This window comes from Taudactylus pleione, unplaced genomic scaffold (genome assembly GCF_031769625.1).
Source record: "Taudactylus pleione unplaced genomic scaffold, aTauple2 ptg000125l, whole genome shotgun sequence".
NCBI lineage: Eukaryota > Metazoa > Chordata > Amphibia > Anura > Myobatrachidae > Taudactylus > Taudactylus pleione.
The window spans coordinates 9,692,917-10,269,632 of record NW_028284527.1 but is presented as its reverse complement, the minus strand read 5'-3'; the positions used below and the strand labels follow the sequence as shown (position 1 = coordinate 10,269,632).

The window sequence follows — 576,716 nt, the reverse complement described above, 5'->3', positions numbered from 1 at the left end:
TGCAGTTTTTTTTGCCACCCATTCCTTGGTGATACTTTTTCGCAGGGTCGAATGCAATATACTTTTCACACCGGCGAAAAGTTTTCAAATTGAATACGGTGTAAAAGTAAAACCGGCGAAAATGACATCATACGAGCGAAAACCTCGCAGAAACTGCGTTTTCCCTCCATATTGAATACCCCTATTAGCCTTCATTGCTGCCTCTATGGTGTTGTTTGACTCTGCAGTGCACCTGACCATCTCCCATATACTGGCTGTCACGCTGAAGATTCTCTGACTGTGTCATAGAGGCTAACATGAGGGGGATTGAGATATTCACCTGTCCCTATTACTATTTATTCCTTGTATGTTCTTCTCCCCTGTATCCCCTGTTTACACCTTGTGTTTCCTCTGCTCCCCCACTCATAGTCCCACCCTACCTAATCTGTTTCCCCCTCCCCTCCTACCCCTTCATTCCCATTCACCAACTAACCCTTATATAATAGGGTTACACAAAGAGTAATTGGTTGTTTTATACTATAAAATAGACCACAAAACTATCTGGTTGCCGGCTATTATGGTAACAATCTATATAAAAGTCTACATTTTTGGATGCTTGTGATGCATCAGATTTCTGTGCTTTTTAAACCTTAAAGAGATTGTATCACTATACATTTAGTGTATTAAGGGTGCCACCTACTGGCCGTTTCCTATAATTGCTGTGCTCAAAACAATGAGAAGTAACACGGTTGCCATCTAGTGGCTGATTATTGGTAATGTTCGATTTGAGTGTATACTAAAAACACCAAGGTAAATTTACCTTTACTACTTCATATCAGATTATTTGAATATCTTTCATTGTTCAAATGTAGACTATTGTACTAATTGTGAGGTGCTGCCTCTGGGAGCTATTGAAATGTTAAATTAACCAATGGTGATGCAGACCCTACCCAAGTGATCAATAACACTATATATCGCTTAGGTGACCACTACTAGTTGTTGTTCCATTGCAGTTTGTGGGACAGATTTGTTGATAGAACCATACCTCCCAAACATTCTAACTCATCAAACAAGAATGGCACAACAAAATACTCTTCTCAGACAGATTTGTTGATAGAACCATACCTCCCAAACATTCTAACTCATCAAACAAGAATGGCAAGACAAAAAGCTCTTCTCAGATATCAGGGCCACCCTCACAATCTCTTTCTGAGTCGGGGTCCCCTGAAATTCCATCTTTACAAAACCACCCCTCTGATGGCAAGGGAAATATCAGATTTCATGATGCCTTTAATGGATAAGAGGTTTTAGGATCTCCAAATGTGATTAGAATCTGGCCTGGCCAGAATCGACTCCCATGCATCACGTATTGTTGCACTAGAAACGAGAGTGAGTGATGCAGAGGATCATATACAAGCTTGTCAATCTGAAGTAGATTCTCATGATAGATTAATCCAACAAATGCAAGATAAAATTGATGACCTTGAGAATCGATCCAGACGCAATAACTTGCGTTTCATAGGCATTCCAGTATCAGTATACGGAGGAGATTTAATGTATTTCCCAATAACTGTTCTCCCAAACGCTCTGGAACTGGATGTCAATATAGAAGTTCCATATATTGAAAGAGCCCATAGACTAGGAATTGAGCAGGAGGGAGCAAAGGAGGAGATCTTGACCAGTACTGGCTAGATATCTAGATTTTAGAACAAAAGAAAACATTCTAGCTGCCTATCGTAAAAAGAAGGAATTGTTAGTAAGCGGCAATAACATTTTAATATTTCAGGATTTCTCAACTACGGTCACCCAAAAGCGAAAGGAATTTTCAGAGATTTGCACTTTTCAATAAAAAAGTAAGATTTGCCTTGCTTTATACAGCTACATTTAGAGTAGTGGAGGTTGGCACCACACTCTTTACTGATCCAGAAAGGGCAAAGTCACACTTTATGAATCCACGGTCACCACCAAGATCACCACGCTGAAAATGTTATTGTTAATCAATATAAGTTATAATACTGGGTTCAATACATCTGGAGGGGGTGTGTTACTGCTTCTGCTCCTAGGGACCGACGGCCTTCTAAAATAACTTACATCTTGTTTTTATAAGGTTATATTTGTGTGTACACCTCTATTGATAGATGGTGTCCACCGTCAGTTTGAGTTTAGTGGAATAAGTTGAAAATGGTGAATTGAGATGTTGTGTATTAAACAAGTTTTGTCTTCAACACTGGGTACAAAGAATAAGAAAGAAATGTAATCATATCTTTCAATGTTTTTATTTTATTGATGTATATTGATTGTGATGACCTGGGGCCTGGGAAAAGAGAGACAGCCACTTTATGCGAGAGGGGAGTCATGCCACACTTCTGCCTGTTTCTGTTGGGTGAGTAGCCATGCCATCACTATCAAATGAGCCAGTAATCACATTTCTCCCAAAATCTCTGCAATTTGTTTCTTGGAATGTGGGTGGTTTGAATACCCCTATTAAGCAAAAAAGGGTCCTCACCCACCTTAAACGTTTTAACCCGGATATAATATTTTTACAAGAAACCCACTGGCCTGCATCAGAAGAACACACTTTGAGAGCTTACTGGCTGGGCTCCTGTTATTCAGCTTTTTATAGAAATAAGACAAGAGCAGTAGCCATACATTTTCGAAGGGACCTGCCAATATCTATACACTTTCAAACGGTTGACCCGGATGAAAAGTATATAATTCTAGACAACAAAATATATCAAGCCACATATACTCTGGTAAATGTATATGCCCCAAGGGGATGCAATCGGAAAGCCGGCTGACATTATACCGACAGCTGGCTTCCCGACTGTCATATCCCGGCGAGGGTGAAATGACCGGCATCTAGATGTAGACGCCGCTCATTTCACTGACATCGGGAAACCGGCGCCCAGCATCCCGATCGAAGGGATGCCGGGCACCGCGAGTGTACAGCCGCAGGGGGGAGAGGGTTAGGTTTAGGGCTCCCGGGAGGGACTTAGGGTTAGGCACCACCCCGGGAGGATAGGGTTAGGCTAGGGGGAGGGAGGGTTAGGGTTAGGTACCCCCCTGGGGGACTTAGGTTTAGGTAATGGGGAAGGGGGGGGCTAGGTTTAGGTACTTAGAGGGGGGACTAGGGTTAGGCACTTGGGGGGGAGGTTAGGGTTAGGCACCTCTAAGGGAGGATTAGGGTTAGGGGTGTAGGTTAGGTTAGTTTATATTTACCTGGGGACGATCAGGATTTCCAGCGCTTTCAGGTTGCCACTGCCGGGATCTGTTCCACTGTCGGCCTGACGCGGCCAGTGGTATTACATACTGATTCCGCCCCAAGTATTAACACACCTTTATATTCAGGATTTAGGTCATATTCTTCAAAGTAGACTTACACACCCACTTGACTTCAACATGGTAGAAGATCCCGTGCTTGACAAATTCCCGTTGACGCTGAAGCCTCAGATGTCAAATAATTCTATGCTTACTACATTTAGGCACAATTTAAACGTGTCAGACCCTTGGCGATTATTGAACCCCACTGATAGAACACACACCTATCTATCCATGGTACATGGATCTCTTTCCAGAATCAATAAAATATTGATCTCTGATGGTTTGATGTCTGGGGTTCAGGGGATGGATATCCATGACATAATTATTTCAGACCATGCTCCTGTCTCACTGGCTCTCACTCATCTGCACATGAAACAAATAGATTATGTTTGGCATTTTTCACATTACCTTGCTCAATCTGATGATTTCAAGTCATACCTTATTCACAACTGGACGAACTATGTAGACGACAATTTGTCATCTTGGGATGATCCTGTTCTTTTTTGGAGTGCCTCTTAGGCTGTAATGAGGGGCCACATTATTAGCTATGTGTCCCACAAACGTAGAATGTTGAGAGGCTAAGGCAGAATAGAAGGCCTTAAAAGATGTGATGCAGGATATCATTCACCAATACACTACTGATCCCTCACCAGAAAATATGAATATGTACAAACAAGCCAGGCAGTTATTAGAAACGTATCTGCTAACACAGGCAAAACATTCTATGGAATACACTAAAAACAAATATTATCGTTGGGGAAACAAGGCAGGAAAGCTTTTGGCTAACTTATCTAAACCGCATAGACAACACCGCACAATTACTACACTAAGAAACCCTATTACAGGAGAAATAATGGCTGACTCTAGAGAAATTGTTAATCAATTTCAAACTCACTTTGAGTTTGAAGAATTATTTTGTTCCTCGCCTATGGATAACACACTTCAAATGGCCCTGCTCACTGATAAAGTATTACCTAAGTTAACAGGGGATCAAAGGGAGGCATTTGCAGGCAGTATTACCATGGACAAAATCAATAGGGCCATAACATTGCTCCCAACAGGCAAATCCCCTGGGCCAGATGGATTTTCTGGTGAATAATATTGAATATTACAAACATACATGACCCCAACATTACTGGAATTATATAAGACAATACACGACAATAACACACCATGTGAGACCTTCAATGAGGCACATACAATTCTGCTGCCAAAACCTGACAAGGACCCAAATTTGATGTCCTCTTATAGACCTATTAGTCTCCTCAACGTTGACTTTAAGCTCCTGGCTAAGATTATGGCATTACAACTTCAAACAATTCTTCCACACATAGTGACAGAACATCAAACGGGGTTTATACAGGAGAGACATGCAGTAAAGGCCATAAGGATGGCAATAGCAGCAGTGGTAGCAATGGGGGTTCGTCGGGTGGTGAAAATATACTTTTGAGCTTGGATATTCAGAGAGCTTTTGATATGGTCCTCTGGCTATACTTGTTTAAAGTGCTGGAAGGAAGAGCCTTTGAGACCAATTTTGTAGAGCTAATACATTAATTTTATTTAAATCTTTCATCTTCATTACTGGTAAATGGAGTAGTAGGTCCCCGTTTTTATTTTGAAACGGGCACCCATCAGGGTTGTCCCCTTTCGCCACTGTGATTTAACCTGGCATTGGATCCCCTCCTTAGAACCCTTCAGACCTGGCAGGAATTTAAAGTCATCTCGGTAGCTAGACGGTAGCTAAAAATTTCCGCATTTGCGGACGATATTCTTATATATGTTGGTAATCCTGAACAATCTCTTCCCCTTCTGTTAGATAAATTGGAACAGTTTGGTGTAGTGTCTGGCCTACACATTAATATGAATAAATCCGTGGCGATGTCACTTAAAGGCTCTGCTAGACCTCCTGGATGGTGCTCTCAATACCCCTTACAATGGGCTAAACAATACATATTATATTTGGGAATTTTATTACCATGAAATATCTTTAATCTCTATAGATTGAATGTTAGAAAAGCGATTAATATATTAAGTGTGGATAGTAAGAGGGGGTAACGTCTTCCTTTGTCTTTTTAGGGAAGGGCTAATTTGTTAAAGATGGTGGCCATCCCCTGTTTAATGTATCCCTTGCAATCTCTCCCTGTTCTTTTAACAAAAGCTGATCAACTTAAAATGAATATGTTAATACGTAAATTTATTTGGAGGGGAGGCAGAGCTAGAATAGCCTTACGAAAACTTTGCCAACCTAGAAATAATGGAGGCATAAACATTCCAGATATAACTACATATAACCAGGCGGCACTCTTGCGACATTTGCCCGACTGGCTGCTTCAGTCCTCCATATATACTAATGTTCAAGTGGAACAAAGTTTTATAACAGAATGTGATTTAATTAGTTTTCTTCATCAACATGATCAAGAAATATCTCATATCTATAAATCAAATCCGCTACTGTGGACAACTCGAAAGACATGACTTATTTTACGACATAAGGCTGGATTAAATGCATATCACATTCTTCATCTCCCATTGAGCCATAACCCCAGTTTCCTTGATGGCATGGCTGCTCACCCTTTTACACTATAACCAATATTAAATGCTTGGTTTCAATGGAGGAAAAGCATGTTCTTACATATACGGAGGTCTCAAATAATTTCCCAATGATAAACCCTTGTCCCTTGGCATTTCTGCAAATGCGCTCTTATCTCACACTTGTTTTAAAGCATTTCTCTGATAAGGACTGAGATAACAGATTTGACACCTTTCTGTCATATCAGGCAGAGCCATCTCAATCCATTATACATTCTTAAGAGATATAGTGGACCATTCCACAATTTCTGGAGGTATGGCTAAATGGTTAGTTCATTTTCCAAATCTGCCGATTCCTAGGTTAGAGAAGGCCTTGGAGTTTTCTAAATAAACTTTGTCAGCCAGTATGTATACTGAACTCTTCATGAATATCTATCACAATGTTTATTTATCCCCAATTAGACATTTTAAAATGGGTTAATCTAATAATCATCTATGCCCACGATGTCAAAAGAGAGAAGTGGATAGCTTTCACTGTCTCTGGGCGTGCCCAATAGTTAAACATTTTTGGCATCAGATTCATAGATATGCAGAGACAAAATTTGTAAACTATGTCCCTTTTACTCCTCAGTGGGCAATACTAGGGGTTTTTGACCCAGAACAGCGTATGACCTCAGATAGTAATAAATTGATGTTGGTTATGAGTGTGCGGCAGGCAGGAAAACCATACTGCAGGGTTGGTTAGATCGCTCTCCTCCCAAATGGTCTCTGTTTATGACAAAATTGTATTTTATTTTCAAAATGGATTGGGTAGAGACCATGATACAAAAAGAAAAAAGGGTGGAACATTTCTTTTCATTATTGGAAACGTATATAGACACACTTCCACTTACCACAAGAAAACAAATACATCACAGTTTGAGGAATTCCACATGGTATCTCACAAGACTGGCGGTATGTGATCCTCCAATTAATATCAATTAGAAAGGTGGGTTAGGCTGTTTTTCTCTCCAGGTCCCAAGGAAAAATGAAAAAAATGTTGCTCAAACAATCACAAATCAAACAATAATTTTGTACTGATTTATTTTGATAAATAGATACACATAAAAGACAAGACAATAGATTTGTTCTCAAATTTGCAAGATATATTTCAAACTGTATAATTGAATTCTATATATGAATATAATTTGTTTCTGGATTATATTTTATTATGTATGATTATATATTGAATGATGTTTGAAGCGAAAAATATATTCCTTATTTTCTGCACACATTGTCTCAATAAATAAATTTAAAAACAAAATTAAAAAAATCCCAATAACTATCCATAATCCATCAGTATACATAAATTTAGCACATCATATTTAAAAAACCTTTAAAAAATACACTTTACGTATGTGCAGAAAAAGAAATTGACCCTCATACATTACTTAAATCATATTAAAGATTTCATAATCTAACCTTGAGAAGAAGCACATAATAAGAAAACTCCCTATGATAAATTAACATATCAAATCACCAATTGCATTGTTAACCCATAGGTGGTGAATCATTTTAAGCACGTAGAGAGCCGAGGCCAAATAGCCTAACAACAGCCCTCCACAAAGTGAGACACCGAACACATGGGAACTAATGCAAAAAGGGGGTGATATCATAATTCTCATTAAGTCCCTCAGGCGTTTAAGATTTAAGGGAATGTATCCAATACGTCTCTCGTTTACTAAGAAGTTTTAGCAAATCCCCACCTCTTTCATCTAATTGTACATGCTCTATCACTTTAAAGCTAAAATTATTCAGATTAGACCCGCAACATTACAAAAAATTTCTTGGATCGCTATGATTTTCTTGTTTTCTGGTAATACTTCTCATATGCTCGAGGATTCTGAATTTTAACTGGCATTTAGTTTTTCCTACATATTTAGCACCACATTTACACTCCAGTAAGTATATAACACATGTAGTAAGGCAATTTATCCTTCCCTTAATAGTCCAAGACTTCAAATTGTCTGATCTTTAAAAAGTTTTTATATCTTTTGATACATACTTGCATACTTTACAGTGGTTACAAGGAACAAAACCATTATATGAAAGAAAATTACTCTCTTTATCTTCTAATTTTAAAATACTAGGTGCCAATACATTTTTATGGGTTTTTGCTAAAACTGAGGATGATCAGGTATAATATTCTTCAAGATAGGATCTAATATCAAGACATTCCAGTCTCTACTCAGAATCTCACGTATCTCATTACTTCTCAAACTAAACCATGTAATAAAGAGTATGAAGGTTTCATCATTCGTTCATGTCTTATCTTTATATTGTAGTAATGCAGTTCTATTCAGATTATTCGCCATCATTTTACACTTATCGATGAGTTCAACTGGATACTTTTTTTCTAAAAATCTCTTACTGTAAGTCTCTGCTTGTTCATCATATTTAAGGTCATCCTTACAATTTTGTCTTATCCTGATAAACTGTGAATATGGAATATTCGTCAGCCATTTTTTATGGTGACAGCTATTAAAATGGATATAACTGTTGCTGTCAACCTTTTTTATATGGGTATATGTGTTTATTCTCCCATCCTTTTTCCATCCACTGGTGTCAAGTATCAGGTCTAAAAACTCTATTCTCTCCTCCTGCCAGTTCGATGTAAAATGCAAATTATATTTATTATGATTCAATTACACTAAAAATTTGTCAAACTCCTCTCTCGTACCACTCCAAACAATAAGAATATCGTCTCTATATATCGTTTAAGTAATAGAATATTCTAAAAAAAAGTATTATCATTAAGAATCACTTCATATTCCCATTTACCCAAGTAAAAATTAGTGAAACTTGGTGCATATGGGGTACCCATCGCAATACCCCACAGCTGTTTATAGAATTCACCCTGAAATTTTAAATAATTATTTTCAGAACAAATTCAATATATTGCATAATGAACAATCTCATGTATGGATTCAAAGAAGCATCTCTCTCCAAATAATATAGAACATATTTTAAACCTTCATCATGGGGTATGCTGGTGTACAATGATTCCACATCACTTGTACACCAGCAATACCCATCTTCCCACTGAAAATCCTCCAGAATCCTCAAAACATGAGTGGAATCTTTACTATATGAGTCCAACTCAAACACATATTTTTTTAATATAAATGTCAATAAATTCTGACAATCATATGTGGCGGAGTCAATCCCGGCTATAATTGTCCACCGCGGGGGTTTTTCCAGGTGCTTATGCACTTTAGGTAGGTAATAAATTATAGCAATTCTAGGGTAAGGATTATATATATAGTCAAACTCATTTTTATCAATACACTCTTTCTTAAACCATCCTCAAGGAGGGGACAGAATCCCCTAATAGCCTAAAGGCCTCTTCTAAATAATAATTTTAATTTAAAACAGCTAATTCTCCACCCTTATCTGCCATTTTAACTTTTATATTTGTATTTTTCTATATTTTTTTTAAAAGCCTCTCTCTCACCTCTACTTAGGTTGTCCCTCTTCTTTTTTTCATAAGTATTATTAGTGGACAATCCTTCTAAATCCTTTTTAATTAAATTTGAGCATGTCTCAATGTAAGTACCTCTGGATTCAGTTGGATAATACATAGAACTAGGTCTCAAGCCCGTTCTTTTTATCAAAACTTCCTTATCATCAGGCACATTAATTTTAGTATATTTCCAAAAATGTCTTTTCAAAGTTAGAGTACGAATGAACTTGTTAACATCAACAAATAATTCTAATTTATTAGGTTCAGTATCGGGAGCAAAAGATAAACCCCTCGCTAGCAAACAGACTTCTTCCTCAGTTAATTGGTAATCCGACAAGTTAAAAATACCTAGTTAATGTTTTATGATTATATAACCATCCATTTTTATCTTAAATTATATGTTTTTAGTGTTATTAATAAAATAGTATGTATATTGTTGATTATGTAATTATGTATGTTCATTTGTTGTCATGAAGTGTAATATGTGCAATTGATTGCCTTGGTCTCCAGCATTATCCATTTATGAATCTGATATATAAAGGAGGCTAGACTGGGTTAGATCACACCCCCTGACAAAGTCTTTGGCTGACGAAACTAGTTGGGCGTGGTTCGGTGTCTGACATTGGACGTGGTGTCGTCACGAGCTGAGTCCCAAGCTGTTTATTGCAAGGAGAGCCAGACGGGATTGCCACTTTGTATAACGTGGATATCCATCACCCTGGGTACTATCCAGAGGCCCTGGAGGGTTGAGTGTGTTAACTTTGATGTATGTGAGCTCATTACACTTAGTAAAAGTGATTGTTATTTTTTACTCACGTGGATGCGCCTTGTCTTCTTCTTTTCGTTTCATGATTGATACTATTTGGCCTGTGGCGAGGCTAATAAGAGGACGGCAGCACATACATCGCCATTATATGGGACTTTTTTGATACTGGACTTTATTTGTATTTATTGTATGCTCTTAAGAGGATATGTTGCACCCTTGTGCATTCTAAATATAAATAAATATATATATATATATATATATATAATTCCCAACAGAAGGAGGCACTCCAGGGATTTCAGCATGAAGTCACACTGCCAACTCCAACGTTTCGGTTTATTAACTAAACCGTCATCAGGTATGTGTCTTCATACCGAAAGGCCTGGGGTGCCTTCTTCTAATGGGAATCTTCTGTCTATTTGCTGTTTGTGCACCTACTGTAGGCCAGCTACCAAGGAAGGGTGAGTGTCGGTTCTGTATATATATATATATATATATATATATATATATATACTGTGCAAAAGTTTTAGGCAGGTGTGAAAAAATTGCTGCAAAGTAATGCTTTTAAAAAACAGAAGTGTTAATAATTTATTTTATCAATTAACAAAGTGCAAAGCGAATGAACAGAAGATAAATCTAAATAAAATCTATATCTGTGTGACCACCCTTTGCCTTCAAAACAGCATAAATTCTTCTAGGTACATTTGCACAAAGTCAGGGATTTTGTAGAATTATAGTCTGGTGTATGATTAACCAATCATACCAAACAGGTGATAGCGATCATCATTTTCATCTGTAGGTTGAAACACAGTCATTAACTGAAACAGAAACAGCTGTTAAGGAGGCTTAAAGCTGGTGTGGTTGTGGAAGAGTTTCATGCCACAGGTCATACACCATGGCAAGACTGAGCACAGCAACAAGACACAAGGTAGTTATACTGCATCAGCATGGTCTCTCCCAGGTTAATATTTCAAAGCAGAGGGGTTTCAAGATGTGCTGTTCAAGGCCTTTGAAAAAACACAAAGAAATGGGCAATGTTGAGGACCGTAGACGCAGTGGTCAGCCAAGAAAAATGAGTGCATCAGATGAAAGAAACATCATGCTTAATTCCCTTCAGAATCGGAATATGTCCAGCAGTGCCATCAGCTCAGTACTGGCAGAAACCAGTGGGACCCAGGTATACCCATCTACTGTTCAGAGAAGTCTGGTCGGAAGTGGTCGTCATGGAAGATTTGCTGCCAAAAAGCCATACCTTCAATGTGGAAACAAGACCAAGTGACTCAACTATGCACAAAAACATAGGAACTGGGGTGCAGAAAAAATTCAGTAGGTGCTCTGGACTGATAAGTCAAAATTTGAAATCTTTAGCTGTAACAGAAGGCAGTTTGTTCACCGAAGGGTAGGAGAGCGGTACAATAATGAGTGTCTGCAGGCAACAGTGAAGCATGGTGGAGGCTCCAAGCAAGTTCAGGGTTGCATTTCAACAAATGGAGTTGGGGATTTGGTCAGGATTAATGGTGTCCTCAATGCTGAGAAATATAGGCAGGTACTTATCCATCATTGAATACCATCAGGGAGGCATTGGATTGGCTCAAAATTTATTCTGCAGCAATAAAACGACCCCAAACTTACAGCCAATGTCATTAAGAACTATCTTCAGCTTAAAGAAGAACAAGAAATCCTGGAAGTGATGATATGGCCCCCATAGAGCCCTGATCTTAAAATCATCAAGTCTGTCTGGGATTACATGAAGAGACAGAAGGATTTGTTCAAGCCTACATCCACAGAAGTTCTGTGGTTAGTTCAACAAGATGTTTGGAACAACCTCCCTACCGAGTTCCTTCAAAAACTGTGTGCAAAGTGTACTGTATCTAGAAGAATTGATGCTGTTTTGAAGGCAAAGGTTGGTCAAACTGTCAAGAACCGTGCTAACCCTCACGGTCATGCTGCTGTGTCCTGGCGGGGGTCCCGGCCTGGGTTCTCTTGGAGGGTGCTGCCGGCGGGTCCTTGACATGATGGTGGTCTTGGGTCTAGAGCTCCAGCCATGACCCACCGGTTCCAGACATTGAGCGATGTCTTGGAGGTTCATGTCTGGTTAAGTTTGTCATTGGAGGGTCCTCAGTGTGCTGGTGGTCTAAGGGGGCTCAGGGTCTGGAGGTGGCATTCCTGCTGTCCCTGGACACTGCCATGTTGATTCTGGTCAGCTGATGACCATGGCTCCAATGCGCAACCAGGTCTGCAGCCACCTGATGGCATCAGCCAATGCTTGTGAGTCACAAAGTATAAAGCCTTGCTCCTGTCGGCATTCAGTGCCTGACCTTCTTCACTGATACATGTCCTAACTTTTGTGTCCTCATCTGAGCAATCCAGAGCCCCCAGTTCTGACACACACCAAAAATTTATTTGATTTACTTTTCTCTTCTGTTCATTCACTTTGCATTTTTTATGTGATAAAACAACTCAACACCTCTAGTTTTGAAAGCATTCTTACTTTACAGCATTTTTTCCACACCTGCCTAAAACTTTTGCACAGTACTGTATATACAGTATACATAAAACACTAGTAAAAGAACTCTGCATATTTTGAGTCATCTCAGTCAGCCCCACCCCCTCTTTCCGCTGCTCATCCATCCTGCTCCATCATGACCAACATTTCCCACCTCTCCATCTTGACCACTGCTTCCATACTTAATACTGGTGGCCTGCTGGATCTTGCAGCACTTGGTCTATCCCATCTCCCTTGCACTGTATACATTCAGGAAATAGGATAGATTTATGAATTATACTGTATGATATAGATGTATATATATATATATATATATTTATATATATATATATATATATATATATATAAGCAAACACATAGAAGGGGGTGCTCCATAGTGCATAAAAGATTTTTATTCAGCTGTAAACCACCAATATCCCACACTGAGAATGATGGACTTGTACCAATAAAAAGTGCACTGTGGGCTGATTACCACATGGCATGAAACATAAACACCCAGGCAATCACCAACCGTCCATCCAGTATCCACTGGAGCTCATTCCAACGCTGCTCAGAAGGAGATAGCATGCCCAAGACACCACGGGCCGGAGCAACAGGAGGGTCGCCGGGAGAGAATAGTTGCATCACATAGGCCATGCCCTAATGCCAATGTGATATGACTATTCTTTCCCAGCGACCATCCTGTAGCTCCGGCCCGCTGTGTCTTGGGCACGCCATCTCCTTCTTAGCAGCATTGGAATGATCTCCAGTGGACACCGGATGGATGGTTGGTGATTGCCTGGGTGTTTATGTTTCATGCCATGTGGTAATCAGCCCACAGTGCACTTTTTATTTGTACGAGTCCATCAGTCTAAGTGTGGGATATTGGTGCTTTACAGCTGAATAAAAATCTTTTATGCACTATGGAGCACCCCTCCTCTGTGTTTGCTTGTAGATTTGGACGGTCCATGGGGATTTGGATTAAGAAAGGGAGCTGTGGTCTTCATGTTTATAGGACCCAAGAGCGACACATGTATTACCATATGGGGTGGTGAGCTGCTGAACGCTCACATAAGGACAAACTCATTATTAAGCGCCTGTCATATCTGTATTATATATATATATTTATATAAAACAATACCTACAGCATATTGCGCTACATCAACCAATTTATCTTACAATGCAAATTTAAAAACATACAGTATGATTCATTAAAACATATTTGTAGTAGAGGCTGCTTCCCCAAGTGCAGTCTCTTGCCAGTATGGGCCTGAAGGGTTCTACGGAATTGTGATCTTGGGGAGCGCCAAACTCCAATTATGCAGGTTCGAATTTTCCCTGAATAATTTCTGTTTTAATGGATTTTTAAGGGGATGAAGATGAAGAAGTGATCCACTTTCTGTTTCTACAATGATTCCCTCAACCAGAGAACACCCAGTGACAATCAATCAGTTTCTGTCTGCTTTGTTAACATTTGGTCTTATTTAAAACAAACAAATGTAAAAATTAATAAAAACCTTACATCACACATATATCGTGGCCATTGTGAGTTAGATGTTGTTAATAACTCGCTGTCACCTCTTAATGAGGCAAGCTCATTGAGACCACTTTTTGGTCACAGAACCAAGTTACCCAACGCATTTAATCAACAATGAATTCTTTAGGGGTATTTAAATAAAAATTTATGAACTTCCAACCTAAACTTTAATCATCAATCAGTATAACAAATAGTACGTCCTTTAAACAGCACTTAGCCTAAGGTAACTGGCTGCTCCTATCACAATATATATTCAGAGTGCAGGTTATGCTCTAATGGTGAGCGTCACTTACTTTTCTCTTTTGCATGGGGCCATGGAATGCCAGAATGAAAATGTGGTATATTTAGTGGAAAACCACAGAGCAATGTTATCCCTGAGCACAGGTAATATCACTGCAAACAAATGGAAGACCTTCCATTGGCCCCAATGGAAGAGGACTGAGAGAAGAGACTATGACTGACTGCCTAGAGTATTATTTTAGGGGAAGTCTAACTTGAAAGACAACCAGATAAGAAAAGGCATATGGAGTAATCATTTTATCAACAGACAAGCAACCAAATATTGAGAAGGGCATGATTGCACTCCTTGATTCCATAACTCAAGCTACAGAGATCATGGACAATAATCCTGCTACCAATATACTATCAAAAGAGACTACAGAAGAGTTTATTTAAGACTTAACAGGAGATTATATTAAATAATGCAAGAGGAAAGGAGGAAAAGTAAATCAAGGGAGTAAATCAAGTATAAGTCTTAGTCACTGTGAGTTTGTTTCATTGTGAGTATACTGTATGCATGAGTGAGTGTTTCAATGCGTTACATACAGTGGTAATTACAACAGAGTATTTGTTACCAAACAACTATACAAAAGTACATATGGCAGCTGTAAGGCATTCTATAGGGTATATGTAATAGGGTGTGAGTTTGGTGAACTGGCCTGTTCTCAGTGATTGAGACTGTAGATTAAAAACAGCAATAATTTAAAAGGCAAGGAGATGCATTAAAAAGCTTTAATCACATCTAATATTCATGGTCCTAGACCAATTTTCCACTTGAACAATTCCAATATTTCAAATATTATCAAAGGTTTGTCATTGATGAATGAAGCCAATCTGGTCTCTGTAGTAATTTTTGTATTCTTTTTAATACAGATTATGCTATAAATATCTTACTAAACAGAGATACAAAGACTGAAGAGCTGATTTATAGCTGGAAGCAAAGCAATAAAAAGGAGCAAACTAAGGCTGGGTACCCACCTATGCAACTTGTCCACTGACCCAGGGATCCACAGACCAAGTGGTTGATTGGTAAGCCAATACCAACTTTCCAATCTGGCGCTCATTATGTCTGCACTGACATCACAACTGGGTGGGCATTTATATTTGCCAAGTGAGTTGAGATGTCAGTGTCAGCGGGTCCCTGCAGCAACTGTACGGGTGGCCGGTGGATCTCCCATACCCACAGCCAGACTTGCCAATTTATCTGCAAGACATATCCGCATCGGCTTGATGCAATATGTTTGACAATATCTTCTGTACACATGTACAGATGCACTATTCGATATGTTGTTCGTCGTCTGATTAAACAACATATCGCATAGTGTGTACCCAACACAAGCTGCAATCTAAGGCGTGCAAATACAATTCTTTCTTTTTTCTGCATGCAGGGTAAACACTGACTATTTTTGCTTGTAACCCACAAATACAGGGCAGGTTTATTTGTACACTACAATTTAGAGTTCAGCTATGGCACGTCCCTCCCATCTGTCAAACACTTTATATCAGCCGCACCGGCAGCGCAACATGGTTTTGCCAAGGTGCCAAATTTGCTCCATTTTTGTCCTTTGCTCCCAACTCTGAATTGGACCCAGGTAGCCTCAGGGACTTAGGGTCAAATGCAAGACTGTCCTTCAGAAAATTGAGGTTAAAGTACTTATACTTTTTATCATAGATACCTGCAATGACTTATGGCACATATTTATACTCTTTTTCAGTTTTCTGAAAACAGTTTCAAACAAATTTATGGAATTATTTTATTTTTAACAATATCACAAATCTTTTCCAATTTTCACTTCGTGTAGTTGAAATTTGCAACATTGTTTCCTATGTTTATATATGAGTATGTCTGCCAGGGAAACACGGTGCAGAATAGTTCTGGATTAATTTGTATTGTACTTGCTATAATTTTTAATAATACTGAAAAAATCATGGTATGACTTGATGGAGCTGCAGGCTGCCTCATAACTCTTCTGTTTGTAAGAAGGATTCCATCAGGTTTTTAATTTCCCTAGAAGAAAAAGAATCTCTATAATAAGCCATAAATCCATTCACTTTATCTATATACATACTTGTCAACTTTTTATCTGTCCCCTCCAGAAAAAGCCCGAAGGGGAGAATCAGATCATATTAGCCCCACGCACTCCACATGGACATGTGATTTGTGGCATTATGCTTCCCATCCCACCCATTTCACTGGGAGTCCGGGGGACCCCTCCGGAACTTCCTGGCAAAGTGGGTAAATAGGTGAAGTTAAGTAAAATGTCACTGTAAGACACAAAGCTGGTATTCTCTGATCACCACTGCATATTACACTCAGAGGCGTTGATTTACTGCAGGCCTAACTTTCTGCTGCTTCCTTGTTATCCCCCACCAAATACACGTGGGTATGAATTCCCAACCTTTTTCTCCCTGTTGCCATACTTTATATATCAATATCTACAAGTTACAGATGCACCTACTTTTTAATGTACACTACTCAAAAATGTAACTCCTTTTTTAAGCATTGTTCAACTATTGATATTTATTGGTAAATTAGATAAATTGCAAAACTGCTATGCTTTCACAAAAAATGTAAATTATTTTAAATACAGTAGCTGGAAAAAGTGTGTAATTGTAAATAGTTCATAAAAAAGAAATGTCATATAATAAAAACTATTTGCTCTTTTCCAGCTTAAAATCCAGGGGGGAGGGGGTCACTGTTACTCACTAATAGTATATAAACCAACATTATTGTATGTACAAAATAATTAAATCATTAATAGTAAACATAAATTACAAGTAATTATTTTTTTAACAACAATGGGCATTAATTTATTAATAACAGGCACAAAATAAAATATGGATTAAAAGTAGAGCTGTCACTATAATTCTGCAAATAATGTGGACATCCTATAAACAGGTAAAAAGGTGTTGTTATTATGAGATAACACATGGCTTTCAATGGTAATAAGTGCAGCATTTTCTTCTTTAGTGTAATGAGCTGGGTTAAGAACATTCTGAAATTTCTCAGTAAACGGTCATAAAGTCAAAGGCACAGTACATCCTGTTGCATGTACACGCTGTTAGGAAATTCAAGTTAAAGACACAGTGCTACCTGTTGTGTTGCATATGTTCACTTTTAAAAAATATTAATTATTTCTTAGTTGGAACAGTTTTGCAGTTCTTTCATAATAACAGCTCAACACATATTTCTTCACATGAATGTTATTGAGGTTTCCTCAGAAGGTATAAGTAGGAGTAATACTGAACTGAATTTAAAACCTTGATTCCCAATAAAAAAATTACATAATCAATGTTCAATACATGTTATCGTTGCTATGCATATCATTAAATTATAAGAATTATCCAAAAGTAAACATAATAATAAATAAAAAATAAAATTAAAAAATTTGCTAATCGGAAAAAGAAACAGTATATACTAATTCTAAATATAAGATCAGGCTGAGACAAAGATGGCTCTGTAACTTTCTTATATCAAATTCCACCACAAACAACACTGCAGGCCAAGCAGAAATGCCATTTGTTTTTCTCTCACCAGTATGTCATCTTCATAGGGGCACGAGGTTTATCGAGAAAAAAACTTGCACTCAAATTTGGATTTCCACGGGTATGCGTGCTCCCGATACCCGCAGTATCCAATATAAAAAAAGTGGTCACGGGGTATTCAGCTCTGCAAAAAATAAATAAATAAACAATTCTCCTTTTACCTGCCCGGGGGCTTCTGGTGGTCTCTGCGGCTCCCAGTGGCCTCCCCTCCATCTTTTCACTGGAGAGGCACTTGCTGGGAGGCACAAGGGCTGCTGGGAGATGTAGTTTTCCCAGCACTCATTAAATGGGGCACACTGACAATGGGGGGCACACACACCGGGGGTCACACACACAACACTCATACACACACACAGTCATAAACACTAACAAACACTCACACACACTATCATACTCAATGCTGCTGCAGGAGACCGGGTCCCGACACTGGATGCAGAAGACAGCACTTTGGAAGGTGAGTATTACAGACTAATTGAGCTAATTTAAAACTTTAAATTGCTTAATAAGTAATTAGGAGGGGTACTGCAGGGGTCCGAGAGCATTTCCAGACCTTTTTTCCTACAATTGTGGATTTTAGGAAAAATTGGTCATGCTCTGGAGGTGCACAAAAACTAACCTCTTGGCACTCAAAATAGAAAAAAATGCGCACCTAATTGAATAGCAAAAATCCCGCACCTGCAGGAAAAACCTCGCAGGTGTGGGATTTTTGCTTTTCTCGCCCCCAATTGAATATGCCCCATAGAATCCATGTTTTATTATATTGTAAGTAGTGAAATATACTAAGAATTAAGTAAAAAAAAATGCTAACCATAATTAATATAAATGTGACTATATAGTACTAAGGACCTTATCTGCACGTAACTAAGATTATACCACCTTTAAAAGAAATACGTATAAAAAATAGAAACTTCTTTTCTTATAGTATTGCAAAGTAATAAATAACCATAAGGGTTTCCTATACATTGTTCAATGTTATAGCATCCTTTAAACAATAGAGATATAACATTCTCATAGAAAAATCCAAAAGACCTAAAGTATCTTTTCTACAATACATTTTACCAATCCCTACCTCTAGATCAGGGGTGGGGAACCTTTTATCTGCTGAGGGCCATTTTGATATATAGAACATTATTTGCGGGTATGGTGCAGGCCACGCCCCTCTGTGTGATGTCACATTGGGCGGGGCCATAATCACTGGTGATCCTGAGGATGCTTCGGGGAGCTGTAAGGGCAGCAGTGTGACCATCTGAAGCATCCTAGGGACGCTCCAGGCGGCACTGCTGCATTAATTCTGGCTGCAGGGTGCCATTCTAGGCACACTGCTAGCCAGATAAGGCTAGCAGAAAAAAGCTCCGAGGGCCAGACCAAATGATTCCGTGGGCCTTTTACGGCCCCCAGGCCTGAGGTTCCCCATCCCTGCTCTAGATGTAGGGGAAATTTTTGCAATCCCTTGGACTAATAATATATTAATGTTACCAGTGTGGCTTCTTTTGTCCTTCCTGTTATCATTATTTTTGGTACTAATAGAGAATACATTACAAAGTGCTCCATGAAGCACATTGTAACCTCTAAATAACAATGATCTTTAATGGTTTCATCACCTGAGGTGTCATTATTGGAACAATTTCTATTTAACTTTTGGATTTGTCCTTTAGGAATGTTATTCTTCCACATTTTTTGATGACAACTATAATAGTTGAAACAGTATTTTAAAGCCATTTGTTTGGTATATGTCATAGTGGGAAATTCTCCACAGAAAAGGTGATGTCCAAGAAGGTAAATGTGGTGCTAAAAGTGTTTGTGAACATTAACCCATATGTTTTAGTGGTCAAAAGAAATTCTGAAAGCGAAGAGTCCCCACCCCGAATTAAAAATAAAGTTAATAAATTTATCAGACATAAAGCACCAAGCTCACTCCATATGGGCCATCCCAAACATATTAGTCCTCAAAGAAAAAATATATATATATATATATATACTGTGACACAGTTAGGTTAGGGGGTCCCTCTCCTGGGTAGAGGACTCCTTCCTTACACACACACACAGCAGCAGGGAAGCAGCACACCAGTCTGGATGCAAGTACAAGCTGGTCGGCGCCAGTCTTTATTGTACAATGACAGAAAATATAAAGAAAACATAAATATAAATCCTAGCCCTGTCGGGGCACTAACTTCACAGGTAGTTCCCTCACTACCAGAACCTGGCAGGGCCTAATGCCCTCGCCAGCAACAAAAGCACAGCACAACACTCACAGTTAGGTATCCAAGTGTCTCTGAGCAAACTCCCTGTCTGCTCTCCCAGGTGAGACAATCAGCCCTAAACACACTAGGCTTATATTGGCCACTCTCATGTGGAAAACTAACAATCCTGTTACCAGGTTGCGAGAACCAAAACCTGGAGTGGCCATGGGTGGAGCCCTCCCTCTCCTCTCACCCACAACCCCCAGGTCCCAAACTGGCTTTTCAAAAAGCCGAAACTCAAGCCTGCTGCACTGCAGACTTTCTCCTGGGGGTTTAAAACACAAAAGACAGGAATCTGGGACAAATGTACCTGCCACAGACCACTTTACCAGTGATCCTATCACAATATATATATATATATATATATATATATACACCAATCAGCCATAATATTAAAACCATCTGCCTAATATTGTGTAGGTTACCCTTGTGCCACCAAAACAGTTCTGATCCCCGTCAAGGCATGGACCTCTGCAGCTGTCCTGTGTTACCGGCAGACATTAGCAGTAGATCCTTTAAGTCCTGTAAGTTGCATATGGGACCACCATGTCTCTGACTTGTCTTTCCAGGATATGCCACATATGCTCGATTGGATTCAGATCTGGGGAATTTGGAGGCCAAATAAACCCCTCAAACTTTTTGTCATGTTCCTCACACCATTTGATTTGCAGTGTGGAAGGGTGCATTATCCTGCTGAAAAAGGCCACTGTCATCAGGGAATATCATTGCTATGAGGAGATGTACTTGATCTGCAACTATGTTAAGGTAGAAAGTAACATGCACATTAATGCAATTGTAGGGCCCAAAGTTTTTCAACAAAACTTTGCACAGAGCATCACACTGCCTCCGTCAGCTTGCCTTCTTCCCATAGTGCATCCTAGTGCCATCACTTCCTCAGGTAAATGACGCACATGCACCCGGTCGACACCACATGATGTAAACAAAAACATGATTCATCAGACCAGACTACCTTTTTCCATTGCTCCATGATCCAGTTTTAATGCTCACATGGCAATTGTAGATGTTTTCAGTGGTGGATAGTGGTCAGCATGAGCATTCTGACCTGTCTATGACTACGCATCCCCATACGCAGTACACTATGATGCACTGTGTGTTTTGATATCTTTCTATCATAACCAGTATTAACTCTTTAGCAATTTGTGCTACATTAACTCTTCTGTGGGATAGGAACAGATGGGATAGCCTTCGCTCCCTCTGCACGTCAATGAAACTTGGGTGTCCATGACCTTGCTGCCAGTTCACCAGCTGTTCTTCCTTGAGCCACTTTTGGTAGCTACTAACCACTGCATACCAGGAACATCCCACAAGACCTGCCATTTTGGAGATGCTCTGACCCAGTCATCTAGTCATCACAATTTGGCATTTGCCAAAGTTGCTCAGATCCTTGTGCTTGCCAATTGATCCTGCTTCCAACACATCAACTTCAAGAACTGAGTGTTCACTCATTGCCTAATGTATCCCACCATTTGACAGGTGCCATTGTAACAAGTTAATCCATGTTATTCTCTTCATCTGTCAGTGGTTCTAAATGTAATGTAGCTTGAATAGTACATTTACATTATATATTAGATTTTTTTTTAGGAACCCATCATTTGAACTTGCCATTTATGTATAGAACCTTCACTGTCTGGATGGATAAGGGTATTCATAGGGGCATATACAGTTGGGCGCAAGGTTTAGCAAGGTAAAAACCTCACGCCCTTCGCACCCAATTTAGAAATACTGCAGGTATGCATGCTCCCAATACCCGTGGAATTCAATTCCCAAAAAAACTGGTCATGGGGTTTTCAGTTCTGAAAACCCTGCGCCGCACAATTAAAAAAAAAAAAAAACTTCTCTTACCTGGCCGGGGGTCTCCAGTGGTCTCCGCAGCTCCAGGTGGCTTCCCCTCTCTCTTCTTACTTGAGAGGGGGCTGCTGGGATTCCCAGGGGCTCCTGGGAGGCTCCATGGGCTGGTGGGAGGGGCAAGGGCTGCTGGGAGATGTAGTTCTCCCAGCACCCATTCCAGGGGGGCCACACAAACACTGCAGGGGCACATTGGCAGTGGGACACACACACTCATACACACACACACTCATACATACTTACAAACACCACACACACTGACATACCGTTGCTGCAGAAGAGCTGGCTCCCGATGCAGGATGAAGAAGACAGTGCTGCAGGAGGTAAGCAATTAAGGACTGATTAAGCTAATGGGATACTTCCAGTTGCTTAATTAGTCCTCGGGGGAGGGGATGGGGGGTGCCACAGGGGTGTCAGAGAAAGTAAAAATAATGCTTGCTCAGGAGGTGCATGAAAAAAACCTCCCAGCGCGTGTTTACAAAAAAAACACATACCTAATAGAATAGCAGAAAACCCGCACCTGCAGGAAAAACCTTGCAGGTGCGAGTTTTTTTGCTATTCTCGCAGACTATTGAATATGCCCCATAGAATTGGAATATTAGCTTGATACTATTTCTATCAAAGTCCTAGCTTTCCAGCATGTATCCTAGCTGTATATCTATTTATCCCTCTATTTATTTTATTGTTTTCATTATATGCAGGCAAAATTATATTGATTTATATCTATCTATACATATATAGCTAATGCAATAGTGATACAGTAATTCACACTAATAGGTGTGTAAAAAGGTGCAATAGCTCAGTTGAAAAAGACAAAATTACTCTTGGTTGTTTTTACAAAAACATTTTGCTCAGGTAATATTATGCTATTTTGGGGAAAGTTGGATTGGCAGACATCTAAACAGTAGTTAATCATAATTTGAATATGTGTGGAACAGTTCAGGAGGTGATTTGCGCTTACCCTACCGTCCCAACCTTGTCCCTCCAATTAGTTGGTATCTGGATGGATGTTCAGCCTGTTAGTCTTCCCTGGAAGCTCTCTTAATGTGGCCAGTTGTAAAACCTAAAGTGGTTGGCAAAACCAGAAGTGCTGTCGGCAGGGTCCGGTGGCTCCTGTGGTGCAGCATCCAACGTGTTTCGCACCTGCCGGTACTATGTCAAGGATACTGGTTCAGGAGTGGAGTCACTCCTTTTATAGAAAAAAAAACAGTTATTGCTTCTCTGTTTAAAACTGGAAGTGACCTCCCAAAAGTAAAAAAAATGGTGGTAACCGTGCTGTTCATTGTACACTGCGAATTGCCTTGCTAATACGTGTGCCATCCGAATTATATTTTCTGTGATATCTTTCAAGGGCAATTGATAGCTACTGTCTTAATCCTTGATCCTTTCTTTACATAAAAAAACATTTCATTTAATATCTACAGCGTATTGAGGCCACATGGTTTCAAAGTCTTCAAATTCTATATCCATTTTTCATTAATTTATTTTTAAAGTTGTTGCAATTCCACCCCTCCCCCATCGCAAATAGGGGCTCATTTTCTTGATTCCCATGAATTTTAGGTTTCTTGGATTTTTGTTATGAGCTTCTAAGAAATGCTGTGAAACATTATGAGTGGTTTTAATATTGTACTGTGTATATATATATATATATATATATGTTCTGCATTCCTGGTTCTGATCTTTCTTTTTGTTTGTCCCACGTACTCATATTCGCATGGCACTCCAATAAACAGTTTTGTTCCTTCTGTTTAACATGAATTTGCTCCTTAATTTTATATTCTTTGTTGGTCTGGTTTGAAACAGATGTGCTGTTTTAGTTGTGTTTTCCATATTATTTTTGCATCCCTTGCAACTCAGGTAGCAATGATAGCCTTTTGGGTTTTTTTTCAATCTTTTGAATTTCTATCGGGATAAAGTTTTGGTTTTTTGCTTCTTGTTTCAGGTTAGTGACTTTTTCATATACAGTATATCATTTTTGGTCTCTTTGGTATAATTAATTGCAGAAATTCATTAAGTTGAAGTACAGTATATGCCAATGTTTGCAGATTATCTTTCTATTATTCCATGGTTACTGTTGTATTTTGTTATTAAGGCCGTTTTGAAGTCTTTCATTTCATTTTTTCTTGGTTTGTACTTTATTAATTCTATTCTGTTCCTTTCTGTAACTTTGTTGACTTCTTTCTGAAAAACATTTTCCTTATAACCCTTTACATAAATTTCTCTATCAGTTTCTGACTTTGATCTTGAAATGCCTCTAAATCTATGGTTTGTATAATTTGTAATATCTGCATTGTGGCTTTCAGATGACACAAAATATAGATAGGATAAATAATCTAGGTAGTATCAATTTTCAGGATAAATGCATTTCTGTAAACTATATTATCATCTCTGTATACATTACTAAGTGACTTTTCGTCTGAGTAGAGTAGAAATATGATTGCTCTAAAATTGAAGAAGTGCTTTCCTTTATTGATGTTTCAGATTTTATCAAAATATGCATAATTTCTAGTTCCATAGAAGGTGGAAAACATTTGTTAATGCAAATTAATATGTGTTTTCAGATTGTGGTGTCATATACTAGCCTATTTCAGCACTGACTTGCTTAAAGAGCAGATGGAAATAACTTATAAAGCATATCAGTTGACTGGATTTAGGCTTGGTATTTATATGTATGTGTACAAAATGGTAAATGTATTTTTCAGACTTTCAATGAGTGATATCAATGCGGAAAAATGTAGAAACTTTCGTGCAAAGGGTGGATTCATTATACTTTGAATTAATATTTGACATTGTCTTTTGAGTATATTGTATTCTCTTATTTACCTACAACAAATCAAGATAGTTAATTCACTTGATGGTGAATATATTATTACTTGCTAATTGATACTGTGTCTATAATATCTACCTTATGTCAATTATTGCTATTAACCATCACATGTTCTGCAAAAGATTTGACTCAACAGAATAAACTTCCTAAATGCTCTTTTAGGAAAAGGCTTACAAAGCATTTTCCCCCGCCCTTGTTCAGATCTCTCCGCAGGATGTTGGTATCTTTACACACATGTAATGCTACTAATTTGTGACTGTGACGTGACCTCTGACAATTCTAATCTCATATTTGTTTTGTAGACAGTTTAGTAGTAATATCCTCATTTACCTGTAATGCCCAGTTTTGTAGATATGAAAGAAAAAAATCATGAAATGTTGTACTGGCTAGCCCAATGTTGACAGTAAAGATAGTAATTCAGATGATTAAGTGTGTGATCTCTATTAAAAACATAACATATGTATTATGTATGAATACATAAGATATATATATATATATATATATATATATATATATATATACAAGTAGAGTTCCTGGAAGGAAGGATGCACTCTCCGTTTTGACAACGTATTAAGTTTTATTCATCTTGGGACATGAAAGGAATCATATTAATGGTCGACGTTTCGGTACACATCTGGACCTTTCTCAAGACCTCAGTTCAACATAATGACATATAGATTGTATTAAAACAACTGACATGTCACAATTCTGTGAAGAAAGAGAAACAAGAATAACCTGTCTATCCGGCTCCTGTATAACCAGACATGCTCCCAAGACATAGCAAACATGTATGGCTAATTCTAACACCACATAACAGTGTCAATACCACCGGTGCCAAAACCAATATAGGTGCTCACTTAATATGTAAATATGCATGATGTGTATATACAAACAGATAACCATATGTAATATTACCTCAATAGAATTTCAACAGGGACATAATAGAATTAGGTGCAAGTTCACCATAATGTAACCCGACTGGTTCACTCAAGGGAATATATACCTGTAAATGTGGTATGATAATAAACCAATGTAACGCTAAACAGTATATGCATGCAATCACAGCACCATAGGTATGAGCACTTACCCAAATATAGCAACAAAGATAAACCACCATCCGCTGTACCACGCTGTGGTTACACACGTGTCCCGCCGTGTATGTGTATATGTATTACCGCTCGCGCACGGCTAGAAAAAGCCGCCAGACAGTAAATTGTCATCGACTACATCACTTCCGCGTGTCAAGATGACACGCATGCTGTATCTTAGCAACGCGCGGAGACATCAGTGTAAACGGAATGGGCACATTAAACTAAATAGGGGTTATGGGTGTATAATTACAAGAGCCGAATAGACTGATGACATAATGATATAATTCATGTACATGGTATTAAATGTACTTAGCAATAATATATATCCATTCAAATATGTAAATTTACTCAAAATAAGACACATAAACAATAATATACAATAAATGCTACATATTACATAAATATATCAAAAGTCAATATAGGACTGTACAAACTTAAAAAACTCAAAACATAGCACATAAACTAATTAGTGATACCATATAGGAACTAGGAAATCATATATACAAAGAAAGAATAGCATATACATCTCATTATATATGTAGTTAACGAAAGCCAAAGCTTACTAATACTCATTTAATAGAAAACTGTCTGTATCCATAATCGTGTGGATGATATAAAGTGGATAAATATAATGCATTCTTTAGACAGACTTCTTTCAAGACAATCTTAAAGAATCTCTTTTTAAAAAATCACTTTTAGAGAGGAAGGGGAGAATTATTATAAAAAGACCCCAAGAGGATTATGTTCATTTAAACCTCTTGGTACAACCGTGTCCAGTTTGTGAATCCAAAAACTCTCTCTCCTTTTTAAACTTAATAATCTATAATTTCCACTGTCAGGGGGGATCCAATCTATCAGTTTGCATCGTAATGATGCAGCAGAATGTGCTTTTTCAACAAAATGCCTGGCCACAGGCTTATCGCTTTTGCCAGTCTGTAAAGCTGACCTGATAGAGGCACGATGGTTTGCCATTCTATCCCTAAATCTACGGGCTGTAAGGCCTACGTAATAGAGTCCACATGGGCATATAAGTATATAAATGAGGTGATCCAATGCACAGTGTAATCTGTATTTAATAGCTATTTTGGTGCCTAGATATGGGTGTGGGAAAGAAGGACCCACTAACATTGATGTACAAGAAATACAGCTGCCACAAGAGTGGCTTCCTGGAGTAACAGCAATTCAGATACTTCCTTCTTTTTACCCGGGTATAAAGTCGGTCTTAATAGCATCTGTTTTAGATTGGGACCTACTCTTAGGTATTGTGATACTGGAAGATTGTCCTTTAACGCTGGCGGATGGTGACTCGTAGGCAACAGTGCAAGGTTCCTGTCAGTTGGTTTCCTGAATAAAGAAGTAATCAATTTCCCATCAACCAAACTGATGGTGACATCCAAAAAATTAATGGATTCAACGTTAGCTTCAGATGTAAAACGTATAGGACTATGCAATGCATTTAAATCATGAACCATGAATGTGAGCGCTGTATTCAACCTCTCCAGTGTCAATCTCAATGAGACTGAATTAAATCTGTTGGCTAAAGGCCTTACATATGTTCCGACTTATAGACATAGTGACTTTAAGAGAACAGTTGATATGTATAAATTCGGACGTACTTTGAGATTGAAAGAATTTTTTTCTAATAAAGGCAATACCACCAGTATAATTAAAAAATGTAAAAAACCATCCACTTTTGATCCTCCAACCAACAATGCTAGCCTTAAGACGTTACCTACTGAGTTCTTGATTGAACTGGCTACGCTAGTACTATGCAAAAAATCATTTTCAATATAAAGATCAATTCTTTTTACAGATATCTGGTACAGTGATGGGCTCGAATTTGGCACCATCCTATGCCAACCTATATATGGCTCATTATGAGAGTGAACATATCCTCTCCAGATATGGAGTGGATATCCTTTTTTATCGTCGATTTATTGACGACATTTTTCTTATATGACGAGGAACACCTGCAAGCTTTAAAGAAATGGTTCATGATTTAAATGCATTGCATAGTCCTATACGTTTACATCTGAAGCTAACGTTGAATCCATTAATTTTTTGGATGTCACCATCAGTTTGGTTGATGGGAAATTGATTACTTCTTTATTCAGGAAACCAACTGACAGGAACCTTGCACTGTTGCCTACGAGTCACCATCCGCCAACGTTAAAGGACAATCTTCCAGTATCACAATACCTAAGAGTATTACGGATCAATACTTCAGTAGATATAAGAGAACATCAATTACAAGAAATGACCACTAGATTCCTTGATAGGGGATATCAAAGGTCAACATTGCGTAAATGCCTAGAGAAGGCTAAAAGCATAATTTTAAATCCCTCAGGGAAAGTGACCTCTAATATAACTAAGGAGTCACGGATGATTTTCACTACTACTTTTGATGGTAATGCTAAACAAACCCAAAAATCCATTAAAAAGTTCTGGCCGATACTACAGAGTGATAAAACACTCCCTTTTCAACATATGCCGCCACCAATGATGGCATATCGAAGAGGTCCCAATCTAAAACAGATGCTATTAAGACCGACTTTATACCCGGGTAAAAAGAAGGAAGTATCTGAATTGCTGTTACTCAGACCAGGAAGCTACTCTTGTGGCAGCTGTATTTCTTGTACGTCTATGTTAGTGGGTCCTACTTTTCCACACCCACATCTAGGCACCAAAATAGCTATTAAATACAGATTACACTGTGCATTGGATCACCTCATTTATATACTTATATGCCCATGTGGACTCTATTACATAGGCCTTACAGCCCGTAGATTTAGGGATAGAATGGCAAACCATCATGCCTCTATCAGGTCAGCTTTACAGACTGGCAAAAGCGATAAGCCTGTGGCCAGGCATTTTGTTGAAAAAGCACATTCTGCTGCATCATTACGATGCAAACTGATAGATTGGATCCCCCCTGACAGTGGAAATTATAGATTATTAAGTTTAAAAAGGAGATAGAGTTTTTGGATTCACAAACTGGACACGGTTGTACCAAGAGGTTTAAATGAACATAATCATCTTGGGGTCTTTTTATAATAATTCTCCCCTTCCTCTTTAAAAGTGATTTTTTAAAAAGAGATTCTTTAAGATTGTCTTGAAAGAAGTCTGTCTAAAGAATGCATTATATTTATCCACTTTATATCATCCACACGATTATGGATACAGACAGTTTTCTATTAAATGAGTATTAGTAAGCTTTGGCTTTCTTTAACTACATATATAATGAGATGTATATGCTATTCTTTCTTTGTATATATGATTTCCTAGTTCCTATATGGTATCACTAATTAGTTTATGTGCTATGTTTTGAGTTTTTTAAGTTTGTACAGTCCTATATTGACTTTTGATATATTTATGTAATATGTAGCATTTATTATATATTACTGTTTATGTGTCTTATTTTGAGTAAATTTACATATTTGAATGGATAGATATTATTGCTAAGTACATTTAATACCATGTACATGAATTATATCATTATGTCATCAGTCTATTCGGCTCTTGTAATTATACACCCATAACCCCTATTTAGTTTAATGTGCCCATTCCGTTTACACTGATGTCTCCGCGCATTGCTAAGATACAGCATGCGTGTCATCTTGACACGCGGAAGTGATGTAGTCGATGACAATTTACTGTCCGGCGGCTTTTTCTAGCCGTGCGCGAGCGGTAATACATATACACATACATGGTGGGACACGTGTGTAACCACAGCGTGGTACAGCGGATGGTGGTTTATCTTTGTTGCTATATTTGGGTAAGTGCTCATACCTATGGTGCTGTGATTGCATGCATATACTGTTTAGCGTTACATTGGTTTATTATCATACCACATTTACAGGTATATATTCCCTTGAGTGAACCAGTCGGGTTACATTATGGTGAAGTTGCACCTAATTCTATTATGTCCCTGTTGAAATTCTATTGAGGTAATATTACATATGGTTATCTGTTTGTATATACACATCATGCATATTTACATATTAAGTGAGCACCTATATTGGTTTTGGCACCGGTGGTATTGACACTGTTATGTGGTGTTAGAATTAGCCATACATGTTTGCTATGTCTTGGGAGCATGTCTGGTTATACAGGAGCCGGATAGACAGGTTATTCTTGTTTCTTTTTCTTCACAGAATTGTGACATGTCAGTTGTTTTAATACAATCTATATGTCATTATGTTGAACTGAGGTCTTGAGAAAGGTCCAGATGTGTACCGAAACGTCGACCATTAATATGATTCCTTTCAGGTCCCAAGATGAATAAAACTTAATACGTTGTCAAAACAGAGAGTGCATCCTTCCTCCCAGGAACTCTACATGTATCTTTTGGACTATTATGTCCATGGAAGCACCCCGATGATGTTGATATGAGATTGAGAGTACAGGACTATCTACAATATATATATATATATATATATATATATATATATATCTCAATCCAACAAATTCCCGGCACTCAATGAATCACAATCCTCATATCTGACTAAGTTGCCTTCCCCAAGTGAATCAACACTCCATATAGTTACCCCAAATGGGCAGCACTCAATAGACTTCCAAAGGTAAGTACAATGCTTTATTCCAGGTTCAACTTTTCGGGGTTGCCCCCTTTATCAAGAACAGCAGATATAAAATACACAACACACAAGACAAACATATATACACACATATGGGATTACCAGGGTCGCCGAGAGGGGGGGTGCGGGTACAGATTACCCGGGCCCGGGCTTTCTGAGGGGCCCAGCGAGGGCTCGGGTCCGGCGCCGCCCCCCCTCACAGCAGCCCAGCACACAGCGTGTGCTGAGCTGCAGTTGGAGACTGCTCGTGGCTGCTGAGGAGCAGCCACAGCAGTCTTCTATGCCTGTGCGGGGGAACGATCACACTGATCGCGCCCCACCTGGCTTTGCGCCGGGCTTCGCGGCTCTGCAAATCTTTTTTTTTTTCCTATCGGCAAGGGGGCGTGGCCACGCCTCCCGCTATTAGGCCACACCCCCTATTACCAGGGCCCGCCACGACTCTTGGCGGGTCTGGGGATTACAACCCCTCTCACCTGGAGGACAGCAGCCGACCCGTTCATGGAGACGCAAGCTCGTGCTCCACTTCGCACCACTCATGACGTCATCATGCCGCGCCCCCAAGTGAGAGTGTATACGTTGCTGGGCAACAAATCCAGCAACATATCACCGCATTATTAAAAACGATAACAAACGTGCACAATGGGTGCAGTGTGGGCTGTCTAGTCATCAGCATATACATCAATATAGTCAGATAATGCCCATAACAAAATAATTTCTTTACCATTATATCTAATAACATACAAATAGAGCTAGACCATAGTCCCACTATTCCCTTATTTAAAAATATCTGTCACCAAGTAGAAAAACAGCATTATAATGAAAAAAAACATATTTTATACCAAACCAACATGCATAATCAAATTCAATCAATGTAACCACCCGATTATTATCAGGTCCTGAATAACCTCAAAATTATACGGTATATCTTATAACCTACAAAGTGTGTTCAAAGGAAACATTGGAGCCCCAATGTTTCGTTTAATCCTCTCGGGGCAATAGTATTTAAATCATGAATCCATTTGCTCTCTTTTTGCAGCAAAATGTTATTCCTATTCCCACCCTTAGTGAGGGGGAGGAAGTGATCTATAAGGATCATTCTTAGCGCTGCTACCCCTTGTTGCATTTGAGCCCAATGTTGGGCAACCGGTTGCTCACTAGTGCCATTCACTATGGCCTGTCGTATGGCAGTACGATGTAACGCCAATGCGTTCTTTAAATTGGCATTGAGTTTTCCCCACATACGACAGGCCACAGGAACACGTAATCATGTAAACAACATATGTGGTAGAGCATGTCAATGCACATTTAATCACATACCGTCTGCCCATATGCGGATGGCAAAAAGTATTGCTGACTAAAAGAGATCTACATGTCACGCATCCTAAACAGCAGTGACATCCTGTCTTGATACTCAAAAAATTAGTGGGTTTAATTTGTTTACCAAATCCACTAATATCCAGTTTAACAACCATGTCCTTGATATTTTTATTCTTTGTAAAAATTGGCAAAAGTTTACTATCCAATAAACCTGGAAAGTCTCTATCTGTATTAATAATCGGCCACCACTGTTTTGCCTGTTTAACCACCTGCGTGCTATTGTTATTAAACCGATTGACCCATGGTATTTGTTTCTTTTTATATTGGGTACCCTGATTAATTGTAGGATTTAACAACTTAGCTCTTTGAATCGATAGAACCTTTTCTTTGATCTTAGTTAATTCTTGTAACTGGTACCCCCGATTTGCAAATTTCATTATCATGTCATCGAAAGCTTGGATGGTTTGAACCTCATCTGAGGTAATCCGTCTCACCCTCAAAAATTGGGAGTACGGCAACCCCTTTCTTAAGGGATGTGGGTGAAAACTGTGATCCCTTAAAATAGTGTTGCGATCCGTATCTTTAATAAATAAAGATGTATCAAAAGTGTGGCCATTATAGTTGATGGCCACATCCAAAAAGTGAATGGTGTCATGACTGAGCTGGTATGTGAGTTTATGGGCATTATCTGACTATATTGATGTATATGCTGATGGCTAGACAGCCCACACAGCACCCATTGTGCACGTTTGTTATTGTTTTTAATAATGCGGTGATATGTTGCTGGATTTGTTGCCCAGCAACGTATACACTCTCACTTGGGGATGCGGCATGATGACGTCATGAGAGCTGCGACGTGGAGCATGAGTGTGCGTCTCCATGAACGGGTCGGCTGGCGTCCTCCAGGTGAGAGGGGTTGTAATCCCATATGTGTGTATATATGTTTGTCTTGTGTGTTGTGTATTTTATATCTGCTGTTCTTGACAAAGGGGGCAACCCTGAAATGTTGAACCTGGAATAAACGTTGTACTTCCCTTTGGAAGTCTATTGAGTGCCGCCCGTTTGGGGTAACTATATATATATATATATATATATATATATATATTTATATAATATATATATACTGTATATATATTTTTTTACTTAGTCACATCTTTGCAGAGTTTTAGGAAAAAGCAGCAACTGTGAAAACATAGAGCATCTGAACTTATGTACAATTATCAGTGGAGCTACACACCCCTTGCCATTGGAAACAAGTTATGCAAGTGTGTAACCCCTCTAGGTAGATGCACAAGTACAGTTTCTATTTCTGCAGCTACTGCACAGAGATTTTATAGACCGAAATTACATAGTATGCTCAGAATGTAATGTGTTAGAGCAACAAACCTTATCATTCAAATCTGAGCAAACAACAGAATATTCATTATCGTCTATCAGCAGTTACATGGTTTATTGCACTTTCCTTTTTAACAATCAATAGATACCAGGCTAAATATGTGACGGAGGGTGGTCGGCGAAACGTAGGCATGCCAGTGCTTTTCAACGCCGTTGCAGGGACGTGCATAAATTAGCCACTGCGATGGCGTGCGCAGCCTGAGTTCTCATAGTATGTGTGAAAGTTATCAATTTCTGATTAAGGTCAGGGCTTGTGCAAGTGTGCATGAGGCTGCGATGGTACTCGATTGTACTGATGTTTCTCAGTCTTGCTAAACATTACGGATGTGTGTAAAGTGGGCGTCCTTATGTAGTGCAGCATTGGCATTGTGAGCGCAATGGATTAGCATACTATTGCAGTTGAACTGTGTGCATAATCGCTATTGCATTCACAGTTGCGTTCCGTAATGAATCAGGCCCACTGTCCTTTAATTCTGCTCTTGTCCTTTAATTCTTCTCTTGTCATAGCTTAGTTTCATTAATTCATGCTCTTTTCTGCTTATAAATAATAGTTTCTTATCATTTGGTATATGAACCCCATAGAGGGGAAGATTCATGAACTGTAAAAAGTACATCTACTATTTATATAAAAGCTATTGTTTGCTCTGATGTGCTTTGCATGTCTATAATAACATCACATAAAAAAATGATGATGAATCACAATGTGCAGTTTTAGGTAGGGCCATGAGAATGTGATTAGCGACGACTCGCTATCAGGACCGCTCTCACCTTACTGCAGAAATGAGTGGGATGTGGAAGGATTGTTTATTCTCTCTGGATTGTGGGAGAGATCTCTAAAATGTGCGACATTCTGGGAGAGTAGGCAGGTATACTCAGTGCTCTGTAATACAATGTATTGTGTACAAGAAATGGCAAGGGCTACAACTGGGCCAAAAATGTTTAGTTGTAGATTCCTAAACAACTCTATACAAAACCACCAACTAAAAGATAGTATTTATGGATTACTAAAATGAAGGATTCCCATTTATTAAGCCATAAATTCAGAGAAAACTGTGGTTTTAGTAGGATTATGACAAGATTATCACTCTAAATAAGAAGGCTGTAACTAGGTGTTGGCCAGGATGGCACTCGTCAGGGGTGGTGGTCGAGGGGGGCACCACCTGGCTCAGGCTGCCAACCTCTAGGGGGCCCATCTACTACCCATACGACCCATTTGAAACCTTTTATAATTATTCATTACATTGAGCTACATTTGCTCTGTTCAGCAGTGTCTGCATTCTTGAAAATCAGAGGGAGACTATAGACCATCCTATGTCCAGTGCTGGGCTGCAGCCTCTTTATCTTAGTGGGCAGGTGTGGTGGTTGTACTCAGAAAGCACATTGCATTGTGGTCGGGCTCTGTCAATGATGATGGAAGTGACATTGGCACTGAAGATTTAGAAGTGAGGAGGCCACAGCGTGCTATCTGGGACTTTGCCACCACTAGAAATGAATAGTGGATACCAGGAGCTGGGTGATGTTTCCAGCACCCACCTGCTAATGCTATAGACAGTGGGGTGGGGGGGATGTTTGTCTTATAAATCTGCCTCTGCCAGTACACAGCATCATGTGCTGTGCTGCGTAAGAAAGGCAGCTGTCATGGTGGTGACAGGTAAGGGGTCTGGGAGGCGGCAAACTCGGGCCCCTACCCGGCCCCTCCAACAATCAAAATGTAAAACCAGCCCTAAACTGGTCAGCCCAGCACTGAAAATCCTCGGACAGTCAGGAACCCAAAATTAAAATGGGGTCCCCTTCCCTCATCCCAGGGCTCTTCCCCGCATCCCTGGTTGTGTTGGATGTGCGGGTAATTGTATAAAATATAGAAAATAATATTGTTCTTTACAGTGGGACTACAAGTCCCAGCAAGTCTGCCCCAGCATGCCGGCACTTGTGTATGCTTGGACATTCAAGGCCCACTGGCACATGTAGTCCCACTGTAAAGTAAGTATTTTAGAAAATGACAGGAAGCATTCTTTATTAAAATGAAAAAAAAAGCCATGCTCACCAACCCATGGATCGGATGCTCTTTTAGGTTGTATTAGCAAGATGCCGCACTCTGCCCGATTTTTAAAATGGCAAAATGTACCCTATCCTTATGGCGGTGCCCTGCTGAAACAGCCTGCCAGGTGCCATTCCCACCCGCGGGCCGCAGTGTCCCACAAGGGGGAAAAGTTGTGGTGCAGCACTCACTGCCGGTGAATAGATTCCGTGAATCTACTCACAGTGTAGTGAGAGCTTGGGGAGGGATGTAGTCAGAATCAGGGTGTACGGGATTCCGACGGTCTAAAACCGGTGCCGAAATCCCAACAGGTTGGTATCCTGGCACCAGTATCCCGACCGTCGGCATCCCGAAGGTAGTATGGGGTGTTAGGGGGAGATTAGCATTAGCTAGTGGAGTTAGGGTTAGGCATTAGGGGGAGGGTTAGGCACTGAGGAGGGAGGGTTACAGTGTGGGGAGGGAGAGGTTAGGTTTGGGCACTAGGGGGAGGTAGGTTTAGGCACAAGGGAGGGGGTGTTAGGTTTAGGTACTAGAAAGGGGGGGTTAGGTTTAGGCACCAAGGAGGGAGGGTTAGGGTAGGGGGTAGGGAAAATACTTACCAGCCATTCCTATGGGTGTCGGGATTCTGGCGGTCGGAATGCCGCTGTTGGTATTCTGAACAACGGCATTCCGACAAATGGGATTTCATACCTAACCCCTAGGGGGCAGCCCAGCATGTCCGTAAGTGCAGTGCACTTCCCCAAGAGTGATGAAAAGGAGGAGAGTCTTAGGGATATGCTCCCTTTTCTTGTGACCGCGCCCCCTTTGGCGTGTGCGCACTAGAGCCCATTTTACGGTCTGGCGCCCTGCATCGGCCCTAGAATGAACACTATAATTTACAAAATTACAGCGCCAGTCTTACCAGGGATGCAGACAATTGCCAACTCCATTTTATTTTGGAGGTCCCAACTTTCCAAGGATTTCCAGCCCTGGGCTGACCAGTTTTGGACTGGTTTTACATTATGTAAGGGGGACCCCACATTGTGTGCCTCATTGTTGTTTCTGGTTCAGCCTGGTGCTCAGACATCTAGTTATGCTGTTTGGGGAAGGGAGGACAGGCACATTTTTTTTCTTCAATATTAATCCTTTCTTTGCACTGTGACACAACAACGCCTGCACATACTGATCTGTGCAGTGCTTCAGACAAACCCACCACTCACAGGCAGGTCTATTTTATTTCTTCTATTCAGATGCAATTTTAGTGTGATTTGGTTTGTGTTTGACAACACAATTGTTAGTAATTCTGTTTTTTCTCTTTTTATTAAATTATACGATGTTTGATCTGATGGTATATTGCCATATAAAGTCATGTTTGACATGGAGTTTGCCTTTAGTACATCTCCGATTTGTGAAATCGTGAGGATATCACAGAAAAACACCAATTTATTGCAGTGCAGATAACATCTATTTTTGGGGTGTCATGCTATCATTTCTAACAGTGAACTTTTAGATAGTCTTGGATGCAGCTCTAATTTGCTTGTGCGAAATCATATTTTACAGCTTGTTTATGTAACTCTTTAGGTGATAAATACCCTAATATTAATATCACACTGCTCATTTTATCTCAATGCTATGAGGAAAAGGGGTCATCAGAAGGGAGATGGGAATTGTGCCACAACAATTAGGCTGATATATGCTGCTGACCGCTCTCCCTCTATGATCCTCCCAATCATTGATTTTACAATATAGTACGTAAAATACTAAAACCCAGTAGGGATGTTGGCTGCACTGCTAATAACCTTCCACATCCTTTGCCCCTGGATATATATTCCCCCAAATTAGTTTTACAGGTTTGCAGACTGCCCCAAAATGGTTATAATGCATCCAGTTCAGTCCAAGTATGATTCTAAAAATAGTTCAATGATATCCAGTATAAAAATCATTGTATACTCACTCTTGTTTATCTAATGTAAGCTTCTGTTTTATCAGCAGCCTTTTGATTTCAGTATCAAGGTCCTGGGAAATGAAAAACAAAATATCACTATATGTATTTGCATTTTTGTGTATGTATTACTTCTGTAATATGCTTTCATTTTACTTAATCTTACCTGCCCGTAAATGTTATTTTATTTATTGAAAAGTTGATGGATTTTAATATGTTGTAAAATGTATTGCATGATTTTGTGCTATGTGGTGTTTAGTGCTGTTATTGGATGCATTTATGTAAAAGCTGATGTGAGTCGTATTTTATAGACCTCTTTTTTGTGAGGACACAGCTCCTCAAGACACGCGAAGATTCCAGATAAAGAAGTTTTGCTGATCCTCGCAATCCTTCAGTAGAACTCTGATTATTTCAGTCAGTCCAGTGGAAGTCGTAAGCCCTTACTAGTCATGACATTCAGCTTACAAACACCCAGAGATACAATAAGGAATCATGTACAGTATTCCTTATATAAAGCCTAAATCAGCCTCCTCCTGATAAATAAATAAAAAATCACTTGAAACACAGGAGCTCATTCAGACCCGCTCGCTAAGATGCCAACGCTCACTGCTGCCGATGGTATGCAATGTGTATGCATTGTGCGCATGCGTACGCATCGCATTGCGCAAGCGCATACCTTAGCGAAGGTTTTCAATGCGTTCGCTCGCTGCGCATAGACAGCCCAGCAGAGTGAGTGACAGGTAAAGCCGTTTGTAGGTGGTAACAGGGGCTGGCCATTAAAAATGGGGGAGTGGAGGTGCAAACGCAGGCATGCCTGAGCATCTCAATGGCGATTTAGAGGTGTGCATAATTATAAGACAGCATCATAGTACATATCACCTGGCTTGTTTTTACACTGAAGTGCTCGTGACATTCACAAGTGGGCGTCTTAAGACAGGCTGGTGGGTGTCTGCATACACTATGTGATCGCTCTCTAAATAATACTGGGCATACTAATGCATTGCGATTGCACTGCCTATGCAATTTGCATACACATCGTGTGAGCGATCGCATCTAGCGAGTGGCTCTGAATTAGCACCACTGAGCCAAACCTAGTGTATTTTACCCAGAACAACAAATTTCCCTGGTCAATACTCATGGTGTTTAATTGGCAACTACTGGTATGTATATTTTTGTCTAACAGAGATACAAAAGCTATTTGTTTAAAAGTTAACATATAACTTTAAAATTATTACCACACAAAAAAAAATTAAACAGAAACAATTATACTTTCCACGATATAAGCATGTCTAGAAAAAGAACTTCGCCTTATTAAATGCATTATTGCTATTACTCAGTCTTATTCTTGACAGATTTTTTTCTAATCTTACATTACCTTATTTGCACTTTGAAGAAAAGCATTTGATGATTCAAGTTTCACAGTCTCTGTCTGCAAAAAAAATGAAATTAATTGCAGATTCAGTATATGTTATATCTCTTATTATATAAAAACAAATGTCCTGATATTCGGGGAGTATATTCCTTCATTCATGTAAGCACCCACTAAGCAGGGATTTTTTTAAATTCAACTTCTAAGGGAGTAAAAAGGTTTAAAATGTTTCCTCCCCTATGCAATGTCCTGACTGACTGACTCATCAACGCCCAGCCCAAACCCCTGAACCTAGCAACATGACATTTGGGGAGTATATTCCTTCCATGACCTAAGAACAATCTAAGCAGTCGTTTAAAGGGCATAAATGGAGCAGGTCTGTGGACTCAGTAGTGCAACTGGGTGAAGCGGTCCACTACCCTGTGGAGTACTTCAACACCCTCCACCATCCTTGCCTTCCAGCCCACAAGCTTCTCTTCAGAGTGGGGTTTCCAGTGATGTTGCTGTTGAACCTTAAGCCACCCAAACTCTGCAGTGGCACCAGGCTCCAAGTAAAGGCCCTCCACAGGAACGTCATAGTGGGTGTTCATGCCACGTATACCATCACAGTACACCCTTAAGGTTCAAGAGGCTGCAGTTCCCCCTCAAGGTCTGTCTTACAATAATAATAAGCAAGTCCCAGGGGCAGTCACTGAAGGTGGCAGGGACAGACTTGAGTGAGGACTGCTTCTTACATGGGCAGTTCTATGTGGCCTGCTCCAGAGTGAGCTCACCCAGCAGCCTGGTGATCCTAGCACTTGAGTAGAGAACCACCAATGTGGTTTACAAAGAAATTCTAATGTACAGAAAAAAAAGGTTTACACAAGTCTTATAATACCCACCTTCAATTCATTCATATAAAAAAAAGTTTAAAAAAACTCAATTTATTTAAATGGATACTACCACGATCCTTTACCAGAGAGGCATAAAATGAACTCTGCATATAAATTAAGTTAAAATGGGATGAAGTAAATTTAAATAGTACTGTATATCTAAGGTCTACCTGGGTGAAACCGGGCACATCAGCTAGTATATATATAAAAGCATATTGGCTGTACTCCATAAAGAGTTGTGTGTCCATTGTTACCATACCGTTTGCTTAATTATGGATAACCCTGTTTGAATATCTGAACATCTCTTTTGATTTTTTAAGTGATTACAGGAAATTCCTTCTTGAAAACCATTATTTTGTATTGCTGTTCTGAGAGGCATGGATGGGACCAGCATTGGGAGGGTGTGCTGGTTCATGTAGTGCTATTTGGAGGTTTCTGGGGTACCGTACCTCCTAGGTGAGTAGGCTCTCAATATATTTATGTATGCGCTGTTATCATGTGGCACAACAGTATGCAAGTATTGCTATTATTATGTAGTGTTAGAGGAGCCTTGACCTGGCCCGATGCTTAGCCATGTATTTGCAAAAATAAATCAACAAAGATCTTTGGATTTCTATTATCATGTAGTATTCAAGACTTTTTGCTGGTTTTACTGTAGTGCAGAGTAAACCCCTCCCTTTACAAGCACCTCTGAAAAACCATTAGGTTCATATGAGCAACCACTCTTTTGTATTGCTGTTCTTGAAAACAGTAAAAAAAAATTTTGTTATTATGTATACTTTTGCTCACCCTGAGTTTTTTCTTTTTTCAGTTTTGAGCTGTTATGGAAGCCAAAGAGGTCAATTCAATTCAGGGCGATGTATGCGATATGCCATCAGAATGGTGTGGGAACGCTTGTAACAGCATCACCCATAGGGGTGCGCAGTTTAATGAGCCTTATTTCTCTATTGTCTCTATTGTAATTCTGAGTCATATGAGCAGACATACATTGCTCAGAAGTGAGTAGGCCAAAGAATGTGCATTAAAATTGTTAACATGAGACAGTTCTACCAATTTTGCTTTGTCATCATGCTCAATATTAAAATGCAATGTCTCTCCTGTACTGAAGAAGTTGGTTGGAGCAATGGCTATTAAAGTATCAAGTCACTACAATAAAAATCTACCTATGCCTTTGTATAATCTTATTTTTCCCTCATGAAGCTTTTGGTATTGTGATATTCTAAACAACCCCTTAGTCATTGGGCAAAACTATAAACACTCAATGCCACCTCTAGGGTTTTTATATCCTTTGAGCTTTTTTGTAAATGGAGTGAAATGCTAACATAACTTGGTACACTTAATATAAATAAAATAAAATCAATGATAATTAAAAAATACACCATAAAATAACATTATACTGTACATGTATTTATTAGAGATGAGTGGTTGGATTTGAGAAATTTGCAGAACCTAATTTGGGGTTTCTGAGTAAACTTGAGTCTAGTCTCGGGTCTTCCCACCAAATTTGGTTCTCAAAATGAGGCAGACATCATTTACCAGGAAATGTTGGATTTTGAGTGGCCCTCACTCATGGTTTCAGGCACCATTATACACAGGGGAGTGCATGGAAAGAGTTGTGGCCTGTAGTTTTGCTTTAGCTGTCAACATTAAACTATTACAGAGAGTTGTAGGAGGTTGAATTTGGTGGAAAAATTAGGGACTTTTACCTTTGCCATACATTTTTATTAAAAGACTTGAGCATTTTTTTTAAACCAAGAAAAAAATATATATATTTCCTTGTATAGCTGACAAAGACCACACCCAGTAAGTACAGTCATATAGGTTGTCTCTCAAAAGCGCACAATCTTATCTTTAAATATCCAAATTGACTTTTAAAAAACTTGACAATTTTTTAAACCACAAAAATATTTTTTTCCACATTTATTATTTTGGGGATCACAATACTCAGTAAGTACGGTAATATATGCTGCCTCCCAAAAACAAAGGGGTCGATTCAGACACACACACTAAGCTGTGCTCTCTTGCTGCCAAAAGGGTCCAGGTATGCAAATTCCATGATCACTCTATCTGGTGTAAGGATGCCCTCTATGTCTTAAAGAGCAACGGCAGAGTGAACGCACGCCGGTATAAAGACGCCCACTTGTCTTTCTTAGCACATGTCATCTCCAGGAAGTGTATGATTAATCAGAATCATCGAGAGCCATCGGAGCAGCACGCAGCACTTGATATAGACCCTACCCCACCGCAAGCACTGCAATCACTACAGGCTGAAATACAACCAAATGACATTTACAATGATGCTTCAATGCTAATTATGCACACTCATAAAACTCAGTTTTGACGCCTCCCCCATTCACAAGCACCTTTCCCTGTTACCACCCACAAACGGCACATTCTGTCACACAAAGTAGCGTCCAGTCTGTGTATTATGGGGGTCATTCAGACCCGCTCATGAGCAGCAGTACGCTCACAAGCGGGCCGATGTTCCCCACTGCGCATGCACACGATGGAGGGAGCTCCGTCGTGTGCATGCGCGAGACCCGGGGAGCGACGGGCTCTCCATTGCTCCGGGCCTCGCACCAAAGGGGGCGTGCTGTCAATGTTGATTGACAGCATGCCTCCTTTGGTGGGCGTGCCGGGGGCGTGCCTGCCAGACGGAGGCATTCCCATGGGAACGCCTACCGTCTGAAGCCGGCCCCACTGACATCACTAGTGATGTCAGTGGGAGTGATTTTGGCTCTGATAGAGCCAAAATCACTCCAGGGCTTGTGGCAGGGAGACCCTACCGCAGGGTCTCCATCGCAACCATCTTTTTGGCCGCTCGCATATGCTGTCGGTGGTCACCCACAGCTATACGAGCGGCCAGGAGGCCGCTCCATTTTTATGGAGGAGGGCCCTCATTCAGAGCGAGCGCTCTGGTCAGAGTGTTCAGCTCTGAATCAGGCCCTATGAGAGCACGATTCCTGTATGCACATGCGTATTTTGCCGCATACACATGCGCAGATGGGCGACAGTCATCCATAGCATGTGTCAGCGGCTTAGCGTCTGGGTCTGAATCAGGCCCACAGTCTTCCTTTGAAATATCTAAATTGAATTAAAAGACTTAATATTTTTCTTAAAACTACACAAAAAAATGTTTTTTCCATTTATTATTTTGGAGTGCAACTGATGGGGGGTTGCTGCATCCAGTAACTACAGTAATATACACTGCCTCTCTAAAACACACAATCTTCCCTCAAAATATCTAAATTTAATTATAAAAGACTTGAGATTTAGTTTTAAACCACAAAAAAAGTAAACTTGTATTATTTTGGTGTGCAGCTGACAGGGCTGCAAAACCTAGTAAGTACAGTAATATATGCTTCCTCCCAAAAACACACAGTCTTCCCTTTAAATATCTAAATTGAATTAAAAGTTTTTTCTTTACACTACTTGTTTGGGGTGCAGCTCCCTCACACACAGCAAACTATTTTTGGTCAGCTAAGCTTGCAATCAAAGTACAGTCTTTGCCCCTAATGCACAATTGATACTGTGTACAGTGTAGATGATAGAGATACTCTTGTGAAAAACATTTGTAAGTGCAGCTCACTTCAACAAACAGGAGCAGGCTTTCATATTTATTAAATTAATAACCCATAAAACATACACATATAGCTATACCTTAGTCAATACTATATACTAACTTCCTATGAGTTCAACCTTTGGAATTATATCTGTATTATAGTATCAATGCCAACTTTTAAAGAGATACAATGTGATATACTCATAATCTAACTCTGTTACTGTATTATTGTACTTCTAACTGTTCACAGTAAAAAACATAGCAATTCATATATAATAAAAAAGCATTAATTTATACTTCTGGCTGTACACAACAATCAACACATCAATTCACATATATCTGAATAGCATAAAAAATGTGTGGATGGATAAAGGTGCCTTTAGTTTCGATTGAACTTATCAAAAAGAGTACCTTAATCTGAGAACACTATTATGAAAGATCTTAAAATATCCTAAATATTGCTTATCCAGCCCTTCAAAGTATTTATTTGAGCTTTAGAAAATAGGTCTTTTTAGCAGATTGAAACAGGGTTTTGATACACTGAAAAAAGGATTACACTTGTATTCACCAGCAGTCCTGGACGCTCCTTTGCGTTTCCTTTTTTTAATATATATATATATATATATATATATATATATATATATATAAAATGCAAAAAAGAGGGTCCGCACACACTTAAAGTCACAACTGTAGGGTGCCAGGTTATAGTATAAATAGAAATAAATCCTCCAATGTCACCAAAAGAAGGATAGAACCAGCACTCCAATGTAAATGCGAAAAAAATCTAAATTTTAATATGCCATAAGAAGCCATAAAGCAGCCACAATGAGCCAGAGTCAGGACATATTGCATCTCATATCATCAGACATGTGATCATGTTCACCGAACCATGAGTCTGGACATCATAAGATCATGCCATTCCCCGACAGCTGTTTCGGTTAGCACCATTTTCAAGAGGCAGCCTACCTGTTTCTACCTTGTTAATGTGTGAGTCAGAGTATGCTGCCCTTTGTTATATTTCTTCTGGGTGGAGGCTGCATATGATGTAAAAACAAGAAACTTTAATGAGCTTCACATCAGGTGTCTTTGGGTATGCTATCCGCATCATCTATGTGATAACTCAAGGTCTACATTGAATTCCTATACCTATATTAATGGACATTTCAGAGACATTGTCTTTTTGTTCTTATTCCACATGTTATATGGACACAACAACTAAATGAAGTCAAGAAGCACAAGAATAAAACTACAAACATCTATTACCCATAACTTTATGAAAAGGAACGTATTGTCTACATTTTCCTTGTATTCCTATTATATTTATAGCACCAAGTTTTATGTTAATCAGTCTCATTTTTATTTAGTATTCAAATCCATGACAGCAGATGAAACAAAGCAATGAAAAACCATTGGGAATGATGCATTGGTTGTACACACTATGCAATGTGTACGATATATAATTGTGATCTGTGTCGGAATGATATATCATACAATACATCTTATAGTGTGTACCCAGCTTAAAACAAGGCACACAAAATCTAAATAATGCTTAACAATCTTTAATAGAAAAACTTACCTCTAACTATGAAGGGAAAAGCTACCCCCCAAAATATTAAATTGGCAACATGTCATACAGTACACGCTAAGGCAAGGAAAGGCTCAGACCATGGCCTTTATTTCATAATTGTGGGGCCAATATTACTCTTTCATGAATTAAGATGCCTAATGCGCATAACATTTTAGCTAGATGTGTCAGACAAATCAGCGCACAAAAAGAACATTTAAGGCTGAAACTTCACAAATTTCTGAGGAGAGTCTAAGAATACCCACGAGTGCTGTGTGAGAGTCTGACATTTATGACACTAAAATCTCAGAGAAGTCTCTTTCCACCATTTCGGAACTATCTTCAAATGTGAATAGTCATAAAAGTAATGACGATGATGGTTTAGACATAGAAATTGAGAATGCTACACTAGAAGTGCAACTGGATGAGGGGGATAATTGTATATATGACACTAGTTGAAAAAATTCAGGAGTATGATGTTGTTTTTGTCAAAGGAAGTCAGCCATCAGTGGTACTTCATGCTAGTTATAAGAAGAAGCGCATTGTCATGCCTAGGCAAAACATAAATAAAACAAACCTCTTCCATGTGGACATATTTTTACCCAACCCCTGACAACATTTGTCAAGGCATATGTACCATTTGTTGTACCAAAGTAATTCAAGGTAGGGCTGATAACCATATAGGCACCCCCTCCATGTTATGTCATTTGCAGCAAATTCATTCAAGTTCATCAAAATCTGGAAAATCATACATAATAACAAGCAGTCCAGCATCAGCTACCAGAAGCATGGTTCCATTGATCCCAGCACATGCAATCTCTGCTTTCAACACCTTCATCATCAACCTCCTCATTAGTGATTGGAGGTTGTCCTACATTCACTTTGCAAAGGCAAACTGAGTCCTCCCTTATCCAGGATTCCCCTAGAAGAATCCTTGCATGCTAGGGCAGCTGCTGCTGGTGATGAATCTTCAACATCCACTATCAAAGTTGAATTTTAAATACTGTTATTATATTTTTTCTATACCTTTCCTATACCTTTAATTTGAAGAATAAAATCAATTGAAAAAATGTTGCTTATTAAATTTAATAAGGGAGCATGACTAGTTATTTTGTTATACGGGAACACTGCTACTTATTTATTTCAGATGGAGGTACTTTTTATACTTTTACTAATAATGGGGACACTATGTTTTAAAATACTAAAGGGGTATGAGTACTTAATTAACCTGAAACTGGGATACCAGAAGGAGCCCAGTGCTTAACAGCATTGGGCAGGGCCTCTTTAGGGGCTCAATCATTTTTTACCTAACAGTTCTGCTCCTAGGGCCAAGGCTGTATGCTAGGTTGCACTCGGCTCTTATCAGTTTTGCTGGTGTGGGGTTTGCAAACCACATCAAACTGGAGAATAGCAAATTTTCCCTAACAGGTGAAGTATTTCTTAATTATTTTAGATTACTTATATATGTCTATTAAATAATATGTAAATGGTCCACAGAGGGTTCATGCATTTTTAGTAAATATATTTAATTATGAACCCTTTAGAATATTAAAAGTTATAGAGGATAAACAAGTTTTACATAGGCACAAAAACTTATACCAAACGCAGAATGCCAAAGTACCTTCTAATTTCCGTATCAACAATAGAGGGTAATTATTCCTTATTATGCTTATGTGCACTTACTGAATAATGAACTTCTGAATCAATATGCATCAATTGTAAATATATTAAGCAAAGGGACATACATGACCAATAATTATATTTGTACATTGTAAATAAAATTACCTTTACATCTTTCATACATTGTTCTGTTGCTTCAGCATTTAGTGCATGGGTCATGTTTTTCCTTATTTCTTGCTCTAGAGCATTCACTTCCAATGATGCTGCTAATACTTCTCTTCTCTTCAATACAAATAGCTCTTTCTCTTTTGGACAATAGGGATCCTTGGATGATTCTTCCTCAGGTGAATGTACTAGAAGCTCTGTCGACAACACATAAGCTAGTTAATTATTTATTCAGAAGAAAATATATTTCTAAAATCTCAAACATTATTTTTATTCTACTACAAATCTCATGATTTTTTTACTATAAGGGGGTATGTACAGTTAAGTTTCTTATTACAGAAACTTACATGTACTTACTCCTGGATGGGTGGTCCTAAGTAAGTAACTGATAAAGAATGCCGATAAATATTTTTTCAGTGGTACAGCGTACCAGTCATAACAACTTACTTGCACCACTGGTCCCCATATTACAAAGTCAACGGTTTTGTAATTATATGAATTGTGGCCAGGCTCTGTTATGTGGCAAGGCTATATAGACTTGAATCTAAGGAGACTGAATTGCCTGCGGCAGCAGGATCTTTCTTGTTTTGTAGCTTTACAACATGTTTCCGTTATAACCAGAATGACAGGATGGTAGGTTTACCACTCATCTGGAATTCTCCCGAACAGTCCGGAAATGGCAAGATCTTTCTGTCCAGAAGCTTGCTCATCCTGGAAAAGTAGTGTCTGGATTTTTTTAGCGCCTCCATGCAGCTCTCCTGTCAATCTCCATCTGCCCATGGCATGCCTCCTGTCCCTGCTCTGCCCACTTCCAGAGTCTGTGATGAGCCAGTGCCAGTTAGAGAGCAAAGCCTGTCTGAAGTGAAATCACTAGTGGGATCACAGGACTGGAGAGACACATCAGGACTCACTCACTGTTCAGATCCTCATCACAACAGAAGTACTGCAAGTGCGGTAGCCTGCAGAAGGAAGAATAACCAGGAGTGACACTAGCGGCAGTGCAGGTGCATTGCTCCAGGGCACGCCACAATCAAAGGGCCCACAGGTCAGCCAAGTACTAATGCGCCAGACTGACTCATTACAAATTTATCTTACATTTGAAAAGCCTAGCCAACGTGATCACAAAATTTGCAATATTTTGGAACTAACATTGCCTGTATTCAATGGAATTATAGTTTGAATAGTAAGTGAGTGCTGAGTTTGTGTGATATTTTTATGTAGATGGAGTGGTCACATACCAAGGGCACCCCAGATGGTTGAGTGCCGTGGATTAAGCCTATCATTTATTTAAATTTTGTGGTCACACTGGCTAGGGCACCCTGCTTTTCAAATGTAAGATAAACTTTTTCAGTTCATACCCAGGTGAATATTAACTGATATCCCTGGGTGTGATCCTCTCTCTTTAACCCAGGAGCCATACTCATTTTTAAAATTAGCATGCTGGCTTGAGCCAAATGTGGCAGAGCAAAAATCATATATCTGTGAGTCAGTGTAGGGACTGGTCAGATGGGAAGAGCGTAAAGTGGTTGGTCAGCTTGACAAATTATTACAATATTTTGGAACTAACATTCTCTGTATTCAAAGGAATTGCAGTCTGAAAAGTAAGTGAGTGCCGAGTTTGTATGATATTTTTATGTAGATGGAGTGGTCACATACCAAGGGCACCCCAGATGGTTGAGTGCCATGGATTTAGCCTGTCAATATATATATATATATATATATATATATAAGTCCCAATAGATCGGCACGTCTATACCTCCATTTAGATGTTCGCCTGGGTGCTCGATGAGAGATAATATAATATAAAGCACACAAATAAACGACACTCTGCTGGTCTGATACAAACTAGATACATTTTTGTATCTCCTTGAAAACTGGCAAATAAAGCCCGAAACGTTTGATAACCTTTTTGGCTGCTTGAGTGCAGTTATCTAGTTTGTATCAGACCAGCAGAGTGCCATTTATTTGCGTGCTATATATATATATATATATATATATATATATATATATATACATACATACAGTCAGGTCCATAAATATTTGGACATTTGCAGAATTTTCAGATTTTGGCCTTTATTCGCCACCACAATGAATTTTGACAAGAAACAAACAAGATGTGCTTTAACTGCAGACTTTCAGATTTAATTTGAGGGTAATTACATCCATATCAGGTGAACGGTGTAGGAATTACAACGGTTTCTATATGTGCCTCCCACTTTTTAAGGGGCCAAAAGTAATGGGACTATCAACTCAAAAGCCATTTCATGGACAGGTGTGGGCTATTCCCTCGTTATTTCATTATCAATTAAGCAGGTAAAAGGTTGGAGTTGATTCTAGGTGTGACATTTGCATTTGGAATCAGTTGCTGTCAACTCTCAATATGAGATCCAAAGAGCTGTCACTATCAGTGAAGCAAGCCATCATTAGGCTGAAAAATCAAAACAAACCCATCAGTGAGTTAGCAAAAACATTATGTGTGGCCAAATCAACTGTTTGGAACATTTTTAAAAAGAAAGAACGCACCAGAGAGCTCAGCAACACCTAAAGACCTGGAGGAATAGGGAAAACAACTGTGGTGGATGACAAAAGAATTAATTCCCTGGTGAAGAAAAATCCCTTCACAACAGTTGGCCAAATCAAGAACACTCTCCAAGAGGTAGATGTATATGTGTCAAAGTCAACAATCAAGAAACAACTTCACAATAGTGAATATAGAGGGTTTACCACAAGATGCAAACCATTGGTGAGCCACAAAAATAGGAAGACCAGATTAGAGTTTGCCAAACATCATCTAAAAAAGCCATTACAGTTCTGGAACAACATCCTATGGACAGATGAGACAAAGATCAACTTGTACCAGAGTGATGGGAAGAGAAGAGAAGGAAAGGAACTGCTCATGATCCAAAACATACCACCTCATCAGTGAAGCATGGTGGTGGTAGTGTCATGGCGTGGGCATGTATGGCTGCCAATGGAACTGGTTCCCTTGTATTTATTGATGATGTGACTGCTGACAAAAGCAGCAGAATGAATTCTGAAGTGTTTCGGGCAATATTATATGCTCATATTCAGTCAAATGCTTCAGAACTCATTGAACGGCGCTTCACAGTGCAGATGGACAATGACCCGAATCATACTGCAAAAGCAACCAAAGAGTTTTTTAAGGCTAAAAAGTGGAATGTTATGCAATGGCCAAGTCAGTCCCCTGACCTGAATCCGATTGAGCATGCATTTCACTTGATGAAGACAAAACTGAAGGGAAAATGCCCCAAGAACAAGCAGGAACTGAAGACATTTGCAGTAGAGGCCTGGCAGAGCATCACCAGTGATGAAACCCAGCATCTGGTGATGTCTATGCGTTCCAGACTTCAGGCTGTAATTGCCTGCAAAGGATTTGCAACAAAGTATTAAAAAGTGAAAGTTAGATTTAGGATTGTTTCGTTTGTCCCATTACTTTTGGCCCCTTAAAAAGTGTGAGACACATATAGAAACCGTTGTAATTCCTACACCGTTCACCTGATTTGGATGTAATTACCCTCAAATTAAATCTGAAAGTCTGCAGTTAAATCACATCTTGTTTGTTTCATTTCAAAGCCATTGTGGTGGTGAATAGTGGCCAAAATATGACAATTCTGTCAATGTCCCAATATTTATGGACCTGACTGTATATTATATTTATTTATACATTATTGTGAGTGTTTAAACACGGTGAGTGCTGAGTTTTCTGATTTTATTTATTTAAGCAATGTGGTCCCAAGCCACTTGCACCCCATTTCTGGGAATGGCGAGTGCAGGTCTCCACCCCAGATCTGGGGGTGGTGAGTGCAGTGGATGTCTGACTTTGTTTATGTGGTTAATTTTTTTAATTAACCTTTTGTGACCATAGCTTTTTCATGCACCCCATGTGCAAACTCGTTTATAATAACCTGTGTCAGCTGCCTTTTTGGTAGTATGATAGAAGCTATGTTTGGTGACTGCCTTGCCTTTTAAAATCCATTAGCTGGCAGGTGAGCTTTAAACCAGGTACATTTTTTCAGTTTAAACTATGTGATAGTAGCTACCAGGGTTCCATCAGTGTGATAGATAGTGTAGGACCTGCAGAGAAGTGGGGTCCAGTGATGTGGGCTGCAGGCTTAAATGCATTGATCAATCCATGAACCAAAAACCCCATTATTTATTTATACATTATTGTGAGTGTTTAAACACAGTGAGTGCTGAGTTTTCTGATTTTATATATATATATATATATATATATATATATATATATATATATATATATATTTTGAACAACTTCCAACTGTCCTGTTTGTCATGCACTTTACCACTGTCTCTTGTCGAAGTCAAAAATTTTATAATACACTTATATCTTATTTCCCAGACTTTAACATTAACTGGCATATTCTCATGGCATATTTCAAAGAGCCATAACCTGTGTGTATTTCTTTGATCTATACACATACAACTTTCTTCAAAGGAACCTTATTCCATTCTATTGACTCCATGTTGTTAAGTAACAAATTCCAAGGTTTCATAAACAATAAGGCTTGTTGATCCCCCCAGCAGACAGAGTGTCATAAAAGGTGGTATTTCTAATCATTAATAATCCTCCTTTGGTTGGTTGTGTTTGTATTGTAAATAAGCTTGTCATGCCTGGGGTCCACCAAAATATATGACCTCTTATCTGCTGATATCATGGCTCCTCTTTTGACCCATACTGGACAATAAACATGTCAGTTTATAATTACCAAAAGTACAATACTTTGATCCTGATTAGAACTGTATGCATACATCTATGCATACCAGTTTCTATTGGTCTAAGCAGTAAAAACCTGTTTCTTACACAATTACTAAACCTTACAATTAAAGCATATATCTAAACACCTGCTACTAAACATTTAACTTATACAGTATATTCAAACCTATTTAATCTATTTCTCACTTTAAAATATATATATATATATGTATATATATATATATATATATATATATATATATATATATATATATATATATACTCTCAGACACAGCCTGCTATTATACACACCCATAATTTAACTGTATAAATTAGGCTCCCCTGATCCAGAGAGTAGTAGCTGTATTCTACCAGTCATCTGGTGACGACTATACTCTGGATACAGGGAGCGCATGCCAACGTATGTATACTGGTTTGTAACTCTGACCTCTTTCTTGAACTATATTGCACCACTGTATAACTTGTGATAATAATGTTATATATACTTTTAATACAATATTTACTTTTGTGCGTTGGACCACAGAAACTGGTGTGTGTGTGTTCACTTGCTTTCACATGAGGTTATTATGCTGTGATATATATATATATTGCACTGTAATTCACATTGTATTTTGATATGAAGATAGCAACTATTATGCATACTGATGGTGTTACATTAAAGGAAGGTATTGCATATGCATCACACCTTGCATACACTGTGCATTCACATTATCGTATCGCCGTACGCAAGGTGCGTGCACATGGTGTCAACAGCCGTAGAGAGATTTAAATGGAATTTCACTCTCTCCATGGACTGAAATGCCCTGCATGTGAGGGAGAGGTTTGGGGGATAGAGCAAAGGTGAAAGGATGATGAGCACATGTGTGTGTCATCTGTAGTGTACCTAGGAAAGTCTGTGGGATAGCCAGCAGTTCCTGGAGCACTGGGCAAGCCCTTAGCATGGCATGGAGGTGGGTATGATGCAGAATTGTGCTCCCAAAATGTGTGCAACAGGGGACATGGCCTCATTAATCATAAAGCCACAGCCATTTTTCGGTTGTGCATCTTAGGCGAGCGAACAGTGTTGTGAGGTATGCTTATGTGCATGTGTTAGGGGCGGGGGTCACAGCATACTGTTGCACCGGAGCTCACAAATTGCTATGGTAAAACAATAATAGGAGGAGAGAAGAAGAACCTCTGTATGTATGGAGCCATTAGCCTGGGGAACCAGTGGGGGGAGGAATCAAATGGCTGGGAGCCCAGAAAGAAGTGGCTCCTAGTATTGGGGAAATTCACAGTGGAGGACATACAGCTTCCAACCCAGCCCATTGGAGGGAAAGCCTTCCCATAGAGGCAGAGTGCATGCTCCCCAGCCCGGCCCAGGGATACACACAGGCAGGCAGCCAGGCACTCCTCCTCTGCTGCCTGTAATAATATACAAGGCTGCCTGCAGATGAGATGAGACCTCGGTGTCCAAGTCCAGCCTGGCTCCCACTGCAAGCACTCACTAGGCAGGGGAATAATGACGGCCAACCCAGGAAAAAAAAGCCTAGCAGTGACCAGTGCTGTCCCTGTTATTTATCACAGCCATAGTCAGTATCTGGTCTGAGATTTTTATATTGCACATTCTTACGCATACATCAGGGAAGTGATGAAAAACAGGGAAGGGGTTTGTAAAAGTATTAGCTTAAAGGTTACAGATGCATTTGCAGCAAAAGACGCAAGGAATTTGGTGACTGTGTCCAACTCAGAATCAGGCTCTATAAGGAGGTATCCCAACCCTCTAGACAGACCCCACCCCCTCAAAAGACCCCACCCCCATTAGGGCTTCTTCCGTAAATATCCCGGGCTGATTTTCCATCCCAATCCAATCCCGGTGAGGTAATATATGGGATGTAAATGCAGTACTTGTCTTGTGTCAGTCACGAGGGGCGAATGCTGCATGTGGTGTATTGGGATTGTTAAAATACACAGGTATTGAGGGTGGGGGTCTGTGTCAGGTAGTATGGGGGATGTAAATGCACTACGTGTCTTGTGTCAGTCTGGGGGGGATGCTGCATGTGATACAAGTCTGTTGCCATAAATCCATTGTTATGTCTTTATTAGTGTTGTAAGAAAATGGCCTGAAATCTGTGAAATAAAATGATTGTAAATCCACCTCATTACCATATAAGCAGGGGCATATTTATAATGGGTGCAGGCTGTGTGGTCCAGGGGGGACCTGCACCGCACACCCTGCACCCATACTTTTTTTTTCATACTTACCTCTCCGATGTCCCATGGAGTAGAGCTGCTAAAAATGCCGGCAAAGTGCTCACTGCGGCCATTTGCCCGGCGTTTTGCACATGTGCAGTTAGAAATCACAGGGAAAACGGCAGGTGAGACATTTTTTCTCAGTGAATCGCACATGCGCAGTAGACTCTGGGCACATTCTAGTGCCCAGAGTCTACTGCTGATGTCAGTTTGCTGACAGCAGCCGGGAAGAGAGGAGGGGGACCCGGATGGTGAGTGAACACGGGCCCCCTCCTCTCTTAATTCGCCCCTGCATATAAGGGTGCTCCCTGAAGAACTACACCTGAAATCAGTGTACTTGATATTTAGTACTGTGAATATTGTTGTGCAAATTGATAATGAACATCTGTTTTTCCCATTATACAGTACATTAGTCTTAGTCATTATTTTATAGTTATCCCTCCCAATCACAACACATCTGTACACACAATAGTTGCAGAGCTGCCACCATTGATCTGTAGAGGCAGGATACCCTTGGCGGCAGCAACTCTGCTATCTAGAACAGAATGACATGTGTGCAGGTCCACTCCTTTTTTTTTTACCTACTGTGGTTTTGTCCATGTGTCCTGGTCATATCCCATCTGGGAATCTGAAAATAAAATGGTGGTAACCCTAGATGAGGGGCCAGTTTAATCACTGAAAGGATACATTAATTTATCTCCCATTTGCCTATCTTTCTCATGGCAGAAGTGGAAAAATAGGAAAATACTATCTGGTGGGTCTTGGTTACATAGTAGGTGGGACAATGACTTTATGCAGCCCAGCCCACCCCAGTGAACACCTCAGGCTAAATGTATGTGCATACAATTTTCAGCCGCTGCGGGGATCTCTGCGAATCTCCCTGTATTTTTATAGTGGGAATCATTTTAAAGGTTAAACCAGGTTAGTTTAGCCTTTAAAAGGATTGCCACTTTAAATATACTGGGAGACTGTCATAAATCACAACAGCGGCTGAAGATCTGAAGCTATTACTTTTAGCCCCTAGTAGCAGTGGCTTGATGTTGTAATTGCATCATCACACCCTGACCTTACACAAACATGTGGTCCATATATATAAACATCATTGAAACAAAGCATGTATATTTTGCAAATTGCATATAGGGCATACAGAACATCTGCTAATGACAGAGAACAATGATCCTTATGTAATACTTCACTAATAAAAAAAACTGTTTGTTCCAGTGAAGCTATCACTTTATATCAACATTTGCTTTCTTTTAAAAAAAAATACTTACCTTTCTTTGTACCTGTGTCATTGTTGGATGTGTTTGTCAATTCAGTCTTCAAACTATTTCTAAGTCTAAAAATATGGAGTAAAAATATAGTTACAGTTCTGACAAAACAATCATGGCTTCTTCAATCTATCAGTAATCATAGGAAAGTAAATCAGGATGTATGTATTACTGCTAATCAACATGGTCACAGGTTAGTGTATTAACTATTAACACAGGGCTTCAGCACTATTCTTGGGTACCTTCCATTCACTGTTTCATAAATCTGCAAAATTACTCGTCTTACTGATGATCTACAAATGTATTTCACTGTATTAAGAAAAAGTGATATATTCAAAGCAATGTTCTCCTCAATTCATATTACACTAGTGCAGTGGTGCTTCAGTTCAAATCTATTCCAAACTTACATAAAAATTTGAGATGAGCAGTTCGGTTTTGGCTCGAATCTTCCCGGCTATTTCTTATCTCAGTACGAGGAAAACCTCATCTTTCATGGATAAAAACCATTAACAATTAATTTAATGTTATTGAAATATCAATCTATCCCCCTAGACAACACACCCACTTTGGGAACCACTGGCTGGAGACATGAGGCTACTTCATGCATTTTTGTTAACAGAGAAATGAGAAATGATAATCAGCTCAGATAACACAACTAAACATGATGTTCTTTCAAATTTGGTAAATATGGCACAGCATTAAGCATTGCTGTTGGAGCCCGAGTAGGGTTCTATCTATATGGAGTTTGTCTGGTCTTTCTGAGGATGTCTGGGTATCCCTATGGTGCTGTAATTGCTCTCATGGTCCACAAACATATTGGTAAATTACTTGGCTTATTACTAAATTGAAATCCAGTGTGTTTGGGTCTGAGGTGGGAGTAAAGCAAAAAAGAGCAAGTAACTTTGCACTTTCGCAAACCCATGCTGCCCTGCATTTGGGGCAGATGTAAGCGGTACAGAGAGATGTAGATTTGGGAGGGGTGTGTCCAAACTGAAAGATAAATTGCAGTGGAAAAATAAATCTCTCCAGCATTTGAGGGCTACATGCAAAAGCAGCCAGTATTTACCCCACATGCAACACAAATATATAAATTTGCACCCTTGCATTTTAATTTTGTTCCAGATACAAAGTTGTTTGCTCCCTCCTCAGAATCAGCCCCATTTGTGTGCTGATGCTAGAATAATAATTGTTAACTCTACTAGGACTGTATGTGAATCAACATTCTCTAAATCTGGGTACACACTAAACGATGTGTGTACCCAGCGATATCACCGATGATTCTAGCACCGACGGGCTGACATATCGGGCGGTCAGTACACACTGGGCAATCTGGTGCCCGACCACCCCGCACAGCGCTGCATGGAATCGTCAGCTGCATCGCCTGATGTTACATGCAGTACATAAGACCAGGCAATGAGGTTGACGACCCCATGGAAGCGCGCACTACACAATATAGTGCATACACACTACACATTTTTAACGATGTGTCGAAATTGTCAAAATCATTAAAGATATTGTGTAGTGTGTAGGGGCCTTAACAGTGCAACATTGTGCAATTTGTTTGTGCTATATAAATTGAGGATAATAATAAAACAAGTAAGGTAAAGTATTCTCTAGATTTTCCTTTTCAGTAGTTACTGCTCTTAACAATAAGAACAATATAATTATTCCAATTATTTTCACTACTATAGTTTTTCATTATTTTAACTCCTGCTGCTTTTCTCTCAATTTATGAAACATCTTTCTCATTAAAGCACTTCCTTTCCTTTAATTTTACTTCTATGTGGACTACAAAGGACCAAGGTGAGAATAGTGAGATGCCTTCATCTCGGAGGTAAGGGGGAGGGGCTACAGCAGATCAGGAAAAGAAGAATTTTACTGACTCTTTTTGAAGTTATTTTTCATTAAATGTTTCCTTATACTTGTACAGAAATATGTAAATTTGGTAAATTTATAAAAGGTGTGCCAGATATTATTTTAATTATTTTATAATGGCAAGAATATTTCAATTAATATAAGTCCAGTGTGTTTGATTTCATTAAGAAATGCCAATACAAGGTGGATGAAGACTAATCGACTGTGTTAATATAGTCTTAAAGAAATGTTTCGGTTTGAAGCTATGTGTAAGCATCGGCACTGTTTGTTATGCTGCACATTGGTTTTATTTGTTTTTTATTTGTGCGTTTCCTCTTATGCAATTACACTCACCTTATCATTTAAAATAATGATTCTGATTCTGAATCTCCCGCAATTCACACCCGATGCCGATGTTCACGTTAGTTGCAACTGCGCATGCAAAAGACGTTCTAAGAAATTGTTATGGGAGTGTCGCGGGTGTGTGCAAAGGGCTGCATTCACAGACACACAGCCACAGGCATAAGTGGCTATTTTCAGATGGAGAAACGGTATCTGCCATAAGCCTGGTGCAATCTTTGATGTTACGACCGATTAGGGTATACAAGGATGCAACAATCGGTATTACAGCATGCATCTTAGTCCTTGCACATTCAGCCATGCACGGATTTACAAAAGGGAAGGAGTTTATAGTCCATATGCATGAATTCGCAGATGGGTGACCGGCAATACACGCTGCTGCCTTCCCTGTGCATGCAACTTAGAATCAGGCCCCAGATGTACTCACTGGTCATTATGCTCCAAGGCAATCAGAGCTTTCTGCTCAAACTTCCTCACAGTCTGCACCGCTTCATCTATATCTTTTGATCTCACAGGTCTTTTCTTCATGACGAATATTTCTGTCATTAAAACCTGTTGAAAATCGAAAAAATATTAACAAAAACACCTTAACCACCACTTCACAATATGTTCCTTGTTCCCTTCTCCCCCCATGATGACAGTCCTTTAACATTTACTCGTGGTATTTTTTGTTTAATTCACCAAAATATATTTCATATTGCTTTGGATGAATTTATTACTTATTTTGCTAGCATATTGGTAGAAATGTCTTATTTATTAAGTCTATAAGTAACAAAGAAGGACTACTGCACAGGTCTGTACCTACAACCACCGCTTCAATATATTTATGTACTTTAATATTTTACTGGGGGTGCGCTACCTACTTCCAATTTACATATTTAAAGAAAAAAGGGGAAAGGAGTAGTGTTATGGTGCACTAGCCGATAAATTATACAGTAAGAACATAAAAAATAGCCTTTATTAGATATTCATTATAATGCGGTTCCCCTAGGGAGTTGTTAAAATGGCAAAGTATTTAAAAAAATATATAATTAGAAAAAAGAAAAATAAAGTTTAAAAAGATGTGCCAGGGGTCTAATCGCACATTGGTTGATGTCACGTTGTTCAAGTCATTTTTTGAATATCCTAAATTAGTAATTGATATGGTGATTATGTAAGAGCGGGTGTAAAGCCCAAATCAATTGTCTCTTTGTTCTATAGAGTTCCTTATTATTAAACATTCAATTAAAATAACTGTTTATTGTCTGTTTTTATAATTTAGTTTAATCACTTAATTGAGCAGACTCATAGGCAAACGCAGGGGGGGGGTTCCGGTTGCCTCGAAACCCTTCTCCTCAGCCCATAATCACAATAGACATTGTAATAGAACTTTACTGCATGTTCTTCTCAGAATCACAAATTAAATAAATAGCACCCCCTGTTGATCTTTTAATATGTGTCAGCCAGTATTAAATACACCTGTGCACCAACTAGGAGATCTGGAAAACATCCACTGTTAGGGGTGCAATGCTGAAGACCATAAATAGAGTAAATGATTAATAAAGTATAATACACTGTTCAGTGTATAAGAAGACCAAAAAGTACATATATGCACAGGTTCTTCTGCTGCACCCCCAGACTCCCAGACTTGCTCCAATGCTCAGGAATGGAGCCCACATCTGAAATAAAAACATTTAGCTCAGACAGGATGGCCCTACTACCGCATCTAATGGCATACTGTGATCACTGGTCCTGTATATGCTGGAATTATGACACAATACACTTTGTATGACGTATATTAAAGCTGGATAAGTGCTAAGTATGTACTCTTCACGGACTGGCCACACTCACTCTAAAATCATGCATTCGGAAACCCCCCTCTAAAAATCCTGCATTTGCCACTGAGACTGTATTATCATGTGCACATATATCAAGTAGACATCTATAATGATATAGGGATTTTCACTCTATAGAGTGTTAAATGCTGAATTACAGAGGGCTAAATCCGTTGCAAAGTATTATGGATGTGTGTAAGGTAAGGTGGGCGTCCTTGTGTTGTGCTGTAATGGCATAGTGATCGCAGTGGATTAGCATATCTTCACAGTGAGACTGCATGCGTAATGGCAGTCGTGATCAAAGTTGCAATCTGTACAGAATCTGCACTATGGCCCTCATTCAGAGCCGTACGCTCTGAGCAGAGCGCACGCTCTGAATGAGGGCCGGGCTCCATTTTCATGGAGCGTCCTCCTGGACGCTCGTATAGCTGTGGGTCACCACCCACAGGCTATACGAGCGTGCTTTTTGATGGCCGCGATGGTCGAGACCATCGCGACCATCGAAATTGCGAGCCGGAGCCTGCGGTTGAGGTTTTCAACCGCAAGCTCCGGAGTGATTTTGGCTCTATCAGAGCCAAAATCACTCCCACTGACATCACTAGTGATGTCAGTGGGCCGGCTTCTGACGGGAGGCGTTCCCGTGGGAACGCCCCCGTCAGGGAGGCACGCCCCCGGCACGCCCACCAAAGGGGGCGTGCTGTCAATCAACATTGACAGCACGTCCCCTTTGATCGGACACAACGAGCGAAGGACTTTCCTTCGCTCGTTGCGTCTGGCGCATGCGCACGACGGAGCTCCCTCCGTCGTGCGCATGCTCAGTGCATAACATCGACCCACTTGCGAGCGGACAGCCGCTCGCGAGTGGGTCTGAATCAGGCCCTATATTCACTACAATAAGGCAGATTGTATTATCATATCTGTATGTGCATTTGAAATCACATCAGGATATTCACTGTATGAAGGGATAAGTCCTAAGTTGCTAAGGGAATCTCCCCTCTTTATTTTTCAGTTGAGTGATCTCACAGTAGTATAATAAATTAATGAAATCACTTTTAGTCTATTGCTACCTCCTGTATAATTGTAAAAGCTGTTCCGGCCATAAATTCCAACTCAATACGTTTTTTTGCACTATCTATTGTTATAGGTTCTGTTTTCCCAGTTATACAGTCCCAAAAAGAGTTACTGTGTATTACAAATGTTACAATATAATGTTGCACACTGTGATATTAGCTGTTATGTCTGTCAGTGAAAAGCTCACTGTGAATAAGGATATAGGGAAGTGACAGTGAATCCTTTAATAGGTTGTTACAGACTCAATTTTTTTCCCCATGTTTACAACTGCTAATTCGTCTTTCTATGTTGCTGATAATAAGGCTTATGTAGCCAATTGCAACTGCAATATGTTCTTTCATACATATTCTATTTCTAGAAAATTATCCTAGAATTCATTCATTGGCATAGTCTCTTACCATGGGATGCCGACCGTCAGCTTCCCGAATGTCAAATCCCGGCAGGATACTAATGACAGGCATCGAAAACCCGACACCTGTCATACCTACACTGGGAGCCCGATGCCGGCATACCAAATGAAGGTAAGCCGGGTGGCGGGCGCTGACAGCCGCGGGGGGGAGGGTTTGGTTAGGGGCTCCCGGGTGGGACTTAGGTTTAGGCACCCCCCTGTGAGGGATGGGGTTAGGCTAGGGGAAGGGGGTTTAGGTACCCCATAGGGAGGTTAGGGTTAGGTCCCCCGGGAGACTTAGGTTTAGGCTGCGGGGATGGGGGGGTTAGGTTTAGGCACTTAGGGGGAGGGTTAGGGTTAGGCACTAGGGGGGTTAGGGTTAGGCACCCCTAAGGGAGGGTTAGAGTTAGGGGGGATTAGGGTTAGTTATACTTACCTGAATCCCCTGTCTGGATTTTCACTCCTGTTGGTCTGCCGGCGTCAGGATTCGGTCATTCATATTGATTCCCTTATCACATATGGTATAATAGCAGTGGATTTTTAATCAATTATTACAGATTTCATTTAATCAGGTGTGTGTGTGCAGCTGGTATCTGACTTTGCATGCTGCTAATCAGGAAGCTTATAATGCTTCTGCAATATGTTGGTTCATAGATGTACAGTATAGAGCACATTCTCATACATTCATAGTACAGTCAGTGATATGACATTTATCTTGGTCTGTAAACTCAACTGAGTCATTATGCCAATTAGCTGCAGCCACAGTGAAGATTATCGTGGGTGCAGTTTGTGTTTGTTCTCTTGTGGTAAACCGCTATGTTAAATAATATTCTCTGTAATGTTAGCGGTCAACAAACATATATACAAGTGCCTCTAACTGCTTGTCTATTGTTGCCCGGCAATTAATAGCTGTGTATTAATCTCCAGAATTGTTTAGCAGTAAGAGGTATAGGAGAACCCCTGGCACATTATTGCGATGCTCATTTCACCTATAGCTTATTCATGGAATCGACCCAATGGGCGGGTTCATTGGGTTTAAATAGGCTCACCTTCTCTGTTAACTCGAATCCCAGTCAATCACAGCGCCATAGTGTCAAACGCTCACAGTGTGGGAGTACTATGTGCTTGCCGATTCATGCAACAAGTATGATCAGTAGATCTCTATTCATCCGATTCTATATACTATCATCTCCATAGGGATATCAATTATATAGCCATAATAGATTAATTTATTATAGTATAATATGCAGTCTACATTCTAGATGGTATCCAATACAACATATAGGACCTCATTCAGAGCCGCTCGCAAAAAGCGAGCGCTCTCTCTGAATGAGGGCAGCCGCTTTTTTTTTTAGCCGGCCTCCTGGCCGCTCGCTAAGTGAATTTCTCACTCGCTCCGGAGCTTGCACACGCGCACGGCGTGTGCGCAGTGCCCCACCATTGACCCGCTTGCGAGCGGGTTTGAATGAGGACCATAGTTCAATACACACTCTGAGGAGGATTATATATATAGAATATATACTCATCATTGAGGTCCGCTTTAATATATTTTTAATCCATTATTACAGTATAAAATTGGACTATGTAGTTGTTACCACACCATCATTCAGAGATAATTTTTGAAGAATACTGGAAGTTATCACACTGCTATGTGTAGTTTATAGGAACAAAAAATATTAATTATAACAGTTCATGATTTTGAACATATAACTTTTTAAATATTATTATGAAAGAAGTGTCCAACAAATACCTATATATAGTATCCATTTTTGTTAAATTATAAAATCATTTTGAGAATTATTGCCACCGAAGCCAAAGAATAAAGATATCTATTATAATATTATTTCTTTAAATTATTGTCCCTAGTGTCACAAACTCTCAGATGGATTGTGGATGTGACTCATATTCAGGGAATTGGCTTGACCTATACCTGAGGTGCAGAGTCTAATGTGCTGGCGGTACTCACCAGGGACCTTCACAAGAAGGTATGGACTTGGCTGAGCCCGACACACAGGTCGCGGCCCTCAGGTTAGGTTTCCCTATACAGGTGCTGGTGAACTTTGGTTGGAGTGCAGGAGACTAGCGTAGTCGATGAGCTGGGTCAAAACCAAACAGACGAGATGGTACCAGGTGCAAATGGGTCACCGGGAGTAAGCTGAGGTCAGAACCAGACATCAACACAGAGCCAGGGGTCAGACAGTATCGGAGTCACGAACAAAGCCAAGATCAGAACCAATAATCAGGATATGCATAGGAACGATAGAGTATGGTAATGGAGCCTATACTCTGGCACTGAAGTGCTCCTCGGAACTTCCTTATATAGGTCAGGGTTCAACCCAGCCCCAATCAGCAATTCTCTAATCCTGTACCTGTCTCTTTAAATGTTTAGCAGAGCGGTGCACACATCCCTTTGGAAGCCGCGGCTGCCTACACACAAACGCAGGAGGAGAGAACAGCTGACAGTGGGTGATAGGGATCTCCCGACTGCTGTCCCTCGCCAGCCTGGACCCCAGCATTGCCAGACCCGATAAGAGAACCCTGGGGTCAGCCACGCTGTGACATTACTCCCACTTCTGGGGTGGGCACCGAACACCCCACAAATGGCTTGCTAGGGGAACTTTCGATGAAACTTCTGAAGGCACTGAGGTGCATGAAGCTTTAACCCAACAATGTTCTTCCAGACTATATCCTTTTTAATCCACCAGAAATTGAACAGAACCCCAGGACATTCTGAAATCCAAAACCTGTTGAACCTCATACTCCTCTTGGTGATCAACTGGAATCACAGAAGGAGGATTGAAATTTCTCGAATATTGATTGAGCACCAGAGGTTTGAGAAGAGAGATATGAAATACGTTGGGAATTTTGAGAGTACCAGGAAGTTTTAAACGAACATCCACAGGATTGATTATCTGAAGAATCTGAAAAGGACCAATGAACCTGGGAGCAAATTTCATGGTGGGAACTTTCAAGCGCAAATGTCTAGTAGATAACCAAACTTTATCACCAGGGTACAATATAGGACCCTTCCTACTCTTCTTGTCCACCACCAGTTTATACCTGGCAGAGGTTTTACACAATTTATTCTTCACCTCTTTCCAAATCTTGAGGAACTGACTCACTGTGCCACCCACAGCTGGAAGGGATACTGACTGAAGAGCCGGCAATTCAGCAATCACAGGATATAACCCATATTGAATGAAAAATGGAGAGTACCCCGATGTCTCATGGTACAAATTATTGTGAGCAAATTCAGCCCATGGCAACAAAGAAACCCAATCATCTTGATTGGCTGAGATGTACATCCGAATGAAATTCTCTAGATCTTGGTTTACACGCTCCGTTTGACCATTACTCGGAGGATGGTATGCAGAGGAGAAACTCAGGTTGATATCATAACTCTTGCACAAGGATCTCCAGAACCTAGAAGTAAATTGTACTCCACGGTCTGAGACAATGTCCTTGGGAAATCCATGTAACTTGAAGATTTGTTTTATAAATATATCTGACAATTTTGGAGTCAACGGTAACCCTTTTAATGGAACAAAGTGAGCAATTTTGGAGAACCTGTCCACTACTACCCAGATTGTATTGAAATCCTGGCAGGAAGGTAGGTCCGTTATGAAGTCCATAGAAATATGAGACCAAGGATGTTTGGGTACCAAAAGTGGACATAAGGAACCCGAAGGAAGTTGAGGAAGCACCTTGTGTTGAGCACAGGTGAGACAGGCTGCCAAAAGTCTTTAACATTGCGACATACCGTTGGCCACCAGTACTTCCTGAGGATCAACTCCAATGTTTTTCCCACTCCTGCATGACCAGAGAAGCATGAAGAATGAGCCCATTGAAGTAATTTGGTTCGCAATTCAGGTGCTATAAACTTTTCCCCAGTGGAATCTTGACCTTAGAAACTGCAACAATACACACACGGTTCAGAATAGTCTTGTCTTCCTGTACTTCTCCTCGAACTAAATGCTTGACACAGAGTGTCAGCTTTCACATTTTTACAACTTAACAATAGGTTATAATCAGATTAAAATGATCAAAAAACAGCGACCATCTGGACTGGCGATAATTAAGACATCGAGCAGTTTTGAGATAGGTGTGATTCTTGTGATCAGTATAAACAGTGACCGGAAATGTTGCCCCTTCCAGCAGATATCCCCACTCTTGCAAAGCCAGTTTGATGGCTAACAATTCCTTATCCCCAACTACATAGTTCTTCTCCGGTGCTGAGAATTTACAGGAAAAGAAACCCAAGAGTACCATTTGCCCCCATCATCCTTTTGGGACAAAACCGCCCCAACACCAACTGTAGAAGCATCCACTTCTAGGAAGAATGGTTGATCACAATTGGGTTGTCTTAGAATTGGAGCCAAAGTGAAACATTTCTTTAATTTGACAAATGCTTCCTCAGCATCCTGTAGCCAACCCCTGGTATCCTGGCCTTTCTTGGTGAGAGCAGTGATAGGGGCTGCAATGGATGAAAAGTTCCTGATAAACTGATGGTAGAGATTGCAGACACCAAGGAAACATTGTATTGCCTTTAGTCCTGTCGGATCAGGCCAGCTAATGATGGTGGAAGTTTTCTCTGGGTCCATCTGGAGACTTGAACCTGATATTATATACCCCAAGAACTTTAACAATGTTTGGTCAAAGGAGCATTTTTCTAATTTGCAGTAAAGCCGATTAGTACAAAGTACGGATAAAACTTCACAGACATGCTTGTGATAACTTGCCAAATCTTTGGAAAATATGAAGATATCATCAAGATATACAACTGCATACTGGTACCATAGATCTCGAAAAATATGGTTCATGTATTTCTGAAAAACTGCAGGTGCATTACTTAAACCAAAAGGTATGACCAGGTACTCCATCTTTCTTCTTGACAAAGAAAAGATCGGCACCTGCAGGCGACTTGAATTCTTGGATAAACCCGCGTTCGAGATTCTCTTTGATGTAATCAGTTACTGCCTGGGTCTTCGGAAGCAACAGGGGAAACACTCTTCCTCAGGGAGGCATCTTCCCTGGCAATAACTCTATGACACAGTTCCACTCCCGATGGGAAGGAAGAGTCTCAGCAGCATTCTTACTGAAAACATCCCTGAAGGACTGATACGGAGCAGGTAGAGAATCATTTGATATGATGTTCGTATTCTGGATAACCGGATGTGGTGGTCGGATTAATGGCAAACAATTTTGAAAACACTGAGGTCCCCATGACAAAATTTGAGGTTCATTCCAGTCTAATGTAGGAGCATGCTTGCGCAACCATGGAAGACCCAGGATAATCGGACTGTCAGCTGATGAAATTATGTAAAAAGAAATTAACTCTCTGTGAAGAGCGCCTACTTGCATGGTAATTTCTGGAGTTCTGGAGATGATGGTAACCATAGGAAGTTTGTTCACGTCTACCCCAATGACACCGAGTGGACTTTGCAGAGGCAAACTATGGATCCCTAACTCCTGAACCTTTTTAGCAGTGATGAAATTACCATCGGCATCTGGATCCAGGAAAGCCTTAAGCGTCTTGGTGGGTTTCTCTAGTATTCCAGAAGAAAAGAAAGAAAAAAGTAGAGCTATTGTTGTAGTGCACTATATTGTCAGTTCATATTAGTCTACTCTTTATTAAAACATATTAATCTTTATTTCAATTCAATTAAAATGTTGACATATAAGGGTCATCACAACTGGCGAAATATTTTTAAAATGAATTAAGCATTCAATAGGATAGAAAGATGTGCATGAAAGTATGAAATAGAGAGTATTGTTTAAAAGAAAATCATATATGCCACTGGTCGCGTACAATTGTATTCTTATATAGTGGAATGGATGCTATCCTCCCAGTATCCTAGTTATAGTAATATATGGATATATATGGATTCAATTATCTATGTCCATATGTTCTTTGTCAGTGATATTGGGGAGAGAAATGTTTATCTGCTACAGCTAAAATGTAACAGTTGCTGTTATCATAAACTTGCAATGCAACTGTTCAAATGTAGCAATCTCCGTTTAGCTACTTTTGTAACACTTCACACAAATATTTGGCAATAGTCTATTCACATCACATTAATGCTGTTATTGCGCATGGGCTAGCTAGCTCCATATAATAGTATACAGCTAATCGGGTCTGTAAATGACATTTCCGTTTGTCTCATGAGGGAATATTGTGTGTATAATATTCCCTCAAACTCTTGCAGATATAAACATTTGTTATTGCATCATAACAAATTGGTATTTATAATAGAATGCGGCCAGTCGGCATGTGAATGGAAACGCCAACGCGCGTTTCGCCTGGCTGCTTTTTCAAGGCAGTGCACCTAACATGACCACCCCCTGATCAGTTAGGCCTTGTCATTTCCCGGACATTTAGGACACTGAAGGAGACAGTAATCTGGATCTCCGCAGTACAGGCACAGATTATTCTTGAATTTCCTTTCTCTTTCCACAACTGGCAAACATGATTTCCCGATCTGCATTGGTTCCTCAGGAGACTCTGTCGGGGCAGTGAAATGGGGTGCAAGCTTGAAGCTGAAGCACCGAGAGCTCTCTCTGTGGCGCCGGTCAATGTAGATGCATAAAGAGATTAAATCGTCCAAAGGAGTAGGCAACTCTCTGGATGCTAAGACGTCTTTAATTTGCTTGGAAAGTCCATGCTTAAAAGACACTACCAGAGCTTCATTGTTCCATCCTAATTCGGAAGCAAGGGTTTGGAATTGTACTGCATATTGTCCTGCAGTCTGGTTTCCTTGTTTTAGTTGCAGAATAGCTGATGAAGCAGACGATACCCTGCCTGGCTCATCGAATACTTTTCTGAAGGCTTCTAGAAATTTGGAACTGTTATTAAACACAGGATCATTCCTCTCCCACAGTGGAGAAGCCCAGCAAGGGCCTGTCCGGACAGCAAGGAAATAATGTAAGCCACCTTGGTTCTCTCTGAGAAAAAATTTGCTGCTTGAATTTCGAATTGGATCGAGCACTGATTTATGAAACCTAGACAAGTCTTGGCCTCACCATCATATTTGAAGGGATTTGGAATTCGCAATGGTGCGGATGCCCCAGCCGCAGGAAGGACACTGTAGACGGTGCTGCCAACTATACAGGAGGAGGATGCAAACTGCCCACTTGTTGCATTAACATTTGCAGGCACTGCATGATTTGGACCTAATCCTGTTCTTGCTTTTCCACTTGACCGAGCAAATTCTCCAGTAAGTCGCGTGGCGAGGGATAAGCAGCAGCATCCATATTTTGGGCCACAAACTCTTAGATGGATTGTGGATGCGACCTGACCCATATTCAGGGAATTGGCTTGACCTATACCTGAGACGCGGAGTCTAATGTGCCGGCAGTATTCACCAGGGACCCTCGCAAGAAGGTATGGACTTGGCTGCATCCAACACATAGGTCGCGGCCCTCAGGTTAGGTTTCCCTATACAGGTGCTGGTGAACTTTGGTTGGAGACCGGGCGACTAGCGTAGTCTACGAGCTGGGTCAAAACCAAACAGACGAGATGGTACCAGGGAGCTGGCATAAATGGGTCACAGGTAGTAGCCGAGGTCAGAACCAGACATCAACACAGAGCCAGGGGTCAGACAGAATCAGAGTCACGAACAAAGCCAAGGTCAGAACCAATAATCAGGATATGCACAGGAAAACTGGAGTATGGTAATGGAGTCTATACTCAGGCACTGAAGTGCTCCCAGGAACTTCCTTATATAGGTCAGAGCTCAATCCAGCCCCGATCAGCAATTCTCTAATCCTGTACCTGTCTCTTTAAATGTTCAGCAGAGCGGCGCACATCCCTATGAAAGCCGCGGCCACCTGCACACAGCCACTGGGGGAGAGAGCGAACAGCTGACAGTGGGCGCCAGGGATCTCCTGCCCACTGTCCCTTGCCAGCCTGGACCCCAGCATCGCTGGACCCGGTAAGAGAACCCCAGGTTCGGCAGCGCTGTGACACCTAGTTTCCATTACAGAGAATCATGATAGCCTTTATTTGATAATATATGATTTATTATAGTGAGTCCATTTGGTTTTCCTGACAGTATGTTCCAATAAACCTGATCGGTGGTTGTTCTTTGTTTCCTATATTTTTGAACTTGTTTGGAATGGATCAATGATTCCTTGGTTTCTGTTTTGGCAAGATGAAATGCTTTCCATGTAGATCTTCTACTATATCCTCTAGATGTTAATCTTTTGTCCAATTTCTTGGCTAGCTTCTCAAAAGCTCTTCCTCTGCACAATTTCTTCGAGTCCTCAAAAATTCACCCTTCGGTATTCCAGTAATAATAGATTTTAGGTGAGAACTTGTTGCATGTAAAATGCTGTTCATCATTATCTTTTTTCTGAACATATCAGAGGTAAGATGTCCATCCTCTTTGACTGAGATTGTTAAATCTAAGAAATGTACAACCTGTTGACTTATCTCCATGGTTGGTCTTACATTAAAGGGATTGGAGTTGAGGGTTGTTATAAATTCCTGAAAATCCTCTTTTCTTCCATCACATATTATGAGGAGGTTATCTGTATATCACAGCCAGAGGAGGACATGCTGGGTATGGTGTTCATTGGCTTTTGTGAAGATTTGCTCTTTTTTCTACCAATCCATGTACAAATTTGCATAGGTTTGTGCACACACTGTCCCCATTGCTGTCCCCCTCTGCTGTAGGAAGAAACTTCCATTAAAGGTATAATAATTTATTCTCAGGACAAACTCCTGGAGATGGAGCAGAAAGATATTGAGGTCACAATGGACATCCATATTGAGAAAGTATTCTGTTGCATGTTAGCTTCTGGTATGCGGAATACTTGTGTACAAAGATTCCATGTCACATGTGGCCAGCCAGGTAAGATCTGCTATTTTAGTCAAGATGTCCATGGTATCCATCACATATGACAGGAGGCTAACCACAAATTTTCCCAGATATTTATCTATGAAGCAGCTCACCTTTTCCGTTAAGTTGTTAATGCCAAAGATGACAGGCCTACCTGGCAAGGTGAGTTTATCCATTTTTTTTTCTGGACAATTGGTTAAATAAACTTATTTGTTTTGTATCCAGCTTACAGGGGTATTCATAATGGGAGCGATAAGTCCGTTTTTGCGTTAATATCGGAGCCATGATGTCATTATCGGAGGTTTTACTTTTACACGAAGATAAAAAACGGGGATAAGTTTTCACCATTGAATAGGTGTCGAAAAAAAGTGCAGAATTGGAGTTTAGGGGTGCAGGCTTAAAAAAAATAGCCTACACCCTTCAGAATTACCCCTTGAAACGAACTGTGTCAAAAAAAAAAAAAAAAAATCGGGACACCCCAAAAAAAGCACTTTGAATTTGGGGGCCAAAAAAAAAATGTTGGGGAACAAAGTTAAAAAATAGCAAACTTGTGTCTGGGGGTCCCCAAGTATGCCCCAGGTGTTTTTTTCATTGCAGCTCCTTGCGCAAGTGGGTTTTTCATGATTTTTTCAAGTCTGTTTAGCAACTTTAAAATATGCTGACCCCCATTTTCAAGTACCCCAAATTTGCTGGGCATAGTTATTTTTCCCCCAAAAAAATTCTAAATGCTCTTCTGCACCACTTTCTTCAAAGTCGCATTTATGCACTTGCCGCGGCTATTAGAAAGCCCGACTTCCTTCAGGAGTTAAAAATGGGGGTACCCATAGTGATCCCCCATGTCTAGACATCATTAGGGGGGTCCCTAAAATATTTCCCGAAAATTCCCGTTTTTGTTAACCTGTAAAAAAAATGTGTAAAAATTTTGAAAAAAAATGACATAAGGTCCCCCCCAAAAGCCAAACCAGCCCCACGCTTGCCAGCCAATGGTGGTTTCTAAAAATACGGGGAACAAAATGTGTAGGGTTCCACCGTATTTTAGAAACCAACACCAGGCTGCAGGGACTAGTGCTGGTTTTAAATATAGGGGGCAATAACGACGTGGGGTACCCCCTATATTTAAGACCAGCACCAGACCCAACCGACCGGGGTGTAATGCCACAACCCAGAGACCCAATCACCGGGGCTCCAGGTCCAAAGCATTACACCCAAAGTCGGTCAGCGCAAGCCGGTGATCTCGGGGGAGTCGGGGACCCCCCAAAAAAGGGTCCCCCCCTCTCCCGAGCACCACAGGCTTACGCTGAAGCCTGGGGCTCTTACCCATACCCCTTGTTTGGTGGGTATGGGGGTAATAGGTTGGCCAAATAATGTAACACTATTGTACTTTACAGTGGAACTACAAGTGCCAGCATGCCTGCCATTTTGCACTTGTGGAACTACAAGTGCCAGCAGACATGCGGCACCTGTAATTTCACTGAAAAATAAATAGTTAAAAAAAGACAAAACACACACACCGTGACTAGTATAAGTTTATTACATACACCTACCCATTCACACATACTTACCTATACCAGAAGTTTCTGTCCCCTTGTCCAGTAGAGATCCTTCAAATTTGGCCCTGTAAGGAAGATTTCATACTCACCTACATCCAGCACTGGTCTCCGCAGTAATCCATGGGATTAAAAAACAAAAAAAACAAGTTACCCGATCCACGCTACAAGCTATCTGTATGTGTGTTGTCACACATACAGATAGCTCCCGAATGGCCGCTGCCTGGACTTCACGGGGCATTGCAGTCCCATCAGCCAATCAACGGCATCGCTCACTGTAGAGCGCCCGCTGATTGGCTCCGGCAACTGACAGTTCCCACGTGGGCTGATTCACCCCTTTTTTGGGGGGTCCCCGACTCTCCCGAGATCACCAGCTTGCGCTGACCGACTTGGGGTGTAATGCTTTGGACCTGGAGCCCCGGTGATTGGGTCTCCGGGCTCTGGCATTAGACCCCGGTCGGTTGGGTCTGGTGCTGGTCTTAAATATAGGGTGTACCCCACGTCGTTTTTGCCCCCTATATTTAAAACCAGCACTAGTCCCTGCAGCCTGGTGTTGGTTTCTAAAATACGGTGGGACCCTACACATTTTGTTCCCCGTATTTTTAGAAACCAACACTGGCTGGCAAGCCTGGGGCTGGTTTGGCTTTTGGGGGGGGACCTTATGTCATTTTTTTTGTCATTTTTTACAAATTTTTTTACAGGTTAACTAAAACGGGAATTTTCGGGAAATATTCTAGGGACCCCCCTAAAAATGTCTAGACATGGGGGATCACTATGGGTACCCCCATTTTTAACTCCTGAAGGAAGTCAGGGTTTCTAATAGCAGCGGTAGGAAAAAACACCTTTCAAAGCTATTTAAAAACCCGACTTTCTTTTGCAGGCAAAAACGGGGTTACCCATAGTGATCCCCCATGTCTGGACATCTTTAGGGGGGTCCCTGGCATATTTCCCGAAAATTCCCGTTTTTTTCTTTAATTGGGGTCAAGGGTAATTTTTTTTAAAAACAGGGATAATTTTTCACCATTGAATAGCTGTCGAAAAAAAGTGCAGAATTGGGTTTTAGGGGTGCAGGCTTAAAAAAAATAGCCTGCACCCTTGGGAATGACATTTAAAAAAGAACTGTGTCAAAAAAAGTTTTTTAAAAAAAATAGGGACACCCCAAAAAATTATTTAAAAAATTGGGGTGAAAAAAAAAAGGGAATTTTTTTTTTAACAATAGGGAAATAGGTTCAGGGCTGTATGTATGCGGCAGGTGTTTTGAAGAATAGATTTATAGCGGCAGGTGCACAAATGCAGAATTTTTAAAAACTTACTTTAGGGACTTAAAAATATGCTAGTACCCATTTTCATGTACCCCAAATTTGATGGGACCACTTAAAAAATTAAAAAAATAACCTAAATGCTCTTCTGCATCACTTCTTCAATGTCGGGAAAAAAACACCTGCTACGGCTATTTAAATCCCCGACTTCCAATTAAAGGCTAAAACGGGGGTACCCATAGTGTTCCCCCATGTTTTTACAACTTTAGGGGGGTCATACAATTATTTTAAGGAAAAATTCATAACTTTACGCAAATCCAACTTCGGAGTTTCCCGTTTTCGTTAATTTTATTTTGAATATGGGGATAAGCGGGAGCGCACCCGATACTTTAACGTAGGTAAAAACTCCGATATGAAACGTTAACTTCGACAGTGAAGTTAACGTTTCATATTGAATACCCCTGTTAATCTCATCTAAATGAAGAGTTTCTATATACAATATTACTTTGGGTAGCATGTAGAAACTCATCACTCTAGGTTCTTTCGTCTCTAGATACTCAAATGGATTTTATCTATTTTTCCTTCATCCCTTGCTTGATTAATCAGGTTGTTATATTGTTTCAGGTATTCTTCTGTTGGATTTAATGGTAATTTTTTTTTTATAGCAATTGGAATCCAGGAGTTGTTTTGAGGCCTCTTTTAAATACATTTCTCTGGGCCATAATACTATGAAGGAACCTTTGTCAGATGGTTTGACCAAGACATCTGGCCATTTCTGTATTTTTGTGAGAGAATCTTGTTCTTCTCTGCTGATATTGCGCTTTCCAAAAAATGTATCCTCCTCTGATTGATTTAAATCACGAGAGACTACTTCTGTTGATAATTTGTAACTCCATCTTTTCTTTGGTTGGTATCTCCTCCTGTAGGTTTTGGGTTTTTCCTATCTCCCCCCCCCCCCCAAATTTTGACTTCTTACATTTCTAGTCCCCTCTCCTGTTTCTCTTAAGTGGGGATTTTGTTCTATTTGGCCTCTTCCTAAAAAATTCCCTCTGGCTAGGGGAGATTCCATTTCTGAGGTGGTGTAACTGTAAACATTTTTGTCCTCCTCATCCTTGGCTTCCTCCATTTATATACTTGATCTTCAGCATTATCATTCCTATCACCTTGGAATTTATGTTTTTTTCTTTTCTATAATAAAATTTTCCATGTCTTCCACTTCAGAGATATGTTTTTGATAGAGCTTCTGGAAATTCTCTAGATTTTCAAATGGTTTCAATTCATCTCTAATGCGGTTAATTTTTTTGGTACATTGTTCCAAAAATTATCTTTTTGTGTTTAACTAGAATTTTGATTAGTTCAAATGAACACTTGGTAAGGGTACTTTCCCATGGACTTCAATAGCAAGCAGTTAGAAGCACTTGTATATATGTTTGTTGACCACTAACGTTACAGAGAAAATTATTTAACATAGTGGACTACCACAAGAGAACAACTGCACCCACCGTTATCTTCACTGTGGCTGCAGCTAATTGACTTAATGACTCAGCTGAGTTTAAAAACAGAGCTAAATGTCATATCACTTACTGTACTATGATTGTATTAGTATGTGCACTATACATCTATGAACCAACATATTGCAGAAGCATTATAAGCTTCCTTATATGCAGCATGCAAATGTCGGATTATCAGCTGCACACACACACACCTGATTAAATGAAATATGTAATAATTGATTAAAAATCTACTGCTATTATAATACTATCATATATGGCAAGAGACTATGCCAATGAATGAATTCTAAGAAAATCTTCTGGAAATAGATATCACATGTACATATGAAAGAGCATATTGCAATTGGCAACATACTGTAAGCCTTATTATCAGCTACATAGAAAGGTCGATTACAAGCTGCAAACATGGGGGAAAAATGGAGTCTGTAACAACCTATTAAAAGATTCACTGTTACAAGTAACATTGTCACTCCCCTATATCCTTATTCAAAGTGAGCTTTTCACTAACAGGCATAACAGCTAATATCACAGTATGCAACATTATATTGTAACATTTGTAATACACAGTAACTCTTTTTGGGACTGTATAACTGGGAAAACAGAATCTGTAACACTAGATATTGCATAAAACCGACTTGAGACGGAATTTATGGCCAGAAAAGCTTTGACAATTATACAGGAGGTAGCTCTTGAAGCTTGCAAGGAAAAGTCCACCTAGGGGAAAATGACGCATGGGTTAAGACCCGCTGATTGAATTGCCAGCCAATTGGATTCCCCCCTATGTGTGGGTTTTGACAAAAAAATCTGCTCTTGAAATTAAACTGCATTTTTGTTTAAAAATTGTTGCTTTCTCCCTTCTAATGTGTAGGAAGAATATAGTAGCCCAAAAAAGCCTTACATTTTAAAAACTAGACAACCTACCAAATTATATGAAGGACCACTTTTTTTTCATTTGACACATGATGGGGGAGATAAGGACTTTAGATTCCTCCCTCCATCTGTGGAAAATTACATTTTGTGCACTGTTTCAGTTATTGTCTGGTGTCTTTTTTGGCATTTTGTTAATCACCATACATCACAAACGGTTTTCAAACTCAATATGCAAGATTTACTTTCCTGTGGATTGGAGTGTTTACAGTGTATACTTTTATCTGTAGTGCTAAAAGTTTGCACTACAAGTATTAAGTCACTATTACATTTACTTTAAAATAAATAAACTGTATTTTAATAAATACATCATGCCCCCTATATTAACACCTTTGCTGTGAAACTTAACCATGAACATGTCAACATTTTTTAGGGATGTCAACATGGTGCCTGTCAAAATGATGAACCATGTTAACATCTTAGTGTCGACATGGTAATTGTCGACAATGTGACTAGATCCCATCTACAACATATGTCTTCTGACCTGTGAATATAATTTGTATTATCATATTTTGACTAAATTCAAAACTGTTTCTGTTACATTTAAGATATGCATAATATGTACATGAGATTAGCTAATATTTTTATAAAGTTTTGATTTGTAAGAAAATCTTCAGAACAAATTATTCACAAGTCGTTGTGCATTATTTTTTCTGGACAATTGGTTAAATAAACTAATTTTTTTGTATCCAGCTTCATCTCATATAAATGAAGAGTTTCTATATACAATATTACTCAATGAAATTACACTTAATAAAATATTTGATTTCTTATACATTATTCAATTGTATTTCATATTCTGGGATCAACATTTTGTTGCTTTAAATGATCAATCTATGACGAAAGCATTTATAATGATTATTGGTGACAATTTATTGGCAATTAAGCACTAGTGGTTTTAAGGTATTTTTATGTGTGTGGGTTTAAGCTCACAATTTTAGATTTGGGCTCAGTGTTTCCACTAAGGTCTGTCCAAGGGTCATTTTTGGGAGATAAAACTAAAAGTCTTTTTTTTTTATTATTTTTTTTTTATATTTTGTATTGTTTCTAGATTATTAACTAAAGACATATTTTCAGATTTTTATAAATTATATTTTAACTTTTGAAACTGATGGTCTGTTTTATCCCTTCATTATCAAACTAAGCAGCATGAAAGTGTGTATATCAAATGCATCTTGTGTCTTTTAGCACTATGCACACTGCCTAGTCGAGCTCATGTATCTAAGGACAATTCAAAAACGTATGTAGCTCAGTTGCATATCCACTTGAAGCTGAATGATCATAACTGGGAGGCCCTTAGGCTAATTGCAGTAATGGTGTATTGAAGGAATGTCTACAGAATTGCGGACTATGCACTAAGCAGAGTTGTTTCCTGAGAGATCTCTTTAATGAAGGATAGGGATATTGCAATTTCCCACAGATACTGATGATGTAACCAAACAGATAGGGGCATATTCAATTGGGGGCGAGGTTTAGCAAGGTAAAAGAAAACCTTATGCCTATTGCATCCAATTTTGGAATAATTATACTCAAAAAGAAAAGTGTTTTGGTGCACTCTTCTAAAAATATTTTTAAAATATAACTTTTAATTATAATTTAATAAAATTATTTTCGACACACGGTGAAATATTAATATAAAGACAATTCTGTGTCCAGGAACTTTGTATTCACGTCAAAATTTATACTTTCTGGAAGGGATAACCTTTCGTGTTGTATCCTCTTCCTTTCTTTTTATTACCACTGCTTGAATATGATGCACTTTATTTCCTACACTGATAATCTATTATCTTAAATCATCCGTGTCTTGTCACATAAATAAACATATTAAATAATCCTATAAAGTTTTTTTGTGGTCTCAAATTTCTTTTGTGTGTATACAATATATGTCTTATCTGACAAATTAAAGTTAACACTTTACTGCATACATTAAATGTGAAGGCAATCAATCCGTTAAATTATTCACAATAAAAAATGAGGTTGCTGCAAACAATATTCTGCTGTATATATTTCTAGAATAACAGTCTGACTGCCTTTGAGCTTAAATTGCTACAAATAGTACTCAATTGCGTTCACCTATATGGAAAAGACAGTCAGTCTATCCTATTTATCATCTGCGTATGCATAGAACTTATTGCACTCTACTGCGTACAATCGATGCGTCTATTTTTATTGCAGCAATCCAACTATGCTTGAACCCACTTAAATAAGCAAGTGTGGAATTTATCCAGAAAAGTGATTAAAAGGGAGGCAGGGATAGGTTAAAGGAGAGAAGGTGATTGTCAGAGAGGGGGAATGGGGAATTGGAGTAATCAGAAATATCACAAGTAAAGACCAGGTCAAGTAAGTGCCCACTCACATGGGAGGGTGATGAGGTCCATTGGGCAAAACCAAATGAAGAGTTGAGGGTAAGGAGTTTAGCGGCAGAGGATTCTGTGGGAATGTCAATAGGAATATTAAAATCATCTAGGATAATTGAGGGAAGCTCTGAGGAGAGAAAGTGAGGGAGCCAGGAAGCAAAGTTGTCAAGGAATTTGGAGGGAGAGCCAGGGGGACGGTAATTGATAGCTACTCTGAGGTTTACTGGTTGGATGAGGTATATAGCATGAACCTCAAATGTGGGGAATGTAAGGGATGGTTCAGAGGGTATTAGCTGGTAGGAATAACCGGTGGATAGAAGGACCCCAACACTACCACCATGGCGACCCCCAGGCTGGTGGGTGGGGGTGAAGGTGAGGCCCCCAGAGAATAGAGCAGCAGGAGAAATGGTGTCAGAGGGTGAGATCCAGGTTTCAGTAATGGCCAGGAGATTCAGGGAGTTGGAGATGAAAAGGTCATGGGTGGGGACCAGCTTATTACAGACTGACCTGGCATTCCAGAGGGCACAGGATAGAGACATAGCGTTTGTCAGGGGAAATGTGAATAAGATTATCTGGGTTGCTGTAATGTGGAGGTAAGATTAATTTGGGGGATATGAATAGAGTTTTATGATGGTACAGGCACCTGTAGGAGGTGGGTAGGGAGGGAGATGTGGATGGCAGTGGGGTGAAGTGACTGGGAGACGAGTGTAGGAGGAGGGTTTAGTTGTGGGGTAGTAGGACAATGGGGGGGGTAGAAAAGGAAGAAAGTGGAGTAATGGGAGAGGAGGGAAGAGTAGGCAGACAGAGGAGGGAGGAGAAGGGGAGGATGAGGTGGAAGAGACAAGGGGGATAAAGGTGGAAGCAGAGGGCAGAACAGAGTATTAGGTAGAGGCTGACTGAAGGAGGCAGTTGACGAAAACCTTGTCATGGTGTTTATAAGTAAACAAGAGGAATGAAATTTAGAAATGTAAATGAAATATGAATGCAAAAGATTTATAGAAATGCAAGTGAAACAACAGTGTTGGTAAATATGTATGAAGATTATCAAGTTTGTTATTGAGAGGATTAAAAGTATTTAATATGTTTAATTACGTGACAAGACATGGATGACTTAAGATAATAGATTATCAGTATAGGAAATAAAGTGTATCATATTCAAGCAGTGGTAATAAAAAGAAAGGAAGAGGATACAACACGAAAGGTTATCCCTTCCAGAAAGCATAGATTTTGATGGGAATACAGAATTCCCGGACCACTGAATTGTCATTTTATATTAATATTTCACCGTGTGTTGATGTCATTTTAATAAATTATAATTAAAAGTTATATTTTAATAATATTTTTAGATGAGTGCATCAAAACACTATTCTTTTTGAGTATAATTGATCTATGTAATATACTAGTTAGCACCCCTCCAGAGGTATAATAATTATAATGAATGTAATAATACAATCAAATTAAGTGGTGGGCAAATACATTAACTAGTGCGGCTGTTGCCCTTTGTTTCTAAAATCTAATTTTGGATTACCACGGGTATGCGTGCTCCCGATACCTGCGGTATCCAATTTTTTAAAAAGTGGTTACGGGGTTTTCAGCTCTAAAAACCCAGAGGCATGTAAAAAAATATAATTAAAAAAATGATCCTTACCTGTCCGGGGGGCTCTGCAGCTCCCAGTGGTTTCCCCTCCATCTTGTCAATGGGAAGGGGGTTGCTGGGAGTCCCGGGGAGCTGCTAGAAGGCATATGGGCTGCTGGGAGATGTAGTTCTCCCAGTGCCGTCTACAGGGAGGGGGGGTCACATGCTCACTCATACACACTTACAAATACTCACACTCACTCACATACTCACCCTGCTGCAGAAGACTCGGCTTCTGATGCTGAAGGAGAAGCCACCTCTTTGGTAGGTGAGAAATTAAGGACTAATTAAGCTAATTGGAAACTTCCAATTGCTTAATTAGTCCTCAGGAGGGTGCCACCGGGGTTCCAGAGCAAGTCCCGCTGATTTTTTCCTAAAATTAACAATTGTAGGAGAAATCAGACTTGCTGTGGAGATGCGTAAAAAAAGACGCAGTGATTTCAATAGTAATCACCACATCCCATTTTCAGTCATGTAATTGAATAGCAAAACCCAGCAGCTGCTGGAAAAACCCAGCCCGCAATTGGATTCCCCCATGGAAAGGGGAGATTCTTTTGTATTGATGCATGTGAATGGGCCTAAGGATGAATATTCGCATTCAGCTCTGCACACAGAAAGAGGGTGTAATTACAACAGACATACCTGCAACTCTGAATTTGCCCCCTTACTCTTCAGCAAGTAGAATCCAATTGTTATTCTCTAACCAATTACCTCATGTTGTTTTGAAGATTGAGTATCCAAAAGGTGATCAATGTATGATTCATATGCACTCTAAAAATGAGGGTATATAAACATTCAATATTAATAATAGTTTTGCAAGAGTATTAATATCATTATTATTAATTAAAATATAGTAGCAAGTTTCTTGGAATAAACTTACAAAAAAGTTTAGCACAAACATTTTGCATAGGCAGAGCACAAGCAGTTATAGCTACGTTGCAAATTCTTCTGTATTATGATACTGCATGACAAAATCTATGCACAAAAAGTACTCTGAGGAAACTTGTGTGATTTCAAGATTTTACAAGATGCAAAATAAGTTGCTTAACGTATATGATTTGTTTATTGTAAGCTCTCAATGAAGAAGAAGAAGCACAATAGTTTCTCAAGTTTGCTGAAACATGAATGGGGGAGGCTGTTATTCGCCGCTGTATAATAGACGCAAAGATGGACTAGGCTACTTATCCGATATGCAAACAAAATCTTCTTGGGGAGAAATTAACATTTTGCTACAAGGTTGCATTGAAAAATGACTGTACCCAGCACTCCCCTAACAAGAGCATTGGGGGTTGATGAATGCAGTCATATTTCCTGGAACTCTGTACTGTATGTCATCTGTCAGCCCTGGGTCTTTTATGGACACTATGGGAGAAAATTACTAAAAAATGCTTTTGGATGGTTTCAATTGAACAGACGTCGCCAGTAGTTTACAACCACACACAGCACTATAGACTATCCTTCAGTTTGGTAGGTGAAAATCCAAATTGCTGGCAATGTGTGGTTATTTCAAAACTCAGAAATAAGATAGGGGTTGTTTAGGGCAAACTGATTGGTAAAACTGGATGTAAACTATCTGCTTGAGTTAGTAATTAGCATACTGTTTGTGCTATCTCGCCTCTCTCGACCACCATCTTTTTCCTGCGACTTCTTGGGCGGGTTTTCCAATAATTTGTGAAACCTCAATTTCATAAATCTCACTTTCTATTCTTATGTAATAAATTTGGAAATTTTAAACTGCACTGATGTTGGGGTTAAAAGAACAAATATGTATGTGCATATACAGTAATATCTGCATTTAACTAAAAATAAGCAGGGAGTACTTTTTTTTATTTTTGTAAAGACATATGGAACATTTGGGAGCCTATGTACTAATAATCGCGGAACTGCCGCAATTATTAAATATCCATATCGCGGATGATATTTTTATATTTAAAGGAAATATCCCTGCAATGTACAAAGGTAAACTCACAGGGACAGCGGTTTATGGTTACCGCTGTCCCTGCAAGTTATATTCGCAACATTACACATTTGTGAAAGACGTCTCCTGTGGAAGCTGACACTGCACATGCACAGAGAGACCGGAAGATCTTTCTTATGCTCCTGGAGCCTCCATAGGCTTAAAGCAGTTTACACCATCTGAAGATACTACCGGGCAAAATTCAGAAAAGCTTTGCTTTTCGGAGTTTGGTATATAGGGCTGAGATCACAATCCCCATTGAGATTAATGGGGACTGCGATCTGCAGTGCTAATTAGCACTCTGCTAGAAATTTCTGTGAAATCTCCTGCATTGTACCATTAGTACATAGCAACAGTTCATAAAATTATGCATAACCTTCAGTTTGTACATAATTTTATAGAAAAAAACCTTGAAACACAATGTAGAAAAAAAATCACATAAACACTTACATTTTATTAAAATATTAAGTAAAAACATGTTTGTAATATATATATATATATATATATATATATATAAATAATTTTGCTGCTCATCTAGCAAGACTGTCAGTATGGTAGTGAGGAGATTAGTTGTTAATTGTACTCTGATTTTTTAAATTGCCCCAAAGGAACTTCAGTAATCGACGATAGGGAAGGAGAAGGGGTGCCATGGTCAGTGAATTGGGAAATGTGTATTAGGGGGTTGAAAATACCTCCAGGCTAGCTGTGTGAATCCCATGCCATAGTGCAGCAGATGAGGGGTAATTTTAATCAATTTACTTACTAACGCTGGGAATTGTTTAGAGGCACATGGGAGAAAATAATCATATATCTATTTGAGTTTATAAACTGCCCAAAAAATTGCAGATAAAATGGCACTTTCATTAAATCTCTCTTTAGTAAATGTGCACCCATGTTTTTTACACAGTGATTATCATTCTGTACATAGCCAGTTAAAGGTCTCATCTTCAAGCTTCATCTCATGTAATCTATGCATCACGAAATCCAACATACTATAGCTCCAATCAGAAAATATCTTCTTTCTTGATATTGTGCTGTTCAAGGGTACATTGAAAAATAAATATTGCTATGGGCAACAACTCCACTTCTAAAAAAAAAGCCCACACTTTAGTAAATATACACCAAAATGTATCAAACTGCAACCTGGTCAAGTCTATGGTGTTCTGTGATTTTTATTTTACTGTATAAAGGGGCAAACTGAAATAAAATCACCAGAAAGTTCACCTTTGAGGAAAATGTCACTCTGCTAATGGAGGTGATGATGTAACACCATCTGCTTTTTGGCCAGAAGGCTGCAAGCACCTCTGCCAGGTGTCAAACCAGCATTTGGGAGGGTGTTGTCCGGGCCATCAATGCCCGGACAATACCGGGCATTGATTAGGAGGACTGAGGACAATTGCAAAAAGCGATTCTCAATCCTGAATCGCTATGTCAAGGACAAGATGGCAAAGGAGGCCAAGGCAGCACGGCACACTGGTGAAAGCTCCCCATTATCATGAGATTTACCTACTGTATATGAAAAGCCAATCAAGAGCCTTATTCCTCCTAAAGTAGTGAAGCGTCTGCACTTCCGTGAGATGGATGCACCCAGGCGACCTGGTAAGTAACCATGTTAACCTAAAGATTGTTAGTACTTTCATTTAGAATTGTCAGGTTGTTTTTGTCTTTTAATCTTATGCTGTACCTCCATTTTTTTACCATTTGTATTTTGCTTTGGTACCAAATGATTGTTTACATAAATTGTGAAAAGTCTTTGACATCCTCCAAAAAACACACCTAAAAATGGAGTAACTTTAGCCCACATGTGTAAGTAGCATGATTTTAGATTATATGAAAAGGACCTTAGTAAATATAAGGCATTTTTTACATTTGTCCTTTGAACACGTGCCACTGACAAGTGTGTGCAAATCCAACAAACATAAATGTTCTGTAATTATTACATAAACTTTTGAAAATTGTCTAAACGGGGGGCATGGCCTAGCCGACAGCAGGAGCAGATGTGTCCTTGCTGCCCTCCGTCAAAAGACCCCTTTTAGTGGCAGATTCAGGACCCCGCTACAGAACCACCTGACATCCCAGCTCTGGTTTAGTCCTCCAGTCCCTGTTGTGGCCTGATCAGTGGCATTGCAGTGTTCTCAGCAGATCCTGGAACTAGTGGCCTATTGCGCCACCTGATGCCGCGGGCTCTACTATGGGGAGGCCCTCCGGCTGTGCATCACTGAGCACCACAATTGCTATTCCCAGCCGTGCACTGACCTGTCCAGACTCCCCAGCCTGCCTCTCTTGTCTGCAGAGACCCAGGGACAAAGCTCACCTGCCCCTGGAGCTTTAACAATCAGCACAATAGCGCTGTGCCCATTGGAGGCATTAAAGCTAAGTAGGAGCCGGCGGCCATCTTTGCTCCACTCCCTCTGTACACTTGGATCCACTACACAGCCCCTGTGTTCTCTATAATCAGCTTCAAACACCTACAGTCAGGTCCATAAATATTGGGACATTGACAGAATTTTCAGATTTTGGCCTCTATTCACCACTACAATGGTTTTGAAATGAAACAAACAAGATGTGCTTTAACTGCAGACTTTCACATTTAATTTGAGGGTAATTACATCCAAATCGGGTGAACGGTGTAGGAATTACAACAGTTTCAATATGTGCCTCCCACTTTTTAAGGGGCCAAAAGTAATGGGACTATCAACTCAAAAGCTATTTCATGGACAGGTGTGGGCTATTCCCTCATTATTTCATTATCAATTAAGCAGGTAAAAGGTCTGGAGTTGATTCTAGGTGTGACATTTGCATTTGGAATCAGTTGCTGTTGACTCTCAATATGAGATCCAAAGAGCTGTCACTATCAGTGAAGCAAGCCATCATTAGGCTGAAAAATCAAAACAAACCCATCAGAGAGATAGCAAAAACATTAGGTGTGGCCAAATCAACTGTTTGGAACATTCTTAAAAAGAAAGAACGCACCGGAGAGCTCAGCAACACCAAAAGACCTGGAAGACCATGGAAAACAACTGTGGTGGATGACAAAAGAATTATTTCTCAGGTGAAGAGAAACCCCTTCACGATAGTTGGCCAAATCAAGAACACTCTCCAGGAGGTAGATGTATATGTGTCAAAGTCATCAATGAAGAGAAGAGTTCACAAGAGTGAATATAGAGGGTTCACCACAAGATGCAAACCATTGGTGAGCCACAAAAACAGGAAGACCAGATTAGAGTTTGCCAAACAACATCTAAAAAAGCCATTACAGTTCTGGAACAATATCCTATGGACAGATGAGACAAAGATCAACTTGTACCAGAGTGATGGGAAGAGAAGAGAAGGAAAGGAAAGGAACTGCTCATGATCCAAAACATACCACCTCATCAGTGAAGCATGGTGATGGTAGTGTCATGGCGTGGGCATGTATGGCTGTTTCTGGGTTGGAGCCCCATCTTGTGGCCACTCCATGAACTGTCACCCCTGAAAAATAATTTTACAGCTGATGGTGCTCTTGAGTCTTGAACACCCCACACACTTTTCGTCCCTACTGCAGTATCTGTCAGCGCTGCTCCGCCTGTTATAAGACCAAGACAAGCCGATCAGGATAAACTCCTGCGGCGACCACTAGCCTGGAGCCATGCCTCTTGTCCCCCATTGCCTCCTGTCAACTACCTAATTCTGACTGCTATGTTCTGATTACACTAAAGAGGGCAGCCTTGTGACTTTCCCTGTCCAAATGACCTTCAGCATCCTGCTGTTTCATTAATGTCTGGCCACCAGGAGTTGCCGTTTGATGGGCCCTAATGCTGCGTGACCTGATGATACCGTCCTTGAACCCTGCCATCCTCTGCTGATTTCTTCTTGTCTGCTACATTATGGTCAAGACTAAAAAATCTTCTCAAAAAGGAAACACACCCCTTCCAAAGGAGTCCCTAACCCAGACAGATTTGTGACCATTCCTGCACTATACCCCAGCCTAGCCTATTGAAGATCTCTCAGCTTCTAGTCCTTCCTCCTCTCCTCCAGTCTCCCTGATGTCTTCATCTGCTGATGACCCAGCTCGTTCCTCCTCTAAGAGAGATGGAGATCTTCAGGAAATTTTGTCCAATATGAAAGCTCTACCCACGAAACAGTACTTACAAGATGCTATCCACCAAGAACTGGCCACTGTCCGCCATGATATCTCACAAAGGTCTGACCATACGTCCTCCCTATAAGAGTGCCAGGACTTGACAGATATATTTATGGCCTCTTTAATGGATATTATTTCAGCCCAAACAAAAGTAATTTGCTCAATGCAACTGAGGGCTGATTTCAAATACAGGGGAAGGAGAAACAATATCCGGATCAGGGGTTTACCTGAAGACATTTTCCAAACAGGCCTGGTAGACACCCTCACCAAAATATTTAACATCTTGGGAAATGATCCTATCGACCTCATCACTTTTGACAGAGCTCATCGTGCTCTTAAACCGAGAGAGCTTCCTGTTGACCGCCGACGTGATGTAATTTGCCGCCTTCACTATATTTCGCAAAAAGAGAATATCATGTGGAATGTTCGACAGCTAGACGGGATTGACTTTGACAGGATGGAGATTCACATCTTTCAGGACTTATCCTGGCATACCCTCCAGCAACGGAAGTCCCTCAAACCTGTAACAGATGAACTCCTCAAACGACAACTGAAGTACAGGTGGGGCTTTTCCTTTAACCTGCAAGTCTCTTCAGCTGGGAAGTTACACATCTTGACATCACACTCTGAATTTCCTTTATTCTGCACTGGTTTTGGTCTCCCAAAGATTGAGATTCCTAATTGGGATTTTGTCCTATGTGAGCTTAACCTCCCCCAACTAGCTGAGTGCAACCCTCCCTGGCAGGAAGTCCGTAATGCTAAGAGGAGATCCCATATAGAGAAAAGAAAGAACGCACTGTCCGCATTTGGGGAGGCTTCTCCGACCTCCTCAAATGCAGACGTTACCTGATTAACTCTCTTCCTCTACAGGTTTGATTTATCCTATGTCATCTATTGGTGAGATCTTCCTATTTTCTCCCTTATTGCTCATATTTTGATCGGTGTTGTTTATAGTTTTGCCTTTTTTTATATAGTACTTTGACAGAAATGTTTACCATATATTTTGTTGCCTTTTACGAGATTGTAATCTTAGGTACGTCTAGGTCGCATTACATGTCACACATAATTTTCTCCTTAAATGTTACTTGTTTATTTTTTCAATATGTGCCCTTTCCATGGTGACTCCCTCACCCTACACCCACAATCGGCTATCATGCCTATTGGGTCTCTGGTTCCCCAGAATACCAATTTCCCCACAGCAGACTTTATACTATTGTTACAGTTTTCCCCCTCAATTGTCTGTTTTTATGTGATCCCCTTCTCATTTTTGTTTTCCTCCTCAATTTCTTCCTTTTTTTTTCATTTTCTTCCCACCAGGACCGTTATGGGAGTTGAAATGCACTCAACTTTTTTTTTGCCACTGTGACTCTCTCTGGCCAACTCAAAATCCACTCGATTAATGCAAGAGGACTTAACATCCCAGAAAAAAGGTCCACACTACTTAGATCCCTCTGGGCCGATAGGGTTGATGTAGCATTGGTTCAGGAAATGCACTTTAAAATATCTCCACATAGTCCGTTCCTAACTAATAGACGATATCCCCTAGCCTTCTACTGTAATACGCCAGAAAGTAAATCTAAAGGTGTAGCGATCTTGCTCTCTAAAAACGTTACAGATTATGGACCTTTTGGTACATAGAATTGTTCCAGGTAGGATACTTCTCCAAAACTGCAAACTCCATAACCAGAATTTCACCTTTGTAGTGATATACGTCCCCAACCAAGATCAGGCTTCATTTTTCCACTCCCATATTATACACTTTGAATCTCTCCTTACGGGAATGTTGTGTTGGGAGGAGACCTTAATTGGACTCTAAACCCTACTCTTGACACCTCCGCTTAAACACCCAGGTTCACTAAGGGTAAATATAGTAAGGTCTCAAAGCTTTTCCATGATCTCCAGCTGGCTGACTCCTGGAGGGTCCTTCACCCGACAGGATGTGACTACACTTTCTACTCCCACCCTCACCAAGTTAACACATGACTTGACTATTTGCTTATAATCCATACACACCTCACACTCCTCCTGGCAGCATCTATCAGATCAATCACTTGGTCGGACCATGCTCCGGTGTTGATGACTCTGTCGGTTCTGCCTCATTCCCCGGGCAGTGGATGTGGCGATTAAATGAGTCTTTATTGCAAGATACAGGTTGTAGGGAAGAGATCATTAAGACTCTTTCAGACTATTTTGCTATATATGACACAGATGACATTTCCAAGATAACCTTGTGGGGGGCTCATAAAAGCATCCTACTAGGAAAACTTATACAACTTGGCTCTCATATGAAATAAGAAAAGACGTTGTTTATAACTAATTTATTACTCAAAAATACAGGAAATAAGAATAAGCTGTCCCCTTGTTAGGAAAAAGAAAGTCACAATGGTATGTAGAATGTTTCTTCCACAATCCAAAACAATCCACGTCTGACCGGACTGCTGAATTTCAATAGTCAGTCTTGGAGAATGATTAACAATCCATATGTATAATGGCACATGCAGGCTTCTCCTTGGGTAGATGTGAGTACCTCAAAAAGAATAAAAGAGGCCTCTCATAGTGCAGAAACTTTAACAATTTTATTGTAAATGCAATCCATGAAAGAATATATAAAAAAGAAAGAGTGGGAAACCCTATGTGAAAGGGGTTCCTGGTCACTGTATTAGGCCTTTTTAGAAAGGCATACCGGTGGGTATGGGAAGGGTGGTTGGTAAGTCCGGGTAAAAACTCCTTCACTCCCTGTTCCTGTGTATTCCTCTGGGATCCAAACGATTATCCAGTGATCATCTCCACCTACACGTTTCGGCTTAATGAGCCTTTATCAAGGTGTAATCTGATGGTCACTGGGTGGGCTTTTTATACTAAAAATTGAAGCTCCACCTGCCATTTCATGGGCGGGACTCTATTGCGTTCCACTTCTGGAACACAATGCGCCGTCGCCCACAAAGATGTCATGCCAGAAATTATCTAACCATGACTTGGGGACATTTACAAGCCACCTGGGATGGTGATGACTGGCAGTATTGATGTAAGAGTTACTGTCAGTGGGTTTCTGGTAATTCTTGGTTTTTAGCGTACCCCCTTCTTTATAAATTACCATTATTCCATTATTAGCCATTTAAAAAGATGACTAGCAATGGTCCCTTATACATCGCGGTTAGATCATTTCAATGAGCACACAATTCTGTGAATTAGCAGCTCCACCATTTTGTGAGTGACAGCAATCTCGTTCTGTGAGAGTGCTGAATCTGCAGTTAACCACATGGTGTCATGGCATACCATATCTGTATTAAGCAAGGAACACGTCCATTAAGGCGCCAGCCTTAATGATCATAATTTCATTGCTTTTTGGAGTTTGAGTGGCAAAATTCAATAGGTTTTGTGAATTTTTCAGATCATGTCTAAGCAGCCTTAATGAGACATGTGAAACCATAAGGTTTTTTGTCTATGGGATAGATAGATAGATAGATAGATAGATAGATAGATAGATACTGTAGATAGATTGATTGATATATAGATAGTGACAGGCCTGACCTGGGCAGGGTACCGCTCTGGACAGACAAAAATATAAAGGGGTGCTTAGTAAATTTAGCTCTTTAACCTCTCGTCCCTTTGTTTTTTAAATTTTTGTGGGCTTATCAAATTTCCATGTGTATTTGATGGACACAGACATACACTGACACAGATACACACACTGATCATTACATACACACTGACATAGACACATATACACTGAAACAGATACACACACTGACAAAGCCTGCACAGACACACACACACCTCTTTCACACAAATGCAGCCAGCCAAATAAATAAAACACTGGCATCATTTGTTATTAAAAGTCATCCCCCCAGTCTCCCCCCCAGTCATGCTCTCTCTCCCAGCCACGCTCTCCTCACCTCGGGCTCCACCGCCTCACAGTAGACTGGTGATAGGTAGTAGCCAGTGGTTCTGCCGCCGCTGTCATTTTTGGCCATATGCAAAGCCTTGCAGATATTATTCAGCTCTGAGAAGCCCATGCAGAGCAGGCCGGTCATGTGACACACACACAGGACATCACAGATCAACCTCCGCACCTAACAAGAGGGTAGTGACATCCCCTTCCCCAGCGGCAGCTTCAACGTCAACCCAGGCAGCAGGAAATACTGCCTGGGAGCTGGGAGCAGCTGCACACTTCCACTGCAGCTCCCTCTACAATCAGCCCAGCCAGCAACAGCAGGCACACTTGCCTACTCATTACTGTCCATCAGGGCACAATGGTGATGGGGTGGTGCGGGTATAATGCCCTGGCTGGTGGTGCCCCCCTCTGCTGGGCCTGCCACTGCACCCAGGGCATGTGCCCAGCTCGACCCCCCCTAGTTACGCCACTGGGCACTACTACTGTGGGCATGGTGTGTAATGGACACTACTACTGTGGGCATTATGTGTAAGTGGCACTACTATTGTGGCCCATATTTGTATAAGTGGCACTACTACTGTGGGAATTTTGTGTAATGGGCACTACTAGTGTGGGCACATGTATAAGGGGCACTACTATGGGCATTATGTGTAATGGGTACTACTACTGTGGGCATTGCAAATAAGGGGCACTACACTCCTGTGTGGCATTATGTGTATAAGGGGCACTACTGTGGATGTTATGTGTATAAGGGGCACTACTACTGTGGAAATTATGTGTAAGTAGTGTTCATTCTAGCACCATACATCTGTTAAAACCTGTGCAGTTCCTCTTTCCTGCCTGGGATGTTGCTCTCTGCTCTGGTGCTTATAGCATACAAACTGCTTATTCTCTGCAATTTATTGCATCAGCTGAGTGTGCTAGAAGCACCAGAGCAGAGAGCAACACCCCTGGCAGGATAGATGAACTGCATGGGTTGTGATAGGTGCAGTGTGCTAGAATGAGGGGCACTACTGAGGGTAATATGTGTATAAGGGGCTCTACTACTGTGGTCATTATGTGTAAGGGGCACTACTGTAGACATTATCTATATAAGGGGCACTAATATGGGCATTGTGTATAAGGGGCACTACTACTGTGGCATTAGGTGAATAAAGGGCACTTCTACTGTGTGGCATTATGTGTATAAGGGGCACTACTGTGTGACATAACATGAATAAGGTGTACTTCTTTGCAGCATAATGTGAATAAGGGGCAATACTGTGTGAATAAGGTACACTACTATGTAGTGTAATGTGAATCAGGGGCACTATGTGCAGTGAAATGTGAATAAGATTGTGCTACTGTGTGACTTAATTTGAAGTGGGGCACTATTGTGTGGCCAAGGCCCTTCCTTGTGAGACCACACCCCTTTAGGATGCACTGTCCCTTTAAAAAGTATGGGAGAGTTGGTGAAAATGTATAGTTTTCAGGGGGTGTGGAGTACCCTAGCACCAGCCCTGCCTACAAAGTGGCAATGGCACAAAATTGCCTATAAAGAAGTTGAAGTGTTAGTGAAGATAGTGGCAGGGAGGCTGCATCACGATGGCTGTCAACAGGTAAGCATGGTGGAATGACCCGAGCTTGAGGGAGCAGAGGGCCTGGTTCACAATTGGATGCTACTGCATTCTCAACTGCGTTCGTGCTCGCAATGTATTTCTGAAAATCTGTTAATGTCTGCTAACAGACTCCCTGCCTGCAATACTGTGCAACGGACTGTGCAAATGTTGCTACACCCACATCCCCTATCTGCTTTGTGTGCAGACTCTCCAGAGGTTAAGAACACTCCATCAAAGCACCATCAGACGCACATCAACTCTTTAACTTCTGGGCTGCGCAGATTCTGAGTCAACTGTTTCTCTGAAACATGGCCTCTGAGACTGGTTCTGCAATTGGGAACACAGCTGCTAACCCAGACACACCTCTAGAACCACTAGAACTCCCATAACATGCCCAGGCATTGCAGTGGTCTGCTTAGGACCTTGCAATGACAGGAGATATTGTGAATGCCAACTCAAACTTTAGTTTATGTGTGTGTTGCAGTGGGACTTTCCTCATCGTTTTGAGCATGCAGCACAACTCTTAATCAGGCATAGAATCCTCACCACCTGCTTCTGCAGCTGCTGCCCGCCAGTGGGGCAAAATGACAAACATTGACAAAAAAAATCTAAAAATGTTTATTTATTTATTTTATTTTTTAAGTGAGAGGTTACTTTTGTCTTGATTTATTAAGAACATTATTTACTATACTACAGTATGCAAAAATCATATTCACATATGTACACAAATTAAAACAAAAGCATAAAAATTCAAATACCTGCTGAAGTGTGCTGGTCTTAAAAACTCCCACATACAGTACGTGTTCCCCCAACTATCTCATTTATATGTTCTTAATAAGAGCAGTGCTGTCACTTCCCTTTTTGCAGTAATCACCAGCTTTAGCTGGATTTGTTGCTATCCTGTGGCAGGTGGTGGGAATTGTACTCCTCCTTTCATTCATATGTCTGCTAATTCACAAGTCTGTATAGGATGCAGTTACATGAACATGCCCAAACTGTACTTAGACTAGGGGTAGTGCACAGGCCACTTTTTGTGTTTTGGTTTTGGATCTGGATCTTTCTTCGTGTTTTGGATCTGGATTGGTTCTGCCAAAACCACCCTTCCGTGTTTTGGGTTCTGGGTTTTGTGTTTTGGATCTGTATTTTTTTTTTTAAAAAGCATAAAAACAGCTAAAATCACAGAATTTGTGGGTTTTTCTGCTCCTATGCTATTATTATCCTCAATAACCTTAATTTCCACTCATTTCCAGTCTATTCTGAACACCTCACACCTCACAATAGTGTTTTTATGTCCAAAAGGTTGCACCAAGGTAGCTGGATGACTATGCTAAGCGATACAAGTGGGCGGCACAAACACGTGGCCCATCTAGGAGTGACACTGCAGTGGCAGACAGGATGGCAGTTTGAAAAACTAGGCCCCAAACAGTACATAATGCAAAGAAAAAAAGAGGTGCAAGATGGAATTATCCTTGGGCCCTCCCACGCACCCTTATGTTGTATAAACAGGACATGCACACTTTAACAAACCAATCATTTCAGCGTCAGGGTCTGCCACACGACTGTGGCTGAAATTATTGGTTCGTTTGGGCCCCCACAAAACAAGTTGGCAATTAATCTGTTCCTGCACAAACTGGCTCTACGGAGGCAAGATGTCATCCTCATCCTCCTAATCCACCGATTCCTCATCCTCTTCAGTGTTGTGTACATCCTCATCCTCACAGAGTATTAATTCATCCCCACTGGAATCCACCACAGGTCCCTCTGTACGTTCTGGAGGCTGGTCTCCCTGGAAGAGTTGTTAATTCATTTTTATGAACATCATCTTCTCCACATTTTGTGGAAGCAACCTCCTACGCCTTTCGCTGACAAGGTTCCCGGCTGCACTAAACACTCTTTCGGAGTATACACTGGAGGGGGGGCAACTCAGGTAAAATAGAGCCAGATTGTACAGGGGCCTCCAAATTGCCTCTTTTTCCTGCCAGTACAGGTACGGACTGTTTGACATGCCTTCTTGGATGCTGTCACCAATGTAATCCTCCACCATTCTGTCAATGGTGACAGAATCATATGCACTGACAGTAGACATGTCAGAAATTGTTGCCAGGTCCAAACTTGGTCCTGCCTGCCCTGCATCACTGCCAGCGGGTTGCTTAGGATACCAACGTTTTTTCCTGGCAGCACCAGTTGCGGGAGAAAATGAAGAAGGAGCTGTTGACGTGTCACGTTCCGCTTCAGCTGACAGTGTTTTCACCAGCAGGTCTTTGCACCTCTGCAGGCTTGTGTCGGACGGAAAGAGAGACACCACATAGGCTTTAAACCTAGGATCGAGCATGGTGGCCAAAATGTAGTGGTCTGATGTCAACAGATTGACCACCCTGGAATCCTGGCAAAGTGAATGAAGGGCTTCATCCAAAAGTCCCACATGCCGAGCGGAATCGCTCCATCTTAGCTCCTCCTTCACTTTCTCCAGCTGCTTCTGCAAAAGCCTGATGAGGGGAATGACCTGACTTAAGCTGGCAGTGTCTGAACTGACTTCACGTGTGGCAAGTTCGAAGGGCTGGAGAACCTTGCACAACACGGAAATCATTCTCCACTGCGCTTGAGTCAGGTGCATACCCCCTCCTTTGCCTATGTCATAGGTGGATGTATAGGCTTGAATGGCCTTTTGCTGCTCCTCCATCCTCTGAAGCATATAGAGGGTTGAGTTCCACCGCGTCACAACCTCTTGCTTAAGGTGCTGGCGGGGCAGGTTCAAGAGTGTTTGCTGGCGCTCCAGTCTTCGGCACGCAGTCACTGAATGGCGAAAGTGGCCCGAAATTTTTTGGGCCACCGAAACGTCTCCTGCACGCCCCTGTCGCTTTTCAGAAAATTCTGCACCACCAAATTTATTGTGTGAGCAAAACATGGGATGTGCTGGAATTTACCCAGATGTAATGCCCGCACAATATTGGTTGCATTGTCAGATATCACAAATCCCCAGGAGAGTCTAAGTGGGGTAAGCCACTGGGCGATGATTTCCCTCAGTTTCTCTAAGAGGTTGTGGGCGGTGTGCCTCTTACTGAAACCGGTGATACACAGCGTAGCCTGCCTTGGAACGAGCTGGCATTTCGGAGATGCTGCTACTGGTGACGCTGCTGCTGTTGCTGCGTAAGGTGATACATCTACCCAGTGGGCTGTCACAGTCATATAGTCCTTAGTCTGCCCTGTTCCACTTGTCCACATGTCCGTGGTTAAGTGGACATTGGGTACAAACGCATTTTTCAGGACACTGAGGACACTTTTTCTGACGTTTCAGTACAGTCTCGGTATCGCCTGCCTAGTGAAGTGGAATCTAGACGGGATTTGGAACCGGGGAAACACTACCTCCATCAATTGTCTAAATCCCACTGCACTAATGGCGGATACCGGATGCACGTCTAACACCAACATAGCAGTCAAGGCCTCAGTTATACGTTTTGCTTCAGGATGACTGCTGTCGTACTTCATCCTCCTCGCTAAGGACTGTTGGAGGGTCAATTGTTTAGAATCCCAGCAGCAACAGCAGTAGGCAGGGGCAGCAGTAGGCGTAGCAATGCAGGATCCTCCGGAGGAACCCCAGATAGGAGAGTCAGTCATGCCAGTGACATGGCCTGCAGGACTACTTCCGATCCTGACTAAGGAGGAAATTGACGAGGAGGGAGTTGATGGTGTGGTTTGCAGGTGCTTACAACAGGACGAAGGGATTTAGGTGTCCCTGGACTGCTTTCGGTCTAAGCCAAAGTTTCTGAACTTGACAGTAACTTTTTATGAATGCGCTACAGGTGACGTATAAGGGAGGATGTTCCTAGGTGGTTAACGTCCCTACCCCTACTTATTTCACCTTTACATATGGTACATATGGCAAGACAGTTGTTGTCCGGATTTGGATAGAAATATTGCCAGACCAAGGAGGTGGAATGTTTGGTCTTCTGCCCAGGCATGACCGTGATGGGCTTTTTCATCCCCCAGACAACAACTGTCTCCCCCGGAGCCTGATTTAAACAAACCACATCACCATCAGAATCCAACTCGCCAACTTCCTCCTCAGCGCCAGCTACATGAGTATCCTCATCCTGTTGTACTTCAACAGTGACATCTTCAATTTGCATATCAGCAAGTGGACTATGGGTGCTCCTTTCAGCACTTGCAGAGGGCGTGCAAATGGTGGAAAGAGCCACCTCTTCCCATCCAGTGCTGGGAAGGTCAGGCATCGCAACCGCCACCACACTTGGACTCTCCTTGGGGATTTGTGATATCTTCTTAGAACGCACTGTTCTTCGCTGTGCTTTTGCCAGCTTAACTCATTTGATTTTTTTAGTGGGAGGAGGGCTTCCATCGTCATGTGAAGCTGAACCACTAGTCATGAACATAGGGAAAGACCTTAGCCGTTCCTTGCCACTCCGTGTCGTAAATGGCATATTGGCAAGTTTACGTTTCTCTTCAGATGATTTAAATGTTTTTTTCAAGGTCATTTTCCTGAACTTTGTCATATGGGATTGTATGTGCCCTCTACTATGACATTGGGCATCGGCCTTGGCAGACGACGTTGATGGCATGTTATTGTCTATGTCATGACTAGTGGCAGCAGCTTCAGCACTAGGAGGAAGTGGTTCTTGATCTTTCCCTATTTTATTTTTATCGGAGAAAGTTTGGTCCTCCATTTATGTTATATTGATATATACGTGTGGCTAAGGCGCACACAAACACAAAAAATATTTTTTTATTTTTGTTGGAGACTAGTGCACTTTGTGGGTTACACAACCCTTTAAGAAATGAGCTAGCCGGCCCTTTACTTATGGGACACAGGTGCACGCTTGGTGCTGCTCCATTGTTGATGCACGTGCAGCTACAGCCCACACAATTCACAAACACAAAAAAATATATTTTCTTATTTTGTTTGGAGTGCCCTTTGGGGGTAACAGCACCCTTTAGCGGTCAATCCAGCCGGCCCTTTATTTATGGGACACAGGCGCATGCTTGGCACTACTTTGTTGAGGCAAGTGCGGCTACTGCGCACACAATTCACAAACACAAAAAAATTTATTTTTTTATTTTGTTTGGAGTGCCCTTTGGGGGTTAGAGCACCCTTTGACGGACAAGCCAGCCGGCCTTTTACTTATGGGACACAGGCGCACGCTTGGCGCTGCTCCTTTGTTGATGCACGTGCAGCCACAGTGCACACAATTCACAAACACAAAAAAATATATATTTTTATTTTGTTTGGAGTGCCCTTTGGGGGTTACAGCACCCTTTAGCGGTCAATCCAGCTGGCCCTTTATTTATGGGACACAGGCGCACGCTTGGCACTACTTTGTTGATGCACGTGCGGCTACTGCGCACACAATTCACAAACACAAAAAAATATTTTTTTTTATTTTGTTTGGAGTGCCCTTTGGGGGTTACAGCACCCTTTAGCGGTCAATCCAGCTGGCCCTTTATTTATGGGACACAGGCGCACGCTTGGCACTACTTTGTTGATGCATGTGCGGCTACTGCGCACACAATTCAAAAACACAAAAAAATATATTTCTTTATTTTGTTTGGAGTGCCCTTTGGGGGTTAAAGCACCCTTTAGCAGTCAATCCAGCCGACCCTTTATTTATGGGACACAGGCGCACGCTTGGCACTACTTTGTTGATGCACGTGCGGCTACTGCGCACACAATTCACAAACACAAAAATATATATTTTTATTTTGTTTGGAGTGCCCTTTGGGGTTACAGCACCCTTTAGTGGTCAATCCAGCTGTCCCTTTATTTATGGGACACAGGCGCACGCTTTGCACTGCTTTGTTGATGCACGTACGGCTACTGCGCACACAATTCACAAACACAAAAAAATATTTTTTTTTTAATTTTGTTTGGAGTGCCCTTTGGGGGTTACAGTACCCTTTAACGGACAAGCCAGCTGGCCTTTTACTTATGGGACACAGGCGCACGCTTGGCGCTGCTACTTCGTTGATGCACGTGCAGCCACAGTGCACACAATTCACAAACACAAAAAAATATATTTTCTTATTTTGTTTGGAGTGCCATTTGGGGGTAACAGCACCCTTTAGCGGTCAATCCAGCCGGCCCTTTATTTATGGGACACAGGCGCACGCTTGGCACTACTTTGTTGAGGCAAGTGCGGCTACTGCGCACGCAATTCACAAACACAAAAAAAAATATTTTTTTATTTTGTTTGGAGTGCCCTTTGGGGGTTACAGCACCCTTTGACGGACAAGCCAGCCGGCCTTTTACTTATGGGACACAGGCGCACGGTTGGCGCTGCTCCTTCGTTGATGCACGTGCAGCCACAGTGCACACAATTCACAAACACAGAAAAAATTATTTTTTTTTAGCACTTGGGGGGAGCACCCCTGACGGACAGAGCACCCCCTGGACAACACTACAGCACCCCTTTAGGACTGGGACACTGCACAGGACTTTGGAGTGGACACAGCCCCTATGGACAACTGACTGCACAACATAGTCCAGCCAGCCCCTATGGACTTTGAAATAGTGGACACAGCCCCTATGGACAACAGCACAGCACAACACTACACTGCACTACACAACAACACTACACTACACTACACTACACAGCCCAGCCAGCCCTAACTTCCACCCTCCCTCTTCACTGTCCACAGCCGAGTGAGAAATTGGCGCCGACGCGGGTACCTTATATAGGATCCAAAACCCGCGAGACCCGGAAGGTGGGATGATGAGGGTTTTGCCTCGATTTCAGATCCGAGTCAGGCGGGAAAAGTCGAGCCTGACTCGGATCGGCCACGGATCGGGGGGGCTCGGGGGGGTTCGGATTTCAGAAATCCGAACCCGCTCACCCCTAACTTAGACTAAAGCTGGGTACACACCTAAAGATTTTTTGTCCAACCATCCAACTAGTTGATTGGTTGGAATGAAAATCTGGTAACGTATGGTAGTAAATGATGATCAGCAATTTGCTCCTAAATGCCAGAAAACAGATGAAAATCGTTGTCAGACAAGTTTGTTAAATGTTTGATCTAAACAATTTGTTCAAACAACAGTTTTAGTCCATTTTCCGGTGTTTGGGAGCAAATTGCTGATTGTCATTTGCTTTCATACCTTACCAGATTTTCATTTCAACCAATCAACTAGTTGGATGGTTGGACAGAAAATCTTTAGGTGTGTACCCAGCCTAATGGTGGTATCCAATTAGCCCCAAACATTGTTCAGGTGATAATGGATCCCCCGGGGCTATCCAATTAGCTCGATACCAGCACTTATCGAGTTTTTTTTTCAGGACTTGACACACCGTAGAAAAGTATAGTTTTATTAAAACATACTATACATGCAAACACACATGTACTCACACATGTATACACTATCTCACATACTCACCTATCTATCCCTGAAGCTAATGTGTCCTCTTGTCCAGTAGGTAATCCAATGGTGTACCTGTAACAAAAATTTCATTGAGTTCAATGGTGAGAACCGAGAGGGCCCTTTTCCAAAATGGCACCTCAGCGCCATTTTGGAAATTCAAAGATGGCTGTCATCATCGCCCCACCACCTTGGCTGGCTTAAATACTGCCAGCGCGAGGTCCGTGCACTCAGTCGGCGGTGAGGAGGCAGCAGAGAAGAGCTGCCAAAGAAAGAAGATAGATGCACCGTGGAAGCCCTGGATGGGCGACGGCCTGGAAAAAGAGCTTAAAGGCCATCGCCCTCCAGGTGAAGATGCCGTAGAAGTCCTGGGGAAGCAGCAGCCATGCAATAGAGCTTAAGGCTGCCGCCCCCCAGGTGAAGGTCCCGCAAAGCCCTGGATGGGCGTTGGCCAGGAAAAAAGCTTAAAGGCCGTTGCCCTCCAGGTGAAGAAGCAGTAGAAGTCCTGGGGAAGTGGCAGCCATGCAAAAGAGCTTTAGGCTGCCGCCCCCCAGGTGAAGGTCCCGCAAAGCCCTGGATGGGCGATGGCCAGGAAAAAGAGTTTAAAGGCCGTCGCCCTCCAGGTGAAGACACCGTAGAAGTCCTGGGGGAGTGACAGCTAAATAAAATATTTTGAAAAACGGTGTCTGTCTGTTTTATTTTAATATTTAATTTGCAGGAGTACTATAGGTACCAGCAGGCCCTTAGTGCCCCGCCTGCTGGTACTTGTGGTTCTCCAAGTGCCAGTATGTGGGGGATGCCTGCTGGGACTTGTAGTACTACTGCAAAAGACAATATTTATATATTCATATACACCACACTACACATATCAACCCAGCACCCACCGACCAGGAGTGCTGAGGATAGACCCGTGCCATCAAGCTGGGCCTGGAGTGCCTTGAGGAGGGGGACCCCTTTATTGGGGGGGTCCCCAACTCCCCAGGGATTTCCAGCCTAGGCTTACTAGCGGTCAGGGGTGATGCTCCGGCTGGGGGGGCCCGGTGAAACGGCTCCCCTGGTTGTGGCATCACCACCCCACTAGAAGAGTCTAGTAATGGCTCTGACAAATACATGGGGGCCTTATGCATTTTTCCCCTTGTATTTCCAGAACCAGTACCGGCTCAGAGCCCTGTGCTGGTTGCGCTAAATACGGGGGACCCCTACATCATTTGTCCCCTGTATTTTGGCAACCAGGACAGGTTCTGAAATACCTGGTGCTGGTTGTGATTAAGGGGGGCCCTTATGTCGTTTGTCCCCTGTATTTAGCACAACCAGTACTGGGGCTCCAAAGCCCGGTGCTGGTTGTTTTCTGCCATTACCCCACATGCCTACAGCCGTCTCGCACCCTGCACCTCCCAAACCAACCTCCTGTGTGCTGTCCCCTATTCCACCTGCGTTAGTGAACCATTTTGTTGCCCTTCTCCCCTGCAGGTGACCCAGTTTGCTCATCCAAACCCTGATAGTTAATACATTTTAAAAAAGCTATGAAATTCCACAGACAAAAACCTTACGGTTTCACATGTCCCATTAAGGCTGCTTAGACATGATCTGAAAAATTCACAAAACCAATTGATTTTCTGCCACTAAAACTTCAAAAAGCAATGAACTTACGATCATTAAGGCTGACTCCTTAATGGACGTGTTCCTTGCGCAATACAGATATGATATGCCATCACACCCTGTGGTTAACGGCAGATTCAGCACTCTCACAGAAAGAGATTGCTGTCACTCACAAAATGGTGGAGCTGCTAATTAACAGAATTGTGTGCTCATTGGAATACACACATGCAGTCTATGCAACTGAGGTTTGAGCAGATATGTGGCTCCCACATCCCACTCAGTGCCCACAATCTTCCCATTTGATCACCAAAACAATCTCACTGGCTTCCAACATCCTTCTCACTGCATACATTTATCTCATTTAGAATATATATGTAACACCCCATATAACGGCGGCACTCAGGGACTTTGAAATGAACACAACACACAAGTAGCAGCAGTCTAAATTGACGTTTCAATGCAGACTGCTGCTACTTGTGTGTTGTGTTCATTTCAAAGTCCCTGAGTGCCGCCGTTATATGGGGTGTTGTTGTTTGGTGCAGTGACCTGCATTATCATCGGAGGGCAACAGGGTAAGCAACTTTCTACATTTGAGTGAGTGCCAGATTTTCTCTATTACATATATATATATATATATATATAATATATATATATATATATATATACATATACATTTCATCTCAACAAGACTTCATCAAGGGGATGATACATATACAAAGTCAGTATAGATTTTCATAACAGTCAGGAGATAGTGCTTCCGCTTCCTTTATTGGCAGATACCTAGAAGATGGTAGGTGCGTAGTGGATGTGAACAAGGGCGTTCGTTTACACATAGATTCCAAACCAGAGTACAGCACTATGAGGCTCCAATACACACAGTGACAAGCTTGGGCTCATAAATACCCTTTTACCAAGTAAACAAATGTTGCACCTGCAGCTTAATTGGGTTAAGTCTTGGTGACTCAGACATGTGACAAGCCATGCACAATAGACGTGATGTTATTGTGGCTGATCAGTCATGCACAGTCAATAACACATTCATGTGATTTTGTTAAGTCAGATGAGTCATATACAGTGAAGAGACAGCTTGTAGCGTCTCTTCACTGTATATGACTCATCTGACTTAACAAAATCACTACATGTCAACATCCTTCACTATGATTGTAATCAACCAATGACAAAGCAAAATAATTGTATACCCTGGGTACGGTATTGTCAGGTAAACATCTGTGCAGGGGTAGAAAGGGAACAGAAGCATTCTACAAGAGTGGAGGAAACCTTCTGGGATCAGGCTTAAACAGACAATTTATGTAAAGTATCAAAGTGATCATAAATTACGAGACAAATCTTCATATGCTCAATTTGGTCAGAACATCCTTAAAACAATGATTCAATAAAACATATTTTATTGCAATGATTTGTATTCATATATTATGTACCTTCCATTCTTTCATGGCCATCATGGAGTAAAGCAAATTACCTGATAAGTTCTGAATACTCATGTTATCCATACGATAATCTAAGGATTTCATCAGAATACTCCTCCTGAAGTCCTAACATTCTCATATGGATGAAATGTGTTGGAGATCTCTGCTGGACCCTCTTACTCTTTTATTTGAACTTCTAATGCTGTAGAATTAATTCAAGATTATTTCAGATAACCATGCTGTGTTTCTAATTTATATATGGCTAATTTGTATCACTCCGTTTGTTGTGTATGAATAAAGGTGAAAAAAGCTTATTACACTATATAGGGCCTGACTCAGAGATGTACGGAAATCTGATGGTTAACGTACATCTGACATTCTGTACTGCGCATGTGCAGATCTGACTACGACGGTGGTCACAGTACTCTGACCATTTGGGGGCAGGGAAGAGGCGGCAGCAACCAGTGGTTAGAAAATGGTGGCATGTCTGTCCCGTGTTCTGAGCATGCCAAGGCCAGTGGCTGCATTCTAGGATGTAGCGTCACTGGCCCAGGCAGCGTGCAAATACCGGCCTTCAGACACAGCAGCAGATCAAAAGAGCATGCGGTGGGTGTTATTCTAATACATACACCTCCTGTGGCTTTTAAATATTTTCACACAGCAGCTGCATCCAAAGACACAGCTGCTGTGTGAACTACGTTCCCCCTTGAATTTAGGCCTGTGGTCCCTTCTATTCTCTGGAGTTGAGAGAATCTATAAATTACTAAAATTGCTGTTTTACGTAATGTGGCAACAGATGAGCAAGGTATTCTCTCCTGTTTGCTACACAAACACATGATGGCTGTCTAACACAAATGGTGCTGTTTGGGGAGCTTGTTGCAGTGATATACGAGGTCTGTCTAAAAAAGTTTGGTGAATGGTCTGATATATCTATATGCAATGCTTGCAACAAGGTCGCACATACGCGCTGACATGCATGGATATGTCTGGACCATACATGCCGAAATTCAGCTCCCTCCTTCCGGAGGAGCTGAATGTCTGCATAAAGTAGGGGGCGTGGCCGGGCTATGATGCTGTTTTGTGGGTGGGGCCAATGATGAAAATAAAGGCATTGTGAAGCAGGGGGCGGAACCACAATGATGTGATTCAGGACAAATTGTCATCACACCCCCCCCCCCCGTTGCAGGGGTTTCTAGTATTAGTTCGGGGGGTAGGCGGCAGCCAGGAGGCTTTGCCTGCCTTTCCGGGGGGTCGGGAGTGGCACACGATATTCTGGAGGCTCCCGACCACATCGGGAGGGAAGGCAAGCCTGGTCTGGACCTGCCCTCAGTCGGGGTTTGCCCGAGGCCGCCACCACACTACCATTGCCCATTGCATTCATTTCAACAGAGTGTCCTGAGCAGTGTGCTCGGGACACATGTTGAAATTCTGCTGTTATAAGAGATATTTATAAACAGGCTTCTTTGTATATGCTAATTATTCCACTGTATGTTATGTTTTCCTTTTGTTTTTAGAGTTACACTATGTTGTTCTTTTATTCCAAATATTCCTGAGGTCTGAAGTGATGTCAAAAGGAATCTGGAGTTGAAAGAAACCCCCAGATTATCTTATATTTTTGATGCATTTGCACCTTATGAGAACATATTAGCACTGGTTTATATATAGACTAGGGGTGAGCGGGTTCGGATTTCTGAAATCCGAACCCCCCCGAGCCCCCCCGATCCGAGTCCGATCCGAGTCAGGCTCGACTTTTCCCGCCTGACTCGGATCTGAAATCGAGGCAAAACGTCATCATCCCGCATTCCGAGTCTTGCGGGTTTTGGATCCTATATAAGGTACCCGCGTCGGCGCCATTTTCTCACTCGGCTGTGGACAGTGAAGAGGGAGGGTGGGAGTTAGGGCTGTGTAGTGTAGTGTAGTGTAGTGCTGCTGTTGTCCACTACTTCAAAGTCCATAGGGGCTGGCTGTGTTGTGCTGTGCTGCTGTTATTAATAGGGGCTGTGTCCACTACTTCAAAGTCCATAGGGGCTGGCTGGACTGTGTTGTGCAGTCAGTTCTCCATAGGGGAGTGTCCACTCCAAAGTCCTGTGCAGTGTCCCAGTCCTAAAGGGGTGCTGTGGTGTTGTCCAGGGGGTGCTCTGTCCATCAGGGGTGCTCCCCCCAAGTGCTAAAAAAATAATATATTTTCTGTGTTTGTGAATTGTGTGCGCAGTAGCCGCACGTGCATCAACAAAGTAGTGCCAAGCGTGCGCCTGTGTCATAAGTAAAGGGCCGGCTGGCTTGACCGTTAAAGGGTGCTGTAACCCCCAAAGTACACTCCAAACCAAATAACAAAATATTTTTTCTGTGTTTGTGAATTGTGTGCACAGTAGCCGCACGTGCATCAACAAAGTAGTGCCAAGCGTGCGCCTGTGTCATAAGTAATGGGCCAGCTGGCTTGACCGTTAAAGGGTGCTGTAACCCCCAAAGTACACTCCAATCCAAACCAAAAAAAAAATATTTTCTGTGTTTGTGAATTGTGTGCGCAGTAGCCGCACGTACATCAACAAAGTAGTGCCAAGCGTGCGCCTGTGTCATAAGTAAAGGGCAGGCTGGCTTGACCGTTAAAGGGTGCTGTAACCCCCAAAGTACACTCCAAACCAAATAACAAAATATTTTTTCTGTGTTTGTGAATTGTGTGCGCAGTAGCCGCACGTGCATCAACAAAGTAGTGCCAAGCGTGCGCCTGTGTCATAAGTAAAGGGCCGGCTGGCTTGACCGTTAAAGGGTGCTGTAACCCCCAAAGTACACTCCAAACCAAATAACAAAATATTTTTTCTGTGTTTGTGAATTGTGTGCGCAGTAGCCGCACGTGCATCAACAAAGTAGTGCCAAGCGTGCGCCTGTGTCATAAGTAAAGGGCCGGCTGGCTTGACCGTTAAAGGGTGCTGTATACCCCAAAGTACACTCCAAACCAAATAACAAAATATTTTTTCTGTGTTTGTGAATTGTGTGCGCAGTAGCCGCACGTGCATCAACAAAGTAGTGCCAAGCGTGCGCCTGTGTCATAAGTAAAGGGCCAGCTGGCTAGACCGTTAAAGGGTGCTGTAACCCCCAAAGTACACTCCAAACCAAATAACAAAATATTTTTTCTGTGTTTGTGAATTGTGTGCGCAGTAGCCGCACGTGCATCAACAAAGGAGCAGCACCAAGCGTGCACCTGTGTCCCATAAGTAAAGAGCCGGCTGGCTCATTTCTTAAAGGGTGGTGTAACCCACAAAGTGCACTACTCTCCAGCAAAAATAAAAAAATATTTTCTGTGTTTAGCCGCACGTATATATCAAATCGATATAACATAAATGGAGGACCAAACTTTCTCCGATAAAAATAAAATAGAGAAAGAACAAGAACCACTTCCTCCTAGTGCTGAAGCTGCTGCCACTAGTCATGATAACATGGCAGGCGAGAACATGCCATCAACGTCGTCTGCCAAGGCCGATGCCCAATGTCATAGTAGAGGGCACATACAATCCCAAATGACAAAGTTCAGGAAAATGACCTTGAAAAAAACATTTAAATCATCTGAAGAGAAACGTAAACTTGCCAATATGCCATTTACGACACGGAGTGGCAAGGAACGACTAAGGTCGATCCCTAGTATGTTCATGACTAGTGGTTCAGCTTCACATGACGATGGAAGCCCTCCTCCCACTAAAATAATCAAAAGAGTTAAGCTGGGAAAAGCACAGCGAAGAACTGTGCTTTCTAAGAAGATATCACAAATCCCCAAGGAGAGTCCAAGTGTGGTGGTGGTTGCGATGCCTGACCTTCCCAGCACTGGACGGGAAGAGGTGGCTCTTTCCACCATTTGCACACCCCCTGCAAGTGCTGAAAGGAGCACCCACAGTCCACTTGCTGATATGCAAATTGATGTCACTGTTGAAGTACAACAGGATGAGGATACTGGTGTAGCTGGCGCTGAGGAGGAAGTTGGCGAGGAGGATTCTGATGGTGATGTGGTTTGTTTAAATCAGGCTCCGGGGGAGACAGTTGTTGTCCGTGGGATGAAAAAGCCCATCACGGTCATGCCTGGGCAGAAGACCAAACATTCCACCTCTTTGGTCTGGCAATATTTATATCCAAATCCAGACAACAACTGTCTTGCCATATGTACCATATGTAAAGGTGGAATAAGTAGGGGTAGAGACGTTAACCACCTAGGAACATCCTCCCTTATACGGCACCTGCAGCGTGTTCATAATAAGTTACTGTCAAGTTCAGAAACTTTGGCTAAGACCGTAAGCAGTCCAGGGACACCTAAATCCCGTTGTCCTGTTGTATCCAAGCGCCTGCAAACCACACCGTCAACTCCCTCCTCGTCAATTTCCTCCTTAGTCAGGATCGGAAGTAGTCCTGCAGGCCATGTCACTGGCATGACTGACTCTCCTATCCGGGATTCCTCCGGAGGATCCTGCATTGCTACGCCTCCTGCTGCCGCTGCTGCTGTTGCTGCTGCTGGGAGTCGTTCATCATCCCAGAGAGGAAGTAGGAACACCACTACTTTTACTAAACAATTGACCCTCCAACAGTCCTTAGCGAGGAGGATGAAGTACGACAGCAGTCATCCTGAAGCAAAACGTATAACTGAGGCCTTGACTGCTATGTTGGTGTTAGACGTGCGTCCGGTATCCGCCATTAGTGCAGTGGGATTTAGACAATTGATGGAGGTTATGTGTCCCCGGTTCCAAATCCCGTCTAGATTCCACTTCAGTAGGCAGGCGATACCGAGACTGTACAGAAACGTCAGAAAAAGTGTCCTCAGTGTCCTGAAAAATGCCGTTGTACCCAATGTCCACTTAACCACGGACATGTGGACAAGTGGAACAGGGCAGACTAAGGACTATATGACTGTGACAGCCCACTGGGTAGATGTATCACCTTACGCAGCAACAGCAGCAGCGTCACCAGTAGCAGCATCTCAGAAACGCCAGCTTGTTCCAAGGCAGGCTACACTGTGTATCACCGGTTTCAGTAAGAGGCACACCGCCGACAACCTCTTAGAGAAACTGAGGGAAATCATCGCCCAGTGGCTTACCCCACTTAGACTCTCCTGGGGATTTGTGATATCTGACAATGCCACCAATATTGTGCGGGCATTACATCTGGGCAAATTCCAGCATGTCCCATGTTTTGCTCACACAATAAATTTGGTGGTGCAGAATTTTCTGAAAAGCGACAGGGGCGTGCAGGAGACGCTTTGGGTGGCCCAAGAAATTTCTGGCCACTTTCACCATTCAGCGACTGCGTGCCGAAGACTGGAGCACCAGCAAACACTCTTGAACATGCCCCACCATCACCTGAAGCAAGAGGTTGTGACGCGGTGTAACTCAACCCTCTATATGCTTCAGAGGATGGAGGAGCAGCAAAAGGCCATACAAGCCTATACATCCACCTATGACATAGGCAAAGGAGGGGGTATGCACCTGACTCAAGTGCAGTGGAGAATGATTTCCGTGTTGTGCAAGGTTCTCCAGCCCTTCGAACTTGCCACACGTGAAGTCAGTTCAGACACTGCCAGCTTGAGTCAGGTCATTCCCCTCATCAGGCTTTTGCAGAAGCAGCTGGAGAAAGTGAAGGAGGAGCTAAGACCGAGCGATTCCGCTCGGCATGTGGGACTTGTGGATGAAGCCCTTCATTCGCTTTGCCAGGATTCCAGGGTGGTCAATCTGTTGAAATCAGACCACTACATTTTGGCCACCGTGCTCGATCCTAGGTTTAAAGCCTATGTGGTGTCTCTCTTTCCGGCCGACACAAGCCTGCAGAGGTGCAAAGACCTGCTGGTGAACACACTGTCAGCTGAAGCGGAACGTGACACGTCAACAGCTCCTTCTTCATTTTCTCCCGCAACTGGGGCTGCCAGGAAAAAACTTAGCTATCCTAAGCAACCCGCTGGCGGTGATGCAGGGCAGGCAGGACCAAGTTTGGACATCTGGTCCGGACTGAAGGACCTGGCAACAATTTCTGACATGTCTACTGTCACTGCATATGATACTGTCACCATTGACAGAATGGTGGAGGATTACATCGGTGACAGCATCCAAGTAGGCATGTCAGACAGTTCATACCTGTACTGGCAGGAAAAAGAGGCAATTTGGAGGCCCGTGTACAAACTGGCTCTATTTTACCTGAGTTGCCCCCCCTCCAGTGTGTACTCCGAAAGAGTGTTTAGTGCAGCCGGGAACCTTGTCAGTGAAAGGCGTAGGAGGTTGCTTCCACAGAATGTGGAGAAGATGATGTTCATCAAAATGAATTATCAGCTCTTCCAGGGAGACCAGCCTCCAGAACGTACAGAGGGACCTGTGGTGGTGGATTCCAGTGGGGACGAGTTAATACTCTGTGAGGATGAGGATGTACACACTGAATAGGGTGAGGAATCGGTGGATGAGGAGGATGAGGATGACATCTTGCCTCCGTAGAGCCAGTTTGTGCAGGGACAGATTAATTGCCAGCTTGTTTTGTGGGAGCCCAAACGAACCAATCATTTCAGCCACAGTCATGTGGCAGACCCTGGCGCTGAAATGATTGGTTTGTTAAAGTGTGCATGTCCTGTTTATACAACATAAGGGTGGGTGGGAGGGCCCAAGGACAACTCCATCTTGCACCTCTTTTTTTTGTTTGCATTATGTACAGTTTGGGGCCTAGTTTTTCAAACTGCCATCCTGTCTGCCACTGCAGTATCACGCCTAGATGGGTCACGTGTTTGTGCCGCCCACTCGTGTCGCTTAGCATAGTCATCCAGCTACCTCGGTGCAACCTTTTGGACATAAAAACACTATTGTGAGGTGTGAGGTGTTCAGAATTGACTGGAAATGAGTGGAAATTAAAGTTATTAAGGTTAATAATAGCATAGGAGCAGAAAAACCTACAAATTCTGTGATTTTAGCTGTTTTTATGCTTTTTTTCAAAAAAATACAGATCCAAAACACAAAACCCAGAACCCAAAACACGGAAGGGTGGTTTTGGCAAAACCAATCCAGATCCAAAACACGAAGAAAGATCCAGATCCAAAACCAAAACACAAAACACGAAAAGTGGCCGGTGCACACCCCTAATATAGACATTGAATAAGTACACAAGAGGGCGCCATTTCTCATTTTCTATTTTATAGATGTACTGTACAACTGCCTGACAGCATTTCTTTGGAGAATGGCAGCTACCTTAACTAATGTGAGTGAAATATATTTAGGACTGTTTTTTGTTTTATGAAAGCAGGACTAACAATTAAGATTATTAAAAGTGTAGTGCTAATCACTCTTATTTGTTGTGAAATATACATTTGTGTATATATACCTCTAAAAATATATGTGTTTTTTTATGTATATATATATATATATATATATATATATACATGTGTGTGTATGTATACAGTATTGAACTGAATAGTGTGCTAGGAACTTTTTTTGAAACTATGAACACTATATATGAAAATGATGCAAGGCTATGCACCCTGTGTAAATCTTATCTCCATCTTATCTTCCCCATAAAGTTAGCTAGACTGCTTACTATCCTAATATCATAGAAAAGTAATTTAAATATCATAAATATCTACCAAGGGAGCAGTGATACATTGCATACAATGCCATTTTGCAAGTATCTATTGCTAATAGCGCCTCTACTTTTTTATTATTATTTAGTTATCACCCAAATAAACATACTGTTTGAATTGTATCAAAAGCACTAGTTAAAGCACAGCCATTTGTATTCCTACGGTGATGTGATGTTAACAGAATACGGTATGTAGCAACCTGTCCCTATGTAATTATTAATCTAATGGCGGCCATACACGGTGTGAAGCGACAGGGGGTCATTCATATCGGGCAGTCCGCACACACGGTGCAATCGGCTGGCCAACCGCCCGATATGCCGGCCTCCCCCTCTCTCACCCGGCATGAGATCACACATCGCATCCCCTGATTGACTGATCTTGCAGTAAGATCAGGGAGTGTGATGTATGACCCCCACGGGAGCGCGCTTTGTCTGATATCATGGCCATACACGGTGCGATATAGCAGACGAATCGTACAAAACAGTCGGATTGGCTGCTTTATCGCACCATGTATGGGGCCTTAAGATAGAGAGTAAATCCACTTGTATTGTTAATTCTTGCTTTTAAATTATATTAAAATATTATTTGCTAGCAGTGCCTACCCATCGTTGCTGAGTGATTATTAATTTTATACAATGACAAGGAGACAGCACCACTAGAGCTCCCGATCATTCCCTGGGTGTCTGCTCCTCTGTGCACGGTCTGTGGGATCAATCGTAAGAGCCTTATATACCAGGGGATCTGCTAGATGGGAATAGACCTCATCTTTGTATGATGACAGGTCTTGGACCACAGTTCCCCCTACTTTGTCAGCCTGCCTAATTATGATGTCGCCGTAACTTTTTAAATTGTTTCTTCTTTGGACAAATTCGGATGTGTGTCTTTAAGTTTTTTATGACACACACCTACTGATTTATCGAGTAATCTTGCATTTAATGGATGCTGTCAGGTTCCGGCCTAGGATCGGCCGTTACTCACCTCAGCGCAGTCTTCCCCTGACTTCTCCCATGGTCAGACGTCGAGTGACGCGCTGAGGATTATGCCTTAGGTGCGCTTGTCTTCCAGTTGCTGTTCCGTGATTTTGTTACCGAAGTTGCCATCATGGGCGCACCCATGACCGCATTCATCAATTGAACAGCCCTCTGTCCAATGGTAGCATTATCTTTGTCAGCTGACGCTGCCTTCCAATGTACTGCTACCTTTGGGTATTTAACAGGCTCTGGACAACAGGAAGTTGCCTGTACAACATTGTTACTACTAGCGTTTGCTTGCCGTCAACACGTTCCAGGTTCCCTTGGTTGTTCTACTCTCAAGTCTATTCTAACTTCCTCCTGTGCCAGAGGTGCATCTGAAACACCTTGCCCGTGTACGCAGTACATCCTGCGAGTACCATCACAGTGACATCCTCCTGTGCCAGCGGTGCATCTGAAGCACCTTGCCCGAGTACTCAGTACATCCTGCAGCAACATCCTCCTGTGCCAGTGGTGCACCTGAACACCTAGCCCACATAATCAGTACATTCTTTGAGTGCAACTGCAGTGTATACCTCCTGTGCCAGCAGTCATCTGATACCTTGCCTATATACTTAGTTCTACATCCTCGTACAGTGACCTCGCTAGTGCTTTTTTCTGAAGTACAAACCTCCTGGGCCTCATCGGTGTTCTAATCTCCATTCACCACGTGCATCGGATACCTGATCAAAGGACCGCAACCTGCTTGCTGGATGCAGCTTAAACCCCCTTGGAGGGGGTCACTGGTGAACACCTCCCAGCAAGTTAGACTCCGCGCCTTTGATCAGGTCTCACCAACATCCAATACTTGTGGATGAGGAGGTCATGCATCCAGGCCCCTCGCCTCCAATTCCTTCCACAACACCGGGCCTCAGCTTTCAGCTCCTTAGTAAGAGATCCTCCTGAGTCATTCCTGACAGAGGCATTGCTAGAGGTTGGGTCAAACATGGAGGTGGGACGAATAGATGGAGGGCTAGCAAAATGGGGGGTGAACTGTGTGTCACCAAAGTGTTCCTTGAGGTGTAACTGTCGATTGAGACGTGTGCTGTCAACTTTACACTGGAATTCATCGAAATGAGAGGTGGGCACATAACTCAGCCCTTTATTGAGGACTCCTATTTCATGCTCCGATAACTGTCTAGAGGACAAGTTAAAAGCTATGTCCTTTTGCCCCTTCCTCCCCTCATGCCTCTTCCACTGGTGGCCCCTCCTTGTTCTTTTTCTATTAGGGTGCCCTACTGTGCGCCGGTAATGACCCCTAAAGGGGGTTTCCGTGATGTGCCTGTCACTCCCTTTACACATTCTGATTCACTAGCTGATGAGCAAGAGCCCGCTGAGGTATCAGTATCGAAGTGCTAAATTTGTCTCTCCTCCTACGTCTGGATTATGAATTATTAGAGGAGCTCGACGCCCAGCTATATACTCTATGTTCGCTGTAATCTTTGTTGACAATATCCAATTTATTGCATTTGAATTTAATAAGGTCTCTCTTATAGCTGTCAATTTGTGTCTCAGACACTCTAGCTAATTAGTGGACAGGTCACTAGATAAGTGCTTGAGGTGAGCACTTTCAAAAGAGGAAATACTTTCCTTTGTGGTTTTTAATTCTCTAGCCGCCTCCTCTATAACCATCAGGATTAAGTCAAAGCTTTTAATTTATTTAAAATGGCAACCCACATCCTGCATAACTCTTGGTTGTATTTCCCTGTCATAGTGGTGTTTTTAATCCTAAAGCCCATCGATCAGGGGCATCTTAAGAGAGGATGGGGCCCGTGTGCACTCCCCATGCAGGGACCTCTTCTCTCTCCCCGGTGGCTGGCAGCCGTCTGATGTGGCTGGCCAACCACTGGAGCATTAGTAGACTCTAGGCACTAGAGTGTGCCTGGAGTCTACTGCGCATTCCAAGAACACTGTAAAAATGGCAGCGGCGGCCATTTTCCGGTGTTCTGAGCAGCGCTGACACCCGACGTGGGACAACGGACAGGTGAGTTTAAAATAATATGGGTGCAGGGTGTGCGGTGCGGGGCTGCACCCATTAGAGATACGCCACTGCCATCAGTATTTTCGTCTCTCGAAAATAGTCCGATAGAGTGACACGATGCAGCAAGTAATCTACTTCTTTTTTCTTGAGTTTAAGAAGTTGAAAAAACAGTTGCTCATTGGAAGATTCCCCTTCAGTCCTTAAAAGATGTTCTTTAAATAGTACGTTATCTGCCTCAATCTCTGAAAAAGTCAGGGTTTCACCGATGGGTAAATCGATATGAAAGATCCTGGTTGTGTGAGGTGTTTGGGTTGTCATATCACCACGTAGTGCAACACACAGTGAAACAAGGACTGATGACAAAAATAGAAAAACAGGAGACGCCGGAGGTCTGCTTCGCTGACGTCAGAAACAGGCATCGTCCCACGGCTGACACCATTGGGAGTGGCCCCGGCAGCGTGCAACAGCTACGCTGGTCAGTCATGTTAGCTCTCAGAGGGGTATTTAAGGTACGCGTTTTGTACTTTTATTTATGCCTGATGACAGTTTTTGATAAAAACCAAAATGTTGCTATATCAGCCTGCTTGTATGAGTCTTCGTTTGTCCTACTACATACTCCTTTTTGGTTGTGCAGCTGGGCCCTTTAAGAATCAGTTGGGTGAGTGCCGGGTATGTGCTGGGAATATATCTAAAATATATATACATAAAATATCATACATCTCAGTACTCACTTTTCAAACTGTAATTCTTTTGAATACAGAGAATGTTAGTTCCAAAATAGTGCAATAATTTCTCAAGCTGACCAACCACCATGGTATTCCCATCTGGCCAGTCTCTACACTGACTCTCAGATATATGATCTTTGCTCTGCCACATTTGGCTCAAGTAGCCACACTGGCTAGGACACCCTGCTTTTCAAATGTAAGACAAACTTTGTCAGTTTATCCCCAGGTGCTTATCAACTGATATCCCTGGGTGTGGTTGTGTCTCTTTAAGCCAGGACCCATACTCATGTTTAAAATTTGTGTGCTAGCTTGAGCCAAATGTGACAGAGCATGTGCTTGACACCAGGGACCGTCTTATTGCAAAGGTGGCATCCTATCACAGTACCACGCTTGAAGTCACTGAGCTCTTCAGAACGACCCATTTTGTATCACAAATGCTTGCAAATGGAGACTGCATGGCTAGGTGTTTGATTTTATACACCTGTGGCAACAGGTCTGATAGAAACACCTTAACTCAATTAACAGGTGTGGCCAAATACTTTTGGCTATATAGTATATATATATATATATATATATATATATATATGTGTGTGTGTGTGTGATTTTGTTTGCATTTATTTTAGTTATTTCACTGCTGTACCAATGTGTTTTTTGATTATTATTTTTTTAGAATTGTACTTTAATTAACATTCCATGAAATGAAAGGTTGTTATTCTATTGCTTGTGGCAGTCGTTCAAGTATTTAAAGTTGTGGAATGCATACAACTTTCTGGTTATAGGAGACCTCAAGGTCCAAAAAGTAGTAAAACGTATAGTAGCCTGCTCTCTATCATTCAGGAGTAAGGAGAGTAAGTAGGAGGAGAGGTATAGAGAGAGCTGGACAAGGGAGGAGGAGGATGTTGGAAGCAGATTGGGAGATGCTGCCTGGAATGGAATGCTGCTCATGGGCTCATTGGAGGTTGGCCCTAAGAAAAGGCCATAGCAGGAGCGCACACACCAGAGCTATGGATGCACATTCCACTTCTAGAACTTCAAACCTGGGGATTATTCAGAATGAAACAGCGTTTCAGCAGAACATAACAACTGCACCATAAAACAAGTTGGCAGATCCTAGACAGTGACCTACATCTCCTAACTGGAGATCTGGTTCTGCTACAACCTTTTACACTCACATTCATATCATCCAGTGTGCATGCTAGGCTGAAGACCATGGAGAGAGAGATGATCAGGCCCATCTCCCCTCCCCCCCAATATATCAATACATTGAAGTAAATGTTCGAGGGTGAACTGAACTATAAAACAAATGTTGGGTTGTATGACAAACAGGGCTATCTCGGGAATGTGTGGCCAAACCCCTCCTTGCATTAAAAAAAAAATTTAATATGTTCACAGCCGTGAAGCACATCGTGCAGGGGCGTCGGTGCCCTGGGGTTGGGGTACTGGTTTCAGATAAAGCCAGTTGCTTGTGTAGCTATAAAATAAACAATACAAAAGGGAAGCTGACTGTGCTAATTTGGTGTTATAATAAATTCAAATAAATGGGTGAGCTCATATATGCTATAAGATTGATGCAATAATCCAGTGTTTATACATTCAACATATGTTCTCTATTAATGTTTTGAATTTATAGGTTTTAATGTGTCTAATTTTAATAAATATTATTCATTTGATTAATACTCTTTTAAAATACTACTTATGTATATTCAGGTTTATTCAACTGGTAAGTATTAGATATTAAATATTTACCTTTATTTGTCTCAGTATATTTCCAAAAAGAGAAGAATCATTACAAATATTTCTGAATATTTCACTGAAGATCTCAAGATGGGCAAAATGTGGAGCCCTGATATGAGCAATACTAAGAAGTCCCTAAATAAGAAATTGAAAAAAAAAAGAATTAGGTGGCAGACATGTTTAACTGCACAATGGTTACTGCCCCACACTGTGCTGCATTTATGTATCATTTGTCAGATTTAAGGTACCCCAAAATGCTGCCGACAGTGACATTGTCGAGAATGTCACTGTCGACATAATGACTGCATTCTAAAATGCCCACCTTTTGGCAAAACTCAGCCCCTTTCATGGTTTGTTTTAGCATGAAAGCATCATTCTGAGTGTTTATGGTGCAGTATATTCAGAGCTGCATCTTTAACTATAAGATTGTGTTAGAATGGGTTAGATTATTGTATTTCTCAAACAGAGGTTTGAACTGCAGATTGCACAATGGAGGACATTGGGCCTGATTCAGACCCACTCTGAGCTCCGTCATGCGCATGCGCGAGACGCGACGAGCGAAGGACTTTCCTTCGCTCGTTGTGTCTGATCAAAGGGGGCGTGCTGTCGATGTTGATTGACAGCACGTCCCCTTTGGTGGGCGTGCCGGGGGCGTGCCTCCCAGACGGGGGCGTTCCCAAGGGGACGCCTACCGTCAGAAGCCGGCCCCACTGACATCACTAGTGATGTCAGTGGGAGTGATTTTGGCTCTGATAGAGCCAAAATCACTCCGGGCCTTGCGGTTGAGAAACTCAACCGCAGGCTTCGGCTCGCAGTGGCGATGGTCAAGACCATCGCGACCATCATCCTGCACGCTCGTATATGCTGTGGGTGGTGACCCACAGCTATATGAGCGTCCAGGAGGACTCTCCATAATTAAGGAGGTGGGCCCTGATTCAGAGCGAGCGCTCTGGTCAGAGCGTCCGGCTCTGAATCAGGGCCATTGTTTGCAAGGAAAGGGACTGTCACTAGCTGTAAAGCACAAAAAAAGTGTGATTTGCCACTTATGCTGGGTACATACTTGTCGATATGTTGTTTGTTCGATCGACAAATGATATACCGCAAATGCATCGACATGTGAGCACACCCGATATGTCTGTGAAGGACGTCGTTCACAGACAAAATAGGAGACATATGTGATGATGTCATGCCGCACGCGCACCTCCGTTTTCTCTGTGTGTGGTGTGCTGTGCCTAAGAAGAGGAGCAATGGAGGAACTGCCTAAGCTGCACACCGCAACACCAGGAGGACCCGCCAAAGAATGAGTAAGAGACAGTTGGCAGTTGCCTGTCACTGAAGGAGATGAGGAGGGTGCAAATTTATAGTTTGCAAGGGGACGCTGAACGCCCTAGCATCGGCTCTATTTATAACCTACCTACTTGTAGGGGGCGTATTTATAATGGGTGCAGGGTGTGCAGTGCATGCGGGTACCTGGATCCAGTGGGGCGTACACCCTGCACTCATATTTTTTAATACTACCCTCCGAAGTCATGGTGTTGACAATAGCACAGCACAAAACACCTAGAAAATGGCCAACGCTGCCTATTTCCAGCCGTTTTGCCCATGCACAGTAGGGAAATTGATGGCAAAACGGCAGCCGCGCTATTTTACCCAGAGTTTACGGCTGCCAGGGAGAGAGGAAGGGGCCCCGGAAAGGGAATGCACACAGGCCCCTTCCTCTCTTAATGCGCCTCTGCTACTTGTGCACTGAATGTTCCGCTTAACATGTAACTAATGAGTTTAAAAAGATAGCTGTCCACACACCCAATGTCTATTCACACCAATGGAATTATTTTACTTTGCTAAAAGAATAGGTCAGCTTTCTTCAATATTTAAACCTTAATATGGGGTACACATCAGCCATCCGGCCAAGCATTCAATTTGGTAAGTATACACAGTTACTGTACCAATTGGCCGCTTGATATGACTGGCCAGATATCATTATTGGGTGCCCTGCCCTACTGTGATGTCATTGTTGGCAGTTCCTGTGGCCAGCATAACAGGTCGTTCGGTCACCATTATACACTAGCAGATGTGTACAATATATCTACAAGATATATTATAACTGCTGTAATGCACGGCCAACACAATATATCTGTGAACTATGTCATTCGCAGATATATCATATGTACACATGAACTGATGTACTGAACAATATATTGTTTGCCAGCTGTACAAACAATATATCATACAATTTGTACCCAGCATTAGGCTACATTCAGACTAATGTTCTCTTTGTTATTTTACAAACAAAAAAACTGAGCAACTTTGCTCCTAGACAAAGCATATTGCAATTCAAGGTGTACATTTTTCCCATGCAGGGTAAATACTGTATGTTTTTGCATGTAACCCACAATTACTGTCCGGCTTTATTTTTACACTGTAATCCAGTTTATCTAGGACATGCCATTCCCAAATGTTTACTCTCTCTGCACATTTTAATTCTGCCCCACTCACAGTGCAACATGGTTTTGCTAAGGGGCAAATGTTCTCCTTTTTTCCCACTTTGTTCCATAATGAGGACCTGATTCAGAGATGGACGCTAATACCACCGCAGCTGTGAATTTGTCCTCCGCGGTTGTGCAAAAATAAGATGCCAGAGCCATTTTTACTGCATACCGGATCACAGTCATAGACATGACCTGAAAATGGTCACAACATGTCTGCATTCCCCTCCCCCTTTTGCCACCCACAAACAGTCCCTGCCTGTTAATCACTTTGCAAATAAATCCTCACTGCGAGAGACAATGAAAATTAATCTTAACACATGCACAGTGTTACTCATATGCATGCGCAAATCACCAATAATCGCTCAACTGCATAAACCACAGCATTGTGTCCATCTTTGAATCAGGCCCTGAACCGCCCCAGTAGGTGTACTCTTGGGTATACAATTACACTGATTAAATTAAGGTAAGAATGTATTTTAAGACAAGTCTGGGGGTAACTGAAGATTTCCTCAATGATATCCTTGGAACACATCTTATTCTGGGCATACACGGCCAGATAAAATGTCTGTCAGACCGACAGACATTTTATCTGGCAGCCTGCCAGCCGCAGATGTCGCCGGCATACACTGTGAGATTTTTCTCACAGTGTATCAGTCCGACATCCGCGCTCTGCCCCCGGGGGAGGAGACATTTCCCTGTTCCTTCCGTAGGAAGGAACACAGGAAATGTCTGTCGGCAGCAGCTGGGCATACACTGCCCGATGTGGCCGACAGTTTATCGGTAAGTATCACATCGGACGGCATGTTGGACAATCCAGCATGCCCGACCGAGCAATATTTAACCCTTGGTTGCCCCCCCACATGCTACAATTATCGGGGCGATCCACCGATATCAGGCGGATCGCTCTGATAATTGTAGCGTGTATGGCCAGCTTTAGTGGTTGCACAAATAAGCAGTTAATAGTGAGAGTGAGATATCATTTTGGGGGTTTAATCATTAAAACACAGTCTTGTGGTTTTGTATTAATTAATCCTTACACACCATATGCAGGCTTGGACTGGCCCCACTGATTTGTAGCAACGCCCTCTATCGCAGGAGGGTGTGGTGTATGGCACCGTTTGTATAGCAGGCTGCAGTGCATCAAGGCTGTGACTGACCCATCCAGCAGCTAGCATGTGCTGAGCTCTAATTGGAGGAGCTTATCACATGCTCCTCTCACCCGGAGATCAGTAGCAGCGTAGCCTCATGGGTGTGACTCATTGTGAGGCTGTGCCTGCTGCTGTGATTGTTGGGTTGAATCTATTTCCACTTCATCCTAAGGACCCAGATGTGACATGGAGTGAGGGCAGAAGTGTGGGTCCATGTCCTTACAGAACTGTTATCTTGTCTTAGCTGGAGTATCTGGCCACTGATAGTAGCAATTCATCTCCTCATGGGCTTGATTCGCTCCCCATGCTTCGTGAATGGTGGTGAATGGTGGGGCACATAGCTCGCCACAGGTTACTATTCCCCCCTCTATGCCCACATGGATAGTAACTGATGTCAGGGTCTGTCTGGTGAAGGGCATTTTTTGTTGCTCTGCCTGCTTCCTGGGGATGCTTCTGGTGAGTATACTGTGTGGGCATTACAGTGTGGCATAATGTAGGAGCACTACAGGTGGCATAATGTGCAGGCACTACAGTGTAAAATAATGTGTGAGCATTCCAGGTGGAATAATGTGTGGCTACTAAAGGTGGGATAATGTGTTGGGGCTACAGTGTAGCATAATGTGTGGGCACTACAGGTGGCATAATGTGTGGGCATTACAGTGTGGCATAATGTGTGGGCACTACAGATAGCATAATGTGTGGGCACTACAGGTAGCATAATGTTTGGGCAATACAGGTGGCATAATGTGTGGGCACTACAGGTGGCATAATGTGTGAATACTACAATGTGGCATAATGTGTGGGAACTACAGGTGGCATAATGTGTGGGCACTATACTGCAGCATAATGTGTAGGCACTACAGTGTGGTATAATGTGTGGGCACTACAGTGTGGCATAATGTGTGGGCACTACAGTGTGGCACAGTGTGGAGAGCACTACAGTGTGGCATAGTGTGGAGGGCACTACAGTGTGGCATAATTTTGGGCACTACAGTGTGGTATAATGTGTGGGGAACTATAGTGTGGCATAATGTGTAAGGGTAATCGTTATAAATAACCAGTGGTAAGGATGCTAGCAGTCAGAAGACCAACATTAGCATCTCAATGTGCAAAATCCCGACAAGTGCCGGTAAGTAGTCTAACCCTCCCCCTGACTCGGTGGTAACCCTAACCTCCCCTGGGTGGTGCCTAACCCTAACCTTCCCTTCTCACACCCTAAACCTAATTCTCCCATGGTGGTGCCTAACCCTAACCTCCCACCGATGGTTCCTAACTCTAACCCCCATCCCAGTAGCCTAACCCTAACCCTTCCCGGTCAGTGCCTAATCCTAACCCACCCCCTGGGAGGTCTTTAAATGTAAACCCCCCAATCCTCAGGCTAACCCTAACACTAATCCACATACTTACCTTCGGGATGCCAACATCGGCATTTTGATCTCATGAAGATAGCAGCTTTGGCATTCTCTTGGGCATCAGGATTCAGGCATCGGTATCCTGACATTTGGCATCCCGACTGGATTCCATGTAGTGCACTACACTGTGGCATAATATGGGGGGCACTACAGTGTGGCATAATGTTAGTACATGTGTAGTGGTCTCATTTACCCACAACTGACCAGAATTACAAGGGTTACTGGGTGGCTCACCACTACCTATATGCACTACCCTCCTGACCCCTCATACTCACCACTTACTATCTACACTATTCCCTTGACCCTTCATACCAAACACTATCTCTCTGCTGTTTGTATTATGGCCCCTCCATACCAAGCACTGCACTGCCTACATGGCCCCTCCATACACACCACAACCTCCCTTACCATAACTGATTTCCATGCACAGGAGTAGATCACTGACCTCTCCCACTAATACATATATATATATATATATATATATATATACAGCAATAGAAGAGGCGGCACTCGGAGACTTGAAATCTAATAAACCCTACACCATTATTTATTAACACTTAATAAACACCCTGGTATAGGCTTTGTTAGATTTCAAGTCTTCGAGTGCCATCTCTTCTATTGCTGCCTGTACTTTTGGGGTGCATACCCTCTAGGAGGGCATAGAAGCAGGATACTACTATTTGATTGCCGGATTGCCGGGAATAAAAGTTATTGGCCACACCCCCTCCAGTGACTGGCCACACCCCTTTGTGGGTTTCTATTGTTGCATTCCCCTGTGGGCCCTTCATTCGCTAGTCCACCACTGCCCATAGGTCATATCTGCTCAAGTGAGAATTGTTGTGACAATTGGCATTTAGAAGATGATTTCTAAGACCATCAAAATAAGAAATTCTCCTGAAACCGCTTGTATGCCATCCAGGAGCTCCAATGGGCACAGTACAAGGAAGAGGCACAAACAAGGAGCGCTGAGACCACTAAGCATATAGGAGTTACATCAGGACCCCCGGGGACTTTGAACTGCAGCCATTTGATCTTGGTCATGAATATCCTAAGTGCAACATCAGATGCTGCACAAACAGATCACCCATGTTCGTATAACCAACTTTTAACGGCTATGGGCCTCATTTAGAGATCTGCATAAATTAAAATATTTATGTAACTGTCTGATGTTTGCAGATCTGCATATGCGCAAATGTTTCTGCAACATCAGTCGCGATGCTCCAAAACCACAGCATTCCAGAAAACAGGGACCTCATTATCTGGGCATGCCAAAGCCAGTGGCTGCGTCCTTGGCCGCAGCTTCAATGGCCTCGGCAGCATGTTTTTGGCAGGCATCCTGAGTAACCTGAGGGTTACCCATATGTCTGAAGTTTATGTAGTTTATTGATGCTGCATATTCGGACGCAGCAGTGGATCAGAGAAGCCGCCAGTTGGAATCTATATACTTAAGACACCTCCTGCAATTTTTGCATATTTTAGCGCAAACGTTGTCTACAAAGAGGCCGCGGCTGAGCTATAGCGTATATCTCTGACTCAGGCCCTACAGTATCTTGTAATAAGCGTTTGTGCATTATTTACTGTACTTTCAAAACAGAACAGTGTTCAGGTTTATCATTCAAGCATGTTCATACCTTTGCTAAGTTTTGTTCATAGTACTCAACAGACACATTCTTGAAGAAATCTTTGGTCATATTTTGCTTTTGAAGAATATCTCTATCAAATTGCAAAAACATATTGAACTGATCAGATTTAGTCAGGCCCGTGACGTAGGAAGGCACAAATTGGTATTTCATCGTATAACTCTGGGATGCTCTATTCCTCTCACAATGATACTTTGGTAGTTTTATTTCAGGCAGCTGAGGCTCCTCCATCTGTGATGGCTCTTTGTGATCTGTGTGCTCTGGATGTTCCATGGATGTCCCCGGTGACTGAGTTTCTAGAACAAGACTAGCAAATGGGGTATTTTTTGGTGTAGCAGGTTCAGTTTGTTTTGTGACTAGAGAAATCTCACACAATGATCTGCTCTTGGGTTCGTCTGGAACCAAACTTGTATTCAGTGAAAATACTTTTTTTGTCTTTTTATCTGATTCACATGGCAGTCTCTGATCTTTGCTTTTGTTAGGTGGTAAGTGCGGTGGCTTTTTTCCCGATTTCCAGAAAACCTTCTCTTCTAATACATGTGGCTTGAAAAGATGGTTATGATTTAGATGTCCACCTGTATAGTCCCATGAATCACTTTTATTTGCTCTTTCTATTCCATCCAAAAGTTTTCTGAGGGGTACGATTTTGGTCTGTTGCTTAGTTCTTAACATAATAACAGTGATATATGATGCAAAGGAAATATGCACTAACAAACCTGGTTAAAAAAATACAACAAATATATAGTGTTATAGGCATAGATGATACATAACATAAACAGGAATTGAAACTATTGCATTGGGGTAATTTCATAAAAGTCTCATGCTGTTATTTCTGCCATATTCTTATTTCATTATAGTCACTGACATAGGGCCTGAATCAGCAAGGATCGCCACTGTGATTACACACGCAATTGGTTGATTGTTGTGATCTGCAAATGCATCGCAGTGTGCAAAATAAACACTGTGATCGGAACCGCGATCGCAGTGACTATGCAGACCCATCGCAGAGTGATTGACAGGAAGTGCCAGTTGTGGGAGGTGATGTGGGTGGTCGCTGAAACGCAGGTGTGCCAGTGCATTTGAATGCCGTTGCAGGGGGGTGCATAAATTAGCCACTGCTATGCCGTACGCAGCTTGCGTACTCTCAGCGTGCGACGAGGTTAGAAATTTCTGAGTAAGGTCAGAGCTTGTGCAAGTGTGCATGAGGCTACGATGGGATGTTACGGATGTTTTCACAGTCTTACTAAACATTACGGATGTGTGTAAGGTAAGGTAGGCATCCCTGTGTAGTGCTGCGATGGCATAGTGATCGTAATGGATTAACATACTATCGCAGTGAGACTGCGTTCGTAATCGCTATTGCACTCGCAGTTGCTATCGGTAATGAATCAGGTACATAGTACAGTTTTCTACAGTTAACGTCATGTCAGCATGTCATAAAAATTTTAATATCTTTACACTAGCGCATGCAGGAGGGGGGGTTCTAAGTACCCATAAACCCCCACTGACAAACTAATTATTTTCAGAGATGTATCCTTGGGCCACCCACCATCCTTGGGCCACCCACGATCGGTGCTGCCCGACTGCTGCCTGTTCAGCTGTCATCACTTCTGTTTCATACCACCTGATGCGGAAGTGTTGGCAGCTGAATCGGCAGTGGCCGGGCAGTGCGCCGCAATCACAGCCCTCTCAGAGGGAGCTAGAAAGAGGGAGCTCATGGCTGTGACCGCCCAGCAGCAGCAGCCTGTTGAAGCCGGATAATTGGCTGAGACAGGATCGGTTTCAAATTAAATCTGCGCGATGCCGTTTTGCGACTGGCCGCCCAGCGCCATTTTAGTGAATCTCGCCCATTATAACTACATACGGCGATGCTATTATTTAGCGTTGTGCGATTCCCACGCAATGGAAAGAAGTTAAAAGTCCTCACCACATAAATACAGACAGTCACCAAGACATATAAAATTATTAACCCTGCAAAACACGTACCATGGTGTACTCCACAAACACGTAGTCGCACAACGCTAACTAGCATCTTTTCCCAAAACCCCAATACTTATAAAAGGTTCCCTAGTATTAACCACTTGCCTGGCATGGTCGTATCAGATATAACCATACCAGACAGGGCTTTCCCTGACATGGTTGTATCTGATACGACCAGTCAGGAAAGTACTGTGGGCGGCTGCTGGAAAATAATTTTCTAGCAGCCGCCAATCACAGAGGGACCTCCTGGTCCCTCTACACACTGTCCCTCCCCGTGGGCCGGCCGATCACTGCTAGCAGTGATCGGACAGCACAACGAAGGCGCACCCAACCCCGACAGCAGCCCGGTGGCTGCTGACAGGGCAGAGAAGGCAGCGCTGATAGCGCTGTCCTTCTCTCCCTCCTCCAGAGCTAGCAGCAGCCCAGCCTGACAGGGCAGAGAAGGCAGCGCTGATAGTAAATTTTTATGGTATATGGTGTTTAATAAAAAAAAATTGCATTGAAATAGTTTTAAAAGGCTGTTCCTGACCTAATTCAATCATAAAAAAACGACAATTTGTAGCGGTTTTTGGACAAAAAATTTGTCAGTTAAGTGGCTAAAAGTGTAATATTCAAGGTTTATTCAGTATTATTAATGTTGTGAAATAAATGTAATTTGATATCTAAGGTTTAGTACATGGTAAGCAGACCGTGTTTGATGTTGTACTGATCCACTGTGTCTTTGCAGTTTTCCGGTACCATCGGTGAGAAGATCGCAACATGTGTGTGCAAACTATGGACTATAGAGAGTTAAACATTAAAATGTACTCTGTAATGTAACCAGCTTAGATTTATTATGCAGCAGGAAAAAGGACACAAAGGGCTGTTGGAGGCTGGTTTGTGTCCATTCGAATTGACCTATGAACTATACTGTAACAGAAGAACCAGGAAGCAGAACCAATGCCAAACTGTTCTATTGTATTGCCTATCCCTGTAAGAGTATATATGTGGGCTCTCTAAACTTGGATGCCAGTCTTCTTGCCTTGCTGTTGACGGAGGTTTCTATATTGATGCCGGTATCTGGGTCCAGAGCGCGCACGTATGTAACAACTGTACCTTGGGTCTGTATGATTGATTTGCGCAAATTGTATTTAGATCACAGCGTGTAACCATCTGTTTTTATACTGAATAATAACTTTTTGTGCTTTGGAACCACACTCAAAGTCTGAAAGCATTTATTTCTTGTGCGACTCATTACGCTAAATAGCGACAATTTTAGAAGGTATAGGTAGGTAGGAATCGATAGGTAGGAATCCATAAGCCCGGGAATGTGTAAGTATGCTATGTGTATATATGCTGTGTGGGTGGGTTTGTAAGTATTCTGTGTATGTATGTTATGTGTGTATGCCATGTGTATTTGTATGCCATGTATGTATGGTGTGTGTATGCATGTGTGCTATGTGTGTCTCATATATATATGTAGACATATATAATGGAAACCCCTCCCTAAGAATCCTGCGTTTGCCCCTGCTTTACTACACTGCTACTATTTGTACATAACTCATTCTATATTTTCCTAAGGGGATATAAAAAATACATAGTCACATCAGCGCTTGCATGCATGTTGCACCTAACAAGCACAGTCCTATCACCCCTTTACACCTGCTTTACTTCCATGGGTTTCCTTGCACTATACCCCCACTGGCAACAGCAGGAAGAATGGGCAACGTCTGAGCGAGCAGGGCAGCGGTTGATCGCGGTTGATCGAGGTATGGCAGACCAGAGATGAGGGCGAGCCATGAGTGCAGGGTGGAGGAAACAGATACACTAGTGGCCAGCAGTGGTGTCAAGATCCGGCCCTGGCCCGCAGGTGGGGGCATGGCCTAATTGCGGGAGGCATGACAATGGGAGAAAAATCCCCCCTTCTTGGTAGCCCTGGTGGCCAGGGTAAGTTTAAGTGTCCCTTTCATGCACCTGAATAGTGCTTCTAGATTGATTGAGCAGCTGCCATTTTTTGTTTGTTTGGTATGAGAGGCATGAAGGAGCCAGCATTAGTAGGGCATGCTGGTTCTAGTAGTGCTAGTTGGAGTTCCCAGGGGTGACTCTCAGGTAAGCTGGCTCTCAATGTGGATGCATTTATGTATGTGCCTTTATCAGGAGGCCTTACATTTGACAAAATTTATATGTGCCTTTATCATGAGGCCTTATAATTGGTATATTTTACATTTGGGGTGAGCGTTCGGGCGTAAGGCACCTGTGGCTGGTCTGGCTGGGCCCCTTCATGGCATTACCACTTAATACACATAGCTGCTTCTTACATCACATATTATGTTTGTATTTTTTTCATGTAATAATTCACATATATTTTAACCCCTATTTCCAACACTCATTAATTAGTCTTACACACCTATACTTTACACTGCACTGTCACTCTTTTTCCATTTTTCATGTGATGCCCTGGGGGGGTCCTGGGCTGGATGTTTTGCGGGGTGCACTGCGCCCCGGATGTGAACCCCTTAGTGTTAGGGACTGCTAGTGACAGAGAAGCCGTGACGTGGCCTAGCAGCTTCCCATGTATTTGCAAATGCATGCAACTAATATCTCTGATTTCTATGACCATATAGTTTTCATATATTGTTGCAGGTACTATTCAGTGTGCTGAGGAACAATAGGGGGTTAAACCCCCCTCCTTTTTCTACTTAGTATGACCTCTCCCCAGGGCCGGATTGAGGGTCACATGGGCCTGGAGCTTAAAATGATCAGGAGCCTATTATGAGAAGCAGAGGAGGTGTGGCCAGTGCCATGTGGGTGTGTACACACCCTACACTATCAGCCCCAATGTCTCCCCAAATATGTAAAAGAAACAAAATGCTTCCTTTTGTGAGGAAAATATAATTTTTTTTTACTACTTATGATTTATGGCTGACCTTGTGGACAGCAGATGGCCAGTCAACATCATACTGTCATGATGATGGGCCTATTTTTATGCGAAGGCCTGGAGCTGTAGCTCCATCCGCCCCATTGTTAATCTGGCCCTGCCCCTCCCTTTCATGCACCTGATTAGTGCTGCTAGATTGATTGAGCAGCTGCCATTTTTTGTTTGTTTGGTATGAGAGGCATGAAGGAGCCAGCATTAGTAGGGCATACTGGTTCTAGTAGTGCTAGTTGGAGTTCCCAGGGGTGACTCTCAGGTAAGCTGGCTCTCAATTTGGATGCATTTATGTATGTGCCTTTATCAGGAGGCCTTACTTTTGACAAAATGTATATGTGCCTTTATCATGAGGCCTTATAATTGGTATATTTTACATTTGGTCTGAGCGTTCGGGCTTAAGGCACCCGGGGCTGGTCTGGCTGGGCCCCCTCATGGCATCACCACTTAATACACATAGTTGCTTCTTACATCACATAATATGTTTGTATTTTTTTCATGTAATAATTCACATATATTTTAACCCCTTTTTCCAACACTCATTAATTAGTCTTACACACCTATACTTTACACTGCACTGTCACTCTTTTTCCATTTTTCGTGTGATGCCCTGGGGGGGTCCTGGGCTGGATGTTTTTCGGGGTGCACTGCGCCCCGGATGTGAACCCCTTAGTGTTAGGGACTGCTAGTGATAGAGAAGCCGTGACGTGGCCCAGCAGCTTCCCATGTATTTGCAAATGCATGCAACTAATATCTCTGATTTCTATGACCATATAGTTTTCATATATTGTTGCAGGTACTATTCGGTGTGCTGAGGAACAATAGGGGGTTAAACCCCCCTCCTTTTTCTACTTAGTATGACCCCTCCCTTTCATGCACCTGATTAGTGCTGCTAGATTGATTGAGCAGCTGCCATTTTTTGTTTGTTTGGTATGAGAGGCATGAAGGAGCCAGCATTAGTAGGGCATGCTGGTTCTAGTAGTGCTAGTTGGAGTTCCCAGGGGTGACTCTCAGGTAAGCTGGCTCTCAATGTGGATGCATTTATGTATGTGCCTTTATCAGGAGGCCTTACATTTGACAAAATTTATATGTGCCTTTATCATGAGGCCTTATAATTGGTATATTTTACATTTGGGGTGAGCGTTCGGGCGTAAGGCACCCGGGGCTGGTCTGGCTGGGTCCCCTCATGGCATCACCATTTATTACACATAGCTGCTTCTTACATCACATATTATGTTTGTATTTTTTTCATGTAATAATTCACATATATTTTAACCCCTATTTCCAACACTCATTAATTAGTCTTACACACCTATACTTTACACTGCACTGTCACTCTTTTTCCATTTTTCATGTGATGCCCTGGGGGGGTCCTGGGCTGGATGTTTTTCGGGGTGCACTGCTCCCCGGATGTGAACCCCTTAGTGTTAGGGACTGCTAGTGACAGAGAAGCCATGACGTGGCCTAGCAGCTTCCCATGTATTTGCAAATGCATGCAACTAATATCTCTGATTTCTATGACCATATAGTTGTCATATATTGTTGCAGGTACTATTCAGTGTGCTGAGGAACAATAGGGGGTTAAACCCCGCTCCTTTTTCTACTTAGTATGACCCCTCCCATTTATGCACCTGATTAGTGCTGCTAGATTGATTGAGCAGCTGCCATTTTTTGTTTGTTAAGTTTAAGTGTACCACAGAAGAAAAGGAAACTGCAGGTGCACACTCCAAGCACGAAGAATACTGATAATCAGAATAATTATGATAAAATCTTCATTTTTAACATGGACTACAAATGAGGTTATAAGCATATGTTTGGCCAACACTGCATGCCTACCTTCCATGTCATGGTTACCTCATCAGGTGGTTCCCTAACATTCCTAAGGTTCAGGTCCAAAACATGTGACCGCCCAGGCCAATACAACGAGACCACATGGCATCACTTTGAAAAATTTGCATATGCATCTAGCAAGCATACGTACAGTAGATAGCGACCGAGTCTGAATCAGGCCCCTTTTTCCAACCTTTGGGTCAGACACGGAATTTAGGTATTAAAGCAGTATAAGTTTAAGAAATAACCTGTTAAAGTAAAAAAATGCAAAGATAAATACAGAGGTGCCCATTTATCAAAGTGTATTTGAGGTCTAATTCCCAAAAACACACGTTTTTGGGGTTTTATTTCAAATATTAAGTATCCCCCGTATGTATTAAGGAGGGACCGTAGCAGGTATTTCCGATACCTGCTGTGATCCCTCCATTCCTGCTGGCAGCCGCCTCCCCCATAGGTTACTATGGGGGATGCGATGCTGCAAAATTTACCAATATATGGAATGCAATGCATTCCAGATATTGGCCCCCGCAGCTAACGCCATCTAAAGATGACGTTAGCCGATGTAGCCTATGGGCTACACCGCGCATAATAAGCTGATCCGACGGAACCCGCTATGGCAGCTGTGCATGTGCAGTCCATGAGACTGCGCATGTGCACCACCCCCTGCACCGGTCGGCAGCTCTCCGGAGACATCGCAGGGACGGGCTCTTTTCGGAGCCAGTGTCCCTGCATGACCCGGATGATACATCCGGCCGGTATGATCGCATTTTGCAATGCGATTATGGGCGTTACTGGCATGCCCTGATCGTGTTGCAAAAGCAATCATTGATAAATGGGGGCCTAAGGGGGAGATTGCACTAAGCATTGGAAAATTATAAAATGGAAATAGATAAAGTACCAGTCAATCAGCTTCTAACTGTCATGTTACAGGCTGTGTTTGAAAAATGACAGTTAGGAACTGATTGGTTGATAGTTTATCACTCTCCAAGGCTTAGTACATAAACCACAAAACACTTATTTATTGGCTCTTTCATTTCCTCCGGTTATACACATATATATTTACAAATCCAACAAAAAAAAACCATATGAAAGTCAACTGGACAAATTAGCAAAATTTCACCAGCACGATCAAAAATGCTAAAATTGGTTTGTTTTTGAAAGTACTTATACAGTAATCAAGGTCATTTAGTTCTTAAAAACAATATAATCTTTCTATTGATAGTTAGATATTGTAAAAGTCAACTTGATTTCTAAAGACAACACATATAGTTACTTTATATCAAACCCAACAAAACAAAATGGTACAGGCTTTGAAAACCAGAAAAGCAGAACAAAAATCAGATATAACAGTAGCAAAGACATGCAGCTATTTTACTGTTTACCATACATTTGCTGTACTTTACCTCAAATAGAAAAATCCTACAGCTACAGTCCAGCCTTCAACTGCTGCACACCGCGTTATTGCGTAACAATGGGGTTGTCATGGTTATGAAGTAAACAAGAGCTAGAGTTGTTGGCTTCATTGTCACTGCTTCATACTACAGGCTGCTCTCAGCTACCGCATTCCAGGTCCATCCAGCATTCAGTATTGTGTTTTACTACACATTAAAGAAGACTCTGATTTACCTTTCATGCTGTTCTATCAGATAGATTGAAATAATAGGTTTCAAACCTCTGTAATATGAACTAATGTTTTATGCATTGCAATCCCAGAAGTTAATAAATCTGGCAGCATCTGATCCCTATGGGGGATGCGGCTGCCTGCGAGAATGGAGGGATCGCAGCAGGTATCCACAAATATTTAATGATAAATGGGCCCATTGGTCTATTCAGACATATATTTGCCTGGAATGGATGAGTTGGGATGTAGTCAGCAAGCCAACGGTCTAAATACCAACCGCCAGCTTCCCGACTCTCTAATCCCGGCGTGGTACTAATGGCATGCGTCGAAAACTCAATGCCTGTAATTATCCATGCGCCAGAAGACTGACGCCCGACATACCGAATGAAGGTAAGCCGGGTGCCGGCCGCAGACATGGGAGGGTTAGGTTTTAGGACTTCCGGGGGGACCTAGGGTTAGGCACCCTCCGGGAGGGTTAGGTTTAGGCTAGGGGAAGGGAGGATTAGGGTTAGGCACCCCCGGGGGGAGGTTAGGGTTAGGCACCCCCAGGGAGACTTAGGTTTAGGCTGCGGGGAAGGGGGGATTAGGCTTAGGCACTTAGGGGGGGTTTTGGGATAGGCACTTGTGGGGGAGGTTAGGGTTAGGCACCCCTAAGGAAGGGTTAGGGGGTAGATTTAGGTTAGTGATACTTACCTTTTGACGATCGGGATTTTCACCCTTGCCAGGCTGCCGCTGTCGGGATTTGAACCATGCGGCCGGCAGTAATACCTACTACACCCGATGAGTTATGTTCCCACTTAGGGGTTAGCAAGGTGTGGGCAGCAGGCTGAGAGCTCCTATGTGAGAATGATCAGCATTGGAAGGGTTAATCACTGCTAAAAAAAAAAAACCCTGATTAAAGCAGTCTATGCAGTGTAGCATTGGAGAAGAGGCATGTCCCTGTTGTGTGGGATGGTGTGCACTGTAATGGAGCCTCTGATGTGCATTGAACCAAGTGTGAGAAATTCTTATCTGCAGCGTACTGTATGCTATTCTGTTGAACAGTGTCCTGCTAAGCTGTGTAACTGCTGCAACCAGCAACACCGGGTTTTGCGATCACTCGTTTATCATACTGTGTTATGTGTGCTTAAGGTGCCCATTTATCAATACATAGTTGTGGCTTATTCCTTGAAAACACCCTTTTCGGTGGGTAGCCACGATTATTTGGCATAATATTTTGTATCCCCCAAATGTATGACAGAGTGGGGGCCAGGACCAAAAGTCAGAAACATGATTATTTGATGCTCAATTGTTAATACATAATTATATAGTACTTTGTCTTTTATACATTGCACTAATTAGAACCCAGGAATTAAAAACAGTTATATATCTGACCAATGTGTATAGTTTATAAAGCCTAATAAACTTGATAGAAAATATCTCTCACAGACAGCTATATAAATAGTAATACACTTAATAGACCAGCTCTCACAGACAGCCTTCCCAAACTGCAACAAATTGTAACAACATTGCTGCATATGCTACGTGTAGGTACAATATCATAATAACAAGCAGCACTCAATGGCATAAACAAACAATCAGCCACAGTCCTATTATTCAAAATATCAATCAGGTGTAGACGTTTCTTCCTTTAATGAGTACCAAAACAGCAAGACATATAGCATTTAGGGCCCCATTTGTTAATAATCTCTGGTCACGATATTAATACCCATGATCTCATTACAGGAGGCCGGTATGTATAAAAAAAAGCAAATGCAGAAACAGGGGCTCCAAAAGGAGCCCATCCCAGTGATGTGCTGGGAGTGAAGTGACCCCGTCAGCAGTCTCTTCACTCCTGCATCGGGGATCCTGCACATGCCCAGTCTACTGACCACACATGCGCGGCAGCCATTGCCGGGGATGGTTCCTATGGAACCCTCTCCTGGCTAGTTTTGCTATATGTAGCCCATAGACTACAGCAGCTTACGCCATCTTCAGGGGTTCCAATCAATAGAGCTACAATAAAAAGGTTGACAGTGTCTAGGTAGACACCAACTGGTACACAGGCAACAGGTCATGAGGTCAACATGTACAAAAGATTGACATGGATGAAAATTGACAGGCACAAAAGATCAACATTGGAATGGTCAACACAAAAATGGTCAACACATTTTAGTTTTTTCAGAGTTAGGTTTAGGCTGTAGAAGGGACGTTTAGGGTTAGGCACTTACCCCAATGGTTAGAGTTAGGCACCAAAGTGAGGGTTAGGGTGAAGATTTGGGTAAGAAAACAGAAAAAAACATGTGTTGACCATTTTTGTGTTGATCATTCCAATATTGACTTAATGTAGACCTTTTGTACCTGTTGATCTTCATCCATGTCAACCTTTTGTACCTGTCGACCTTCTGTACCTGTCTACCAGTTGGTGTTGATCTTTTGACTGTCTATGTAATTACTGTAGATGTTTAATTCTACACCCATCTTCAGATGGCGCAAGCTGCAAGTTCCTGGCTGCTTTGGGGTGGGGGCATAGGTGTGTATTCTAGTAAGCAAATTTGTGAATTAGCAGCTCTACCATTTTGTGAGTGACAGCAATCTCACTCCATGTGAGTGCTGAATCTGCAGTTAACCACAGGGTGTGATGGCCTACCATATGTTTTTTGCACTAGGAATCCATTCATTAAGGCATCATCGTTAATTAAATAATTTTAATTGTTTTTTTTTAGTTTGAGTTATAGAAATTAAGTCGTTTTCTGAAATTTCAGATCATGTGTAAAAGAAGCCTTAATGGGACATGCAAAAGATTTTTTGTCCATGGAATTTCTTCTCTTTATTTATAGTTAAAAGAAGGGCGGAAACTGAGGTTGAGGGGCACTGAGGGGTATATTTACTAAAGTGAGAGGTTTTAGAAGTGGTGATGTTGCCCATAGCAACCAATAAGATTCTAGCTACTATCTTCTAGAAGGTGCTAGTTGAATGTTAAATGTTAAGTTGAATCTGATTGGTAGCTATTGGCAACATCTTTTAAAAACTCTCACTTTAGTAAATATACCCCTGAGGGAGAGAGGGGAGACACTGAGGAAGAGATGATGGAAAATGCTGAGGGCTGGATTCTGTGTGTGCTTGTGTGTGGGAGGTGATGGGGATGGCTGCTGTGCAGGTAAGGAGGTGATTGGGCTGGCTGCTGTGAAATGTGGGATAGTTGATCAGGGCTGGCTCTTGTGATGTGGGTGATAGGTGATTGGGGCTGGCTGCTGTGTGGGTTGGGGAGGTGATGTGGCTGGCTACTGTGCCGGGTGGGGAGGTGACGGGGCTGGCTGCTGTGTGAGGTGGGACAGTGATGGGGCTGTCTAGTGTGAGATGGGGATAGGAGATTGTGGCTGGATTCTGCGCAGTTTGGGAAAGTGATTGGTGCTGACTGCTTTGTGGGGTGGGGAGGTAATAGGGCTGGCTACTGTGTTGTTTGGGAAAGGAGTTTTTGACTGGCTACTTTGCAGGGTGGGGAGGAGATGGGGCTGGCTGGTGTGTGGGGAGGGGAGGCAATCAGTGCTGGCTGCTGTGTGGGATGGGGAGTTGATGGGTCTGGCTGCTGTAAGGTGGGGGGTAGGAGATTGGGGATGGCTGATGTGTTGGTTGGGGAGGTGATGAATCTGGCTTCTGTGATGTGCGGGGATAGGTGTTTGGGGCTGGCTCCTGTGTGGTGTTGGGAAAGGTGATGAGGCCTGGCTGCTATGCAGGTGGGAAGGTGATGGGACTGGCTGTTGTGTGTGGTGGGGAGGTGATGGGGCTGGCGACTGTGTAAAGTGGGGAGGAGGTAGTGCTTGCTGCTGTGAGGTGGGGGATAGGTGATTGGGCTGGCCCCTGTGTAGTGGGGGATATGTGATGTGACAGGTTGTTCTGCAGGGTGGGTAGGTGATGGGGCTGTATGCTGTGTAAGGTGGGAAGGTGTGAGGCTAGCTGCTGTGAGGTGGGAGACGGGTGATTGTGGCTGGCTGCTGTGCAGGGTGCGGAGGTGATTAGGCTGGCTGCTGTGTTTGGCGGGGAGGTGATGGTGCTGGCTGCCATGCAGGTTGCAGAGGTGATGTGGCTGGCTGTTGTGCAGGGTGGGGAGGTGATGTGGCTGGCTATTGTGCAGGGTGGGGAGGAAATGAGGCTAGCTGCTGTCTGGTAGTGGATAAGTGATCTTTGATGGCTGCTGTGTGTGGAGGAGAGGTGACGGGGCTGGCTGCTGGGAGGTGACTATGGCTGGCTGCTGTGTGGCATGGGGAGGTGATGGGGCTGGCTGCTGGGAGATTGGGATAAGTGACTTGAGCTGGCTGCTATATGGGGTGGGGAGGTGATGGGGTTGGCTGCTGTGCAGGATGGGGAGGTGATGGGCCTAGCTCCTGTGTGGGGAGGGGAGGTGATGGGGCTGGCTGCTGTGAGGTTAGGGGATATTTGATCTGAGCTGGCTGCTGTGTGGTGAGGGAAGGTGATGATGCTGGCTGCTGTGCAGGATAGGGAGGTGATGGGGTTGGCTGCTGTGCAGAATGGGGAGGTGATGGGGCTGGCTGCTGTGCAGGATGGGGAGGTGATGGGGCTGACTGCTGTGTGGGATGGTGATTAGATCTGGCTGCTGTGCATGGTGAGGAGGGGGTGCTTTTAGAGGAGCATGGGGATGGCCATTGGCCATTGCTGGTTTGGCAACCATTGATGATATATGGCAGATGGGTGATGAGTAAAGTCTGTCCCACTGGAATCTTACCTGCTGTGTGCCTGCCCTTCCATGGAGGAGTCAGCACTGCTCTTTTGTGAAGTGCAGGGATAGGTGATTGGGGTGGGGATAGGTGTGGTGTTGGGAGGTGATGGGGCTGGCTACTGCGTAAGATGGGGAGGTGGTAGTGGTAGTACTCCACCCTTCTCTCCATTGCACCCTCTTCATTTTGCTCTCACTCCCCTCACTCACTCCTGCTCCCCTAAGGGCCATTGTAGTGGTAATGGCAGGGGGTGGCCCTTTCGAGATTTAGATATGGGGTACACAAGTTCTTATACAGTATTTTATTGGTATTCATATGTTTATTTTACAAATTGAAAGAGCAATGTTTTTATTCACAGTACATTCTCCCTGGCTGTCAGAGGGTGATGGCGAGTGGCCTCCCACTACTCCACAAGCCTATAAGTACTATAGTACTTCTCTTCCTTTTAAAAATATCTACTGTACTATACTGAACTGTATTTACTGCGCATTATTTTAACACAACGCTACAGTACATGCATGGCCATAACTAGGGGTGTGCGAGCGGTTCGGATGCACAGAGCGCAGTGCTCTGTGGGCAGCATAACCACTCACCCACAGCTCCTGCCTCTGGCTAGCAGGTTGCCTGTAATGACACCCTGCTGCCATAAACTCTGCAGCAGTGCCTCCTGGAGTGTCCTTACGCTCCCGGCGCCGTGTGCCCCTCCATGTGATGTCATAAGGAGGGTGCGTGGCCTGCACCGGGAGTATTACAGTACCTACAGCTTTGGCTCCATGTGCAGTAATCTACAGTATTCTAATGTTGATCTTAAACTGACAGTGACTGCTATTTTTTTTTCCACAGCAACTCCACCGCCAAGTTGGTCACAGGAAGAGGAGGAGGGGAAAAAAAAGCCTGCCGAGGTACACTATGTACTTAGTTACTGTACCTTCAAAAAAGCTTTAAAATTATACAATACTTTATACTGTACTACAGTATATACTGTAAGCCTACATTATTTATTGGATTTCCCTTTGTATTACACAGTAAATGTGCCAGTATTGTAAAGGTTCTGATTTTCATGTGTCAGTTTTTCCTTGTTGGTATTGCGGATGTCAGGAACAGGAAAGTACTGTACCCTTCCATCCCACAAAGTACAGTAGTAAATCATTATCAAAGTCTTTATTACACTACAGTATGATGCACACTTGGACAGGTTTACAGTACTTTATGTCAAATTTATCATGCTCCTACAGTAGATAATACAATAAGTTGACAAATGAGGATGTATTGTGAAGTTACTGTATAGTATCTTGTATTACTGTTCTAATACCATTTCTCTTTTTTCCCACAGTTCGCATTATCCGTGGCACCGTTTTTTTTTTACTTGGATAATTTACTAAGGTATTAGTTTTTTGTTATATAACATTTAATTTTTTTTGTTTATTAAAGCTTTGTTTCTTTGTCTGTGTGGTGTGTACTTTATATGGGTGTAAATATAACTTTTAATTACTTTATATGAGTGTATGGAGACATACAGTACAGTTCTACAGTATAATGGCTTTTATTAATTTTCTCCAAAATAGTCAAATCAAAAAAAGATGCTGTGATTTGTATAGAAGTAATCTTGTCTGATATTCTCTCCTTTAATTAATAGCAATTAGAATACTGTAGATCTTCCACTCTTAATTGAATCTCGCCCCATATGGTAATACTGTATACAGTATAGTACTGTATGAGACTACAGTACAGTATTTCATAATACCAAATATGACACCACACCAGGTTTATTGTACGATACACTATTTATTTACTGTATTTACAGCGGATTACATTTGTAACAAATTCAAACTTAAAAATACAGTACAGTATACACACTGAATAGTGAATTTGTAAGATTACTTACCCAACAGTAAGGGCCGGTTTGAGGCATGTTCAACCAGTGCAGTCGAACAGGGGCACCTCCCCTGTTGGGTGAGGGCAGGGGGAAGCCCAGCTAGTGACGGAGTGCTGGGCTCGCCAGCAGCCTGACATTTTGGGAGGCGTGCCATACAGGTACGCCCCCAAATAATGTCATTTCGGGGGAAGAGGCTTATGGTAATTAGTCCATGCCCCCATATTTGGCCACGTGCAAATGAAGGGAAAAAAGTACCCGGGCGGCACAGGGAGTGGCTAACCCTGGAGCCGGCACTGATAACAGTACAGTATAGTACCTTATGAATTTATAATTCTACAATAAGATTGTAAACATACAGTAATGTACTGTATGCTGTGTTCAAATGATACTATATAGAATGGGTATATAGATGGAGTAAATTGACTTTAGAGAAAACTGTTGTTACTCACCACAAACAGGGACACGTTTTACACTGCCGCCATCTTGTCTCTCCAGGCTGTGGTTCCCATAATGCTCCACTGTTATTTATGCCATATGAGATTCCTACATCACCTTAGTGGAGGAGGGACATCCTCCTCCTTTGCCTGTAGGTAATTGGACCATGGATCTATGCTGCCATCAAGTGGCCGATGACCGCACTCCCTGCATCATTGGGATGTGCCACGCATACAGCATGACTATGCTCCCACGCCTGATGCCGGAGCTCGTCCGTCCTGAGTGTGTGGTGTGACTCATCTGTATGTTTCATACAGAAATGTCATGTGTGCAGTGAGATGGAGGTCACATGGTTTCTTTCTAATTAACAGCAGTTATGAGGGTTTCTCCTTGGTTGCCTAGCAATCCAACACACAAAGATATGCTAATGGACGAATTTGATCTAAAAGCCTTTAGTGATATTTCTAGTCTCCGTCGTGTACAACCTAATGTCAATCACATTGAACAGATATAAGTACATACATAATAAAGCTTAAAAACCTTATAAAAAACACCAGATTTCAAAATCACAATTCAAACCTGTGGGTTTCAGTGTCAGTAACTCATATATGTAACGCATTTCTGTTTTGGCAAGTCTAATATCCCTATCCTTAGTGCACCAGTTATCTTTAACCCATGCAATGCCACAACAATATTTTAAAACCTTTAACTGCGCTTTCGTGTTTCTCCTTAAAATGGAAGGAGAATGGATGATTCTCGCAACCTTTAACAATGTTGCGCACATGTTCTGCCCATCAAATTTTCACTTGACGCTTGGTTTTACCAATATATACTAAATCACATGTACATGTGATCGCATATATAACATAATTAGTTTGACATGTGATAAAGTCCCTAATTGCTAATTTTTACCATTAATACAAAGTTCAGTGATTTTTGATTGTGGATTTCTGCATGCTTTGCACATTTTACAATCCCCACACCTGAAGAACACTCTATTTCTGGGTAATAGGCATCTGCCATCCATAGGCAGTGCACTAGCCACCACTCTATCTCTAAAATTGGGTGCTTTTTTGTATATAATAATGGGTTTTTCTGGTAGAATCTTAAGAATATCATCCTTTAATAGAATACCCCAATTTTTTCTAAAAATACTTTCAATACGCTTATACTTTTTATTGAACCGTGTGTTGAAGGATACCTTATAATTACCTTATGTTGGCGTTTATCCCTACCTCCAGACTCATCCAACAAAGAAATTCTATTCACTGTTCCCACTTCCTCCATATTCTTTTGTAATCTAGAAGGGCTATACCATTTCTTAACAAACTTGTTGACCATCTCCTTAGCCTGAATTTTATATGTAGCCTCTTTAGAGCAATTTCACCCCAACAGTTCTCCTTTAGGAACATTGTCTAACGAAAAAGGAAGATGGTTCCTATATTTGTCAATATATCTGTTACAATCCGTGGGCTTAGTAAAATTACTAGTTTCTATCTGCCCATCTACCACCTCGAATCTAGGAAGTGCATGGATTTCTTACTGATGGTAAATGTGAGAACTATGACTAGAGAATTGTTATTGAGGTATAGACAAAATCCCTAAACCTTTCCACATCGCCACACCAAACAAAGAAAATATTGTCTATGTACCACCACCAATGCACCAGGTTTGCACCCCAGCCATGCCCAGACCACACATGGGACTTCTCCCACCTGGACATAAATAAGTTGGCTTAGCTGGTCACAAACCTGGTGCCCATGGCAGTACCCAATGAGTTCCCCATAAAAACTTCCATCAAAATGGCATTTAGATCAAATTTGGCCATTAGCATATCTCTGTGTGTTGGGTTGCTAGGCAACCTTGGAGAAACCCTCAATACTGTCATCAATTAGAAAGAAACCACGTCACCTCCATCTCACTGCACACATGACATTCCTGTGTGACGCGTATGAATGAGTCACAACACAATCAGGACGGACGAGCTCCAGCATCAGGCACTGGAGCTTCATCATGCTGTATGCACAGCACATCCCAATGATGCAGGGAGTGTGGTCATCAGCCACGTGATGGCAGCATAGATCCATGGTCCAATTAATTACAGACAAAGGAGGAGGATGTCCCTCCTCCACTAAGGTGACATAGGAATCTCATATGGCATAAATAACAGCATTATGAGAACCATAGTCTGGAGACACAAGATGGCGGCAGTGTAAAATGTGTCCATGTTTGTGGTGGGTAACAACAGTTTTTTCTAAGAACAATTTACTCCATCTATATACCCATTCTATATAGTATAATTTGAAACTGGATATGTTTGTATTTTAGCTTTAACAGACACTTATCTTGAAAAAAGACACCGCAGAGCATTGAAACATGTTGATATAGTGTCTTTACATACCTCATGAACTCTACATACCCATATGCCTACATAGCGGTATTCTCAGGATCCATCTTCCGCAATAGTATTGTTAGTGTACATCTAGGGTATGCATGTGTTCATTTTTATATATTTTAATAACTTGATGGTAATATAGCCATCTTTTGTGATTACCTTCCATTTCTTTTGGATTTCTTGGGCCATACCATATCATTGCTCTGAAGATCTCCATTGGAGGTATCAGAGGAGGACCCAAAAGAAACTTATATATGTCTGCACCATACTTTACGAAAGTAAGGATACATGTAAGCACCAATATATGATGCACCATTCACATTTGGGGTGCTTGTGATGGGACCTTGGATATTCTAAAGATCCTCTTGGAATTGGACTTTCACTATACCTTAGGATTCTCCACACATGGGGTGTGAACTAATTAATTTGAACATTACTACAATATTTTTTCTTCTTGATGTTTCTTTTTTATATATATGGACTGCTACATTGAAAACATCTGGAGATCTCAGTAGGTATGGAACAACTCACAGTGCTGAATTGTGATGGCATACCATATCTGTATTGTGCAAGGAACATGTCTATTAAGGCGTCAGGCTTAATGATCAGAATTCCATTCCTTTTTTTAGTTTGAGTGTCACAAATTCAGTAGGTTTTGAGGAGCAAACCGGGCCACCTGCATGGCAGAAGGACAACAAATAGGTACACTAGCATGGATGGAGGAGCAGATAGCACACAGGAGGTGTTTTGGGGGTGCAGAGGGAGAGACGGCTGTGGGGGCAGGCTGCAGATGTGTGGGGCAGTGGCAGCAGTGGGGGTGCAGAGCATTGGCAGCAACAGGACCATGCACAGAAACATCATCAGGTGACTCACTGGCACTGGGCATGCACCTGAGTAAATCTAATCAATAAGACACAGATTCATGGACATATCACTGAGATCAATCCATGCATCTGTTAAAAAATGAATGTGTAATATAAAAAAATGACGTGCTGGTTGTGCTAAATACAGGGGACAAATGACATAGGGGTCACCTGTATTAAGCACTACCAGCACTAGGCTAATCAGAGCCAGTCCTGGTTGTCAAAATTTAGGGGACAAATGACGTAGGGGTCCCCTAGAAAAAATGGAATTCTAACATAGAGAACTTCCGAGGGGGGATATGGTGTTTAAAGGGTTACACCTCAAAAGCTATTAGAGGTACCAAGCTGAAAGTTGCCATGAGCTAGTAGAACTGTCACATGGTGCTGCTTGCCAAATTTCAGGGGAAAAAAACATTGACTTTGAAAAAAACAGCTATTGTCCCAGGGTAGGTGCTTTTGGGGTTCTGGTAAATTGGAAAGTTACAGTTTTTAAACTATTACCTCATGAATGTGCCAATATACAGATATGAAGCTTCAACTTGTTTTGCAGCAGACACTGTTTTAATATTTTATTGTTCTGTGTCTTCACCTGGAGGGCAGCAGCCTTTAATCTCTTTTGGATTGCCTACTTTGGAATGAAGAGGACATGATCCATGCATAGGAGGAGGTGAGTTTTAATTTTTTATTACAGGTACCCTATGGATTATCTACTTGGATGAGAAGACCAATGGGCTACAGAGATACATAGGTGAGTATGTGTGCATGTATGTGTTAATAAAATTTTACTTTCTACAGTGTGTGTTCTGTAGTTTTTTAATATTGCTTTTCTGTGGAACTACAGGTAATGCTCCATATGCTGGTACTTCTCCAAGTACCAGCATGTGGGGGGAGGCTTGCTGGTATATGTAGTTCCACAGCAAAAGACAATATTTTTAACTCTTTATTTGCACCACACTTTACATCAACCCAGCACCCACAGCTCCAGGGGTGCCGGAGATAGCCCTGGGCTATCAGTCTGGGACTGGGGTACCCTGGAGAGGGGGACCCCTTTATTGGAGGGGTCCCCAGCTTCCCAGCAATCCCTGGCCTGGGCTGACTAGCGGTCAGGGGTGATGCTTTCACTGGGGGGCCCGGTAATAAGGCTCCCCTGGCTGTGGCATTACCCCCTCGCTAGAAAGGGTCCGGTGCTAGTTCTGGATAATACTGGGGAACCCTACGCATTTTTTTCCCCTGTATTTTCAGAACCAAGACTGGCTCAGAGCCCAGTACTGGTTGCGCTGAATACAGGGGACCCCTACATCATTGTCCCCTGTATTTTGGCAACCAGGATTAGTTCTGAAAAGCCTGGTTCTGGTTGTGCCTCATACAGGGACCCCTACATCACTTGTTCCCTGTAATTAGCACATCCAGTACTGGGTCTCCAAAGCCCAGTGCTGGTTGTTTTTTTTTTGGGGGGGGGGCACAACATTTTTTTTTTACACAGGGTTTTCTTTTTTTTTAAACACAGAAGCAGATGGGTCTCACTGATCCTGTTCCTGCTTCTGTGTTTGTTTGTTTATTTATACACAAATGCAGGTATCATGGATCTTCCAGATCCAAGCCTGCACTTGTCTCCTGCTATCTCCCCCAGGTCCTGCAGCTCGCACAACTGCTTCCTGCACTGCTGCCACTAACACCCACTATTGTCCCTGCCACAGCTAACGCCTTCTACCCACCCCCTCCCCGGGTCTCGACCGCTGCTAACAGTCGCTTCCTTCCCCCCGAGCCCATCGCCACTACTGCCCGCACTCAGAGCCGGATATAGACCTCATGGGGCCCTAGGCAAGATACCTGTTTGGGGCCCTCCTCCCTCAAACTATGTTTTCCCTAGTATCTTAACCGGTACTTCCTCATCTTTGCGGCCCCCTGCTGGAGGCACTGGTTATGCTACTTACGTATCTTCACTAGTCAGTGAAGATACGTAAGTAGCGTAAAGATCAGCCAGTGTCCAACATCATTCCCTACCATCCAAGTGGACATGGAGGGGGAATATATCATGTGGCGAGCGAAGCAAGCCACCGTGCCCACAGCATGGCAAGCGAAGCGAGCCTGCAATGGGCCAAATGGTATTTTCTCATGTTTACGCTACTTACGTATATTCACTGACTAGTGAAGATACGTAAGTAGCGTAACCAGCGCCTCCAGCAGGGGGCCGCAAAGATCAGGAAGTACCCCTTAACCTAAACAACTAAACTAACCCTAATACCCTAGCCCCAAGCTAACCCTAATACCCTATCCATAATACCCGAACACAAACACCTAAACTAACCCTAATACTCTAATCCAAACCGCTACACCAGTGGTTCTCAAACTCGGTCCTCACTTCATATTTTGCAGATCTCCTGGCAGGTGCACAGGTGTATTCATTAATCACTGACAAATTTTTTAAAAATCCACAAGTGAAGCTAATTATATCACTTGATTCCATGAGGAGGCCTGGAAAACATGCATTTGGGGTTCTGACGACCGAATTGAAAACCTGTGCACTACACCATCCTTAATACCCCATAACTAATACCCTAACCCAAACCACTACACCAACCCTATTAACCTATACCTGATACAATAACCCAAATCCCAAAACTAAAGGTGCCCACACACTGAACAACTTGCAAATGATGCAATGTCGTTAACGATTTCCCTTGAACCCTCCCTGGCAGCTCCCTGGCACTCCTGGACACGATATGCTGCTAAAAAGTGTCCAACCTGACCTATGATCTATGCGTCCTTAACAATATCCAGTCCCGTAGGAACACACATCATTATCGTCAGTGGACACTCACGATTTGCTCATATTTTGCACGGTTTGTCGTTCAGATGAGTCGAAATCGACAAATCATGCAAATTATCTGTGTTTGTGTGCACCTTAAGCCTAACATATAGCCCAAACTGCTACACTTACCCTAATACCCAAACCTAACCCTAATACCCTAACCCTAAGATTTCCCTCTTAGTACTATCAAGGTGGGGGGCCCTCTCTCCATTACATACAGGCTGCTGTGCTCCACTGTCTCACCCAGTCTGTGCCTCTGCTCCTCACTGGGTGCTGTCTGCTGCTGGTGGCCAGGACTGCCATTAGAAATTGTGGGGCCCAGTACTGGCGAAATAGACAGGGCCCCCCCTCCATTTGTGCAACTCCAGCACTGCAGTCTCTCTCTCGAGTTACAGCCAGACTCCCTTCTGTCTTCAGCCAGCCAAGCCCCTTCTGTGTCCCTGCCAGCCACTCCATCTGTGTCCCATGCCATCCCCCTTCTTTCTCTGTGCCCTGTCAGCCCCCCCTTCTGTGTCCCCTGCCAGCCACTCCCTTCTGTATCCCCTATCAGCTGCCCCTTTGGTGTCCCCTGCCAGCCCCCCTCCTTCTGTGTCCCATCCTAGCCCCCCTTCTCTGTCCCATCAGCCCGCCATTCTGTGTCCCCTGCCAGCCCCCCTTATTTGTCCCCTGCCAGCTCCCCCTTTCTGTGTCCCCTGCCAGCCCCTCCCATCTGTGTGCCCTCCCAGCCCCCCTTCTGTGTGCACTGCCAGCCCCCTTCTGTGTCCCCTGCCAGCTCCCCCCTTTCTGTGTCCCCTGCCAGCTCCCCCCTTCTGTGTCCCTTGCCAGCTCCCCCTTTCTTTGTCCCCTGCCAGCTCCTTCCTTCTGTGTCCCCTGCCAGCCCCCTTCTGTGTGTCCTGCCAGCCCCCTTCTGTGTCCCCTGCCAGCTCCCCCCTTCTGTGTCCCCTGCCAGCTCCCCCCTTCTGTGTCCCCTGCCAGCTCCCTTCTTTGTCCCCTGGCAACCCCCTTCTGTGTCCCCTGCCAGCCCCTCCCTTCTGTATCCCCTATCAGCTGCCCCTTCTGCGGCCCCTGCCAGCCCCCCTTCTTCTGTGTCCCATGCCAGCCCCCCTCCTTCTGTGTCCCCTGCTAGCCCCCCTTCTCTGTCCCATCAGCCCACCATTATGAGTCCCCTTCTATCTCCCCCGTCTGTGTCCCCTGCCAGCCCCCCTTCTGTGTCCCCTGCCAGCCCCCCTTCTTTGTCCCCTGCCAGCTCCCCCCTTCTGTGTGCCCTGCCAACCCCTTCTGTGTGCCCTGCTACTCCCCCTTCTGTGTCCCCTGCCAGCTCCCCCCCTTCTGTGTCCCCTGCCAGCTCCCCCCTTTCTGTGTCCCCTGCCAGCCCCCCCTTCTGCGTCCCCTGCCAGCTCCCCCCCTTCTGTGTCCCCTGCCAGCTCCCCCCGTTCTGTGTCCCCTGCCAGCTCCCCCTTTTCTATGTCCCCTACCAGCCCCCCTTCTGTATCCTCTGCCAGCCCCAATTCTGTGTCCCAGCCCACACACTTACCTTCTTGTTATTGCTCCTAATGCGACAGCTAAACGGCTCCTCTCGACGGCGTGACGTCACGTGCGCCGGACCAAATGAAAAAACTTTATTGCATGGCATCCAGCAGCACACGAGCGCCGGGCAGCAGGACACAATGGTACGCAGGAGGACAGGCAGGATGGTTAGCGAGCGGGCGATCAGCAGGATGGATTGTGAGGCCCAGGACTCCAGTCCTGCCAGTCCCCCCCTGACGGCGGCCTTTGCCACTGGCAAGCCTGTGCTGAGGCGGCAATGAGGCTGGGCGGCGAGCTGTGGATGATGACCCTCCTTCCCTCCTATGCACAGTCTGTGACAGACAGTGCAGAATGCGATACTGCAGCAGGACTCTGGGAGAGTTTTGACCGGAAAGTTTTTTAGGGCAAATGGGTCCGTCCACGGGCCCCTTGGCACCCACTGGGCCCTAGGCGAACGCCTAGATTTCCTTGTGGGAAATTAGGCCCTGCCCACACTGCCCTGCCATCTTGGTGCGTCCAAGTGAAGCCACAGTGAGTATACCTGCTGAAGGCACCAACTGAGGCTGTGCAACAAGTTAAAACTTCCTCTCTCTATAATGGTGGATTCGTGAGGTAATCGTTTAAAAACTGTAACTTTCTAATTTACCTGAACCCCAAAAGCACCTACCCTGGAACAATAGCTACCTATTAAAATAAACCCCAAGTCTAAATTCGCCCTGTACCCTGACTTCCCAAAAAGCCCCCATAGAGAACAGCAGAAAAGTGGTCTTAAATTGAGAGTGTCAGAAACAATTTTTCCCAAATCCTAATGTTTTATGTTTTGCCCTGAAATTTGGCATGCAGTACCCACCCGGCTGTGTACCTTTTAATAGCTTTTGAGGTGTAGCCCCTTAAACAACATTCCCCTCCCCCCCCCCTTTCCCCCTCGGGAGGTCTCTATGGGAGAATTCTGGTTTTTTAGATTCAGCCTTAATATAAGGGCATGACTGTGCCTGTATAATAATTGTGAGCCTGGTGTAGTGCCACCTGCAAGGCATGTAAGATAATACAACATGCCAAGCACACTATAAAGTAAAACAGAATGTTTTAAATCCATAGCATGGGCTTTGGCCTTAACTGCATGGTGTTTAGAGATTTGCAAACCCACCACAAATCAGATGCGGTTGAAGGTTTCACCCACCAAACCGCAGGATGTGTAGCAACTTTTATTCTGCATAGTGAACAGTTGCTTAGTAATTTATATTTTAATTGCTTTATTCCATAACTCATTTGGTGCAGACTTATTTTCCTTTTAAGTCACACAGGTCACCCGTGTTACACACATATATATATATATATATATATATATATATATATATATATAATGAAGAGACAGGGCTATAATACAGATGGGCCTACAGAGTTAAGCTGAATACACACCTACTGTATACAATCGTTGGGCCATTCTTTTAATTTCAACTAGACATGTGCGCCGACCCGCGTGTTTTGGTTTTGGATCTGTATCTCCTTGTGTTTTGGATCTGGATTTGGTTTTGCCAAAACTGCCCCTTGCGTGTTTTTGTTTTGGTTTTGGATCTGTATTTTTTCTTCAAAAATTTATAAAATCTGCTAAAATCACATAATTCTTTTTAGTTTTGTTCCTACAGTATTATTAACCTCAATAATTTTAATTTCCACTCGTTTCCAGTACATTTTGACCACCTCACCGCTCACAATATTGTTTTCATCCGGTTTAGGCCCAAAATTTGCACCAAGCTAGTTGGCTGCCTAAGCTATGTGGCAGCAGTGGGTGGCACAAACGCGTGGCAGTTCAACTTCCAGCATGTCACATCAGGAAACAAATGTTTTTCTTTTTCAAGAGGCCTGAGGGAGTTGGAGTATGTATGTAGTTGAAGGCAGGGACAGGAAGTGTTGCTTGGTAGTAAATTTGAATTCATTTTTTGATTCCGAAAAAAAAAAAACTTAGGGCCTGATTCAGAGCTGTTCGCTATTTGCGGTCGTTCGTTCAAAAACAAGGGGTGGCTATTCAAATGATCCGTTCGCAAATTGCAATCTGTTCACACCTCTAAGTCTGAACGAGCGAGCAAAACATACGCTCGTTTATTTGTTAAAAACGCCCCCTGGCCGCTCGCACCATACGTCATGTCCGCTGTTTATTAGATTAATCGAGTACATCGACCAGCGTATGAACTGCTCGCTATTCTTGTGGTTGGTTTTTGCTACCACAATCTTGCGAGCAGTTCTGGCTATAAAATAACCCAGTGACGTGGTCAATGACGCTGCTGTATTAATTATGCACACCCATAAAACGCCCGTTTTGACCTTTAAGCACGCCTGCGTTCGGATCTCCACTCCCCATTTTCAAGCACCTTCCCCTGTTACCACCCACATACGCCTCATTCTGTCACTCAAAATAGCAGGCATTCGCTATATTGCGAGCACATGAATTTCGGCCGCACTGACTGGTTCGCGCATGCGTATAACGATCCGTACGCATGCGCAGATGTGCGAACATCGCTCGGAACGAGCGTACTGCCGCTAGCGAGTGGCTCTGAATGAGGGCCTTATATGGTATTGCGCTAATGTTTCATAAATATCAAAAGACTTGAGACATCAGAAATAAATACCAAGACACCAATCTTGTATATATTCATAAATTTTTATATATAAAAAAACAGTAAGTAATAATAATAATAAATAAGCATGCACAAGTATTAAATCTCAATAAAGACCAAAGATAATAAATCTTTGTATACATATAAAAATTACTGACTAGTCAGATTGAAAAAAATTGTCCTTACAGAACATCAATTTTGCTTGAAATATTGTATCAAAATAATTGTATACTGTAATATGAGTCCGGTGAGAACTGAGGGCCTGATTCAGACCCGGTCGCTAAACTGTGAATGCTCGCTAAGGGCGATTATCGCACATCTGCACATGTGTATGCGTCAAAGTACGCATGCGTGAACCAGTCACTGCGGCTGGCAATCGAGCGCTCATAGTTCACAGACTGGAATGCTACTTTGAGCGACAGATTGTGCCATTTGTGGGTGGTGACAGAGGAAGTTGCTTGTGAACGGGGGAGTGGATGTGCAAACGCAGGCATGTCTGAGCGTCAAAACGGAGTTTAATGGGTGTGCATAATTAGCTTCATTGAACACGTCACTTGGTTGTATTTTAGCATGAACTGATCGCAGTGCTTGAGGTGGGGTAGGGGCTACCTCAAGTGCTGCATGCTCCTCTAAGGAATAGGGCGTCCTTAAGTCCAAAGTGTGATCGCAGGATTTGCATACCCAGGCCCTTTTGGCAGAGAGAGAGCGCAGCTTAGCAACCTGGTCTGAATCAGTCCCTGAATCTTTAGATCCTCATTAATCAGACCTCCGTATCTATAGCATTGGAGGACTCTGTGTAATCGCTGTGCTTTATAAAGATGGAATGAGGAGTCCTGGCTTGTGAACAAATAACCCGATGTTCCCAGTTTTCGCAGCTCCGGAGGTAATAATTCAGTCAGCTTGTGACCGCCTTTACTTAGCTGCTGTCTTAATCCGGATAGTGGGAACTCTGTCTTCGAATAAAGCAAAACAGCTCCCGCTTATTTAAAATTGAACCACCGGCTACATTTGAAAGAGTGTCCGGCAAGGTACTGTAAGTGGAAGGTACCTCTGATGCTTTTTGCTTCCGTTTGAGAAGGCCTTATCAAAGAGCAAGGATTTTTTGATTCCGAAGCAAATTTAAGAGGGAGGAGGGAAGAAAAGAGGAAGAGGCATTTACAAAAAATATTTTTCTCATTCACATCAGTCCTTGCCCCAGAAGAATCCTTTAGTGCTATGCCTACTGCTGCTGGGAGTGGATTTTCATCCCAGTAGGGGACCAGGAAGACTACTAATAGTGCATTCAAACAATTGACTGTTAAACAATACTTTGCAAAGACTCCACTTCTCTAAAAAAGCTTTTCCCAACCTGTTCAGGGACATTAAAAAAACTTAATATTAGTGGCCTCTAAAATGCCATTGTACCCACTTACACTTAATAACAGATATGTGGACAAGCCCAACAGAGCAAATGCAAAATTTAAGGTTTAAGCCTTATGTTGTGTCTTTCTTGAGAATCATTGCCTGCTGCTGTGGCTGCTGCTCAGAGTGGATTTTCATCCCAGAAGGGATGAAGACTTTGTGTCTTTCTTCACAACGGACACAGATCTGAAGAGATGCAAAGAGATGTTGGTAAGCAAATTGTCAGCTCAAGTGGCACATGATGCAGTGGTGGCTTCTCATCAGTTTCTCCAGCAAGTGCATCTGCAGAGCAAAAACTAAACTTTCCCCCCAAAAAAACACTGGTAATGCAGATGAGTCAACACATCCAAGTTTTTTTGTCTTGTGCCCAGGCATGACAATGGTCTTTTCCTTATCATGGGCAACAACCGTTTCATCCACTGGTGCCTAATTTACACAAACAACATCCTCATCATTAACAACCTCATTCACGTCAGCTACACAAATATCCTGCTCATCCTGGTGCACTTCCACATAAGCACCCTCGATTTCTATGTCAGCATGTTCACTTGTGCTTACATCATCATAAGACGCAGAACCACCAGTCATAAATAAAGGCCAAGGCCTTAGCTTTTCCTTGCCACTTGAAGTGGTGAAACTGGCATATTGCCAATTTTATGTCTTTCTGCAGCTAACTTTCCCTTTGATGTTTTTTTCTTTACCAATGTAAAAGACTGGTTCTTGATTTTAGATGCCCTGACTTAATCCCTGTATGCCCTTGGGCATCGGCTTTAGTAGATGATGTAAATGGACTAGTATCGTCATGACTGGTGGCACTGGCAGCAGCTCCAGCACTAGTATGTGGTTCTTGCTCTCCTCTCAACTGATTGTTCTCCATATCAACAAACACGAATGAAGTGGGGTACAGCACGCATGTCAATTTGTGCCAATTTTAAATATTACACTGTGGTAGCAATGACCTACAGTGTCACAAGTTTTTTTATGGATATGAAAAGAATAACACAGTGTGCTGCCACTTAGTGTCACAGGATTATTTATGAATAAGAATAACACACTGCACTCTCACATAGTGTCACAAGATTAATTATTTATGAATAAGAATAACACACTGTGCTACCACTTAGTGTCACAAGATTAATTATTTATGAATAAGTATAACACACTGTGCTACCATTTATTGTCACAAGATTAATTATTTAGGAATAAGAATAACTCTACAACTTTTAGTGTCACAATACATTGACGATAAACTGCGGTCTGGCCGGCAGTGTCACCAAACAATAATAGCGCAGCTAAGTTGCTAACACGCATACACAAAAAAAATCTATATATTTTTTTGGTGAATTGATATTCATATTATTAATTTAATTTAACTTTTACTTTTTTCACACTGGGGAAAAGCACCCCTGAATGAGGCAGCACCCCTTTTTGATGGACAACAAAGCACCCCTTCTGAGTGCGGTCAGACCACCTGCAGAGTCATAAATACGTGGACGATAAACTGCGGTCTGGCCGGCAGTGTCACCAAACAATAATAGCGTAGCTAATTTGCTAATGCACAAAAAAAGCACTTCTATTTTTTTTTACACTAGGGAAGAGCACCCCTGATGAACAGAGCACCACCCTGGACAACACAGCACCCCTTTATGGACTACAGCCCTAGCCCCTTGACGGACAGGATAACAACAGCAGCCCTTATGTGTAATAATAACACAGCAGCAGCCCCTTGATTGACATGACAAGTGACACAGCAGCTGCAGCACCCACTGAAGCCCACCTTTATATACTGCAGCCCCAGACCCTTTATGGACAACACAGCAGCAGCCTTCAGCCCCAGACCCCGAATGGACAATTTGGTCAACACACTGACACAGACAGTGACAGCAACACGTCTGTTCAGTTTACCATCCACACTCGCAGTGAAAATGGTGCAGATCACCAGGACCTTTATAGAATCAAGAACCCGTGAGAATTCAACAGTGGGAGGATGATGTATTGAGATCCGAGTCACACGGGAAAACCCGAGCCTAGCTTGGTTCTCGCCTCAGATCTGGAAGCTCCTTAGGGTCCGGTTCTAATGGTCATCTCTAATTTCGACCCATGCATGCGATATAAAAGTGTGTACACATCTTTGATCATGTTTTGTCAGAAGAAATCTTCGGTCGGGCCAGACTGGATAAAGGGCCTGATTCAGCAGTGCACGCTAGTCAGTGATTGACAGTCTGCTGCCGTTTGTAGGCAGGAGGGGACGAGACGGCCTCAGTTTCCCAAAATTGAGGCGTCTTGCTGCCATTGGGTGGGAGGGAAGAAGCCAGGATTTTCTGGCCTCTTTCTCTCATCTGCGGTGGCCGACTTACGTGACCCCATGGGTCACTTAGCCGGTCGATGTACTCGCAGATTATACAATGCTGCATTGTACAACGCAGCTCTGATAAGCAATCCATGCAGGAGGCATGATGCCTCATGCTGCATTACCATAATTGCAAGGACTGAATTGCAAACTTGCTCCAACCCAAAGACATAGAAAATAAAATAAAACATAAAAATAGAGGACTGCCTGAGCAGTCCTGTTACAAAGGTGTGTCAGATTCCTGCTGCACCAAATGAACAACTGAAGGCCTGTGGCTGGGGGTAAGATATATATGGAAGAGGACCAGAGGCATCCTGGGAGATTAAAGCTTTAACCATTTGGTGCCTGGATCTCTCCAACCACATTACCCCATGGTATCCCTGTGGATCCCTATGGATTCTGAAGAAGAAAAAACAGTTTGCTGCGAATGAGCCACTTAGGTGGCTACGGCAAGCTAATTACAGCTTTCCTTAATATAGCCTCAACGCTTCACTTTGGTCTATATTAAAACGAGTGGTAACAGCTTAATCCAGGATTAACAGAGGTAGGAGGGAAAAGCTTCCAAATACAGAATTAGGAAGATGTCATGCAAAAGAGGAGCAGAATTGGAGATGGTCCAGGAAAGAAGAGCCCAGCTCTGTAGAAGTAGTTTCCTGTTATTCTTGTGTGGAAAGAGCTCAACACAGACACCAGAGAGTTCCAGAAAGTAGAGATGACAGTGCTGGAAAAGGTTCAGGAAGAAGCAGCCCAGCACTGGAGAAGCACGTAACCAGCAACCCATTGACAGATCTTTCTGGGAAGTGGTTCCATTGCAATATCTCTGGCCATTAAGTACTGTACATGTTGTTCCTCTGCATTGGAGAGCTTGAATCTGTACAAATGCAAGCTTAACCAATTAGGATGCGACCTTCTAAAACTAACAACTCTAGTGAACCAATCACTGTACACTGCTAAGGTACATTACCATAGTTGCTCAAGGCAACTTTTTACCCGACATGTGATTGACAGTCAGAGAGTGTTTGGGGGAGTTGCATCAAAGAACGCTGGTGTGTCACAAACATTTTGGAGGCATGTCACACCTGCATCAGTGATCCTGTACACATGAAATATGGCTCTGGCATCTCAATTCCCACACCCATTCTGCAGGACCATAGACTCACTCAGGACTGCGGTAATCAAATAATCTGAGACTAATGCTGCTGCAACATTTTACATAGATGGGCATCTCAATACATCTCCTGGCACTTGCGACATTTGCATATTTTCCCATCACAGTTGAATACAAAGATGCAGCAACAATAGCGTACAACTCTGAATTAGGTCCTCTGGGCCTGATTCAGAGCTGAAAGCTCTGACCACAGCTTATGCGAGCGTCCATGATGATGGTCGCGATGGTCAAGACCATCGCGACCATCGGGCTTGCAACGGAGACCCTGCGGTAGGGTCTCGCTCCCGCAAGCCCAGGAGTGATTTTGGCTCTATCAGAGCCAAAATCACTCCCACTGACATCAATAGTTATGTCAGTGGGGCCGGCTTCAGACGGTAGGTGTTCCCATGGGAACGCCTCCGTCTGGCAGCCACGCCCCCGGCACGCCCACCAAAGGGGGCGTGCTGTCAATCAACATTGACAGCACGCCCCCTTTTGTGCGAGCCCCGGAGCGACGGAGAGCCCGTCGCTATCCGGGTCTCGCGTATGCGCAAGACGGAGCTCCCTCCATCGCGCGCATGCGCAGTGGGGCAACATCGACCCGCTTGCGAGCGTCCTGCGCTTGCGAGCGGGTCTGAATGACCCCCTCTGTCCATTAATTAGACATTGTTTCCCTGCATTGGAAACAGGGCCAAACTGCCCATCTGGCACTTCAGGCAAACGCCAGAAGGGCCAATGGCCAGATGGGCTGGTCTGACATCAAACCCTAGCCTAGCAGTTCCGCCTCTTGGCACTCTGCTCGGCCGGGGATACTGGAAGACACCAGCGAGGCCAGGCCCCTGTGAGGTGAGGCCAAGCCCCTTCTTAGGTGAAGGGCCATTTTTTGCCAACGCACGTACAAAGGGCCCAGTCCACCCCTGGTTGGAAAGTTTAAATCCATAAAGATGATCAGGATGTGGCCTTCTAAAACTGGCACTTCCAGTGAGCTAATTACAGCTCGCTGTCATCAGGCCACTCAGTAGTAACAGCTCAGGGACTGAATCAGAGATGGAAGGTATTGCAGAGCCGCAAAGAAGCGGCTGTGCAATACCGTCCAACAAAATGTAAATGCAGCATGAGGTGTCTGGAGGATATATACACCTGCTAGCTGCATCAGATCTGAGTGCAGTATCCGTAGAAGCAAACCCTGGCTTCGTCTCTCCAGGGAAACTGGGGCAATACCCCCCCATTTCCATAAACGCTGGCCTAGAACGCCCCTGTTCCATCCCCCAATGGCTGCTGCCTGTCAATCAGAAAGAAAATTAGTGCCAAACAGAAGAATAGGTACATTACATTCATGAGGATAGAATATCATAGATCAACTACAGGAGAGTCCAGGCGTCCTTTGCTCTCCCAGCTTCTTTGTGCAAAAATCCTCAGAGGGGGATCCAAAGGATCACTGATGCTGGCATGCAGACAAAAGAAGGCAGAAGAAGGCAGGTTGTATTGTAATTTTCATGTAAACATCCCACCTTTCATGTAAACATTCCACCCCCTGCACCTTCCATTTGAGTGTTACCAGCTGGCGCCCAGCTCCTTGTCTCCCCCCGGTGGTAGCCGGAGGACAGAGCTCACTCCTGAGCTCTGGCTTCCAGGTCCCGCAGTGCACTATGGGAGTGACATCATGACGTCACTCCCATAGTTCTGAGGAGCTGGACAGATGGCAGCAGGCACTGGAGCGGGGTTTAAGGAAAGCATTTGATTTTTTTTGTATGTGTGTGCATGCGTGCGCGTGGGGGGGCACTACAGGGGGCTTACTACTGGGGGCATTACAGGGGGCTTACTACTGGGAGCACTACAGGGGGCTTACTACTGGGGACTTATTACAGGGGGCATTACAGGGGGCATATTACAGGGGGCTTTCTACTGGGGGCATTACACGGGGCTTACTACTGGGGCACTACAGCGGGCTTACTACTGGGGACTTATTACAGGGGGCATTACAGGGGGTATATTACAGGGGGCTTTCTACTGGGGGCATTACACAGGGCTTACTACTGGGGCACTACAGCGGGCTTACTACTGGGGACTTATTACACGGGGCATTACAGGGGGCTTACTACAGGGGGCTTACTACTGGGGCACTACAGGGCGCTTATTACAGGGAGCGCACTACAGGGGGCTTACTACTGGGGGGCACTACAGGGGGCATTACAGGGTGCTTACTACTGGGGGCATACTACTGGAGGCACTACAGAGGGCTTACTACTGGGGGCACTACAGGGGGCTTATTACAGGGAGCTTACTACTGGGGGGCACTACAGGGGGCATTACAGGGGGCTTACTACTGGGGGCATACTACTGAAGGCACTACAGGGGGCATTACAGGGGTCTTACAGCTGGGGGCACTACAGGGTGCATTACAGGGGCCTTACTACTGGGGGCATCATACGGGGGCACTACAGAGGCCTTACTTTTGTGGGCACTACAGGGGCCGTACTACTGGGTGCACTGCATAGGGGACCTCTACTGAGGGCACTGCATAGGGGGACCACTACTGGACATTGTATAAAAGGAACTGCATAGGGGGGCGACAGCAGCTGGGGCTGGCATAGGTGCTGGAGGGGTGGTATATTTTAATTTGAGGGTGGTGGGGGGGTCACCAACATTTATCTTGCCTCCGGGCACCTGGGATGAAGTTACGCCACTGAGCTTACCTTCCCTCTCATAACACAATATTTTCTCCTCCAACCCCCCACTATGTATCTTTCCTAGTCCACCCTTCAACTGTTCACATCTTTCTATTAGCATGTAAGCTCATACAGGCAGGGTCCTCCTCCCTCTTGTGCTTCCCTGGCACTCCCCATGCCAGCAGTGCTCCACACCATTGTTACCTTCTCCCATTCAGTGACTATCTGCTCACCCATATGTTGATTATAAGATCACTGCTAGCTTCAGTGAATTGCCCTATTCTTACCCCATTATCGCTCCTACCAAGTCTGTGGTGTAATAAAGAGGTTTGGTACTTATAGTATAAGTATAATACACAACAGTATAGCATAATACCCTGTTACTGTATAATGTTTTCTATGTTTACCATGCACGGCACGGTGTACACTGTGTGGCACCTTATAAATAATAGTTAATAATGCAAATTATTAAGGTCACAGTTATACTTTGCTCTCTGTCAATGTTTCCACCTTGTGTTATCCTATATGTTGTACACTATGTGACATTTCTCCAGGGACGGACTAGGGCTACTGTGCAGCTCTGGCAGTCCCCCTTGTGTGCGCACTTGCCCATATCTCAGTATCCCCAGGCAAACAGAGTGCCAGGAGGCGGAGCTTCTCGGCCGGAGTTTGACGCTGGACTGGCCCATCTGCCAGAACTGCCAGATGGGCAGTCCAGCTCTGCATTTCCCCATTGAAACTAAATCTAGCAATAGCTTCCCAATCCCAAATCAATATGGCTTTTCTATGTCTTGTTTTATTTATCAAACTTTTGTTTTCACACATTCTAATAATTTGTACCACTGTATCTTAATTTTCTTTTCAATAGACACTAAAACATGAACCTACATAGAGGATATATTACGCATGAACTACAAGTAAAAGAAATCCCATGAATGCAATAGATATAGTATTTATAGAATTTTAATCTTGGGCTAAAAGAGATACAAATCTTCCAAACATTATGGCTGTTTCTGACTCACATGCACTGCCCATGTCATGCGCATGACTTTCTTCTGTGCATAAGTCTAAGCTGCCTTGTGTATGCATCCAGACTCCATGTGCAGAGTCACAGTTGCAATCGTGATACATTTTCAAGACATTTCTGAAACCGTGCATTTGGCATCCCAGGGTGGTGACAGGGAAATGACTAAAGCTGGCCACACACTAGACCAGTTTACATCCAACCAGCCAACTTGTTGATTGGTTGGAATGAAAATCTGGTAAGGTATAGGAGTAAATGATGATCAGCTATTTGCTCATAAATGCCAGAAAACAGATGAAAATGGTCGTCAGACAAGTTTGTTAAATGTTTAATCTAAACTATTTGTTCAAACAACAGTTTTGGTCCATTGTCCAGCATTTGGGAGCAAATTGCTGATTGCATTCCTTACCAGATTTTCATTCCAACCAATCAACAAGTTGGCTGGTTGGATGTAAGTTGGTCTAGTGTGTGGCCGGCTTAAGTGTACGCACGGAGGACTTTAAAGGAGGTGTGTATATATATATATATAATTATTATTATACACACACAGTTCCAAAAAGGCAGCACTCGCATTACACACAATCAAAAACCCTGGTGCCCGCCGTAGGTACCCCTTCCCAGGAGTCCAAATATACAATTCAAATTGTGGCTGCAGTCAGGTATATAAAAAATGAGAGATGTGCACCGACCCTCGTGTTTTGTTTTGGATCTGGATCTCCCCTGGTTTTGGATCTGGATTGGTTTTGCCAAAACCTCACCTCCGTGTTTTGTTTTCGTGTTTTGGTTTTGGACCTGGATTTTTTCTTAAAAAATAAAAAAAAACAGCTAAAATCACATAAAATGGGCATTTTTTTGTTCCTACGGTATTAATAACCTCAATAACATTTATTTCCACTCCTTCCCAGTCATTTTTAACCACCTCACAGCTCACAAGGGGACCAGGAAGTGTGCTTTCCAAAAATAAATTAACAAATGACTTAAACAATGCTTTGCAAATCTTCTATAACCTGGCATTTCCGAACCTGTAGAGGGACATAAAATAAAACATAGTTCAAACTGCCATTGTTCCCACTGTCCACTTAACCATATGAGATATATTGTGAACAAGCGGACCTGAGCAGCAAGTGCAACATTTCAGACCTAAGGTTTAAGTATTACGTTGTGCGGCTGCACCATGCCTGCTTGCTGGGAGTTGATTTTTTTCAACCCAGAAGGGGACCAGGAAGCGTGCTTTCCAAAAATAAATAGACAATTGACTTAAATAATCCTTTGCAAACCTTCTTTTCTGTAACAGAATTTTCCGTCCTGTACAGGGACATTAAAAAAACAGAGTTAGTTAGTGGCCTTCAAGTTGCCATTGTTCGCCCTGTCCACTTCTCTTAGATATGTGAATGAATGTAGAAGGCCAAAAATTGGGTAGACCACACATGGCTGATTGATCAACCATGGTGACTGGATTAGTGTCATAAGGAAAAGGAGGCTGCAAACTGGATGTCATGTTATGAGTTGGCCATATGGGGTATGTTGCTGTTAAGGGATCAGGCTGGTTATTATTATCAGTGGACACATTATAGTTGTTGTTATTCTGGGTTGCAAGAAGGGTGTTTACCAACAGACAGAGACTACCTACCTATCAGCTCAGGCATAGACAGTTCCTGAGGAACAGAGCTCTGTTCTCTGGACGGAAGCCAAATAGGTGGGAGCCCCTGTTCCAAGTCCAACATCTGAAGCTCTTATCTCTCCACTCCATCTATGATAGAAGAAAAAAAATGTCATTGGGGACATCTAGCTCCTCTTTCTGTACCCTGCTTACCCTTTTTGGACAGGAAGTCCAGGATGGATGGTTTGGAAGAAGAAGGCCAGCAACAGATGGGGATGGTCATTATCAAGACCTGGTCCCCCCAGTGGGTGTAGTCTGATAGGTATTGGTTGGCATGCAGGCAGCGGAATAACAGAGGCCTCCATGTTGTCTATACTTACTATATCGTATTTCAGTTTGCGATTCAGGTAGGAATAAAGTGGGCTACAGAACACAGTGACAGAATCTCTGGATGTCTTAGTGCATTCAGGCCAAATACAATCCATGATTTCCCAGACAGATTCCGGACAGATGAATCCTTTGCTTGTAATAAATAATCTTTGGCTATATATAACACCCAACTTTGCCAGGAATTACCAGACACTTTGAAGGCTGTAACTTTGAACTGCTTTATAGAAAACATGTGAATGCAACCTTTCCACACTGCAGAACATGATGGAGAAATCCCTTGAAGTTCAGCACCTAGAGCATCTTTTTTCTCTGAGGCCTCTCCTGACTGTGAAGAAAGATTCTCCACACTGTAGTCTTCCATTGTGACTTTTTAATGGTGATTTCAATGTTGTCCACTGGCTGAGATCCATCTCATGTAAGGGTTGTGTTTTCCCCATGCAAATGAGACAATTCACATCCAGAAGGTGACTTTTATGTTTAGCCTTGGTGTCAGGCTCTCTTTTGGCTGAATTAGGCTTTAGGTTTTTTTTACAAATATAGGCTTTAGTTTTTTAGAGCATACACCTTTATAAGCTGTTAGGATAACATTTCTGCTATGTTTAAGATTAAAAAAAACTTTTTGTAACCCAATAACTTAAAAAAAAAGTTTTCATTGCAATATTCATGCAGCCCCTTGACAGACAGCAGCACAGCACCCCTGCACAGCTATGCAGATGACAGGTGTGGCTGACACGCACACAAAAAAATTGTTTATTCATTATTTTGGACAACAGCCCCTCAACAGACTGGAGCACAACAAAAATTGATCATAAATAAATTTAAAAACAATTCATTAGGTGCAGCCCCTGGCTGGTAAATTGATCATAAATACAGTTGTTTTGGGCTAAAAGTAGGGTTCAGGTGTGGCACAGACCCCATGAGGCCATGGACCCCAGTTGTCAACAAGGCACCATGCAGGTTGGTGGTGGTATGTTTACATGGCATGGGTTGGGACCACTTGAACACTTCATTGATTAGTAACCACTATGTTGCAATGCTTGATGACCAATTGCATCCATTTTTGGACTTAATGTACTCCACATTGATGGAATATTCCAGGAGGATAATGCACCATGTGATTGGTCCCAAGTTGTCCAGAATTGGTCTGAGGAGCATTCTGGAGAGTTACGATTAATGGTGTGGCCACCAGGTTCACCCAACTATATGGTAAATTGATCAAAAATTAATTTAAAAATAAATCATTGGGTGCAGCCCCTGGCTGTTAAATTGATCATAAATTCATTTAAAAATAAATCATTGGTTCCTAAACCAACCATAACATTAATTTAAAATGTCAGGCAGCAATGCTCCAACCAGCACATAAAGGAAAGGAAAAAGGTGCAAGATGGAATAGTCCTTGGACCCTGCCACACCACCCTTATGTTATATACGAAACAGGACAGTTTAACAAACCAATCATTTCAGCGACAAGGACTGCCAATTGTGGCTGAAATGATTGGTTTGTTTGGACCCTCATAAAACAAGCTGCCAATGTGCTTTGAATAAGGAAGAGAAAATAATCCCATACACAAACTGGCTTTACATTACAAGTTGTCATCATCCTCGTCATCCCTATCAGTGTGTACATCCTCTTCTTCACACAAAATTAATTCATCCCCGATGGATTCCACCATAGGCGCCTCTGGGATTTTTTGATGTAATTGTTGGTCAAGGTCTTCCTCATGGAATTTGTAATTCATTTTGTAATTGTAATTCATTTTAATGAACATCATCTTTTCCACATTTTGAGGAAGTAACCACCTACGCCGATCACTGACAAGGGTGCCAGCTGCACTGAAAACTCTTCGGAGTACACACTGGAGGGTGGGCAACTTAAGTAATGCAAAGCCTATGGGACTCCAAATTGCCTATTTTTCCTGCCAGTACCGAAAGGGACTGTCTGACATGTCTATTAGGATGTTATCTCTGAAATAGTCCTCCACCATTCTGTGCCCAACCAGATGTCATTTTTTGGTGACTGATCTGCATGACCAGCAGGAATTCTGTAAGGAAAATGTAGTTTTCTCCTGGCAGCTATTGAAACTGAAGGAGGAGATGAAGACGTTTCACATGTGGCTGCAGCTGACAATTTTTTGACCAAATTTGCATAGTTTTAGATTTTGGTCTTTTGGAAAAAAACTCAAAAGGTAGGACTTAAACCTAGGATCCAGAATGGGGGCCAAAATATATTTTTCAGATTTCAATAGATTGACGACTCTTGGATCCTGGTGAAGTGAATCAAGGGCTTGATCCACCAGTCCGACATACTTTGCGCAATCGCTCCGTTTCTGCTACTCCTTCAGTTTCTCCAGCTGTTTTTTCAAAAGTCTGATGAGGGGAATGACCTGACTCAAGCTGGCAGCGTCTGAACTAACTTCACGCGTGGCAAGTTCAAAGGGTTTGAGAACCTTGCACAACATGGAAATTATTCTCCAGTAAGGTGCATTCCCCCTCCACGGCCTATGTCATAGTCCGCTGTATAGGCCTGGATGGCCTTTTGCTGTTCCTCCATCCGCTGAAGCATATAGAGGGTAGAATTCCACCGCTTTACTACCTCTTGCTTCAGCTGATGGAAGGGCAAATATATCTGTACCTGCTGGTAATGCAATCTTTGACAAGCGGTTGCCGAATGTCTAAAATGTCCAGATATTTTGCGTGCCACTGAGAACATCTCCTGCATGCCCCTGTCATTTTTAAAAAAATGTTGCACCACCAAATTAATTGTGTGAGCAAAACATGAGACTTGTTGGAATTCGCCCAGATGTAATGCTCTCACAATATTAGTGGCATTGTCCGAAATCACAAATCTCTAGGAGAGTCCAAGTGGGGTAAGCCATTTAGCAATGATTTCCCTGAGTTTTTCTAAGAGGTTCTCAGTGGTATGCCTCTTAGTGAAACCAGTTATACAAAGAGTAGCCTGCCTCTGTATCAGCTGTCTTTTGGGAGATGCTGCTGTTGCTGTTGTAGGCAATACACCTACCCAGTGGGCTGTCATAGTCATGTAATCCTTAGTTTGCCCTGTCCCACTTGTCCACATATCAGTGGTCAAGTGCATTTCTGAGGACATTAATAAGGTTTTTTTTAATGTCCTTGTACAGATTTGGAATCGCTCTTCTAGCAAAGTGGAATCTAGAAGGGATCTGGTAGCAAGGACACAGGACCTGAAATAACTGTTGAAAACCCACTGCAGTAATGGCGGATACTGGATGCACATCTAATACCAGCAAAGCTGTTACTGCGTCAGTAATCCACTGTGCAATTGCTGTCATACTTGTTTGCCCTTGCAAATGATTGTTTAACAGTTAATTGCTTTTTGGAGGATACGTTACAAGTAGTCTTCCTCCTGGTCCCCTTCTGGGATGAAGATCCACTGACAGCAACAGCAGCAGCAACAGGCGTAGTCATCAAGGATCCTTCTGAGGAATCACAGATAGGAGAGGAGTCAATCATGTTTGGAATACCAACATTGGATGCAGCAGGACTACTCCCGATGACGAATGAGGATGTTGATCATGCAGGTGTTGGTGTTGTAGATCGAAGGCAGTTGGATCTCACAGAGAGGGAGCAGGTAGGTGACACTGGACTTGTTACATTTTGAGTTTTGGAACTTGGCAACGTACACTTTGATATTTGATGAATGAGCTCCAAGTGACGTAACAAGGAGGAGGTTCCTAGGTGGTTTAGGTCCCTCCCTCTACTCACTCTTGCATGGCAACGGGCACATATGGCTTGACAACTGTTGTCCGGATCAGGATGGAAATAATTCCACACGTGAGAAGTAGATTTTTTTGTCTTTTTTCCCGGCATGACAACAATGGGCTTTGGATTTTTCAAACCATGGGCAACAGCTGTTGCCTTACTTACACAAAGGACATCCTCGGCATCAACATCCTCATCACCAACATCATCAACATCCTCATCATCCTTAGCGCCTTCACCCACCAAAATATCCAAAAACGACAAATGATGATTTCAATTTTTTGTCAGCTCCAGAAGAACATGGCCCCAGAGTAACGATTGATCACAACTGGAGTCTGGCAGCACAAGGTTGCAACTTGCGTTACTTTCTGGATCTTGTGCACTACTGTGGTTAAGCCAAAAACCCACCCACACAAACATGAAAAAAATATGACACTTTAATTGTTTTTTGTTATTGAACACGACTGTAGTCGCTTGATCTTGTGCACTACTGTGGTTAAGCCTAACACCCACGCATACACAGAAGAAAAAAATATATAAGACAGTGACACTTGTATTGTTATTTTTTTGATTGAACACGACTGTAGTCACTTGATCTTGTGTGCTACTGTGGTAACACCCACGCACACACAGAAGAAAAAATATATATAAGACAGTGACACTTTTATTGTTTTTTTTTTTTTTAAGAACGACTGGAGTAGGGCAGCACAAGGTTGCAAGTGCAACCTGCGTTGCTGGCTGGCTCTTGTGCGCTACTGTGGTTAAGCCTAACATGCATGCACACACTGAAAAATATAAAAAGACACTTTGATTTATTTTTTTTGGAGTCCAGAACTTGGGCCCAGAGATGGACACAGCACAAGCCCAGGACACAGCAGACAGCCCAGATGGATCACCAGACAGCACAGTGACAGTACCGTGACCAGAGACCAGAATGGATCAGCACAGACAGCACAGTGATAGTGACAGCACAGTGACCAGAGACCAGAATGGATCAGCAGTCACCAGCCCAGGACAGAGCAGATAGCACCAGCACCTCTCCCAGCCCTACACTACCCACCCTCCCTGTTCACTTTATACAGCCGGAGTGGAAATGGCGTCCATCGCGTTGTCCCTTACTGCATGGATCATAGAAACGAAAGCTTGCAAACCGCGAGATTTCTGTCTCTATGGTTTTGCCTAGGTTTCGAGAACCGAGTAAGGTGGGAACCTCTGAGCCTGCTTGGATCCGATTCAGATATGCTAAATTCGGGTGGGTTCGGTTCTCTGGGAACCGAACCCACTCCTCTCTATAAAAAATCAACGCATGTGCAGGTTTAATCCAAAGTTTCAATGCTTGGTTTATTGCATCATCATCAGGGCATAAACAGACAAAAAAAAATACATGTACCTTATACCATCACCATGTGAGCCATCGGTTTCCGATGCCCCGGCGTGCAGCACCCACAGTCAATTTTCAGCAAAAGGATTAAGAGTCAACACATATATACATCACCTTAGGATCAGAAATAGGGACGGGTACCTAAATCCTTTGATGAAAAACATTTTTTCCCCCTTTTCATTACTGTGGTGCTTAATGATTATTTTATCATTCAAATGCTGTTAGCATATTCTCCAGGTGTTTATTGCATGCTGTATAGTTAAAATCCACATGGTTCCTGAACCAGAGCAATACTCACCTTATTGAAATCAGCCTAGGGATGAACTCCATTAACCATTGCACTGCTGGAGAGAAAAAGGGCAGTACTTTCATTTTCCTGAATGCAGGCGCAGCACATTCATGAGTGGGCCCTACTACTAGGAGTCCCTATTTGGTAGCAGGTTGCAGAACTCGCCAGACAGGTACAAAATTGCCTAGATTGTGGAGTCGGTAGTTGTCAACCAGTGCATAAGGACCCTAGGTAGAAGTATGCAGCGCTGGCAGATACATGCCGATCCTCAGAACCCGGGGTAGTTGGCTATAGTATTAGAATGGTACGAAACCACAGGAAATATGGCAAAAATGCTTGAGGTGGCCAGTGAATGTGCGTCCCATTAAATTGACACCCCACTGGCCTGTGACCCCCTCTACACCCACTATTCGGGAGACTCCATGGATGTCTGCTATGAGTGTGGAGAGCCAGTCACATGAGGCAGGTCTGTCCAAAAAAATTAGAGCCTATGGACCATGGTGTGGGAGTCTGTTTTGTAGGGTGGTCAAGAACTACTAGCTATAATAGATTCAGGGAGTGAGTTAACCCTGATTTCAGAGGCCGTCATACCCAGGCCAGTAGAAAAAGTGCCAGGGTTAGATGAGCTGCTTTATGTACATGGGTCCACAGAAAACTTTTCCCATGTACGAGTGAGACTCACCCTAAAGGGGTGCACTTATATAGTAGCCATGGTTGGGCCCAAGCTCCCTTACCCGCTTATATTGGGGTACAATTTCCCAGGTTTCCCTGAGCTCTTGAAACAACCTCAGAGGCAGAAACTCTCCAAGGCCCTACCTCACAAAATGGAGAGATGTCACGCTTAGCATCTTGAAGTCCCCTACTGAGGGGCTGGAAGTTGTGTTCCCGGGTCAAGGAAGGGGCCTGGATGTTCAGTCTCCTCATCCACAAGCATTGAATGTTGGCGAGACCTGACCTAGGGTGCGGAGTCTAACCTGCCGGGAAGTGTTCACCAGTGACCAATCCAAGCGGGGTATGTATTTCAGCTGCACCTGGCAAGTAGGTCATGGTCCCCAGGTCAGGTATCCGATGTGAGTGGGAATGGAAAAAGACACACCACTTTGGCCCACTAGAAATATAATCTCTCTACCACTTGTACAGAGTAAGCACAATAGAAATGTTTCCTGAAGAAGTGCTGTGGGAGACCAGAAAAAGGAAATCCACTGAGGAGTATGTTCTGTAGCTAACACTGGAGAATAAGGATATGCTGCCGACTCGAGGAGAAGGAGGATCTGTACTTGTACACCACTGTGCGTATCGAGTACACAGGCAAAGGTATTCTGGTGCACTGCTGCACCAAAAGGTGGCACTTGGAGTTGTACACAAAGACAAAGGTTATGGCACTTGTATATAACACACAGGTAAAGGCACTTGAAATAGCACAGACAGGCAAAAGGTGGTCTGTAGCTCTGCCTTACCAGGATATGGCATTGTAAATAACAAACAGGTAAAGGCACTTGAAATAATCTCTAGGACTCAGTACATAGGAGATGTACTGAGGATACACTGGAAATACCACTGGGAAGAGTCTCTGGAAGATTGCATGTGAAGCCTGGAACAAAGCAAACACCAACCATCTGGGAATAATGAAGTTGATCAAGCAATTTCCTGTTCACCTGGAGTCCTGTTTATACCCACAGGTAGCTGTCCATTCGATGAGCAAGTCAGCTGAGAACTGACACATCTACCACTGGATAAGGATCTATCAGGTGATTCAGCCAAGATGGCTGCACCCATGACCATCGCCGCAGGAATTTCGATATGGAGGACTGCATGACAGTCACCTGGGCCCCAGGAAGAATACTCAGCAAGTCACCTACCGCTCACCAGACATCTCACTGCTCACACTAGTGAGGGGAAGCCAGCACTGTGGTAAGTAACAGCCGATCCCAGGCAGAATCCTGACAAGAGAGGTGTATCAAAATGACTAGTCCTCTTTGGAGAAGAAAACCCTGTGCAACCAGTTCGAGACAATTATACTTTTACTCCAGATTGGTGTACTCTCCTGAATGATATGAAGCTTTGCCCGGTTCCAGCAAAATAAGGCTGCCCTCAAGAATGTTATATCCAACCCGGGTAAGGCCAAGGGTGTGCTGAAAACCACTTTCCCTATGGTTCCTGATCACCTTTCTAGTTCACTGGGACCTTCGGATGTCCCGCTGGCAGATACATTGTCAGCGGAACAAAGAGAAGAAGCAGAGCTCTTGGTCCACAACAATCGAGATGTGTTTTCTCCTCTGCCGGGGCGTACAAGGACCGTATCACATTTCTGAGATGTAGCGTCAAGCAGTCAGGCAAGTTCTGAAGCAGATGTTTCAGCTTGGGGTCATTGAAGAGTACAGGATTGATTGGTTAAATCTTATTGTCCTAGTCCCCCAGCCTATGGGGGCAATAAGCTTCTGTAATGACTTTAGACTTTTGAACCATGGCCCTGATTCAGACCCACTCGCAAGTGGGCGTACGTACGTTCGGCGTACGTAAAAAAATATTTAAATTCAAGCACTCGCTCGTATTTTCGTACGCAGCTAAAAATCCGCCCCAAACTCAGGCGACCCCTCCTCTAACTAACGAGCGTGCCAAATAGCGAGCGTACATCCTCGAAATGGCTTGAAGGGAACGCACGCACAAGTACAAACCGGAAGTGGGCCTGTCAGATTCCGATTACCTGCTCGTTTATTCTGCCTACCTCCCTCAATCGTATCATGCCAATCAATGTATCAATTAGCTTAATTGTTTTTTTTTTTTCAACACAATGCAATAAACTTTAATCTTGTCCGTGTTTGAGTTTACCCGCAGAATACGTACGGCTTAAACATTCGCTTTTATTGTTCAAAAGACATGTTAGCCCCAATTAAACAATTGTTCTATTTGTTTGGATCCCCGCAAATTTTCTGTGGTTCATTTCTTTATTTAAATTTGCTTACGCATGTCACTGCATCAAGCCTATCATAACTCTCCAGAGATTTGTGGCCCTGTCGAACACATGACTCATACACTAACCAATAGAATTTGTCCTGTTATTTTCCCAAATACATTAGCCAATCAAATTTTTTTTTGGTGCTTTATTAAAATTATTTTTCTAAAAATACACCATTGCCATCATGAGATCCGCCGCATTCACCAGGCGCGAACTGCTGGTGCTGACGGAGGTGATGGACAGGCGAATCACCAGTCAGTCTCCACCCATCACAAATCGCCGAAAGCGTTCCGCATATGCGGAGGTACGTCGCCGCCTGCGCTCCTTCGGCTCACGCCGACATATTGGCCAGCTGGAGCGCAGGTGGTCGGACCTGCACCGGCGGACGCCCCGCTTGCTGGCATGCTTTCGCATGCAGATCGAGGAAAGTAAGTTTTATGGACTGTGGTTTTCAAGTTTATCTTGTGGGCCCTAACTGCGTGTGCATGTTTTCATGTCTGTCCTATTTATTCCTTGTAGTCATATCTGCATGTGCATGTTTTCATGTCTGTCCTATTTATTCCTTGTACTCATATCTGCATGTGCATGTTTTCATGTCTGTCCTATTTATTCCTTGTACTCATATCTGCATGTGCATGTTTTCATGTCTGTCCTATTTATTCCTTGTACTCATATCTGCATGTGCATGTTTTCATGTCTGTCCTATTTATTCCTTGTACTCATATCTGCATGTGCATGTTTTCATGTCTGTCCTATTTATTCCTTGTACTCATATCTGCATGTGCATGTTTTCATGTCTGTCCTATTTATTCCTTGTACTCATATCTGCATGTGCATGTTTTTTTTTTTTTTTTTTGGATTCCTGTTGAAACTAACCACAATATTTTTAACATCTTTTAGGGGCACAGCAAAGACTACGGCGTCATCGGCAGACAAGACGCCGGGCCCGGCCCCTCTCTCCAACCCCCAATTCCTCAATTACCCCCTCCTCCCCAGACCCTGTGGCCGAGATTTCAGGTCTACTTCCCCTACAGCCCAATTCCCCCTCTCCTCCAACCGCCCCTCCTCCAAATACCCCCTCCCAGGATTCTGCCAACACCCTGCCCCTAGGTTTGGGGAATGTAGCCACCTCCGAGGTGGTCGAGGGAGTTGCTTCTCGCTCTGGCGTTTTGCCGAACGGTATGTTTTTTTTGTTTATTTTTGGCCACCACAAACTGTTTGTATGTAATCATGTGTCGTCCCCATTTTTGTGGGCTTTCTGTCGCCTTTGGGAATTTTTGGGGGTTGTCTTTACCTGTTCCTGCTGATTTCACCATACACATATCACACGTGTGTGCATTTTTTTTGGGCCCTTGTATTTTTGGCCTATCACATTTTGGGGTGCTGGGTTTTATCCGTGTAATGTTGTTTTTTGGCACAAGCTTTTAAGTTTTGGTTTGCTTGTTTTGTGTTGTTTTTGAATGTTGCTTCATTATTGATGTATTAATCCCCAAACTTTTGTCACCCACAGAGGAACAGAGGCGTCGGGCAGAAATCTGTCAGTGTGTGGCCCGTATGCGGGAGCAAGTCACCGGGCTGCTGCAGGGCCTTGACCAACTGGCGGTCCTCCTTAGGAATTAGTTTTTTTTTTTTTTTAAATTGTTTTCCAATAAATCAGTTTTTATTCACGCTCTGTCTCATGCGTTTTTAGTAAATCCAAGATTCTTTACACTGACATAAGTAGACTCTTCAAGCAAGGATTGCCAATTAATCTCACTACAGATTGTGTGTTGTATTTTGAATGCAAACAGGCACAAGAAAAACCTACCAGTACCAACGTCATTTTCCTTTTTTGGGGTGGACAACATGATAGTTTACAACATTTTAAAGGTTCCTATTTGGTGGGCAATCTGCTTAGGCCGATCTTACGAAGCCAACTGATTGTACAGGATTCCTTGGTGTGTTGGTTAGTACCCCGAAAACATATTACATTTTAGCTCCACTTGCTTCATTACTGGGTTACCCCTTAGGTAAATTTAACGTTTGTGAGTTTGGTTACACTTGCTTCTAACGTGCCCAAAAAGGAAACAAATTGCACTCTCAAAATATTTAAAGGTTTTTGAAGAGTAGCAGGAAGTAGTCATTGTGGGAGTGCCAAAGATTATGCAAACAAACAGAAGATGGGGAAAAAATTAATATCAAAAAAGATGAACGCAAACAAATCGTAACACATTGGGTATAAACACTGTTTGGTCAATAATTACCTAAAATATCGGGCCACCACATCATCGCGTATGGCCCCCCCACATACTGACCTCCGACGAACCTCGGGGGGGCCATCCTCAGGTAAGGCATCCTCTGGCTGCATTGGGACACCACTCCTTATGGCGATGTGGTGAAATATCCCACACAGGACCACAATTTTCGAAACCATATCCGGCAAATACATGAGCTCGCCACCAGAGCGGTGGAGGCATCTGAATCGGCCTTTTAAAAGGCCGATACAGCGCTCCACCACTTGCCTGGTGGCTGTAAGTGCGGTATTAAACTCACTTTGTGGGCCTGGTGTGGGAGCCAAATAAGGAGTGAGCAGCCAGGGCATGCAAGGGTAGCCACTGTCTCCTGTGAAAAAGAATAGACAACATCAGGATCACTGTGTATCAAGCTTAACATTGTTATGTACTAAAGGTCTCCACTTACCCAGAAGCCACGCATCACCAGCTTGTAGGTTGGTTAATTTGTGCCATATCCCTGATTGCCGGATGACGAAGGAGTCATGTGCACTTCCTGGTAATTTTGCATTCAGGGACAGGATCTGGAGGGAGGCATCATATACCACCATTACATGCAGGGAGTGATAGTGTTTACGGTTGCGAAATATTGCCTCCAGCCATGCTGGAGGCTGAAGTGGTATGTGAGTACCATCCACAACCCCTATGATGTGTGGGAAGCCAGCTATTTGGTAAAAATTGGCCTTGGCCACACTAAGGGCACCCATATCCAAAGGCATTTTAATAAAATGATGGAGGTGCTTGAAAAGTGCCTCCATCACTGCCCTCAGGATCCTGGAAAAGGAGGATTGTGAGATGCCCGCCACTATTCCCACCATTGTTTGAAACGATCCTGAGGCACAGAAATGTAACACCGCCATAAATTGCGTAAGTGGTGGTATTGCTGTTGGACTGTCAATTTGCCGCTCAAGATCACTATCTATTAATGAGAGAGTGTCTATGATGATTTTGGGAGGAAGACGGTAGCATCTTAAAACCTCATCATCGGGCATTCCAAAAAGGGTGACACGTGTTCGAAATATCTGGGGCCTTGCACGCCTACGATGCCTATGCCTGGGACGAGATTGAGGTTGGTCGGCTTCCGGGAGCATGGCCAGAACAATCCACCCCAGATCAACCTGATATGGCAAGATTTGAATGTAAGGCTTTGGACCCACCCCAAAAGAAAAATAAAACAACTTAGCTTGATGATACCATCCATTGCTGCTTACATGCCGGGGTATTGTCATGATACGTCCAAACTGAAAATATTCCCAATATTAATTTGAAAAAGTTTAGTCTGTGCATTTATGTTTCTAAATTAGGTGCAAGACAAAACATAAAATAGGCGAAACACACATTTGGGCAACGAGCAAAACGACATTGCACACAGTACGTCAAATTGGGGTCAAATGTAAGCCAAAAATGCTAAAGGGAAACCACAAACAATTTTACAGGATGAATAAGCATTTAAAAATGCGCTAATTAGTTCGCAAATACAAGTCACTCTACAAACAGAGAAAAATGCGCTAATTAGTTCGCAAATACAAGTCACTCTACAAACAGAGAAAAATGCGCTAATTAGCTCGCAAATACAAGTCACTCTACAAACAGAGAAAAATGCGCTAATTAGTTCGCAAATACAAGTTAAAAAATGGACTTACCAAGAGCAAATATATAAGATTCCCAAACAAAAGGTCTTTGGGGCCGAAAGAAAAAAAAACCTAAAAGAGATGAAATTATGGTTAAAAAAATTAAGAACAATAACAAACAGAAGGAGACACCAATTGAACCAAAGTTAGACTTCACAAAACTTACCAAATCAAGAAACGAGGCAAAAAAAATATCCCAAAAAAAAGCGACCGGAAAATAAAAACGCAACTCTAGCAAACAAAATAAACTCCAAACGCCAACTCCTTAATACGCAAACAAGAAACTCCAACCAAGGTAACCTCCAACAATCCAAAAACGCCACCTCGATTCGAGACACACCAAGCCATAAATAGTGTTTCGCTTCCCGCAAAAATTAAGGAGGGATCAAAGGAACGCACAATCAATGATGCGGCCGCAAAATAAGGACGCATGTATAAATACGTCACGAAACAACATTTAAATTCTGGTGTATTTCTTGTTTGGAGCTCAGACATGGCTACAGACCAGGGAAACAATGGGCAAGAGTCAGGCGGTAAGTCTTTCATGCATTTTGTCTCAAAGATTAATTTGAAACATAATATTGGGCAAGTTGTGAAGTTGAGAAATCTGCATATTTACACAAATAGGTGAGGAGGATGACATGGAAGAGGCTGCTGGGCCCAGTATTCCGGCCAAAGCTGCCAAAAAGAAAAGGCAGCCACATTTCACAAGAAAGGAGATGGAGGTTTTGATTCAGAAGTGTGTGGACATCCTGCCACAGGCAGACAGGAATATGAGTACAAGCCAGAAGTGGAGAATGTGGGAAGAGGTAGCCGTTGCTGTCAATAGGGTGGGTGATTATGTCCGTCTAGCCCGGGATGTCAAACGGCGGTAAGTAAACACTTGCCCCCCCTATAAACAAACCCCATTTTAAACAAAAGGATACTGGTTCCAATTTTATCCCACAGATGGGGCGACTTCAAATATCGGCTAAAGCTAAAACTTTCGGACAGGGCTAGGCATGCAAGGGGGACAGGTGGGGGTCCAACCCCTGTGTCATTGGAGTTGACAGATTTAGAAGAGCTGGCACAGGGGTGTGTGCAGCCTGTGGAGGTGTTTGGCGTGTCCAACATGGATACGGACATGCCAGACTTTGCGGCTCCTCATGTTGTCCCAGGTAAATCTTGTGATGTCACCAACTCTGAAATGTTATTGTGCCAATATGTAGATTCTAATGTGAGTCTTTTCTCATTTTTCCAAACAGAGACACAGGCGGATGAGTCTGCTCCAGAGGGGAGCCTTGGCCGCAAAATTTCTGCTGGCTCTGCAGGGGAGGAACCAGTACATCCGGCTGAAGCCAGTCCAGGGCAATCCCCCTCGCAGGCAGTGGCCCTCCTCACAGAACTCAATTTCAAATCGGATTTCCATACGGAGATTCTGCAGAGGATGGACGCCAGTCTGATACGGGTGGCTGAGGCCCTGGAGCAAAATGCTGCGGCCAACGTGACCATTGGTCAGGCCCTGGCGGAAAATACCAGGGCCAACATCGCCAATGCCCTGGAGCAGCTCGTTCGCCAGCACATGGTGGAGCCGACCTCCCTTCCTGCCGGAACATCAGGATCCTCCACCACTGGCACAACATCAGCCAATCCTCCAAATGTGCCTAGCCCTGTGCCTAGTCCAGAGGCCACAACATCTGCCTCTGGACAGGCCAGCCCGATGACATCCCGGACCCGGTCTGGCGCCCTCCCTCCCCCAGCCAAACGGGTGAAAAAACGGTGACAGCAATGGCGACTTTTCCCACACTCCTTCTGTGCTTGGCTCATATTCCTTTCTGGTCAAAACTTCCCTCTCCTTTCTTGTGAATTGTTTTTAATTTTGTGTTCTACATTTCATAAATCTTTTATGTTGGCCCAATTATTGTAACTTTGGGAATGAACCCTGCAAAAAATCTTTGCCACAAATCGGTTATTTATTTTAGTTTTTGTTTGAGCAATAAAAAAAAATTAAAAAACTGACATTGTATTCTCACATTATTGTCAAAATGGATTACATTTAATCCTGGGCCAAAAGGCAAAAACCACATTTTACATGCAAAAAAAAAAAAGTGCTCTTTAAGGAACGTTTAAAATTTAACATAACGAGGCAAATTCAACAGGCCAAAAGAAAAAGGTAAAAACAAAAAAAACATGATGACATTATTGTTACAATAGGCCCTAACCAACAAATTGACCCCAAACGAAACACCCACAAATGTACGTAAATTGATTGTGTAATCAGCACATTAGCAGCTATGATTTCCACCTGCGTACGCTGTTGTGCTAACCCAAAAAACTGCTTTCAAAACACATACCAAGCCGGTTTTCAATCCAACACTAATTGCTGTTCTGACCACCCGCGATTAATCGCTGCAACATCGTGGAGTGCCGGGATGGAGGAGAAGGCCATCGCCAATGTGGTCGAGTAATCCAGACCCTAAGCTGTGCGAGCATTTTGAAGTGTAAGAGGATCATCCAGTGATGTATGAGTCAGTCCGTACACATTTTACGCTCGCATCTGCTAATGTATGTACGCCCCAAAAACGCCTCGCCACGCCTGCGTTTTTCCATCTCCACCCCCGTCTACACCCAAAAACGCCCTGTTCTGTCAATCACATTTGACATGTCACTTCCTGTACGCTATTTGACGAACGAGACAAAATAAGCTCGCAATCTGCCGTACGCACATGCGCAGTGTTACACCGACGCATGCGCGGTTAGTCAACATCGGAACGCACCGAGCATACTGCTGTTTGCGTACGGCTCTGAATGAGTGCCCAAGTTTTCCGATTCGACGCGTACCTGCTACCTCTGGTGGGCGAACTGGTAGGAAATTTGGCAAGCAGCCCTAGACCTCACAAAGGGGTATTGGCAAATTCCCTTAAGTGAGGCTGCCAAGGAGAAGATTGCCTTCTCGAAGCCTGATGGCCTGTAGCAATATAAAATGCTTCCTTTTGACTTTCATGGGGCACCAGCGACATTCCAGCACTCCATGGGTCACCTACTAAGGCCACACCAGGGGTACGCCATAGCTCAGTGGTTCTCATACTCGGTCCTCAGGACCCCAAACAGCTCACGTTTTCTAGGTAACACAGCAGGTGCACAGATGTATTCATCATTACTCACTAACACATTTTAAAAGATCCACAGGTGACGCTAATTATTTCACTTATAATTCTTTCAGGAATCTGGGAAACATACACTGTTTGGGGTTCAGAGGACAGAGTTTGAGAAGCTGTGCCATAGCCTACTTAGATGACATTGTCATATATACCAAAGATTGGTAAACACACTTGCCCAAAAAGTGCTGGACAGCTTAAGACAGCACAGGTTTACGGCTAATCCAGCCAAATGTACCATCGGACTTTCAGAGGCCAATTACCTCAGGTATGTGATTGGCAAGGGACAAGTGAGACCCCATCTATGGAAAGTGGAGACGGTTAAGTCCAAGACCCTCCACCAAAAGAAACAAATGTGGTTTTTCCTTGGGATGTTGAAATATTGCTGCTGTTTCATTCCGCATTTCACCTCTAGGGCTTTATCGTTGACTGAAACCCTTAAGAGGGCTCAGCCAGAAAGAATCCTCTGGTCCAAAACAGCTGAGGAAGCATGGTAGATATGAGGACGGCCCTGTGTTCCAATCTGGTCCTACAGGGACCTGACTTCCGGAAACCCTTTGTCCTGCAAACTGTTGCCTCCATGACATGCTTGGGAGCTATTTCGTCACTGTACATTGCGGGTTAGGAAAAGCAGAATCTTTACTTGAGTAGGAAACTGTTGCCACGTGAAACAAAGTATGCTATAGTCGAGCTAGAATGTTTGGGATAAAATGTGCAGTAGAAGCCCTAAAGTATCTCCTGGGAAGAGAGTTTGTCCTAGTCACGGATCACGCACCCTTGAGGTGGATGCACCTCAACAAAGAGGTCAACCCCAGGGTTATGCAATGGTTCTTCACCTTTCAACAATATAAATTTGTAGTACAACATCAGCCTGGAGCTCAACATAGTTATGCGGACGCATTGTCCCGGAAGTTTGAAAGAGCCGAATGGTGTCGTCCGTCACAAAGATGTGTGCTTCCCCAAGCTTGGAAAAGTAAAATGGGGGGAATGTGTGGTGAGAGGGGTTGCATCTCACCTGAATTATCCACATTCTTGTGGGATCAGCTCCCTCCAAGGGAGATTAAAGTAAAACCTGTGCAGTCTGCAGCATCAGTGGAGGTTTAGAACTCTGGGTTTTCAGGATTGCACAGGTCCAGCTGCAAGTCATCACTTGAAGACAGGAAGAGTGCTCTGGACACTGACACAGAATAGCAGCCAGCCAGTAGGCCTGAGTTTCCATAGTGCCAGGGACTTTCTTATTTGGCTGTGGTAGGAAGTATAGCAGACTGTGGCTGCATTCTGTTGCAAAAGGGTGAACATGGGTGCAGGATCATTTGTTTCCACCTGTATGTCTAATCACTGCGCCAGGTTGTCCAGGTCTGTGTGTGTATATATTAAACTATTATGTCTGCTGCCATTATAAGACACTGTTTCACCGGGAATCTGCTGGTTTTGTGTCCTGCTTTCTGTGACCCTGTTAAAACATTTATAGTATATACACACGTCACACATACATTACACACACAAACATGTATATGTCACACATACAACACACACACTCACTCTCTCTCAACTTGCAGCAGCTGCAGGTAGCAGATGGGGATGGGACCACACACCAGGTAATTAGGTCCATCCCCCTAGCTGCAAAATGCCATGATTCGCAGGTAAAGCTCTTCAGAGGCAGGGCCAAAATCTAATGGAATTTTAATATTGATTCCGCCTCCTCCCCATTGAACCACAAATCACTGCATTTTTTCATGAGTGGGCAGGACTTAATAAACATGGTGCCCACTCTCTCATCTGTCAGGGGGGGTTATGGGTACTCAGAACCCCCCCCTGCATACGCTACTGATGGGAGTTTCACTGTATTGGTTGTGAATTCAGACATACAGTCATTCACATTGTAAACCGTACTCAGTTGTAGAATCTAGCATGGAGACGGTGCAAGTTTCCATGGTCTGACTGATGGTTGGGTCTAAAGATGCACAAGTGGTATTTCAAAGTCTAATGATGGTCAAAGTGAGTGTCTCAGGCCTTGTACAAGCAGACACATGGCTGTACACCAGGAAAGGTCATGTAGCATTATCTGCATAAAGACACAAATGCAATACCGACAAAAGGCAGACATGAACGCTGCAGCTTCCAACTCAGAATTGGGCCTATTATGTCCCTCTACACCAGGGGTGGGGAACTTTTTTTTCTGTCGAGGGCCATTTTGATATGTATAACATAATTTGCAGCCCGATGCAGGCCACGGTCCCTCAATGTGACGTCACACGGGGCGGGGCCACAATCGCTGCTGATTACAGCAATACCTGAGGATGCTCCGAGGTGGTGTAAGGGCAGTGGTGTACCGTCAAAAGGGTCATAAGGATGCTCCTGGCAGCACTGCTGCATAGATTCTGGCCAGATGATGGTAGCAGAAAAAAGCTCTGTGAGCCAGACCAAATTATTCCCCGGGCCTTATACGGCCCCAGGGCCTGAAGTTCCCCTGCTCTACACACTAAAACTAAAAGCACACAACCGCTACCTTATACGTGTAAGCTGGTTACCTACTATTTTTTTTTAATTTACAGAGACAGCTTTGTCTATGACACTGGTTGCAAATCTCTGAACAAGATGGCTGAGGGGGAGTTGCTGCACATGTTTTGCCACAGCAGCTCCTCACATTGCGGAGCATCCAGCTGTCCAATCTTCTCCTCTACTCAGCCCCGGAAGATGGACATTGCTACTGGCACATTCATGGTGGTTTCTGAGTACTCAGAACACTCCCTACCAATGGACTAAATTTTTTTGTAGACCTGAACAGCTTTGTATCCATCTCTACATGTTCAGAACTGCTGCAGCAGCTACTTGGATATATAGCTCTGATTGGCAGAGCTCTCTGTTAACTGCATGCATGGAGATGGCTAAGATGAAGCCACAGCACATTCCTAGCCACATCCAGTCTCCACCTTACCTCAGGTTCGCCCCTGGGCTGTGGTGAGGAGGAGCAGTGATGGTGAATCACACTAGCGATTATATCATTATATGGGGTGATTAAAGCACATGAGGGTGGTAATTATAAATATCTATCATCTAGGTAAAGCACATAAATGGAACCCCTACCCACCTACAATCCTGTATTTCCTGCCGAGTGATGAGTCACACGGCATTTGCCACTGGGAAAGGCAGACTGTAGTTCAAGTTAGAGATGAGCGATTCGGATTCTGTGGAATCTGAACCGCTCCGAACATAGGGGATCCGAGTCCACCCGAACCCTGTTTGGGTGTTCCCCGTCTGACTCGGATCCCCATTCAGGGCTGAACGGCGGCCTCCTGATGTCGGATCCTCGCGAAAGAATCCGACGTCAGGGCTCCTCTTTGATAGCGGTCTGCCCTACACAGAAACAAACACACAGCCGCCAGCGGCAGCTGTGTGTTTGCTATAGCAGCCATTAAGAGTCACACAGACTCTCATTGGCTGCTGCACGGAGGGAGCCGGTTGGCGCTCACTCATGAGCTCCATCTTCTGGCTCCCTCCTTGCGCATAATTGAGCAGAGCGGATGGCAGCAGGAGCGGGGATTCAGGTAAGTTTTTTTTTCTCTTTTTTTATTTGTGTGTGTAAGGGGGCGCTACTGGGGGCATGCTAATGGGAGCACTGCTACTGGGGGGCATACTACTACTGGGGGCCTGCTAATGGGGGCACTACTACTGGGGGGCATACTACTACTGGGGGGCCTGCTAATGGGGGCACTACTACTGGGGGACATACTACTGGGGGCATTGCTCCTGGGTGGCATACTACTGGGGGCATGCTAATGGGGGCACTGCTACTGGGGGGCATACTACCACTGGGGGCATACTACTACTGGGGGCCTGCTAATGGGGGCACTACTACTGGGGGGCATACTACTACTGGGGGCCTGCTAATGGGGGCACTACTACTGGGGGACATACTACTGGGGGCATTGCTCCTGGGTGGCATACTACTGGGGGCATTGCTCCTGGGTGGCATACTACTGGGGGCATGCTAATGGGGGCACTGCTACTGGGGGGCATACTACCACTGGGGGCATACTACTACTGGGGGCCTGCTAATGGGGGCACTACTACTGGGGGAATACTACTGGGGGGCACTGCTACTGGGGGGCATACTACTACTGGGGGGGCATACTACTACTGGGGGCCTGCTAATGGGGGCACTGCTATTGGGGGGCATACTACTACTGGGGCACTGCATAGGGGGCCCTACTACTAAGGGGACTGCATAGGGGGCACCACTACTGGGGGCATTGTGTAAGTGGCACTACTACTGTGGGCATTGTATAAGGGGAATTACTACTGTGGGCTTTGTGTATAAGGGTCACTACTGTGGGCATTGTGTAAAAGGGTCACTACTGTGTGTTGTAACATAAATAAGAGACACTACTTTTTGGTGTAATGTGAATCAGAGGCACTATGTGCGGTGTAATGTGAATAAGATTGTGCACTGTGACTCTTAGGGCCGTAGCCCACTTTGTAAACAAGTACTGTGATACTGCTGGTCGTACCCCACTGTGTGGGTACACTAATTTTAATTTCTGCCACTGCTGTGTGGCAATGTGTCATAGATGTGCTTTAAACTGTGTTGTCTGTGCCGCTGCTTTGTCGCTTGGTAACCAGTCAGCTCACTGTAACCTGTGGATGATAATGTTGAAAACAATACTATAAGCTGTGAGGTTGTCTAAATTGACTGTAAATGACTGGAAATTAATGTTATTGAGGTTAATAATATTCTAGGAAGAAAAAAAAAAAGACCAATTTATGTGATTTTAGCTTTGTCAATTTTTGTAAAAAAATCCAAATCCAAAGCCAGTCACCACAGTTTGGCAAATCCAAAGCCGGACAACGAATTAGAACCAAATCCAAATCCGTCAAAAATGGTCCGGTGCACATCCCTAGTTCAAATGTGGGTGTGGGAGAGTAATGCAGGCTGCAGTCCGAGTGGGGTTAATACACTTAAATTCACACAGGTCCTGATTCAGAGATGTACACTAATGCCATCACAGCCGTGATCATGTACACCAGGGCTCGACAAATCCCGGGGGCCAGGTCGCCATGGCGACCAGATTTTGCTGCCTGGCGACCAGTGGAGATCGTGGGCAGGGCCGCCATCAGGGGGAGAGGGGCCCGAGTGGCAGCAGTTTAGATATGTGCCGGGCCGTCTGCTGATTGCAGTTGGCATACCGGTAGTTCAGACAATGACACACGCGACATTGGCTGCATCTTCTAATATGGGCCGGCCACGAGCCAATCAGAGCTCTTGGAATGGCAGCCAATCAGGAGCGGCCGCGAGCTCTGATTAGCTCGCAGTCGGCACAATAATAGTAATGTCCACGGCGTTGTTTTTTATGTCTGGCCGGGCGGCTTCCGATGCGCCAGATATATGCCTATGCTCAGCCTGCCAACTCTTCATGCACTCGTGCTGCTCTGTGCCCTGTTAAGCAACCGGGGAGGGGGTAATGTCAGGACAGAGGCTTAAGGAGGGCGGAGCACCTGGGTGTCAGCAGCAGTGTAGGGCGATGTCCAGAGTCCTTCCGGGCGGCGGGCCGGCCGGCCACAGACCACTCACATACTTTACTCACTTGATGCCGGCCATCGAGTTCACCACAGTGCGAGTCACTGTACTTTTGAATGATATTACACATACTGACAGCAGCAGTCAGTGTGTGGCCACCTAGAGGAGACTGGGTGCTGGATCATTTAGCATAACAAAATTCAGTAAGTACTTGCAGGGCTTCTGGCAATTGGAGGACTGAGGAGACACCAGGAAGGTCCTGCTGGCAGAAATGGGACACCTGGCTGTGTGGGTGCTGAGTGTTATTCTGAGTGAGCTGCACATCTCATCCTCCTCCAAACTGCACATACCCTAACTTTCACCCTGGGGACCCAAATCAACTTCACCTTGGAGGTGACAGAGGGATGCTACAAATGGTGAGTGACCTCTTTCGTATCACTGTAGATGCTCATGTCATAACACCCACCCCGACAGCCCATTCTTGGAGAATTTTGAACTAGTTTACACACCAATTTATGACCCACCCCTTGTGGCTCCTACACTTTTATCCTGGCTCCTAGATTTAAAAAAAAATTGTCAAGCCCTGATGTACACAGCTGCTGTGCAAAAATATGAAAATGTCAGATGCCAAGGATTGTATTGAAATGCCCACCTGCAGCTTTGCAAATCCAAGCATCTTTCTACTAAAATACAGATCATTTGATTATCACAGTTCTGAGTAACCTTATGGCTACTCAGAATGACTGGGGTACTGAGACACCGGAGCCTTGATGCATGTGCAGTTTTTCAATCACTCAACTGCATTAATATCGGCATTGTGTACATACCGGAATCAGGTCCACAGAACATCGCAAAAATGTATCTATGAGTGAAAGGCATGAGGATTGCAGAGAGAGGGTTGGGCCTTGACTGGATACCGGGCAGGACCAGGGCCAGCCATAGAGGAGGACAACAACTGGTTCCTTCAGTTGAGTTTAAATGAACAGGTGTTGCCACACCCCAATTTTTCTCTAAGCCCCTTCTCGAACCTGTCCCCACTATGTCTCTTTGGCCCTGTATACACATTCAAGTTCTGAAATATGTTCTTTGTATACACAAACAACTCACTGACCCCAGACAAACATTTGTGTGCAACTGGAACATGCAGCTCACTAAGCATTCTTCACCCTTGCAATCTGGCTGGACCAGTATATCTTAAGAGACAATAAACATCACATATCAAACTTGCTATTGTCCTATAGATTGTAAGCTTGTGAGGAAGGCCTTCTTACCTCTTTGCTTGTTTGTTAATACCCAGTCTCCTTTTATTACTGTGCTTATTCTCAATTGCTGCAGTCTATAAGGTGTATATTCACTATTAGGATACCAGTGTACTCGAACAATTCAGTATTGCTCAGTTTCCAGGACAGCTTCTCCAAAAATCAGTTGTTCCACAATCCCCCAAATACACACCTTTGCTGCTAGTAAGTAGCAGCGACAGTTGACACGGCAGGCGGTGTTAGTGCGCGTGTGAACTTAGAACACATGCTCACAGCGAAGGCTGGACGAGGTGGTGGGATCAAATTTGTGTCGTATCCTGGGGAAAAAAATAAATGCCTGATGATGAATGGCTAAAAATCATGGAAGGAAGCTAGCAAGAAAAGCAATATAAAACTTGCATTGGGTGTGTACAAACTAATATATTGAAGTAAAACACTACACAAAAGGTATTTCTGTACATAGAAATCAAACCAGATAGTGCTTACTCTGCTCTAGTTGGGAAATTAAAATAATATTTGTTTTATTTAATGTTTTTTTTTTTGTTTTAAATAATGGCTAATAACCAGGTGCTATTTAGTATATTACTTCAAATGTATTAAAGAAAATGCATAAACTGGGGCTCAAGTAGATTTGGATCGATGTCTGTTTTTTCCTGCAACATATGCATATTCGTACTGCCCATGCCTACATAGGAATCATACACATATATCACTATCACGGCTTTTCCACATCTTATACAATACTTCTAATTGCTCACGACTGGAAAGGCAGGAGTGCTGTGTTCACCGACTGACTCTATTATACGTGTACACGGCAACAGATACGCCTGCCAAGAGGTGTGTTCCATGCAGGTGCTAGACGGCTGATTAATGCAATACAGTACCTGGACATCTAGAGATCCGTCCAACTAACCATATACATGTAAATACGCTTTAGTGATGTGTGTATATCCCTGCAAATATTCTAGCTGCATGTGCTCTAGATGAGCTCTCTTATGTCTTTATTGTATATTTATGTTTTTGCAGTAGAAGAAACCATATGCAGTCATTTTGTTTCCAATACATTTACAAACACAAAAATGGTCTTTTTTTTGTTTTCAATAACAGCATACAGGGCCGTACTGGCCATCTAAAAAATGTCAGAAGAACTGATGGCCTGATGGGCACGAAAGCGTGGTCGAGCAGCTAGGGTTCCGTGAAGCTACGCCATAGCTACCATTACTAGTAAAATGATGAGCCTTTCATGATTGTCATTTATGTCATTTGCTGAAAGTGATCTGCAAAATACTGAAGAATATCTGCAATGTATTAGTTGCATACCGGTGGATTGGAGAATCGTTAAATCAGGGGAAAAAATTTAGAACCGTTCAATTTTTTTTTTGTATTACTGATGTACAGTATATGCCCCATTAGTGACTCAAGGTTAAGTTCCACACCTCTGAAAAGTACAAAATGACTCAGTTTGCAACCACTGGCCTTTGTAATTTTATGCAAATACAAAATGCTATTCTCCTTAACTTCCCATTTTATTTATATTGCACTTAATATAAATTAATTGACCCCAGTTACAGTATGTGTAATGGAAAATGAAAAAGTTAGTTTGGGGCAGTGTGTAGCAGTTGGAAGGTCTGTTCCATAAGGCACTCATTTAACAAATTCACTCTGTATAAAAAAACTTTGAGAATAAAAAAAAAGTACACACACACAGAATTCAGTTTAATAAATTCTTTACTGTTTTTAGAAATAAAAATCACAGCATAATTACCTAAAGTTACCACTAAAGGTGATTCATTTTGGAAAACCTGTACCATAAAATATGTGGCCTTTGCAATTTTATGCATTAAACCGTCTTATCCGGCAGACTTTTAATACCACCTATTTAGTGGTACATTCATTTTCCACAACAGCAAAGAATATTCAATAAAAAAAATACAAAATATCTGTTACGTATTTTAACTGCAAATTAACTGCCGTTAAAACTAATAGCAATTTGCAATATATATGTATAGGTCTACAAGTATATTACATAAAATATATTTTATATTTATTACATATCCACAGAGCTTTTAATTTTATTCTAACTTGCATACAATATGTATATATCAGCATGTTCCTTTTTTTCTACATTATTTACAACTCAACTACAGCATACAAGTAGTCTACTGTACAAACTTAAAATCTATTTTTAAATATATAAAAAAATAAGGAAAATACACATGTACATTATTTATAAGTCATATGCAAAGTTAAGACATTTTTAAATTATTGCACTTGCATATTTTGTGTTCGCTTTCTATTATGTTGACAAATAATTTTTTAGAAATCAAAATTATACATATTAGTTTTGTGGTCTACGTAGAAGTCAGTAGATCTAAAACATACACTGTATTCACTATTTCAGCTTCAGATGAATAATTTTTAATATAAGTCATTTTTTTCTGCTCTCATTTTTATTAAACATAACCCGTATTACTAAATATCAAGCACAGTTTTTGGTCAGCAGGCAAATAAGGTTAATTGCAATAGTGAATCATTTTGTGATCTGCAATGTCTTTTAACATGTTAATATAAGTTTAAAGCATAAACTACACAGCCGATTTGAAGTCTCTGCGATTGAACATCATGATATGAAATTGCTTATAAAATAAACACACTGCTACAGTACTTTGTGTTAAAATGTAAAGCTGCCTGAGATTAAAATATATGTATTTGAAATCTCATAACACAGATCTAAAGTAGCATTTCTGCTCTGAATCTCCATAAAATGTAAATAAAAAAACAAAAATGCATGAAGTACGAATTGCTGTTCATGCAAAGCGATTAAACAAAATAGCCTGTTACCCCAAAAGGAATATCGCTTCTGCAAAATGTTGTGATTGAGTGACTCAATGACTGACTGAAAATCGTTTGTGTAGTTCAGCCCTTATAGATCCAAATATTTGCAAAGTTTCAACAAATTAACGTATTAAATTAAATACTGGACAGAATTTCTCCTCTTCATTTCTCAATAGAAGAAAATTCAATAATAACCTAAATTGGTCAAGATGAAATTACAAAAGGGTAACCTCACTTATAAATCTGAGTGGTTCATATTTAGTTGAATTTCAATTCAACAATGCATATGGTAATTAATTGAGAAATCATGTACCAAGTATGCATAATTTGAAACTGTAAAATCGATAATTTCTTTGCCGGATCCAGAGAATGCCAAGTACATCACCCTGAATTCAGCATTTAAGGAACTGATAAACATTTTCAGCCAATTTCAGAACACAGGTAATAGTTAGAAAATATATTATACTTCCTAGCAATCAAACATTGACTTTAATTTTTTTTAAAAATAGAGAAGTTACCTAATTTAATTGCCTGCAGTTAGTTAGAACATATCTGAAGTTACCTGTACACCAAATTCTACAACTGTCCCCCATCACAGGCTGTTAATCATAGAAAGAAAACATAATTTAGCAAAAACACAAAAAGAAAAAACAAAACAAAAAAAAAAACACTGGTACCAAAATGCAACAAATGCATTAAACGGTCATTAGGAGTGATAAAGTTAAAATTAATCAGCCTAATTATGTAGTCAGTTCTGATTATTTGAGTGTTTTTGTGGAAATATGCAAACATTTATTGTTATGCAACTAAAATTTGCATGATTTTCAAATAATTCATATATAACACAATAAACGAATGATGACTAATTCTGATCTATTAAGATACTTAATAGATCCTTACAAGTATGTATGCCATCTCTTTAGAACTGACCTTTTACATTCAAATGCCATTGAGGGAGTAGTTCAGTAAGTACTGATGGCATCTTAGGTTGATTTAAGCAGTTTGTTTAATTTTAACCGTTTTTCTCTAAAATTCCCAGAAAATATCACCAGTACTCTTAAGCCATCTGCTAAATATTTTAAGCAATGAAGAATAATGTAGTTTAACAATATGTGTTTAAATTAAAGTAATGAAGATAGCCATAGATTCGTAGTAAGAGGGCCAGATGTGGCCCCCAAACCATCAATTTGAAATATATATGCCAGAAGACATTCTATTTTCACATGAATTATTACCTGATGTAGCAAAGTGCACTTACTAGGACAACACTTAGGTACAGTATATGGTCAAGTTTTACTAGCATATATAATTATTGGCAAAATAACAAAAAATACTAATACTATATTGTAAAAATAATCACATTATGCTATTGGAAATTCATTTTCATTCTTCCCTTCAGTAAATAAACAATGTATACCCCATTTTGGTATGCAGACTGTATGCTGTATTTTTGGGATATTTTACATCTTAAAGTGAAAAATCCATCTCAGATCAGCACCAATGCCAAAATGAAGCCCTATGGAGAGCTCCAGTTTGTACTCATTTATCAAATTCTATTGACTAGACAATGCATAGTAATAATTACAAATGAAGATGTGATTCCATTATTTTAACTGAAGAGTCCAGAGTTTATTTTGCAATGCTACCTCCTAAAACAAAACACAAAATGCTGAAAACCACAAAGCAATTGTGATGTTCAGCAGAACCATAACACGGACTCTGAGCACCCTGTGCCAGGCCCCTTCCCCTTTGCGCATTATGTCATGCATAAGGGGGTGGGGTCCCAGAACCTGGAACTCCAGCAGTACCCAAAGCATCTTCAAGATGCTCCGGGCAGCTGCAATTATAGCTACCGGCAGCACTGCCACAGCAATACTGGCTGCAGGGTGCCATTCCAGGCACTCTGCAGCTAGAAGCAGGGGCCATGGGGTGGTGACCATGCCCCTCACAGAACCCTGCACTTTGTGCGGCCACACACCCCTAGTTACAGGTCCGGATGTTCAGCATAAAGATGTTTCCATGGACAAAATTGTAAAAGCTGGGACTATTGCTGAAACTTAAGGATATAGATAGATAAACTTAAGGCAAATAGGGATGACTGGATTTTCAAAACTGCTCAGTAAAATATTTGTCTCACTCAGCCTCAAAATTTTTTACTTTTAGCTGGTGAAATTTGTAGCGGTGTTACTAGGGTTGGTGTCACCCAGCGCAAACTTCTTGCACGCAAAAAGGGGTGTGCATGCTCCTGGTGTATGACATTTTAGAGGTGTGACTGCCCTGTCACACTGGGGGCTTGGCCAGCACTCCAAAAGCTACCTGCCAACCCCCAGCCTTTCCCAACTCCCGGCACAGTGAAACCGCATTAGCTCTACTATTTCGGTGTCACGCTCTCGGATGATGTCACTTGGTAAAGTCCACACTCGATGCCACTGGGAATTTGAACTTAAGTGTTCCAAGTTCTACCCCCAACCACATCTCACAGCAGAACTAATTGACTGTCGTTCCCAACTCTAGTTATCCCACGAATACAGTGCAGAATTGCAAAGCAAAACTGGAACTCAATATTGCCTGAACTTTGGACATCTGCAAAAAAAAGCCTGATCCACCACAAATCTATTTCATTCATGTCCATTACCAAGTATTTAAATGAGAAACTGGATTTATGAAGTTTATATTGAGCTATTCTGAATAAACTTCAAAGCACCAATTGTACAGAAGTACAGACGAGCACTTGCTCATAAGTTTCCTATTCTTCTGGAACTTGCAGGAGATCTCTTAGAGAACTCTTGCACGTTGGTGGTCATAGTATCCCAAGAGACTAGACCAGTCTCCAGAATCCATCTACTTCCCCAGTGATGAGGACCCCCCCACACTTCCCACCTACCTCTATCATCCGTCATCGCCCACAAGGCATTACAAAAGCATTGGCAAGTATGTACTTGCTCTACATCACCTCAAGGCATGGAGTATTGCTGAATTCTATTTTTACAAAGCACATACAAAATGCACCAAGAACAAGCACACTTTCATGTACTAAAAAGGATTCCATTGGACTTGTGCCGAATGGATGACAAATACACATGCTTAAACAAAAGCATTTTCAAAAGTGGCACACATGGACATCCCTGACCTGAAAACAATTTTCACAAGATTTAAGCAAAAAATAGCAAATTCAAATTACATCTGACTCCCAAAACTAAACCTGTACTGACACACAAACAAACAGTTTTCATAATCAACAACTTACAAATGTCAACATTTAAGTGACCAAGATTTGCTACAGAATAAGCAGCTTAGGTTACATTTTTTTTCTATGCTCTCAAATACTTGGTCAAACTATTTCTGCATTAAATATAAAATAAAGCTGTATTTTTTTACTTATTTATGGGCTTATTCCTCACTGGGAGCTGACTTGCAACGACAGGAGATACTTACTGGGCAATTCATTAGTGCTTCGGTGTGAGGACAGCTGCTCCAAAAGCAGCTGTCCCTGCAATCCTGTTCCTTACCAATGCTGTGCTGCCCTTCTGCACTTGTGTGACATGTCACCACGCGGAGGAGGGATCAGATCCCTCTTTGCAACCACGGACCCTCCTTAATCATAGGAATGAGCGGGACTCTGGGAAACAACGTCATCTGAAGATGGTGCTGGTTCCCGCAAGCAAGCTTGCCGAATACCAGATGGCACACTGCTTAAAACATGCAGAAACTAGCATTTCTGCATGTGTAATGGGCCTATTAGTGATCATGAAAAGGCCCCTTATGGAGGGATGCTTGCTTCACAGAAGAAGGCATCCAGTATTTACGGTCAATGCTTTAAAATATATTTCAAAATATATCTGTCAAATAAGAAAACGTCATAGATAATATATAGTATAGAAAAATATACAAAAACACTGCAGGATTAGATAAAAACGCTTTTTATGTTTGTTTATAATTTTAATTTCAACTCAAAAGATAGTAATTTATATAGACTTCCTTGACACCCTTATGTAAAATATGGCTGATGTATAGTGTGCTAACGCACAATATAAAGTAAATAGGAAATTAATAACGACAAACTGGTAAAGGCTCAGTAATTAGTGCTGTATAACTGAAGGCATACACTAGCAGTTTCCCTGGCTTGTTCCCAGCCCACTGCACTGATCTGTAGGGGAAGTAGTGCATATCCTGGCGGACGAGATGCTGGCCGTCGATATCCCACCACCGGGCAAAATGCTAACGTTGCTATCCCCTTACATATCAGGATACCAGCATCGGCATCAGTCGCTGGTACTTCATACCTAACCTGATCTGTAGACTTACCTGAATAATAGTTAGATAAGGCTCTAACAAGGATAGGGACAGTAGCACATGATAGTCAATCAAATGTTTGCTTTCACCTACTAAGCTGTAAATATTGATGGCTAAGAATCTAATTGGGGTGTGTGTGTGATACATATCATCATTCAGAATGTGAACATGTCAAATAATCCACATTGGTATAATGTCGACATTGTGAGTGTCAACGGAAAGAAGAATGTCGACATTAAGACTATGTCAACATTCTGGTGTCGACATTCTGAACATATACCAATGTGGGTTACAGTATATTTCCCCTGCGTGACAGTTGAGATGCAGACAATACAATCCCCTCCCCCAAAACTGATATATTTTTTTATAAAACTACTTATTCTGTGTCCTAGTGCATTCTACTTTCATTTCTTAGGATACCTCTTAATTAGTGAGTAACCTAGGCTAAAATTAATATATAGCATTCACTTTGCTAAAACAGAATAAACATACTTACAAAATGATCCACAACCAATCTATATAATAACCAGCTTTCCCTTTTCTGACATGCACCCCCAAACAGCACCCACTGCAGCGATAGGACAGAACACTGCGCTGGGAATAAGACCACTGACTTCACTGGGAACATTTAAGTATAGTGGGACAGGAGTGGGCAGACAGAAGTGACCTGGCATATACCTTTATGTCAGACATTGTAACAAGATTAGTTGTGCCAGAATTTACAACATTAAGAGACTAAACTTATTCTGATTCCAGTGTTTCCCAAAATCCAGTTCTCAAGACACCCCAACAGTGCATGTGTTGTAGGTCTCCTCACAGATTCACAAGTGAAATAATTAGCGCCACAGGTAGATCTCTTAAAATGCATCAGTCAGTAATTGGTGCATAAGACTGATTAGGTCTGAGCATAATTAAACCACAAGGCTGTCAGTATGAGGCCCCTTTAAGAGAGTATTTTAATTGGCATATGTTAATTTTGGTGAAACCCATCACATTCACTGTAGGCTTGTTTAGGCGATTGACTTTAGTGTCCAGCAGCCATTTTAGGTATCTTGCCTTTGTGGAAAACCCTCCCTCCCCCTTTTGTTTTTCATTTTGGCGTTTTGCCTTGTAGTGGCAGTAAGAATGGTTTTTGTTGAGTTGATAGTTAATTTGTTTAGTGGGTGTGCTTTCCTTTACCAATGGTTTATATTTATAGGATTACATATGTCCCATCAGGGCATTTTGCACTACCCGTCCAGGTGTATCTTATTTGGAGAGTTGTACACCAACGACAGAGTTTGATTTGCATGAATGTTTTCAACTCAAGTTAAAGTTGTCCGTCACCTTACTAACTTTAAGTAACATTTAATAATAATAATGTCAAATAATTGTGATTTAATTTGAAGCCAACTCCTGTTGTTGTATGCTTTATTAGTTAAGTGGTATATATATATATATATATATATATATACACACCAGAGAGAGAGACAGAGAGAGAGAGAGAGAGAGAGAGAGAGAGAATTAAAGGGTATAACCATAGCAGCATCAGCCGTTTATGTATACACCTGTGATCCATCAAGGAGATCTGGGAGACATGCACTGTTAGGGTGTCCCGAGTACCGGAATTTGTAAACACTATTCTAATTTAGAAGCCCGTAATTTAATCTACTCTGCTACTTTATAATTCACATTCCACAAGCAGAAAAGAAACAATTTATTTAGGCTGTTTAATATTGAAAAATAAGGTTTCCAGGAGCAAATCCTTATTACAGCCTGTAGTTTACAGTGCACGATTTGCTTGCTAAATAATGTACAAACAAAAAATACTACATTGTAGGCAAATTTAACTTTTGGGGGTTAATTATTACTTGTCTATATTCTTTCTATTCATATCCAGTAATACAAATAGGAATGTTGACATTTAGATGCAAACCTTTTGTCAAATTCCCATAGTTTAAAATGACACAGACTATTGATGATATTGATTTGGTGTACATTAACAGTTTTTGCATTATGTAACAAGATATAGAAAGGTTGGCTATTAATGTTAATAACCACCTTAAACCATATATAATTAGACGGTCTCCACTTTTAAAACCTGCTAGTCAGGACATCCCAGAGGGGAGGTGTAAGAGATAAGTACAGGTGTGTGTCTCGCCCACTGTTACACAAAGCAGTGCTGTTGTGCAACAGAGATAGGGAGAACAATTTGTGCCAAAGAAAGTATAGCAGCAGGGTTTAGGAAAGTCGCCTACTGCCGGAGAGCCAGGATGACTCTCTGACATTTCTGAGGCAAGTAGGAGTTAAATCATATTCATTCCTTTTGATAGAGCCTACTCATTCATTCCATTTCTTTGCTCTGACACAGTAACATCACTACTGTGAACACGGGATGCAGTCAGGAAGCCAACGGCTTCCAGACTGTCAAATCCTGACGCCGGTCATTAGACCTACGCCGGGAGGCCGACGCCTGGCATACCGATCAAAGGTACAGCCGGCGTGGGGGGGGAGGGATAGGTTAGGGGCTCCCGGGTGGGACTTAGGGTTAGGCACCCCCTCAGGAGGGTTAGGCTAGGAGGGGAAGGGGGGTTAGAGTTAGGCACCTCCGGGGGGAGGATATTGTTCGGCACCCCCCCCGGGAGACTTTAGGCTGCGGGGAGGGGGGTTAGGTATAGGCACTTAGGGGGGGGTAGGGTTAGGCACCAGGGGGGGGAGATTAGGGTTAGGCACCCCTAAAGGAGGGTTAGGGGGTAGAATAGGGTTAGTTTTACTTACCTTTTTAGCTTCGGGATCTTCACCCCTGCCGGGCTTCCGATGTTGGGATTTGAACCGCCATGCGGCCGGCGGTATTACATACCGATTCCGTGCACACATGGTGTGACCTATAGCAACCATTAAGATTCCATCACTTCTAGTTCATTATCTGACTGGTTAATGGGCGTTATACTAAAGCACATTTGATTACATTACTTAATTCTTAAATAAACCCAAAAGACTAACAATACAGTAAAAAAATAAAAAAATTTAATTTGCCATAAATAAATGATTCCCTTCTACTGTAAATCCTTATTTTTCTTCAGCAAAACATTCAAGATATTAATTGCATTATATTGAATTATGTTATTCTGACTGAAAGGTGTTGTCCATTCAATAAAGTTGAATAGAACACACTCTTCAGCTCTATTGTATGGTACGATATAGATTTATACAGTGGCTGTTCAAAATTAAGTGAGCTATACTGGCAGGGCACAGAAGGGAATAGAGAAAATGTAATAACTCCAGTTAAGTCACAGTTCTGAGAATGTGTAAGAGAAATTTAACGCTAGACATCAAGAACCCCAATCTTAGTCCCCATCATAGCTGAAAATGTATTGTTCCTTAGTGCATGAGCTGAAACCATGAGAGGTTTCTCTGAATGACATAATATGAAACACTATAATAAAACAAACATCTTTGGAATCTTTGCATACCGTTCAGTGGACAGGATTGTTAAATATATAATACTATAATTTGGATATCTTCAATATGCAAATATAAACATTTTAAACAAAGTTGGTTTTTTTAAGCGCTAGCAATTCTTAGAAATAAATGCTCCCAAATGGACTTCTTTTCTAAAAAGGGAAACCTCTGAAATTATAGAAGCCATGACATCAAAGCTGCTAATTAAATTAGCACATTTTTATGAATCCATTAGTTATACTATAGTCTGCAAATGTGTATTTAGACCACTATAAATCACAGTCTAGCTGCAGCATTTTAGTACCAGGTGGGTCTTAAACAAAAGTACCCAATTATTAGACAGTGAACATAACTACATCCAAATAAACTAGTTTGCTGAGCACTGTCATTTACTAAAACATATAGGCCTAAACATTGTTTAATTTGTGTCTGGACTTTCCAGAATACTCCCTTTATCATTGATACGCTGGCATTGTTCTTTTGTTGTTAACACGTGTCTTTCTTGTTGTCACTCTTTTATATATAATATATTTATGTAAATACAGACTCAGCGGATCAGTCATCAATCTTAACAGGAAGAGAATCTGATGAATCTGTTGCATTTGACTGGGAGGGTATCCAAACGGTGGTGTCTTCTCCCCTGGAGACTTTCTCCCACTGGTGTAGATTATCCCTTAACACAGGAAAAACAATAAGAGAAGTTTGAGACTGGAGAATTGGGAAAAGATGGCCAGGGCATGCATGGTTACTTGTTCAAAAACTGGGTAACACAATGTAATGATTAGTTGAGATGCTGCAATTTATAAAAGGAAGTTTGGCCACTTCAATCTAGAAGTAGTAAATTCCATCACCATTTGCAAACAATCCACCTACTCACTTTAGGAACACTACCTAATGTAGCACAGACAAATGGCTAGACTGGCACGAGAGAGAATGATTGTGGCAGAATCAGTGAGTTAAGTAGTGATAGTCGATCTGGAGACTTCTTAGTGTTACACTAAGGAACTGATTCCGAGTTGCACGCAAATGTGTTTTGCAGATGGATCTTGTGATTTCCAGCGCTGTGCATGCATCAAAGACCAACATATACAACTTTCAGCAATTATTGGCATTATAGAGTCTCATGCATCTTGACTTAGGTGCTGATTAGGTGCAACTAGGTGTTCACAGGTAGGCCAAGTGTTCTGAGGGCAAGTAGGCGGAACTGCAAGCTATTTAGAGGTAAGTCTATGCAGAGATCTGGCTGATTTTAGGCAGGTCTCTTGCACCAAGAATAGTGCTGGTGCAACATGTTCCGATAGTGATGGCAGCTAGCACCTGGCTAGGGGTGGGGCAGAGGCAGAAATGCAGCCAACTCAGAATACATGCAAAGAGCAGCTTTTATTTCCAAGCACGCGATGAAGTCACATCAGCGACTGACCAGCGAATGACTTTTCTTTAAGTAAAATTCAAGAGCTAAAAAAAAAAAATAAGTGTAATATGCACCTTAATAAAACTATGGTGCACTGCAGGAAGGGCAGATGTAAAATGTGCAGAGAGATTTATAGTTGGGAAGTGGCGAGGCCTTGCTTGATTCAAAATGTTGGTGTAAACACCAAGCTGTCCAGTATTTGTTTACTGCAAGCAAAAGCATCAGTAATTTCTCTGCATGCAAAAGGCATTGGGATTATGTATTTGTTGAACAGTGTCAGCTTCCCCCGAAGGCTGCAGGTGAGAAATCGGAAGCTCTCTCTTCTGCTTTCACAAGTGCTGAAACTTGCTGCCTATCCAGTCTGTCAATTTGCCTAAAGCTGGGCATCCAGCCAAAAATGGTTGTTCAGACAAATTGGCTAAAACACACAAATTTAACCAATTTTAGCAATTTTTTTTGTCTTTTTTTCAGTGTTTAAAACCACATGACCGACTGTCATTTGCTCCCGTACATTACCAGGTTTTCATTCCAACCAGTCAGATTGGACAGATATCTGCAGAAAATTGTATAGTGGATGCCCAGCTGCCTTCCAATTTTTACAGATCTGCCCTGTCTGATATTGACTTTGCCAAATTATTCAAGTTGAGTTAGTTATCTCACCTTTGCCAAGAACCCAGAAGCCTAAATACACTAGATAACTACATTAAGCAAATTATCTACTGGAGTATCTCACCAGTCCTAGGAAGTGTCTACCAGGATGGAGAAATTACAATGCTTTTCTATTATTACATGAGGTGAAGTTGCATCTTAGGAACAGCTTGAAAACCCTATCCAAGTGCATGCGATCACAATAAGAAAACTCAGCTCCCCTTAGAATGGAATATAAATGCTTTGATTTGGCTATGTTTTACTCATGATCAAGTAGGAACAGGCAGTGTAGTCTAAGTTGGCAAGCGGATTTTTAATAGTGCTTTCATGCAATGGCCCACATGGGACCGTATCAAGAGCAATATGGGAAGAGTAAACAAACCTTATATTATTAGTTGATTATTAGTTTAATTATTATATTATCAGTATTTTTGTTCAAAATAGCACCTTGTTTGCTTGGGTGCCTTATATTACAGTGATCAAGGGCAGCAAAAAATGTTATGTACAAATTCACAGTATCCACTTAGGTATATATATGAACCTATATTTGTTACCTGCACGCACTAAGGAGTGGTCGTGTAGTAGAAAAGATTTGTGATAACGTTGTGTAGCAAGGGATAGCTACTGCATTGTAGAATCCAATCTATACAAAAGAAGAGTACAGTTCAGTACAGAAGCTGTGGGCATAGAATTACACTTCTTGGATAAAACAAAATCATAAATACCATTAAGGGTTACTGTGCTTGTCTCACAGTCACATTATCCACTCTGGTGTGGTTTTGGTTAATTTACTCTTACTTTTTTGTATTTAAATAAGACAAGAATGTACTAAACATATTTAAAATAATTGTGGCACTTAAGTTTTTTTACTAGGTATACTCAAGTTACTAAAATAAATAATAGTTGGGCATTGCAGGAATATGTTCAGATATATTTAGTGCCACAGGGTGCAAACAGCTCTACCAACTTGTAAAATGTTTTCAAAGTGTGAGCATTATGTGATACTTGAGTAACTGTGGTAGGGAGTGATGTAATACTGGGCATACACTGTCAGACATTTTATCTGACAAGCTGAAACTCCTCACATATGGTGGCCATGCACTGTGAGATATTTCATTGTGTATGGCCATGAAAGATCTGCGTTCCTCCCCTGTGAAGGAGTAGAGGAAATGTCGGACAATTAGCTGACAACTAATTATCGGATCTATTGTACATGCTGGACGATTTCAGCATGTCGAACAGACCGATAATTAATGAAAGATCGTGGAAATACACTGTTCACTTATTGGCCCAATTAAATGATTATTGGTTGAAAGGGCCAATAATTAGACAGTGTGTGCTCAGCATAACTAATTGGCGCAGAACAGCTTTAGTCCCTAACAAATTGCGTCCTTTGATCATCCAATGGCATAGAAATAACTGCTAGTTGTACTATATTACGACTCGCTGGGTAAAGTTAGCTTTGTATTTACAAGCAGGAGTGTAACTACAACTTGGCGTGCCCAACAGCAACATTTTGAAAGGACCCCAAATGCTTCAAGAGAGATCTCTCTCTGCAGAGGTTGTTCATTGTATGCCCATAATGGTGCCCAACCATAATTTATTTTATTCTCCCTAGGTAGTGCCCCCAGTTGGTATTATACCACACTGTAGTGCGTACAAATGATGTTGCACTGTTTTCCCTCAATTCACATTATGCGACAATGTAATGCCCCAGTTAACATTATGCAGCACTGTAGTGCACCCAGTAGGAACAGGGTCCCTGGAGGTGGGCCCCCTAAGCCTCTGAACCCCATTGCAAACGCATCGCTTGTACCCAGTGGTGTATCTATAATGGGTGCAGTGTGTGCGGGGCACACAGGCCCCCGGGTTCTGGGGGGCCCCGCACTGCACACACTGCACCCATGTTTTTAAACTTACCTGTCCGTGGTCTCGCATCGGGTGTAGCGCTGCTCAGAACACTGGAAAAATGGCCACCGCAGCCATTTTTCCAGTGTTCTGCGCATGCGCAGTAGACTCCGGGCACTAGAGTGTGCCCGGAGTCTACTGTGCATTCACGGAACGCCGGAAAATGGCCGCTGCGGCCATTTTCCCGGCATTCTGCGCATGCGCAGTTGACTCCGGGCACACTCTAGTGCCCGGAGTCTACTAATGCTCCAGTGGCTTGCCAGCCGCGTCAGTCGGCTGCCAGCCACCGGGGAGAGAGGAGGGGGCCTCATACGGGGAGTGCACATGGTCCCCCTCCACTCTGAAGATGCCCCTGCTTGTACCCACTAGAGCAGTGGTGTCAAATTCGTGCCCTTCAGCATTTGTGGGACTACATATCAAAGCATGCCCTGCCACAGTTTTAGCATGCACTAATAGTAAAATTGTGGCACTGCATGCTTGGATGTGTAGTTCCACTGCAGCTGGGGGGCTCGAATTTGACACCACTGCACGCTCATGTCTACAAGACAGGCAATGTCAATTTTTATTATTGGAGATAAAAATAAAGTTGTACAAATATATGGATGAGGTATAGAGATATAGAGCTCTATTCATTACCATTATTTTTACTAAAATAAAGTGAAAAAGGGTGTTCTCACACCCTTTTCACATTATTTTAGTTTCACCTAAAGTTACTAAAGGGCAATTGGAGTAGAATTAGTAAAATTCTACTCCAAGCTGTACTTATCACTTATTTTTAGTAAGCAGATCGTCTTTCCCATAATTGTAATGGGAAATGCGATCTGTCTGTGATAACGCCACCTGGTTATCCAGGGTCTCCCCCAGTTACCGGACTCCTGCTCCGCTCTAACAGGCAAAGCAGAGCCCGGAGTCGGCCCCAGTGATCAGCTGTGTGGTCTAAACAGACCACACGCTGATACACTGCAAAAAAAATAATAATAACTTACCCGAATCCAGGGACCGGAGATCGGACATCACCGGAGCCCAATCACAGGAGGTAAGTGTAATTAATGTGGGGGGGGGGGGGGCGGTGACGGGGCAGGTGGTGGGGGCGGGGCTTAGCGGCGGCCGGTCGGTGTATGAGTGGGCACTTGTCACTGTATTTTTTGCGATGCAAATTCAGTCGGTAATATCACACTACAATCTGCATTCTAAATGCGGATTGTAGTATATAGAGCCGATATAGAGGGAATAAATAGTATACATTTAAGGGTGTTACTATTAGAGACAAAATTAGACTTCTAAAGTCAGCTATTTAAATTCAGACACAAATGAAACCTGATTCTTACCTGTACTGCAATTAGTTATATGCATGCATGTCTCTTGCATGTAGCAAACATCCAAATCAAATGCGACTTGGCTTTCTGCTAACAATTTGTGCCAGAACTGTACACGTTTATTTGGTTCCTAACAAATTATTAATGTTTAACATTACATAAGCCCCTGAAAGTGCTGTCAACATCTACATTCTAAATGCAAAATAGCATTCAGACAGGATTTGTCTAAACTGCAAATGAAAATCCGCCATCCAAAAAAAAGAGACTTATGTTGCTTAACTATGAAGTCTTTCTTCAACTCGATAGGAGAGAGAGAACACTGGGTATAGCCTGGAAAGTCTGGGCACCAAATAGTTAAATGCAAATACCCATAAATCCAGGCTCCCTTCCCTCTATACCTTGCCCGTAGTCATCAGTTTAGTATGCAAGCCCAGGTAGGAGCGAGGCAGAGGAGAAGGTAGTCCAGCACACACACAGAACCTTACAGGCAATGGAGAGTACAGCCGGACAGGTCACCAAGAAAAAACACCCCGGCAGTCAGGTGCGTCAGGGTAAGCGCCTCGTGCCCCCTATGGAGTCAAAGAAAGAGACTTAACAGGTAAGCAACATAAGTCCCTTTTTTTTCTTCCTACACTAGAGGGCACAAGGAGAACACTGCGACGCACCAAAGCTTGTCCCCTTATGGGAGCGGATGCTTCTGAGCTGCAGTAAACACAGAACATTTGAAGGCGGCATCCAAAAGATGCAAGTGTGTCAAAGGCATAAAATCGAATGGAGGTATGAGCAGAGGACCATGTGGCAGCCTTACAGAGCTGTTTTGCTGAAGCTCCACAGCGTACTGCCGAAGAAGTCCCCACTGGCCGGGTGGAATGGGCAGTGTCCCCTAGTGTCACACCAAGCATAATAAGTACACCAAATCAGTTGATATACTATTGCTGAAGAAGGCTTCCTAGCATTCAGCATGGTTCGAATTACCCTTCTAGAGAACCCCTTCGCTCTTAAGATGTCTCAACTGCCACCTTGTTGAAGAAGACGGACCAAATCCGGTTGGTAGCATGGACCATCAGCTGCCGCTTCAATCTATCTATACAGCCTGTCCCTGCTCATTGGTATCGCTGCTCCTCAGCAGCTTCTTATGCCAATGAGACATCACCCTCACCTCCCTGTCCCACTCCTCCCTGGCAGCAGCCTAAGCCGTGGACCCATACAGCAGTCCCGTTGCCCCCCCCACCCACAACTCTGTCCCACTGTCCCTGGCAGAAACTCTAGCCACAGACCTGTGCAGTGGGCCAAGCATAAGCGTGACTGCAGATCTGCCAGGAGCTGGATGTCAACAAAGATGCACCAGATGGAGATGCGAGTATGAGTGCATGGGAGGTGGGGGCCTGGGGCACCAGTAACTGAGTCTGTGGGCAGATCTTTAGTGGATCAACTTCCCAGCCTCTGAAACAATCGGCAGTACACCGGGCATTTTGAGATTTGTAGTTCCACCACAGTGGCAGTCTTACAGTATCTTAACTCAAACTCAGTCCTCAAAGCTCCAACATCAGGTGTTTCTCTCCAATAGGGGAATCAGGAGGGCTCCCCACCCACATCAGGTGGTTTTCCTCTCCACCAGGGGTATCAGAAGGGCTCCCCACCTGATATCAGGTGACTTTCGTCTGCATCAGGAGGATTCTCACCCTCATGCTGATTGCACTATGCAGGTCACTATCTTATCTGTGACTAATGCATAGCTGTATATAATCCTAATTAACCCCAGGGCTGATGCTGCGGTCAGTCTTCATACATACAAACATACATTACATTCCTCAGTGCAGTCCCCATCTGTATAATAGACAATGTTGCAATGTTATCCCTTATCTTGTGTCTCTGGTATATGATGGGAGAGCTGTATACCTTTGCGTGGGGATGCGTTCCGCATCCCAGCAGTCAGGATGTCGATGCTAGGGGGAGAGTTAGAGTTAGGCACTAAGCAGAGAGGGTTAGCTTTAGGGTGCGGTGAGGGGGAGGTTAAGTTCAGGCAGCAGAGGGGGAGGCTAGTGTTAATCACCAAAGAGGGAGGGTTAAGGTAGGGAGAAGGGGGGATGGTTAGCATACCGACCAACAAGTGTAGGGATGCCGAAGACAGGATTTTGAATGCTGGGATCCCGACTGTCGACATCATGTACCCAACCCCTTTGCATGTGGTCCAGGCACATTAACTGAAGGGAATCTATACACAACCCTAATGCAAACCCTTCACTTCTCCTTCAGTGCTACTGTGCATGACTGTCAGGGAGGGATACTAGGGATGCCTCTCCTGATACATTCTGCGATCTGTAGACCATAGGCAACAGCAGATAATGCCACCTTGAGATAGTATGAGCTACCGGGGCCAGTCTCTGGAATGCAGATACATTCAGGGGATTCTATAAATCTGTAGATTTCTCCTGAGGGTGTTTTAGGGGGATATCCAGCAGATTTACCTTAGTAAATAGGCCTAATAGAAAAATAGTCACATATTTAGGGGGGCACCAAATTATAACTTGCCCCCGCTCATCTGGGATGAAATTACACCACTGACGAGACGCCATCATGTCTATATCCGTTAGGGTCCCAACGACTGACAAACATTTGGAAGATGACTGGATGCAGCGCCCACTCACCTGCATGAACCTCTTGACAGCTTAAGAAGTCCGCTTCCCAGTTCTGGACACCGGGTATGAAGACCGAAGACAGCACCAGAATAGGATGATCCACTTAATGGAGAATGCAGCTGACTTCCTTCATGGCCCCATTACTGCGAGTGCCACCTGGTGGTTTATGTAAGTGACCGCAGTTGCATTGTACAACTGAACCTTTACTGGAAGTCTGTGAAAAAGGTGCTGAGCCTGGCAAAGCCTGAATATGGCTCAAGGTTTAAAGACATTGATCAGCAGTTGGCTTTCCTGAAGCAATCCAAAGGCCCTGGAAGGTCTGATGACACATCACTGCCCCCCACCCCAGAAGGCTTGTGTTGTTTTTAAGATCCAGTTCTGGATCCAAAATGGACGACCTCAGTCCAGGTGTGAGCGCTGGAGTCACCACAGTAGGGAGAGACAAACCTCTCGGGGAAGAATAAGTGTCTGCGCCCTGAGGTTCATAAGAGACTTGTTCCACCGTCTCAGACTAAAGAGACCGGGAGTGGAACTGACCATACTCCACCATGTCGAAGGTGGAGACTAGGGACCCCAGGATCTTCATGCAAGAGTGTGTAGACACTCGACGGTGGCTTAAAAAGGTGCAGATTCTGGATTGCAGGCCCACGATCTTGTCCGCTGGGAGGAAGACTCCTTGAGTTGTGAAGTCCAACAATGGTCCCAAGTGAGCATCTCCTGAGCCGGAGTTAGCGTGGATTTCTGCCAGTTGATAATTCACCCGTGTGACTGGTGAAGTTCCACAGCCAGATGGATGTGATCCCTGATGGCCGACAGAGACTGGGTTAGGAGGAGTACATAATCCAAGTAAGGAAAGATCCTGATGTGCTGCCATTACTGCCATGACCTTCGTGAACACATGAGGGGCCATGCACAGACCAAAAAGGTAATGCCTAAAACTAATAATGGTTGTTTCCTACCACAAACCTGGGGAAGCGCTGGTAACTGGCTCGGATGGGGATATGCAAATATCCAGAATATCTAATGACGCCATAAAGTCCCCCGGCTCCATCGCTAGAATGATGGAGCGAAGGGACTGCATGTGGGATCTGTTCAAATACTACGGATTGAGAAACGAGCCATTTGGTTTCTAGACAAGAAAAAGATTGGCGTAAAAACCTCGTCCTCTCTGAGATGGGGGGGGGAACAGGAATGATTACCTTGGAGAGAGCGAATAGACACCTCAAGAACTTCTGCTTTTCCTGGCTGTGCAGGAAGGCCGGATGAAACAAACTGGGATGGCTGGCGCTGCTGAAAAGTTAAAGCATAGCCCTGAAACACAACGTCTCTGACCCAGGCATCTGTCGTGGTTTCCAGATGAGATCCCCCAGGTGGAGGCCCACCCAATTATGTGGCAGGCTTGTCCACTGGTTTAGCAGTAGGACATCTGGTAGACCAGGATTACTTGCCTCGGGGCTCTGAGATCTTTGAGGCAGGACCCTGGATTCTGGGAAACGGTTGAACTCTGGCTCTACCCTGCAGACAAAAGGAGTGAGAAACTGAAGTCCTAGACCTGGGGCGGAGCCACTGAAGGCAAGAAAGCAGAATTAGACACCACCAGAGTAGCCACAATCTTGTCTAATTCAGGTCCAAACAGAATGTGCCCGGAATAAGGTGCCATTTTGGATTCCATGTCCACCCTCTAGGAGCGCAACCAGACCTCTCTCCTTACCGCCACGGCAGAAGCCGACACCTTAGAGGTTAAAATTCCTGAATCTATGGCTGCTTCAGATGGGTATCAAGCTGACTCCCTAACATGCATCATCAGGGACATCAAGTCCCCCCTGTGAGTACCCAAAGCAAGCCCGTCTTCTAAAGCATCCGCCCAAGGTTCAATAGTTTTAGCCAGCTAGGCAGACATTAGCGCTGGATGAGCAAGAGCACCCACATTAACAAATAGTCTTCTGGAAATTTTCTAACTTTCTATCTGTGGGATCCTTAAGTGAAGCAGTGATAAGAATAGGAAGAAAAGACAATCTAATAAAACAGGTTATATTTACAGGTGCGCATCACTGAAGCACCCCCAGGGAGTATTATTTCTGGACATTTGTCGCAGAAATCCCCACGCACTAATTTTCGTGTTTTGTGTTTTGGTTTTGGATCTGGATCTTTCTTCGTGTTTTGGATCTGGATTGGTTTTGCCAAAACCACCCTTCCGTGTTTTGGGTTCTGGGTTTTGTGTTTTGGATCTGTATTTTTTTTAAAAAAAGCATAAAAACAGCTAAAATCACAGAATGTGTAGGTTTTTCTGCCCCTATGATATTATTAACCTCAATAACCTTAATTTCCACTCATTTCCAGTCTATTCTGAACACCTCACACCTCACAATAGTGTTTTTATGTCCAAAAGGTTGCACCGAGGTAGCTGGATGACTATGCTAAGTGACATGAGTGGGCGGCACAAACATGTGACCCATCTAGGCGTGATACTGCAGTGGCAGACAGGATGGCAGTTTGAAAAACTGGAAGGGGGGCAACTCAGGTAAAATAGAGCCAGTTTGTACAGGGGCCTCCAAATTGCCTCTTTTTCCTGCCAGTACAGGTATGGACTGTCTGACATGCCTACTTGGATGCTGTCACCGATGTAATCCTCCACCATTCTGTCAATGGTGACAGTATCATATGCAGTGACAGTAGACATGTCAGAAATTGATGCCAGGTCCTTCAGTCCGGACCAGATGTCCAAACTTGGTCCTGCCTGCCCTGCATCACCGCCAGCGGGTTCCTTAGGATACCTAAGTTTTTTCCTGGCAGCCCCAGTTGCGGGAGAAAATGAAGAAGGAGCTGTTGACGTGTCACGTTCCGCTTTAGCTGACAGTGTGTTCACCAGCAGGTCTTTGCACCTCTGCAGGCTTGTGTCGGCCGGAAAGAGAGACACCACATAGGCTTTAAACCTAGGATCGAGCACGGTGGCCAAAATGTAGTGGTCTGATTTCAACAGATTGACCACCCTGGAATCCTGGCAAAGCGAATGAAAGGCTTCATCCACAAGTCCCACATGCCGAGCGGAATCGCTCCGTCTTAGCTCCTCCTTCACTTTCTCCAGCTGCTTCTGCAAAAGCCTGATGAGGGGCATGACCTGACTCAAGATGGCAGTGTCTGAACTGACTTCACGTGTGGCAAGTTCGAAGGGCTGGAGAACCTTGCACAACACGGAAATCATTCTCCACTGCGCTTGAGTCAGGTGTATACCCCCTCCTTTGCCTATGTCATAGGTGGATGTATAGGCTTGAATGGCCTTTTGCTGCTCCTCCATCCTCTGAAGCATATAGAGGGTTGAGTTCCACCGCGTCACAACCTCTTGCTTCAGGTGATGGCGGGGCAGGTTCAAGAGTGTTTGCTGGCGCTCCAGTCTTCAGCACGCAGTCGCTGAATGGCGAAAGTGGCCTGAAATTTTTCGGGCCACCCAAAGCGTCTCCTGCACGCCCCTGTCGCTTTTCAGAAAATTCTGCACCACCATGTTTATTGTGTGAGCAAAACATGGGACGTGCTGGAATTTGCCCACATGTAATGCCCGCACAATATTGGTGGCGTTGTCAGATATCACAAATCCCCAGGAGAGTCTAAGTGGGGTAAGCCACTGGGCGATGATTTCCCTCAGTTTCTCTAAGAGGTTGTCGGCGGTGTGCCTCTTACTGAAACCGGTGATACACAGCGTAGCCTGCCTTGGAACGAGCTGGCGTTCTGAGATGCTGCGACTGGTGACGCTGCTGCTGTTGCTGCGTAAGGTGATACATCTACCCAGTGGGCTGTCACAGTCATATAGTCCTTAGTCTGCCCTGTTCCACTTGTCCACATGTCCGTGGTTAAGTGGACATTGTGTACAACGGCATTTTTCAGGACACTGAGGACACTTTTTCTGACGTTTCTGTACAGTCTCGGTATCGCCTGCCTAGTGAAGTGGAATCTAGACGGGATTTGGAACTGGGAACACACTACCTCCAGCAATTGTCTAAATCCCACTGCACTAATGACGGATAGCGGACGCACGTCTAACACCAACATAGCAGTCAAGGCCTCAGTTATACGTTTTGCTTCAGGATGACTGCTGTCGTACTTCATCCTCCTCGCTAAGGACTGCTGGAGGGTCAATTGTTTAATAAAAGTAGTGGTGTTCCTACTTCCTCTCTGGGATGATGAACGACTCCCAGCAGCAGCAACAGCAGCAGTGGCAGCAGGAGGCGTAGCAATGCAGGATCCTCCGGAGGAATCCCGGATAGGAGAGTCAGTCATGCCAGTGACATGGCCTGCAGGACTACTTCCGATCCTGACTAAGGAGGAAATTGACGAGGAGGGAGTTGACGGTGTGGTTTGCAGGCGCTTGGATACAACAGGTCAACGGGATTTAGGTGTCCCTGGACTGCTTACAGTCTTAGCCAAAGTTTCTGAACTTGACAGTAACTTATTATGAACGCGCTGCAGGTGCCGTATAAGGGAGGATGTTCCTAGGTGGTTAACGTCCCTACCCCTACTTATTCCACCTTTACATAAGGTACATATGGCAAGACAGTTGTTGTCCGGATTTGGATAGAAATATTGCCAGACCAAAGAGGTGGAATGTTTGGTCTTCTGCCCAGGCATGACCGTGATGGGCTTTTTCATCCCCCAGACAACAACCGTCTCCCCCGGAGCCTGATTTAAACAAACCACATCACCATCAGAATCCTCCTCGCCAACTTCCTCCTCAGCGCCAGCTACACCAGTATCCTCATCCTGTTGTACTTCAACAGTGACATCTTCAATTAATTTGCATATCAGCAAGAGGACTGTGGGTGCTCCTTTCAGCACTTGCAGGGGGCGTGCAAATGGTGGAAAGAGCCACCTCTTCCCGTCCAGTGCTGGGAAGGTCAGGCATCGCAACCACCACCACACTTGGACTCTCCTTGGGGATTTGTGATATCTTCTTAGAAAGCACAGTTCTTCGCTGTGCTTTTGCCAGCTTAACTCTTTTGATTTTTTTAGTGGGAGGAGGGCTTCCATCGTCATGTGAAGCTGAACCACTAGTCATGAACATACTAGGGATCGACCTTAGCCGTTCCTTGCCACTCCGTGTCATAAATGGCATATTGGCAAGTTTACGTTTCTCTTCAGCTGATTTAAATGTTTTTTTCAAGGTCATTTTCCTGAACTTTGTCATTTGGGATTGTATGTGCCCTCTACTATGACATTGGGCATCGGCCTTGGCAGACGACGTTGATGGCATGTTATCGTCTATGTCATGACTAGTGGCAGCAGCTTCAGCACTAGGAGGAAGTGGTTCTTGATCTTTCCCTATTTTATTTTTATCGGAGAAAGTTTGGTCCTCCATTTATGTTATATCGATTTGATATATACGTGCGGCTAAACACAGAAAATATTTTTTTATTTTTGGTGGAGAGTAGTGCACCTTGTGGGTTACACCAGCCTTTAAGAAATGAGTCAGCCGGCTCTTTACTTATGGGACACAGGCGCACGCTTGGCGCTGCTCCTTTGTTGATGCACGTGCGGCTACTGCGCACACAATTCACAAACACAGAAAATAATTTTTTTTTTGGTTTGGACTGGAGTGTACTTTGGGGGTTACAGCACCCTTTTAACGGTCAAGCCAGCCGGCCCTTTACTTATGACACAGGCGCACGCTTGGCACTACTTTGTTGATGCACGTGCGGCTACTGCGCACACAATTCACAAACACAGAAAATAATTTTTTTTTTGGTTTGGACTGGAGTGTACTTTGGGGGTTACAGCACCCTTTAACGGTCAAGCCAGCTGGCCCTTTACTTATGACACAGGCGCACGCTTGGCACTACTTTGTTGATGCACGTGCGGCTACTGCGCACACAATTCACAAACACAGAAAATAATTTTTTTTTTGGTTTGGACTGGAGTGTACTTTGGGGGTTACAGCACCCTTTAACGGTCAAGCCAGCCGGCCCTTTACTTATGACACAGGCGCACGCTTGGCACTACTTTGTTGATGCACGTGCGGCTACTGCGCACACAATTCACAAACACAGAAAATATACAATTTTTTTAGCACTTGGGGGGAGCACCCCTGATGGACAGAGCACCCCCTGGACAACACTACAGCACCCCTTTAGGACTGGGACACTGCACAGGACTTTGGAGTGGACACAGCCCCTATGGAGAACTGACTGCACAACACAGTCCAGCCAGCCCCTATGGACTTTGAAGTAGTGGACACAGCCCCTATTAACAACAGCAGCACAGCACAACACAGCCAGCCCCTATGGACTTTGAAGTAGTGGACAACAGCAGCACTACACTACACTACACTACACAGCCCAGCCAGTCCTAACTCCCACCCTCCCTCTTCACTGTCCACAGCCGAGTGAGAAAATGGCGCCGCCGCGGGTACCTTATATAGGATCCAAAACCCGAGAGACTCGGAAGGCGGGATGATGACGTTTTGCCTCGATTTCAGATCCGAGTCAGGCGGGAAAAGTCGAGCCTGACTCGGATCGGACTCGGATCGGAGGGGCTCGGGGGGGTTCGGATTTCAGAAATCCGAACCCGCTCACCCCTAATATATATATTAGGGGTGTGCACCGGCCACTTTTCGTGTTTTGTGTTTTGGATCTGGATCTTTCTTCGTGTTTTGGATCTGGATTGGTTTTGCCAAAACCACCCTTCCGTGTTTTGGGTTCTAGGTTTTGTGTTTTGGATCTGTATTTTTTTTTAAAAAAGCATAAAAACATCTAAAATCACAGAATTTGTGGGTTTTTCTGCTCCTATGCTATTATTAACCTCAATAACCTTAATTTCCACTCATTTCCAGTCTATTCTGAACACCTGACAATAGTGTTTTTATGTCCAAAAGGTTGCACCGAGGTAGCTGGATGACTATGCTAAGAGATACGAGTGGGCAGCACAAACACGTGGTCCATTTAGGAGTGACACTGCAGTGGCAGACAGGATGGCAGTTTGAAAAACTAGGCCCCAAACAGTACATAATTCAAAGAAATAAAAGAGGTGCAAGATGGAATTGTCCTTGGGCCCTCTCACCCACCCTTATGTTGTATAAACAGGACATGCACACTTTAACAAACCAAACATTTCAGCGCCAGGGTCTGCCACACGACTGTGGCTGAAATGATTGGTTTGTTTGGGCCCCCACAAAACAAGCTGGCAATTAATCTGTCCCTGCACAAACTGGCTCTACGGAGGCAAGATGTCATCCTCATCCTCCTCATCCACCGATTCCTCACCCTCTTCAGTGTTGTGTACATCCTCATCCTCACAGAGTATTAATTCTTCCCCGCTGGAATCCACCACCACAGGTCCCTCTGTACGTTCTGGAGGCTGGTCTCCCTGAAAGAGTTGATAATTCATTTTATGAACATCATCTTCTCCACATTTTGTGGAAGCAACCTCCTACGCCTTTCGCTGACAAGGTTCCCAGCTGCACTAAACACTCTTTCGGAGTACACACTGGAGCAGGTAAAATAGAGCCAGTTTGTACAGGGACCTCCAAATTGCCTCTTTTTCCTGCCAGTACAGGTACGGACTGTCTGACATGCCTACTTGGATGCTGTCACTGATGTAATCCTTTAACAGACAGACGCACGCTTGTCGCTGCTGCTTTGAGGATGCAGGTGCGGCTACAGCCCACACAATTCACAAAGACAGAAAAAAAAGAAGAATTTTTATATTGTTTGTGGAGCGCACTTTGAGGGTTACACCACCCTTTAACAGACAGAGGCACGCTTGTCGCTGCTGCTTTGAGGATGCAGGTGCGGCTACTGTGCATACATTTCACACACAAACACAGAAAAAAAGATTATTTTATTTGGTTGGTGCGCACTTTGGGGGTTACACCACCCTTTAACAGACAGACGCACGCTTGTCGCTGCTGCTTTGAGGATGCTGGTGGAATCTAGACGGGATTTGGAACCGGGGACACACTACCTCCATCAATTGTCTAAATCCCACTGCACTAATGGCGGATACCGGAAGCACGTCTAACACCAACATAGCAGTCAAGGCCTCAGTTATACGTTTTGCTTCAGGACTGCTGTCGTACTTCATCCTCCTCGCTAGGGACTGTTGGAGGGTCAATTGTTTAGTAAAAGTAGTGGTGTTCCTACTTCCTCTCTGGGAGAATGTTTGATCCTCCATTTATGTTATCTTGATATATATACGTGCGGCTAAGGCGCACACAAACACAGAAAATAATTTTTTATTTTTGTTGGACACTAGTGCACTTTGTGGGTTACAGCACCCTTTAAGAAATGAGCCCGCCGGCCCTTTACTTATGGGACACAGGCGCACTCTTGGTGCTGCTCCTTTGTTGATGCACGTGCAGCCACGGTGCACACAATTCACAAACACAGAAAATATTTTTTTATTTTGTTTGAAGTGCACTTTGGGGGTTACAGCACCCTTTAACGGTCAAGCCAGCCGGCCCTTATGACACAGGCGCACACTTGGCACTACTGTGTTGATGCACGTGCGGCTACTGCACACACAATTCACAAACACAGAAAAAATATTTAATTTTTTTGCACTTGGGGGTAGCACCCCTGATGGACAGAGCACCCTCTGGACAACACTACAGCACCCCTTTAGGACTGGGACACTGCACAGGACTTTGGAGTGGACACAGCCCCTATGGACAACTGACTGCACAACACAGTCCAGCCAGCCCCTATGGACTTTGAAGGAGTGGACACAGCCCCTATGGACAACAGCAGCACAGCAGCACAACACAGCCAGCCCCTATGGACTTTGGAGGAGTGGACACAGCCCCTATGGACAACAGCAGCACAGTACAACACAGCCAGCCCCTATGGACTTTGGAGGAGTGGACACAGCCCCTATGGACAACAGCAGCACAGCACAACACTACACTGCACTACACAGCCCAGCCAGCCCTAACTCCCACCCTCCCTCTTCACTGTCCACAGCTGAGTGAGAAAATGGCGCCGAGGCGGGTACCTTATATAGAATCCAAAACCCGCGAGACCCGGAAGGCGGGATGATGATGTTTTGCCTCGATTTCAGATCCGAGTCAGGCGGGAAAAGTCGAGCCTGACTCGGATCGGGGGGTTCGGATTTCAGAAATCCGAACCCGCTCACCCCTAATATATACACATATACATATATATACACACACACACACACAGGTTGAGTCTCCCATGTCCAAATATTCCGAAGTACGGAATGTTTTTAGCATGACAAATAGTGAAACCTTTGATTTTTGATGGTTCAATGTACACAAACTTTGTTTAAGGCACAAAATTATTAAAAATAAAGTATAAAATGACCTATGAGCTGTGTGTATAAGGTGTATATGACATATAAATGAATTTCATGTATCTACACAAACTTTGTTTGAGCCACAAAATTATTGAAAATATTGTATAAAATAACCATCAGGCTGTGTGTATAAGGTGTATATGAATCATAAATACATTCTGTGTTTAGATTTAGGCCCTATTCCTAAGACATTTCAAAATAGTATGCAATTATTCCAAAATACAGAATATTCAGTTATCCAAAATACCCTTGGTCCCAAGCATTTTGGATATGGGAGACTCAACCTGTATATATATATATCTTAGTAAAGGTCCGGCACTCTCACTGAGAGTAGAAACAGCTGCCCAGGTGAGAGTGTCAGCAAATGCATAAAATGACAGTGTTAGTACCATGGAAGTCGTACTGCACCACACTGCACTCCGGGACAGGTTATAAAAGATTTATCGACAGCGATGTTTCGGAGCGACTAGCGCTCAGTCTTCAGGTATACATAAACAATGAGAACAACATTAAATCTAACCTTATATCCCCACCGACTGGTAGTGAATGGTGCATAGCCTCAACTTCCGTGTCCATGCTGCCAGAGGACGAGCGGCACGCCTGATTGACGTCACCGCTGCTCACCTTCGTGGGTTTCCATGACAACCCTAAGCACTTGTACGGAAATGAGTCTGTGAAGAAATTTATAAACTATAACACCAGAAATCTGTGAAGTGTGCTGGGTATTGAAGCAGAAAAAAGATCAAACACATATTAAAACTTAAAGAAAACCAAAACCACCCAGTACACATAAAGAAAATAGAGAGCTGCAGTTGCTGAGTGTTGTTAAATATGTAGTAACTACATAGAAACATGAAGCATATGAAACCACAGAAACCCATAGACAATAGCTGAAAAAGACATAGCACCAAATTTAAACATGTGAGAAAATAGAAACCGTTTGCATGTAACCACAGATATCACAAACTATGATTCCAAACCATCATTGTTCTCTATTACAAAAAACGGGGTGTTATAAGTGTCCGTCGTGCTTCACCTGTGGTTACTTGCAAACGGGTGATTCATTTAAACATCTGCAGACGGGCAAGATGTATAGTATACGATATGTACTGAGCTGTAATTCTCAGTCTGTTATATATATTATACAGTCAGGTGCATAAATATTGGGACATTGACAGAATTTTCATATTTTGGCCTCTATTCAGCACCACAATGGTTTTGAAATGAAACAAACAAGATGTGCTTTAACTGCAGACTTTCAGATTTAATTTGAGGGTAATTACATCCAAATCAGGTGAACGGTGTAGGAATTACAATGGTTTCTATATGTGCCTCCCACTTTTAAGGGGCCAAAAGTAATAGGACAAACTAAACAATCCTAAATCTAACTTTCACTTTTTAATACTTTGCTGAAAATCCTTTGCAGACAATTACAGCTTGAAGTCTGGAACGCATAGACATCACCAGACGCTGGGTTTCATCCCTGGTGATGCTCTGCCAGGCCTCTACTGCAAATGTCTTCAGTTCCTGCTTGTTCTTTGGGCATTTTCCCTTCAGTTTTGTCTTCATCAAGTGAAATGCATGTTCAATCGGATTCAGATCAGGGGATTGACTTGGCCATTGCATAACATTCCACTTTTTAGCCTTAAAAAACTCTTTGGTTGCTTTTGCGTATGCTTCGGGTCATTGTCCATCTACACTGTGAAGCACCGTCCAATGAGTTCTGAAGCATTTGACTGAATATGAGCAAATAATATTGCCTGAAACACTTCAGAATTCATTCTGCTGCTTTTGTCAGCAGTCACATCATCAATAAATACAAGGGAACCAGTTCCATTGGCAGCCATACATGCCCACGCCATGACACTACCACCACCATGCTTCACTGATGAGGTGGTATGTTTTGGATCATGAGCAGTTCCTTTCCTTCTCCATACTCTTCTCTTCCCATCACTCTGGTACAAGTTGATCTTTGTCTCATCTGTCCATAGGATGTTGTTCCAGAACTGTAATGGCTTTTTTAGATGTTGTTTGGCAAACTCTAATCTGGTCTTCTGTTTTTGTGGCTCACCAATGGTTTACATCTTGTGGTGAACCCTCTATATTCACTCTTGTGAAGTCTTCCCTTGATTGTTGACTTTGACACATATACACCTACCTCCTGGAGAGTGTTCTTGATTTGGCCAACTGTTGTGAAGGGGTTTTTCTTCAGCAGGGAAATAATTCTTCTGTCATCCACCACAGTTGTTTTCCATGGTCTTCCGGGTCTTTTGGTGTTGCTGAGCTCTCCGGTGCGTTCTTTTTTATTTAAGATTGTTCCAAACAGTTGATTTGGCCACACCTAATGTTTTTGCTATCTCTCTGATGGGTTTGTTTTGATTTTTCAGCCTAATAATGGCTTGCTTCACTTATAGTGACAGCTCTTTGGATCTCATATTGAGAGTCGACAGCAACTGATTCCAAATGCAAATGTCACACCTAGAATCAACTCTAGACCTTTTACCTGCTTAATTGATAATGAAATAACGAGGGAATAGCCCACACCTGTCCATGAAATAGCTTTTGAGTTGATAGTCCCATTACTTTTGGCCCCTTAAAAAGTGGGAGGCACATATAGAAACCGTTGTAATTCCTACACCGCTCACCTGATTTGGATGTAATTACCCTCAAATTAAATCTGAAAGTCTGCAGATAAAGCACATCTTGTTTGTTTCATTTCAAAGCCATTGTGGTGGTGAATAGAGGCCAAAATATGAAAATTCTGTCAATGTCCCAATATTTATGCACCTAACTGTATATTGTCCTTGCGGACTTTACTAGGCGGGGATGACTACACGCACATTTAAAGAAGGGAGGGAACTTCATAGGTCATCTATACGTGCAGTTCTTGCCGTGAAGGACATGGATCAACTGGTAGCCCGGCATTTTAAACTTATGGGGCACCAATTATCATCACTCCGATACAAAATTATTGATCACATGCCACCGTTGACGAGAGGAGGTGACAGAGGAGCAGCATTATTAAAATTGGAGGCGCAGTGGATTTTACGTCTCAATACAGTGCAACCCAAGGGTCTCAACGAAAGAATTACATGGAATGCGTTTTTATAACATGAGACCGCTTAGACCGTTCCTGTCTATAGTTCCTTTCTTGGTTTAAGAAACTTGTTTCAACCTTGTTTTATCTTTTAAATATTGAAAAGGTTACACTGCTTACTCTTCATTATATGCTGTTTTCATTATATATTGCTCACATTGTTTCTATTTTTCTCACATGTTTAAATTTGGTGCTATGTCTTTTTCAGCTATTGTCTATGGGTTTCTGTGGTTTCATATGCTTCATGTTTCTATGTAGTTACTATATATTTATTTCACTCAGTATGCATATTTAACAACACTCAGCAACTGCAGCTCTCTATTTTCTTTATGTGTACTGGGTGGTTTTGGTTTTCTTTAAGTTTTAATATGTGTTTGATCTTTTTTCTGCTTCAATACCCAGCACACTTCACAGATTTCTAGTGTTATAGTTTATAAATTTCTTCACAGACTCATTTCCGTACAGGCGCTTAGGGTTGTCATGGAAACCCCCAAAAGGTGAGCAGCGGTGACGTCAATCAGGCGTGCCGCTCGTCCTCCGGCAGCGTGGACACGGAAGTTGAGGCTATGCACCATTCACTACCAGTCGGTGGGGATATAAGGTAAGATTTAATGTTGTTCTCATTGTTTATATATACCTGAAGACTGAGCGCTATTCGCTCCGAAACGTCGCTGTCAATAAATCTTTTATAACCAGTCCTGTAGTGCAGTGTGGTGCAGTACGACTTCCATGGTACTAACACCGTCATTATATATATATATATATATCTGTATTCACCTACTGTAAGGGATGTTCCCCAGGTGACCAGTAACAGTACAAATACTCACAAGCACACAGACCACTCAAATGCAAGAAAATAGGGGCAAGTATTGCTCAACAAAAAGTCAGGAAGGAGCTAACTAGCTGTGACAAGGCTGCTAGGAGTGAGTTATGAAAGAGATAGGTGCCCACTTCCTACCCGTACTGTGATGAGGCAGGCAGTGTAAGAAATGACTGCTCTGCATTCCAACGGGGAGGAGAGAGGGGAGGAACCTGCCCTGGGGCTTGCTGGCTGCATAGAGAAAGCGCGCCGCAGGGTTGGGGAGGGGACAACAGGGAGCACCCCCCCCTCCGCCAGACCCCAGGGCTAAAGTCCATTGCTGTTAATCAGTGGCACCCTGTTCCATAAAAATGCCCTGGTGGTCTAGTGGGCTGCGTGGGAGACCCCACTTGCCAGTACCGCCGGTGGTCTTCTGCATCGGCAGTAACAGCAGCAATCCCGGGGCTCCCTGCATGCAGTGAGCCTCCTTACCGTATCCCCGTCTAGCATCAGCTGCAGCTCTGGTGTCAGGAGTAAGCGGCCAAAGTCACTGACCCAGTCATCAGTAAGACCGAAGGCTGTCAATTTAAGCCTAAGGGACATTAAACCACGAGTGTTTTGAGTGTTGCCAGTTTAATAACGTGTTGGTTATTGCCCCTTTAAGTGTAGCTGGTCTTATGCAGCCAATGAATGTTTCATGGGGAGTGGTCTAAGAGTATATAATGGAGTGATGCATGCAAATCTGCCTTTTGTTACAGTTTTTTTCCAGGACAGGGAAGTATAATGTTTGATGTGAATATCCTGTATAAATCTTCTTTTTTTCCTTTTCTTTTTCTCCTGTTCTCTCACCTCCTGCTATTCTTTTGTTCTCTTCCCCTATACTTTCATACTTTTCACTTATTCTTCCATGCTTTCCCTCACTCTTCTATCTCCCTGGGATTCCTTCCTGGTCTCTCCCTATTGCCCTTCATAATGTCCCCCCATCGCTCCTGTTAACACTGCCCACTGTGTGCTGCTGGGCTAAAACAGCAGGCTCCCCTGCTGTCCATCTTTCTCCCCCCCTTAGTAAGGCCGCTGCGCTTATCGCGGACAGGGCCTGAGGCCGCACTTGTGCAGTAGGGCAGGGCCGCAGCTATGGCCGCGGCTGTCAGCTCTGCCCTCTATCTTTGCTGTATGGAGGCGGCCGGCGGTATCCGCCGCCTCCGATGCTGCTTCCACATGTTGCCCGGCGCGGCAGCGCGCCTTAGAACAGCCGCAGCCATAAACTTCGGCCCCGCCTGTGCTGTGAGATGGAGCACGGCTCAGCATGTTGCTGCTGGCTCCGTCTCTATTTTGTTTAACCAGCGGCAGGCAGCCACACTGGTTTAGTTCAATGAGCGGCCTGCGGGCCGTTGCGTGCGCGCGATTGGGGCTGCAAAGGGGTCGTGGCTTTACCCAGAGTGCGGCCACCATCTTAATACTGGGAGGGCTGCTGCTGCCTGCTCTAGAGGCAGCATGAAGCCCTCCCAGGTACCACAGTCTGCCCTATTAGTGCCCAATATTATAAGGGTCCATACAAAATTAGGATCCCCTTAGTAGGGTCCCTAATTAACTAACTGGCACACTTCAGTCCCTGATGATCTTTTAAAACGAGTTACTAGGAGATCTGGAAAACATGCAATGAATATGGTTGTGCAGCCCGTAGTAAATAAATTGGACAGCCAGTAATAAATAACGTGGTGCACCGACTAGGAGATCTGGAAAACATGTAATGAATTTAGTGGTGCAGCAAGTAGTAAATAAATTGGAAAGCCAGTAATGAATATAGTTGAGCACCGACAAGGTGATCTGGAAAACATGTACTGTTCGGGATGCACTGATATAGCCCATCTATAGGCTCAATTATTATACTGAACAATACCCTATTCAGTACATAAAGAGACCAATCTGTACATATATGTCCAGGGCAGTGCACGGTTTCTATTTTCTGCCCTCCCCCAGATTCCCCAACTTGCTCAAATGATCTGTAATGGAATAAAAAGATCCAGCTCAGACAGGATGGCTCTACTTTTACATTGAATTGCTTACTGTGTCTGCTTGTCCTGGCTGTATATGCCAGAATTATTTCATTCGATATATTCGTATGATGCCTGTTATAGCTGGTTTTCAGTGCTGATTATGCCCTCTTACTGGTAACATGCTAAAATTCAGGCATTTGGAATCCCCTCTGTAGAAATTCTGTGTTTGCCTCTGAGCCCTGTCCCCTTTACAAATAAGGGCTGTTAGGATTGCCCAAGCGGGAGACACAGGCAGGCCTCTCCTATATATATATTGCAGAGGTCTTGTGTGTGACCAGTAGCGGTGGGCTCTCCACTACCGCAGTACGCAGTTATGCCAGCAGTTATTTAGTCTCCTATGCATAGAACTAGGCAGTCCTGGTTTTGCTGACCCAGAGTGCTGCCTGGTCGGCTGCTCAACGTGGCGTCAGTTGTTACCAGAGCTGGGACCATGGCGCCCGTAAAATGTGTATGTCATTGCGTCCACAACCCCCCCCCCCTCCCCGCACACACACTCCCTGTGGGGTATGGCAAGCCTGTGGGGGAATACTGGAGTGAAGAGTAAAAACAGCAAACAGTGGCAGTATCTGGCTGGGCATTGAGGTCCTATTGGTAACAGAACGCTTTAGTGATGCACTATCTGACATTAATGGGTAGCTGCTTTGACACTGCTAATTTAAGTATAGAACCTAGGATCTAACTGTGATCTCCTTTGAATCATTGATATCAATTGATGAAAGAGATTGTATTATTTATTCTGAGCATTTAACTTACATTGGCAGAATGCAGGTGCTATAGTAAAATTCCACAGGGTGCACAGCTTATAACTGCAATTACTGCTGCCCTAAGCAGCTTTTGCTGCAGTGGGAACACCTATGTTAAGCTACATTCTTAGATATGCTCCTACTTCATACTATACATTGCACCTATAGTAATGTGAGTACTACTATTCATGTTCTGTCTACCACCATTATTATTAATCTAGGTCTCATAATAAATAACAATAAAAAAATATCCACTTCTTTAGGTTATAGTGCAAACTAACCGAGAAAAACTAATAGGCGGCCGTTACACTATGTAACGCCCCAAGAATTCCGGAATTCTGTATGGCGCCCTCTGTCCATTTCATGACCCACTGGAACCACCCTCGCTACTCCCCGGGTGTTGTTACACCCGCGTCGGGTGCATTGTCTCACGTGGCTGTGCCCCCCCCCCCCTCCTCTTACCCAGCTGCTGCTATTGCTGCTCTCCACACGCTGTCATCTCGGGCCAGCTTTTTTGACCCCTTTGCTAGCATCCCAGTCTTCCAAGCCTGGGTCATCAATTGATCAGCAGGCTGGTCAGCGATTGAGGTGAGGAGGCCTATTGCTCCTAACATAATTATCAAGCAGGTTTTTATCATATTTGCGGCGTGCCACCCCTGAAACCAGCCCTCAGAAACTTTGGTGCGTCACCCTGAAAAGGCTTGCTTCCGTGCCAAATCTGGTACTGCCCCCAGTCGTCCAGCTGTTGACAGCGGATCTCCTTAAGACGGCATCCCCTATACGCCTTGGTCATATGTGGCGCTGGCTACAGCTACATCCCCATAGGGAGGTGGCTGAGCACTTCTGCAGTAACACCCAGATCCAATTTTTACTGACGCTGCTGTCGCGACTGGCTTTTTAGCTTACCTCAAAGGTTCGTGGTGCGCTTCACCTTTGCCGTTTACGTGGTTTGCATAGGGGTTCACTACGAACATGCTGTTGCTTGAGCTGTTCCTCATTATGGTTGCTTTAGAACTCTAAGGGGACCGCTTGGGTAACGCAAGTATACTTTGTTGGGGCCCTGGGCGCATTGCATGCATTTGACATCAGAATTCATTCTCTCTCCGGTTGTTCGTTTGCTAGGATAAATTGTTCTGTGTTGCCTGCTGCTTAATGTACATTTCGTTGCCAGGCTTGTGCTTGGTACACAAACCATTGCCCCAAGACTTTGCACTGTTAGCAGTGGGTTGGCTGGAATGGGAGCTTTTTTTCTAGTTTCGGTGGTTCAGGCTTGTAAGAGCTTGCAGAGTCATGTTGACTTTTATTTGGGATCTGTATTCGTCAGGGCGTTCGCTCGCAATGTTACAGCATATTTTAGCATGCGTGTCTATGTTCTCTGCGTTGTATGACGGGACATCATAATTTCAAGGGCCTGCATAGGGTTGGTCCAGGTCGACCATTAAAAGCGATTGACTGTAGGTGTCCCATTGATATGTCCATGTTACTTGCTTTACTTGCTGCCTGCGGTCCCTTCAGTTGTTTTTTAATTTTAGCTTTGTATGCTTGCTGTTTTCAATTATGTTTTTCCCATGACGCTTCATAGGTCTGTGAATTAGTTGCCCACCTTTAAAAGGGCTGTCCCACCACTCACTATTGGGGATGTAATTTATATGCCTGGAAGCAATGCTAGGCCTTATACAGCGCTCCGGTGCGGACCAGGCTGGTAAAAGGCGCTGGCTTCACTTCAACCATATCTCATTCCCGCAGTATGTCCGGTGGCGCTGGCGCGCAGTTTTGAGCAGATGCATGACAATGGGATGGGACATGGTTGATGCACAAGGAGGTAGCCTTCGGTTACGAAATACCAGTTTTATAATGTTTCGCAGCGTTGTTTGGCTTTTCAGAGCTCAAGCCGGGCAAGTTCGGTACTCACTCATTTGGAATAAGAGCTGCTTCATCTGCGGCTTCTGCTGGCTTATCCGATGGGGATATCCAATCTCTTGGTCGGTGTCATCCTGCTGCGTTCCGATGTTATATTCGTCCGGGATTAGCTATTTTGATCCAATGTAGCTCACCGGAGGCCTAACCACTCGCCGACCTACTGCGGGAGTCTATGAGGAATTTTTTATTTTCCCTCGGGGGCACAATTGGCTTCTGAATTATATGATATGGCGTGATGGTTAGTTTACTCCGGGGTTTTTTAGTTTTTTGCCTCAAGTCTGGTTAGCTACGTTGTTCCCAGAGCCGGCCCTAACCAATTTCATGCCTTAGGCAAAATACTGACTGGTGCCCCCTAGCACCGCCTTTAGTTACGCCTCTGACCCAGCACCCCTCTCCCAGCACCGCACCCATCACCTAGCAGCACAGGCCACAGCAGCAGCCAGCAACATTCATCGCCCCCTCACCCATAGCAATCCTCTTCCACAGAGCTGCAACAAGACATTTTGGTGCCAAGTGCCAGAGTCAAAGGGGTGTGGACTTGCCAGGTAGGGGCATGGCCACACAAAAGTACCACCAATTAAAATTACGCCACACAGTAGTGCAACCTTATTATCCCATTACATCACAGGATAGTGTCCCTTATTCATGTTACCTCACAGTAGTGTCCGTTATTCACATTACACCACATCATATTGTTCTTTTTCACATTACTCCACACAGTAGTGCACCATATACACATAGGGCGAGATGTATTATAGTGGCACTATAACGCTTCCTGCTTCACCTTTTTACCTAGGCGAAGCCGGGAGCACTAACGATGAACTCCCCCCTCTGGCAATCCCCGCTAGAGCCCACAGTGCATCAGCCTAGTGCTGATGCGCTTTGTCTCATTCCTGGCCCACTTCTCTGAGAATGCACAAGATCTTGCAAGCATTGCAAGATCCGACGTGCAGCCCTGGAGCCGGCAGCCTCCGCAGCAGGGACAGCACTGTCCCTATTGTGGGGATAGGGCATCGCCAAGCTGCAGCTGTTGATACCGATAGCTGCAGTTGGCAGAACGGTCAGCCGAGCTGATACCGCTTCAGTGGTTAATACATCTGCCCCATAATGCCACGATGTAGTAGCGCACCTTATACACAATCATGGTAGGGCAGCCAGATCACAGCCGCAGGTGCCGTCCATCCATCCTGGTCTTGCCACTGCCCGCTAAGCCAGTATTGCTGATCCTTCCTATGTCATTCCTAAGGCAGACACAAACAGCACCCAGAGAGAAATTCCCTTAAAATTGCTAGGGTGACACTATCCTACCCTACAGACCAGGGGGTCAACCTAAGAGGGATACTACCAACTGGGAATGTTTTATTCACTCTACCCCTGCGGATGTACTAAACACTAGGGAATTTCACCAACTTCCCTAGAAAAGCAACAGCAACTACACTCCCCTATAAATCTGCATATTGATTTGAAAATAAACCAGGAGTTCTCACAAGTGCGACTCTCCTCAGTCTTCCCTCAGCAAGTGTCCATGTTCTCTGGCTTTGCCGCTGCCCGGGGTGATACATCGCACCAGGCAGCTCTTTCCCTTCTCTCTGGTGAGTGCATTTAGTCTCCGCGATCCTTTTCGCTGAGAGCAGGGGGGAATCCTCCATGCATCGGTCTTCTGCAATGGAGTCCTCAGAGTCACAGGTTTTTCAGCAGCCCTTTCATCACGCTGCCTGCCCGCTGCTTCTGGCTCCTGCTATTGCCAGCTGCATGAGCTGCCACCCGATTGGAGCTGAGAGCTCCGATTGTGGTAGGGCAGCCACAGCAGAGCTGCCAGCACTGTCCATCCATTCTGGTCCCGCCGCTGTCAAGATAAACCTGCCCTCGGCATGGAATGCATGCCCCTAAGCATTCCAAATGCCCTAGACAATTGCCTAGTTTGCCTATGCCTAGGGCCGGCTCTGGGAGCGGCAGTGGGGGCGTCCTGTAGGATGCCTCTAACTGACCAAGTTGAAACAAACTATTGTTTAAACAAATTAAATCGTAGGGGGACCATCTAATATAGACCCCCTACTGTTGGCACCAAACGTAAACCTGATGGCCGATGGCTGGGGGCAGGGTAGAGACTATTTCCACTTCAGATTTTGTACCTGGAAGTGACGTGCACTGAGGGCGGAAGTGTAGTTTCCTGCCCACACAGTCAGCCAAAAAAAGAAAGTTAACCCCTCGTGGGCTCGCTTCGCTCGCCACGCTTTGGGCACGGTGGCTCGCTACTGACATGATTAGTAGTAAATGCTTAAAGTTACAGTACACAATTCATTCACAAAATAGTCCATCCAACATGTACCAAGTAAAAGGCAATTAAACCCAGATGCAACTGCAAAATGAAAGTACTAACAAAGTTCTAATAAATACAAATATCTGCTTTTGTGCTGTGAAACAATTGTAATAATGTGACTAGATTGCAGCGGCCTCACTACTACTGGTAAAAGTATCAATTTAGCCAATTAGCAAAGGCCATCAATCACCAACATCAGTTTGTAGTTTGCACCAGGAGTCAAACACCTGCAAGTGATCTGCCTCTGTACAGGCACATAGTCATCTTTCTTGTGGCCTGCACACGGGGCCGGTGCTACCATTAGGCAGCTTTAAGACAGCTGCCTATGGGCGCCAGCCACTAGAGGGCGCCCCTAAATCAGTATACCACTAGAATGAAGAATGTCTCTGATCGAGACATCCTCCATCTATCTACATCATGCTGCTAGAAACTGCTCGGGTTAGCAGGTGCAGTCACTGCTCTCCCCTGCTCTCTGTCTCACTAGGCTAGGCTGGGGCTGGGCTGCCAGTCACTCTTCACAAAGACAGCGGCAGCCAGACATCGTACAGCACAGCTACTGTCCCCTGCAGTTTTCTCCCCTTCCTTCACTAACAGGCAGCCAGGCACAGAGTAGCTCCGCCCCATAGAAGAGACAGACTGAGACGAGGAGAAGCCTGTGCTGGGCTGAGAGCTGCAGTTGCTGAAGAGTGATACCCTGGTGGTAAGTGCCATGTTCCTGTGTCAGAAATGTAAACTGACACCTGCAATTTACTTTTATTTACACTGTGCCACTCCTTCCCTGCAGCTGACTATTTATCCCATGTCTATGTATCCCCTGTCTGTCTCATGTCTCGCTCATGTGTATCTATCCCATCTCTGTCTAATATCTATCACATGTATGTCTGTCTCAAGTCTCCATCATGTCTGTTTGTCTCATGTCTGTCCGTCCTATGTTTGTCCGTTCATCCGTCTGATATCTATCTTCTATCTATCTCATATTTATCTATCCATCTATCCCATATTTTTCTGTCCATCCACTTTGCAATTTGGCTGCAATTTGCATTTTTTGAGTCTACAAATTTTTTTCGCAAATGCAGTCTGACTTGCGATAGTATACTGGAGCTGGAGTAGATATGTTTGTGTTGGGCTGGGCGGAGGGTTTGGGGGAAGCAGGGGGTGGCATAGTGAAACTTTAGCTAGGGCACCTTAAAACCTTGCATCGGCTCTGCCTGCAAAGGATGCATTTTGCTTGCACATGCCCTTCGTTTAGGCAGATCTCAAACATACACCAACATTAATAATGTGTGTGTATATATATATATATATATATATATATATATATATATATATATATATTAGGGATGTGCACCGGACGCTTTTCGGGTTTTGTGTTTTGGTTTTGGATCTGGATCTTCCTTCGTGTTTTGGATTTTGCCAAAACCACCCTTCCGTGTTTTGGGTTCTGGGTTTTGCGTTTTGGATCTGTATTTTTTTTTTTAAAAAGCATTAAAATAACAAAAATCACAGAATTTGGGGGTTTTTCTGCTCCTATGCTATTATTAACCTCAATAACCTTAATTTCCAGTCTATTCTGAACACCTCACACCTCACAATAGTGTTTTTATGTCCAAAAGGTTGCACTGAGGTAGCTGGATGACTATGCTAAGAGATACAAGTGGGCGGCACAAACACGTGGCCCATCTAGGAGTGACACTGCAGTGGCAGACAGGATGGCAGTTTGAAAAACTAGGCCCCAAACAGTACATAATGCAAAGAAAAAAAAAAAGAGGTGCAAGATGGAATTGTCCTTGGGCCCTCCCACCCACCCTTATGTTGTATAAACAGGACATGCACACTTTAAGAAACCAATCATTTCAGTGCCAGGGTCTGCCACACGACTGTGGCTGAAATGATTGGTTCGTTTGGGTCCCCACAAAACAAGCTGGCAATTAATCTGTCCCTGCACAAACTGGCTCTACAGAGGCAAGATGTCGTCCTCATCCTCCTCATCCACAGATTCCTCACCCTCTTCAGTGTTGTGTACATCCTCACAGAGTATTAATTCGTCCCCGCTGGAATCCACCACCACAGGTCCCTCTGTACGTTCTGGAGGCTGGTCTCCCTGGAAGAGTTGATAATTCATTTTTATGAACATCATCTTCTCCACATTTTGTGGAAGCAACCTCCTACGCCTTTCGCTGACAAGGTTCCCGGCTGCACTAAACACTCTTTCAGAGTAAACACTGGAAGGGGGGCAACTCAGGTAAAATAGAGCCAGTTGTACAGGGGTCTCCAAATTGCCTCTATTTCCTGCCAGTACAGGTATGGACTGTCTGACATGCCTACTTGGATGCTGTCACCGATGTAATCCTCCACCATTCTGTCAATGGTGACAGTATCATATGCAGTGATAGTAGACATGTCAGAAATTGTTGCCAGGTCCTTCAGTCTGGACCAGATGTCCAAACTTGGTCCTGCCTGCCCTGCATCACCGCCAGCGGGTTGCTTAGGATACCTAAGTTGTTTCCTGGCAGCCCCAGTTGTGAGAGAAAATGAAGAAGGAGCTGTTGACGTGTCACGTTCCGCTTCAGCTGACAGTGTTTTCACCAGCAGGTCTTTGCACCTCTGCAGGCTTGTGTCAGCCAGAAAGAGAGACACCACATAGGCTTTAAACCTAGGATCGAGCACGGTGGCCAAAATGTAGTGGTCTGATTTCAACAGATTGACCACCCTAGAATCCTGGCAAAGCGAATGAAGGGCTTCATCCACAAGTCCCACATGCCGAGCGGAATTGCTCCGTCTTAGCTCCTCCTTCACTTTCTCCAGCTGCTTCTGCAAAAACCTGATGAGGGGAATGACCTGACTCAAGCTGGCAGTGTTTGAACTGACTTCACGTGTGGCAAGTTCGAAAGGCTGGAGAACCTTGCACAACACGGAAATCATTCTCCACTGCACTTGAGTCAGGTGCATACCCCCTCCTTTGCCTATGTCATAGGTGGATGTATAGGCTTGAAAGGCCTTTTGCTGCTCCTCCATCCTCTGAAGCATATAGAGGGTTGAGTTCCACCGCGTCACAACCTCTTGCTTCAGGTGATGGTGGGGCAGGTTCAAGAGTGTTTGCTGGCGCTCCAGTCTTCGGCACACAGTTGCTGAATAGCGAAAGTGGCCAGAATTTTTTCAGGCCACCCAAAGCGTCTCCTGCACGCCCCTGTCACTTTTCAGAAAATTCTGCACCACCAAGTTTATTGTGTGAGCAAAACATTGTACGTGCTGGAATTTGCCCAGATGTAATGCCCACACAATATTGGTGGCGAAAATTTCCCTCAGTTTCTCTAAGGGGTTGTCGGCGGTGTGCCTCTTACTGAAACCGGTGATACACAGCGTAGCCTGCCTTGGAACCAGCTGGCGTTTCTGAGATGCTGCTACTGGTGACGCTGCTGTTGTTGCTGCGTAAGGTGATACATCTACCCAGTGGGCTGTCACAGTCATATAGTCCTTAGTCTGCCCTGTTCCACTTGTCCACATGTCCGTGGTTAAGTGGACATTGGGTACAACTGCATTTTTCAGGACACTGAGGACACTTTTTCTGACGTTTCAGTACAATCTCGGTATCGCCTGCCTAGTGAAGTGGAATCTAGACGGGATTTGGAACCGGGGACACACTACCTCCAGCAATTGTCTAAATCCCTCTGCACTAATGGTGGATACCGGACGCACATCTAACACCAACATAGCAGTCAAGGCCTCAGTTATACGTTTTGCTTCAGGATGACTGCTGTCGTGCTTCATCCTCCTCGCTAAGGACTGTTGGAGGGTCAATTGTTTAGTAAAGGTAGTGGTGTTCGTACTTCCTCTCTGGGATGATGAACGACTCCCAGCAGCAACAGCAGCAGCGGCAGTAGAGTAGGCGTAGCAATGCAGGGTGCCCCGATGGTATCCCGGATAGGAGAGTCAGTCATGCCAGTGATATGGCCTGCAGGACTACTTCCGATCCTGACTAAGGAGGAAATTGACGAGGAGGGAGTTGACGGTGTGGTTTGCAGGCGCTTGGATACAACAGGACAAAGGGATTTAGGTGTCCCTGGACTGCTTACGGTCTTAGCCAAAGTTTCTGAACTTGACAGTAACTTTTTATGAACGCGCTGCAGGTGCCGTATAAGGGAAGATGTTCCTAGGTGGTTAACGTCCCTACCCCGACTTAATTCACCTTTACATATGGTACATATGGCAAGACAGTTGTTGTCCGGATTTGGATAGAAATATTGCCAGACCAAAGAGGTGGAATGTTTGGTCTTCTGCCCAGGCATGACCGTGATGGTCTTTTTCATCCCACGGACAACAACTGTCTCCCCCGGAGCCTGATTTAAACAAACCATATCACCCGTCCAGTGCTCGGAAGGTCAGGCATCGCAACCGCCACCACACTTGGACTCTCCTTGGGGATTTGTGATATCTTCTTAGAACACACACTTCTTCGCTGTGCTTTTGCCAGCTTTACTCGTTTGATTTTTTTAGCGGGAGGAGGGCTTCCATCGTCATGTGAAGCTGAACCACTAGTCATGAACATAGGGAAAGACCTTAGCTGTCCACTACCTTTACTAAACAATTGACCCTCCAACAGTCCTTAGCGAGGAGGATGAAGCACGACAGCAGTCATCCTGAAGCAAAACGTATAACTGAGGCCTTGACTGCTATGTTGGTGTTAGATGTGCGTCCGGTATCCGCCATTAGTGCACTCCGTGTCGTAAATGGCATATTGGCAAGTTTACGTTTCTCCTCAGATGATTTAAATGGTTTTTTTTTTAAGGTCATTTTCCTGAACTTTGTCATTTGGGATTGTATGTGCCCTCTACTATGACATTGGGCATCGGCGTTGGCAGACGACGTTGATGGCATGTGATCGTCTATGTCATGACTAGTGGCAGCAGCTTCAGCACTAGGAGGAAGTGGTTCTTGATCTTTCCCTATTTTATTTTTATCGGAGAAAGTTTGGTCCTCCATTTATGTTATATTGATATATGCGTGCGGCTAAGGCGCACACAAACACAGAAAATATTTTTTTTATTTTTGTTGGAGACTAGTGCACTTTGTGGGTTACACCACCCTTTAAGAAATGAGCCAGCCGGCTCTTTACTTATGTGACACAGGCGCACGCTTGGCGCTGCTCCTTTGTTGATGCACGTGCAGCTACAGTGCACACAATTCACAAAGACAGAAAAAAATGAATTTTTAATTTTTTGTGGAGCGCACTTTGAGGGTTACACCACCCTTTAACAGACAGACGCACGCTTGGCGCTGCTGCTTTGAGGATGCACGTACAGTGCACACAATTCACAAACACAGAAATTTTTTTTTTATTTTGTTTGGAGTGCACTTTGGGGGTTACAGCACCCTTTAACAGACGAGCCAGCCGGCCCTTTACTTATGACACAGGCGCACGCTTGGCGCTACTTTGTTGATGCACGTGCGGCTACTGCACACACAATTCACAAGCACAGAAAAAATATTTATTTTTTTTGCACTTGGGGGGAGCACCCCTGATGGACAGAGCACCCCCTGGACAACACTACAGCACCCCTTTAGGACTGGGACACTGCACAGGACTTTGGAGCCCCTATGGACAACTGACTGCACAACACAGTCCAGCCAGCCCCTATGGACTTTGGAGGAGTGGACACAGCCCCTATGGACAATAGCAGCACAACACTACACTGCACTACACTACACAACCCAGCCAGCCCTAACTCCCACACTCCCTCTTCACTGTCCACAGCCGAGTGAGAAAATGGCGCCGACGCGGGTACCTTATATAGAATCCAAAACCCACGAGACCCGGAAGGTGGGATGATGACATTTTGCCTCGATTTCAGATCCGAGTCAGGTGGGAAAAGTCGTGCCTGACTCCGATTGGCCTTGGATCGGGGGGGGCTAGGATTTCAGAAATCCGAACCCGCTCATTCCTAATTATATATATATATATATATATACACACACACACACACACACACACACACACACACATACATACACACACAGATGTCTGCTTGCCGGTTATTGCATTCTACTTATGTCACAACTATTCTTGCTGACAAAATAAAAAGACCTCTAAGAGTCTCATGTGACTCTTTATCTTGTATGTAAAAGATCAGTGCACAATCTATCCAGTCCTTCATGCAATCAATGTAAAAGCAGAGTATACACTACACGATGGTACTGAGTGATTTACTGCCAGATATGGATCCACATGTAACAGAAAAAGAAAAATATGGATATAGCATAATACTGCATGCCATAAAATGAGAAAATATCCTCCACTGTGCAGTTAGAATTTGGAATAAAGTGCTTCCCAGAACTTCCAATTCAGAGAGAGCATGATAATAGCAATGGAGAATCTGTGGATACACCATCTGAAATTAATGCTTACAAGATATCAAAATGTAAAAGCCCTTCACGTTATTTGTCATGCCTTCAGCATAGGGTTTGTTATGTTATGTTAATTCATATTAGCAGCCCCACCTAGTGGTCAGGACAATATACTGTATAATTTCATGCTGTTTGCATATTCCATGTTATGTATATGTTTGCCTTGCATTTCCATGTACATATTGTAATTGCTTTTTATTGTTTATATTTACAGTTTTACCGCGCACACTCGTTCATACACACGTATCTGTGTACATTCACGCAAGTTCCTCTATTGAATAATAAACTCATTTCTTCAGATCACATCTGACTGGATTATTGGAAGGTAGAGTATTGGTTATGGCTGCCTGCTCCAAATTTGTCAGACACATAGTGAGGGACAGAACAGTAAAAACATCGGGCTCCCAGCGTGTGATGCATATATCTGACTTCGTCAGCAACATTTTCTGTCAGCAAGTGGGACACATACTGACTCACAGATCTGTTACACTGCCAGCCAGAGCTATCTGCATATGACAGCACAAGAGTTTCTATACAGTCTAACCGTGGCAGCTCAGCAATAGGAGTACCACCATTGACTACACAGGAATTTCACACTGTCAGTACAGCCACCTGCATATGGCAAGACAAAAGTCATGGAACAGTCAAACAGCCTAACAACAGTTCCAAGACCCTGACTACTCAGAGACCTGCTACAGTGTCAGCTCAGTTACCTGCACATTGCAATACAGCAGCCTCTACACAGTCAAGCATTTCCATTCCATCATCATGTCACAGAACACGACATCTTCATACAAAACAAGGTCTCAAGTGTCTAGTTCCTCCAAATCTTTATCTGTCAGCAATGCAGACATAATGGCGCACGCAAAAGTGGAAGCTGCAAAAGTGCGGGCCACTTTTGCTGAACAAAAGATGTCATTGAAAATAGAAAAATCACGTTTGGAAGCAGAGAAAGGAATAGAGAGATCACATCTGGAAGCAGAAAAAGATATGTAGAGTTCACGTCTAGAAGCAGAAAGAGATATGGAGAAAAACCACCTAGAAGCAATTAGTGAGACTCACTGTAGAGAAGGAAGCCGCAGCTGCCATAGTTGAAGCAGAATTCTTAGATTCTGTAGAACTCCCTGATATAAGGAGGATCAATGTGCTTGACACAGAGCTTGGATCGCAGAATTAATTGCAACGCACATCAGAATATGTCAATCAAGCATAAAAATGAGTAGCAAACCTCAATCAGTACAAAGCATGCATTCAGACTTCGTCAGTGAAACAAGCCAAACACACAATGCAGCGCCCCCACTAGTCAACAGTGAACTACAAACTTGCAAACAAGAGAATTCTAGACACAGGGAACCCATGAGGGACAACCTTCCCCCACACCAGGTGTCTGAATATGCAAACTACAAAAAAGGCACAATTACCTGTACACAAAAGTGGTAGGATACAAGCCAACAGAAACCATACAATCCTAACAGGTATCACCACACACCATTTACCCACCATGTTAATGCACAAACAGCATCTCCTAGAGCCAATCAAGACACATTAGACTTCGTCAAGTTTTTTGCTCACCATGAGCTGGTCACAAAAGGACTCTCAAAGTTCAATGATCGCCCTGAGAGCTTCAGAGCCTGGCAATCCTCTTTCCAAAATGTAAGAGTGTTTCAGAGGGTTAGGCCTTTCACATAGCGAAGAGATAGACCTTTTAATTACATGACTTGGGAATGAATCCGCTGAACATGGTAGAAAGTTAAGAGTAATCAATATTAACCACCCTGAGAATGGCCTTAAAATGATCTGGGATAGATTAAATGAGTGCTATGGCTCATCAGAGATAATAGAAAGCGCACTATTCAAAAAAATTGATGATTTCCCTAGGTTACCTAACAAAAGCTATCAGAGACTGAGAAAATTAAATGACCTACTAATGGAGCTTCAAGTAGCCATGTGTGAGGGAGACTTACCAGGACTTGCCTTCCTTGACACAGCCAGAGGCATTAACCCTATAGTGCAAAAGCTACCTTACAATCCAAATATAAGCAGCGGCACAACGTGCCATTTCCACCATTCTCTGTTTTTGTGGACTTCGTGCACCGACAAGCTAAGACGAGGAATGATCCTAGTTTTGCCTTTACACTGACCAGCTCAACCCCTATTCGACCAAACCCCCACAAAATGTCAGTCGCAGTTCAGAAGACTAATGTGCATTATACAGATTATTCCCACAGGTCTACCTATTCTACTCATCAAGAGAACAAAGATAAAGATCCTGCCCAGCAGTGTCCCCTGCATAACAAACCGCATCCTCTCCTGAAATGCAGAGCCTTCAGAGAAAAGTCCCGGGAGAAGCACAAAGCATTCCTAAGAGAAAACGGAATCTGCTACAAGTGCTGCTCTTCTACAACCCACATCCTGCACATTTGAAACTTATAGCACATCTGATACCAGAACTGGACCCACTAGCCCAGATAATTCTACTCCTTGGGAGAGATATCTTACGAGTCCACAAAGCCAGAAGTCAGTTTAACGGTCCACACAATGCTCCTTATGCTCAAAGATTAGACCTAGGATGGGTCATAATAAGAGAAGCATGTCTTGGAAATGTGCATAAACCAGCTACTGTCAACAGCATGCTTACCTGTACTTTAGAAAACGGACGCCGTTCTCTATTTCAACCATGTCACAATCACTTCCTCATAAAGGAACTACCACACTGCACTGTCATAGACTCTCCTAGTGACAACCACATCTGTGACAGCTACCAAAAACATTTGGGGTGCACAGTCTTCCAAAGAACAAAAAGGGATGACCAAGTGGCAATGTCCATAGAGGACAATCTATTCCTGGAAATAATGAAAAAGGGACTAGTCAAAGATGATGCCAATAGCTAGGTTGCACCTCTACCCTTTAAAACACACAGACGGCGCCTACCTAACAACAGAGAACAAGTACTTAAATGCTTCTCTTCACTAAAATGCAGCTTTCACAGGAAACCAGAAATGAAAGATCACTTCTTCTCTTTCATGGACAAAATATTTGAGAATGGTCATGCTGAGATAGCTCCCATTCTTAAAGACACGGATGAATGCTGGTACTTATCAATGTTTGGAGTATACCACCCAAAGAAACCAGGTCAGATCAGAGTCGTGTTTGATTCCAGTGCCGAGTTCGAAGGCATCTCCTTAAATGATGTTCTCCTGACAGGACCAGACCTTAACAACAAACTCCTTGGAGTACTCATACATTTCCGTAAGGACTCTATTGCCTTCACAGCTGACATTCAACAAATGTTTCATTGCTTCCTCGTGAGGGAAAGTGAAGAAATTTCCTAAGATTCCTTTGGTTCAGAGACAACGACCCCTCTAAAGATATTACAGAGTACCGCATGAGGATACACATCTTTGGTAGAAGCCCTTCCCCTGCAGTTGCCATCTACGGACTCAGATGTTCAGCTCAGGAGGGCGAGCTAGAGTATGGTTCTGATGTTAGACAACTTGTGGAAAAAGATATCTATGTAGATGTTTAAAATCTATGCCAACGGATGAGACAGCAATCAGCCTCCGCAAGAAAGCTCAGGAAAAGCTTGCCTGCTCTAATCTCAGGATCCACAAATAGCTTCCAACAGCATCATACCAGTGACTTAAGGGATTTAGTTTTAGGAACTGATTCTCCACCAGCTCAACGTAGCCTTGGACTCTTATGGGACTTAAAATTTGACTCCTTTATCTTCCAAGTGAACAGTGAGGAAAGACCCTACACCCGCAGAGGTGTCTTGTCTGTTATAAACAGCTTGTATGACCCCTTAGGATTTGCTGCTCCTGTCACCATCCAAGGTAAAGCCTTGCTCAGAGACCTAACCTGCGAGTCATCCGACTGGGACGCGCCACTGTCTCCTCAGAAAAGAGATTTGTGGGAGCAGTGGAAAAGTTCTCTGTTTAACCAACCTTTATATTACAAGTTCATATGCTCATGTGACTTCTACAGAAATACAAAACCAGAGACTATGTGTATTTTCTGATGCTTCAATCCAAGCAATCACTGCTGTTGCATATCTTAAAACTGTGGATATTAGAGGTCAGTGTCATATTGGGTTTGTCATGGGCAAAGCGAAGTTAGCACCACTTCCAGAGCACACCATACCCAGGCTAGAACTTTGTGCTGCAGTGCTAGCTATTGAATTAGCTGAGCTCATTTCATCAGAGTTGCCAATTGAACTCTCGGGAGCAAAATTCTACACAGACAGTAAAGTAGTGTTAGGATACATCTGCAATGAGACAAGGTGATTCCATGTTTACCGTATGTCAGCAACCGTGTGCTATGGATCAGGAGGTCCACCAATCCAAAAGAGTGGCACTATGTATCTACTGCTCACAATCCTGCAGATCATGCTACAAGAGCCATCTCAGCCAGTCTCCTTAAAGACACTTTACGGCTCAGAGGACCGGAGTTCTTGTGCGAAACAGATGGGAACAATCCTTTAAGTGACACGTTTGAGCTAGTAGACACAGATACAGATATGGAAATCCATCTACAAGTGACTACGATCCATACCATGATCTCACATTGCCAACTTGAGCCACACAGATTCCAAAGATTCTCTACTTGGAAATCACTTCTTAGAGCAATTACCTGCCTAACTCACATAGCCCGTTCATTTAAATGTGCCACATCTCTAAGGCTTATTGAATGTAAAGGTTGGCATCACTGTCAAAATATTTACGCAACCAAAGAACTACAAATTTGCTCAAACATCAACACTAAAGGTGTAGAGGGATACCTCAGTGAACAAGGTTGTACATGGACTTTCAACCCGCCTCATTCTTCTCATATGGTAGGTACAGTACATGGGAAAGGATGATTGGCATAATACGCAGAATCCTTGATTCCATATTCCTGCAAGTAGGTACTGCAAGACTTACTCACAAGAGTTTAACAACTTTCATGGCTGAAGTCTCAGCTATCGTCAATGCCAGACCTTTGACTTCAGTTTCTAATGACCCAGAAGATCCACTTCTGCTTACTCCTGTTACTCTTCTTACTCAGAAGACTGGGACTATCTATGCTCCTTCCGGAGAGTTAACCAACAAAGACTTATTCAAATGACAATGGAGGCAAGTTCAAAGTCTAGCAAACACCTTTTGGGACAGGTGGAAAAGACAATATACCTGTACCCTGCAGCCAAGGACCAAGTGGCAAGTTGCCAAACCCAACCTAAAACTCGGTGACATTGTGCTGGTCAGCGATTGCCAGTCACAATGTAATGAGTGGCCTTTAAGTCTCATCACCAAGACGTTCCCAAGCAAGGATGGGAAAGTTCGTAAGGTCAAAGTCAAGATCTGTAAGCAAGGAGAGACTAAGGCCCTCATTCAGAGCCGTACGCTCTGAGCAGAGCGCACGCTCTGAATGAGGGCCGGGCTCCATTTTCATGGAGCGTCCTCCTGGACGCTCGTATAGCTGTGGGTCACCACCCACAGGCTATACGAGCGTGCTTTGTGATGGCCGCGATGGTCGAGACCATCGCGACCATCGAAATTGCGAGCCAGAGCCTGCGGTTGAGGTTTTCAACCGCAAGCTCCGGAGTGATTTTGGCTCTATCAGAGCCAAAATCACTCCCACTGACATCACTAGTGATGTCAGTGGGCCAGCTTCTGACGGAAGGCGTTCCCGTGGGAACGCCCCCGTCAGGGAGGCACACCCCCGGCACGCCCACCAAAGGGGGCGTGCTGTCAATCAACATTGACAGCATGCCCCCTTTGATCGGACACAACGAGCGAAGGACTTTCCTTCGCTCGTCGCGTCTGGCGCATGCGCACGACGGAGCTCCCTCCGTCGTGCGCATGCTCAGTCCATAACATCGACCCACTTGCGAGCGGACAGCCGCTCGCGAGTGGGTCTGAATCAGGCCCTAAGTTGTTTCTCAGCCCAGTGTCTGAACTGTTTTTCTGTTACCTACTTAGTGTTTAAATTTGTGGTATCAGCGATACCAGACGGGGAGTGTCATGCCTTCAGCATAGGGTTTGTTATGTTAAATCATATTAGCAGCCCCACCTAGTGGTCAGGACAGTAGTAGTTTAAATCTGTTCTATTTTGTCCCTCCTAACATGCCTTAGCAGTCTAGCAATGCATTCTGGGCTAAAGGAGCTGTAAGCAGCCATTTCCTCCACACACATGGCCCCAGACAGTCAGCACTTCATATGCTCAACCTGGTATAGCATCCGATGGTGAGTTTCTAAGCTTCAACTGTGCCATCATAGATCTGCTTAGCCAGTTATGTATGTTAGCTGTACTATGTCACACTGCAGCCTATACTTTGCATACTGTATATTTCATGCTGTTTGTATATTCCATGTTATGTATATGGTTGCCTTGCATTTCCATGTACATATTGTAATTGCCTTTTATTGTTTATATTTACAGTTTTACCGCTCACACTCGTTCATACGCACATATCTGTGTACATTCACACAAGTTCCTCTATTGAATAATAAATGCAGTTCTTCAGATTACATCTGACTGGATTATTGGAAGATAGAGTATTGGTTATGCTGTCTGCTCCAAATTTGCCAGACACATAGTGAGGAGCAGAACATTATCTTTCACATCACAGGACACCCCAGACATAGCAGAAGAGAATCACGGTAGGTGCATATAAAAAAATCTGGGGCAGGTCAAGATGCCGTCTAACTGGCTGTCCTGCTATCTTGATCTGGTGGTGCCGTCTCCCACTCCACTCACCCCAATGTGTTTCGACTCTCCAATGCACTTTTGTCAAGGCTGGAGCGTGTGTCAAATTCTTATTCTAGAACACCAGAAGTTACGTCTTCTGGACTCTCTCTCAGTTTGTTCTTTATCAAAGTTATTCAAATGTACCTCTGATTTCAGAGATAGGTGCCAGTTAATAAAGTTCATTGAAACATAAAAAGTGTTGTCTTATTTCTTACAATGCATAGAATATGATTGAACCCTATGCATGCAGATACAATGTAAAAGTTAAAGTTATTAAACAAAGATTATTACTCATATTCCATTAAGATATCATGCTCACCATGAATCGGCACATTGCATATTTTGGCAATCAATATTGGTGGCAATAAATAACATACTTATCTATGTCTGAACCCTCTGGCACATTCTCTTCATTTGACCTCAAAAACGAAGATGAAGTATCTACATTCTTCTCATCCTCCTACTCTATTACCTCTCCTCTAGATCGTATACCCTCACAAATCAGTAAAGCTCTGTCTCCTGTGCTCATCCCACCCCTAACTAAAATCTGCAATCTCTTTCTCTGAACTGGCATCTTTCCATCACTGTTCAAGCATGCAAAGATTACTCCCATCCTGAAAAAAACAATATTCTGACCCAAACACTCTCTCAAATTACCATCCTATCTCCCAGCTCCCATGCCCCTCCGAGCTACTTGAGAGACTTGTCTACACCCGCCTCACACACTTTCTAAACTCACACAACTTATTGGAACCACTTCAGTCCGGCTTTCGTTCCCAACACTCCATAGAGACAGCACTGACTAAGGTAGTAAATGATCTGGTCACTGCCAAGGCTAACGGCCAGTACTTACTCCTAATTCTTCTAGATCTCTCTGCTGCTTTTGACACTGTTGACCACTCTCTTCTCATACAAACACTACAATCCCTAGTTCTTAAGGACACAGATCTTTCTTGGTTCTCTTCCAACCTATCTGATCACTCTTTCACTGTTCGTTATTCTGACTCTGCCTCCTCTTCGCTACTTCTATCAGTACCACAAAGCTCTGTCTTAGGTCCTCTGCTTTTCTCGAACTATACCACCTCTCTTGGCAAACTAATCTGCTCATTTGGATTTCAGTACCATCTGTATGTAATCTACCTATCCTCCTCAGATTTATCACCATCTGTATTGGTCTGGGTCACTGAATGTCTTTCTGCCATTTCATCTTGGTTGTCATCTCGCCACCTGAAACTTAATATTTCTAAAACAGAATTAATTATATTTCCACCGGCCAATAACAGTTACCAACCTGATCTCTCGATTACGGTTGATAACTCGACAATCCACCCTGCTCCACAAGCTCGCTGCCTTGGTGTCATCCTTGACTCTGAACTGTCCTTTGTTCCCCACATTCAGGCCTTCATTCAGAGGCGGCAATACGGTCTACGACCGCATGGCCGCCTCGATGTTTGTCAAGTGCGCATGCGCACGAGGGAGCCGGCTCCTTCGTGCACATGCATGAGACCCGCTACGACCGACAGCGCCGGTTGTAGCGGGTCTCTTTCCAAAGGGGGCGAGCTGTTGATGTTGATTGACAGCTCGCCCCATTTGGAAGGCGGGCCGGGGGGGTGGCAGCCCAAATGGCGGCGTTCCCATGGGAACGCCTACCGTTTGGGGGAGGCCCCACTGACATCACTAGTGATGTCAGTGGAGAGCTTCCGGCTCTGACAGAGCCAGAAGCTCTCCGGGGCTTACGACAAGTGAGACCCTACCCTGGGTCTCGTCATAAGCCCCGATGGTCGCGATTGTCTCTGACCATCGTGACCATCACCCTAGCGGTCGTTAGAGTGTTAACCCACAGCCTAACGACCGAAACAGAGGCGGGCGGTCAGGATGCAAGCGGCCGCCCAGTTTCTGAGCGACCGCTTGCATCCTCTGACCGCATCTGAATGAGGCCCTCAATCTGTCTCAAAATCATGTTACATACATCTAAAAACAGTTCCAAAATTCGACCATATCTCACACAAGACACTGCAAAAACTCTAATCCATGCACTCATTATTTCCCGCATTGACTATTGCAATAGCCTCCTTACTGGTCTTCCCAAAAAACAGGCCATTGCCATTACAATCCATTATGAATGCAGCTGCAAGGCTTATCTTCCTTGCCAAACGTTCATAGTCTGCTGCCCTGCTCTGTCAGTTCCTCCATTGGTTGTCAGTTTTCTACCGAATTCAATACAAAATACTTTTACTTACACATAAGGCCATTAACCAAACCACACCAACATACATCTCTTCACTCATCTCAAAATATCTCCCAACCCGCCCTCTCTGCTTAGCACAAGATCTGCCTCTCTCATCCCCACGCATTACTTGCTCCCATTCATGGTTACATGACTTTCTTTGGGCAGCACCCACTCTATGGAATGCCTTACCATGCACAATAAGAGTTACATCTAGTCTCCAATCCTTCAAGCATTCCCTGAAAACTCACCTCTTCAGGCAAACTTATCAGATTCCAGAACCGCCCACATAACCTTCATATCTTCCATGTCTAATTACAAAGAAACGGGTCACAGTCCACACATAACCTCACACATTGTCTTTTTTTCACATCATCCTGACATTTGGTTGACATTACTGTGTGACTGGATCATGCAGCCCACCAAGAAACTCTGCAATCTGGTTGGACCAAATTGCAATATACAGTCAGGTGCATAAATATTGGGACATTGACAAAATTTTCATATTTTGGCCTCTATTCACCACCACAATGGCTTTGAATGAAACAAACAAGATGTGTTTGAACTGCAGACTTTCAGATTTAATTTGAGGGTAATTACATCCAAATCAGGTGAATGGTGTAGGAATTACAACAGTTTCTATATGTGCCTCCCACTTTTTAAGGGGCCAAAAGTAATGGGACAAACTAAAAAATCCTAAATCTAGCTTTCACTTTTTAATACTTTGTTGCAAATCCTTTGCAGGCAATTACAGCCTGAAGTCTGGAACACATAGACATCTGGGTTTCATCCCTGGTGATGCTCTGCCAGGACTTTACTGCAAATGTCTTCAGTTCCTGCTTGTTCTTGGGGCATTTTCCCTTCAGTTTTGTCTTCATCAAGTGAAATGCATGCTCAATCAGATTCAGGTCAGGGGATTGACTTGGCCATTGCATAACATTCCACTTTTTAGCCTTAAAAAACTCTTTGGTTGCTTTTGCAGTATGCCTCGGGTCATTGTCCATCTGCACTGTGAAGCGCCGTCCAAATGAGTTCTGAAGCATTTGACTGAATATGAGCATATAATATTGCCCGAAACACTTCAGAATTCATTCTGCTGCTTTTGTCAGCAGTCACATCATCAATAAATACAAGGGAACCAGTTCCATTGGCAGCCATACATGCCCACGCCATGACACTACCACCACCATGCTTCACTGATGGGGTGGTATGTTTTGGATCGTGAGCAGTTCCTTTCCTTCTCCATACTCTTCTCTTCCCATCACTCTGGTACAAGTTGATCTTTGTCTCATCTGTCCATAGGATGTTGTTCCAGAACTGTAATGGCTTTTTTAGATGTTGTTTGGCAAACTCTAATCTGGTCTTCCTGTTTTTGAGGCTCACCAATGGTTTACATCTTGTGGTGAACTCTCTTTACTCACTCTTGTGAAGTCTTCTTTTGATTGTTGACTTTGACACATATACACCTACCTCCTGGAGAGTGTTCTTGATTTGGCCAGCTGTTGTGAAGGGGTTTTTCTTCACCAGGGAAATAATTCTTCTGTCATCCACCACAGTTGTTTTCCGTGGTCTTCCGGGTCTTTTGGTGTTGCTGAGCTCTCCGGTGCGTTTTTTCTTTGATTATTTGTGATTTGGCCACACCTAATGTTTTTGCTATCTCTCTGATGGGCTTGTTTTGATTTTTCTGCCTAATGATGGCTTGCTTCACTGATAGTGACAGCTCTTTGGATCTCATATTGAGAGTCAACAGCAACTGATTCCAAATGCAAATGTCACACCTAGAATCAACTCCAGACCTTTTATCTGCTTAATTGATAATGAAATAATGAGGGAATAGCCCACACCTGTCCATGAAATAGCTTTTGAGTTGATAGTCCCATTAATTTTGGCCCCTTAAAAAGTGGGAGGCACATATAGAAACCGTTGTAATTCCTACACCGTTCACCTGATTTGGATGTAATTACCCTCAAATTAAATCTGAAAGTCTGCAGTTAAAGCACACCTTGTTTGTTTAATTTCAAAGCCATTGTGGTGGTGAATAGAGGCCAAAATATGAAAATTCTGTCAATGTCCCAATATTTATGCACCTGACTGTATAGCACCTATCCTTGTGCATCAATGCCTATTTCCCTATAGATTGTAAAGCTTGCGAGCAGGTCCTTCCTACCTATATATCTATTACCCAGTTTTGTTCTATTAATGTTTCCAATTGTAAAGCGCAACGGAATATGCTGCGCTATATAAGAAACATGTTAATAAATAAATAATAATGGTCTGAAAAAAAAATCTTTAGTCTTTAATCGAAAAAAAAAAAAGTATATACATACATATACATATATATATATATATATATATATATATATATATTCCACAGACAAAAAACCTTATGGTTTCCCATTAAGGCTTCTTAGATATGATGTGAAATTTCACAAAGCCTACTGAATTTCTGCCACTCAAACTTAAAAAAGCAATGAAATTCTGCTCATTAAGGCTGATGCCTTAATGGACGTGTTCCTTGTGCAGTACAATTATGGTATGCCATCACACCCTGTGGTTAACTGCAGATTCACTCACAAAATGGTGGAGCTACCAATTCACAGAATTGTGTGCTCATTGGTATACACACCTGCAGTCTATGCAACTGAGGTCTGAGCAGTTATGTGGCTCCCACATCCCACTCAGAGTAAGTAATAGCCTGAAATGGTGGATCCATTTGGGAGGATGCGTAAAAGATATAGGTAATTGTGTTGAAGGAGAAGGTGAAGTCTCCACATCAATTGTCGGCGAAGATGATAAACCCTTATTTTTACATATGAGCATCATGGAAATTAAATATTGTTGACAATACATTGCTCATTATAATAATGTACAGTTACTTACTTGCCCCTGAGGAATTTCATCCTTTTTATCTCTATCCATCATCGGTATTGGTGAAATTCCAATCCTTTTCATTTCATCTCCCTTTAAAATATAAAGATAAATGAATGTATTGCCAACAGTGTAATATTACAGCATTCAGTATAAGCAATGGGTCAATAGATTATTGCACTTAAAAAATGTTTTATATAAATTTCTGTTTTCAAGGCCATATAAGAGTCATGGGTGCCTGTGAAACCATCTCAATAAAACTAAAAAAAAATAATTTATAACTTGCCATAGTTGCATAAATATTGCTCTTCTAAATATAAATGAATGTCCAAAGCATACCTCTGCCCAGAATTCTGCATATATATCATCAGCAATCATTCTGGTCACTGGCCAGTGTTTTGTCACAGAGCAAAGATCACATGCTGTCATCATCAAACCAATTAAGCGATCTCTGGAAAAAAAGTAATTATGTAAGTAAGTGGGCAAACAGTAAGTTGTTCACTTGTATGTTCCCTGTCTTTATCATTATAAGAATGCCCTTTGCATTGTATATATATATATATATATATATATATATATGTGTGTCTCTAGAATGATCTCTGTATATTGGTCCCCAGAATAGGCCATATATTGCTTACTTAATATTGTGTGCTATATCTATATGGACTCACCATTAAACACTAGGGGGTATATGTACCAAATATTGATTTTTAATCAAGTTTAATAGATATAAATAAATATCGATGCTGTGTTTCTGGGGCTAAATCACATCTACTACCATTTAAAAAAACAAATAAAAAATATTTGTCTTAGTAAATGTGTTATTTAGCCCCAGAAACACAACATCGATGTTGATCGATTTAGATCGAAATCAATTTGACCTTTAGTAAATATACCCCCTGTGACCTAGTTTAAAATCTAGTGTATTTAGAAATTGTGGATTTAAAATTGTGAAAAACAATGGTGTCCCTGTGAACCTGTTTAAGCCCAGGAGAATGCCTTTCATTTGGGGCACTCTCTACTAACTGAAGTAGAGTCAAGCTTCAAAAAGCCCCTGAGATTGTGCCTTGACTTCCAGATCTTCATAGTCCCAGACCTCATGGAGAAAGTATAAAGGCAGGAAATCTATACGATCATCACAAGAGGTGCAGTGTTAGGAACCAGGAACAGCTAATTGCTCCTGTGCCTGTAGTAAATACATAGTTCATAATGAAAGGTAAGGTCAGGTCCAATTATCTCTCTGAAATTGGTATTTTACCTGTGCACTTGGTTATTAAAATTCAGTGCTCCTGTTTGGTGAAGTTCCTCCAAGTGTTTTCTGTTTCCAAAGTACAGTGCAAGGTCTGTGGCGATGATGGCTTTGCGGATGATCTCCAACACCTGCTCATACTCATTGGAACTCAAATTGGAAAAGATATTGTGCCCTTCCAGCTATGTGAAACAACAAGACATTGATAAAAAGCACAATGTCCTATATTTTGGACAAGTATTTATCCAGTAATGGCAACATAAGATATTTATTTATTGAGAGAGAGAGAGAGAGAGAAAGAGAGAGAGAGAGAGAGAGAGAGAGAGAGAGAGAGAGAGAGATTCCCACATACTCCAGACTGCACAATATCACTATCACTAACTTATCTGCTAACAATGTGATTCACAGCATGAGATTTATTGAGCCCATTGTGTAGACACTCAGTGGCAACAGATTGTCTGGAGTCTTTATAAAATAATAACCAAAACAATAAAAAAATTACTGTGTTTCATCATTCAAAAGGTAAAAATAAACCAAACAGAAATACTGGGCAGTGGCAGTTCAGTTTTGTTACACTATGTGTGGGGACCCAGAACAATGATAACTTGAACAGAGCCAGAAAAACAAAAAAGTTCTTTCTAATGTGACAATGCATCCCAAAAACCTGGCCATTAATTGATTAATTTGGATGTTGCCTGGCAGGTGGTGGTACTTAAAAGCTTTGGATCTTAGCAGATTAATTTTGTAGAATCTTCTTGTAAAGGCAACATAAGATATGTGAGAGAGCGAAAAAAGAAAGAAAGAGACTGCGACGAGAGAAAGAGAAAATAACTAATGTCTGATAAGGCAAACACTGCCGTTTGAAATCTGTATTGCATAACCAACAAAGAATATTAGCTCATGATATTTTTTACTGAACACCACCCAAAGTTATGTTCAACAGTTGGGCTGAAAGGATAACTTAATGGTGACACATCTGTATATTATATGCAGTATCCTCGCAAAGACAGAATATTTAGGTCACAAAACTCAAATCTAATGCAAGCGTTTTGGTTGCTTCACAGTGAAAACACTAGGAAACTCAGTATTAGGGTCCAAAGTCCTAACTTATCACTGCCCCTTCAATCACCACGTGCTTACATACAGGAGGTAAGACCAAAGATCACTCAAATAGGCCCAATGACAGACAACAAGTAGCAGGTGACAGTAATAAAAACCTGTTGATGTGCACTACAAACATTCCTTCCAACCTGTGGAGATCATCAGCAGAACTGAAGCCACGTGCACTTAACGTACACATCCATGACTGCAGATACACACAACAAATGATATAATTGCAACTGTACAAAGGTTTATCCAGTTATTTGTAACAGGAATAAGAAAAACATAAATTAACTACAAGAAACACCTTGCTCATTGCTAGAATCAAGGTAGGAGAACTTTTTATTTTTAAAGAATTCAATTTACAAATGAAAAAGTTTACAGCAGTTATCCACTGAAGATTGTACTTTCCTACTTTTTGGTGACTCTAGAGTGGAGTGACAATTGCTGCATGTTGATGCAATTTGCATCATCACAGCCTCCCACTGCCAATGACACAACTTGTAGTCACTTGTACAGCAAATAGAGGGCAGGAGGGAGTGTGTGAAGAAATTGGGGCGGATATGTAGGGAGGAGAGGAGTGACTGAGGGAGGTTTGAATTTAGGGCCTCATTCAGACCCACTCGCAAGCGGCTGTCCGCTCGCAAGTGGGTCGATGGTGTGCACTGCGCATGCGCACGACGGAGGGAGCTCCGTCGTGCTCATGCGTTCCCAAGGTAACGCCTACCGTCTGAAGCCGGCCCCACTGACATCACTAGTGATGTCAGTGGGAGTGATTTTGGCTCTGATAGAGCCAAAATCACTCCAGGGCTTGTGGTCGAAAACCCCGACCACAGGCTTCTGGTCGCACTGGCGATGGTCGCGATGGTCAAGACCATCGCGACCATCATCTTGCACGCTCGTATGAGCTGTGGGTGGTGACCCACAGCTATACGAGCGTCCAGGAGGACGCTCCATTTTTATGGAGGACGGCCCTCATTCAGAGCGAGCGCTCTGCTCAGAGCGTCCGGCTCTGAATGAGGGCCTTGATTCTGAAAGGCACAGTAAGCCAGTGCAGTGACTGGCAGATGGGAGCAGCATAGCTAGGAAGAAGAGAGAGTAAAATGATCCCGGCATCATAGTTAAGCTGAAGAGGGGTGAGCCAGGCGTTTGGAGGGCCAGAGAAGATTAGATTGCAGTAATCTAGGCGAGTTATGAGGAGTGTGTGATGAAGATTTAATTAGCTTCCAGGACTTGATGGAAAAGGGGAAGGTTCAAACAAAGAATGGACTTTAAAATATCCAATATTACTGCAGTATACACAATGATGTACTGTGGGGGTGTATGGGTCAATTCTGCTGCAGTTCTTTACTCAGGATGTACTGTTGGGTAACAGCATTTTCTCTTAGCCCAGTTATTTATTTTCCAATGATTGATCTGCTCCATTTATGCCCAGTGTCACTCTTCTGTTTTGATCTACAATCCAGTTATAGTACCTATTATTTGAACACAGACAATTCTGTCAGTTATGCTGTGAAAGTGACAAATAGGATAATTGTACCAGCAATCCCATTATGTGCAATGAAGATAAAAGTAGAATTTATTTTAGTTTTAGTCCTAATTAGTTTAGTATTTCAGGACCAGATGATGCATTCTCTACAAACATCTGTTGTAGTTGTACTAATATGCGCAAGCCTGTAACCAATAAGATACTGTGTAAATCTTTACAAGTTAAGTGAAAGATGGGTTCTGAAATGACAAAACAATACCATGGGCGAGATGTAATAGGGTGCGAGTTTTGAAAAAGTGCGAGTATAAAGCTATACCCTATGTAACAGAGTGTGACAACATGCAAACTCCCATGTTTCTCATATCCCCGCAACTTGCAATGGCAAAACACGCATCCAGATGTTTTGCCATTGTGAGCATACAAATCGGGCAATGTAATAGAGTGCGAGTGCTTAACTCACACACTATTACTTCTGTTAACTCTAAAAAGCAGACCAGCTTCAGGCTAGCGAGTCTAGTCTGAGCAGGTCCAAGTTACACAGAAAGATGCACAGATCTGTGAGATCCGTGCATGTTTCTGTATGTTAAAAAATAAAGTAAACAGTAAAAATAAAATGACGTGCATCCCCTCCCACAAGCATAACCAGAATCGGGCTCTGCTGGCTTGTCCTGGTTCTTAAAAAGCAGGGGAAAAATGTGCAAGGTTCCCCTGTATTTTATGGACCAGCACAGGGCTCAGTTTAGCCGGTCCTGGTTGTTGAAATACAGGGCACAAAATGAGTAGGGGTTCGCTGTATTTTCCATAGCCAGCACCGGACTCTTTCTAGTGGGGGTGTAATGCCACAACTGGGGTACCCTTTCAACAGGTCCCATGGCCAAAGCATTACACCTGACCACTAGTCAGCCCAGGCCAGGGATCCCTGGGGAGCTGGGGACCCCTAAATAAAGGAAGTCACCCACTCCAGGGCACCTAAGGCTTGGGTTGATTGCCCGGGGCTATCCCCGGCACCCCTGGCCAGTTGGTACCGGGTTGATTGTGTTAAAGTGTATGTAAAAAATAAGAGTTATGGTATGACATACCTTTGTTAACTCTTTTTCTTCGAGGTCCATGGTGTCCACAGCCAATACGTTGGGGTATGAATCCCGGTCACTAAACAGTTAATACAAACGAGCTCTCTGCTCCCAGGATGCACCAGGTCCCTCCTCATATACCCCACCCCCTGCCTCAGGTAGCCAGTTCGTTACCAAGCTCCAGCAGGCGAAGACAAAACACAGGGTAAGAAAGAAGAAACCCATACTCAAGAAATACATTTTACGGAAACCCCCCCCCCGGAACTACAGGTGCGTCTGTGTGGGTGTCCCGTGGACCCCATGGACCTTGAAGAAAAAGAGTTAACAAAGGTATGTCATACCATAACTCTTATTCTCTTATTTTCTTCTTCAGGGTCCATGGGGTCCACAGCCAATATGTTGGGGATATCCCAAAGCACAAACCCTACGGGCGGGGACGCTCCTGACTCTCGGAAGAGAGGAGAACCTTACGCTCGAAGGAGGCATCCTGAGAGGCAAAGGTGTCAAAGGCATAAAATTTGACAAAGGTATGCATGGAAGACCATGTGGCTGCCCTGCATAATTGCTCAGCAGAAGCACCCCGACAGGCCGCCCATGACGGACCTATCGCCCTAGTAGGATGTGCCGTTACTGAATCCAGCACCCATATGCCAGCCTGTGTATAAGCCATTGAAATTGCCATGCGAATCCACCTGGCCAGTGTCTGTTTATTGGCTGGCCAGCCACGCTTATGACAACCATAAAGCACAAAGAGTGAATCAGACTTCCTCCATTTGCTAGTGCGTTTCACATAAATTCTCAACGCACGGACCACATCCAGGGAAGCCTCTCCTGTCGAGAGACTAGTACCCTGAAATGCTGGAACTACTATTTCTTCATTAATATGAAATCTAGACACTACTTTCGGAAGGTAGCCCTCCCTAGTCCATAGTACTGCTCTATCTTGATGAAACACCAAGAACGGCACATGGAAAGAAAGTGCAGCTAAATCCGACACTCTCCATGCAGATGCTATAGCAAGAAGAAACACTGTCTTTGCTGTCAGCCACTTGATGTCTATTGAATTTAAAGGCTCGAATGGAGGAGCCTGTAAAACTCCTAGAACTAGAGTCAAATCCCGCGGAACAACTGGGGGAATGAAGGGAGGCTGAATCCTCAACACCCCCTGAAAAAAGGCCCTTATATCTGGTCTCAGGGCAATTTTTTGTTGGAACCAGACCGAAAGAGGCCAGGCGGAGTCCCTTTTCCAGACCGCTTTGAAGAAAATCAAGCACTCTGGAGATCAGAAATTTCTCTGGGTCATATCTTTTCAGTTCGCACCACTGAAAGAAAGTATGCCAAATTCTATAGTATATTCGAGCTGAGGATGGTTTCCGTGCCTTCAGCATCGTCCGTATAACGGACTCGGAAAACCCTTTCTTTCTCAAGACGGAGGCCTCAAGAGCCATGCCGTCAAAGATAGCCGATGAAGATCTGGGTACCAGCAAGGACCCTGTAGCAACAGATCCAGTCTCAATGGCAGAGGCCATGTCTTGTCTACGGAGAGAGACTGTAGATCTGTGAACCAGTGACGCCTCGGCCATGCCGGAGCTATTAATATCACGGTATTACCCTCTTGTTTGATCTTTCTGACAATTCTGGGAAGAAGAGCAAATGGTGGGAACAGATATACCAGCTTGTAACGCCACTTTACTGCCAGTGTGTCTACAAACTTGGCTTTCGGATCTCTGGTCCAGGATCTGTACCTGGGAACCTTGTTGATCCTTCTTGATGCCATAAGATCTATATCTGGTAGACCCCACCTGTCTACAAGGTTCCAAAAAACCTGTTGATGTAGGGCCCACTCTCCTGCATTTATCTCCTGCCGACTGAGAAAGTCGGCCTCCCAATTCAAGGAATGGTTCAGCAGAGCCTTGTGCTGGTTCATAAAATACAGGGGAACCTTACACATTTTTCCCCCTGTACTTTAAGAACCAGGACAGGTTCAACAGAGCCCAGGGCTGGTTATGCTTGGGGAAGACGGGGAAGCACATCAGTTTTTTTTAATCATTTTTACGGTCACAATTTTATTTTACACACAGAAGCCTTCACAGATCTCAAGGTATAACTTGGACGTTTTAATGCTAGTTGCATTAAAATGTCTGAAATTACATAGGAAAATACTCGCACAGATTCACATAATGTAATAGCCACAGACTCTCAAGTTTGCAGGCTATTACATTTGGCGAGTTGATGGAGAAACCTAGACCTTTAAATGTGCATGTTAGGATCAATAAATAGTGTATACAACCAGGGGCGTAGGGAGGGCGGTTCCACTGGAGCGCGAGCTCCAGACACCTTAGTTACCAGAGGGTGCCCTGAAGTCGTACTTCAGAGTAGCTGTCAAGTAGCTGACAGCCTGTGCAGAGTCCGTAGCAGTAACAGCAGCGTCCTGTCCTGCCTTCCTGCTCTAGTGAGAAACTCCTGGTCACTAGAGGAGTAGTGATGGGTAGTTCACGAATGATCAGTTCAAAATGAACTGGTCTTCAAAATGAACTAGTTCACTCAGTTCACAGCTCTGGCAAAGATCAGTTCATCAGGAGCTAAAACAAGTGGGAGGAGTTAGACACAATGGCAGAGCGAGCACAGCAGCTCCATTAGGCATGAGTCAGTACTGCTAAATGACCACAGGTGGCACTGCTATGCTCAGACTGTGTGTGTGACTGTGCAGCTCATTGAACTATATTCAGGCATTCTAGTTCACTAGTCCAAATAGGTCAGTGACTCATGTGGAGCTGACTGAAATAGATTGTCATGATAACTCATTGAGTAGTTCAAAAGTCACATGATACATTCCCCATTAGCTCTCACAGTTATGAGTCAATACTGCTAAACGACCACCGGAGGCACTGCTGTGAATAGACATATGCATTGTATGGATCTGATGTATATTGTCAGGATTCATTCTCCTAGTATATTAATTCACAAGATACACTCCTAATCAGCTTAAGTCACAGTGTGGAGTGCTGCATGGTATATACTGTACTTCTCTTTACTCTACAAGACATAGGGGGAGATGTATCAAACCTTCAAGAGAGATAAAATAGAACCTATCAGCTTCTGTCATTTTATAGACTATGCTTTGCATAACTTCTTTACTTTATCACTCTCTCTAAGGTTTCATACATCGTCCTCTTATCTTTACTGTACTGATCTCAATGTTATAGGTGTGAAACATTCTAAAGAGGACAAGTAGTGAACTTGCCCATATTGAGACCATCCCCCGATTTTTTATGTGGAGGCTGTAATCCCACCCGCCCTATTGTTAATCTACAGTAGCTCTGGTGTGCATTAAGTGACATTAATAGGTGCAATTAAAAAATTAGGTAAAGTTTTTTTCCTTGTAATTACTGTATTGTAAAAGAAAAAAAAGTGACACCTTACAATACTCTGAATCTGGGTCTCTCTCACTTGTATATTATGGAAATAAAAATTATAACAATAAAATTAACATTGCAGAGCTAAACATGTCACTTGTAGTTAGTTATATATTGCTTTTTTAAAATATTAAAGGATCAGACATATTAAACATAGCTGACCATTTGAACAAGACTATAACTCACCTAATGAGCTAGTAGTTGAAACCCCTACTGTTTGTGTAATAGACTAGTTCTAGGTTTCCAATCACTTCTCTCAGCAGTGTATCAGAGCCAGTGATGTAATGACCTAAATGAACTACATGAACTGATCATTTGAACTATTCTTTTCAGTGAACTAGATCATAATGAACTGTTCACCAAAATGAACTACATTTCCCATCACTAGGAGCTTGTGCTGAGCCCTGATTGGTCAAGCTCAGCACATGTTCATCTGACCCCAGCAGGGAGCGGGGCTACAGCAGTAAATTGAGGAAGAAGCTGCAGGGTCCACATTAAGGTAAGAGAGGTTATACCTTATGTCTATCACCCTCCCTGCCTGTATGTACTGTATGTGTGACCCTTCCTGCCTGTATGTGTGTGTGTGTATGTATGCATGTATGAATGTCTGCCTGCGTGTGTGTGTATGTGTGTATATATATGTCTGTGCCCCTGCCTGCGATTGTGTGTGTATGTATGTATATATGTACAGTATGTGACCCTGCCTGCATGTGTATGTATGTATGTGACCCTGTCTGTATGTGTGTGTCTATGTATGTATAAATGTGTGACCCTGCCTGCATATGTATGTATGTCTGTGTGTATGTATGTATGTCTGAATGTGTGACCATTCCTGTATATGTTTGAATGTATATGTGAACCTGTATGTATGTGTGTGACCCTGCCATGTATGTACACAACTTAAACAGCTGTCAGTGACAACCGCTATGATTCCATCACAATAATCCTGCTACTGTCATCACACCACGTCCATGTTTGCTCCACTGCTCAACAGTCACACATAGAAAATCACACTGTCTACTGCTCTTACCTGCAAGATAGACACAGTCTGAGAGAAGTGGTGTTGTTCCATTGTTGATGTGGAATATAATGCTGCCAAGGGGTGATCAAATTTTTGTAAGTAGCTGTTACTATATCCCCGGTGATCCAGGTCATGGCATAAGCATGCTATCAACAGACCTTGTCTCTAAAAGAAGACACAAAATGTTTTGTTTCTTTAACATAATTGTTATGGTAAATCTATGAGGCAATTGTGATTATTAATTATTATTAGGGAAAAGCTCTTTTGAGAAATGACATGATGTAAATATACTGTAGTTTTACTCCTGTACAGCACTAAGGGGCCCATTTATTAATAATCACATTTTCAATGCGATCTGGGCATGATATTAACGCCCGAATGTATCAACCGGCACACACAGGAGCCCGTCCCTGCGATGTACCCTGGACTGCTGTTGGGACTACGTGCGCGGTCCTGCGCATGCACAGTCATCATTGCATGGGAGTGTTCCTGGGGGAACCCTCTGCCAGCTAATTATGCGATTTGTAGCCCATAGGCTACAATGGCTAACGCCATCTTCAGATGGCATTAGCTGCGGTGCCCAATCTCCAGAATGCATTCCGGAAATTGGTAAAATTTGTAAACATTGCATTCCCCATAGAAACCTATGGGGGATGCAGCTGCCTGCAGGGTTGGAGGAATCGTAGCAGGTACAGTAACTCAGATACCTGCTGCGGTCCCTCCTTCATACATCTGAGGGAATCGTAATATTTGCAGTTGACCCCCGAAAACAGGGTTAAAGCGGCAAATATACAATGATAAATGGGCCACTAAGGTCCAAAAAGTGGACATCACTTATTGCAGGAAAGGTGGCTGTGCAACTGCACACATAGGACCTCATTCAGACCCACTCGCAAGCGCTGAGCGCTCGCAAGCAGGTCGATGTTTCGGCCCTGCGCACGCGCAGCGGCCGCACTGCGCGTGCGCAAGCCCCGGGGCGAGAGAAATTCTCTCACTCCGGAGCTCACTACAAAAGGGGCGGCTGTCGATGTTGATCAGCAGCTTGCCCCGTTTTGTAGGCGTGGCGGGGGGGTGGTTTCACAAACGGAGGCGTTCCTTAAGGAACGCCTGCCGTTTTGTGGGCGGCCGCACTAACATCAGCAGTGATGTCAGTGGAGAGCTTCCTGCTCGATCAGAGCAGGAAGATCCTGGGGCTTGCGGTTGCCGAGACCCAACCTTAGGGTCTCGTCGCAAGCCCCGATGGTCGCGATGGTCTTGACCATAGCGACCATCAACCTGGTCGGTCGCTAAAGCTGTGGGTGGTCGCACAAAGAACTCACATCTCTATGGTAATATACCTTGCTGCATCACTAGTGGCGTTTCTAGAGAGGAGGGGGCCCGTGTGCAGTCTCCAACACGGACCCCCTCCTCTCCGCCTGACACCCGGCAGCCCACTGAGCTGTGCGCGGCCAACGCCGAAGTCTATAGTGTATGCACAGGTCACAGGGAAAATGGCAGCGGCGGTCATTTTCCCTGTACTGCGCAAACGACGGGAAAATGGTCGCCGCGGCCATTTTCCAGTCGTTTTACAGCGCCGGACCCCCGCGCCGGCGTGGGACTTCGGAGAGGTAAGTAATATTATGGGTGCAAGGTGTGCGGTGCAGTGCGGGGCCCCCCTGGACCCAGGGGCCCGTGTTCCCCACACACCATGCACCCATTATAGATATGCCCTTGTGGGTCACATATCAAACTAATCTGTGCAGTCTGGTGAAGCAGTTTAGTTGCATCATGTTGCAACCTAGACACACATTACAGCAAAAAAGACACAAAATAGATCCTACACCACTCAGCGCAGCTCACTTGCGTCAGGAGTCATGCACCACATGGCGTATTGATGCTAGGTGTATGATGACTCGCCTGAAGCTTTTGTCAGTAGAGAGGTAGGCAACAAAGCATGAGTATCAGGGGAAGTTTAAGAGAAGAGAGGGCCACCTCCGTGCAGTCCCCTTTCTCTCAGGCAGCGCAGTAGTAGACAGTAGCTAGAGTCTACTGTGCACGGAGACTTCTCTACTGCCCATGCACAAATCTCCAGGAAAATGGCCACCACGTCATTTTCTGGTGATTGCCATCTGCCACGCCAGGGGCCCATGTGCACCGCACACCTTGCACCCATTATAGATGCACCAATGATAGGTATGTGTAAAGATCGACTGTGATTGTAAATTGTACGTTTACAATATTAGTTCTAAAGAATCAAACACCCTAGGTAACCATGAAGACATAAAAAAATTATAATGGGGAGAGGGGGTGAACCAATAGTATTTTAATTGCAGTTAGTGGTATCGAGCACATGGTGGACGCAGCAAGAACTCCCATCTCTATGGTAATATACCTTGCTGCATTGCTATACATGCCTGACACCTACACTGCAGGTAAAATATTATTTTAGAATGTGTAAAATGCATCACTAGATAATACTATGTGAATACGCAACACTTAAGAGCTGAAATGGACTTGTAATAAATTTTAAACAAAAACTGCCTTATTGGTGCAGTTTTATTTACTGTTCCTAATCAAGCATTCAGAACCCCCCTGTAATAATCCTACATCTGCCCAGGTTATCATAGTTTCATATTCATACTTTTTTTGGTTTGGTTTTGTAACTGATGCAGCAGTTTAATGGAATTAGCACTCCACAAAAAAATAGAAGATGTCAGTTGCTTCAGATACAATATGCAAGCAGATGAAAGCCAAAGCATTTCTGGATAAACATGGTCTGTGAAGGTGTCCATGTGTGTAGGGTAGAATGTGCTGGGACACAGGACGAAGCAGGAAAAAGTTAGGAGAATGAAAATAAGAGGGAGAGGCAGGAGAGGAAGCCACATGGACGTAGAGGATATGCAGAAGAAAGCTGGGGAAAAGATATGCACATGAGAATCAGGAGAGAGAAAAGCATACAGGGAAAATGTGATAGGCTTGATAGAGGAGGAAGCTTAACAGAGTTGGGAGAAGACGAGAAGGAAACACAGGTCACAGAGACAGATAAGAAAGGAGGAAACACAGGGTAGAAATACAGATTAGACAGATAAAAAGGAGCAATTTGTAAGACTGATGGAGGTTTAATGTAGTGTGCATTTGTGACTGTTTATTTTAGGGCGTTTGATTGTACTGTAAATGGAAAATTAGTATCTATATATCCATAACAATTTGCAATATACTCAATTGTACAGTGCTGGAAATGTTTGGCATATTATTTATTATGATACAAGAAATTGAAAAAGGGAAGAGCTGTATTAAAAAAAAAAAAATCAAAATAAAAAAATAGTGTGCAATGGTTGTGTTACAATTAAATGACACTACACTGTAGTTGTTAAACAATAATAGATACCCAAGCCTTAAATTGCTAAAGATAATAATAATAATAATAATAATAATAATAATAATAATAATAATATTTTGTATTCTGATAATGACATTCTGCTATGTTTTGTATATAGACCTAGGGGTATATTTACTAAAGTGAGAGTTTTTAGAAGTGGAGATTTTGCCCATAGCAACCAATCAGATTCTACTTAACATTTAACTAGCACCTTCCAGAAGATAATAGCTAGAATCTCATTGGTTGCTATGAGGAACATCTCTACTTCTAAAAACCCACAATTTAGTAATGTACCCCTAAGTGCTTTCCTGCTTACTGATCCAGATCTATTCTGATAGACTGAGCTACAACTTTTAGCCCAGGTAAGTATTTTTTTTAATGGATCTCCACACATAATTTTTAGTTATTATATATTGCTTTATGGAATAAGACAAAATGTTCAGACAGTGAATTCAGCATTGATTTTTATTGAAAGCAAAAGTAAAGAGTTAATTACCTCCTAACAACAAATGCCTGGTTTCTGTTGCATTTTAGAGAATTTTGCAGGTGGTAGATAAATGTTAAGTAAAATCTGATTAGACGCTATGGGCAACATCTCCACTTCTAAAAATCTGCACTCTAGTAAATATACCCCTTAGCTTCAATAATGTAATCATTGTATAGCAAGATTGCTGCTGAGAGCTCAGAGGCCACTCCTTTGCAAAGACAGATGAATGGCAGCTAATTTGATCAGCCAGCAGTCTGCCTGTCACAGTCTCAGAGTCCCACCCTGATGAGTCATTTTTACCCCTTTTGCCAGTTGTCAGGTTCAGACAAAAATGGTAAAGAAAGATATTAACCATCACCACCAGGGTGGCGGCTCTGTCTGGGGTTCACAATAGAGGGTCACATATAATGAGGGCAAGGACCGCACACCTTGGGCCGCAGGTTGTGCAAGGCTAATTTAGAGGGTTCAAAATTAAAACATTTAGCTACTCCTACCAACCACGGGGCTCATTTGGAGTGGGATGCAATTTCTGCATTGCGTAAAAAAAAAAAAAAACCAGCAAAAAATTAAATTTTCCTAATATGAAGAGCCACAAGTATCTTATTCAGTAGAAGTTATACAGCGTTTGTTAGTCTCTGGTGTCAGGGCTCTGTAAGGAGCAAGTTCTTGTTTGTAACTTTTTTCAAGCCTTTGGATGCATAAATGGACTGAAGCTGACTAATATGGTTATTATTAGAGCAAGACCCAGGGGCCTATTCATCAACACTAAAATAACATTTTTAAGGACATTTTCCTTAAATAACGTTATTTTGGTATTCATGAACAGACTTAGCACAGGAGATATCACAGATATCTCCTTGCTAAGTTCCCCTGCGTTAATTTCCCTGCGTGGAAATTGTGGTATTCATCAAATTCCGAAAAAGTTTTTTTTTTTTTTCTAATCTGTCATGTGGTCTGCTGGGAAACCACATGACAGACCAGCAGGACGGAGCCGGAGGCTGCTGCGCGGACAGGTAAGTCGGGGGGGGGGGGGGGGGAGGTGAGCGGAGGGGGGTGGGGGGGTACACAAACTTAACGCATCTGTAGGCAGTGCAGTGCGGTTTTACATGCGAGTTCTAAACCTAATTATCTCTAGAGAATTTTTAGGTTTAATGAATAGGCCCCTATATCTGATACTTTACCAACTTTTGTGTTGGGCTTCTGAACAAATCTACATTAGCCCCAATGTCTTTAACAACATGTTTTTTTATTCCAAAAGGTGTTTCATTTCTCAAGAGAAATACAACACAGTACTGTTTTTTTTTTAGGCATAAATAATTGTTAAAGGTTCTTCAGTCTTTAAGGAAGTGACATCTATACATTGCTTGCCTTCGTGATACTACAGAGAACACGGAAGTATTTCTAGTTCATACTCGAGCACTGATGGCCCAGTACACTTCCAGCAGAACTCTGTCACTGAACTGCCTTTACAACAGTATACTTATTCTTACAAATTCAGTCTCGCAATGACTACAGATTAATGGAGTATTACCGTATTTGGCACCCAAAGGAAAACAAATATGTTTTGTATATAGGGCCTGATTCAGCAAAGAATGCAGTTGCTAATACACATGCGCATGCAACTCAGTGCAAACTAGCCATTGTGATCAGGACTGCGATTACAGCGGCTACGCAGACCCATCGCAGAGTGACTGACAGGAAGTGCCGTTTGTGGGTGGTAACGGGGGTAAAGGCTGTACGCAGGCATGCCAGTGCGATTGAATGCTGTTCCAGGGGCATGCAGAAATTATCCACTGCAATGCCGTATGCAGCCTGAAGCCTGATAGCGTGCGTGGAAGTTAGCAATTTCTGAGTAAGGTCAGGGCATGTGCAAGTGTGCGTGAGGCTGCGATGGTACTTGATTGTACCGATGGTTTCTCAGTGTTGATAAATATTACAGATGTGTGAAAGGTAAAGTGGGCGTCCATATGTAGTGCAGCGGTGGCATTGCGATTGCATTGTATTAGCATACTATTGCAGTTGAACTGCGTGCGTAATTGCTATTGCATTCGCTGTTGCGTTCCGTAGTGAATCAGGCCCATAGTGTATTGGTTTTCTCTTTTAAAAAAACAGAACACACAATATACTAGATCAATGATCTGTATTCACTAATTAGGTACACATTCTAGGAAATTAGCAAATGCTTCAAAGGGTTTTTATTGACTGCCAATAACTTAGTTGCCTTTACATACTGTATATAAGGTTATATATAGAATGCAAAATATACTTGATCAATTAAAAAAAATGATATCCTACCTCCAAGTCTGTAAACAATTCTTGGTTATGTTGCAATATAACATACATGCAATGTGACACGGTTACGGCATGTTTCCAATTATGATAAGGTACACGACGATAGTTCTTTTTCACCGACATAGTGAAACGACACAACTTTTCAAGTTCAAAGCTAGAAAAAAGGAAATCAAACATTTGAAGTAATATATCTAAGTCTATACCAAATATTCTAACAATGAGATAATTGAAATGTTTGTTGATATAGACTAAAACATTAGTAATAATTCATAAATTATACACATCAGAAGGTAATTCTATTGTGGTCAAAGTAGCCATCTGCTAAAATTATGTATTCCAAGTAGAACATTTACATTTATGTACAGATCACGGCCATATACCCTTAACTATATGGTTAACAGTTGGTTAATAAATTCCTTGTCTATTGCCAACATCTTTCCAAAAAAGTTATATAAAAAACCTAAGATTCGTACCAGTTTTTACCACAAGACTGATGTATCATATACACATAAATGGCTGGCCATAGGTCCTCAAAGGGTTGAATGTCAAAGTGGTATCTGAAAGACACAGTAGAAAATGTTACGCACAAACCAGTAACCTTTGCTTTATAAATCATTCCAAAATAATCTTTATACATAACATCCAACTGCTGAATAATTATGTATTTCTGCCTAATATTTAGCCAATAATAAATCACAATAGACTGGATAGTATATGTTTCACTTTCACATTAAAGAACCATGTGCTGTTTGTAAAACTTTTGCTTAAATTTCAAAATCTGCAGGTGCCACAGTTCCCACTGCTTTATGCAAATTGCAAAAGGAACATCGACCTTTAGTAAAGAAAAACATACTGAGGAACATAACATACGAAAGAAATGACACACGGTTCTAATACATAATGCAATTATATTTCACATTACAGAACGATATAAAGAAATCATAGCTTTATAAATAAAAACATTAATAAGCCTGATGACTGAGGGCCTGATTCATAGATGGGCACAATGCTGATATTTATGCAGATTGAGCCATTGTTTGCCATTGCGCATGCGTGTAAGCCACACTACGCATGTGCAGTTATTGAATTGTGAATACGCTCAGAGGATTCACTCGCAAAGTGAGTGACAGGTAGTCAGCGTTTGTGAATCATTAGCATATTTCTGCAATTGCGATCCGTGAGAGATCGCAGCTGCGATGGCATTTGTGTCCATCTCTGAATCAGGACCTGAGAGCATTAGCATTTAAAAATTCTGACCAACCACCCTTTCCTCCCTCCCTTAAGTGTAGATGTACTAAGCCTTGGAGAGAGATAAAGTGGATGGAGATAAAGTACCAACCAATTAGCTCCTAACTGTCATATTTCAAACACAGCCTATAAAAGTAACAAAAGCTGATTGGTTGGTACTTTATTTCCGTCCACTTTCTCTCTCCACAAGGCTTAGTACATAGACCCCCTAGTCTGTAAGCGCTCTCAAGCAGGACATGCCATCCTCTTGGTATTGGGGGTTAAAAGGAAGCGCTCAAGGTTTTGTATAATTGTGTTGAGACAATGGTTTAAAGATATTTTTCTACAGTTTAATACACAATAGTTAAAACATACATTCTAAAGACAAAATATAAAAATAAATATAAAATATCGGCATCAAAAGTGATGCATATTTCACAGATTTGAGTATTTCCTAACAAACACCACAATAGAATATAGACAATGAAAGTATGAACTGTAATCTGCAAGCTCTCTCTCATAATAGACGGGACACATATGTTTCAAATAGTATCCTTGTTGTTATATTATTCCCTCGTTACACGACAGGGTGGAAACCGGTTTCTCAAATATGTAATGCAGATTGATAACTTCTTGTAAAAAAAGCAACTAAGTTGCTACTCAGTCAGTGTAAAAAAATGCATATGCCAGTTCATGTAGTCAGGGGCGCCGAGAGGGGGGAGCGGGTACAAATTACCCGGGCTTGCTGAAGAGGCCCGGCGGGGGCCCGGGTCCGGTACCGCTCCCCCCCCCCTCTTATCACAGCAGCCAAGCACACGCTGCTGTGTGCTGGGCTGCACTGGGAGACTGCTCGCGGCTGCTATGAAGCAGCCACAGCAGTCTCCTATGCCTGTGGGGGGAGCGATCAAGCTGATCGCGTCCACCACTGGTTATATACGCCAGGCTGGGGGGGCTCTGAGCACCCCCTTCGCCAGCGCACTACAAAAATAGTTGTTTTATTTCTCTCTCTCGAAGGGGGTGTGGACACGCCTCCTGCAATTATGCCACGCCCTCTTTACCAGGGCACGCCGCGGCTCTCAGTGGGCCTGCATGTAGTAACCGAGATATGGAAAAGGTTACTCAATTGCACAGTTGATGTAGGATTGGCATGTCATATACAGTGCACTGTAAATAAAAATAGGGCAGATCTCACCACTTCTATAGGCCTGTGATGGGTCCACAAGTGGAGGATGGTCTCATCACAATTATTAGGAAGATGTATTTTCCCGTGCTTTAACAGTGTTTAAAAACACTTCTTTAATTCATCAGCACTTTATTTATGTATTCCAAACTTTGCTTGTATCTTACCACTGTTTTTATGCAGAATCCATCTCACATGTTTACCAAACAGGAAGTGATGTCACAATTACCTAACAAATTGATTTGGGTAAATCTTGACAAAGTCTATTTGACGAAACGCGTTGGGTCTTCCCAGACTGCACCTCTCCTGAAAGCTAAGCATCCTAGCATCTGTTACTTATATCCTTTTGTAAAAAATTTTATTTTTTTTTCAAAAGTGCTGTTTTTATTTGACTACCAGTGCAAAAGTGTCTGATATATATATATATATATATATATATATAATGCTTAAACTGTATCAAAGGAAACAGGCAGCACCAACCAGCACACCAGCTTTGTAGCAAAAAAGACAACATTTATTTCAATGCAAAAAAAGGCACATAGCTGCATTTCATCCATGTAGATGACATAATGATACTTATCATATTGTAGTTGTTATAGGCATATTGATAGCTCCCAGCCCGACAGCTGTTTTGGTGTTACCACCTTCCTCAAGGGTCAGCTATGCCAACTCTAGCAACAAATGCCCTTAAATACCTAACACCCCCATAATGAGTACTCTCACCTGTGCACGCACCTGGCATGCATCACCTCCCATCCGAATGCCCATCACATCCCGGAAGACGGACTCTCCGCATCCACACCATGATCCACATGGCGGGACGCCGTCCTCCGTCAAACCGGAAGTGACGCGCCGGACACAATGGAACTACTGTGGCTTCCCCACCAACTACTATCAGCCACAGAGTTCCGTCTGACAGGAAGCGGCTGCCAGATCTCTAACAATACAACCCAATACAGAGCCACTAGCGTCTCATCACCATAGCAACCGGAGGCACTCAATTCTGACAAAAGTCCTCCAGCGCTGCTAATCAAACGCAGAATTGAGTGCCTCCGGTTGCTATGGTGATGAGACGCTAGTAGCTTTGTAGGTGATGCATGCCAGGTGCGTGCACAGGTGAGAGTACTCATTATGGGGGTGTTAGGTATTTAAGGGCATTCGTTGCTAGAGTTGGCATAGCTGACCCTTGAGGAAGGTGGCAACACCGAAACAGCTGTCGGGCTGGGAGCTATCAATATGCCTATAACAACTACAATATGATAAGTATCATTATGTCATCTACATGGATGGAATGCAGCTATATGCCTTTTTTTGCATTGAAATAAATGTTGTCTTTTTTGCTACAAAGCTGGTTGGTGCTGCCTGTTTCCTTGGATACAGTTTAAGCATTATATTTGAATGATTAATTACCTTGCACCCATTATATAACATGAGGTGTGCGATTTTCTATGGACGATATATATATATATATATATATATATATATATATGCTGTTTTATTATTCTACGTATTTCTAGCCTACGTTTACAGTGATATTTTATGGAATGTATTTTTTGCCTGATGTGTTTTTACTAAATAAAACTGATGTTACATTTTTAACACACTACTCAGTCATAATTTTACGGGCTTGGGACACCAGAGGTCACAGTCACCCTATTTTTTGTCTTACAATTCGTCTATATAGGCCGCTTACCATTGCCTAATTTACTTAGGGTTGAGCTGACGCCCAGTATATCCATTGGGATGTCAAATACGAGTTCTGCTAAATTGTGTGATAAAGACTGGTGTACTGTGGCGCTGTTTAACTGCAGACTTTCAGATTTAATTTGAGGGTAATTACATCCAAATCAGGTGAACGGTGTAGGAATTACAACGGTTTCTATATGTGCCTCCCACTTTTTAAGGGGCCAAAAGTAATGGGACAAACTAAACAATCCTAAATCTAACTTTCACTTTTTAATACTTTGTTGCAAATCCTTTGCAGGCAATTACAGCCTGAAGTCTGGAATGCATAGACATCCCCAGACGCTGGGTTTCATCCCTGGTGATGCTCTGCCAGGCCTCTTCTGCAAATGTCTTCATTTACTGCTTGTTCTTGGGGCATTTTTCCTTCAGTTTTGTCTTCATCAAGTGAAATGCATGTTCAATCGGATTCAGGTCAGGGGATTGACTTGGCCATTGCATAACATTCCACTTTTTAGCCTTAAAAAAAACTTTGGTTGCTTTTGCAGTATGCTTCGGGTCATTGTCCATCTGCACTGTGAAGCGCCGTCCAATGAGTTCTGAAGCATTTGACTGAATATGAGCATATAATATTGCCTGAAACACTTCAGGATTCATTCTGCTGCTTTTGTCAGCAGTCACATCATCAATAAATACAAGGGAACCAGTTCCATTGGCAGCCATACATGCCCACGCCATGACACTACCACCACCATGCTTCACTGATGAGGTGGTATGTTTTGGATCATAAGCAGTTCCTTTCCTTCTCCATACTCTACTCTACCCATCACTCTGGTACAAGTTGATCTTTGTCTCATCTGTCCATTAGATGTTGTTCCAGAACTGTAATGGCTTTTTTAGATGTTGTTTGGCAAACTCTAATCTGGTCTTCCTGTTTTTGAGGCTCACCAATGGTTTACATCTTGTGGTGAGCCCTCTATATTCACTTTTGTGAAGTCTTCTCTTGATTGTTGACTTTGACACATATACACCTACCTCCTGGAGAGTGTTCTTGATTTGGACAACTGTTGTGAAGGGGTTTTTCTTCAACAGGGAAATACTTCTTCTGTCATCCGCCACAGTTGTTTTCCTTGGTCTTCCGGGTCTTTTGGTGTTGCTGAGCTCTCCGGTGCGTTCTTTCTTTTTAAGAATGTTCCAAACAGTTGATTTGTCCACACCTAATGTTTTTGCTATCTCTCTGATGGGTTTGTTTTGATTTTTCAGCCTAATGATGGCTTGCTTCACTGATAGTGACAGCTCTTTGGATCTCATATTGAGAGTCAACAGCAACTGATTCCAAATGCAAATGTCACACCTATAATCAACTCCAGACCTTTTACCTGCTTAATTGATAGTGAACTAATGAGGGAATAGCCCACACCTGTCCATGAAATAGCTTTTGAGTTGATAGTCCCATTACTTTTGGCCCCTTAAAAAGTGGGAGGCACATATAGAAACCGTTGTAATTCCTACACCGTTCACCTGATTTGGATGCAATTACCCTCAAATTAAATCTGAAAGTCTGTAGTTAAAGCACATCTTGTTTGTTTCATTTCAAAGCCATTGTGGTGCTGAATAGAGGCCAAAATATGAAAACTCTGTCAATGTCCCAATATTTATGCACCTGACTGTATATGTGTGTATATATATATATATATATATATATAATCACACAAAAAAAAACAATTTCTTTTTGTGCATACTTAAAACATAATTATAGCTCCTATTTATGAAAGAAACAAAATCAAATGCTTATAAACGGATCAGCAATAATTCTACATGACAATAAATACAATCTGGATTTTTTCTCCAAAAATAAAAGTTTTGTCAATGTTTTGCCACATAGGTCCGTATTCAATTTGAGGCGAAATGTTGGAATCGGCGATAATTTACCGCCGATGACGTCATTTTCACCTATTTGATATATCCCCATATTCAATTACATTGACTTTTCGCCAATGCGAAAAGTCAATTTAAAAAAAAGGGGATAATTTTTCGCCAGCCTTTAGCAGGCAAAAAAAAAAATGCAGAATTGGGGTTTAGGGGTGCAGGCTTTAAAAAAAAAATAGCCTGCACCCTTGGGAATGCCCCCTTAAAACGATCTGTGCAAAAAAAAAGTAATAAAAAAAAATAAAAATCGGGACACCCCAAAAAAATTATTTCAAATTTTGGGGAGAAAAAAATAGGGGAACAGTGTTTAAAAATAGCAAAATAGGTTCAGCGGTATTCTGTGAGTATGCGGCAGGTGTTTTCTAGAATAGGCTATTAGCGGCAAGTGCATTTTTGCTGAATTTTTTAAAAATTCGTTTAGGGACTTAAAAATATGCTAGTACCCATTTTCATGTACCCCAAATTTGATGGGACCACTTTTAAAAACGAAAAAAAAAGCTAATTGCTCTTCTGCATCACTTCTTCAATTTCGGGAAAAAAACACCTGCCGCGGCTATTTAAAAACCTGACTTTCTTCTGCAGGCAAAAATGGGGGTAACCATAGTGATCCCCCAGGTCTGGTCATCTTTAGGGGGTCCTACAATTATTTCCCAAAAATTCCCGAATTTTTTAGATGATCAAAGTTTCGCCGGTTCCCGAATTCGCCTACTTTTGAATTAAATACGGGGAATAGCGGGCATGCGCACAATACTTTTCCGCCTGGAAAACTGGCGAAGGAGGCGAAAAATCCAGCAACACAAAATACAGAATGGAAAATAGACAAAAAACTGCAGCGCTAAGAAGGAATGTGTGACAATGATACATCCCTTAATTGTGGGTAATATTCTCTTTATGATAGATCGGGTGTATAATCCTCTGCATATATCTCTAAATCCTCAATGAAGAAAATAAATTATGTTAGCCAGGAATCATCTAGGAAGGGATAGTGTACCAAACTCACTTCTCCCAATCATAGATGAATACACATCAAGGTATCTTTAGTCCTTCCTTTTGGTCAAATACCGCAATAAGATGTATGCAGAATGGGCCCACAGGAAAAAACAATAAGTTAAAGGAGGACGTTTCTCTTTGAATAGCGTACCCCAACTCACGCTTAATGATTGATGCTAATTCATATCAAGGTTTCTTTATATGTAAAGGGTGGATTCGTACCCCAACTCACGTATAATGATGTGATGTTGCTCCTGTAAAGGTATCTTTATCCAATGATTTCTGCTAATATGATGAAAATCCTCAGCAATATAGTTCCATAGTATATTGATGCATAAACGTGAATATGTCATCCAAAACAAGTATTTTATTAATACCAAAAAATATATAGTTCCACCCAAGGGTCAAAATGGAAGCATCAAAAAAACACATTAAAAGGAGTACATAAAAACAACAATATGAAGTAATAAAAATCCAATGGACTGCAGGTGTGAGTAATTTGACATATGTTTTTTTTTTACTCAGAACATTTTTTTTTTCTTAGAGTATTGTTTTAAATAATTTTTTTTTTTTTTCCATTGGATTTTTATTACTTCATATTGTTGTTTTTATGTACTCTTTTAATGTGTTTTTTGATGCTTCCATTTTGACCCTTGGTTGGAACTATATATTTTTTTGTATTAATAAAATATGTATTCATCTATGAGTGGGAGAAGTGAGTTTGGTACGCTATCCCTTCCTAGACGATTCCTGGCAAACAATTTCTTTTCTTCACTGAGGATTTAGAGGTTTTCCTTTCTGATGTTTACGATCTTATATTTATTTAAAAATACTCACAATTCAATCTCTTTACAAAGAGGTGCTGGTAGGGTACAGTTCTTTAGGTTCTGCCATTCTTCTGAAGTACAGATGCTGTGGTAGGACAATTTTTCTAAAGTCACCCGGTAAATGCATTCAGAATGCCTTATTCTATGGTACATCTAATCGAAAAAAGAAATGTTCAAAAAGGTGGTGAATACAGAAATGTAATAGCAAAGTCAACTAAGATTTTGCTCTTTACTAGTTGCATACATTTCAAATTTATGAGTTTAAACACAAATTTAACTGTTCATGATTATCAATCTTCCCAGATTGTATTGTAAGCTCCTGAAAATTGGGTGGTGCTCACGGACACCTGGTCCTGAGTGAAGTGGGCGGTCTGAGCGACCGATGAAGCACTTTGCGTTGAATAGTATAGTAGGGCTGAGCCACAATGATGTGATTTAATGCAAATTATCACACCCTTGAAAACCGCCCACTTCTACCACGCCATACCCCCCCTAGTGCAGATCCGGCTGCCTACCTCCCAGAGTATTGCTGAGTTCTGAAACTTTTAAAGTACATTGGACAGCTACATGTTTTCTCATACATCTACCATCTATATGCCATATGGCGAGAGGCACTTGGTGAGACCAAGTCGCTCAAGGAAGAGTAGCACACCACTTATTTCTTTACATTTTCTGTATTATAAACATTAATGAACCATTGAGAAGCCACCCACAGTGTAGTAGAGATGCCGGGCTGCAACTAAATGCACGGGAATTGGTTTTACACAAGAACAAAGTCGCAGATTAAGCACAACGGAACTTGGTGTGAGGAAAAGCAACTGCTGCTCGCATCAGAGCCCCTCTTATACAGATACAAACTCAGTCGCACACAGATGTACTAATGTCACACATCAAATTAATCTGTGTAATCTAGCAATGTCTTGTGATTCCCATTTGTTTTATTTATGCAAATAAGAAACATTTTAAGTGAAAAGTCACCTATTTGGTGCAATTAAAGCAACAGTGTTTGAGCACGCAGCTGTACAGTAGCTGTAAATTTAAGTTTTGCTATAAATAACATCACATCTAGGGTGAAATTCATCAAACCTTCAAAGAGGACAACAGGAGGTGTTGTTCACAGAAAGCAATCAGCTTTTAGCTATCATGCACCTATCTGCCATAACATTACAACCATTGATAGGTGAAGAGTATAGCAATAATTGCTTCATTTCATTGGCACCTGGCAAGGGGTGGGATATATTAGGCAGTAAGTGAACACTCAGTTCTTGTAGTTGATGGCTAGATGACTGGGTGAGGGCATCTCCAAAATGGTAAGTCTTGTGTGGAGTTCCCGGTATGCAGTGGCTAGTATCTACCAAAAAATGGTTCTGGCGAGCCAGTGATGGGGTCATGGCTGACCAAGGCTCATTGATGTGAATAGGGAGTGAAGACTAGCTCATCTGATCCGATCCCACAGAAGATAAACTGCTGAAAAAGTTACAGCTGGCTATGATAGAAAGGTGTCAGAACACACAGTGCATGGCAGATTACTACTTATGGGGCTGCGTGGCCGCAGACTGGTCAAAGTGCCTATGTTGACCCCTGTCCACTGCTGAATGTGCCTATAATGGGCACATGTGTCAGTCCCTATCCATGGCTCCTCTACCTGAATTTCAGCGAGTCAGAGGGGCAACTCCATGCAACCGTGTTCCAGAGTGCAGATGCTCCTCCTGTAGCCCAGGTCAGAAGATGTGTGAGGGGTGTGGTGATAATATGGACTAAAATGGAGCTCACATCCACTAAAGTGGACAATGAACCCCCAGTCTAACAGGGAGTGCTGCTGTAATTTATACACAACACAGGATGGGATGACGATATAGGCTTGGGTGATGGTATAATCTGGGGTGATGTATACATCATCACCTTCACACAATATTCATTTGTCCCCACTGGAATCCACCATTACAGGTGCCTCTGTAATTTTTGCACGTAATTGACGGTAAATGTCTTTCTGGTAGAATTTGTAGTTCATTTTGATGGACATCATCTTTTCTATATTTTGGGGAAGTAGTCTCAGGCTGATCACTGACAAGGTTCCCAGCTGTGCTGAAAACTCTTGCTGAGTATACACTGGAAGGTGGGCAGCTCAAGTAAAGCAAAGGCAGTTTGATAAAGTCACATGATATGTGACGAAACGCGTTAAGAGGGACGCTTTCACTCCTACACTGGATACACTGTTGCCACCTGTATTGGATTGACACGTCACTAACGTCTTTACCCAGGACCTCAGGACAGAAGCATCCAAGGGGGGGCCCCACATCTACCGATTCCATAGCCCGTGAGTACACGTATAGTGTTCCCTCTAGCTCTGGCGGCAGGCAGGGCGCTGGAGCTAGAGAGGGCAATGTTGTGCGCGCGCCGAAGGCGCGCGCGCGTCCGAAAAGGGGGCGTGTCCGAAAAGGGGGCGTGGTTACGAAAAGGGGGCGTGTCTATAAGACGCGTCCCCCTTTTCGTCATACTTGGGGGCGTGCCCGGCGCTTACGGACATGCCGGGCAGCCCCCAAGCGCTGCAGAAAGGGTCACCGCATGTTTGTCCACCCGCGGGACGGCTCCCGCAGGCTGTTAGGGCAGGGCGCTTTTTGCCCTCCTCCTGGAGGGCAGGGTGCTTTTTGCCCTCTAGGAGGAGGGCAGGGTGCCGCGCCCCGCTAAAACAGCCTAGCGGGAACACTACACGTAGGCAACACTGTCAACACGCAGTGCGGCATATTACTATTAACCCGCTGTGGTTGTGACAGCTCCATTGCCCGGTTCAAGCAGCTGCTTCATGGTGTATTCTATACAGAGATTGCTGCTATTTCCCAGTAATTTGGGCTCTCTATCTAGGGATTATTCTCGGATGTGCAAGTACTATTACATCTCTGGGAATTCACTTAGTGTTGGTGATCATAGCATGAGCTTGTGACTATCAAATGTGCCTAAACAAACATCTGAAACTTATAAGATACCACACATGAATATATGGGACTTTTACTTTCAGTTATACAAAGGATTAGCGTCACCGTACTGCTCCACTTGCTAAATTGATTAGCCGTCATTATTCTCCTTGTGGAAGCATTTACTACCTGGTCTGTAATAGTGCTCAACAGCTCTCAGCTTCCAAGTACACCATCTAATTTATAATTGATTTATTCAGTTGTGCTAGATCACAGTCATTGGCAACATTTGTATCTATGTATATAATTGCTTAACAGTGATATTAATTCAAAAGTACAACATTATATTGTCTTTCAGAGGGCCAAATGTAATAGGTAGTCTGTTTTAGTAACAGTACAAACTCGCACTCTCTCGCACTTTCAAAAAGTGCGAGTTTATACTGAAACTCGCAAATTCAATAGCCTGCGAACTTTTCAGCTAGAGGCTACTGCATTTGCGAGTTTAGGACTATGTAAACCTTTTAATGCGAGTAGCATTAAAAGGTGCGAGTTTTAGAGAAGCCATCACAGATCAGTGAGATCCGTGATGGCTTCAGTGTGTATTTAAAAAAAAAAACGTCCACCCCCTCCCCAAAAGCATAACCAGCCCCGGGCTTTATATAGCCTGTTCTGGTTCTAAAAATACAGGGGCCAAAATGCGTAGGGGGCCCCTGTATATTAAGAACCAGCACAGGGCTTTATTGAGCTGGTCCTGGTTCTGGAAAATCAGGGGACAAAACGAGTAAGGGTCCCCTGAAAATTCCAGAACCAGCACCGAACTCTTTCTAGCGGGGGATAATGCCACAGCCAGGGAAAACCTTTCTCCGGTTTCCCCGGCCAAAGCATTATCCCTGACCGCTAGTAAGTCCAGGCCGGGGATCCCTGGGGAGTTGGGTACCCCCACAATAAAGGGGTACCCCTCTCCAGGGCACCCCAGGCCTAGACTTATAGCCCGGGGGTTTCCCCAGCACCCTAGGGTGGTGGGTGCCGGGTTGATAGTGTAAAGTGTAAAAATAAAGTTTGCATATTGTCTTTAGTTGTAGAACCACAAGTACCAGCAAGCCTTCCCTGCATGCTGGTATTTGGAGAACCACAAATACCAGCATGCGGGGCATTACGGGCCCGCTGGCACTTTTAGTTCCACAACTAAAGAAATACGTAAATAAACAAACATACACCGTGAATGTAAAATTTTATTAAAACATACATGCACACCCACACTCACCTAGTATCCGAAGTAATCCATAGGGGTGTACCTGAAAAAAAAAATCCATACTCACCTCTCCTATGCGTAGATCATGTCCACATGTCCAAGTAGGCAATCCAGGGGTTAAAATAAAAAAAACGCAAAAAAAACGATCCATGCCGGACTGAGCAAAGGTATGTGTGTACACATACCTTTGCTCCGCGTAAATGACCGGGGCATACGTGTGCCCTGTCAGTGAAGGGGCCGCCAGCCAATCAGGGAGCATCTCCGTCGGAGCAGCTCCCTGTTTAGCTGAATGCGGCCAGCCTGTGTGTCCCATAGACTTCTATGGTGAGAAATCCCCATTGAAGTCTATGGTGGGAACTGCTACATCGTAGCCGCAAGATTAATAGAGGTTAATCTTGTGGTTACATCAATGATACAATGTTTTTTTGTAAATGCCTCCCCTCCCTCATAAATTTACTTTGGAATAACATTTTTTTTATTAAATTTACTACCAATGAACTCTTCCTTTCATTCAACTACATACATACTCCAACTCCCTCAGGCCTCTCTTGACCAAAAAAAATATTTGTTTCCTGATGTGCCAGGTTGGAAGTTTGTGCTGCCCACTGCTGCCGCTTAGCTTAGTCAGCCAGGTAGGTGCAAATTTTGGGTCTAAACTGGACGAAAACAATATAGTGAGCTGTGAAGTGGTCAAAATTGACTGGAAACTAGTGGAAATAAAGGTTATTGAGGTTAATAAATACAGTAGGAACAAAAACAGGCCCATTTTATGCGATTTTAGCTGTTTTTATGATTTTTTAAGACAAAATCCAGATCCAAAAAACAAACGCAGAATGGTGGTTTTGGCAAAACTAATCCAGATCCAAATCCAGGGGAGATACAGATCCAAATCCAAAACACGGGGGTCGGCGCACATCTCTATTATATATGTGGTCTATTCTGAGGTTGCCATTTACATGGCAGCCTTTTGAGTCAAAAGGGCCAATTTATAAAAGCTATATTGCGGGACATATAAAAAAGAAACAGATATTTTCAGGGATTACCCAAAAAGGAGTCCCTTGGATGTAACAAGGAGGGACCACAGTAGGTAGCTCAGATATTTGCCGTGGTGTCTCGATTTCCAATCACAAAGGCAATCAAAGGAAGGCTGCTAAACTGATTTACCAAGCACTGGAATGGGAAGTATTCTGGAGCTTGGCCCTGGCAGTTTAAGAAATCTTCAAATAGCGTGAGCCCAGAGTATCAGACAGCTGCACAAGTGCAGTATGGTCGCTGGGTACTGATCCGCAATCAAAGTGATAGTGGTAGCTATCACTTCTCTCCATAAGCTTGGACAGGGCCTTTTTAAAAACTCTGTCTTGGCACCTGTAGAATGGTAAATGCAAGTGGTAATTTTCATTATCAGGATTTGTGGTGCAATTATGGCATCAGTAGAAAGTTGCCTCATAATGAACATTCCCGCTTACTTGCTTTACATCAGAATTGTGCAAAAATAATATTTCTGATTGCACAAAATCTGCTGACGGGTAATAACAATATTGTGTCCACTGTGGAGAAATCAAAGAAGTGATTTATTTTAAAGTTAATTATGAATTAAAATGTCTCCCCTCCATTTAGGTGGCACCCAGGATCATTGGCTTGGCTATATCTTGTCCTGCCATGCTGTGTCTTTAGCAAGGCCTGAAGCACCGACAATTACGATATTGGAAGAAAAGCATAAAATATTTATATGTAGTATAAGATGTCTGTATTCATTTAGGGGTCTATTTAACGAAGCCTTAGGCCCGTATTCAATCAGAGACAAAAAAGTTTCACCTGTTTCGCCTGTCCGACTTTCCGCCTCCTTTACCTGTTTCAGAGGCGAAAACTTTTCGTGCGCATTTCCGCTTTTTGCCCTATTCAATTCCAAACCACGCGAAAACGGAAAGTGGCGAATGCGGAACAGGTGGAAAGTACTGTCAGAAGTGGGGAAATCAGTCTGTACCCTAAAAAGAGATGCACTAACATAGGGAATTAATGTACATGTGTACTAATAGGGAAAAAGGGTAAAATATTACCCAACTCCTGGCGCTAATATGAATAATTGTAAAATTGTCAATCGTGATTAGCTGCAGCTGCTTAGAGTTTTGTGTAAACTCTAAATATAAACACATAAACAACGACACAGGCACTGCGCTGTAATCACCTATGACTGAATAATTGTCTTGTATACGATCAGACACACATTGTAAAATAAAAATATATTTACTTCTAAAAAATTAATACACACATTACATACAATACATGGAACATATAAAAACACTTGGACATGAAAAAGGAAACAATTGAATAGATATATAGTAGCAGCATAAATATTCGTATCAGAGAGTAGATCTTCTATTAAGCATGTGTCTAATGATTAGAAACACATCCGTTTCATAGTATCACATCAAGGAATTGAAAAAATGCTAAATATGTCTTTTGTACATATAGTTCAGGAATACTGCATTCTGACACCTGAAATAAGTGGTTGGTATAGTTGTCTTTATCCTGTAGCTGTAAGGAATGATATTGGGTCCTGCTGGCGTCCCAGCAATAATAGACTTGGATAGAAACCAGGTGTAATGTGAGACTTCTAATATATTGTGAAGTCTCCCCGTGGGAGAATATGTCCGTCGGCACAGATGGAATTTAAGCGGCAGACAAAAAATATATCCTTCTTTCCATATGATTTGTAGAGGAGAGAGTATGTCTTACCGCTATCGGCAGCTGGATGGAGAGCGCTACCATCCAGGATGCAGATGCTTACATTACCGGCGAAGGGTCCCGGTGCCGACATTGAGACGGCTGGGATGCCGAAGGTAAGTAACGGGTTTGGGGGAGGGTTAGGTTTAGGGTGTGGGGAAGGGGATGTTAGGTTCAGGCACTAGGGGGAGGGGTTATGGTTAGGCACCAAAGTAGGAGGGTTAGGGTGGAGAGGGGGAGGGTTAGCATACCGACCAACAAGTGTTGATATGTTAACCCTGTCGGGATTCTGACCTCCAAGATCCAGTTAACCCCAATCCTTATAGATTACAATCACAACAACACCACCTCCTCACACCTTTGCAGTTCCCAAAGAGACTGAACAGGAGGGGTTGAAGACAGATTAAAAACAGAGGTTGGAGGGTGAAGAGAGAGAGAGGGCCAGCCTGGAGAGGAAGTGTGTGCTGCGTGCGTGTGTGTGTGGGGGGAGGTTTAAGGGCCTGATTCAGACCCGGTCGCGAGCGCTGAGCACTCGCAACCAGTTCGCAGCCGGCTCCGTCATGCGCATGCACGAGACCCGGATAGCGACGGGCAAACCGTCGCTCCGGGTCTCGCACCAAAGGGGGCGTGCTGTCGATGTAGAGTGACAGCACGACCCCTTTGGTGGGCGGCTGCCCAAACGGAGGCGTTCCTATGTGAACACCTACCATTTGGGGCCGGCCCCACTGACATCACAAGTGATGTCAGTGGAGAGATTCCGGCTCTGTTAGAGCCAAAGTCTCTCTGGGGCTTGCGGCAACGAGACCCTACCACAAGGTTACTTGACTATCGCGACCATCTTCCTGGCCACTCGCTATAGCTGTGGGTGGTCACCCACAGCTATGCGAGCGGCCAGGAGGCCCTTCTAAAAAAAAAACGGCCCTGATTCAGAGCGAGCGCTCTGTCAAAGCGACCGGCTCTGAATCAGGGCCCAAGTACACAGATCTTAGACAAAATGTAATAAAAGGTGTGAGGCTGACAGGGGAAATAACTGTAAGAGATGATAGAACAGAGACCAGGCGGTATAGTGAGAGTTTTTAGAAGTGGAGATGTTGCCCATAGCAACCAATCAGATTCTAGATAAATTATCTTATAGAAGGTGCTAGTTAAATGTTAAGTAGAATTTTATAGGTTGCTATGGGCAACATCTTTTAAAAAAACTCTCACTATAGTAAATATACCCTTGAGGGAGGTATTGGATTGAAATGCCGACGGTACAAATCTCGACAGCGGCTGCCTGACAGCATGAAAATCCCGACAGAAGCAGGTAAGTATGCTAGCCTCCCCTGTCCCCCCCACAAAACCTAACCCTCCCTTAGTGGTGCCTAGCCCTAACCCGCCCCCTAGTGCCTAACCCTAACCTCCCCCTTACCGCTCCCTAAACCTAACCCTCCCGAGGGGGGTGCCTAAACCCTATCCCTCCACCCTAGGGGTGCCTAATCCTAACCACCCCTCCAAAATCTAACGCTAACCCCGCTAACTGCCCTAAACCTAACTTTCCCCCACGGCTAACAGGAAAGGCGCCCCGGACTTACCTCTTTCGAACACGCGCCATCCTGGATTCCAGCATCAGGATTATGATAGGCATCGATATTTCGACGCCTATCATAAATCCCTAGCCGGCATTCTGCTGTCGGGATTGTGAAATAACTACATCCCCTGAGGAAGAGAGGGGGGGACACTGAGGAAGAGAAGGTGAAAACGCTGAAGGCTGGATGCTGGGAGGTGGTGGGGCTGGCTGCTGTGCGGGTAAGGAGGTGATTGGGCTGGCTGCTGTGATATGTCGGATAGTTGATCAGGGCTGGCTCTTGTGAGGTGGGTAACAGGTGATTGGGGCTGGCTGCTGTGTGGGTTGAAGAGGTGATGTGGGTGGCTGCTGTGTGATGTGGGATGGTGATGGGGCAGTCTAGTGCGAGATGGGGGATAGGAGATTGTGGCTGGATTCTATGCAGGGTAGGGAAGTGATCAGGGTAGAATCTGATGGGCAACATCTCCATTTCTAAAAACGCTCACTTTAGTAAATATATTACCCGAAGAAAATATCCCTAGTGCAACCTTAGTATGCTAAACAAATACATAAAATATGGAGTCATAAGGAATAAGGTTCAGAATCAGATTTATCTCCTGTTCCTGTGATGTATGAGAGAGATAGAGAGAGTGAAAGACACAGGTGTATATTTACTAAAGTGCAGGTTTTCAGAAGTGGAAATGTTGCCCATAGCAACCAATCAGATTCTACTTATCATAGCATTACTGCCTCACAGCACTGAGGTCGTGGGTTCGATTTCCACCACCGACCTACCTGTTTGGAGTTTGTATATTCTCCCTGTGCTTCCGTGGGTTTACTTTAGGTACTCTAGGTACTCCGATTTCCTCCCACACTCCAAAAATATACTGCTAGGTTAATTGACTATAAACATAAAAATTAACCCTAGTGTGTATGTGTGTGAGCATGTGGTAGGGAACATAGGGCCTGATTCAGAGCCGAACGCTCTGACCAGAGCGCTCGCTCTGAATCAGTGCCCTCCTCCATGAAAATGGAGCGGCCTCCTGGCCGCTCGCATAGCTGTGGGTGACCACCCACAGCATATGCGAGCGTCCATGATGATGGTCGCGATGGTCTTGACCATCGCGACCATCGGGCTTGCAACGGAGACCCTGCGGTAGGGTCCCGCTGCCGCAAGCCCTGGAGTGATTTTGGCTCTATCAGAGCCAAAATCACTCCCACTGACATCACTAGTGATGTCAGTGGGGCCGGCTCCGTCTGGCAGGCACACCCCCGGCACGAACACCAAAGGGGGCGTGCTGTCAATCAACATCGACAGCACGCCCCCTTTGGTGCGAGACCCGGAGCGATGGAGAGCCCGTCGCTTGCCGGGTCTCACGCATGTGCACGACGGAGCTCCCTCCGTCGTGCGCATGCGCAGTGGGGGAACATCGACCCGCTTGCAAGCGTCCTGCGCTCGCGAGCGGGTCTGAATGACCCCCATAGATTGTAAGCTCCACTGGGGCAGGGACTGATGTGAATTGCCAAATATTCTCTAAAAGCGCTGCGGAATATGTATGCACTATATAAATAACTGGTAATAAATAAATTTGTCTAGTACCTTCTAGAACAGCATTTTTCAACCGCTCTGCCACGGCACACTATTGTGCTGCGAGCGGTTGTCAAGTGTGCAGCGGGGTCAGATCCGCCTTTACTGTACTGCAATCCAGGCAGCGCTGAGCTCTTCTGAGAGGCTAGGGAGTAACTGGGCTGTGACCTATGTCGACATGGCGCATTGCCAGCCTGCCTCACCGGCCAGCCAGCCAGCACGTTTGCATGAGGGACAGGTAGGGGCAGAAAAATGTAAATGTATTTTTTATGTGGGGGCCAGTGTGATTTGTTTTTGGTGGGGAGCAATGTGTGTTTTATTTCCTTGGGGGCCAGCCAATGTTTTTTTTTTTCTCTGGGGCCAATGTATGTGCGTTTTATTCCTGTAGGGGCCAATGTATGTGTTTTATTCCTGTGGGGGCCAATGTATGTGTGTTTTATTCCTGTGGTGGCCAATATATGTGTGTTTTATTCTGGTGGAGGCCAATGTATGTGGGTTTTGTTCCGATGGAGGCCAATGTATGTGGGTTTTATTCCTGTGGAGGCCATGTAGTGTTTTTTGTTCGACATGTAGTTAATAGAACGGTGGACGAGATGTCGCCAGTCTATAGCCGACACGAAAGCCTGACGGCTATTTTAATTTCGACGCTGGAATGCAAAAGAATGCCGGACTGATTGAGATAAGTCCGGGCGTCTTAGCACTTAGCCGCAGGGGAGGGAGGGGGGTTTAGGGACTCCCGGGAGGATTTAGGGTTGGGCTAGGGGGTGGGGGGTTAGGTTTAGGCACTACCCCGGGAGTCTTAGGGATAGGCACCACCAAAGGAGGGTTGGAGAGGGGAGAGTTAGGGTACTTACCAGTCTAGTCGGGATCTTGTCCTGTTGGGCTTCTGGAGTTGAGATTTAGCCGCCTGTATTTCATACCCACTCTGTTTTGTTCCTGTAGAGGCCAATTTGTGAGTTTTTTTATGTGGGAGCCAGTATGTATGTTTTATTGTTAGGTCGCTCACACCGCATCGCTGGATGGTGTGCCTTGGCAATTTTAAAATAGTGTGTAGTGCGCCTCGAGTTGAAATGTTGAAAATCACTGTTCTAGAAGATAATAGCTAGAATCGGATTGATTGCTATGGACAACAAGTCCACTTTACTAAAAATACTCCAGAGAGACACAGAAAATGAATGAGGGTAGAAGGCAGGGATAGCCCTGGCAGTCCTCTTATGCACGCACCAAAGGCGCATGGCCTCGCCTCAAAAGGGGCATCTTTCAGTACCCCCTGCCGAGCAGAGTGCCAGGAGGTGGAGCTGCTCGGGCCGGGGTTTGACGCCGAACCTGCCCATCATCCCTTCTGGCATTTGCCAGAAGTGCCAGATGGGCAGCCCGGTTCTGGTAGAATGTGGTCGAAGAAATGTGCTGGATGAAGAAGCGAGAGACAGAGGCATGAAAAGATATAGGGGCTCATTTGGAATGCGATCTGGGAATTCTATTACCGCCCATAACCGCATTGCTAGATGCGATCATAGCGCTGTAATGCTATATCCTGCATCCGTAGGGACAGGTGCTCCAAAAGGAGCCCGTCCCTGCAATGTGCCCAGAGTACTGCCGAGGCCAATCTCCAGAATGCTTTGCTTTCCAGAAGTTGGTAAATCTGGCAGCATCGCATCCCCCATAGAAAAACCTATGGGGTCTGCGGCTGCCAGCAGGAATAGAAGGATAGCAGCAGATATCGGTCCCTCCTTCATATATGGGGGGTTCCTCCAAAATACATGGGAGTGATACTAAATATTTGCGGTTACCGCCCCCAAAACTGGTGTTTTGGGGATATAAGCTGCAATATTTAATGATAAATGTGCCCCGAAGAGAGACAGACAGTGTGTGGGGGGAGAGATTTAAGGGGAAGAATAGGGACAAAATTAAACAAGGGGACAGAAGGGTGGCAGAAGAAAAATAAAGCTTAGCAACACTGCAGACAACAGCTACAGACATGCATGCAGATTTAAACATTTTGTGTGTTCCTGAGACAGGGAACAATAGACCCAAAATACTAGTTTACCATTATACATGGCTACATAAATGGCCAATTCTTTTATGTCACAGTTGCACTGTGACATAAAACACACACACACGTGACTGGTTGGAATCTTTTGAAAGTCCTGTGCTTAACCAAGCACAACATATGTAATCTAATATGCTAGTGTGAAAATAAATGTGAAATACAGTAACTTACATTTGCACAGTGTAAGGCTAAAGCACAGAAAACAGCAAACATTTTGAAGTTGTTCTCATCTGTCTTCGAGAAGGCACTTCCACTTAGTTTGTTCACCATCTGTACAACACCAATAACACTCCCTCTGCTCACAATAGGCATACACAGGATGTTCCTTGTTGTATAACCTGTATAGAGGTCTACTTCTCTGCAGAGAAAAATAAATACATTACACTTAATATGGTAATTATAGATTTATACAGACTAGCTCTTAAGGATACAGAAAAGCATTCTTACAGGTAGAGCAGGAGTTAAAACTAAAGGCCCCCATACATCAGAGATTGATTGCAGCAATCGTGCAATTTGCAATCGATTGTGTATAAAAATATTTCCCTTTTTCAATCGCTTGTGGCAATTCTGCAATCTGCAATCGATTGAAAAAGGGAAAGATTTTTATACACAATCGATTGCAAATTGCACGATTGCTGCAATCAATCTCTGATGTATGGGGGCCTTAACATGTAACATTGCACAACTTCAATTATAAAACAGACAAACTCATTACGGAAACACATTGATTTGAGTAAAGGGTGTTTCCCAAAGCTTATATTGAAATTCACAGCAATACATTTTTCAGTATTCAGTACAGAATCATGATGTAAGGTATTTGTGGTTAGCTCAGATTAAGGATGCTGCACATTTGTTATAAAAATAGGTACATAAATAAAATATGGGCAACGTGCACTGTCCTCAACTCCCGGTCTGGGAAGTAGGTTATGTCTGGAAGAAAATGTCTTATCTCAGGAAATTGGCATTTGTGAAGAAGCCAGATATAGGAAGGATCAGTTTGTGGCTAACATTAACCAAGTGGCTGAAATTATTTTTGGTGAAGTTCATTAGGTGAGGATAGCCCGATGATCGCTTCACTCACACAAATACAACCAACACTTGGTATTTTTAGATTATGCTACATATTTACCATTATAAAATATGCACCCCAAAAATATGTATTACCACTAACCATGCCATTTTTCAGTTGTATGTGGGGAGGGAGGGGGTAACAAGAGCACAAACAAACTTTATCCTACAACTTACAGTATACACAAATGTTAAACTGGCTAGGATCTAGAGCAGTGGTTCTTAACTTTAAGCGCTCATACCACTTCAGGTTTCAGAATTATTTCTCATACCTTGTCAATTTACTGGATTTAATGATCATGACCAGTTGTGTCTGGCCAGAACCATCATGGTAACAGACAAGGCCGGATCAAGGTCTGTGGGGGCCCCTATTAAATGTGACGAACTGGGGGTATGCGCAATGGGGACCTCAGTAGTGTCAGTTCCCACAGTAGTGGTGCCCTTTATGCAGTGCACCTAGTAGTAGTGCCCCAGTAGTAATACCACTGTAGTTGTGCCCCCAATAGTAATGCCCCCCCAGTAGTCATGCCCCCTATGTGTGCCCAATAGTAATGCCCCCCTGTATAAATGCCCTCAGTAGTAATACCCCTGTAGTTGTGCCCCCAGTAGTAATGCCCCTGTAGTTGTGCCCCCAGTAGTCATGCCCCCTGTGGTAGTGGCCCCAGTAGTAATGCCACCTGTAGTAGTACCCTCAGTATAAATGCCCCCAGTAATAATGCCCCTGTATTAGTTTCCCTAATAGTAATGCTCCCCCTGTAGTAGTGCCCCCTGTAGTAGTGCTCCAGTAGTAATGCCCCATCTTCAAATAGTAGAGTCCCCAATAGTAATGCCCCCCGAGTAATGCCCCCATTAGTAATGCCCCCTCCCCCAAGTAATACCCCCAGGAGTAATGCACCCAGTAAAAGAGCCTCTTGCACTAAAAAAAAAGCAAGCTAATAGTTACTTTAAGCCCCGCTGATGTCCACGTCCAGTCCAGTCGGCTGCTCCTCTGCACCATGACGTCTCTCCCATAGTGCACTGCGTGAGCCAGAGCCCTGCATCAGTCTCCGGCTGCCACTGCAGGGAGAGAGCTGGACTCCCGCTGGTTACAATCTCAGCGGGCGTCTGGCAAATGGTGCCTCCCTGCGGCGCCGGGGTTAGGTTGGCCGGAGGAGGCGGAACTGGTTCCTTCTCCTCCGGTTCACTTTAACCCTGATGGGTGTGGGGCCCTTCAGGTGAGGGGGCCCAGAGACAATCAAACCCTGTCGCCCCCCCGTTAATCCGGCCCTGGTAACAGACAAGCGACATTGGTACTGTACCTCCTGCATTGAATGTGGATGTGATTTGAGCCAGACGCATATCCAGCAGGTCAATGCAGTGTTCTTTAGCATCCATGGAATATGGGAGCAGAAGCCCCACCAAAGTACCCCTGTTCACACTATGACACCGAACACTGAAGCTCACCTGTGCTTGCGACGTCACTAATTGGACCCTAGAGGCTTGGTAAAATATGGCGTGGTCTGATGAGTCACAGTTACAGTTGTTTCGGGCTAATAGTAGGGTTCAGGTGTGGCACAGACCCCATGAGGCCATGGACCCCAGTTGTCAACAAGGCACCATGCAGGTTGGTGGTGGCATGTTTACATGGCATGGGTTGGGACCACTTGAACACTTCATTGACTAGTAACCACTATGTTGCAATGCTTGATGACCAATTGCATCCCTTTTTGGACTTAATGTACTCCACATTGATGGAATATTCCAGGAGGATAATGCACCGTGTGATTGGTCCCAAGTTGTCCAGAATTGGTCTGAGGAGCATTCTGGAGAGTTACGATTAATGGTGTGGCCACCAGGTTCACCCAACTATATATTTATGGGATGTGGTGGAGAAGTCCATTAGCACCCAAGATCCTGCATATACAAGTAACAGGGAGGGTGTCCTTCACGATACTAGGCACCTATCCCATGACTTTTGGCACTTCAGTGTACATAGATTTATTTATTGTGGTGAGAGGGCTTGTCTCTTGCCTGAATTACCCATATTCTGATGGAATCAGCTCCCTCCAAGGGAGGCTGGAGTGAAACCTGTGTGTTCTGCATTAGCAGTGGAGGTGTGGAATTCCAGGTTTTCACATTTACACAGCGCCAGATGGAACAATCACTGGAGCACAGGAAGGGTTTAAAACTCCCACACACCTGATGCTCCTTGCTCCTGATAACGGACAAACTGACCAGGTAATAGGCCTGGGGTGGTGGTTAGCATTAGGATGCCAGGACCTAGAAGGTCCACAGAGATTGTAGCTGCTGATTGTTAAGCACAAGGAGTGCTGAGACATTATGTTGTTTGCTTATTTTCTGTTATGTGCCTGTGTGTGTCCAGGCCTATGCTCACGTATGCTAAGGTGCAGTGTTTGCTGCCATTAAAAGCCACTGCTTTACCATGCACCTGCCTGTTTGGAGTCCTCATTTTAATACCCCGTGTTACTGAGATAGATAGATCTATCAATCAGTTTAATGTCTATAGGCATGCATTCACAAGCTGATGCAATTTTCAGGGTGCTCAATAACGGTCACACTAGGATTTAGAGTTTTCAGATAAGTACTGCACATGACCAGTATAATGTACTCTGCTCATTGAACATTAAACCTACGTTGTATTTTTCTTTTCTTCTAAAGTGAGTGCTCTTTTTTTCTATGGAGATTATATATATAAAAACAAAGTCCAGAATCCCAGCACTCACTGAACAAATAGACAGTACTTGACCCTATTGCCAGGACCAAAGCTGCCTCTACAGGAAGGTATCAATAGTGAATCGATTGTGTAGCGACACTCAGAGGTTTCAATAAAACAAAAGACAAGCGTCTAATCCGTGGTCAGCATTTCAATGTGGATACATTTCATCAGGACCATTATACGTTTGTCTTGTGTTTTATTGAAACCTCTGAGTGCCGGTACACAAGCATTATTATACTGTATATATTTATTATGTAAAACATTCTGACAGATTCCAGATTACATAGGGAGCTATGTATAATTTGTTACCTGGCATGGGGAAGTAGGTCGTGGTTTGTCAGGCTCAAGCATATTGGGTCTGTCCCCAGCATTTGGGGGGGGTTGTTACAGGCCTGTGACCAGCAATTAACCAGATATTAAATGCTCTGCTTTGGAGTCTGAAATGTATGAGAGCCTTTTCTGTCAGCCAACAGCAGGATACTTAAGCGGCCCATACACGGTGCGATAAATCCGTCGATCCGACGGATTGGTATTATTTTGCTGCTATATCGCACTATGTATGGGCATGATATCGGATAGAGCGCACATCCGTGGGGTTGTACATCGCACCCCCATATCTTACTGCAGGTTCAGTCAATCAGGGGATGCGATGTGCAATCCAATGCAGCATGGGTGGGGGAGCCGGCATATCGGGCGGTCAGCCACCCGATCGCACCGTGTGTGGGGACCACCCAATGTCGGATCCCCCCGTCACTTCCCACAGATCATATTGCACCGTTAATGGCCTGCATTAGACTTGGGGCACACAGTCCATCAGGGCAGGGAGTTGATCTGCTACTCCTCGCTGATATCCACCTGATGCACCACTCGCCTCTCCTCCTGTTTTTCTCTTTGCCTTCTGCTGACTTCTTGCATCAGTTCCTACTCTTCCCCTACATATTCCTGCTTTACACTATCCTCACTCTCTCTGTGTCCTGATTCACACATGCACAGTCCAGATTGTGATGGAGCAATGGAATACGGGATTTCTACTTTCCATTCCGTACAGTGAGAGACTTTACTTTTGATCCATGGGTCTCCTGCAGAATCCGGGAGAGTTGGCAACCTTGCCCCATTCTTAAGGTGAAGAATATTAAAATTACAATAATAACTCCAACATGAACTGGTAGGTTTGTTTGTTATGCATTCAGACACCCCTGCACCAACTGAGATGAAACCAATGTGAGATGGTCCAGTTGGATCCTGGCCAGGTTTTAAGGGGCTTAGTGTCCCGGTCGGACCTCCCGTTGGTGTACACTGGGCAGAACTTTGACCCAGGGAGCCTGTTCTGAGCATTTCACTTGTTGGATTTGGACGAAAACTTTACAGAATGGTAACATTGGATCCCAAAAGACATACTAGGGGGTTGAGGTCCCGGTCAGACCTCCCGTTGGTGTACCCTGGGTAGAACTTTGACCCAGGGAGTCTGTTCTGGGCCTTCCACTGGATGGATTTGAATTACATCACATAATAAAGCTTAATAACTTTAAGATACTCCCCATCACTGTTTGGGATTAAACCAACAAGAGGTGGTCCAGTTGGATCCTGGACAGGTTTTAGGGGGATTAGGGTCCCAGTTGGACCTCTCATAAGTGTAAACTGGGCAGAACTTTGACCCAGGGAGCCTGTTCTGGGCCATATTATATATATATATATATATATATATATATATATATATATATATATATAAAAAAGCACTAATCCACGGCACTCACCATTCCTAGATTTGGGGTGCAACATGGTATGTGACCACATTGTTTAAATAGAAATCACAGGGGCTCTGCACTCACCATAATAACTAACAATAATAATAATAATAATAATAATAATAATAATAATAATAATAATAGTAAACATAATGAACAGTGGGATTTTGGTTCATGAATTGATCAATGCATTTAAGCTTGCAGCCCCCGTCACGGGACCCCACTTTACTGCAAGTCCCTACCCCACTGTTTATTATGTTTATTATTATTATTATTATTATTGTTAGTTATTATGGTGAGTGCAGAGCCCCTGTGATTTCTATTTAAACAATGTGGTCACATACCATGTTGCACCCCAAATCTAGGAATGGTGAGTGCCGTGGATTAGTACTTTTTGTTTATTATGATTAATTTTTAGAATTAATCATTTTTGTGGTCACATTTTCTCATGCACCCCTTTTAACTAGTTATCTAACTTGTGTCAGCTGTTTTCCTAGGTGCTTTGCAACATGTGTGCTTGGTAACTGTCTCACATTTAAAAGCTTTAAACTTTGATAGCATACACTGAGTTTAACACTAATGTGATGGCTATGTCCATTCTGAGCAATAGAGTAGGGACTTGCAGTAAAGTGGGGTCCCGTGACAGGGGCTGCAAGCTTAAATGCATTGGTCAATTCATGAACCAAAACCCCACTGTTTATTATGTTTATTATTATTGTTAGTTATTATGGTGAGTGCAGAGCCCCTGTGATTTCTATATTATATATATATATATATACTGTATATACATACACACACACACATATATATATTATATATGATCTGTTGCACCACTTTGCATATCAAATCTGATATTGAAATAATCTCCTCTCACATCTATATTGGACCTACACCTTGTGTCTGGTGATGACCTCCTACTCCTGTGCCGCTACCCACTTGCAGAATTCATACCTTGTCCAATCAATCTCTCCAACAGCCTTTACATTTTAAATGCTCTCTAAAAACTAATTTCTTACAGATTACCCTACCCCCAGCTATATTACCCACACTAAAATCACCCCCACAACCAGTGGCGGGCTGGGCCCGGGGGCTGGGAGCCATGTGCCCCCCGGGCCGCAGCGTCATGCGGGCCGCGGGCCCCGGTGCAGACTGTGTCACTGTGACACAGACTGTGTCACTGTGACACAGACTGCACCGCGTGTGTAGCGCTGACCGGACGGAGTTCGGTCAGCGCTACACAGCACAAACACACAGCCTCCGGAGCCGGCAGCTGTGTGTTTGCTTTAGCAGCTGATGAGAGTCAGACAGACTCTCATCGGCTGCTGCTCCCACTGCCAGAGCCGGACATCTTCCGGCTCCCGCAGTGGGTAATGGGAGTGACGCGTCACTCCCATGACGCGTCACTCCCATAATGCAAAGCGGCGGACGGAGGAGCTGATCTCGGCGGCGGGAGCAGGAGCAGGAGCGGGTGTCAGGTAAGTGTGTTTTTTTTTTTTTATTATGTCTCTACTGCGGGGGGGACGGACTACTGGGAGCACTACAAGGGGGGACTCCTGGGAGCACTACATGGGGGGGGGACTCCTGGGGGCACTACAAGGGGGGGACTCCTGGGAGCACTACAAGGGGGGTACTACTGGGAACACTACAAGGGGGGGACTCCTGGGGGCACTACAAGGGGGGGGACTACTGGGAGCACTACAAGGGGGGGACTACTGGGAGCACTACAAGGGGGGGACTACTGGGAGCACTACAAGGGGGGGACTCCTGGGAGCACTACAAGGGGGGGACTCCTGGGAGCACTACAAGGGGGGGAATACTACTAGGGGCACTACAACAGGGGGGGACTCCTGGGAGCACTACAGGGGGGGAATACTACTGGGGGCACTACAAGGGGGGGACTACTGGGAGCACTACAAGGGGGTGACTACTGGGAGCACTACAGGGCGGTAATACTACTGGGGGCACTACAAGGGGGGGACTCCTGGGAGCACTACAGGGGGGGAATACTTCTGGGAGCACTACAAGGGGGTACTACTACTACTGGGGGCACTACAAGGGCAGGACTACTACTACGGGGGGACTACTACTGGGGGCACTACAAGGGGGGTACTACTACTGGGGGGGACTACTACTAGGGGCACTACAAGGGGAGGGGACTACTACTAGGGGCATTGCATAGGGGGGAGGGGACTACTACTAGGGGCACTACATAGGTGGGAGGGGACTTCCACTGGGGGCACTGCATCAAGGGACCACTGCTGGGGGCTCTATATAAAGGGCAATAGTGGGGGTACTGCATAGTGGGGAAGACTACAACTGGGGCCACTATTTAAGGGGCACTGCATAAGGGTTACCACTACTGGGGGCACTATATAAGGGGCTTACTACTGGGGGCACAAGGGGCACTGCATAGGGGGGATCACTACTGGGGGCAGGCACTACTCGAGGCCTGCATAAGGGTGTCCTCCTGTGGCACAGGGTGGCACTGCACATGGGCACTACGACAGGGGGCTGCCCCATATCTTTATTTTTACCTTACATTAAACCGATATGGACCCGCCTCTTCCCTAGAACACTTGAGAGGGGGGCGCCGTAGCACGCACGTTCTTTCGGGCACCCTGGCTACACGCTACTCCTCTGCCAGGGCCGCCTGCATGCATTTGCCCCCAGGCTAAAAGTTGCCAGCCAGCCCCTGCCCACAACTGTCCCACTCTTTCCTCTGGCTTCATATGTGGCCTCTTTTCATCTAAGCTCCAACAAGTGCAGGTACTTCCATAACCTTTGTTTTCCTGTCTGCATTTATTTAGTCTGCACTGAATGACACTGTTTATGTGTTGCTATCTCATATCTATTCATTGCTCCAAAACAATGTGGAACATTACAAGCTACAATCATCACAATAATACACTGTAAAATTGCCATTTAAGGTGTTCCTATCTAGTTAATTACCACAGTGGTTCAGATTTTTTTTATGCCGGCTTGGGCTTTGGGAATTGCTACACACCTATAGAAGGAAATTGACAATATGTATTATATTTTTATCCCTTTATTTAATTATACATACCATGGTTGTTATTACATTTACAGGTATTCATTTTTATTGGAATACTGATCGCTAATGAATTATTGCTGCAGAAATAAGTTACTCCATATCTAATTAACCAATGGTGAAACCACTAGTGAATGGAACTACAGTCAACATATCATGCCCGTGAGGCATAAATGAGCACAGTTACTGTAGCAGGAAAACTAAAGTCTCCTTGTCCTAGGGCAGTGATTCCAAAACTGGGTGCCTCAGGGTGCTTGCAAGGGAGTCTTGGGTTGGTGGTCCAGAACCAAATCAAAATATTTATGGTTAATATTATAGGAAAAACCTGTATTGATGGCGCCAAATCATAAGATATGTGAACAACCAGAGTACAACTCTGTCCACCATCACACAGCTGAGCATAAGAATAACAGGTAAACACAATTGACTTAATTGAATCATTTTTGCTAAATTTCTCAATAAGAAACTTTTATCCTATTGGTGCCATGGCAAAACTCCTGATATTCTAGGGTGCTGTGATTCAAAAAAGTTTGGGAAACACTGTTCTAGGATAAACCAAACCATACATTTTTTACCATGCGGTTCTTAAAAATGTAAAAAAATTTATTAAATCAGAATTTTACCCAACATTTTTCTATTGTCACTAATAATGTATACGGCACTGGAATTAATTAAATATACCTATGTAAAATAAGAAAATAAAACAATGTATTGCTTGTTATGTAGATTAAGTGATTAACAATGTAAATCTTGGTAAGTAAAAAACATTGATTCTCAAGTGTACAATTATAACTGTCAAGTATTCTTTTGCTTTACAATACTTTGTACATTAAGGGCTTTCACAATCATTTTATAATATTTAGTTTTATTGAAGTCAACCAAACAGAATGTAGAGGTAATTTTTTTGTCCAGAGAATGGTGTATGATGATATACAGTAGATAAAGATAATGTAACCCTAATTTTAAAACAGCACTGTTGACCCTCAATTACAATAATAAAACATACCCTGAAGCTCCACCCAAATGTAAAAATGCCATTTGGAATGGAGGTAGGTGAGGTTAATAGTAGCAAAAGCCTAGCTACCTACTTCCTATGATCCCCTAAGACAAGGGGTCCAACAGTGGCCTGTTTAGATCGTTCAATATTGTGGGACGGTATTTGTGTACCTCGCCAAAAACGAAAAAATTATTTATATATTTTGCTATCCTTTAACATTACCATGAAATAATGGAAATAAACAAATTGTATGCCCTTGCTACAACAAAATATAGAACAGTTTATTTTTTTAAATAATTGTGTGTCATTATAAGTTACTGAAAAAGGAGGTCTATTGTCTGTATACTTTGCATCTAATAAGGCTATCAATTCAGTTTTCACTAGGAACATTTATCTACTATAATAATAGATGTAACCTCAATAAAAGTCACCCTTATGTGTTTACTTTTAACTATTATTTTTGGTATATAACATCTAGTGAAATGTAAATGGTTGTAGAACTATTTCAAACCAAATCAAAATAGACAAAAATAAAGGTCCGGTTTTTATTACCTATTAAAGCGTGGATCTGCATAGGCATCAGGAATGTTAAGAACTTCACCCGTTCTTGCAACCTGGCCAGCTATACCTTTTTCAATAGAAAATCTGTTTAAAAAAAAAAAGTTAAAGATTAATGGGATATATAATCTTTCTGGCTTGTTTGGGACCTGCTTTCCTGTAGCTATAAAAACATCATTACACTTTATATTACACAGTATTGATAAACAGATATGTAAATAGAAGAAATACAGAAATATGTAAAGCATACCTGTAACCATCCTGCAATACTGGTACGTTTATTATCATCAGGTAAAAATTACAAGAAAATTAAGCGTTATGGTAGTCTTATCTTTGTTAACTCCATTGGGTGTGTGTGGTTGGAGTGATTCGGGCACCAAATAGTTAAAGCTTTAGCTCCCAGGATGCATCGGTCCTCCTCCACATACACCCCGCTCCCGGCCAAAGGCAGATCAGTTTTGTAAACAAGCCCAAGGCACGAGCAGAAGAGAGGAGAAGGAAGAACAATGTACACAAGAAACTCTCACAAAAGATGAAGGATTCCGTGACCAATTAGAAAATACCCAATGAAGCCAGGTGCGTCAGGGTGGGTGCCCTGTGGACCTATGGACTTCGAAGAAATAGTTAACAAAGATAAGTCTAGCATAACTCTTAATTTAGGGTCCATAGGGATCCACAGGGATGCCATGGGGATGTTCTAAAGCAGTTATCCCTAAGGGAGGGGATGCTCATGACCAGAAAGGATAATCTGATACCCAAAGGAAGCAGAGGGAGAGGCAAAGGTGTCAAAGGCATAGAACCTAAGAAAGGTGTGGATGGAAGACCACGTGGCCGCCTTGTACAATTGTTCAACAGAAGCACCACGTCGAACCGCCCACGAGGGTCCCACAGATTGAGTAGAATATGCTGTAACCCTATTTGGAACAGGACGACCAGCTTGCGTGTAGGCCTGAGAGATTGTCATGCGGAGCCAACAAGCCAGAGCCTGTTTGTTAGCTGGCTAGCCCTACTTGTGAAAGCCATACAACACAAAGAATCTGATTTCCTCAAGGATTTGGTATGATCAAAGTAGATCCAAAGAGCACGACCCACATTCAGAGAGGCTTCACCTGCAGAGAGATCCGAGGACTGGAGGGCTGAAACCACAATCTCTTAATTAAATGCAAAGAATCAATACAAAACAGTACTATTTCAAAAGGTGCGCAAAATCTGCTGCCTCCGGTATAAGACAAGAAATGAGGAACTCACTATATTCCACTAAACAATTGTAACAAAAAAGTTATTGTGTTTGCCAGGTGGCGCTGGATATACAAAAAGATATAGACCAAAAAATAAAAAATGAGTGAAGAGAAGAATACTCAATCTGTTCCAAAAGATGAAAGAAGTCCTTGCATAATTCACTTTCTATGGGAAATCCAAAGAGTCTCCGGGGATTAATCCAATTGGCACATAGAGAAGAAAAAAATACAAAAACAAAAAGACCGTCTTAGTGGTCTAATATTGTATTCCAAATGATATTAATGCATCAAGCATGGGGGCAGAGTAATGTCAACTCCGTCAATTAATTAAATTGGTGCATACCCCAACTCACGTCAAAACATGTGGTGGGGTTCCCAGAAAGGTTTCTTTATATCTCCCGCCCACACGATGGTTCCAACCAATGTTGCTATAGTCATGTATCATAAATGAAAACAGAATGATGCATACCCTACTTACATATTACAGACGTAATATTCTGCACATAAAGGTTCCTTTCAGTAGTTCTCCAAAGAATTGTTGGGATTAACTCCTTCTATGATATATCCATTACATACTGACTGCACAATGAACGCATCCCAGGAAACAGTTCTGCTGCTGCTGCTGGAAATGGCCATTTCCAGCAGCAGCAGCAGAACTGTTTCCATGACTATAGCAACATTGGTTGGAACCATCGTGTGGGCGGGAGATATAAAGAAACCTTTCTGGGAACCCCACCACATGTTTTGACGTGAGTTGGGGTATGCACCAATTTAATTAATTGACGGAGTTGACATTACTCTGCCCCCATGCTTGATGCATTAATATAATTTGGAATACAATATTAGACCACTAAGACGGTCTTTTTGTTTTTGTATTTTTTTCTTCTCTATGTGCCAATTGGATTAATCTCCGGAGACTCTTTGGATTTCCCATAGAAAGTGAATTATGCAAGGACTTCTTTCATCTTTTGGAACAGATTGAGTATTCTTCTCTTCACTCATTTTTTATTTTTTGGTCTATATCTTTTTGTATATCCAGCGCCACCTGGCAAACACAATAACCTTTTTCTTAATTAAATGCAACCGGGATACCACTTTAGGAAGGTAACCAGTCCAGGTATGGAGGACAGCTCTATCCGGATGAAAGATCAGGAAGGGGGAACGACAGGAGAGAGCGCTGCCAAATCAGATACCCTGCGGGCAGAGGAGATAGCGTGGAGAAAGCCTTCGCCGTCATCCACTAGATGTCTACTGAGTCCAGAGGTTCAAATGGGAAATCCTGTAGAGACCAAAGAACCAAGGACAAACCCCAAAGGGCCACCGAAGGGACAATGGGAGATAGAACATTCTTTCAGGGTGCTCTCCGTCTTCTAACATTAGACAGGGGAGCGATCCTTTGCTGGAATCAGACTGATAGTACAGAAACCTGAACTCTAAGGGAAGCCAGGCGGAGGCAGAGGTCTAAACCAGCCTGGAGAAAGGCAAGCACCCAGTAGACTATAAAAACTGTAGGGTCATACCTCTGGGGGAGCACCATTGAAAGTAAGAGTGCCAAACTCTGTAATAGATGCAGGCTGAGGAAGGCTTACGGGCCTTGAGCATCATCTGGGCTACAGAGTGAGAGAAACCCTCAGAGCTTAAGAGGGATGACTCAAGAGCTACACCGTCAAAGACAAGGTAGGTCAGGGTGCAAGCAAGGGTCCTGCGCTAACAGATCCTGCCGTAGAGGAAGTGGAAAAGGAGTCTCTATTGAGAGACTCCATAGGTCAGTGAACCAATGGCACCTGGCCCAGGTGGGGGCTATTCGTATCACCATGCCTCCTTCATGTTTGGACTTTTGGAGAACCCTCGGGAGGAGGGAGAACATAGGAAAGAGGTATGAAGTATGAGATTGAAGTCCCAACTCACTGTCAGAGCATCCACGAAGGCGGCTGAGGTGTCTCTGGTCCTGGCCCTGTACCTGCGGACCTTGTGGTTGTGATGTGAGGCCATGAGGTCTACTTCTGGTAGGCCCTATTTGTCCACCAGGAGTTGAAAGACATCTGGGTGGAGAGCTCACTCTCCAGCGTGTATGCACTGATGGCTTAGAAAGTCTGCTTCCCAGTTGAGGACTCCGGGGATGAACATTGCAGAGATTGCTGGGAGAGGACATTCAGCCCAGACCAGGATGATTGCCACTTCCCACATGGCTGCCCGACTTTGCGTGCCTCCCTAATGGTTGAGGTAGACTACCGCAGTTGCGTTGTTAGACTGTATTTGGACTGGCCTGTCCTGGAGAAGGTCTTACGCCCGAGTGAGTGCTCTGTACACTGCTCAAAGCTCCAGAATGTTTATTGGCAGGCGACTTTCCTGGATTGTCCACCATCCCTGAAAAGTATGATGACCGGTTACCGCACCCTATCTGCGAAGGGTGGCTTCTGTAGGGAGATGCTCCCAATTTGGAATCCGGAAGGGGCAACTCTTGTCCAGATGGGACACCTGCAGCCACCATGAGAGGGAAAGCCAAACCTCCGGAAAGAGTAGGATCATCTGGGACTGGATCAGATGATACTGCCCATATCAGTGGGAGAGAATCAGTTGTTGAAGGGGCCTGGAGTGGAACTGGGCGTATTCCACCACATCAAAGGTGGATACCATGGACCCCAGGACCTGCAACGCTGAGTGAATGGATACCCTCCAACTGTAAAGCAAGTTACGCACATGCAATTGCAGGGCCAAAATTTTGCTTGATGTCAGAAAGATCCTCTGTATTTAATAATCCAGGATGCCCCCAGATGTACCATTCACTGTATCGGAGAAAGGGTGGACTTTTACCAATTGACGAGCCAGCCGTGTGTTTGCAGAGAGTCCATGGTTAGCTGGAGATAGTGTTGTAACAGCTGGTGAATGTGCCAAGATTAAGCGGTTGTCTAACTATGGCAGGAGTCAGAGTCCCTGATGCCTGAAGTGGCCGCCATAACTGCCATTATTTTGGTAAAGACCCGAGGGGCCATTGATAGACCAAAGGGCAGCACCTGAAACTGGTAATGTTGCTGCAGGACAGCAAACCATAGGAACCATTGGTAGGCTGGAGTAATAAGCACATGCAAGTATCCTAATGTCTAGAAAAAACAAAATCCCCAGGCTCCAAAGTCAGGACAATTGATCGTAGAGTTTACATGAGGAACTTGGGCACTGAAAAATTTGTTGAGGGATTTGAGATTCAGAATGGGCAGATGAGACCCATTCGGCTTCTGAATCAAATAGAGTGCAATAAAAACCAGTTCCTCGATGAACTGAAGGAACCAGTATTATCACACCTGAACTCAGCAGGGAGTGAATAGCTTCCTGGAGAGTCAGGGCCTTGATAGGGTCTGCTGGGGGGCCTGTACAAAAAAAAATAGCTGGGGAGGATGCCTCAAGAAGGTGAGGGCATACCCCTGAGAGACCACTTCTCGGAACCAGGCGTCCATTGTTGTTTGATGCCAGGAGTCGGCAAATCGAAGGAGTCAGCCTTCCACCATGGGATCCCCCAGAAGGAAGCACCTCCCCATCAGGTCAGATTTGGAAGCTGGACGTCTGGCTGACCAAGGCTGCTTGGATCGTGGTTTCTGAGAACTAGGCTACCTGGAAAAGGACTGTCCTTTTGCCTTACCCTGGGGGTGAAAGTACCAAAATTAGGTCTGCTAGACCTAGGGGCAGCTGCTGAAGGCAGAAAGGCAGATTTTTAGGCTGCCACAGTAGCCACTATTTTGTCCAACTCTGCGCCAAACACTATGTTTCCAGAGAAAGGTAAGGATTCTTGGGCCTTCTTGGACCATGTGTCCGCTTTCCAGGATCGAAGCCAAAGGACCTGGCGAGCGACTACAGAGGTCACAGATGCCTTAGAAGCAAGGAGTCCAGTATACACCACTTTTCCCAAATAAGAGGCCGCTTCCCAGATATGGGAGATGTAGGCCAGTTGTTCCCTGGTAGCGTCTGATGGCAGACTGTCTTCAAGCGGATCCATCCATCCTTTGATAGCCTTAGCCACCCAGGCCGTGGCCAAAGTCTGCCAAGTAACAGTGCCAGAATGTGAAAAAACAGGCGTAAGACAAGTTTCCAGTTATCTATCAGTGGCGTCTTTAAGAGAGGATGTGGATGGTAAAGGCAGCATAGAACTTCTGACGTGTGCTACATGAGAATCCACTGTAGGAGGGACTTCCCACTTTGTACACTCGCCAGGTTGGAGAGGGTAAAAAGACACTAGTCCTTTTGGAATCTGGAACAGTTTGCCAGGAGTTCCCAAAGGTTCCCCCATGAGCTCAGTGAGCTGTTCTGATTGAGGGAATTCATCCTTAATCACTATTTGGCATTTAAACACTGGTGTTTTAGGCTTAGGGGGTGCTTCCTCATTCTTTATGTTCAGAATCGATTTAACCGCCCTCACTAGAGAAGGGACATCCACTGTCGAATGATGGTCCTGCTCACCCGAGGAAGGCCCGGGGGGAGAAACCTGTGCATCATCTAACTCCTCAGATAATGCGGCAAAATCCAAATCCAAAAGCAGGGTAGACTGGGAGGATCAAAACACTAACTTATATTTCAATCCCGCACCAGTTATATGATCCTTAACCAATTATATAAAGTCTCATCTCAATGAAAAATGTTTTTATGTTCAGTGATAAAACCCCTAGAAATTTCTTTATAGTACAATGAGGTGCTCCCTAAAACTCTTAATAGATTATACGAACACAATACAGAAAAATGGAAGAGTTATTGTATCAGGTGCACTAGAGACATAGGGCCTGATTCAGACCCGGTTGCGAGCGACCAGGTCGATGGTGGCCCACAGCGCATGCGCACGATGGAGCCGGCTCCGTCGTGTGCATGCGCGAGATCCGGCTAGCAACGGGCACTCGGTTGCTCCGGGTCTCGCACCAAAGGGGGTGAGCTGTCGATGTTGAGTGACAGCTCACCCCTTTGGTGGGCGGGCCGGGGGGGGGGGGGTGGCTGCCGAAACAGGCATTCCCATGAGAACGCCTGCGGTTTGGGGGCGGCCCCACTGACATCACAAGTGATGTCAGTGGAGAACTTCCGGCTCTGTTAGAGCCGAAAGCTCTCTGGGGCTTGCGAAGAACGAGACCCCACCACAAGGATCTCGTCGCAAACCCGATGGTCGCGATGGCCTTTACCATCGCGACCATCATCATGGCCACTCGCTATAGCTGTGGGTGGTCACCCACAGCTATGCGAGCGCCGCTCCAAAAATAAAAAAGCCCGGCCCTGATTCAGAGCAAGCGCTCTGTCAGAGCGAGTGGCTCTGAATCAGGCCCATAGTGTTACGGTTTCCTAGGCCACTCTCTGTAAACCTGCTAGAGCTCAAGCTAATGAGGTCGTCCACCAATAACAACCACCCGTTGTTCCCTTAGAACTGATAATTCACCGGTACTTAAGTGGCCGTCTGGACTAAAACTCGGAGTAGTAGAGGTTTACACAGATATCTAGGAAGACCAGCGTTTCAAGTGCGATAGTAGGTGATTTATGTTGAATCGTGTGACTAATGCAGTCGGGACTTTGGATGCAACTGGTAAGTTGATGATGTGGCAAAAAAGCCAGTCATGCGGCCTTAAGAGCCTATGGTGCGGCTTCAATAGCCGGCATGGCTTGTGATGCGGCTGGAGAGCCTGTGGTGCAGCTTGAGACGACATGGAGCAGCTTGATGAGCAGATGGTGCGGCTTTGAGAGCCGATGCGGCTTGAGAACCGGTGTTACTACTTGAGAGCCGGAGGTATGGCTTTGTGAACAGGTGATGCGGCTTCGAGAGCTGGTGTGGCTAAAGAGCCGGAGCAGCTTGTGTGCTGGTAAATGGAAGTCCGCTTGGAATAAGGAACAACAAAAACAGATTAGCAGAGCCGAGGAGTCCAAAAGGAAACGCTATAGTCGGCAAAAGACCAACGTGTACAAATAAGGAAAGGATCCAATCGTGCTGTGTTGTGGTTCACACGTGACATCCTGTGGCGTCCGGATCACCTAGCAACCGACGGAATGACTCCAAGAGAAACACTGGCAGATGAAGGTATATTGCTGGAGGGAAACAAGTCGTAACCGCGACTTGTAACACATAGGTATATAAACAATTTTAAAACAATTTGTATTGATATATATTAAAATAAATTGGGAATTCAATATAATGGGAGGATGAAACAGTCCGCCTATGTGCTTTGGTGGCTAATGGTCTGTTTGCCTGTAACATTTGCTGAAAGGCGGCATACGTTTGAGCCATACTCTGCACTGAGTGGGCATAACCATTCATCCAAGAGAGATGTATGGGGGGGGTACAGACATAGTAGGCTGTAACTGCTGTGGGTACCCCATGGTGAGGGAGCACGGGGGCTGATAAGCGGTCCACTAACTGCATCATAACCTGGGCACTGAATCAACTACTCAAGCCTTGATGGGCTGGTGGATTAAGTGCTGTATAACCTGGCTCCAAGGAGAGGTACTGTATACAGGGAGACTGGACCTGAATTTCCTGAGACCCACAGCTTCAGAAAGGCCCTGTGTAATGGTTGCTGAGCATCTTATATAGGGAGGAGCAGTTCAAAGGCAGGAAACCTCTTGTGAGTGATCACGCTCTGGACTTTGGGAGGGGCTTCCGGGGGAGAGCTTACCTCCCTACTGCTGCATCAACTGCCAAGTGACAATGGCCTTTATAAGGTCCCCCACCGCCAGCTTTTGACTGCCCTGGTGGTCTAGTGGGGGGGCAGATGAACCAGTCACCCCACTGCAGCGTCCTCCGGCAGACAAGGACTGCACAAAATGCAATTCCCTGCAATCAGGAAATATCCTTACCTGTTCTTCTCAGTTTGTCTGGCTGCCACCATGGGTCCCCAGTGGAGCGGCTAGCAGAGCCCTGCTGGCACCCGCCATAATCACCTGACCACTCACCTGTGTTGCAGCACTGGCTGAGGTAGTTTGAGCAGCAGCACAGGGGCTCATTAGGATGCCTTGCGCCTAGCGCTGGTTGCTCAGATAAACAAGAAAATAAAAAACTAATGAAATGAGCGCTTGGGCTGCTGAAGCAGTCCCCCTATCAATAAAGGTGCAACCGGTCCTTCCGGCATCAAACAAAAAACTGGTCTGCCTTTGGCTGGGGGGCGGGATATATGTGGAGAAAGACCGGTGCATCCTGGGAGCTAAAGCTTTAAGTGTTTGGTACCTGGATCACTCCAACCACACACACCCCATGGTATCCCTGTGGATCCCTATGGACCCTGAAGAAGAAAACTGCATTGCTAAATTTGATTTTAGATCCATCATACTGAATACCAGTGCCGTAACTAGTGCTTCCAGCACCTGTGCAGGCCATGCCCCCACGTGACTTCACACTGAGGGGGAAGGGGCACAATCGCCAGTGATTACAGCAATGCCAAGAGCATCCTCAGGATGCTTCGAAAAGCTGCAACAGCGCCATTCTAGGCACCCTGCTAGCCAAATGAGGGAGCCGAAGGTGAGCGGTGGTGCCACCTACATAGTGTTGTGCTCTGTGTGGCTGCACTGCTTGCACACCCCTAGCTACAGCCCTGCTGAAGACTATGGGCCTGATTTGTTCATGCAGCAGCCGTGTCCATGCAGGGGTGTATTTGCCAGTTATTTGTACAGCGCTGCTACCGCTGACAAGGGACTCCTAAGAGGTAAGTATTGAATAAATGGATGCAGGATGCCCCTGAGTCCGTGTATTTCGCAGTAGTTGATTCTGCATGCTAATGCTGCTGCAAAGAGTGGTGTGCGTCCAAACATACAAGGACTGAGAGACCCACTTAGAGCATCTTTAGACGATGAGATACCACTTGGTGAAGAGTCTTTGTATGCAACAACATTCAGCGACACGCCCATAAGATGCAGCATCTGTGCATCTGATTAGCCACATCACTGTCACTGACCAGGAATGTATCTCTAATACATTTCAGACACAGTGCATCTGAATCACTACTGTGACTCTCGGGGAGATGTACTAAGGCTTGAAAAGTGATAAAGTGGAGACTGATACCAATCAGCTGCTGTCACTTTACAGGTTCTGTTTCAAAAATGACAGTTAGGAGCTGACTGGTTGGTACTTATCACTCTCTACTTTATATTTTCTCAAGGCTTAATACATCTCTGCTCTAAAAATCTGGATGCATGCGCGGTGCGACTTAAGTCACATGTGCAATAGAAAAATCGTGCTCCACAGCAGCTGATATCTGACAGAACAAAAATAATAAAAACATTTTTTTTTTTAAAGTACTTTTTAAAGGGGATATGGGTAAAGTTAACTATAAACTTTATGAACACATTGTAAGTTGGTCACTGTTTGAAATGTAAATGCCAGGATGTTGAATGTTAAAAATGAATAAAATATATATTTAAATTAAATGATAACCTGAGGAGCTCTTAATATTCACAATTTCTATCCCCTTTGGTGATTCTATATTGATATCAATATAGAACCACCAATCAACCAATGCGTTTTGTCGATCACAACTACATCAGGGGTTCTGTGGCGTTTTTGACTTGCTGGTCTCAAAATGTGTAAGAGACTGCCCTTTTAATGACAGCTAATACTGGTTGATTCGTTAGACAGCTCCTGAGTATTTTTTAAATCCTTAATTATAGCAACATATCAAGTTTGTTCCATCTTTCAGACTTAAATTCTGGTCTCCCAGATTTGGATCTTCATTTTGAAAAAAACCACCTTTAGATGTTAATGAGGTGTATATGCTTATACTGAGAACAAAATATCTCCTTAATTGCTTGCTCCTGTTGTATAACAGATCATATACAAATCCCAGACTTCTCTAATGTTTTTTTAACAAAAATATCTAGTGATTCACTCCCAGATTCACAAATGTGGAGGACTATTCTTCTTATCAGGTTAAAGAAGTGTTAGAAAAGACTGGGATTTGCACAGGAGCAAGTAAATAAGGAAGATATTTTTGTTAAAGAAACATTAGAGAAGTCGACGAAACGCGTTGGATGATTGTTGTCACTATTGACAAAGTTTTTTTCAATAATCCTGTTCCTTATAATTGGGATAATAACAGTTTATATTTTAAGAAAAGTTTTATGTATTTTTTTAATTTTAATAAAGTGTTTTGGAATGATTAAAGTGGTTTGTGTGTCAACTGTCATCTTCCATTAACTCATAATCTATATCTATATCAATATTGTATCACCAAAGGGGATTGAAATTGTGAATATTAAGCGCTCCTCAGGTTATCATAATTCTTATGTCACTTTCTTACCTCTGGAGACAGAGAGGTCTAATTTCAGAATTGCTGCTTGGAATACACAAATACAGGTTGACTATCCCATATCCAAAATGCTTAGGACCAGGGGCATTTTGGATAACGAAAAATTCTGTATTTTGGAACATTTGCATATCATAATGATATATATTGGGAATGGGACCCAAATATACACACAGAATGCATTTATGTGTTATATACACCTTATACACACAGCCTGCAGGTAATTGTATACAATATTTTCAATAATTTTGTGGCTCAAGCAAAGTTTGTGTACAGAAATGAAATTAATTTATGTTTCATATACACCTTATACACACAGCCTGAAGGTAATTTTATACAATATTTTTAATAATTTGTGCTTTAGACAAAGTTTGTGTACATTAATCCATCAAAAATCAAAGGTTTCATTATCTCGGTCATCCCAAAATGATTCCGTATTTCGGAGTATTTGGATATGGGAGACTCAACCTGTATATTATTGGATAAATTATTAACTATTGTGGCTGTCTTAGCGCTTAATTGGTAATTGAGAAAATATATATATTATATATATGTATGTATATATAAACTGCTTGTGATGTTGCGGTTCGTTTCATTGCATTTTACACTATTTTATTGTAGCACCAAATGTGCATATGACAGAAACTGATAAAACATGCTCATACCTTGTAGGTATGTTTATTATGAATAGGATGCACTTTTCACCTGATTTCTTTGGTCTTCTTAAAAACTGGCTTTCCTTCATCTTCTTCACCGATGTCAAAAAGATCAGAATATAATTCTTTATTTTTGTGGTCTACCTGAAAGAGTGCACAGCGATCTGCATTCACTAGGTTCTTTGCATATACCTGCAAGAAAAGGAATCATCTTTGGCTTTGCTTTAATCTTGCTAACTGAATATTTTATAAATGCTATACATAGGTATTTATCAATTATTTCAACATGATTAGAGGTCCCAGACCTTTTTTGCCTTCACTCTAAATCTGGGAGCCAGTTGAAGGTGCAAAGTGCAGTTACATTTTAAAGTATAATGCATGTATACATTAATTTACTGTAGTCTATAAATGGAGTATATTTTACTTTAAATAAATATAATCAAATGAAAAACATGTACTTTGGACAAAGTGAGAAAGTACCAACCAATCAGCTCCTAACTGCTATTTTACAGGCCGTGTTGGAAACATGACAGGATCCGATTGGTTGGTACTTTATGTCTGTCCACTTTATCGCTTTCCAAGCTTTGATAAATTTCCCTCTTCGTTTACAACACCCAAAATTTTAGAAAGAAAGGAAAGGTTAAAATAAAAGGTTAAAATACTAGGGTTGTTCAAAAAGTAATGCCTAAATGCTCACAACTAAAATTTTATTATAGATACAGTTTTGAAAATTTGCAGTAAAATACTTTGACAGAATGACTCTACTCAAAATATTCACCATCTGCCCTCAAACATTTTCTCCACCTCTCAACCCAAGCTGTGAATCCACTTTGGAAAAATTCCAGTGGTTGGTGTTTGACCCAGGAACGTATGACTATTTTAACAACCTCTATGTCTCCAAAATGTTGACCCCAGAGACAGTATTTGAGAGGGCCAAACAGATGAAAGTAAGAAGGGGCCAAATCAGGACTCTATGGTGGATGTGGCATTATTGCCCTCCCCATTTTGGCAATGGCTGCAGATGTTGCCATCGAAGTGTTAGGTCTGGTATTGTCGTAGTGTTTCTACAGTGCCATGGCTATACTCAAGTTCATCACTGATATCTCTGATGGTCACACGACAGTCTTTCTGAATCATGGCATCGACTTTGTGCTGTCACTGCAGTTGATGGTCTGCCACCACGAGGTTTGTAGCACATGGACGATTCTCCCGACTGAAAAAACTTCATCCACCTTCTGACATTGCTATAGTCAATTGTATGCTCACCATACACTTTTTTCAGTCTTCTGTGGATTTCTATAGGACTGCAGCCTTTTTTTTCCAGAAATTCAATGATGGCTCTTTCATCTTGGATTCCATGGTATTTCTTGGACTACCTACACAAAAATACTATATAACTCTAAATGGGAAGCAATCGGGAAGCCGACTGCCTAAATACCGGCAGCCGGCTTCCCGACTGTCATATCCCGGCAAGGGTGAAATGCCGGGCATCTAGATGTAGACGCCCGCATTTCCCCGACGCCGGGAGACCGGCGCCCGGCATCCCGATCGTAATGATGCAGGGCGCCGCGAGCGGACAGCCGCGGGGGGGGGAGGGTTAGGTTTAGGGCTCCCGGGGGGGACTTAGGGTTAGGCACCCCCCCGGGAGGGTTAGGCTAGGTGGAGGGAGGGTTAGGGTTAGGCACCCCCAGGGGGGACTTAGGCTTAGGCACCCCCCCAGGGGGACTTAGGTTTAGGCAGCGGGGAAGGGGGTGGTTAGGGTTAGGCACTTGGGGGGGAAGTTAGGGTTAGGTTAGTAGATACTTACCTATTCACAACCGGGATTTACAGTGCTGTCGGGCTTCCGCTGCTTCTAACTCTGCTCTTGTCGGGCTGACGGGAATCGGGATTTCATACCCATTCCCTCTAAATAGCTAGCAGACATATTAAACTACAAACTGACAAAGTTTCAAATAAATGTTGCATATTATTTTAGAGTTATGAGCATTTAGGCATTACTTTTTGGACAACCCTCGTATATACACTGTAGATCTGTAGCAGGCAATCATCCAAAAAGCACAGTACATTCACATGTTCTTAGTAGTATGTTAGTCTGTGATGGGAGACCTTATCTTTATAAGGGTAGAAGTAACATAATTGATCAGATATTAATAAATTAAAAACCTCTATCAACTTGTTCCCCAGGGAAAGTCTGTAATAAAGAATATACCTGTATGTTAAACTGTCATTGAGAAGCACTTTTTCTCTCGACCACTGCACCATGTCTAGGCTTTCATTGCTCTAGACCAGTGTTTCCTAAACCTGGTCCCCACTCACAGTTCAGGCAATAAAGATATCCATGCAGGAGCACAGGTAGCTTTATTAATTTACCTACCTGTACTGAAGCAGGGATACCCCTAATGCCTGGTCTGAGTGAGCCATGAGGAATGGATTTGGGAAACACTGGTCTAGACCACTGAGAACACAGTCAATACAACAGCTATCAGTGGAGCGGCTGAGTCATGTCCAGCAAAATAATTCATGCTAGCCAACTCTTAGGAGTATGGAGGGAAAAGTTTTGTCTTTCAGTGACTTTAAGGGGGGAACTCAATTACCCACAACCAGCAATTCAAATCAGTATGGTTAACCCTGAGCATTATTTCCCAGTGGTGGACTTTTCCTTTCAGCTTCAGAAGCTGCAAAGAAAAGTCCATGAGAAAAATCTCCATCAAGGGTTTATCGCATGGGGAAACCCATATAATCCACAGTTTGAACTGAGGGTCTGATTCAGAGCCGGACACTTTGAACGAGCGCCCGCTCTGAATCAGGGCGTGTTTTTTTTTTTTGCGAGGCGGCCTCTTGGATGCTCGCATAGCTGTGGGTTACCACCCACAGCTTATGCGAGCGTCCATGATGATGGTCACGATGGTCAAGACCATTACGACCATCGGGCTTGCGACGAGACCCTTGCGGTAGGGTCTCGTTGCCGCAAGCCCTGGAGTGATTTTGGCTCTATCAGAGCCAAAATCACTCCCACTGACATCACTAGTGATGTCAGTGGGGCCGGACCCAAACGGTAGGCGTTCCCATGGGAACGCCTCCATCAGGGCAGCCACGCCCCCGGCACGCCCACCAAAGGAGGCGTGCTGTCAATCACCATCGACAGCACGCCCCCTTTGTTGCGAGACCCATAACGACGGCTACCCCGTCGTTAGAAGGGGCTCGCGCATGCGCACTACGGAGGTGCCTCCGTTGTGCGCATGCGCATTTGGGAAACATCGACCCGCTTGCGAGCGCTCAGCACTCGCGAGTGGGTCTGAATGAGATCCTGAATCAGTGGGTTTCCGTTCATAACCCTTGATTTACCAATAGCATTTCCCCGCACAGTGCGGGTAATTATCTGCAGGGTTTATGGAATTCCCCCCTAAGTCAGTCAAATATTTGTCTCAAAAGGTAATTCTCTTTAAAATGTGTTTAAATGTCCAGTTTAGCAACAGGAATTTCAAGTGAAATTAACAAAACCAAGACTTAAGTTACAACAAACATAATAGGACTCATAAAATAGTGTCCATACTGTACCCAAAATGGAGAACCTAAATAAGAGCAACTTCAAAATTTAACTCAATTCAGTAAAACTAGGATTACACTGATAGAACAATAATGTGTCGGCATTCACCTGCTGCTCAACACAGAGGTCTTATTGTTTTTTCTTATGGGCTAACTGAGATTAAGATCAATTTTGGTCTTTAAGTGTAATCTATTCTCAGAAATATGGTGATTATTTTGCACTATTTATTTTTATTGATGATCAGTTATTTATATAGCCCACACATTCCACAGACTATTTAGTCATTCATATCAGTCCCTGCCCCTCACACTAGGGTTAATTTTTGTCAGAAGCCAATTAACCTACCTGTATGTTTTTGGAATGTGGAAGGAAAGTGGAGTACCCAGTGGAAACCAATGTATACATCTGGAGCACATACAAACTCTGTACAGATAGGGTCCTGGTTGGGATAGAACCCCTGACATCAATGATGTGAAGCAGCAAAGGTAATCACTGCACCGTTACTTTATTATTTCATTACAATTTTAATGTAATCAATGTTATAGAGTACAAAGGGAGACAAACATTGAGAGAGACCAACTTTTGAGACCTGGAAATTAGGATAAAGCTGGTAAGTTTGCTGTTATTAGACAGGTCTCTAAATGACATCATATGATCTTGAAAAGTGTGAACATTGTGGAATATAAGCTATTCGAGATAAAGTATAGTCAATCCCAGAATGGTAATGTAGATCATAAAATAATGTCTTACCATAATATGTTCAAGTAAAGAATCTATTGCAACTATGTTATCAAAATATGTTCTGCAAAAAAATAAAAAAAAATCATCATAATTTCAACCAGAGGAAAACACGTGGGAGAAAGTCATTTAATTGCATGATAATATTTCTGAATTGTAGACACAGTTTACTTTTACTTTATAAGCAAGAACATTGCCTAAAGTATTCTACATGGAACACAACTTCTTGGATAGTACCCCATAGAGTACAATTAGAAAAGAAAATACACTTGTCCGCACTGGTACTTACAGTATATCTGTCTGATAGAGAGATAGAAATAGAAAGGATCTACACAATACGGATATCTGCTTTGCTTCTAGATTAATTTCTGAGTAGGGGGTGCTATCTTTGACAATGAGTAGACATCTTTATTATTAGAAGAATTGTTATTTGTATAAGCCCTCATATTAAAATATAATTTTTATTGGCTATTAAAAAATTCCAATATGAATAGATAAAACACTGAAATATACAAAAAATTAGTTCAAGAAGAAAATTAAGTATAATAAAAAACCACCAAGCTGCCTGGGGCTCATGTAGTAACCTAATCTATATGTGCATATCTCTTCATGATGTTATAGTTTTAAAATGTTCACAAGAAATATTTGATTGTGTAATTGTAAATAAATATATTTCCCAAGTAACAACTTGTGTGACTCTTTTGCTGGGTACATACTGGCCGACATATTGGCCGTTCAATATAACAATATATCATGTGTGCGTCGGCCAGTGTGTACAGACACCATGTCTGTGAATGACTTCATTCACAGATATATCGCGTCATCTGTGTGTCACAGCCGATGGCAAATATATCTGCAGATATATCTGCACATTATGCAGTGTGTACCTGCGGTCGGACTGCCCATACATGCTGCACAGGCTGCCGGGGAAGGGGGCACAACATGACCCCTAGCCAGATGGCAGTGATGGTTGCTCAGTGTGTGTGAACAATAATCATCTGCAAATATATCTGCAGATTAGTCGATCTGTAGATCTATATTTCAGGTGTGTACAAAGCTTTTATTTTACAAAATGTTAGTTCATGGGATCATGAAATGAATTGCAATGCTCATTCACCATAAGATTCTTGAGGTATCTTTCCTTTCTCTGAAAATGTTCTATTTGCATGGGGTAACAAAAATATCCTATTTATGTAGTGAGTGTGTCAGAGAATGGTAACAATTTGACAAGTACTGTAGCTGCTGATTCATATGCTAAAAACCATTTTTGTATCCATACATGGACAAAATGATATCCGCCTTATAATACGGGGATAGCTGATATATATGCTGCACTTTGGGGTGACAAGCCTGCTATAACAAGCAATTACTATAACAGACTTGGTACCAGGGTTTTTTTTCTCCATGTAACACTGCACAACCTACAGTAGTTAACAAAAGGGGAGATAGAAAGAAATACATGGTGGGTAACAAAACTTTTACTGGAAATGGGAAAACATCATATTCAAATATTATCACTCAGAAGATGGAGTTTTAGCAAGGCATAAATTGTGGGCTGCACTAAAAAGCGAGATAAATATATATTGGCATTATTAGCACAATCCTACCTCCATCGAACTTAGGGCCTGAGTCAGAGCCGGACGCTCTTTCCAGAGCGCTCGCTCTGAATCAGGGCCCTCCTACCTAAACGTGGAGCGGCCTCTTGGACGCTCGCATAGCTGTGGGTTACCACCCACAGCTTATGCGAGCGTCCATGATGATGGTCGCGATGGTCAAGACCATCGCGACCATCGGGCTTGCGACGAGACCCTGCGGTAGGGTCTCGGTGACCGCAAGCCCTAGAGTGATTTTGGCTCTATCAGAGCCAAAATCACTCCCACTAACATCACTAGTGATGTCAGTGGGGCCGGACCCAGACGGTAGGCGTTCCCATGGGAACGCCTCCGTCTGGCAGCCACACCCCCGGCACGCCCACCAAAGGGGGCGTGCTGTCAATCAACCACGACAGTACGCCCTCTTTGGTGCGAGACCTGGAGCGACGGCTTCCCCGTCGCTCCCCGGGTCTCGCGCATGCGCACGATGGAGCTCCCTCCATCGTGGTCATGCGCACTAGGGCACCATCGACCCACTTGCGAGCGGGTCTGAATCAGGCCCTTACATGCTTATTGAAGCAGGTGTTTTTCAAATCTTTTGAATTAATTATATGTAATATATTGGGGTCTATACAGAGTTAATTTTTTTTTACATAAAAAATCCGGAAACTATGATTTCCGTATTTTCTACGTAAATCTCCTTTTCAGCAATGGGATAATGGAGAAGATAACGCAATAATCTTCTCCACTAATTCCCATCTCGCCGAGAACTGCACTGTAGGGATCATGCCATTGATCTCTACAGTGCTTTAACGCTTTTTGATATTCAGCAAAGCAAAAAGTGTTTAATCACTCGATAAATATTTACTTCATATAACGCCATCTCAGAATGGGGTTATATGAAGAAAATACTTAAATATCCCGAAAACTGCAGGGACAGAGGGGAATTTTCCCATAAGTCCCTGCAGCATCTTGTAATCCTGCCCAGTCTCCACGCCTGCTTCCCGGTGATTGCCGACCGGTAAGTCCAACTAGAGCCTTTTAAATCTCTTTGGAAAAGTCTCTGTCCCTGCTTGCGGTGACCACCGACGGGGTAAGTACAGCACTAGCCTGTCCAAATTGATTGATATGTGTATACAGGATTTATACTAGCCTGTATACATGTATATTTAGGTGTGATTATATTTAACATTTATATATAAATGTTAAATATAAAAGCACATACATATACATGTATACAGGCTAGTATGAAGCCTGTATACACATATCAATCAATTTGGATAGGCTAGTGCTGTACTTACCCCGTCGGCGGTCACCGGGAGGCCAGGACGGAGACTTTTCCGGAGTGCATGACTGAGCATGCGCAAAGGAACAAACAGAAGGGATTGTTTTCGGAATCCTGAAAACAATGCCTTCTGTGACATCGCAGGGACAGCGTGTTACCGCAACTGCTGACTCTGCACAAAATATTGCTGAATAGCAGCCATATTTTATCATAATTGATAAAAACTTGTGATGATGTTGCCCGGTAATATTCTGGGCAACATCGTCGCTCTTGCTCAATAGACCCAATAATGATGATATATAATAATATACAATAATAGTAATCCGTAATGGTATAACATGATAGTACAATTATTGTATATGTAATAACTTCAGAGTTAGGTACTTACTTAGACACATCTAGTAGAAAGTCATTTAGCTCAGTTTGTTTTGCCAATCCTCTGCATACCTAAAAAATGATTCATAACAATAAAATATAAAGACAGATGTTAAACAAGGTTGAGCTTTACAGCTGGATTAAGTGCACATCTTATCACCCTACTACAACATATACGTCAATGTTTTTCCAAGGAACTGGCAAGGAAAAGTAGGTACTTACTTGGACTTGATGTATTGCTACTGATGCCCATGCAAGGTTAGCTGTTGCGACCTTACAAAACAAAAAAATATATACATAATATATAAATTTATTGCTTAAATTGCAACCTGTTAGAAAGAGATTAAGAATACTAGAAGTAGTAATGGTATTTGGAAAAAAAAAAAAAGGCAAATAAAGGACCTTTTGTATACACACATTGTAAACCAGCAATCAGAAACATACAGTTATGATTCTCTAATTCTTACAGTACATTAAGTAATTAAAATAAAAGTTTTAAGAAAAAGGCAAAATAGTGATTGCATATGAATATGCCTATATAAATACAAGTTTTCACTTAAAAAATATTACAGATAGTACAAAGGTAATAGCTAGAAAAAGGCCTATAAATCCTACTGCCTACCCAGAGGCCTAGCTCCAGTGTTCTCCCTGAACAATTGTACTATTATTTTGCCAGTGGTTAGCACACAGTTTATTTTCATGTTTTTATGAGCATCAAAATAATCTAACTCAAAAGTATTCAATTTGTTAATGTCATTTTGCTAAGTTTTTAATAGTGTACTCATCACAAATAGTGTACTCATCACACGGGGAGAACATACAATCTTCACACATTTAGGAGTTTGGTGGCAATTGAACCCAAAACCTCAATACTGAGAGGCAGTAGTCCTGACTACCACACCAACTGTGCTGTGTGTAATTTCTGTCTATTGAGATAATTTTTTAGTATATAGTGGGTTATAGTGATATTTGCTCATAGGACTCCAGTTTGACCAAATAAACTAGACTTCATAAGAATATGCATGCATGACAACCAACATACACTAACTGCATGTAATTCTTATTTCAATATCCATGACACAACTTATGTTCAAAATGAGTTCACAATGTGTAGATAAGGAGAAGTGCACTGTTCAATTACTTTTGTATTTATATTTTAAGTTTACCTGTTGATGGCACAGACGGAAGGCTTCCCTTCCCCAATGCCTATGAAGTTCCAGAATCCCAATAAGATCTCCAATTGCTGTAACAATTGGTAAGCAAAGAACAGACTGAATACGAGTCCCTGAGTCCAGTCCTGTACCTTTAGGAAACCTTTCATCCTAAAAGATAGAGAATTTAAAACATACAAACACATTCATTTAAAATGAAATTATCTAATCCCAAACTACCAGCAACCTTCAGGCAGTTACTTCAGTATTAAATTGTTGGCCACCCAAAATGCCCACTGCACTTTCAGCCACTGGTCTTATGAAGCAATTCAAAAGACTCGAGCATATTTTAAATATTATTCTGCATTGAAAAAACCTCTCCTATATATTAATTTTGCCATTAATCTCGGGCTAAACCTTTTCATGGATATCACTAGGGACAGTGGCACTAACATGTTGTAAGATGTATAGCCTAGTCAATGACAGTCAACCAAAACACTACAATGGAACATTGTTTTTTCCTAACAAAAGTCCAAATAGATTAGACTAAATTTAGCATTCATATGTTGGAATATATAAGAGCATTATTCTGCCTAATTAAAGCATCACTGAAGATGGTCAAATCAAAATCAACCAATTTGATAATCTGTCAATTATCTACCAACAAGAAATAAATTGGGAGTCACCTGTCGCTTTCAAGAAAGGGGCACTAAGAAGGGAAAGGGTGGCGTGAGTAAAAATATAGTAGCCATCCAAGAGTATTAAAATGTAGCCTTGGGCTATATTGCACAATAAATGCTATAAATTAGTATATTTTCACAATTTAACTGTGAGTCAAGTTTTACTGAACAATAAACTCTGACACCCTGTAAAGTTAGCTTAAAAATAAAAAAACTGTTTTTTAAACACAAAAGTTAAACCAAAGATTTGTATGCAAAGGAAGGTGGTCATCAATGTTATGCTATTACTACTGCAAATGTTTATTTGGACAGATAAATGCCACAGTAATTAAAATTTTGTTTCCGTATAAATGATATCATGGTGGGTTCCGTACAATAGACAGACAGTAATTAGTTAGACAATGTCTAGATAGACACTAGATGTTAGACAGTTAATAGACAAGGATAAAAGTTCGATACAGACAAAAGTCAGACACACTAAAGTTCGACATGCAAAAAGTTTGACAGGTACAAAAGAGCGACAGGGTCAAAAGTTCGACATGAAAAAGATCGACACAAACATGGTCGAGACATTTTTTTTTAGGATTATGGTTAGGTACTTACTGGAGGGTTAGGGTTAGGCACTTACCCCCATGGTTAGGGTTAGGCACTTACCCAGATTGTTAGGGTTAGGCACCAGGAGGGAGGGTTAGGAATTAGGGTGAAGATTAGGGCTAAAAAATTTTTTTAAAAAAATTGTCGACCATTTTTGTGTCGACCATTTTCACGTTGACCTTTTGACTCTGTCGACCTTTTGTACCTGTCAAACTTTTTACATGTCTAATTTTAGTGTGTCTGACTTTTGTTTGAGTCTAACTTTTTTCCCTGTCTAACTATTGACAGTCTAACATCTGGTGTCTATCAAGACATTGTCTAACTAATTACTGTCTATCTCATATACCACACCCATAATTGGTATAGTAGTGAATTCACAACAGCAAGTCCTGTCACTATTAATGATCATGTTCTGATACAGTAGTTTTTAGATTAGGCTGGTTAGTCCATAATTTGATAAAAAATGCTTACTATTTAATTATTTACCTTATTTTATCTGCCTCCATCCTCTTCTTTGCTGGCAGCCCCTCCCTAATGTCAGTGGCACTCTATGCAAAGGAGAGGGAGGAGACAGATTCAGTAAGCATTTATGTATGTTGGTCCTCGTCTCCGTAGCTATGGAGATTGTAAGAGAAAATAAATAGCAAAAAAGGTCCTAATCTGTTTTGACAGAGTGAAATAAACAAACCCTTATTTCATGCAAATGTTATTTTTATATAGAGGTAGCATATAAATGGAACTTTTAACATTTCCTTGGGCTAGGCATTAGTAAGGCAACAACACAAACATCTATACTAATATTCTCTGTAAAGCGCTGAGAAATGTGATTGTGCTATATAAATACCTGGTAATAAATAAATAATAAATTACTTTAGCTGTATTTTGTCTCTTTGTGCAACTTGTGAACAAATGGAGGTAGCTGTACCTGACATCTCTTTACCTGAGCTCTGCTGTATTTTAGGAATTTGCAGATCTGGATATACTCCTAATAACATTGAAAAAACCTCTCCTATATATTAGCATCTTAACCCTCCCCAATAAAGTCAGACATATACCTTACCACTAAACCACAGAACTGTACTAGATGGTGAGCTCCGGAACAGACATCCTATATTCATCATAAACTGAAACTTGTGTAAACTTGTGTATATATATATATAATGATGCAAAAGGGAAACCGGAAGCATACAAATATACAGGGTACAAGATCCTTTATTGAACATAGATAGTCTTTGCTTATAAAATTTTCCTTGAAAATTAACCACATTACACATGAATGCATAACTGTGACTGAATGGCAGTCATTGAACAATCTGAATTCAGTTGGTGATATTTTCGAACAGTAATCTGGTCCTGGGACCCATATTAGACTGCATTTTTTCTAGTACAGATTACAATTTTAGAGTAAACATTTGATTGGTTATTCAGTTGTAATCTATTAACATAGTTATTAAAATTTATTGTACAGTTCCAGCATGCTTGGCTGCCTTTTTTGGGTGTGGACTTCTAAATGAACATTTTCCACAGATTTTAGTTACCGGGCCATTCATCAGGGGCTCTGTAGGACCACCTGATATTCAGCAAGCTAAAAAAACTAAGTTTCCAGAGTTTGCTTGCGAGAACAAGCACCATCTTCAGGCGGCGCTTGTTCTCGGATCCCTATGGGAAGGACTTCCGGGGATGCGCAGAGGGATCTGAGCGGATCCCTCTGCCGCCTCCTCACTACCTCGGGTCATGCATGCATTGCCGGGTCGACGGGGATGAGGTCAGAGGGGACAGCTGCTTTTCGGTGCAGCTGTCCCCGCACCGAAGCAATGATGCATTGCTCCGGTGTCAAGTTTCCCCCGCAGCGAGTTGGATACTTAAGTATCCCTTGCAGCGAGATTATAATGATCGGGGGCCATACAGCCTCCGATGATGAATAGGCCCAAAGTATTTAAATATACAGTATGTATATTTACAAGTGTAATTATTTGATAGAGTACCTCAGAATGAAAAAATTAAATACATTTGTTCTACTAGCCAGGTTTTATACAATAAAAAATGACATCCTAAAACATATACAGCAGTTCCAAACGCAAAGATCTGATAACTCATGGAAAAGCTTACCCCGAGAATATCTTCTACTAACAGAGTATTTCGGGATTTGGCTACATGGGCAGATACTGTGGTGCCATACTCAACTGGTCCACAAGGAATTAGCTGCGTCTGCCCGCTCTTTGTTCCAGTTGGTGTAAAGAAACATAAGCTCTGAAAGATAAATAAAAAGCATGAGATTAGTAAATAGTAGTTGTCTCAAGAATTACATTATAGGGAAATATCATGAAACTATAAACTAATAATGTGCATTAATTTAATAATTTATAGATGTTGATTAAATATATATATATATATATATATATATATATATATATATATATTGTGACACAGTCAGATTAGGGGTCCCTCTCCTGGGTAGAGGTCTCCTTCCTTACACACACACACAGCAGCAGGGAAGCAGCATACCAGTCTGGATGAGAGTACAAGCTGGTCGGCGCCAGTCTTTATTGTACAATGTCAGAAATAACATAAAGAAAGCATAAACATAAATCCTAGCCCTGTCGGGGCACTAACTTCACAGGTGGTTCCCTCACTACCAGAACCTGGCAGGGCCTAATGCCCTCAACAGCAACAAAGGCACAGCACAACACTCACAGTCAGGTTTTCAAGTGTCTCTGAGCAAACTCCCTGCCTGCTCTCCCAGGTGAGACACTCAGCCCTAAACACACTAGGCTTATATTGGCCACTCTCAGGTGGGAACCCTAACAAGCCTGTTACCAGGCTGCGAGAACCAAAACCTGGAGTGGCCATGGGTGGAGCCCTCCCTCTCCTCTCACCCACAACCCCCAGGTCCCAAACCGGCTTTTCAAAAAGCCGAGACTCAAGCCTGCTACACTGCAGACTTTCTCCTGGGGGTTTAGAACACATAAGACCGGAATCTGGGACAAATGTACCTTCCACAGACCACTTTACCAGTGATCCTATCACATATCCCCCCCCCCTTTGTTTTGGGGCGGAACAACTGAAGCCCCCAAACAATGAACGCGTGACAACGCGTCTGCATTGGCCAGCTGGCTTCCTGGCCTGTGTTCCACTGCAAATTTAAAAGTTTGTAACGCCAAGAACCATCTCGTAATTCTCGCATTACTGTCCTTATTTTCGGACATCCACTTCAAAGGGGCATGGTCAGTGATCAATTTGATCTTTCTTCCAACCAAGTAGTACCTGAGAGCCTCTAACGCCCACTTTATGGCCAACGCCTCCTTCTCCACTGTGGCATAGTTTCTCTCATGTACATTCAACTTTCTGCTAAGATAGAAAATAGGGTGTTCCTCACCCTCCTTGTTCTGGGACAGGACCGCTCCTATACCTACTTCTGATGCATCAGTTTGTACTATGAATTCCCTTTCAAAATTAGGAGTCATCAGGACTGGTTGGGAACACAACGGTACTTTCAACTCCTGAAAAGCTTTCTCTGCCTCAGGACTCCATTCTACCATGACTTTTTGTTTGCCTTTGGTCAGGTCAGTCAGTGGGACTGCCATGGTGGCAAAGTTGGGTATAAACCTCCTGTAGTACCCCGTAATTCCCAAGAAGGCTCTCACCTGCTTCTTATTCAGAGGACGTGGCCAGTTTTTTATGGCATCAACTTTATTGAGCTGAGGCTTTATCAGGCCTCTGCCAATGGTGTATCCCAGATATTTTACTTCCTCCATGCCTAGACAACACTTTTTTGGGTTGGCTGTCAAACCTGCCTTATAGATGGAGTCCAACACTGCTTGTACCCTGGGTAAGTGAGACTGCCAATCAGGACTATGAATGACCACGTCATCCAGATAAGCAGCCGCATACCGTCTATGGGGCCTTAGAATCCTGTCCATCATTCTTTGGAAGGTAGCAGGTGCCCCATGTAGCCCGAAGGGCAACATTTTGTACTGAAACAAGCCCTCTGGCGCTGAAAAAGCTGTCTTTTGTTTGGCGCTCTCGGTTAACTGTACTTGCCAATACCCTTTGGTTAGGTCAAGAGTGGTTAAATACCTTGCCGTCCCTAGTCTCTCAATTAGTTAATCCACTCTTGGCATCGGGTAGGCATCGAATTTTGAAACACTGTTCACCTTTCGGAAGTCATTGTAGAAACGCACACTCCCGTCGGGCTTTGGAATCAACACAATGGGACTTGACCATTCACTATGTGATTCTTCAATAACCCCTAACTCTAGCATATTTTAATTTCTTTCGACACCGATTCTCTTTGTGCTTCTGGTAACCTATAGGGCTTTAGATTAACTTTAACCCCTGGGTCAGTGATGATGTCATGTTTAATGACCGAGGTTTTCCCAGGTACGTCAGAGAACAGCACCCTATTTCTGATCAGAAACTCCTTGACCTCTTGTTGTTGAATTGCCGACAGGGTTTTTGCCACTGTCACTTCGGGAACTAAGGGCCCTGGATTTACTGGAGGGTCTCGGACGGCCGACAGTACCGTTCTATCTTTCCAGGGCTTTAACAGATTTATATGGTATATCTGTTCCGGCTTTCTTTTCCCCGGCTGGTAAACTTTGTAATTGACCTGCCCCACTCTTTCTAAGATTTCAAAGGGCCCTTGCCATTTAGCCAAAAGTTTATTTTCCACAGTGGGAACCAACACTAACACTCTGTCCCCAGGAGCAAAGCTGCGTAACCGAGCATTGCGGTTGTATACCCTCTGCTGTGCCTGTTGAGCCTGTTCCAGGTGCTCTCTCACTATCGGCACTACCGCAGCAATTCTCTCCTGCATTTGAGAAACATACTCAATCACCATTTTGTAAGGACTAGACTGCCCCTCCCATGTCTCTTTGGCAATGTCTAGTAACCCCCTTGGGTGTCTCCCATACAACAAGTCGAAGGGTGAAAACCCGGTGGAGGACTGGGGAACTTCTCTTATGGCCAACAATAAATACGGCAATAAGTAATCCCAATCCCTACCATCCTTGTCGACCACTTTCCTAAGCATGTGTTTTAACGTCTTGTTAAACCTCTCGACCAGCCCATCGGTTTGGGGGTGATAAACCGAAGTTCTTAACTGTTCGATTTTGAACAGGCGGCATAACTCTTTCATGACTTTGGACATAAACGGTGTACCCTGGTCAGTTAGTATCTCCTTAGGTATACCCAGCCTGCTAAAGACATGAACTAGCTCTCTGGCAATGGTCTTGGTTGACGTATTGCGCAACGGGATCGCTTCCGGGTACCTGGTAGCGTAATCCATTATGACCAGAATATACTGGTGTCCCCTGGCAAACTTCATTAAGGGTCCAACCAAATCCATCGCTATTCTTTCAAACGGCACCTCTATAATAGGCAATGGAACTAGTGGACCCTTAAAATGTGGCCTGGGAGCATGATACTGACACTCAGGGCAGGATGCGCAAAAGTCAGATACCTCTTTATGAAGCCCGGGCCAGAAAAACCTCTGCATTATTCGCTCAGTGGTTTTCTCTACCCCTAGATGGCCTGCCGTTATATGACTATGGGCCAGATCCAACACTGTTCTTCTGTAGGCTTTGGGAACTATTAGTTGTTCCACAACATCTTCCCCCTTCTTAGTCACCTGATATAACAAATCCTGCCACATTGCCATGTGGGGATAGGACAAAGAACTATCAGGGTCTACGGTTTTACCATCAACTACTTTTACATTCTCCCTGGCTTTTACCAAAGTAGGGTCATTCAACTGCTCCACGGCAAAGACCTCTCTTCTGACCTCTAAATCAGGCAGACGATCACCTGGCCCAACAACACTTCCCACCTCAATGGGAGGCACATCAGTTGGCGGGCCACCGTCACGCTCCGCATTCTCTAGCTCATAGTAGAAAAAGGGAATAACTCTGACTCAGAAGAAACTCCCTCCTCCACTACATCGACAACCTTCTCAAATGGATCGGGGTTGTTCATCTCTGGAACAAAACGGCTTTCCCACAACTTCCAGAAGTGAGCAAAGTCTCTCCCCAATATTGCATCGTACATCAGACCATGCACCAAATCTACAGAAACTATAGCAGAACCACATGGTGTCTCGATGTTCACCTCGGCAGTAACATAATATCGAGTATCCACATGTATGCAGGTCACCCCAACAGTTTTCCCCTCACGCCGCAAGGGGTTCACCAGCTCAGCTTTTATAAGTGTCACCAAGCTACCAGAGTCTAACAGTGCCTCTACTCGGTTGCCATCTACAGTGAGTACACACATGTGCTTATCAGTCACAGCCTGCCGGTCAGCCGTACAGGCTATCTGTGCAAAGAAAGACCCCCTGCGGTAGACATGAGCAGTATCACATTGCATAGGTTCAGTTGTAAGTGCACAATTAGCGGCAATATGGCCGAAGCCACCACATTGGAAACACTGAGTCATAATAATGTCTAGTCGTTTACGGGGCAAGAACCTTCCCGGCCTGGCAGGCCTGTCTCCAGGTTCTACACCCTCAGTCTTAGGTACATTCCACCGCCCAGCACCCTTCTCCCCTGGAACAGTCTTACCAGTGTCTGTGGGAGTTCGCCGGTGCGCCATCGGGGCTCGGTGGGGCATACTCATCAGCTCCTCAGCTGCCACGTACCTCTCCACCAGCTTGACCAACTGGTCCGCGGACTTAGGGTCTGCATGGCTCACCCACTTGCGCAGAGTCACAGGTAATGATCACAGGTACCTGTCCATCACGACCCTTTCCACCATCTGTGGTCCCGTCAGCGTCTCGGGCTGTAGCCATTTTGAGGACAGATGGACGAGGTCATGCATCTGTGAACGTGGAGGCTTATCCATATGGAACTCCCAGCGGTGGACCCGTTGGGCACGAACAAAGGTGGTGACTCCCAAGTGAGTTAGGATCTCCTGTTTTAGTTTTTTATAGTCCTTGGCATCAGCCAGGCATAAGTCGAATTAGGCCTTTTGTGGCTCCCCCGACAGAAAAGGTGCCACCAGACTTGCCCACATTCTCCACCATATTGTGACACAGTCAGATTAGGGGTCCCTCTCCTGGGTAGAGGTCTCCTTCCTTACACACACACACAGCAGCAGGGAAGGAGAACACCAGTCTGGATGCGAGTACAAGCTGGTCGGCGCCAGTCTTTATTGTACAATGTCAGAAATAACATAAAGAAAACATAAACATAAATCCTAGCCCTGTCGGGGCACTAACTTCACAGGTGGTTCCCTCACTACCAGAACCTGGCAGGGCCTAATGCCCTCACCAGCAACAAAGGCACAGCACAACACTCACAGTCAGGTTTTCAAGTGTCTCTGAGCAAACTCCCTGCCTGCTCTCCCAGGTGAGACACTCAGCCCTAAACACACAAGGCTTATATTGGCCACTCTCAGGTGGGAACCCTAACAAGCCTGTTACCAGGCTGTGAGAACCAAAACCTGGAGTGGCCGTGGGTGGAGCCCTCCCTCTCCTCTCACCCACAACCCCCAGGTCCCAAACCGGCATTTCAAAAAGCAGAGACTCAAGCCTGCTACCCTGCAGACTTTCTCCTGGGGGTTTAGAACACATAAGACAGGAATCTGGGACAAATGTACCTGCCACAGACCACTTTACCAGTGATCCTATCACAGTATATATATATATATATATATATATATATATACACACACACACATATATATATATATACACACACACACACACACATGCAATAAAACATGTTAAGGATATGCGCTTAGTGATTTCAGAGCTGTTACCGCAAATATAAAATCCACACTGTGCTGCAGAAAACTTCTGGCACTTGTAGTGCACTAGGCTTCCAAAGTTTTTCAAGACGCTGCTTTCCCCCTGCACTTTAAATGCTGTGACCTCTCCAGGAAAATAGGAATCTGGTTTAAAATCAGCAGAAAGGGAGCGCTATAGTGCAATATCCTTTTATTAAACTAGATAAAATCTACAATAAACATTGAATGATCTAGAAGACTCATGCCATGTGGTATCCAGTCCACACAGGGTGAGACTTGGTATGAGTTTTCTAGATCATTCAACGTTTATTGGAGATTTTATCTGTTTTAATAAAAGGATAATGCAGTATATAGCGCTCCCTTTCTGCTTATTTTAAACCAGATAGATAGATATATATATATATATATATATATATATTTATTAGGGATGTGCGGGTTCGGATTTACTCGGAACTCAAACCGGCATTTTATTGGCTATTGGCGTGTTTTGGATAGCCAATAAAATAAATCCGAACTAATCCGAACTTGCGGGTTCAGCTTCCAACCTACACCCCAGGACAAAATGGAGGACATTATTAAAGCCCTGCTCCAAGCTACAGCAGCTCAGCAGGAATCTACCAGGGCTCTGCAGGAATCCACCAGGGTGCAACTGTCGGCCCTGGAGACAGCCCAGGGGCAACAACAGGTTGCCATCAAGGAAACCCGCCGGGCCTTAGCGGAAAACAGCCAGGCCATAAAAGAGGTGGTACAGCACCTGATTGCCCGGCCCAGAGATGTTGGTACTGGTGCTCCCACCACCACTCACTCCGTACGAGCCAGTCACTTCCTCCAGAAGATGACTTCGGGCGATGATGTGGAGGCCTATCTCACAGCATTTGAAAGAACGGCCGAAAGGGAGAGTTGGCCCAAGGAGCAGTGGGCAAGTCTGGTGGCACCTTTTTTGTCGGGGGAGCCACAAAAGGCCTAATTCGACTTATGCCTGGCTGATGCCAAGGACTATAAAAAACTAAAACAGGAGATCCTAACTCGCTTGGGAGTCACCACCTTTGTTCGTGCCCAACGGGTCCACCACTGGGAGTTCCATATGGATAAGCCTCCACGTTCACAGATGCATGACCTCGTCCATCTGTCCTCAAAATGGCTACAGCCCGAGACGCTGACGGGACCACAGATCGTGGAAAGGGTCGTGATGGACCGGTACCTGCGATCATTACCTGTGACTCTGCGCAAGTGGGTGAGCCATGCAGACCCTAAGTCCGTGGACCAGTTGGTCGAGCTGGTGGAGAGGTACGTGGCGGCTGAGGAGCTGATGAGTATGCCCCACCGAGCCCCGATGGCGCACCGGCAAACTCCCACAGACACTGGTAAGACTGTTCCAGGGGAGAAGGGTGCTGGGCGGTGGAATGTACCTAAGACTGAGGGTGTAGAACCTGGAGACAGGCCTGCCAGGCCGGGAAGGTTCTTGCCCCGTAAACGACTAGACATTATTATGACTCAGTGTTTCCAATGTGGTGGCTTCGGCCATATTGCTGCTAATTGTGCACTTACAACTGAACCTATGCAATGTGATACTGCTCATGTCTACCGCAGGGGGTCTTTCTTTGCACAGATAGCCTGTACGGCTGACCGGCAGGCTGTGACTGATAAGCACATGTGTGTACTCACTGTAGATGGCAACCGAGTAGAGGCACTGTTAGACTCTGGTAGCTTGGTGACACTTATAAAAGCTGAGCTGGTGAACCCCTTGCGGCGTGAGGGGAAAACTGTTGGTGTGACCTGCATACATGGGGATACTCGATATTATGTTACTGCCGAGGTGAACATCGAGACACCATGTGGTTCTGCTATAGTTTCTGTAGGTTTGGTACATGGTCTGATGTACTATGCAATATTGGGGAGAGACTTTGCTCACTTCTGGAAGTTGTGGGAAAGCCGTTTTGTTCCAGAGGTGAACAACCCCGATCCATTTGAGAAGGTTGTCGATGTAGTGGAGGAGGGAGTTTCTTCTGAGTCAGAGTTATTCCCTTTTTCTACTATGATTGGCGAACTAGAGAATGCGGAGCGTGACGGTGGCCCGCCAACTGATGTGCCTCCCATTGAGGTGGGAAGTGTTGTTGGGCCAGGTGATCGTCTGCCTGATTTAGAGGTCAGAAGAGAGGTCTTTGCCGTGGAGCAGTTGAATGACCCTACTTTGGTAAAAGCCAGGGAGAATGTAAAAGTAGTTGATGGTAAAACCGTAGACCCTGATAGTTCTTTGTCCTATCCCCACATGGCAATGTGGCAGGATTTGTTATATCAGGTGACTAAGAAGGGGGAAGATGTTGTGGAACAACTAATAGTTCCCAAAGCCTACAGAAGAACAGTGTTGGATCTGGCCCATGGTCATATAACGGCAGGCCATCTAGGGGTAGAGAAAACCACTGAGCGAATAATGCAGAGGTTTTTCTGGCCCGGGCTTCATAAAGAGGTATCTGACTTTTGCGCATCCTGCCCTGAGTGTCAGTATCATGCTCCCAGACCACATTTTAAGGGTCCACTAGTTCCATTGCCTATCATAGAGGTGCCGTTTGAAAGAATAGCGATGGATTTGGTTGGACCCTTAATGAAGTCTGCCAGGGGACACCAGTATATTCTGGTCATAATGGATTACGCTACCAGGTACCCGGAAGCGATCCCGTTGCGCAATACGTCAACCAAGACCATTGCCAGAGAGCTAGTTCATGTCTTTAGCAGGCTGGGTATACCTAAGGAGATACTAACTGACCAGGGTACACCGTTTATGTCCAAAGTCATGAAAGAGTTATGCCGCCTGTTCAAAATCGAACAGTTAAGAACTTCGGTTTATCACCCCCAAACCGATGGGCTGGTCGAGAGGTTTAACAAAACGTTAAAACACATGCTTAGGAAAGTGGTCGACAAGGATGGTAGGGATTGGGATTACTTATTGCCGTATTTATTGTTGGCCATAAGAGAAGTTCCCCAGTCCTCCACCGGGTTTTCACCCTTCGACTTGTTGTATGGGAGACACCCAAGGGGGTTACTAGACATTGCCAAAGAGACATGGGAGGGGCAGTCTAGTCCTTACAAAATGGTGATTGAGTATGTTTCTCAAATGCAGGAGAGAATTGCTGCGGTAGTACCGATAGTGAGAGAGCACCTGGAACAGGCTCAACAGGCACAGCAGAGGGTATACAACCGCAGTGCTCAGTTATACAGCTTTGCTTCTGGGGACAGAGTGTTAGTATTGGTTCCCACTGTGGAAAATAAACTTTTGGCTAAATGGCAAGGGCCCTTTGAAATCTTAGAAAGAGTGGGGCAGGTCAATTACAAAGTTTACCAGCCGGGGAAAAGAAAGCCGGAACAGATATACCATATAAATCTGTTAAAGCCCTGGAAAGATAGAACGGTACTGTCGGCCGTCCGAGACCCTCCAGTAAGTCCAGGGCCCTTAGTTGCCGAAGTGACAATGGCAAAAACCCTGTCGGCAATTCAACAACAAGAGGTCAAGGAGTTTCTGATCAGAAATAGGGTGCTGTTCTCTGACGTACCTGGGAAAACCTCGGTCATTAAACATGACATCATCACTGACCCAGGGGTTAAAGTTAATCTAAAGCCCTATAGGTTACCAGAAGCACAAAGAGAATCGGTGTCGAAAGAAATTAAAAATATGCTAGAGTTAGGGGTTATTGAAGAATCACATAGTGAATGGTCAAGTCCCATTGTGTTGATTCCAAAGCCCGACGGGAGTGTGCGTTCCTGCAATGACTTCCGAAAGTTGAACAGTGTTTCAAAATTCGATAAGAGGAAATAATACTGCGCACTGGGCAACTAAGCCTCTGTTGATGGTAAGCTGCTGCACAAGAGGGTGTCCTTCCCTCTTAATAATAGCAATATACAGAAAAAATATACAGCGCTCAACCTTCTATATAATGATCTTGTGTAGAATTGTCCCAATATCACAATCCTGCATATACAATATAAATTACTGGTCTTAAGTTGATGACTGCGATACACTTAGTGCAAAAAATGCTTTACTGAATGTAAAAAGACATATATAACAAACTTACATAATCAGTCTGATACACAAGTAACTGAAAATCATTCATAAAAAGGTACTGCTTAGAACTGGATTTAACTGTACAAATGTTGTATAAGTGTTGCCCGCTGCAACTGAGTCCTTGCTGTGAATTTGCTAATGTCAATATCCTTAATGTTGGTACAGAATGAGAATGGAATCAGCGGCGTCCCGCTGTCTCAAGACTGCATATGTAATTCTTGAATGGTGTACTTATATCCGGTGTATAAATAATGTTAGCAGATGGTACTGTATGCTGCCTGGGGTGTCTTCTGGTGCAGATGGAGGAGAACCACTCAGACTGGTATGCAGGATCTCCGGACTTGGGTCGCTCGGGGCTGACTGTGGAGTATGTGATACGTCTATTGAAAGACTGTATCCTATACTTACACCTGTCAGTCTTTCACTTCCCTGTCTTGGGAGGGGAACCGCCGGACGCGACCTTTGGCGATCTGATCCGGCTTCCCCCTCCATTTTCAGAGACTCACCTGTCTTCCTGTCGTCGCGTGTGGCCGGATCCCTCCTCCTTCTGTCAGCGCTCTGTGCCTCTTGCTCCGCTGTTATGGGTGCCCGTCTGCGATGTGCTGGTAATCTTCTCCTCACTCATTACTGTTGTTCCTCGATCACGTGTGTGCTCCCGGTCATATGGCGCGGCCGCGCTCTGGTTTCAGAATCAAGTGTGTAATCCCGGTCACGTGTTTCTGGTAGCGCTTGGTCTCTAATCGCAGTAGCTTTCAGTGAATGTTCAGAACTGGGTCTCAATGTTAGATTTATTCTTGCCCCAACGCGTTTCGACCTTATAAAGGTCTTCCTCTGGGAGTAGTGATGTGGTTATAATCGGATTGAGAATAAATGTCCTGTTGGTGCCCGCCTCCATCTCTGATTGGTTTCTTTCTGTTTTCCACTTGATTGGTCAGGCACTCAGTCAATCAATTAGGTCCTTCTGTATCTGATTACACTCTGATTGAAGTCTCTAGTTCCCTGCGAGGGACGTTGTTCAATCCATATTATATAGTTGTACATATCAAGTGTACATAATGCTAAATAAAGTGGAGAGGTGTTCCATATATTTCCCATTTGGTTCCTTAAAAGAACATTTCAAATCCTGGGTAAAAACAGTGTAAATATCAAACACAAACCTCTACCCTTCTGTATCATTTGTACATTTATTTGTCTAACATAGCTCTCCCTTATAGTACTCTATTTCGACATTTTATCTGTGATTATAAGCTAAACTGAGGGCATCCTATTTGGATGGGAAATCCATGCGGTAAATAGCTGTACGTGGACTTAGTGTAAATGTCAACCACATATGATGGACCTTACCTCATTGTCCACATTGAGACCTTTGGGTATTAGGGTATCCATAGTGATAATGGCTCTCAATTCTTCTTTGTTAATGTTTTTAATGTGGTCTCCCCCCCCTCCAGTTTGGTGGCACTAGTTTTATTCCTGCAAATTTTAGTCCCATGGGGTCAGAGTCATGGAATTGCTTAAAGTGTGTAGAGATAGGGTGTTCTTCGCATCCTGCCCTTATGTTCCGTATGTGTTCCCCCTAATCTTAGTTTTAAGGGGCGAATGGTGCGGCCAACATATTGCTTGTTACATGGGCACTCTATTATATATATGACTCCCTTGGTGTGACAAGTCATATTGTCCCTAATTCTCCATGCAAATTTGTTTGACGTGGAAGTGACGGTGTGAATTGGTTTTGTACTTCTGTTGTTTGTTCTCGTGCATGCCACACATTGACCACAAAAGTAGAACCCTCCCTTTTTCCCTTCCTTATTGGTGTTCCATAACTTGGTAAGTGTTGTTTGTGTTTGTTTCATGGGAGCTGTGTGGTTCCTGACTATCCTTACTTTTAGGTCAGGTGCTTTTCTAAACACTATCTTGGGGGCCTCTGGAAGTGTCTCTGCTAATGTTTCATCCTGCAATAATATGGGCCAGTGCCCCTTAATGATTTGTTTCACACGAGGGGCTTGACAGCTGTAGTCTGTAACAAAGTATATATTTTTGTTTTCGGAGTCTTCTACTGTCCTATTTTTATCCTTGTATTGTAACAAAGATTCTCTGTCTACCTTCCTAAATTTGTCAAAGGCTTGGTCTATTTTATTGACTTCATATTTTTTTTCCTGTAATTGTGCCTTTAATCTGTTCCCTTGTTGTACATAGTCACTCTCTCTGGAGCAGTTCCGTCTGATTCTCTGGAACTGGTTACTGGAATGCTGTCCAGCCAATCTGGATGGTGTCCACTGTTAGCCAGAATAAAACTATTAACATCCACGGACTTGTTGTGAGTGTTGGTATGGATTTGATTGTCAGTGATGAAGATGTTAAGGTCGAGGAATGTGGCCTGTGTTCTGCTGAAATGGGTAGTGAACTGAAGATTGTGTTTATTATTATTAATGTAGCTGATGAAACTCTGTATAGATTTCTCATCTCCTTGCCAGATAAAGAAAATATCGTCAATAAACCTGGTCCATAGGACGAGGTTTGCGTCGAATTCGCGATTGGCCCATATGTACTGATCTTCCCAGTGGCTCATGAATAGATTCGCGTAACTCGGCGCAAACCTCGTCCCCATAGCTGTCAGGGTCACTTGTAAGTAGTATTCTTCATTGAACCACACGTAGTTGTGAGTTAAGATGTAATTTATGCTATTAATAATGAAGTCTCTCTGTTCCGGTGTCATTGATGGATCATTGTCTAAAAAGTGTTTGGCACTGTCTTTGCCTAGTGAGTGTTGAATAACTGAGTACAATGAGGTTACGTCACTGGTACCAAGCCAGTAACCTTCTTGTCACGTGATGTTTTTCAATTTACACAAAATATCTATCGTATCCCTTAAATATGATCTTTGTGACCTCACATACGGATGTAGAAATGTATCTATATATTGTGATAAATTAGATGTTAGTGATTGGATCCCCGAAATTATGGGTCTACCTGGTGGATTCAATGGATCCTTGTGTATCTTGGGTAGATGATAAAATACCGGAATTACAGGATGCGGTGTGTCAAGAAATTCGAATTCTTTGGTTGTTAAGATTCCTTTGCTCAATCCCTCATGTAAGTGTCATCTAAGTTCTTCTTGGAACTTTTTTGTGGGGTTTTGTTTAAGATGTTCATATGTCTTGCTGTCCTGAAGTATCCTGTTGGCTTCTTTTATGTATGTGTCTTTGTTCATAATCACTATGCCCCCCCCCCTTGTCTGCAGGTTTGATTACAATTTCTCTATTATTTTTCAATTCCACTAATGCTGTGAGTTCTTTTCTGGTCATGTTTATCTGTTTGCGTCTGAATTTTTGATCGCTGAGTTTACCGAGATCTCTTTCCAGTAAACTTGTGAATGTGTTTATATGATCTCCTGCTACATGTGTTGGGTAGAATTTTGAACCTGGTTTATGGTCAGTGTGTTTGTAATTGTCAATATTTGGAGTGTACTGTAATGATGGAGTTCTTTGAAAGAACTTTTTCAATGTTAACTTCCTGGTAAATCTATGTATATCTAGATAAGTGTTGAACCTGTCCAATTTTGTGGCAGGGGCAAACTTCAAGCCTTTATCCAAAACCGATATGTGTTCTTTGTTAAGTGCCATATTGCTTAAGTTGAATATGCCCTGTCCTTTCTGTACTCTTGTCTCATGTTGTGTCTTTTTGTGCTTCTCTCCTCCTCTGCATCCCCTTCTAACTTTCTTTTTATAGATTTGTTTGGTTGATGTTTGGGATTCGTTGCTGGTTCTAAAAAAAGATCTGCACATGGTGTACGGGGATGTGTTTCGTGCGTCTCTACTGCAGTGTTTATTTGGCTGGTTCGGGCAGGAAACTCCTGTGGGTCACTCTCATGTGTACTAATATTCAGTAGTTCTGGTGCTACATCAAACCAGCCTTGTTCTAATGATCGTCTTGCCAAACTATGGCTGGAATCTTCTTCTTCTATGTTGTATATGGAGAATGAGTCAATGTCGCTGCTACTAGTACCGGAATACTCTGATGATGATCGTCTGGTGAATCGTTTTTTATCTCTAATATTAAGATGTGTGCCTACAGAGTGAATCTTAGTCATATATTCCTGGTAGGTGAGGTTGAGTTTCTTATAGATGGGGGTATTGTTATCCCTTATAGTATTGATCTGTGCTTGGTGTCCTTTTCCAGCTTTTACTACTTTATTATTTATGGAGATGGTATTATGTTTAGATATCTTGCCCTTAGTCTTCCTTTTTGTAACCCCAAATTTGTCCCTCAGAATTTTACTCTTTTTAATGGAGACTAGTTTATCTTCTCCTTTGCGTAGTTTATTAATGGTGAGAGCTATCAATGTTTGAAATTCTTTATCTTGCTCATATGGGGCTAGTTTTGTGTCCAAATGGTTTAATTCTTTGGCTAAGTCTTCAAGTTCTCTAGATTGTGTCGTTATTAATAACTCTAATAATTTGAGTGAGCTGTCTACCAAGATTTGTTCCCATTGTTTGGTGAAGCTCTCATTGTCCTTATGATGTGCTGCTGTTTTTTTAATCCTAAGGCCTTTTGGAACTATCTTGTTGGTATGATACCACTTTAAGGTTTCTGTGTCCCACCAAAGTTTATTTTCTCTAGTCAGGGTCTTTTCAAACAATGTGAATGTTTTGAAAAAGTCCTGAACGTCTGGAGTGGATATTTTGTTAATTGTCAACTGTGAAAAGAGTGTTTCTGCCCTTTGTTCCCTGATGTCATTAATGTTTAATATACCCATCTAAACCTAATTGCTGTGGGCCCTTGCTGCAAGTATAATGAACACAATGAGGGAAATAAGAGGAAATAATACTGCGCACTGGGCAACTAAGCCTCTGTTGATGGTAAGCTGCTGCACAAGAGGGTGTCCTTCCCTCTTAATAATAGCAATATACAGAAAAAATATACAGCGCTCAACCTTCTATATAATGATCTTGTGTAGAATTGTCCCAATATCACAATCCTGCATATACAATATAAATTACTGGTCTTAAGTTGATGACTGCGATACACTTAGTGCAAAAAATGCTTTACTGAATGTAAAAAGACATATATAACAAACTTACATAATCAGTCTGATACACAAGTAACTGAAAATCATTCATAAAAAGGTACTGCTTAGAACTGGATTTAACTGTACAAATGTTGTATAAGTGTTGCCCGCTGCAACTGAGTCCTTGCTGTGAATTTGCTAATGTCAATATCCTTAATGTTGGTACAGAATGAGAATGGAATCAGCGGCGTCCCGCTGTCTCAAGACTGCATATGTAATTCTTGGATGGTGTACTTATATCCGGTGTATAAATAATGTTAGCAGATGGTACTGTATGCTGCCCGGGGTGTCTTCTGGTGCAGATGGAGGAGAACCACTCAGACTGGTATGCAGGATCTCCGGACTTGGGTTGCTCGGGGCTGACTGTGGAGTATGTGATACGTCTATTGAAAGACTGTATCCTATACTTACACCTGTCAGTCTTTCACTTCCCTGTCTTGGGAGGGGAACCGCCGGACGTGACCTTTGGCGATCTGATCCGGCTTCCCCCTCCATTTTCAGAGACTCACCTGTCTTCCTGTTGTCGCGTGTGGCCGGATCCCTCCTCCTTCTGTCAGCGCTCTGTGCCTCTTGCTCCGCTGTTATGGGTGCCCGTCTGCGATGTGCTGGTAATCTTCTCCTCACTCGTTACTGTTGTTCCTCGATCACGTGTGTGCAGGTACATTTGTCCCAGATTCCTGTCTTTTGTGTTTTAAACCCCCAGGAGAAAGTCTGCAGTGTAGCAGGCTTGAGTTTCGGCTTTTTGAAAAGCCGGTTTGGGACCTGGGGGTTGTGGGTGAGAGGAGAGGGAGGGCTCCACCCACGGCCACTCCAGGTTTTGGTTCTCGCAGCCTGGTAACAGGCTTGTTAGTTTTTCACCTGAGAGTGGCCAATATAAGCCGTGTGTGTGTAGGGCTGATTGTCTCACCTGGGAGAGCAGACAGGGAGTTTGCTCAGAGACACTTGGATACCTAACTGTGAGTGTTGTGCTGTGCTTTTGTTGCTGGCGAGGGCATTAGGCCCTGCCAGGTTCTGCTAGTGAGGGAACTACCTGTGAAGTTAGTGCCCCGACAGGGCTAGGATTTATATTTATGTTTTCTTTATGTTTCTGACATTGTACAATAAAGACTGGCGCCGACCAGCTTGTACTTGCATCCAGACTGGTGTGCTGCTTCCCTGCTGCTGTGTGTGTGTGTGTAAGGAAGGAGTCCTCTACCCAGGAGAGGGACCCCCTAACCTAACTGTGTCACAATATATATATTATATATTCAGTATAAATCCTGCTTTATCTTTATTCATCATCATAAAGCAGGGTTTCCTTTTAAGAAATGTTGACAGGCTGTTTTTAGTAGTGTATTTCAATCCCAAACAGTAAGCCAGACCCTAACGGCAGCTCTAACTGAAATGTTGACATTTCCGATGTCGACATTATGTCAATGTTGACAATTTGCAGGATGTAGACATGATGTTTGGCAGCTTTCTGACTGCATACGTCCTAGTTTCTGCCCTTAGTGATGTGAGTGGTGGCCTACTTATTTAATTCCCGCAGCAGGATTCCAAGGGGGGCCATGATGGTGCTAATTGCTCAGCAAATTACACACACACACACACACACACACACACACACACACACGAGATGTGAGCAGACACCCGTGTTTTGGTTCTAAAACCAATCTTCATATTTGGATAGAACTCATCCAATGTGCTGATTTTGGTTTTCATTAAAATGTAATCTGGAACATTTTTATTCCTTCATTAGTAATTATATTCGCAGGGCCGGTTCTCCCATTACGCATGGTTCGTAGCTGCGTAGGGCGCCACTTAGTGGAGGGTGGCTCAGCTGCGTACCATGCGGGCCGCGGGCAGTCTGTGTCTCTGTGACAAAGCTGCACCACGTGTGTAGCGCTGACCGGACGGAGTTCGATCAGTACAACACAGTGCCAAACACCCAGTCACCGGCGCCGGCAGCTGTGTGTTTGCTTTAGCAGCTGATGAGAGTCAGACAGACTCATCGGCTGGGCATCTTCCGGCTCCCGCAGTTGGTAATGGGAGAGATGTCATGCCGTCTCTCCCATAATGCAAAGCGGCCCGGAGGACTGACAGAGGAGCTGATAGCGGCGGCGGGACTAGGAGCAGGAGCGGGGTTTCAGGTGTTTTTTTTTTATTACGTCTCTACTGCAGGGGGGGTATTGCTACTGGGGGCACTACAAGGGGGTTTACTACTGGGGGCACTACAAGGGGGGATTACTACTGGGGGCTCTACAAGGGGGGCTACTACTGGGAGCAGTTCAAGGGGGATTACTACTGGGAGCACTACAAGGGGGGATTACTACTGGGGGCACTACAAAGGGGGCTACTACTGGGAGTACTACAAGGGGGGATTGCTACTGGGGGCTCTACAGGGGGGGCTTCTACTGGGAGCACTACAAGCGGGGGATTACTACTGGGGGCACTACATGGGGGGGACTACTACTGGGGGCACTACAAGGGGGGGGACTACTACTGGGGACACTGCATAGGTGCATAGGGGGGGAACCTCCACTGGGGGGGACTACTACAAGGGGGGACTACTACTAGGGGCACTACAAGAGGGGGGACCACTACTGGGGGCACTATATAAAGGGCAATTCTGGGGGTACTGCATAGGGGGGGCTACAACTGGGGCCACTGTTTAAAGGGCACTGCATAAAGGGTACCACTATTGGGGGCACTGCATGGGGGGACTACTACTGGGGGCACTATATAAGGGGCTTACTACTGGGGGCACAAGGGGCACTGCACGGGGGGGACCACTACTGGGGGCACTATATAAGGAGCACTGCATAGGGAGTACCACTACTGGGGACACTGCATAGGGGGACTACTACTGGTGGCACTATATAAGAGGCTTACTACTGGAGGCACAAGGGGCACTGCACAGGGGGGACCACTACCGAGGGCACTGTAAAAGGGGCACTGCATAGGGGGGCACCAAAAAATATACTCGCTTACCAAAAAATTTGGGCTAGGGCGGTACCCTGTATATTCGTAATCAATTGTGGAAGATCCCAGCCATCCAAACCATGCGATCTTTGAGTGGTTTATATGGGAAAGATTCCTGGACTGCACACCCTGAATCTATATAATGGGAGGTGCTACCTGATGAGACTAATTGCAGGCACAGAAACAGACAAATCTCAGGTGCACAACTCCAAATTATTGATAATATATAAATGCAATAAAATTTTGCAATCAATAGAGGTTTTTAGCATAGTCATGGCCAAGGTTATGGGCCTACCCATCACATCCAGGTAACCTCTTTAGGGTAGGTTCCTAACATACTAGGGTTCAAATCCAGAGCGCAGGACCCCCCCAAACTGGCCCAGCTAAGCTGCCCCAGGGCACCGCCATAGTAAGAAAAGTGCAGTGTAAAGAGATAGCTAAGAGAAGCCACAGCTGCATATAAAGAATGAAAATAAAAAAGTGAAGTACATGTATATTAAACAGTGAAGGGTTAAAATGTGTTATAAAAAGGAAAATGTGTTATAATGCGGTGCCCTAAAACAGATCAAACAAAGCAATCCAGGGGGACCCACGTCCCAAAAATGAACCAAAAGTTGCACTACAGTATATAATCTCAGGTGCACAACTCCAAAATTTTATTGCATTTATATATTACCAATAATTTGGAGTTGTGCACCTGAGATTTGTCCGTTTCTGTCTTCGAGTGTTTACCATCAAACAGGCGTCTTAAGAGTCTTACAATCGCGCACAAAACGGTTGCATAATAGTTTTTTCCCTAGTTCTGTGCGTATGTTAAACGGTCGTAATGATCTCTGATTGATTCTTATGTTTTTTATACTATTATATTTATAAAGTAACTGCCATTTGTCTTATTATATGGTAATGTGCCAAGTATTGTTTTTCGTTGACATCACTTGTGTGGTTAATGACAAAGTATTCTATGTTCTATATAATTTTACAGTCAATTTCTTATAACTACCTCACAACTGTCAATATTTTCATCAATACTAGCCAAAAACCAAACTGTCTGGGTAAAATTAGAGGTTTAATTGCAGCACAAAAACATGACAGTATAATAAAGACACATATAAAATACAGGCAGAGACATGTCTGATAGGGTGGTCATTTTAGAAAAGAAGAAGATTTTGTACAACAAGGTGGCTAAGCTCTCATTCAGCTATTCCAGTACACATTGATTGGGTACAAGCCTTGCTACTCTCTCTGTGACCCACTTGTCCAGCACTGCATTAACACCTATCAGTTAAAATTAGATCCAAAACACTGGGATTTTCTTCATTTTCTGATTAGGATTTGGTGGGAGGAACTGTAGGTCCATATCTAGGAGAAATACGGTAACCTTCCTGCCTCAATATGCCTGTAACCCATTTATAGTATTGCTCCTTCCTCTATCCAACCCTTTGTATGTAGTGCCTTTCTTTTGCTTGCCTTTATTTCATTCTTCACATGATCACACCCTTATACAGTATGCAGCCTTGTCCTTATAAACATAATCACAAAAGTATAAGTTATTGCATTTTTTTTAAGACCAGTATTTAGCTTGTAAAATAGCCTGTGTTGCTGTAGTTATTCTGATGGCTACAAATTGTTATAGCCTCTATATAAAGAAAACATCACCTGGATGGGCAGGTGATAAAGAATGTTGACTAAGGTGAAAGACCCATTTTGCAATCAAAAGCACCTTAAAAACAGAGACAATGGGCCTGAATCAGAGAGAGACTTACATTAGTGGCAACGCTGCTGCGTCATTGTATGGATAAACTGTGCAACTGGAGCAAAAGCACCAGGAAGAGTTATGAGTAACAAGATGCCCACTGCCAGCTTCTGTGATCCGATGGCTGTCAGGTTACTTAGGATGCCTGGTAAAATCACGCTGCTTGGGTCAGTGAGTTTTCTGGAACTCTCCCCGTTGTTTCCCCCATGTGAATCATGCTCCCGCTTTTGGGGCACTGCGGAAGACATTGCTGGACCTGATCTGCACATGTGCAGTGTGGCTCCTGCGCATGCGCGGATCATTAAACATCAGAATTATGCAAATCTCTGAATCAGGCCCATTGTCAGAGACAAAATAATTCAAGTACAAATCTCAGACCTAAGCAAAGGTTGTCAGCTTTAGTACATTAGAAGGAGCTTATTTGTTTTATATCATTCAGCATTTTAAATATATTGCATCATATTAAGATATAGAATAGCCCTTAATTGTTACAATGCTCTTTTTTATGGCACATTAATAAATATTGATGAAACAGGGTGTAGTTGAAATGCTGGATGCCGGCACTCAGAATCCCGGTGCCAGCAACCCGACCTCGAGGATCCCGAGGAAAGTACTGGGGTTAGGGTGAGGGTCAGGGGTTAGGCACTACAGGTATGGTTAGGTTTAGCTACTAGGGGGGAGGGGGATGTTAGGTTTAGAATGCAAGGAGGGAGAGTTAGGGTTAGGATACTTGCCAACAGGTGTTGGTATCCTAACCCTGTCGGGATGCTGGCGTCAGGATTCTGACCTCCAAGATCCTGAGCGCTGATATCCCGTACCCAACCCGATGAAACTATGCAATTGGTAAAAAAAAAATAGTCACCTATTTCTGCACAAAAACCAGTCCCATTCTGACAAAGATAAATAGGTGTATACAATGCATACAGTCCTTTAAATAAGGTTATGACAAACTTATTGAAAATTAGAGGACAAACATGCATTTCTATAGTGAGCATTGTGTATTATTTTAGTATATGTTATGTTCAATGACCTACTGTACATAAAAGTGGGAGCAGCCACTCATATGTGGGACTGATATTTATCCTATCAATATAGAAATACCTTATTAATATAGGACGGACCTTACAAATGTTAGACAGGCAGTATCAGAAATGCTAATTATTTCAGCTATCAAAAATAACACTTGTCTGTGTTGGTAGCAATTTTACTTTTATAGCAGTTAAATTGTCAATCACTGAACAATATTTTGTAATACAAATTTTGAAATAAAATTACATTTTTCACACTTTTTAACAAACAAAATGTAAAGTTAAGTTTCCCAACTATACAAACTATAAGATCAGGAGGTAAGTGGTAACCTATGTTTTCAAACACCAACATACAGTAGATCCCATTCGATTGTTAAATATATAATAATGTTTACATGTATGTATTTTGTTTCACAGCAATTAAAAAAAACAAAAAAAAAAAACTTTAATTAAATGTTGGGTATTTATTAACCAGCTTTTTTGATTTTTCTACTAACGCTTTAAATGTTTAAAACACATTTAGGCTTTAAAAAAAAAAAAAAAAAAAAATGTATAGTATGTTCCTCCTGTTCTTTATACTGACTTTTGAAATGGCACTATAATTATATACATCTGGCACTTTGACGTCAATGCTTCATACAAATCTGGGCTGCCCCAGTGGTTCTGCTTAAAGGAATGTGCAAAACAGCCATGATGACAAATGGAGTTTCCTTCACTTCCTCCTACTCGTGTTCTATTAGGATCATTTTTCTCATACTGTATTTAAAAAAGTGCAATTTTTTATAGATAAGCTGACATAAATTCAACAGGGATAAAAACGTATCCGTTTCCACACCAACATAGAAATATTGCATTATAGCACTAATTTTACCATTTTGTGGTGCACAAAAGTATTGTAATTAACATAAAAGGTCTATTCAAGCAATAAATACTGTAAAGGGAGTAATTAAATTGTTGTCGGGCATCCGCAACTCTCGCCTAAAGTGACAGGCAATATTCAGTTATTAGCGCTGCTGGGTATGAGTGCCGCAGGCAGCCAATATTTCTGTTCACAACCTCCTGAGGTGGTGAGCAGACATTTGACAAAAGTTGGGCTTATGGACACCCAAACGTCCGTTTTACGCTTTACGTAGCCAATCCTGGTGCATTTCAGTGTGACATGCATGATAAATAATGGGCGCCCACGTCACTTGCACTCAGCAGCACCAGCAATTGAATAAGACTGTAAAAGACAATGTTATATTTTTTTTTTACACACACTACACTATCAACCTGGCACCCATTGGCCATTGTATTTACACAACCAAGACTGGCTCTGAAAAGTCCAGTACTGGTTGTGAATTTAGGGGGGGGGCCCACGTAATTTTTTTATTTCAATGCTTTAGATGATTTTTACACAGAGATGCATGCACAGATCTCACTGATCTGTGCATGCATCAGTGTCAATCAGACCTGCTCATGCTAATATTGAAATCATCAAGCAGGTCTATTCATTTGGGGATTTTAAGTTCGATTTGGAGTAGGATTTGGTGTTTGATTTGGACATGGGCATGCAAAATCGTACATCAAATCACTGTTTAAAATCAAACCAAATTCGATTTAGAAAAGGCTTCTAAAATCGAATTTTATTAAATTTGGAATTTGATGAGGGATTTCTACATTCGATTTGAGGTGAGCTAAATAGAACATCAAATCAAATATAAAATCTAACTTTGATAAATATAACACTAAGTCTGTAAATTAAGCACAACAGAACTTGGCGTGGAAAAATGCTGTGGTCGCTGAACCATAGCACTTCAAACTAGGGATGAGCAGTCTGGATTCTGTGGAATCCGGACCGCTCTGAACATCGGGGATCTGAGTCCACCCGAGCCCCGCCGACTCGGATCCCACTGCGAGGCCGAACGTCAGCCTCCTGATGTCAGATCCTCGTGAGAGTGCCGGATTCTCATGAGAGTTTGCCTCTACATAAGGCACCAAGACCAGGACTATGCGCCATTCACTTCCACGCTGTGCACTGCTTTGCTTATGTACCGGCTGTGACAGGGACAAGTGGCTGTGCTGGCAAAGTGACTGTATAGGGGGCACACTGCACATATGCTGTGCTATACTCTGCTAATTAAGTGGCTGTGTCCAGAGACTCACAAGTGGCTGTACTGGCAAAGGGACTGTATAGGTGGCAAGCTGCGCTATACTCTGCTGATTAAAGTGTCGAGAGTGACTCACAAGTGGGTGTGTGTACAAAAAAAAAAAAGTTTACACACTTTCAAGAAACTTAAAAGTGCTTTAACAGAAAAAAAAGGAAAAATATTTTGGTGCTGTACCCCACAGTGTATACAGGCACTGTGACTCCTTGAGCCTTAGCCCTCTGTGTATACAAGTACTTTGACTCCTTGAGCCTTATCCCTCTTTGTATACAAGCACCATAACTCCACCGTAACTCCTTGGGCCTTAGCCCTCTGTGTATACAAGCACTGGGACTCCTTGGGCCATAGCCCACTGTGTAGTACTGTGTGTTTCATAGATGTGCTTTAAACTGCGATGTCTGTGCTGCTGCTCTGTCGCTTAGTAACCAGCCAGCTCACTGCATCCTTTGCCCAATACTGGTGAAAACAATATTGTGCGCTGTGAGGTGGTCAAAATTGACTTTAAATGACTGGAAATTAATGTTATTGAAGTTAATAATACTATAGGAACAAAAAAAAGCCCAAATTATGCGATTTTAGGTTTTTTTGTAAATTTTTGTAAAAAAAAATCCAAATCCAGTCACGGCAGGTTTGGCAAATCCAAATCCAAAGCTGGATGACGAATCAGAGCCAAATCCAAATCCAGCAAAAATGGTCCGGCGCACATCCCTACTTCGAACTAATATGCATTTTCGGATGACATGGGACCTGGCGCACTGAGAAGAGGTGTTTCACGTGACTATAGCAATAGTGTATGAGGACACATCTGTAAACAAACTAACAAGTTGTTGTTTTCTTTTAGCTACAATTTTTTCTGATATGCACTATTACATACCGTCCGCATACTTTTTTCAATAGGTTTTATTGTAAATAATAAAATTAAAAATAAAGTTTAGGCAAAAAACAAACTATAAAACCAGATAATGAGACAAACAGAAAGAACAATGTTATTGTGCATAGTTTACGGTTTAGTTATTGTAAGCTTCATGTGTTTTTGGAAAATGGGCCCTAGCCGTTCATTTGCAGTAAATTTTCCATATAATATTGATTTCTAAAAATGTAATAAGTAATAAGAGAAAAAAAAAGTCTTGTTCTATAAAAACTTATAATAGCAGTTTTAGTTAAAGTTTATTCAGTTTTGGTAAAATATGAAAAATAATGCTTTATTCTGTTTTCGAACTATCTGCACATGCTTATTGCAGAGACATACGAAATAAAGAAAAAAAAATAAGGAAAGCAAGTTTAATATAGCGAGGGGCTGATGTTCTGGAAATTTTGACAAAAGAATCAAATTATAATAGATCTGTCATGCAGTGTTTTCAACTTTCAAATGAATCACAAGTATTTAAGTAGGACACTAATGTCACCAAGCTTTTTTTCCCAAGTTCCAAATAATGTAATGCAGTTGTAAAAATTTAATTCTGTTGATCATGGACCAATATCAGTATGGATTCTTGAAAAAATATTAATTTCAAGTCACAAGTTTCAACTGGTAAAAACCAGGACAAAATACAATGGCCCTTAAACTTTTATTGTATTCACAAATATTAAAGTAAAAGCTGACCAAGGAATTTTCTTTGTTTGGCCTATTGTACAAATGTACGATCTACAGCCTACTGCTGTGTGAATATTAGAAAATAAAGACTTACATTATTGCATTCCCCAAGGAAATATAGTGCAAATCCATCAGCTTTCGTAGCTGTTAGGAGGATAAAGAAAAAGAAAGAAAGGAGAGTCAATAAAAAAATTATAATTATTGAGTTAAAAAGCAGACAAGCCAACTATTTACTAGTTAACCATCTAGTAGACATAGTAAGCTGCAAGAAAATTCTATTCTTTGATAAAAATGTATTCTAGAATATTTTATTTATTTAATTTTGAAGGGTCTATCCATCATCGGAAGCCGTATGGCCCCCTATTATGAAGTATTCACCACGCCGCGGGGAATACTTATCACCGGAGCAATTCATAATTACTCCGGTGAGGGGACAGCTACTCTGAAAAGTAGATGTCCCCACAATTAGTAGTGCAGCTACAGAAGTAGCAGCGTTACTTACCTGTCCACAATGCCGGCTTCTGCGCACGCGGGACCTTAGGTCACGCATGCGCAATGCTGCCTGGGAGTCAGTAAGAAGCCAGTGGAGAGATCAGCTCGGATCCCTCTTCGCATCCAAGGGACTTCTTCCCATCGGAAGGAGCGGGGCTACCAGAACAAGCTCCATCTGAAGATGGCGCTTATTCTCACAGGCAAACTCCGAAAACTTTGTTTTCGGAGTATGCTGAAGCTCAGGTGGTCCTTTTCGGACCCCTCATGATGAATGGCCCAGTTTCCACATGGTTAACGGACCATTTGTCATATGATGAATAGGCCCCTAAATGTAATACAAATATCTACCACACAAAAGAAAAAAAATTACACATGCCAACTATTTTACTGAAAGGGAATAAAGAATTCCTCCACACATCCACTTTTGGTAATTTTTATTCAATGCATAGAAGATAAAGCCACACTAGTCCACATTTTCCAAACAAGCATTAGGCATAAGGTAACCAGACCTAAGAATACCAACATCCATTTAGTTGTTTCCAGTAAATTCGCTCTCACCAGTGAAATATATGGATCAATAGTCATTTATTTTTCATGTGACTCATATTTGCCCTTGACACCACAAGGCATATTATCTTTGCAGAAAAGTAGGCATTTACATTAAATCACAGGTTCTCAAACTCGAGCCTGGGCTCATATTACCGATTTGCCACACAGTTCCCTGCAGATCCAAACCCCAGCAAGGTACCTCAGGAGGTGTCTCCTATTAAATCAGCTGGCTAGCACTGGGCAACTTTCCTGCTTCAGACAAATTCCATCCTGTACTACTCTGTCCACAAGCCAGGTCCAGCCTTTATGACAGCACTGCTGTTCCGAATTTGCACTCTGCTATCTGTACAGCTGCTCGAGTGCTGCACTTTCCGGCACATCTACGCAATATCATAATGTCACGTTTTGAGGACTGGACCGGGACAGGGCACTTCAGAGCCTTCTTTTGGCACTTCTTGCATGCACCCATATATTCAGAGCTTGCACAGTGCGAATTGGTATATGGTCAATTATGATTTAGCCCCAAAGGGGCAGATTCAATTAGCAGCGGCTAAAGCTCCAGGTTTAAAGCGAATGGCTATTAACTTTTTAGGCAATTTCCCCAAGAGGTTTACTCATGGCTAATACACATTAAACCATATATTTCAGGTAAAGTGCCAAGAATTTATGGGATACCCCAGGTGGTAAGTCCCAGAGGGTGTACTTCACACTGATTTACAGTTCCCGAGACTGCAAGGAAAAAACAGGATTTTTGTTCTTACCTATTAAATCCTTTTCTCAGTTTCCAAATAGGGTATAGCAAGTGCTGAGAGTGTCTGGGCACTAAAAGGTTTCTGCACGGGCTCCTCCCAGTCTATACCCCACTCCTGCCTCCTGACAGCCAGTTTATACTAACAAAGCTGAAAAGGACAGAGGGAGGAGAAAGTAGAGGCATTCACAACCACACATACACAGGAAGGTCATGGTCAGAAAACCAGCATACTCCAAGAATTTGCCAGGAGCGCCAGCGAGTACGTCCTGTGTCCCCCATGGAAACAGAGAAAAGGATTTATCAGGTAAGCACAAACATCCTGTTTTCACTGGCTTCCTAGGGGGACACTGGAGACAATGGGAATGACCCATAGCTGTCCCTAAGGGATGGAGCACTCCTGTGCTGAAGATAACAGCCTGCGACCAAAAGAAGAATCATGAGAAGCAAAAGGTGTCAATGCGGTAGAATTTAATAAAAGTGTGGGTAGAAGACCAAGTGGCAGCTCTGCAAAAATGTGCCGCAGAGGCAACCCGATGAGCTACCCACAAAGTCCCCAGTGACTAAGTAAAGTGAGCCGTAACCAACTCAGGAACAGGTCGACCACCAGAAATATAGGCGAAAAACAGCCGTAATCCACGGGCAATAGCTTGGTTTGGTGGCCACTTGTGCATGTTGAAAAGAACAAAGCATCAGTGTGACACAAATCCTTAGTTCTGGAAATGTAGATTCAAACAGCGCGAACTACATCCAGAGTATGTAAAGATGGATCCGAAGTGCCCGATTCCCTGCCAAAAGATCTGGCACCACAATTTCCTTATTAATTTGGAAACTTGAGACCACTTTAGATAGGATTTCCAAGCTGGTGACCAGGACTGCACGGTCCTGGTGAAAAACAAGAAAAGAAGACCTATGTGGCAATTCCATGGAGCGGAAGGTAAGCCGCTGGATCCAGGGTACTAGAACCATACTTGAAAATCTTGTAGTTCTGCCTGAAGGCCATCAAGTCCATATCTATTGGTGTTCCCACCATTCCACCAGAAACTGGAAGATCATTCCCCTCAGTTGATATCCTGGCAGCTAAAATAATCTGCCTCCCAGTTGTCCACCCCGGGAATCTAGACCGCCGATATATCTGAAAGATGCTTTTTGGCCCAGGACATAATGCGCACCACTTCCCTTATGGCCTGAGCACTTCTCGCTCTGCCTTGGAGATTTATATAAGCGATCGCCGTTGCATTGTCATTTTGGACCTTGACAGGGTGTACCATAAGAAGGTAACAGGCCCATACCAGATCTAGATAGACAGCTCTGAGTTTGAAAAAATTTATGGAAAAACACGTCTCCCGAGAGGATCAACAACCCTGAAAGGACATGTGAAGGTTTATTGCACCAGTTTCCCAGAGGCTATCATCCGTGCTAAGTATAGTCATCATAAAATTTGGAAAGGATGGCCCTTGTCCAAGTGAGGTCTGACCAACCACCACAGTAGGGACTGTCTTAGGAGACAAACGGATTAACTGTGAGCATATCTGAAAAGGAGAGCTGTTCCATTTGGTCAACAGCTCCTTCTAAAAATACTGGGTGTGAAACTGAGCAAACTCCACAGTGTCAAATGTGGACACTGGTTTGCCAAGAACTTGCATGGAGAAATGGATCAAAACAGTCGACCATTGGTGAAGTAGTTGTACAAGTGATTTAAACCCCCCCAAAAATCTTGTCCTCTGGCAAGAAAACCTGCTGTGACTGAGTGTCCGGAAAAGCTCCCAGGTAAAGCATCTGTTGGGCTAGAGAGGACTTCTTTAAATTTAGAATCCAACCAGAGACTGATATGGTTATGGACAATGCGAGATGGGCCTCCAGTACTGACAGCGTCCTGGCCATGAGAAGAAGGTCATCTAAGTAGGAAAAAACTGACACCTTGTTGTTAAACAGCGGCCATGATGGACATCACTTTCGTGAATATGGGTGCCATTGAGAGACCGAATGTCAAACCCTGGAACAGAAAATGTTCACTTAACACTGCAAAATTGAGAAGGACTAATGACCTTACCAAATTGGGATGTGTAAATAAGCATCCTTGATGTCCAAGGATGCCATGAAATCGCTGGGTTCCAAGGATTGAACAATCGATCTAAAGCTGGGCATCCACTATACAATTTTCTGTCAGATATCTGTCCAATCTGGCTGGTTGGAATGAAAATCTGGTAATGTATGGGAGCAAATGACAGTCGATCATATGGTTTTAAACACTGAAAAAAAGAACAACCATTTTGGCTATTTTACAGTGTTTGTGAGCAAATGGATGATTGTCATTTGCTCCCATACATTACCAGGTTTTCATTCCAACCAGCCAGATTGGACATATAGCTGACAGAAAATTGTATAGTGGATGCCCAGCTTAAGGCAGGGTTTCCCAACCTCGGTCCTCAAGGCACACTAACAGTCCAGGTTTTAGTGATATATATGCTTGAGCACAGATGGTTAAATCAAAATAACAGAGGTACTAATTAAGACACCTGTGTTTAAGTGTGGCAATCCTTAAAACCTGGACTGTTAGTGTGCCTTGAGAACTGTGGTTGGGAACCCCTGATCTAAGGGATTCAATCTTGAATTTGGGAACCTGAAGATGGAGATTGAGGGATTTGATAAAGGCACGATGACTTCTTATGCTAAACAGGGAAAGGGTGGACTCCTGCAGTTACAGCTTTTGCTGGATCTGAGGGAGGACCGGTAACACAAAATAGTCAGGGAAGTGGACCCCAAAAGGCAAGAGCATACCTCCTGGATACAATGTTGCAAACCCACCTTTCCATTGCTGAAAGAAGCCTCTGGTTGCTGAACCTGAGCAGATAAGCACTCACTGTCAAATCCCCTTGAAGGTGCAGAAGGGAATGCAAAGGACAGTCATGCTGTAGGCTTGTCAGCTGGCTTGGGAGCTGGACGATGCCCCGGACCAGCTTCAGGACCTCTAGATATTGATCCATGGGAGGGACCTGGGTGAAAAGAGACTGCATGTCCCTTGAAAGGGGGGGACCAACCCTGGCCTTCCCGGCGTATAAAATAACCAAGAGGAAGGCTTTAGTTTTTGCACAGAGGAAGGCAGAAAAGCAGTCTTGGATCCTGCTGCTGCAATAATCTTATCCAGTTCAAGGCAGAACAAGGCTACACCATTGAATGAAAGACTGCAGTGCCTTTTTAGATTCTGCATCCACCTGCCAATTGTTTAACCACAAAACATAATGGGCAGTGACGGCAGAAGCTGATACCCTAGAAGACAAAATCTCCAAATCAATAGCTGCTTCACCCAAGTACCTGGATGCCAATCAAAGTTTCTCCAAATAAAACAGCTCCGCACATACCATACCACTACAAAGTCCATCATCTAAGGAGTTCACCCAGCGTTCCATGTCCTTGTTGACTCGGTGGTAAAAATAGATTTGAGTAACTCGCCAAGTTTCAGTTACATTAAGCAAGGCAATATTTGGCAGAGGAACAGTAGTAGCCTTGGCCAAACCAGCAATGGGGGTGTCCACCTGGGGTGGAGTTTCCCATCTGGTTCTGTTCAAATGTGGAAGAAGATAAAAGGAGAGCATATGTCTGGAAGTCTGAAATTTGCGGCAAGACTAATCCCAGGCTTCAGACAATAAATCCTTTAGCTGCGCAGAAGAGAGGAAAGTAATTAATTCCTTTTTCTTGCGCTAAAAAAAGGAGGACATCTGTTCAGTGACACCCCTCAGGATCCTAAATTTGAAGGACAGCTTTAACCACTCCAATTCAGGCTTTCACATTAATAGCAGGCTCCTTGGAGGGTGGTTAGGCACTAGTGCTGGGAACAGCTGCAGGAGCTTATCTAGACAGGGATAATCGCTGAGGCAGCTCTCACGTAGCAGTAGATTGGGAATGTGCCCAAGTTGGCTGAGATGGGGATGAACCTGGTGGACTAACCCCCTGTGGCTCTGTAAAATTTGCTTTACAGAGCCCATTGCAGTCTAAAGTCACACTCTGAAGCTTCTTTTGGCAGCGCTTGCATCTATGCCCAGAAGATTTTTCAGAAGCCTTAGTGCTCCCTTTAGAAGACAAGATGAGACAAAATGTATATGAAAACACTGTGAAAAACAACCCACACAAATGTCTAATGGATGTTACACAAAAATCGTGAGAATGCCAGTCACTATAGTGTAACAGTAGTCTGAAAGCAAACACACCCAGGTCACACTGAAAAGATAATACACAGTAAACTATAGCTGCACAGGAGGAGGCTGTGAGGTACAGAAAGGAGGATTTGCCCTTTCCCCAAACCACATAACTGCAGGAGCACCAGTGCCTCTGGAGTAAATGGCTGTTTAGCTTGGGGAGAGAAGACGAAATGAGCTTTTTGGCGGGCAGTAAAGCAGGGAAGTGTGCCAAGAAAAGAAGAGAAGGACCAACAGGAAAGCTCCCTCCCTGGGGCTGATCTACCAGGTGCCTAGCCGTTGAAGAACGGCATCCTATTTGGCTTGATAGTAGCCACAGCCTCTATCCTCGGTAGTCCTGTAAGGGCACGGTAAACAGTGTCGTCACTGGCTCCTATGACTTCCCTGGCAGCCTTCACTGACCTGGGGGGGTATAGCCAACCAAAAGAAGGTAAGATGGCATCCTGCTGAGTAGCAGGACCCCTCTTCCATTAGCCGCACCGCTCCAGCTAACATCTCTGGCTAGGGATCTTTCTTCTGCTGTCCCGCCGGAGTCCCCCAGGTCCTGGCAACTGCCTCCAGCAGCAGCGCTAGGTCCCCTGAGCAGCTCCACGGAGAACAGTGTTTGCGGCTGTATACACAGAAAAGCCACGTACAGCCTGGATCAAAATAGAAAGAAACATTTAAAATAATTAATAATCATCATCATCAAAAAGTGTGCCAACTCTTGAGGCACTAAAAAACAGGCTGTTTCAGAAGTTATGGGATGGGTTATGGAGGAAGATGAACCTGTGCAGGAATATCTTTAACCTTTTAGTGCCCAGACTCTCTCCACACCTGCTGTACCCCATTGTTTCCAGTTTCTCCCATGGGAAGCAAAGAAAGCCACGTTAAGTGCATCCTCTGGGGCTTACTGCGTGGGGTATCGACACAAATTGAATAGCGCAGGGCTGATTAAATCTGCCCCTAATTGTATTTAAATGATTGCTCTGTTGAAGATTTGAGAATGCAACATGTTTTATGTTTAAATGTTAGTGTGCATTGTTTCTATGGAGTCCTGTTTAGTGGAAGTAGGAAGAAGATCAAGATCACATTACTGGTGCCCTTTTGGAGAGTTTCTCAACACATAAAAATGAACAAGACCCTTGTGAAGAGTCTTCTCACTATATAAATCAGCCAGAAATAGGAAGAGGTATTAAAAGGAGAGAAACCAGGCAAACAAAAGTAAGGAAACAATATATAAAGCACATTTGTAACATTTTACACTGCTTTTCCCAGTCATTTTTATATCAAGATAGCACTTTTTTTTTTTTTATAGTACAAAAAAAAAAATACTATTATGGAGACAGATAAGTTCCCAGTTCTGGGATCTGTGTGTTCATTCAGGCTAATCGAGGGATTTTGATGGGGTTTTTCATAATTCTATACAGCAGTGGCCGAAGAAGGTTTAGGTGTATGAACCATTCATCTGTGACAAAAGCGAGGAGCAGTGACTATTAGGGAAGCAGTCACAGAAAAAACTTACACCAAGTTTCAGTACAGTAGCTGCCCATGGTGCTGAAATAGTAAAATGAGAGCCAATCAGAACTAACAATGTGCCCTGTTGCTTAGCAGCAGCCTAGAGAGGGGAGGGAGTCAGGGACTAGAGCAGCATCATGTCTGAGGCAGACAGTGGGGTCTGATTCAGATTTGGGAATAGAGTAAGAAAGAACAAGTAACTGTGCATATTTCTAAAATCATGCAGCACTGCAGGTGGGACAGATTTAAAGTGTGCAGATAAATTTATATTTGGGAGGGGTGTGTCCAAACTGAAATCTAAATTGCAGTGTAAAAATATATATTTCCAGCATTTCTGGACTACATGCAATAGCAGCCAGTATTTACCCCACATGCAAAATAAATGTATGTATTTGCAACCGTTGCATTGCAACATGGTTTGTCCAGGTACACAGTTATTTGCTCTATCTTACTCTATTCCCAAATCTGAATTAGACCCAGAGAGTGAGAGACAGACTCCAATGAACCCATGAAGATGCCCTGATGCAGTCACAGTAGCCAGGATGGAGCCAGGAGAGGCAAAGCTTTCAGGAATTTTATAAATACAAACCACCATCAGAACACCATTGAATGATTTCCATTTGATGGTGGCAAACATCAGACCGTCACCATCAAATGGAAAAAACACTACCATCGGAACACAAACAACGTTGGTTAGTAATTATCGAATTCCAATGACCATCCCTACGCTGAACCTGAAGGTGCCCTCCAGCCAACACTCCTCCACCATGAAGTGCACCCTCTCCAGATGTTCCCGCTCAGCCACACACCCTCGGTGAACAAAAGGCACCTACCATGGCATTCAGCACTGTTCTCGGACAGGGGCACCACGGCGAGGAAGCTCAACAGGAAGCACAGGAACATTGCTCACCGCCATATTCGGCAGCTGGGGAAGGATGCGCATGGAGGCTGAGGAAATATACACAGGTGCTCCAGCCCCGGGGACATGCTGCTGATAATGCTTATGGTAGCTGCAATACAAATCTCTCATTCATGATCCTCCTGCCCTTCCCAGCAGATCCCAGTGACTGCGCCCCAGCCAGCTGCAGGGCAGCAGCAGTGGGGGTTGTGGTGACACTGGTGAGATGCAGGGGGCAGGAGAAGCAGGGGGTTGTGGTGAGATGCAGAGGCCTGTGGTGTGATGCAGGGGGCTGAGGTAAAAAGCAGGAGTGAGAACCAGGGGTCTGCGGTGAGATGCAAAGGGCTGTGGCAAAAGCAGATAGCAGGAGTAAGAAGCAGTAGGCTGTTGTGAGATGCAGGGGACTCTGGTAACATGGCGTAGGTTGTTATGAGATGCAGGGAGCTGTGGCAAGATTAAATTGCTCCTGCGGGGCGCTAATAAATGTTATATTATAATATATATATATATATATATACACAACCACACACATATACATATATACACACACACTTACCGGTTTTGATAATATCACTTAATTCGTAGAGTAGTAGTTTGTTGTCTCCTCCAGCATCTAGCCGCTGTTCCATGTAACTATTTAACTCGTACACTACTCCTTGCATATTTGTATCCTGATACTGCTGAAGAAAAAAAAATGCAATGTTACAACATAGTTAAAAGGGACATTATCAGAATTATATAATGCTTGCATTTTGTAGCTATTTTATGTAGGACTCTGAAGGAGATGGTTCCCAACATAATGTATTGCATAGTTGATAATGACTGGATCAACTCCAACAATCTGGAAGTGGGAACGCAGTTTAGTCTACATTCAAATTTTACCTACAGTGATCCAAGTGCCAGGGACCGAATCAAATAGTTTAACAAAGGCATTGAACAGGATTCCAGTGGATGTACAGTATGGAGGTTGCCTAAACTCAGAACATTGCTCTACATCTAACAATCGTCAAACTATTAGAAAGTAGTTCTACATTAGGGAAATAACCGATTAATATTCTTTCTACAGATGGTGTTTACTATCATTTTACATTTGAGGTCTGTAAACAGATTATCCAGTCAGCATACACTCACCGCATTTCACCAACTGATATATTACATGAATCAGCACTTTACTAACAATATGTAAACCTTACTTATATTTACATACATACATTAGACCCCCTAATCTTTTAAAGTGTTTAAATTGATGAAATAGCCCCAAAAATTATTCTCTTCTATCGCTGCTTTTTGGGCTATTGTTTGTAAAAAGAAAAATATTATCGATCCCCAGGGAAGCGGAGAGATGTGTAGCTCCCAGTCGAAAGTGTTTGGCAGCTGAAGCAGAGACAATTGGATGCAGTTTTCAAACACAACCCATTAATTTCATTAATTTAATCTGTGAAAAGATATATTCTGAACAAAACCGTACTGCAGAGAAGTTGAAAAAACAGAAAATGATATTTGTAAAATTGAGATATGTAGACAGTCATAATGTTGACATTGGCGGTCATGCGACTGATTTCTGGCTCAGACCTCCAATCCTCTGGCATTCATGTGAGTATTTCACCCCTATCCCTAACTCCAATCCCAACTTAACTCTAAGCCTCCCTCTAGTGCAAACCCTAGCCTCCCCCCAGCAGCCTAACCCTAACCTCACCCCACAGCCTAACACTAACCTCACCCCACAGCTGCCCATCCACTTAATGCGGGGGACGATGGCACAATTACGATGCGGTCGTCTCCCGCAGGGTGAACTGCATACGTTTAGATGTTCAGTGTATGCAGATCAATCATCCCCGAACATGGCAACCTAACGGTGGTGGTCAGGTTGACCGTAATGTTCTGGCGATGATTGATGTTAAAAACGATCAGCGGGCGCGCGCATCGCTGGTCATTTTTAACCTTTTGCTGCCTGATTTGCGGGCGATTACCAAGCGATGGAGCGATAACGCTTTACCCTAACCATCCAGTCTGCTTAATGTTGATATTCTGACAATGTTGATATTTCAACATTCTGAGAATACAGACAAACTGCCTGTCAAATAATTCATAACTAATAATTAAAAAAAAAAAGCAATTCTCCTATTTGAATTGCTAAAATTGTAACTGTATTATTAATAGGGACTTATGCATTCCCACAATGGCCATGATATTTAAAATAAATATATAATATTCAAAACAGTGGTTAGAGGAACACAAATAAGAATGTATAAAAACAGTTTTTGTGACTAAGGGTTCCACTTAATACTAATACTTGCTGCAGGCGGCATACTTCATTTAGCATGAAAATTATAGGAATGAATATCCTGCCGGCATTCAACAAGACTCACCTCTCCACCAAAGCCCAGCAATGTCCATCTCCTTGGCGGAGTCCTCTGCTCTTTTGCTGGCAACCTACTGCTGTCAGATAGGCTGCTGAGTAATGGCCGTGTGTGTCATCCATCTGCGCATGTGCATTGTGCTTCCATCCATTGGGGACTTAGCAAAGCCTAGAAGTCTTCACTGAAGCCGGAAAGACTTTTGCTGGGTCACCATTGCTGCCAATGGGAACCGTACTACTATTGTCATCCATAGATGGCGTGAGTAGTACATTCAAAATCAGTGGTAAGCTAAACTTACATCAGTTAAATACAGAACAGAGATCATAACCCCTTTAGAGAGTCACACTAAAGGGCTATGGCTTGTATGTAAATGAAGCAAATAGGTAAATTAATAAGTAAATAATCTTCATATATATCCCAATTGTTACTTCTTATAAGTTTACTTGAAATTGTGAATCTTATGTTACATAGCTAGGGCTATTTGCTTTCTGTTTTAATAGAGCTGCCTGTTAATTATTTTGGCATTACAGAAACACTATTTTGTGGATGTTTTATTTAATTTTTTTTGTATACCAAGGGGCCTATTCATCAATGGGGAGCCGTATAGCCCATGATGATACTTATCACCGGAGCAATTCATCATTTCTTCGGTGCAGGGACAGTTGCTCCGAAAAGCAGCTGTCTCCATGATTAGTAACACTGCCAGAGAAGTAGCTGCATTACTTACCTCCCCCCGTGGCCGGCTACTGCGCATGTGTGACCTGAAGTCACGCATGCACAAAGCTGCCGGAGGGATCCACTCTGATCCCTCTTTACTTCCTCTGAACTCCTTTCCATAATTAGAGTTTCCGCATGTGTAAAAGTCTATATAAGTTATGGTTACTAGGCCCCCAAGTGTTTTATCTAGCACTTTTCACTCATGAACATCTTCATCCACTATGTGATTAATAACCTGAAGTACAGTATTCATACATAACGCTTCTAGGTTTCACTTTGTATTCTTCTCCAACATTAGAAATGAACTAGGGATGAGATGCTGGGATTTTAGACATTTTCTGTGACATCAGTAAAAATGTGGAGGTTGATTCCAGTTTTTAAAAATCACTGTGATGCTCCTTTTTTCTAAGACTTTTTTTTAAAGGGAACTTAAATCATACAAAAAAAATGTTGTATGTATGAATCATTATAACTAATAAAACTTTTAAGAATTGAATTGAGGATGTTGGCCTCTGATTGCAGAGTATAGAATATATGGAGAATTGCAGGTGCTCTGACACTCTATGTGGCCTATTCATTAATATGCCCCTATGTAATCACTACCAGACAAGACAGATCACAACACATATTTCTATTCTCTGCATGTCTCTGACTCTATTAAACCAAAGATATCGGATAGGTTATAAAACATTTTTTCCAATATAGGGCTGTTTCATTTTGAAACAAATTCTATATAAATCTGCAATGTGAATGTGGAGGATAATTCTTCTATTACTCTCAACTGAATAGGAGCCAAAATAGGTGATAAATTATGTATTGATAGAAACAGAAAACAGACTGTGCTGCTTACCCTGCTGACTTCCGTTGGAGTCAAATCTGTGAAAGAAAAACAAAAACAACATACAAGAAAAAAACATTAGGACAGAAAAGTTAATACCATTATGCTATTTATCACTTATCTTATTTATCACTTATTTATCATTTATCACAAGACGTTCTTTCAAGACATGTATGCAGGTACCTACAGATTTATATACCTCGTAATAATAAATGTATTATTATTAAAAAAATAATAATTGTATCTATTGGAAGGGTTTATTTGATTGTGTCAGTACCACATCACATCACATTATTGTTGTAGTTTAATATTCTGCTTGTTCCATGTGTGTAACTCCATACATATGTTGCCAATAATAAGAGTGCTATTAATCACAAAGTTCTATTTGTGATGTCGAACGTTGTATTTATAAAGTATTAATGCTGCTAATGACAATGTTTAATGCTGCTAAAACTATTGATGATATAATACTGTGTGTAATATATATAATGCTGAATTACATTTGTCACATTGTGTTGCTTTGATGCTAGTAATGAAGGACACACAAACACCTAGCGCTAATCAAGCAATTTCTACTTTTCCCTTTTCCTCTCCTCATATAAAGCCCAATTGATTAATTATAGGTTACCTTTGGAGCACTATTTTTTTATGTAATATGGTGCTCAAAATTATTGATTCATTATGAATTGGACATAGCTTCATGATATTATTTATAATTGTATTTATTAATGTAAGTCACCATTAATTTGTTATATATAACTTATATTTTTTGTTGGGACATTAGGATAACTATGTTTGGATCTAGCAACTAATTATACATGTGATTTATCATTAATTTATCGGATTTTGTCAATTTTATATATATATATATATATATATATATATATATAATATATATTGTATCATATATCATATCATTGCTCCTATCTCAGTTAGTGTGTAGTTTGTGCTTTTAGCAGGACTCTATTTCTATTGGGTAATTGCTCTTGGTGTTGCATATTATCCGAATTTGGGATATATTTATCTCTTATAAGCATGCGGTATGCGTTTATGATGCCGGCGGTCGCTATGCCGACCACCGGTATCTCCACTACAGAATCCCAGCGAGGGTTAAATAAACTACGCCGGGAGACTGGCGCCCGGCATCCTGATCGAAGGGATGCCGGGCGCGGACAGCCGCGCGGGGTGGTTAGGTTTAGGGTTCCGGGGGGGACTTAGGGTTAGGCACCCCCCTCCGGAGGTTAGGTTTAGGCTATGGAGAGGGAGGGTTAGGCACCCCCGGGGGGAACTTAGGGTTAGGCACCCCCCGGGGGACTTAGGTGTAGATGGCGGGGAATGGGGGGTTAGGTTAGGGCACTTAGAGAGGGGATTAGGGTTAGGCACGGGGGGGGAGGTTAGGGTTAGGCACCCTATAGGAGAGTTAGGGATAGGGGGTAGATTACGTTAGCAAATACTTACCTTTCGGACGATCTGGATTTCCTTCCACGTCGGGCTGGCGCTGCCGGGATTTGAACCATGCGGCCGGCGGTGTAACATACAGATTCCAGTCATGCTTATTGTATTTCATATTTGCTGCTACACAGCACACCGTTTAGATCACGAGGTCCTTAAAATGTTTTGTTTACATTGCAGTGTTGTTGATGTCATCACTATGGTGATGATGCACGGAATTTAGCCACGCCCCCTGGAGACGTCTGGAACGTGGGCGCATGGTCGCGCCAGTGACGTCATTGGGTCTCCACGCGGGTGCTGCGGCTGCTGACTGTCTTCACTCGGGTGTCACACACAGGTATTTGTCTGTTTTTTTTAGTAAGTATCTAAGTCTTGATGAAAGGGTTAAGTCCCTGAAACGTTGATTACATGCCGACTGGTGTTATGGTCATTTTTTGACATTGTCTAAGTCTTGCGAGTGCCGTCCAGGAACAGAAGCCGACTGAGTGCTATTTCCCAGTACATCCAGATATTCTGCTATACTGTGTTGATCCATCCACAGGTACAGTACTGGTCACAGTTAACCAGCGGTAATACTGGTATCTATTGCACCCAATGAAGTGTTATATATACGGGACTGTCACACATCAATCAGTCAAGGTGTCCATGTCAAAATCTATAACTGACTTTTTTCAAAAAATATGGCTGAAATGTGATTTACTGACTGAGTTCCTTATCAATACCACAGCCTAATATTAATCATCTTGACGGGCATAATTTTACCCATATCAAATAACATCTATAGGGAGAGTTGTAAAAGAATGACAGACACCTGAATCTGTCCACCTAGGAATCCTCTAAGAATACTTATATTCTTGGACATTATATCCATCACATGGGTTTTTTACTTGTTTTAAATTGTGTATTTACAACAGTTTTTATGTTGCAACTTGTATCTGGCTATTGGGATACAAGTCTGATCAACTCCACTTGTTTCAGATACAAATGTGTTACTTAATACGTGTTCCATTGAGACACTCATATTAGGTGGCAGAAGAGTTGTATGTGTATGTATATGCACATACACGTGTATATATTTATATATTATTATCACTGTTTCTTTAATTGTATGTTTATGCTCATTGGCCCTCATTCAGAGCCACTCGCTAGCGGCAGTACGCTCGTTCCGAGCGATGTTCGCACATCTGCGCATGCGTACGGTTTTTAGTACGCATGCGCGAACCAGTCAGTGTGGCCGAAAATCGTTGGTACGCAATATAGCGAGGGCCTGCTATTTTGAGTGACAGAATGAGGCATATGTGGGTGGTAACAGGGGAAGGTGCTTGAAAACGGGGAGTGGAGATCCGAACGCAGGCGTGCTTAAAGGTCAAAACGGGCATTTTAAGGGAGTGCATAATTAATACAGCAGCGTCATTGACCACGTCACTTGGTTTTTTTTAACTCAGAACTGCTCGCAAAATAGCGGTTGAAAACACCAACCACAAGAATAGCGAGCAGTTCATACGCTGTACGATGTACTCGATTAATCTAATAAATAGCGGACATGACGTATGGTGCGTGCGGCCAGGGGGCGTTTTTATCAAAAAAACGAGCGTATGTTTTGCTCGCTCGTTCAGACTTAGAGGTGGGAACAGACTGCAATTTGCGAACGGATCATTTGAATAGCCACCCCTTGTTTTTGAACGAACGACCACAAATAGCGAACGGCTCTGAATCAGGCCCATTGTCTTTTACTTAAAGTGTATTAAAAAACATTCTACATATATTTCTGTGTGTTACCATATGTCCCTACATAAGTATTAGAGCGCATTTTATCCACTTTTAGTAATGAAGGACACTACACTTGCTACTTCTAGATGTTTAATGGAGAAGGGATGTAGTTAGGACACCGGCGGGCACTATCCAACCCGCCAATACCCCGAGAGCCACATCCCGACTTGGGACTAAAGCCCCACTACTATATCCCGACACCCGGCTTAACGAACAAAGGTAAGCCGGGTGTCTTAGCGTGTAGCCACGGGGGAGGGAGGAGTTAGTGTTAAGGACCCCTGGGGGGGGATTTAGGGTCAGGTACCCCCCCGAGAGGGTTAGGGGAGGGAAAGGGGGGTTAGGGTTAGGCACCACTAGGGGGGGAGGGGTTAGGCTTAGTGCATGAGACTGAGCAGCAGAGCCTGGTTGTAGAATCTTTAGCCCCTGATTTTCTGTCAACCAATATTTCCCTTTGATTTTATTTTGTTACTAGAGCATTTCAACGCCATTTGGCTGTAATATACCTAGCCAATGATCATCTATATCTAAGACTGGATACATGTTGCCTGATCTCAGGTTATATCTCCATAGTACCTATCTATTTTCCCAGTGGTCCTCATATCAACCTCAAAATTCACTCATTTGTTGTCCAATACCATTGGATATGACAACAAACAGTAGTAATTTGGTTTGAAGACTAGGACCACTGTTGACTATTTATCCTAAGGGTAACATTACTAGCAGATCTCTCACGCCTCTTTCTCCACTTATTTTGAGTGTGAAAGGAGCAGCAGAGCCTAGTTTTGAATCTAATACCCCTTTCCTTTCTATATTTTATTGTTACAACCCTATTTGGGTATTACTAGATCACACCGCTGCTTTACTAGTTTAATGGATACAACTAATTAACATATCTCTAACCTGGTGTTTTTTATATTAGTACATGTTTTATGTTGTACTACATGTTTTTTCCATATTTCGCCTACTTTATCTAGGTTATTATAAACCAAGATTTCTTTACTCACTCTTTTCATAACCTTTGTCAGATTTCTTGATATCTGTGTGAGTCTTTTTACTTTGATTTATTATATGAATTAATAAAAGCTATAGTTTAATTGACACTATTTTAGCTATTAGATTTCACCCATACAGAGTTCTTTTGTTGAGGTTCTTTATGAACTGATACCCTTTGTTTTTCATAACCCTATATTTTACTCTAGGTAGCACCACCACCCTGTATCACATATGGTACTACAATACCGCAATTTATATCATAGGTGGCTATAGCATTTTGATCATATTTTGCCTAGGTTTAGGCACTAACGGGGGCAGGTTAGGGGAAGGGGAGAGGGGAGGGTTAGGGTACTTACCTGATGCTGTCGGGATTCTGACTCATCGGGCTCCTGCTGTCGGTATTTGATCCGGTGGCTAAACAGCCATCAGTATTACATATCAATTCCATGGAGATGCCCATGGTTATGTATAATGTCCCTGTCTTTTGGTCATTATAGACAAACTGCCCATATTTTACACATTAGCAGTGTTTGTATCCCATTTGTTTAATGTGTAATTTTGATTATATGTATGGTGATTGGTCACTTGAGTTTCAGGGATAGCACATCCAGCCCTTTAACTACTTTTCACCAATATAAGCCAAAGGCTGCAGAGAGCTGGCTGGTTATAGTAAGTGACAGAGCAGCTGCACCAATGTACAACACTTTAAAAAAATCTAACACATCTATGAAACATTACCACACAGCAGTAGCAGATAGGATGGCAGTTTAATAAACTATAACAATGTCCGTCAGAAATGCCCCAAATTGTGCAAAATGTAAAGAAAAGAGGTGCAAGATGGAATTGTCCTTGGGTCCCACCCACACATTCTTATGTGGGACATTAAAAAAAGGACATGCACAATTTCACAAACCAAGCAATTCAAATGACGTAACAGGGAGAAGGTGTCTAGATGGTTAACGTCCCTACCTCTACTAATTTTGGTTTCACAAATGGTACAGATGCCTTCACAACTGTTGTCAGGATTTGGGTTAAAATAATTCCACACCCAAGATGTGGCTTTTCTGGTCTTATGCCTAGGCATGAAAATATATATTATCACAAGCAAGAACTGCTGCCACTGGTGGCTGATTTACACAAACATCCTCATCATCAACATACTCATTAGCATCAGATCGGACAAAAATATTCCCCTCATCCTCCTTTTGCACGTCCACACTATCATTTCTATTTCACCATGTATGTCACAGTTGGTGCTAGCGAGTTACCTGTATCAGGTGATGAGCTGGAATCACTGGAGGCTGGCTGGACTGGAGCCATGGTTAACATGAATAGCTCTTTATTATAAGAAGTGGGTAGCAGTGAGAACTACCTTTGGTGATGAGTGACTGGAACTGGAAACTGGAGACGTTGGAATGAGACCAGAAGGAACTTGGAGGGATCGGACTGGGACCGGCAGGTAGGCTGACTGAGCTGGTCGGGGTACCAGTAGATGAGCCTGCAGATGGATGGTAGCACGGAAGCTACTTGGTGCAGCTAATGAGCCATGAGGTGAGTGGACTTGGAGGAACCGGACTGGGACCGGCAGGAAGACTGGTATCTGGATGGCTACGTGGAGCGGCTGGATAGCCGTGGGTAGACGCTGGTAGCTGGGTGGCTACGTGGAGTGGCTGGATAGCCGTGGGTAGACGCTGGTAGCTGAGTGGCTACGTGGAGCGGCTGGATAGCCGTGGGTAGACGCTGGTAGCTGAGTGGCTACGTGGAGCGGCTGGATAGCTGTGGGTAGATGCTGGTAGCTGAGTGGCTACGTGGAGTGGCTGGATAGCCGTGGGTAGACGCTGGTAGCTTGGTGGCTACGTGGAGCAGCTGGATAGCCGTGGGCAGACGCTGGTATCTGGGTGGCTACGTGGAGTGGCTGGATAGCCGTGGGTAGACGCTGGTAGCTGGGTGGCTACGTGGAGCGGCTGGATAGCCGTGGGTAGACGCTGGTAGCTGAGTGGCTACGTGGAGTGGCTGGATAGCCGTGGGCAGACGCTGGTAGCCGAGTGGCTACGTGGAGCGGCTGGATAGCCGTGGGCAGATGCTGGTAGCTGAGTGGCTATGTGGAGCGGCTGGATAGCCGTGGGTAGACGTTGGTAGCTGGATGGCTTTGGGGAGCGGCTGGATAGCCGTGGGTAGACGCTGGTAGCGTGGAAGCTACTTGGTGCGGCCTGGGAGCCGTGGGTGAGAGATGGTAGCGTGAAAGCTACTTGGTGCGGCCTGGGAACTGTGGGTGAGAGTCTGGTAGCGTGGATAGCTGAACGCAGCAGGCTTACGGATAGCACTGGTCTAGGAACCAGCAGGAGCCTGGGACATACTGGTACTCAGAGGTACAGCTATAGCACAAGCAGTACACCACGGAACGTAACACGATGTTCAAGCACTGAGTGCTATTAGAGGAGGATCTATATACCTAGAGTCTGGCAGCGATTGGTGGATACAGACAGGTGGTCTGGCAGTGGCATTCAGAGTGGAGCAAGGCACAGCATGCAGAGGGAGTATTCATCTCTGCAGCCCTTGAGAAACAGGACCACACCTGTGATTCCAATTAAGACTAGCAATGCTCACAGACAGAGCAGGGTCCAGGTGTTTAATCAGTGTGGGGGGAGAGCAGTCTGCACACACAGAGATGTTACAGCCAGCATGATTCAGCCAGAGCAGATGTCCCAGGAGAATTACAAACACAGATCCATGGAGCAGCTGGCAGAGGTAAGTCACAAAAGGTAAAAACTAGCCAGGATTGTGACAATGTAATACTAGCACAGCTGTCATGGCGTCAGTGAACCGTTGCGCAACTGGGTGACAGCTGTTAAACAATCCTTTGATAGAGGAAGCAAGTATAACTGTCAATTGTTTTTCTAAACTACTACTAGAAGTCTTCTTGGTCCCTTTCTGGAATGAAGAAGATCCACCACCAGCAGCAGCAAGTCTAGTGCTCAAGGATTCTTCTGAGGGATACTGGATAAGGGAGTAGTTATCTAGCCATCCTGGATGCAGAACTACCTCTGATCATTAGATTGCAGGTGCCTGGATCTAGCTGAGGGAAGGGAGCTAACCAATGCTGGACTGTTATTTTTTTAGCACCAGTTTCTGATTTTCCCAAAAATGTCCCATGAACTCGCTGCAAATGACATAACAGGGAGGAGGTTCATATTCTTAAGGTCCCTACCTCTACTTACTCTACCTTTATAATGGGTATAGATGACTTGACAGTTGTTGTCTGGATTTGGGTAGAAATTATTCCACACATAAGAAGTGGAGTTTTTTATCTTATGCCCGAGCATTACAATGGGATTTTCCTCATCATGGACAATAACAAAAGTTTCTTCCACTGGTGCCTGATTGACACAAATAACACACTCATCAATAACATCCTTATAAATGTCAGCTACAAAAATATCCTATCCTCATCCTGGTGCACTTCCACAGAAGCATCCTCGATTTCTATGTCAGCATGTTGACTTGTGCTGCTCATTCCCACATTTGCAGAGGATGCAAAAAAGTGGTGGAAGGAGGCTCCACTTTGAGTACAGTATTGGAAAGGTCAGGCTCACACATGGCACCTGCCGACACACTAAAGCTGGGAATCCACTATACAATTTTCTGTCAGATGTCTGTCCAATCTGGTTGGAATGAAAACCTGGTAATGTATGGGAGCAAATGACAATCGTTCATTTGCTCACAAACACTGGAAAATAGCCAAAATTGGCTGTTCAGACAAATTGGTTAAAACGCAATTTAACCAATTTGAACAATTTTATTTGTCCTTTTTCCAGTGTTCAAAACCATATGATCGACTGTCATTTTCTCCCATACATTACCAGGTTTTCATTCCAACCAGCCAGATTGGACAGATATCCAACAGAAAATTGTATAGTGAATGCTCAGCTTTAGACTCTCCTCAGGGATTTGAGACAATTTTGAGCACACAGTTGGTTCCTGTGCTGTACCAATTAAATTTTTTTTTTTTTAAAGTCTACAGGAAAAATCGCTTACAACATCATAAGAGGCAGAACCACCATTCATAAATAAAGGCCAAGGCCTTAGCCTTTCCCTGTCGCTTTGTGTGGTTAAAGGCATATGGGCAATTTTATGTCTTACTGCAGCTAATTTTACCTTTGATGTTTTTTTTATCAATGTAAAAGATTGGTTCTTTGATTTTAGATACCCTGATTGAAGCCCTGTATGCCCTTGGGCATCGACTTTAGTAAATGACGTAGACGGACTAGCCCATGGACGGACAGCACACTGTATGGACAGCACAACCCTGGACAGCACACCCCTTGATGGACAGCACAGCACACCCCTGAATGAGCAATGATAATAGCACAGCCTCCTGGACAGAATACAGCATACCCCATCTGGATTGGACAACACAACCAAACACAGCAAACCCCTTGATGGGCAACACAGCACACACCTGTATTGAACAACAAAGCCCTCCCTCAACGGAGCACAGCACTGCACAGCCTGGGACTCAGCAAGCAAATGGAGCCGATCACCGCAGGGAGGGACTTGTATACAATCTAAAACCCGCTAGAATCAGACAGCAGGAGGATGACGATTTGCCTCGTTTTGGGATCAGAGTCCGGCTTGTATTTTCACGACTCAGATAGGGAAGTTCGGTCGGGTCCAGATCTGCTCATCTCTAATATTATACACGGACAAAAAAAATTAGGGTACGCTCTGTAGTGCATAAAAGTATTTATTTAAATAAAATCTCCAATAGTAAAAATCAAAAATCAATCTGCTATTAGGTAGCGCTCGTACCATAAACACAAGCACTGTGGACTTAATACCACATGGTTTTAAATATACTGCACTGGATCTCTCACTCCACAAAGTCCACTCTTGCACTGGCAGGGATAGCATACCGGAACCACGTCTCCGCAATCACAGGACAAAAGTCCAGGACAGCGTCTCTAGGTCACCAAGCCACGCCCTAACATGATTAATCAAGAATTTTATAAGGATGGCATTCACTGCTTGCTACAAAATACTTCATTTACATAAACACAGTGCCTCATCTTCATATGAGACAAGACTGTGCATGCACTTATAACTAAAAGCTACTCTTTATATTGGAGCAAATTTAGCGATTGCCAATGTTACAGTTTTTTTTTTACTTTTACATGGGACCCATAACTGAAGACTGAGTACAGCCGTGGCCAAAAGTTTTGAGAATGACACAAGTATTGGTTTTCACAAAGTTTGCTGCTTCAGTGTTTTTAGACCTTTTTGTCAGATGTTACTGAAGTAAAATAATAAGTGTCAAGGGCTTTTATTGACAATTACATTAAGTTTATGCAAAGAGTCAATATTTGCAGTGTTGACACTTCTTTTTCAAGACCTCTGCAATTTGCTCTGGCATGCTGTCAATCAACTTCTGGGCCACATACTGACTGATGGCCGCCCATTCTTGCCTAATCAATGCTTGAAGTTTGTCAGAATTTGTCGGTTTTGTTTGTCCACCAGACTCTTGAGGATTGACCACAAGTTCTCAATGGGATTAAGGTCCGAGGAGTTCCTGGCCATGGACCCAAAATTTCGATGTTTTGTTCCCCGAGCCACTTCGTTATCACTTTGCCTTATGACAAGGTGCTCTATCATGCTGGAAAAGGCATTGGGTATCATTCAGACCCGCTCGCAAGCGCCTGAGCGCTTGCAAGCGGGTCGATGTTTGGCTGTGTGCATGCGCAGCGGCCGCACTGCATGTGCGCAAGCCCCGGAGAGAGAGAGAAATTCTCTCACTCCAGGGCTCACTACAAAAGGGGCGGCTGTCGATGTTGATCGACAGCTCGACCCGTTTTGTAGGTGTGGCAGGGGGGTGGTTTCAAAAACGCTTGCCATTTGTGGGCGGCCCCACTGACATCACCAGTGATGTCAGTGGGAGAGCTTCCAGCTCTATTAGAGCCGAAAGCTCTCTGGGGCTTGCGGCAGCCTAGACCCTACCTCAAGGGTCTCGTTGCAAGCCCTGATGGTTGCGATGGTCTTGACCATCGCGACAATCATCCTGGCTGCTGGTTAAGGCTGTGGGTGGTAACCCACAGCCTAGTGAGTGGCCAGGAGGCCGGATCATTTTTTAGATGTGGCCGCCCTCATTCAGAGCAAGCGCTCGCATTTTGCGAGCGGCTCTGAATGAGGTCCATTGTTCGTCACCAAACTGTTCTTGGATAGTTGGGAGAAGTTGCTCTTAGAGAAGTTTTGGTACCATTCTTTATTCATGGCTGTGTTCTTCGGCAAAATTGTGAGTGAACCCACTCCTGAAAAGCAACCCCATACATAAATGGTATCAGGATGCTTTACTGTTGGTATGTGTATATTAAACGTATACTGTCACGGTGTGTGTGCCTTGTGTTTCTTTTAACATTTCTTTACAGGTGAACTACAGATACCAGCGGGCCCTTAATGCCCCGCATGTGGGTACTTGTGGTTCTCATAGTATCAGCATGAGGGGGAGGCTTGCTGGGACCTGCAGTTCTACTGGTAAAGACAATGTCAACATTTCTAATTTTACACTACACTTTTAACCCAGCACCCACCGACCACGGGTGCCGAGGATAGCCCTAGGATATCAGAGCTAGGCCTGGGGTGCCCTGGAGTGTGGGAACCCTTTATTGGGGGGTCCTCAACTCTCAAGGGATCCCCGGCATGGGCTTACTAGCAGTCAGTGGTAATGTTTCGGCCAGGGAACCCGGTAATAGGGTCCCCCCCCCACTAGAAAAGGATCGGTGCTGGTTATGAAAATTACAGGGGAACCCTACGCTTTTTTCCCCCTGTAACTCCAGAACCAGGACTAGCTCCGAGCCTGGTGCTGGTTGCGCTAAGTACAGGGGAACCATACGCAATTTTTCCCCTGTATTTACACAACCAGGACTGGCTATGCAAAGTATTGGTTAACATCACCACCGATGAGGGGCCCCCTCTGTCAGTGTCGGTCACTGTGAATGACTACTGACTAGGGCAGCAGCCGGCCTCCTTCTCATAGGAGGTTAAAGCAGAGGCTACGCTGCCGGACTGCTGCACTTAGTCTGTGTCTCTTACCAACCAGTCCACCGTCTGCTCTGCAGGAGATTAGTCAAGTCCCCTCTCCGCGCCCCCTCCCTGAGTCCCCACACCTCCTGCTCTGCCCGGCATTTCTTCTCCCCTGTAAGCAGGTTCCATCTCCCTACCACCTTCCAGAGTCCCCACCTACTCCCGAGTCCTGTTCTATTTGGCCTGTATTCTGTACCAAATTATGGTTCTGTATTCATGTTATGTGGGGATATACTTCTATTACCTGTGGTTGAGAGGTGTAATGTATCAGGGGGGTATGTAACCATTAAACAGGTGGGTGAGGAGGCTTGGGGGTTATAGTAATGTATTCTGTGGTGTATACTTATATTATCTGGAAATTAAGATGGGTTGAGGGGTGTAATCTATCAGGAATCTATGCTTATATTATCTGGTAGTGGAGGTAGGCTGGGGGGGTGTAGTAACGTATTGTGGGCATGGCCGTCGGAACGATTATACATTGGGCGAACAACATAAAATCATTCCAACTCCCCTGCGCCCCCATTCTACCCCCTCCCTCCCTTCCCTCCCTCTTACCTGGGCGCGCAGGGACTGTATAGTGGCGGTCACGGGCGGTCAGGGACTGTGCTTTAGAGTAATAGGCTGCACAGCCCCTGCACTGCACGGAGGTGTAATCTGCAGTGTTTTAACTTAAAGACCGCACATAACACCACCTCCTCCATGCGGTGCAGGGTCTTTGCAGCTGGGGGGGCCAGTTGGGTTGAGGGTTGCACCTGCGCCTTTTTCCCCGGGGACATTGTTTCTGTGCATGCACAAGTCAATGAGAAAATGGGCGCTGCCATTTTTCTAGTGACTTTTTGCTGCTTTACAGCGCTGGTTCAGCGCTGCTGAGCAGCACATCTGAATCTGCAGAAAGTTAAGCACAACTAGTATGAGTGGAGGGTGTGTGGTGCTGGTCCCACCTTCCCACCTATGTGGATCTGAAGAATGAAAGAACCAGATGTCCAGAAGTATAAATTATATTTATATATATATATATATATATATACACACACACACATATATATACACACACACCTCATCTAGGTCCCTATTGCATGTAAGCACAAATTTCCTTTAATAAACCACTAGAATCAGGGCTGTAACTAGAAGTGATGTGCGGTCAGGTGAGGCAGAGTCTTTCCTGTCGCACTTAGGTATACTCCAGAGTTTTGGCTATAAAAATTATAATAATAATTTAAAGAAAATGTTATAAATATCTTTTGTATTATTCTAATATTTTTTATAGACAAAACTCTGGAGTAAAAAAAAAATAAAAACTGGTACTACCTCCCTGTATACCTTTTCTGCACATCCCTGATCAAACTACACCAAATTTCCAGCACTATATACAGCACCTTTGTATTATGCACACATGAACCCTTGGGTTAATATATGCAGGGCCACAACTGGGGGGGGGGGGGGCGCTAGGGAGTAACTGTCGAGACAGGACCGGAATGATCATCTGTCAGTTCCTTCTTCCTGAGCCTCGCACTAGGTCTCCATCCCCTGCCTTCCTTCCGAGCCCCATCCACTGCCTTCTTTCCGAGTCCAGCCCCCTGTCTACCTGTCCTTTGTTCCATCTGTCCAAGAATTCTGCATTCCATAAAGTACAGCTCCCTTCCTCCCGATCACTGTCCTCTGTCCCCTGTTTTCTTTCTGAGTTCTGAATCTCATTCAGAGCCGGACGCTATTTGCGCTCGCTCGTTCAGAAAAAGGGGCTGGCTATTTAAATTGAGTGCTCGTTCTTTGCGGTCTGTTGACGCCTCTATGTCTGAGCGAGCATCCGAAACATGCGCTCGCTATTTTGTAAAGACGCCCCTTGGCCACTCGTATCATACATCATCTCCGCTATTTGATTAATCGAGTACATCGAAAGGCGTATGAACTGCTCGCTATTCTTGTGGTAGCATTTTCCTACTGCAATCATGCGAACAGTTCAGGCTAAAAGACAACCAAGTGACGTGGTCAATGACGCTGCTTTGTTAATTATGCACACCCTTAAAACGCCAGTTTTGACCATTTGGCACGCCAGCGTTCGGATCTCCACTTCCTGTTTTCAAGCACCTTCCCCTGTTACCACCACAAACGCCTCATCCTGTCACTCAAATTACAAGCCCCTCGCTATTTTGCGAGCACACGATTTCCGACCGCACTGACTGGTTGGCGCATGCGCAGATGTGCGAACATCGCTCGGAGCGAGCGAGCGGCCGCTTACGAGCGGCTCTGAATCAGGCCCTCTGCCCCCAGCCTTCCCTCAGATCACAGTCCTTTGTTACCATCTCCTGCCTTCTTCCCAAGCCCAGTCCCCTGCCTTCCTTCAGATCACGGTACTCTGTCCCGTCCCCGTCCCCCCCAGCCTTCCTCCTAAGCAGGGCCATTTCTAGGGGAGCGTGAGCCGGCGTGCAATTGCATGGAGTGCTCCAACCTGGAACTATCTGTCACTCAGGGCAGAAGGGCATGCTCAGCACATTGTGCAGCCACAATCAAGCACAACTCAGCCCTCCAACTCTGGACCCTGGTGATTTCCTGTGTCCCCCATGGGGCAGAGCTACACGGGGCAGAGGCAGTTTGGAACTAAAGTACATTGCATGGGATACCGCTGGACGCCAGCCAGGCAATCTTTGGTGTATGATAAGGACAGGCTAGACACTTATCATATATGGTACTGACAGAACACTGCTTCTTAGTCACAGGCAGATGTATGCCTGTGACTAAGAAGCAGTTTGCTGAAGGAACCATCAGAGTTGCAGACCCCTGACTCTCCTTCACCCCCTGCTTATACAGTCATAGAGGCACACAGACACTGAATCTTCCCATGTGTGCCTCTGCCCTAATCCCTCCCCTAGTGTTTCACTGACCCCCCCACGTAGGTGTGCCTCTGACCCCCCTCCTATAGTTTTCCTTTGACACCTCCTACCAAACTGTGCCACTGACTCTCCTACCCATGTGTGCTCCAGACCTCAACCTACACATGTGTGCCTCTGGCCTCAACCTACCCATGCATGATCTGGCTGCTGCTGCCTGCAGTTGAAGAGGGAAGGACTGGGAGCCGTCCCCTGCAGTGCTGTCAACAGATCAGGTAACTGATATATGGGGGGCTGGGGACAATTAATGTGTTTTATTTTTTGTTACTGTGTGTGTTTTTTACCTGTGGAAATCCATGGTACCCTGAGGTCACCTTACTGTGCTGCTGGTGTCACCTTAATGAGGGGGGGTGCCAAAAATCCTGGTTTCGGCCCTAATATATGTATGAGTAAATCTGGCTCTGACACTAGCCAGTGCCTCCCCAGCCATTTACCTCCCTGCAAGTCACTGGTAATTAAGGGTGTGCGAGTGGTGCCGCTGCACAGAGCACAGGGCTCTGTGGGCGGCACAGTCGCCACCCCATAACCCTTGCTTCTGCATAGCAAGGTGCCTGGAATGGTACCCTGCAGCCAGTATTGCTGCAGCAGTGCCACCCGCAGAGTCCTTTGGACACTCAGAGCATGCACACTGCCATCTCTGAAGCTGCCCAGATCATCCTGGCGATTCCGTCACCTATGCTTGACGTCATGATGTCAAGCTCTTTGTGGTCAGGCCGGCACAGGAAGCTCCAGAGCCTTGTTACAGTACTTACTAGGGTTATTTCTCATTCTAAAGGGTTACTACCAGTCATAAGATTACCTATGCATGGGAAAACCTATTTAACAACTATCATGGCAGATCTTGTACCTCCACTATACCCAAAATCCTTTTTAAGAAAATGTGCTTTTTTTTCCCTCTCTTTTAAAAATACTTAATGTTAGAAAAAATATTTGTAGTGGTTTTTTCTTCTTTTCCTTTTATTTATTTCCGATTTTACGTAATTGTGTATGTGTGTATATAAGTGTAGGGCCCATGCTGCACCTCTGCATCCATTGGGCAGGTGGGGAGGGGGATTCAGTAGGTGGGGGGCCCTGCTTGTTTAGTTTGTACTGGGTCCCACAATTTCTGATGGCAGCCCTGCATGTGCAGTACAGATCCTGCGCAAACGCCGATAATTAAACATCAGAGTTGTGTGGAAACCATCGGATTTACATACAACTCTAAATCATATTCATGAAAGTCCATAATTTTCTTAAAACATACCAAGTAAAAACAGTTTGTTAAAGAACAGTCTTAAACCATCTGCACAAATAGTTAAGTGTTTGTTTGTTTCAGTCCTGTGTTATCTATTCAATGTTTTTTTGTTGAGTCAACCTGTAATAAGTATTTAATCAATGGCTAATGCGTCATCAACTGTTGTATTAACCTAATGAGGAAGCAAAATAAATATATAAATGACTGTCCCAGATGGGAACGGATAGCCAACATCAGAAGAGACAATGATAATTAGTGTCCAACATAAAAGTAAATTCTCACTGGAAGTAGAGAGAATCCCCTTAGTAATAGATGTATCTGGGGAATGTTATCCACAGCAACTGCAATTTGCGCACATTTACATTAGAGATTGTTTTTTGGTGTGCTTTAGGGACACTAATGCACAATTGTGGGATGTTATTGCTGTTGCTTAGACACACAAAACCAAAAACATTTATCTGTAATGGCTGGTGGCTCTACTTTAGTTTATAAATCAAGTAATTTAGATTAACTATGTACAACATCACTCTTCAAGTCTCCCAGAACACACTAAAAGGCCAACCTTGTGCTTTCTTTCCCTCCCCCCACCATATGTAAAATATATGTAAAGACAAGAAAAAAAAATGTACACATTAAAGTTGTGTAAAATGTATATGCAAATCGTTTAGAAGATAGATTTTATTTCCTTGAAAATATAAATCTTTGGTGCATGTGTTACAACTTCAGATTCACATTATATTGTGTGTGTTAAACCTAACTATTACTCCGGGGGCGGAACTAGCGGCAGTGCAGATGGTGCCTTGCACCGGGGCCTGCTGTGGTGCAGGGTCCCATGGCAGCCTGCATCCGACAGCGCCGCTGCCCGCCGACCTGGTCCTCATTACCTAAATGGTTGGAGCTGGAGCGGGCCCGCTTTGGCCGCTACAGCTCCAACATGAGACACCCGCCGCGGCCGGGCCCCTTGCTCCAGCAGCCCGGGCCCCTTGTTATGACATGGCGCGTGTGACATCATGATGTCACGTGCGCTGTGTCATAACAAGGGGCCGGGCTGCTGGAGCAAGAAGATCAAGAGAAGCCGCGGATCGAGAGGAGCAGAAGAGGAAGAAATAAGGTACGTGGCGGTGGCATGGAGGGGGGGAGGGTGAAAGAGGCTGACACACATGCTGGGGGGGAAAAAGGTTGAGACACACGCTGGGGCTGACACACACTTGGGCTGGGGGGGAAAGGGGCTGACACACACTGGGGCTGGGGGGGAAAGAGGCTGAGACATGCTGGGCCTGGGGGGGGAAGAGGCTGAGACACGCTGGGCCTGGGGGGAAAGAGGCTGACACACGCTGGGGGGGGAAAGAGGTTGACACATGCTGGGGGGAAAGAGGCTGACACACGCTGGCGCTGGAGGGGAATGAGGCTGATACACGCTGGGCCTGGGGGGAAAGAGGCTGACACACGCTGGGGGGGGGGGGGGAAAGAGGCTGACACACGCTGGGGGGGGAAAGAGGCTGACACACGCTGGGGGGGGAAAGAGGCTGACACACGCTGGCGCTGGGGGGGAATGAGGCTGATACACACTGGGGCTGGGGGGGAAAGAGGCTGATACATGCTGGGGCTGGGGGGGAATGAGGCTGATACATGCTGGGGCTGGGGGGGAATGAGGCTGATACACGCTGGGGCTGGGGGGGAATGAGGCTGATACACGCTGGGGCTGGGGGGGAAAGAGGCTGATACACGCTGGGGCTGGGGGGGAAAGAGGCTGATACACGCTGGCACTGGGGGGGAAAGAGGCTGACACGCTGGCACTGGGGGGGGAAAGAGGCTGACACGCTGGGGTTGGGACACACGCTGGTGGGAAGAACGAGGCAGAGACATGCTGGGGATGGAGGGAGAATGAGGCTGACACACTCGGGCAGGACAGACTGAATTTACTGACTGGGGGGGGGGCAGTGAGGGGTGGTGAAAAAACAAGGCTGGGCAGCAGGACAGACACTGTATTTAATTAGTGGGGAGGGGTGAGGGGTGGTAAAAAAATGTCGGGGTGCCAGGAATGGGTGAGGTGGGAGGGGGGACAACGATATGGTTATATATGTAGTTAGCAAACTACAATACCCGGCGCTCAAGGATAAATACCAAAAATGAACCACCTGCTAGCTAGTAGCAATCTTTGGTCTAGCTAAGACCAAATAGTAAAAAATCAACCTGAAAACAACCTGTGAATCTACTGCGCAAGGTGGATGGTAATAATTGTCAATACAGATAGTAAATTGTATGTGTGCTCTCTGTTCAAATGAATGGAAGACTGATATTTATGTGCTATTATTAAATAGAATGTTTTATTGATCCACAGTAAAATCACTAGTATCCAGATAGTAATAATCTGATAGAGGCAATAACAACTATGTAAAAGAGTGCTGGCGTCCCAGCTACTGGTATAAAATACAAAGATTTACTTGATCTCTTGATAACCAATATAAAATGCTCTGAGCGTGGCCACGCTAATATACATACGGTCCCTTGGAGATGTTCACAATCATATCAACAAATTCAAATGGGTATAGATCTCACAGGATGCAATGGTATCAGTATGATGTGTACATCAAAGGCACTAAAAGAAATGCTCTTCCAATCTTCTGGTGATAGCTACGAATACAATCAACATGCCGCTGTAGAAAAGCATGCAGGGCTTGCTGGGCGTTAAGTCCTCCAGTGACTCATGCCCCAGGCGCGTGCAACAGCGTAGCGGCTCCGGCCGCTTGATGATTCCTGACAAAGTGTAGGTCAGCTGATCGGCACTTCCTGCTGTGCGTGTGGCAGGCTGGGCTTGCTGGGCAATAAGTCCTCCAGCAGTTCCTAACCCAAGCACGCCTGTGTGTGGGGCAAAGCCAATTGCTGGCTGAATGGTCAACTAGTCCTGCTGGGCAAATGCAAATATGAGCGGCTGTAGTGATGAAATAAAATATCAATCCTCCTGGTAGGCACTTGGTGGCACTGGTCAACGCGTTTCGTCCTATATCAAATTAGGACTTTTTTAAGAGGTGGGAGGGGTGGCCCTATACAAAAATGTATAGTTATAATTCAGTATCAACACTGAGCCCAAATTAAATCCTAAATTTGGGTGTTGTGGCAAGCATCTCAATTAAAATGCAAAAAGCAAACAAATAAAAAGGTAGATTTGCCAAACTTTTCAAAAAAGCTGTTGCCAATAACAGCTAATGATAGATTGCAAGCTTGCGAGCAGGGCCTTCCTACCTATATATCTGTCTGTTATTACCCAGTTTTGTTCTATTAATGTTTCCAATTGTAAAGCATAACGGAATATGCTGCGCTATATAAGAAACTGTTAATAAATAAATAATAAATAATGAGATTCTAGGTAACATATAAATGGTCTAGTGGCGGATGACAACTTTTGCTCAAAAGTCACACTGCTTAAACAAAGCATACAACTATATAATATAAATAATAAGACATAAATGGCATGAAATTGGTCAGCTTTATTTTTTAAATTAAATAGTATGGTGGCGGGAGAAAGAATGGCCAGCTGAGCAGTGGAGCACTTGACGTAATGAAAGTTCACTTTAAACAACTTCTGCATGAGCCAAATGCCCTAAGAGCACCTGCAAAGAAGTGAGAGGTCTCCAGCTCCCATATCAATAACACACTCAAAGCCCAGGACAGATGGGTTTTGCTAACCCCAATAAGGTGAAATCAGCCTACTCAGTGTACCGAAGGGGAGTGCCCATATCAATAACACCACCAATCTAACAAAATAATGTCTCTTTTCCACAAATAAAACGGGTCCGAGCTGGGTTTTCAGACATGATTCCAACCCAGGTCAGACACAGTTTACACAGCACCATCGATCTGGGTTATTCTCAGGTCAGCCCTGTTCATACTGAACCTGGGTCTGCCCTGCTAAACTTGTGAGGTCATAAAAAGTGGGAGGTGACTGCTCCACAACCTCCTCGTTTTAGGCATGACCCAGCTCGGTTAACCCGGGTTGCGATGTTTACACTGCATTATTACCCAGGTCCATCCTGGGTCCGACGCTGGTAGCTACCAGGGTTGGATTGCTGGGTCACTTGACCTGGGTTATTTTTCAGGGACTCGTTTACACCGAGCTGCGACCTGGGTACACCCAGCAATAATCCGGATTATTGCAGCAGTGTAAAAGGGGTATAACAGACCAAGGAAAAATGGGAGGGAAAGTTAGGAACAAACAAAATCACTTGCAATATTATTGTTAAAATACACTGGATTTTGTCTAATTGTTTCACCAAGACTTAAAACAAATGCAAAACAGACCGTGGGAACCGTGCACTACCATGTAAATAAGCCTGCTCATTTTCCGGTTTCCGGTACTTCTGTAACATAAGTAGGGTTTTTTTAGGATTAATAATAAGGTCATTACTATTCAACAACAACAAACAATGATAAAGGTTTTTAAATAATGAATAAAAGTATAATTTATTACTGTAACTAGAAAAATGTAATGCTTTTGAAGTATGTATTGCTTTGTCATAATGCCCCTTGTGTTTATCAAACAGCTCTCTGCAAAGAACATCTGGAATAACATCTGCGGGCTATAAAAAAAATACAAGCCAACTCATAAGAAAAAAATACAAAATTCCAGAGTTTCCATATTAGAAAATGTACATCTTTTTTGAAGACAAGCAAATATGGTATGTTAAAAGGTAAAAGTCCTATTTTGCAAAACCTCCAATATTTGAATGTTTTCTTCATACTCTAGTCTGCGGAAGTCATACATTGTACTTTGGTAACACACAGCATGATGACATTGACATTAAATACTTTGGAAACATGAAATGTGATGTCTCCTAGTAACTGACATCAGTGAGAAAAGAAAGTTCAGCTGAGTGCAAATGTTTGTCTGTTCAGCTGGAATGCTAGTTTTAAAATATTGAAACATTATTTGTGCTTGAAAACAATATTAACATCTCACAATCCTAGCCTAATGACTGATGGGATTTGGATTTGCTTTGTTGTCATTCCCTTGCTGTGGCATTATTTTCCAGGTGAGGATGGAAGCGGACTCTGCTAGGTGAATATATTCTTAGCTGTGAGAGAATGCAGAGAGGTAGGTGTTCCATAACTAGAAATGTTAATGGTGGGGCAAGAGGCGAAATGGACACGGGTTGGGTATGGGATGCCGGCGATCATAATCCCAATGCAGGCATGCCGACATGGTTTGGATACCGACACTTATTGGTAAGTATCCTAAACCTATCCCTCCATGCAGCCTAATCCTAACCCCCCCACACACACACCAACACACACTCTAAACCTAACCCTCTTTCCCCGCGGCCTAACCCTAACCTTCCTCTTAGTACCTAACCCCAAACCAATACTTACAGTCGGGATGCTAGCGCCGGGATTCTGACTGGTGTCTGGTTTCTGGCATCCCTGACAGCTGGGATCGCAACTGTATCCCACTTTCTCTTTACGTACTGTACCCAGCTGTAGGTTTTTTTTTTTTTTTTAAACTTTACTAACAAACAGAAAATGGCAAAGTGGACAACCTCTTCTCACTGTAGGAGGAAGATAATGGGACTTACAAGTGACAAAGCCAGAGAAGACAGCTGACGGTAAGGGACCATAGGTGCCTATTATTCCCGATTATATTAAACACACATGCGCACACACACTACAGACTTATTATGCCCTTTCTATATGCACAAGAACCGTGTAACTCAGTAATTTATAGAAATTGCATATTAGGAATAATGAGCAATAGTCAATAATTTGCTTAGGATCATACTGTTTTCAGCTGAATAGAGTTTGTAACAGTCCTTGTAAAATGAATACACTGACCTTTATGACAGTTCTATTCTTGTGCATTCCCTATCCCTACCCAGCAGTTTCTTCAGAAACCTGTAGCTCCTTCCCATTGCACCCACTATCTGTTGGGGCGCTTCAAGGCTCTGTTCTAGCCCTCTGCTTTCTGACTGTACACTTCTTCTCTTGGATAATAATTTGTTCATATGTCCTGAATGACACCCAATTTAACAGTCCGGCAATGATGTTCATCCTTCTATACGGTTTACTAAGACAAACCGTCTCCGATCTCTCCACACAGTAGATGTTCCAAGTCTACATAGAGCCATACGCCTACTTTTGAAAAAGCATGTCAGGGACAGTGGCGTAACTAGGGTGCTTGGAGCCCAGGGCAAATTTGAAAACGGAGCCCCCCTCCCCCCGATGTGCGTGCGCGGCAAAAAAAATGGGCGTGGTCAATTAAAAATGGGGTGTGTCAACATGACACACCCCTTTATTTTCACACTGAACATTCCTATCCATATGCACTTTAACCCCAGTAGTACCCCTTATACAGTACCCCCAGTATGCAGTTGTGGTCCCTCTTATGCAGGCCCATAGTAGTGCCCCTTATACAGTATCCCCAGTAGTGGTCCCCCTTATACAGCCTCCAATTAGTTCCCCTTACTCAGTACCCCCAGTAGTGGCCCCCCCAAATGCAGTGCCCCATGTAGTGTTCCCCCTTATGCAGTGCCCCCAGTAGCAGCCCCCACAATGCAGTGCGCCCCCAGTAGTGGTATCCCCTCATGCAGTGCCCTTTATATAGTGCCCCCAGTAGCAGTCCCCCCCCTATGCAGTGCCCTTTATATAGTGCCCCCAGAAGTAGTCCCCCCCATGCAGTTTTCCCAGTAGTGGTCCCCCTTGTGCAGGCACCCAGTAGTGATCCCCCCTATCCAGTGCCCCCTGTAGTGGCCCTTCCTATTATTGCCCCCAGTAGTGGTCCCCCACAGTGCAGTGCCTCTAGTAGTAGGCCCCATTTATAATGTCCCCAGTGGTAGTTTCCCCCCCAAGTAGTAGTCCCCAGTAGAGGTTCCCCCTCCCGATTAAGTGCCCCCAGTAGTAGCCCCCCCCAGTAGAGGTCCTCCCAATAATGGTTCCCCCAGTAGTAGCCACCCCTTCCCCGTTGTGCCCCCACCCCCAGTAGAGATCCACCCAGTAGTAGCCACCCCCCTCCCCCGTTGTGCCCCCAGTAGTGCAGACCGGTATATAAAAATATACTTACCTGAATCCACGCTGCTGCTGCTCCGGTCCGCAATACCGCTCCAGCCGCCGCCCGCCAGTCCTCCCGGGCTGGCGCGCTCAGCATTATGGGAGAGACGTCATGATGTCATGACGTCTGTCCCATTACCCACTGCAGGAGCGGACGGAAGCCCGGCTCTTGCAGTGGGTGCTGCAGCAGTCAAAGAGAGACTATCTGACTCTCATTGGCTGCTGTTTAACACACGCATAGCCTGAGCCCGCCTCCTAGCGCTAATGGGCAAGCGCTCAGGGGGAGGGAACGGGCTCAGCTGTGCAGCACAGGACCGGCGCTGGAAGCCTAGCGCCGGTCCTGTGTAAATGTGTAGCGCTGACCACACTCACTGCGGTCGGCGCTACACTGGTGGCTAACTAGGGCATCCAGGGCACGCACCCTGCCCGACCCCCCCTAGTTACGCCACTGGTCAGGGAGAATGTGAAAGTAACACCGATGAGTGTGGTGGTAAAGTGGACGTGTACTGCTACATCTAAGAGGAGTTTCATAATCTTGATTTACATCCAAATATAAATGAGCCCCAAAGTAAGATCTATTTGTTGATGAAAACACACTGATACTTTTCAGAAAATGCATGTAGCCATAGGGATCATTGTGCCTTATAAATGCAGGAAAATTTTACTACTGATACCATTTGAAATGTATATATATCTTAGTCTTTATATATATATATATTATATATATCAGCTTCAGAATGGGGGTAAGGTGCAATGAGGGAGATTGCTGGACTCTTCAGGGAGTCAGGGAGATTGCAGCTAAATCAGGGAGAGTTGGCAAGTATGCACAGAGCTCATCGCCCTTCATTAGTGTCATTACCACATCTCCCTCACCATCACCATAAACCTCAGTTTCTCCCAAACCTGATGCCGTGGCATCATGCTTTAGTCTGCTGACTGCTTTATTCAGACAACCATGACTAGCTGGTATGCCTCCATTTTATGTATGCTCCATTTTACACACTACGGTGTATTACAAATCAACAGTATTATTGCTAATATATTCTTCATAATAACTTGTGTATAATAAAATCTTACCATCACTTGTATTTTTCTTTTTCATCCATCTTTCTACAGTTTCAGAAGTAACATTTTCTGATACAAATTCATCAAGCAATTGGGGGTGGAGAGACAGATATGCCTTCACTTTCTCATCAGTCAAACCTACAAACACAAGAAAAGCCAACAATTCAGTGTCAGAGTTATAGCACTTTTTTTGGATTACAGAGCACGAGCTGCTGGTACGAGAGTCTGGAGAGTTATTGGGAACACAATGCTCCCAGCATCTCCCACTTGGACCTCCCATCCAGAGGGGACAATTAAAAAAAGACAAGCTAGTATGCTTTAAGATACAATTTCACAATCACTAAAGAAAAGATATCTTGCAGTTAGCAAAACTGCCACATCACATAACTGAATCAAATTGACATTGTCCTAAAGTTTGCAGGACCCCACCAACTGTAAAGCTTAAAATAGAATATTAAATTTTATTATATGACATAATATTTCTACTCAGGGAAACATAAAAACAACCATGCACTTTGCTTTTATTCTGGTATATATTGCATAGGTGCCAATATTTGCCAGTGGCACTTTGACACTGGGTTTCATACCATTTTGTCTTGGTGGACCATAAAGAAATATAAAAGGTCATGTTTATTGCATTTTAGATTTGTACGACTTTCTGCCATTATAATGCTTCTCTTATACAAATATTAAGTCATAAAACCCAGAGAATAAGAAAGCCAGTACAGGTGGCAGCCATGTTTCAGTGCAAGATTGACCATTTAAAAATATTTTTAATAAAATTATCATCATAGAAGGAAGCCTTCTACCCAGGAGAAATATCTAATGCCTCTTAAAATCAGAATTTATAGTATACTTCAATTAAATGTATAATAAACATACATACGGCATATAATACATACTTTCCAACTGTCCAGATCTAAGTGGGACATTCCAGATAGTTTTAAAACTCCCTTATACTAAACTTGAATTCTGTACACTGGTAGTTTTCAAAACTACTGGTTTGAGCAGATAAGGTGGAAATGATGCTGCAGTACATATGGCTGCATAAAAGAATAGATTCTAAAATTGTATACATTAGGTTAAACACATTTACAAATGTGACTTATGGTTGGGTGTGATATTTTCTTGCCATTTATAATTTTGACATCAGAATGTCGACATGGTTGTAATGTCAACATTGATGTTCATTATGTCGACACTGATAAAAATGTTGACACAAGAATGACGACAATACGTCCTGGTGGTCTAGTGGTGACTTACCTGAGACGGCGGTGCCGACAATTCCAGTGCTGTCTTCGGTGGTGACATCAGAATATCTGGCAGATCCTGTGCATATGTTTAGTGGTTGTTTTCTGGAACCTCTGATTGTTTTCACTATCGTGGTCATCTCCTTAAACACTATGGCATCTATGCCTTATAATGGCGTGTTATTGTTGTATGCGTTACCATGGGAACGACATTTGTTCCCACCTACTTCAATTCGGATTGGCCTTTTAGGAATATCAATCTCCTAGCATTACCAATCACACGATGGCCGGCACTATTTATATCCGGCCTACACACAAAACGGAGACAGCGTCCTTGAGAAAGCCCGCTTCCGGCGAAACGCGCGTCGGCTTGTCAGCTGGGGGATCCCAGTGCGCATCTATATCGACTATTCGTATCCGCGCATCGACCATCGTTTGGTCATTTGAGGGGGCCAGAAACAGGACGATATGAACGATAACGATATAGTTATCGTTAATTTTGTCTTGTTTAATCGTACAATATGTACGCAGCATAAGTCTAACCCTAATCCTCCACTGCCAGCCCCTGCAGAATTTCGACATTCTGCACAAACCTACTTGTTAAATATCAATAATTCAACATTGCCAACATCATAACTGACAACATTGTGCTGTCGACGGTATGACTGCATTTCTTTATGTTATGCTATTTTTTCACAAATGCAACTTTTTTTCTGGTTAAAAACATTTTTGCGATATTAAGGGCCCTCATACATCAGCAATTGATTGCAGCAATTGTGCAATTTGCAATCGATTGTGTATAAAAATCTTTCCCTTTTTCAATCTATTGTGGCAATTCTGCAATCGATTGAAAAAGGGAAAGATTTTTTTACACAATCGATTGCAAACTGCACGATTGCTGCGATCAATTGCTGATGTATCGGGGCCTTAATCCACAGGTTCTCAAACGGTGCCGGTTTCCCAGGTCTTCTCACAGGATCACAAGTGAAATAATTAGCTCCACCTGTGGATCTTTTAAAATGTGCCAGTGAGTAATGAATACACCTGTGCACCTGCTAGGTGACCTGGCAAATGTGAATTGTGTGGGGTCCTGAGGGCTGAGGGCCTGATTCAGACCCGCTCATGAGCGCTGAGCGCTCACAAGCGGGTCGATGGTGCCCAAGTGCGCATGCGCACGTTGGAGGCGCTTCAGTCGTACGCATGCGCGAGACCCAAATAACGACGGCCAAGCAGTAGTTAAGGGTCTCGCACCAAAGGGGGCGTGCTGTCGATGGTGATTGACAGCACGCCCCCTTTGGTGGGCGTGCCAGGGGCGTGGCTGCCCAGACGCGGCGTTCCAATGGGAACACCTACCGTCTGGGTCCGGCCCCACTGACATCACTAGTACTCCCACTAGTGATGTCAGTGGGAGTACTTTTGGCTCTGATAGAGCCAAAAGAACTCCTGGGCTTGCGGCAGCGAGACCCTACCGCAGGGTCTCGTCGCAAGCCCGATGGTCGCGATGGTCTTGACCATCGCGACCATCATTTTGGCTGCTCGCTATAGCTGTGGGTGGTCACCCACAGCTATGCGAGTGGCCAGGAGGCCGCTCCAAAAAGGAGCAGGGACGGCCCTGATTCAGAGCGAGCGCTCTGTCAGAGCGTCCGGCTCTGAATCAGGGCCTGAGTTTGAGAACCACTGCCTTAATCCATACTTCCCAACTCTCCCTGATTGTCAGGGAGACTCCCTGAAATACAGTAGCAGCAATCTCCCTGATTGCACCTTACCCTCATTATGAAGCGGTTATATAAAAAAAAAAATCAGAGATATATACATTCAAATTGAATCATTAGTATCATTTCCCTGCATTGGTTATAAGGCCCAATGATCCCTATGGCTACATGCATTTTCTGAATAGTAACAGTATTTTTTCATCAACAAATAGATTTTACTAACTGCTTTGGGGCTCGTTTACATTTGGATGCAAGTCAGGTCTATGACACACCTCTCAGATGTAGCTGTACACGCCCACTTTACAGCCACGCTTATAGGTGTTGCTTTCACAATCTCCCTGAAATGCTTTTTCAAAAGTAGGCAAGTATGCCTTAATCTAGGTGGGCATATATTACATACCAGCTAATAAAAATAAGAAAGAAAAAAAAAAAGTGTTTAAAAGTAGAACAGTTACTTTCAATTTGCACACTCTACATGTAAAAAAAAAACCCTCGAACTAAATGCATTGAATTTATTGGCAATTACACCAAAATAGTTCCTTCTTTCACTTTTAATTAGAGCCATTTTTGGGATGTATGAAAGTCATGAATACATACCACTCAAGTTCTAAATCATTACAATGAGCGAATGCCACCACAAAATACACAAAAAGGGAGTTGTGGTCATACCACATTGGGAGCATGGCTGCATTACATGGGAGTATTTAAGGTTTCAAATTGGCATGCCCTGAACTGCCAAGTACTAAGCCACATCCAAGAAGAAAAATCTGTATAGAAAAACCAGATGCTCCTAAAATTATAATTCAAATGCAGCGCCCTCAAGATATGGGATGCTGAATCCAAAAACAAACACACAGATATAGGGGTACATTTACTAAAGTGCAGGTTTTTAGAAGTGGAGATGTTGCCCATAGCAACCAATCAGATTCTAGCCATTGCCTTCTATAAGGTGCTAGATAAATGATAAGTGGAATCTGATTGGAGATGTTGCACATAGCAACGACTTCTAAAAACCCACACTTTAGTAAATGTACCCCATAGAGTGCAAAAAGATTTTCCCTCTGAGGAAACGGCTGAACTTTGGGCCGAGAAAAGCATTAGGACTTTTCAGAATCAAAACGGTCTCTCATCTGCAGTGAGTCTCATCTGCCAGTGCCATTACTAGCCATTGGCACATGCTATAATACAAGAAACACCGCACGGACAAATCCACCCTTTCCAGGTTACAGACCTTATGGCGGTGAGACCTGTAAGCCACCTTGGCACTGGACGGAGCATAAGCCCAGGGAAAATAAAAGCAGTCTGTTCTAATACTTGCCAGCGGAGTGTCACAGCTTCACCTGGACAGCAGGAGGTATTTGAACACATTCCAATGCAGTTAGTAACAAAATCTATACCGCATGGTGCATACATTAGGCCACAGAAATCTGATGACTTGCTTAACTATAAGCCATTTACATATTGAATGTGGATAGGATTCAACATTGCCCAAAAGGGCTCATCTGCATAAGTTCTACGCGATTGTCAGTCTTATTTAGTCGTTTGAATCGGAATGCGTATGTAATAGCGGCTGTCGGGATGCATCCTGTCAGAATACGCTAATCCCTCTATGCTACCTAAAACTAAACCACCCCCCTCCCCCGCGGCTAACGCTAAGGGCACCCGGACTTACCTAGTTTGGGCTGGCATTCAATCGTCGGGATTAAGGTAAGTGTCAGTATTTCAACACCTATCTTAAGTCCCTTATCGGGATTTCCCTGTCGGGTCATTGGAGCCTTTATTTGATAATTTTTTTAACATATTTGATAAATTCACATTTTGACTGTAATGTTATGTATTTTTGTATCTGTAATATTTAGTCATATATGTGTATATATATATATATAGTAATAATTGTATGTCCTCTTACATCTACCCTGAATATGCCATATGGCGCAAGTGAGCCGCCAGGTCTCGTGCAACCCTGCTAGCGTCTGGCATCTTTTGCCCGAAAAAGCATCTTAGTCGCAATGCGATGTACAAGGACGCACCAAGTGACTGTGCTGAATAATTTGATATGCAACATTATGGATATATGTGTGCGACTGAACCTGTAAATGAAGCACAATGGAACTTTGCCTGGGAAAAAAAAGCTCCAACTGTTGCATCAAAAATTTTTTAATTATGGTAGACTTGCCTTGAGAACTCTTTCTTTGAGGTCCACAGAGATATGTGGTTGGATAGATCCAGGCACTAAACAGTTAAAGCTTTCAGCTCATAGGGTGCACTGGGTCCTCTTCCATATATACCCCACTCCTAGCCACAGGCCTTCAGTTGCGTAACCAAGCCTTAAGGCAGGAGAAGGAAAGAGGAGAAGGAAGAACAATTGTACACCAGAAACTCTCAGACATGATGAGGGAATCCGTGACCGATAGAAAAAATAACCCAATGAAGCGAGGTGCATCAGGTGGGTACTCTGTGGACCTCGAAGAAAAAGAGTTAATTAAAGTTATGGTAGACTTACCTTAATGTCTTCCTCAAGGTCCATAGGGATCCACAGGGATACCATGGGGACGTCCTAAAGCAGTTCCCCTAGGGTGGGAAATGCTCCTGAGCAAAAAGCAGAACTCGTCGCACAAAGGAAGCATCCTGAGAGGCAAAGGTATCAAAGGCATAAAAGAAAAGTGTGTACAGAAGACAACGTGGCTGCCTTGCACAATTGTTCAGCAGAGGCACCACGACTAAATGCCCATGATGGCTCTATGGACCAAGTAGAATGTGCCGTCACCGTGCTTGGGACAGGAAGATCAGCCTGTGTGTTCTGACCAGAGTGCTCGCTCTGAATCAGGGCCCTCTTACCTCAACTTGGAGCGACCTCTTGGACGCTCGCATAGCTGTGGGTCCATGATGATGGTCGCGATGGTCAAGACCATCGCGACCATCGGGTTTGCGATGAGACCCAGCGGTAGGGTCTTGCTGCCGCAAGCCCAGGAGTGACTTTGGCTCTATCAGAGCCAAAATTACTCCCACTGACATCACTACTGATGTCAGTGGGGCCGGACCCAGACGGTAGGGGTTCCCATGGGAACGCCTCCGTCTGGAAGCCACGCCCCCGGCACGCCCACCAAAGACAGCACGCCCCCTTTGGTGCGAGACCCCGAGCGACGGCTACCCCGTCGCTCGCCGGGTCTCGCGCATGCGCACGACGGAGCTCCCTCCGTCGTGCGCATGCGCATTAGGGCACCATCGACCCACTTGCGAGCGTCCTGCGCTCGCGAGCGGGTCTGAATTAGGCCCAGAGTTTGTTGTTAGACCCACTCATCCCTAGTGCTAACCGGTCCAGCCTTAGAGGAAGAGGTCATGAAGTGTCTAAGTAGAAACTCTGAAGGTCGGTGACCCAATGGCATCTGGGCCAAGCAGGAGCTATCAGTATTACTGTGCCGTCCTCTTGCTTGAATTTCCTGAGGACCCTTGGGAGGAAAGAGATTGGAGAAAATAGGTATGCCAGATTGAAGTCCCATCTTACTGCCAGAGCATCCATGAAGGCGGCTGTGAGGTCTCTGGTTCTGGACCCATACCTGTGACATGAAGCCATCAGGTCTACTACTGGTAGTCCCCATTTGTCTACTGGAAAGTGAAAGACATCTGGTGAAGAGCCCATTCCCTGACGTGTATGTCCTGATGACTTAGGAAGTCTGCTTCACAGTTTAGGACTCCGGCGATGAATAATTTCCGAGTTTGCTGGAAGATGACGTTCAGCCCAAACCAGAATGTTTGCCAGTTCCTTCATGGCTGCTCAACTTCTTGTGCCTCCCTGATGAATTAGGTAGGCCACTGTGGTCGTGTTGTCGGACTGAATCTAGACAGGCCTGCCGTGAAGGAGGTCCGGTACCAAAATGTGCGCCTTGTGCACTGCACAAAGCTCCCAAACATTTATCAGCAGATGACTTTCCTGGGCTGTCCATCTTCCCTGAAAGGTGTAATGACCTGTCACTGTGCCCCATCCTCAAAGACTGGCGTATGTGGTTAGGAGTACCCAAGTTGGGATCCGTAATGGGCGACCCTTGTCCAGATAAGTCATCTGTAGCCACTATGAGAGGGAGAGCCAAACCTCTTGTGAAATGAGGATCATTTGAGACCATCAGATGATATTGACCACCCCAATGAGACAGAATCCATTGTTGCAAGGGCCTAGAGTAGAACTGGGCATATGCCACCATGCTGAAGGTGGATACCCTAAACTCCAGGACCTGCATTGCTGAGTGAACAGATACTCGTTGATTGTGGAGCAATTTGTGCACCCGCAATTGTAGAGCCGAAATCTTGTCCACAGGTTGAAAAAAAACATTTGTGCCAGGGAATCCAGTAGTACCATCTGTTGTGTTGCAGAAAGGGAAACTTTTTCCAATTGATTATCTAGCCATGCTCCTGTAGACAGACAATGATCAGCTGTAGATGATGTTGTAAAACCTCCAAGGACCGTGCCAATATCAGGAGGTCATCCAAGTATGGTAGTATCCTGGGCCCTTGTCATCTTGGTAAACACCCTGTGGACAGACCAAAAGGACAATGCTAATGTTGCTGATGAACCGCAAAACTCAGAAACCCTTGGTGGAATAGTGCAATAGGTACATGCAGATATGCATCCTGTATGTCCAGGGGACCATAAAATCCCCAGACTCCATTGCCAGCATAATTGACAGGGTCTCCACAGTACTTGGGCACATGGATGAACTTGTTTAGATATTTCAGATTCAGAAGAGACCCATTTGGCTATTGAATCAAAAACAACTTTGAATAATAACCTCTTCCCTGTTGGCTAAAGGAACTGGGATTATCACTGAATTTAGCAGGGCATGGGTCTAGATAGAATCTGATGGGGGAGTTGTGCACGTGAGAATCCCCAGTAGGGAGGGGGATTTCCCACCTAATGCACTCTCCCATCGGGAGAGGGTAAAAAGACAGTCGTTTTGGAATCTGGAACAGTTTACCTGGAGAGTTCCATGCTTCCGCCCTAAACTCAGTGAGCTGTTCAGATTGAGGGAATCCAGCCTAAATCACCTTCTGGTGTCTAAACACCGAATTTATTAGGCTTAGGAGCTGGTACGTCATCTTCTATAATGAGGATTGATTTAACCGCCCTTACTAGAAAGGAACATCCACTGATGAATGACGCTCCTGCTTTCCAAGATAGACCCGGAGGGAGAAACCTATGTATCCTCTGCCTCCTCAGATGATATATCAGAATCTGAAAGCAGGTTGTGTAACATCTGCAGATAGGTATATACTACAATCCAGATTCTGAACTGAGTGGGCATAACCCTCCATCCAGGAAGGATGCACGGGAAGAGGAAACATAACAGGCTGTAATCACTGTGGGCAATCCAAAGTGGGAGGCAGTGTGGGAGCTGATATGCAGTCCACTAACTGCGTCATCATCTGAGACCAGGAGAATATTCAAGGTGAACCCTGACCAGGTGCTTGCAAAGTGGATTGTTGTGGTGTAGTCCAGAAACTGCTTATCCTAGCAGTTTTTGCTACCATCTCAGCAATCGTGGGGGAGTGCCATTGCCACTGTAGCAGATGTACTGCTTTTTTATGCATATACTTACTTTTAAAATGTGAGTGTAACTTTAAACTATTAAATTGTTTTGTGTACCTGGAAGTCTCTGCACTACTGGTCTCTTTTGTCTCCCCCTGTTCTCACATATATGTGAGCATCCAAACAGGGTGGTATTTATCTATAGGTGTATACCAGGAATTGACTACAGATCCATTTCTAAAAATCATTGCATATGAAAATACCATTTATCCATCACAAAGACTGAGGACTACATGATAACTCCAAAGAGCGCCTGAGCAAAAGACATAACCTTTCTTGTACAAATCTATTATATGGAAGCAAGGTGTAACTTCCTATTTGTCCTTATTGCTGGCCGATCCTTGGGACCAATTGCGCACTGTTTCTACCCTATTTGTTACAACAATGCACAGTCAATCCTGTATGAAATCCTGAGAGGCCTACTGCACATGATTTACATGAAACCAGCACAGGGACAACAGTCTCCTGTTTACCCTTGTCCTGAGACATGGAAAATACTTGTAAGTAACGCTCCACAAATGGAGGGCTAACAATGTAATATGACCTCCTTCCAGGGGCGTAGGGAGGGCGGCTCCGGTGGAGTGCAAGCTCCAGGTGCCGAGAATGATAGAGGGCGTACGGCAGCCTGACTGGCGCCGCGCAGCACCTACAGCCTGGCCGCCCGCGACTCGCAGCTGTCAAACAGTGACAGCCTGAGCCGCGAGTAGGCTTTCTCATGCTGCGCTGCTGAGCCGAGTGGTGCGTGTGATGTCACAACGTCACACGCACCACTCGGGTCAGGAGCGCAGAATGACGTCAGGCGGGGAGACAGTCTAGAAGGGAGTGTGGAGAGAGGAGCTGCCCGGGAGGCGCCGCACAGCACCGCATCGAGAACACAGAGAACAAAAAAAAAAAACTTCTGGCTCTCTGGGTCTGGTAATACAGTATGTAACATATAATTTATAGGGGCGGTTAGTGAGGGGGGGTAAAGTTAATGACAGTGCCCAGTGCCCCCCCACTGATCATAGCAGGTCCCCATACCTTGTTATATTTATTATTGCACCCATCAGTCAGTGTCCTGTTGATTATATATCAGTGGACCACTGATAATTAATAAAATATATATATATATATATATATATATATCAGTGGTCCACAGATATATAATTAACAGGTCACTGACTGATGGGTGCAATAATAAATATAAGGGATCAGGAACCTGCTACAATCAGTGAGGGGGGGGGGGGCACTGCCACTGACATTCATAAAAAATTTACTATATAAAAAAAATAAAATGCATTTACTATATGAAAATGTTTGTACTATATGAAAATAAATGTATGTACTACAGTATGTGAAAATAAATGTATTTACTATATGAAAAAAATACACTGCTGAACGCAGATTCCCAATTATCGGGAATCTGCGCATGTGCTGAACCCATTCTGTAAGTGTGCAGAATGGGTCCTGTTTGATCGCACGCAGACCCTTGAATGCCTTTGCCTGATTGACAGGCAGAGGCATTTAAGGGGTGGTGCAGGGTCGGCTGCCGTTCCCGGAAACGGGGTGTGTCTGCCTCGTTTTCCGGGAGTGGGCAGCCCAGAGACTGCATGGACGTACGCAGTCTTCGGGGCTCGCATGCCGGCCAGGCAGAGTAAGCTGAGACTTACTCAGCTGGCTGGCCGCCCAGCGCCATTCACCATCGCAACCATTGCCCACCAATGGTCGTGATGGTGATCCGAGCCTGCGACCTCGGTCACAGTGCTGGGATCGTAAATGCTGCAGGGGGTGTCATACACCTCCTGCTGCATTTGTATTATTGCAAGGATCGCGTGCTGCTTTGCAATTGAGATCCTTGCTAAATCAGGCTCTTTGTGACCAATTTAGGATTTTAAAATATGTTTTATTTTCAAATGTAACATGTCCCCACATGTTGGCCACGCCCCCAATTCAGTTGAGGGGATGGGGGGCGCCGAAACATACCCTTGCTCCGGGCACCATGGCACCTAGCTACTCCTCTGCCTCCTTCACATATAAAAATAAATGTGAAGTACTCTCTAACCCCTATACACCAGGTAGTTGGGGGTTAGGAAAAAACATATAGAAAACTAGTCAAAAAAAAAATAATGCATATAATATATTTGCAAAGGGCATTAAAATCTACATGCATACAAATATATTTACAATTCAGCACTGAATCAACTATACAAGTAAAAAAGTTGGTGGGATTCCAGTGCTATATACACCTTGGTCCCAGGAGAAAGGTAAACTCAGAGACAGCTCAAATCTCCCCTCAGAAACACTTCCATGATCAATTTCAGCTGAGCTTCTCCAATTAATTGAGAGGGGGGGGGGGGGGATGGGCAGCTCAGTCTTCACAAGAAAAAGTGAAGTACAATTTAACCCCTACACATCCTGGTTAAATGAAGCTTTTATATATATTGGACTGATGTGGCTTTACATGACATCAGCACAGGAGCCTCTGACCCTGATTAAGAGCCGGACGCTCTGACAGAGCGCTCGCTCTGAATCAGGGCCGTCCCTCCTACTTTTTGGAGCGGCCTCCTGGCCGCTCGCATAGCTGTGGGTGACCACCCACAGCTATAGCGAACGGCCAAAATGATGGTCGCGATGGTCAAGTCCATCGCGACCATCGGGCTTGCGACGAGACCCTTGTGGTAGGGTCTCACTGCCGCAAGCCCTGGAGTGCTTTTGGCTCTATCAGAGCCAAAAGCACTCCCACTGACATCACTAGTGATGTCAGTGGGACCGGCCCCAGACGGTAGGCGTTCCCATGAGAACGCCTTCGTCTGGGCAGCCACACCTCCGGCATGCCCACCAAAGGGGGCATGCTGTCAATCACCATCGACAGCACGCCCCCTTTGGTGCGAGACCCATAACGACGGCTTGGCCATCGTTATTCAGGTCTCGTGCATGCGCACGACGGAGCTGCCTCCGTCTTGCGCATGCGCACTTGGGCACCATCGACCCGCTTGAAAGCACTCAGCGCTCGCAAGCGGGTCTGAATCAGGCCCTCTGTGTCCTGTTTACCTTTTACTCTTGACATTTTTTTAAATAAAGGAAACAATACAAATGCCATTTGACAGCCTTCACAAATTAAATTTAAATGTGAAGTACCCAGAGGAAAACCCCCACCCCAGAGGGATGGAGAGAAAACAGTGATAGTTATAATTGATAGTCAGAAATAAAGGACAGTATCAATACAGCAGCAAGCAAACAGTCACATACAATACATATGTAAATAATCGCAATATACTCTAAATCAACTACTCAAACCAAATCATGATGGGATATAAAGCACTGTGGACCTCATTCAGAGGCGGTCGCACGGAGCGATTGGACATAGCGAGCGATGTTTTCTTCAACTGCGCATGCGTGTACCTGGCAGTGCACATGCACAACCCTGTCTTCCCGACCGCAATCCTCTTGCTCGCTAGTCACTACGAGGTCGTAGCTGTGATTGACGTTTCATGCCATTTGTGGGTGGTTACAGGGGAAGGTGGTTGTGAACGGGGGTGTGGTGGTGCGCACGCAGGCGTGGTTGACCTTAAAAAGGGCGTTTTAAGGGCGTGCATATATTACTGAGCGAGTCATCACACACACGTCATCTCGTTGCAATAACGACGCTATTACTCGCAGAGCTAAGGGTAGCCCAGGGTCTGCCTTAAGCATTGCGAGTGCTGGCGATGGCTACTGCCTCAACCGATGTTTGTAGGCAATTAACAATGCAACAGGTGTTAATCGTGCTGACGTAGGTTGCTGCCTGTGACCGATTCTGAATTAGGCCGTAGAGATAGGAGGTGTGCTTTCATTGTTGTGGGTGTTTCCGCGCTTACGATGTGCTTTGCGACTGAGCGCTCGTTTTGCATATTCTCGGTCACTTTGGGTGCGACCGATCGATCCCGGGCAACCGCCTCTGAATGAGGTCCTGTATACCTTAACCACGGAAGAGGTATACATGGAGACTGACCCAAACCCTCCTGAGACAAACAGTAGCGCACAGATTGTAGTCTGTGAGCGTCTTATTGGGGGGCTGCGTATGGATTGGGGGAGGAGCTGCCGGGGGAGCGCCGACCTTCCCTAAGCTGCATTAACCAGCCAAGTACTCTGGCCTCATGGCAGCTGATATCGTCTGCTGCCGATCCCCGGCATCAGACGATAAGGCACCAGCGGTGTAGTGAGGATGCAGACAATTCTGGGCCCTGACTGCAGCGGCTTCTGGTGCGTCTGACACCAGAAGCAAGGACTGCCGCGTGCGATTCCCCATAAGCGAGGAATCAGCTTACCTGTCATCTCCGTGCGTTCGGTTGCAGTTCAGGTCTCAGCGTCAATGCTAGCAAGCTAAGCCGAGACCCGCCAGAATCACCAGCACAATTACTGATGTATTGGCCCGGCGGAGGTAGATGGAGTCGCATTATCTGCGTCTTTATACAGACGCTGAGTACTGCTGACTCAAACATAATAAAATAAAACACATAAAATTAAAGCTGAGGACTGCCAAAGCAGTCCCGTTACAAAGGTGTATCTTGATCCTGCCGCACCAAACGAACAACTGAAGGCCTGTGACTAGGGATGGGGTATATATGGAGGAGGACCCATTGCATCCTGGGAGCTGAATGCTTTAACCGTTTGATGCCTGGATCTCTCCAACCACATTACCCCATGGTAACCCTGTGGATCTCTATGTACCCTGAAGAAGAAAGACGCCCGGCCCTAGCAGAGCAGCACAGGATCTGGCAAGCCAAAAGCGGCTATTTGGAGTGACTGCAGCAAGAATGTATGAGGACACATCTGTATAATGCTTTTCTCCAGTAGAACTCAAGACACTTAAAAACATAGTTGCTTACCTTTGCTGTCTCTTCCACGGGAGAAGCCCTGGGAGGAAAGGCAGGTGGGTGGCGACGGGGCCTGACGATTTGAGTCATTAAGCCCCGCCCCTCACTGTAAAATGCCCACGATTGGTTTAAATTGAAATAGGGGGCGGCACCAAATGATGCGAATCACATCATTGAGCCTCGCCCCCTGCACTGACACCTGTGATCGCCACAGAAATTCTCCTAATTCTGCCCGCTTCACTAGGAAGTGGGCATAATGGGGGAGAAATGCCTACCCTTCCGGGGGTGTGGGGGGGTTACCCAAAAAAAAAAAACCTTAAAAATTGACGTTACATAAAACAATATCACTATGAACTGGCATTCTGCAAAGCAAAATCTCAAAATTAGTCATGTGGGAAGGTCACACATTACATTTATGCAAATGAGGCCAAATTCCAAAAGGGGACTTAACCAGATCACAGTGGCGGCATGACCCCACCAACAATGGTGTGAATAGTGCTACACCTTACTGCCCTCCACTCAGAAGACTTCACTGCAACACATGTAGTGACCATGAATGCAGGGCAGTAGCAAACAATGGTTGGATAGAGCCTTCAAAATTGGGATTGTCCCACTTAATCTGTGAGGGATGCGATGTGATAGATATTACATGAAAGGAATGTGTCACAGAATGCACTATTATGTGAAAATACATAAAAGCTTGTACAAAAGGGCATTCTGTAAACTCACATCAAAATGATATTAAAAAAAACAAAATGTACATGTGCAAGTATCCATGTTCACCAAGTTTCTAAACAAAAAAAAAAAAAAGTATGCACAAGATATGTGAAACAAGCGTGCTCTATCTAGGGAATACACGGTTGTTTTCATAAACATACAGGCAGAATTTGCAACAGTGTTAATTAGTTCTGCTGGGGACGGAAGTTGTGTTGTTTCCCAACAACTACAAGTAGTAACGCATGCAATAAGCTTACATAAGCATAGCTTCACTATTTCACCACATTTAGTAATTGGTAGTTATAGCTTCTTCAGCACATAATTTAAAGATTGGCATATGTGATTAAATACCTCACAAAATAGAATCACAGATAAGGCCTTAAAATAATAATTGACATGGATTAAAAAAAAAAAAAAAAAAAGGTCCCCCTCATATAGCAATTTCTTCAGATGCTCTGGTCCAAACAGCTGCTCTCCATGCCGTGGCTAAAATGTGTAATTTCCCTGCAGTGCACAGGAAATGGGGTACATTTTAATCAGCTGCAGAGCTCATGCTGCAGACTGGAGAGTACACAATCAAATACTTGCATTGAAGTAACCTTCATTTCATACATAACTACTACATAACTACTCTCCCGGAAGTCGCGGGAGGCTCACGATTTTTCGGGTGATCCCCCGCACCCCCAGGTAGGCATTTCTCCCACATTCTGCACACTTCCTAGTTCCAGGGTTCCATACCACCTTAGGAGTGTATCGTTCTGGCTTATACCATCTGGTATGAATATAGCTCTCACTTTTTAAATTTATATGTTCTAATACCATTAAAAAAGGTGATTTTTACACACACTTGGAGTTTCTCTTTTTGCATATGCCTGATGTGGGGATAGATACACGGAGCATGTAGAGAAAGAAACCTTTGAGTCTGCAACATACTTGATTGATGTAAGCTTCTAGTAAGCATTATTATATACAATTTACTATATATATGCACTAGGATGTATATATGAAATTCTTCTATCCTTTCAAAGAGCACATCTTTGGGATTCTGTGGACTATTTCTATAGTTCCCTATACGTTTATAGTTGTGTAATCATCATTTTAAATCAGTTTTTTTACCATGAAATTCTGCATATGATACTATGAGAGAGTAGGACACCTACATTGGAAACATCACAGCTGCATTTATACTTTGTGACTATTCCTATATTTTGGATCTTCTGAGTGCTTATGAGGTTTTTATTTGTCTATATATTTCTGACTGCTGCCCGGAAAACCAGGGCGGGGGGTATACCAACCAGCACACAACTATATAGGAAAGTATTCCAAGGCACTGTCAGATTAATACATTTTATCAGATATTATAAAATAATACATACACATACATAAAATAAGTCCAATATAGGAAAATCTATGTCCGGAAGAGAAACAAATATTTAATGCCCCAATTGGGACAGATTTCTAGCTGTTAATTTATGTCTAAAATGCGATGACACAGTTAAAAGTCTGTATCCACCAGTGCAGACAAAGTATCCAATGTCTAAAATCAATTTTTCTTTATTCCAAATTGCAACAATACGGAGGTATTTCTTTATGTCACTTGGAAGAGAGAAGCAAAAATAGCTGATGGATATATTGATTTCTCTAATAGGCAATGTAAGATGTCATTCACTCCCGAGAGATTGTTAACATATGCGGATAAGCAGGTACTTCGTTATGTGGCTCGTATACAGATTTGTAAATCACCGACAAGTCTTTCATCTTCACAGATACTATATCTGTATATTATTACCACCCAGCGCACCCGATGTACTAGGCAGTCTGCCTGTTCTTAGTACAGCCTCTCATACCATGCTGCACTGTCTGTGTAAATTGGAAAGCAGTAAAAAGTCAGTTGCCAGTTTGTATCTCTCCATCTCTGCCTCTCCAGATTAGCACTTCACGTGGTATACGGCCAGGGGGAATGATGTCCGTATTGACAGGTCAATAGTCTCACCAGGAAGTCTCTAAGAGTTTCTCCGCTTTTAGCAAAGTCAGCAGCATTTTAGACATAAGCGCTTGGAATCAAATTAACAACTAGAAATCTGTCCCAATTGGGACATTAGACCAGTGTTGGCTAACCTTGACACTCCAGCTGTTATGGAACTACATAACCCAGCATGCACTGCTACAGTTTTGCTATTAGGGCATGCTAAAACTGTGGCAGGGCATGCTGGGATATATAGTTCCACAACAGCTGGAGTGTCAAGGTTAGCCAACACTGCATTAGACATTTGTTTCTCTTCCGGATCTAGAGATTCCTGGGGAAGGGGGGGGGGTTATGGTCATAGATTTTACTATATTGGACTTATTTTATGTATGTGTATGTATTATTTTATAACATCTGATTAATTTATTAATCTGACAGCACTGGGATCCTGACTACATTCAGCACACACCGCTATCCGGGTTATATGTCAAAAGCTTGTTGCCTATTAAATACTAAGTTAAGAGCAGTGTAGGATTTTGCCTTGGGGCTGCAACCAGTAAAAGTCACCACCCGCAGGACTGCCTAGCAGTGACAGTGACTTCCCATTGGAAGTGCTCCCTGCTAATCACAGCCAAATGGGCAGTCCCAGGGGGAGGGGTATTCTCCCCCTGGGACTACCAGTCCAAACTGCGATAGCAGAGAGTGCTTCCCTTGGGAAGCCACTCCCCTGCTATTATGGAAGTCTGTACCAGGTTCTACGGGATGCAGCTGATGCAGTCCCCGGAAATCAACCAGTTTGCTAATTATATGGGAATTCAATATGGAGCGAAAACTCAGTTTTTGCGTTAATATTGCACCTATGACGTCATTATCGTAGGTTTTAGTTTTACACTGTATTCAATTTCAAAGACTTTTCGCAGGTTCGAAAAGTCTTTGAAAAAAACCGGGGATGACTTTTCACCACTGAATAGGTGGCGAAAAAAAATGCAGAATTGGGGTTTAGGGGTGCAGGCTTAAAAAAAATAGCCTGCACCCCTGGGAATGACATTTTAAAAATAACTGTCAAAAAAAAAATAGGGACACCCCAAAAAAATTTATTTAAAAATTGGGGTGAAAAAAAAAAAAATGGGAAAAGATTGTTTAACAATAGGGAAATAGGTTCAGGGCTATTCTGCAAATATGCGGCAAGTGTATTCTAAAATAGATTAATAGCGGCAGGTGCACAGTTGCAGAATTTTTAAAAAATTACTTTAGGGACATAAAAATATGCTAGTACCCATTTTCATGTACCCCAAATTTGATGGGACCACTTAAAAAAAATGAAAAAAAAAAACCTAAGTGCTCTTCTGCATCACTTCTTCAATGTCGGGAAAAAAACACCTGCTGCAGCTATTTAAATCCCCGACTCATTTGCAGGCTAAAACGGGGGTACCCATAGTGATCTCCCATGTTTTTACAGCTTTAGGGGGTCCTATAATTATTTTAAGGAAAATTTCGTAATTTAACGCAAATCCCACTTCGCAGGCTCCCATTTTCATAGGTTTCATATTGAATACAGGGATAAGCGGGCGCGCGCCCAATACTTTATCCCAGGTAAAAGCTCCAATATGAAACGTAAACTTCAACAGCGAAGTTTACGTTTCATATTGACTACCCCTCTTAGTGTGCATGCACAGGATTGCGATCTTGTTCATGCGCACAATTACAATACAAACCCCCTAGCCAGACAGGTAAAAATCTGCCACTGGTTATGAGCAAATGGCTCTTTAGAATGGCTCTGAGATGGTGGCAAATATACAACAGTCAAGGCACAAAGTACATATTTAAAGAAGCTTAATAGTGAGAAGTGGTTTTAAATGTAACCTATTGCCAAATATTAATTTAAGAAGAAGGTTTTACTTCATGTTTCGATTTGGTTATACAGTGTAGTTACTTTTACTGAAGTGAACAAACCTGTGTGTTAAGGTTAGTACACACCTGACAGATATCTGCAATTGATGGTCGTTCATACACACTGAACGACCATCATCTGTGCTGCAGCGGGTCCCGGCGGCCGGGGGGTGGGTAGGGAGCATGGCCTAATCGCGGGAGGCGTGGCCATGCCCCCTTCAGAAAAAAAAACATTTGCGGCACAGTGCTGGGGAGAGGGGTGCTGTGTGGGGGGCGCAATAAGCATGATCGCTCCCCCCTTGGGCATAGGAGACTGCTCAGGCTGCTGCAGAGTGTGCTAGAAGCTCCAGAGCAGAGAGCGACACCCCAGACAGGAAAGAGGAACTGCACAACTTGTGATAGAACGAACAATACTGTTGCTGGAAGTCTTGAATTCTCCCCTTCTGCTCCACGGGAGGTTTCTGTCCTCCCTTAGGAAACCTGCATTAAGGTTTGACAGGCATAAGCCTAGATGTGACCCTGTGGCAGTAATACTTGTTTGCCATCTAAAAAGATATTGAAATAAAATGAAATTACAACAAACGATAGCTAAGAGAAATGACTATCAGGCGCACACTTAACAGATTGTACTATTGCTATTTAAGGAAAACAAACCTACGAGGAAGAGATGCTTTGATGCAATAGTCACAGACTGAACAGCACCGATTACGTATTATATTTCCTGGTTTGTGGACCTATCTGTGTATGGAGTTTTATAATAAGACCACTGGTACTTTGCTGCAGTGTCCCTAGGTTTCAAAGAGGGCTGCACATTAAAAATTAAAAAAATATATATACTTTCTCTAAAACGTAACGCAATCTTGGGCTAGTGTTAAGGCGGGTATCCACTTGCGGATTAAAATGAGTGATTGAACGATAATGATATCGCTCATTAGTCGTGCACAAATCGGGCATGAAAATGTCGGAAACGACCAGCGATGCGCGCTCCTTCTGGTCGTTTCCGACATCAATCATCGCCTGAACATGCTGGTTAATTTGCCAATAACGACAGATTGACCATGTTCCGGGATAAGGGAGGGTGCCTACACTGAATGACTGTAACCAGTGGGTTAAATAGTTAATTTCTACATAGGCATATAAGTTACAAACACATATACCCCTTGCTAGGCCTCTTGAGGTTTGAAATGAGATAGTCTTAATACAGTTGCTGTTTTTCCATAGAATGGTCAAATGACCTTTTAGGGTCAAAGAAGATATAAATTGAGGCCTAGCTCTACCTGTCATTTCTATTGCAACTAGAAGTATAATGAGCCATTCATAGCTTCTATGTTCTTATCAGTTAGCTACATTCCATTGTAATATGTGTAGAGATGCTAAGCATTATAGGTAATAAGCAGTGATGTCCATACTCTACACACAAAGGAGCTTTGAAAGAGTTCATCTCCAAAGATACTAGGATACGTGATTACTGTATCTCCTTGAGTATATCTTAGTGCTTACGGAGCATGTGCAAGAGAGATAAGTTTGGTCAATGCTACGTTGGACCAATGAGTGCTTGCTACCTAGCACTGTATGTAACTGATATGGGCTTAATATCCGGAAAGCCAACACCCTATACTAAGTTATATAAACCAGAGGTACACAAAGGACCCTTTAGCTCGTGTATGGACCTAAGACTCTGCAGTAGAGGTGCCTGCAATGTAAATTGAACTACCTGGGCGTTATTGCTTAACGAGGGCTCCCCAGAAGATAGGATGAAGTACATCTTATGCTGAAGATGATGATTTACCGGTGTCATCTGAATACATAGACAAAAGTTGAGTATACTCTATACGTTGCATGTTGTTTGTTTATTGTGTTTGTTACTAGTAAATAAAGTGTGTTCATTTGTACTCACTCATATTGGTCACATGTGTGTACTATTTCATTTCGATCAGAACGAAACCCACCGTTATGCAATGACATTGTTCAGTGTAGGCACTACAGGGGATGAGGAACGACTGTACGATTACAATGTCATAATCGTACTGTCTTTCCTCAGTCGTCTAGTGTAGTGGTTCTCAAACTCGGTCCTCAGGACCCCACACTTCACGATTTGCAGGTCACCCAGCACAGCACAGCACAGCACAGCACAGGTGTAATCATTACTCACTGACACATTTTAAAAGGTCCACAGGTGGGGCTAATTATTTCACTTGATTCAGTGTGGAGACATGGAAAACATGCACTGTTTGGGGTCCTGAGGACCGAGTTTGAGAACCTGTGGTCTAGTAGATACCAGCCTTTAGGAGTGTCACCAGGGAAGACCGTTCTCTTCCGGCTTGGTTCCATAATGCATTACGCCAACCGGCCCCTTCGGCCTGAGGGTGCATGCACACAGCACTGGGCCCTGTTGTCAACTTGTCGGGACAGACACCTACCAATACTGGTATTACCTTCCTGAGGCGCTTACCATACAGATGCAGAAGTGATCTTGTTATTCATTGGCCACCAACTGCATCACTGAAATGACCAGTTATTGGTATGGTAGGAGGGCACCCCATTACATTTTAAATAAGATTGTTGTGAAAGAGCGGTATGCAATGGGATACATCTACCATAGAAATTGGATCATGCAAAGTATTACCATTATAAATAAAGCATCACTTACAACCAATAAAACAATACATAAAATAGCAGATCTGCAGCTGTGGTGTACAAATAACTCTGAAAAGTATTAGACACACTGTAAATACCTTTAGTGTATACAGTACATCAGCGCGAATGGTGAGCACGGGTAATAAACACATATAAAACCTGCTGTGTAACTACTATACACTAAAGCAAAGCCAGGATCCCTAATGGCAGATTTCTTAATTAAATATCAAGGGGTCTATTTGCTAAACAGTGTTAGGAGACAAAGTGAAAGGAAATAAGGTGCCAGCCAAACAACTTCCAACTGTCATTTTTCAAACACAGCCTGTGACATGGCAGCTAGGAGCTGATTGGCTGGCACCTTATCTCCTTTCACTTTGTCTCCTAACACTGCTTAGTAAATAGACCTCCGAGTATTTATACTACTTTATTTAATAATTTCACTATACAATGCAGGATAATGGTAAGCATTAAGTATCATGTGTACAAAGCAAGATGCTTATTCATTTGCATGTAAAATGTAACAAACTTGCATTTTAATATCACAGTATGCTTAAACCAAACCTTGTCTCAATTATATTTAACAAAGTTTAAAACTGAATACAATCAGATATAAGATCAAAGGCTCAACATGTAAAAGAAAAATATACTCCAGCAGGACTTCCATGCCTCATACAATGAATCTTTTCTTCCCTCATGTTACAGAGCTTAGGCAAAAAGCCAGAATGTTACTTATCAGCTGCTTGACATCAGGGGAGAGTTGTGTGCGTCACAGACCCAGTGGGGACCCCTTGCCTTATGGCTCAGTAGCATTTGGTTCTTATCTTATCAGTGTTTGGAGCCTGGCACTTCTACGGCAATGAAAAATAAAAAACAAAACATGATGGAAGGAAGAGAACGGATCAATTAGGCAAATGCCTACACTATATACATACATATGCGAGAGCTTTTACCTAATTCCACCATGCCCAAAGAGGTATAAAAACTAGTGACCTAGGCAGAGATATAAAATATTCATATATTTTAATATTAGTCCGGCACTCCCCACTTGTAATAAGAATAACTTCTCCGGTGCCCTCCTTAGGAGCTAACGCTGCCCCCAATAATCCATCTTTGACATGTTGAGGCACTCTGAGATTTATATCCCCACCAAATGACAAGCTCAAGTGTGTAGCTGCGTGAACGCCACAAACAATACATACATACGCTGCACACTCACCTAATTAAACTCCAAACTGTATTTCATTTAAATTCAGGGAATGTTGGTTTCTAAATATTGCAACAATTTGTTAAGCCGGCCAGTCCCTACATGGACTCCCAAAATCACGAGAAAGAACTGCTCTGCATCCTTTACTACCAAGCATCAAACAGATTTTATACACATACTATGCTATTTCAGGAGTTGAGGTCTGCTAGCTCATAAGTTTAAAGAGACAGTACCTTCCCCAAGCATATCAATTAATGGGCACCTGTGGAATTGACAAGAATTGGCTTACAGTACATATGAGAATATATGTGGTGCAAGAGAAATGTGACCACAAAAATGTATTATATATATATATATATATATATATATATATACACAGAAAAACTACTAGAAGAAAAGCAGCTAGTCACTGCCTTACTGACAGAAACATGCCAAGTTTTATTCACTTAGACATTAAATATATATTATATTAAATATAATTCAAACTAAAAAAACAGTCTATTATGAACAATTTTTTCCTCCAATTCTATATCTGGTTCACACTACATCTCCACATACAACTACTTAGAACAGGAGCAATTTTATAAGTCAGACATAACTTTTTCCTTTATTTTGTTAGGTCACGCTCCTATATACACACACCTTGAATGGTTAAACACACTTGGCCAATGTGTGCATATATCAGACTGTGTGGATATAAAAATTATATATATATATACACATACACACACATGCATGCATTTTTTGTAATTGTATTATCTGTATAAGATGCTATTATCAGGGCCGTAGCTAGGGTAGTGCGGCCGGTGCCATTGCACAGGGCACCACAGGTCAGGGGGTGCTGTTTGGGCCTGTTAAATTTCTGTTTATTATCATTCTTGCTTCTAGCTTCCTCTTATTTCATCCCCAGCATCTCCTGGCCTCTCCAATCTCTTCCCTGGTCCTTCCCCATGAGGCCATGGCCCTTTTTGGTTGCATTATGTCCCTTTGAAAAATGAGGGGGGCACCAATGCTCTTTCTGGCACAGGGCACCAAAAAGTCTAGTTACGGCTCTGGCTATTAGTAGCTTTCTTGAAGAAAAAAAAAAAAAAAGAAGAGTAAGAAATAAAACACAATTTTTGTATGTAATTATAAGGGGTGTCTCACTCATTTGCGGGCCTGGTCTCCATTACTGGGTCCGCACTTTCAGCTCACAGGCATCAGTGTCCCCGCTGGCCACCTGCAGCATCCCCTGGATCCCATCGTCTATATTCTAAATCCTATTAGCCCAGTAATCAGGTGTGGTAAATAATGTCGACATTCACAATGTCGATGACAATGTTGACATTGCCGGAATGACGACATAGTCAGTGTCGACATTGTAAAAGTCATCATTCTGAAAAGGTTGACATTCTGAATATCGACATTATATGCCAGTGAGTTTGGAGCAGAGGAAAAAAAAGAGCAAGAACCTGTGCATCTTTGTAAAACCATGTTTTACTGCAGGTGGGGCAGATTCAATTAGCCATGGGTAAAGCTGTGGGCTAAACACATGGAACTTTTCAATTATGCATTTTCCCAGCATGGATAATGTGCAATAACCCATAGATTCCGCATTGTGTGCCCAGAATCTATGTGTTACCCCTCACGTTAAGCCCAGAGGTTGCATTTAAATGCAGATTTTTCCTCGCAGCTCCTGATGTTGCATTTAGCCCCACCCCCTAATCGTGGCCCCACAATTCGCGGCACTTTGCCATGACTGGGACAGGGCCTAATGACATAGGAACCCAGTCCCGCACCCGAAAGAGGCCAGCTGTGTCTGCTCTACAGGCATCTCCTGGAGAACAGATAATAGTACATGTCTACTTTACTGCTGAGCTCATGGCGCTTTCCCTGAAATTGCTATGTAAATAACGAAAGAAGAAAAAAAAAAAAAAATGTTACCAGCATTTGTAAGCTACATTCAAAATTACCCAGTATTTACCTGGCATACATGCACACAAAAAAAAATATATTTATTTATGGATGGGACCGTCTGAGACAGCCTTGGAGCTTTGTTGGGACAGTATGTAGGGTAAGAACCAGGGGCAGAGTAGGGTTTAAAAATAGGCCACGGCATGCCTCTGTTGCGTGCCATGAGTCACACGGTTATGGCCTTGTTGAACATCCCGTGTAAGCATGCTGGCAGAGCGGAATGACAAGAATATACGTAAATCGACCCTTCTGGCATTTGCCAGGTGGCCAGTCTGGCAATCTGGCCAGTAAGAACTACATACTAAACTAATTACAGGCTACCAGTGAGAACAACCTACTACTCCACTATTCACTTAAATTAAGTATATTTATTTGTATGTTTGTTTTTAGTCTATATCTGTATCCATTTTGTTACTGCATCTGGACCCTATTAGCTTTATAGTGGGTAAATATTATACTCACCATTATGCCATACTGCACAACAAGTGCTTTCATTTTTGTTTGATCAGATATACATCCTTTGTATATTACAATCAGCTAGAATATATCCCAGAGCACTTCAGATTACATTCCATTTTAGAAGTATGTTGTGTACCTCAACCAAACAACATCTAGCCAATGACGGCCCTGTGCCATGAAATCCAAAAAAAATAGGCGTGGTCACAAGGGGCATGGACACTTAAAAATGGGGTGTGTCAACATGACACACCCCTTTCTTGTCACTCTGAACATTCCTTTCCATTTCATATGCATCTTAATGCAGTGCCCCTTATACAGTTTTTTTAACTTCATTGCCACTTACTCTTAATTAAGTTACTAACAAAAGGAGACCTTGACTCATATGCACTATACTGTATGTACAAAAGTATTCGGACACCTGACCATTACACCAACATGGACTGTAATGACATTTTATTTAAATACATATACTTTAATATGGAGTTGGTCCCCCTTTTCCAGCGATAACAGCGTCCACTCTTCTTGTGGAAAGCCTTCCAAGATTTTGGATGGTTCTGTGGGAATTTGTGCCCATTCATTCTGTAGAGCATTTACTCCTCAAACCATGTTTTATAGTCCTTGCTTTGTGCTCTGGGGTACATTCATGCTGGAATATAAAAGGGCCTTCCCCAAACTGTTGCCATACAGTTGAAAGCATAGCATTGTCCAAAATGTCTTAGTATGCTGAAGCATTAAGAGTGCCCTGAAAAACAGCCCCATACCATTATCCCTCCTCCACCAAATTTCATAGTTGGCACAATGCAGTCAGGCAGGTAACGTTTTCCTGGCATCCCACACCCCCAGACTCACCCATCTGATTTCACTGCTCCACAGTCCAGTGTCAGTGTGGTTTATACCACTCCATCCTCAGTCTTAATAATATAAATTATTACATTGCAAGATTGCCAGGAAGAGCTTTCCAGCTCGCTTCTCTAGTTCTACTCTGACAGACAGAGCCACAGCTTCTAGCCCAGGTAAGTATATTTTTTAATGGATCTCCACACTTCATCATACCTCCCAACCATCCTGATTTCAGCATAGCCCTGCTTTTCGTACACTGTCCTGCTATCCCACCCGTGGGATGAGAGTTGGGGGGGAGCATTTGATCACTGCTGCTGTGCACAGTATCTAAACAGTGCAGGGAGGAGAATCTGGGGGCAGTCCAGCCACTTGGTGAGTGCAGGGAATTGCAAAGAGCCTCAGGATTGCATCTGTTTGATGGTACCTCTACTAACCTTACAGTAGTGAGAGCAAAATGGAACAGTGCCAGAGCAGGAGGCGGTGTTGTTACAGAGGTTAGGAAATGTGTTACTACAGGGGGAAAAGGAAATGTGCTACTAAATAAGTTGACCACACCCTCGGTAGCAGGGCCTCCTCTCCTGCTATGCACACAAACATTTTGGTCTTCTTAGGGACCTTTACGCATGCTGCATGGTCTTTTCCACTAGCAAATTACATCTAATTTACTTGTTTAAGTAAAGTTTTATTGTGGAGCCTTCATTGAGTGCAATCTTCCAATACGACACTTGGACTAGAAACGGTTGAGCACTCCTGCACTATAGCAGGATAGCAAGAGTACCTACCTGCTCTCAATAAAATTATGTCCAGACTACTTACCTGAAATCGGCCAGATCAATACATTTTCTGCATTTTTTAGTCCACAACCTTTAAATACTCAGAGGACTGCATAGCCACTGCTATCCATACAGCATACTTGCCAACTCACCCTGATTGTCAGGGAGACTCCCTGAAAAAGCAGCAATCTCCCAGACTCCCTGAAGAGTCCAGCAATCTCCCTCATTGTACATTACCCCCCATTATGAAGCTAATATATATATATTTATTTTTATTACACACAGAGATATATACATTCAAATGGGATCATTAGTATAATTTCCCTACATTGGTAATAAGGCACAATGATCCCTGTGGCTACATGTATTTTCTGAGAAGTATCAGTGTATTTCATCAACAAATAGATCTTACTGACTGCTTTAGGGCTCACTTACATTAGGATCTAAGTCAATTTTATGACACCTCTCAGACGTAGCAGTACATGTCCACTTTGCCACCGCGCTCATAGGTGCTGCTTCCACAATCTCCCTGAAATGCTTTTTCAAAAGTAGGCAAGTATGCCATACAGTAAATACAGACAAATGAACACGTGGGGGAATGAAAGCTTTTTCATAATACATAATGGGTAATGCTTTGTCAGTTAATGATATATTCATGTTCAACTTGAACGTTACATTACTTTATCCACTTTATTAAAATTATTCGAATACATACTGAACGCTTATTGTACAAGAATAAACAATCCAAAATTACATTTTTATAAAAAGATGTCGCACATTTACTTTATTTCCCTTTGATGATTGAAATAGAGTATCAGATTGGCTCCCACTGACATTACTATAGTAGAGTGGATTCTGCAGGCCTACACATCAATAATTCCATATTTGCAATCTTTAAAAGGATAAGACAACAAATATTTTTATGGACTTGAACATAATTAGTATTTTCATATTGTATTTCAGGGTTGCCAACATTCTGGCTGCCCCTTTCCGGGAGGGAGCAACCAGATCGGCATAGCAGGAGGGCGTGGCCGGCACAAGGGGTGGGGCCGGACATATTACAGGCATTTGTTGGTGGAGAGGGGGCGTGGTCATGTGATTGTGTCATTTTGGTCCTGCCCCTGCTACACAATGACGAGATTAACGCATCCCCCCCGGCAGCGGTTTCTCTTCTTAACGCGGGGAGAGGGGCCAGCCGGGAGAATTTTTGGGAGGCTCCCAGCTGAATTGGGAGGGTAGGCAAGTATGTTGTATTTGTGTTTTAATTACCTTTTTACATAGAAAATGCAACTTTAACAGTGTCCAGAAATGAACAGACTATGGGGCATAGTCAATTAGGTGCGAAAAGACCCGGACTTTTGGTATGCCGGACTTTTCGCCAGCATCGCTGGTTTTCCATGGGAAACTCACGCTAGTCCCCGCATTCAATTAAAAAAACGTAAAAAATCCACCTTCCGCAACCTTAAAAAAACCTGGGGCATACTTAGGGACCCCCCCTGGAGTCCATTTCGCTAGTTTTTCAGTTTGTTCCCCCAATTTTGTACTTTATTGCCCCCTTTTTCAAAGTCAGTTCTTGGGGTGTTAAGTGTTTTTTAATCTATTTTTTTTTAAACACAGTTTACCTTTGAGGGGCTGTCCCAAGGGTGCAGAATGGTTCCTGCAAGTTTGCACCCCAAAACCACAGTTCTGCACTTTTTTTCAACAGCTTTCATAGGCGAATATTTTTTGCCTATTCCAATGCATTGTCATTCTGCACCGGCGAAAAGACAGTGGAATTGAATATGGGGATAAGTTTTCGCCTGGTGAAATGATCTCACCGGCGAAACTTTTCCGCAGAAACTGGCTTTTCACACCCAATTGAATACTGCCCTATATTGTATATGCCAGCCCCATCATGGTCTACTATATTGCATACAGCCAAGCCACATCCTGGAGTGAATCAGGCACAGATAATACTGTTCTCTCCAGGATGCAGTCATTATGTTGGCATTCAAAATGTCATTCATAATATTGACACCATAATGTAGACAATAGAGATGCAGGGCTGCCATCAGTAATTGTGTGGCCCGGGACTGACAGAATAGGCAGGGCCCCCCCGCCAACCTTTTCCTTCCCTAACATCCCTTCTTCTGTTATCTTAATCGTACACAATAAAAAATAAATTAAAAAAAATTATAATATATATTAATATATATATATATTTTACACACACATACACACACATTTTGTACAAAAATGATTAAACCAGACCAGAGCTCAAACTGCCCTCCCTAGCTTTTTCCATTACCTCTCCCCCCTGATTAAATATATGACTACACCAGACCTGTGCTCAGCCTGCCCTCCCCAGCTTTTTCCCAATCCCCGCCCCCTGGTTTTTCATGACTGTACCAGACCAGTGCCCTCATCAGCTTTTTCCAAATTCTCACCTCCCCCGATTAAATATGACTGGACCAGACCAGACCGCCCTTTCCAGCTTTTTCCCCACTTGTTTGTACTTACCTTATTTCCTTAAAGGTTCCGAAGTCCCTTCTCCTCTGGCAGACTTGTTCCTCACTCGTCGGCGTCTTGGCTCCTCCGACTTCTCCCTCCAGGGGCGCAGCATGACGTCACGTGCGTCCAAAGCAAACTTTATTGAACAGCAGTGTGTCCTGTAGATGTAGGTTGGTGGAGCAGCCCAGCCTCCAATTACTTAGTGGGAACCGGGCTGGCGGCGACTAGCGGTGGCAGCGGCTGGGCTTTTGTTAAAGGGGTAATGTGGGGATGCAGGTTTTGCAGCCAGCGGTAGGAGCGCCCCCCTTCTTCCAGGGTCCGTCCCTGATGATGGCCTTGTAGACATGTATGTTTTCCTCCCTGTTTTGGTAAAACCACTCAAGTGTTTTGGTTCCGGTTCTGGATTTCTTAAAAAATTTATAAAATAAACAGCTAAAATAATGTAACCTGGACCTGTGTGTTCTTCTAGTATTATAAATACCATTACTTTCCAGTCCATTTTGACTACCACAGAGCTCACAATATTGGCTAACGGCTGCAGCGAGCTGGCTGGTTAAACTAAGGAACACAGCAGCAGCACAAACACATAGCAGTTTACAAATATAGAGCACATCGATGAAAAACAATTGTAAGTACTTCATGTTCACTTCTAACAAACATACAAAAGAGCCTGTTTGCAATGGATTGCAGATGCTAGTTAGTGTCTGACAAACATAGACAGAGATGCCTGCAGACTTTTATACACTTCCCATCCACTTCATCTACCTACAACTCTCTCTAATGGTGACTAGTATGTAGTATTGCAGCATGAACTACAGCTCTCACCTTCTCCTGTGTGAAATGGCCCCTGAAATCACGAGGGAGAAACTTACTAGCAATCCAAACTGAGCGAGATTCAGTTCCTTAATAAGAGTTCTGAACTTGGCGAGAAGACCGGAGTCCAGACTCTGTTCTACTCTAAACCCCAAAGTGATCTGAGCCGGGACTCCATTCGACTTAGAACCCCAAAGTTGACATTAACAATGTGTACCTCTAAAATGTTGACATTCAGCCTATACCTAATGCAGACATTAGGTATAGGCTGCATGTTAAGGTACTCACCGCTGGAACAGAGAACTCTGCCAGAGTTACCCATCAGCTGACACCACCACAACAGAAGACACAGCTGCACCACTGGGACCCACTTTTTGTCAACATTCTATTAATGTCAACAGTGTTGACATGATTGATAGACATGCTGCATGTCAACATTCTTACATCAAGATTATGGATGCTGACGAAATATACCAAATCCTTCTCATGGGATAAACCCATGCTACCCAATGCCAAGCTGCACACAACTTGCTATATGGACAGATCTGCAAGCTAAACCCACTGGGCCATCTTTGGAGCACAATTTACACTTTCGATTTAGATGCAAATTCTGTTTTTTTTTAGGGGTGGAGGGGGGGTTTAAAGCAGATACTGTAGGGTAATTGTTGTTTCTTATTCTATTTCTCATCATATCTACCCAATCTCATTCCACACATCTTCCTGCTAGACCAGGTTCATGTGGATTCTCAAAAGAAACTATCATTTGCAGACTTCTGATAAGGGAGATTAAACAAAGGTGGATAAAAGTTGTTCAGCATAAAGGGAAGGAGAACAGCAGATCAATCACATGTGTCAGAGAAGGGTGAAAAGAGTGTTGATGCTATGACATGAGCGGTGAGAGGATAGACACCAGAGATGTGGATGGTGAAGATGCTATATTTCAGACTCACATAACAGAGGTTGAAAGACTACCTATGTTCTAACTAGATATATACATTTTTAGTTCTTTAAGTGACATCTAGAACATAAAATATTTAACCTGGACTTCCCATTCTAGTCGCTCAAAGTCAACATGGACTTCTGTCACGACCAGGGTTTCTTGGCATGTCAGCCGGCAGGTATTACCTGTGAGGACGCTATGGCGAGGGGCATCTGGCGGTGGCGCTGGTATCTGGCGGGGTGCAATTGGCTGCTCGTAGTCCTGTGCGGGCATACTGTCACTCTGGTCTGGTTAGGCCTGGTGGTGCTTCCGTTCTGGCATGGGCGCCGCCATCTTGCCTCTGGTCATGTGACCTAGTCGCCCTATCCTGGTGCGTCACTCTCTCTGGCCTGTCACAGTGCAGCACTGGGTATTTAAGAGAGTGCCGAGCTTCCTCTCATTGCCAGTGCAACGTGTTTCTCATCGAGAGCTGAGGGAGAGAGTTCCTGTGCTCAATCACCTGTCTGTTGGGATCATTACCTAGCCTGCTTCACCCTGCCTGTTCCAGCCCCGCTGGCTCCTGCCTCCTCATTTGCCTCTCCCTTGCCTGAGTACCTGTGTCAGCTGTTACCCTGCACCTTGCCTTCACTTGCAGTTTCCCTGGACATTATTTCTCAGCCTGCAATTCACTTCAGCCTCACAAACCCTGGAATATTGGACTACCTTCTGTTATCACTACCTGGACTTTTTCCCATTGCTTCACTCCAGTTTCCCAAGTGCACTTTAGTACTATACCCGGACTTTTTGTTTTTCCACATTTATGTCTGTTAAGCCACTCATTAAAAACTCCACGTTTATTATTAAATCTGCTTCAGTGTCTGCTCCTATTACCACCCCGGGCCCACAGCAAAAGCAGAACCTCACAACTTCTTTGTAAAGATAAAAACAAATTTTCATTGAAACAGAAACCATTAACATTACATATTTAACTGGAGATATATAGATATAGCAGGGGCATTTTATGAGGGGGCAGTGTGCAGCCTCCGTTTGGGCCCCCTCCCCTCTGACAGCACACAGAGCTTGGTAGATTCTACAGGCCTGCGCCTTATTCCCGGAGATCTCTTTTCTATCCATGCACGAGTGACAGGGAAAATGGTCGTGATTTTTGCTGCTTTGAGCAGCACGCTGAAGACAGCTATAAAGGTAAGTATAAACAAATATGGGTGCACCCATTATAAATACGCCCCTAATAGATTCCAATAATCTTTTTTTGATACACTGCAAGATTATTGAATGTACCATATAGAATATAAGATTGCGAGCATGGCCCTCTTACCATGCTTACCCTATTTATCAACACTAAAATAACGTTTTTAAAGGACATTTTCCTTAATTAACGTTATTTTAGTATTCATGAAGAGACTTAACCAGGTGATATCAGTGATATCTCCTGTGTTAAGTCCCCCTGCGTTAATTTCCACACTCCCCATACATTAGTATTCATCAAATTCCGAAAATTATGTATTTTCGGAATTTGACTGAGTTACTATTCGCCACTGTGAGGTGGCGAATAGCAGGTAAAAACTTAGCTGTGTCAGCGTGGGCAGGTCCCCCGGCATCTTCCTCCGATGCTCTGGTCCGTCCTGGATGGTCTGACAAGTGTTCTCCCAGCAGAACACAATAAAGTTTAGAAAAAAAAACAACTTTTTTTTTTTCCTTTCTAAACTACTGTGGTCAGCTGGGAAAACACGTGTCAGACCAGCCACCGGAGCCGCTGCAGTGGACAGGTAACTGCGGGACAGGGGGGAGGTTTTCGGAGGGGGGGGACACACAAAATTACTGCAGCTGTAGGTAGTGCTGCACATGCGCTGGTCTAACGAATGTAACAGCGCATGCGCAGAATGGATTCCAGCTGCGGTAAGTTAGTGTAGAGAGGGAAAACTATCTATTTCCCGAAAAGTTGTCATCGCAAAAATTATAGCTTTTCTAAATAGATCTTTAAGGAGAAAGGAATGATGAATTCCTCCGGTAATTAGGTAGAACTCCATGCGAGTTCTAAACCTAATTACCTCCAGAGAAAGTATAGGTATGATGAATAGGCCCCTGTATGTTATTACAGTTTGTTCCCTATGGTAAAGCAAAACTGAATATGCTGGCGCTATATAAATAACTGATAATAAAAACAACTTTTATATATTTTAACTTTATTGTTATTTGTACTAGAAACCAAATCTAAACATGGCGCCGTAAGTTAATAAAACAAGTAAAGAATAAAATTACAATTTAATTAAATATGCCTGTGCCAACTCCCTCAACATTTAGGATATTCTAAAAACAGATGCTTAAGTAAATGATCAATTGCAGTTTTCCTCATGGCCACAAGATGGTTCTTTAACATGGAAATCTTGACCACTAGAGGTCCCCTGCCAATCAGTGTTTCAAAATGTGAGAAAACTATTATTTCCTGACAGTTTTGGCCTCTTCTGAACAAAAAAACAACTTTTTTTGGTTCATGTGTCTTTTACACGACAAAACATTTCAATTTTTTTTTTTTTTTACTTTCCTTTTTTTACTTGCTCTGGTGACCGTGAGATCTTTACACAGTAGAGATCTAAGACATGGATTTTTATCTTTCCCTTCTGTAAAAAAACCATTGGGCCTAACTCGTATTTGTACGCAATGGTTTACGTACATATCTGATGGCTCTGCATAAAGCCCGTTCTGCACATGTGCAGAACCAGTCCTGTGTGATCACTTAGCAACAGTATGATTGCCATGCTGCAAAGTTCTACAAAACGGGGGCATGTCGCTTCAGTTTTGCAGGCCCGCCAAGCCCAGGGTCTGATTTGGCAGATGTCCTGGACCTGGTGTTGGTTCTGATGGCAAGCCTGAGTCTGCTTCAGACTGAGTCTGGCCGAGGGCAATGGCCACTATGGTGAATCAAAGCAGCATCTATGGACACTGCAGTAGCGCTGATGGTGGCTGGGTGCCATTCCGGCCACCCTGCATGTCACATGCAAGTGCAGTGAGGCAGCAACAATGCAGACCACAGGGCCCTGCAGCGGCACCGCACGCACACTAGTTACGGCCCTGGCAGTTTATAACCAGTAGCTTAGGATTCAATGAAGTCTGAAAAGCCGTTTACAACAGGAACTCAGAAAGCTGTGTGATTCATGAAGCTTTCTAATGTAAAATGACAGCTCTACAAAAAAATCAGCATTATGTGACACAGATTGTCCACAGATTTGACAGTTCCTGTGCTCCTTATAATATGTTGTATACTCACCGTTTCCTACTATACAACGTGAGTGAGGGCCCAGGTATTTGTAATGTGCACTCCTAGATAGTGGGGAACATTTATAAAAAACAGATAAGGTGGAGTGAAAAGCATTCCAGGAAAAATTTTTACCTGAGAATATGCAGTTTTTCCTACTTTTGGACATACCCATCAGCTGTGTTTTGTATCATACAAGAAATGGATCCAAATGATTAAATGGACTCCAGGCTGTTTTTGAATATTCTGAAAATTCCATTTGCTGGGGGTTATATCTGCTGCGGTCAGTGGCGTAACTAGGGTATTTGGAGCCTAGGGCAAATTTGAAAAGGGAGCCCCCCCCTCCCCCGTTGTGCGCGCGCCAAAAAAAATGGGCGTGGTCATTTAAAAATGGGGCGTGTCAACATGACACACCCCTTTATTTTCACGCTGAACAGTAGTACCCCTTATACAATACCCCCAGTATGCAGTTGTGGTCCCTTTTATGCAGGCCCATAGTAGTGCCCATTATACAGTATCCCCAGTAGTGGTCCCTCTAATACAGCCCCCAATTAGTTCCCCTTACTCAGTACCCCCAGTAGTGGCCCCCCCAAATGCAGTGCCCCATGTAGTGTTCCCCCTTATGCAGTGCCCCCAGTAGCAGTCCCCACAATGCAGTCCCCCCAGTAGTAGTCCCCCCCCTATGCAGTGCCCTTTATATAGTGCCCCTAGCAGTAGTCCCCCCCCCATGCAGTTTTCCCAGTAGTGGTCCCCCTTATGCAGTTTTCCCAGTAGTGATCCCCCCTATCCAATGCCCCCTGTAGTGGCCCTTCCTATTATTGCCCCCAGTAGTGGTCCCCCCAGTGCAGTGACTCTAGTAGTAGGCCCCTTTTATAATGCCCCTAGTGGTAGTCCCCCCCCCCAAGTAGTAGTCCCCAGTAGAGGTTCCCCCTCCCGATTAAGTGCCCCCAGTAGTAGCCCCCCCAGTAGAGGTCCTCCCAATAATGGTGCCCCCAGTAGTAGCCACCCCTCCCCCGTTGTGCCCCCACTCCCAGTAGAGGTCACCCCATTAGTAGCCAACCCCCTCCCCTGTTGTGCCCCCAGTAGTGCAGACAGGTTTAAAAAAAAAAATATATAAAAATATACTTACCTGAATCCACGCTGCTGCTCCGGACCGCAACACCGCTACCGCCGCCGCCCAACCGTCCTCCTGGGCTGGCACGCTCAGCATTATGGGAGAGAAGTCATGATGTTATGATGTCTGTCCCATTACCCACTGCAGAAGCCGGACGGAACCCCGGCTCTTGCAGTGGGTGCTGCAGCAGTCAATGAGAGTCTGACTGGCGGTGATGCATGTGTTATGCACAGCCTGAGCCCGCCTCCTAGCGCTATAGGGCAAGCGCTCAGGGGGAGGGAACGGGCTCAACTGTGCAGCACAGGACCGGCGCTGGAAGCCTAGCACCGGTCCTGTGTAAATGTGTAGCGCTGACCGCACTCACTGCGGTCGGCGCTAGACTGGTGGCTAACTAGGGCGGGCCGGACCGTGGACGGCGGCACCCCCCCGTGCCGCCGGTCCCACGGCGCCCAGGGCTCGCACCCTGCCCGACCCCCCCTAGTTACGCCACTGGCTGCGGTCCCGTTTTCGCTCTCAAAAGCAGCCCTCATAGGTTTCTATGGGGGCTGCTTTTTTGCCAAATTTACTAAGCTTCGGGATGTGATATATTCCGTAACTTGGCCATTTTAACTAATGCGTTCTCCATGGGCTACTCTCTGCAAAAAATAACAGGAGAGGGATCTCCAGTCACGCATGAATGAAGCATTTGGCTCCTGGCTCTCAAAGGAGAAGGGACAAGATCGTATTAGAGATAACCTTTACTTGTAACACACCGCAGGGACTGGCTCCTTTCAGAGCCCCTGTCCTTGCGGCTGTTTCTTAATTATTATTTGAATAGCAGCAATAAGAAATTTTAGTTATTGGGTCTAGGACCAGATCATTAATAAATTTGCCCCTATATATTAGGACAGGGGTGGCCAACCGCGGCTCTTGAGCCGCATCCGGTTCCTTTGGTTTTGAGATGCGGCTCGCCCGCTGGAACTGTGAACGCTGGCCTCTGAAGTGATCAGAGGCTCCCAGTGATGCAGTGCGCGGGTGACATGACATCATCACGATGTGAGGAGCCTGCCCTGAGCGCCTGCTGGATCTAGTTATATCCAGTCAGATGCACTGCGGCAGCGGGAGCCAGTGTGGTCAGGTAAGTACTGGGCTGAGGACACTGCATATGGGGCAAAACTACAGGTAGCACGGCATATGGGGCATTACTGCCTGAGAGCCAGTGGGGGGGGGGGGCAGCCTGAGAGCTGGAGGGAGGATGATTGCCTTCATGTTTATGGGGGCAGAGTGGGGCTGTTGAGATAACTCTGGGGGTGGCTGGAGCATAGTTGCCTACCCTCCAGATTCGGCCGGAGCCTCCCAAAAATCGTATGCCACTCCCGGCCCACTGCGAATGCAGGCAAGCCTCCAGGCAGCTGCCGACCCCTCCCCAGTCACAGTTATAAGAGAATCCCCCGCAGCAGGAGGGGGGTGGGGGGTGGTGATGCGATTTTAGCTGAATCGAGTCATTTTGCCAGCGTCCCCTGCTTCATAGTGCCTGTAATCTCGGCATTGTGTAGCTGGACGGGGCCAAAAAGACGCAATTGCATGGTCATGCCCCCACTCCGCCAACTAATGCCAGCTACACCCCCTTGATTTGCCGAAAGTCTGCAACCCTGGGCTGGAGTGACACATGAAGGGCAGCTGCAGTGGCATAGGGGGAGCTGCAATGACACATGAATGTGGGTGGAATGGCAGGGAGGGGGCTGAACTGACACATGGAGGAGCTGAAGTGTGTATTATGTGAATCTTGCTTTTTCAAATGTAATTTAGGAAATCCCTTAGCAGTTCATTATTATTATTATTAACAGTTTCTTATATAGCGCAGCATATTCCGTTGCGCTTCACAATTGTAAACATTAATAGAACAAAACTGGGTAATAACAGACAGATATATAGGTAGGAAGGCCCTGCTCACTGCTCTTATAGAATACATGCAGCTTTTCATGTTTCTTTCCTGTATTCCGCATCAATTTTAACTCAGCAATCACAGGCCACAAGTGTGTTTAAAAAATATATATATATATATATATATTTTTACTTATTTTACATACCGTATATATTACTACAGGTTGAGTCTCCCATATCCAAATATTCCAAAATACGGAATTATTTTGGCATGACAGAGTGAAACCTTTGATTTTTGATGGCTCAATGTACACAAACATTGTGTAAGGCATAAATTATTACAAATATTGTATAAAATTACCTTCAGGCTGTGTGTATAAGGTGTATATGAAACATAAATGAATTATGTGTGTATATTTGAGTCCTATTCTCAAGATCTTTCATTATGATATGCAATTATTCCAAAATACAGATTATTCAGTTATCCAAAATACCCCTGGTCCCAAGCATTTTGGATATGGGAGCCTCAACCTGTACTATGAAAACAGAAGAATATCCCTGTACATCGTAAAACATTTATACTGAACCTGAACCCTTCGGTGACCTCTAGTATCCTTTTATGTTAAGTAGGGTTTTCTTTTAATCACATATTGGTAAAAAGTGGATTATGAAGTGCAATGTATTTGAAAAGTAGCTCAGTGAGCTTTCACCTGCAGCAACCCTGCCATCTACTCCTATTCCGACTGCCACAAAGCAGAGAAAAAAAAAAAAAGACTGGAGCACCCGACTTTCAAGAAACACTGATCTCTTGCACAATACAGGGAGGTCATGCAGACCACAACATGAGAAGGAGCTACTATTGGCCTCAGTGGTGATATGGGTGTGCCGAGCTTGACTTTTTTATTCTTTAAATCATGGGTAATAGTTAACCCTTCTGAACTCTGAAAGGCCATAGATGTAGCCCTAGAAGTATATCAGATTGCCCATCAGCGCCATACATATAATTTGTGCATGCTTGTCTACTTTTGAAAAAGTTTTTCCGGGAGGTTGTGAAAGCAACACCTATGAGTGCACGGTATAGTGGACGTGTAGTGCTACATCTGAAAGGTGTGTCATAGACCTGACTTGCATCCAAATGTAAACAAGCCCCAAAGCAGTTAGTAAGATCTACTTGTTGATGAAAACACACTGATATTTTTCAGAAAATACATGTAGCCATAGGGGTCATCGTGCCTTATAACTAATGCAGGGAAATTATACTAATCATCCATATAATATATATATATATATATATATATATATATATATATATATATAAATAAATAAATAAATAAATAAACTCACACACAGATTGTCAGGGAGAGTTGACAAGTATAAATTTGTGCTGGCCCTGAAATGTGGTTAGGTACAGGAGGTAAACATTCGCTACATGTGGAGTGAGCATGTCAACCATACAAAACCGGGGCCGTGATCACAAAATCTGAGATTTTGCTGCCAGCGGGCACCCGGCTCCCTCCCCACAGCGGCAGCCGGAGGTTTCGGGCTTCCCGCAGTGTACTATGGGAGAGACGTCATAACGTCTCTCCCATAGATCAGAGGAGCAGTCAGGCGGACCAGATGGCACCAGGGCTTAAGGTAAGTATTAGTTGGGGGGTTTTTTTGCATGCAAACGGCTTCATTATAGGGGGCACTACTACTGGGAGCATTACTAATGGGGGAATTTATACAGGAGGCATTACTACTGGGGCATTACTATTGGGGCACTACCACAGGGGGTATTACTAATGGTGGCAGTGCATAAGGGGCACCACTCCTGGGGGCACTGTACAAGGGGTATTACCACTACTGGGGCACTGCATAAGGGCTACTACTACTGTGGGCATTATGTGAATTAGGGGCACCACTACTGTGGGCATTGTGTAAAAGGGGCACTACTGTGTGTCATAACATTAAATAAGGGGCACTAGTACTATGTGGTGTAATGTGAATCAGGCACTATGTGTGGTGTAATGTGGATGATATTGTGCAATTGGTGAGTAATATTTCATGTGGGTGCCTATATGTGTGTTTTTTTTCTTGTGTGTGCTTGAAGTTTGATTTCTCTGGGGAGACAGTGCTAAAGGAGTTATGTCACTCACTAAAATGTCCTCTTTTCCGTATTTAACAAACAGCGCTAAGCTTAGCTTACGCTTTTGTCAATGTACCACTTACGAGCGATACGATCGCCATTGCGCATACCCCCATTTTGTGCATATTTAATAGGGGCCCCCACAGACCTTAATCCGGCCCTGAATGAAACTCAAGTAGTTATTGGAAGACAAGTGACGCTTAACTTCTGATATGATTATAGTACGCAGAACTAAAATATTATAATGTCATATCAGTGTACACTATTCTGGCAACAAGAGTAAATGAAACATTAAGTAATTTACTTTCTGTAGTCTTCGCATATGCCCTTAGCAAGTGTATCCAAAAGGAAAGCTAGACACCAATTATGCCAAAAATGTATACGTACATTTAATTCATCTTGCTTGCATCTGCGCATATTATATAAAAAAAGGCGTCTCATTATTTACACAAATTGCATAAGAAACACTATCGGTATATATTTTAAATATGCATTGTGAGAATTCCCAATAGTCTGACTCATACTGTGCAAAACCCCATTCTATAAAATAGAAGTTATTTGTCAGGCCTAACTCATTTGCGTCAAAGCTTGAAGTGCCAATACTGTATGTTCTGAATATGTTCTGGCAGCACATAAGTATGCTGGCATTTGTAGTTGTACAAACACCAGCATGCCCAACCATTAAAAAGCAGATTGGACATGCTGTGAACGGTTGTCCACCATGAGAAAATACTTTTTTCTAATCCAATTAATCTAAGATCCTGGGGTTTGGGGAGTAGGCCTAGTGCTGTCCTTTAATAATACGTCTTACAGCTGGTTACTATTAAGGCAGGTGGAACAGATGCTTTTCAGCTCCCCCTATTTTACCACTACCAGCCCAGGCTATGAGCACTGGTATTGGTTATACCTGTACTAGTTTTTAATAATTCCTTGGGAGGAAGGTGGTGGTAGAGGGGGGAAATGAGAGATATTAGATTATCATATAAATTTGACTGATGTGAATGGCCAAACATTCTCCATAAAGCGCTGCAGAATATGAGTGCTATATAAATAACTGGTAATAAATACACTTAGGTCTGGACTTGGCAGGATTTAAAGCGGCTATGTTTTTACTTTTTATAGGCAAAGCATGTTTTTTTTATATCAAATTGCAAAATTACCAGAAAAATAAAAAATAAATAAAATGAACAGCACTTTTGCCAGTTCGAAACCTATAACATTTGACCTATGACACGATGACAGATTTTAAGAGATATTGGAGGGAATTAAATTGTCGGCGAAGGGTGTGAATTGCTGTTGCCGCAGCGTTTAAATGCCAGCAACGGCAGCTGGCCTAATGCCTGGTTCACACAAAAGTGTTCACTACCTTACGGGGTAGCAAACACTTGTGAGCGATCTCGCTGCCATAAGGTGCGGTGGCTGCCGCGCAAAGATGGCCAAGCGAACAGAGTCGCACTTAATTGAATTCCTCCCATTGTACTTCATCTTGCAGACTAAAAAATGTTCCCCAATGTATATTAGAAAGGCTTACAACTGTGATGGCGGAACAAAACAATCAGACAAGAAATATTTATAATCAAAATAATCGTCTATGCTTGTATTTTAGCTATGTGACATAAAGGGAGTAGCATGATCATGAGATGTCTTTAGCGAGAATGCAAACCTATTCTGGTCAGTTACCCAGAAAAAAAAAAAAAAGAACTGACAAAATGGCATGTAATCCGAAATTGAACCATGAAGTAGCACTTACAAAAGACAATTCGGACGCCTCAATAATGATGGACTACCAAATTAGCAGCTGTTTTTTTTGGTTTACCTTAGCAGAGTAACAAAGAAGAAAACTTTGTATATGTTGCCATTTTTTGTTATAATATGATCACACACCTCTACTGATACAGAGGAGTACATTGTTTTCAGAAATATAACAATGTTCATTGACATTTTTGGAGTAAACCCAAATCTCTCCGAATGCAAAGAAGCCATTAAAAATTGTAATTTATAATTAATAATTTGTTCCTTTAGATATATAAATCATATGTTATATAAGGAAAAGAAAAAAAAGAAGAAATCCACTATCATATTTTGTAAACGAACAGAGACTACTAGAAATCAAAATTAGATAAAATTCCCTATAGTCAAAACACAAAATAGTATGTTTATAGATTAAGATTACTGGGGGAGGGATGCCAAGTAATGTTTTATTATACTCCTTTCACTAGCATACTTCATTGTGAGTTTTAGTATTTATTTTGAGAAGTCTACTATTTTTAAAAACTTAAATTCCAACAATAGTTAGCGAAATCACATGGATTCCAATTTTACCAATGAATCCTCACAATACAATCTAATTGAACCACTGATTCCAAATGACTGATCAGGGTTTTACCAAGTGTTTACTAGTGCATATCTCCAAATGTTCAATCCAGAAGCAGAAACGGTATAATGTTACAGCTTTTTATCTTTAAAGCATTATTGTTTAACATTGGCCTTTAACATAGCGGTGATCACCAGTTACTTCAGGTCAACTGGGGGCAGGTATTACAGGTATCCTTTTGGTTACTTCAAGACCATGGGACTAGACTCATGCTTGATAGAACATCTATTTCAATTGAACTGCATATGTGCGTATATTTATTTAAGGGTTTTGTGGGTCAACTGGCCGACATATCGGATCTGCGGTACACATCAGAAAGATGTAATGAAGGACAGAACGCTCCCTCTTTCCATTGTTAATTACCTTGCACAGCAACACATGCTATATTGTGCAGTTGGCCGTGCAGCACGGCTGACCGGAAGATATCACTAACTGCCATGGGAGCGTGCAAATTGGCCGTACACGATATGTCATTCCGATTCAGCTGATATTGCTCCAGTTTGTACCCAGCTTAACTGCAGACATTAACCATGAAGCCATTTTAGTGACAGAAGCATGGCTGACAGAAGCCATTATCCATTGAGAAACATCCACAAAAGAAATGGTGTTATCATATATGCCAGTCTAAACCTTAGGTAGGTTACAGCAAGATGCCGGTTTATTCAACTCTGAGGTTAAAAGAGCTAGATTTATACAACCTCAAAGCCATAAGCATATAAAACTCACTACTAGGTAGGATTTCTCCAGCATGAAGGTTAATGGCCATGAGGGATAATAATGTGCTGTGCAGATTTTGAAGTTGCACTGGAGTATCATCACGCATCCCAGCTTTGCAATTAGCATGGACACAATCAGCTGGGGGAAATTAGAGGATACTTTGTTGGTTGTACAATGGGTTGATTATAACAAGTTCCACCAAAAAAAAAAAATATTCACTATTCACGTTAATTAGGAACTATACTGTATATTTCACTACCATGGTGGATCAAATTTCTCTTTTCTTCTGGACCATCTTTTAAATGTCCTAAATATATTGTAAATCAAAGGGAATGTGGAAGAGGTGACAGAATAGGAGAAATGTTTGCTTTGCTATTTAACCATGTGGTCTTCTTATGCTGGCCATACACGGTAAGATTTTCTGTCCAACCATCCAACTAGTTGGTTGGTTGGAATGAAAATCTGGTAACGTATGAAAGCAAATGATGATCAGCAATTTGTTCCCAAACGCAGGAAAATGGACAAAAACTGTTGTTTGAACAAATTGTTTAGAGCAAACATTTAACAAACTTGTCTGAATGACCATTTTAATCTAGTTTATGGCATTTAGGAGCAAATTGCTGATCATCAGTTACTCCCATACGTTACCAGATTTTCATTCCAACCAACCAACCAACTAGTTGGATGGTTGGACAGAAAATCTTACCGTGTATGGCCAGCATTAGACTTGCCAACATTACCCAGGCTGACAAAAGTAACCTGTACTGAGCTAAAAAGTCAAAGGACTGTTTCACACGAACCATATACCACAGTCCTGGTGGCTCTTATAAAGAAAATATATATATATATATATATATATATATATGTTGTCCATACACGGCGCAATTCTGCTGGCCAATGGCAAGAGGAGCTGAACATGCACTAATCTTACACGCAATGTCTGACTAATTGAAAAAGTTAAAATGTAATTGATTTAATTAAATTAGGTCACTCAGTCACAAATGTTCCATTGTTCAACCAACTGAAATTAACCCCCAATTTCTCCATGCAAACTGCAAAGCTGGGATGCGGGATGATACTCCAGCGCCTAGTCCCTACATAGTGTACTAGCTTTATACAAGAGCTAATAAAGGTTTGTGATTCCACTGGAACACGGGATTATGGGCAGTTATGCCCGTGCACTACTCAAATAGTGAGAAATGCAATGCTTTGCCAACTTTACCTCCTAAACAGGAAGGAAAGGCCATCTTAAGTCAATCAAGACTGCATTTGTATTGATCCACTCTCTTTGACGTCATATGGCGATCTAGTTTCAGAAGGATCTATTTTAGAGAGAGTGTGATTGTTTCATTCTACTATGTGCTTTTCCTAAGTGCTGATGCTGACAAATAAGTGACATATTACACTAGAGCTGCTCTTGAGATACATACCAAATTGTAGTATAGAATGCCTATCACTGGTAAATTGTGAGGCATTACAAATTACACACACACACACACTGCTACAAAGACTGTACAATTTTCCAAATTGGACAGCAGAAATGTGTAAGAATAGAAGCTGCTCAGATCGCAATCGTGAAAATATGCCAATGTCTCCAAAGCCTCCCCAAGCATAGGGACACTCACTGCTGCCTTCTCATATCTATCAGACAACGTGCAACAGCATAAACATTGATGCAGATCAGGCAGTCACTCATACGGAGCACAGTTACAAAACAAGCTCCATATAGCCGTGATTGAGGCTCATACTCTATCACTGCTTTCAAGACAACTTCAGGACAATAAGATCCAGGTGACCATTTCAAACTATCCCAGCCTCATGTACTGCCGTTCCATTGCCTAGTATTGCAAGCGACAGAGATCCAGGTGAGCGCACTACCTTTTGTGCACAGCCGACAGTAACAGCCACTGCCTTGATTGCTCTCACTTATTTACGGTCTCTGGGAGACTAAAGACAGAGCGCCATTCTATTCATTTGCCGGCCACCCAGAACCAATTGCTTCTCCATGCAGCTTCATTGAACCAGTTTCCAACACCTCATTCACCCCCAGGGTTTCTTTATATACATAGCAACTACAACAGATGTAAGTAGCCTACATTTTAGGTGCTTTTTCTCTATCAAAACACCATTGACATATTATACATCAAAATTTTTGATGAACACTGCAGCTATATTTAGGACAGGGACTGATGTGAATGGCCAAATATTCTATGTACAGCGCTGCAGAATATGTGTGCGCTATATAATTAACTGGTAATAAATAATAATAAAATAAATAAATATTTACCTCAGTGTATTTATAAATCTCAGCAGGTGGACAGGAAATCTGCATTTTTGCGCAGCACATTGTATTGTTGTTTATTTAATAACTATTCTCTGCAACAGAGTTTCGTTACAACATTGCTTCCATCATTGAGAAACAATGTATGTGATAACTGCCCAGTACATGTTATTATGCATCCAAAATTCTTTTTAAAACAAGCATATTAAATGTTTATTTTTATTACAATCTTTTCTGTGGGAGTTTAAGTAATTTTGAGCATGCAGCCAAAATACCTTTTTTGTCTAATTGTTTTGAAGAAACAGCACTTTCTTCTTCTCTTTGGCAGCTGCACTCAATCTTCTGGGCTAACCCTGTTAGCGTTAGGTGTCAACATACAGTTACAATCCACCAATCAGGCCTGTATGGTAGAGAGGCCAGGCGGAAGCCACTCCTTAGTAAAAAGCACATGGCAGCCCACCTGGAGTTTGCCAAAATGCACCTGAAGAACTCTCAGACCATGAGAAACAAAATTCTCTGGTCTGATGAGACAAAGATTGAACTCTTTGGTGTGAATGCCAGGTGTTATGTTTGGAGGAAACCAGGCACCGCTCATCACCAGGCCAATACCATCCCTACAGTGAAGCATGGTGGTAGCAGCATCATGCTGTGGGGATGTTTTTCAGCGGCAGGAACTGGGAGACTAGTCAGGATAGAGGGAAAGATGAATGCAGCAATGTACAGAGACATCCTGGATGAAAACCTGCTCCAGAGCACTCTTGACCTCAGACTGGGGTGACGGTTCATCTTTCTGCAGGACAACAACCCTAAGCACACAGTCAAGATATCAAAGGAGTGGCTTCAGGACGAATGTCCTTGAGTGGCCCATCCAGAGCTCAGACTTGAATCCGATTGAACATCTCTGGAGAGATCTGAAAATAGCTGTGCACCAATGCTTCCCATCCAAAGTGATGGAGCTTGAGAAGTGCTGCAAAGAGGAATGGACGAAACTGCCCCAAGATGGGTGTGCCAAGCTTTTGGTATCATATTCAAAAAGACTTGAGGCTGTAATTGATGCCAAAGGTGCATCAACAAAGTGTTGAGCAAAGGCTGTGAATACTTATGTACATGGGATTTCTTCATTTTTTTTAAATTAAATTTGCAAAAAAAAACAAAAAAACTTTACACGCTGTCATTATGGGGTGTTGTGTGTAGAATTTTGAGGAGAAAATTAATTTATGCCATTTTAGAATAAGGCTGTAACATAACAAATTGTGGAAAAAGTGAAGCGCTGTGAATACTTTCTGGATGCACTGAATATTCAAATATATCTTAATATTAAAAATGGGCACAAATGTATGTTATTTTTCTGTATGCACATAAAATTATATAAAATATAATTTGCTTCTTGATATTATTCACTTTTACCTATCAAAAACCAACTTACATTTCATATCAGGTACTGGGCACTGTAAAAAAAAGTGTTATTCAATTTTGGCAGTATAGTACAGATATTCTTAAGGTTTTAGCTTTGCCCGATCATACACAGTGAACATGGAAGCTAGTTTAGATCATTTAAAAAGTTTATAATATCAAAGTAAGAAGTTACAATTTTGAAATCTTTGCTCTAGAGAAGCTCATTTGTTTTTTGTTTTTTTTAGTATATGTATTTAATTTCTCTATACTACCAATCGCTTCAATAGAGCAACAGCAATATTGTAATTTGTAAGGATTAGCGTAATCTTTTAACTAGTGCAACAAGTGAATACAAGGTTATACTTTTTAAAATGACTGTTGTGGCATACTATGTTTACATGACACTCATGGGGGTGAATAGGTTTCCTGTACGTCATAAATCCTGCGTCAGCCAAGCTGTTCGGAGAATAAGTGCACCCTAAAGGTTAACCAGGTCTTACTACCTGTGATGACATTAGTTTATAAACTGTAACATTACAGCAAGGTTTGTAAACCCCAGAGAGATTATTAATGTTTACTTTTCTATATTCATTTGATGGATCTGTGAGTTTGACTCTACTAGTATTTTTTGTTTCTACAATGGAAATACCAAACATTTAATTACTTTGATTTTGCAAGATTTTGTTTATTGAAATAAAATATGGGAGGAGTATAAATTTGGTGTGCCATATAGAACATGTGCCCACAAAGAAGAAATAGGTTGTATACAGGCAATTTTCAGAGTAGCCTGCAAAGGTAATAAGAGTTTACATAAATAGCCGATACAACTGCTCCAAATATACACAGTGATATATATTCAGTGAGTCAATGTAAACAGGGGCATCTTGAGAGGAGGGGGCTAGTGTGCATTCACCATCAGGGGTCCTCTCCTTTCTCCTGTGGCCTTCAGCTAACTGATGCAGGTAGCCAGCAACATCAGTAGACTCTGGGCACTAAAGTGTGCCCAGAGTCTACTGCACATGCGTAGATCGCCGGGAAAATGGCGCTGCCGCCATTTTCCCAGCGATTCTCACTGCGTATGCACAAAACACCCAAAAAATGGCTGCGTTAGCCATATTCCGGGGTCTTGAGCAGCGCTGAGACACCAGACGTGGGACCTTGGAGAGGTAAGTTTTAGATAATATGGGTGCAGGGTGTGGACCCAGGGGCCCGTGTGCACCACACACCTTGCACCCATTATAGATACACCCCTGAATGTAAGGTAATAAAATCAGAGGGGCAGGAACACAGATGAAATAACAAAAAAAGGGAAATCTGATGATGCTGCAATAAGGCTGGGTATCTAATATGGAAAGGGAGGGGGATATAATTAGTAATTTGACCCACAGTTTTAGACGTGGCAAAGTTATATTAACTTTGCATTCTTCAATATCTATTATGCAAGGCTAAACTAGAGGGCCACCCTAGATATAGTTATTAGGGCAGCATGGTGGCAAAATGGTTAGATTTGCTGACACACCAAACTGGGGTGGTGGGTTCAATACCAACAGGACACTATCAATGTGTAGTTTGTATGTTCTTCCGGTGTTTGCTTGGGTTTCCCCCAGGTACTGGTATCCTCCCAAAAGCCATACTGGTGGATTAAAATACTTCCAACTAAAAAATACCCTTAATATGTATTGGTGTACATTTGATGGGAAACATACAACAATAAGCCAGAACATTAAAACCAACTGCTTAATACTGTGTAGGTCTCCATCTTGCTGCCAAACAGATCTACTCCACAATAACTCTGAAGGTCCTGTAATATCTAGCACCAAGACATTAGAAGCAGATTCTTTAAGACCAGTAAGTTGTGAGTTTGAGCCTCCATGGCTCGGACTGGTTTTTCCAGCACATCCCACAGATACTCGATTGAGATCTGGGGACTATGGAGGCCAAGTCAACACCTTGAACTCTTGGTCATGTTACTAAAACCATTCCTGAAGGATTTTTGCAGTGTGGCAGGGCGCATTATCCTGCTGAAAGATGTTACCGACATTAGGGAATACCATTGCTATAAAGGGGTATACATGGTCTGCAACAGTGTTTAGATAAGTGGTACATGTCAAAGTAACATCTAAATGCATGCAAGTACACAAGGGTTCCCAGCAGAATATTGCCCAGAGCATCACACTGCCTCAGTCGTCTTCCCATAGTGTATCCTGGTTCCATCTCTTTCCCAGGCAATGACGCACATGCACCCGGTCGACCACATGTGAAAGATGTAAATGAAACAGAGACTCAGACCAGGCCACCTTCTTCCAGTTCTGATGCTCGCATTGTAGGCGCTTTTGGTGGTGGACAGGAGTCAGCATTGGCTCTCTGCCAGTTTGCATCTATGCAGCAAGCTGCTAGAACACACACTTCATAACACCTTTCTATCATAACTAGCATTAACTCTTTCAGTTTGTGCGTTAGTAGCTCTTCTATGGCATTGGACCATTTCGGTTAGCCTTCGCTCACCACGCACATCAATGAGCCTTGGGTGCCCCACGTTCCTGTTTCTGATTCACTAGTTGTCCTTCTTTGGACCACTTTTGGTATGTACTAACCACTGCATACTGGAGAACACCACACAAGACCTGCTATTTTGGAGATGCTCTGACCCAGTCATCTAGCCATCACAATTTGCTCCTTGTCACAGTCGCTCAAATCCTTACGCTTGCCCATTTTTCCTGCTTCCAACACATCAACTTCAAGAACTGAGTGTTCACTTTACAATATATCCCTCCCCCGACAGGTGCCAGTGTAACGAGGTAATCAATGTTATTCACTTCACCAGTCAGATCCACTGGAACAGGGATTGATATGAAGAATACGTTTTCTCTGTAAAGTGTTGCATAATTGCATAATACAGTATATGTGTATTGTATAAATAACAGTTAATAAATAGACTAGACAGATTAAGCATTAGTGGGGTCAATAATCCAGCCATATAACACTTCTCAAAACTTGATAAAGGGTTACAAAAAGAAATTAAAAAGACAATCTCCAATTCAGATTTATAAGAAAGATGGTCATAATGTGATGTAGTTATGAGACCGGCGGCCGTGATGCCGCCAGTCTCAATCCCAACCGTAAAAGTCTGACACAGGATTTAAGATAGGCGCCGAAATACTGACGCAAAAACACTGAAGGACGCCATCCCAAATGAGGTATGCCTGAGGCGCCCTTAGTGTTAGCCGGAGGGAGAGAGGTTAGGTTTAGGCTTTGTTTCATAGCAGTCATTGTACATATGCACTAGACCTATCCTTGGCGTAAGAGATCAGTCTGAAATTAGATGGACCTTTGCTTGTGCAAAACTCACCACAGCTCACAATTCTATCTACATGCCCTAATTAAATTTAGCCTACGTGCAGAGCCGGCACGATGTGGTAAGCAGTAGTTAGCAGTGCAGGAGGGCACCGGGCTGAATAGGTGCCGTCCTGGCTTTAAGCTGGCCGCCACCTTGATCACTATTTTCATAAGTGCCAGGCAAGCTGGTGCAGCCCCAGTCTAAATTTGGCACAGACAGCGAGCAAATTGTGCCTCGTGGACCGGTAGCTAATAAGCAGCAGGGGCTATTTGAACTTGGCGCTGGACGTGAGACAATCACGGCTCACGGACTGGCAGCCAATTAGAAGCAGCCATGGCAAACCAATCACGGCTCACCGCATCATAGCTTCGTCCGCTTGTGGAGTCTGAAGTCAGATGCCACTGAGCGGAGCTTGAAGAGCTCCAGTGCCCACATAAGAGGCTAGAAGATGGTGCCGCTTGCCCATTCTGGAGAAGGAAGATGAGGACCAGAGAGTGCGACAGTTGTTGAGATGCAAAGAGCTAAATGAAGCTCCCCACTGTAGCCTCTCTCAATCTACCAGTAGGCAGCCTTGGCCACCAATAGTTTAACACTCCCCATCATTAGACCACCAGGTGTCGGGCATTCGGTCCATGGGTGAAATCAGACAACAAAAGCCTGTCGGCATGTTAGGCGGGCAGATTGCTCATGCCACAAGTAAAAGTGACACTGGGCATTAGGCAGGCAATAGCGTGAGTACCTGGTAAGTGGCTGGACATTAGGACCAGTCCACTCTTTAGTAACATATAGGTAAGGGGATCCCCTACTGTGTGGCATAATGTGTATAAGGTGCTCTACAGTGTTGCATAACCTGAATAAAGGGTAAATAGGAGACATATCAAGAGAACATAGTTGTGTAGGTGGGCACAAATTTATAGTTTACAGGGAGTAGCCGAAAACCATAGCACCGGCCCTGCCTACGTGCAGAGGCCCAGTCATTCCCTTCTAGCCGGAAGCAAAGTTGCATATGGCTTCTAAACACCCATAAATATGTGCACTGGTCTCCAGAGTACTAATACATGCACGCTCCATCTGTAAAAAGACCTGTGTGGAACTCTGCATCAGTCCTATAATACTTATATATATATGAGAATATATTTTTAGCATTCGAGTTCTGCTCAACTAATTGTGTGTTTTTTTTGTTTTTTAACAAGGGGATCAGAGGAGAGCTGTAGAAATTTTTAGATTGACTGACAAGACAATTTTTCTCACCCCCCATAATCCTCAAACACCTTTCTAACCAGTATGTATTTTTCCCTTCTCAAGATTTAAATACCATAAAAACAGGTTTTGAACATACATCATTTGGTCATGTTACCTACAGTCGACAGCAACCAGAAGGGAGAGAGTTTCTGAACAAAAAGGCAAGCTGCAATCAAACCATTTATGGTCACGTTAGTCTCCTTTTAGAAGGACTAAATGAAAGTGAATAGACACTTTGGTATTTTTTAGCTCATATAGCACAGAACATTTGTAAATTATTGGTGTACAATTAATATTACATAATAGTTGGATGCAGGAATTATACAGCTTTGAAAAAGGAAGTACTTCTGTTTCTGTGGTTTGAAAAAAAAAAAAAAAAAAGTTAAATATATTTGACATTTGAAATTTTTTTTACATCTATACTATATATGGATAAAATCCAATATGAGGGATTATTTGAGACAAGCATAGCATGTCTATTCTGAACTGTAATGTGTAGTGTTAAGGTAAACACAAGCGTGCACGACATATGGCGTGCTACAAATATATATAGTGAAAAATATAACAGGTCTTTTTTCGTTCTGTATAGCATGAATACCTGTTAATCAAAATACTAAAGTATAAAATTTAGACTTTATGATTTACTACAGTAATTAGCAGCTTAATTACTATAAAAGTAAAATTATTTTGTGAAACATAAAATCTAACTATACTTCCATGCCAAGATTAGTCCCAAGTTTTGTAGCAGTTGTGGATTTCTCAAATGCTAGAATTGAGGAATTTACAATTTCTCACCTTGTTGCCTGGTGATCATAGTGCATAAGCAATGTGTAACTACTACTGTGACACCCAATCAATGCTAGGTGTTCTTCTGATGTACTCTTCTGCTCCAGCTCAATCCCACAGAGATGGAAATAAACACTGCAAACAGGACTCCAGTACCAGTACATGTCCACGCAGCACTGGCCATGCCCACCCAGCACTGGTCACAACTCCTTCACTTCTCATAATATGCCCTTGAAAATTGTTAGCATCAGATCCATGTGGCACTATCTGGTACTGCTGTGTAGAATCAGCATTTTCCCTTCAACTGTGGTGTATAATGACATTTTGTGATTCACATGACCACAAAACATTCTAAACATAAGGAAAGTAAAAGTATATTTCTGGGCTCTCTATCGAATATTGGCCCTCATTCAGAGCCGCTCGTTAGCGGCAGTACGCTCGTTCCGAGCGATGTTTGCACATCTGCGCATGCGTACGGTTTTTAGTACGCATGCGCGAACCAGTCAGTGCGGCCGAAAATCGTTGGTACGCAATATAGCGAGGGCCTGCTATTTTGAGTGACAGAATGAGGCGTATGTGGGTGGTAACAGGGGAAGGAGCTTGAAAATGGGGAGTGGAGATCCGAACGCAGGCGTGCTTAAAGGTCAAAACGGGCGTTTTATGGGTGTGTATATTTAAAACAGCAGCGTCATTGACCACGTCACTGGGTTATTTTATAGCCAGAACTGCTCGCAAATTTGTGGTAGCAAACACCAACCACAAGAATAGCGAGCAGTTCATACGCTGGTCGATGTACTCGATTAATCTAATAAATAGCGGACATGACGTATGGTGCGAGCGGCCAGGGGGCGTTTTTAACAAATAAACGAGCGTATGTTTTGCTCGCTCGTTCAGACTTAGAGGTGTGAACAGACTGCAATGTGCGTACGGATCATTTGAATAGCCACCCCTTGTTTTTAAACGAACGACCACAAATAGCGAACGGCTCTGAATCAGGCCCATAATTTTAAGATACATGAATGAAATTAAGAAAATCAAACACAATATGCTACTCTCGCTCTTCCAAAATCATAAACGCTATGCAGGATAAATGAAAAAAAAAAACACAGCTTCAGTGGTGAATCCGCAAATCAGCCAACCATAAGCCATTAGCTAGTGCTGGTGACTGTCATCATCACCATTATGTATTTGTTCCTGTCCTCAGGCATCTGTAGTTGACACAGCTATGTGTCTCTATGCGGGTCTGCATTTGTTACCAATTACAAACATTCCACCATCTTGCCCCTGCATTGAACAGTTAAAAATGGCCATAACACACCCAGGTAAAAGTGAATTTCTACTACTTCTCCCTCATCTGCGGAAATGACTCACAATAACTGATGATCAACTTACCTCAGATTCTGAAGTAAAACTTGAATCAATCATTTAGCTTTTCCTTTTATGTTATTGTAAGAACTAATAGAAAAATGTTTTTTTTTTTTTAATTTTTCCCGACAGGGACACTTGTTCAAGGAAGTATACCTTGCAGTTCCATGGAGTTGCCTGTAGCAGGCAAAAATATCCTGTCTGGAGCCAACAGAAAGGATTTGCAGATAACTGGCATAGTATCTTGCTCAGCAGCTGCATCTAGTGGAGACCCAAAAGTTTATCAACGGGTCCTCTTATGAGCGCCGTCAAGACGGGTACTGGGGCCACACTACCTACAAAAAAATAAAGGGGAAAAAAAAAAAAAGTGTGTGTGCTGCAGTGGAGGCATCAGGGGCTGCTCAGCCAGTGGTAGATCCATGGACAATCAGTGAGATTGCCATCACACACCACATACCTCATGTAGGAAGAGAGATTGCTGCAGAGGGTCCAGGGAGCAGCAGCACTGCACACAGCTGGGGAGAGAGGCAGCTGCCACTGAGCAGCAACAGGTAAGTGTTACCAGGTGTAAACATAGGATTTGTAGGGTTCTCTTGTCGATATTATTGGAAACCCCCAAGCGCCCCCCCCACATTATATATAAGTGCCAATATCAAGCTAGGCGGCTGGGCCGGCCCTAGCCCAAATTTTTTGGTAAGCGAGTATATTTTTTGGCGCCCCCCCCTATGCAGTGTCCTTTTTACAGTGCCCCCGGTAGTGGTACCCCTTATGCAGTGCAATTTAAACAGTGGCCCCAGGTGAAGTTCCCCCCTATGCAGTACCCCCAGTATTGCCCTTTATATAGTGCCCCCAGTAGTGATCCCCCCCTTGTAGTGGCCCTAGTAGTAGTCGCCCCATTGTTGTGCCCCCAGTGGAGGTTCCCCCCCCTATGCAGTGCCCCCAGTAGTAGTCCCCCCTTGTAGTGCCCCCAGTAGTAATCCCCCCCTTGTAGTGCCCCCAATAGTAACCCCCCCTTGTAGTGCCCCCAATAGTAGCCCCCCCTTGTAGTGCCCCAGTAGTAGCCCCCCCTTGTAGTGCCCCAGTAGTAGCCCCCTTGTAGTGCCCCCAGTAGTAGTCCCCCCAGTAGAGACACATGAAATAATAATATAAAAAAACACTTACCTGAAACCCCGCTCCTGCCGCCACTATCAGCTCCTCCATCCATCCTCCCGGGCTGGGCCGCTTTGCATTATGGGCCATTACCCACTGCGGGAGCCAGAAGATGGCTCCAGCAGTGGGCGCAGCAGCCGATGAGAGTCTGACAGACTCTCATTGTCTGCTAATCAAAACACACACACAGCTGCCGGCGCCTGTGTGTTTGGCACTGTGTAGTGCTGACTGAAATCCATCCGGTCAGCGCTACACACACGGTGCAGCTTTGTTACAGAGACACAGACTGCCCGCGGCCTGCACGGTACACAGCTGAGGTGCCCTCCACTATGTGGCGCCCCACTCAGCTGCGTACCATGCGTAATTTTTTTTTTAAAGATATTTTTATTGTGGTTTTCACAATGAAAAGTTTAACATATATGTATAATATCCAACAATCTTCAACATAGAAGTACAATGGGTATATCAAAGAAGATAGATTGTACATGGGTCTTAATATTGAAAATGAATGACAAGTAAGCGTTTCAAACCTGTACATTGCGATATATACTCAATGAAAATAAGTGTATATAGTAATTATACATTCTAATCAAACCTATCATAAACCATGTGAAGAAAGGGTGGGAAGGGGAGACAAAAAGGAAGGAAACATATAAGGGAAGGGAGGGGTGCAAATAAATATCTCTTGTCTGTTATCTGCGAGAAATGTATATAAAGAGAGTATTTTGAGTTATGATACGGAATATATGAGGTAATTGAAGGGAATAATCCAACTACAGGAGGTATGCTAATATCAAAGGGTTTTTAATCAAATGAGGCGCTTTTAATAGAAACCAGTCAGTGTTTTCGAATGTCTTAGAAATGTGATTTTGGACTGAAACATCTAAGGTGTCTATATAACTTTCCCATTTTGAATAACATTTTTTAACATTTTTGTTTATGTGTGGGAGTGTGGAGTGACGGTCAAAATAAATCAGCTGTAGCATTTTCTGTTTGAGATCGTAAATGGATGGAGTAGATTTATGAGAGGCGTTATATTTTGTTTACCCGGTCCTAAGTCCCAATTTTTGAAATTACAACAAAGGCATGCAAGAGGATCTGGAGATGTGTTGATACAGAATGTAGTATTAATTAGGGGTGTGCACCGGCCACTTTTCGTGTTTTGTGTTTTGGTTTTGGATCTGGATCTTTCTTCGTGTTTTGGATCTGGATTGGTTTTGCCAAAACCACCCTTCCGTGTTTTGGGTTCTGGGTTTTGTGTTTTGGATCTGTATTTTTTTTTTAAAAAGCATAAAAACAGCTAAAATCACAGAATTTGTTGGTTTCTCTGCTCCTATGCTATTATTAACCTCAATAACCTTAATTTCCACTCATTTCCAGTCTATTCTGAACACCTCACACCTCACAATAGTGTTTTCATGTCCAAAAGGTTGCACCGAGGTAGCTGGATGACTATGCTAAGCGACACGAGTGGGCGGCACAAACACGTGACCCATCTAGGAGTGACACTGCAGTGGCAGACAGGATGGCAGTTAGAAAAACTAGGCCCCAAACTGTACATAATGCAAAGAAAAAAAAGAAGTGCAAGATGGAATTGTCCTTGGGCCCTCCCACCCACCCTTATGTTGTATAAACAGGACATGCACACTTTAACAAATCAATCATTTCAGCGCCAGGGTCTGCCACACAACTGTGGCTGAAATGATTGGTTCGTTTGGGCCCCCACAAAACAAGCTGGCAATTAATGTGTCCCTGCACAAACTGGCTCTACGGAGGCAAGATGTCATCCTCATCCTCCTCATCCACCGATTCCTCACCCTCTTCAGTGTGTACATCCTCATCCTCACAAAGTATTAACTCGTCCCCACTTGAATCCACCACCACAGGTCCCTCTGTACCTTCTGGAGGCTGGTCTCCCTGGAAGAGCTGATAATTCATTTTGATGAACATCATCTTTTCCACATTCTGTGGAAGCAACCTCCTACGCCTTTCGCTGACAAGGTTCCCGGCTGCACTAAACACTCTTTCGGAGTACACACTGGAGGGGGGGCAACTCAGGTAAAATAGAGCCAGCTTGTACAGGGGCCTCCAAATTGCCTCTTTTTCCTGCCAGTACAGGTATGGACTGTCTGACATGCCTACTTGGATGCTGTCACCGATGTAATCCTCCACCATTCTGTCAATGGTGACAGTATCATATGCAGTGACAGTAGACATGTCAGAAATTGTTGCCAGGTCCTTCAGTCCGGACCAGATGTCCAAACTTGGTCCTGCCTGCCCTGCATCACCGCCAGCGGGTTGCTTAGGATACCTAAGTTTTTTCCTGGCAGCCCCAGTTGCGGGAGAAAATGAAGAAGGAGCCGTTGACGTGTCACGTTCCACTTCAGCTGACAGTGTGTTCACCAGCAGGTCTTTGCACCTCTGCAGGCTTGTGTCGGCCGGAAAGAGAGACACCACATAGGCTTTAAACCTAGGATCAAGCACGGTGGCCAAAATGTAGTGGTCTGATTTCAACAGATTGACCACCCTGGAATCCTGGCAAAGCGAATGAAGGGCTTCATCCACAAGTCCCACATGCCGAGCGGAATCGCTCCGTCTTAGCTCCTCCTTCACTTTCTCCAGCTGCTTCTGCAAAAGCCTGATGAGGGGAATGACCTGACTCAAGCTGGCTGTGTCTGAACTGACTTCACGTGTGGCAAGTTCGAAGGGCTGGAGAACCTTGCACAACACGGAAATCATTCTCCACTGCGCTTGAGTCAGGTGCATACCCCCTCCTTTGCCTATGTCATAGGTGGATGTATAGGCTTGTATGGCCTTTTGCTGCTCCTCCATCCTCTGAAGCATATAGAGGGTTGAGTTCCACCGCGTCACAACCTCTTGCTTCAGGTGATGGCGGGGCAGGTTCAAGAGTGTTTGCTGGCGCTCCAGTCTTCGGCACGCAGTCGCTGAATGGCGAAAGTGGCCAGAAATTTTTCGGGCCACCCAAAGCGTCTCCTGCACGCCCCTGTCGCTTTTCAGAAAATTCTGCAAAACCAAGTTTATTGTGTGAGCAAAACATGGGACGTGCTGGAATTTGCCCAGATGTAATGCCCGCACAATATTGGTGGCGTTGTCAGATATCACAAATCCCCAGGAGAGTCTAAGTGGGGTAAGCCACTGGGCGATGATTTCCCTCAGTTTCTCTAAGAGGTTGTCGGCGGTGTGCCTCTTACTGAAACCGGTGATACACAGCGTAGCCTGCCTTGTGACGAGCTGGCGTTTCTGAGATGCTGCTACTGGTGACGCTGCTGCTGTTGCTGCGTAAGGTGATACATCTACCCAGTGGGCTGTCACAGTCATATAGTCCTTAGTCTGCCCTGTTCCACTTGTCCACATGTCCGTGGTTAAGTGGACATTGTGTACAACGGCATTTTTCAGGACACTGAGGACACTTTTTCTGACGTTTCTGTACAGTCTCGGTATCGCCTGCCTAGTGAAGTGGAATCTAGACGGGATTTGGAACCGGGGACACACTACCTCCATCAATTGTCTAAATCCCACTGCACTAATGGCGGATACCGGACGCACGTCTAACACCAACATAGCAGTCAAGGCCTCAGTTATACGTTTTGCTTCAGGATGACTGCTGTCGTACTTCATCCTCCTCGCTAAGGACTGTTGGAGGGTCAATTGTTTAGTAAAAGTAGTGGTGTTCCTACTTCCTCTCTGGGATGATGAACGACTCCCAGCAGCAGCAACAGCAGCAGCGGCAGCAGTAGGCGTAGCAATGCAGGATCCTCCAGAGGAATCCCGGATAGGAGAGTCAGTCATGCCAGTGACATGGCCTGCAGGACTACTTCCGATCCAGACTAAGGAGGAAATTGACGAGGAGGGAGTTGACGGTGTGGTTTACAGGCGCTTGGATACAACAGGACAACGGGATTTAGGTGTCCCTGGACTGCTTACGGTCTTAGCCAAAGTTTCTGAACTTGACAGTAACTTTTTATGAACGCGCTGCAGGTGCCGTATAAGGGAGGATGTTCCTAGGTGGTTGACGTCCCTACCCCTACTTATTTCACCTTTACATATGGTACATATGGCAAGACAGTTGTTGTCCGGATTTGGATAGAAATATTGCCAGACCAAAGAGGTGGAATGTTTGGTCTTCTGCCCAGGCATGACCGTGATGGGCTTTTTCATCCCACGGACAACAACTGTCTCCCCCGGAGCCTGATTTAAACAAACCACATCACCATCAGAATCCTCCTCGCCAACTTCCTCCTCAGCGCCAGCTACACCAGTATCCTCATCCTGTTGTACTTCAACAGTGACATCTTCAATTTGCATATCAGCAAGTGGACTGTGGGTGCTCCTTTCAGCACTTGCAGGGGGCGTGCAAATGGTGGAAAGAGCCACCTCTTCCCGTCCAGTGCTGGGAAGGTCAGGCATCGCAACCACCACCACACTTGGACTCTCCTTGGGGATTTGTGATATCTTCTTAGAAAGCACAGTTCTTCGCTGTGCTTTTGCCACCTTAACTCTTTTGATTTTTTTAGTGGGAGGAGGGCTTCCATCGTCATGTGAAGCTGAACCACTAGTCATGAACATACTAGGGATCGACCTTAGCCGTTCCTTGCGACTCCGTGTCGTAAATGGCATATTGGCAAGTTTACGTTTCTCTTCAGCTGATTTAAATGTCTTTTTCAAGGTCATTTTCCTGAACTTTGCCATTTGGGATTGTATGTGCCCTCTACTATGACATTGGGCATCGGCCTTGGCAGACGACGTTGATGGCATGTTATCGTCTATGTCATGACTAGTGGCAGCAGCTTCAGCACTAGGAGGAAGTGGTTCTTGATCTTTCTCTATTTTATTTTTATCGGAGAAAGTTTGGTCCCCCATTTATGTTATATCGATTTGATATATACGTGCGGCTAAACACAGAAAATATTTTTTTATTTTTGGTGGAGAGTAGTGCACTTTGTGGGTTACACCAGCCTTTAAGAAATGAGTCAGCCGGCTCTTTACTTATGGGACACAGGCGCACGCTTGGCGCTGCTCCTTTGTTGATGCACGTGCGGCTACTGCGCACACAATTCACAAACACAGAAAATAATTTTTTTTTTGGTTTGGACTGGAGTGTACTTTGGGGGTTACAGCACCCTTTTAACGGTCAAGCCAGCCGGCCCTTTACTTATGACACAGGCGCACGCTTGGCACTACTTTGTTGATGCACGTGCGGCTACTGCGCACACAATTCACAAACACAGAAAATAATTTTTTTTTGGTTTGGACTGGAGTGTACTTTCGGGGGTTACAGCACCCTTTAACGGTCAAGCCAGCCGGCCCTTTACTTATGACACAGGCGCACGCTTGGCACTACTTTGTTGATGCACGTGCGGCTACTGCGCACACAATTCACAAACACAGAAAATAATTTTTTTTTTGGTTTGGACTGGAGTGTACTTTGGGGGTTACAGCACCCTTTAACGGTCAAGCCAGCCGGCCCTTTACTTATGACACAGGCGCACGCTTGGCACTACTTTGTTGATGCACGTGCGGCTACTGCGCACACAATTCACAAACACAGAAAATATATTATTTTTTTAGCACTTGGGGGGAGCACCCCTGATGGACAGAGCACCCCCTGGACAACACTACAGCACTCCTTTAGGACTGGGACACTGCACAGGACTTTGGAGTGGACACAGCCCCTATGGAGAACTGACTGCACAACACAGTCCAGCCAGCCCCTATGGACTTTGAAGTAGTGGACACAGCCCCTATTAACAACAGCAGCACAGCACAACACAGCCAGCCCCTATGGACTTTGAAGTAGTGGACAACAGCAGCACTACACTACACTACACTACACAGCCCTAACTCCCACCCTCCCTCTTCACTGTCCACAGCCGAGTGAGAAAATGGCGCCGACGCGGGTACCTTATATAGGATCCAAAACCTGCGAGACTCGGAAGGCGGGATGATGACGTTTTGCCTCGATTTCAGATCCGAGTCAGGCGGGAAAAGTCGAGCCTGACTCGGATCGGACTCGGATCGGGGGGGCTCGGGGGGGTTCGGATTTCAGAAATCCGAACCCGCTCACCCCTAGTATTAATATAATTTATAACCTTGTTCCAAAACCTTTTGATTTTACCGCAAAGCCAAAAGCAGTGCATGAAGTCAGCTGAAGACACTTTACACTTTAAACAAGAACCACTTTCATCTGGAGCCATGTATTTACGTTGTGCAGGAGCAATGTAAGCCCTGTGGATTGTACGGATATGAACTTCTTGTCGGTATGCCGATTGTAGTTGTCGAAGAGTGCGATCATAGTGCAAGGTTAAATCTGAGATTGAGGTCAGCTGAGGAATATCGTTTCTCCATTTAAGTTCTAAAAGATCCCATTGATTATGGGGAGGATGAGACAGTAGATGCGGATAGAGGTATCTGGTTTTATATGAACTACATCTAAGCGTCCGTAATAGAGAATCTAGTAGATCCCGGCTGGTCAAGGAGGAAGAAGATATAGAAAGGGATGAGAGGTAATGTCGTACCTGCAAGTACATGTAGAAATGTTGGTTTGGAAGATGATAAGACTGTTTGAGATTATTAAAGGGGATCAAATTGCCCCCTGGGTCAAACACTTGAAAGGCACATGAAAGTCCTCTATTTCTCCAGAGAAGAAAGTTGGAGTTGGACAAGGAAGGTGTAAATGCGGGATTTCCCCATAGTGGGACATAAATAGAGGTAAGGTGATTTCTGTTAAGCTTTTTATTAATAGAGATCCATGCTATATAAGTGTCTCGAAAAATAATATGTTGCTGAATATGGGCTGGAATGTCTGACTTTTTGGTATGCAATAGGGAGCTTGGCGAAAAGGGAGCAAAAAGATTTCTCTCCACTTGTCGGTCTGTATAGGAATTTTTTTCCAATAACCAGTCACTTATGTACCTGAAAAAAACTGATAAGGAATAGGAACCTAGGTCTGGTGCACCTAAACCTCCCTTTAGGCGAGCTGTAGATAGTTTCCTCCAAGCGATTCTGGGGCGTTTATTTTGGCAAATAAAACGAGTTATTAAATTGTGAAGTTTGGAGAAATCTAGCTTCATTAAGGAGATAGGTAGCATTTGCATAATATAAAATATTTTTGGGAAGATAACACTTTTTATGACAGCTAGACGTCCTAGGAGAGATAGTGGGAGTGATTTCCAGTTATCTAGTAAGAGTGCAAGCTTGGAAATAATTGGTAGAAAATTTGCTTTATAAAGGATCGATAAGTCAGAGGTTATGTTAACACCCAAGTATTTAAACTGAGATTTAGTAATTTTAAAGGGGAGTAGGTTTAGGGTATCGGTGGAAAGAGAGTGGGGGCCATTAATGAAGCGAAGTTCAGATTTGGTTATATTAATCTTATATCCAGAGATACAATGTTCAGGATCAGTCAAAAAAAGCAGCATGTCATCAGCAAATAGTGAGATGCGTAAATCGGTGTCTCCAATCATAATTCCCTTAATATAATTTGATGAGCGAATGGCAATCGCCAAATGTTCAATTGCTATGTCAAATAGGAGTGGGGATAGGCGACACCCCTGCCTAGTACCTCTATATATCTGAAAAGGGGGGGATATAAAGCCATTACACGAAACCTGGGATTGGGAGAAGTTGTAGAAAGTACAAAGAAGGTCTATAAACGGAAGTGGAAAGCCAAATTTTTGGAGAGTATTAAAAAGGGGAGGCCACAGTATAAGGTCAAAGGCCTTTTCGGCTTCTAGGGAGATTATGGCACTAGGATCAGAATCAGGGCGAGAGTTAATATATTGTATCCCTGCTAACACCATCCTGACGTTGACTACTGAATGTCTTCCTGATATGAAATTCGTCTGATTTGAATGTATAATATGTGGCAAAATTACTTTTAATCTTTCAGATAGGATCTTTGTGAATATTTTGTAATCAACGTTCAGGAGAGATATGGGTCTATATGAACTGGGAGATGTCAGATCTCTTCCTGGTTTGGGGATTACCTTTATAATTGCCGAGTTGAAATATATCGGGAGAGTATTGGATTGAATTATGTCATTAAAGAGAGATACTAGGGAATGTGTAATTTTAGGAGCCAAGATTTTAAAGAATTCACCTGATAGGCCATCTGGGCCTGGGGCATTTGCAGGCTTTAGATGTTGGATTGCTTTTGTGACCTCTTCTTCAGTAATTGGCTTTATTAGAAGATTACTTAAATCATTAGGTATTTGTGGAAGGGATATATCATTCCATGGAAAGCCTGGGGACCGTGGCTCAAATTCAGAAGTATGAGGTTTATCAGTGGGGTGAGGAGGGGCAAGAGAGGGGGGGGGGGTTGGAATCCTCTGAATTAATATCGGAGGAAGCATGTAGATCTGTGGAGTATAAAGACAGATAAAAGGATCTCATAACCTCAGTGATTTGGCTGTTAGATTGTGTTAGAGTACCGTCAGAAATTTTTAGAGGTTGAACTACCATGGGGGGGCGAGTTCCAGTGAGGAGGTTGGTGAGCAGTTTGCCCGTTTTGTTTCCAAACTTGTGGAACTTGTAATTTACATTATAAACATAATTATCTCCTTTAGTCTTGAGGAATTCGTCAAAATGAACCTTAGCACTATGGTAGCTTTGTTTCGTTGTGGTGTTAGGGGTTGTTTTATATTGTTGAAATGTCATTGTGAGCTCTTGTTGGAGCGTCAAATATGTGGCTGTGTGTAGTTTGCGTAAAGAGGAGACATAGGATATAATATTGCCGCGTAAGACAGCCTTGGCGGTTTGCCAAAAAAGCGCAGGGTTAGAATTGGCACTGGATAAATTGTTCATTTTGTATTCCTCCCATGAGGTTTCCAGTTTGTTACAGAAATGTATAGAACGTGCTAGATGGGAGGAGAATCGCCAAGATTTGAATGTGCTTTTGTCTATTGTTAGTTGTAATACAAACCATACCAATGCATGGTCGGAGAGGGATATGGGTTCAATATTAGAAAGTAAGACTCTAGGAAAGAGTATATCTGAAATGAGAGTGTAGTCAATTCTGGATAAGGAGTGATGTGCTGCTGAAAGGCATGTGTATTCTTTCTCAATTGGATTAAGTGTTCTCCATATGTCTAGTAAGTGGAGCCGCTTAGAGAAGAGTGGAACTCCTAGTTTTGGAAGTGAGGATAAACCTGTGGTGGGAAGAGATTTGTCTAGATATTGAGATGATACTAAATTGAAATCTCCGCAGACTATCAAAGAAGCAGGGTCAAAGGGTAAAAGTTTGGCCAGCAAGGATCTAAAGAATGATCTTTGGTATACGTTAGGGGCGTATATATTACATAAAGTAAATTTAATGGAATTGATTTTCACCTCAGTTATTAGGTATCTACCTATCAACTGAAATCACCTCCACCTGTAAGTGTCTTTTTGCTAGGACTATAACACCTCTAGATTTGGAGTTAAATGGGGCAGCTGCTATTACCATCCATTGTAGCATTTGTAGTTTTTTAATTTCGTCGCGGACGAAGGTGGGTTTCCTGTAAAAAAGCTAAGTCTATACCTTGTTTATTCAAATACATTAATATTTTCCGTCTCTTGGCTGGAGAGTTGATACCACCAACAATGAATGTACCTACTTTAATTTTATCCATATTCTAGTAAAAGCAATAAAGTAAATCGCTCACAGAGTAAGACTGAAAATATTTTAAATGGGTAAGGGAAGAACACGAGGGAAGAAACAATACAAGACAGAATTATAGGGGAGGGGGATGAGCATGGTGCACCTATCACTAGTGCACAAAATTGGAATAGTAACGACTTCAGGTATAGCACAGTTTGAAGTCTATAAACCATTACCATTGGTAAAAGCTGAGCTATCAACTGCTTACCGGCTAAATATCACACTCTAGAAACTATGAACCAGAGTCACTTTGAGAATCCAAATTGTGACCTTTCTGCAATAGGTATTAAATCTTACTATATATAATAATAGAAAATACAAAGACTTAACCCTACAATAGTAAAATATTAAATTTCCAGCCATGGGAGAGAAATACCGTGAAAAAAGTACAATTGTATAAACTATGTACTATAGTATCAAAATTAGAATAACAATAATTGACAAAAAAATAAAAAAGGAGAAAAGAGAGAGAAAGGGTCAACATATAACAGATCACCAAGGGTCTCGCGAACTCCGCATGACTGAGGTGTGGAGCTGTTTTCACTTAAGTTGCTTCAGATAAGGACAAGGGGAATCTCGCAAGATGGCTGATCGGGCCGATCAGAAATGTCAGGACTAGCTTCACCATACTTCTCCTCTAGATATTCTGCTGCAGCATCCGGATTGTTGTAATCTTTGAATGAGTTACCGTTATATATGCGTAATTTCGCTGGATACATGAGGGCAAATTTGCATTTATTCTGTGCTAATATTTTGCAGGCAGGAGTAAACGCCTTACGAGCTCTTGATAGGTCTGTTGAGAAGTCCTGGAATATGTAGATACGGTGTCCTTCCCATGTGAGGGATTTTCTTGCGGGAGGCTGCCCAAATAGCGGTTTTGTGTAGGTAGTTCAAGCATTTGAACAGTGTAACTCGTGGTCGTGAAGAAGCACCAGAAGGATTCTGACCCACTCTATGCACTCTTTCAATGACCATATCTCTGCATTCGTTTTCTACCCCCAGCAGAGCGGGAAGTGTGTTGCGCACAAAATGGGCTATAGATGGGCCCTTAATAGCTTCTGGGATTCCAACCACCCTTATGTTGTTGCGGCGGGACCGGTTCTCAATATCATCTATTTTGTGCCAGAGCTGGGTGTTTTCTGTTTGTAACTTGTGCACAGTGTGTTTAAGGTGAGAGAAGTCCTGGAAGTTTTCCCCTATTTTTTCCTCTGCTTCAGTAAGTTTAACAGAGAGGTGTTTCAGCTGGACAGAGATATCAGCCACTGCCTGGTTTAAGAGTGGAGCCATGGTTGTTTTAATGGCATCCACGAGGTCTCCGTATGTTATGGGAGAGTCTGGGGCCCGACGTACCTGCGGGGTGTCCACAGCGTCTGTGAGGGAGGCCACTGATTTCTTAGCTGCAGGTGACACAGCCGCTGTCTCAGTGTCCGGCGTCATGTTGGTGTCTGCTCGGCGCTTCTCCTGTCGCTGGTGTTGCGGAGACGGAGAGTTTTTTTGGAGCTGCTGATGAGCCAGGTATTTGTCCATAGCACTGCTAGTGAGAGATGGACTCGAAGTGGACTGGTTTGGAGGCTGATGAAACAGCCTAGATAAGTAATAAGCCGGGGAAGCAGCGGAGCTCAGAGACATAGCTGCTCACTCTGGCATACCGGAACCGGAAGTCTACCATGCGTAATTAATGGTAGAACCGGCCCTGACAGCACTAGCTGACAGGGAGACGACAGGGAGAGGGTGACAGCACTAGGTGACAGGGAGAGGGTGACAGCACTAGGTGACAGGGAGAGGGTGATGACAGGGAGAGGGTGACAGCGTTAGGTGACAGGGAGAGGGTGATGACAGGGAGAGGGTGACAGCACTAGGTGACAGGGAGAGGGTGACAGCACTAGGTGACAGGGAGAGGGTGACAGCACTAGGTGACAGGGAGAGGGTGACAGCGTTAGGTGACAGGGAGAGGGTGACAGCGTTAGGTGACAGGGAGAGGGTGATGACAGGGAGAGGGTGACAGCGTTAGGTGACAGGGAGAGGGTGACAGCGTTAGGTGACAGGGAGAGGGTGATGACAGGGAGAGGGTGATGGCACTAGGTGACAGGGAGAGGGTGACAGCACTAGGTGACAGGGAGAGGGTGATGACAGGGAGAAGGTGACAGCACTAGGTGACAGGGAGAGGGTGACAGCGTTAGGTGACAGCGAGAGGGTGACAGGGAGAGGGTGACAGGGAGAGGGTGACAGGGAGAGGGTGACAGGGAGAGGGTGACAGGGAGAGGGTGATGACAGGGAGAGGGTGACAGCGTTAGGTGACAGGGAGAGGGTGATGACAGGGAGAGGGTGACAGCGTTAGGTGACAGGGAGAGGGTGATGACAGGGAGAGGGTGACAGTGTTAGGTGACAGGGAGAGGGTGACAGCGTTAGGTGACAGGGAGAGGGTGATGACAGGGAGAGGGTGACAGCGTTAGGTGACAGGGAGAGGGTGATGACAGGGAGAGGGTGACAGCGTTAGGTGACAGGGAGAGGGTGATGACAGGGAGAGGGTGACAGCGTTAGGTGACAGGGAGAGGGTGACAGCGTTAGGTGACAGGGTGACAGCCATTGCATGACAAATAGAAAGTCATTAAATTGACTTACCTGGGGCCAGAACTGCAGCGCGTGGATGGCTCTTCCCCTTCCTAACCCTGGAGTACTCACTAAACGCCGGGGACGGAGATCGTTACGTCAGATCTCCGGACTCCAAGCAGTAGCACAGCGAGAAGAGGAAGCTGGGGTTGGAGGGGAGGAGCTAAGGAGAGGGGAGAGCGAGGCTCCTCCTCCTCCAGCCGGGCAAAGACTCCTGTAAGATGAGTCACTCTGTAGGGGTGGAGCTGAGGGGAGGAGAAGAGAGTGGCCACTCCTCTCCCTCCGGCCGTCCCCGGCCTGTCTTTAATGAACTCGTGGGCCAGTGTGGTGTACAATGAGTCACACTGACTCCTTTTATGCCGCTGCGCAGCCAGACACAGCCGTTCAGGCAGCGGCTGTGGCTAGTTGCGCAGCAGCATAAAAGGAGTCAGTGTGACTCATTGTAATTAATTTCCGGCATCTTTGGGGGACAGTGGCGCCCTTATAACTTAGCGCCGTACGCGACTGCGTAACTGGCGTAATGGGCCGGCCGGCCCTGCTAGGCGGCAAAAGTGAGGGTAGGGAAAGGAAGTGTGACTACACCTAAGCACATAAGGGCTGCCTTGTGGACAGAGCCCAGGTGAAGGCTAATGAAGAGGCAGACCAGTCAGGCTGCAAGAGAAGACAGTCCAGGTGGGACTGTGGCAGCTATAGAGCCCAGTGTGCCTGGAGGCCAGACTTTGCCCACACTTGCCTACCCTCCCGAGACCTGCAGGAGGCACCCTGGGGAAAGTAGGCACTTCTCCCACATTCTGTCCACTTCCTAGTGAAGTGGGCAGAATGGAGAGAATTTCCACGTGGATCGGTGGGTACGCTAGAAGGGGCGTGGCCTAATTATGCAAATTTTTGTAAATGCATCATCTGGCCCTGCTCCTTAGTCAAATATGCGGGATTTGCTGCATTTTATCATGAGAGGGTGAGGCTTAAGGATGCAGATCATTTGGCCACACGCCCCACCCACCAGTATCTCATCTCCGACCAACTCACGCAGAGGTAAATTTTAATGTCGGCAAGTATGGCTTGGCCAGTGTCCAGACCTGCAATCAGGCAGGGAGGAGCACAAAACTCTGACTGTTTGTGTGAAGCTGTAGCAGCCAAGCTGCGAGGCCAGGAGGCGTGGTCCATACTTGCTAGAAGAAGGGAGGAATACTAAAGAGACTGACTTTGTGGAAGTCAGCCAGGGGGCAATGAGATGCAAATAAAATGCACAAGCAGACTTTGTTGATTAAAATGTAATGCCGCATGTGTATGTTGTGTGTGGGCTAAATCTGTAAAATCATCACAATGGAACGGGGTGTGGAAAACAGTCGCTAACACTAACGTAGCTTTTCATATACAGACAGTCGCACACAGAACATACACATGCAGCATATAATTTTACTCAGCAAAGTCTGCGTTCACAGGGGGATGTAGCGGCATCCGGTCGGCACATGCGCGGCACCTTCTCTGCATTTTTCCCAAGAAATACAGTAATAAGGCTGCAGAGGGGATTCGCAGGGACCAGTAGAGTCACAAGGGAGTGTGCGGGCCGCATCTGGGTGTCACCCACCGAGGGGTGACACCCAGGTGCAGACTCCCCCCACAGTGACAGAAGCTGGGTGCTGCACTGTATAATTAAGTGTAGCACTCGGCTCCTGACACAGTGGGGGAGCCGGCATTGCACGCAGAACTTCAGCCTGCTGCATGGTGTTTGAACTGCTGCTGGACACACAGGCAGTATAGCAGCAGCAACACTGCAGCGCGACTCCATTTCCTGCTAGTCAGTCAGCTGAGCTCCACTTCAGTCACTTGATATGTCCAGAGTGAGCAACCAAGTGCAGCCTGTCTCCTCCCCCCCGCATTGTAGTCAGCCACTCTCCCCGCAGCGTGCGCTGAGCTGATCTAGCAGCCCAGCCCCCCCCAACCAACCTCCCCTGGCTGTAGCATGCACAGCTGTAGCCAGCCAACAGCGCCCGTGCAGCCAGCCTCCTCCATTGCAACCCCCAAACCCCCCCCCCCAGTGTAACCAACCCCCACTCAGCAGCATGTGGTAATCTAATGGGGGGTATCCACTAGACGATAAAGTTAAACGATTGAACGTTAACGATTAAATCGTTCGATCATCGTTCGAGCATCGTTTGAAAATAGTTTGAAAATTTGGTCTTTTAGACATCTATCATCGTGCAAACATGCTGGTCAACCTGACGATATCGTCAGGCTCAGCATGTTTCCAGATGATGGATGACCCTGCCCTGAACGTCTGTTCGTTCAGTGTAGGCTCATCACACGACTGACAAACGACTGCACGATTACAATGTCGTAATCGTGCAGTCGTTTTCAGATCTTGTAGTGGATGCCCCCCATAAGCTGCCCCCTTCAACCAACCACCCCTGCAGCCTACTCTGCTGTCAGAAACCACCCGCAAGCACACAGTGAGTGCAGCCCCCCCTCTGCAGTGTGCATGTTGCAGCCAGCCTCCTACTCTCCCTCCCTGTGATGTAGGAACTGCTGGAGACTTCTACTCCCCCGAATAATTTATCTTTCTGTCTGTGCTGGGTCTTGTAGATTTCATAGGCAGAAGGTAAGAGAGAAAGATGGCACTCTGGGTAAGTTTAACTGAAAACATTTTATTATATATATATTCGCCGAATCACTATTTTTTGTGTAGGCATTTATTTTCTTATATGTTCCCCCACCTTCTATTGTCTCCTTCTGTTCTGCCCTCTTTACTTCTGTTTCACCATGTCTTTCCCCCTTTCCTCCAGTCTCCCTCTGTTTGTCCCTCTTTCCTCTCATCTCATCCTATTCTTCCTCCTTTTCTCCTGTATCACTCTGTATGAATATATATAGTATACAACGTGAGATGAAAGATTGAAATTATCAATATAATATCATTGACGCACACTTTTTTTCTTGTTTCTACAAATTTCTTGGGGCTCTTCTAACAGGGGGCCTAAAAAGAGGTGCAGCTTGTCTTATATATACAGGTACAATTTTCTTAAAGTGTATTTTAGCGCAAGTTAAGGGAGAGAGGGAGAATTGCAAGTATTCACCACTCTTGGCTTTTTACCTTTTTTGTTACATTACAACCTGTAATTTATTTATTTTATCTGAATTTTATGTGATGGATCTGCATAAAATAGGTCTAATTTGGTGTAGTGAAATGAGAAAAATATATATAAAAAAGAATCTTTATAAATAAAATTCTGAAAATTGGCATGTGCATATGTAATCACCCCCTTTGCTATGAAGATCCTCAAAAGTTCTGGTGCAAACAATTACCTTCAGAAGTCACATAATTAGTGAAATGAAGTCCACTTGTGTGAAATCTAAGTGTCACATGATCTGTCAGTATAAACACACCTTTTCTGAAAGGCCCCAGAGGCTGCAACACCACTAAGCAAGACGCATCACACCATGACAACCAAGAAGCTCTCCAAACAATTCAGGGACAAAGCTGTTGAGAAGTACAATTCTGGGTTGGGTTATAAAAAAAAAATATCCAAATCTTTGATGATCCCCAGAGCACCATCAAATCCATCAGCAACAAATGTAAAGAACATGGTACCACAACAAACCTGCCAAGAGAGGGCCGCCCACCATAACTCAGACCGGGCAAGGAAGGCACTAATCAGAGAGGCAGCACAGAGACCAAAGGTAACCCTGAAGGAGCTGCAGAGTTCCACAGCAGAGACTGGTGTATCTGTGCATGTGACCACAATAAGCCGTACACTCCATAGAGCTGGGCTTTATGGAAGAGTGGCCAGAAAAAAGCCATTACTTATACCCCTTTTAAACCGGAGCTAAAACCCGGGTTATTGCAGGGTTAACCCGGGCAGGACCCGGCAATCCAACACAGGTAAATGGCAGGGTTTAACACGGACGTAGCCCGTGAAACCCTGCTGTGGGAACAGTGCACTCCGGGTCACGATGACCTGGAGTGCGCTGCTAGCTGGCCAATTGGTCCGGCTTCAGTGGCGCTTGGAGATGATGTAATCTCCAAGCGTCCACTTTCACGCCGGGAAAGCCGGGTCTATTCAGACCTGAGTACGGTGTGAGCGGCGCCGGCTCAGGAATATCCAGAGTCGGCGCCGGCTAAATTCCGGGTCTGATCCGGATAGGAACTCTTTTGCAACTCCGGGTCAGACCCGGAATTTAGGTGGAAAAGGGGTATCCGTGATAAAAATAAGAAGACATGATTTGAGTTTGCCAAAAGGCATGTGGGCGACTCCCCAAACTTTTCGGCCACCGAGGAAAGACGCTACATCTGGCGCAAACCCAACACATCCAATCACCATAAGAACACAGAACACCATTCCCCGGGGAAACATGGTGTTGGAAGCATTATGCTGTGGGGATGTTTTTCAGCAGCAGGGACTGGGAAACTGATTTGATTCGAGGAAAAGATGGATGGTGCTATATACAGGGATATTCTTGAGCAAAACCTGTTTCAGTCTTCCTGTGATTTGAGACTGGGACGGAGGTTCACCTTCCAGCAGTGCAATGACCCGAAGCATACTGCCAAAGCAACCCTCGAGTGGTGTAAGGGGAAACATTTAAATGTGTTGGAATGGCCTAGTCAAAGCCCAGATCTCAATCCAATTGAGAATCTGTGGTCAGACTTGAAGATTGCTGTTCACAAGCGGAAACCATCCAACATGAAGGAGCTGGAGCAGTTTTGCCTTAAGGAATGGGCAAAACTACCAGGGGCAAGATGTGGAAAGCTCATACAGACTTAGTCAAAGCGACTTGCAGCTGTAATTGCCGCAAAAGGTGGCTCGTCACTTTAGAGGGGGTGAATAGTTATGCATGCTGAAGTTTTCTGTTATGTTATCCTAAATGTTGTTTGATTCACAAAACAAAAAAAAAAAAAAACACAACTTCACAGTTGTAGACATGTTCTGTGAATGAAATGATGCACACCTTCAAACAATCCATTTTAATTCCAGGTTGTGAGGCAACAAAAAAATTAAAAAATGCAAAGGTGGATGAATACTTTTGCAAGGCACTTGTATGTGTGTGCTATATAAATACTGGTAATAAATAAATAATATTCTGCAACTGACAAACATTTATCTTGGGTAAGGAATGTACTACTAGCTCCAATGTGTGCGATCTGTTGGGATGTTGAAATATCCCTCATTTGAGCAATACAGTCCCTGAAAAGTCTTTTAAAGTAACAGCCGAATAGATTATCTGTTCCAGGTCATGCAGCATATGCTACTGGCCAATTTCTGATCCAATAATCAGTAACTTTCTACTTATACAAACATTAAATGGCATAAAATATACAAAGTCTTCAAACATTATGATTTTTCTCTGAAACACACTGAGCTATGTAAATATGATGAATGCATCAGAAAAGTTTAAACATAACTGCTTTAAGAATAGGTCTAACTGGTATCATTTATCTTGTTTGAGTAAGCTCAGCTGTAGGATATCTGGAATATATATCCACTTTCATGTAATTATGCCTTTATATAATTAAGTACAGGATCAAGAAATGTGATTAAACAGCTACAAATCTTAATAAAATAATATTGCAATCAATAAACAAATAGTCACCTAATAAATTAAAAGGAATCTATATTGCATTATAGAGATATCTAATTTATTCATTTGAGGCGATACTTTTTCGCCTATGACGTAATTTTCGCCTGTTTTGCCTTTACCCCGTATTCAATTTGGAAGACTTCCCGCCTAGATGTAAAGTCAATGCAATGTACTAGGCGAAAAAGTTTCGCCTATGCATAGCAGGCGGAAAAAAGTGCAGAATAAGGGTATTGGGGTGCAACGTTGCGGGAACCCCCCTGCAGCCTTCAGACAGGGAAGCAATCGGGAAGCCGACTGCCTATATACCGGAAGCCAGCTTCCCGACTGTCTTATCCCGGCAAGGGTGAAATGCCGGGCGTCTAGATGTAGACGCCCGCATTTCCCCGATGCAGGGAGAGCGGCGCCCGGCATCACGATCGTAGTGATGCCGGGCGCCGCGAGCGGACAGCCGCGGGGGGGGAGGGTTAGGTTTAGGGCTCCCGGGGGGACTTAGGGTTAGGCACCCCCCCAGGAGGGTTAGGGTTAGGCTAGGGGGAGGGAGGGTTAGGGTTAGGCACCCCTGGAGGGGACTTAGGGTTAGGCACCCCCACGGGGGGGACTTAGGTTTAGGCAGCGGGGAAGGGGGTGGTTAGGGTTAGGCACTTAGAGGGGGTGGTTAGGGTTAGGCACCCCTAAGGAGGGTTAGGGTTAGGGGGGTTAGGTTAGGTTAGTGGATACTTACCTATCCACGATCGGGATTTCCAGCGCTGTCGGGCTTCCGCTGCGTCGCACTCTGCTCCTGTCATGCGGCCGGCGGTATATCATACCCATTCCTTCAGACAGTCCCTCAAACGTAAACTGTGTCAATTTTTTTTAAAAAAACACTTAAGGACAACCCAAAAAATTACTTTGCAAAAGGGGGTGAAAAAAAAAAATGTTTAGGTACAAAGTTATAAACTAGCGAACTTTGGGCCTGATTCAGACCCACTCGCGAGCGGCTGTCCGCTCGCAAGTGGGTCGATGTTCTGCACTGAGCATGCGCACGACGGAGGGAGCTCCGTCGTGCGCATGCGCCAGACGCGACGAGCGAAGGAAAGTCCTTCGCTCGTTGTGTCTGATCAAAGGGGGCGTGCTGTCGATGTTGATTGACAGCACGCCCCCTTTGGTGGGCGTGCCTCCCTGACGGGGGCGTTCCCATGGGAACGCCTCCCATCAGAAGCCGGCCCACTGACATCACTAGTGATGTCAGTGGGAGTGATTTTGGCTCTGATAGAGCCAAAATCACTCCGGAGCTTGCGGTTGAAAACCTCAACCGCAGGCTCCGGCTCGCAGTTTCGATGGTCGCGATGGTCAAGACCATCGCGGCCATCAAACTGCACGCTCGTATAGGCTGTGGGTGGTGGCCCACAGCTATACGAGCGTCCAGGAGGACGCTCCATTTTTATGGAGGGCGGCCCTCATTCAGAGCGTGCGCTCTGCTCAGAGCGTACGGCTCTGAATGAGGTCCTTGGGTTCTTGGGGGGGTCCCCAAGTAAGCCCCAAGAGTTTTTTTGATTGCAGGTGTTTGCGGCAGGTGGATTTTTCATGATTTTTTCCAACTTCACTTTAGCAACTTTTAAATATGCTGACCCCCATTTTCAAGTACCCCGAATTTGCTGGGATAAGTTATTTTCAGGAAAAAATACTCCTGAATACTATTCTGCACCATGTATAGAAAAATGCTATTAGCAGCAATTAAGGCCGTTTAAAAAGACCAAATACCTTCAGCAAGCTAAATCGGCGGGTACCATAGGGAGCCCCCATGTCAGAGCATCTTTTGGGGGGTGTCAGGCTGATTTCCCCAAATCTGACAGTACTTTCCACCTGTTCAAGTTTTGCCAAGTCCCGTTTTCGCGTACTCAAATTGAATACGGGGTAAAGCGGGCAGGCGCGCGCGATACTTTTCCGCCTACAAAACAGGTGAAGTAGGCGAAAAGTCCAGGATGTAAAAAAGCATTGCGGCTCAGCTCAAATTGAATGCGAGCCATAGTTGTAATCTGAGAATAATAGATTACACCTACTGGTACAAAGTTAAAAGAGAAAAAAAAGTGGTAAAAGGTTCAATCAGGAAAACATGGGGAGCATTGGTGTAAATAAAGGAAGGGGGTGTTTATCAAAACCAGCATCTTCTAATTTCCAGTGGTAACATAACTTCCCAAAAAATGATGTACCAGTCAGCTTCTTTGAAATAATCTAAAACTGCTCATAATAAATTATTGTATTTTTCTGCAAAGGTTATATCCATCAGAACTAAAAAATCCTTTAAAACATAAAAACAGGTTTCTTTGGGAGTATGTTCTAGTTGCACATTTACTGAAGCCATTGACAAGACCATGAATACTAGGTGAAGGGTTATTCCTTACCCAAATTGATTTGTCAGGACTGGTGCTGCAGTGATAGTTTCTATGTAAACCAGTCTGTTGGCAAACATGTCTGGCCATGCAAAGCATCCTTCCTTGACAACATGTTTGGGAGGCCCATAATTCTGTATGTGATGATAGTGCTGTATCATGTACAACTTATATACTGGTGTCCCATGTTCACCAAACTTGAAAATTATAGTATCATTTTTTTATACATAAAAATGTGTTATACATAATATTGAAACTTAATAGCGAATACATATATTGTAACATTATATAAATGGTTAAAAGCATGGTTGTAAGCTTATGGAACATTAACCTTTAATGAACCTGCCTTTGTTGTAGATCTACATGCATCTTGCAAAAGTTGAAATGAAAGTGCAGCTTCTTTTAGTCAACGCATTTTACTTCGCTATTGGAATCAATTCTGTGCATCAGTCCCTATGAGTGCCGAAAAGAAACCACTTACAGATTGTGTTGTACTAATCCTAGAAAAACAGGTGACACATAGAATAGAAACAAGGGGGTGTGCTCTAAAATGTCACCCAAACAAGTTTTATTTAGAACTCAACAACTAAACAGATATTTTACATTCTATATTTTCCGTTTAACTTTAACTTTACATTATTTAAAGCCAAACACAATGTGCTTCAACTTAAATCAAACATCACCAGAGTATAGGGTCACAGGGGTCTATTCAGCAACGATGACGATGTTTCCCACAATATTATCTGGCAACATCGTCACAAATAATTATCACTTGTCAAATTTTTAGTAAGCTATTCAGCAAGATTTTCAGCAGGGACAAGCAGTTGCGGTAACACGCTGTCCCTGCGATGTTACAGAAGGGATTGTTTTTCGGTTTCCAAAACAATCCCTTCTGTTTGTTCCTCTGCGCATGCTCAGTCATGAGCTAGAGAACAGTCTACGTCCTGGCTTCCCGGTGACCGCGGAGGGGTAAGTACAGCTCCAGTCTGTTCAAATAGATTGACATGTGTATACAGGCTTTATACATGTATATTTATGTGTTTTTATATTTAAAATGTATATATACACACATTTTAAATATAATAGCACATAAATATACATGTATAGAGGATAGTATAAAGCCTGTATACACATGTCAATCACTTTCGGCAGGTTTAATAGGCTCTAATTGGCCTTACCTGCCGCCAAACACTGGGAAGCAGGCATGAAGACTTGGCGGGCTTACAAGATGCTGCAGGGACTTATGGGAAATATTCCCTCTATCCCTGTAATTTTTGGGAAATTTAAGGCATTTTCTTCTTATATAACGCCATTCTGAATGGCGTTGTATAACAATGATTTATCAAGTGATTTAACTCTTTTTGCTATGCTGAATAGCAAAAAGCGTTAAAGCATTGTAGAGATCTATGGGTGATCCCTACAGTGCAGTATTCAGCGAGATAGGAGTTAGTGGAGAAGATAATTGCGTTATCTTCTCCATTACCCCATTGCTAAATAGGGGATTTACATAAAAAATACGTAAATCATGGTTTCCGTTTTTATGTAAAAAAAAAAAAAATCAATGCTGTATAGACCCCTCAGAAGGAAAAGTCACTTAATGGATTACAGTTAATACAATTCTACCAAGAGCTTTAAAAGGCTGCATGGACTTCTTAGATCTGATCACACATAGAAATTAATGTTGGGATAGCTTCAAAATGCACTGGCAGCAAATCTCACATGTTCATATTATGTGAAGACTACTTTAACAAATGGATATGCTCAGGGGTGTAACAGTATCTCTGGGTGCCATGGCAAAAATTTGCCGGGGCCAGGTAATGCCACTCCTGGTGCCACTTTTGGGCGCTGTTCTGTATATACTCCAATAGACAATAGGCCTCCACTCTCACATTATACAACGCTGTACAATGAGGGGATCAGGTCACAAATAAATTACATGAAAAAATATGAAACAGAAGCTAAAGAGGGTCCTAGCCAAATGATTTTGCAATCTTCATGCAGTTTATATGTATTTCAGTTGTATTACTATTGTATCCATGAGTAGATTATTCTAACAAAGCAGATAATCTTGCACGAAAAGTTACGTCACTAGTTAGACACGATGGGACAGAGGCCATGATTCAGAGCCAGACGCTCTGACCAGAGCGCTCGCTCTGAATCAGGGCCCACCTCCATAAATATGGAGCGTCCTCCTGGACGCTCGTATAGCTGTGGGTCACCACCCACAGCCTATACGAGTGTGCAGGATGATGGTCGCGATGGTCTTGACCATCGCGACCATCGCCAGTGTGAGCAGAAGCCTGCGGTTGAGTTTCTCAACCGCAAGGCCAGGAGTGATTTTGGCTATCAGAGCCAAAATCACTCCCACTGACATCACTAGTGATGTCAGTGGGGCCGGCTTCTGACGGCAGGCGTTCCCTTGGGAACGCCACGTCTGGCAGGCATGCCCACCAAAGGGGGCGTGCTGTCAATCAACATCGACAGCAAGCCCCCTTTGATCAGACACAACGAGCGAAGGTAAGTCCTTCGCTCGTCGCGTCTTGCGCATGCACACGACGGAGCTCCCTCCATCGTGCGCATGCGCAGTGCACACCATCGACCCACTTGCGAGCGGACAGCCGCTCGCGAGTGGGTCTGAATCAGGCCCAGAGTCAGTTAGCCACAAGTGCAGTAAGGGCCAGATTCTGAGGTTTACGCAGGGTCGATGTCGGACGCAAGTGGCCGATGTTGTCATCAGTCTGCGTATGCTTCAGAGTCGCACTGCGCATGCATCCTTATGGTTACCGCCGAAAGCCGCAGAACAAGTTTGGACTCAGAGGAAAAAAGTGATAACGGGGGTGGCTAGCCAGACGCGGGCACATCACAGTCAGCAACAAGTTGAACTGATTTCACCAGAAATGTTCAGACAGACATTCGGCACCTCCACAGAGCTGGTGCAGTGTTCAATGGGGTGACCGTTGTGTTGGTGATGGCGAGTCTTAATACGCAAAGCGTCAGATTAGCTCCTCATTAAGGGGGGGTGGACACAGTCGCTCTATGGAAAAAGATGCAGCCACCTCTAAATCAGGCCCTAATAGAGCACAGGTTATCTGAGCAGGAAAGCCTTGCTTAGTTCTGCTTGCGTCTCAAAGCTGGAAGCACAAAACCAGCAAGGCTTTCTTTTGATAATAACCCAATATGTTTGACTCACTGAATATGCAAAAAGTAAACTGGTGACCCACTGTAAAAGGTGTAACAATCTATACTTTTAGTTCAAACCTACGGGTAAGGAAACTAGGTTAGATCTTTATAAATCGCACCAAGCAAATATTGACAGTAATCCAACAATCAATACCTCACAGTGAAACACTGCAAATTTCCATTTTTCAGGTTTTTTTTTACTTTTTGCTTCAAATGACGCTATTTAGACTACAGTTACCATAATACTCCCTAGGGATCAGGTACAGCATATATTGCTGTGACCAACACCAGTAGAGCCCAATGTACAATGGCAAAATTTGTGCTTAGTCCCAGCAAAACACTCACTGTTCAATATTTCTGCTGTATTTATAAAGTCTGCAAAAACATACACAATATCCCATGCAACAAGCACTTTAAAGATACAGATGAATACACTTGTATTTATCTTGAAGTTTGCTTTAACATTAATCTAATTTCCCAGATTACTTTGAAATTTGAATGACTAAATTAGGAATATCAGATTTATCAATATACAATTTACTGCTTAAAAAGGAATATATGCAGTATGTTTTCTTTTATCTTGAATAGCTTTTATATGTTTACTATATGAAACATACTGTATTGTTAAAGAGATTGCACAATGCTGTATATTTCTTTACTGAAATATAGTTATATTATTAATACAAAATAAACCAATTGCATTCATCATAAAGACAAATATTTTGTATACTATTTAGAAGAAAATAATGATTTATGCAATGAAAACAAATAGTTTAAGGAAAAAATAAATAGGTGCATTATATCCCACAGCATAAAATTAATGACAATATACCCCACAACATATCTGTATCCTGCTTTTATGACTTGTATTTCTAAACAACTATCCATTATTGGCCATACAATGCAAATGTACAATCATCCAATCAGTGCCACAAAATAAAAGCACTTTCTATTAAATAGTGTTGGGAAGTCGAAAACCAAATGAAATGAATATGATGACATCCACAACAGCGAGTAATGTACATAGCTCAGCAGCAGTAGGGCAGAAGATGCTATTGGATAACTGAATTTGTGAAAACTGCTGTACTGTACAGCAAGCACTGCTCACTGCTGTGTGAAATGTATATATATATATATATATATATATATATATATATATATATATATATATATATATATATACACACATATACAAATTTTATATATACACATACACGGCCATTTGCAATACATACAAACAGGGCATGGGATACTTACTGGCGCTTATAAAGCAGTCTGTAAACCTCCTAAAGCAGCCTTCAGAGGAAGGTCCATCTTCCATGTCTGGACTAAGGAAAGGGGGTCCAGTGGAAGCAGCTGGGGATCTGCTGCCCACAATACAGCTTATGTCAGCAGCACCAGCTCTCTGGAGCAGCAGCCTCACACATGCAGATGTTGAAGGCTCAGTGATCCTGCTTCCCAGCCCAGCACCTTGCCGTATTGGATATGCCCACTGCGGTCTACGTACACGGAGTACAGTTCCAGGGGAAAGGCAGAGCAGTAACAGCCCCTGGATGGGGAATGGCTGTGCCCCGGGCTGCGGGGACTCCGGGCTACGGCTAACCACTTTCCAGCTGCTGCTCCACTGTCTCAGCGAGGGATCTCTTCCCCACCCAGCAGCTCTTCGCCTCCTCCTACCTCCACCCACCAGACTCCGTATTGCTTCCCTCTCATCCACTCCTCGCCTTCCCACTGGGCCGGCGATGATGTTAGAGGAAGAGGATGGGGTGGCAGCAATGGGTGGGAGGGAGAAAGTCTGCGAGCCGGGCGAGGAGACACAGAGAAGAGGGGACGGGTGGGCTGTCTTCCTTTCTCTGCCTTTATACGAAGCAGCTGTGGGCTGGAGACGAGGAGGAAGGCGGTAGAATGTGAATGGGATTAAGCCGCCGCCTCTCTTCTCAGTCCTGCAACTTGCACTGGAGCCCAGAGGGGAGTGGATACCGGCGCCGCGTTGATCAGCTAAACCCCTGCTCCTGCTCCCTGCGGCCAGCGGTGCTTTGTGCTGTGATGACAGGAGCCTTTCTGCGCTTGACATATTATATACACACAGCCCAGATATAAGCACGACTGTGACTGCAGAGGAAATGGTGGGATGGGAGGGATTCCGGGTAACAGACGTCAGAGTTAGCTGCTCTCTGCCTTCCTAGCAGTCGCCGAGAGGGTTCAGTGTCCCCCACCCCAAACAAACGTAGTATTCCCATCACCACCTCCCAGCACCTGCCTTACCCATGGGAGCTCAGTGTACCCAGCACAGAGGAAGCGGAGCACACACCTGCACATAAGTGAGAGAATCACAAGTCCCTGCTCTGAGATTCCTCCCACTGGTCTCTGTACATGGGACCAGTCTGTGCCACATGCAAAACTTTGCTCTTGTGTCACTTACACCTGTATCATGCTGTTAAAAATAACACACACTATTTCATTGTGTAGGATCAACTGATACAATTTCATATAAAGGGGCTAGTGCAAATATTTAATGATGAAATGTGCAAATATTCAGACAGGAATGATAAAACGCATCATTACTTCCAATTCTGACTTCTGATATCTGCTATTTGAAAAATACATTTTTCCAGAACATCTTTGTTTAAAAGCTGTCATTATTTTGCCTTACTCAGCTGACCCCAATGACTAAAGTAACACAAAGCACATTGCTCTCTCCAATAGTTTTAAGAAAAAAAAAATCAGCAAAGCAGTTTCTTCTGGAACTTGTATTTTTGCGAACAGTTGACTATCTATTTAATCTATCTATACCTTCTAAACGCTGGAGATATATATATATATATATATATATATATATATATATATATATATATATATATATATATGTATATGTATATATATGTATGTAGCAAAGCATGTCTGAGTGTATTAATCTTTCATTTCAATTGAACAATTAACTTGGTTACCCAGAAGATTACTGTGAGTTTATTTTAGACATGGACAAACAATCATTCAGCCCATCTATTGTAACTGATTGTCATTGAAATGCTGCAAGATTTCACTCAGGAAAACGACATGTTGCTGTGATCACCGCTGTTATATCATAACTATTTATATTATTTTGCAACAATTGTCAAATATGTTACAATAAAGGTTTATTGATATTTTCACATTATATGTATTCGTTATTTTTATTCTTGCTACGAGCATTAGCACATCTATGACACACAATTCTGTACAACATCTGTGTTCCCAATTCTGTGCAACAGGATACTTATTTCCCAGCCCGCTACTGTGTTTGACGAGTAAGAAATCGGCCCCTCTGCACTTTCACTTGATGAGGAAGGAAGCCGAAGTCTAACGCCTGGCCGCTTGTTTCTTTAATGTGTCAATAGGATTGTATTGTATATTGTCAAATACTTCATGTTACCATCACGTTTTCAAAACAAGTGTTTGATGATAGAGAGTCAGACAAAACATTGTATGATGCCAAGATAATAGTGAGAGCATATTTAAACGAATTATACTCTGAACGCAGCAGAATCCAGGGCAAATTATTTTGTTTTAAAGGTATGATTAACCGTTAATCTGCCGTTCTCAACTGGGACATCTCAGCCTCTTGTGTTATCTTGAGCCTAATATAATATATATATATATATATATATATATATATATATATATATATATATATATATACTTATACTTGCAAAGAGTTTTGCAAATATTTGTATTCTTTGTAAAGTAAATAAACTGATGTAAAAGTGCTTGGCAGGCATATGAACCATACAGGTAACTGTGCAGTGTACATATTGTTCTCTATTTGAATTTGCCATCATACTGTAGGTCTTATGGTAGCCATTCCTGCAAGTAGTAAATGCAGGAATCAACACAAGACAAATACGTTTGCACTTAAGGAAAAATGTAAGATAAAAATATAATAATATTGTGGAATATGTTGAGCATTTATCTTTAATGAATTCCATTTTGGTTTCACACTGTAATATATTTCTGTATTTTTACAATGCTAACATGCTAATTGATTTATCTGGGATTTTTGCCCAGTACTAGATATTAACTAACTCTGCTGCATTGTAGTTCTTCCTAGCAGCTCCATTATACATGCTGATCAATAAATGTAAGTCCCTATATGCACTAATTTAGTTAAAAAAAAATTTAAACCATTACTAAACTGCATTAATCTGCTCCTCCCCTTGTGAATACTATACCCTAATGAAACATTTATCTTGTGGATTCCTAATAGGCTATAATAGCAAAATCTCTAAAACACTTACATTTTACATTATATGAGTTAACCTTATATGAGGTTACATCATATGTGTGTAAAAAGATTGTGCATACCTGTATCAATTTTTCAATAAGAGTATGAAATTCTGATTATGGACTTTATTATAATTTTTTTAACCACAAACATATGCAATAAATCTATTTTTTTACTATAAACATATGCAAGAAATCTATTTTATGAACTGATCAAAATGCATGGGTAGATCCAAATATTAAGTCGTGTTTTTATTCTAGATACTGTATTACTACATTTGGACACATTGATATTGTCTAATTATGTAAATAGTAAAATTGACATAACATACAATGATAACATATCTAACCATACTCCACAACAACAATACAGCTGCAAATATGGACATTGTTTGAAAAGTGTCCATGAGTTCAGCTGTATATTGTATGTTTATGGCCAATTCTAAGATGCACTACTTCGATAACATTAAATGAAAAGTGTTCTTTTTTTTCACACTTTGTTTTCCACATACCTGCTATTGCTAATGTAGTCTTTCATTTGGGATAGATTTGATTATGAGAGTAACGTGACCCCAGGCTTCCTATATATATATATATATATATATATATATATATATATATATATATATATATGTATACCCCATTGGAAGACAGCTCCCTAAAAAAAAAAAAAAGAAACGATGGACTGGAAATAACATTGGTTGAATGAACAAAACCAAGTAAGAATATTAAAAACAAGCTACCAATGTCCTTGAATCCTGATCACTATTTCTAAATGATAAATCCACTGGAAGTTTATTTACAATAAAAAATAGTCTTGCAACATTCCAAAAGTAAAAGCACGAAGTAATAATATTTCAATAACAATAAAATAAAATCACAAACAGCTTCCTTGGGATACTTTTTTTTCAAGAACACATGTATGTGGTAGGAGAGCAGAAGAAGCTTGCAAACTTTTTTTCTGAAAGATTATTTCTAATTTCTAATTTATTGAACTATTTGGCACCAGTGGTGTGCAGTAATGCAGCAATGTTAGCATAAATGATATACAGTACACATATATTTACCTCTTTCATGCCCCATGCTTATATGGGTTCAATACTTTGTTTTCATCTTTGTGCTCTTCTGTTTTTTTTTTTTTAATCTTCGAAATCTGAAAAGAATATCTGAAATTAGGTATTAAATAAATTCAAACCTTATTGCAATCCAGGATTGTTTTGTTTTGAGAATGGCTTATGCCACATTTGAAGCCCTTTATTAAACAGCATACTCAGTAATCTAGTGCTTCAGTGCTTTAAAGCTTTGGTAAACAATGGTGTGGGGACACATCTAGGGCAGAGGCAGGAGAGCATGTTATTTTGGGATAGTAGGTTGAAATTTATTATTATTATTATTAGCATTTATTTATATGGCGCCACAAGTGTTCCGCAGCGCCTTACAAAGTACAAAAACAAATTGTATACAAGTGACTTACAGAACAATACAATACAGGACATGGATAATATATATTGCTACATTAGTGACCATATCACCCAGATAAGCAACAGAGCATAAGCAACCAAGTGTTAGGTGCCCTAGTGGTGAGTAAGAAGTAAATGACACTATAGTAAGGAGAAGCACAAGAGGGTAGATGGCCCTGCTCGTGAGAGCTTACATTCTAAAAAGGTGGGGGAAGACAAACTGGGTTGACACAGATGGGGTAGATGGGGACGAATGAGCATGTAGCAAGGAGTTAGAATGATAGCTGGAAGGCTTTGATGAAGTAGTGGGTCTTGAGAGCCCGTTTGAAGGATTGCAAACAGGTGGAGAGTCTGATGCGGAGTGGGAGAGAGTTCCAGAGGTGGGGAGCAGTGCGGGCAAAATCTTGGAGGCGGGAGTGGGAGGAAGTAATCAGCTGGCATGAAAGGGGGCGTGCATTAGTTGAGCGAAGAGGGCGGAGAGGAGCGTGAAGGGAGATGAGATCAGAGATGTATATGGGAGAAGATTGGGTGAGGGCTTTGTGAGCGAGCGTGAGAACCTTAAATTGGACTCTGAAAGGGAAGGGGAGCCAGTGTAGGGCTTGTAGGAGAGGGGAGGCAGATACAGAATGTTTGGAGAGGAAGATAAGCCGTGCAGCAGCATTGAGGACAGACTGGAGAGGAGAGAGATGGGATTTGGGGAGGCCAGATAGGAGGAGGTTACAATAGTCCAATCTGGAGATGACCAGTGAGTGTATGAGGGTTTTAGTAGCATCCTGGGTGAGATAGGGTCTGATCTTAGAAATATTTTTGAGATGGAAACGACAGGACTGTGAAAGGTTCTGGATATGTGGTTTGAAGGAGAGGGATGAGTCCAGGATAACTCCAAGACAGCGCACCTTGGGACTAGATGAGATAGTTATTCCATCAATTGATAAAGAAATAGTGGGAAGTGAGGTGATGTGGGAGGGTGGGAAGATGATTAGCTCTGTCTTAGACATATTAAGTTTAAGAAATCGCTGGGACATCCAGGAAGAGACAGCAGAGAGACAGTTGGAGATACGAGTCAGAAGAGAGGGGGAGAGATCAGGGGAGGAAAGGTATATTTGAGTATAATCAGCATAGAGATGATAATGGAGGTCAAAAGAGCTGATGAGTTCACCTAGAGAGGAAGTATAGAGGGAGAATAGGAGAGGACCAAGAACAGAACCTTGGGGAACACCTACTGTAAGAGGCTGTGGAGGGGAAGAGGAGTCGTGAGAGGAAACTGAAAAAGATCGGTCAGAAAGGTAGGATGACAGCCAGGAGAGGGCAGTTTCACGTAGACCAAGGGAGTGAAGGATATTCAGCAGGAGAGGGTGGTCCACAGTGTCAAAAGCAGCAGAGAGATCAAGGAGAATGAGAAGAGAGTAGTGGCCTTGGGATTTGGCAGCAAGGAGGTCATTGCTGACTTTTGTGAGGGCAGTTTCAGTGGAGTGGAGAGAACGGAAGCCAGACTGAAAAGGGTCAAGGAGGGAGTGGGAGGAAAGAAAAGAGGTAAGGCGGTTGTAGACAATCCGCTCAAGGAGTTTGGAGGCAAAGGGGAGGAGAGAGATGGGACGGTAGTTAGAAAGAAGGTTAGGATCAAGGGTAGGTTTTTTAAGAATGGGGGAGACAAGGGCATGTTTGAATGCAGAAGGAACAGTGCCTGATGAGAGGGAGAGGTTAATGAGGTGGGCAAGATGGGAGCAGGCTGAGAGAGAGAGGAAGCGAAGGAGGCGGGAGGGGATGGGATCAAGGGGGGCGGTGGAAGGGGGGGAGGACCGGATGAGGGCCATGACTTCCTCTCCAGATACAGGGGAGAAGGATGTTAGAGTTGGTAAAGTTGATGGGGAGGGGTGACTAGGGAAAGGAGGAGGTGGAGAGCTGGGGGACTGATTGGATATGATGTCCTGACGTATGGAATCAATTTTAGATGTAAAGTAGGTAGCAAAGTCAAGGGCAGTGAGCAAGGAGGGGAGACGAGGAGGGGGTGGGCGAAGGAGGGATTTGAAAGTAGTGAAGAGACGCTGGGGATTAGAGGACTGAGAGGAGATGAGGTTCTTAAAGTATGACTATTTAGAGAGGGAGAGCGCAGCACTATAGGATGAGAGCATAAATTTGAAATGGAGAAAATCTGCCTTAGAGCGTGATCTTCTCCACTGTCGCTCAGCAGTTCGAGAACACTTTTGCAGGTATCTGGTGCATTTGGAATGCCAGGGTTGAGGAGTAGATCTGCGAGTGTAAATAGTGATCGCTGGGGCAACAGAGTCCAGAGCAGAAGTAAGGGAGGCATTGTATAGGGAGGCGGCTTGTTCAGGGCAGGAGAGAGAGAGGATGGGGGAGAGAAGTGAGTCAAGCAGGGAAGAAAAGGAACCTGTGTCGATAGTGTCAATGTTACGCTTAATAATGGAGGCTTTTGGAGGTAGAGGAGGGGAAGGAGAGAGGGACAGGTTAAAAGAGAGAAGGTGATGGTCAGAAAGAGGGAATGGGGAATTGAGGTGGTCAGAAATATCACAACGGTGTGTGAATACCAGATCAAGCACATGGCCACTCACATGGGAGGGTGAGGAGGTCCATTGGGAGAGACCAAGTGACGATGTGAGGGAGAGGAGTTTGGAGGCAGAGGATTCTGTGGGGATATCAATTGGAATATTGAAGTCACCTAGGATAATGGAGGGAAGGTCTGAGGAGAGAAAGTGAGGGAGCCAGGAAGCAAAGTTGTCAAGGAACTTGGAGGGAGGGCCTGGGGGACGGTAAATGACAGCTACTTGGAGGTGTACTGGGTGGAAGAGGCATATAGCATGGACTTCAAATGAAGAGAATGTGAGGGATGGTTCAGAGGGAATGGGTTGGTATGAGTAACCAGGGGATAGAAGGACCCCAACACCACCACCATGGCGACCCCCAGGTCGTGGGGTGTGGGAAAAGGTGAGGCCCCCAGAGGAGAGAGCTGCAGCAGAAGCGGTGTCAGAGGGTGAAATCCAGGTTTCAGTAATAGCTAGGAGATTCAGGGAGTTGGAGATGAAAAGGTCATGGGTTGGGACCTGTTTATTACAGACTGACCTGGCATTCCAGAGGGCACAGGATAGAGGGACAGAGTTTGTTGGGGAGATTTGAATGAGATTATAAGGGTTGCTATAGCGTGGGGGTGAGATTAATTTGGGGGACCGAGCTGAATAGAGTGTAGCGATGGTGCGGATTCCAGTGCTAGAAGGGGAGCCAGTAGAAGGTGGGCAGGAAGGGAAATTAATGATGTGTGGATGGATGTGGGGTAAAGTGACATGGAGAGGGGAGTGGGAGGAGGGATTAGCAGTGAGGTTGTAGGACCCCTGTGGAGTTTAAGAGAATGAAAGTGGAGTAATGGGAGAAGATGGGGAGGAAGGTAAACAGAGGAGAGGAGATAAGGGGAAGAGGAAGTGGAGGAGACAAGGGGGAAAGGATAAAGGTGGAAGCAAGGGGCAGAACAAAAGATTAGGTAGACACTGAGTGAAGGTGGGATTTGAAGAAAACATGGTAATAGTAAGGATGATGTAAATAGGGGAAGAAAAGTTAAAAGTAGGAATGAAGACAGAATGTAGGAGAGAGCAGATTTCCAGAAACGCAAGTAATAGTGCAGTGTGGTAAAAGAGTCTGTACTGCAAAAGTTTATTATTGAGTATAAAAAAGTGGAGATTTGGTGGGAGCAGAAATTAAATAGTAAAATATACAGTGGTAGGAGCTAGATATAAGACTTAGAAAAAGAGCTAAGGTAAAAGTACATTATTATAGAGGAAAACTGACATAACACAGATAAGTATGCATTAGGATTATATGTAAAGCACAGAGCCAGCAGCAATAGTAGCAAGGGAGGCACCAGGTTTATTTGTACCGCACATGTTCAGCAGAAATAAATCTGTGCATATATGCAAATATGCTTACATCAGACACTGACTGCAGAGGGGAGATGTGACCTAATGTAGGCCGAGTAACGCAAGGGCATGTTTGCAGAACTGTGAACAGTGACCTTCATGGAGATGCACATAAGCGAGTTGGGTCCGGCATCTCAACGGTCAGAATTCAGATGGTCAGAACGTCGCCAATGGAATCCCAATAGTGAAAATGCTGGCAATTTTCGGTAAGTAATCCAAGGCCATCCCTAACCCACTCCTCCAGCAGCTTAACTCTAAACCCCCCTCCCCTGCAGTCCAACATTAACCGTCCCCTTCGGCACCCTTCCCCTCCCCCTCCACAGCCTAAACCTAACCCTTCCCCCCACTCCGTGGCCTAACCCTAACCAACCCCTCCCTGCAGCCTAACCATAACGGTCTCCTTTGGCACCCTATCCCTCCCCCTCAGCAGAATAACCCTAGCCCTCCCCCCACCCTGAGGCCTAACCCTAACCCTTTCTTCCCTCAGCCTTTCCCTAACCCTTCCCCTAATACTTAACATTTGAAGTTGTCTGCATTTTGACCCACATAAGCATTTCAATTGTGAGTGTCTGAGGACTGGTGCACATACACGCTAATAATGACAGTTTCCGGCACTACCTAGCTGCATCTGATTGGCTGTATAAAAATTCACCTCTGATCGGTGCTTTCTTCATTGACCAGTATATAAAAAATATTTTTTTGATACTTTCATTTACACATATTATAGAAAATTATATTTACTGTATTATATAATTTTTTAGCTCAATCTAAAGAGGGCATGCATTTTTCACTGTTAAACTTTTGCATATTACCTTGTTATGTGTAAAAGCCTGACATATGCCTGATGCATGCACTGTTGATGCAGACTTGGATGCATCTTGCGATGTGTACAACTCAGCTTATGGTGTTGGCATGTTAATTTTCATCTCAGTGAGCACCTACTGTATGCAGAACACTCACTATCAACCTCTTAAGAAACAACAAAACATTGAAAGACAGGAAGTGCTGGTAGCAGGTGCAATATTGGTATATGCCAAACAAGGGAAAACTGCTGTATTAGTGAAGAGGAATACTGGCAGCAACCTGAAGCTCACTGACATACCTCTTATACCACTTTCACATCGCAAACCCTGGTCGGACCCGGGTTTTGAACCCGGGTCAGGGCCTTTCACATCGCCATAATAACCCGGATTATTCCCGGGTTATTGCAGATTTGGTGCCTTTTAACTCAACCCGGGTTGCCCATGTTAAAACAGTGTGATGTAATTTTTAAAGGATTTTATTGGCTCACAATTATGATGACGTTTTCAGTAAAGAAAAAGGAGGGGCTGGGGAATGCTTGCAGTGCAGCAATCATGGCCGACAGAGCACATGTCACAGATGCAAAGTGTGCAAAGGGCCTGATTCAGAGACAGTCACTCTGAATCAGGGCATTTTTTTTTTCTTTTGTTCGGCCTCCTGGCCGCTCACATAGCAGTGGGTGACCACCCACAGCTATTGCGAGCGGCCAGGTAGATGGTCGCGATGGTCAAGACCATCGCGACCATCGGGCTTGCGACGAGACCCTTGCAAGCCCCAGTGAGCTTCCGGGCTCTAAATAGAGCCGGAAGCTCTCCACTGACATCACTAGTGATGTCAGTGGGGCCGCCCCCAAATGGCAGGTGTTCCTTCGGGCATGCCTCCGTTTGGCCAGCCATCCCCCCTGCCCACCTACCAAAAGGGGCAAGCTGTCAATCACCATTGACAGCTCACCCCCTTTGGTGCGAGGCCCAGAACGACGTAGCGCCCGTAGCTAGCCGGGTCTTGCGCATGCGCACGACGGAGCCGGCTCCGTCGTGCGCATGCCCAGTGGGCAAACATCGACCCAGTTGCGAGCACTCAGAGCTTGCAACCGGGTCTGAATCAGGCCCAAATTGTGCAGTGCAGGACAGTAATGTAAATACAGAGACATGTGCTCTGTGTGCAGGCTGATCAGCTGACTGGAAAAAGCCAATCAGCACTATTTTCTCAGACCCGGGTCGAATATCCTGGGTCTGTACCATTTAAGAGCCAAATAACCCGTGTTTAACCCTTCTTTTAACCCGGGTTATTCATTTTGGTGCATTTTAAAATCATGTCGACCCGGGTCGACCCGGCAACAACTCGGGAATAACCCGGGTTATTTTGGCGATGTGAAAGGGGTATTAGATGGGTAATGCATAAAATGCACACAACAGTTAATTGCAGGACTGCCACTGGGAAAGCATTTGGAGATAGCACTAACATACTACTGTTCACAAACTTATGTCCACACGATGCAACATGGTCATATGACAGTAGATACAGCTCTGTAGATTCTAGATACAACTAATACCCCTTTTCCACCGAAATCCCGGGTCTGATCCAGGATTGGGAACACGTTCCAAAGCCTGGTCAGACCCGGGGATTTACACCGTTCCCACTGTGGCGCCAACCAGGGATATTCCTGGGTCAGTGCCATTCACACGGCACATGGTTGCAGTGCCGGCACTTGAAGATGATGTCATCACCAAGCGCCGGAAACTCCCGCTCTCCCCTGAATGCCAGACCGGAGTGGATCGGCGACCAGGAGATAGTGTCCTTCGGCGTGGGGGTGTCCTTACGGGAGGCTGTGATGTTGCAGCTGTCACTGGGGACATGGACAGGGAGAGATTACAGCCTCCCCTGTATGAAGCGCAGATGGGGTGAAAACCTCAATGGTTCAGACCATATGGGGAGGCTGTAATCTCTCCCTCTCCTGTGACAGCTGTCACAGTCAGCTTCCGAATTCATTCAATCAGCATGCTGTAAACGGGTCCCGGGTCGGATGACCCGAGTTACTCATTTACCCTGAGCGAGACCCGAGTTTTACCCTTGTAGAACCCTGCTCGGGGCCCGGGAAGAAATACGAGGTCAATCGACCTGGCATTTTTTTCTAGAACCCTTTTCCACAGAGCCGCGACCTGGGTTGACACAGCAATAACCCGGGTTTTTGCGGCAGTGGAAAAGGAGTATAAATGGAATAGTGAAGCATTAGTGACATGCTTATGGGTGAGTCTTGTCTGGAGAAATCACATAGAGACTTCAATTCTCAGCTGTTAAACATGACAGTGAGATTTTCTTATTCTTTTAACTTGTATGAGTCATTTGATCTATTTTTAGTAGTAGCAAAATAATGTAAAGCTGTAATATATACAGTGTATGTTGTAGAATTGTGGTTATGGAAAAGTGATTTTGAGCACATTATGGTATAAATATTGTTTGCACTATACCTACCTGAGATGTGTGAAGTAGAGTAGCTCCGGCTTATCTAGACCATGCCAACTGGTTACTAGGGCTAAAAGGCTTTTGAAATCTATATTAGCTCTGCCTAATCCTGCCAGCGTTTAATTAAAATTGCTTAAAAGCAGACAGAAGAGCAATGGTTGGCAGGAGATGATGGGCTGCACATTCAGGATGACAGTTGCAGAATTGTTACGACTGTGCTGTCATGTTCTTCTTTCATTTAATTCCTTTCATGATTTTAATTTTCTGTTTTTAATTTCACAAGTAATATTATTAAAAAAATGTGATACCTGGTAAAAGAAAAGCACACACACACACACACACAAACACACACACTTATCCCAGACCTTGTTGACATTATAGCTATTTTCTACTGTTCTCTGCTATTTGTCATATTAGGCACATTCTGTGGAAAGAGGTATCTGGATGGAAGAGTTATAGTGTCTAGATAGACAGTCAATAGATCGACACCAGATGGTGGACAGGCAATAGGTTGACAGGGTCAAAAGGTCTTCAGGGTCAAATGACTACAGGATCAAAAGATAGACACACAAATGGTCAACACAAAAAAGGTCAACACATTATTTTTCATGATGGTTAGGGTTAAGGCTAGGATGAGGATTATGTTTATGGTTACAATTAGGGTTAGGCACTTGGTAGAGGGTTAGGATGTGGAAGGTTAGGGTTAAGGTTAGGCACTAGGGGGAGGGTTAAGTTGAGGATAAGGCTTAAAATCACAAAATAAATGTCAACCTTTTTGTCTCAACCATTTATGAGTCAACCTTTTGACCCCGTCAACCATTTAACCCTGTAGACCTTAGTCTATGTCGAGCTTTTAATTGTCAGTCATTTGACCCTGTTGACCTGTTGCCTGTAGACCATCTGGTATTGACCTCTCACCCACACGCATTACCTGCTCCCATTTATGGTTGCAGGACTTTTTTCAGGCTGCACCCACTCTGTGGAATGCCCTCTCATGCACAATAATAAGACTTTCTCTAGTATCCAGACCTTCAAGTGTTCCCTGAAAACTCACCTCTTTAGACAAGCTTATCAGATTCCAGAACCGCTCACATAACCTTCATGGCTTCCCTATATAATTACATCCCTTCATACAGTTGCACATAACCTAACATTTTTCTCTTTCTTCACTTTCACCTCCTCCTGACCCTAGGCCATCATTACTGTGTGACTGGAGCATACAGACCACCAAGAATCTCTGCAATCTGGCTGGACCAATATGCAATTTGCAGCATCTATCCTTGTGTATCAATGCTTATTTCCTTATAGATTGTAAGGTTGTGAGCAGGGCCCTCTTATCTCTATGTATGTCTGTCATTACCCAGTTTTGTTGTATTAATGTTATTCCAATTGTAAAGCACAACAGAATATGCTGCACTATATAAGAAACTGTTAGAAAATATTTATTTTATTTATTTATTATCTATCTAGACACTTAATTATATATAAACATCCGTGAAGAGATGGGTCAGTAGAAGTCTGTTGTGCAAACAACTCTTTCACTGGAATCACAGTTATTGTATATCACAAATACTGTCTGGCTTGATAAGCTTCTTAAACTATTACATACAATACATATTTGTGAATGTAACTTAAACTCTTTTATAGAAGACAGCTTATATTTTAGGAATAGTGATAGTTTAATGTCTATTTCAGTGGTTCCCAAACTGGGTGCTCTTGCAGGGGTGCCTCGGGATGGTGGTCCAATACCAAATCAAATTATTTTAAGTTAGTGTGATAGGCAAACCCAGTACTACATACTTCCAATCCAAAAATATATGGACAAAAAAAAATGCAGCCCTGTCAACCACCATGTAACGGAACCTAAGGGTGACATATTAGCACAATTTACTTAATTTAATTTTAACTGAATTTCTCAATAAGAAATTCACGGGATGCCATGGAAAAAAACGCTGATACTCTAGGGTGCAGTGATTTGAAAAAGTTTGGAAACCACTGGTCTAATTTAAAAAGATAAAATTTAAAAAGTACAACATTATATAAAGCTCTAATGAGTAGGCCTGGATTTTTGTAAAGCTCATTTAGGTCTCATCTTATGTTGCAGTATGTTAGCCGCCATGGTTTGCTTTGCACATATTTATTATATTTTATTTATTTGAGTATGTAGAGGAATCATTTAACCTTTGAAATTATAGGTGAAACATTTCCATGTCTGTATGTATATTCAGGGCCGGCTCCAGGGGCCGGAGCACCCTGTGCCGGCCCTCTTCACTGCGATCTATCTTTATCGCGCAACCAAAATGGGGGCGTGGCCTAATTACCATAGGCCACTGATACTGACTTTCTTTCACGATTATTTTACAAAGTGAACTCAGTGTTCTGAACAATTTCACCATTAAATGGTGATGTAGACGGTATCCAGAATCCTGGCAGTCAGGAGGCTGGATCGCAGGATCCCGACAGGTCAGAATACCGACAACTTGTAATGGTAAATATGTGGGTTAGGCTGCGGGAAGAAAGGAGAAGGATATGGCTGCAAAAGGGGAGGGTTAGGGTTATGCTGCAGGAGGGGGGGTTAGGGTTAGTCTGTGGGGGTGGATTAGGGTAAGGATTAGGGTTAGCCTAAAAATACTTACCGAAATTTGGTGGCATTTTCACTGTCGGGATCCCACTGCTGGCATTCTGACCACCGGGATTCTTATTGCAGGGATCCCGTACTCATCCCCATTACATGTAGTAATTTTATACTAATTTTGTTTTTATCGCTACACATATGGCTCTAGCCTCAGTCGCTAACATTTCACTTAGTTAGAAAGCGAAAAGTGGCATAAACTAATTTTATTGTTACCAATAAATGTTATTGCTAAAATATTATACTTTATTGTATTTGAAAATATTTGGTTATATGCCTGGTACTTTAAAGTAACCTAAAAACATTGTAGATTGGACAGTTCCAAGATAACGGAACTTTTATTGCTGATGAGTACACCGAGATAATATATATATATATATATATATATATATATATATTTGCTATAATAAGCAACAATTGCTCACCCATTTTCAGTGTCAAAAATGTCCTTTCAAAATTCAGTCTGCCCGCGTGTATACATGGGGGAGCACAAATTCTGTTAGAGAGCATAGTTTAAAATTTTGCCTTTACCAAAATATTCTGATTGTAGATGTAACCCGGTTCCAAGATATTCAAAGTTCTAACTGCTGTCCGTAACTTTGTCAAGTTCAGCACTCACTTGAGCCTTTTTGTGACATGGGTTTGACACAGAGGGCCTGATTCACAGACGGATGCTAATACAGTTTTCATGCAGACTGAGAAATTGTTTGCCATTGCGCATGCGTATGCACCACACTGTGATCACACTGCAATCATGCATGCACAGAGTAGTCCATTGCAAAGTGAGCGACAGACTGCCAGCATTTGGGGTGGTATTGGGGAGTGGTCACAAAAACACAGGTGGGTCTATCTGTTTAAGTACAATTACATGGGCATGCATAAATTATCCACTGCGATAACATACACAGCTCTGCGTGTCAGAAGAGCACCCAAGGCTGTGGCAGGTCTAACCTGCCGCAAGGGTAAGATGGCCATGTTACTGATGTTTATGTAAGTATGCATCATCACACGCAGATGAGAAGGCAGCAGTGGGCATCTTTATGCTCAGGTGAACTTTGTTGACATTTGCATATTTTTGCAGCTGCGTTGCATATGAAAATGCAGTTGCGATCACATTAGCATCTATCTCTGAATCAGGCCCAGACTTAATAAAAAACAACCACCTGGTTTGTCTACAGAAATGATTGCACTCCCCAGTATCTCTCTCATTCACTATTAAGTTGTCTGCCACCACTTAAGAGGTTTTCAGGAGCTACTCGCTCTAAATAGGAAACCTTAAGTCCTCCCTACAAGTACACTTAAGTCTCAATTTTCATTACTTAAATAATCACCTGTAATGCAAATTTGTAGCATGGATTAACCGAATCTACAAGCAAAATAGATTTGATAAGAATCACAGAGACCAATCTTATTAAATTAAGTTTAATATGAGACAGATACTGTAAATGCTATATACAAAAACAATTAATAAGAACGATATACAAAGATAGTCTTAGGCAAATAATGTTTTTATAAACAAAAAGGACAAAACTACCAGAACAGTATCACTTACACAAATCTGTTTGTGGGTAGACACAAGAAGATGGAACAATTTCCAATATCAGATTGGCTCCCAAGAATTGTACAAAGTTCATGGTATTTTATATCTGTCTGTCTGGGCTGTCTCACAGCCCCCCTTCTGCTAGCTAGTGGGCTTGTGCAGATGTTAATTAGGTTTTATAACCCTTTGTCCAGATCATGCTGCCACTCAGGTATGGAGGGGTGACACTCTCCACGCCAATCTCATGTTGTTTGAAAAAGGCAACCTCAGAATTTTCACACCATTTATCCTTACCGTTTAATCATTTGCTGCCAGTCCTAATGGGCTATACAAAAAATCTGCCAGCCTCCCTCTCACATAGCATCTTCTTAGATGAATAATTAACCCTGAAGATGATCATTACACATTAAAGTATCAATTACAGGTCATCATGCTGGTAATTAAAAGAAACACACTTAATAAACATAAAGGTTTACATGTTGCCTAATATCTTGTGATCCATAGCATAATCACAACAGATGGTATATAAATAGGGAGCACACTAATATTAATTTTTATGTGACTGGTATCCTAAAGGGGCACTACTTTGACATTTATTCTGGTTGCAACACTTAGGGGTATATGTACTAAATGTCAATGTTAATTGATTTTGATCACACATTTACTAATACTTAAAAAACTATTAAAATTTGTCTGTTAGTAAATGTGTGATTTCAACCACCAAACGATCATTTTAAATAAAACAAAATTGCTTAAAATTGGCCTTCAGTAAATGTACCCCCCCATAGTGTACACTTGAGGTACTGCAGGTGAAATAATGCACTTGTGCCAATTGGCATGCTGGTGAGAATCATTGCTTTAAATGCCAAAGCAAAATTGCAGAAAAATCTGCATTTGTGCTAAATCGAAACCTATTACTTTTGCCCCACTGAGTCTTATGTATATAGAAATTGTACATTAAAATGTTATAGTTGATTTTTTGAATATATACACACACACAATGAAAAAAAAAAGATTAAAAGAAAAGAATGCTAATAGTATAGTAATTCTAAAATGAATGAGCAAATTCTATGCTCTCATAGATTTGCCTCTTGCTAGTTTGAAGATCTCTCAGGAAAAGCAGCAGCAGTTTACAAATCATTTATTGTTATATTTTTCTGATTTTTTATTGCAAACCAGTACAGTTTCAACTTCATAATTCGTTATTTGCAGGTAGATTTAAAAAAAACTGTAACTGTTGCAAGCTTAAGTATTCAATCCCTACAGGCTAGTACTTGGTAGAACCACCTTTCCTTGCAATAAGAGCTTTAAATCACAGATTCTCATTTGGATTGATTTCTCTACTTTGACGGTCATTCCAAAATATTCACTTTTTTGTCGTTTAACCATGCCAGTATTGCGTTACCAGGACAATGGCTGAGAATCATTGTCCTGGTTAAAGGTGAACATTTTCCCAAGCTTTAGATTTTTAGCATACTGAAGCAGGTTGCCTTCCAGTTATATTCCTGTATTTTGCACTATTCGTCATTTCTTCAATTTTAACATGACGTCCAGTCCCTGCTGAGGAAAAGCATCCTCACAACATAATGCTGCCATTCCAAGCTCTATTTTGTCTCTTCTGACCACAAAACATTATTCCCCATTTTATCTGGGTCACTGTGATGTTTTCTGGAAAACTCCAGATGTGCTGATTTTTCTTCAGTAATGGCTTCTTTATAGCCACACTCCTATACAGGTGAGTTATATTCAGTACTGTACTCTTGACATGGTTGATGGGTGCATCTTACAGTGTCAACCAGTGAACTCTGTTGCTGCTTCAGAGTGATAGTTGGCCTCATTGTGGCTTCCCTCACCAGCCTCCTTCTTGCTCAGACACAGTGTTGAGGGACGGCCCTGTCTATGTAGTGCCTGAGTGCTATTGTGCAGCTTACATTTCTTCAGATATCATCCATAAGTGATTACTGGGATAGCCAAGCACTTGGATATTATTTTGGAGACTTTTCCTATCTTGGACAAGTAAATAACTTTGGGGGACATGTATCAAACATTGGAGAGGGATAAAGTGAAGAGAGATAAAGTAGAAATCAATCAGTGTCTAACTGTCAATTTTCAAACACAGCCAGTAAAATGACAGTTAGAAGCTGATTGGTTGGTAATTAATCTCTCCACTTTGGGATCTATTCATGTAGAACATGAACTGGCTATTAACAAATATCACTATTTGTCGCTTCACATCAATGCGATATATAGTGATGTTCTGTAGCCATTCATGTACACTTACCTAAATGGTGTCTTCCTGTGGTAACTGGCCTTTCCGCAATCCCTTGAAACAGTTAGAAGACAGAGATATCGTGATTCCAATATGTCTGTTTCCCACTGCGTATGCCGGCGTCGCAGCAGGTCACATCAGCCCTGCTGCAAAGGATGCTGGGCTAAAGGGGGTGGAGCCAGCACCAGGTACCGGGCAGAGAGCAGGTAAGTATTAAACTTCCCTGCTCTTTTCGTTTCACAGCACAGATTACGCCATTCTGAGATAGCGTATTCTGTACACTGCAGAGGAGCGGAAAGCTGATTTTCCCGTCCTTTTATGAATCTCACTCACCATTCTAAACTATGCTGATGCGATTCATTCAGCGAGTGGGGTTGCCACTGGAGAAGTAATGAACTTCTCCACAGTAACCCACTCTGTGAATAGCACCAAGCAGAAAAAAGCTGTTTTCCGCAAAACAGGGCTTTTCTCTGCTCCATGAATAGACCCCTTCATCTCTCTCCAAGGTTTGATACATCTCCCCCCATATTTTTCATTGGCAATATCTTTCATTTATATACAGTAAACTAGAGGCTTCCACAGCACAGCACATACTTGAGCAAGGCACACACACACACACGCACACACGCACTGTGTAGCAGTAACATGATAGTCGCATACTCGTATAGTGGAATACTGGAATCATTCCGCAACAAGAACCAGACTGAATTGACATTTACAAATAACTTTACTTTGGAAAATCTATGCAGACAAACAACTGTATATGAGAGACTCTGTGTAATGATTTAAAACAGAAGCATACAACAGCTTTGGGGACAGCAATAAATTGCTGAAAAAGGTAACACAACCGAAGAATCCTGCTTATTCAGCTGTATGAAATTTTGTTTTTAATGAGTTTAATCAGAGAACTCTTGGGATAGAAAGAAAGAACATTCTAGCAGCGATTTACAAGGTTTTGCATTATTTTACTAATGGTAATCTGAAAATCAGACAGCTCCTGATATGACACAATAGCAGGAATCAGGATTTCTGAGGAGGTCTGGATATCCGAGATGAGCAACTGCAACTGACCTCTGTACTCAGGGCTTTGTTTCATTTGCTCTTGTTGCTTTTCCTTGCTTGTCTATCTGCCTCTGTCTCTTCTCGGTTCGATGCTAAAATATTATTTTATTTCCTTTTCTGCCCTATTTTCAGAATCTATAGATGGCATTGCCTATTGGGTACAAGCTCTGTAAAGTTTCACTTACCAAAGCATTTCAGTGATAGTACATCCTGCTCTAAAACTTTTAAGCCTATTTGACAAATTGGTTTTCAAACAACTTTGTAACAAATTTAAGCATTTCTAAGCAGAAAGAAACAGTTCCAAATTTGTAACTGCAGTTAATGTAAAGTCAAGGAATAAAATCCAGCATTCAAATGAATGAGCATATGCTTATTGATTTCGATATGCATATAATACACGTTTTGATTTGTACCCCCAACTTTCTAGATCAGTTTAACAAAAGTCTCAAATTACTAGCTCTGCTGAGAGGTAACTTCTTGGACACTTGTTATCCAGCAGTGGGGGTGCACACACGGCCTGGGAATATGGGACTTTGCACATACCTGACACATGGAGAGTATCAGTGTGGACCAGTAGGAAGCCCCAAAACCTGCTGTTGTTTCTGATCCCATTTTGTTTATTCTTGCTCTGCACAAAGGATACAGGTCTGGAGCCATTACATTCTGTGCATGCAATCCATCACCTGCCTTAGATTTCACCCAGTACATTTGGGGAGTAGGCAGTAATATAAAACTCAGACCCACTGTGAGCCCCAAGGCACTTCCACTACTCCTTTCGACTTTGTTCTACTGGAGTCAGGGACGTTACAAGCTATGGGCGAATGATGCCGCTGCACAGAGCACAGGGCCTGCCATGATTGCCCCGTGGCATCACATCACGCACTAAGGGGGCGGGGGGGGGGGATTTGGCCAGCACCAGGCACTGTAACTTCTGGGGTTATCTTTGTTTTCATTCTATTATTTTAAATAAATGTATTTCCATTTGAAACCATTTCTTTATCTACAATTAGAAACTACTTCTGTCACATGGAGACTTGTCCTTACAAACTGATTCATGATGGACATATTCCATAAATTCTCTGTACTGCCCAAATTTGATCTGATTGGCTACAGGTTGTTCTTTCCCTATTTTTTCAGAACAGAATAACCACATATTATCTGGAGATGAATAATTATTAAACGGTGCTCAGACAATAGTCCAAGATCCATAAAATTATCAAAAGTTATTACAATGTGCGAACCAGGAATGTGCACTGCAGTCAGGGTAGGCAGGGGAGGCAGAGCCTAACATAAATATCTTATTTTTATTATAATGATTGTTTTTATAGGCAACACTCACCAAAATTGCAGCACTCCCTGAAAATACAGGAAGAGAAAATAGATGAGGCAGTAATAGCGCAGCCTCACCTCCGATAGCTCAACCAGTGCCTGGAGCTTGGGCCTGGGCCACAAAGCAGCCAATAAAACACAGAGAAAAAGAGCTATGGGGGCTCGCCTCACTGTGAGAGGGCCTGCCTTGAGCTCTGATGGACACCCCTGACTATCAGGTGACCAGTCCTGGAAGTACTCATGCATCAGAGCTAAACAGCAACAGTGAGGAGGGAAGGAAATTGGAATATGCAGATAGAGGAAACACACAAAGGATAAAAGGTGAGGAGACCTTTTGTGCTAGGGGGGATCTTCTGTGCTAGTGGGAGATATGTGTGAGGGGAATATGTGCTACAGGGAATCTATGTGTGGGGAGGATCTGTGTGAGGGGGGAGGATGGTGCGAGTGGGGCAGATTCACATATGTGTGTGTAAATCTGGCTCTGATTCTAGCCAGTGCCTCCCTATCCATTGACCTCACTGCTCGTCCCCGGAGTGAACAGTATTTGTGTCTGCAACTGTTTGATTTTTAACTTCATCAAATGATTTACTTTTTAAAAACCCTAAAATATATTAACTGTTTTTCTTTGTAGAATAGATTGTATGAAAACCAAGTCATATGGTTTGAAACAATTACTCCAGCTTCAAGCAACTGCTTCTGTTTTATGATAATTCTGTCCAAATATAAAAAAATCAATATACTTCTTATGGAATGTGAGACAGGCAATTACCAGCATTCAGTGGACCTCATTCAGAGTTGAACGCATTCGTGAAATGCGACCGGAGAATAAAATAGCATTTTGCTACCTATTCAGAGCTGGCCACAAATGCAAGATGTGACCAACTCTGCATAGATAACACATGCTCTCCCCCCATGCAAACTACAGGTGCAGAAATACGACATTAGGTGTTACTTCATTTTAAACACAGATGATGCTCAAAAACATAGCACAATTCATAATTACAGTATGTTGATAATAAGTACAAGTTATTTGGAACCATTTGAATGCATAGAAAACAAGATGTAAATATTTACTTTTTAAAGTCCATACTAATAGTATATGAGCAGCCTTCACGTTCCCAAACAGAGTAGTAAACATGCCTTATTAAAAAAAGTAAATTAAGTGTTCAATACACTGTAATCCTTTTAGGTTATTTTAAGTGCATTTCACATTGACGCGCCCTTACTTACTTTAGCTGCATCTACAAGCCCCCTCCAACTGTCATCCTAGTCTCCATGTCATAGCAAGTCTTTAGTACAACTTGTCAGTAAAAAACACGTGCATTGTGAAAAGACGTGCATGTGAATAAAAACACGTTGTGCCAAAGAAAGCGGCAACTTGCATTTATGTACAACTCTGAATAAGGTCCATTATGTGCAAATACTGTAGATTAGTCACATTCCATGTAATCACACCAGTAGGGAGCCACAAGCTTTTCTAATGGTTTCTATGGCTTAGTTTTACATTTTTATTTTGTTTTTAAAGTGTTAATGTCTTCTTTTATTTTATTTTTTATATTAAAATAGGCATCAAATTTATTGAATTTAACCTGTTTTGAAAGCTCTGTTCTACAATATGTAGTAGTCTTGTTGACATTCATAATTTCGACAAGAACTAGGTCGACTCCAGAATGCCAGCATTGGGAGATCGACATATGTGAAATGCTCCCTAATGCTTACCATCATGTTTACAGTTGTACTGCTGTCGCTCGTAAAACGCTTTAAGTAGCAGAGCTTAAAAAGGTTTGGAGATAAAAATGTGAAAGCTCTTTCTAAATATGTAGTTACCATCCACTTCTTTGAATGGCCCCCAAAGGTCCTGTGGTCTGCACCTACTCTCCCTTCCATCTCTGACCCCACTACTCTGATGATCGACTCCAAGTCTCCTCACCTGTTCACTCCACATTCCAAGTGGCTCTGCTGCCTCCAACCTCATCTGATGCCTGTTGTTGGTCTCCATCTGTCCCACCACTGCTAATCTAGGTCGAGTCATCGGCTTACACTCCCCCTTTCACCCTCCAGTCTACAGTACATGGTACTAGACTCCTTGATTCACCCTGTAGGCAGGGCCGAGATAATCCTTCAGGGGAGGCTCTTAAGACAATTGGGCCCCACTCCTCTGGCCCTCCCCCTCTTATCAGTACCACCCCACTCATCATCCAGCCTGCTCCCACTTGTCATCTGACCCACCCCCACTCTTCATCCAGCCCTCCCCCACTCGCATGGCCCCTAGTCAATGCACAAGACTGGACAATACAGCACTGTGCTTCTGCTGGGGGTGAGGGGCAGAGAGAAGGGGGCATGTGGCTCCATGGCTCTAGCTGCCAGGACTATCATCTCCTTATTTGATCTCCATCTTGTGCAATGTCCTCCAGAGCCTTGCTGTCCCTTCCCCCTAGTCCGAGCACCTGGTTCCAACTATTGCTTTGGCCTGCTCCTAATCTAGGCAGAGGCTTTGGTTTAGCTAAATTTTACAATAAATCTGCTAGTGTGCATCTTGGATCCCCCTGCCTCTCCTGTTGTACTTCTTCCTAAACCCTGCTTCTCAACCTGGATCCTATCACAATCTTTCTGCACTTCCGGCTGGGCCTACAACCAGGACTCCTGGTTACCCTTGGCTCCTTCTCTGGACTTGTCCTACAAACCCTTGACATTTTCACTACTCCACCCCTTCCATATCATAACTGTGTATCGGACATTACAACTGTTGTCCCCATTCTTTTGCTGTTTTTTGTTTCATTGGAGTATCATCAGTGATTAATGCCTTTGATCAGCTACCATCCACTCTCACCTCAGATCCCTACACCTTTGGAAATCCTTTGTGTTTGTTTTTCTTAACTTGCCAGTGTTATTATTTTTAATGCATTTACACCTTTGGTTATCTTTTTTTACTACCTTATCATGACTAACCCTCTCTCTTTCCTTTCTTCACCCCCTATTAATCCCATTCCCCAGATTTCCAGAGTTTCACCCCAAATCTATCACTCTCTCACTACCCTCACCTCAAACTCAATGCTCCTGCAACCTTTCTAACCTCATCCACATTTCTCCTCTCACCTACTAATGTGTCCTCTGGAATGCCAGGTCAGCTTACTAAATTACAACATCCTGACCTCGACCCATGATCTTTTCATTTTTAACTGCCTCAACCTTCTTGTTATCATGGAAACCTGGCTCTCTTACTGTCACCACCTCTCCATCTTCCATATCCAATGGTAGATTCTCTATCTCCCGCCCTTCATCAGATCAAACATCAACAATTGCACCTTCTGTACCATACTCCAGAACTCTCTCTCATTTTCCTCTTTTTAAGATTCACTCAGACTACCTGTTCCATTCTGATCACTTTTGATTTTCCACCATTTATCATCCTACTTGTCCTGTCTCCCAATTTATTGATAAGTTCTCTACCTGACTTCCTCACCTTCTCTCCTCTGATCTCCTCTCCATCATCCTAGGGGACTTTAACATCCTGATCAATGAAAACCCTTCTACTTCCAAACTTATCACATTCTCATAATGGACCTCCTCCCCCTCTCACATCAACAGGTACTCCCTTGACCTGGTATTTTCTAATCTCTGAACTCTTTGCTGGCTTCAACAACAGTCCCCTGCCTCTCACTGAGAACCAGTTTTACAAAAGGACTTTTTGAACCGACTCTGAGCTAGCACATATTGGTTCCCATCCTACGCAGAACACGTTTTTCACTGTCCGAGAAGCGAACTGCATTTCTAGTTGCACTATTCGAAATGTAAATAAATACTCAAAACTGACAAATGAAATAAAGAGTCCCCATAGCCTCACCATATTATTGGTGGGTAAGTAAGCACACTTTTTCAAAAAATAAAAAATGTATTGGTTCATAAATGAACCATTATGTTCAATAAAGACAAATGTAGATTTACTATGCTGTGCTTTGTCAAGAGGGTGTTTTAAGAGAGAAGAGGGCCCATGTGCAGACTCAGGACCTGATTCAGACCCAGACGCTAAGAAGTGTTCGCTCGTAGATGGCCGATGTTCGCATCCTGCACATGCGTATGCATCGTAGTACGCGAACTAGTGTGAAAGCTCGGGAAGCGTTCATTCGCTGTGCATAGACTGGCCAGCAGAGTGAGTTACAGGAGAAGCCGTTTGTGGGTGGTGACAGGGGCAGGCCACAAAAAACGAGGGAGTGGAGGTGCGAATGCAGCCGTGCCTGAGGGTCTTAATGCCATTGCAGAGGCGTGCATAATTAACAGGCAGCATCATAGTACATGTCACCTGGTTGTATTTCACACTGAAGTGCTCACAGTGCTTGCAGTAGAGTTTAGTCAACCTCAAGCACTGAGTTCGCTTCCGATGGTACTCGATATACCGATGGTTGCATACACTTCCTGGAGATGACTTGCGCAAGTGGGCGTCTTAAGACAGGCTGGTGGGCGTCTACATACACCAAGCGATCGCATGCCAGGACATAGTGGGCGTGCTTATTCCTTGCCGTGCATTTGCCTGCCATGCCATCACTTGGCTGAATTTGCATATGCTGGGTGCGAGCGTACGTATTTAGCGAGCGGCTCTGAATTCAGCCCTCAGTGCGTACCCCCTCTTCTCTCCAGCAGTCCCACGGTGCAGTAGATTCTGGCTTAGTGTCATAATCTACTGTGCATGCATGGGTCTCCTGGAAAATGGCGGCCTCAGTACTGTACATGCGCGAGTCACTGGGAAAATGCCTGCCGCCATTTTTCCAGTGATTTTTGCTACTCTGTAGCACCAAGGACAGGTAAGTACAAGACTTTGGGTGCAGGGTGTGCGGTGTGGGTCCCCCTGGACTCAGGTGCCTGTGTGCATCGCACACCCTGTACCAAATATAGATACACCCCTGGCTGTCAAAGCTACTGATCATCAGCAATAAAAACAGCAATGAGAGTGAATGCCAAACATGCCTAGTTTATCATTTATTCCTATTACCATTTTAATACTAGCAATCAAAACTGCAGATGAACGCGGCTGTGACAAATCGTGGCATAATAAGTCTACCTTAGTGTGTATGTGTGAGCATGTAGTAGGGAATATAGGGTCTCATTCAGAGCCGCTCGTAAGCGGCAGTACGCTCGTTCTGAGCGATGTTCGCACATCTGCGCATGCGTACGGTTTGTAATACGCATGCGCGAACCAGTCGGTGCGGCCGAAAATCGTTTGTTCGCTAAATAGCGAATGCCTGCTATTTTGAGTGACAGGAGGAGGCGTATGTGGGTGGTAACAGGGGAAGGTGCTTGAAAACGGGGAGTGGAGATCCGAACGCAGGCGTGCTTAAAGGTCAAAACGGGCGTTTTAGGGGTGTGCATAGTTAATACAGCAGCGTCATTGACCACGTCACTGGGTTATTTTATAGCCAGAACTGCTCGCAATATAGCGGTAGGAAAAACCAACCACAAGAATAGCGAGCAGTTCATACGCTGGTCGATGTACTCGATTAATCTAATAAATAGCGGACATGACGTATGATGCGAGCGGCCAGGGGGCGTATTTTTCAAATAAACGACCGCATGTTTTGTTCGCTCGTTCAGACATAGAGGCGGCAACAGACCGCAAAGAGCGAACGGTTCATTTGAATAGCCACCCCCTTTTTCTGAACGAACGAGCGCTAATAGCATCCGGCTCTGAATCAGGGCCATAGATTGTAAGCTCCACTGGGGCAGGGATAGATGTGAATGGCCGAATATCCTCTGTAAAGCGCTGCGGAATATGTGTGCACTAAACAAATAACTGGTAAATAAATAAATAAATAATAATACTTCCAAATTTCGCATTTTGATCTTACATACATGGACGTTAACTGAAAGCTCCAGAAGGAGAAGTTGAAATGGAAATTTAATTTGGTCAAATAATACAACATGACAGACAGAGCTTAATTCTGAGTCGGTATCGCTTGGTATTGCTTCTGCGACTTTATGCAAATACTTTTCCTAGTGTACAACTGTGTGTCTGCATGGTGCAAGTCTGAGATACCCAGTTTGAGCATCTCTAGGTGCTCAAATACCGATTAGTGCATCTTTAAAAGCACCTTCGGTTGCACCATTAAAAATTGCATGGCTGGTGCAAATTATCGACTGAATATGGCCTCCTTTGTGACATGCCTGCAACATTCTCATAACACGCTCATAAGATGGTCAACATCTTGATTGCAACATTTGTGCATTCGCTTAGCCACCTCCCAGTCGCCGCCTGGGAAAACCCAATACATCTTCAAGACATTTTCTGAAACTGACTAATGACATGATCACCTTGATACTTTACAGCACCAGCATGGTTACTGTACCTCACAGTATCCATATAAGCTAAATGTACAGTAAAATTCATATCCCAATGTGTAAGCCCCTCATTAATCATCTTTTTATTAAATCTATAGAGATAAATGTAACCGGGTTCAATACCAGCATATTGTACTGGAGGTATTTACCATTACTAAACTGTCTGCCTCATGCCATGAAGTAGCCTCAAATATGGCCATTACACCCTTTAGCAAAACAAGGTATTTGAATTTATCTATTTGTAACATCATCTGATACATAATTGGCATAGAGGGTCTGATTTTTTTCATCTAATATTACAACTAAGCTACCACGCCAACAATTGTGAATCCAAAATAATGGACACGTGTTTCTTATTTTCTTTTTATTGTTGCAACTCTGCATTCTACAATTATATATTTGTGTCAATGTAACCTAATATTGTTGCAATCAGCAACTTTTTATACAAGTTGTTTTTTTACCGGATCTTATGAGCTATGCATTGCTGAATAAATATTTTTATGAATACATACCAGTGGTCAAAGTGGGGCGGTATGACATACCGCCACTTCCCGGCCCCACTTCATTTTAGCCGCAGTAGAAAATGCACCAGCGCTGGGATGCATTATGGCATCCCAGCGCTGGAGCAACGGCGGCAATGTGTAGAGATGTGTCCCGCAAGGGACACATCTCGATCAGCTGCTGGAATGTAGCCGGGACAAAGCAGCCATCTGGTCTCGGCTGCAGTGTAAGCAGCGCACTCTGGCTGCTAGCCAATCATGGGGCTTGCGGCCGCCAGCCAATTGCAGGGCTCGCGGCTGCCATCCAATCACGGGGCTCGCGGCCGCCAGCCAATGAGAAACTGCCAAGTGGCAGCTTCTCATTGGCTCTCAATACTGCAGCAGCAACGAAGACCCGGTGCTCCTGGCAGCTCCATTCCAGCAGCACAGGACCGCAGGTAAGAGGGAAGTAGAGAGAGGGGAGGATGTGAGAGAGGGAATAGAGAGAGGGGCAGACAGAGGGAGGCAGGCAGTTAGTATTGTAGGGGGTGAGGGAAGAGGGATTCAGTTAGAAGGGCAGGCTGTGAGAGAGGGGAGCAGGCAGGGAGAAGTGTAGGGGTGGGGTGAGAGATGTACAATGCGGTGATATGGAAGCAGGGGCCCAGGAGGGGGGGAATTCAGTCTCCATACCCCCACCTCTAAATTCCCACTTCGAGCACTGATACATACAGTATATATATATACCAGCACATACCTGTGTATGGGCAATACCTCTGGTATACGTTTAGGTAGCCGGCGGACAGAATGCCGACCGCCAGCTTCCAGACAATTTAATCCCAATGAGGGTTGAATGACAGGCATCTAAATCTAGATGCCTGTCATTTTACAGATGCCGGGAGACTGGCGCCCGGCATTCCGATCGAGCGGATGCCGGGCGTCGCAGCAGACAGCTACAGGTTAAGGTTTAGGGCTCCCGGGGGGGACTTAGGGTTAGGCACCCCCGAGGGAGTTTAGGGTTAGGCTGGGGGAAGGGAGGGTTAGGGTTAGGCACCCCCGGGGGGAGGCTAGGGTTAGGCACCCCCCCAGGGGACTTAGGTTTAGGTGGCGGGGAAGGGGGGTTTAGGTTTCGGCACTCAGAGGGGGGATTAGGGTTAGGCACCCCCGGGGGAGTTTAGGGTTAGGCTAGGGGAAGGGAGGGTTATGGTTAGGCAACCCCGGGGGGAGGTTAGGGTTAGCCACCCCCCAGGTGACTTAGGTTTAGGTGGTGGGGAAGGGGGGGTTAGGTTGAGGCACTTAGAGGGGGGATTAGGGTTTGGCACGGGGGGGAGGTTAGGGTTAGGCACCCTAGGGACGATTGGGATTTCCTCCTCTGTCGGCCAGCTGCTGTCGGGATTTGAACCGCCGGCCAGGGGTCCAGCGGTAATTCTAACCGATTCCATACCTCAGGGCAGTTTCTAGGGTCTGAGGCTCCCAGTGTGAGCAGTCAAAATGCGCCCCCCCCTCGAAGCAGTAATATTGTGGAGTGGGCGTGGCGTCATCGTGAGGGGGTGTGGTATCACAGTAAGGGAGCGTGATCTAGAAAGACCACAGAATGACAGCCACCGTGACTACTGAGTACAGGGGTGTCTAACCTGTCAGAGGCAAAGCGCTGAAAAATATTTATAGCTAAACAAAAGACAGACAGCATGCGCGCGCCTCCGGCGCGCGGTCAAAAAATGGGGTGTGGCCTAGCTGTCACAAGCCCACGCCGCATTTCTGTGTGCATGTCTTTGGTGTGACATTTGCAGAAGTATGACCTTGCATCACACCAGGTTTTAGTCGCGTTGGGAACGAGCCCAGCCAGATCCACATAAAATACACTGCAACAATCCACTTCCACATAAAATATATTGGAAAAGCCAGAGGCACATAAACTACGTTTTAAAACCACATCCACCTCAAATACATTATTAAATCCAGAACCACATAAAACACATTGAAAAAACATGATTCACATAATACACACTTCATTCCAGCCTCCTCCCTTGCCATTCCATCCCGACAGGTCTTAGGCTCCCCCCCACTGCAGTGCCCCCTGTAGTTGTCCCCATATGCAGTGTCCCCTGTATTTATGCCCCTTATGCAGTGCCCACATCGGTAGTGTAACTTATGCAGAGCCCCCATTAGTAGTGCCCCCTGTAGTCATGTCCCCTGTAGTCATGCCCCCATCAGTAATGCCCCCAATAGTAATGGTCCCTGTTGTAGTGCCCCAGTAGTAGTGTCCCCAGTTGTATTGCCCCCCAATAGTAATGCCCCCTGTAGTAGTGTCCCCTTTATAAATTCCCCAGTATTAATGCCCCTGTATTAGTGCCCCCAATAGTAATGCTCCCTTTCTAGTAGTGCCCCAAGTAGAAAAGCCCCAAGTAGTAGTGCCCCCAGTAGAAGTGCCCCTGGCCCCTGAGTAATGCATCCAGTAGTGGTGCCTCCTAAGCAATAACCCCAGTAGAAGTGCCCCCGAGTAATGTCCCCAGTAGTAGTGCCCGGGTGCCCCCAGTAGTGGTGTCTCTCCCAGCAGAAGTGCCCCCAGAGTAATGTCCCCAGTAGTTGTGCCCGGGTGCCCCCAGTGGTAGTGCCTCCACCAGTAGAAGGGCCCCCCTTATAATGTCCCTAGTAGTAGTGCCCGGTTGCCCCCAGTAGTAGTGTCTCCCCAGTAGAAGTGCCCCCCTTGTAATTACCCTAGTAGTAGTGCCCGGGTGCCCCCAGTAGTGGTGTCTCCCCCAGTAGAAGTGCCCCCAGAGTAATGTCCCTAGTAGCTGTGCCCAGGTGCCCCCAGTAGTGGTGGCTCCCCAAGCAGAAGTGCCCCCAGTAGTAGTGCCCGGGTGCCCCCAGTGGTAGTGCCTCGACCCAAGTATTGTCCAGGCTGCCTGCACAAAAAAAAAAACAAAACAGTAATACTTACCTTCTGCCCCGCTCTGGCGTCCGCTCCGCTCGGCTGCTCCTCTCTCTGCACTATGGGAAAGACTTTGAACAACTTTTAAAACATATAGACAAATCATAAAGGTTTGTACACATGGGTATTGAAACACTTTTTCAAAGCATAGACAAATCCATCCACTAATGCTTGCCTTTAACACAGCATTCAAAAAGGGTTCTAAAAGCTGTGTCAGACTGCGGTCATAGTCTCGACCGCAGTAAAGCAGAGCTGTAACTAGACTTTTTGGTGCCCAGTGCCAGAGAGAGCATTGGCGCCCCCCTTCCATTTTTTAAATAGGTACATAAGATAGTGCACCTGTAAAATGACCATGGCCTCTTGGGGAAGGGCCAGGGAAGAGATAGGGGAGGCCAGGAGATGCTGGGGATAAAAGAAAAAGAAGCTACAAGTGAGAATGATAATAAACAGGAATATTGACAGGCCCAAACAGCGCCCCCTGCCCTGTGGTGCCCTGTGCCATGGTACAGGCCGCACTACCCTAGTTATGGCCCTGCAGTGAGGCATTTGCACACGTGCACTGTGATGCATACGCATGTGCATAACACATCAATCATCCGACTGCGTGCGTAATCGCACTTGCAATACTTGCTGAATCAGGCCCTGTATCCGGCCTGCACTGTATTCAACCAACATCACAATTGCTAGTTTGCGCATGTGCACTGCCGGGAGAAAAAAAAGAGGAGAAATTTAGGCAGCTGGGGAGAGAGAAGGAAAGAGGGACCCAACATAGGAGAATTAGGGAGAGCCAGGAGAGAGAGAGGAGGAATAGGAGGAACTGGGGTAGAGAGAGAATATGGGGAGCCAGGAGAGACATAAGAGATTGTGTGCATAATTGTAGTTGTGTACGGTAGTGGTTCATGTCCTGGATCCAGCCTGAGCTGTATTCAACCCACACTGTATCCTGGACTGTACCCAACCTGCACTGTGGGCCTGATTCAGAGCCGGACGCTGTGACCAGAGCGCTCGCTCTGAATCAGGGCCCTCCTACCTGAAAATGGAGCAGCCTCTTGGACGCTCGCATAGCTGTGGGTGACCACCCACAGCTATAGCGAGCGTCCATGATGATGGTTGCGATGGTCAAGACCATTGTGACCATCGGGCTTGCGACGAGACCCTGCAGTAGGGTCTCGCTGCTGCAAGCCCAGGAGTGATTTGGGCTCTATCAGAGCCAAAATCACTCCCACTGACATCACTGGTGTTGTCAGTGGGGCTGGACCCAGATGGTAGGCGTTCCCATGGGAACGCCTCTGTCTGGCAGCCACGCCCCCGGCACGCCCACCAAAGGGGGCATGCTGTCAGTCACCATCGACAGCACGCCCCCTTTGGTGCGAGACCCGGAGCGACAGCTTGGCTGTCGCTGTCCTGGTCTCGCGCATGCGCATGACGGAGCTCCCTCCGTCGTGCGCATGCGCATTGTGGTAACATCGACCCGCTTGCGAGCGTTCTGCGCTCGCGAATGGGTCTGAATGAGACCCTGTATCCAAACCACACTGTATCTTACCTTCACTGTAAACTGCACTGTATCCCGCAATGTAACAGACTTATGGTGCCCACAGACATAGCGATCTGCACACGATCAGCTGATGTGTACGATTGAAACTCGCCCCGGCAGCTCTGCACACGATCTGCACACGATCTGCACACGATTTGGTGTCCAATCTTCATACGATCTCTCCTGCATCCAGACTTTCACAGTGCATCGTGTCCTAGATTGTCAGATTTGCCCTACTGCAGATCTGACGATGCGATGTGCGACCAGCGGGGACGCACATCGCATTGTGATCGTGAGTGGGGACTCTCGATTTATTCAGGATTTGGCCATATTTTACATGATCTGTCAATCCAATGTGTTGGAATTGGCCAGATCGGATAAAACAATGCGCGTATGCAAGCCCCGAAGCGAGAGAGAAATTCACTCGCTCCAGGGCTCGCTGCAAATGGGGCGGCTGTCGATGTTGATCGACAGCTCGCCCCTTTTTGTAGGCGGGGTGGCTGGACAAACGGAGGCATTCCTGAAGGAATTAGAGCCGGAAGCTCACTGGGGCTTGCGGCAGACGAGACCCTACCACAAGGGTCTTGTCACAAGCCCGATGGTCGCGATGGTCGTGACCATCGCAACCATCACCTGGCCACTCGCTAAAGCTGTGGGTGGTCACCCACAGCTTAGCAAGCAGCCAGGAGGCCAGGTTTTTAAAAACAAAGTGGCCGCCCTGATTCAGAGCGAGCGCTCGCTTTTTGCGAGTGGCTCTGAATCAGGGCCTATATCCAAGCCACACTGTATCCGACTTGCACTGTATCCAACCCACACCTTATCTGACCTGCACTGTATCTAACCTGCACTGTATCCGACCCGCAGGTATGGAACATTGACACTGCACTGTATCCGCCTGACACTGTTTCTGACCCGTAGGTACGGAACGTTGTTTTTATGGTTGGGGAGATTGTGTGGAATTGCTCAACAAAAAGTTGATTGATCGGGGCTTTACATGGGCACAAAGTGCCAGTCATCGTTGGCCCAGCGCTCCCAGGAGGTAAATACAGATTGGGCACTGAGAATAGGCATGTGCTGGGGGCATGTGCACAGTGTAGGGGGCATTCACATCTGCTGTTGATATTTTCACATGGTTTAGGGTTTTTTTGTTTGCTGCTTGTTAACTACAACTACTTGTTTTGAGCAAGTACATTCCACGTACAATTTTTAGTACATTTCTGTGTTGTATTGTTTTCTATTGAACGTACTTGTGAGGTACAGCAGTTAGTTTGGTTATTGCTAATACATTACCTTTTTGCTAAACATTTGTAAATAGAAATAACTGCCGTGTATTTGTGTCGCTGCTCTGTTGGTTGCTTAGTTTAGCCAGTGAGTCTTTGGCCTATGTTGGTGGACAATATTGTGAGCTGTGAGGTGGTCAAAATTGACTGAAAATGACTGTAAATTATGTTATTGAGTTTAATAATACTGTAGGAACAAAAAAGGCCCAAATTATGTGATTTTAGCTGTTTTCATCAATTTTTAAAAAAAAAATCCAGATCCAAAGCCAAAACAGGTGTGGGTGGTTTTGCAAAACCAGAACCAAAACCAAAACATGAATGTTAATCCAGATCCAAAACCAAAACCAAAACACAGGGTTCGGCGCACATCTATAATTATCATATTTGTTATAACCCCTCATCATTCATTCATCATGCTTGATCATTTATCATTTATTGCAACCATTATGTATAGAGATGAGCGTTTCCGATTCCTTGGAATCCGAACATACCTGAACATTGGGAATCCGAGTAGATCTGAGCGGCGGCTCGGATCTTTCAGTATGACTCGGATTCCACTTAGAGGCAAAACGTCATCCTTGCGGCGTCGGATTCTCACGGGTTTTGGCTTCTATACAAGACGCCACAGCCAGGATTCGGCGCCATTTCCTTGATAAGCATGCTGCTGTATGCTGCACTTAACTCTGCTGTATAGGTGTTGCATAAAAACATAAAATTGCCAACATGCCATTCACCATACACAGTGGCAAGGAAAGACTGAGGCCTTGGCCCTTATTTATGAGTCATGGTGCTGCAAGAGTCAGTGAGGCATCTTCCCCTGCCTCTCATGATGATGCAAGATCTTATCACTAAGGGCTCTATTTATTAACATTATTTTTACTAAAATAAAGTGAAAAAGGGTGTTCTCACACCCTTTTCACATTATTTTAGTATCACCTAAAGTTACTAAAGTGCAATTAGAGTAAAATTCGTAAAATTCTACTCCAACCTCTAATTATCACTTATTTTTAGTAGCAAATCGCATTTCCCATATTTGTAATGGGAAATGTGATCTGGCCAAAGTTACTAAAAATAAATTGTGAAATAATACCGGGGAAAGTCCTCTGATAATAACGCCACCTGGAGGTGGCGGTTTCCAGGGTCTTCCCCAGTTACCGGACTCCTACTCTGCTCTAAAAGGCAGAGCAAAGCCTGGAGCCGGCCTCAGTGATCAGCTGTGTGGTCTAAACCACACGCTGATACACTTTAAAAAAAAGAAAAAGAAAATTAGTAAAAAACAAAAACTTACCAGAGTCCAGGAACCGGTGATCGGGGCTCCGGTGCTCCGGTGATGTCCTCCTTCTGGTCAGTTGGTCTCCTATTCTGTACTGGGGTCTGATCGTCACCTGACCGGGTCCCAGTGCAGGATGGGATGTCAGCTGACCGGATGCATGGAGGACATCACCGGAGCACCGATCAACGGAGGTAAGTGTAATTAAGGGAGGGGTGGTCGCGATAATGGAGGGCAGGGCTTAGCGGCAGGGGCGGGGCTTAGCGGCGGCCGGTCGGCGCATGCGCGGGCACTTGTCAAGGTATTTTTTGCAAAAATACTGTGATAAGTGTGCGTAGTTGATTTGCAGGGACAGAGCTTTATTGCAAGCTCTGTCCCTGCAAGGGATTTTAGTAAATTCCTGTGATATTGCCTGAATTCGCAGTGCGAATTCAGTCGGTAATATCACACTACAATCTGCATTCAAAATGCGGATTGTAGTAAATAGAGCCCTCAGAGTGTAGAAAAGGTGTAAAAAAAATTAAAAACACTAAGGCGTTCAGAAACATAAATGTCACAAATCCCTGAGGAGAGTCTAGGTGGTATATTTACTAAAGTGAGAGTTTTTAGAAGTGGAAATGTTGCCCATAGCAACCAATCACATTCTACTTAACATTTAACTAGCACCTTCTAGAAGATAATAGCTAGAATCTGGTTGCTATGGACAACTTCCCCACTTCTAAAAACTGTCACTTTAGTAAATTTACCCCTAAGTGTGTCCAAGAGTGTGAGCCTGACCTTTCTGATACTGTTGTACTCGCAGAGAAGCCACCTTCCACTTTTCTGCTCCCTCTACAAATATGGGGATGAGCAGCACAAATATAGCTGATGACATAGAAATTGAGGATGCCATTGAGGAAATGCAAGAGGATGACAGGGATATTTGTGGAGCTGATGCCGGTGCTAATGAGGATGTTGAAGATGAGGATGTTGTTTGTGTAAGTCAGGCACCAGTGGAAGCATCTCTTGACCATGATAAGAGGAAGGCCATTGTCATGCCTGGACATACTGTAGTACCAACAAATGCACCTCTTATGTGTGAAATTATTTTTACCCAATCCTGACAATTGTCAAGCCATCTGTAGCATTTTAAAACCACAATAAGTAGAGGTAGGGATGTTAACCATCTAGGAACCTCCTCCCTGTTATGTCATTTGCAGTGAACTCATAAAAATGAACATCAGAAACTGGTGCTAAAAAAATAACAACAAGCAGTCCAGCATCAGCTAGCTCCCTTCTGTCAAGTTCAACTAGATCCTAGCACCTGAAATCTCTACCGCAAACACCTTCATCCTCAATATCCACCGTAATGATCATTGGTACTCATGCATCCAATTTGTTAAGGCTAGGTGACTCCTTCCCTATCCAGGATTCCTCTGAAGAATCCTTCAGCGCTAGGCCTGCTGCTGCTGCTGCTGGATCTTCATCTCAGAAGGGGACCAAGAAGACTAGTTTCAAACGACAATTGAATGTGAAACAATCCATTGCAAGGGGAAGCAAGTATGACAGCTCTCACCCAGTCACAAAATTCAATATTAAAAACAATGTGAGCTGTGAGGTCGGCAAAATTTAATAAAAATTAGGGAAAAGTAATGTTATTAAGGTTAATAATACTCTAGGAACAAAAAAATCTAAAACTTTGTGATTTTAGTTTTTTTTGCCATTTTTTGGAAAAAAATCCAAAACCAAAACTTGTCACTCATTCTTCATCCCTATCACTCATTGTGCAACGCTTTGTATGCCTACCATTCACATACCATTCACATACCACACACTTATTTAAAAGAGACAAATGATTTTTGAATCTTACAGTTGATTATGTGCACTCTGATTATGATATTTTACAGTGAATTGAGTATAACCTAAAATGACCCATTATTCCGGTGGGGGCAGTGGCATCCTTCATGTGGATACTACATACTGACTGATTATAGTACATTCTTGTATCACTGGCAGCTTTATGCAGCTGTCCTTCCTAGGGCTTACCTGTACATCTTACAAGTTCTGATGAAAACTAGGTATGGGGTGATGGAGGGGACAGAACCACTCATAAGCCATAATCAAGATTTTGTGGCTTCCTACTGGTCCTCCCACTCACATTATCATAAGTTTAAAGGGTGGCTGTATTTTTGTATCTAAGTTCAGATTGTATTTTTATGTGCATATCTAAATGAACCCCATAGACGGTCTGCTTCCCAGGGGTAAATACTGTGGGGCCTACTTATACCCCTTTTATACCAAAATCCAGGGTCTGACCCGGGATTTTTAACACAGTTCCAACCCGGATGAGACCCGGTACATGACTCCCTTATACAGCGGTGACCTGGGTTATCCCCGTGTCAGCGCTGTTCACACCAGACCCAGGTCTGCAGTGACCCAGCTCTTCTGGTATTGCAGTGGATGCTTGGAGATGATGTAATCTTCAAACGCCACTTAATCCGACCAATCTGGTAGCATGTGGCATGACCCGGGTCATCGTGACCCAGGTTGTACCGTTTACACTGCAGGGTGACACGGGAACGAGCCATGCCCAACCCTGCAAGCTACCCGAGTTGGATCCCTGGCAGCGGCAAACGCAGGATTTTTAGTGGGAGGTTTCTAATATATATATATATATATATATATATATTCTACACACATAAACACTATATATATATATATATATATATATATATGTGTGTGTGTATATATATATATATATATATACCGTGTTTATGTTTGTGTAGATATATATATATATATATATATATAGATATATATACACACACACACAAACACTGTATATATGCGAGACACACACACATAGCATACACACACAGCATTCAGTACATACACACATACTGTAGATTCCACACACCATACATACACATGCTGAAGCATACACACACAGCATACTTACAAAGTACAAACACACACACATAGCATACTCACAGCAGCTTTTCCTTTGATGTGTGGGCTCTGCTGCTAGCTGTGGACGTCCTCCTAGGTGCCGGGCTGCTGGGCGGCAGCGATCCTCCCCCAGGCTCTCCAGACTCCCATGCTCACTCTGGGAGGTCTGTGTTGTGAAGGCAGCGTGCTACCCGGACCTTGCCGGGTCAGCTGTCAGCGCTTCCGCGTCAGGTGATATGAAAGCCACCTGACGTGGAAGCACTGAAAGCTAACCCTAATCGGTAGCTGAAGGGGACCTAGCCGCTACCAAACAGGCAGTGCAGTGGCCGGGCAGCTGAGCAGCTCCGACAGTGAGTGGCCCGTGGCTGGTAGACGGAGACACAAGGCTGTCTCCATCTCTGAAATAAGAAAGTGGCCCATCATGAGGGGGGTTTCTGGGTGCTTAGAAACCCCCCTGCGTGCGCTACTGCCCGGGTCACTGGACCTGAGTTGATCCATTTCCACTGACAAAAATCCCGGGATGATGCGCGTTCATCTGCAAAATCCCGGGATGATGCGTGTTCATCTGCAAAATCCCGGGATGATGCGCGTTCATCTGCAAAATCCTGGGATTTTCATTTCAGTGTAAAAGGGTTATTACTAGATAGGCAGGAGCAGAACATACACAGAGAGGGGGCTTTTTTTCATACAGTTTTTTCTAAGCTGTTATGTTATTGATGGTTTAATTGTTTTATGCTACTTTAAGATAAAATATTATTTTTTCCCTATGTTAGCTAACAATTCTTGTACAAGAGTATAAAAACCTACGTGAGCTATTTCAGCAGTTATGGAGATAATGTAAGCACATTACACATTGCACATTACATACTTTTCTGGAAATTGTGCATTTGCTTCATCTGAGAGCTTGTTTCTTTCCTCTCTTCACTATATGGTAATTGAAGACTTGCATTGTTTTGTATGGTTTGCTGCAGTATTTTCAGTGTTACAGCTGTCTTGAATGAATAGGCTTGCTAAAAATACAAATGAAATACTAAATAGATCTAGTTCTAAAGGCTCAAAGAGGGCTGAATGTTTATAGTTTTAATTTATTTTTTGCACACATGCTGCCTTTCCAGCTGCAGCATTAGGAGCTACAGAGAAAGCAAACTGTTTAGAGTAGGCAGAAATAATGTAAACTCTGCATATGACTGGAGGTGCACAATATTTTTGAGTTAAAAAACTTTAACCCTCTGGGGTAAGTTTTACTACAATGTACTGCCCTACATATGTAATCTAAAATGTGGCTAATTAATTATTGATGACTGATAATGCTTCTTTCTTACAGTATTCAAGGTTCATGATAAAACATTATGGGGCATATGTATCAAAGCTTGATGTGAGATAAAGTTGTGAAATATATATCACCAACCAATCAGCTCCAAACTATCATTTCTCAAACACAGCCTGCAAAATGTAAGTTAGAGGCTGATTGGTTGGTGATATATATCTCACAATTTTATCTCACATCAAGCTTTGATACATATGCCCCTATGTATGCTCCTTTGTCATAGTCGCTGATATATCTGTTGCTAGGCTACATCCACTCAGTGAAAGCTTCATTACTAATATGATGTGTGCTGTGGGGCAAGAGGAGAAGGAATTTCTCTGAATCCATGACTCACCCGGGCAACCGCCAGACCCTTCAAACAAGCTTAAGCCTGAGTAATCAATAATCTTGGTTCCCCTATTAATTTATATATATATATATATATATATATATATTTACATACGTGCGCACACACATTAATTCATATCTGTGTAAAAATAAAAGATTTTGATTATTTGCATTTATTACATTTTCTATGTTGGGTGTATCATTTGCAGATTGAGACAAAGAGCTATATTTACTAAGCAAGTGACTTTTGTAAACTGATGATTCTCAGCAGTTTTGAACCCGAAATTTAAATGCAATAGTATTATCGGCAAAAAACAGCCGTGTTTTGCATTTAATACTATTAATCTGGCCATCAATTAACATAGATCATGTAGAAGATTAAAAGTTGAATATAGTTCAGTCATAAACATTTTATTGAATATTATAATAGCAATGTCACTAAATTGAGAGTCACAGGTATTGATCATATTCCATCCCCTACCATGGGAAGAGACATATAAAATGCCTCTCAGATGGGAAATTATTGAATGCAAGAACTAACAGATTTCTGAGAAGGTGGCTTAAATAGAAAATGTTATATAAGATTGTTACTGCTACAATAATATGTTCTAATATTTTGATTATTGAGAGATTGTATTTATTGTATAGGAACATGCATTAAATGCTTAATTGTTAAAAAAAAAAGTTAATCAAAAGTTTGTTACCTTTTGGTTTTTAGTGATGTTACTGTCTTAATAACATACTGTACATAGTAATAGATTTGATATGGTCTTACAGTGATCAACTACGAAATCATAGATTCATCATTGTATTATCATAAGTCTCTTGGCTAAATGTTAAAATAATAAATCTGCATTGACATACTGTGTTACAACAAAGGATCATAGGATATATATTCAAAAACCCCAAAGAAGGGGGGAAGGAAAGATTGTCTATAGTATGGCGCACAGAAATGTAGTAAGAAATAAAAATCAATCTTTATTGGGTATACATTAAAATGCCCCAACATGGGACATGACCAGCGTAATAGGGGTTAAAAATAGAAAAATGATATGAAAATGTGAAAATAATTGAAATTGGTGAAAAATAAAAATGAGAAAAACCCTTGCAGTGTGACCGTATTATTATTCCTAGATCAGTATATGGATGAAACTCTGAGTCATTATGTCACATTCTTAAAAATTGAAGAAATAGTGATAACTGGATTGAATAGTTTCTTATCCCAGAGCAATCACTCCCATACAGTGATTATTGTAATTGCAGGATTGTGAAATCTTACTGCAATTTATGCACATATATGTGTTGATTCTAAATAGTCTTAATTGGGCATTAAGCATGTGAGAAAATCTTTACATATTTGTCCTTATGTACGGACAATCTGAGAGTCTCAATTGTTATGGTATAAAAGGTTTTATTACTCACATACTATCTAGATATCATATCCAGTCCAATGAATGCACATTATTCCACATGTGTGCTTATTACCTCTATATAGTTATTTGCTGTGGATCTCTTCACTATTAGTGTAATAATATAATATCTATTAATTCATCAGGAACCCCATAAAAACAATGTTACATGGGGTAAGTGAGGACTTAGTGAAATTAGACCACAATCTTCCTGCTGGGTAGTGACATTGTATTAACTACCATATTGATGAAATCCCACTGACTGTAAACTGAGCTTATCTCAAACATAAATATGCCACTGAGGTCTCTATGTATTGTGAGCACCCTTTTGATCTATTTGCTATATATATTGAGATAGCGCAGAGGATCCTACTATGATTGTATCAAGTGGATAAATTGCTACTGTTGTAGCTGTGCTACAAATATTTCTTCACATAGATACAATATTGCATGTTTTTGCCTTGACAAAGCTGACTTACAGCGAAACGCGCGTTGGCACGCCCGCTGTCTGTACCACATGTGCTGTGAACTAAAGAAGTTATAATACTAATGCAAGATGGAACAATGAGTTTACACCATGTTAATTTATTTTGATATGAGTCATACGGACTGTAGAAACTCCGCTGTCAATTGAAATCCACACTTTGCAATATTGTATCTATGTGAAGAAATATTTGTAGCACAGCTACAACAGTAGCAATTTATCCACTTGATACAATAATAGTAGGATCCTCTGCGCTATCTCAATATATATAGCAAATAGATCTGAAGGGTGCTCACAATACATAGAGACCTCAGTGGCATATTTATGTTTGAGATAAGCTCAGTTTACAGTCAGTGGGATTTCATCAATATGGTAGTTAATACAATGTCACTACCCAGCAGGAAGATTGTGGTCTAATTTCACTAAGTCATCACTTACCCCATGTACAGGGCCGGATTAACAATGGGGCGGATGGAGCTGCAGCTCCAGGCCACCCCATTAAAATAGGCTCACAGGATAAGCTGTCTTGTAGACAGGATTTTTTTTCAACTGTTACAGCGGCACGTCACAGCCTGCCTGCAAGTGCTGTCCAAGGCCCCACCCACTCAAACTCCGCCGGACCTCCACCATTGCACCAGTGATTCAATCCCTCCAGTATAGTGTCTGGGGCCTGGGTGGTACCTTCATCGCGTCATGTGGCCCCCGGCCACTGCGGACACTAGTACAGACTGATCTAAAAGCAGGCTCTATGCACCGACCTGCTCTCTGTGAAGGCAGCCACGCCGGGTGATATGAAGTGTCCTACTGCTCTTCTGCTGAACATCGGGAACAAGATGTCCTGCAAACTGAGCCTCAGTGGCTCTAAAAAAGGTATGCTCTCTCTTGTGAGTGCCTTTTCTGCTCCAGGATATACTGTGTATGTGTGTGTGTATATATATATATATATATACTCTATATACTCATACACCAAAACATATATATATATACATGCGCACACACACACAGATAGGCCATGTGAATACCTGACTGTGATGATGGGAATGAAGACAGAGGATCAGGAGCGAGCGGGGTAAGTATAATGGGATGGGTGGTAATCGGAGGCAGGGCATCTGTGGGGACGGAGCAGCTGAAGTGACCGAGGTCCATATATATATATATATATATATATATATATATATATATATATATATTGTATATCTTTTACACCCTGATGAAAAGGCCACTTAGACCTTGAAACATCAGCAATAAAGTAACATTTTCTAACTATAAAGTCCGTTGGAGTGCCATCTGTTCTGTATATATGGACACTGTATTTCTGTATTAATACAAGGAAGACATCTCGGCACTATTTCATTGATCCTAGAGTGCCCCTCTACATGTTATACGTCATTGATCCAAGAGTGTCCCTCTACATGTTTATATATAAATTATTGGGGCGGCACTCCAGGACTTTAAAAATAAAAATATATTTTATAGGTCTACATAGCAAAAAATCAATACAACTTTTTGGTGTACTGAAACACCGTCATCAAGGACTGATAATAAACTGAAACCGTGTGCATCAATTCCTTATGACGGTGTATCAGTAACCAAAACATTGGAGTGATTTTGTGCTATGTAAACTTATAAAAAATATATGTTTGATTCTTAGGGGCTCATTTATTAATGATCGCATTTTCTCACGGACTGCACATGAGCGGCGCCCATTGCTGGCGGAGGGATCTGGGAGATCCCTCCGCTGGCTGACTTGCGGTAAGTCCCCATAGGCTACAGCCGCTAACGCTATCTTCAGATGGCGTTAGCTGCTGGGGCCAAAATCGGGAATGCTTCACATTCCCAATATTGATACATTTGGCAGCATCGCATCCCCCATAGAAACCTATGGGGGAGGCAGCTGCCAGCGGCAATGGAGGGATCGCAGCAGGTATCGGAGATACTGTACCTGCTGCGGTCCCTCCTTCATACATCCGGGGGATACTTAGTATTTGAGGTAAACCCCCGAAAACTGGTGTTTTCGGGGAATTTACCTCAAATTCCCTTTGATAAATGGGCCCCTTAATGTCCCAGAGAACTGTCCCCTTCTTATACTAGATTGCATGGAACGTTCATCTGAACAGGACAATGGAGAACATATTTTTTTTTTTGTATATTGAGTGCTGGACAGCAGTTTATGTGTCTATGTATGTATATATTTGCATATACATTTTATATATATATATATATATATACACACACACACAATATGTATGTGTGCCGCACTTTGTGACTTTTTTACATTGGATCTCACTATAGTGTCTAGATATAAAATCTCAGCATAGCTTTTACTAGGGTAAGGTCTCTCTCACGTTAACAAGGGGTGTTTCCCTTTTGCTCATTTCTACACTCTCAGTACACTGTTGATCTAAGTGAAGACAGAGGGAGATTGAGGATTTTTAGGGTAGGCATTAGGCACACGGCACAGGCCGCGTCCCCTTTGCAGACAACACTGGCTACACCATTACATCACTAGTTATCCCCCCTCCCCTACCATGCGCGGTGCTGGTCACACCCAATAGGCCTTTCTAAATGGCAGCTCCATTTAACATTGTTTTTCTGGTGTTCCTGGTGAATTAATAGATCTTATATTCTTACACTAATAGTGAAGAGATCCACAGCAAATAACTATATAGAGGTAATAAGCACACATGTGGAATAATGTGCATTCATTGGACTGGATATGATATCTAGATAGTATGTGAGAAATAAAACCTTTTATACCATAACAATTGAGACTCTCAGATTGTCCGTACATAAGGACAAATATGTAAAGATTTTCTCACATGCTTAATGCCCAACTAAGACTATTTAGAATCAACACATATATGTGCATAAATTGCAGTAAGATTTCACAATCCTGCAATTACAATAATCACTGTATGGGAGTGATTGTTCTGGGATAAGAAACTATTCAATCCAGTTATCACTATTTCTTCAATTTTTAAGAATGTGACATAATGACTCAGAGTTTCATCCATATACTGATCTAGGAATAATAATACGGTCACACTGCAAGGGTTTTTCTCATTTTTATTTTTCACCAATTTCAATTATTTTCACATTTTCATATTATTTTTTCTACTTTTAACCCCTATTTGGCTGGTCATGTCCCATGTTGGGGCATTTTAATGTATACCCAATAAAGATTGATTTTTATTTCTTACTACATTTCTGTGCGCCATACTATTGATAATCTTTCCTTCCCCCCTTCTTTGGGGTTTTTGAATATATACATTTATTTGCCTTTTGGCAGCACCCCTTACTTACCAAACTACGAAGGGTTTTCTGTAATATCATTGTGTGCAGATGTTCACGTTCCTTTGTACTTTCTCATCATAGGATATATACATATTATTTTGGATATTAGTTTTGGATATTAGTTTACAATTATAAGCACTGTTCTAATTGTTAGAGCTTGTACATTCATATTATAGCTAATAAGAACTAACTACTTGCATTGTGACAACATTTTTCTCAGTCTATATACATTGTGAGTAAAGTAGTTATGTGATCAGACTAGCTTTCTTTAAATCTCATGACTCACAAGTTGGGCATACACCCAAATATATTTAAAATACATTTATACTGTGAGGAGTGAGGACCCACCAAAAAGAAATAAATTGTGTGCATCATCCGTATCACAAGGATGTAGTCATAATCCCGGCTGTCTAGATGCTGTCGCTCACAATACCAGCGCCAGAATCCTGACACCAGCCAGCATCCCGGCACCGGCATCCCAACTGCCGGCATCCTGACGGTAAATAGTTGGGTCAGGGGGAGGTTTAGGGATTAGGGTTAGGCACTAGGGGGAACATTAGGGTTAGGCACTAGGGGGGAATGGTTAGGTTTAGGCTGTGGGGAAGGTTTATGCAATGGGGAGGGAGGATTAGTGTAAGGGGGAGGTTTAGTATACTTAACGACAAGTGTCAGTATTCTAACCCTGACAGGATGCCGGTGTCGGGATTCCATATGTATCTTACAGCCGGAGAGACAGAACGGAGGAGTGAAGGGTCAGTCACATACAGTAGAATAAAGGACATGTTTGCTAAATTACGACTGGCGTATACCAGACACTGACTATGCTGACGGTTGCTAACACTGGCTTGCCACTTCTGATTGGCTTATTGCAGATTCACCTCTGAAGCTGATAATTATATTTTCATTGCTTGTGCTTATATTTTATGATTTTTAAATATATTTATTGCTAAGAATTACATTTTTATATTTTACATTCATACATGGGAACGGAGGTTATACCTGCTGTATTATATAAAGATGTTTATTATTTAAATCAAACCTAATAGCGAATGATTTTAGCCATTTGCTCATCATATGAACAACAAACTAATCATTCGTTTCTTAACAGGCATCTCTTTGTTTCCTACAGTCAATATAATAAACTTGATGTTGTTGTTTCCCAGTATGACAAAGGCTTCCAATAGAATCAGTGGTCAGATTGACAAGTGCATTACAGTGACTAGAAAGACTAAGGTCGGGTACACAATTGAGCGATATTGGCACGATATGTAGTTTTCAGGCAAATATCGTGCGGATCGCACAGTGTGTACACTCAATTGCGCACTCGCATGTCATTTACAACATTTTCTGGTTGGCGAGCTGCATGGCCTCTGAAGACATCACATGAACTGCCAGTGATTTACATGATGATTGCATAGTGTGTACAGGAGCAACAATAAATCATATACGATCAAACGTCACATTAAATTGTTCCGTCGCTTGAAGTATTGCACAGCGTGTATGCTCATTTGTCCTGATATGAAGGGAAATTGGAACGACCATTGTGTTGTTTTGGCATCACTCAGATGTGTACCCAGCCTAACAAGTGTAGCAAAAATCGCCTGTTATGCACCTGTCAGATACCAACTGTGTACAGAGCAAAAATTAAGATTAAGAATAAAGAATACCAGACCACTGATAAATCACAGATCACATTACAGTTCACACTCACATATAATGTATGTTCACACTAGAGCAATCCAGCACCAAAGTGTGCCAAAGGGACCTATTTTAAAAGCTGAGTACACACTTACCAAATGAAACAGCCAACCAGCCATCGCACCATCCGAGCAGTCAATTTGGTAAATTATACACACTTATCAATTGGCCGCTTGATATGTCTGGCCAGACATCACAACTGGGCTGCCATTTAGATTTGCCCGTCCAGCTGTGATGTCAGTGTTGGCGACTCCTGTAGTAAGTGTACAGGAGGTCAGCCAACTGTACTGATATACTGTCACAACCCGTGCTTGTTACACCTGCCGCTGGGTCACTTACCGCTCCTGTGGACAACTGGCTTGATTCCTGAGCTCAGTTCGTGCATCCACTGTCATCCCTGTGAGATGCAGGTTTAATTGTTTCCGGCCTACTAGGCCGCAGCTCACATCCAGCCACACCCGAAGTACTGTTGTCCTGATCATCTGATAGCCAATCACTAGCCAACCTGAGCCAGCTGGTATCATCTCACATTTCTCATCCAATCCTGGCTAACCCTGGGGTATATATTCTAGACTCTGGCTCTCAGTCATTGCCAGTACAATGTCTAGCGCAGACCCTACTGAGTGAAGCTCAACTGTGCTCCGGTTACATTTGTTTCTTATCCTGCTGGTGCAGTTCTGATTGTTTTTGTTGCACTACTCAACTGTGCTCCGGTTACATTTGTTTCTTATCCTACTGGTGCAGTTCTGATTGTTTTTGTTGCTCTAACCTTCTCTGCCATTCCACTCCTGTGTAATCAGAATCTCAAGTTGTACAGTTAATTCCAGCCTGCTCCAGTTTGATGATTCTATTCTACACCTGAGCAAAGCATACACCTGTCAGCTCAGGTAATATCAGCTGGATATTCCCTGGTTCCGTTCCTGATTATTCCACAGCTACCATCCATTCCGGTGTTCGGTCTGTATCCGATCCTGTCATCTTTAGAGTGCTAAAGAGGATACCTTTAGAGCCCGCACAGGAAAAAACAGAGAGAAAATAAGAACATCCTAAGTGTATACAGTCCACTAAAATAGGATGGAGTACTATACTGATACCAAGGCCAACTTATATAAAAGTCATGCTATCCAAAATGTGAGAGAGCTAGAATTTTCGAGTTGGCGGTGCTCCCCTGAGTCAGAGAGATACAGATTGTGTAAGTTGAGAGAAAAAAGAAGACTCTTTGCTGGGGGGACTCAAATATTATATCAAAAGAAAACTAATGATACTAAAACTTAACTTTGAATCTACCAAAATGGTAAAACAATGGATAATCGACAATACATTACATATAACATACAACACAAATCAAAGGCTCTTACCACTAACGTAATAGTGGTTGGAGTACCATTCCAACGCGTGGAATGAGTTGTGCACCTTGCACAAATAAATGATGTGAAAATAAGCTGACCTAAGCTATGGGTCAGGCGAATATTGCAATTGATGCAACGGTCCAGTAAATTGCAACCTTCAATAGGATTAAATTGAACACAATTAGTAGTCTCATTAATGCTGCACACAGATTGCCAGATGTTCTCACTGATGAACATACAGAACCATCATGATGAACGTTTGAAAACAAAAAATACCACAAGTTATCAAATACTGCTGTATGTATAAAGCCAATACGCTGGATAATTATTAGAAGCTGATCAGGACTATGTTGAAAGTTTTACTGCATGGAATTTGCAAATGAGTGACATTGGTCAGTAACAAAAAATTATTAAAGCTTGTCACAGTTCAACAGAGCATAGTGATCATTGTATCATATGGATAACAGATAGAAACAAAACCCAAACTAAGTATCTCCAAAGGTAGTGTATAATGTAACTGGATTGTATGTGATCTTATACCGTGGTGGTTCTGCTGGAGGATTCAAGATTTATATCAATTGATAATATCTATTAGCAGAGACCTTACTGCTAACCAGCACACACACCGTGTCCTACGATATAGAACACAGAATAACTCAGAGACTAGGGTAATAGGCTACCAATAACCTGAGTTATGATGTTTAATGTAAGAAAATTGAAAACATATATCACCATGTCACCTAATTGAGGGAATAAGACACATGTGGTTAGCATACAACCACTCCAACCACTATTACGTTAGTGGTAAGATCCTTTGATTTGTGTTGTATGTTATATGTAATGTATTGTCGATTATCCATTGTTTTACCATTTTGGTAGATTAAAAGTTAAGTTTTAGTATCATTAGTTTTCTTTTGATATAATATTTGAGTGCCCCCAGCAAAGAGTCTTCTTTTTTCTCTCAACTTACACAATCTTTAGAGTGCTCCCAGACTACCGAGAAAACCTAGTGTGAGCCTGGTAAATACTTCTGCCAAGTTCTGCCACTCAAGCATTCTGGACTACAGAACCAAGTGAGAAGAGCGCTTTTATTATTATCAAGTAACAATCCAGTTCAGCCTGGCTAATCTACTGCTACACTCTTCCCTGCTACATACATCATCCCATCAACAACACCGATGTCCCTAGTAGTATAGTGGGTATGATCCGGCATCTCTCTGCCGAGACCCGGGTTCAATTCCCAGGCAGGGAAGCATTTATTCACATGTCAAGAGGTCTCCTCAGGCCTGCCAGCTTTGCCTACACACCTGCCACTTGTCAAACAGACATCTACTCGATCCCGGTTCCGCAAACAAACACAAGCGTGACCAGTGGAGGCTCCAGAGTTGGGGCTGCAGTGCAGTGCAATATTCAAATAGGGGAGCCACACCAACTGCCAGTGAGTCCCAGCCAGCAATGTTTGGCAGCATATGGAAGGACATTTGGTGTGGCTCCCCTAATTGAATTTTGGACTGCGATGCAGCCTCACCTCTGGAGCCACCACTGAGCGGCTGACCTGATATATCTGTGAACGATGACGTTCACAGACATATTGGGTGCACACACCTGCCGATCCGCTATTGATATACCGTTTGTTGTTCGAATGAACAATATATCTACAAGTGTGTACCCAGCATAAGACATGGAACATACAGTATATTGTTTTACTAATTGGCTGAATTGCAAATTGCTAAAATGCAGACAAATTTCACATCTAGATTAATCAAATTGGTTAGATATACAATTTCCCTGATTGGAATTAAAACAAATTAGACAACAACCAAGAAAAACCAAACCCACATCTGATCCATCTAAATGGATCTGGGTTTTGACTGGGCCAATGTCCATTCTGGATGACAAAACCCAGATATTTCCTGGGTAAAAGAAGTATTATGTCTCTGGAGTACAAATTTAAATTTAATAGATATGGTATTAAATGTATGCTAATTAACATTTGTTTTGGAAAGTTAACCAACCAAATATATGATTAAATAACTTTTACACATGACATTATCACATTATCACAAAACTTTTTGCAGAAATCATTATAAATATATATTACTTTGTATACCTCCTTGATCATATTATGAATTAACAGATTTAAAAAAAAAAATACTATTATGTCACCAAATAGCCCCAGTATAGAATGGTGAGTCTTATAATTATTGTTAAATACTTAAATCATTAAATAGAGTTCTGAAATTCATTTTGTTTGTCTGACTGTTCCTAATGCTGGGCATACACGGCAAGATAAAATGTCTGTCAGACCGACAGACATTTTATCTGGCCGGCTGCCAGCCGCAGATGTCCGCGGCATACACTGTGAGAGAAATATCACAGTGTATAGCCCGACATCTGCGCTCCGCCCCAGGGGGAGGAGACATTTCCCTGTTCCTTCTGTAGGAAGGAATTCATTTTGTTTGTCCCGATAATTGCAGCGTGTATGGCCAGCATAAGATGTATGAATAAATTTATCTTTGTACCGTTACATTTATATGTCTAAATACATGTGTATAAAATGATTGCAGGAAATCCATTTACTCCTGGCAGGCTGTAGACAGAAATTATTGCACAGTAAACTCCCAAAATGCCTTTAGACTACAATACATATCAGGGGGACGTCCTGGATTACTGTACGCTCATCTTACATTTCAATGTTTAATATGTTTATGTGTGTTTTTTTCCAGTACTGCCATTATTGATATTCTCCACTGAAATGAAAACCATTAGGAAAAAACATGATGATTTCACAATTTCCCATTTGTCTTCATCTGTATGTGTTCTATTTTTTTGCTATCTGCCTTTTGCTGTATCTGTCCCTCAATGTGGTCTGTAAGAAGGACAGGAGAGTACATTATTTGTACCACCGCAGACATGCAGGATACTCTGTAATTGATTATCCTTCCATTACACTTCTACCCTACTATAGCTTTGGAATGAAGTAATATCCAATTGCTCATTAGAAGCATCTTCCTCATGGCTAAGATTTAATTTCATTGATGATACTGGGGCATGAACATTAATTCATTACTATCCTCAAGGCTGTATTATGTTCAGTATTGCTGTGGAACAGCTTGCACTTAAATATTACTTAGGCATTAAGAGATTTTTTTCATAACTTTGTGCAAATAGTGCAAATATGCAGTAATCCTTAGCATGAAATCAGACACTAGCATGTACATAGAAAACAATTGTTTCATTAGTACATATCTGTTCTGGCTACACATGGTTATTATACATACCAGTAAAAGGTTAGGTATAAACCTTAAACAGTCAAAACATAGACATTATAGGGCTGTCTACATTTGACTATTGACATTTATTTAATCATCAACGACATTTTGACTGTGTCGACATTTTCCTGTCAACCTTTTGAATTTACATATTTTGACAGGTGACATTTTGGTGTTTAAGTTTTGACTATTTTACTACATCCTGCCAACAAGTGTTATTTTGTTATACTGAATGTGCTAAAAATAAATAATACAAAAAAATAAATGACTGAAATGTATATATTTAAGCAAAAAACTAGTTTTTGCACATTAAGAATATTTGTAGAATTACAGAAAGTTATTATATTGCCAAAAGATTGCACTAAAAGTACTAGTACTAATTATAGTTATACCTATTCTCTCTATCTAGACTGTTTTTCCAAGGAAAGCTCTGGAACTGTTTACTAAATTTTATTATAACTGTTATTGTCTTTGATTTGTAAAGACTAGGGGTGTGCACGGGCCACTTTTCGTGTTTTGTGTTTTGGTTTTGGATCTGGATCTTTCTTCGTGTTTTGGATCTGGATTGGTTTTGCCAAAACCACCCTTCCGTGTTTTGGGTTCTGGGTTTTGTGTTTTGGATCTGTATTTTTTTGAAAAAAAGCATAAAAACAGCTAAAATCACAGAATTTGTGGGTTTTTCTGCTCCTATGCTATTATTAACCTCAATAACCTTAATTTCCACTCATTTCCAGTCTATTCTGAACACCTCACACCTCACAATAGTGTTTTTATGTCCAAAAGGTTGCACCGAGGTAGCTGGATGACTATGCTAAGCGACACGAGTGGGCGGCACAAACACGTGGCCCATCTAGGAGTGACACTGCAGTGGCAGACAGGATGGCAGTTTGAAAAACTAGCCCCCAAACAGTACATAATGCAAAGAAAAAAAAGAGGTGCAAGATTATGTTGTATAAACAGGACATGCACGCTTTAACAACCCAATCATTTCAGCGCCAGGGTCTGCCACACGACATGAGGATGCAGGTGCGGCTACAGCCCACACAATTCACAAACACAGAAAAAAAGAAGAATTTTTTTATTGTTTGTGGAGCGCACTTTGAGGGTTACACCACCCTTTAACAGACAGACGCACGCTTGTCGCTGCTGCTTTGAGGATGCAGGTGCACTTACAGCCCATACATTTCACAAAGACAGAAAAAAAAATAATTTTTTTATTGTTTGTGGAGCGCACTTTGAGGGTTACACCACCCTTTAACAGACAGACGCACGCTTGTCGCTGCTGCTTTGAGGATGCAGGTGCGGCTACAGCCCACACAATTCACAAAGACAGAAAAAAAAGGATTTTTTTTATTTTTTGTGGAGTGCACTTTGGGTGTTACACCACCCTTTAACAGATAGACGCACGCTTGTCGCTTCTGCTTTGAGGATGCAGGTGTGGCTACAGCCCACACATTTCACAAAGACAGAAAAAAAAGAATTTTTTTATTGTTTGTGGAGCGCACTTTGAGGGTTACACCACCCTTTAACAGACAGATGCACGCTTGTCACTGCTGCTTTGAGGATGCAGGTGTGGCTACAGCCCACACATTTCACAAAGATAGAAAAAAAAGAAGAATTTTTTTAATGTTTGTGGAGCGCACTTTGAGGGTTACACCACCCTTTAACAGACAGACGCACGCTTGTCGCTGCTGCTTTGAGGATGCAGGTGCGACTACAGCCCACACATTTCACAAAGACAGAAAAAAAAAGAAGACATTTTTTATTGTTTGTGGAGCGCACTTTGAGGGTTACACCACCCTTTAACAGACAGACGCACGCTTGTCGCTGCTGCTTTGAGGACAGTATCATATGCAGTGACAGTAGACTTGTCAGAAATTGTTGGCACATCCTTCAGTCCGGACCAGATGTCCAAACCGGCCCTTGACTTATGACACAGGCGCACGCTTGGCGCTGCTACTGTGTTGAGGCACGTGTGGCTACATCGCACACAAGTCACAAACACAGAAAAAAAATTGTTTTTTATTTTTTGGAGCACTTTGGGGGTTACACCACCCTTTAACAGACTTATGGGACACAGGCGCATGCTTGGCGCTGCAACTTTCTTGATGCACGTGCAGCTACAGCCCACACAATTCACAAAGATAGAAAAAAAAATAATTTTTTTATTGTTTGTGGAGCGCACTTTGAGGATTACACCACCTTTTAACAGACAGACGCACGCGTGTCGCTGCTGCTTTGAGGATGCAGGTGGAATCTAGACGGGATTTGGAACCGGGGACACACTACCTCCATCAATTGTCTAAATCCCACTGCACTAATGGCGGATACCGGACGCAAGTCTAACACCAACATAGCAGTCAAGGCCTCAGTTATACGTTTTGCTTCAGGATGACTGCTGTCGTACTTCATCCTCCTCGCTAAGGACTGTTGGAGGGTCAATTGTTTAGTAAAAGTAGTGGTGTTCCTACTTCCTCTCTGGGATGATGAACAACTCCCAGCAGCAGCAACAGCACTAGGAGGAAGTGGTTCTTGATCTTTCCCTATTTTATTTTTATCGGAGAAAGTTTGGTCCTCCATTTATGTTATATTGATATATACGTGCGGCTAAGGCGCACACAAACACAGAAAATAATTTTTTATTTTTGTTGGAGACTAGTGCACTTTGTGGGCTACACCGCCCTTTAAGAAATGAGCCAGCTGGCCCTTTACTTAGGGGACACAGGCGCACGCTTGGCGCTGCTCCTTTGTTGATGCACGTGCAGCCACAGTGCACACAATTCACAAACACAGAAAATATTTTTTTATTTTGTTTGGAGTGCCCTTTTGGGGTTACAGCACCCTTTAACGGACAAGCCAGCTGGCCCTTTACTTATGGGACAGAGGCGCACGCTTGGCGCTGCTCCTTTGTTGATGCACGTGCAGCCACAGTGCACACAATTCACAAACACAGAAAATATTTTTTTATTTTGTTTGGAGTGTACTTTCGGGGTTATAGCACCCTTTAACGGTCAAGCCATCCGGCCCTTTACTTATGACACAGGCGCACGCTTGGCACTACTATGTTGATGCACGTGCGGCTACTGTGCACACAATTCACAAACACAGAAAAAAATATATATTTTTTTTGCACTTGGGGGGAGCACCCCTGATGGACAGAGCACCCCCTGGACAACACTACAGCACCCCTTTAGGACTGGGACACTGCACAGGACTTTGCAGTAGACACAGCCCCTATGGACAACTGACTGCACAACACAGTCCAGCCAGCCCCTATGGACTTTGGAGGAGTGGACACAGCCCCTATGGACAACAGCAGCACAGCGCAGCACAGAACAACACTACACTGCACTACACTACACAGCCCAGCCAGACCTAACTCCCACCCTCCCTCTTCACTGTCCACGCCGAGTGAGAAAATGGCGCCGACGCGGGTACCTTATATAGGATCCAAAACACGCGAGACCCAGAAGGCGGGATGATGACGTTTTGCCTTGATTTCAGATCCGAGTCAGGCGGGAAAAGTCGAGCCTGACTCGGATCGGCCTCAGATCGGGGGGGCTCGGGGGGGTTCGGATTTCAGAAATCCGAACCCGCTCACCCCTTGTAAAGACAGTATGGTAAATGCATATAGTACATACAACAGGCACGTACAAGGTAGACAACTCTATGCAGACAAGAAAGCAAATTAATGGAAGTGCCCTGTTTATGAGAGCTTACAATCTAGTGAGAACCTGGCGACACCAGAAGAGTCAGCATGGCAGGAGACAAGGCGGAGATCCAAAAGTTAGTATATTAGTATTATGGTCCGTTCTATACCAAATGGAGCCCAGGGTGAAATGTGCCTTTGTCTCAGCCATATAAGCGTTCCCAAGCTAGCATTCTAAATTCTCCACCAATCCGCACCCCGCTAGTCCTGACAAAGTATTTAGAAAGCAGGAGAGAGCTGTTGCTCAGCTTTTAGGCCATATCAAGCAATTAGCCTAGACCCGCCATTAAATTACAGTCTTTGGGCAAAATTCACTAAGCGGCGGTTTGACGGCGGTTTCTATTCTATTCTAAACCCCGGCGGTTTGGTGGCGGGTTCTTTTCTGTTCTAAACCCCGGGGGTTTGGTGGCGGTTTTGCAGCGGTTTCTAAATGACAGCACTGTTCTATTCTATTCTAAAATGTGTTTTGACTGTGGTTTGGAGGCGGTTTTGCTATGTGCAGATTTACTAAGGCCAAAACCGCTGCAAAACTGACATCAAAACACAATTTAAAATAGAATAGAATAGGGCTGTCATTTAGGAACCCACTGCAAAACCGCCACCAAACCACCGGGGTTTAGAATAGAATAGAACCCGCCTTAAAACCGCCGCTTTGTAAATTTTGCCCTTTGTCACAAATGGGGGGACCACAGATAGGCCAAGTTGATCTGAGCAATATACTATGACATAGATTCACCACTATTAATTATGGTGTCATACTCTGCACACATTGTGTGACTTACCTTGCCATTTGCTGTAGGTCAGGATTTCTGCCTGACCTTGTTCGGGAACCATGCGGTGACATCACCATCATGCACTATGTCAGCTGATAGCACTCTTCCAGTGAGAGTGCTCCTGCACCTGTATAAGGGACCCTATCCTCAGGTCTGCGACCTGTGTCGGACGCAGCCAAGCCCATACCTTCTTGCGGGGGTCCCTGGTGAATACCGCCGGCACATTAGACTCCGCGCCTCAGGCTTAGGTCTAGCCAACTCCCTAATACGGGCTGCATCCATAACCATACGGGAGTTGTGACAGATTGCTCAGGAATGAAAATATGGACGCTGCTGGTCAGACTCAATTGGCAGACCCCAGTCTGGGTCTTATGAATGTGGTGAAAAGATTTGAGATGACACAAGCAGGGATACTACAATATTTGGCTGATTGTTTTACCTTGAAGTAAATTGAATCCTGCACAACTTGGAATATTTCAGCATATGCTAGAGCAGCTGCAAAAACTTTTAACCAACAAGAATTAATTTCTTCTGATTCTGACAAAACCCCAACTCAGCATAATAAAGCCAATGAGTTTGTTGATTTGGGAGACTTAAAGACTGTGGCCTACTCCTCTGTACTGAAAAGGGAGAAATATCAGAGTTTCCCTCGGCCCAAGCTGTCAGAAGCTGAACATCAGTGTCGCAAGGAATTTCAACTGTGTCTTTACTGTGGGGGTCCTGATCATTTTATTAAAGACTGTTCTCTCTGTAAATCAAGGAAGGGTGACATGTCTCAGTGGCACATCGTTAATGCCAACGAACTATCTAGATGGTCACCTTCAGTTCCAGTTTCCACTACTCCAAATAGGAGTGCTGAGGAAGTTGCCCAAAAAGGAACTTCAGTTCAAGATTGGGGTCCTGTGACAAGAGCACCCAATTCCAGCTCTTGCAAACAAAAGTGAGTGTGAAAATCTCCCAAAGTTAGTGAGAGGTCTGTTCCTGCAGTCTCAGGAGGAGTATCCAATATTCAAACTCCAGCAGGAGTATTCGATGTCTAGACCTCAGCAAGGGTATCCGATGCTTCAGTCCAAGCAGAGATATTTGATGTTTCAGTGCCAGTGGGGGTATCCAATAATTCAATTCCAACAAGGGTATCCGATGCTCAGACTCTGGAAGGATTATTCGATGTACAGACCCCAGCAGGGGTATCCGATGTTCTACCTGTAAGCAGGGTGTGCAATATTGAAACCCCAATGGGGGTATCCAATGTTCCAGCTGCAAGAGAGGGATTCAATGTTCAAGCCCCAGCAGGGGTATCTGATGTTTCTCTTCCAACAAGGGTATCTGATGTTCCAGTACAAGCAGGGGCATCCAATGGTTCGGTTCTAGCAAGTGAATCCTTTGTTTCAGCCTCAAGAGATATATCTGATGTTTCACTTTAAAGAGACGTGTTCGACTGTTCAACCCCAGGAGGAGTATCCAATGTTCTGACCCCAGTAGGGGCAGCCGATGTTTCAGCCTCAATAGCAGTGATCGGTGTGCCAGCCTTGGAAGGGGTATCTGACTTCCCAGCCCCAATGGGGGCATCAGACTTTTCAATCCCAGAGGGTACATCCAATTATCTAGCCCCAGGGGGGGATCTGACTTTGTAGCTCCAGAGGAGGTATCTCATTCTGTAGCCCTAGTAACGGCATCTGACTTTGTAGCCCCAGAGGGGGCATCTGATTCTGTAGCCCTAGTAAGGGCATCTGACTTCATAGCCCCAGAGAGGACATCTGATTCTGTAGCCCTAGGAAGGGCATTTGACTTTGCAACCCCAGAGAAGGTGTCTGAGTTGCCAACCCCAGAGAAGGTGTCTGAGTTGCCTACCCCAGAGAAGGTGTCTGAGTTGCCTACCCCAGAAAAGGTGTCTGAGATGCCAACCCCAGAGGAGGTGCCTGAGTTGCCAGCCCCAGGAAGGGTCTCCAGTACCTCAGCCCCAGGAGTGGTCTCCAGTGCCTCAGCCCCAGGAGGGGTCTCCTGTGCCTCAGCCCCAGGAGGGGTCTCCTGTGCCTCAGCCCCAGGAGGGGTCTCCAGTGCCTCAGCCCCAGGAGGGGTCTCCAGTGCCTCATCCCCAGGAGGGGTCTCCAGTGCCTCAGCCCCAGTAGGGGTGTCCAGGTCCCCAGGAGGGGTCTCTAGTGCCTCATCCCCAGGAAGGGTCTCCAGTGCCTCATCCCCAGGAGGGGTCTCCAGTGCCTCAGCCCCAAAAGGGGTCTCCAGTGCCTCAGTCCCAAAATGGGTCTCCAGTGCCTCAGCCCCAGGGGTCATTTCCAGTGCCAAGATCCCAGCAGGGATTCACAGTGCCATGGATACAGACATGGATTCCAATTTGCCACTTCCCAAAAGTGTCACCATGCAGACTACTAGTACAGTCCAGACTCAGAAAGGGTCATCTAAACTTCCTGTTCTATCCAGTTCCAGTGTGTCCGGTCTTAATCCGGTTTTGACCTCTACTATTCCTGCCAGTTTAAGTGTCTCCAATTCAAATCCAGTTCTACCTATTCAGCCAAGTGATAGCCCTCTGTCTCCTGGTTCCAAAAGGACTTAGAGTTCTCACAGATCAATGTAATACTTGCTGCAGTGGGCCCTTCACCTCTGCTAAGAAGTTCGGTGGATGATCGACCATTCATTTATTTTGATGGAGATTTAGATCAGTTTTACGCCTTGGCACGTTAATATTTTTCCGATGTGGATTCCGGATTGTTGCTTTCACTTACTCCTGCCAATGTGGTAAAATATTTCCTGTTGGCCTTTAAGGGTAAAGCCTTGGACTGGGATAATCCATTCATAGAGACCAAGGATCCCATTTTAGAAGATCTCTCAGCTTTCACCAAAACGGTACTGCAAAGGTTTGCTCCAAAAGCATCGAGATCAGCAGAAGGTCCCCAGCTTGCGGTACTGCAAACGTTTCCTCCAAAAGCCTCAAGATCAGCACAAGGTCCACAGCCTACAGTACTGCAGAAGTTTGCTCCAAAAGCCTCAAGATCAGCACAAGGTCCACAGCCTGCGGTATTGAAACTTGGGGTCACTTCCTTGGCCCTTCTCTATGAAGGCTCATCTGGGTATCTTGGTCCTTTGGATCCATCATCCACTTCTGGTGCTGTTTCCAAGGGAAAAAAATATCTGACTCAAGACTTAGATTTTGATTCTGATTCTGATCCTGTAGCGGATGAAGCCCCTTTCCCTGGAGGTACTATGTTTAAAAAGGAAGTTTTCATTGAACCAGAGATTCTGTCTCTTCCAGGTGGATCAAGACATTCCCAAAAGAGCAAGAAGACTTGTCGAAAGCATTAATTGCTACCATGGTTTCTGCTTCTCCAATGAAGAGTGTTGTTGATCTTCAGAGATCTATCCAAGTCTTCTTTTTTTTTTTCTCAAGTCATAGGGGTGTCCGGAGGCCTCCCGTTAGGAGGTGTCACACTCTTCACACATTATGTGACTTACATTGCCATTTGCTGCAGGTCAGGATTTCTGCCTGACCTTGTTTGGGAACCATGCAGTGACATCACCATCATGCAATATGTCAGCTGATAGCATTCTTCCAGTGAGAGTGCTCCTGACTCAGCTGACCTCAGCAGCCTATCAGGGACTTGCAGCAGAGTCATATCCCCTGTGAGAACTCCCACTGGTGCCTGAGCAAAGTGTTGCTTCCTAGAGTTCAGTTCTAACCTGTGGTTCCTTTGTGCAGGAAACCACCACTACTATCAGGCTCATTTACCAGACTCCAGCGTTCCTGTTATATTCCGTTACCTGTTCCTGACCTTGGCTTCGTTTGTGACCCTGATTTCGCCTGACCCCTGGTACTGCATCTTATATTTGGTTTTGACTTTGGCTATTCCCTGTGACCTGTTTATGCCTGTTCCCTGGTACCGTCTAAGTCCGTTTGGTTCTGACCCAGCCTGTCGACTAAGCAATATGTCTTCTCCGCTTCATCTGGATTTTTCCAGCACCTGTATAAGGGAACCTATCCTGAGGGCCGCGACCTGTGTGTTGGACGCAGCCAAGCCCATACCTTCTTGTGAGGGTCCCTGGTGAATACCGTCGGCACATTAGACTCCGCACCTCAGGTTTAGGTCTGGCCAACGCCCTAGTACTGGCTGCATCCATAACCATCTGGGAGTTGTGTCATATGGGTAGCTAAAACTTAATATAAAACTCTCCAATAGTTCATAAATGAATATAAACATCCCCACCAAAATGGCATTAACAGCTTCTCTCTAAATTACCTGGTAGCTACCTCCCTGTGTCAACATGCTCTTCGGGCAGGTGCAGAGTTAAAACACTGGTAGGACATGGAATGGAATCAGTGTTTCCACTTTCAAATAGTCAGATTTCCTGGTCAAATTCCCTGTCAAATGTTGTACTTGAAATGCTGTGGTAAGTACATAACAGGAGTGCTAACAAAACTACAGAAAACGAACATTCTAATCTGAATAAGTAATTTTATCAGGCCAGGTACACCAGGAAAATATCCCAATGTGGAAACACTGAATGGAAGTCAGTAACATATTGCAGCTCCTAATATTGATTCAGTATATAGGATTCATGTCCTAAATCCTGATTAACCTGGCACTGTAGGCTCCTATAGAGCATTGTTTGAGGTAACTGTGAGCAAACCACACTGCTGGATAAAAATAGAAACCATTATGTGTTACTTAATATGCTGTTTACTCTAATGATTGATATGCAAACCAGTCAGATGCAAGTTTGCTATTATTTACTAGACATTCTTTACATTTATCTACAAATAAAAAGTACATTATTTCATCACTATCAGATATTCACTATTTATACTACAAGATAATGGCTGCCAGTCTCAAAAACTGGACAGAGGGCCTGATTCAGACCCGCTCGCGAGAGCAATGCGCTCGCAAGTGGGTCGATGGTGGCCCAGTGCGCATGCACACGACAGAGCCGGCTCTGTCGTGCGCATGCGCGAGACCCGGATAGTGACGAGCAAACCGTCGCTACAGGTCTCGTACCAAAGGGGGCGTGCTGTCGATGTTGAGTCACAGCATGCCCCATTTGGTGGGCAGGCCGGGGGAGTGGCTGCCCAAACGGAGGCGTTCCCATGTGAACGCCTCCATTTGTGGGCGGCCCCACTGACATCACGAGTGATGTCAGTGGGAGAGTTTTAGGCTCTGTGAGAGCCGAAATCTCTCTGAGGCTTGCGGCAACGAGACCCTACCACAAGGGTCTTGTCGCAAGCCCGATGGTCGTGATGGTCTTGACCATCGCGACCATCTTCCTGGCCGCTCGCTATAGCTGTGGATGGTCACCCACAGCTATGCGAGCGGCCAGGAGGCTGCTCTAAAAAACAAGAAGGCAGGCCCTGATTCAGAGCGAGCGCTCTGTCAGAGCGTCCGGCTCTGAATCAGGGCCAGAGTTTGTTGTATATTAATTATAAAATAATTTCTTTTACTGTTTCTTCTAGAAAACAGACCGTTTCAATTATCCAAAATGTAGAGTATTATAATCAGATTCAGTGACATATTTACACTTAACATCAGAAGTAACCTACAAGAAAATGGCCGTTGCTCTGCTACACTAAGAATAGATGCAATATAAATCCCACGCCAGGTATAAGTATTTTATTTAATTTTTTTTTATAATATCAAAATGTTGCTTTTCTCACCAAGTCGGCACTCCTAGCATGCTGTCTCCTGTTTATCTAGAGACAGTAGCGGCTCCAGGCACGGGCAAGCCGGTCCGTCGCCCGGAGCGCTACTGTTTCCGGAGGGCGCAGGAAACGCCCACCTCCCTCCCAGCGCTATTGGATATATTTAAGCTTAGGGGGAGGGAGCGGAGGAGGGAAGGGGCGGCAACACAGGACGGCGCTGGGCGCAGCTCAGCCTAGCGCCGGCCCTGTCTAGAGATGTTTGCAGACCCATTTGATTTGGTTTTGGTTTTGGTTCTACATTATCATTAAGTTCTGGTTTTGCTTTTGGCAAAACCACCCTCAAGTGGTTTTGAATGAATTTGTGTTATTAATGTTAATTATGCAATAGGAACAAAAACAGGTCCAAGTTACATTATTTTAGCTGTTTTCATCAATTTTAAAGAAATCCAAAACCAAAACTGAAACCAAACCAAAACACTTGAGTGTGGTTTTGCCAAAACCAAACACGGGGGTCTTAACACATCTCTAATAGTAACTGATATAGATAGCTGTTACTATTCCATTCATTTAGCAGCAGGAACAGCTGTTGTTGAAAAGGATCCTGCACGTACAGGAACATGGTGCTAACTCTGGCAAACTGAGAAGCCAATTGCAAAGATAAGTGGTTACGCTGCTCCTAGTTACTTGGCCAAGACAAAAATCCTGTAGGACAGAATAAAATAAACATCAGCAGTCAGTGACATCACATGGAGTTTTAGTGAAAAATTTCACTTTCATGGTTCAGTTTAATGTTATGGAAACTAGAATTATAGGGAACAGGTTAACAAAATAGCTATCTATCTACAGCTAGATAATTAATAGTGACAGCTAGATAATTAATAGTGACAGCTAGATAATTAATAGTGGTAAACTTTAAAAATGGTTAAGAATGAAAAAAATAAATATGATGCAAGTCCATTTACATAACCAGGGCTATAACTAGGGTTGTGCAAGAGGGGAAGCTGCCCAGGGTGCAAAGCTAAAAGTGGGGCACACAGAACTCATATTTTAGGTTAATTTGATTACAATTTGGTGCCTGTGTGGCATCAAATTTCCTTCTTACCCTGGCGCTAAAGTTTTAAGTAAAAGCTCTGTTTATAACTAAACTAAGTAGGTTTAATGGCAGGAACTCCAGCATTGGGGGGAACTTGGGAATGGATCCAGCTGTATTGTTGTGTGCTTGTATCTAATGAGTTGACTAGAAAAAGAAATATTTACTAAATTACCAGCACAAAATATAAAACATATTTAAACATTATTACCCTTTAAAATTAGTAAAAGAAAAGTCCACCAATGTGCATCACTGTGGTGTATACCAGAACTACCTGAGGAACAGGGGTTTGGATGCATTGTCACTACCATATGCTAAGCAACCTTTGACTGAAAATATTGCTTGTATTTTTATAACAGTGGATATTAGTTATGCAGACGATTGTGCTAGACAGATAAAACTAATTGCTGATAGGTTGCCTTGATGTGGTGCACTTTTTTCTCCTACAGTACATGTAAGGTTAATAAATGAGCCCTCGTGCATCAACTGTATTAAAGTAGTTACTAGTTATCTATTGGTATACACAATTGATTTGCTTTGCTTCTATGTAGCCTTGAATATTGGCTTTGAAATAATAGAGGCTTTCACAAATAAGAATAGGAAAATTGAATTTGTAATGTTATATAATGTGCAGTCTCTGAGAGGCATTGTCTTGTGGTATTTCATGATGCAATGGTGACATCCTGTAACTGACAAGAAGAAACTAAGTTAACATTTCCTATTCCTTACCCTGTGATTTGTAACAATAGTCCAGTGTCTTATTTATTATGTCATATATACTCTTTTTGCTGCTCTTGAAAAGTGATACAAGCTTTTTTTTGAGTGAATCTAAATTTCACTTTTCTATGTACCAATCTTATGTAGATTTATCAAGGTGCAGAAAGACTCATTTTCTCTTGTAGTGACTCGTAAAAACCTCAAACATTTGCCGGGTGGTCATGCCATAAGTATGCGTTCTATCATTTCTTATAAAATCAGCTACAATGTCAGTTTAGCACAGGTACAGTAGAGAGCTAGATGGAGGCCCCGTGCCACCCCCTCCCTACCTCCCCTCCCTCAGAGTTCTCATTTGCTGACAGACTCCTAGATGCAGCCTCACTCTTATATTCTCCCGAGTCCCCACAGCTGTTAGAACAGGACTGTTTCTTCCTGTCAGCGCCTGCAGCCGAAACCTCCCACAACACCACCTTGAAAAGTTGAAATACCCAATTATTAAATCCATTACCTACTGAATGCAGATGGACAGTGAGGTAAATAAGTGCTGCAGCTCACAGTAAGTATCAGCAATATGTATGATCTGGCCCTAATCAAGAGATGTGATCATTGGGCCTGATTCACTATAGATCACTATTGTGATCGCAGATGTGATTACGCACGCAGACTCTGATGTAGAGCATGAGCATCTGAGACAACATCCCTACACATGAGGAGAGGTTATCTCTGGGTACCCAGAGAACAGTATTGTGCACTGAACAGTGTTCAGAAGATGTAGTCAGGTAATTGCTCTCTGTGGAGCAAATTTTCCTCTAGTATAGAACTGGGGTATATCTAGGAAATAAGTGCTCTGCCTGTTAGGATGCGGCCTGGGATCAGCTGCTACTCACCGCTGCGCCAGCGTCCTTGAGTACTCTCCCCGGGGTCTGGTAGGGTTTGCATGCGTGCGTCCTGGTTCCTGCAGTGGCAGTCATGGACACAGCCATGTTGGTCCATATCACCTGACTAGTCTCTCCCAATGGTAGTCCTGCGGTCACTCAGCTGAACTTCTGATCCAATGACCAACTACCTAGGGGTATTTAATCTGACTCCAGGAACAGAAAGCTGTTGTTCAACTTCGCTACTTCCATTGAATACTTGCTGTAGCAGCGTTCCGGGGCCCACGCTCCTTCCTGCTAGTGATATATTCCTAGTGACATTCACCAGCGTGTGTACTCAGTACCATCCGTGTACTGACTCCTAGTGCCATTCTCCTGTATCAATCCTGCATCTGGATCACCAGCATGTGTACTCAGTACAGCATCTGTGTACTGACTCCTAGGGGTAAATTTACTAAGGGTCGAGTTTGTGTGAGTTTGCAAACTCACGTGAGTTTAGCTATTTTTTAATCTCACAAATTTACTAAAGACAAACTTGAGTGAGTTTGAAGTGAGTTCTCTTTTTTCACTGTTAAAACTCATGTGAGATTGCAAAATAGAAAAAACTCACCATCGGCCAAATTAGGAAGTACTTTAGATGAAAAAGATGTAACTCACAGATTTACTAAGAGTCGAGTTTCCAATCTCGTGTGAGATTGTAGCAAACTCACTGTGAAATAGAAGTTTTAAACACTCACCTTCTGAGCTGCGGGTTTGGAAAAAACATACACAGATCAGTGTGATTTGTGTATGTTTCAGCCTGTATACCTAATATAAAGTGTTTTTATTTAAAAAAAAATGATATAGGGTCCCCCTTCCAAAAGCATAACCAGCCCCGGACTTGGCAGGCAGTCCTCGTTCCTAAAATTATGGGGAAATAAATGAGTAGGGTTCCACCGTAATTTAGGAACCAGCACCAGGCTGCAGGACCAGTCCTGGTTTTAAATATAGGGGGTAAAAAATTGTGTAGGGTGCCCCCTATACTTAAAACCAGCACCAGACCAAACCAACCGGAGTGTAATGCCACAGCCCAGAGACCCTTTCACCGGGGCTCCCTGGCCAAAGCATTACAACCAAAGCTGGGGTTCTCAGGGGAGGTGGAAGCCCCCCCAAGAAGGGCTCCCCTCTCCTGAAACCCCAGGCTTGTTCTGAAGCCCAGGGCTCTTCCTCGCACCCCTTGAGCATTGGGTACGGGGGTAATAAATGGTTAAATAGTAGTAAACATATTCTAATTTACAGTGGCACTGCAGGTTCCAGCATGCCTGCCCTTTGGCAATTGCGGAACTACAAATGCCAGCAGATGGGCGGCACCCATACCACCACTGTAAAATAAATAGTTAAATAATGACAGGACACACACACCGTGACAAGTAAAAGTTTATTACATACACCTACCCACTCACACATACTGCTGCCAGGTGATCTGTCCACTTGTCCGAGTAGAATCCCATCCCATTTAGAGTACCTGCAATAAAGTTCCTATACTCACCTCTTCCATCGCGCTGGTCTCCGTAGCATTACGGTGGAAACCTACTCATTTTGTTCCCTGTAATTTTAAGACCAGGACTGGCTGACAAGTCCGAGGCTGGTTAAGCTTTTGGGAGGGGGACCCTATGTCAACACTGCAATCTCGAGTAAGTATTATCATCTAAACTCTCATCTAAACTCTCCTTAAACTCTCCTTAAACTCTCATCTAAACTCTCCTTAAACTCTCCTCTAAACTCGCAATTTGGAGGAAAAAACTAATCTGTTTCACCATTGAAAAACTCACTTTCAGCTAAACTCACCTCTTAGTAAATTTGCGAGTTTGATAAGGGAAAACTCACCCGAGTTTTGGTGAAGCAAAGTGGGTTTATAAATGGAAAAACTCGACCAAACTCGAATCTTAGTATATTTAGCCCCTAGTGACATTCTCCTGTACCAGTCCTGCATCTGTACCAGCGTGTGTACTCAATACAGCATCTGTGTACTGACTCCTAGTGCCATTCTTCTGTACCAGTCCTGTGCCTGGATCACCAGAGATACTACCTAGTGCAGCCCTTGCTGGGATCCCCAGTGTTCTCACACTACAAGTTTCCTCCAGTGCAGACCAGCACACGAACTCACAGTATTCTTGGTATTCATTATTCTGCATACTCATCTCCACTCCATATTGTTACATGACGTACACAGTCTCTCAGTCATTTTACTTCTAGTGTCATCTCCTCGTCGCTCCTGACCAGACCTGATCAGAGGTACCAGACCAAAGGGCCGCGACCTGCTCACTTGGTGTGGCGAAACCCAAATCCCAATAGAAGGATAGAAGGGGTCACTGATGAAGACCACCTAGTGGGTTAGACTCCGCGCTGCTGGTTAGGTCTAGCCAACACCTGGGTTTGACCATTAAGAAGGACATTATTACGGTCACCCTATCAGTTCCATCCTAGCCACCCTAACCCACCAGCTCCCAGTCCTCCAACAGTGGAATTCCTTATGCCGGATCGTGACACTGCCCTTATATATGTATGTATAGTGCCAGATTATTCACATAATTATCTGATTTGTTTCACTCATTAGACTGTGATATATACTGTATTATTTATTGCCTGTTTTGTGAAACAGTTCTAGCTCTCTCTGGGATTTAATACTAAACAGTCTACCTACATACCCAATACACAGTATTCTTCCTCAACCAGTGGCGGAACTTGTGCATGGTGGACCCAGGTGCAAAAATATGCTTTGGGTCCCCCCTCCTCCACCCAAGGGGAGAGGCAGTGGGTGATGGGGAGAGGTAGAGGGTGATGATGAGAGGCAGAGGGTGGCAGTGAGAGGCAGTAGGTGACTGAGGAGGTGGTAGGTGACAAGGAAAGACAGTGGGTGGCAGAGGGTGACTGGGGATATAGTGGGTGACTGGGGAGGCAGTGGGTGACTGGGGGAGAACAGGGTAGCAAGGGGAGACAGAGGGTGGCAGTGGGAGGCAGAGGGTGGCAGGGGAGGTAGTAAGTGTCATGTAGAGGCAGTGGGTGGCAGGGAGAAGCAGTGAGTGGCTGGGAGAGATCTATAATGGGTGCAGGGTGTGCAGTGCACAGACCCAGCACCCATATTATATTATACTTACTGGTGGTCATTTTCCCAGAGATTTGCACATGTGCAATAGTGGATTCTGTGAGAACATAGCATGGGCAACATGTTCCCAGAGGCTTGCCGGAAAGGAGGCTACACATGGGCCCCCTCCTCTCTTAAACCAACCCTGGGCAGTGGGCCACCATAGCTGAAATCTATCTGGTCCTAACATATTAAACTACCATCATATATTGCTCCTAGTAGCATGGGTTGAATTCATTAAAAGAGGGCTTATTGCCTGAGTAAAGAAGGAAGGGGAGTGTCAGAGACTGCTGGTAGTCTGGTTAGAAATAGTGCCAGTCTTGAGGGTGGATTTTGCACAGACTAATTATGGCCACGAGGCTTATGGAGGTGGTACAGGTTTTTGGGTTTGGAGGCAGCCTTCGTTGATGGCGAGCTTTGGCTCATTGTGGCCAGAGGCCTGGAGGTGAGATGCAGCCTGTGGGCTGTAGGAGCAGGCTTGAGGGCTGGTTGTGGCCTTTATAGTTGTGGCCAAGGGACTGGTGATGTGAAGCAGCCTTTGGGCTAGTGGAGCAGCCTTGGGGGGCTGATAGTGACGTGGGGCCCCAGGACCGTTGCAGCCTTTGGGCTGATGAGACTCAGGTGAGGTATGCCACAAGAACGTGGGGCTGCTACCAGTGCCACCGAGATGACACTGGCGACAGTGTGCTTAATAGCGCACCTGGAACGCAGAGTTGCAACCAGTTCCGCAGGGATGACACTGGTGACGGTGTGCTGATTTGCACACCTGGAACGCAGAGCTGCTACCAGCGCCGCCGGGATGACACTGGTGACGGTGTGCTGATTTGCGCACCTGGAACGCAGAGTTGCTAACAGTGTCGCTGGGATGACACTGGCAACGGTGTGCCAGATTGCGTACCTGGAACGCAGAGCTGCTACTAGCACCACCGGGATGACACAAACACCGGATGGTGACAGACGCTTCTGGGATAGGAAACGCACCATGCTGCCCAGATGGTACAAGCAGCACGCATGGACGGGATGTATGTGGAGCTGCCTGGATGGAATAAACAGCACACACGAAACACAGCTAGACAGACTCAGGAGCTCAACTGACAAACAGGAGACTGGGAACTGGAAGTATGAAATAACTCTATCACCGATAAGGAGTGCAGGGCTGCCTGGAATTTACAGAAATAAGGCCCAACCAGAGCAAGTATCCATAATGACAGATTATTGAGCACCTGGGCTGTGCCCATAGTAACCAATCAGATTTTACTTAACATTTAACTAGCACCTTCTAGAAGATAATAGCTAGAATCTGATTGGTTGCTATGGGCAACATCACTTTTAAAACTCACTTCTAAAAACTCTCACTTTAGTAAATTTACCCCTAAGGGCTCTATTTATTAACATTAATTTTACTAAAATAAAGTGAAAAAGGGCGTTTTACACCCTTTTCAAATTATTTTAGTTTCACCTATATTTACTAAAGGGGGGGAAATGGCAGTCATGGGGGGGTAGCAGCGGCCAGTCAGCGCATGCATGGCAACTTGTCACTGTATTTTTCCGAAAAATACAGTGATAAGACTGCGGAGGGGATTTGCAGGGACAGAGCTTTATCGCAAGTGATATTGCCTGAATTCACAATGCGAATTCAGGGCCTGATTCAGAGCCGGACGCTATTTGCGCTCGTTCGTTCAGAAAAAAGGGGTGGCTATTCAAATGAACCGTTCGCTCTTTGCGGTCTGTTCACGCCTCTATGTCTGAACGAGCGAACAAAACGTGCGGTCGTTTTTTGGATAACTACGCCCCCTGGCCGCTCGCATCCTACGTCATGTCCGCTATTTATTAGATTAATCGAGTACATCGACCAGCGTATGAACTGCTCGCTATTCTTGTGGTTGGTTTTTCCTACCGCAATCTTGCGAGCAGTTCTGACTATAAAATAACCCAGTGACGTGGTCAATGACGCTGCACACCCATAAAACGCCCGTTTTTGACCTTTAAGCAAGACTGCGTTCTGATCTCCACTCCCCATTTTCAAGCACCTTCCCCTGTTACCACCCACATACGCCTCCTCCTGTCACTCGGTGAAAACTTTTCCCCGTATTCAAATCCACAGACTTTTCACTGGTGTGGAAAGCCAATGCATTGGAATAGGAGAAAAAGATTCGCCTATGAAAGCTGTCACAAAAAAGTGCAGAATTGGGGTTTTGGGGTGCAAACTTGCGGGAACTACCCTGCACCCTTGGGAGAGGCCCCCAAAGGTAAACTGTGTCAAAAAAAGTTCTTAAACGTAAGAACACCCCAAAAAAGTACTTTCATTTTGGGGGCGAAAAAAAACAAAGTTGGGGAACAAACTTAAAAACTAAAGAAATAGACTCCAGGAGGGTCCCCAAGTATGCTCCAGGTGTTTTTAAGATTGCAGGTGTTTGCGGCAGTTGGATTTTTTAAGTTTTTTAATACTTCACTTTAGCAACTTTAAAATATGCTAGCACCCATTTTCATGCACCCCAAATTTGCTGGGACTACTTATTTTCAGGAAAAAAAATGCTAAATGCTATTCTTCACCACTTCTGCAAAAACACTAATTAGCAGCTATTGAGAGCATTTAAGTACCCCAAATACAATCAGCAGGCCTATTCGGGGGTATCTAGAGTGATCCCCAATGTCAGTGCATCTTTTGGGGGGTGTGAGGCTGGTTCCGTTTTCGCTTATTTGGAATTGAATACCGGGATAAGCGGGGACGAGCGCAATACTTTTCGAATGGAAAACCAGCAGTGTCGGCGAAATATCTGGCATGCGAAAATTACAGGACTTTTCGATTCTAATTGAATATGTCCCAAAGTCCTTACAGACACAAAAGTTGGAGCAATTACAGTACACCTGAGAATCAAAGGTAAAACCATAGTCACAGACAGCCAGGATGTGTTATTCATGCCTGATAGGGGGACAAACCTTATTGCCATAAGTGTCCTAGAAAAAAAGGAAGCAATGTAAGTTGTGCAAAATTAAAGAGAGACTGTGATTTCATCAGAAACCTGGTGCCAGCAGCTATATATCCTAGACACAGTGGAATGTAATGCGCTGGCAGCCTCGGATTTGAGCCAATCTATGGAGTTGTGGCATAGATGATTAAGCCACCTGAGGTATGATAATGTCCAGAAACTCCTTGAAGGGATGGTGATGGAAATAGCCATGAGCAATCCAGAGAGACCAACATCTGAGAGCTGTATAAAGAGTAAGCAACCTTGATGTCCATTCCCAAAGTCAGCTACCAGACCTAAGGCACCATTAGCATTGTTGTGTATTCTCCAATGCAAGTGAAATCAATAAGTGGATATCAATGTTGTGGGGCATTTATCGATGACTTCACAAGAATGACACATGTTTACTTGATCAAAGCTAAAAGTGAAGTAATAAACAAAATTACAGTAGTTTGGTGGTGACTCAAACAGGTCAGAAACTGAAGATATTCAGATCTGACAATGGTGGGGAATATGGGAATTATGAAAATATGAATATGAAAGAAATATGGCATTGAACACCAGCTAGTCATTGCGTTTATGCCAGAACAGAATGATGTCAGTGAGTTGGCCAACAGCACAATTGTGTAGAGAGTAGACTATACTTAGTGACTCGGGCCTAGAAAAGTATTTTTGGGCAGAAGCAGTTTCTGAAGAAAGATGCACCCATAGTAGCTAGAGGTGTGGTCTGGAAGTAGCTAGTAGCTAGAGGTGTGGTCTGGAAATAGATAGTAGCTAGAGGTGTGGTCTGGAAGTAAGTCAAGTGTCAATCATCTCAGAGTTTGGGTGCAGAGCATATGCACACATCCCTAAGAAGAAGAGACCTAAGTGTGATCCCAAGTCAGTCAAGTGAATACAGCCAGCAAAGTAAAGGATACAGACTATGGGACTATTGGACTATGGGACTAGCATACAGCCAAGAAAGTAAAGGATACAGATTATGAAACATTACAAACAAAAAGCTTATAAAATCCAGAGATGTAGAGGTATAAATAATTGCCTGGGGTCTACAGGCATTGGCAAGTACCATGCAAGACTGCCCAATATTTTTAAGTAGCGGTCATTTAAAAGGCAAAATCAACCTGGTTTTGCCTTTTATATGACTACCAAAATCTTACAAAATTTGAGTGCAGGAACTGTCACAATTGACCAACAGTGATATATCTAGGCAATACTTACTAAGGGCCTGATTTACTACAGTTCACAACTGCAATTACGCACACAATCGTCCGATTTTTGTGTTTTAAGCATGCATATGCATCGCAGTGCACATGTGCGAACCGGGCACTGTGATCGCTGACCCATCGCAGAGTGTTTGACAGGAAGTGCTGTTTGTGGGAGGTGATGGGGTGGTCGGCAAAATGCAGGCGTGCTAGGGCATTTGGACGCAGTTGCAGGGGCGTGCATAAATTTGCCACTGCGATGCTGTATGCAGCCTGAGAACTCATAGCATGCAATTTCTTAGTAAGGTCAGAGCTCATGCAAGTGTGTGTGAGGCTGCGATGGTACTCGATGGTATTGATGGTTTTGCAGTCTTGCTAAACATTACAGATGTGTGTAAGGTAAAGTAGGCATCATTATGTTGTGCTGCGGCTGCAAAGTGATCGCAATTAATTAGCTTACTATCACAGTGAGACTGCGTGTGTAATCGCTATTGCAATTGCAGTTGCGATCAGTCATGAATCAGGCCCTAAGTATGCAATGACAGACACAAAACCAGACAATACTCCCATTGACAAAGGCACAAAAATTACAAAAGCCATGTCACCAACAAGGCAGGCACAGATAAAGGAAATGAGGAAAGTTTCTTATCAGAGCGCTGTTGGAAGTTTTGGAACTCGTGCAGACATCACACATGCTGTGAGCCAGTTGAGCCAATTTGCCATTAATCCTGGGAAACAACACTGGACTGCAGTTAAGAGAATACTGAGGTACTTAAAGGGTTCAACTTCCTTAAAATTAGAGTTTTCAAATTCTGCACAGAAATTTTTCTATGACGCCGACTAGAGATAAGATGAGGATTACCATTGTTCTGACATGTGATTAGCTTTTTGTACTGGCAGGTACCGCCATCAGCTGGGCAAGCAGAAAGCAACACACTGTTGCCCTATCCACCATTGTGGTGGCATTCATGGCACTTACAGAAACACCCAAGGAAGCCCTATGCTTAAAAGAGACTTTGTGCAAATTAATTATTTTGTGTCAGCATTGACTATGACAACAAAGGTGTAATTGACTTATCCTATAGCGCCAAGACTATGGATGGTCTAAGCATATTGCTATTAGCCACCACTTCACCCATGAGTAAGTGGAGAGAAAGTCAGTTAGCGTAACCTTTGTAGCAAGTGAAGATAAATGGAATGATGTCACAAATCCTTAATTTGTTCCTGAAAAAATGTTAACTGAGACTCACCATGAGAATGAATAATTTGATGTATGACACTTATATATCCGTGTGTGACAGAATCTGTGTATATACCACAATGGAACTTGGATTGTGAATAAGCCACAGCTGCTGCATCGTAGCACTATGTATACAGATTCAGACTCAGTCATATGCAGATATACAAGTGTCGCATAACATATGAGTGCAGTCTCGTGGTACGTCTTAGTTGCATCGCACTGCAACTAAGACATATTTGTGCGATTTATTTCCATCGCATTGCAACTAAGACATATTTGTGCGATTTATTTCCATCGCATTGCAACTAAGACATATTTGTGTGTTTTATTTGCATCGCATTGCTACTAAGACATATTTGTGCATTTTATTTGCATCACATTGCTACTAAGACATATTTGTGCATTTTATTTGCATCACATTGCAACTAAGACATATTTGTGCATTTTATTTGCATCACATTGCTACTAAGACATATTTGTGCATTTTATTTGCATCGCATTGCTACTAAGACATATTTGTGCATTTTATTTGCATCACATTGCAACTAAGACATATTTGTGCATTTTATTTGCATCACATTGCAACTAAGACATATTTGTGCATTTTATTTGCATCACATTGCAACTAAGACATATTTGTGCATTTTATTTGCATCACATTGCAACTAAGACATATTTGTGCATTTTATTTGCATCACATTGCTACTAAGACATATTTGTGCATTTTATTTGCATCACATTGCTACTAAGACATTTTTGGGCAAAAAAGACACTCGGCACTAGTTGAGGCACACTGGACCTGAGGCACCCAGAGAGGCACGACTGCAACAATAGTGTATAAGTACACATCTTCCTTTGAAATAAAATAACCTGTAAAATCATTTATTAAAGGTAAATTGTGCTTACCCAACATACTTTGGTTAAATTAAGTGTCACCAAAATGATCTCCATTCATCTACGCCACATCTTATTGGCATCCACCAATCATGGGTAAGGGGGCAGAAGCACAGATGAGAAAGGGGGTAGAAGCACACATGGGTAAGGGGGGAACATAAAGTTAGGGAGGCTGAGGCACACATAATGATGGAAGCAGAGAAACAGAAAATGGTGGGGGTAGAGGCACAGAAAATGGTGGGGGTAGAGGCACAGAAAATGGTGGGGGCAGAGGCACAGATAACGGAAGGGATGTACATATGGAGATGGTGGCAGAGGCACAGGTGGGGATTTTTTGTCTCTATTACTTGTAAATTACCTATCCAATGGAAAAAAGTGGATGGAGAAGAACAGAGGAAGGGATATGAGTGTGGGGAGAGGAGGGACTAGGGATGGACATCAGCTACCAATGTTTCACAACCAATGTTCTCCATTCTATGGTAGTGTTTTCACCATTCAATAGTAGATTTCCTATTGTAGCCCCATCAAATGGTGTGGAAGCAATGGTCATCCAATGTTACAATACAGCTGAATTCAGCTGTTAAACATTGGGAACAGCCACAGGGTGCTATTCCATTTAATTCTTTTGATGTGATGGTTATTTACATTCACATTGAAGGTTTTGGTGGCGAAAGACCAGCCAACATTTGATTGTGGGCTTCTGATGTACATCCCTAGGAGGGACTGAAGGCCCCAGAGAGGGAGGCCAGTCAGAGGCTGGCAAAATCTTCCTTACACATCAGCTGAAGTCTAGAATACTACTATCAGACTTTGTCAACTCTTGCATGACCCACAGCTATTCACATTATGACTACCTCATTGCTCACACACCTTTCCAGGAATAACAACCTGGATTAGAAATTAAATGTGAATACCAGAATTTCATAAAAAAACAGATGAGAGATTCTGGGGGAGATGTATCAAACCTTGGAGAGAAATAAAAATACCAACCAATCAACTCCTAACTGTCATTTTACTGGCTGTGTTTGAAAAATTATAGTTAGAAACTAATTGGCTGATACTTTATCTCTCTCCAGTTATTCTATTTGTACAGCTTGATACATCTTCCCATCTGTTAAAAATGTCTAAAGCCGCGTATCCACTTGCCAACTGAGGAACGTTTGTAGAATTACAACATGGTAATTGTTCAGTCGTTCCTCATCCTGTAGGTCCCTCACCCCTCAGCATGGCCAATCTGTCGTTATCGGCAAATTGACCATCATGTTCAGGCGATGATTGATGTCAGAAATGACCAGCGGGAGCGATTTATGCACAATTATTGAGCAATTGAATGATTACGATGTCATAATTTTTCAATCGCTCTGTTTAATCGGCTATTGGAAACGCGGCTTAAGACTGGTAAAATGATGTACTAAATAAAAAAAAATAATGGTGGTTGTTTGCCACTCTTGTAAAGCATTTAGAACATGGACTTATAGCAAGCAGATTAAGAATTCAGAAGAACCCCACCTTTGAACCCTCCAATAGTGAATTTTATGCAAAATGGAATGGAATTTTGGACACCTGTTCCAGGAACCTCATTAAGCATCATAAATGATTCTATAAAGCTAATTGAAAAAGCCATTTATCCTTTAAAAATCTTGCAAGATTATCAAAACCTCCTAACACTTCTGAAAAACAAAATAGATAAATTGGAGGAAGTTATAATTAAACAGAAGCAAAGAAAGCTTCACAGAGACATATAAGAAAACCATGATTAAATATAAAAAAAATGAATATGTCTTTAACCTCAAACCGCACAAGAAAAGAAATATTACAGAACAAACACATTCAAAACCTAAATACTACAACAGACAAGTTGAAAGGAAACAACCACTTAAAGGGCTACAACAAAACAAAAAAATACTTCTGAAGATCCCTCCACCACAGACATCTGAGCAGAGAACGTATCTCTCTTAAGCTGCATACACACGTAAAGATTTTTTGTCCAACCATCAAACTAGTTGATTGGTTGGAATGAAAATCTGGTAAGGTATGAAAGCAAATGACAATCAGCAATTTGCTCCAAAACGCAGGAAAATGGACAAAAACCTGTTTGAACAAATTGTTTAGATCAAACATTTAACAAACTTGTCTGAACAACCATTTTCATCTGTTTTCTGGCATTTAGGAGCAAATTGTTGATCATCATTTACTCCCATACATTACCAGATTTTCATTCCAACCAATCAACTAGTTGGGTGGTTGGACTGAAAATGTTTATGTGTGTATACAGCTTTAGGGCTCTATTTACTACAATCCGCATTTATAATGCAAATTGTAGTGTGATATTACCGACTGAATTCGCATTGAGAATTCAAGAAATATCACAGGGATTTACTAAAAATCCCTTGCAGGGACAGAGCTTGCGATAAAGCTCTGTCACTATGAATCCCCTCCGCACACTTATCACGGTATTTTCGCAAGAAATACAGTGACAAGTGCCGACGCATGCACCGACCGACCATCGCTACGCCCTACCCCTGTCACTGATGATACTGGATCAGAACCTCTATATACCCCTGCCTATACCTTCTAATATCCTACCTATAAACCTCTAAGGATGACGCTAATTTGCGTACGCAGTCATACAGTAAATAAAGACTTAAGACCTGGAATCTGTGGTTCCAAAGCACAAGTATTAGTCAGGTAAAAGTACAGTCAGTTACACGCTATTGATCCAGACACAATTCGGCGCAAAGGAATTATACAGACCCAAGTACAGTATACATACGCAGCGCTTCCGGACCAGATGTTAGGCATCAGCAAGAAACCCCTCGTCTATCAGCATTCAGCATGAAGACTAACAACCCAGCATTTGAGCACACATTTATACCCCCCAGGAATAGACAAAACAATACAGACGTTTGTTGCTGATGTCATTGGTTCCCAAGGGGGATACATCTGTTACAGAGCGTTTAACAGGCTGATTCAAATAGACTCAACCCCGCCTCCAACAACTGGGGGTCTCTCCCCTCCCGCCCCATGCAACATCCTAACAGTTGTTCATATTATATACAATTTGTTGCTTGAAGTCTCTGTGGTTCATAAGTCGAGAATGCATGATGCGATCTCCACACCGATAATACCGGAATTCTGTTGAAAGAGTACGCATCAGTACAAAACCAAACACGGCTTACTTAGCATGTATAAAACCTTAGTTACCAAATAATCTTTATTTCATTGCATTTATACTTAATGAACAAACTTAAATCTTATACCTTAAAGCTTATGGAACCTTGTATGTGAATATGTAATGTGTGAGTATACGGGGTTTGATATAAAGATGCTAGTTAACTGGGGACAGATGCGTGCGCATTTAGCTAATAAAACAGTGTTTTCATACAAGGTCTTATGCATTCGCTAATATGCGATTAGTTACCAGTGCAATTGTGCGTATTAATGTGTGTATGAAAAATGGTGCACTTAAATCTCACTTACTAAATGAACACCTAGCAGTGTGGAATGCTGAGCCATATAGTTCCACACACCCCCCCCCTCTCTCAGCAGCCCCCACCTTTCCCAGGCTCTAAAGAAAAGTCCTTTGTTCTCCCAGACTCTTGTGTGAATGCAAATGTATCACCCCAAGCTGTGAAGCTGGGGCCATCCTGTCTGGGTGTGGAACTAAAACCTGTTTAGGATTCAGACAAATCCAATTGTGTAGATCAATGCCTGGATTATATTACAATTGCCACAACTATACTTGTCTGCATACAGGGATTCCCAATTTGTATGTAAAAACACTCATTGTCTATTCTATTTACTTTTTCTCAGGAAGCTGTTCTTCCAGTTGCCCTTGGTTGATTATCAAAAACATTCCCATCTGTACTTAGCTTGTGAGTTGTAACTTAAAATGGCGCTGGTCGCAAAATGGCGTATTGTAGATTCTTGTTTCTAAAATGGAGTCTAGCTGCCATTCGCAAGATGGCGTCATGCACGCTTCAATTTTAAACTGATCTTGTCTCAGCCAATTATCCAGCTTCGACAGTCCACCCTTTGATAGCGAACAACATGCTATCACAATCTGCTATTAGAATTTAATTTAGGCTTACATTTACATATTATTTAGTGTTATTATGGAATGGCACAAGGTGGTTCTTACTCTATCAAAAATGTGTTTCTGAGTGGGGACATAAAACTACTATTATACGCACACCGCGGATCTTGAAAGATCATGTGAAAGGTGTGGGGAAGCACCAGTCTTATAAAAGCAGTCTTGAAGGGGAATTTAGACTTTACATTATCTGAGGTGTTTTAAAAATAACATTTCAATAATACATTCTATGCATGTCTAAATATGATATATTAAATGATGGTATTTCCTAGTTCAGGGTTGTAATGCAGTTCTATATTTACCTCGGTATTCATATTGTCATTACTGACCACCATCATAGTTTCGTTCTTGCGTTTTACTCTATTTTTACATTTTCCACACTTCAACACAATAGGAACACACTGGACACATATGCCAATTATTATGATGACAATTAGTATAAAGATCAAGAATTTGCCTATGCTGGCGATCGCTTTCTGGACCTATTCCCCTAGACCTGAGAACCATTTCACTGGGTTCAGCCATGAAACCCATCCTTCTATCTTCTCCCCTATTTCAGCCACTGAAGCTTTATGGTTCTTACGAAATTCCCATTTTAGCTGCAGAATTTCATCCATCTTCCTGTCTATCACCTCCTTGGGGTCGCTGGTATCATTGGTGACATAGGTGCAACATTTTACTCCAAATTGGGTGGCCAGAGTTACGCAGTACCCTCCAGTAACAGCAGTTAAATAATTTAACACTAGCCTGTGTTGCACCAGTTCTTTCTTGTACGCTTGCAATTCTCTCCCTGTATACCTGAATGTGTCATCGTACATCTCAGTGATATTATCTATCAATTTAGCAAGTTCCTGAATATATCTAAAGTTTAATGTACCCCGAGCAATCCTGGTGAGATCCAGTGCAACTAAAACTTGAAAGCCTGTTGTCTCACTAATTAACTGAGTGGCTTTATGCACATCACCAGGTATCATGTTTCTTTTGCCTCTGTGTTCATATTGCCTGTGAAGATATGGTGATGGTGTGTTTTTATGTATACCAAGAATTTCAACATGTGTGAGGGTCGTAACTTCTGGAAGTATTCTTCCCAAATAACATAACAATTACAATACTAAGATTGGTCAGACACTCCCCTGGTTTGGTATAGCACTCCTCCTCCTGACTCCACTCCATCAGCTCTGCCATCAGCTCACATTTCCTTTATCGGTCCCCCATCACAGAAACTGGGTATCCCCAAACAGATCATCACGACAGAAACTTCTGGAAGAAAGAACTTGGATGACCACAGCAGACCACTCCATTGCTGGAAGCACTGATCTACACATTTCTTTAGCTCAGATATCTCACCATCACCTTTTTAATCCTTCTGGCACAAGCTCGCAATCGACAGGTCCACGTTATCGGCCTTGTCTCCGCCTTGTATCTCCACCGTTTGGTTAACCTCCCTATAGTGAGTGGGATGGACCCACGTATTTTCCTTGCCCACCCTTTGAGGATGTGGTATCATCAGATACGGACCTTTCCACTGATCAGTCAAACAACCTGAACTAAAAAAATTTTTGATCATAACAAATTCTCCAGGTTTGACATTATGACAGTTTGCATTAGACATGTTAGTTAATAATACTTTCAATTTCGGTTATACTCATTCATCTTCGTGAGTCCCTGCACAGTAACCTCATTATCATATTTTCACATGAGGCTGCCTGTTTGAACAATATCTCAAAGGGGGACAAATAAAGGAAAAGACAGTCTGGGATAATCTTAGTGTTGTTACCCATCACCTTACACATGTTCTTGGAAATGTCACCTGTAAAATAAGTCCCCCTATCATTTTTAATAATTTTAGGGATATAGGGCCTGATTCAGACCCACTCGCGAGCGGCTGTCCGCTCGCAAGTGGGTCGATGTTCTGGACTGAGCATGCGCACGACGGAGGGAGCTCCGTCGTGCGCATGCGCCAGACGCGATGAGCGAAGGAAAGTCCTTCGCTCGTTGTGTCTGATCAAAGGGGGCGTGCTGTCGATGTTGATTGACAGCACGCCCCCTTTGGTAGGCGTGCCGGGGGCATGCCTCCCTGACGGGGGCGTTCCCATGGGAACGCCTCCCGTCAGAAGCCAGCCCACTGACATCACTAGTGATGTCAGTGGGAGTGATTTTGGCTCTGATAGAGCCAAAATCACTCCGGAGCTTGCGGTTGAAAACCTCAACCGCAGGCTCCGGCTCGCAGATTCAATGGTCGAGATGGTCACGACCATCGCAGCCATCAAAATGCACGCTCGTATAGCCTGTGGGTGGTGACCCACAGCTATACGAGCGTCCAGGAGGACGCTCCATTTTCATGGAGGCCGGCCCTCATTCAGAGCGTGCGCTCTGCTCAGAGCGTATGGCTCTGAATGAGGGCCATAGTATCTGCATACAGGTTCCTGCAATTAAATCTCGTTATTAATAGCTACTGCTCTAAATAATGCCTGGGCCACTGGGTTGGATAGTATTCCGAGTATTCGACCTTAGCCTGGCATGGCTGCCGTTTTATCCTTAGCGACCTTGTGTCCTGTGAGTGAGAGATAAAGCACAACAGTTTAATATCATCTAAACATGACCTAAAATACAACAATAAATCGTCCACATTTTACATTAGAACAGATCCATTGATAGGTTGAAAAGATTGTAAACAGTCATATAAGGCCTGGGAGAAGATACTGGGGTTGCCTATGAACCCATGGCAAACCCGTGTTCATGTGTGGTGTTCTTTACTTTGCAGTACTTACTTATGTGTCCCACTTGGTGACAGTTAAAACATAATTTTGAATGGGGTGGATGAAAGGATTGTTGTGGGAGTTGAGCAAGAGGAAAAGATGGTGGGTATGGGTAAGGATGTGAAGGATAAGGGTATTGTGGGAGGTATGAAGTTTGTGGGTAGTATGATGCCTGTGGTTGTGTATGATATGTGGGGTAAGGATGTGTTTGCTGTGGTGTGGGATTCGTGAGGACGTGTAATTGTTCAGGTGCAGGTGTGTGTGTGTGTGCAGGTGTGTTGGTTGGCTGTGATGTTATTGTCATTCCTTCCAGAGCTTGGATACTGACAGCCATTAGTTTTTCGCTCTGGGTCTCTCTCTTCTTTGTGATATTTTTATCATGTTCTATGGCAGATTCTATGAGTGTATCTATTGTGACTCCCCTCCAGCCAGGTTGTGAGGTCTGAACCCGAGTCTTTAAGTCGTCTTTCAGACCATCCATGAGTACCGTGACTATCATTCCCCTGTGGTGAGTGCTATCTTTAATATCTTCTAACCCAGTGTACTGGGTGATAGCCTGCAGAGTCCGGTCACAATAACCTTCTGCAGATTCACTCTCCTTTTGCTTAATGGTGAAAATTTTGTTCCAGTTAACTACTACTGGAAAATATATACCCAATTGTGTTACAATGCGGGAAATGTTACCTTGGTTTACTTGGTCTGTTAAGGGAACGTCACCATCCAATACACAATCCATGATAAATTTTGTCACGTCGGTATTGCGTGGTAGACAGGCCCTTAACACCATAAGCCAATCTTTATTTTTGGGCTCATGTGAACTACCCAAATTTCTCAAAAATCTTTGACATTTGGCTAGTTCCTTTTTGGGATCGGGGAAATCATTTATGATGGAATTTAGTTCTGCTATTGTCCAAGGACAATGCATTACTAATTCCCTCGTGGGCACTACACCATTCGCATCTGCATTTCCATTTGGAACGGTTATTGGGCCTGATTCAGAGCCAAACGCTCTGACCAGAGTGCTTGCTCTGAATCAGTGCCCTCCTCCCAGAAAATGGAGCGGCCTCCTGGCCGCTCACATAGCTGTGGGTGACCACCCACAGCATATGCGAGCGGCCAAAAAGATGGTCGCGATGGTCAAGACCATCGCGACCATCGGGCTTGCAACGAGACCCTTGTGATAGGGTCTCGTTGCAGCAAGCCCTGGAGTGATTTTGGCTCTATCAGAGCCAAAATCACTCCCACTGACATCACTAGTGATGTCAGTGGGGCCGGACTCAGAAGGTAGGCGTTCCCATCGGAACACCTCCATCTGGCAACCACGCCCCCGGCACGCCCACTAAAGGGTGCGTGCTATCAGTCACCATCGACAGCACGCCCCCTTTAGTGCGAGACCCATAACGACGGCTTGGCCGTCGTTATTCGGGTCTCGCGCATGCGCACGACGGAGCACCCTCCGTCGTGCGCATGCGCATTGGGGGAACATCGACCCGCTTGTGAGCGTCCTGCGCTCGCGAGCGGGTCTGAATGACCCCCATTGTCCAAATGGGATGCAGACCGGTAGCGCTGCTACCTTTGATCTGGTTACCTGGCTGGGGGTTTAATCTGCTGCTGCTACGTATGGTATGAACAACTTTCTCTACGGGTGCAGAGGGTGTTAACACTTCCCTTGCTGTTACCGATGGAGATGGCGGCACCACTCGTGATTGTGGTGATGCAGCATCTATCATTTGCACAGCATGGGAAATGGCAGACATTACAATAGGCTCATCATCCACATCATAAACATTTTCTTTATGGTTGCTTAAGAGAGGGTACAAATTGCTTGTTACATTTTTATGGGTATTTTTGGTAACTATACTTGCACCTCCATCCACATAAGGTGGGGGAGGTGAGCGTGAACTGCTGACAATACTCTCCACAATGCTACCTTGCCGCACGTGCGAGCCATTTTGCGGCTCGCCCGTATTGCAATTTAGCGTCGCCGATTTATTTTCTGGCAATGCGCTCGCAACGCTAGTTTGCGTCTCTTGCACATTTTTAAGCCACGATTCCCCTTCATGCTACCACACTTTTAAACATTCTTAATATTTTACCTTTTTCTCTCGGGAGCGCATCAAACTGATGTGATCCCGGACATTATCTAATACATCTTTATCAAAACTACCAATTCTGGGAAACGGTCTAACACTCTTCATCGTCATTTTAAACCATACATCACAATACCTTATTGCATAAGTACCGTACTTAGTATGCATAATATGACGGGCCGATCCAATTGGAGCTTTCATTAGCAGCACATCATTGTCTAACATCTCTACTGTTTGCATGGCTCCTATTCTGAGACAACTCCTATGCTTTTCAATAAAGATTTAAACTGGTGAAGACAATCAAGATACTTTCACTTACCTGTGGACAATTTAAGTCGGTGGCGCCCACACACCTGGATAAGATTTGAAAAAGGCAACTTCCACACCTATGGAAGTTTGTATGTCGGCTATTTCCACGCACCTCTCTACAACAAAGACAACATGTACACCTGCTACTGTGTATAGAACGGTAAAGCTACTTACCGAGCGGCTAGACTAACCCTTGCACCTAGCCCTTAAGGATCATACCATACCCTTAACTTTGTTCAACAAATACTCACTGCTACACACTTTTTTTCCTGCGCAGAAAAATAAAACTTTATCCCAGGTATTGATAACAATTGAAAAATGTAAACCTCAACGGCTTCGTTTAAACACATGGCAGCAAAACAGGAAGTACGTATACGCTACTGTGCGACCAGTCGCATACACAATAATGCGACTACCACACAACCGTATGATGACATTTTAGCTGCGTACGCAAAAGTGCGTCTTTACTGTGCGCAATACTGCGGCACCCCTTTAAACGCTAAGTTCTATCAACAAAGGAAAACAAACTTTTTCCTCTCTTGTCCCTGGATTCTAGTCAGCTTCATTGGTTCACATGGAAATGGATAGTGATCTTTCAGCACAAAGCGGTTGCAGGTACACCCTGCATGTGGCCACTCCACCCTTTGCTGAGATATCGATAGCCGTATGTACCGTGTGAGTAGGTAAGTGACTTCACTCGATGAGCCCCAACTGATGATACTGGATCAGAACCTCTATATACCCCTGCCTATACCTTCTAATATCCTACCTATAAACCTCTAAGGATGACGCTAATTTCTGTACGCAGTCATATAGTAAATAAAGACTTAAGACCTGGAATCTGTGGTTCCAAAGCACAAGTATTATTCAGGTAAAAGTACAGTCAGTTACACGCTATTGATCTAGACACAATTCGGTGCAAAGGAATTATACAGACCCAAGTACAGTATACATACGCAGCGCTTCCGGACCAGATGTTAGGCATCAGCAAGAAACCCCTCGTCTATCAGCATTCAGCATGAAGACTAACAACCCAGCATTTGAGCACACATTTATACCCCCCAGGAATAGACAAAACAATACAGACGTTTGTTGCTGATGTCATTGGTTCCCAAGGGGGATACATCTGTTACAGAGCATTTAACAGGCTGATTCAAATAGACTCAACCCAGCCTCCAACTGGGGGTCTCTGCCCTCCCGCCCCATGCAACATCCTAACAGTTGTTCATATTATATACATTTTGTTGCTTGAAGTCTCTGTGGTTCATAAGTTGAGAATGCATGATGCGATCTCCACACCGATAATACCGGAATTCTGTTAAAGAGTACGCATCAGTACAAAAAGCAAACATGGCTTACTTAGCATGTATAAAACCTTAGTTACCAAATAATCTTTATTTCATAGCATTTATACTTAATGAACAAACTTAAATCTTATACCTTAAAGCTTATGGAACCTTTATGTGAATATGTAATGTGTGAGTATACGGGGTTTGATATAAAGATGCTAGTTAACTGGGGACAGATGCATGCGCATTTAGCTAATAAAACAGTGTTTTCACACAAGGTCTTATGCATTCGCTAATATGCGATTAGTTACCAGTGCAATTGTGCGTATTAATGTGTGAATGCAAATGTGTTACCCCAAGTTGTGAAGCTGGGGCCATCCTGTCTGGGTGTGGGACTAAAACCTGTTTAGGATTCAGACAAATCCAATTGTGTAGATCAATGCCTGGATTATATTACAATTGCCACAACTATACTTGTCTGCATACAGGGATTCTATTCTATTTACTTTTTCTCAGGAAGCTGTTCTTCCAGTTGCCCTTGGTAGATTATCAAAAACATTCCCATCTGTACTTAGCTTGTGAGTTGTAACTTAAAATGGCGCTGGTCGCAAAATGGCGTCTTATAGATTCTTGTTTCTAAAATGGAGTCTAGCTGCCATTCGCAAGATGGCGTTGTGCACGCTTCAATTTTAAACTGATCTTGTCTCAGCCAATTATCCAGCTTTGATGTCACTAAGCTCTGCCCCCACGATTGCGGACCCCCCACGTGATCCCCCTCCCTTAATTACACGTACCTGCAGTGATCGGTGCTCCAGTGATGTTCTCCGTGGCTCCGGTCAGCTGGCACTGGGACCCATTCAGGTGACGACCGGGTCCCAGTGCAGGCTGGGAGACCAGCTGACTGGAGGGAGGACATCACCTGGAGCCCCGATCACCATTTTTTTTTAAGCAGAGATCAGCATGTGGTCTGTTTAGACAACACAGCTGATCACTGGGGCTGGCTCCGGGCTGCCGTTAGAGCAGAGCAGGAGTCCAGTAACCAGGGGAGACCATGGATAATGCCACCTCCAGGTGGCGTTATTATCACAGGGCTTTCCCCGGTATTTTTTCACAATTTATTTTTTGTAACTTTGGCCAGATCACATTTCCCATTACAATTATGGGAAATGCGATCTGCTTACTAAAAGTAAGTGATAATTAGGGATTGGAGTAGAATTCTACTCCAATTGCCCTGTAGTAACTTTAGGTGAAACTAAAATAATGTGAAAAGGGTGTGAAAACACCCTTTTTCACTTTATCTTTGTAAAAATAATGTTAATAAATAGAGCCCTTACAATGAAATATACTTTAGAAAAAACAGAGAGAAATTAGAAAACCCGTACAAACTTAACAGAAACTCCTTCCAGTCGAGCATGCAAGAAGCAAAAAGATGTGTATGAAAAAAATGCTATCACAGTTATGGAAACAACTGTGGAACAATAATGTATACCACCTAAATCAGTAGAAAACCAAAGAAAACAAAACCTGAAACGATTTTTGGAAGAAGAAGACAGAGGGCTTCATTCAGAGCCGCTCGTAAGCGGCCGCTCGTTCGTTCCGAGCGATGTTCGCACATCTGCGCATGCTTATGGATTGTAATACGCATGCACGAACCAGTCAGTGCGGCCGAAAAACGTGTGCTCGCTAAATAGCGAATGCCTGCTAATATGAGTGACAGGAGGAGGCGTATGTGGGTGGTAACAGGGGAAGGTGCTTGAAAACGGGGAGTGGAGATCAGAACGCAGGCGTGCCTAAAGGTCAAAACGGGCGTTTTAAGGGTGTGCATAATTAATAAAGCAGCGTCATCGACCACGTCACTTGGTTGTTTTATAGTCAGAACTGCTCGCAAGATTGCGGTAGGAAAAACCAACCACAAGAATAGCGAGCAGTTCATACGACACTCGATGTACTCGATTAATCTAATAAATAGCGGACATGATGTATGATGCGAGCGGCCAGGGGGCGTTTTTTCCAAAATTACGACCGCACGTTTTGTTCGCTCGTTCAGACATAGAGGTGTCAACAGACCACAAAGAGCGAACGGTTAATTTGAATAGCCACCCCCTTTTTCTGAACGAGCGAGCGCAAATAGCGTCCGGCTCTGAATCAGGCCCAGATATCAGGATGATTTCTTCATTTGGGGGGAGGGGGCAGACAAACCACCAAATCATCAGAATCCTAGAACACCGAGCAACAAAAAAATTTATATTAATCAACATTCAGAAAGAGAGGCACAAGGGAAGGAAAGAGACATACAGCAAGGAGACATCAACAATGGAGAATCACACCAATGAAGAAAAAGAAGTACAGGATATTTAATATGAGCAAAAAAGAATTAACACAAGAATGTTTTTTAAGCAAAGGACTAAAGTACGCTCCTCACTCAACAATAAACAAATCCGATGTGTACATAGACCTCCAGAAATTTGCAAGAAAACTGAAAGTACAGTATTTCATAAAAGATCCTTTGACTAGAGAAACAACAGAAACAAATACAGGATATCACACACATCATTGAAACCAAAATCAACCTTTTTTCCATACCACATAAAAAGTACATACATTCAAATGAATTGATTGAGACAGAATTCGAATTACCAGAACTTAAAAAAACATTTGCAATCTTACCATTGACCACTTACCTGGCAACGTCATACAGTAGGTGATGTGACCAGGGCCAGCTGTGCTTCAGCTGACAATGTTGCATCATATATGAGCGTGCCACCACGCTCTGTGCCTAAGCTGTAAAAAGGAGATCCATTCTGCACAAGTGCAGACAGGATCTCCTCTGATTCCTCGTACCCCGTATACAGTGATGCGGTGGTCTGTAAATGTGCTCCAGAATGCCATGCGAATGGCACTCTGTAGTGCATGTGCCAAGTATCAAGGTGCGAGGAGGGAAACTTAGTTCTCCTCCAAGCACTATTTGGCTTATCTCTGCATGTGCACTCTTCATGTGGGCAGGTGTGGGAGTTGTCCATGGGGGTGGGAAGGTAACCCCCTGGGGTGGTTCTAGTATAAGTGGGGTTAGGGGAGGGTTAAAATAAAACCATAAGATGCTGGAGGGGGTGAAATAATTCAAAAAAATTAAACAGGTCATAGGGTAGAAGGAAGGGGTGGGGGGGCCAAAAAACCTGAATTTTTACAGGGAGGGTGTTTTATAAAACATGGATTATTTTACTAATCCTAATAACATTTTCAATGTTATTAGGATTTATGACCACCAGGGGGTCCATTGCATATGTGAGGGTGGGAAGTTATTTTATAATACATGAGTTGCAAAACACCCCCTAGATATATTTAAAAAAATATATATATTTAAATATATTATTTAAAATAAAAGACAATTTCTGAGTGGTTTTTTAGAAAATGAATTGTCACTTAAGTGTTTAAAGACTAAAAACACCTTGAAAGAATTGAAAGCAGATAAAGAAATCATAGTAAAGCCAGCAGGCAAAGGTGGGGCAGTGGTAGTACTCAACAAAGAAGATTACAAAATGGAAACGGAAAAACTTCTGGGGGACACAAACACATACCGCAAGCTCATGAACGACCAGTGGCGTTACACGGGGGCGCAGGCCACACCTGGGTGTCACCCGCGGAGGGTGCTGCACTGTAACATTTCATGCAGCACCCAACTCCTGACAAAGCGAGTGAGCCAGCACTGCCAACAGAGTGGTCCCCGGGTGCAGTCCACAACTCTGGGACCCCCCTCCACTGGAGCTTCCCAGTTGTTATGGGGTTTGGGCCACGAGACCATGCCTTGTCAGAGAGGCCATGCCACATTCTACGAGACCATGCCTCCTTTCTCCCAGCACGCAGCTCCGCCATGCTCACTAAAGACCTCCCCGCACCAGGTGCAATAGCGGGGAGGGACGCCACTGTGAACGACCCAAAAGATTCATTCCAAAGAATCCTAAGAGAACATCTGGAAGAGGCACTACAACTAGGAATCATCTTAGATAAATAATAGGAATACCTTAAGATAAAGAATCCATGGATCCCAGTGTTTTATTCAAGATTCTACCTTTCTACAATGACTAACATACCCAAAAGTCAGATCCACTTTATAGTGGATAGCATGGAGGACATACTAAATCACAATTACTTCTGGTATGTACAAGGGAGACTTATTAAAACAGGTCAATGGGCCCACAATAGGGACCTACTTCGCACCAGGCTACACAAACCAATTTATTGCAAAGTGGGAAGAGGACGCCATCTGGAGCAATAATCCCTCTGGAGCTCCCCTTATTTACTGGCATTGCTGCATTGATGACTTGCTTTCCATATGGGATGGACCAGAAGAAGCATTGAGAGAATTCATCACATACATTAACAACCACCATATGATTCTGGTTTTTACCACAACCACAAGTAGGAGTATAGTGATATTTCTGGATTTAGAGATTTATATAGAAAACAGAACATGAAGACAAGAACCCATGTGAAGGAGGTAGACTGTAACACAATGCTACTATCTAATAGCAATCATCATCAGAAATGGATTGAAAACATCCCATGAGGGCAGTATAGAAGATTGCGAAGTAACTGTTTAGACTACCTTGTATTTAAAGCTCAAAGTAAAGATTTCTCTATGAAATTCATAGAAAAAGGCTACTCTGAAAAAACATCTAAGTAAAAGTCCCCAAGAAGAAAAGACAATTGAAATGGAAGAACTCATCAGATATAAACAATAACAAAAAGATAATGATTTCAATATGGCCTTCATCATGCAATATAACAACAACAACAACAACAGTAAAACAATAGAAAATATGCTGCAGAAACACTAGAATGTGTAAAATTGGAGAAGGAAATCAAAACCATCATCCCTGAAAAAACAAAAATTATTTATGAAAAAGTTAAAAAGCTAAAGCAGGATCTAACTGCCAGTTATATCCCGATACTAGCAAATGTGCAGAAAAAAGCAAGCAAAGCAGGGTTCCACTTTTATTTGAATTGTAGAGACTGTAAGAACAATGGATTAAGCATAACAACATCAACATAAAGCTTCCTCTCAAATCAAACAAAGAAATAGTACATTACAAAAGACAATTTATCTTACAACACAGGAAGGGCAATTTATCTCCTGGAGTGCCCATACGAGAACCAATATGTCGGACAAACAAACAAAAATTAAAACTCAGATCGCAGAGCTCAATAGAGAGCTCACAATTCTTCGCTATTGCAGCATTTTTAGAGAAAAATAACAGAGACCCAAAGGGTCTAAATATAGACATCGAATTGAATGTCTTTCTGGAAGGAAAATATTAATATATATAAATTGTAACATTCACTTGACATACCGATACCTATCACACAGCACTTTTAATATTATAACTGTAACATAGCATGTGTTATATTGGACCTGATGTAGAACTAATGGAGTTCTCATCATCTTTTTAGACTCATGTCTTTTTAAAAGTCTTGCATCTTGGCTGTTTTAACAAAACAAAGATTTTTTTCCTGATTTTTAATGGGTCCTTTATGGTTAAAAGGACGTCCCATTGCAGCCATTAGTATACCTAAAAAAGTACAACATGTACGAAATGCATTGGAGTTAACCAGTGCCCCGGACTGGCTCTTGACTTAGCGTGGAGCCAAGAGACTGGAGACATCAGCAAGGAGAAGAGACCATCAGTGCTATAGAAAGAGGAGATGTTCTGAGAGGGAGGAGACAGCAGGGAAACTGGCAGGAGTCAGAGTCAGAAAGGGTACTTATAAAGAGGGCATGTACAGAGAGAATGGAGTTCACTTACATCGATTCATGGTACCAGAGAGTTCCTCCAATCAGGAGCTCCTCCAGTCAACGTTACATGATCCTCTGACTGCCTCTCATAAGGGAGACAGTGCAACAGAAAGGACTGCCCCTACTATTCCTACTCTCAGAATCTGGGCCATACCTACTTTCAAGGCAGTATTTTATTGATAGAAAAAAATAAGTAACATGTCCAGTGGCATACATTTTTTTAGACTTTTTGTTGGGTGCATACAGTATGGCACGAGACTTGTGAATACACACTTGCATGATGCAGGGGGCAATGGTGCAATGTAGGATTTCATGCTGCATTCTGCAGCATGGCATCGTACACAATATCGAACACAATATCTTCTGATTGACCATGCAGCATGGCCAACCAGGAGATATCGCATGCAACAGCTGTGGCGGGCATATCGGGCAAACACACTTAATGATATGCCCGATTTTTATCATTCCGACTTGCCCGGAAATGACAAATTGACAAATGACAAATGACAAAGTGTGTACCCAGCTTAAGAGACCACTCCTGATTAACTGCCTGACTATTAATGAGTTTACAGGGTTTTAATTCATTTTATGGCAATTGCGCATCAGGAGCAGAGTATTATTACATGATCCCACTGGATAAAGTCAGGTCAAGAAAACAAGAATATTATGTATTTATGTTTGTCAACATATTTTATGATTGCCATTCACCAGCAATGCTTCTGCCTATCACTGTCAGAATGCAGCCTGGGATCGTCCGTTACTCATATCTGCAATGGCGTCTTCGGGCTCCTAGGCATCTGGACGTCAAGAGTAGAGACAGGTAGTGGCTGAGTATTCTGCCCAGGGACTGCTAGAGCCTTCATGTGTGCATCTTGGTTGCCGCGGTGCTGTCCTGGGCGCTGCCATGTTGGTTCATGTCATCTGATCAGTATTCTCCTAACGTAGTTCTGCGGTCAGTCAGCTGCTGTCCTTGGCCAATGACCAGCTACCTAGAGGTATTTAAGGGTACTTCCGGCAATAGGAAGTTGCCTGTACAACTTCGCTCCTATAGTGGTTTTCTACTGTGACTGCATCTCAGGCTCCGCATTGTTCCTTCCTAGTGAACTCTCTACGTGATCAAGTGCTGACTACCATCGCTACTTAGCATCTCATATCAAGTGCTGACTGCCATCGCTATTTGGCATCTCATATCAAGTGCTGAATACCATCGCTATTCACTGTCTTATATCAAGTGCTGACTACCATCACTATTCAGCATCTCATATGAAGTGCTGACTACCATCGCTATTCAGTGTCTCATATCAAGTGCTGACTACCATCGCTATTCAGTGTCTCATATCAAGTGCTGTCTACCATTGCTATTTAGCGTCTCATATCAAGTGCTGACTACCATCGCTATTCAGCGTCTCATATCAAGTGCTGACTACCATCGCTATTCAGCATCTCATATCAAGTGCTGACTACCATCGCTATTCAGCATCTCATATCAAGTGCTGACTACCATCGCTATTCAGCGTCTCATATCAAGTGTTGACTGCCATCACTATTCAGCGTCTCATATCAAGTGCTGTCTACCATCGCTATTCAGCGTCTCATATCAAGTGCTGACTACCATCACTATTCAGCATCTCATATCAAGTGCTGACTACCATCACTATTCAGCGTCTCATATCAAGTGCTGACTACCATCGCTATTCAGCGTCTCATATCAAGTGCTGACTTCCATCGCTATTCAGTATCTCAGATCAAGTGCTGACTACCATCGCTATTCAGCGTCTCATATCAAGTGCTGACTACCATCGCTATTCAGCATCTCATATCAAGTGCTGACTACCATTGCTATTCAGCGTCTCATATCAAGTGCTGACTACCATCGCTATTCAGCATCTCATATCAAGTGCTGACTACCATCGCTATTCAGCATCTCATATCAAGTGCTGACTACCATCACTATTCAGTGTCTCATATCAAGTGCTGACTACCATCGCTATTCAGCGTCTCATATCAAGTGCTGACTTCCATCGCTATTCAGCATCTCAGATCAAGTGCTGACTACCATCGCTATTCAGCGTCTCATATCAAGTGCTGACTACCATCACTGTTCAGCATCTCATATCAAGTGTTGACTACCATCGCTATTCAGCATCTCATATCAAGTGCTGACTACCATCACTATTCAGCGTCTCATATCAAGTGCTGACTACCATCGCTATTCAGCGTCTCATATCAAGTGCTGACTACCATCACTATTCAGTGTCTCATATCAGGTGCTGACTACCATCGCTATTCAGCATCTCATATCAAGTGCTGACTACCATCGCTATTCAGTGTCTCATACCAAGTGCTGTCTATCATCGCTACTAGCATATCAGTCTCCAGAGTATCATCCATCACTCATCTGCGTCAGGGTCTCTTGAATCTACAGTCTATCAAATCTCTTGTCTATCTATACGACTGGAACTTCAGTGACTCCGTTCCATACCTATACATTTTCTGCTCCGACAGTGCTTATATAGTCCTCCCATATCTATCTGTGTTTTCTCCAGGTACCTCCCCCAGGGCTGCGACCTGTTCACTTGGTGCAGTGAAACCAACATTTTGTTTGGAGGGGTCACTGGTGAAAACCATCAAGTAGACTAGACTCCGCGCCTTGGGGTAGGTCTCGACAACACCTGGGAGAGACATATGAAGAGGACATATATATTGCCTTCCCGTTTCTTGTCACCCGCTACCCTTAGCCCTCCAGTCCTAGTTCCTACAGTTGAAGCCAATTATCATCCGGGCTTGACAATCACATTGACCATAAAAAATTTGATTTTTTCTGGAGCACCAACCTGTGGCACCCCTGAATACCACGGCACCCAGTTTGGGAACCAATTCATTAGCCTGTAGGGTCCAGTGCTAGCCAGGATTTCTTTGGTATTTTCTAGGAGCAAGGCCAGGTCTTCTTTTCATCTACCCTAGAGGTTCGAGCTCATTGCTGAATAGGCTGGGCTGTTAGAGAATGCAAAGGAGGGGGCTTTTTCCTATTATTTAATGATGTATTTATTTTTCCTGTGTGACAGGCAGGATAGCTTAAACAGTGTGTAGTTTGAGATACAGGGCTTCATTCAGAGGCGGCCGTACTGTCTACGACCGCATGGCCGCCTCGATGTTTGTCCAGTGCGCATGAGCACGAGGGAGCCGGCTCCTTCGTGCGCATGCGTGAGACCCGCTACGACCGGCAGCGCCGGTCGTAGCGGGTCTCTTTCCAAAGGGGGCGAGCTGTCAATGTTGATTGACAGCTCGCCCCGTTTGGAAGGCGGGCTGGGGGGTGGCAGCCCAAACGGAGGCGTTCTCATGGGAACGCCTGCCGTTTGGGGGAGGCCCAACTGACATCAGAGCAAGAAGCTCTCCGGGGCTTACGACAAGTGAGACCCTACCCTAGGGGTCTCGTCGTAAGCCCTGATGGTCGCGATGGACTATGACCATCGCGACCATCACCCTAGCGGTCGTTAGAGCTGTGGGTGTAAACCCACAGCCTAACGACCAAAACAGAGGCGGCCGGTCAGGATGCAAGTGGCCGCCCAATTTCTGAGCGACCGCTTGCATCCTCCGACCGCCTCTGAATGAGGGCCACAGTATCTCGCCTTTAGCAAGTGTGTTGGTTTTTTGTCATTCAGTGACCATTTGCCATGTTGTTTGGCTAACCTCTGTTTGATAAATGGGATGAATGATGACCCAGCAAAGTCTCCAAACAGCAAATGTGGTTAGAGAACTTGAATCATGCAATTTGATTTTCGGTTTTGACATTAGTGAAATTTTTAATTTACAAACCACAGGTCAAATTGCATGAAAACCTTAGGGTAGGTAAAACTGCAGTGTAATAAATGTACCCCTAATTTTCCTTAATCTTATTCAACTAACATTCTACTAACATTGGCCCTCATTCAGAGCCGCTCGTTAACAGCAGTACGCTCGTTGCGTTCCGATGTTGACTAACCGCGCATGCGCCGGTGTTACACTGCGCATGTGCGTACGGCAGATTGCGAGCTTATTTTGACTCATTCGTAAAATAGCGTACAGGAAGTGACATGTCAAATGTGATTGACAGAACAGGGCGTTTTTGGGTGTTGACGGGGGTGGAGATGGAAAAACACAGGCGTGGCGAGGCGTTTTTGGGCCGTACATACATTAGCAGATGCGAACCTAAAATGTGTTCGTACCGACTCATACGTCACTGGATGATCCTCTTTCCCTTCAAAATGCTCGCACAGCTTAGGGTCTGGATTACTCGACCACATTGCCGATGGCCTTCTCCTCCGTCCCGGCACTCCACGATGTTGCAGCGATTAATCGCGGGTGGTCAGAACAGCAATTAGTGTTGGATTGTAAACCGGCTTGGTATGTGTTTTGAAATCAGTTTTTTGGGTTAGCACAAAAGCGTACGCAGGTGGAAATCATAGCTGCTAATGTCAGGATTACACAATCAATTTGCGTACATTTGTGGGGGTTTATTTTGGCCTCAATTTGTTGGTTTTGGCCTATTGTAACAATAATGTCAACATGTTTTTTTTGTTTTTCCCTTTTTCTTTTGGCCTGGTGAATTTGCATCGTTATGTAAATTTTTAAATGTTCCTTAAAGAGCCATTTTTTTTAATTCATGTAAAATGTGGTTTTTGCACGTTTTTGCCTTTTGGCCCAGGATTAAATGTAACCCATTTTGACAATAATGTGAGAATACAATTTAAAACTTTTTTTTGAATTTTATTGCTCAAACAAAAACTAAAATAAAAAACAGATTGTAGAAAAAGATTTTTTGCAAGGTTCATTCCCAAAGTTAAAATAATTGGGCCAACATAAAAGATTTATGAAACTTAAAACACAAAATTAAAAACAATTCACAAGAAAGGAGAGGGAAGTTTTGTCCAGAAAGGAATATGAGGCAAGCACAGAAGGAGTGTGGGAAAAGTAGCCATTGCTGTCACCGTTTTTTCACCCGTTTGGCTGGGGGAGGGAGGGCGCCAGACCGGGTCCGGGATGTCATCGGGCTGGCCTGTCCAGAGGCAGATGTTGTGGCCTCTGGACTAGGCACAGGGCTAGGCACATTTGGAGGATTGGCTGATGTTGTGCCAGAGGTGGAGGATCCTGATGTTCCGGCAGGAAGGGAGGTCGGCTCCACCATGTGCTGGCGAACGAGCTGCTCCAGGGCATTGGCGATGCGGATGTTGGCCCTGGTATTTTCCGCCAGGGCCTGACCAATGGTCACGTTGGCCGCAGCATTTTGCTCCAGGGCCTCAGCCACCCGTAGCAGACTGGCGTCCATCCTCTGCAGAATCTCCGTATGGAAATCCGATTTGAAATTAAGTTCTGTGAGGAGGGCCACTGCCTGCGAGGGGAATTGCCCTGGACTGGCTTCTGCAGGGTCCTCACCCGGATGTACTGGTTCCTCCCCTGCAGAGCCAGCAGAAATTCTGCGGCCAAGGCAGACTCTGGAGCAGACTCATCCGCCTGTGTCTCTGTTGGAAAAATGAGAAAAGACTCACATTAGAATCTACATATTGGCACAATAACATTTCAGAGTTGGTGACATCACAATATTTACCTGGGACAACATGAGGAGCCGCAAAGTCTGGCATGTCCGTATTCATGTTGGACACGCCAAACACCTCCACAGGCTGCACACACCCCTGTGCCAGCTCTTCTAAATCCGTCAACTCCAATGACACAGGGGTGGGACCCCCACCTGTCCCCCTTGCATGCCTAGCCCTGTCCGCCAGTTTTTGCTTTAGGCGATATTTGAAGTCGGCCCATCTGTGGGATAAAATTGGAACCATTATCCTTTTGTTTAAAATGGGGTTTGTTTTTAGGGGGGGCAAGAGTTTACTTACCGCCGTTTGACATCCCGGGCTAGACGGACATAATCACCCACCCTATTGACAGCAACGGCTACCTCTTCCCACATTCTCCACTTCTGGCTTGCACTCATATTGCTGTCTGCCTGTGGCAGGATGTCCACACACTTCTGAATCAAAACCTCCATCTCCTTTCTTGTGAATTGTGGCTGCCTTTTCTTTTTGGCAGCTTTGCCTGGAATACTGGGCCCAGCAGCCTCTTCCATGTCATCCTCCTCACCTATTTGTGTAAATATGCAGAATTCTCAACTTCACAACTTGCACAATATTATGTTTCTAATTAATCATTGAGACAAAATGCATGAAATACTTACCGCCTGACTGTTGTCCATTGTTTCCCTGGTCTGTAGGCATGTCTGAGCTCCAAACAAGAAATACACCAGAATTTTAATTGTGTTTCGTGACGTATTTATACATGCGTCCTTATTTTGCGGCCGCATCATTGATTGTGCGTTCCTATGATCCCTCCTTAATTTGTGCGGGAAACTAAACACTATTTATGGCTTGGTGTGTCTCGAGTCGAGGTGGCGTTTTTGGATTGTTGGAGGTTACCTTGGTCGGAGTTTCTTGTTTGCGGATTTTGGAGTTGGCGTTGTTGGGAGTTTATTTTGTTTGCTATATTTGCGTTTTTATTTTCCGGACGCTTTTTTTTTGTTGTTTTTTTTGGCCTCGTTTCTTGATTTGGTAAGTTTTGGGAAGTCTAACTTTGGTTCAATTTGTGTCTCCTTCTTTTTCATATTTTTCTAAAGTTTTTTTTCCTAATTTCATCTCTGTTAGGTTTTTATTTGTCTCGGCCCCAAAGACCTTTTGATCGGGAATCTTATATATTAGCTCTTGGTAAGTCCATTTTTTAACTTGTATTTGTGAACTAATTAGCGCATTTTTATCTGTTTGTATAGTGACTTGTATTTGCGAACTAATTAGCGCATTTTTATCTGTTTGTATAGTGACTTGTATTTGCGAACTAATTAGCGCATTTTTATCTGTTTGTATAGTGACTTGTATTTGCGAACTAATTAGCGCAATTTTAAATGCTTATTCATCCTGTAAAATTGTTTGTGGTTTCCCTTTAACATTTTTTGCTTACATTTGACCCCAATTTGACGTACTGTGTGCAATGTCGTTTTGCTCGTTGGCCAAATGTGTGTTTCGCCTATTTTATGTTTTGTCTTGCACCAAATTTACAAACATAAATGCACAGACTAAACAGATTTTTTTTAATATTGGGAATATTTACAGTTTGGACGTATCATGACAATACCCCGGCATGTAAGCAGCAATGGATGGTATCATCAAGCTAAGTTGTTTTAATTTTATTTTGGGGTGGGTAAAAAGCCTTACATTCAAATCTTGCCATTTCAGGTTGATCTGGGTCGGATTGTTCTGGCCATGCTCCCGGAAGCCGACCAACCTCAATCTCGTCCCTGGCGTAGGCATCGTAGGCGTGCAAGGCCCCAGATATTTCGAACACGTGTCACCCTTTTTGGAATGCCCGATGATGAGGTTTAAAGATGCTACCGTCTTCCTCCCAAAATCATCATAGACACTCTCTCATTAATAGAGAGTGATCTTGAGCGGCAAATTGACAGTCCTACAGCAATACCACCACTTATGCAATTTATGGCGGTGTTACATTTCTGTGCCTCAGGATCGTTTCAAACAACGGTGGGAATAGTGGTGGGCATCTCACAATCCTCCTTTTCCAGGATCCTGAGGGCAGTGATGGAGGCACTTTTCAAGCACCTCCATCATTTTATTCAAATGCCTTTGGATATGGGTGCCCTTAGTGTGGCCAAGGCCAATTTTTACCAAATAGCTGGCTTCCCACACATCATAGGGGTTGTGGATGGTACTCACATACCACTTCAGCCTCCAGCACGGCTGGAGGCCATATTTCGCAACCGTAAACACTATCACTCCCTGAATGTAATGGTGGTATGTGATGCCTCCCTCCAGATCCTGTCCCTGAAGGCAAAATTACCAGGAAGTGCACATGACTCCTTCGTCATCCGGCAATCAGGGATATGGCACAAATTAACCAACCTACAAGCTGGTGATGCGTGGCTTCTGGGTAAGTGGAGACCTTTAGTACATAACAATGTTAAGCTTGATACACAGTGATCCTGATGTTGTCTATTCTTTTTCACAGGAGACAGTGGCTACCCTTGCATGCCCTGGCTGCTCACTCCTTATTTGGCTCCCACACCAGGCCCACAAAGTGAGTTTAATACCGCACTTACAGCCACCAGGCAAGTGGTGGAGCGCTGTATCGGCCTTTTAAAAGGCCGATTCAGATGCCTCCACCACTCTGGTGGCGAGCTCATGTATTTGCCGGATATGGTTTCGAAAATTGTGGTCCTGTGTGGGATATTTCACAACATCGCCATAAGGAGTGGTGTCCCAATGCAGCCAGAGGATGCCTTACCTGAGGATGGCCCCCCCGAGGTTGGTCGGAGGTCAGTATGTGGGGGGGCCATACGCGATGATGTGGTGGCCAGATATTTTAGGTAATTATTGACCAAACAACAGTGTTTATACCCAATGTGTTATGGTTTGTTTGCGTTCATCTTTTTTTAAATAAATTTTTTCCCCATCTTCTGTTTGTTTGCATAATCTTTGGCACTCCCACGATGACTACTTCCTGCTACCCTTCAAAAACCTTTATGTGGAAACGTGTGGAATATATTATGTAACCCATATTGCAACGCCATATTTGTGGAATCATGTGGGCATGGTCCTTCGTCAACCAGTTCTTGATTTGTTGTGTGTTTGTTTCCTGTTTTTGGTATGTGGTGTATTTCTGATTATCACTGTGTGTTTTGTTTGTGAGTGACCACTTTGTTTTTTGATTTCTGTTGTGAATAAATTTTTTGAGAGTGTAATTTGGTTCCTTTTTGGGCACGTTAGAAGCAAGTGTAACCAGGCTCACAAACGTTACATTTGCCTAAGGGGTAACCCAGTAATGAAGCAAGTTGAGCTAAAATGTAATATGTTTTCGGGGTACAAACCAACACACCAAGGAATCCTGTACAATCAGTTGGCTTCGTAAGATCGGCCTAAGCAGCTTGCCCACCAAATAGGAACCTGTAAAATGTTGTAAACTATAATGTTGCCCACCCCAAAAAAGGAAAATGACATTGGTACTGGTAGGTGTTTCTTGTGCCTGTTTGCCTTCAAAATACAACACACAATCTTTAGTGAGAATAATTGGCAATCCTTTCTTGAAGAGTCTACTTATGTCAGTGTAAAGAATCTTTGATTTACAAAAAACGCATTAGACAGAGCGTTAATTATAACTGATTTATTTTTAAACAATTTGTAAAAAAAAAAAAAAAAAAACTAATTCCTAAGGAGGACCGCCAGATGGTCAAGGCCCTGCAGCAGCCCGGTGACTTGCTCCCACATACGGGTCACACACTGACATATTTCAGCCCAACGCCTCTGTTCCTCTGTGGGTGACAAAAGTTTGGGGATTAATACATAAATAATGAAGCCACATTCAAAAACAACACATAACAAGCAAACCAAAACTTAAAAGCTTGTGAAAAAAACCATCATTACATGGATAAAACCCAGCACCCCAAAATGTTGTAGGCAAAAAATACAAGGGCCAAAAAAAAATGCCCACAGGTGTGATATGTGTATGGTGAAATCAGCAGGAACAGGTAAAGACAACCCCAAAAAAAACAAAAAGGCGACAAAAAGCCCACAAAAAAGGGGACGACACATGATTACATACAAACAGTTTGTGGTGCCAAAAAAAAAAAAGCAAAAACATACCGTTCTGCAAAACGCCAGAGCGAGAAGCCACTCCCTCGACCTCCTCGGAGGTGGCTACATTCCCCAAACCTAGGGGCAGAGTGTTGGCTGAATCCGGGGAGGGGGTATTTGGAGGAGGGGCGGTTGGAGGAGAGGGGGAATTGGGCTGGAGGGGAAGGAGCCCCGAAATCTCGGCCACAGGGTCTGGGGAGGAGGGGGTAATTGAGGAATTGGGGGTTGGCGAGAGGGGCCGTGACCGGCATCTTGTCTGCCGATGATGCCGTAGTCTTTGCTGTGCCCCTAAAAGATGTGAAAAAAATTGTGGTTAGTTTCAACATGAATCCAAAAAATTAAAAAATTTAAGACAACACAAATAGGAAAACATGGCCATGCAGATATGAGTACAATGAATAAATAGGACAGGCATGAAAACATGCACACGCAGATATGAGTACAATGAATAAATAGAACAGACATGAAAACATGCACACGCAGATATGAGTACAATGAATAAATAGAACAGACATGAAAACATGCACACGCAGATATGAGTACAATGAATAAATAGGACAGACATGAAAACATGCACACGCAGATATGAGTACAATGAATAAATAGGACAGACACGAAAACATGCACACGCAGATATGAGTACAATGAATAAATAGGACAGACATGAAAACATGCACACGCAGTTAGGGCCCACAAATTAAACATGAAAACCACAGTCCATAAAACTTACTTTCAGCGATCTGCATGCGAAAGCATGCCAGCAAGCGGGGCGTCCGCCGGTGCAGGTCCGACCACCTGCGCTCCAGCTGGCCGATATGTCGGCGTGAGCCGAAGGAGCGCAGGCGGCGACGTACCTCCGCATATGCGGAACGCTTTCTGCGATTTGTGATGGGTGGAGGCTGCCTGGTGATCCGCCTGTCCATCACCTCCGTGAGCACCAGCAGCTCGCACCTGGTGAATGCGGCGGCTCTCATGATGGCAATGGTGTATTTTAAAAAAATTAATTTTAATAAAGCACCAAAAAAAAATTTGATTGGCTAATGTATTTTGGAAATTAACCGGACCAATTCTATTGGTTAGTGTATGAGTCATGTGTTCGACAGGGCCAGAAATCTCTTGAGAGTTATGATAGGCTTGATGCAGTGACATGCGTAAGCAAATTTAAATAAAGAAATGAACCCCGGGAAATATGCGGGGATCCAAACAAATAGAACAATTGTTTAATTGGGGCTAACATGTATTTTGACCAATAAAAGCGAATGTTTAAGCCGTACGTATTCTGCGGGTAAACACAAACACAGACAAGATTAAAGTTTATTGCATTGTGTTGAAAAAAAAACAAATAATTAAGCTAATTGATACATTGATTGCCAGGATACGATTGAGGGAGGTAGGCAGAATAAACGAGCAGGTAATCGGAATCGGACAGGCCCACTTCCGGTTTGTACTTGTGCGTGCGTTCCCTTCAAGCCATTTCGGGGATGTACGCTCGCTATTTGGCACGCTCGTTAGTTAGAGGAGGGGTCTGTTGAGTTTGGGGCGGATTTTTATCTGCGTACGAAAATACGAGCGAGTGCTTGAATTTAAATATTTTTTTACGTACGCCGAACGTACGTACGCCCACTTGCGTCCGGGTCTGAATCAGGGCCATTATTCGTTATAAAAGAGATCAGTTTTGTGGCTAAATATATATTTTGTTTTGTGAGCACCTTGAACTGGTTTGATGACACATACAACTTAGATGTTTATTACTAAAAATAGTGCAACCTTCAGATTTTAAATGTAATACTTTGCTTCATATTATTCAATAGAATTTCAGACAAACTTATTACTAAATTAATAAACCTAAAATATAGCAAGTGAGACATGGCTGAATGCAAACAAAAGAGAGATGGATGAGAATGATACAACTGTATTACATGAGCACAGAAGTAAATTGCCCGAGAGACTAGACAGAAAGCAAAGAAGTAACTTCTGTACTCCCCCTTCCTTTGTGATAAACTTATTCAGTAGCACAAAAATACAGACAGATATTACATTAACATGGAGATTTAGGCCCTCATTCAGACCCACTCGCAAGCGGGCGCACGTACGTTAGGCGTACGTACAAAAATATTTAAATTCAAGGGCTCGCTCGTATTTTCGATCGCATCTAAAAATCTTCCCCAAACTCAGACGACCCCTCCTCTAACTAACGAGCGTGCGAAATAGCGAGCGTACATCCCCGAAATGGCTTGAAGGGAACGCACGCACAAGTATAAACCGGAAGTGGCCATGTCAGATGTCGATTACCTGCTCCTTTATTCTGCCTACCTCCATCAATCGTATCATGCCAATCAATGTATCAATTAGCTTAATGGTTTTTTTTTTTCAACACAATGCAAGAAACTTTACTCTTGTCCGTGTTTGTGTTTACCCGCAGAATACGTACGGCTTAAACATTCGCTTTTATTGCTCAAAAAACATGTTAGCCACAATGAAACAATTGTTCTATTGCTGTGGATCCCCGCATATTTCCCGGGGTTCATTTCTTTATTTAAATTTGCTTACGCATGTCACTGCATCAAGCCTATCATAACTCTCCAGAGATTTCTGGCCCTGTCGAACACATGACTCATACACTAACCAATAAAATTGCTCCTGTTAATTTCCAAGATACATTAGCCAATCAGAAATTTTTGGCACACTTTATCAAAAATGAATTTTAAGAAAAACACCATTGCCATCATGAGAGCCTCCGCATTCACCAGGCGCGAGCTGCTGGTGCTAACGGAGGTGATGGATCGGCGTATCACCAGCCAGCCTCCACCCATCACCAACCGGCAGAAGCGTTCCGCGTATGCGGAGGCACGGGCCCGCCTGCGCTCCTTCGGCTCACGCCGCAACATCGGCCAGCTGGAGCGCAGGTGGTCTGACCTGCAACGGCGAACGCCCCGCTTGCTGGCATGCTTTCGCATGCAGATAGTGGAAAGTAAGTGTTATGTATTGTGGTTTTCATGTTTGTCTTTGTGGGGCAAACTGCGTGTGCATGTTTTCATGTCTGTCCTATTTTTTCATTCTCATCATATCTGCGTGTGCATGTTTTTATGTCTGTCCTATTTATTCATTCTCCTCATATCTGCATGACCATGTTTTCCCTCTATTTCTGATATATTAATTCTACTCATATTTGCATGTTTTTTGTTGGTGGTGGGTGATTTTAAAATGTTATTTGGCCAGGATTTGGCCAGAAACTAACCACAATTTGTTTGACATCTTTTAGGGGGACAGGCAAGATTACGCCGTCACCGTCCGGCCAGACGGCGGTCCCGCCCACTCTCACCCACCCCCAGCCAACACTCCACCCCAAATAATTCCCCTATTCCCCCCTCCTCCCAAGCCTTCCAAGACCCTCTCCCGGAACTGTCGGGCCTCCTTCCCCTCCGTCCCCCTTCCCCCTCTCCTCCAACCACCCCTCTTCCAATTACCCCCTCCCCGGAGTCCGTGATAACCCCGACCCGTTCTTTGGGGAATGAAGGCTCCTCCGAGGATGAAGATGGAGGGACTTCGGGATCTGCCGTTTTGGCTACCGGTATGTTTTTCTTTCGCATATTTTTTAACCACAAACTATTTGTATGTAATCATGTGTCGTTCCTTTATTCGTGATTTTTGGGTTGTTTTTTGGTGATTTAGCAGTTTGCCTTTACCTCTTCCTGCTGATTTCAACATACACATATCACACCTGTGGGTATTTCTACATAGGCCTTGTAATTTTTGCAGCACCCCTTTTTTTTTTAATTTTGGTTTTGGAGTGATTTCGTTGTGTTTTTGTTTTTTTAATGTGGATTCCCTATTGTTTGATTAATCCACACACTTTTCTCACCCACAGAGGAACAGAGGCGTCGGCAAGAGGTCGAAGATTGTGTGGCACACATGCGCCAAAATGTCATTGGGGTGCTTGTGGCCCTTGACCGGCTGTCTGGCATCCTTCGGCAGTAGTTTTTTTTTGTTTTTATCTTTTTCAAAATAAATTGTTTATTTCTAATATACGTTCTGCCTCATTCGTTTTTTCAAAACCAAAGATAGTTAACCCTGACATAAGTAGACTGTTCCTGCAAGGTTTTGCATTTTTTAAAAATTAGATTGGGTTTTGTATTTGTATGTAAAACACCCTCAAGAAACACATAACAGTAACAATGTCATTTCCCTTTTTGTGTGTAGTGTCAATTAGATATTTCTACATTTTACAGGTTCCTAGTTGGTGGGCAAGCTGCTTAGGCGAATCTTACAAAGCCAAATGATTGGACAGGCTTCCTTTTGGTGTGGGTTGGGAACCTGAAAACATATTTCATTTTTGCTCAACTGGCGTCAGTACTGGATTACCCCTTAGTCAAATGTAAGGTGTGTTAACCTGGTTAAACTTGCTGGTAACGTCCAAAAAAAGGAAGAACATTTAACTCTCCAAACATTTATTCACAACATAACTGAGAAATCAAAGTGGTCACTCACAAAAAAAAAACACAGTGATAATCTCAAATACAACACATACCCAATAAAAAAAATTTAAAAAAAAACAAATCAAGAACTGGTTGAGGAAGGACCATGCCAAAATGATTCCACAAACATGGCGTTGCGATATGGGTTCCAGAATATATTCCCAAAATGACCAGATCCAGGTTTGGTAAGGGTAGCATGAAGTAGTGAGCGTTGTAGTGCCAAAGATTATGTGAACAAACCGAAGATGGTGAAAAAAAGAAAACAAAATTAGATGTTCGCAAACAAACACAAACACATTCGGTTTAAACACTGTTTTGTTAAAACTTACCTAAAAAATCTGGCCACCACATCATCGCGTATGGCCCCCCCACATACTGACCTCCGACCAACCTCGGGGGGGCCATCCTCAGGTAAGGCATCCTCTGGCTGCATTGGGACACCACTCCTTATGGCGATGTTGTGAAATATCCCACACAGGACCACAATTTTCGACACCATATCCGGCAAATACATGAGCTCGCCACCAGAGCGGTGGAGGCATCGGAATCGGCCTTTTAAAAGGCTGATACAGCGCTCCACCACTTGCCTGGTGGCTGTAAGTGCGGAATTAAATGCACTTTGTGGGCCTGGTGTGGGAGCCAAATAAGGAGTGAGCAGCCAGGACATGCAAGGATATCCACTGTCTCCTATGGAAAAGAATTGACAACATCAGGAACACTGTGTATCAAGCTTAACATTGTTATGTACTAAAGGTCTCCACTTACCCAGAAGCCACGCATCACCAGCTTGTAGGTTGGTTAATTTGTGCCATATCCCTGATTGCCGGATGACGAAGGAGTCATGTGCACTTCCGGGTAATTTAGCATTCAGGGACAGGATCTGGAGGGAGGCATCACATACCACCATTACATTCAGGGAGTGATAGTGTTTCCTGTTTCGAAATATGGCCTCCAGCCGGGCTGGAGGCTGAAGTGGTATGTGAGTACCATCCACAACCCCTATGATGTGTGGGAAGGCAGCTATTTGGTAAAAATTGGCCTTGGCCACACTAAGGGCACCCATATCCAAAGGCATTTGAATAAAATGATGGAGGTGCTTGAAAAGTGCCTCCATCACTGCCCTCAGGATCCGGGAAAAGGAGGATTGGGAGATGCCCGCCACTATTCCCACTGTTGTTTGAAACGATCCTGAGGCACAGAAATGTAACACCGCCATAAATTGCGTAAGTGGTGGTATTGCTGTTGGACTGTCAATTTGCCGCTCAAGATCACTTTCTATTAATGAGAGAGTGTCTATGATGATTTTGGGAGGTAGACGGTAGCGTCTTAAAACCTCATCATCGGGCATTCCAAAAAGGGTGACACGTGTTCGAAATATCTGGGGCCTTGCATGCCTACGATGCCTACGCCTGGGACGAGATTGAGGTTGGTCGGCTTCCGGGAGCATGGCCAGAACAATCCGCCCCAGATCAACCTGAAATTCAAAGATTTCAAAGTAAGGCTTTTGACCCACCCCAAAACTATATTAAAACAACTTAGCTTGATGATACCATCCATTGCTGCTTACATGCCGGGGTATTGTCATGATACGTCCAAACTGAAAATAAACACCAAAATTACTTGACACATTTCACTCTGTGCATTTTTGTTTACAAATTTTGTGCTAGACCAAAGTTAAAATATGCCAAACACCCATTTAGCAAAACAGCAAAGCGACATTTAACACAGTACATCAAAATGGGTCGAAATGTTGGCACAAAAAGCGAAAGAGAAACCACCAAAAAGTTAGAATGATTATTAAGCTGTTAAAAATGCGCTAATTAGTTCGCTAATACAAGTCACAAGAGTAACTACTAAAAATGCACTAATTAGTTCGCTAATACAAGTCACAAGAGTAACTACTAAAAATGCGCTAATTAGTTTGCAAATACAAGATAAAAAATGGACTTACCAAGAGCAAATATATAAGAGTCAAAATCAAAAGGTCTTTTGGGTCGAAAATAAACAAAATCTAAAATAGAAGAAATTATGGATCCAAAAATTACAAAAAATAAGAAACACAATGAAACAACAATTGAACAAAAGTTAGACTTCACAAAACTTACCAAATCAAGAAACGAGGTCCCAAAAATATAAACCAACAAAGATAACGGAAAAAAAACCCGCAAATCTAACCAACAAACGAATCTCCAACCGCCAACTCCTTTCTACGTAATCAATAACCTCCTGCCAAGATAACCTCCAACAATCCAAAAACGCCACCTCGACTTGAGACACACCAAGCCATAAATAGTGTTTCGTTTCCCGCACAAATTAAGGAGGGATCATAGGGCCGCACAATCAATGATGCGGCCGCAAAATAAGGACGCATGTATAAATACGTCACGAAAACACATTCAAATTCTGGTGTATTTCTTGTTTGGACCTCAGACATGGCGACAGACCAGGGAAAAAATGCCCAAGAGTCAGGCGGTAAGTCTTTCATGCATTTTGTATCAATGATTAATTTGAAACATAAGATTAGGCAAGTTGTGATTTTGTGAATTCTGTAAATTTACACAAATAGGTGAGGAGAATGACATGGAAGAGGCTGCTGGGCCCAGTATTCCGGCCAAAGCGGCCAAAAAAAAAAGGCAGCCACATTTCACAAGAAAGGAGATGGAGGTTTTGATCCAGAAGTGTGTGGACATCCTGCCACAGGCAGACAGGAATATGAGTCTAAGCCAGAAGTGGAGAATGTGGGAAGAGGTAGCCGTTGCTGTCAATAGGGTGGGTGATTATGTCCGTCTAGCCCGGGATGTCAAACGGCGGTAAGTAAACCCTTGCCCCCCCTAAAAACAAACCCCATTTTAAACCAAAGGATAATGGCTTCCATTTTTTCCCACAGATGGGGCGACTTCAAATATCGCCTAAAGCAAAAACTCGCGGACAGGGCAAGGCATGCAAGGGGGACAGGTGGGGGTCCCACCCCTGTGTCATTGGAGTTGACGGATTTAGAAGAGCTGGCACAGGGGTGTGTGCAGCCTGTGGAGGTGTTTGGCGTGTCCAACATGGATACGGACATGCCAGACTTTGCGGCTCCTCATGTTGTCCCAGGTAAATCTTTGGATGTCATCAACTCTGAAATGTTATTGTGCCAATATGTAGATTGTAATGTGAGGCTTTTCTCTTTTTTCCTAACAGAGACACAGGCGGATGAGTCTGCTCCAGAGGGGAGCCTTGGCCGCCGAATTTCTGCTGGCTCTGCAGGGGAGGAACCAGTACATCCGGCTGAGGACCCTGCAGAAGCCAGTCCAGGACAATCCCCCTCGCAGGCAGTGGCCCTCCTCACAGAACTCAATTTCAAATCGGATTCCCATACGGAGATTCTGCAGAGGATGGACGCCAGTCTGCTACGGGTGGCTGAGGCCCTGGAGCAAAATGCTGCGGCCAACGAGACCATTGGTCAGGCCCTGGCGGAAAATACCAGGGCCAACATCCGCATCGCCAATGCCCTGGAGCAGCTCGTTCGCCAGCACATGGTGGAGCCGACCTCCCTTCCTGCCGGAACATCAGGATCCTCCACCTCTGGCACAACATCAGCCAATCCTCCAAATGTGCCTAGCCCTATGCCTAGTCCAGAGGCCACAACATCTGCCTCTGGACAGGCCAGCCCGATGACATCCCGGACCCGGTCTGGCGCCCTCCCTCCCCCATCCAAACGGGTGAAAAAACGGTGACAGCAATGGTGACTTTTCCCACAATCCTTCTGTGATTGGCTCATATTCCTTTTGGGTCAAAACTTCCCTCTCCTTTCTTGTGAAATGTTTTTATTTTTTGGATGTATGTTTATGTCAACAGTTATGTTGGGCCAATTTGTTTGATTTGGGAACATATCTTTGGGCAAAAAAGATGTCCCCAAAATTTTTAAAATAAGTTTTTTTGTTTGAGCAATAAATTGGAAATTAAACAATGACATTGGATTGTGAAATTATTGTACAAATGGGTTACATTTAATCCTGGGCCAAAAGGCAAAAACTCGGCCAAAACAAAAAAAAAAAAAAGGGCTCTTTAAGGAACGTTTAAAAATTCATATAATTCGTCAAATTCAAGAGGCACAAATAAAATGGTGCGAAACTGAAAACATGATGAAATTATTGTTACAATAGGCCCTAACCACCAAATTGCTGCCCAAATAAACCCCCCCAAATGTACGCAAATTGACTGTGTCATCCTGACATTAGCAGCTCTGAGTTCCACCTGCGTACGTTTTGTGCTATCCCAAAAAACTGATTTCAAAACACATACCAAGCCGGTTCGCAATCCAACACTAATTGCTTTTCTGCCCTCCCGCGATTAATCGCAACAACATCGTGGAGTCCCGGGACGGAGGAGAAGGCCATCGCCAATGTGGTCGAGTAATCCAGACCCTAAGCTGTGCGAGCATTTGGAAGGGAAAGAGGATCATCCAGTGACGTAGGAGTCGGTCCGTACACATTTTACGCTCGCATCTGCTAATGTATGTACGCCCCAAAAACGCCTCGCCACGCCTGCGTTTTTCCATCTCCACCCTCGTCAACACCCTAAAACGCCCTGTTCTGTCAATCACATTTGACATGTCACTTCCTGTACGCTATTTTAGGAACGAGTCCAAAAAAACTCGCAATCTGCAGTACGCACATGCGCAGTGTTACACCGACGCATGCGCGGTTATTCAACATCGGAACGCAACGAGCGTACTGCTGTTAACGAGCGGCTCTGAATGAGGGCCTTACTCCACTAATACAGAATGACACATTATATCACCAACACACAGAAAAACGTATAATTAGTTACTTCCGACTGTGGTGTCCATTTGGGATAACTTCAATATCCCAGCAGCCGTGATTCTGGCACTGATATTGCTGGCACCAGAATCCCAACGTCTCTCACAATCTCAACGCCGACATCCCGATCGACAGGATACCAAAGTCAAGTAGCGGGGTGGGGTAGAGGGTTAGGTTTAGGGTTAAGGTAAGGTTAGGCACTTGGAGGAGGGTTAGGGTTAGGCACTAATGGGGTGGTTTAGGTTTAGGGTGTGGGAAGGGGAAGTTAGGTTCAGCACTAAGGGGGAGGCTAGGGTTTGGCACCAAGAGGGAGGGTTAGGGTAGGGAGAGGGGTGGGTTAGCATGCCAAACAACAAGTGACGGTATGCTAGCGTTGTCGGGATCCTGACAGGCGGGATCCTGACTGCGAGCATCCCATAACCATCTCATCCATTTAGTCTCCCTCTACTGCACTGTTGATTTCTCACTTTCCCCAAAAGTACTCAAAGCAATATCATGCCTTTCTCGCTTACTGGTACCTCACCCATTATCTTTGCCTCACTTACCCTGTATTATTACTTTGCGTCCTACTGGAGAAATGCAATATATAAATACAATTATTATTATTATTATTATTATTATTATTATTATAATTTGTGCCTTGCAAAGACCTCTTCGTTTTCTCTTAAACTTATAAAAAAAAACCACAAAATTTGCAGTATGTCTTCCTATTGTCAACATAAATAGTACTGCACATTCTACTAAACCCTACCTATTACACAGAGGGCCTGATTCAGAGCCGGACGCTATTTGCGCTCGCTCGGTCAGAAAAAGGGGCCAGCTATTTAAATTGAGCGCTCGCTCTTTGCGGTCTGTTGACGCCTCTATGTCTGAGCGAGCGAACGAAACATGCGCTCGCTATTTTGTAAAGACGCCCCCTGGCCGCTCGCATCATACGTCATCTCCGCTATTTATTAGATTAATCGAGTACATCGAAAGGCATCTGAACTGCTCGCAGTGCTTGCGGTTGGATTTTCCTACCACAATCATGCGAACAGTTCAGGCTAAGAAACAACCAAGTGACGTGGTCGATGACGCTGCTTTGTTAATTATGCACACCCTTAAAACGCCCGTTTTGACCATTTGGCACGCCTGCGTTCGGATCACCACTTCCCGTTTTCAAGCACCTTCCCCTGCTACCACCCACAAACTCCTCATCCTGTCTCTCAAATTAGCAGGCACTCGCTATTTTGCGAACAGACGAATTCCGACCGCACTGACTGGTTGGCGCATGCGCATTACGACCCATATGCATGCGCAGATGTGCGAACATCGCTCGGAGCGAACGAGCGGCCGCTTACGAGCGGCTCTGAATCAGGCCCAGAGATCCCCACACTAAAAATTGTATACATCGATCAGCTCCGTAACAGGTCTTTATTGCGCCTTGTGTTGGCCACACCCCTTAAGCACATTACATCATACATCATACCAAGAAGGTGGAGCGACCAGCACCAGGAATTACAGCACTGCCTGGAGCAGGGGCTGGCTGGCAACTTTTAGCCTGGGAGGCAAATGCATGCAGGCGGCCCTGGCAGAGGAGTAGCATGTAGCCAGGGTGCCCCGAAGAATGTGTGTGCTACGGCGCCCCCCCCTCAAGTGTTCCAGGGAGGAGACAGGTCCATATGGGATTAATGTAAGGTGAAAATAAAGATTAGGGGCAGCCCCCTGTCGTAGTGCCCATATGCAGTGCCCCCGTGTGCCACAGGAGAGAACACCCTTATGCAGGCCTCCAGTAGTGCCCCCAGTAGTGATCCCCCCTATGCATTGTCCCTTGTGCCCCCAGTAGTAAGCCCCTTATATAGTGCCCCCAGTAGTGATCCCCCCTATGCAGTGCCCCTTGTGCCCCCAGTTGTAAGCCCCTTATATAGTGCCCCCAGTAGTGGTCCCCCCTGTGCAGTGCCCCTTGTGCCCCCAGTAGTAAGCCCCTTATACAGTGCCCCTAATAGTAGTACCCCCTATGCAGTGCCCCTTATATAGTGCCCCCAGTAGCAGTCCACCCCCCATGCAGTGCCCCCAATAGTGGTAACCTTTATGCAATACCCCTTAAATAGTGGCCACAGTTGTAGTCTCCCCCCTATGCAGTACCCCCAGTATTGCCCTTTATATAGAGCCCCCAGCAGTGGTCCCTCGATGCAGTGCCCCCAGTAGTAGTCCCCTCCCCCTATGTAGTGCCCCTAGTAGTAGTCCCCTCCCCCCTATGCAGTGCCCCTAGTAGTAGTCCCATCCCCTTGCAGTGCCCCTAGTAGTAGTCCCATCCCCTTGTAGTGCCCCTAGTAGTAGTCCCATCCCCTTGTAGTGCCCCTAGTAGTAGTCCCCCCTTGTAGTGACCCCAGTAGTAGTCCCCCCTTTGTAGTGCCCCCAGTAGTAGTCCCCCCTTGTAGTGACCCCAGTAGTAGTCCCCCTTTGTAGTGCCCCCAGTAGTAGTAGCCCCCCCTTTGTAGTGCCCCTAGTAGTAGTAGTAGTCCCCCCTTGTAGTGACCCCAGTAGTAGTCCCCCCCTTGTAGTGCCCCCAGTAGTAGTCCCCCCTTGTAGTGACCCCAGTAGTAGTCCCCCCTTATTAGTGCCCATAAGTAGTAGTCTCCACCTTTGTAGTGCCCCCAGTAGTAGTAGTCCCCCCCTTGTAGTGACCCCAGTAGTAGTCCCCCCCTTGTAGTGTCCCCAATAGTAGTAGTCCCCAGTAGTAGTAGTCCCCCACCCCCCTTGTAGTGCCCCCAGTAGTAGTAGTCCCCTTGTAGTGCCCCCAGTATTAGTAGTCCCCAGTAGTAGTAGTCCCCTCCCCCTTGTAGTGCCCCCAGTAGTAGTAGTCCCCACTTGTAGGGCCCCCAGTAGTAGTAGTCCCCTACTTGTAGTGCCCCCAGTAGTAGTAGTCCCCAGTAGTAGTAGTCCCCCATCCCCCTTGTAGTGCCCCCAGTAGTAGTATTCCCCTCCTTTGTAGTGCCCCCAGTAGTAGTAGCTCCCCCATGTAGTGCCCCCAGTAGTAGTAGTCCCCCCCTTGTAGTGCCCCCAGTAGTAGTCCCCCCCTTGTAGTGACCCCAGTAGTAGTCCCCCCCTTTGTAGTGCCCCCAGTAGCAGTAGTCACCCCCCTGTGTATGGCCCCCAGTAGCAGTAGTCCCCCCCTTTGTAGTGCCTCTAGTAGTAGTAGTCCCCCTCTTTGTAGTGCCCCCAGTAGTAGTCTCCCCCCTTTGTAGTGCCCCCAGTAGTAGTAGTCCCCCCCTTGTAGTGCCCCCAGTAGTAGTCCCCCCCTTGTAGTGTCCCCAATAGTAGTAGTCCCCAGTAGTAATAGTCCTCCACCCCCCTTGTAGTGTCCCCAGTAGTAGTAGTAGTCCCCTTGTAGTGCCCCCAGTATTAGTAGTCCCCAGTAGCAGTAGTCCCCTCCCCCTTGTAGTGCCCCCAGTAGTAGTAGTCCCCACTTGTAGTGCCCCCAGTAGTAGTAGTCCCCAGTAGTAGTAGTCCCCCATCCCCCTTGTAGAGCCCCCAGTAGTAGTAGTCCCCCCCTTTGTAGTGCCCCCAGTAGTGCCAGACCCCCCCAGTAGACATACGTAATATAAAAAACCAAAAACAAAAAAAACACTTACCTGAATCCCCGCTCCCGCCGCCACCATCCGCTCCTCCATCTGTCCTTCCCGGGCTGGGCCGCTCTGCATTATGGGAGAGACATTATATGACATCATGACGCCTCTCCCATTGCCCACTGCGGGAGCCGGAAGATGGAGCGGCTCCTGCAGTGGGCGCAGCAGCAGCTAATGAGAGTCTGATAGACTCTCATTGGCTGCTGATCAAACACACAGCTGCCGGAGCCGGCGGCTGTGTGTTTGTCACTTGTGTAGTGCTGACCGAACTCCGTGACACAGACTGCACTGGCCCACGACCCGCATGACGCTGTGGCCCGGGGGGCACATGGCACCCTGCCCCCCGGCCCAGCCCGCCACTGGCCTGGAGCATCCTCAGGATGTTCCGGGAGACTGTACATGCTGCAGTGTGCATATATGCAGTGTCCAAAGATGCTCTGGTCAGTACTGCAGCAGCGATTCTGGCAGCAGGGTGCTGTTCTAGGTACCCTGCTAGCAAGATGTAGGGGCTGTGGGGCAGTGACAGTGCAGCCCACGAGGCTCTGCACTCTGTGCAGCGGTACCATTTGCACACCCTTAGTTACTGCCCTGACACCAATAAACCTCAACACATTAAATTATCATCCATTATTTGCACTAACATTCCACCAAGCTTTCATGTCAGACAGACAGACATTACACTAGTCCCAAATACTACTTTTTTTAACATATTTATTCTTTAATTAAATGAAAAATACAAAAATATATGCAGTGGCAAATAAGAAAAAATATTTAGAATACACCAAAACAAAATACGTGGAGCTGCATACAAACCTAAAAATACAGATCTAACAATACACTGATCTAAAAGCAAATATAGAGAAAAAAAGAAAAACCGTCAAGTGCCAAAACACATATTTAAATGAAACAATATATAATAATACAGAACTGAGGACCTCATTCAGAGCCGGTCGCACAGAGCGTGCGGTCGGTCTGAATGAGGGGAGGACGTCTCGAATTTTCAAGACATCCTCCTTTGCGGTGGTAAGGCTGTGGGTTAACACCCACAGCCTTATTACCGCCTAAGGTGATGGTCGCGATGGTCAAGACCATCGTGACCATCGGGGCTTACGACAAGACCCTAGGGTAGGGTCTCCCTTGTCGTAAGCCACGGAGAGCTTCTGGCTCTGTCTGAGCTGGAAGCTCTCCACTGACATCACTAGTGATGTCAGTGGGGCCGCCCCCAAACGGTAGGCGTTCCCATGGGAATGCCTCCGTTTGGGCTGCCACCCCCCCGGCCCGCCTTCCAAGCGGGGCGAGCTGTCAATCAACATCGAGAGCTCGCCCCCTTTGGATCCAGACCCGCTACGACTGGCGCTGTCGGTCATAGCGGGTCTCACGCATGCGCACAACGGCACCGGCGCCATCGTGCGCATGCTCTGTGGGGGGCCATCGACCCGGTCCGAGCACATCGGCGCTAACGACCGGGTCTGAATGACCCCCTGAATGTGGGAACAAAAATATATCGTAAAAACGTAAGAAAGAAGGAAGAATAGGAGGTAGAAGAGGAAAGGAAGTTAAGAGATAGATGTAAAGGGGGGACATGGAAAATAAAGAGGCCTAGTCCGAGTCAGTGTTACAAATTAAGGGAGTGTAAGCAAATATCCCTAAATTAAGAAAAGGGGAAATCACCATGGTAGAGAGGGGAAGTGGTAACATCAGAACAGGAGGTCCGAAAAGCCAGAGGGTAGGGTCCCATGTGGCCTGGTGTTATTATATAGAAACCAGTCGCTCCATACCATAAGAAACTTAAGGGAGGAGTTGTGAAGGTAAGCCAATATTTTCTCCATGGCTGCCACATGCCAGATTTTATTTATGAGTTGCTGACGAGAAGGAGGGTCAATTCCAGAGCCGGTCCGAGGCATAGGCATTCTAAGCAAATGCCTAGGGGCGACTGGAATGCCAAGGGGCATACCAGGGCTCTGTCCCTCCCCCCCCCCTCCATGAAGCTGCCTGTGCTGCTGTAGTGGGGAATATTTTGTTCCCTGCTACACAGTATGATTCCAATGCCTCCGCCAGCGGGCGTCTGACTTCCCGCCCACTAAAACCCTCTGTGGCACCCTCTCACATAGCAGTGCAGTGCAGTGCAGTGGAAAGCTGCCGCTTCGCTAGCCCGCACCTCCGTGTGATGTTATCTAGGTGACGCCCCCACAAGTGCATCATTGAGCACTGCAGCCAAGAAGTTTAGCCTCAGCTCCGTGAGGGCTGCCCGGGTGACTGATCCTGATTCCTGAGTGTTCCTGCAGTGCTGCTGATCGGGGTGTCGGAACCTGCTGGCTGCTGCTACTGATCTGTAAGGTATGCAGTACCTCACACAAATTATATTTTTTTACGTGTGTCTGGGCGTAAAAAAATACATATATATATAAAAATACAAAAGGTGAGAACGAGCGCCTTATAGTATATATTATTATATAATCAGATGCACACTTATATTAAATTACAAAGCGTACCGTGTGTGCCTAATAAATAAGCATATAATGATATGTCCTCGGTCAGCAACCTTGCATTCCTTTATAGTGTAGGACAGTCACTTCACGCCAGGTAGGATGATAAATGGGGAGGAATAAAGTGCTTGCATAGTGTAGTATATTTAAAAGATTTTAATTTCAAACACATAACACCAAAAAATACATAATTACAACTTAAAGGTGATTTTGAAAGCTTATCTGAATTGATATAGCAGTCCCAGATAGCGGTGGTCCCCACAGCCTCAACGCGTTTCGTTCCCTTCCGCCTGTATGGCTGGACTTCGTCAGGAGGATACTTCCAATACAAATGGAGAGTTTTAAACATATATACCCTGTCCAATTAGTCCATAATGTCCATAAATGGCACATCCATTTTTCGGAGGTCCGGGCGCCATTTTGGATACTAATGCGTCTGCATGGGACCAGAAGATATCGCGGGAGGTCCCGCTGCATATACAAACCGGCGATCTCCACTAGATACAGTTTGTGTACATATGGGGCATGTCACACAACTGCGGGATAATGTCCTTATGACCGCTATCTCAGAGCTCTCCCTATTCCCCTATATTAGTGTATAGGCACATTGTCTCCGGAATGGCGTCCATTTTAGTTGTGGTCTCACAGATACGGTGTTCATTTTCTTATAGTTTCTGTATGTGCAAACTTTCCAAATAAATAAATAAATATAGGGTTATTTTAAAAGCTAGATACCCTTGGTGTCTACGGACATTATCCCGCAGGTGTGCGACATGCCCCAGTTGGAGAACTGTAAGCAGCCACTGTGACAACGGGATTATAGTAGAACATTTACTAATCCATCAAAGGACCTTGGTGTTTACAGAATCCACATAGGGACTAGCACTATTATCAGTACCTTTTGTATATATATATATATATATATATATATATACATACACTTTATATATGTGTGTATGTACATATATATGTATATATACACTGTATATAGTTTAATTGTCTGTCACCAGTCTCTAACCCCCCCTTTCCTGCTCTGCTCTACCTTTTATCTGGCTGATCCCACCCCCTCTCTGCTGTCCTCCTACTCCGTCCCACCCCCGTCGCAGCCACGTCCTGACCCCCACCCCATCATGGCTCCATCTCAATACCCCTTTTCACCCCACCACTCCTATACGTACCCTGGTGGCCAGTCTTTCTCTCCAAAGGCTGTCCTGACTCTCTCACAGTTGGAACCATTGGGGGTCGTACATGGAGGAGACATGACAGCCTTACACAATTATTTTGTGTGTATATATATATATATATATATATATATATATATACACATACACACCAATGTCCCACTGCAACTCACGTCCAGCAAGAAGTACAGCACTACAGGACTTTGTAAGATAACAAGTGTTGCTTTATAAGTAATTATACATCATAATCCTCGCAAAACTGCGTCAATGTTTCCCGGCCGCGCAGGGCCCAATCATCAGGACAGAGGAGATGTATGAACATAAAAGACCCATAAAATACCAGAATGAGGACATATATGTGTATATTTGTATAGATATGTGTGTGTGTGTTCTAGCAGCTGTGCACCCCACTTCTCTGAATATTGATGATGCAATATATTCAATACCCCGCTCTTTGTCAGCAACATCGCTCCTCATACCTACAGTACATGCAGTTGTGACGGGCAACATCGTAAGCGAGTGCTATGCCACCGTCACTTTGTTGCTGCCAGCATAAGCAAGTGTGTATGCACTTGCCGAAGTTGGCATCCCACCGGGTCCCGTCGCTAACGAGGTCGGTACACACTAGTCATCTTCTAGTGTGTACCGGCCATAAGATTGGTGGTGGGATTATCTGCTAGGGGGCATCAGTCAAACTTTTGCCTAGGGCACCAAATTGGCTAGGGCTGGCTCTGGTCAATTAATTCCATTGTCTTGCAAATAAGCATTGAGCAGCATTTAAAATATGTAAAGAGAGCTTATCGGCTTGCTTGGTAAGGCCCTCAAGTGGGCAGCCAAGGAGAACAGACCAAGGGGACTTAGTCAAAGGTACCTTAAAAACTTTTGACAGTAGATGGGTAACCCCATCCTAGAACAGAACTATATTAGGGCAAGACCACCATATATGTAAGAAAGTACCCACCTCTCTGCAACCTCTCCAACACTGATTTGAGACCGAGTTATACATTCTGTGTGAACAGGCAGGTACCAGGTACCATCTATAATATATCTTGTATGCATTTTCCTTAATTGAGGAGGAAATAGAAGACTTAGATACCCTTTCCTGTACCACAGACCATGTGTCCTCATCAGGTGGGCTACCTAGATTATTTTCCCACTGGAGTTCATGGCCCAGAATGTCTGGTCATTTAACATTATGCAAGATATTGTAAAGAACAGATATAATATCCTTCATAAGGGGATTATGGAGGCACAGAGATTCAAATGAAGTCAAGGATCTGTTTATAGAGCTGAAGGGGAGAGAGTTGATAAAATGTCAAACTTGAATATAAGTAAAAGAGGTAATAGAAGGTATGCTAAATGGGACACACACTAAAGGTCGACATGTAAAAAGGTCGACAGGTACAAATGGTCAGTGGGGTCAAAAGGTCAACAGGAAATGGTCAACAGGAAATAAAGGAAGGATAGGAAGTAACTTTGTGGCAAATTTTGCAGTGATCCCAAATAGAGAATGTGAAGGCTATAACCAGATGTGAACGAGCAGACTTGTGTCTATCAGACGCAGCCAGTCCTACAATAGGGGATACCACACGAGTTAGCATCCACTTCTACCCACCTTGGTGTCTGGGAAGAAGCAAACCAGGCAATCGCCTGACTTAAATGGGTAGAATAGTAATAAAGAGTGACATCTGGGAATCCATTGCCAACATTGTTAGTGGGGCAGCGGAGAGTGAGAAAGCTAATACTTGGAGGTTTAGATCACAATAAAAATTGGACAAACCACCTGTGCATTTGTGATAAAGTAGTTTAGGGACAGCAGCAGGTAGGGTCTGGAAGAATAGAGTAGTCTGGGCAAAAGGTTCATCTTAACTGCCACTATCCTGCCTAGCCAGGAAATAATGAGATCCCTCCAACAAAGGAGGTCTAGTTTAATGGCTTTAAGCATAGGGGGAACATTTTCTGTATACAAGGTATTGTACCTACTAGTAATAAAGACTCCCTAGTATTCCATTTTAGAGGGACACCAGGCAAAATTATAGTTGTGATGCAGGAGGGCTAGGGCCATGAGATATTGAGGGCGAGGGACTTCATTTTAGAAAAGCTGAACTTATAACCCAAGAGCGAACCATAGTCGGATAAGATCTGAAAAAGTTTGGGAAGAAATGTATGAGGAAAAGTTAGATTTAGGAGAACGTCATCAGCAAAGAGAGACTCTTTGTATTCTGCCTTGCCAAGTGCCATCCCCCCAATGTCTGGGTCGAGATGGATTTGAGCTGCAAGGGGTTCAATAATCAAAGCAAAAATCAGGGGTGACAATGGGCACCCTTGCCTAGTGACATTGGTTATAAGGAATAGAGTAGAAAGCCTGGATGCCTTGGAGAAAGTCGCCTCCGAGGCCAAAGGATTTTAATGTTTCGACCATAAAGAGCCAGCTAATCCGGTTGAAGGTCTTCTCAGCGTCCAAGGAGAGCACCAGGGCTGAAGTGCGGGTACAATTTGAGTGAATGAGACTAATCACTCGCCTGGTGTTGTCACGGGCCAGCCTCCCTGGAATGAAACCAACCTGGTTGTAATGAAACAGGCTGGGCAACATGGAGTTCACATGATTGGCAAGAATCTTCGCATACAGTATATCTTGATGTCAGTGTTTAACAGCGAGATGGGTCTGTAATGGATGCAATTGGCGGTATCCTTCCCTTCTTTGGTAATAACAATGGTCTTGCCTCTAGGGCCTCCTTGGAGAAAGAACCCCCGGACATCACACCACTGAACACCCCAGCAAGATAAGGGGACAATATAGAGTTAAAAGATTTACTTTATAATAGGTGGATGTGGAGCCATCTGGGCCTTGGGCTTTATTTGTCTTGAGGCCTTTAATCACTTCCGTAATGTACTGCTTCTCGATTGTGACACATAATGACTGAAGAGCAGAGAAGGACAATTTATGGAGTTGGCAGCTGGTTAAGAAGTTCTGTATAGAGACCCCAGCAGCAGGGGAGTTATACGAAGAAGACAAAAGGTAATATAACTTAGAATAGAATTTTCGAAACTCCTCAGTGATAAGTAAGGGATCCATAACAAATTCTCCCTAATGAGATTTAATGGTTAGAACATTATTCTGCAAAAGTTTAGAAAATAGGCCCGTATTCAATTAGCGGCGAAAAGTTTAAATCTGCAAAAAAGTATCGTGGATGACGTCATTTCGCCAGGCGGAAAGGTTTCGCCCTATTCAATTCCAAATACTTTTCACATACACGAAAAGTCAATGCAATGTAATAGGCGAAAAACATTTGCCTATGAATAGCAGGCGGAAAAAAGTGCAGAATTGCAGTTTTGGGGTGCAAAGGTGGCGAAACCACTCTGCAGCCTTGGGACAGCCCCCCAAAGGCTAACTGCATTAAAAAAAAAAGTGTGGAACACCCAAAAAAAGACTTTAAAAAAGGGGGTGAAAAAGTACAAAGTAGGGGTACATACTTAAAAAGTAGCCAAATAGACTTTTGGGGGGTCTGCAAGTATGAGGGAGGTGTTTTTTTGTTTGCAGGTGCTTGCTGAAGGTGCGTTTTTGGTGTTACTTAAAACTTAACTTTAGCGATTTTAAACCATGCTTGCACCCATTTTCAAGTACAGGTTGAGTCCCCCATATCCAAATATTCCGAAATACGGAATATTCTGAAATACGGAATTTTTTTAGCATGACTGAGATAATGAAACCTTTGCTTTTCGATAGTTCAATGTACACAAACTTTGTTTACGGCACAAAATTATTAAAAATAAAGTATATAATTACCTTCAGGCTTTGTGTATAAGGTGTATATGATACATAAATGCATTCTGTGTTTAGATTTGGGTCCCATTCCCAAGATATCTCATTATGGTATGCAAATATTCCAAAATACTGAATATTCCGATATCCAAAATACCCCTGGTCCCAAGCATTTTAGATATGGGAGACTCAACCTATACCCCAAATTTGACAGGACTACTTATTTTCTCGTAAAAATACTGCTAAATGCTATTCTTCACCACTTGTGCAAAGATGCTATTTAGAAGCAACTGACAGCACTAAAGTACCCCAAATAGCTTCAGAGGGCCTATTCGGGGACAGTCTAAACTGATTCCCAATGTTAGTGCATCTTTTGGGGGTGTCAGGCTGATTTCCCCATTTTTGACAGCACTTTTTGCCGGGACGCGTTTTTGCGTCCTTTGGAACTGAATACAGTGAATAGCGGGGGCGCTCACAATAAGTTTCCGCATCAACAACATGCGATGCAGGCGAAAAGTCCAGCAGGTGGAAAAGTATTGCGGGAGCAAAACTAACTGAATACGGGCCATAGTCTGGATGCCAGTTTCCTATCAGCTTTATTGCCTTTTTCATAAAAGTTTTGGCTAAGCCACTTAAGAGAAGACTCCACTTTTGCTGTGAGAAGAAGGCCAAGTTCCCCTCTAGCAGCTATAAGTTTACGATAGTCTTCCACAGAGTCGGTCCTAGGCATAGGCATAATAAGCAAATGCCTAGGGGCACCTGGAATGCCTAGGGGGATTCCAGGGCTCTGCTGCCACCCCCACCCCCTTCCCTGCTGCACATGCCCAGCCGTGTCCACTCCTCCCATGGGCCTTTGCGGAGCAGAGCCGTGAGTGACAACTCACGGCTCCGCCACCGCCTCCATTTTAGCCGCCCAGCCATCAGACCAAGCGGCATCCTCAGCAGCAGCATTAGCTGCACAGCGCTGCATAATTCATAATTTAAATAAAGAAGGTGGCAGCCAGCCAGGTTAGTTAGTCCTTTAGCTATATTAGCTATCTCTAGCTGGGAGAGGGACATTGGGGTGGGCACCATGTATAGAAATCACACAAAGTCCACTGGTCTGGTGCAACTGACCTCAGCCAGTTTTATTAGGCAATACAAACAAAATAAACAAAAATAAACACCTTGCCATCTGGCACTAGCTATACAGAAGTGATCCTAGCTCACTAATATACAAACTATAAGAAGGTTTTTCCAGGTTTAGTTTGCCTGCTTTTCATTAAGCTGATTCTCTCACACAGACACGAAAGACTGTCCTTTCCCCAGGCAGTGTCTCTCCCTAATGATCAGCCTCACAGCACTAAAAAACAGCCACACAGCTGAAAACCCTAATTAGCCTCCTGTGAAGCTAATAACCCAAAAAGCTTCTAACACAAACACCTTACTGAGGTTTCAAAAGACATCGGTCAGGAATCTAGGGCAAATATACCTTCCTTCCACTATGAAGCCAGTGACCTTGTCACAGTATATATATGTGTATGGAACAAATCAGCGGCACTTGGAGACTTGTGAAGATGTTTAATGTGACACCTCACATCACACCGATGCTATTAAATGCTGCAATGCACATAGATATTTGCTTTTGCTGTATAATTGTCATACATTTACACTTAGTTATTGCCATCTTATCTTTTTTCTGTAATAGGACAGCCAGCCGCGTCGATCTGCTGGCATCCTGGTTGCTGGTTGTCTTGATAACGAGAGACATGCAGCGTGATGACGTCATCATTGTGGGACTCAGGCTGTGACACAGGGAGTACCGGGCGGCGTCCATTCACTTCTCTTGGTGGGCTTCTCCCTTTATAAGGTAAGATGTATTTTCTTATTCTTAGTTCTTCTACCTTGACAAAGGGGCGTGTGAGCCCCGAAACATCGGTGTGATGTCAGGGGTCACATTAAACTTCTTCACAAATCTCCAAGTGCCGCTGATTTGTTCCACTTGTTTACAGTTTGCAGAAGGCACATGAGCATGTATTAGTCGTGGAGTTTCTACACATACTGTATATATATATATATATATATATATATATATATATATAGTCAGGTCCATAAATATTGGGACATTGACAGAATTTTCATATTTTGGCCTCTATTCACCACCACAATGGCTTTGAAATGAAATGAACAAGATGTGATTTAACTGCAGACTTTCAGATTTAATTTGAGGGTAATTACATACAAATCAGGTGAACGGTGTAGGAATTACGGTTTCTATATGTGCCTCCCACTTTTTAAGGGGCCAAAAGTAATGGGACAAACTAAACAATCCTAAATCAAACTTTCACTTTTTAATACTTTGTTGCAAATCCTTTGCAGGCAATTACAGCCTGAAGTCTGGAATGCATAGACATCACCAGACGCTGGGTTTCATCCCTGGTGATGCTCTGCCAGGCCTCTACTGCAAATGTCTTCAGTTCCTGCTTGTTCTTGGGGCATTTTCCCTTCAGTTTTGTCTTCATCAAGTGAAATGCATGCTCAATCGGATTCAGGTCAGGGGATTGACTTGGCCATTGCATAACATTCCACTTTTTAGCCTTAAAAAACTCTTTGGTTGCTTTTGCAGTATGCTTCGGGTCATTGTCCATCTGCACTGTGAACCACTGTCCAATGAGTTCTGAATCATTTGACTGAATATGAGTATATAATATTGCCCCAAACACTTCAGAATTCATTCTGCTGCTTTTGTCAGCAGTCACATCATCAATAAATACAAGGAAACCAGTTCCATTGGCAGCCATACATGCCCACGCCATGACACTACCACCACCATGCTTCACTGATGAGGTGGTATGTTTTGGATCATGAGCAGTTCCTTTCCTTCTCTTCTCTTCCCATCACTCTGGTACAAGTTGATCTTTGTCTCATCTGTCAATAGGATGTTGTTCCAGAACTGTAATGGCTTTTTTAGATGTTGTTTGGCAAACTCTAATCTGGTCTTCCTGTTTTTGTGGCTCACCAATGGTTTGCATCTTGTGGTGAACCCTCCATATTCACTCTTGTGAAGTCTTCTCTTGATTGTTGACTTTGACACATATACATCTACCTCCTGGAGAGTGTTCTTGATTTGGCCAACTGTTGTGAAGGGGTTTTTCTTCACCAGAGAAATAATTCTTTTGTCATCCACCACAGTTGTTTTCCATGGTCTTCCGGGTCTTTTGTTTTTGCTCAGCTCCCCCGTGCATTCTTTCTTTCTAAGAATGTTCCAAACAGTTGATTTGGCCACACCTAATGCTTTTGCTATCTCTCTGATGGGTTTGTTTTGATTTTTCAGCTTAATGATGGCTTGCTTCACTGATAGTGACAGCTCTTTGGATCTCATATTGAGAGTTGACAGCAACTGATTTAAAATGCAAATGTCACACCTAGAATCAACTCCAGACCTTTTACCTGCTTAATTGATAATGAAATAACGAGGGAATAGCCCACACCTGTCCATGAAATAGCTTTTGAGTTGATAGTCCCATTACTTTTGGCCCCTTAAAAAGTGGGAGGCACATATTGAAACTGTTGTAATTCCTACACCGTTCACCCGATTTGGATGTAATTACCCTCAAATTAAATCTGAAAGTCTGCAGTTAAAGCACATCTTGTTTGTTTCATTTTAAAACCATTGTGGTGGTGAATAGAGGCCAAAATCTGAAAATTCTGTCAATGTCCCAATATTTATGGACCTGACTGTATATATATATTAGGGATGAGCGGGTTCAGTTCCCTCAGAACCTAACCCACCCGAACTTCGGGGATCCAGGGCGATCCGATCCCAAGCTCGGATCTCCCTGTCTGCCCCGGTTCCCTCTCCCAAGGCAAAACCTCGAGATCTTCTGTCGGATCTCGAGGTTTTGCCTCGAGTGGCCATTTTAAAAAAATGCCTTTGCCTGTAATGGGCAAAGTGCTGATTGGCTGACAGAGCCGTCTGTCATGGCTATCAGCCAATCAGCATTATGGTGCTCATTTGCATGTAGCACGGACCCGGGAGATCCGTGCTACATGCATCTGTTTGATTGACACAGAGCACTGACGGGTCCGTGAGACCCATCTGTGCTGCTGTGGTAAAAAAAAAATAAAATAACATGTGTAAAAAAAAAAGAAAAAAATGGCGTGCCCTCCCCCCAAAAAAGAGCAACCAGCCCCGGGCACTAGTGACCCAGTGCTGGGTGTGCTTAAATACAGGGGACAAACAACATAGGGGTCCCCTGTACTTAAGCACAACCAGCACCGGGCTGGTCAGAACCAGCGCTGGTTGCCAAAATACGAGGGACAAAAGACGTAGGGGTCCCCTGTATTCTGCGCAACCAGCTCTGGGCTCTGATCGGGTCCTGGTTCTGGAAATACAGGGGAAAAAAATTAAATAGGGTTCCCCTGTATGTTCCAGTACCAGCACTGGGCTTTTTCTAGCAGGGGGCTGATGCCACAGCCAGGGGAGCCCTTTCACCGGGCCCCCCAGCCGCAGCATCAGCCCTGACCACTAGTCAGCCCAGGGATCCCTGGAGAGCTGGGGACCCCCCCAATAATGGGGTCACCCTCTCCAGGCCCAGGCTGATAGCCCGGGGCTATCCCCGCCACCCCTGGTGGCGGTGGGTGGCGGGTTGATAGTGTGGTGTGGTGTAAATAAATAATATCAAACATTGTCTTTACAAGTAGAACTGCAAGTCCCAACAAGCATGCCCCGCATGCTGGTACTTGGAGAACCACAAGTACCAGCATGCAGGGCATTAAGGGCCCACTAGTACCTGTATGTGATGTTAGCGGGTTTTTTTATTTTTTAAGAAACGAAGAAAGATCCAGATCCAAAACCAAAACACGAAAGTGGCCAGTGGACACCCTTAATATATATATATAGCATTCAATCCGGCACTCTGGATAAATTTACTGGTGATCTCGAGGGTTCCCTCCTAAGTAAGGAATAAAAAACAAATTCCTATACCGAGCTGAACAGCCCCCTCAGGAGAAAAAACAGACGGCACTCATCAGTAGTTGTTAAAAAGTGATATATTGTCACAAATCACATAGGTGCTGTTGACGTTTCAAGACCCTTTGGTTTTTTCATCAGGACATGTCCTGATGAAAAGACAGATGGGTCTTAAAATGTTGACAGCACCTACTGTGGAGTGCTGCCTGTTTTTTTTCCTGAGGGGCTGTTCAGCTCGGTATGGGAAGTTGTTAGGGGACACCAGTTAAAATTTTGCCTAGGGCACCAAATGGGCTAGGGCCGGCTCTGGTCTTCCACCAAACCAGAGGTTTTATGGAGTTTATCTAATAGAGCAACAAGATCCATAAGTTCAAATAGTCTCTTAGTCCTGGCCTTCCTAGTGGAGGCATCTATCTTAATTAGGGTTCTTCGAATCACTGCATTATGAGCGTTCCAAAATAGCTGGGGTGGAGAAGTAGCACTGGAGTTGAGAGAGAAATAATCTTTAATATCAGAGTCAAGTTGTGATTGTATGACAGGGTTTAACAAATACTACTTTTTTAACCACAAAAATGTATACAGTTTAACATGTAGCATATATTTTCCACCGCAAGCCCTACACAGCACCCCTTCCACAATTATACCCCTTTTACATCAGAGCTAAAACCCCGGTTATTGAAGGATTAACCCAGGTAGCTCCTTGGTGTAAAAGGGGAAAGGGTTGGATTGCCAAGTCGACTGACCCGGCAATCCAACCCAGGTAACTTGCAGGGTTTAACACAGGAATAACCCGTGAAACCCTGCAGTGTAAATGACGCTATGCGGGTCATGGTGACCTGGATCGTGCCGCATGCCTGCCGATTGGCCTGCTTCACTGGCGCTTTGAGATGACATCATCTCCAAGCGTCCACTTCAACCCTGGAATAGCCGGGTCTCTGCAGACCCGGCTCCGGTGGGAACGTCGCCAACTCAGGAATATCCTGGGTCAGCACTGGGCAATTTCTGTGTCTGATCCGGATTGGAACCCTGTTCCAACCTCCGGGTCTCACCTGAAATTTCAGTATAAAAGCGGCAATAGTGAAAAACATTTAAATGTCATGGTTTGTGACTGACCATGTGTAAGCCCCTTTCCCAGTGGGCCTTCAGTTATGTTGCCTCACTGCCACCATCGAGAACACATCTAAAATGTTACATATCTTCTGTTGCCAAACTGTTATATAATAAGTGGGTTCCTATTGCTTGTATAAAAATAGAAATACAATTGTTATATTTTCATTTTAGCTATTACTGTAGCGGTGTCATTCACATTGGTAGAGGGGGTCAATGGGGTAGATTTAACAAAAAAAGCTTCTAAAAATTTAAGTGCTGGTTTTGTCCAAAGCAACCTGATTCTAGCTATTACTTCTCTATTGCATCCTAGAAAATTATAGACAGAATCTGATTGGTTGCTATGGGTAACACCACCACTTGTCTGTTTTAGAAGCTTTAGTAAATTTAGCCTCATGTATCATGAATGAATATATTTATATAGTTTTTTTTCATTTTCTGCTGAAATTAAATCCTGCATTTAATTTTTTTTATACGACTGATATATGAATTTTATATTTAATTACAATAGTTCAAATCTGTATGTAATCTAATATTTGAAAACTAAATGTTTTATATATACAGTAGGATTATGTATCCCCTACTGTAAATTACGAGGATATCATAAATCACCCAGGTATTCCATAACCATGGTCATGGTATTTACAAGATGACATCAATAATAACTAACAATATGGGTGCATTCATCCTTATAATACATATATATGAGTTTTACTAATGGACACTGAAGTAATCAAATCAAGGGCTAGGTTTACGAAGCTGATTTGAGCTCTAAATTGAAAGTGGCACTAATTGTAAGTGAAAAACATGCTGCACTTTGCACTTAATATTAGTATCACTAAATTTCTAACTCCAGCAGTTTTCAACCCCAAACTGTATGATATACTAAAGTGTATTTAGGAGGGTGAAAATACAAACTTCCTTTTACTACATAGGACTAGTGAAGAACAAGTTTAACCAGCTCTAATAGAAAGGAATAGTAGTTTACTTAAATTCACAATGCACATATTATTATATGTTGTACAATAAACAAGGTATGATCAGTACCACTATGCACTTATCTACAGTATTTTGCAGAATACAGTTTTATTTATTACCAAATATCTATATAGTATACACATATTCCGCAATGCTGTACAGAGAATGTTTAGTTAATTACATAAGTTCCTGTGGATCTTATAATATATGGGGTATATTTACTAAGCCTTAGATGGAGATAAAGTGGATGGAAATGGTAGTTATGAGCTGACTGGCTGATACTTTATCTTTGTTCACTTTATCTCTTTCCAAAGCTTAGTAAATAAAATATACCTCTAAGTTACCTACCACAAGCACATGCATACACACTAGGGTTCATTTGTTGGGAGCCAATTAACCTACCAGTATATTTTTTGGGGGTGGGAGGAAACCGAGTACCCGGAGGAAGCCCACGCAAGCACAGGGAGAATATACAAACTCCACAGAGTTAAGGTCATAGTGAGTATGGAACCCAAGACCTCAGTGCTGTGAGGCAGTACAGCTAACCATTACATCATCCGTGCTGTCCATGTTTGCATTTTATTTTATAAAATGAAATGTAAAAGAATAAATTTTTTCACTAGTGAAATTACACATAGCTTATTATGCTGTTTTGCCATGCAATGCAGTTTCATTTTAGTAAATTGGCTAATCTGGACTTATACCACAGGTGAATAGTGACAGGAGAATATTATTGTTGTCAATGAAAAAGTTACACAATTGAATAAAAAAAATGAAATCACATTAGTTCTCCTTTAAACAATTCCCCAGATGTTCTCTAATATCACATTCTTGTTTTATCTTGTATTCTCTATAACATTATAACCATTATAACTATTTAAAGCCAGAGGATTGCAACACTGTGATTGGACAAACATAAATTCCTGTGCACTGAAAAAGCAGAATATCTTTGATTTTAATTTTTTTTTTAATGAATTTTTTATGCACTAAATGACAAATATGCACATTCAGGGCCTGATTCTGAGTCACACGTATGTCCGAATGCGTCCACAAATACCAATCGTGCACGTGTCACAGGTTGTATACGCATTTTTGTGAACATGCACATGATACAAAAAGGTACGCATTTCAGCCATTTCTCTGCAGCCGCTAATTGAGTGTTTCTGGATCACAACTGGGCAGTAATAATGCAAACGCACACAAAAGAAAGATCTCTCATGTAGCTAGCATTACTCACTATTTTACCATGTGCTTATGAATTCTAGGTGCAAAGTTCCGATGTCATCACTATCATCGACACTTACACTTACCCCATGCTAGGTGTAAGTGCCAATGGTCATGATGACAGCTGTTCCTGCATAAGAGTGGTGCAGCTCTATCACATACATGTGTATATATTAAGATTAGAGATATGTGGTTCGGTTCTCCAGAAATCCGAATCCACCCGAATTTCCTGAATCCGGGTAAATCCGAGTCGCGGTTCTAATTTCCTGAGGAGATCCAAGTAAATCCGGGTCGCGGTCCTGATCTTTTTGCGGTTCGGAAATTCAGATTTTAAAGACGAATTTTGGGTTACGGATTGCATAAATTACATGATTTTAGCTGTTCTTAAAACTTTTTTTATATATTTTTTATTTAAAAAATCCAGATCCAAAACCAAAACACTTAAGGGTGATTTGCAAAGCCAAATCCTGATCCAAAACCTTGAAGCAGATATCTAAACCAAAACACGGGGGTCTACGCACATCCCTAATTAGAATGGAGTGGCATTAGCATTCTGTTTGCAATTCATTAGTTTTCCTAATATGGCTGCATTTAGAACTGAATAAGACTTAATATAGTACAAAAGAAAAATAAAATAATTGTCCGGTATTGGCGTGCGCCAATACCAGACAATTATTTTCTTTTTCTTTTATACTATTATGTTTGGTCAACCTAATTGTCAGAGACAGCAACCCCGGAATGGTGGGGCTGCAAAGCAGTCCAAAATTCAAATAGGAGAGCCACACCAATTGCCATTTCAAACCCTGCCAAACATAGATGGCCGGGACTCACTGGCAGTTCGTGTGGCTCCCACCCCTGGAGCTGCAGTGGCAAATGCAGGAGTTTTAAGGGGGCATTTCCATACATTTTATAATATATATATATATATATATATATATATGGGTTAAAAAGACATGCGCCTGATAGTGTAACATTATTGAGTAAATTGGCAACTGGTGCTCAAAATATATGTGCATACCAAAAAGAAAAAAACTTTACAGCTTATCTGAACTCCAAAAGTACATGGTTCATACTGGATGGGGTGGATAAGATGTCGTCGGCTGGATCACCTTAAGAAGAGCTCATTCAAGCCCATGGGGGAGAGGAATGATATAGTGTAGTATTTCCTTAAATTAGTAATATAACAAAAGTACCAAGGGCTGCGTACCAGATAGTGCTATATTTATAGCCTGTAGTATGTCTTTCCAAGTGCCTCCTAGTGTCCCTGTTTCCAGTTCGTCTTGGAAATGTATGTGATCAGTACACACAAGCTAGATACAAATGATCCCCGTCAGTACATTTTAACACGGGTTTCATTGGATGCAACAGTATAGGGAGACAGTTTAGGGAACATACAAAAAAGTAAAAAAAAATACTTATGCTTATCTTTTAGGATGGTACCCAGTCCTCTTAGGTATAAATGTCCAAATGTTAGAGAGCCTGGGTCAGCTGGCCTCAACCAGTTTCGTCCTATAGGGACTTCTTCAGGAAGAATTCCCTATAGGGTATCACCATAAAATATATCAATCATTATATGATATAGGGTATTGAATCAAATAATTTATCATAACTAGTGCAGTAGTTTTCCTATCTCCATTATTTCCTTCTGCATCTACTGAATAAGACTCAGAATCATGCCCTTAGTGAGAAATAATGTTAAAGAAACACATTAGTTTATATAATGATTACTTGTAGATCTATAATACCACTCATCATTTCATGTACACAGAATGTGATGCATTAGTGATCATGCATACAATACACAGGTAATAGAGACTCACAATGCACTATCAAATATATACAAGCTTGATGCCATTCAAGAACCAAATAGAGAAAGACTGATCACGGCATGTTAAAAATAAACATCTGCATGTAGCACAAATAAATATGAGGTGTGCAATAAGTTTCTGGATGTGCAGTACATAGGTAGAGAAGACACAATCCGACTGGTTGTGAACTGTAATCTCTGACTAAAGTTCTTGTGAAAATTCAGGGCACAGAACCATATAGGCAGCACATACAACAAACTCATTATGGAGCTCAACAGAGACCACTGGAAAGCTATGATCTTCTACGACTACAAGAGTGATATGTGACAGCAGGAAAGTTTTGACTGACTGCAAGCTGCTTTTGGGGAGGAAGCACTGTCCTGAATTACTGTGTTTGAGTGGTTTGCAGAATTTGGGCATGGGAGATGGTCCCTGGAACACGAGGAGCGATGTGGGCGACCTGTGGCTGACATCACCAAGGACAACTTTGCTGCCATGTGGGCCATAGTTGAGGCGGACACCAATGTGACCGTGGCCCAGTTAGAGATAAGAGGCTCATCAGGATCTGTCTGCTTGATACTCTACAAAAAGCTTGGCCTGAGCAAGATTTCTCAGCGCTGGGTGCTCCATCAGCTGCCTCAAGAGCAGAAGGAGGTTTGGGTGACTTGGTGCCACAACATTCTGCCCAGGTTTGATGGCGGTCATTCAAACTCTGTCTGGGATATCATCAGTGGCGGTGAATCCTGCATCTACAGTTTCAACAAAGAGACCAAACAACAATTGCCTCAGTGTACCCAAGTAGGAGGTGCGCCGCCACAGAAGTTCTGATGTGAGTGTAGCATGGCTAAGCAGATGGTGGCTGTTTTTGTGACCAAGACTGGTCATGTAGCTACCGTACCACTCGTGTACTCGTGTAGCAATACACCGCCAACGAATGCCTTCCGCAAGTGCTGTAAGCCATTTCCAGGCATCATCCAAATACTTGCACTCGTGGTGCCCTTCTCCATCATGACCTGCATCTGCCCACAAGTCCAGGAAAGTGGTGTATTTTCTGCCCTATAAACGCATCCAGGAGCTTGGTTATCCACTGTACAGTCCAGACCCAGCCCACTACGACTTCATGTTCACACAAAACAAGCGCAAGATGCATGGGATTCATTTTGAGTCACCGGAAGCTGCAGTGGAGACCTTCATCCAGCATGTAGAAGACATATCTGCCTCAGAATGGTCCAGCTACTTCAACAAGTGGCTTGAGTACATGCAACTTTGCATAGGCTTCTCTGGCAAATTTGAAATAATGAAAAAATGTAACGTTCACTTTGTTTGTAAATATAATACTTTTTGTGCATCCAGAAATGTATTGCACACCTAATTGTCATCATCATCATCCTTATCATCATCATCATTATCATGAGATTGCACAGTGCTTGTTAGTCACTACAAAGCACTATAGATTCCTCATTGCTGATCAGTCAGCATACAAGTGACTTTAATGCAAATTGTAAATAAAAAAAGGAACGAGTTTTAGTATACAATATTAATGTACCATTTCCAAGGTCAGACTGCCCAGAGGACCTCACAACATCCATGTTCAAGTCTGTGCACTCAAATTATACATTGTTGGTCTATTAGAGGGTCATTTACCTGGTAGAGCAGGAACATGGATGAATATGGATGCTTTGTTTATTTCTATAGAAACTACACCAAGATTTGCCCTAGCACCAAGCAAAAGTAGTGGTTGGGTTACCGGTCTAATGTTTTGTGAGTAAACTGAAATTCAATCCTTTGGCGCTACACTGCAAAGCATGAAAATGTCAATTAGAGTCAACCACTCATATGAACATATCCAAAAAACAATGTTTGACCATACTGTACATGCGGTATGGATTGTCCCAACATACAGTTTTGTTTCATAAAGAACAGGCTTCTAATCCCAAAGATATGTTTATTTAAGATGTATCCTCCAGTAATATGTAACAGAAACAAATAATAAAAGAAAATATGTTGTAATACTGATAGTTCTTCACCACACATTCAAACAGATGATATTAATGTTGTTTTACGTAGTCCCAGAAAAATTCCAGAATATAGATTGCTCTACCAATAAATCACCCAAATGAGTGAAAAAGCAAATCTCAATAAATGAATGCTTACACAAATGCTTACATGAGCACCATAGGTAGATGGCAGGTAAGCTCACACAAGATTTTATACAGTATGCATGAGTTCCTTGAGCCATGTTGTACGCGAACAATAAACATGTTTGTTCATTTCAAAATAAATCACATTGCAAACTACGAATATAGTTGTAAAAAAAAAAAAAAACAATAGTGGTCGCTTCTCCAGAGAAATGGAAAGTAGTACAGAGTTCAGCTCTGACTTTCTTGCAAAAGCCCACAATATCTCTCACTGATTTTGTGGCACTAATTGGAATAATGAGAGCCCTCTTCCATATTCCTTTCCTATGCAGAAATTCATACGCTCTTCACAGGCTTTTCTTACAAAGCTGTCACTGCTAGTCAGGTATGATTTAGCTGTCCTCTCATGTCATATGGGAGATTCCTAATTGGGCTTCACTGACTATTACAAATTCCAGGTATCCGATTTCTAAAGATCACAGTGGATGTGTCTTCTCTGGTATATGAATAGGATTACCACCTTTTCATTTTCCAGAATGGTTTGAGGTGCGGCCAAAAATGCACTAGTGTTATAACTACTTTATTTGTCAGATTTTAGTCCAGTTCCTTACAACTCTAATAAAGAGTCACCATTATGCCCTTTTATTTACAGTCAGAACCTCCTTTTCCTTCTTTATATGTCATCACCCACAATATGGGCCCAGTATACCCCTTTTCTCATCAGGCTACACATAACACATTACAATTACATTACCTTGCTGACCTTGTGTGACAACCTCCTAGTCTAGGCTTCAGTCAGTACTTAACTATCTACATGATTAAACACCAGGCATAGGTGTCAGGATGCGGCCTGGGATCGGCCACTACTTAACTACATGCTGGCGTCCTTGGGCTTAGGTGTTCAGTCACTGGAAAAGGAGGTGAGCGGTGACTGAGTATTCTCCCCAGGGTCTGCTATGGCTTCTGTGCGTGCGTCCTGGTTCCCAGGGTGCCTGGCATTGGCACAGCCATGTTGGTCCATATCACCTGACTAGTCTTTCCCAATGGTAGTCCTGCAGTCACTCAGCTGATCCTCTGAGCCAATGACCAGCTACCCAGGGGTATTTATTCTGACTCCAGAAACAGGAAATTGCTGTTCAACTTCGCTGTTCCAGTGACTGTGATATTATCTGGTGTTTCTCCATGTAGTATCTCCAGTGTGTTGCTTCAGCCTTTTCGCTGTCTTATAGTGTTACTTGTATCAGCTTCCATGCTGATTCCCAGCATGTCACTTCAGTTCTCTCACTGAACTCCAGTTTTTCATGTAACAGCTCTTTTGTTGTTATTTAGTGTGCTGTTCAGCTCTCCAGCTGCCTCCCTGTGTTACATGTGTTAGCTTTTATGCTGATTACTAGTTTAGCTTTCAGGCTGAATCCCTGTGTTACATGTGTCTACATTTCCCTGTGTTTCCCAAAGCAAGCCTGTGACTGGATTTCTAACAATTCTCTGTACACTCTTGTGTCTACATTTCCCTGTGTTTCTCAGAGCAAGCCCACAACTGAATCTCTAACAATTCTCATTATACTCTTGTGTCTACATTTCCCTGTATTTCTCAAAGCAAGCCTGCAACTGGATATCTAACAATTCTCAGTACACTCCTGTGTCTACATTTCCCTGTGTTTCTCAAGCAAGCCTGTGACTGAATCTCTAACAATTCTCAGTACACTCCTGTGTCTACATTTCCCTGGTTCCTCAGAGCAAACCTGCAACAAGATCTCTAACAATTCTCAGTACACTCCTGTGTCTACATTTCCTTGTGTTTCTCAGAGCAAGCCTGCGAATGGATCTCTAACACTTCTTAGTGCACTCCTGTGTCTACATTTCCCAGTGCTTCCCAGACCAAGCCTGTGATTTAATCTCTATCAATTCTTAGTACATGCCATGACCAGGCTATTGTTGCGGTCCTTACCGGTGAGAGCGCTGTGGCGGGGTCCTTCTGTTGGGGGAGCTGGCGTATGGAGACTGGCATTGGCTGTACACAGAGGTCTGCCAGGATTGGGCCATCCTGGCTAGGGTAAGTCTAGCGGCATCTCTGCATCACAGGTGTCTGGATGCCACCATGTTGTCTTTGGACATGTGACATAGCAGGCCAATCATCTGTAGGTCACCTGCTCACTCTGGCCTATCACATTCCACTACTGGGTACTTAAGGGTGTTTGGAGCTCCCTGCAGTTGCCAGTGCAATGTGTTCACAGCATAGCTGTGAGAGAGTTCTCTGCACTCCTGAAACCTAGACTTGTGCTCCGGTGCTTGCCCTAGATCCTTGTCGGCCTCTGGCTCCATGCATAGCCTGCACCACTCTGCCTTGCCTTGCTCTCCACTGAGATCAGCCCTGCACCTTCCACCAGACCCACTCCTGCCTGAACCTGTCTACTCAGTTAACCCACTCCTGCTTGAACCTGTCTCCTCAGTTAACCCATTTCTGTGCAACCATTATCACAGCATTACCGAATATCCCCTTCAGCCACTATTCAGCAAACCAGGATATCCACTTCACTATCACAGTCTATCTGGATTCATCTCTGTCACTGATCTTGACATTCGTTTACTCCCATTCACTACAGCTCCCTTCAGCCACATATATAAGTTCATTTATTACTGGACTTTAGTTTATCTTATTATTCATGTCTATGAACAGTCACATTAAACAACCCACCTTTCAGCTTAAACCTGTTCTGGTGTCTGCTCCTGTTTCCACCCCGGGTCAACAACAAACACAGACTCTGACAGTACATCCCAGTGTCTGCATTCCCTGTGTTCCTTGGAGCAAGTCTGCATCTTGGTCATCTCCAGTAACCATTTCGATTCTAGTGTTTCCTAGTGTTATTACGTTTCTAGGGTTCCCTGTGCCAACTCTCTCTAGTATAGTTTCTGGTCTGCCTACCACTCCCAGATACCTGTCCAGAGGGCCACGACTTGCTCACAAAACCCAAATCCCAACTGGAGGGGTCACTGGTGAAGACCACCAAGTGAGTTAGACTCCGCACCTCTGGGCAGGTCTAGCCAAACCTGGGTTTGGCTGCAAAAGGAGGACCTAGTCACTGTCACTCACCTAATTGTTCCCTAGCCACTCTAACCCCCTGACTTTTGTTATCATCTGAGGAACTTCCCGTACGGATCATGACAATAGGTGCCTACATGGTTTAAAAAAAAAAAACAGCACTGCACTTTCCACATTCAGATGCTACCCTACAGAAACAAGTAGAACTGTGCAAATAATCATTAATAAATCTATTCATTTTATGTGGTTAATGCAAATATTAGCAGTCAAATAACACTAGACATCCATTATTATAAAGACATATACTTTAAAATAAATATTTCTAAATGCAGTTATATTGTTCCAAGGAGCTAAGAAGTGGTCAGCCTAACTGTTACATGGAAAGCTTTGTTAACATACTGTATATCAAGCTCTATGCTCCACCGCTCTCTCTTTTTCCTTAAGCTGGCAAAAGTTCTTCAGTGAAGGGATCAGCAGGATAGTAAATAAATTGAAGGAAGTAGCAAAGTTACTCAGCTAGCTGGGAATGCTTCTCTTATCCTGCTGTGAATGCTGACTTCTAACAAATTTTAATATAAGTGGTAATGAAGCAGCTTCTCTCTGTGATCAACTCACTGCAGCCAGGAAGTAGCTGCGAAAAGGGTTGCCGACTACATCTTGTGGAAAGAAACAAGCACCACAATAGTCAGGCGGTCTTTCGAATTTAGGAGATGCTGGGTGTGATTTTTGGACAATGTACATCCGGGATTTCTGACAGTCTGGACAGAGGACCAATTTCCAGACTGTCCAGAGCAATCTTGGATCGGTGGGAACCATAGATAGGAAGCTGTCTCCCAACACAGAGCTATATGAGAAATAAT

General features: G+C 43.4%; 2 protein-coding genes across 2 annotated transcripts; both read right to left on the bottom strand.

Moving 5' to 3' along the window:
* Positions 1–16,251: 16,251 nt before the first annotated feature.
* CUNH6orf118 (chromosome unknown C6orf118 homolog) lies at positions 16,252–128,044 on the bottom strand. The gene is made up of 10 exons (XM_088472543.1): positions 128,011–128,044; positions 119,881–120,605; positions 113,213–113,335; positions 78,915–78,974; positions 57,281–57,405; positions 54,643–54,707; positions 46,384–46,580; positions 38,607–38,660; positions 37,244–37,305; positions 16,252–16,403 (listed from the first exon to the last, which is right to left on the bottom strand). Exons 2-10 carry the CDS (start codon positions 120,559–120,561, stop codon positions 16,355–16,357), a joined length of 1,416 nt encoding a protein of 471 aa, XP_088328669.1. The 5' UTR covers positions 120,562–120,605; positions 128,011–128,044; the 3' UTR covers positions 16,252–16,354.
* A 61,306-nt stretch (positions 128,045–189,350) lies between these two features.
* PDE10A (phosphodiesterase 10A) lies at positions 189,351–442,484 on the bottom strand. Its single transcript, XM_088472542.1, has 22 exons — positions 441,668–442,484; positions 363,971–364,096; positions 340,460–340,485; positions 337,089–337,212; positions 328,247–328,296; positions 303,914–304,054; positions 300,546–300,701; positions 299,602–299,652; positions 299,393–299,451; positions 296,140–296,191; positions 291,892–292,034; positions 280,692–280,784; positions 270,736–270,922; positions 258,503–258,645; positions 251,130–251,213; positions 250,660–250,810; positions 244,529–244,684; positions 236,432–236,604; positions 235,513–235,624; positions 235,186–235,266; positions 191,409–191,497; positions 189,351–189,468 (listed from the first exon to the last, which is right to left on the bottom strand). Exons 1-22 carry the CDS (start codon positions 442,482–442,484, stop codon positions 189,351–189,353), a joined length of 3,132 nt encoding a protein of 1,043 aa, XP_088328668.1.
* Between the last annotated feature and the right edge of the window lie 134,232 nt (positions 442,485–576,716).

Excerpts from the sequence above, each read along its gene's own strand:
- PDE10A (XM_088472542.1), bottom strand. The coding sequence starts at position 442,484 with ATGTCAAGCGCAGAAAGGCTCCTGTCATCACAGCACAAAGCACCGCTG. Across the intron at positions 270,923-280,691 it reads GCAGATCCACGCTTTAATAG|AGAAGTAGACCTCTATACAG; the intron begins GTAATAAAAACC and ends TTTTCTCTGCAG. Across the intron at positions 251,214-258,502 it reads CTTTGTAAAGAGATTGAATT|ATACCACTTTGACATTCAAC; the intron begins GTGAGTATTTTT and ends TGTGTCTTTCAG.
- CUNH6orf118 (XM_088472543.1), bottom strand. The coding sequence starts at position 120,561 with ATGTTAAGAACTAAGCAACAGACCAAAATCGTACCCCTCAGAAAACTT. Across the intron at positions 57,406-78,914 it reads AATCTTCAAAACAACATGAG|GTTTTAATGACAGAAATATT; the intron begins GTAATTGGTTAG and ends GATTTTCAACAG. Across the intron at positions 16,404-37,243 it reads CTTACATTAGATAAACAAGA|GGAAATTAAAAACCTGATGG; the intron begins GTGAGTATACAA and ends TTTTTCTTCTAG.